Raw genomic sequence first — 576,716 nt, forward strand, 5'->3', positions numbered from 1 at the left:
CAGGCCAAATGGGATACATTCCAGGAGAATGCTCAAAGTTTAGTAGGAGAGGTTGATAGTGAGGGTTCTGTAGATAGTTGGAATACTAGTCTCATGATGCACGAGGCTGCTTGCTGTACCATTCCTGTGAAGCAGGAACCTAGGTCCTGTATGTGTGTTCCTTGTTGGAATAAATAATGTGATGAAGCTGTTAGGGTAAGATAGTATTCAATTTTGGTTAATGCAATGGAGTACAAGCGGGGCAGTAGCAAGAAGAGTTATAAAGGATGCAAAGAGGAATAGTTGGAGGACGTTTTGTGGTACTCCAGTAAGTAACTTGGTACTCCAATTTGTGGTCAGCTGTGCGTAAAATGTCAGGGGTATACACAGCAGGGAAAATAAGTATTGAATGCATCAACATTTTAACCAGTAAATATATTTTAAACATGTATGTCCATGACAAAAGTTATGTGTAATTAAGTGGAATGATAATGAGAATAAATATTGAACACATGAAGAAAAAGGGGTGTAAAAAGGCATTGGAAACCAGTAAAACAATAAACCAATAAACCAGCTAAAATCTGTCAGTATTTAGGAAGCAATCCTGCCCCCTATTAGTGCAAATTAATATCAGCTGGATTAGTCATTATTGATGGCCTATAAAAAGGTTTCTCATTACCAAGGTGTCACTGAAGAAGCATTTCATGATGGGTAAAAGCTAAAAAGGGCTGTCCCAAGACCTTCGCAAGCTTATTGTAGAAAAACATACGGATGGCATTGGTTACAGACAAATATCTAAACTTCAGAAAGTTCCAGTGAGCACTGTTGGGGCCATTATCCGGAAGTGGAAAAAACATAATTTCACCATTAACCGGCCACAACCACGTGCCTCTCGCAAGATTTCTGACAGAGTAGTCCATAGAATACTTAGAAGAGTTGTTGAAGAACCAAGGACCACTCGCGGAGATCTTCAGAAAGACCTGGAAGAAGCAGGTACAGTTGTTTCAAAGAAAACAATTAGTAATCCACTCAACCGCCATGGCCTCTATGCACGCACACACCGCAAGACACCACTGCTCAAGAAAAGGCATGTGGAAGCTCGCTTAAAGTTTGCTGCACAGTGGAAACTGGGGACAAGCCAATGACATACTGGGAGAATACAATCTGGTCAGATGAGACCAAAATTGAACTCTTTCGCTGTCATAGCATACACCATGTTTGGAGAAGAAATGGCACTGCACATCACCCTAAAAACACCATACCAACAGTGAAGTTTGGAGGTGGGAGCATCATGGTGTGGGGCTGTTTTTCATCATCTGGCACTGGCAGACTTCATATAATTGAAGGAAGGATGAATGGAGAAATGTACCATGACATTCTTGATAAGAATCTGCTGCCATCCACCAGGATGCTGAAGATGAAACGAGGGTGGACATTTCAGCAAGACAATGATCCCAAACACACAGCCAAGGAAATTCTCAATTGGTTTCAGAGAAAGAAAATTAGAATGGCCCAGTCAATCACCCGCTTGAATCCAATTGAAAACCTCTGGAAAGAACTGAAGATCAGAGTTCATAGAAGATACCCCAGGAACCTTCAAGATTTGAAGACAGTTTGTGTGGAAGAATGGGCAAAAATCACAGCTGAGCAATGTGTGCGACTAGTTTCTTCAAATAGGAGGCGTCTTGAAGCTGTCATTGCCAACAAAGGCTTTTCTACTAAGTATTAAATAAATTTCAGCAAGTGTGTTCAATACTTTTTCCCTGTGTCATTTAAATTGTTTTGATTTCTTTGTATGTGTGGATTACTTGGGTTGTTACTGACATCTCTTGAAAATTTCATGCCGATAGCCCCATCAGAAATATCTTGACACTACTGAGAAAAATGTTGACGCGTTCAATACTTATTTTCCCCGCTGTAAAAGATCACTACCAGAGGTGGTAGCAGTTCTCTATCGTATTGAGACTATCTCTCCACCGTACGGGGATGATCCCCCTGAGGTCAGGTACGTGGATACTTATTTAAGACACACCAGCTTGCCTGGCCATGCCCTATGCAAATTCCTATAAAGCACCTGTGCTGGCGTGGAATCACTGATTGTTTGATCTCCACCTGAGGAGTATGGTTACATGTGTGCAGACAAGAAAAACAGAAAGTGTGGGTTGCAACACTGAATCTGCCTACCTGTTAAGTTAGGAGCCTGTCTGTGGGCAGCCGTGTGGGGTCTTGTGCTGAGCAGGCGTGAAGTCGGCTAACAGACGAAACAGACACTTTCCTGCTTTCCTTCCTGGAGCGTATTGCTGACCTAGTCAGTTCACGCGCTCTGGGAAATAAGCAGACACGTTCAATGCCTAACCGGCGTCTCTTTGCCTCGGGGTAAAATCCGGGGTGGTTGGATGCTGAAGTCCCTCGGGCGTATTGCTGGCTTGGTTTGCGCGCCCAGGGAAAATACGTGTCTCCATACAAAAGTGTTTCCAAACGAAAGCGAAAGTGACGCTTTGACTGTCTACGGTAGTCCGGTTGCAGCAGCTGTTTGTCCTCCCGGCTGTGTCTCCCTTTACCGGCCTATTGCTTGCGTCCTCGTGAGCTGACGCGCCATGTGTGCTGAGCAGGCGTAAAGTCGGCTATCAGACGGAAAAAGACACTTTCCTGCTGAGCCGGTGTCTCTCTTCTCGGGATAAAGCCCGGGGTGGTCAGATGCTGGAGTCCTTCGGCTGGCTTGTCGGTTTGCACGCCCAGGAAAAAATATTTCTGGTGAAGCTTGCTGTTGGCAAAACCATACGTTACATTTCCCCGACATGAAAGCAAAGTGAAACAAAGTGAAGATGAGAGACCTGTTGCATAGCTCCCATCACTGTTCAAGATGACAGGCATGCGGTTATACTAATTGTGTGAGCGCGAAGCTATCTCTGCTTACATTCGAGCTGTGAGTGACCGGTAACAACAACGACAACAACAAAGTCCGTGTTGGCACTGGGTTAGTTGGTTGACGGCATACAGTGTTTCTTCCATTAAGAGCTTCGGGGATAATTACGTTGAAGGAAAGGCAGAAGTGGATGTTAGTTGGTTTAGCACACAGCTGTTAGCCTTCCCGGGATCGTATAAACAAGAAAGTGTTTGCTAGCCCCCGCCTCCTTCTGGTATCCACATATATAGAAAGCCAGCAGGGACATACTATAGCTGTGGTATTTCTCTGCCTTTAGAAGATGGGCATGTATTGTGTTTGGGAAATATTAAACACTCAATATTGCCCAGGGAAATCCTTTGAACGTGTATGTTAAATTATGATTTAAAAACGGCACGTACTAGAGAGGGCTGTTGCTGTTTCTTTGAAAGGAAGCAAACAGCGCCTTCTCTTTCTGAGGGGCCACTGTTGAAAATATGTTACAAACTTGAAACTGGGTCAGTGGGGGGTTCCCTTCCTCCCTCTGTCTTTAGGCTTCGAAAAGCAGCCTCCCAGTTGCACCTGGCGGGGCTCCTGCTGAGCGCAGACGTCATGTCGGCTAACAGTCAGATCTCTCCAGCTGTAGGCTGCTCAGAGATGGTTCTGATCAAACTATTAGTGATTCCACGCCAGCACAGGTGCTTTATAGGAATTAGCATAGGGTGTGGGTGGGCAAGCCAGTGTGTCTTAAAGAAGTATCCACATACCTGACCTCAGGGGGATCATCCCCGTACATATGGAATATGTAACGATGGAGAGATAGTCTCTTCACTCAGAGAACCAAGGTTAAAACGTATCTGTGTTTCCAATAAGGAGAAAGCAGACATGTGTGTTGATAGTTTTCAAGCAAAGCATTGATCAGAGTATGGGAGTTGAGAGATGTAGGAAAAGAACTGAGCTGATGACAATCTTATTAATCTGTTTTTTTACAATAAAATAGTTGATGCATGCAATTATGTCTGGGGTAAATACCCCGGGAGAGATAGGTTGTCTTATGAGTTATTTAAACATCTGGATGACACTGTACTGGATGAAATCTTAGCTTTGTTTAATACTGTGTGGGAAGAGGAATGGAAAAATGCAGTTGTGGTCCCTATCTTAAAGCCGGGCAAAGAGGCATCTGACCCTAGTTCATATCACTGTATAGTGTGCACAGCAGTGCTCTGTAAAATTATGGAGAGGATGGTAACCAACAGACTAGTTTACTTTTTAGAAACCAGGAGGACTCTTTGTTGATGTCCAGAATGGCTTTAGAAATGGAAGGTCTACAATGGAGTCATTGGCTCTGATAGTTTTGGATCAGGATATTAAAAGGGTATTTAGAATTAAGGAAATAGTGAGTGTATTCTTGGATATTGAGAAGGCATATGATTCGTTGTGGAATCAATGTAATGATAAATGATATTTTTAGAACATTAGAGAGAGGATTTGGTCTGTCTTTGTTTGCAGATGATGGGGCCATCTGGAAAAGAGGCCATAATGTAGAGTTTGTTTTAAAACAGATTCACAAAGTGTGTGTAGAGGAATGGAACACATGGGGCTTCAAAATATCTGCCTCTAACACTAAATATGATTCTTAGGAAGGCTCAAGCCTCATGTCTTGCCCCCATTTATTAAAGTCCTTTTATCACTTTTAACCAACCTTGAGTGCCTGGACATGATTTTTGATAACTTTCTTATTCATAATTCTTCCTTTTTGTGAATTGTATTCCCTTCCATGAGCACCGGTGGTTAAAAGGATACCAGAAGCGCTCCTGTCACTTCAACTAAATATATGGTATTTGGTTTTAAAAGAAAGTTACCTGAGTTAGGGATGTATATGTATGGGTCTCTATTGGAGAAGGTAAAGGTTTTTAAATTTGTGGGTGTTTGGTTTGAAGAGTATGACACTGGTTGTGACTTAGTGGGTGTAATCATACCTTCCTAGCAAGGTGTCTGTTAAAGGTACAATATGTAACATTTCTGCATTAAAATGTCTAAAAACGACTGTACCTATGTTATTTTGTTGAGTTGTGTCCTTACACTATCCTAAATGTTTCCAACAACGTTCAAACCCAGAGAAATCTATTTTATTTTAATGACGCAGGACGTTTCATTTAGGCGCCCGTCAGTGGTGTCATAACACCTTTGACCCCTCTAGGTACTCTAACTTCCGTCAAAACACAGGAACCCAGATGATACGTTTGCGAGTAATTGTAAATCATACAATGTCACAGAAAGAATAATACTCAGTAACCATAATGCAGCTTGCTTTTGCCACACAGCATCATTTGTCATCGATTACATTCCACTTACACAGTAATACAGCAGAGACCTTATTTATTGATACATTTCCATATTGATTGATCCAGCTTAACGTTATGTGCTACGTTGACAAGTAACGTGGGGAATGTTATAATACGGTATAAGGTTACAACATCGTTCAACATGTTCGTGAAGTTATTTTAATTTAAGTATAATTGTTTTGATCAAGGTAAAGTTAACGTTAAACAGCACTGGGCGCTAGCATTAACTGTATAGATAGAAGACAAACCTAATGCTAATTTAGCCAGCTATCCCACCCTGTCAGGGTTGCAAAGAAACTTGACAGTACCCCTCCCTCAAGGGATGGCTACCAGACGGCCCTTAAAAAAAGAAAACAAAAGTAGTCCACAGAATAGGGCAAAAAGGCGAAGGGAGGAACAAGAGTCAACGGGGCTTGTGAACTGAGGACTGTGGGAACTTGGGAACTGGGACAGTGGGACAGAAAAGGCTGCGGCCAGCAGGGTTGCGGACATTGAAGACTTAGGAGACCAGCCGCGAAAGCGGGAACCCACTGGTGGTCGAGCACAACGGCGAAAACCATCTGGAGTGCAGGAATGACGCCAACGGTGAAGCCCCTCTGGTGGCCAAGCAGAACGTTGAAGACTCTCAGAATGACAACGGCGAAGGCAGAGACCCTCTAGAGGACGAGCAGGCTGGCGAAGGCTGAGTCCTTCGGGAGGACGGACAGGATTGTGAAGACTCACTGGAGGTCTGCAGCGAAGACGAAATCCCTTTGGAGGCCGGTGGCGAAGGCAGAATCCCTCTGGAGGCCGGTGGCGAAGGTTCTCTGGAGGCCGGCGATGAGGACAGAACCCCTCTGGCAGCCGAACAGGACGTTGAGGATTCTCTGGAGGCCGGCAGCAAAGGCGATGTCCCTCTGGAGGCCGGCGGCGAAGGCAAAATCCTTCTGGAGGCTGAACAGGACAGTGAGAGCAGAGCCTCTGACGGCAGAGCAGGACGTCGAGGACTCGGAGGAGGCCGTCTGCGAAGGCGAAACCCCTCTGAAGGCCGAGCAGATTGGCAGCGAAGGCGATATCCGTCTGGAGGCCGTCTGCGAAGGTGAAACCCCTCTGAAGGCCGAGCAGATTGGCAGCGAAGGCGATATCCGTCTGGAGGCCGTCTGCGAAGGTGAAACCCCTTTGAAGGCCGTCTGCGAAGGCAGAATCCTTCTGGAGGGCGTCTGCGAAGGCAGAATCCTTCTGGAGGGCGTCTCCGAAGGCAGAATCCTTCTGGAGGGCGTCTGCGAAGGCAGAATCCCCTCTGAAGGCCGAGCAGGTTGGCGGCGAAGGCGAAACCCTTCTGAAGGCCGGCGGCGAAGGCGATATCCTTCTGGCGGCCGGCGGCGATACCACTCTGGAGAACAGGCAGACCGAGCAGGAGAAGGGGCAGCTGGGTTAGAGACAGCTGGGTCAGGATCCGTCAACAAGGCAACAGGATCAGGAGTTGGCAAATCCGCCGACAGGGTAACTGGAGCAGGAGTCGGCCGGACCACCGACAAAACACGGGGAGCAGGAGACTCTGGGGCACCAAACAAAGATACAGTCTCAGGGTTGCCTAACCACAAAAAAGTCTGAGACGTCGGGCAATGGCACAGTCTGAGACGTCGGGCAACTGAGGCACTGGCAGACTGGTCAGCGTAGACTCTGGGACAACGCTTCAGTCGACGTACGTAGACTCTTGAAGACTGGAAGACTCTTGAAGAGCGGTCAGCGGGGGTTCTGGAAGGCTGCACTTCAGCGGGGGTTCTGGAAGGCTGCACTTCAGCGGGGACTCAGGAACAGTAACACTGGTCAGCACGGACTCGGGGTCACTGGAGACCTCGGGCTCAGAACCGCTGGACAGCACAGGACCAGTGGACAGCACGGGCTCAGGTTCGCTGAACAGCACAGGCTCAACACCCCTACACACCACGTGCTCTGGGCCGCTGTACAGCGTGTGTTCTGGCTCGCTGAACAGTTCGGAATCAGGCTGGTTTTTCTGCCTCACTCCCCGCCGCTATGGGACTTCAGTCGGGATGAGAGCGGACAACAGCCCCGGGGACACGACACATCCACAGTTAGCCAGCAGCCAGCCACTATTATTAACTTACAGCAATCCGAACCCAGCCAGCACAAACTCCAGCGCAGGGTGATAACGATGCTAATGGCAGTAACAGAAGGTTTTATGTTCCATCAGGGAAACAGACCATATCGCCCCAGACGTCGGAGTATGGCTGGCTGCGGTGTTGTGCTCACCGTTGGTCTCGTTGTTTCCGGCCGCAGCCATTTTATCAGTCAAAAACAATTGATTTCCGAATGCAACATAACAGGGAGGAGAGTAAAGATGGAAAGCTCCTAAAGCTTAGTTCCATATAAATGCACGGATTATACAACAACATTGACCTCGTAGTTGAAAAAGGAGCCTCATATGGAGTCCGTTCATTCGCATTCGGATATCGACTCGTTTTGACTGCCAAGGTGGTAGCGGCCGGAAACAACAAGACCTATGGTGAATTCTTCAAAGCCTTTGTTTTTAGTAAACTCTGGGTACACAAACAATGTTGTCAATGCTTTCGTTAAGGTGTAGAGCCCCTGGTGATACTTCGAGCAAAGGTTCATGTTGTGTCGAGCCTTCTTAGTGTTTTAAAAATAGCTATTTTGAGGCTAGCATAAAAGTGCCCCTAGCACTCCCATTGAAAAGGCCATTTGACCGAAAAACGAAAATACGGTAAATCTTAAAAGTGGTGATTCCATCCTAAATATGCTTTTAAACGAAAGTTTGACTCGGGTACATTCACAAAAAGACCCTAGGTTGCATTTTGGGGTGAGGGGGAATGAGCAGGTGGACTTCATTGTAAAGGAGAGTTAAAGAAGAAAAGTCAATATCCATCTATCATTGGGGAGAGTGGAATTGAGAGAAAGAATGATAGAGGGTGTAACAAAAGAATGGCAGAGAGGGTGGGAAAAAGAAGTCAGGGGTACACACTACTTTTCTATACAATCTGAAGTGAGGAAAATATGCTTCTGTACATCTCTGTCCCGTAAGGCCGCAGACTGTGTAGATTGAGGTTGGGGCACTGTGGGTTAAATTACTTTTTGTGCATTATAGGAAAACATGTTTCTGGATTGTGTGAATGTGGAAGTTTTGAGACAGTGAAGCATGTTTTTCTAGAATGTAAAGAGTATAGTGCAAAAAGAAAGGTATTGTTTGTTAGACGGACAGGGTTTGGAGTTGAGGCTTTTTCTGTTTTATCTTTATTTGGTCACAGTGAAAAACACCAACTGATATCCAAGGCAGTTCTTCAATTCCTGCATGATGCAGGAATGTATGTAACAATCTAGTGTGCACACGGTGGAATTCTGCATTGTATATCATTATATCAACACACCGTGACACCAGGATCTCCTTAGGATTATGTCCGTTTATTTTGGTGACAAACATGAATAGACGGACCTTGTCATGCAACAGAATGAGCTCATTCGTTAACGTCTCTCCCAAACAGTATTACAAAAAGGGGCGCATATACAATGGACTAAAATAATATACGTAATACAATAATACAGCAATGGTATGTTAAAACGTACCTGGTGACAAACATGAATAGACAGACCTCGTCATGCAACAGAATGACCCGCTTCAACTTTTACAATACACAAAACGGAAGTTATACTTTGTCTGCCACGAAATTAAGCTAGCTACACTAATTCTTAAAAACTCGTAAAACAACAATAAAGTGACATGAGTCTCTTGAAATCAAGATGTGGAAAGGTTTGGACAGACATTATAACAGTGTGAGGGACCAAAAAATATAAACAGAATAATACAAGAAATAATGGAATGAATTAAAATAATGAATGAGGCAAAAATAAATTACACTCACCTCTCCCAAACAGTATTACAAAAAGAGGAGAGGAAAGGGGACACAAGGTATTTGAAGTCACAGGACCACCGAAAAAGAAATAAAGTAGGGGCTCTGAACTCTAACATATAGCCTATATACCTCACACCAAATACATTTATGACAAAAGAATCAACAGATTTTGTGTAATTATAAATGAGATAAACGCAAATGGAAATATGTCACTTTGACCTGTGGAGGGCAGTAATACGCTTAGCAGCGTCAACACTGCCGGAATCCTACAAGAAGAAGAAGAAGAAGAAGAAGAAGAAGAAGAAGAAGAAGAAGAAGAAGAAGAAGAAGAAAAAAAATCAGCAGCAGCAGCGGCGAAACATGGCAGCCTCCGCCAAGAAAGTTTTCGAGGTCTTCGTCTCTAAAATACCATGGACTATAGCCAACAGTGAGTCTATCAAATGGTTCAAATTACTATTCATATTTAGGGGCAGCTAGATATGCGTCTGTAGCCACTCACTGTATTTGTACATAGTTCGATAACATTACTGTGTGCAGCCTTGCCGTCACGGTCATGCTGTCACCTCAGTTAGCTAGCTAACGTTACAAACAGGTCTTTGCACGTGAAGAGATCGAATGATGTAGAACAACAGCAACAACTTTACACTTACAACTAACAACTTACAACAACAAAAACGTACTTTTTATAAGTATGAATCTTAAACACCAAGCAACATACACTCAGTTCAGTTGCCAACAGTCTAGCAGTCCTGCAATAAATCCCACCTTCATAAAGGTTATAATGTCATATAATAGTGTAACGTTATAATGCTGGTTTTGTTAAAACAGTTTGAGAGAGATGTTGATTTAAAGGGTAATTACCGTTTGTTTGTTTTTTAAACCTCGACCTAATGCTGCGTTCCAGACACAAAAATGTTATCCCGTAAGTTACGACTTCAAGTCACGACTCAGGACTTGGTAGCGTTCCAGGCAAAGTCACTACAAACCCTTCTAGCTAGCGTTAGCGATTTGTAGTCGGCGACATATTTTGGGCTTAATTTAATAAACATAACCTGTAATAGTACACACTCGTATGTGTATTGTTTTGATTACAGTGTGCGGAATTACTTTACGTTACATATTTATGTCTATTTCTATTTCTCACTGTTAATCTGTACAGCATCAACAGGGGTTGCCATTGTTGTTTATGTGTGTGTGACGTCAAAAACTGTAACGATCTGATACGAGTTCACGAGTAGTAAGTAATGGGTTTGACTGCTGTTCCAGGGCACTTTCACAGGTAGAAGGTTGTGAAAACACGAGTTACGTCTTGGACCGCAGCATTATTTTCCTATATTTTTGAATGTAGCTAAGTGTAGCCTGGATTTCATTGACGTTTAAAAAATTGCTTATATATTGACTGACTATGTTTTAAGTCTGGAACCAAGCCAACCAGCTATGAGATGAATAGTGAGCATAACACAGTGTAGTTTTTCTCCATTAAATCACAGATAAAACACGTTTTTCTTAAAACAAGGTTGATTTCATACAGACTTCTACAGGAGTAGAAACCTTCGTTTCACAACCACGTAACTCAGGGTTAGTCTACCTCGGATGGTTTAGACATTATGACTGATATTCTAAATCCTTATGGAGAAAATCAGTGGGATTTTTACTTCCGGAGTCGGCTGTGGGCGGGACTGTTGAGGTCTATGGAGCAGTATCAGACTCATATTCTGACTAGAATCTGACCGACGTCAGGCTAGTGTAAGTGACTAATAGGAACAACAATCTTTAAGATTGGTCCAGTATTAAGCTTGAAAACTGTAACAGACAACATTATGGAAAAGATCCCTACCAAGATACTTTTAGCGTGGATAGAGCCAACATATTTTCACACCTAAATCGGTAAACAATGTGTTTATTTCAACCAAAAGAGTTGTGATGGTTGGAAATGTGGAAAGACGACCCACAATGGCTTTTCATACTTTTAGTTTGTTTCTGTCGACTTTGAACGAAGTGTATTTTACGATGCTAAAATGACGGATAAGATGATGTTTATTTACATGGAGTCCGGTGGGTTTAGAAAATGCAGTTTCATGGATTTCGTTTTTATGTTTAAAAAAAAACACTCAGAATATTAATCTGAGCCTGTCAGTGGCAAAAAAAACACTTTTGTGAAAGAAAATGCAAGCTGCGATACGATTGCCCTATAAACTTAAATTTTAGCTCGTTTTGCCGCTGCCGACTGAAGAGAAACTCAAGATTTGTGCTTGAAATGTGAAATGTCCCTGTTTCTTTTTCAGGGGAGATGAGGGAGTATTTTGGACAGTTTGGCACAGTGAAGAAGTGTCTTCTTCCATTTGTAAGTTGTCACAGCATTAGAATGACTCACTCTACTATTATACAGGCAACTATTTAGTGGTTCTGTTCATATCATAGTTTTTCGTTCATATCACAGCCTACACCCTTTCTTACTATACTACTGCCATATTGGTTTATTGTTCATGCTTTACATTAATTAAATTGTATATTATATGTATTGGAAAATTGTTTTTTTGTTGTACTTATATTTAGTGTGTGCAGTGACATTTGGGATGCATGTACTCTAATGACTAATAAGAACACTTGTGGTTACTGATGACACTTTTTTCCTATTCCATTCCATTTCTATTCATACCATGTTGTTTTAGATTTTTTTTCTTCCAGGCAGCCATTGGTTTCCATTTTTCAGTATGGTATAACATAATCAACATATAGAGACTTAAAACTTCTAGAGTTATCCATCCCAATGATCAACATTTTTTCTTTTATTCTTGCCAAACCTGCAAAATGTTCCAGAGTTGCTTGTGTCTGACTGTGTGCTGTGTGTTGCACCAGGATAAAGAAACGGGCTTCCACAGAGGCTACTGCTGGGTCAGATTCTCAACAGAGGAAGGACTGAACAATGCACTTCAGAAAGACCCACACATGCTAGAGGGAGCAAAGGTAAAACATAAGGTGATCTCCATCACAGAGCAAGGTCTTGTGGGTATTGGCGTCATCGTTAACACAACACAGCAGAAGCTTAGATTGCTATAGTTTCACATAACGCCATAAAACCATAACCAGGGTCTGACCAGGTAAGTCATTTACTAAGGCTGTGGTCGAAAAGTCAAAAAATGTATCTCCTAAGTCCTTTTACTAACCACTTTTTCTTAAAGCGTAACTCTCGCCAAAATGCAACCTAGGGTGTTTTTGTGAATGTACCTGAGTCAAACTTTAGTTTAAAAGCATAATTAGGATGGAAACGCCACTTTTAAGACTTAACCGTATTCTCGTTTTCGGTCAAATGGCCTTTTGAATGAGAGAGCTAGGGACACTACAATGATAGCACTCTATCAAATCACTATTTTTAAAACACTAAGAAGGCTCGACACAACATGAGACTTTGCTCAAAGTATCACCAGGGGCTCTACACATGAACTCAAGCATTGAGAACATTGTTTGTGTACACATAGTTTGTTTGTACACATAGTGTAAATGATGGTCCTGTGTATCCTCTGCTAAAGGAGATAATAAAGGAAGCATTGAAGCACCTTTCCTTATCACTTGGACAATTTGAACGGCTCTTATTATGGCTGCCACTCGACTACTTCTGGGTCATTTCACTCCGCTAGGAACCTTTGACTATTTGACCACAGCCCAAATATGTCTTTGCCATGTCAGTTTCATGTCTGACCTCTGACTTGCAGTTCAGGAGTGAAACATTATGGAACAAAGCTTTTACAGTTAATTGTATAGTTTGGCCTTCCTTTTGTATTCATGTCTACAGTCCCCCTTTCAAGTGATAAGATAAGATATACTTTATTGTCCCTGAAGGGAAATTTGTTTTGGACTCTGTCCGTTCCGCAGCTTTACAAGGACCACACAAATCACAGAAAATAAGCATCTCTCAACACATACTCTCATGCAGCACAAAACATGCTTTCATATACATTAGACAGGTACCTATATAGTAAGCACATTAACTCCTCCTTTCATTGTCAGTTTCTAATTGAACGACCCTGTACGTATTGCACAAAATGACACAGTGCACTGACATAATGCACAACCCCAATAACCTACGTACAGTGGGGCAAAAAAGTATTTAGTCAGCCACCAATTGTGCAAGTTCTCCCACTTAAAAAGATGAGAGAGGCCTGCATTTTTCATCATAGGTACACTTCAACTATGAGAGACAAAATGAGAAAATAAAATCCAGAAAATCACATTGTAGGATTTTTAATGAATTTATTTGCAAATTCCTCGGAAAAATAAGTATTTGGTCACCAAACAAGCACGATTTCTGGCTCTCACAGACCTGTAACTTCTTCTTTAAGAGGCTCCTCTGTCCTCCACTCGTTACCTGTATTAATGGCACCTGTTTGAACTTGTAATCAGTATAAAAGACACCTGTCCACAACCTCAAACAGTCACACTCCAAACTCCACTATGGCCAAGACCAAAGAGCTGTCAAAGGATACCAGAAACAAAATTGTAGACCTGCACCAGGCTGGGAAGACTGAATATGCAATAGGTAAGCAGCTTGGTGTGAAGAACCACTAATAATCTCCCTCGATCCGGGGCTCCATGCAAGATCTCACCCCGTGGGGTCAAAATGATCACAAGAACGGTGAGCAAAAATCCCAGAACCACACAGGGGGACCTAGTGAATGACCTGCAGAGAGCTGGGACCAAAGTAACAAAGGCTACCATCAGTAACACACTACGCCGCCAGGGACTCAAATCCTGCAGTGCCAGACGTGTCCCCCTGCTTAAGCCAGTACATGTCCAGGCCCGTCTAGAGTTTGCTAGAGAGCACCATACCTAATGTGAAGCATGGGGATGGAAACATCATGCTTTTTTTTCTCATTTTGTCTCTCATAGTTGAAGTGTACCTATGATGAAAATTACAGGTCTCTCTCATCTTTTTAAGTGGGAGAACTTGCAGAATTGGTGGCTGACTAAATACTTTTTTGCCCCACTGTATTGCACAAATGACACAATGCACAACCCAAATAGCCTACGCATTGCACAACTAACATATTGCACAACCCAAATAGCCTACGCATTGCACAACTAACATATTGCACAACCCAAATAGCCTACGCATTGCACAAAATGGCATAAAGCACAACTCAAATAGCCAACATATTGCACAAATGACACATTTCCACATAACCCATGTAGTACTTAATGACATATTGAACAATCCAACAGCCCTGTATTGCACCACTAACATATTGCATAACCAACCAACCAATAACCTACTTATTGCACAATGACAGTGCACAACCCAGCCAGCCTACATGTTGGTGTTAATGAACGTAATGGACATAGGCACAAATTAGTGTTTATATCGGTTTAGCCTGCAGTTAGGAACCCTGAATCTTCTACCAGAGGGTAAAAGCTGAAACTCTGGGTGAAGTATGTGGGTCGGATCGGAAACTATTTTTTTGTGCCTGTCTGATAACCGACTGCTCATAAATTATCTACGGGGACAGATGGTTTTTTACCCCTATAATCTTCATAGCTGTCTGTGAAGACCTGATGGGCGATCTGTGATTTGGACTGTACTGTCAGGTTACCATACTAGGCTGTGATACCGTATTTTAGAATACTCTCTAGTATTGCATGATAGAACAACAACATAAATGTTGTAAGTGATGTATTTATTTTAAATCCATTTCAATTGAAAACAGTGAAAATAATCTTTTCATTGTAATACCAAAAAGTTTTAAAAAAGTACTTTATTAATTCCTCTTAGAGAAAATTGTTTTCTTGCTCTGGAGAGATGCCAGAGTGATGGGGCTGCCACATAATCTTTGCTCCAAGCAGTTAGGGTTGGGTGCCTTGCTCAGGGGCATCTCGGCAGTGCTCAGGCGGTGAACTGGCACTTCTCCAGCTACCAGCCCCCACGCCATCATAATAAAAGAAAAGGTGGTTATTGGCACTGGTTTTTACAGTGATCAGCAGTAAAAATGAAGATAATGTTAACAGATATTAGCCAATTGAAACATAAAATGGTAATACGTATGTTTTTGGAAATCATACTAAACATGATAAAGTTTCAGTATGACCTACAAATATTGATAATGTGTATGTATCATATCCTATTGATTCCCCCTGTCGTTTGTTTTCAGCTCCAGGTTCAGAGGAACAAACGTCCATTTGCAGGGCAGTGGTCAAACAAAGAACAGTGAATATGACTGAAACTCTGATACTGCTGCGTGGATAAGACACACAAACGTGTTTTATGGTTTTCTTCTGTCCCCAATTCACTAAGACTATTTGTGGTTGCTGTTTTATATTTAAACCTTTGCAATTCTGTTTGGGATATAATGAAAACTTAGACCAGTATACCAGTGTTGGTGTATACAGGTGTTCATCCTTTTATACACCTTCAGGTAATTTGGACCTCACTATTATTGCCATTGTTGTAATGCATTGTATAAAAGTAATTGTTTTTTGTCAGTGATAAGTGTTTTACTTTAACCATCCTGTCACACACTATCATCTAATGTATGGCAATAAAAAGTTTAAATCCATCGTGTCTTACGTTGTTAGTTAAACTCTTTCCTTGTAATATAGTATTTTATTTTGTGATTTTTACTACTTTTTCTTGAGTAAAGGAACCAAGTACTTCATCACTGCCTAATGACACTGCTAGCTGGCTTGAGCAGGTTAAATGCTTAGGCACCAGAAGATAATATACTCCTGCAGTGGTGGAGGAAGTATTCAGATCCTTAATTAAAAGTACTTATATCACACCGTAAAAAAATAATCCATTACAAGTAAAGCTTCTGCATTTACAATCTTACTAAAAAGTTTAAGTATAATCAGGGTAATACTAGTAGTACTTGTATTGAAAATCAAAGCAGTCATGCAGAAACATGTTGCTGTGACTGATATATTATTACATTATTATGCATTAATGTGTAAACAGCATTTTACTCCTGTAGGTGTTTGAGGTGGAGCAAATTATGAAAAATGTTCTAATGGACTGCAACTATTTATTTTTTTATTATGGATTAGTCTGCTGATTATTTTCTTGATTAATCAATTGAATCATGGAAATAGTTAGAAATTACATCACAAAGTGACACCTTCACAATGCTTTGTTTTGTCCAACCAAAAGTCTAAACCTTAAAGTAATTAAACATAAGGGTATAAACTGCTGGGTAGTTATATTTGTAACAAAATGTGATCTTTTATACGGACTACAAAGGTTTATGTGAAAAACTAGTTTGTAAAGTAAAAATATTTACCTCTGAATTTTAGGTGAAGTATATTATTATTAAGTATAAATTAGCATGAAAACTAAATACTGAAATGTGTACTCAAGTACCGTACTTGAGTAAATGTACCAAGTTAATTCCACCACTGCCAAACGGGCATTTAAATCAGAAGTCAACCTGTAATTTCAAGAATTGGCCCACTGTGGACTGTGTGAATTTTCAAGAAATCTATCTTATCTTGCATTGGCTATTATTAGCTTTAGTAAAATCTAATGGTCTCTTAAAAAATACATGTTCAATAAAAGTTTTTTCTTTTTAATCCTCAGTCAGCTTTGATCTCAAGGTTTTGATGAGAAAAGCAATATTTCATATAGAAAAACTTCTACCAGCAAGTGGCAGCCAGTGCCATCTTTTTGCTGTCCTGTGCTGTGACAGAAGGATGAGGACAGATGACTTCAATAAAATCAACAAGATTGTCAGGAAGGCGGGCTCTGTCCTGGAAGTAGAGTTTGATTCTTTGGTGGTGGGGTCAGAGAGGATGATGCTGCAGAGCATCATGGTCAGTGACTCGCCCTCTCCAAGACGTGCTGATCACACACACAGGAGCACCTTTAGCTGTGGCAATCAAACACATCTACCGTACGCAGAGGGATTGGTAGCAGAGACGGGGTGGCTCCAGCCTCCTCCAGCTCTGTATTGATTGCACCTTATCATCAACCTGCTTATTTTCTATGACCCTCACCAGTAATTTTTTTTTTTTTTTGCCACATTTAAATTTTGAATGGCACCTTACTGTTAATCAGTTATATTTATGACACCTAGCCTACTGTTGACCTGTTTACAACCTGTTTACATTTCTAGGATTGTGCACATTTGGTTTTTGCACCTTACTGATCATTTTTATATTGTTTACATTTTGTTTTATTTGCACCATTCCCACTTTGTATTGCAACTGCTGCATGACAATTATCCTTTTCCTGATTTGATCGTCTCAGTCATGCAGCTTTATTTTCTTCTTTTTGACATCTTTCCTTGACATTATGGAGGTTATAGAGAAATTACCGTATAGTCAGGATAAGCTCGCAGGCAATTGGGAGGACGTGGAGGCATACAGTCAAGGGAGAAGCCCATAGAGAGTCCATGAAAGCATCGGAACCAAATATTTTTTGATGGATTGGAAATACTTCGGTATTTGGCAAGTTAATTCAAGATTCGGAATGATTCAGATTTCTCTTGGTACAGCTACCAGAAGACTTAGAAATTTCAGACAGGTTGCTCACGTCACATCTACATCGTCAAGCTCAGTTTGAGGCTGCACCGTATGCTCAGCCATCACCGGAAAAGTGCTTCTAATATACTTCACTGGTCTCCGTCGAAGTCTATGGTGACGCTGTGTCCATTTATTTTAATGTCTATGTGGACATGAGCGTGGAAAAACTCAAACTTTTTTTTATAATTAAACAGAGTCAGAATCACCTATGTTGGCTAAGTGTGTATAGATTAAATAAGAGAGAAAAAGGGATTAAATCATCCCTAGTGCGCCTGCTCTATGGGCCACACATTAAAGAATCAGTGGCCAATGCCCATCATCCAGATCATTTTTGGCCCCATAATGGCTTCATGCACCACTGAGCAGCCCTGAAATTTTTACTTTTATTATACATCCTTGGTTAGAACGTGTGAGGCAGACAGCTGCGGTAGTGCTGCTTTTTTCACAATCATAACTTTTTTTTTTATAATTAAATATTTGTATTTTATTTGTATTACATTTTTTGAATATATATTTGAATTTTAAATATTCATTAACAGCCCTTATGACAAGGCTCAAAAGGCATCCTGTGTGAAAAGTATTTACATTCTCTGAAATTATTTTAATATTATTAATATATTTAATTTATTTAATGGTGCATGGCAGTTTACCATATTATTAATGTCTTATTTTTCCCAGGTTGTGCAAAGAACAGCTTTGCTGTAAATTCTGAGCACTGGGGCCGATGGATTAGTAAAAATACACAGACAGACAGACAGACAGACAGACAGACCGTGTTAAAGAGAGTAAAAAGTGTCCTCTTTACAGTCGTTCACTGTAGCTTAAGTCAGCATGATGACCGATGACCGTCTTATGGATGAGCTAATGAAGCAGAAGATTGTTGTATGTTTGTACGTCTGAGTTGTATTGCGCAGTGATGCATAATTTCTCATCACCTGTATTTAAAAGGTTGAGACTGTTTGTTTTGCAGCAAATGCTAAAATGTTGTCAAAATGTTTTGAGCTTACTGAGAAAAAAGTTATATGATAAAATGTGTGTGTGTGTGTGTGTGTGTGTGTACAACAATACATGGCTTTGAATACAAGTAGTAGTGTACTTTCTAATATTGTTGTGGGACAGGGACTACTGGCAGAAAATAATAATAATTGTGCTAAAACCTGGTACAATACATATCTTGTTTTTATACAAGGTTAATGTTTAATTGTGCACTGTCCCTGTCTAAATGAAATCACATTACAGTGCATTATTATATTACTGCACTCTGTGTGCCGACAATGCTTGAAATAGTTGAAATATTTAATGGCCTACTGGTATGGTATATCTATCCTAAAGATTTCCAGGTTTACAGCACAAGTAGACACATTAGCTTCTTGTGCCATATACCCACAGTTGTGTGACTTTTTCATATTAAATTCAGCTATTGAGGTAAAATGCCTTGGTATATTATTCTTTAAAGAGAAATTATGAATGAAGTGTTTGTGTGCATGTGTGTGTGTGTGTGTGGGTGTGGGTGTATGTATTATTGAATCGACATGATATGTTACACTGGCACATATACCCACCCTACATGCTACCAGAAGAGGCAAAATCAATAGGCCTACTGTAATTAATTATTTTCACGTTACAATGTTGATTAATTAATTAAATAGGAATATATATCATTCCCGTTCTATCTCCATTGGAGCTGACTTGAGAGCAAAGCCTGCGACAGAAGCCATCCATAAGATGTATTATATTAAAGCGACCCCACAGAGGAGCCGCAAATAATACACGTTTCCTAGGAATGCCATGGACGTATTAAAGAGAATTGAGGATGGCGAAGACATGACCCACACTGACCCACACTGTGCCTCTGAATAATAGACAGTTAAATAAATGGACCAACAGATCCCGTTGCTCTGGACGGAGACCAGTGAAGGCCATTAGAAGCACTTTTCCGGTGATGGCTGAGCGTTACTGCGCAGCCTCCAACTGAGAGAGACGACGTAAATGTGCCGTGAGCAACGTGTCTGAAAGTTGTAAGTCTTCTGGTGGCTGTGCCAAGAGAAATCTCAATCATTCCCAATCTTGCAGAGACAGAGAGCGTAGGTTTATGTAAGGCGATATGGACACAGGCTAATTATTGCTAAATAAAATGCTAGTTAACATTAGTAATTAAACTTAAACAGCTAATGTGAGCCGAAACTGCCTGCGCGCTTCTCCTTTACTATACGGTAATTCCTCTACTATGCGACAGTAAGTCGTGTGGTTATGACACAATCGTTAGCCTATTTTTACAAAAACGTCTGCTACGGAGCCATAACGTGAGGTACAAGGTAATGGAGCCTTTTATACATTGTTGTGTTTCTTTAGAAATAAACAACGGACAAATCTTCTGGACGAGTCTTTAAACGCTTCAGTTGTAAAGTTATTTGCTGTCAAAGTGGCGCCAAAATGAATGGCAGTCAATGGAATGCTAACGGGAGGTGATGGCTTATTAGCATCAAAATGGCGCCATTGGAGGTTCGCGGTCCGAGGACAAGCTTACCCCCTTGACGGAGACCAGTGAAGAAGCACTTTTCCGATGAGGGCTAAGCGTAGATGTGACGTGAGCAACCTGTCTGAAAGTTGTAAGTCTTCTGGTAGCTGTGCCAAGAGAAATCTCAATCATTCTGAATCTTGCAGAGACGGAGAGCGTAGGTATATGTAAGGAGATAACATAGGCACAGGCTAATTACTGCTAACTAAAATGCTAGTTAACATTAGTAGCCTAATTAAACTTAAACAGCTATGTGAGCCATCACTCTGATGAACAGCTGACTTTTGACTCACAGTGTCAGGTTCAATTCTTGTGCAATAACCCAGCAACACTGTCTCTAATCAGCACCAGTTTACTGGTTCCGCTTAATATTTATTCATCATTCTCTATTTCAGCGCTGTTCATACTGTTCATATTGTAATATAATACTTATATAACATAATACTTATTTATTCCAGCATCCTTTGCACTATGCTCCATAATTCAAATAATAATAATTTATCATAAAAATAATTTACTCCTGCACACTTTGCACTCTTCATTGCACTACTGTCTCAACCTGTTGTTTCTGTTTATAGTGTATATATATTGTTTGTTTTTGTTGTTTGTTTTGTATGAGTAAGCACATTGTGAGCAATGTATAATCCAAAGCTAAATTCCTCGTATGTGTCCTCATACCTGGCAAATAAAGCTGATTCTGAAACTGCCTGAGAGCTTCTCCTGTACCTCTACTATGCGACAGTAAGTCGCGTGGTTATGACACAATCGTTAGCCTATTTTTACAAAAACATCTCCTACGGAGCCATAACGTGAGATACAAGGTAAAGGAGCCTTGTATACATTGTCGTGTTTTTTTGTTGTTGAAATAAACAATGGACAAATAGAGTCGTTAAACGCTTTGGATGTAAAGTTATTCGCTGTCAAAGTGGCGCCAAAATGAATGGCAGTCAATGGGATGCTAACGGCGGGTGATGGCTTGTTAGCAACAAAATGGCTCCATAGGAGCTACGGTTTGTGGACGCTCGCTTACCATAGACGCGTACCCCCTTGCTCGACAGGATATAAGAAGTTACCCTTAGTTAGTACTCGTTTCCTTCTTTGTTTGGATTGGTTAGGTCATGAGGAGTGAGATTGGTCAGCGTTTGGCTAAGAATACCAGGGTAAGCTAATGAGAGGCAGAGTAAGGCAAAGTAGGGCGGGACATGCCTTCGCTATCCTAGGAAACGCAAATTCGCCTGCATGAGGATACTCTTGGATCGAAGTGTAGTTTTTAATCATCATAAAAAGCTAAAATCAAGGGCGACATAACGTTACATTATTAAATGAACGCATACACCCGGACTGCATTGATGGGGAACATAAAGGTAGGCTAATATCTGTAGGCCTATATAATTTTATCAGAGTTTCGTGCTAATTCGATAGCACATCTGATTTAACGTTAGTAATTTAGCCTTCCTCTTTCTAAACTACGTTAACCAGAATGCTTCGCTCTGACGTCGAACACCAGCGAAGAGAAACAGAACAGGACAACGCGCGTGGACCCTAAAAAGGTAGCTTGTAGTATCACACAAAGTGTTCTTTTTGACAGTTGACGATTCTGTGTGAACCTGTCTGTGGCAGTATAACGTTAGTTTTGTCGACATCACACAAAACGCTCGTCACAAAAACGCAGCTAGTCTGTGCACAACACAAGTAACGTTAGACAAGTGGTCTATAACGGTAGGTAACAGCCGGTACTGTGCTTTAACGTGCTCCTTTACCAATTAGCTTTAACGTGAGACGCCTTCAAACTCTAACGTTAACCTTAACCCTAGAGATAGCTAGGTGGATGATACCTAAGCTAGTTCCACTCCTGTGAAGCACACTGCTTTAACACTATGGGTGTTTCTCAATCCCAATAATGCAAAGAACGGACTTGTGTTCTAGGGTGGGGAACATTCTTGCCAGTCGTTCTTGGAAGAATTAACTCGCAAGGTCACGAGCACACAGAACGCTGTTGACAGTTTGAGACGATGCAAGTATTGCGCAATACCCCCAGCACAGAGGCCGCATGCAGTGCTCCAAAATTACGGCTAGAAAGCAAAAATTAAAACTGCAACAATACAACCACTTTATAAACAGTTTGAAGCTCCAGACAAAAAAAAACACAAACTAATGCCACTTAAATAATATTGTTGAAAAATAAAACTAATTGAGCATTGATTTTGTTTTGTTTATGACCAATGTTTGTTTACTTTATAAGATACTGCATGATTTAGCTCCAACAACCTTAAGCTATTTATTCTAACAGCTCATGGTCTCAAGTCTCTTGAAGAGAGCTGCTCCCTCCCTCGCCACTGGCTGCTGTTCTAACGTTAGCTGGTCTCTGAGCATGGATATTCTGTTTTGTGGAGTGAGCTTTTGGTCCTGATGGACCGGAACCTCAAAACAATAAAACCAAAAATGCACATGCAAAAAGTAAAGATCCACTAGAAAAAAAGTGTAAAAAGTGCTGTGTAACATTACTATGGAGTTATATCACTATCTTTATTCAAGAGCGCATTATTTCAATTTGAGAGCATTTCTCAGTGATATTACGTTCAGATTTCTTGCTCTCACACTCAAATAGTCACTGCTCGCGCTCAAAACCTTGCTCTCACACTCAAACAGCCACTGCTTGCGCTTGGATTTGCACTGCTTGTGCTCAGACTTTCTGCTTTGACTCAGATATGTTGTTGTTTGGACAGATTTCCTGCTCTCAGCTTTGAACCTTCTCCTCGCACTGAGGCTGATTCTGCTTGCTTGCAAATTTTCTGCTCTCGGATTTCTCCTGGGTGCTTGGATTTTTTTGTGTTATAACCCTCAAAATTCAACAACCAATAGAATGCCAGCTGTAGTGTTGACCAATGAAATGATCCCTGCCCCGTTGAGGGTGCGTTCACTTTACGTTAGAACGTCTGTTGAGGGCGGCTGCTCTGTAACCAAGTTTATTTACCCCCGCGCCGTCCAATGCTTTATTAGAAGTATATGTCAACAATGTGCACAGAATGGTCGACGCACTTTCACCTGCACCCATCAGGAAACGGGAGAAAGCTTTGAAGTGGGACGTATGAAGTTATGTCCACAACTACGAGGGTGAGTAACATAACTTAAGAACCTAGCTAGCTAGCATATAGCCTAGCTTGATGTCCATAAACAAATAGATTTTCTTTATTGTTTAGCTAGATTGAACGACATATGACGGACAGTATGTGTATATGTGATGACCCCACATGTTCCTGGGGATTTGGCTAATTTCATGTTAAAGCCAGTAGTAAAAACTAAACTATAATATAACTGAAAGAACATAAGAAACTGGATTGTTGGTGTCAGTTTCTGCATCACTGTTGTGTGTTGTTCATCAGAATTTAGTCTTCATTCCTTCATATAACATTTGTCTGAAAATGAGGAATTCATATCAGTCTGTTTAAAAAGTTGTAACATTAAGTACAACTTCACCACTATAATAAAAACAGATCTAGAAATGATATGCTTTCTTATTTGCTCCTTAAATAGCAGTTATTTGTTTAATAAATACAAAGCAAACTGTTGACAAAGATCTGTTTTATTATAGTGGTTAAATTGTACTTAACAGACTGATATGAATTCCTCATTTTCAGACAAATGTTATATGAAGGAATAAAGACTAAATTCTGATGAACAACACACAACAGTGATGCAGAAACTGACACAAACAATCCAGTTTCTTTTGTTCTTTCAGTTATATTACAGTTTAGTTTTTACTACTGGCTTTAACATGAAATTAGCCAAATCCCCAGGAACATGTGGGGTCATCACATATACACATACTGTCCGTCATATGTTGTTCAATCTAGCTAAACAATAAAGAAAATCTATTTGTTTATGGACATCAAGCTAGGCTATATGCTAGCGCCATATGCTAGCTAGCTAGGTTCTTAAGTTATGTTACTCACCCTCGTAGTTGTGGACATAACTTCATACGTCCCACTTCAAAGCTTTCTCCCGTTTCCTGATGGGTGCAGGTGAAAGTGCGTCGACCATTCTGTGCACATTGTTGACATATACTTCTAATAAAGCATTGGACGGCGCGGGGGTAAATAAACTTGGTTACAGAGCAGCCGCCCTCAACAGACGTTCTAACGTAAAGTGAACGCACCCTCAACGGGGCAGGGATCATTTCATTGGTCAACACTACAGCTGGCATTCTATTGGTTGTTGAATTTTGAGGGTTATAACACAAAAAAATCCGAGCGCCCAGGAGAAATCCGAGAGCAGAAAATTTGCAAGCGAGCAGAATCAGCCTGAGTGCGAGGAGAAGGTTCAAAGCTGAGAGCAGGAAATCTGTCCAAACAACAACATATCTGAGTCCAAGCAGAAAGTTTGAACACGAGCAGAGCAAATCCAAGCGCGAGCAGTGGCTGTTTGAGTGTGAGAGCAAGAAATCTGAACGTAATATCACTGAGAAATGCTCTCAAATTGAAATAATGCGCTCTTGAATAAAGATAGTAATATAACTCCATACATTAAAACATTGTAATCAAATATGTATATAAAAAAATTTGAAGTTTCTTTTAAAATGCGTACATATAGGCCTATATACAGTATCTAAAATGATTATCTATTATCTAAAATCACAATTATTGAAATTATGATTCCTCATTGACTTTTGGAAAGATGTTACATTTATTGAACTTAAACAGTTAAACAAATCAACAGTGAAAACACCTTGAACTGGGTAATTTCCCTTAAAGTGCTCATATTATGCTCATTTTCAGGTTCAAAATTGTATTTAGAGGTTGTACCAGAATAGGTTTATGTGGTTTAATTTTCAAAAAACACTATATTTTTGTTGTACTGCACATTGCTGCAGCTCCTCTTTTCTGTTTTAGCTACAGACTGAGGCAACTTACAAAGTGACGCACGTTTGTCTCTGAAGTAAAGGCTGGACTACAATAGAGCTGTTTGGAGCAGTTTGTGAACACAATTGTGTTTTCTCTGGAAGATGGTAATACCCTTTCGGGTGGACTTTGGGCTTTTTCACTTTCTAAACCTATTACGTGCACAAAAAGATATATAACACAATAAAGGAAAGGGAAAAAGCTTAATATGAGCACTTTAATACTTTTCCTGTTTAACTTTTTGAATGCTCCTTAAAATAAATAATATTAAAAAAAATACATTCAGATGTTGGCTGAGTAAGTTTAACCTTCAGGAGTGCGAAAGTGTGCTTGTCATTCAGAACACAAGACAAAATAAGAGCCAGTCAGCCATTCTCCCTTCACATAATGAGCTAAATAATTGTTTTTCTCAATTGCATTGCTTTTGTGATGGTTAAGAGCTGAAATCAAATTGCACAGTCCTGATATACAGACAAGCAAAGACACCTTAAGATATAAATAGAAGAGTGTGGGCATTGCAGATAAAAAAAAAAAAATACATTAAGTGAGAACTGTGTAAACATTGCAAGATTTTTTTTTTAGGATTTTGAGGTCCTGTTTCTATGTACAGAGATGGGCACAGTGCAACTGGTCATTGCAGGAATCAGACCTACTCTATCTGTAAAGTGTCTTGAGATAACTCTTGTCATGATTTGATACTATAAATAAAATTGAATTTAATCCACAGATGATTGGCAGTCTTCATGGTGGTTTTATTCCATTGGACGTCTTTTTCCTGTGACAGCAGCTGCTGTGCTTGTACATTGCTGTATTTCATCCAGCAGGTATGGAAGTTGTCTGTTATTAGTCAATGTTTTCTGAAATGGTTTGGGTGTTTGTAATGTGTGGGTTGTATATGTCTCTGTTGTCTTGGTACAGTTGGCAGGTAGTTAAAAAGTGCACCTCCGTTTCCACCAACAATAACACGCAGCCAATATACGTCATAAGCAAAAAACAACACAAACGCCAATATATACACATCACTCAAATAGACAAGTGCAATGCACTGTCAACAATTATAAGTACGCCGAAGCAACTTTACAGCAGAGTCATGACAGCACAGCTATTTTCATTTTCTTTTTTTTGGGGCTTTTCCCTTTATTGACAGTGGATAGACCAGAAAGGGGGAGAGAGATGGGGGATGACACGCAGCAAAGCGCAGCAGGTCGGATTCAAACCCTGCGCTGCTGCAGGACTCAGCCAACATGGGGCGAACGCTCTTACTGGGTGAGCTAGAGGCCGCCCCAGCTCAGCTATTTTCTAAATAATCAAATTACAACTCCTCTAAATAGTGACTGTAATAATATTGCAAATCTTTATATAAACAAAACCGTGTGCGTAATACACGCAGACACACACAATTACACAAGTGTGCAGCAAGGCGCATATCACCAGGTTCACAACTTAAAACCACTAGAGAAAAAAAGCTTCTACTAATTACTTTTTTTCTGTGCGCATCATCTCTGGGGTAATCAATTCCTCTGACCTGATATGGTCCTCTCTCTGTCAAAATGTCTATTAGTTCTTGGGTTATTGTTGTTGGCTGTTTTCTGGGATCTTTCATATCCTCATTACCTTGTCGTGTACAGGTAGCAACGCAAATGTTATATGTTCAGCGGCCTCAAAGTCACTGTTGCTCCCAGTAGCACTTGTGTGGCTACACCCATCTCCGGGACTCTCGAAAGGCCAACATCCTTCTTTAAACTCCCATCGCGATCAATAAAGTTCAATGAAGAATTCTTTAGTTTTTGGAGCGCTTGCTTCTTTGCAATTAGGGGTGTAAGAAAAAATCGATACACTTGAGTATCGCGATATTTTATTTTGCAATACTGTATCGTGTTTTTTTAAACGTTCAAAAATATTCATGTTCACGTAGTTCACGTTTATGTTGTGTTTAAACCCCCTACCGCTAGATGGCTATGCTGAGACGCACCACTAGTGTCCTTGCCTAACAGTGCCTAGCAGTGCCTGACTTTTTGCTAGAAGCAAAAAATTTAGCTACGGCTGAACTTTGGCCTACTTTAGCATGTAAACATTAGCTCACTAAAAACCTGTTTACCACAATCCCAAACTGGCAGTTTGATTTTCTGTGTACTGAATTGTTTACCTAAAGTAAACTTCTTTGACTTTTATGAACATCGTCTTTTTTTTAAAATATTAGTTTTTCTAAAATTATACTTTTAAAAAATACCAATATATCGCCTTACGCACAGTATCGAAATATATTGCAATATATTGAATCGTGACCCATGTATCGTGATACGTATCGTATCGCCAGATTCTTGCCAATACACAGCCCTATTTGCAATTACAGTCTATCTTTCATATCCTCATCACCTGTCAGTGTACAGGTGGCGACGCTATATGTTTGTGTAGCCTACTGCACAGTTAGTGTTCCGACCTCTGACCTTGTGAAAACCTTGGGAATGGGGGGTGGGGGATAGGGGCGCTGATTGGTGATTTTGATTGACAGACACACATTCCTCACCAATGGACTGCAAGAGGCAACAAAATGAGGCCAAACAAAACAGTTGAATTTTTTTTTTTTTTATAAGCCCACATTTTGCCGCCTTGCCAAAGTGTTGCCTAGACTGCCTATATGCACGTGCCACCGCTATGTGCGGTGGGAAAAGCCAGGTCTACCTCTGGATGGGAAGGCTGTGCTCCCTGGGTCTGTGCAGAGTTAAGGATTTCCTCAGTTCTAGATCATTCTCAGAGCTCAGATATTCTGCCACTGTGGATTCTCTGTTAAGGGCAAAATAGCATTGCATTTTGGTTGATTCTCTTCAATGTGTAAAGTCATTTTTTGTTTTCTTATAATTTGGTTAAGTCTAATTGGGGGGTCTGTCTAGGCTCTGCTTGTGTTTGTGGACAGTCCTGAACTAGCTGGCTTAAAGGCCATTATGCAGGTAAATATGATCCATAATGTGAGAACTTGTAGACTTGATGTTAGCACTTGTACAATACAAAGTGAGAACTACAGAATAAAAATCTGAACTTGTATGTTACAAATGTCACACACAGTAAGCTGAATTTGATGTCACAGAAAGGAAACAAAACTTGGGCTGTCAAAATTAACGCATTCATAATGAATTAACGCAAACTCCTTTCAATGGCACACATTTTTCAATGCGCGATTAATACATCACCTTTTGTGATTTTGCTTCGTAGTTAGGGAAATCAGGAAGCTGCAGCAGTAACTAGTGGTGTGCGATACTACAATATTTTGTATAGCTCCGATACCAAGTAATTACAGGGCCAGTATCGCCGATGCTAATAATGCTAAATAAAAGCGTAACTCTCGCCAAAATGCAACCTAGGGTCTTTTTGTGAATGTACCTGAGTCAAACTTTCGTTTAAAAGCATATTTAGGACGGAAGCGTCACTTTTAAGATTTACCGTATCTTCGCTTTTCGGTCAAATGGCCTTTTGAATGGGAGTCCTAGGGGCACTTTTATGCTAGCCTCAAAATAGCTATTTTTAAAACGCTAAGAAGGATCGACACAACATGAAACTTTGCTCCAAGTATCACCAGGGTCTCTACACATGAACTCGAGCATTGAGAACATTGTTTGTGTACACAGAGTTTACTAAAAAGAAAGGTTTTAGCAAAATGTTGTCTAGGTTAATGTCAATTTGTCATTACAAAGACATTGACAGGTTGTATTGTCTAGTTTAATGTTAAGTTGTCATAACACAGAGATTGTTGTCTTCATTAAGGTTGTTTTATGGTTGTGCATAGAAATGACGGCGTACCTCCGCAGACCCCTCTGCGTCTACGCCGGACCCTACTCTGTAGCCTGACGTGCACCTCTCGAAAAATGTAACTACACGTCGCAGCGACGCACGTCGCTCGGCCGTGGCTTGGTAGCGTTGCATTTCCCCTGACTCATTTCCTGGTTCTCCTTCTCCATAAACAACATGAAATCAAGGAGAGGGTTAACTTTCCGTGCTACAGATGTCCCACCATGGTCAGAAAACACAGGGGAGACACTTTGTTTCTCTCACTATGACTCTAGAGTCGGTACTCACTCCAAAGCTAATCGCCGTCACTCTCTCACTTCTCCCTCGCTCTATCACCCACTCCCCACACACACACACATGCCGGCTCGACGCACACGCATAAAATCAGGCCACTTACGTAGGCTACGGCGAAAGCTCTTTGTGGAGCCTCCGAAGAACTGTCAAACAGGCTTTAATGTCAAGTTGTCATGGCAAAGACATCTCGGACAATGCTAACTTTGCATTAAAAGTGTCATAATTTACCGACTGACACTTAATGACAACAGTCATGAATACTCAAAATGACTCCTTCATGTGTATGACAGGTGTCATGTAGCGGTGGCATGGTTCACAAAACCCACGGTTCAGTACGTATCACGGTTTTAGGGTCACAGTTTTCGGTTCTGTACGGTTCTTATTTTTTCTTTTAATCTTTAAGACTCTAGAAATATACTTCAGCATATGATATATAGCTAAAATTAGCATATTGAATGCATGTTGCTTGCACACAGTGGCAGTTCTATCTATTGTTTTATTTCCGCTGTCATCATAGGTAACATGTTCCCACACACCAGACTTATACGACGCTGGCGCATACTACAGCTCCGGGCAGCCTTCCTTTTCTCTCCCACTTGACATTTCTACACGTGACGTGACCTGCAGCACTCCACACTCCACTTGAGGAGCGGTCGGTTCGCCGCCTCTCAAAATCTGACGAAAATCTTTTAAACTGACCTTTGTTGATAAAAAAAAAAAGACAGATTCAGCAACTGTAAGGCCTATTTCTCGCTTAAAATGTTTTCAGAAACACGTTTCGGTGAACTATTTTCGTAAAATATAAGATCGTATTCAGAACGAGACGCCATTACTCCTAATTTCCACCGGTTGCGGACCGGTTGTGGAATGGCTGCGGAACGGCTCCGGAACGGCGGCAGAGTCATTAGGTTTCCATTAAAGTCAATGTGTGTATTTCCACTGACTGCGGAACGGCTGCGTTCCGACTGGTCCGCAGCCCTCCCGAGCAGATACACAGAGCTTCTATTTTTGCCGGACGCCGGAGAGCTCCGCAGCAATTCAGCACAATTCAGCACAATTTAGATTGAGCGGGACACTTCGTCGAGCACAGAAACAAAATAAAATACACTGTGCTCACGGCGGATCATATTTCCCTGCACTACACCTTGAAAACAAAGCACAGAATTGTTTCCCCTCTACTCCTCTGGATGGAAACAAACTGTTGTTGGTTTTGTGATTCTATTCTACGTGAATTCGCGAGATCTCGTGGGTCCTCGTGACTTCAGCTGGCAGCCGTTTCGCAACAAATCCAGACCTGGTGGGTATTGACGGACGGCAGAGCACGGAGCCGTTCCGCAGCCGTTCCGCAACCAGTGGAAATTAAGAGTTAGAGTCTGTTTTGAAATTCGGGAGCAGCAAGACCCGCGTGACGCGTTCGTCCAATCAGCTGCCATGTGTTGCGTTCGTCACGCTCATCCCGCTCGTCATTTCCGGTAAGTGTTGTAGGGCACTACGGCAGTAAGTGGTTAGTGCACATTCACAGTGTACTGACGAACCGTGCGACGCACACACGCTCCGAACCGAGACAAGCGAACCGAACGGTTCGGATGTTTTTTCATGAACTGTACCACCCCTAGTGTCATGTCATAATAATGACAGTGTCATGTCAGTCTTATGCACACCCCTTCAAATAAAGTGTTACCATTGCTTGTTTATTTTATATTGATGTTCAAATATGTTTTTATGTATGCACCAAACAAATTCCTAGTAAGTGCTACTTGGCCATAAATCGTTTTCTGATTCTGATGTTCATTCTTACTGAACCCATAGTGCTTCTGATGGCTGGTCAACTCCTCAAAGTATCATCTCTGGCCACAGCAGTGTTTGCCTCCTCTGGGTTTTACCTCTACAACAGACAGCTGAACCTCAATGACCTGACTGTCATCCGCTTCGGACGAGCTGCAGCCACCGTAAGTTACTACACACCCTGCCCCTAGAATTTGGGGATTGGGGAGTTTATGCAACCCCACAGTTTAGACGTTGTTTTTGTTTCAATGCTTTTATGTTTGACATTTTGTCAGTTCTTTAAACCAGGGGCCTGTATCACAAAGCAAAATTAGCGAGTTAAGACAGCTATATTTGCTATATTTGGCCTTAACACACACTTATCTTTATATTGAATTTTTTTGATATTTTTCCAAGTGTTTCCACCCAGCCCTTTCAAACCAAGTTATCCTCTTCATAACAGTTACTTAAACTTTATAGCTGATAATGTCAGTCTCTTTCCATGGTGGTGCTCCAAACTTAAATTTGCTTTTGCTCATTTTCTGATCATTTGCACAGTGGATTTCAAAGAAAAATGTCCCTGCTGACTCCTCAGTTCCTTACATGTCACGGCTCTGTTTGTCTGCAGACGGTGGTCATCAGTTTCGACTATCTGACTGCCTTTAATCATGTGGAATATGGCACAGAGGAGTACTGGGCACTCAGGTCCAAGGTAGGTAAACACTTTGCTATAGGGGTCGGGGCTACTTGCACTGACTCAAGCTGTGAGCAATGCAACCATGCTGTGGTCAACAAAATCACTAGGGATGTTTTATCTTTTTTCCCTATTTATTGTTTTTACCTTACGTTATATTCCACACATTAAAGGGTAAATACCGTTTTTTTCAACCTTATTTTCCTATGTTTTTGTGTCTAAGTGACTGATAAGAACAACAATATTTGAAATTGGTCCAGTATTAAGCAAGATCGTTGCAGTCGGCAGTGGCGAAACAAGCTACAATGTGAGTTAATAGGGCAATTGTCCAGCTTGTATTTACCTTCACAAAAGTGCTTGTTTTGCCGTTGACAGACTCATATTAATATTCTGAGTGTCTGACAACATTATGGAAAGGATCCCTTCAGGTGTAGACCTTTAAAACCTCTTTGAGACCTTTCTTTTAAACCAGAAAAGTTGCTAGCACTAAACCCACCAGACTCCATTTAAAAAAGCAATACTTTTACAAAGTGTCTGAGTGTTACGGAAAGGATTTTTAAGGAGGTCGACCTTTGTGTGAAAGAGTAAGATCCTTTTTTTAAACATAAAAACATCAAAGAAATTGCAATCGTTAAACCTACCAGACTCCTGTTAATAAACAGTAATTTTAGCATTGTAAAATACACTTCATTAAAAGTTTACAGAAACTAAATAAAACTATGAAAAGCCGTTTTGGGTCATCTTTCCACACATCACAGCTCTAGTTTTGGTTGAAATAAACACACAGTTTACTGATTTACATGTGAAATTATGTTTGCTCTATACACTCTAAAAGTATTGCCTTTTTAAACAGAGTCTGGTGGGTTTAGTGCTAGCAACTTCAGAGCTGTTTCTGTTTAAACAGAAAGGTCTCAAAGAGGTCTATCTCTGAAGGGATCCTTTCCACAATGTTGTCAGACACAGAATATAAATCTGAGCCTGTCAGTGGCAAAATGAGCACTTTTGTGAAGGTAAATACAAGCTGGACAATTGCCCTATTAACTCACATTGTAGCTTTTTTTCGCCGCTGCCGACTGCAGCGATCTTGCTTAATACTGGACCAATGTCAAAGATTGTTGTTCCCATCAGTCACTTAGACACAAAAAAACATAGGGAAATATGGTCCAGGTTGAAAAAAACAGTAATTACCCTAAGACATCAATATACTGTACATACAACATATAACTACACTGAGATGCATTAACAAGTACACAGTTCCAGCTTACAAATAGAAACAATGAAATAAAGTAACTAAAAAAGAAAAAAGAGAAGACTATAATTCTGGTATTGCTTGTATCACTGGTGCCCATCTTTCAGCAAACTTATGTTTTCAGATGTAATCTTGCTGTGATTTATTTTCTGTAACATAAACATTTTTACCCTCTCCATTGCAATTTGCTTGGGGACTCAGTAAGGAGACTGTCTTTTTAGCTATTATAAGCCGAATCCTCAATAAGGAGATCAGGCCTCTGTGTCATATTGCCAGAAAGTATACACAAAATGAAAGCTGCCGGATCCAGAGTGCCCAGAATCATCCCAACCTCACCCTGAACATCCCTTCAGAACTTTAGCAACTTTGGGCAATCCCAGAATATATGTGTGAAGTCTCCTATTAATCCACAACCTCTCCAGCATAGTTCAGATGTATTACTATATTTTAAGGTAATGGATGGAGTTTTAAAATAATGCATCTTCACCTTCCAATCAAACTCCCTCCACAGTGGGTTTTTTAGTTTATGTCCTGCTTTAAATGTTTCTGTTACTGAACGACACTGGAGGTTGGACCCAAAAAGCAGACGACACACACAAGAAATAAGAAAGTGATTTAATGTGTGAATATATATATATATATATATATATATATATATATATATATATATATATATATATATATATATATATATACACACAATAATTGTGCTGGTGGCAAAAGAGCGGTTGTGTCGAGGAGATCCAGTGGTGAGTGGTGGGTGCGCTCTCCCAGTGAAGTGGTGGCGAAGACCATGTGGTATGGCCTCTTCCAGAGTCCAACAAACAATTGAGGCTTGAATCCAATCTAGGGCTGCAGCTATCGATTATTTTAGTAATCGAGTATTCTACCGATTATTCCATCGATTAATCGAGTAATCGGATAAGAAATACTTTTGTTTTATTGAAGAGCAATAATAAACAATAGTTTGGTTAAATTTTCGGAAAAAGCAAAATTTGTATTACCTACATTACTTACAATATATCTCAAAAAACTAAACATATTAAGTGCATTTAAGTGCCATATTACATTGTTTTTTTTAAAGATTTTTTTTTTTCAAATGATAACCTCAAACTAAGGCATACATTAAACATTACATTAAGTTGTGCAACTTAACTTTCAGAACTACAAGTTTCAACCTGAGACTGATCTGTATATAGGCCAATATGTAAATATTAGTTATACTCAACCTATTTTCATTTATATATTGATTACAATGCTACACAGCTCTGTTACACGTATGCTATTAGATCAGAGAGAGAGAGAGAGAGAGAGAGAGAGAGAGAGAGAGAGAGAGAGAGAGAGAGAGAGAGAGAGAGAGAGAGAGAGAGAGAGAGAGAGAGAGAGAGAGAGAGAGAGATTTTCCAAAGGGATAGTCAACATGTCAGCTCTTTAGATCAGATTGTGGTCATCCCTACATATTTTCTTGTCTTTGATTTTGATAGTTGTTGTGTTTGGTGTAGTTTCATCGTCCATACGTCTCTGTGATTTACTTTTGTCGGGTCCGCTTCGTGGAATGGATGATTAAGTTAGACTCAATGTTTTCTGTTGAGATGCTGAAGCATTGACGTCGTGCTATTATTGTGGAAAGCTAGTTTGATTTTGCAGTAGACACACTGTACAGAGTTTTCGTTTTAATTACGTTTGATCTGATTCCAAACTTTGGACACTTTCTGTCGTTTTCTCCAGCCTGTCTCTTCTCTTAGCCCCTCACTATTTACGCTCTGGCATCGCCAGCAGCAGACTGAGCAGCGTCTGGTGTGCGACAAAAAATAATGATCCGTGCGGAAACACCGTCTGTCAGCGATACAATGTTGGTAACATTGATTTAACGAAGCTTCGAGGCAAGTCATTTTGCATCGAGGATTTTTTGTAATCAAATTATTCGATGAATCGTTTCAGCCCTAACCAATCCGTACAGTGAGAGAGGAGCAGGCGGGAGGAGCAAGCAGGCAGGCAGGCAGGCAGGACATACAGAAAACACAGAAAACGTTTTAGCTACACAAGCTTAATCACCAGGAACACAGATAAACACAGGGAGTCAGGAGTGCAACTATACCACGCTAGTAGACTGTATGATCTGGTGACGAGTGGATCACAGAGCCAGCCTTAAATACTTCAGGAGGGTGATTAGGGAATGAGCTTCACCTGGCGCCACCTGCCAGCTAAGCCGCGCCCACAGCTCACAGTCCTCAGCACAGGAGAGAGAAACATGAGGGGAAACAAACAAAAACACACAGAACAAGGAGAAGCACGGGCTGCCATGATGACGTCATGACAGTTTCCTCCCAGTTTTCACCTGATATTATATTTGTTTGCAATTCCCATTTTTCCTTCACATCCATGTTGATATCCCTACTTTCATGTTGTAGCGCTTTGTACATTTTTGAGATTAGTTTCTGTTTTTGTTTCTCCCTCCGTAAATAATAACAATAACTCTAGTTTGGATGGTGTTCTGCAAATATTTTCCTATTCCCTGTGGGTCTGAAGGTAGTCTTGCATTGCCAGACCTTCATCAACAGTGCTGCAGAGGAGGGTCTGGCTAGTCCACACAACATTCAGGGATGGGAGAAAAACGTGCTCTGGTTTATTGGCATTTCTTTAAACCAGTCACGATCGTCTTTGGCGGCACTATGCGCCGTACTCAATGACGGTGCCTCTGCAAAAATAGCCTCGGGAAGGAACTTGTTTTGGTGGAACGTGTACGTTCAAAAGTAGTTTTAGTCGTGCAACAGAAAACTCAGATTGGACAGATAGTCTAGCTAGCTGTCTGGATTTACCCTGCAGAGATCTGAGGAGTAGTTAACCATAGTCCTCAGAAATCGACTGGAGTTAAAAAAAACAACAAAAAAAAACAAAATTCTAAACCACCAAGATTTACTTGCGAGTTATAAAAGTACTGAAAGCTTTTATGGCGCTTTTTTCTTGTCACTAGCACAGCTACACATGTTGAACCAATCAGTTTAGTGCAAAACACAGCTTGGTGTTAGGAAGGTGACCGTCACTTGATGCATGGCTAAAGCTTCCTATCTTGTGTTTGCTGATTTTTTTTAGTTCTCTCAACTGCTTTTGTGTTGACATGTTGGGTTTTAAATCCAATCTCTGACCAATAGTCTCTTGACACCTCACAACGTGTTCTCATCTGAAGAAAAAACTTGCATTAACTGTTTGCCACTGCAGCAGAATTGATCTGTAAACTCAAAATAAACATGACTTTCAAATTGATGTGGTCAATTTGTTAGCATGCAGCTGCTTCATTAGACATCCAGTAGACACATAACAACATTAGGATTTTTGTTTGTGTTCACCTGCTGAATGTAAGTCCAAAATTCACTTTGTTCACCTGTGTCTGTCTGCTGTTTGGTGCTAAGATTTTTCCCTCAAACAATTCAATTAAATTTTATTTATAGTATCAAATCATAACAAGAGTTATCTCAAGACACTTTACAGATAGAGTAGGTCTAGACCACACTCTATAAACAGCTGCTAATTAACTAAAATAGTAAAGTTTCAGGCAAGGAAAACAAAACCGATTGAGATGAACCTCACAAGTAGACATGAGACTGTCGAGCAGCATACATTTTGTTTCAACATCAGATTGCACTATTATTCATAGTTAAATCCACCAAACAGGATCAAATGTGTAGGGAAAATCCTGTTAGAAGGCTAGAGGTAATAAAGTGTGCTGATGTGCATTAAGTGATTTGTGCTGCTGTTTGTTAAAGGCCACAGCTCAGTCAGGTTCAGTCAGGAGACCGCTGCTGGAAAGGTCAGAGACCAACTGCTCTGACAAAGTGCACAGAGAGCTATGCATGAACCTTGAAGAGCATGGTTGAGCATGGCTGGCCTTGTATATGTGACGTGCGCTCACACACATGCATCCATGCACGCACGCGCACACACACACACACACACACACACACACACACACACACACACACACACACACACACTCGGTACAGCCCATTGGGCTCTGCTGGTCAAGCTTGGCTACACATGCTGATTAGAATTAATGCGAGGTGCTGATTTAGTACAGAGAGGAGGCTTGCCTCCTAATTGCGTATTATGAAGTCATAGAGGTGAGGCGACAGCACAGCAGCTCCACACTTGTTTAGTGCCTTTTTTCTATTGATTTTTCCTGCAGTGTATTTTTCAATCTAATCAAAGAACGGAGACGACTGACCCCAGTTCACGTTTAATAGATACTGTGACGTAGAGCTGGTAATCTTCCTCTGTACCATTCAAATTGAATTCCTTATTTTTAAATATTCAAATTATATTCAAATATTTAATGCTCAAATTCAGACTATTCATATTTACCATACTACTCAGGCTTATGTAAACACTGTAAATAGTGATGACATGTTTTGTGGGCAGCGCTTAACTGGTGGCAGGAAGTGAGCGTAGCTGTGTCGTCTATGGTTTTTTTCATCCCGCTTTAGATGAAACCACAGCCAATGAAGCCTCACAGTTCATTCTAAGAATTTATGGTTGCTGCTTGCTGCTCCCTCACTGCGAGGGACACCTAATCACTCAACGACATCCCGACTGTTTGCTGTCCTGGCTCCTAAAAGGTGGAACGAGCTCCCCATTGACATCAGGGCAGCTGCAAGGCTACAAACACATCTCTTTCGACTGTACCTTGGCTAAGAAGGTTATAAAAAAATAAATTAAATTGCACTTTCATGTTGCACTTACATGTGGCACTTGTAGTTTGGCTTATTTGAAGCTAATGCACTTCTTCTATGTGATTCTTGCTGTTCAGAGTTGTACCTCCATGGTTGAATGCACTAATTTGAAGTCGCTTTGGATATAAGCATGGATATCCGCTAAATGAAATGAAATAGGGCTGCATGACATTGGTAAAAAATAACATTCCTGCAAGATATATATATATATATATATATATATATATATATATATATTAGGGCTGTCAAAATAACGTTAATTTCGATTAATTAATCTGAGAACAAGCGTTAAGAAAAAATAACGCTGATTAACCCATTCCATATTGACGTTTGACCCGGAGCCATTCTAGCCACCATTGGACTGTAAAATGAAGGAGGGAGATGAGAATGTTCTGCCTGGATTATTAGTTGGAACATTTACTTGTAAAAATCTTCTTCCTGCCAACCCTGGCTACCGAAATCTGGTGCCACTAATATGTCTGCGCTTCTCTCTGATGCTCTGAAACACAAACACCGCTGCACATGACGCTAGTTAACACTATACTCGACAGCAGCTAACGTTAGCCTACCGCTAGCTAGTAGCTGGATTAAACACTGTTAAAATGCTGACAGCTAAAGCTAAACGGTGTAAAGTTTGACTGTGTTTTACTGTAGAGGATTCAACACGGTATGTAACAATCTGCAGCTGCCGTCGGAGAAACAACACAGACAGTGCGTTCATTGAAACTGGTAAACTACAGCCTCGTGGTGCATTTGAAGTTATTGTAAATGTCCTTTTCCCATCTGATGGTTCATCAGCAATTTACTACTGAAATTAGTTAGTTATTGTTATACATTATTATTAAATCATTTCATTTTGACCATATGGCCTTAGCAATAAACAAGCTGTTCTTTAATGCCACCAACTGTTGTTTAGTACCCTTTTTTTTTCTTTTCTTTTTTTACTTTCTTAAAAAGTATCGGTTCAGGCACCGTTAATTATGTTTGCGATTAATTTCGATTAATCACAGAATATGTAATTAATTAGATTAAATTTTTGAATCGATTGACAGCCCTTATATATATATATATTGCAAAAATGCGAGCCATCCAGGCTAAAGTCAATAAATACCATTTCATGATATTAATAATTTTAATAATAAACAAGCTTCGTTACCACAATAGGGAATTAACACAAGTGACAAAAAGGTCACTTAATATTTTATAAAATTAAAACATTTTTTTGTTAACAGAAGCAGTACACATTTTAAATAAAACGGCAACTTTACACCAATCCCCTGATTGGTTTACAAAATTTAACAAAACTTATATATATATATATTTTTTATAAAATAAACAACTTGTAATGAATAAATATCAACTCTTGTATGTCTGCTGGATGCTTTGCTTACGCAAGGTTTTTAGCTAAGAACACAAGTCTATCAACCTTTGTAGTCTTGAGACAGGTGCGTTGGCAAGTGACGATGTCACCACTAGATCTCTGACAGCGAGCTCGTCGCAGGAATACACAGGTATTTGCGGGCAAGTCTAGCACCTCAAGGAAGGCTTATTTTGTGTGCTTTCCACCATGCAAATTGATCCTCCTCTTTGTCTATTGAAGGTGATAGCATGTAGGTGTTTAACTCTGCTTCCACAGTATCCTTTAAGGTCAGAGAGGAATCACCCTTTGCTACAGTTTCACTCTGTTTAAAGAAGCTTCCCAAGGACTTCTTGGCTTTCCTTGCCTGGTGTGCGCTTGGCACCACTTCAGTGCTGCAGCTTGATGTCTCCTGGCATTCCATCATCTGTGATGCCACTCTGGTCTTAACTTGGGGGCTTCTTGTCTCCACTGATGAAGTCCATCTTGAACGGGTGGCCAAAAAAAGATGCCATATCTAGCAGCTTCTGAGTATCCTCATGAGTATTTCTCGTTGAGATAGTCCAGCATCATCTTCTTTATATTCTTGTTCAGGTCTGTGTCCCCCTGAACATGCATCAGTGAAATCCAGCATTGGGCCCCAGCTGACAAATTCCAGGACATCCGTATCTTGCCAGGTTGGAATTAGATGCCGTAGCTTCTTGTTCGCAGACAGGACCTGAGTTAAAGCCTGCTGCTGCTCTAATATCCTGTTGATCATCATCTGTATGGAACCCCATCTTGTTTGGCATTCTGATATGAGGAAATGTGATAGATTTAGATAGAGGTAGATTGAGTTCCTTCTGGGCTTTTGCAATTGCATCTCTGACCTTCCAGCTGTGAGAGAAGTGGCTCACCAGCTTCTTGCAGACACCTACAGCACTATCAATGCAATCCTTTTTCACTGCATTTTTAAAAAACAAAACTAAGTACACTTTATTTATTACACTAGAACCATAATTAGATTTTTTCCTTTTGTAACCAAGGTCAGGTTGTTTGACAAAATAAATATCTAATGTATAGATTGGATGAGTATCCTATAAGTAATAAGAAAATTTGAAAATGTAATGTCCAAATTCAGAGTGCAAAGTTTGTCAAATTTGTCAAGTTGATCAACACCCTCCATCCATCCATCCATCTTCATCCGCTTATCCGGGGTCGGGTCGCGGGGGTAGCAGCTCAGGGGGCATCCTTACCAGATGCCCGAACCACCTCAACTGGCTCCTTTCGACGCAAAGGAGCAGCTCCGAGCTCCTCACGGATAACTGAGCTTCTCACCCTATCTCTAAGGGAGACGCCAGCTACCCTCCTGAGGAAACCCATTTCGGCCGCTTGTACCCTGGATCTTGTTCTTTCAGTCATGACCCAGCCTTCATGACCATAGGTGAGGGTAGGAACAAAAACTGACCGGTAGATTGAGAGCTTTGCCTTCTGGCTCAGCTCTCTTTTCGTCCAACGGTGCGATAAATTGAATGTAATACCGCACCTGCTGTGCCGATTCTCCGACCAATCTCCCGCTCCATTGTCCCCTCACTCGCGAACAAGACCCCAAGGTACTTGAACTCCTTCACTTGGGGTAAGGACTCATTCCCTTACCTGGAGAAGGCACTCCATCAGTTTCCTGCTGAGAACCATGGCCTCCGATTTAGAGGTGCTGATCCTCATCCCAGCCGCTTCACACTCGGCTGCGAACAGATCCAGTGAGTGCAGAAGGTCACAGGCCAATGATGCCATCAGGACCACATCATCTGCAAAAGCAGCGATGAGATCCCCAGCCCACCGAACTGCAACCCCTCTCCACCCCGACTACGCTCGATATCCTGTCCATAAATACTACAAACAGGATTGGTGACAAAGCGCAGCCCTGGCGGAGGCCAACTCTCACCTGAAACGAGTCTGACTTACTGCCGAGAACCCGGACACAGCTCTCGCTTTGGTCGTACAGAGATTGGATGGCCCTGAGAAGGGACCCTCACCCCGTACTCCCGCAGCACCTCCCACAGTATCTCCGGGGCACCCGGTCATACGCCTTCTCCAGATCCACAAAACACATGTAGACTGGTTGGGCATACTCCCAGGCTCCCTCCAGGATCCTTGCGAGAGTAAAGATCTGGTCCGTTGTTCCCACGACCAGGGACGGAATCTGCATTGTTCCTCTTCAACCTGAGATTCGACTATCGACCGAACCCTCCTTTCCAGCACCTTGGAGTAGACTTTAGAAGTGTGATACCCCTGTAATTGGCACACACCCTCTGGTCCCCCTTTTTAAAAAGGGGAACCACCACCCCGGTCTGCCACTCCTTAGGCACCGTCCCAGACTTCCACGCAATGTTGAAGAGGCGTGTCAACCAAGACAACCCCTCCACACCCAGAGCTTTAAGCATTTCTGGACGGATCTCATCAATTCCTGGGGCTTTGCCACTGTGGAGTTGTTTAACTACCTCAGCAACCTCCACCAGGGAAATTGATGCCAATCCCCCATCATCCTCCAGCTCTGCCTCTACCATAGAGGGCGTATTAGTCGGATTTAGGAGTTCCTCAAAGTGCTCCTTCCACCGCCCTATTACCTCCTCAGTTGAGGTCAACAGCGTCCCATCCTTACTGTACACAGCTTGGATGGTTCCCCGCTTCCCCCTCCTGAGGTGGCGGACGGTTTTCCAGAAGCACCTTGGTGCCGACCGAAAGTCCTTCTCCATGTCTTCTCCGAACTTCTCCCACACACGCTGCTTTGCCTTTTTCACAGCAGATTGCTGCAGCCCTGTCCTCCTGTAATAGAACCAGTTCAAAAAAAGAAACCACTTTCGCTTAATTTCATTGATGACTCAAATGTATTCTCTAGTCAGTTTTGTGTTTTGACCCCTCTGTGAATTAAACCCTGTCTCGTTTACCACGCTTTGTGGGTGTGACTTTTTTGCTGTGTCATCACCATTCATATCTATACAATATGTTTAAGATCAAATTGCTTACAAGAACACATTGTTTACAAGAGCACAGATTCTTCGATCTAGTCTCTTAAATTTGCTCTCAAAGGGCACCAGATTGATGCATTTAACTTTTAAATATATAGTCTCACAAAAACCTTTAGGAATTACTTTGGGATTTATTGCAGGTCTGTTTTTACACATTATATTGCATTAGTTTAGTATATATCAGCAACAGGTCTTAAAATTAAATTATATTCAAAGCCTTTGCCTAGTGCATGGTATGAAGTGCATGGTGCAGGTGCATTTAGGATTTGTCCTCTGCTAGTTAAATGATGCATAATATGGGCGCAGAGTTTATAGTAGTACGGTAGAGCCTACACCATAGCCTACGTAAGTGGACTACGCCGTGATAATTTATATTTGTGTGCTGGTTTATGCACCTAATGTGTGTTTTGCATCAATCTAGCTTATTTCTGATAGCAGAGCCGGTATGTGTGTGTACGTAGGAAGAATGTGGTAGAGCGAGAGGGAAAGTGACAGGGATTAGCTCCGGGGTGAGAACCGATATTGGTGGCGGAGGCAGAGAGACAAAGCTTCTCCCCTGTGCTTTGTGACCATGGTCGGAAAGCTGTAGCAAGAAAAGTTAACCCTCTCCTTGATTTGATGTTTACGGAGAATGATAACGCGTATATGAGTAGAAGGAAATGTGACACTCCAAAGCCACTGCCAAGTGGACCAATCACAGTTGTTGGGTCTGCGTGGCCATGATTTGAAGTTGCATTTCTGGGGAGGTGCAAAACGGGCTACAAAGTAGGATACGGAGTAGTGTCTGAATCTACACATACGTGTATGTACCTACGGCGTAGATTCAACTAGCAATGACCGTTGCGCTTGTGCCAGTTGTAAATGAAGACCTCATGTCAGCATTGTGACCTGCAACTATGTGTTTGTTTCTTGTCAACAGGGGCTCATTTGACTGCACAGTTAATGACCTCTTGTTTCTGCATCTCATTTTCCTCGTCACCCAGTTAGCGTGTCACCCTGTGTTCATCTCCCTGTGTTCGCCATGCTGCCGAGCTGCTATTCAGCCTCTTGTAGAGAGGTTCTCTCAAAAGCCACTTAAGCAGCCAGTCATCCAAGCTCATCAAAGGCTGCCATGAGTGAACCGAGGGGCCATTTACAGCCAATTAGTGTATCACAGAACAAGCATGGGAGCTCACTCAAGTCTGCCAAATGAGTGGAGGAACCTGCCCTGCAATGAGAGAACAGATGGACTGCTTTTAGTCCTCTGAACCTAGATAAGCTCTACTGTGATTTCTCTCAAGCAAAGGAACATGCTGTTGTAAACATTCAGTAAGAATGAGTTGCTGTGTACATAAGTTATAAGTTAGATTAAAGCTTTACCTATACATTGTCACTGAGCTTCACCTGGAAGTTAATCATAACAGCCTACGTAATGTGAAATGAACATGTCTGCCCACATTTTAAGTTTATACAAATGAGAATGATGGAGTGTATTGGGTTATGCTACACCTAGATGTCCACCTGTTTGGATGTAATTTATCCACTCTAGAGTTGGGTCGTTTTCTGGTTTGTCTGGTCCGGTGTACAAGGCTAAACTGGTTTAATTTTATCCTAACCAGTTAAACTGACATTTGTCACTATGACACATTTTTGGAAATTAAGAAGTAGCCTACATTAGCAACCTGTGCCGACGGTGTCACAAGACTGTATCCATCTTAACTTTCAAGCGGGGGAGGGGAGTTCATGTCCCGGAAAACACTTTCGCCCAGGAAACAGGTTATCATCTTTCTTGTCGTTTTGGTGTCTAAATGTAACTATCGTCACCGCACAACGGTCACAATTTGTCGCTAAACTTAACTGTAAAGAATGCTGAAATTACCAGAACTTTGCTGGGATCAGTAACCAGCTCACAGTCAGCTTTTGTCGGCTAAACTTACTACTTCTGTGTCGTCTTTACTGAAGCCAAAATGTGTCCAAACGTTAGAAACAAAAAAGTCATCACAGTGATTACTCTCCTTTCTTGTGATGAGTTTTTTGTTTCCAGATATCCTCTCTAGAAGGGCTGTCAGCGAATATTCTAAATTTGAATATATATTAGAATTCTAAGAAAAAACTGACATTTTAATCAAGGTTATTATAGTTTTGAATTTTTTATTAGTTTTTATTTTAGTTTTAATTTTGCATTTTATTTTAGCTTTAGTTAGTTTTCAGAGTGGGTTTTAGTTAAGTTTCAGTTTTTCAGAAATATTTAGTTTTTATACAGTATATTTAGTTTTACAGTTTTTTGTTTTTGTTTGGGCAGATGTTTTAATATACAAAATACATGGTTGGAGAACTGTATAGGAATGGTCATGATTTATTTAGTTCCAGTTTACTAAAATAATATTTTACTGCATATTTTCCTTTTAGTTCACTATAATAGCCCTGGTTTGAATATGAAAAATAATTGGATGGGGAAAAAGCAGCACTACTGCAGCTGTCTGACTTACACGTCCTGGGCCACTGTTCCCTGAATGTTTAGCTCCTTGTCTGTGTAATGTTCGATTAAACCAAGCCGGTCGTCCAGAGAATTTACAGCTAGCGAGCGGGCGTGTTCATGATGTTCCTATCATGCGGCTGGCAATATCAGAGGTAACCAGGGCGAAGCAAGACCCTACAAAGACGACAGCAAAAATGTCTGACTAGAGAGACGACAAGAATGTAATTCGGGAACTTCAGTTGGTACGCCGAAACTGTCAGACAAATTTAAGGAAAGGCAAGAGACCCGGTTGTTTATGACCATATTACAAACCAATTACAAAGATACCTGATTGCGGGGTGAATTCGCCTCATGTCCTGCCTCCTGCATGGTCCAGAGACAAAGAGAGAGAGGGAGAGAGGTCTACAGTGTTAGTTTTACATTACATAGAACATTATTTTATTGATTTATTTTGTAATGTGTAGGTATGTAGATCTTTTAAAATACATGTTTATGCTGAAATAAATAGACCTATAGTTATGTCTCCCTTTGTATTGATTTGCCCTCCTATGGACATAATAAAAAAACAAATAGATATTTGAATACATTTTAACCTATGTGTTTTTTTAGAAGAAATATTCAAACGTAATTTTTGGACAATTTTACTTGCCCAAGGCAAGTTTTCCGCTGTTGCCCCTTGTATTGCAGACAATCCCACCGTCAATCACAGTATTCGTATTCGTACAGCTTTATATTTAACAGCTTCTTTATTTTAAAATAAAAATACCTTTGAACAAAAAGTAATAAGAAGTAATCCTGATGCAGCATCACTTGGCTGTGTAGAGTTGGAGGGAGCAGGAGGGGTCACAGCTGTTCCAGGGATAGCAGGGGATGGATTTCAAAGTGCATCTGTAAATAAAGGATGAGCATTTGTGAAAAAGGGGTATTTTACAATACAGTGTAAGGGGAAAAAAAATCTACTTTGAAACCTAGTTAATAATTGCACTTAAGCCGCATTACAGCCTATTCTAAACAGCAAAAATAATGAAATAGATTTATTTTAAGTTTGTTTGGTTAGGACAGTGCACATTAATCAACATTTCTGTAAATGCGCCAGTGTTAGCCAGTCGGCAAATTTTCAACTGTAGTCCTAATTACCTAGCATGCATGTCTTTATGGTGGGAAGAAACCGGAGCACCCAGAGGAAACCCACGCAAACACAGGGAGAACATGCAAACTCCACACAGAAAGGCCCGGAACGACCTGGATTCGTACCCAGAACCTTCTTGCTGTGAGGCAGAAGCGCTAACAACTGAGCCACCGTGCTGCTTTGTGATTTTGGCATTCTGGATGCTGATGGGATGGCTCTCACGGACTCACAAAGAATGTGTATGAACAAATTAAATAACTTATTGGATAGACAACCAACTAACCCCCCCTTTTACAATGCTGCTCCTACACTGTACTGGGTTCATTCAAATTAATATTTGATATTGTCAACATGCTATTTCATAGCAACGTTAGTGAGGAAGTGGTGATAAAAAACACACACTTTTGAAATGCTTAATTCCAGAAATAATATGGTATATTTTCTTTTCAAAGCAGTACAGAAGCCTCAGCATAGTTTTTCAGCTTAGCCAAAACGTTCAGCCTTACAACCCTAAAATTACCTACACCACGCACAAATATCTATTTTGTGAGCAATTCTTGCACAAAATGCATAATGCTCTTCGACAGTTTAAATGCAAGTGCTTAAAACTATTAATTACAACAGTTGATGGAAATTATAGGCTAATAATATATAAATAATAATATAAACGAGTAGGTCGTATGTCACAAACACACTTCACAAAAGAAATTCCTAACACATGAATAGCTTAATCTTTCCCTAATGAAAATACAGTGGCAGTAACTTAACATTACGTTAATTCTAGGTATTAATAGCTAAATTAGGAAACATGACATGACTAACACCCATCCACAACAAGCTAACTGCAACGGATAAATAATTGATTTAGCACGTTTTCCCTCCTCTTCTTCTTTTTCTTCACTGGGTTGCCGAGGGCTTTGGTCTTTTTTGACATAATGTTAGCTAGTTATAAACCTGTTTTTAATTACGGTCCGTGTAACTCACTTCTGATAATTTGCCTGCCCTCATCCACCATTATAAGGCAGGTAACGAGAAGCGGGGGTGTGATGCGCTGGGGGCAACCAAGAAAATTGGGTCTTTTTAAATAGGTGATATAATTCGGTTTTCTTGGCTTCTTTAGTTAAATTACTAAATAATAGCATAAAATGGTTTACTTCTGTTAGTTTATAAAGCACTAAACTGTTCAGGGCCAAAATACATATTTGATCCATCGGCTACATTATGAACCAGCCAGACCTCTTAGGTCCTCTAGGACACACCTGCTTTCTGTCCCCAGAGTCAGAACTAAACCGGGAGAAGCAGCGTTTAGTTTTTGTGCTCCACATATCTGGAAGAAACTCACAGAAAACTGCAGGTCCGCCGCAACTATCACTTCCTTTAAATCAAGGCTGAAGACCTTTCTTTTTGATGTTGCCTTTCTTTAAATATTTGTTAATATCTTATACTGCACGGTAACTTTTATTCTCTTATTAACTGTTTTAAATTGCTCTTTAATGTGTAATGCAAAACACTTTGAATTGCCTTGTTGCTGAAATGTGCTATACAAATAAAGCGGAATTGCCTATAACATAACAGTATTAAGTAATAGTTGAACACATATTATTGTAATCTTTTCCTTACTCAATTTGGGCGCCACAGTGCCCCCTATGGACCCTTGCATTTGCCTATACTGCCTATGCCACGGGCCAGCCCTGCTGATGGGGCAGATTATGACAAAAGAATGAGTTTAAAAAATGCACATGCAAAATTAAAATGCACATAAACAGAAACCAAACAAAACCAAAACATGAGCGAGTGCTGGGTGATGGAGATTGGTCCTTATCTCTGGAATGCTTATGCAATCCTAAACGCCTCTCCTCTCTCTCTTTCTCTTTTTTCCCCCCTCATTCTCCCTTCCTTTCAGTTCAGGCTTTTCCACTATTAGCATATCATTACAAGCCATGCCAACAGATGATTGGGAAATTAAATGTAGCTTACTTAACTCACATGAATAATGCATGAGCCCTATGGGTGTTTGAAGGTTGATAGATATCCTGCAGCTGGGTTTGCTGCACCAGATCACCTATAATAATTGATAATGTCAATAATGGTTCCCAAGTATTTAAAGTGAGAAACAATCTCAGTATGTGTAGTAATCGTGTCTTTAGTTTCGGACACATTAATCGATATATAAAACTCTTTGCACCAAGAAGTGAAGTCATCAACTACAGGACCATGCCCTACCTCATAATTATTTAAAAGGTTCACAAATTTCACAAAATGCCTGTTATCATCATAAGTACTCGTACAGTCATTAGTATATAAAGTGAAAAGCAATGGTGAAAGAACACATCCCTGTGGGGGCACAGTGGAAGATGGCGTACAAAAAGATAGTTTTTAATTGAAAGCAGCCTCATGAAGGGATGATTGCACTACAAGGGGATTGGGTAGAAAGACGAGGATATGGGGGAGGAGGGGATGTTGAAATGGTGACAGCGAGTACAAACAGATACTAATGTGTAATGACCCCCTTGCTTCAACAGCTGCATGAGAAAAAGGCAGGAGCATTGAGCTGATTTGGGGAGGCAGCCATTTTGAGGGTGGCTTTTCACGGCTCAGATGAATCCGAGAACAAAACACGGATTCACTCGGTATATCCGCATATTACCATGAAAATTTCCTTTCAACACGACCCCAAGGAGAGATAAGGAGATAAAGAGTTGTCTCTTGCTCCTATTACAGTGAATGTGTGTAAAGGGTATCACAGAAATATGAAGGTGACGTGGGGAAGGAAATCAAAAGCTCTGCTGATGGTGATTAGTGACTTCATAGCAGAGGTAAACATCCGTTTCGCATCAGCTACTGTGACAATGAGATCTATATTTTGATTTTGTATATCCGTCATTTAGCTGACTCACCTACCCATAGAGTGTGTGAACAGGTTAGAGCAATGGTTCTCAACCTTTTTAGGGCTAGCGTCCCCAATACATTATCTAGGTATCTATATACTGTATATTAGGGCTGTCAAAATGAATGCGTTAATAACAAGTTAATGCACATTCTTTTTAAGATGTGGTTAACGGACGCACGCTCTGTGATTTGGGCATTGGGCCATACCATAGTTTGGGAAATCGGGAAGTGATGCAGCAGTAACATTGTACATCCATGCTTTGTGGATGTAAAATTTGGAAATTCCATGTTTTGCTATCCAGGATCACCTGATCCATTTTACTTGTATGCCAGTTTTTTAAAGGAACATTGGATTGGATCACTTTGATACAAATAAGATTACCAAATCCTGTTTACCAGAGCCTTAAATGGAACCAACAGTGTAGCCTACTGGCTTAGCAAAGAACAACAAGTAGGCAAAATACCTGTGGCCAGAAATAGCCATTGTTTGTTTCAATTTTAAGAAACCAAAACACTGTAATAAACAGAAACATTTTACATTCCTTATTTTGTTATGTTTGTTTTAATGTTTACCATATCTCATTAGATGTGACATGCTTCATATATGCTTCAAATATGAAGAAACGTATATATCATCAGTAAACATTGATTTTGTGATCATTCACTTAAAACAAAAACTCTGATTTTATTTGGTTCAAAAAATCACAACTGAATCCACCGTTCTGATGGGATCAGGATAATCCTGTTTTTTTTTGTTGATCAAATAGATCCCAAACCAAGTTCAAAGTTTTGAAAAACCCAAAGGGCAGGTTTGATCCAGATCAAATGGAAGATCGGATTACATGGTCTGATCTTAGTTCGGAATGCCTCTTTTGCTTTTGAGAAACCCATTTCCAAGATTTGATCCGATCCGTGATCCAAAATTACTTTTGAAAAACTGGGCCATGGATGTTATCACAGAGCACTTTACAGTTTCCGCTAGCCATCCACAAAGCATGGATGTACAATGTTACTGCTGCATCACTTCCTGATTTCCCAAACTATGGTATGGCCCAATGCCCAAATCACAGAGCGTGCGTCCGTTAATCACGCGTTTAAAAGATTTGTTGCGTTAAAAAGAATGTGCATTAACTTATTAACGCATTCATTTTGACAGCCCTAATATACAGTATATAGTGGAATATTATTCAACATTAATAATAATGAGGGGAAGGTAAGGGACCTGGATAATGTATTGGGGACGCTAGCCCTACAAAGGTTGAGAACCATTGCTCTAACCTGTTCACACACTCTGTGGGTAGGTGAGTCAGCTAAATGACGGATATACAAAATCAAAAAAAAACAATGTGTCCCCCCACACACAGAGTTTATCTGTGTTTTAAGCCTCCAACGTCTCCTTTAGGGCTGAATGATTAATTGCATTTGCAATAATATCGTGATATGTTAAAACGCAATTTTCTAATAGCAAAGGCTGCGATTTGGTCACATGACTCGCAAGAGCAAATCAGTCTGCACTCCGCAGAGAAAGCATCAACTTAGCACGCTAACGCTACGCTGTACCTTGAGCAGATTTCTGTCATTCAAACAACTCTGAGTTGTAGTTTAAAACTTTTACAGCCATTTTATAAAATGAAGGGTTTTATTCTTACATATATTTACAGTTAATGGATACAGGCACGCACAACTGAAGGCTTGGTTAGCAACGATTAGCTCTGATTAGCGGTTAGCTAGCTCCGTTATAAAGATATGGAGTGGAGAAGACTGCCGTAGGGAGGGGTAACATCCAGACTCTGATAAATAACGTTCGGGGAGCTTTCACAGCAGCGTAGCTGCGTTGTTTCAACGGTTTTATTAGCACAGTTAATCCCACGACAAGACCAGCAGCAGCATGCTACTACTAACGTAACGATAGCCTCTCTCTCTCTGAGTGCAACGTTGACGCTGTCATGCACGCGGCACACAAGTTCATGAGGGGGAGGGAGGGGCTGGAGGCAGCTCCTTTGTGTGCGCTCAAAAAAAAAATACATCATTGTATATACTATATTTTTACTTATTTAACTGTCTAGTGAAGTTCAAAGACAGTGTTTAAAAAGTGCAATCCACACGTTTACATATGTTTATTACAGTAAATAATAATTCTGTGTCACAGTCAAGTGTGGTAAAGCCACATATTTGTTTTTATATTTCTGCAATCTGCACTTTAGTTTGTGTGATTTGTTTCTGTTCTGATTTCATATGAATGTTTACACCAGGCTTGGTCAGTGCTCAATATACTACTGTGATTAAAGTAGTTAAATAAAAGAGGTCATTCATATAAATTCATGCATCACCTAATTTCATCATCACATACAGGCCTGGCCTCCAGGAAAGAACAGTTTGTTTAATCTATCTAATCTTGTGTTGTTCATACTATACAATGATTTATTGCTTGTCTTTGTTGAACAATACAGAAGACAAAGAGCTTAAAAGATAATCGCAAATCGCTGCCTGGAAGGAGATGTTGGGGGCTTAAAACACCATTGAGCACACACAGATGTGCATGAGCACCGCTGCCTCAGAGTGGAAAAAGGACCCCCTAATCAAAACTACTTCATTTTACATAGAATGATTCAGTTTACATTGAAACTACACAATTTACATAGTTTCCAATTTTGTATTTATTCCCAGTAGCAATTAACGGTACAAGGTAACCTTTGTTTTAATATTTTGTTTGAATATAAAAATTCTAAATAATAAATGACTTCCCATTTAACTATCAAGACATTACATTTCTCATCTCCGCACATGCTGCACAAAATAAATACAACCAATGTGGTGTGAACCTTGTTAATTTTTTATATAAACAATATGAACTATCATTTAGTAATCAAAACTTTGTCCAGGGCTCCAGTGCAGTCTGGCTTGGGAAGTGGCAGTATCATTAGCTGTGGCAAACTACTCTGGCAGTGATTGTCCTTGAGAGAGAATATAGAAAGACACCCACAACAGTAACTTTACCATTTCTATGGCGCAAATATTTAGTACCAATATCAATGATATAACTCATTGTGTATGTGTTGCCCATCAAAGAGAACCGTATTGTTATCCAGGTACACTTTTGCATCAAACTACAGGCCTTTCCACGGTGTCAACGTCAAATTATCTTTGTCATAACTACAAAATAATAATAAAAAGAAAAATGCAGACCCTGCATCAGCACATTTGTAAAAAGACAATATGCAAATAACATGTTTAGACCCCGACGACCATATAATGTTACACAAATTAGCATCTTGTTAGATAGGAATATGTAAACATATGTCAGCTAATGTAGCTTGCTAGTAGCCTAGATTGACAGAGAAGCTAACATTAGCATTGGGCTAATATGGCTAACACAACTTGAACTTTCAACTTCAAATGAAATTTGATCTGCAGTGGGCATCAAATTACATCAAGGATCATGACAAACAAAATATTGACAACACAACAACAGCAACAAACAGAAATATTCCACACCCCAAATGAAAACAAGGTAGGCTACACCTGCCACACTGAACTAGCAGCTAAAAAACATGCTAATAACATTAGAAACAGCACAGTAAATAATTACAGGTTAAGTGCTGTACAGAGACAAGACAAACATTGAATGGAATAAATAGGTAAATGATCAATCCAAGCTAATCCAACTATCTAACACAGATACACATAAAAGCAGCAGTTAAGTAAATTAAGCTTCTCAATGGCCACAGGGATAAAAGATCATCATTTGTGGTCACAAAGCACATGGGCGACACTATGTTTCTCTCACTATGACTCTAGAGTCTCTACTCGCTCCGAAGCTAACTGTCACTGTCTCTCTCACTCGCTCTACACACACACTACCCATGCACACACACATCCAGCCCTGCTATTCTCCTAAAGCGAGCCACAAACACACCAACGCACAGGTATAAACTTCAGGCCACTTAAGTAAGCTACAGCTAAAGCTCTGCGTGGAACCTCTGCAGGACCATAAATCCATCCATCTTCGTCCGCTTATCCGATATCGGGTCGCGGGGGGAGCAGCTCCAGCAGGGGACCCTAAACTTCCCTTTCCTGAGCCACATTAACCAGGTCCGATTGGGGGATCCCGAGGCGTTTCCAGGCCAGGTTGGAGATATAATCCCTCCACCTAGTCCTGGGTCTTCCCCGAAGCCTCCTCCCAGCTGGACGTGCCTGGAACACCTCCCTAGGGAGGCGCCCAGGGGGCATCCTTACCAGATGCCCGAACCACCTCAACTGGCTCCTTTCGACGCAAAGGAGCAGCGGCTCTACTCCGAGTTCCTCACGGATGACTGAGCTTCTCACCCTATCTCTAAGGGAGACGCCAGCCAACCTCCTGAAACCCATTTCGGCCGTTTGTACCCTGGATCTCGTTCTTTCGGTCATGACCCAACCTTCATGACCATAGGTGAGGGTAGGAACGAAAACTGAACGGTAGATCAGGACCTTTGCCTTCTGGCTCAGCTCGGTGCGATAAATTGAATGTAATACCGCACCCGCTGCGCCGATTTTCCGACCAATCTCCCGCTCCATTGTCCCCTCACTCGCGAACAAGACCCCAAGGTATTTAAACTCCTTCACTTGGGGTAAGGACTCATTCCCTACCTGAAGAAGGCACTCTATCGGTTTCCTGCTGAGAACCATGGCCTCAAAATTTAAAGGTGCTGATCCTCATCCCAGCCGCTTCACACTTGGCTGCGAACTGATCAAGTGAATGCTGAAGGTCACAGGCCGATGATGCTATCAGGACCACATCATCTGCAAAAAGTGATGAGATCCCCAGCCCAACGAACTGCAACCCCTCCCTACCCTGACTACGCCTCAATATCCTGTCCATAAATACTACAAACAGGATTGGTGACAAAGCGCAACCCTGGCCATAAATCACGCGTAAATAAAAACAGGACAGGATGAAACAATCACTGAAGCAATTAGCATTTACAGTGGCATATTACATTACATATTATATTATCTTATTTAGCCAAGGTGGAATTAATTGTAACACCTCAAAAATATTTTTTATTATCCTATATATTTTGTATTTTTAGTTTCAGAGAGCTTTTCATGCAACAAATATTTTATTATGTTTTGGTATTAGAGTACAAACATAAATATGATTGTGGAGTATTATAATTAGTGCTGTCAGCATTAACGCGTTAATTGCGATGCGATTAAGGGCCGAACATAATGCGTTAATTATAACGCAGTAACACGGTTACAATGCTGACAGCTAACGCTAAACGATGTAAAGTTTGTCTGTATTGCACTGTAGAGGATTTCGAAACCGGGATGTAACAATCTGCAGCTGCTGTTGTCGGAAAACCACAGACGGTGCGTTCAATGAAACTGGTAATTTACAGCCTCGTGGTGCATTCAAAGTTGTTGTTAAATACCCTTTTCCCATCTGGTGGTTGTTTTTGTCATTCAACAGCTATTTACTAGTGAAATACGTTATTGTTATAGTGATTACATTATTATTAAACATTTAATTTTGACGATATGGCCTTAGCAATAAACAAGCCATTCTTTAATGTGGCCAACTGTTTAGTACCCTTCTTTTTTTTTACTTTCTTAAAAAGTATCGGTTCAGGCACCGTTAAGGCACCGGTACCGTTTTAAAAGTACCGCTTTAGCACCGGTATCCAAACCAAACAATACCCAACCCTAATATTGACTCTAGATTCAAATGTGTGACTAGATTAAATATATAATAAACAAATACAAATCTTAAAATCAAGTTCATAAAGTCATTTTCTTTGCATTCATTTGATTCCCAATCAAGATACACTGGTAAGAATTGCTTTCCATTGTTAATATGTACTTAAAAATAGTTCTGAAATGCAAAATAATCGAATTTTAATCATGTGATAAAACATGCGATTAATTATAGAAATTCAACGATTAATCGCGATTAAGAAAATGTAATCGTTTGACAGCCCTAATTATAATAAAATGTTTTATTAAATTCAGGTAACGTTACATGGTAAATAACCCTATAAATGTCCAGTGTTTACCAGATGAGGAAACATTTACTACTGTCCAAATAAACATAGTGCACTAAAAATTTGAATATTTTCTAGTTTAACAAAATGGAAATTAAACAAAACTAAATGGTGGTAGTAGTAAAAGTACCTGTAGTAACCAATAGCAACTTAACCATTCTACAGATTGTAATATCATACAGGGACACACTTCACCTTTGCACCAGCAGATGTCAGCATTGACCATATCCCTCAGTACATCAGCACTATTTTCACACTGAAAAAAAGGGAGTCTGCTCCGCTCAGAGAAGTGCCCACCACCACTCCTTGAGCTGCAGCTCTTTTATATAAACACTGGGGTGGGGCTAGATAACTGCTGACCTTGACCATCTCATGGCAGCAGCTTATCAGCCAAACAAGTCTGAGGTGGGAAAATCCTAAAGGGACATGGGGAGGAGGGAGTGTTTAACATTTGCTTCCCAGTGGCTGCTGTAGTTAGATCATCCCTGACAAGCTGATCAGCAGCAGAAATACTCCATTGCTCTTTCACTTCCGTTCTCTCTGTGCCACCCAGGGCACTCAAACAAAAAAGAGAGCAGCTTTTATTTTTTAGTTCGTACACATTTCACTTTTATATAGCTTATTCAACAGGTTTTAGCATATTTGCGGTGGCAAATATTGCCAGAAAAAGCAGATGACTTCTGCTAAACTACTAAATTTACTGTAGTACTATATTGTTCAACATAAAAGTTTTTGCTACAGCTGTTCCTTAGACTGTTTACTTGATGCATAATGACTGAAAGGACTGACGTAAACAGAGAGGAACATTTTTTTTAGGGGTCCAAGCCCAAGGGGGCTGGGAACCGTGTTTTGCAATGCAACGCGTTCACAGATCCAGCGGAGCTATGGAATCCTATTGTTTTCCTAAGGATGATTCTTCTTCTTCTTCTTCTTCTTCTTCTTCTTCTTCTTCTTCTTCTTCTTCTTCTTTTTCTTATTATTATTTTTCTCCACCTAAAAGTCCCGCTACAGCCTAAACCGTACATGGTGGGGTGGTGACATTTTCAGGACTGGTCCAGATCCCTGCAAGGACCTCAGAAAAATAAATTCACCCACTTCAACCACTAGGTGGAGCTATAGCAGAAATAAATGCGTTCGGCCTTATAACTCCACATTGCACGTTAAAAATACACATCACATATACACGCGTTCCCTGAATTCAGCTAAATCTTGTAATATAGGCCACGCCCATTTCCACCTATACTTTTATGCGCGAAAAATTGTGATTTAACGTAAACCTACTTTTTCGAACTCCTAGACCGTGCGACCGATCTGCACGAAAGTTGGTATGTAGCATCACCAGACCGACCTGACAAAAATTTATAAAAATAATTTTTATCAGATAAAAGTTGCGCAAATTCCGCACAAACAAATTTGTGTAGCTAGCTACGAAAACACGAACTTTGCCATATCTCGGCCAAAATAAATGCCATCACCCTCTGGTGCTGAAAGTGCGAAGGAACCTGTTGTTTTTGGTCAGATTATTATTTTTCCCAATTCTTCGTTGCATTTTTGCACACATGTCACAACTGGTGAAAATTGCAAAGTTCTGTAGTGATTGGGCTTGGGCGTTGCCAGGGGGCTCCATAGCGCCCCCTAACGTGTGCCTTAAATTGGACAAAAGTAATAAGTTAATATACCAACTTTTGAGGGAACATAGGTCTCATCTTCAAGTCCATGGTGCTATTTTTAGAAAAAATTACAAAATTATATAATTTCCGAAATATTGGTTTTTGTGTAAAAATCTTCATTTTACGAACACTTGTTTGAGGACTTCAGGATGCACGAAAACTCAAGATTTTGCAGCCATGTGCACAATAGTAAACTCTTTCATCTGAATTCACATTTAGGCTTGGGAGTGGTATGGTTGCTCTATAGCGCCCCCTAATTGGTTTTAGCACTTGGGCACATTTTTGACGGCCTCAATATATACGAAAACTCACAAACATTGGCGCCTACATAAACACCTGGGAGCTTTACGAGACTGTACAGCGATTTTGCCCAAACATGTAAGTAGGCTCCATAGCGCCCCCTAATGCCTGGAAAGCCTTTACTTGGACATAGTTGCTCCGATCTTCACCAGATTTAATACCCATATTGCTCTAATCATTGCGGACATATTTCCCATTTACCTTCATTAGCTCTGCCCAACCGGAAGGCGGCCATTTTTAATTATGCATTTTGTTGTGTTTTACATTCTTTCGAACTCGTCCTAGGCCGTGATTTCAATCTTCTTGAATCTTTGCAGGTATTATCTGTTGACCATCATGACGAAAAGTTATCCAGAGAATTTTGATAGTTGAAAAAAATACGCAAGTTACTGAAAAACTCACAAACATTGGCGCCTACATAAACACCTGAGAGCTTTACGAGACTGTACAGCGATTTTCCTGTCTAAACAGGAAGTTGCGTTATCTTGGAAACAATTATTCCGATTGCCCCGAAACTTGACAAGGTTGTTCGTCATGGCCGGTTTAGCATCTCTGCCAAACTTGGCGTCAATCGGCCATTAGATGGCACTGTTTTCATTTTGTTTTATTAATCAGCAAAATATTGATATATGGGAAACCTACTCTGTCTAACTACTCCTGGGGCGTGAGTCTGATCGGCATGAAAACTGGCATATAGACTCGGAGGACCCTCGTGACAATAAGTTATCAAAAGAATTTTAATAGCTAAATTTGCACACGTTACAGAGGACCAACTTCCTGTAGGTGGGTGTCGAAACAGGAACGGTTGTATCTTGCCAACGGCTATTCCAATGGACACAAAACTTAGAACAGTTGTTCCTCATGTGCCACTGAGACTGTGTGCCAAATATGGCGTCAATCAGCCTTTAGATGGCGCTGTTTTAATTTTTTTAATTAATTAGCAAATTTGCTTTGAGCGAAACCTACTTTTTTTTTAACTCCTCCTAGAGCGTGAGTCCCATCTGCACAAGAATTTTGATAGCTAACACAATGCACAAGTTACAGAGGACCAACTTCCGTAGGGAGCTGTCGAAACAGGATGTTGCGTATCTTACCAAGATTTATTCCGATTGACACCCAACAAGACACAGTTGTTCCGCATAGGGGCATGAGCATCCATGCCAAATTTAGAGTGAATCGGCCATTAGATGGCGCTGTTAGAATTTGTTCTATTAATTAGCCACATTGCGATATATGGGAAACATACTTTGTCTAACTCCTCCTGGGATGTGAGTCCAATCTGCACGAAAACTTGGATATAGACTTGGTGGACCCTCGTGACTAAAAGTTATCAAAAGAATTTTGATAGCTAAAACAATGCGCAAGTTATGGAGGAACAACTTCCTATAGGTGGCTGTTAAAACATGAACAGTTGTATCTTGGCAAAAGTTATTCCGATTTACATGAAACTTAGAATGTGTGGTCTATATGTGATGTTTCGTCTGCCAGTACCCCCGACTGCAAGAAGGCGAGGGCCCGTTCATTGCTTGAGTTGTTCGGGCCAACCCTGGTCTTTCTATATTACCATTGTTGAGGCCTAAGTTAGCCTGTGTAGTAGTAATTTCTTTCATTTAGCAGAAGATACCCAAATACAGGGCTTGACATTAAGGCTTGTCTGGGACAAGTGGATTTTTTTGTAGGGCAAGTGGAAGAGAAATTTACTAGCCGCACTGGACAAGTTAAAACTCAAACAAAATAAAATGCCATGTTACTTTACGTTATGCGCCACTCATTACGTTTATTTTACTGATTGTATTTTACGGATTTGAAACAAATAAAAAAAATGTCCCCACAATCCGTCGAACCAGCGTTCAACTCAGAATGCTTTGATTGGCCAATCAGAGTCGGTCCAAGTAATAATCGCCCGCAGTTTAAACATACATTTTTACCTGCCTCAGAAGAACAGTGGTGGAGACTGGAGTGGAGAGTGATGTTTCTTCAGGCTCTGCAGCCCAGCCAAGTGTCAGGGAAAGCACCAAGAACAATTAACCTTACAACAACAGCACTATACGAGTTAAAAAGGGAAAGAAAATTTGTGAACAGCTGGAGAGATGAATTCGACTGGGTGTGTTATGAAGGAGTAATGTTCTGCCGGGGCAACCCAACTTGGCTGACAAGTGACGTTAGCTAGCGTCGGCAGCTGTGTACCTAGCAAACATTAGCAGCATTTGTATCGGTTAAATGTACGTAGTTAAATATCAGCTAATAATCAACTGTAAAGTAGCTACACCTTTTAAAGGATTCCTTGGTAAATCAGCCTCTGCCGGGTAGAAAGTGTTTCAACTGAATTTTCATTTAATTTCATTTATTTATTTATCTCGAACAATCAACAATGTTGCAAGACATGAAAAAACTAAATAAAACACAAACAATCAGAATCTAACAACAAAAAAAACAAACAAAAAAAAATAAATATAAAAGGGATTAGTTCGAGAAGGAGCAGGCGGAAGCAAACAGCTTATTTGGTCCTGCCCCTTATTTCACAAAATCATATTATACAAAGTAAATAGATATGCAAATACAGCATACAATCTTTCAGTCTTACAATAACTTACAACAATACAATAATATACAACAATACCTTTCAATTACAAATTCCAATCCTATGTTTCAGTTTATTATTTTCTGTATTGGTCAAGTAATGATGTCTTTAATCTATTTTTGAACTGAATGATGTTATGGCTCTGTTTGATGTCATTGTTCAGTCCATTCCATAAGGTCACCCCACAAACTGAAACACACATGCTTTTAACAGTAGTTTGCACAAGAGGTTGCTTGGACATACAATGACCTCTTAGATGATATCCCCTGTCTCTTTCATTAAACATTGCACCTATGTTACATGGAAAATTATTTTCTTTAACTTTAAACATCAATTATGCAGTTTTGAATGTAACAATGCATACATTTCAGCAAATGTGAATTAAAAGAAACAATTGGTGTGCTCATAATACCCGATGTGATTTATTATCCTAATTGCTCTTTCTTGCAATGCGCATTTTTTTTAAGTTAAGTGCCCACAACTTACTTTTTAAGTTTTAAGTTGCTTTTTGTAGGTATTTCCCCAAACTTCCACACAATATAACAATATAACACAATAAGTGTGCAGTACAGAGTATGTAATGTATTTTTGTTCAAGATGTATCTAGTTTTGCTCAATATACCAATACTCCTGGCCATCTTTATGGACATATTTTTAATGTGAGGCTTCCAGCAGAGTTTATGGTCAAGAACAACACCCAGAAATTTATTTTTCATAGACTCTTTCAATTGTTTCATTATCAATTACTATTTTAACATCTGTATTTATAGTGCGATTTCCGAATATCATGAATTTAGTTTTGTTCAAGTTTAAAGATAACTTATTTGAATCAAACCAGAGTTTTAATTTATTCATTTCATTAGTGACCATTTCCAACGCTCTGCTGCAAGTTATCCCCACAACCAAAAATATTTGTGTCGTCTGCAAAAATAGTAAATTTTAGTGCATATGATGATTTACAAATGTCATTTAAGTAAAGGATAAACAGTTTAGGGCCTAAAACTGACCCCTGTGGAACGCCACCGAAATATTAAGACTCACTGACCGGTGATTACCCATTTGAACAAACTGTTTTTCAATATAGTGTTTTTATCCCAGTTAAAGGCCACACCTCTTATGCCATACCTTTCCAATTTTTTTTAACAGGATTTTGTGATCAACAGTATCAAAAGCTTTTTTTCAGATCTATGAAAAATCCCTACTGCATAGTTTTTATTTTCAATACAATTTGTTAATCTTTCAACTAACTCAATAAGTGCCATAGACGTTGATCTACCGGATCTAAATCCATACTGACTGTCCATTAGTAAATTGTTTTTATCAATGAAGTTATCTAGCCTTTTGACAAATAGTTTTTCAAGTATTTTTTGAGAATTGTGAAAGCAGAGATATTGGTCCATAGTAATTGAAAATATGTGAGTCACCAGATTTATACAATGGGATGACTTTAGCTACTTTCGCCTTATCAGGAAATGCTCCTGTTTTAAATGATAGATTATATATATATGATAATGGGTCAACTATTCCGTCTATTACTTTTTTTTACTAGAGACATATCAATGTCATCACAATCTTTGGAAGTTTTATTATTGCATTTATTTACAATCTCTATAATTTCCCTGCCTTCTACAGTTCCCAAAAGCAATGCATATGGGTTATTATCCACATGGTCCATTACAGAGTAATTTGTCCCTGTGTAATTTATGTGTTTGGCCATATTAGGACCCACATTAACAAAGTAATTGTTGAATCTGTCAACCACTTCATTCATATTTGACCACATCTTGTCATTCTCATTGAAGTTTTCCAGATAATTAAATTCCTTTAAGTCCTTTTGTAATAATGGTGTTTATTGTATTCCATGTTCCTTTAACATTATCTTTGTTATTTTCTAGTAATTTGTTATAATAATCCTTCTTACATACCCTCACCCTATGATAGTTAATTTGTTTTTTATATTTCTTATATTTTTAACTCAGATTCTTTCGTTCTATATTTAATGAAATTCCTATAAAGGTTTTTACAGGCATTTTGAATTCCTTTGGACATCCAGGGTGTTTCTGAATATTTCCATTTATTACAGTATTGTTTTATTGGACAGTTTTTAAATTAATAATTTTTAAAGTAATTTTATTAATGTTGATAGTGTTTGGATGCTTTCAATGGTTTGTTCGAATTCTGCATTAGCAAAACACCCATTGAAGCTGCAAGCAGCGATGAACGGGCCCTCGCCTTCTTGCAGTCGGGGGTACTGGCAGACGCAACATCACATGTAGACCACACATTCTAAGTTTCATGTAAATCAGAATAACTTTTGCCAAGATACAACTGTTCATGTTTTAACAGCCACCTATAGGAAGTTGTTCCTCCATAACTTGCGCATTGTTTTAGCTATCAAAATTCTTTTGATAACTTTTAGTCACGAGGGTCCACAGAGTATATATCCAAGTTTTCGTATAGATTGGACTCACATCCCAGGAGGAGTTAGACAAAGTATGTTTCCCATATATCGCGATGTGGCTAATTAATAAAACAAATTCTAACAGCGCCATCTAATGGCCGATTCACTCTAAATTTGGCATGGATACTCAAACCCCTATGCGGAACAACTGTGTCATGTTTGGTGTCAATTGGAATAAATCTTGGTAAGATACGCAACTTCCTGTTTCGACAGCCCCCTACGGAAGTTGGTTCGAAGAGGAAGTTAGCTATCAAAATTCTTTAGATAACTTTTTGTCACGAGGGTCCACCAAGTCTACGTGTACATTTTTGTGCAGATGGGATTCACGCTCTAGGAGGAGTAAAAAAAAAAGTAGGTTTCGCTCAAAGCGAATTTGCTAATTAATTAAACAAATGAAAACAGTGCCATCTAAAGGCTGATTGACGCCATATCTGGCACACATTCTCATTGGCACATGAGGAACAACTGTTCTAAGTTTTGTGTCCATTGGAATAGCCGTTGGCAAGATACAACCGTTCCTGTTTCGACACCCACCTACAGGAAGTTGGTCCTCTGTAACTTGCGCATTGTTTTAGCTATTCAAATTCTTTTGATAATTTATTGTCACGAGGGTCCTCCAAGTCTATGCCAGTTTTCGTGCCGATCGGATTCACGCCCCAGGAGTAGTTAGACAGAGTAGGTTTCCCATATATCAATATGTTGCTGATTAATTAAAAATAATTAAAACAGTGCCATCTAATGGCCGATTGACGCCAAGTTTGGCACAGATGCTAAACCGGCCATGATGAATCAAAATTCTCTGGATAACTTTTCGTCATGAGGGTCAACAGATACTACCTGCAAAGATTCAAGAACATTGAAATCACGGCCTAGGACAAGTTCAAAAGAATGTAAAACACATGAAAAATGCATAATTAAAAATGTCCGCCTTCTGGTTGGGCGGAGCTAATGAAGGTAAATGGGAAATATGTCCGCAATGATTAGCGCAATATGCGAATTAAATTTGGTGAAGATCGGAGCAACTATGTGCAAGTTAAGGCCTTCCAGGCATTAGGGGGTGCTATGGAGCCCACTTACAGGTTTGGGCCAAATTGCTGTACAGTCTCACAAAGCTCCCAGGTGTTTATGTATGCGCCAATTTCTGTGAGTTTTCGTATATATTGAGGCCGTCAAAAATGTGCCCAAGTGCTAAAACCAATTAGGGGGCGCTATAGAGCAACCATACCACTCCCAAGCCTAAATGTGAATTCAGATGAAAGAGTTTACTATTGTGCACATGGCTGCAAAATCTTGAGAGTTTTCGTGCAGCCTAAAGTCCTCAAACAAGTGTTCGTAAAATGAAGATTTTTTTACACGAAAACCAATATTTTGGAAATTATAGAATTTTGTAATTTTTTTCTAAAAATAGCAACATGGACTTGAAAATGAGACCTATGTTCCCTCAAAAGTTGGTATATTAACTTATTACTTTTGTCCAATTTAAGGCCCACGTTAGGGGGCGCTATGGAGCCCCCTGGCAACGCCCGAGCCCAATCACGACAGAACTTTGCAATTTTCAAAGATTCAACATTTTTGTGAGTTTTCGTGCATGCTAACCCCCTCAAAAATGCGACGAAGAATTGGGAAAAATAATAATCTGACCAAAAACAATAGGTTCCTTCGCACTTTCAGTGCATGGCACCGTTGGGGCGTACTGTGGTAGATGAACTGAGATCTGAGTACTACTTCAGTTAAGTAAAATGGCAGCATAGTTTCTCTGGGAGCTGGGTGGTGCAATAAATTTAGGGAAATGTCATCAGTAACTGTAACTTGATAGATTTCACATATGATTTTCAGAACTGATGAAAAAGTATTCACAGAGCAGTAGCTATACCACTGAGGACAGAGGATCTGTTAATTGACAAACATCATCCGATTTACATGAAACTGATAATGTATGGTCTACTTGTGACACTGAGCTGGCCCCTCTATACTGTGAGGTATCATTGAACTTAGCAGAGAGTTCCTTTTTGATTGGTGATGGTTTGACCAACCCCTTATGCTTAAGCCACACCCCCTTTCACAGCTAAAGAACTGTATAACGTAGAGTCTTGTGTGAGATATCATTGAACTCAGCAGAGAGTTCCCTTTTCATTGGTGATGATTTGCAGTGTCTGAGTGCCGAGCAACTGCACAGTAACCCCGACGTGCAAGGAGGTGCGAGGACCCGATCCCAACGCTGCTTGCAGCTTTAATTAGGGCCCGGGCGCTGACAGCGGCGAAGGCCCCTATTGAAACTGAAGGAATTCTTCTTTTCTGCAAATTAATCGCCTTTTTTAGGGGCTAAACATACTCACCGAAATTGGCGGATCGCATCAAGCCTGGTGAACATTTACGTATTTTAAGGGTTTCGGGAATAGGCGCACAAAAATGGCTTGCTAATTAAACTTACCCTTACTTAACGCAACAGGAAGTCTGGCATTTTGAATTGAAAGTTCGAAATTAGTGTGATTTTTGGCCATTTCCACGTCGTACTTTAACAAACTCCTCCTAGAGATTTCATCCAATCAAATAAAAATTTGGTATTTGCTATCTCAAGACTTCAACGATGAAAATGTATTAAAATCAAGACTTCTTGTCGAACGGTGTGGGCGTGGCGGCCATTTTGAGCGTTTAGCGATGAACGTTTGAGGGGCTTATCATACTCAAAATCTCACAAAAATTGTTGGTCGCATCAAGCCTGGTGAAAATGTATGTATTTTAAGGGTTTCGGGAATAGGCACACAAAAATGGCTCGCTAGCGCCCTCTACAAAATTGAACCCCTGCAGTATGTTTAACGTAGACTAATGAAACGTGGTACACATATGTAGCATGTCAAGAAGTACAAAAAACATTATTGGAACGATACCCTTAACCCCATGGGAAGTCCGCTATTTAGAATTGAAAAATTTGTGCGTTTTTGCCCAATTCCACATGTACTTTAACGAAGTCCTACAGATTTCATCTGATCGACTTCAAATTTGGTCTGTACCATCTTAAGACCTTAAAGATGAAAAATTATTAAAAGATAAACTTTTCGTAATGGGGCCTGGCCGTGGCTGGGCGGCCATTTTGTGCGTTTCACCATCGAAACAGGAAGTGGGTGTAACTCAAGTGTAGATTGTTCAATCTGGCCTAAACTTTTTATGATTCATAAGAGTCCAACCCTGAGGACATCTACCGGCCAAAATTGACTCAAAGTCATAGCGCCCCTTAGTGGCAACAGGAAGTAGGAGAGATTTCATCCGATCAACTTCAAATTCAGTCTGTGTCATCTAAAGACCTTAACGATGAAAAGTTATTAAAAGCAAAACTTTTGTGGCGGCCATTGTGAGCATTTATCGATGAACGAAGAAGTTGTTGTAACTTCACTGTACATTGTCATATTTGCCTAGCCTGGGAAAACCCAGACGAACATCCGGCAAATTGAGATTTGCTCTGCAAGTCAGTCTGGCCAAGAGCCCATTTAAGCCCATTTCCAATTTTTCCAAATCGAGGCACCAATCACAATCGTTCTACAACCGGGCTTTACACAATAACGATAGTGCAGCGACGGCAAGCAGCTTTTTGTTTACATTCAACATAACGGCCACCGAGGCGCAGCAACCCGTTGATGCCGCTGTAGCTGCTACGTCACCTGGATCGTTGGTCTGATTGGTTGAAGGACTATCCAATTGCGCCCAAAGGCATTTGAGCGGCGTCCGTTGGTCCCTTTAGAAATGGCTGTGAATGAAGCTTGCCCAGACCCACTCTCCGTTACAACTGAGAATGGTCTGGTGTCAACCAGGCTAATATCTGCCTGACATTTCTCACGATTGACAAGGGTCCAGGCCTGAGGTCATATATAGGCCAAAACTGACTTTTGGTCAAAGTACCCCCTGCTGGCAACAGGAAATCAGCCTTATGTGACAAACATCATCCGATTTACATGAAACTTATGTGTGGTCTACATGTGATACTGAGCCGCTCCCTATACTTTAACCACGCCCACTTACTCAGGCCACGCTCCCTTTCATAACATTTAAACCGTTTAAGGTAGAGTCTTGTGTGAGGTGTCATTGAACTCAGCAGAGAGTTCCTTCTTCATTGGTGATGGTTTGGCCCACCCCCTATGCTTAAACCACGCCCCCTTTCATAAATGGTGATCCTTTTAAAGGACAATTCCGGTGCAAATGAACCTAGGGGTTAATAACATATGTTGTATGCGTTCTCTGGGATATGTTTTCATGCTAATCGGATGTCTCTCTAGCTTGAAACAAGCTACCGCAAAGCGGTAATTAGCTGCTAACGCTAGCTTTCGGGGCAGAGGGTAAATTGCTATTTTATACCACTAACAATGCTCAAAATAGCACCACACTTCAACGGTAGGTGAGGGTCACTACATGTAAACCGAAGCATTGAGAACCGTGTAAGTGTACAGACAGTTTATTAAAAAGATAGATTATAAAGACAGTAGCGTTCATATTTATATGCGTGCGCCATCTTGGAAAACAGTCATGACGAGTTGAACCACGAACACTGTATTTGAGCTATGTTACTGCTTACTGGTTGCACGGTGTTCGTCGTTCGACTGGTCATGACTGTTTTCCAAGATGGGGCCGCATGTAAACATGAACGCTACTCTCTTTATAATCTATCTTTTTAATAAACTGAATTGTCCTTTAGTAGAGTCTTGTGTGAGGTATCATTGAACTCAGCAGAAAGTTTTGTTTTCATTGGTCATGGTTTGCAGTGTCTGAGTGCCGCGCAAATGCACGGCCGCAAGGAGCGGCGTCTGCCAGTAACCCCGACATGCAAGGAGGTGAGAGGGCCCATCCAATGCTGCTTGCAGCTTTAATTTTTATTATTACCTTGTTGTATTTCTGTTGGGCTGTGTTAAAATAATTACCATGTTAAATATGTAAAGCAGCAGAGTGGCCTAAGCCGAGCCTCAGTGTATTTAGATACCATACATTGTGTATCATTGTATTGAATGCTGGAGTTTTTTTTTTTTTTAATGGCTTTGCTGCTTCAATACTTGTAGACATGGCCTATTGACTACACAGGCTTAAATCTGCACGCAAACCCACATCCACATACAGTGCCCCATCACTTCTGTGTCAGGCGGCTAGATGAGCCTCAGTGAGCTGAGTAACGAGCTAATCATGAGCATCCCAATAATAATAGGCCTTGTTCATAGTCCACTAATTCCAGTCATCTAGCCCTGGTGTGGCAGCAGAAATCAATTACAGCAGCTGCTCTCCCAGCTTCAATAGGATCCTGCTTTCTGCCGTCCAGCTGCACGCAACACACACACCTTTGACTCCTGCTCCACAATAATGCATTATTTATCTATTGTATATTTCTAAGTATTTGAAATATTAGTTAATTTAAGAAATCAGAGAATCAAAAACCAGCTGAAATTCTAAATGTGTAAAAAATGCTGTATTTCATTTAGACCTCGCACTGTAAATATATGAAGGTCAGTTTACTTGTCATGGTTAGTACTACTCAGTCTGGAACAACAGTTGTATAATGCCCTCTGTGGCTCTGGAGGATCTTTGTAAAGTCTGAGAAAGTAACCCTGATGGTCTTATTTGGCATGTCATCAGGGTTATCTCGGACAAGGCTTTAAAACTCCAAATTATAACAGAAAGCCTGAGTTATAAAGTGAGATGTGTATCAGTATGAAAGATGCGGGTGTTAACCAGGCAGAGAGGGTTCAAAGTGGCATTAAAGACACAACAGAGTCAATGTAATTATCAGTTTCCGACTTGCAAGTACTGTTCACGTCAACACAGTGCATTGCCTGTTCAAAACGGGCCGATTGCTTTGTAGGATGCTTGCAGCTTTATCGAAAAACGCTCATTCAAACAACTTCACACTCTACACTGTGCTTCCTTTGGTCCTGAGCAATACACCTGCCAAGACATAGTTGCATCACTAAACAATGCTAGAGCAACGCATTATTTGCTAACAGTTAGCTAGTTAGGCCAGGCTATTTTACAAGAAAAAAGCAATCATTCCTAAAGTTACATTGCTGATGCTTGAAATGTCTGAGTTTGCTACAGTGCAACATCTCTGATCTCCTTTACTTCATCAGTTTTCTTCATGTGAGTGACGGAGAGCAAGCTGTACAGAGCATGCCGTTCGGTGGTGTAGTAGTTAATAGGGGGTTATTGCCCACCCCTGATAATGTAACAATGCTGTTAATTGATCACAGGTGTATCATACAATGATTGAAAAATATATCAAAAATACATAAGCACAATTTAGTCGTGTCCCTTGAAAGTATTTTATTAGCAGTTTGGTTAAGTCCGTTTATAAGCAGTTTGGTTAAGCCAGTTGAACCCGTCTGTGTCTATCTGTAGTGAGGATCTGTGTGGAATTGATTTAACCATTGTGTGTAATCTTCAGGCTTTGTGGCCCTGCTTCTCCCTGCAACACTTGCACACAATCAAAGAGCACAAAAGGAGGGAAGGAGTGATTCCTAGAAAACAATTTGCCATCTGTGCTTAATGGCATCGGAAGGCTGTCCAGCGACGTGCACTACAGGGAACTGGTCCTGGGGCCAACGCTTTAATTACACACGTAAATAGACAGAGTTAAAAAGAAACAAAAAGAGCTAGAAGCTAAGCCCTATTTTGAAACAGTCCTCATCAAACAATAGCAATTTTTTTCCAAAACTGAGCAGGATATTTTCGGTTTAAAGTTTCTGATAATACACCAAACAGTTTTAAAAATGGCAAATTAATTGAACGGGTGCCTTCAATCCAAGACTGGGCATGGGAAATGGCTAGAGTGGCAAAGTTTGAAAAAACGGTTTTCAAGATTGAATGTTTATATTAGAAAATGGGGAAAGTACTTAAGCTTTCTGAAGGGCTCCTAAGAAGTTGTGCGCTGATGACACCACTGTCACGACTGCAAAAGGAGTTTATTTACTGACTTTTCTTCTGCCACACAGCATATTTTTTTTCATTGATTACATATACACTTTGCAACACATTAATACAGCAGCGACCTAATATATTGATATATTTCAATATCAATCCATACAGCTTAATGTTACTAGTAGTAACATTAAGCTGGATGGATTACTACAATGTGCTACGTTGACAACTAGCTAATGCTTGTTGGGTAACATTAACGGTATATTACATTACTACAATTACAACATCCTTCAACACGCAAAAACGATTAACGGTAGGAAGGTTAAGGTAAGTAAGTAACATTATAAAGTAAACAAATTGTTACTACATGTTACTAAACGTAACATGAACAAAACTTTAATGGATAAACTCGTCCGTGAACAACAGATACATTTTGATGGGTAATGGTGTTTAACAACAAACAACTCCCATAATACCACGCAACTTTACGACACCATCAAAAGCCTGTGTTTACTTCCATTGGTGTGAGTGAGAGACCCATAGCGTCGAAAAATTACAAATTGCATGTTTAATCATGCTGCATTTTCATGTTGCATTTTAAAAGCATCAGATTTGAAAGCATGACACTGCTCAACCTTGCACGGTGAGGCCTCATCAAAATGCCTCCATGGCTAAATACCCTTTCAATGGGTGCACTGGTGGCAGGAATACAGAATACCTGTGTGGCAAGCTGATAGAGCGCAGGGCACTTGGCTTTATGTTGCTGCCAAAACCCAAAGCATGGGACTGAGTCAGAGTTGTGCTCGGCGATCAAGTCAAGATATGACTGATAGTGGGAGAACATTTTCAGCTTCTTCTGAGGGGGCTCAGAAGGAGATGCTGGAGCATCACCTACCCCTGGCCTTGTTGCAGCGGCTGATGATGCCTGTTGTTTCTCGCCTTCTACTTTGATATACTCTGAAACGAAAGCTGGCAGGAGAGGTATCTTATAAATATGTTATTAAATAGGCTTACATATTAAATGTGGACGTAAAACTCATAGAGGTCTGCATAAATAAACATTTCTCACCTTTTATTTGACTCTTTAGTTCCCCTTTAATGCCACTGTCCAGCTGCACATCATGTTCTAGCCACTAGAAACCAAATGTTGGGTCCAACACAGATGCTACAAAGTAGGCACTGGTGAAAGGAAATTTGGTGGGACCTCTTCCTTCCCCTGGCTCACATCCCGGCATCATCACTGCACTGAAGATCTCTGTGAACCTTGCTTTTATGGAGTTCTCCAGAGCGCTCACCAGCGGCCCACAGTATCTGACTCTTCCTCTTATTTCCTGCAGATGACTGTGCAGAGTGAGGACACAGGGCACAACAACACTGACAGTGACAGTTTTCTCTCCCTGAGTAAGGTTGGTTGCCTCTAAGAATGGATCGAGAACTTCGATCAGTTCTTTAAGCTGAGCATATTCTCGCTGTGATAGGATTAGACTTTTGTGCCCCTCTGAGTCCAACACATAGGCTAGCTTTTGTATGTCAAAATTCACATAAGCCCTTACTTGCTTCAAAGTGGAATTCCATCGCATAGCATTTGCTGTTGGAATTGCTGCATCACCAAAGTATGCTTCAAAGTGGTCTTTAAACATGGTGCCACTGTGGAGGAGGTTGGCTGCACGGGACAGCTTGGCTAGGGTGCCTGACAGCCCACTGGCTTCTTTCCGACCATATTTTATGACCAACTGCAGTGAATGTGTGAAGCACAACAGTCTCTGCATCTTACAGTTCTCATCCAAAGTGGCATTGACTACCTCTTGATCTTCTGGTGTCAGGTTTTGCCAGATTTCATCCTCCGGCTCCATGAATGTCCTGGGATCATGAACTTTTGCAGCCTCATCTTCCTCTGGTGGAAAGCTGGCCTGGAATGCCTTCTCATGTTGGACGCATTGTCAGTGATGACAAAGTTGATCTTATTCTTAATCAGATACTCTTCAGCACAGCATTCAGACATCATTGCAATCTTCTCTCCGGTGTGTTTGCCATGGACTCTGACTTCAGTCATTGTGTGTGCTGTCACTCCAAGGAATGACCGCATCTTGCGATCACTCCAAATGTCTGTAGTAACTGCAACACTCAATGCTTCTGCCAGCTGGCTCTTTATCCATTCCTTCTGAACTTTTACCATTCCTGGAATGGTCACAGAGGAGATAGTGGATCTTCCTATAATGAGGGTCCAGGACATGAAGGAAGTGCCTGAAATCCTCATTGTCAACAATGGAGAGAGGCAAGCAACAGCTAATGATAACATCCTTTACAAGGGCATCACTTATAGCCTTTTGACGTGGATGTTGGGTGTCGTAGATCCATTGTTGCCCATCATGGAAAAATGATGTAATAGCACTCTGACCTGAAGCAGCTGGTGTCAAATGTGATGCAACGGAGGCACAGTATTGTTGGTACCTAGCGGGAAAAAGGATGTACACTTATAAATAAATTTTTTCAGTCAACTGTTTGAGTTCCAGGGCTGAGCATTTATTTTATACGTTAACACTGTGATGCAGAAATAAACTCAGCAAAAAAAGAAACGTCCCTTTTTTAGGACACTGTATTTTTAAGATACTTTTGTAAAAATCTAAATAACTGTAGAGATCTTCATTGTAAAGGGTTTAAACAATGTTGCGGCGTCCAACTGAGTATGTGTGGCTGTGAGGAAAAAGCGAGAGAAAAAAGAGATTGCAAAGACGTTAAAGCAAGTTAACAGTTAACAATAAAACGACAAGCTTCTTCTGTTTATTATCATATGCGTTAGTCAATTATACGTTTTCTTTGTGATGCAGGTTCTATCACAGCACAAAAAATATTGAGGTGTTTTAGAGGTTTTTTAAGTGTCTCACTAAATCCAGAATTCAATCCAGTCAGCTATTGAGTGATTTACTATTACTAGTAGTTCATTTTAACAATACAATCGTGTTATGATTACAACACATTAGGAAGTGTTATGTTTTCTAATTTGAAATAGTTTTCCTATTGATCAATAAATTATCAGTGATGATGAATATACAGCAGTGGTGTAACGAACATTTCTGCGGTTCGGCACGCATGTGAACCACGAATTAACTGGAAAGTATAACCACCATAGTGTGAAATAGAGTTTTACTGCCGTCATTAAGCTGTTAAATCTAAATAACTAGAACTTTAAAACCGCGCTCGGCAGAAAGCAAGGGTAACGTTAAGTGCTTGCCTCCGAGTTGTCTCCACCGCTCTCTTCATAAGAAAACACAGCCAGCGCAGAGCGGATTACGTGAACGGGGTGCAGTTTACAAGAATAGCAATGCCGATATAGTGTACGCAACTGTGGTTAAACATGTCAAAACCCCACACAGACAACGCTTGGTTGCGGGCTTATAAAACAGCGAAGTGGCATCTGCGATGGTTGAGTCACTTCAGGCTGCGTTATTTTCTAGCTAAAGCTAACGTTAGCCAATGGAAAGCATTTTACTTACTTTTCTGGTTGCAGCCGTGACAGATGTCAAAGTTTGAAGTTGTCACAGTCTTTTCCTCAATTGTGCGATTACACACACAACATTTAGCGCTGCTCTTTCCAGCTTTGGATGTAAAATCCGTGTAGGCGAACTTCACGATCCGGGGTGCATCTCTGTGCATTTTCCAAATGTTAACATGAGTCTTCGACCAAGTAACTTACAGGAACGTATTTATAGGGACAGTCCACTTCTAAACAGTTCTACTAACTACTCTCCCCCAAAACCGTTTTTTTCATTTGCATTCGCAGACATTTGTGCTCATGATGCCCGTTCAGTTAGCCAGTGTAGACCTTTTGTGATAACACACAAATTTCACAAGAATGTCAACAGGTGTGATTAGATGGCTGTGTGAACACAAAAGGTATACACTGGGAAATTGAAGGGGCATCATGAGCAAAGTTGTCTGAATGCCAGCGAGACCTTTTGTTATTATAACACAGCCATCTATCACCACAAAACGGAAAAGAACCTGCCCGCGAATCATGCACTAAAAGAGAGAGAATGCATTGTTAAATGAGTGACGTCAGTGAGTGTGTTGTCAAGCAAGCAGAGCGAGCGGTAGCGGTGTCCGACTGAGAAGTGTATGTGTGGCTGTGAGGGGAAAAAAAGAAACAGGAAAAAGTGTAACATATGTATTTTTATAACATATTAAGTCAGAAATATCCTCGAGTCCACGTCAGGTCTCGAGTCCTCAGTCCGTGAGTCCAAGTCAAGTCACGATTCCAGAGGATAGATTCTCGAGTCGGACTCGAGTCCAGAGAATAGAGACTCAAGTCCGAACCCAGGACTCCAGTACTCCATCACTGGTTGTGAGTCAATAAAAACTGTTAATCTTAAAAAAACCTTTTTCTTCACTTTCTGGTGCTGGTTGGATAGCTATGCAATTTCAGCTTAATCTTTAGTTCCCCCATAGTGTAAGAATGTCAGTTAATGCGCTGTGGAAATAGCCACTTACTGTCTGATTTTTACCATGGTCTGCATTAGGCCCATTTTTCCCTGTATGCATTATAAGCAACTGCAATAGGCCCCCTAACCACCAAGGGCCTCCATGCGATGGTGTTTTTTAAATATATTTTTAGAGGTATTGGCTTTTTAGTGGAAAAGCTCAACTCTAGTTCGGTCATGGCATGGTGATATTATACAAGTCAGTTTAGCTTGCCTTAGACCCTTGGCCCCCCCCTCCCCCTTGGTTTGAAACAAAAATGAAATTTAGCATTATCCAAAGGTAACGTTAGAAAACATGAGACAGCATAACCTCTGCCGTTTCCTTGGCAGAGGGTAACTCAGGCAGAGGAATAAAATGTACCATCTTGGAGAACCTGTCTACCACCGTAAGAACAGCAGTATTAACTTCAGAGGGAGGTAATCCAGTGACAAAGTCCAGGGAAATGTCCGACCATGGGCGCTTGGGGACAGGCAAGGGTTGCAGGAGACCAACAGACGCTTGACAGGAGGTTTTATTCTGGGCACAAACTGGACAAACAGCAACATACTCACCGATCTCCTTTTCCATCGACAGCCACCAGAATCGTTGTTGCACCACGAAGTAAGGTGCATGGATGAAGCCTCTCATCCTGTGAAGCACACTGAGACAGGATGGCCCCAACACCCACATCGGAGGCGTCCACCTCCACCACGAACTGCTGTTGTGGGTCCGGTAGGACCAGTACTGGAGCAGTGGAGAAACTTCTCTTCAGATGGACAAAGGCCTGCTCCGCTGATGGAGACCACTGGAATGGCACTTTGACAGAGGTTAGATCATGAAGTGAAGCAGCCACAGTACTGAAATGTCTCATAAACTTTCGATAGAAATTGGCAAACCTGAGGAACCACTGGACCTGTTTGCGGTTGATTGGTGTGGGCCACTCAGCAACCGCCCTCACTTTCTCAGGGTCCATCCGGAACTCCCCCTCGGTCACCACAAAGCCCAGGAAGGAGACCGTGGAGACATGAAACTCGCACTTCTCCCCCTTTACGTAGAGATGGTGGTCCATCAGGCGTTGAAACACCAGCTGCACATGCTGGATGTGTGTCTGAAGTTCTGGGGAGAAGATCAGAATATCGTCCAGATAGACAAACACAAAAATATTCAACATGTCCCTGAGAATGTCATTGACCAATGCCTGGAAAACTGCGGGGGCGTTGGTGAGTCCAAATGGCATGACCAGGTACTCGTAATGTCCGGTAGGGGTGTTAAAAGCCATATTCCATTAATCCCCACTTCTGATCCTCACCAAATGGTAAGCATTACAGAGATCCAACTTCGTGAAGATCTTAGCTCCCTGAAGGAGCTCAAATGCAGTGGAAATCGGAGGCAAAGGGTACCGGTTCTTAATAGTTATGTTGTTAAGCCCCCTATAATCAATACAAGGGCGCAGGGACTTGTCCTTTTTGCCAACAGAGAAGACTCCGGCCCAAGCCGGAAAGGAGGAAGGGCGAATAATTCCCGCCGCCAGCAATCCCCCCCACGTACTCCTTCATAGCCGCCATCTCAGGAGGAGACAGGCGCCCCTTAAGAGGAGCGGTACCTGGTAGAAGGTCTATGGCGCTTTTGCTGGGCAGGAAGCGATGAAGTGCCCCAGCTGGGCGCAGTAGATGCAGCGACCCTCTCTGATGCGACGCTGACACTCCTCTAGGGAAAGACGAGCTTGACCCAGCTGCATCCACTCCTCTGCTGCCAGTACCTCGGGGGAAGTAGTCACAGGTCTGCCAAGATCTGGCGTTGAAGTTTGAGTGTGCTGAAAAACCCTGGACGACACTGAATCCCTCGGCTGGCCGACAGGTGAACTGCTCCACTGTAGTCTCTCTTTCTAGCAGCCGTTTGTCGATCTTAATGGCAAGCGCGACCGGCGCATCCAGATCAGCCGGTAAGTCCAAAGGAACCAAATGGTCCTTCATGGGGGCCGAGAGTCCATGTAAAAAGGCATCGAAAAGTTCCATCGAGTTCCAGCCGCTCTCGGCTGCCAGTGTGCGAAGCTCAATCGCATAATCTGAAACCCGTCAATTTCCTTGCCGTAATCCAACCAAGGCACGGGCAGCCTCCCTTCCGGGAGTAATATTTTGAAATATCTGCATAAATGTTCGGGTGAAAGACAGATAAGAGTCACATATGACTTACGGCTCCCCTCAGCAGCCGCCCACGACTCAGCTCGTCCGGTGAGATGGGAGATGATATTTAGCTCGGTCAGTAGGATAAGCAGCAGCTTGCAGTTCAAAATGTAACTCACATTGCGTCAGGAATGACCTGCAGTCCCCAGACTCCCCCGAAAACCTCGCTGGTCGAGTGAGGTGAGGAAACAGTGAGAAGGAGGCCGTCTCCCCTGAAGAACCACCTCCAGAGGACGCAGGGGTTACGATTGCTGCGGGACTGCTATCAGTAACACAGACAGCAGACGGATCTCTCACAGTTTAATCGGGGCAACAAGCTGGCTGATCTGCTCACACCAGCTACCTGGTTCTCCTGGCGATTAGCCATAGCCATGAGTTTGTTCCGCAGCTTGGCAAGCTGTTCTTCCTGCTGATGCAGTCGCTGACCCTGGGCACGCAGTGCTGCTCTCACTGCCTCGGAGTCAACTGAGTCTATACTAGCCAGAGTGTACATCACGAAGCAACAATGGACCCAAATGCCCGGCTCAGAGCAGAGAGTAAAAGGTAATGGAGCTTTATTGTACAGAGTCAAACCAGGCGAGGTACAAAATCGGCAGAGTCAGCCAGAGGTTAGCAGAGTCGGCAAGAGACTGGCAGGGGTTTATTTCCCGATCCTGATGAGGGACTCATCTACATGCTATCACTGTCCCAAAGTTAACCACATTAAAGCTCAACTCATATTTGTATAATAGACAATTCAGCATACATTTTGCAGAGCTGAAGGAGAGGCAACTGGAGAGTTCCGTGCCGTCTAGAAAAGTCTTTTTGGGCATTCCAAGTTGTAGAAGCACTCTGTGACCAACCTGTGGTGTGTCCTAGGTTTCCAAATATGAAAATAAGTAGCATGCACATATAACCCAACTCTGAGAAGTTTTTTAGGAATAGTTAGTATTTAATGACCTTGTTTCTTTTTTTGTTTCTAATCTTAATCATTAAGGCTTCCTCTAGGCTGGAGTTAAAGGTGCAGGCTACCTCTAGAACACACACAACACATACACACAGGCCAACTGACACACACACACACACACACACACACACACACACACACACACACAATCATACACAACAGCAGCCAGCAAAAAGCAAAAAAGCAGGGGGAAATAAGACACACACACGCTCCTCCAGCGTTTTATTTACTGTCCTTGCCAACTATGTGAAGAGGATGAGTGTAGAGATACCCAGAGGCATTCTGCAGAGCTTCTGTGTCTCTGTGTTGTACCACACATTAACCTGTGTGTCTAATTCGCTTGCGGTCCATTTGATTGGATGACGCCTGTGTGAAGATGGTGGGCGGAGGCCAGCGTTAGCCAATCCCAGAGCAGCGTAGCCCTCAGGCTGTCAGTGAGCAGCATTGCCATGGTGATGTCATCCTCAAGCTGTGAGCCCTCTATCTGACAAAGCATACTGATTACTGGAAGAGAGGAGAGAGAGGACTGATGATGAATCTGATGATTAGGCTACGAGCCGTAGGCAAACTGATACCAGATTTTCACACTGATCACCCACACAAATCGGCTTCCTAACATTCTGCCAGAAATAGCATGTGATGTGACTTCTGATAATCTGGGTGTGGGAAAGGCAGACTCTGTTGTTTTGAATTGAAATCCCTGATTTGTTGATCAGACTGAGATGATTAGACATAATTATTCATGGCTATGTTTTTGTCATTGATTTATTTTGAAAACCTGTGCTTGACAAACCAGTACTCAATAGGGGTGTGATGAGACACTCGGCTCACGAGACGATACACAAGATTGAGATCATGAGACAACACAGGATTTTAACACTATTTTAAAGGAAATGACTGGAAAAATTGTCTTTTATTCTGTGAAGGGTTTTACCACAAACTCAAATGGCTGGTTTCTCTCCAGTATAACTAACCTCTTCAGACCTAATAACTGCGGTGTGAGCTTCTAACTTCTAATTGAAGATGTGTGTGACCTTCTCACTAAACTACTTTAGGCTCCTCAAATAACAAAAACAGTAAAAATAATTGACATGTTTTTTTAGTCTTATCTGTTTAAGTGCTAACCACAATCAAAGTAGTACTCTCTCAATTATCAAAGTGCAAACATAGACTGACAAATTTTTTTCTTCAAGTATGAGACACTACTGAGCCTAAGATATAGTCATGTTATTTTTCAGGAATATGAGCATGTCCATGTTCTCTATCGGATCGAGACTAATTATCCACCGTTCCATATACGGTGGAAAGAGTCTCTTCACTCAGAGAACCAAGTTTACAACGTAACCAAGCGTTTCATTGCAGCAGTATACATGGAAGTAGCTACTCCAGTATCCATTTATGACCATTTTAGGACAAGGGGAAAACATTTTCCTTTGTGTGATATTAAAAGTAAAGTTAGACTTTGATGTCTGCTTCCCGACTCATTTTTAAAAAAGACAAAAAGAGAGCAATCTGTGTGAACAAGAGACAACTTTTTACCTCTTTTTACTTTGGACCCCCTTGAAAATGAGATGGTTCATCTCTAGGGACTATTTATCAATAAACTTTCAATAAACCGCAACAAGATGTCACAAGATCTCGTCACACCTCTAGTATTCAAACACGCCTTTCATTTGCTTTACGGAGGAGTGAAAAAGCCTCAAGACTGACACATTTCCTCGCAGTTTATCGGCAGTTGAAAACAAAACGTGTAAACGTGCTGAAAATGGCTGCCATTTCAAATCGAAGGATAAACCGCATAGATTTGTCTGTTTCATACCATGTCATTCAACCATATGGCAGTGTAAACAATGTATTATTAATAATATTAATATTAATGCTCATACATTTTTCATTTAATCTTCATTTAAAAGGATAACAAATTGGAGTAATTATGAATGTACAAACTATTATAATACTATTGTTTCATCCGCTTGCAATGATTATGGGCAATAGTTTTATCCAGATGCTGTTTGTTCAACACAAAATGTAAACAAAATCATAAACACTTAATGCTCAGCTGTTGTACAGTACTTTAAAAAAGACAACAACAACAAATATGTTATTTGTTGTTGTTTTTGTTGGTTTTAATTACAATTTACTTTGAACTGTTATTATTAATATTAATGAGGATTATATTTTACTAAATACATTTTGCTTATTCAAACTCCTGAGAACAGATTTGATAAAATCTCAGAAAAAACGTTTTTATTCCTCGCATTCAATTCAGTTTTATTTGTAGTGTCAAATCATAACAGCAGTTATTTTAGGAAACTTAACAGATAGAGTTGTTCTAGACCAGAGCTCTTCAACAGGTTGTCCGGGGCTCGTAGGGGGCCCTCAGAGTTACTGCAGGGGGCTGCCAAATTATAATTTATAAAATGTTTTGTCAAAAATGTAATTGTCTTAACACAAATCCAACATATTATTAGCAAATATAAATCAACCTATTTGTAGAAAAAAAATAGTGATGATAGGCTTACTGGCCTATAGGTAAGGTAGTCTCTAAGATAGCCTAAGGATTCACTGTGCCACATGTATGCTGAACATTAAAACATGATTTACAAAATCATGCCAACAATTATTATTTCATGAGCTTAGTATTCTATGTACTGTGTATGCAAAAATACTTTAGGCCACCCTACACATTATTGTAGAGCCAGTTTAATATACAAGTTAATGTTATACAATATATGAAGAAGGGGTCCCTGCTCCATTTCTCACAGTTAAGGGGTCCTTGGCTTAAAAAACCTTGAAGACCCCTGTTCTTTAATTTACAAAGACCCCACATTTCCCCCAAAGAGCAAGTATTTGGTGTGACAGTGGCTAGGAAAAACTTCCTTTAAACAGGCAGAAACCTTGGACAGACCCTGACTCTTGGTGGGTGGACATCTGCCGCTGCCAGTTGGGACACAGAGACACTGATACAGATATACAGATATTTGCAGATAGATACAGCATTGTGACTTTAAATTGAAAATATGACTTTATCACAATTAATAATGTCAGAAGTTTCTTTTCCCCCAATTTGTGTGTTGTGCCTAGACCTGCTGCCTCAAAGTGAGAGAAGGTGCTCTTATAGGTGGCACCTTAACTACGCCCTTTTACAGGAGCCAGAAAATATAGAATAGCTTAGGTCTGAGCTAAAAGATTACTTGGCGTTCAATTGGTCCTCCTTGTCATCTTCAGGGGTGGCATGGGAGGCCTTGAAGGCTGTGATCAGGGTGCACATTATACAACATAATTCATTTTGTGAGTGCAATAGTGCTAAAGCACTGTTAGAATTAAAAAGTAAAATCAAACGCGCTGAAACAGAGATTCAGCAAAGAATGTCACAGGATGGCCTGAGAAACCTCACTCAATTAAAATACCAATATAATAATATTCTATCTCAGAAGGTTAAATTTAATTTATTCAGGGCAAGACAAAATTATTTTTAACCAGGACTAAGCAGGAAAATTACTCACTAGATACATAAAACAGAGGGAATCAGCTTCCATTATTTCAGCAGTTAGATCCAATTCTGGAGATGTTTTTACAGCAAATGTAGCTATCAACAAGATTTTTTAAGAATTTAACACTGATCTCTATAGGTCATTTTCTACTTCTACTGATGAAGGAAAGTGTTCCTTCATATAGCCACTAGGGCTTCCCAATCTGACAAAAGCGCAAAGAGAACTCCTTGATGCAGATTTGACTATAGAGGAAATTAAAGAGGTAAAGCCCCAGGGGGGGGTGGATGCGAATTGTATGTTTTGTATGTTGTTTAAAAAATTGTTAATCACTATGTATATATATCTATATATATATATATATATAGAGGAAATTAAAGAGGTAAAGCCCCAGGGGGGGGTGGATGCGAATTGTATGTTTTGTATGTTGTTTAAAAAATTGTTAATCACTATGTATGTATATATATATATATATATAGCTATATCCATAAAAAATATAATTTTTATATCAAATTATATAGCAGAGAAGGCTTTGCTGGCCCCGATAGGCTACCTCTGGGATTGACTTAAAATAGACATACATTTTTTGTTTTGGATTAAGAGCTATATAAAGTATGTTATACTAATAAAGTAGGATAGGAATTCAAGGTTGTACCCAAAAATCTAATTTGGATGCATTCTTGTTTGATAAACCACATTAACGGTTCTACCAATTATGTGTTAAGCTTTTACCAATACTGTTCCATATGGTCAGACATGAGTACGAAGCTCTGATGGTGTCATGATAGTTTTTATAAAAAGGCTTCCTACTGCATCTTCAAGCACCAAGGCTCATCTGGTAATCTCTGGCGACTTCTTTCTGCCATTGCTTTGTCATCATTGCCCAGATGACACTCATGTCAAATGGTCCAGTGGGAGTGTGTGTGTGTGTGTGTGTGCGTGTGCGTGTGTGCGCGCGGGCCTTTTTTTATGGTGTGTAGTTGGGGTTACAGAGGTTAAAGGGAGTTAATTTCACGGCTTTTCATTTGTACTGGTCTCAGGAGATGAGCTCTCTATAAGCATTATCACTTCCAGCTGGTTCTAATGGGACAGACGGGAAGGGGCCACATACTGCACACACACACACACACACACACACACACACACACACACACACCCACCATCCAGGGCCTTTAATCAAAACAGTCTGTCATTTGATTATGTACCTCTGTTCTTAATGCACATTTTTAGATATATTTTATATAAATGTTGTGTTGTCAGTATTGTAGTAAGTAATGGTAAAGTCATATTTTGGTAACAGTATGACAACCTTAAATGGTTTTATTGCAATATTTGCATTACAATAGTTTTATGGTGATATTAATGAGGTAATTATGAGATAATAATGAGGTAATATGAAGTAGCTGTTTTCACTATATAATAGGCTACTTGCATTGAGGATGTTAACGTTAAAGGTCCAATATGTAATACCGACAGCTAGTGTTTAAAAATAGTTACTGCAGTACAAATTCAAAATACTGAGAGAGTCGTCTCCCGCCCCCTCCTGCCCAGACTCGAAGTTCACGTTGGTTGCCAGGCTGAGACCGCAGCATCCAACAATGTTAGACAGCGGAGTAGCTAACGTTAGATGCTGGCTATATTGACAGTCATAAAAGCCCGTGCTCACACGGAGCTCTGTACCCAACTGACAGGCACTTTTTCAGCTTAGAATTACAGTAGGAACCGCTAAAAACCCAACAACCTTGCCGTCCCTATTCCACCCGACTGAACACACTTCATTGGCTTAGAATTGCGGCAACAATTGGTAAACACACTGCAAACTCACGGTCCTCTCTTCCCGATTCAAAGCGTCCCTCTCTTGGCTTAAAATAACTCCCCATTGTACACGTTGTAAACGGCTGTTTACTCCGGTAACGTTAGCAGTTAGCAGGGTTAGCATGGCGTCGTTAGCCAGGACCAGGGGATCACTTTACTGGCTGTGTCTCAATTGTTTTTGCGAGTAACCAACTCGGGTACTCGAGCTATATAATTCAATGTGAGTACACAAATGTTTAAATTACATAAAATGCCCGTCCCTTGTAGCTGTGATAAATTAGCCCGAAGCTAATGCTTACCTGTTTAGGAGTAAATTAGCCAACTCCGTGTCCTTTTGGGCTCTAAGATGTCTCCATCTTTCAAATACATCTCCAATATTTACCCGGGGTTTGTTACATCTCTGGTCACGCAACTGTTAGAAACATGCCGTTTTTTTATGTCATGTAGAATCTATCTCCGTTGATCTCGTTCACTTGTATGCTGCTTTCATGGCTGTACTAACGTTACAGCAACAGCGCGCTGGGTTTACGTTTTTACAGGTACTGGCAACCCGTCCTGGCTGTCAAACTGGGCAGTTGATAACAACACACAGGCCAAAACATAAACATAAATTCCGTCACGGAACATAAATTTCAAAAAGAAAAAATACTGACATTAGCATTGTTGTCAGAAAAGATAGTATTTCAGCTTAACATGTTTCCTTAATATCTGATGAGGCATTGGTGTCATTTTTGGATTTATTACAGTACATATATTACATATTGGACCTTTAAGCTTTTAGCACTTTCATGGGCTTTTCATCTTTTAGTTCTCACTATTCCTGGATGCTTACCTCCTCACTGGTGTCATTCCTGGAGAAACTGAGGTATACTTGGTTACATCTTCGTTTATCTCCAAGGTCAAGGGTGAGTTAGCCTCCATTGATCACCATTTTTATCCTTGTGATTAATAAATCCTTTATAAGCATGAAGTAACAAATACAAAAACCTGCCACATATATGAGCACAAGTGGTGTAAGATCAAATTGCAGGTTGGTTATAATATCTATAAGGACATGCACTACAAATATAATAAAGAAATTAAAATGTCCGACAGCATTACTTTTCTCAATTGATTATCACAAATTTAAATAATTCTAAGTTTCTGTTTAGCACAATTGATAAACTGGTTAATCCTCTTAGACCAATACCTTCTGAGCTCCATACTTTAGAGAAATGTAATGAATTTGCTTCATTCTTTAAATACAAAATTTCCAACATTAGGAATATTATTGTGGCTTCCTCTGCTGGTGGGTGTGACTACTCTTCTTCCACTTAGTGCCATGTTGCCTGCACTCTCTCCATCTTCCCGCCTATACAACATAGTGAACTACAAGAAGTGGTGCAGTAGTTAAATTTTGCAACATGTGCTCTTGACCTAATGCCTTAAGTTGTTCAAGAATGTTTTCAGCTGTTTGGTAGATGATGTCCAAATATTGTTAATACCTCCCTACTCTCTGGAATTTCCCCAAATGTTTCAAACATGCTTTAGTTGCACCATGATTGAAAAAGAGTAACCCAGATCCATTTGTTTATGAGAACTATAGACCAGTCTCAAACCTTTCATTCCTGGGAAATTTTTTTTAAAAGCTTGTTTATCAATTACCAATTACCATTACATATGTACAGTATCTGTCATATAACAATTTGTCCTGCCCTGGTCAGAGTTGTCAATGAATTAAATTAGCTCAGACAACCATAAACTTTCTATTCTCGTAATTCTCGACCTCAGTGACACAATGGACTATATAATTCTTCAGCGCCTTGAACGCTGTTTAGGCCTTAGAGGCACAGTTCTGAACTGGCTTACTTCTTACCTTACTGATAGATCTTTTTCTGTGTCTTTTGGAAACTTTGTAATCGATAAAGTCAGAATTCCATATGGTGTCCCACAAGGGTCTTGGTCCACTGTTGTTTAACTTGTATATGCTCCCACTTAGGTCCATCATTCAGCAATACAACATTTCATATCACTCATATGCTGATGACACACAGTTATCTATAATATATATATACAGTTTTACAGATGTGCTGTATTAGAATAAGGGAATAAATTCTTTCCAGTCTTTCCAAGCTCTTAAATTGTAGTACACACAGATCTTTTCCCTCCTGTTCTTATTAGAACAACACACTCTCAATCTCCTGCTTTGAATCATTGTGTGGTTGAAAGTCATATTAAGCTGGTTGTACAAATGACCATTGCTGTCATTTTGATTAACAGGGCTGTCTCAGTAGACATATTGAAATAAAACTTTCTGAACGATCCATCCTCAGGTCAAAATGTTAAAATTGCATATCAGATATTTCATGTCAGAATGCCATGAGATCTGATTAGTGCACTATTTTAATGAACCCCACAGTCTTTCCTGCTGTCCTTGAGACTTTGTATCCTGTTTCTGACTTTTTCTTTTTTTTCTTTGTCCATCACCTGTAGGTGCATCTGAGGTCGGCGGAGCGTCTTCGAGACTTGTGCTGTGCCAACCGGGGTACTTTTATCAAGGTGGGCCAGCATCTCGGTGCTCTAGACTACTTGCTGCCTCAGGAGTACACATCCACACTGAAGGTGCTCCACAGCCGCGCTCCTCAAAGCAGCATGGAGGAGGTCAAGCAGGTCATTAGAGAAGACCTCAGCAAGGAGGTAAGTTCATATACTCAGTCTCAAATATAATGGTAACCGGTTGTGACCTGCAAGTCCGCCGGAGCTTGCTGGAGATTACGGCAAAACTGGAAATGCATGCTTAAATCCGTCCGTCATTGGGGCTTAAATATCAGTGAATGTGAAACTGAGTTATTTGTAGAACTTACGTTTAGTGTGTCTATACCTTTAGCATCAGCAGGCCCCATCCCCAGTAGTGTTTTGGTCCTGGCTGTTGCTGCACTATTAACCTTGCCTTTAGCGCTGAGTAAGATACATTTATTGAATAGATACAACATATTGCAACATGCAACAAGCAGTCCTTTTAGTGTTCTATACGCATTTTTGTGCTTGTATTTGAGCATAAATTGAGCACATACATTTTTCTGCATTTTTCCCGACAAATATTTACCTCAACTACAACATTTTGCAGTAATGACTGTTGTCTTGTGTCCGCAGTGTGGATAGCATATTTCTTTCTAAATCGTATTATTACTATTATTTTTTATCAGATCTTTTTTGATTTAAATACTATTTTGGTTAAATTTGCTATATTACAAATAGGGCTGAAATGATTCCTCGAGTAACTCGAATAATTTGATTACTAAAAATCTTTGATGCAAAATGATTTGCCTCGAAGCTTCGTTTAATTAATGTTACCAGCATTGTATCGCTCACGGTGTGTCCGCACGGAGGAATATTACTGTAGCACACCGGGCTGACACTGCTGGCGACACATGCCATGAAGACTGATTACAAAATGAAGAAAGAGCGTAAGGGGCTAAGAGAAGAGACAGGCTGGAGAAAACGACAGAAAGTGTCCAAAGTTTGGAATCAGTTCAAACGTAATTAAAACGAAAACTCTGTACAGTGTGTCTACTGCAAAATCGAACTCGCTTACCACAATAATAGCACGTCGTCAATGCTTCAGCATCTCAACAGAAAACATTGAGTCTAACTTAATCATCCATTCCACGAAGCGGACCCGACAAAAGTAAATCACAGAGTCGTATGCATGATGAAACTACACCAAACACAACAACTATCAAAAACAAAGAGAAGAAAGTACGTAGTGGTGACCACAATTTGATCTACAGAGCCGGAAAAACAGCTGATTGTTGCGCACCATTTTCTCTCACTCTCTCTCTTCACAGAGAAACAGCTGATCAACGATCTACTAGCATAAGTGTAACAGAGCTGTGTGACAATGTAATCAAATATATAAATGAAAATAGGTTGAGTATAACTAATATTTACATATAGGCCTATATACAGATCAGTCTCAGCTTGAAACTTGGAGTTCAGAAAAGTTAAGTTGCACAACTCAAGGTAATGTTTAGTTTGAGGTTGTTTTCTTTAAAAATAATGTAATATGGCACTTAATGCACTTAATATGTTCAGTTTTTTGAGATAATATTGTAAGCAATGTAGGCAATAAAAATGTTGCTTTTTCCGAAAATTAAATCAAACTATAGTATATTATTGCTCTTCAATAAAACAGAAGTATTGCTTATCCGATTACTCGATTAATCGATGGAATAATCGGTAGAATACTCGATTACTAAAATAATCGATAGCTGAAGCCCTAATTACAAACAATGTTTTTGTAGAAAAACTGATAAATTATGTTTAACAATTTATCTCTCAGAAAGTTAGAAAAATATCAAATCTAACCATTGTCTGAGGCAACTTAAACCTGAACTTAATTTCTCCATACAGTGGCATTGAACTTCTACTTTCAAAACTTAGAATCTCATGTAACAAGAAAAGAACACCTGTCCTAGTTATTGGGCAACACATTTTGAAAATATTCATGTTCAATGTTTTATTATGTGTTGAAGTTAAGTTGTTAAGTAATTTCAGGTGCTCATAGAGATTTGCAACAAAGAATAATTCTTTTTTACTAATTCAATTCTGTTGGGGCTTCATTACTTGAATACTCAAAGTGAATGCCCAAGCACTCACGGCTGATTCATGTATAGTCTAGACAAAACATATGCTGTAATGTTAAATGTATGCTTTCTATTTAGTTTTTATTGGATTTGGTTCTCTTTGTATTTCTTTGGGTTTATAGTTTGATTGTTTGATTTGGATTGTGGTTTATGGCAGGCTCACAGTTTGCTCTAGTCTAGTTAGTCTCTGAAGGTAAGCGCATGTGCTTGTCCCTGCACCTATGCTTCGCAGCAAGCAGGAAAAAGGGCAAATAAAGCAGGAGTGGATATGTCTGACATTCTGTCCCCATTTCATTTCATAACCAAGCCATACTCCTAATGCAGCTGATAATGCAGCTGTTATAATAGTACAAAGCATGGAGTTTGCTTTCAAACTAGTTGTTATGACAGCCTTTTAGAGGCTGCTGGAGGCAAGGCATTGTGCTGTCTTTCTCATTGGTCTTTTCCCTTGACTGCATACTCCCCAGTGTTGTCTGCATGGGTGTGTGTGTTAATGAAATGGTTTGGTATACGTAGTTCAAACAGTAAAAAAATTGCTCCCCACACGACACAGACCCAGTCTGCGCAGCAGTATGCAGTTTATAACCAAAGTACCTAAACCTTTAATTCTGGGTGTATTGACCATTTTGGCTAGTTTTGCAAATCACTGATTGTGTTGTAGATATATTGTTCTGTGGCAATGTTTCCTTTTTATATGATGATGTCGTGGATTTCTCTATGTACGACTTACTTAACTTAATGAATTATTCAAGGAGATCAAGATGGTGATATAATAAGGACCTTTATTTCAAACAAAAGCTCCTGAGTTACTCTGCAGAGTATTACAAAAGACATTCTAAAATTCACTAGAATTAAGTTAATCCGTGTGTGATTTAGGGCAGAACGATTTGGGGAAAAAAATCTAATTGCGATTTTCCTGCCAGATATTCCGATTCGATTTCTTTTTTAGCTACATATTGCACCTTCTACGATCATGTTAAATAAAGTAATAAAAAATAAATGAAGGATCCACTAAAAACAGACATTTCTGTAAACAATCTGGGATATGTAACATTATTCCAGCATTTATCTTATGAAAAAAAAGTTAAATATAATAATAAAAAAGAGGAATAATAAATGTTAATGTTGTCTTCACGATTAGCTAATCACATTCTTTCAATTGGCGTTTTGCAATTTGAAAATTGAAGGGGCAAACACAGGAGATACTGAACAAAGCAGGAAGTGGCCAGATAACAACAAAAATATCGTAAAATGACCTCTAAATGTTTTCTTGTGATTTGCAATCACAACTAAGGCTGAAGACCCTTCCAAAATATGAAAGGCTTGTGACTTACTTTGGGTCAAAGCAGGCTGCAGCAGTTTTTTGTTCTTCCATTTTTCTTGTAAATTTCTTCTCATTGACATACACAGAACATACTCGAGACTTTTAAGTTTAACTTAATTTACAGTTTAAAGATCTAGAAATTAAAAAAAAACTCCTATCTTTTCAATTTGTTGTGTCAAATGTGTAATTCAGTAATTTTTACACATTTATATATTGCCAATTATCTATCTTACAATTGATCACATTGATACAGAAAAAGCACCAAACAGGATTCACTGCCTAAGACTCCCTACACACACACACATATATATATATATTTTATCATTATGGTTTTATTGCATAATTTGAATAAACATTATTAAATTTCACTGAAAATGTATTTTTATATTATTTCAGGTGACAAAAAATCAATTGATCGATTTATTGATTTTCTGGCAAACAGATTCTGCTCAGGCCTTTCCAATGAAAACTCCGTTCACAATGACTGTATGAGAAATGTATGTATAATGTGGAAAAGTCATTTTCAGCCAAAAATTGACTGCTACATCTGATATGCCTTTCAGTTCAGTGTACACTATGAATGTTCACTCACAGCCTTTGAGGTCCAATTGTTGAATTCTCAGCTTTTCTGTCTGCCATTAGGTTCGGATTCTCAATATCTGATTTCTAGTAGGGCACATTTTCATACTTGAGGGATAAAAGAAGCAGGTCTCAATGAGTCATCGACAAACAGGTGGTATATTTCTGTAAATGCAAATATATATATATATATATATATATATATAGAGAGAGAGAGAAAGAGAGAGAACTTCCACAGTCAACTCAAATTTATCCCCTGTAATTCAAAGACTTTTCTCTTCTTTCTTATTAATGTTTTTTTAATTAAGGTGTGCTTTCAGTTTAATTTCTTCCTGTATCTGTGGGGGATGTCATTATCCTTGAAAAGATGGTAATATAACCCCTCTGTCTACAAAGAGGGCAGCAGAATGAATCAGCCCTCCTCCGTCATGGAGTGGCAGGAGAAGAAGTGACACTGATGAGCACTGCCAGGCAGCTCTGGAGTCAGGGGAGCAGCTTTAGCATAATTTCCGTTTGGCTTCTTTTTTAACACGTGTATGCATTCTCATGTTGGATATTGTCGAGTAGTGAGTTGTGCCATGCTGTTTTCAGCACCATTTGTGACATATGCATTCACACTGTGCATGGATTTGGAGAGCAGAGAGAGTGAAACTGCTGAAAGGCCAGCTTGTGCAATATGTCGTTTTACCAAAGATAATCTGTTTCCTGGCCAAATATTACATCCAGTTGGTGCTATGGCAAAACAAAAGTTCATCATGCATCATGGGTACTTGGGATTTTGTCAAGGCAGGCTGGCATAAGTGCACATAGAGATTCAGGCAGTACGTGCATAACCAAACTGAGATTTTCCATGATGAGCCATAAAAAACTAACATCTGCTGATGGTGTTATGCTTTGTAACCACAAGGGTTACATTGGATTATCCTGCTTAAATTATATATAAGCAGGCGCCTGGGCAGCTCACCTGGTAGAGCACGCACCCATATACAGAGGCTCAGTTCTCGACGCAGCAGCCGCAGGTTCGGTTCCGACCTGCGGCCCTTTGCTGAAGGTCATTCCCCCACTCTCTCCCCTTTGATGTCTAAGTTGTCCTGTCAAGAATAAAGGCCTAAAAATGCCTAATCTTAAAAAATATATTTATATATAAATATATTTGTCTTGTTTTATTCATATTTTGCGGCAATGGGATTTTTCTATTCACTTCATGTTGACGTAATTGTGTTTGCAACATCTTTGTCAACCACTTACAGGTAGGAGCAGCATTAGTCCAGTAAGAGCTGAAAACAAGTAATAACTAGTATGGCAGCAACTTCAGCTAACTCTTACTTTTTTTTGTCATTAAGGGGTACTTCAATATTACAATATAACACAGGATGGATGGATGGATCTTAACATGCCATCAAGCCATTCTGAATCCAACAATTATGGAAGTAAATACCCATAATAACATGGCAAGATCATGATTGTTCAGTTTGAATTATATGTAAACCTGCAAACTTGCTTCGTGTCAAGGAGATTTTTACTAAAATCCATGTTCTGGGGCCTGTTGCACAAAACCAGGATAAGGGATTAAGCTGGGATATTCAAGTTATCCTGGATGAATTTAGCTTTGATTTGGTTGCACAAAAGCAGGTTGAATTAAACCCAGCCAAGTAACCATGGAGATTTATTCTTTGTAGCTAGCCTGCTCCAGAGCAGGCTAACAGCCAGGCTAAGATTAATCCTGGAGTCTGACGTGTTAAATCAGCTGCTGCTCTGATCCAAAATAAACGTGTTTAACAGTTATTCCGTTGTCTTCTGAATGTGTTCTGCTTTATTTTTATTAACATGCATTACTTGTCACTATTGCCGTCACAAGTTTGATTTAAATCCTACTATTGCAGTTGTTTGGATGGTAAGAAATGGTTTCACATGCACCGTAGATAAAGTGGGACAATGCGGAGGAAAGGGGCTTTTCCTCCGCTGCTCTCCCCGTGAATATGCCCCGTGCAACATGGAGAGGCAGGGGGATCCTCCCACACCGTGCAGCGGACTCTAAAGGAGACTTTTAGTGTCAATAACGACGACATTGGCACCTGACCAAACGTCCGTATTTTTTACGAGATGGGAGTGAGAATGTGTTGGAATGCCACAAAGCTTCTTAATCTTTTTATTTTGGTGCTGCCACGCATCTTGGAGCTTGGGAGTGAGAAAAAACATGAATAATAGGCTATATTGTTTTACAGATATGCTTACAGTGTGTATTGAAGTCACTTCTTTTTCTAGTTTTTGTCCAATCATGTTTGTTCTGTATGAACATTAATTGTAGAAAGATATTTAGAATTATAGCTTATAGAGATTTGTGGATATGGTTGTAAAACATATTCTCTCATTATGAATAAGGGTTTGAAATTAAGCCTAGTCCTTAGGGTAAATTGCCTGAGGAACATGAATGACCTCTGCTCACTTTTAAGGCAAAGTAGGCTAAATAATAAAACATTTTATTTATATAGTGCTTTACAGGCTACTCAAAGACACTTTACAGTAAAACCAGCACATTTAGCATATAAAAACAGACAACAGCAATAAAACTAACACAAAACAAGCATATTAAAACTTTGTAAAAATGTGCAGTGACTAGTAGGCCCTAAGTAGATCTTTTTAAATCCTTACGCATTGTTTTGTCTGTCTGATAACAGCCGTATTTCCCTTTTTGCATATTATATGTTTCACCTCCTTGTAATTTTCCATTAACAGCTGCTGCTCAGCAGATTAAACATATGCCGCACGCGTCTTCTCCATTGTAGCATCAGTAAATCTGTGATCGATACCGTGGTCTGTTTAAGAAAGCCGTGAACGTGCACTTATCCCAGCTATCTACACCTGGCTTGACGTAGCTTCACCTTCTCATCCTGGCTCGGCAAACGTGCACCTGATTAAGCCGCGATGAGCGGACCACACTAAGTCAAGCTGCGCTTTTTCAGTTATCCTGGAATTCTTCATTCTACTTTTGTGCAACAGGCCCCTGTTGTCTTTCACATAGTTGTCAGTGTAGGCTATATCTCAGCACACTATACATATAGAAGAAAGGCAAAAGGCGATGAGTTGTTGTGTGTGTTTCAGTCGCGGGGAGCTCTGGTTATTGGACAAAATTGCAAGTCGTAATACTGTCGATTGCGACATCGCAAATTCCTGGAGGGACTGGTTAAAGTATAAATTTAACCAGCAGAGGTTATTGTGTTATAAGTTAGCACACTTGCACAATGTAGTCTGAGTGTGATAGAGTGATGTTAGCACGACTTGCAACAACAGTGGCTAAATTACGTTACATGCTGGCTATGTTGACAGTCATAAAAGCCCGTGCTCACGCGGAACTCTGTACCCGACTGACAGCCACCCTATCTCGCCTTAAAATTACTGCAACAAGCGCTAAAACATCATGACCTCACAAGCCTATCTACCGATTGACAGACGGCACTTTCTCGGCTTAAAATTATGGCAACAACCACTAAAACACAGTAAACTCCCAGTCCTGTCTACCCGACTTACAGCCACCCTTATTTAGCTTAAAATTACTCACCGTTTGTTGGTCCTCCTGTAACGTTAGCCGTTATCGCGTGTTAGCATGGTGGTGTTAGCCAGGACCAGTCGGATTCACTTCACTGGCTGTGTCTCAATTGTTTTTGCGAGCAACTTACTTGAGTACTCTACAGTATATAATTCAGTGTGAGTACCCAAATGTTGAAATGACTGAAAATGCCCGTAGTAGCCATGATAAATTAGCCTGAAGCTCAACGCGATGTCCTTTTGGGGCTCTAAGCTGTCTCCATCTTTCAAATACATCTCCATATTTACCAGGGTTTTATTACGTCTCTGGTCATGCAACTGTTTAGATACATGCCACGGTTTTTTAGGTTGGGTAGAATCTATCTCTGTTGATCCCGTTTCTTTGTTTTCTGCTTCCATGGCTGGGTTTGCATTTTTACAGGTATATCTGCCAACCCGGCCGGGCTGTCAAAATGGGCCGTTGATACCAACACACAGGCCAAAACACAAACAGACATTCCGTCACAGAACAGAAATTTCTAAAGAGAAAATGCTGGCTTTAGCATTGTAGTCACAAAAGATAGTATTTCAACTTAGCATGTTTCCTTAATATCTGATGACTTATTGTGGTTATTTTTGGATTTCATACAGTAAATATATTACATATTTCACCTTTTAAGTTGTTTTATAAAGCTACAACCATAAGTGAGAAAGGTACGCAGTTAACAGGGTTCCCCTTCTCTATTCACTTTCCACTCACCTCGGCCCGAAGCGTTCTTCACGGCTATCGACCTGTGTAATGGTATATGGCAATTCATATACTGTAATATGGGAAATAAAAAAACGGTATACCAGTTAAGACGGTATACTGCCCAGCACTATTCACAGTAGTAAAACAGATTTTATTCTGATCCAAAGACTCTTTTCAGTGAGAGAAAGGACACTATGTCCTTGAATGTAATTGTAAGACATATGATGCTTTTAAGAAACAATTGCAAATAAAGCAAACTGTACAAGAAACTACACGTTGTATTCACTTAAGTAACGCTACTGTTCACAACTTTTTCTAGCTGTTTCAGCATAATCTGTCACCCCAAAATCTTCAGCGGAAACACTGATTTACAAGGTAGCACAGTACAAACATTAAACATTAAAAGCAATTCTAAACTTAACTTTTGAGTAAGTTATTGTTCCAACACAGACTAATTAAGGCCAGGCAAAAAATATAAATAAATATTATAGTGGGAATAATGGGATGGGTCAACCTATACTAAATTTTCTCATTTTACATTTTGCTTAATGTACATCTCCACAGCAGTTATTCCATCATCACTTTATATGATACATTTGTTGAGTTTCATTGACACTATCTTACCAGGATTCTAAGGCAAAAAAAGGCAAAAGGGAAGTGATTGGGAGTAATTAGTGGATGAAAACAGTTTTTATGTCAGAGGGGAGACACCAAGAACTGCAGGGAGTGTGACATGACTCTGCATCAATCAAAACGGAAGAAGATCGGAAAACAAGGAGGCTTCTTGATCAAATCTGATCAAATATTTAAAGAGGTCTGTCCCTAGTACAAGCCTGTTTCAACTAAAGGCTTGGCTCCCTCTGCAGTTGACAGTTGGACAGAGATGTTAGAGTGGGAACTTTGATTTCCTCTCTTTACTAAAGCAATCTCTCTCACTTATTCTCTTCTGTGCTGTAATGAGTAATGTGTCTTCATCCAGCTGGGGCTGTGGCCGGTTGCCAGCATCCAAAATGGCCACCTTGCTTGCTGACACAGACACCGATGTGTTGCTATCCAACAGAGAGGCCTCAGGGGCCATTTTATTTGTGCCATAACTCATTTCAGGAAACATATGTCACTGCGGGTCTACGTTCTGGGAGCGGGGCCCATGCGCATACATTACCATGTTTATTAACTCCACAGCTGACATTAACATAAGCAGTGGTACGATAGTGTTTGAATCAGAGGCTACAGGCCAGGCACTGGTGACACAGCTACGACTATGAACACAGCAAACATGACAAAGCGGTTTGACTATTAGTGCCAACCTTCCTCGTTTAACAGTATCTGAAAGTTATCCAAATAAAAAAAAAATTGTTCATGTTTAAATTTCACTGGGATTTCTCAGATTTCACACTGCTGCGTAAAGTGACAGGCCCAACGGAGAAATTACACGTATCCTTAACCCGTGAAAGCTGTCTTTGCATGTCAGATCCCACTGGATGCTCATCATTGTAGTAGGTAGACACTGGTGAGTGCAGACAATTTCATTCAATTTAGCATATTTGCATAATGAATAACTCAGCTGTTCCCACACAGGATCCTGTGCTGCTTTCGTAATTTATCATCTGGTGGCATCTTCTACAGGGCTCATGTTCAGCCTCTACCTGATGGGCCAACATTGTGTTCAAATTAGCCTCTTTTTATGTTTCACTAGGTACAAACAGCAGGGGAATTCACCCCCACGGTTTGAAGAATGAATATGAAAGAAGTCTTTCTCCCAGCCAAATCCAACACAAGCTAAGCATGTTGAATACTACAATGCAGTAGATGAGGGAGAATGAAGCCAAGACAGTATAATGCATTGAAAGGCCTTTGGTTGGGTGAAGAAATTCTAGGTGGCTACATCTGCTCCATGGTATAATAGCCCCCAACACGCAAATTAAAGCAAGCATCGAGAAAACTTAAAAGGAAATGGTGTTCCAAACTAATTCTTATTTAGTCCAGCAAGATTTTTTTTTTTTTTGGTGATTAACAATTTTTTTTCCTCATCACTACCCACCCAGATAAAAATCAAGAAAAGATGACATAGTAACTACAATACAAGACAATTCAACAAAATAGTAACAAAATAGACATTAAACCAAATAAACATATGTATAATGACAACACCATAAGCCCATCATACACGTCTCTTCCCAGCACAAAGCTTCTTAGGAGCCCTCCAGAAAGCTCCGGTAACTTTCCCCGTTTTATAGTATAGACATCCAATCTGGCAAACCGTTTATATGACATTTTTTCAAACGCCACAACCCTAGCCATCGCACAAGCGCACTCCTGGATTGACGGCACCCCTTCATTCTTCTATCCTCTTAAAATAATCTGTCTGGCTATCATTAAACTAGTCCAGCTTCTTATGTGCTTATCCATCCCGTTTAGGATTGACCCATCTCCCAGAAGAAATAATCTTGGGCTGAATGGAACCTGGGTCCCTTCAATCCGACATAAATTATCATGTATCCCGGTCCAAAATTCCTGGACCTTTTCACAGGACCATAGGACATGAAGGTTGTCTTACATTTCCAACAATTTGGTGTGTATTTTAATCCAAATCTAAACAATCTGGAGGGAGTCCAATAGAAGCGATGCCTGATCTTGAAGTGAATGAGGCGCACCCTCACATCGTGTGACATAGTTTTAATATTCCTACAGATTCCTTCCCACCCCTCATCATCCAGTGTAATACTCAGATCCCTTTCCTATGTCTTCTTGAGGGCTGTCCAGGCTCCATCCCCCAGGTTCTGCATACGCATAGAATAATACCCAAAAGCCTCATGACCTTTTCCATATTTCCACAACACCTTATCTAAACATTCTGTTGTCTTCGGGGCTGAAAAACTGGATCCAAAAATCCCCACTAGCAGATGACAAAAAAATTGAGACCTAGAGATTCCAAATTGCTATACCACACCATGAAAGGATTTCAATATGCCACCGTGATACAGATCCCCCAGTGCGACAATTCCCTTTTTCCAACCACTCCCTCCAAAAAAAGGGGAAATCTTGGCAAGATAGTCTTAAAACAAGAGCAGGTAGCAACCAGTGGATTACACTGCATCACAGAGCTATTTGGAATTTGGTCATAAACATTAGAGTCTCTTGCTGTTCCTTGAATTTGTCGATTTCTGCATACTACATAACACTTACTACTACATAAAGGCGATACAATGTGTGGGCCTAAGTAGAAGCTTCAGGCTGCCTTCTTGTTCAGTTAACAGGTTTGTATCCATGAGGCAGGGCAGCCTCAGTGCGGTGTGGAGGTTCCAAAGCGTAAGACTGTTCTAATGACTTCAGGTCCCTGGGGAAGCCTATTTAACCTTCAAACCTACACACTAATTGATGTGTGTGTGTTTTGTGTGTCCACAGAGATGAGTGGAGGCTAATGAGGGACTACCTCTGCTCAAAGGGCACACTGGGTGCTTAATGCTCAGTGCTGTGATAGAGGTTTGTGGGTGGGCAGAGTGTATCAAAAGGCAAGGGCATATTTACAGTAGCTGCATCAAACCCTGAGCCTGTCCCTGTATGTTAAGATTATGATATGATCCAAAGTCTTTTTCTGACTATCTAACATGGTGTTTTTCCTCTCTATAAGCACTGTCATGGGTTTGTTTTGTTTGGTTTCAAAGTAAAATACCATTTCCTTTGTTTTGTTCACATTTTGTCCAGAAAATTACTATTATAGCACAAAAGGAGCTCATCAGCAGATTTCATTGTGATCGCTACAGTTACTCCTATGGTTATTGTATAGAGTGAATGTAAATGGACTGCATTTATATAGCGTTTTTCTAGTCTTACTGACTACTCTAAGCTCTTTACATAGTACAGGCACCATTCAAACATACATGCACACACTGGTGGCTAAGGCTGCCATACGAGGTGCCACCTGCTCATCAGATAAACATTCACAGACATTCCCACCAAGGTTATTATAGTTTTAATTAGTTTTTAAAGCAGGTTTGCTAGTTTAGTTTAAATTTTTTGAAAATCCTTAGTTTTAGTTTAGTTTTTAGTCTTTTTTTGTAATATGGGTTATTTGTCGGGGGATTCAAAAAGGTCAGAAAAAGTATTGTGTAATAATAACTCAACAAAAACATCATACAATTTTAGAAATATGTATTCACAATGTATTCAACAATAACACCAGTACATAAAATGTAGCCTACATATGGTCATAAATATGTAAACAGTCTACACAAGACGCCGCAGTAAGTGCAAAATGTGTAAGTGACGTGTTCCAGGAAAAAAAACTAAATCGCCAACAGACTAAAGAAGACCTACATGAACAGGTGTTTTGAACTTTAGTTCGAGTAAAGTGGCGAACTTTTTGAAGTCAATCGACTCACACAGTTGTGTAGACATCCCAGTATCAATCCACATATTAACACTTCCTCCCGCTTTTGGCGTATTTACTAACCAGCAGCTATCGGGTCGCCGGTGAAAGCCCTCCTGTAGTGTTCTCTGTCCTGCTGTTGTCTCTGTCATGCTGCCTGGCCCTGTATCCATACATCCATGCCCGTAACGTTACCGGGGTTAGCTTCTGTTTCGGGGAAAGGGGGCTTTGCTTTCTCCTTTACCTTGTTAAGGTAAGCTAGGTTAGCCTCCTAGCTTGTGTGCGCTTCTCAAATGTACTTTCAAATTCGTGGGATTTTCCCCTCTAATAAATTGTCCACATATTTTACCAGCTTACACTGCAAGGCACTTGCTTTTATCTGACACAGTCATAATCAAATAGGACTGTAGCTTTCTTCCAACTTTCAGTACATCATGATGCCAGGCGAGGGGCAGTGGCACGGACATGTTGTGTTCAATTTGACGTGGGATGTCGGAATTTCTGGGTTCCCAGTCGGAAACTATACATGTCTGCGGGAAATGTCACGGTCAGAAAGATATAACGTTATTTGCGCTATGAAAGACATTGACAAAGACGAAAACTAAGGACATTTACTCGATTATTTTATTTTAGTTAGTTTTGCAAACAGACATTACAGTTTTAGTTTAGTTATCGTTTTTTTGTAATGCCTCATTTTTATTTTTATTTGTGCCTTTTTGTTTATTTGTTTTCGTTAACGATTATAACCTTGATTCCCACACGGCGCAGCATTGGAAGCAATTCAGGATTCCGTGTCTTGCCCAAGGACACTTCGACATGTAGAACCACAGACCTTCCGATTGGTGGATGACTGCTCTACCACCTGAGCCACAGCTGCCTTATTATCATATTATACAATATTTAAATGTGATATATAGTCTGAGCTTGTTGAGGACTGATGAAATAAAGTTATAATGATCCTGGCAGTCAATTTGATACATACATTCATCATATAGGTGTCAGTAATCTGTATGGGGTGAGGTTTCTGATGATGATGATGAAAGGATTTAACACAGTTGTTTCCACCCTCTGCATTATAAAAAAAGTTGAGGAGAATCGATTATATAGAATGGTCAGTATTACGGATGCATTGTGAATCAGTTAAAAATATATTTAAATGTGTAAACGGGTGAGATAAAAAATGAATCGCGAAATATTTGGAACATAAAGGGTGGATGAATTTCAGCATTCTAACATGGTAATTACCAATTTTAAATTCCAAGAAGTTGCAGGGTACCGAAGGGCCTGAGGGGGTGCAGTCTCTGCCGTGAAAGAGGCAAAGCAGCGGGTGTGGCAGAAGTTTGGAGAAGACATGGAGAAGGACTTTCGGTCGGCACCAAGGTGCTTCTGGAAAACTGTTCGCCACCTCAGGAGGGGGAAGCAGGGAACCATCCAAGCTGTGAACAGTAAGGATGGGACGCTGTTGACCTCAACTGAGGAAGTAATAGGGCGGTGGAAGGAGCACTTTGAGGAACTCCTAAATCCAGCTAATACTATGTTAGAGGCAGAGCTGGAGGATGATGGGGGATTGTTGTCAATTTCCCTAGTGGAAGTCGCTGAGGTAGTCAAACAACTCCACAGTGGCAAAGCCCCGGGGATTTATGAGATCCGTCCAGAAATGCTGAAAGCTCTGGGTGTGGAGGGGCTGTCTTTGATGGCACGCCTCTTCAACATTGCGTGGAAGTTTGGGACAGTGCCTAAGGAGTGGCAGACTGGGGGAGGTATTACATTCAATTCATCGCACCGTTGTGATGAAAAGAGAGCTGAGCCAGAAGGCAAATGGCACGGAACACACCGAACAGACTCGAGTCACTGACCTCGCCAGACTTCTCGCCGATTATCGGCTTGGTGTGTCTCGGGCTTTAGAGATAGGGTGAGAAGCTCAGTCATCCGTGAGGAACTCGGAGTAGAGCCACTGCTCTTTTGAGTCGAAAGGAGCCAGTTGAGGTGGTTTGGGCATCTGGTAAGGATGCCCCCTGGGTGCCTCCCTAAAGAGGTGTTCCAGGCCCATCCAGCTGGGAGAAGGCCTCAGGGAAGACCCAGGAATAGGTGGAAGGATTATATCTCCAACCTGGCCTGGGAACGCCTCGGGATCCCCCAGTCGAAGCTGGTTAATGTGGCTCGGGAAAGGGAAGTTTGGGGTCCACTGCTGGAGCTGCTGCCCCCGCGACCCGACCCTGGATAAGCGGACGAAGATGGATGGATCATTTCAATTTGAACATATGTCCTTTAAAGCATTAAACAAGCCATTCTTTAATCTACATTGTTTTTGTTATTTAAGATAAAATACAATGTCATTGTCCATTTTGAGGACAAGAGGATCTGTTGTTTTGCAATTTATATGAATGAAGAATATTTTTCAGTCATTTGTTTGCAGCTCATTCTGTTAAAACAAATTGTGAGAAAATCGTGTAGTTAACTCAAAATCGTGAATCGTATCGAATCATGAGTTTAGTGTATCATTACATCCCTAGTCAGTATGTTTAAGGATTGTCATGTTGGTAATTGCTATTCTTCTGATTAACGAAAGTGGTAAATTCATCCATCTGTGTCATCTTAAATTGTTTTGAGAATTGTGTTGACATTTAAAGGAGAATTCCTGCCAATTTTTACGTTAATCTTGATCGCTATAGCTACGCGAGTACTTCCGATAGAAAAAACCCCGACCCGAATTAGTGCAGGCAACACGGAGAAGCTACAGCTACATGTACAAGCATCCCCTGAGCTAAAACAGCAGTTGTCGGGGCAAGTTTTAGAGTGCCTTTGTGCCTCTTAACAGACACAAAATGCAATTAATATGTCTGTGCCACATGAACAGGGCCCTTGTCAACAAGATGCGTTTTCAACTCAGACATTGTTTAAATTCACCTACCCTGGTCCCTGTCTCGATCCTGCTGGTAGCTAGCTTGCCCTGATAGCCATTAGCTGCTAGCTGCCGTCCGGTGAATGTATTCAGACAGGCTTCTGTGATAATCATCCCAATAACAATCCACAGAGCGGCGGTGGTGTGGCTATGTCTTCCAGTTACTGAAGGCTAGATTTATCTTGCGCTTGGAGCAGCAAGTTCATCTGCCTGTTGCCCCTCTGTCTGTCTCGTTCTTTCCAACTCTTGTGAGGCTAGTTCTTCGTCTGGGTTCGGAAATAAATAAGGGACTGACCATCAAACTCAAAAGGCTCTTCCGTGTGTTGTATATCTGCTATATTCTCCATAGTTACGTTACTCCAAGCTTCTTCCCTTGTAAACAACTCCGCTCTTCACACACTACGCTCCGATCTGCACACTACTGTTTACCTTTTCCTGGAAGGCTGCTTGCCTGGCTAAAGGGAACTAGCTACCACACAGATCAACACTAACAAGCCTCCTACCTACCAACACCAGATCGATCACACACAAAATGGATGAGCTACAAATACACACGGAACTGCTGCGTGATGATTTTTTCCAAAAGCCTGGCTGAACACATTTATCATGGACGGCAGATAGCAGCTAACAGCTAACAGCTAGCAGCTAACAGGCCAAGCTACCCACCGGCAGGATCAAGACAGGATAGGTGAATTTAAACAATGTCTGAGTTGAAAACGCATCTTGTTGACACATAAGGGCCCTGTTCATGTGGCACAGACATATTAATTGCATTTTGTGTCTGTTAAGAGGCACAAAGGCACTATAAAACTTGCCCCGACCACTGCCGTTTTTGCTCAGGGGACGCTTGTACATGTAGCTGCAGCTTCTCCATGTTGCCTGCACTGATTCGGGGACAGCTTGTACATGTAGCTGCAGCTTCTCCATGTTGCCTGCACTGATTCGGGTCGGGGGTTTTTCTATCGAAAGTACTCGCGTAGCTATAGCGATCAAGATTAACGTAAAAATTGGCCGGAATTCTCCTTTAAGTGTACTAGATCTGACAGCTATGGGGAGATATTGTTACTCAGTTGTCTGTGGATGGTAGGATAAATTGGCCAATTAATGAGTAATTAGAATTTTTTTTAGAGAATAATTTGAATAGGTTCTTGGTTTCATGTAGTGAGACTTGTGGGTTCTGTAAGTGAAGTATGATATTGTCTGTGTATAAACCTATTTTATGATTTATCGTAGTGGATTGTACACCTGTAATGTGATTATTTGGGCGAGAAAAATCCAAAAATATTTTTGCCAGAATACTTTACTTTAACAAATGTAAACATGTAGACACGTAGAGCGATCTTTTAATCTGCTCTGTCCAGTCCGCTCATCCACTGCCGTTATGTTTTACACAAGCACAGCATGCTAGATCGGCTAATAGCACTGGTGACAAGCTAAAACAAAAGCTGTCTGTATGAAGTCTGTTTTGAAGAACTGTTTATCTTAGTTTGTCACGTATCTTAAAAATTTGGCGAATTTTTGTAAACTTACCTCTTTGAGCGTGAATCCACATGGTTAACTATTAAGCACGTCAATGACGTGACGTCATCGGACCTCAGCAAAGCGAGCGGGACAGAGGACAGGAGGAATAGCTGATACTGACTGATTTCAAATAAATCTCTTAAATCTTCATTCTTTCCCCCACTTCACTCAGAATTTTTTTAATAATTGTTTAATTGTTTGAAATGATCCTGATGCCAATATTTGTAATGTAGCAAAGGAGTTTAACAACTGCTGGAATGGAATGTGTACGCTGAGTCAGAGATTTGATGTCATCTTTGATTTCTTCCAGTAACTGTAATATTGCATGGCTGCTTAATCTGTAGCAGCTTAATGATTTCATGTTCACTCAACTGAAAAAGTGTGATCCTTGTGGCAAAAATCTTTTTCAGCTCATCTCCTTGGCCTATGTCTTCATCTTGCTCGGATTACTGCTGCCATTTCACCAGGAGGCATATGCAAGGAAATCCCGCTTCAGGTTTACACCTGCTTTTAAGAGGCAGAGAATTTTCACCGCAAAATAGAGGCGCTTTCACCGCCGTTTTTGTACATACCGCTGAATACATAATCAGGCACACTTTACTCTGCCCCTCCCATCTCTTTATGGGAAACTCCCACTTTCCCCTTGACCCTCCCGTGAATGCATATGCATGACACGGAAAAGCGCAATTTGCTATTTTCAGTTCCCGCGACAGACAGTCTGCACTTTTACCTCAGTGCGGCCTGTTTGTACATACCTCGGCATGCTTTTTACTGCGCACGTTGCAATAAAAATACACCTGAAGTGGATCCCACTGCAGTTCTAGACATGACCCACCCTACGAAGCTGCCTGATTGGTTGAGGTTAGGCATTTACCTCGAGTAGTTAAAGTCAGGATAGCCGATTGGTCAGGGGATAAGATCTGAACAAATCGTGTTCTGTTACCTCACACGAGCATTGGACACCTGGCCAATCGTAGCTCGTCGATGCTAGGTCTTGCCTAGAGCTGCAGTGGGTTCCATAATAACGCTGACAGGAGTGGTACCCGGTGTGGTCTTTTGCTGCTTTAGCCCATCTGCTTCAAAGTTTAACGTGAACAACTTTAACCATAATCTCCATATTTTCCATGAATGCCATTGCCTTTCTGGGGCCTCAAATGTCTTAACTCCATCCTTGGGGTCCATTTTAAGTTTGGCAGGATACAGGATTTTTTTTGATGTCACCTCTCTCTCATTAAGCCTTTTCTTACACTCTTACAACCTGTCACTCTTCATCAGTGTGTCTTTGTTGAGTAATCCAGGAAAAGCATTGTGTTGTTGCTCTGCCAGCTTGCCTTTGCCTCTCTCCGCCCGCAACACCAGATCCCTTTCCAATGATCTAAGGAATCTCGCCAGAATGGTCCTGGTTCGGCCCCCCGTCTAGGGCTGCTGGCCAGCGGTTCTGTGTGCACGCTCAATCTCAATTTCTCCCTCAATCTCTCTCCCGAATAAGTTCACCCAAAAACTTCACTCTATCTCCTCCTTCCTTACCCTCAGAGATGCCCACAAAACGCACATTATTGCTTTGGGATCGATTTTCAAAAAAAAATTGTACTGGATGTACAGTGGGGTTATAGAACCTTGTTGTGTTATTCATACAATAACGAGCATAAGTCAACTGTTAACTAACTACCACTTTATTGTAAGCGCATCAGCATCTCAACAGCACGTTTACAATCCTGTGTAACTGTGTCCCCCTATACAAATCCCCTTCATATATGTTCCTATCACATTAAGTCCCCTTTTGATACAACTGACTATATCGGAATACATGTGTCATTATGTGATGTGTTACAATATTACATGCAATAATACCACATCCCCCCTTTCTAGCGATAAAAGGGTAGACTTTAGGTCTTTGACTTGTCAGACCTTAGAGGGTTTTTCTGCCTCCTTTGTCCAAACAGTGTAAACTCAGGCACTAGAGTAATACAAACAACATACTACAAACAAAATACTGTGAAATTCTCCTAAGTGCTCAAAACTGAATCCCATTAACAAAAACTTAATTAACACTGCATGAAAAGTGGGATTTTCGTCCCCGTAAACGCCTGGAAATCTCCCTATTTTCTGCAGTTAACAACAATTTACAGCCTGTGAACGTCATTTTTGTCTGTGCCACATATTGACAGAAACGAACCATGAAGTATGTGGAGAGCTCCCGCTGAGGTGCTAATGGCTGTAATTAGCATATGAATAGCAGCGAAACCGTGCCTGGCCAGAGAATGTCTGGCCTGGCTTGAATTTCCTCACTCAGTATTGGATAAAACTACTACTTTTAATCAAGAAAAATCACTCGTGATTGGTTGGCAGATCTGTCACTATTGGTCACCCTGGGTCATTAGAAATTTAAACCCCAATAATAAAATTATATTTATATTAGGGCTGTCAATCGATTAAAAAATGTAATCTAATTAATTACATACTCTGTGATTAATTAATCAAAATTAATCGCATACATAATTAACGGGGCCTGAACTGATACTTTTTGAGAAAGTAAAAAAAGAAAAGAAAAAAAAAGGGTACTAAACAACAGTTGGTGACATTAAAGAACGGCTTGTTTATTGCTAAGGCCATATGGTCAAAATGAAATGATTTAATAATACTGTATAACAATAACAATAACTTATTTCACTAGTAAATTGCTGTTGAACGACAAAAACAACCACCAGATGGTAAAGGACGTTTACAATAACTTCAAATGCACCACGAGGTTTTACCAGTTTCATTGAACGCACCGTCTGTGTTGTTTCTCCAACGGCAGCTGCAGATTGTTACATCCCGGTGTTGAATCCTCTACAGTAAAACACAGTCACACTTTACACCGTTTAGCGTTAGCTGTCAGCATTTTAACCGTGTTTAATCCAGCTACTAGCTAGCGGTAGGCTAACATTAGCTGCTGTTGAGTATAGTGTTAACTAGCTAGCGGTAGGCTAACGTTAGCTGCTGTTGAGTATAGTGTTAACTAGCTAGCGCTAGCTAGTTAACGCTAACGTTAGCTGCTGTTGAGTATAGTGTTAACTAGCGCCACATGCAGTGGGGTTTGTGTTTCCTGTATCGTCTGTTTCAGAGCAGCAGAGAGAAGCGCAGACATATCAGTGGCACCAGATTTTCGTCTGTATGCAAACATCAATATGGAATGGATTAATCTGCGTTAATTTTTTTTAACGTTATTTTGACAGCCCTAATATATATATATATTCATATTATATATATTCATATTATATGCTATTATGTTGTATATTCATGTCATTGTTATCTTATGGATCAAACTATTATTACCATGAAGGACATGAATGAATTTATTGAGGAAAGGAAAATTTGCCAGGAACGTGCTGTTTATTCAAAGAAAGAGCTTTATTAGCACAAATGCAAACACACAACTATGTACAAAGCGTAGGAAATCTGCCCACACAAAAAAATGGGAAGCTCATGAGAAGCCCAAAATCCTTCAGCACCGAGAAGTGTCTGTTTGCCGCCTCGGAGCTGTAGGTAACTGGCATTCTGTCTGAATTCGGTCCATTTTGCAGACTTCAGTGGTGCGTTGCCCTGTACTTCGGAATTGCCTCTAATCTCGACTGCAGCGTGGCACAGAGCTCGGTGAGCTCCTGGCTGCGAAAGGACGGAGGTCGCACAATCCATCCAGACACCCCGCCAACGATGTCTTCCTCATCAGACATCAGGTCTATGGTGGCGCACTTCCAAAGGTCCACCTCATCCTCAGCTAGCACACACTGTCTCGCTTCCAGCAGCTGTAAAAACAATCAATAAAGACAATCAGTACTGCGTGATGCACTGCGTATGGACACAACACATCTACTAATGCACCTGAAAAATAGTCACATTGACCAAAAACGGATTTATTCTATTAAGTCTTACCCTCTTTCTTCTCGACTCCGAGCTGAACTCTTCACAGCTTCCGCCTGCGATGCAAGATCTGGTTTGTACCTGAAGCTCCTGCGTACTGTCTCGTAATGTCTTACAGGCAGCTGGAAAACAATTAATAGAGTGGTATGAATAAAAGAAACGTAAGTCACAGTAAAATTAAACAAGGAAGGAGAAAAGAGTAAAAGTTACTTACACACAATGGACTTGCAGACATAGCTCCGAGCAAATAGGAGGTCACGGCCTCGTCTGTGAAAACAAAATGTACGGTTAAGATCGGTATCTATTAACACATCTATTTCCTTATACAGCAGAATGAAATCATATTCTTTAAATCTTACCCTTGCTCCGATTCGTAGCGCCTACAATTTGTCTCCGAGTTGTGAAGACGATGTACTGCTTCCTGTAAATTACAAGACCAAAAAAATACACTTTTATAAAGCAACTTACACTGGTTCTGCTCACTTGTTCTTTTACAAGGCTACTAGGCTACTTTTAGCTGGGTTACTTAAAAAAAAAAAAGCTTACCGTCAGTCACCGAACATATTCTTATTATTAATATTATATCTTGGGATTGTGCACCCGTCTTCTCTTCGTGGAGTTAGTCTCTTCCACACAGTTTTTCGACTCCAAAGCAGCCAACCTGTCCTCTATGGACAGCAACCTGGAGTTTACTACGGTGAACTGCTCATTCACATCAGCAGCAAGCAGAGTACCCTGATTTGCATTTGTATAGCTCACAGCATTTTCATTTACATGTTAAAGCCTCCCCTAGAATTAGGGGGAGGGGGGTCATGGGGGGACAACTGCCAAGCAAGGCCCACGTCACTTTCCGACAATTCACGGCAGTTTTCGGTGTTGCCTGCAGATTGCCGTGTGCGGTCGTAAACCTGAACTTCTACGACAATCTACAGTGCTAACCGACGAAAATCCCACTTTTCATGCAGTGCAATACTCTTATTTTTCACTTTTTCCAGTTTACAGGTTACGTCTTCCAGGTGGAACAGTGGCTCTACCAGATCTAGTTCTGAGTGTAATGACCTAACGCGACACACACACAGAACGTGGAAGGTGTGTTGTTGTTGCCACAGCCAGAAGACACATTTAGTTTCAAATGAAGCTGGAGGCAGCTAAAAAAAAACACAGCTGGCTAAACTTTTTAAAAATAGCGGGTTTGTTCAGGACACCCCCGTCTGTCACTGTCACGTCACCTTTTCGGCTCACCTCAGCTCGCTTGGAACTGCGACTGAGGTGGTACTAAAAAAAGTACCTGTTAGCAGGTACCAGGTACTTTTTTTCGTAATGGAAAACCAAAAAAGGCGAGTAGAGTCGAGGCGAGTCGAGCAGGTACCATGTAATGGAAAAGCACCATAAGAGTCTCTGCAGGTGGAAGTTGAGGTGTCACAGCAAGTGTCAAGGGAACCTGCTCAGGAGTTGCCTCTGACATTTGCTGTGTTGGTTTCGTCGCCGCATCCAGGGCTTAGCACCAGCCAAGACGATTGTGATTGGTTTAAAGAAATACAAACATCCCAGAGCGGTTTTTACAGTATACTATAATGTTATAATGTTGACTCGTGCAGCCAGACCCTGCTCCAGCACTGAGACAGCACTGTAAAGACGTCTGTTAATGTGAGACTACATGACGAGTTTTTGTACTGATGGACTTAGTGCTGTGGAAATGTACAATATACTGAAATACATTATACAGTACAAGAGGACAGGTAAACACAGAGGAAGTGTTGAGCTTCTATTAACAGCTAATTAAAACAGATGAGAACACTAAACAGGGAGGCTTCTTACTAAATGATGATAAAGGATACTTATAACAGTTATTGGCCTATCTCTCTAATATAAGCCTGTCTCAGATAAAGAGCCAGCAGTTGAGGTAAATAAAGACCACTATTTGAGAATTCACAGTAGTCTTAGTGTCAGTAAAAAAAAATCCTATTGTGCCTTTTGTGCTACCTCCTCTTGGTGTCAGTCAGTTTGGTTTCAGGTCAGTACTCTCAAACACAGGCCTAATACAACCATCATCATTACATTATTGCACATCAATCAGCTCCCCTTGCTTCAGTTGATTTGGTGTGTTATTGCCATGGCATAACAAATCCATACTTTGCCATAGCAGAAATGGAGATAATTAATCCCACATGTGAACCTCTGTAATGTGTTTAACCTCTTTCAGTTGTACAATATATAATAATAGCTTGTAAATCAAGATGATCAGATTGATGATCAGACTCCTATCCCACTCCCAACTACACACACCCCTTTCCTTCCCATCTTCTTTATCATTCTGTTTACTCTGTGCTCTGCACTCTTCTTCATTCCTGTCTCTCCTGCAGCTGTCAGAGTTATTTGTCTCCTTTGAAGAGAAGCCTCAGGGTGCAGCCTCCTTAGCCCAGGTCCACAAGGCAGTGCTGCATGACGGGAGGACAGTGGCCATCAAGGTCCAACACCCCAAAGTCCAGAGACAGATGTCCAGGGACATAGCGGTGATGGAGGTGAGTCTGTGTCTGTTGTAAGTGAAGAAGTGTTGGAACACAGTCTTGTCAAACACTGGTCTCAAATATAATGTATGTTATTTTCTCTTAATGACCTAACCATGCAACGTTTGGAGAAACGCAACCATGTTTTACGCTGCGGGGGCCAGTCATGTAAGTGTGGATCAGACTTGTCAGAGTGTTTTGAGGCAGTGTGAGAGTCCCGTACAGGAAACAGAAAACATCACTATAGCCTCTATCGCTGCCACAAGAAAGTTTTAAAACACCAAAGCACTGAACTGCCCAGGAGTTTGTGGAACAGCCGATTGTTTCCTCAGTCCCTCCATCTCTTTTCTTACTCTCTTTCTCCGGGAAATGAAGCTGCCTTCAAGTGTGGTCGGAAATGCTGAGATCTATAAACGATCTGACGGAAAACAGTATTTGAGAAATAAACACAAAGAACAGAAGTTAAAGAACACAACAGGACGTTACACAAATGGGCCAAAGGTCTGGCAAAGCGAGACTACATGATGGGTAATCAGGGGGACTAGATGCCTGGAGATCTTCTTTCCACAAGACGTGGAATAGGCTTTCCAGCTCTTTGCCCTTGATAATGGCTCACACCTAACATGCCAAAGACCAACTGCTTTCTTTTCCACCCACCATCCATTCTTCCTCTCCCATACTGATGCAGAAACAAAACAAACACAGACATTAACAGATACTTTGTATAAACGATATAAACTTAGTTGACTATATTTCACAATTATTTAAAGTCAATATTACTATAACACACATTTCTTTTGTGCCGGAAATGGCTCTTATTGATCACAACAAACTCCCTATCTACACTGTTCAACCCAAGTCGCTTATACACAGTTCCATTAGGTATTACAGTAGACATTTGTTGTTGACTAAGAAGGTAAAACTTTTTGTTTATGCTGCATTTGGCTGAACTTTCAATTCCCTTTTTATCATGCACGGCTTTCTCATCCTCAAAACAGCCAAATTAGGAAGTAAAAGTTTATCTCGTACGTACGAGATACTATCCCGTGCATATGTGAAACTTATTTTTTTCACCTTGCTTTGCGAGCTTTTGTAGATTTTGCAGAATTATCCAAAGTCAACATTATTGTCTGGCGATATGGTTGCTCTAAGCCCAAACTGAGATGATGCTGAAAACATCAGATTTCACAAAACTGTCTCACATGCTTGCTGAATGATACCAATTGTGACTGATACACTGATCCAGATCTGTAAAATCTAGAGGGCCTCTTCCACAGGTGATGAAACACATCTGATTTGGTGTTGCTGCTAACTAAAATAAGTTTGGCCAGATGCACAAAACAATTGGTATATATGATTGGTTATACTGTATAAAGTGCTGTTTAACAGCAATTTTCTGTCCTCAAACTTTAGTTTTACCCAGTAAAAACCTCTGGACCAAATCCCTTCAATTGCACTTGTCAGCAAAATGTCAGCCATTGACAGGACATCACTGTATATGTACAGTACATGCCTGTTTTATTATACTTGAAAGTGAGACTGGTTCTGATTTGTGTTTTGAAGGTGCTGTTGAGGGCGGTCCATTGGCTCTTCCCAGACTTTGCATTTATGTGGTTGGTGGAAGAAGCCAAGAAGAACATGCCGCTAGAGCTGGACTTCCTTAATGAAGGACACAATGCTGAGAGGCTGGCCAACATGCTGGCCCACCTCCCCTTTCTCAAGGTACACGCTAAGTACACTACAAACATTGCTACATGGCTTCCTTTTATAATAACAGGCAGACAAGGAGTCCACAGTGGGATTTAGTTTTGACCCTGTTGGTCCCATGTGAGCTCACATACTAGTAAACAGCTGGTAATAAGAATGCAATAGAATAATAAGATACACTCTGTTTTAACTTAAAGTCCTAGTTTTTAATACAGTCAGATCTTTACATTGAGTATGACAGCTTTCTCTGTGCTGCCTGTCGACTTTTCCTAAATTTTAACAGAGCAGGATAAGCAGAGCACCGCAATTTATATTTCCTTTACTATACGAAGCTAGACTTCATGTCCATAATCATTTAATTTCCTTTTGTCCTTTTTTGTAATACCTTTTGTAATCTCTGGTGAATGGGAATTATACTTCTTTTTCCCAGCTGCCTTTCTTTGTTTGATGTTTCAGGGTTTGACGTCAATGACATCATACTCATTTGCATATTGGTGATGCAATCGCACAATTTTTTTTGCATACAGCTTAGTGGTTGTATGTTACTAATTTGATCTAATTTCCCCTTTTTGTCGATTTATTAAAAAGAGAAGGTTAAAAGCCGAGGATTAAAGGTAAACTATCACACTTCAATATCAGTAAGTGTTTTAGGCCACGTCCACACGTACCAAAACGATCTTATTTTTCCCCGTCTTCCCTGGAACCATGTAAAAAAAAATGTGCGTCCAAACGGATCCATTTGTAAAAGACTCAACACCCTACTTCATATTCCAGGCCTATAGGTGGCGTTGTTTCTGCTACAGAAATTTACCAAAAAACGGAGAAGAAGAGCATAGTCGTCAGTCACTCCCGATCATAAAGATGAAGATAATGATGTCTTTGTTTACATTGTATAACGTCTGTCTGCCATTGGACATGATTGCAGACGCTAACGCTGCTAGCTAACATCGGCAGCCAAACAAACATCAATGATCCAATGTCTTTTTGATAATCTACCCGTTGTTCTTCTTTCTACTTCCACTTTATAAACAGCTAACCATAGCAGCTAACGTTAACGTTACGTCCCTGCTGGAGCGTCAGCTACTTTAGCGATGTTTAATGTTAGCTACATAACGTTAGCGGTCGAGAGGTGTGGCGATGACATCATCAATACGCACGTATGCGTTTTTGACGACCAAACAAAGTCAAAAGGGAGCCGTTTTCTAATTTTTTCACCCTGGGACCAGGTTTCAAAAAAGGCAGTGCGTTTACAGGATTCGTTTGGACGATCGGCCCAAACGATGCAATATGTGCGTTTGCATCAAAAAGCGTCTCCGTGTGGATCTTAAAGGCAATTTCCACTGGATGCGTAACGGCTGCGGATCCGCTCTGGAACTTCGGCGGAGTCATTAGGTTTTTAAGTCAATGTGTGTATTTCCACTGACTGCGGAACGGCTGCGGAACGGTTGCGGAACGGCTGCGTTTCGACTGTGTCCGAGCTCCGGCGGTCCGCAGCCCTCCGGAGCAGATACGCAGAGCTTCTATTTTTGCCGGACGCTGGAGAGCTCCGCAGCAATTCAGCACACGGCAGATAGTGCGGGACAGGAAGTCGAGCAGAGAAACAAAATTAAAATCCGGTTAATTTTCAAAATAAAATACACTGTGCTCATGACGGATCATATTTCCCTGCACTACACCTTGAAAACACAAGGTTTTAGGTTTATAATGGCTTATTCTACTGTCAGGAGTACATCAAATATTTAAAAAAGCAAACATTTTAATGTCATCATGTTTACTGAAAGTTTTGATTACTTAAGGGATGGCTTCACTACCCCAACATTATATAATATTTGAAGGAAATTCTAATGCATAAAACAGTTAAAGATTGTAAACAATGTTTACTGTGCAAACTGCAAAGTAGAAAAAACTTACATAATGTGAGTTGGTGGATAAAAACTAATCAGAGTCCCAGAGGAGGACTGTTTGAAGCCCACTTTAATAGAGGTGAGATGAGGGGCAGGGCTTCTCCACAGTCTGCAGATACAATTTTCAAAGCTCTTTCATCACATTCCAGATCATCTGCCTGGTCTGGATGAGTCCGAATAAGTCAATAAGTTATCATAGAGCCAGTGCAGTTGTGTGCAAGTGTTACAGTGATCCAAATGAAACCTTACGGGATTTGATGTGTTTCTCTCAGTTCTTATTGTTTACAATCTAATGAGGTTGATGTTGAATAGCATTTTATCAAATCAATAACAAGTATAGTATATTTTCTATTTAGTTAAAAGGCTACAAAAAGTTTTGTTGACTCTTTGCTATTAAAAAAGAGAAGACTAAGCTTTTGATAGAGATTTATTTAGGCAGTGAGCTTAATCTATTCTTGTTTTGTTTTTTTGCCAGCGTGAAAGCAGATCCGCAATAGAGCCAAATATCCCAAGATCAAGAACCCATATTCAAGAGAATGAAATCTAGTGAAAAGTGTTAGATTTTGTTCTCTTCCTCCCCTCATCTAACCCTCTCCCTACAGGTTCCCATCATCCATTGGGATCTGTCAACAAAGAGGATCCTGACCATGGAGTTTGCTGAAGGGGGGCAGGTCAACGACAGGGACTACATGAAAAAACACAGCATTAATGTCAACGAGGTACTGCCTGCTGCCCTGCCTGCACACACACACACAAACACACACACACACACACACACACACACACACACACACACACACACACACATCCACACCCACACACACACACACACACACACACACACACACGTATATATACACAAGTATATTTTAATGCAACATGTCCCAGCCGGGAGGGTTACTGCAATGTATATCACTTATTTTGGTTCCTGGGAGGAGAATCACTAGTTCTGTAACATAACAACAAAAATTGCTAATAATTAGGGGTACAAGCCCGAGGGCTGTAGGAACCGCAGTAGCAAAGCTATGCGGTTCACACAGCACGGCTGTGGAACCCTATTGTTTTTGTAGAGATTATTATTCTTTCATTGATAAAACTCCCTCTACAGCCTAAACCGTACATGGTGAGGGGGGTGCCATTTTCAGGACTGGTCCAAAACTCTGCACCCTCAGCGGAGACAAAAATGGACACACTTTCACCACTAGCTGGCGCTATAGCAGAAAAAACACGTTTGAGATTCAAAAACCATATATCCTCGTGTTCCCTGGATCCAACTGAATCTCCTGATATAGGCCATGCCCATTTCTGCCTAGACTTTTATGCGTGAAAAATCACAATTTATCGAAAACCTACTTTGCCGAACTCCTCCTAGACCGTGGGACCGATCTGCACGAAACTTGGCACGTAGCATCTCCAGACCGACCTGATAAAAAAATTGCACATATTACGCACAAACAAATTTGTGTAGCTAACTATGAAAACATCAACTTTGCCATATGTCGACCAAAATAAATGCTATCAATGCAAAACTTTAGATCCTTGTTTGCCATGACCGTCTAGAGGTCCCCCAAACATTTTACGAAAATTGGCCACTAGAGTGCGCCACAAGTACAAAAAGTTTACATCTCATCGGATTTTTACGGAATTTGGAGGGCCCCTCCTGAGGCCACCCCTACAGTGGGGTACTGATTGGCCTATGGGACCCACGTTTGGATTCACCACTTATACTAATGTGAACAACTTTAAATTTACAGGGTAGATGTACAATGGGACATGGACCTCACCTACCAAAAATTACACATGTGGACCACTAGGTGGTGCTATAATGACGTCAAACCTATAACTCCCACATTACACATCGCACATTAGAAAGCCTTAAATCCACGTGTTCCTTGAATCAAGCTGAATCATATGATATAGGCCCCGCCCATTTCCGCTAAGAAGTTTTTTTCGCAATATCGCACAATGGGCAAAACCAACTTTTTCAAACTTGTCCTAGGCCGTGCAACCGATCTGCACGAAACCTGGTAGGTAGCATCTCCAGATGGACCTGACCAAAAGTTACGGAAACAATTTTGCTACATTAAAGTATGCGCATTTGACAACTGAACAAATTTTCCTAGCTAGCTACCAAACACAAACGTTATCATATCTCAGCCAAATGATATGCTATCAGCAAAAAAATAACTATCCATAATTCATCATTTATTAAGCATTAGTTAATGGTTTGTTCATTATTACTTGTTAATTGGCAGATAAATTGCATTTGCAAAATTCTCATTTAAATGCATTGAGTTATTTGCCAAAACACAAACGTTGATTACTGCTCCCCCTAATGGCCGATATTCGCTAAATTTGGTAGAGAGTTAGAGAATTTGGTAGCACTTTATAATAACTATCCATAATTCATCATTTGTTAAGCATTAGTTACCTATTAGTTAATGGTTTGTTCATTATTATTAATTTATTGTTCATACATAATTCATCATCAGTAAAGCATTTGTTCACATAGTTATAAATGGTTTGTTCATAGTAAACAAGCCTATTAGTTAATGGTTTGTTCATTATTATTAATTTATTGTTCATACATAATTCATCATCAGTAAAGCATTTGTTCACATAGTTATAAATGGTTTGTTCATAGTAAATAAGCCTATCTTGAAAAATGTTTGTAAGTACATGATTTATACTTAATAAATAATGAAACAACCATTTGTAAATGAAATCATTTTCCCATTATAAACCAGTTGCAAACTATTACTAAATGCTTTGTTCATCATTTGTAAAGCATTGCTCCTATATTAATTCTCATAAATAAAGCATTTGTATACACACTCATAAATGGTTTGTTCATAGTAAATAAAGCTCTCAATAATTGTTTATAAATAGAGGTTTGACACTTTCTAAGTATTGCAAAAAACATTGGTAAATTAAATAATTTTCCCTTTATAAACTATCTACAAACTATGTAGTTCCACTATCTACAAACTATCTACAAACTATGTAGTTTGTTTATCATTTGTAAATCATAGTTCCTACATTCATTCTAATAGGTAAAGCAGTTGTAAATACAGTTATTAAATGGTCTATAGTGAGTAAGCTCATGTAAAATGTTTATCAGTTGATGTTTTTAATAATTCCAAAATGATGCATTAACCATTTGTAAATGAAGTAATTTTACCATTATCAACTAGGTACTCAGGAACGTAAAAGGTCATTTAAAACTAGGAAGTTAATGATTAACAGACTACATCTATATATCAACTATCTACACCTACATTTGTTCATGTCTTAAATGTTATGATTTAGAAAAAGGCTTAAACTAATAGCTGGGGTGTTAACACATCTGTTAGAAATACTCACCAATAATGTAATCCATGATTAACTCATGAGTTACTACTGGTTAGTTAAGTATATTGTGTGAGCCCATCTAAAGTGAGTACTTTCTATGCTTTACAAAGCATTTATAAATGAGGTGCAAAGGCTAACGGAACCTGGACACACACATGTATTGTTCTATTTGGACATGCCTTCAGAAATATGCTTATGGATAGTTAGTGTGTTAATGCATCTTTAACAAGCACTTACCAAAACATCAATTCATGGTTAACTCATGAGTTACTACTGATTAGTTGACTACATGGCGTGAGCCCATCTAAAGTGAGGACTTGCTATGCTTTACAAAGCATTTATAAATGAGTTGCAAAGGCTAGCAGATACAACAGAAACACAAGTAAAAACAGTATTTGTAAACCTTATTACAATGTAGTAAGAATGTACATTCATGAAATAGCTCGTAGTAGTGTTATTTAGTTGATATCAGTGTGAATTTGGACCAGAACCAGAAGAAAACGAGATTGTTAAGAGCCAGAGAATTGATCAATAAAGAGACTAGGAAACCAGGATAAAGTTTGAGAAGTGTATTAATATACACAGAAACATGGCATACACATATAAAACACAGGTATGAAAAATAACAACTAAAATAATAAAGTGCGCACAATAGTTGTCAATTGTCAATCAATTGTTCTTTGATGACAAGAGTTCAGAGATGTTCAACGTTGGGGCCCATATGAGTTTGGTTTCTGTTTGTCCTACCACCATGAAGAAGGAATCCAGGGCAACACGTCTAAGTTCAGAGTCTCGATCCTGTAGCTCGCCACCCAGCCAACTGAAGTGGGAATCTCTAAACCCTGGAAGACTGGGATCTGAAGAGTCAATGTGATCCAATATCCCTCTCTGGACCGGATCTCCCGTGCGTAGCGCTTCTCAAATCTCCACCTCCTCCACCTGTAGATAAGGCCAAATCAGTTCTCTCAATTACTATTCAGTAATAAAATCAATTGCTTAGGCTAAAATGGAAATACAATGAGGTGATACTGTATTTCAGTTAACCCATATTGAATATCTAAATCTCTATTCAGTTGTATAACCGTTCTTAAATTTCTTCTCTAAAGTATCAAAAGTATATAAATCCCTTTCAGGTATCAAAAGTACATTTATATTAATAGGTAACCTTTATACAAAAAATACATTTCTAATTCAAGTTGTATGGAACCTACCTTAGTAACATTAACACTATTCTTAATATAATTGCATAAATTGCATGTAAACATCTCTCAAATTGTATTATTTTCCCATAACTTAAGCTACAGTGTTGTAATATAGAGGCATTAAGACATGCGTGCTTATTTATCCCTCCCTGTACTGGTAACAGTAGAAAGAATGCACTAAAAATTAGCCTCTTTAAAGTTACTTCACCATAAACTCCAGTTAAACAATTAAACTCACAATTTGTACTAACATTCATTCAACAAATTACCCACAGCTAGCAATAGTGTTGAAAAGCAACATTACTTTCTATAACCAATAGATAGAATCAGAGAGGGATATTGGATCACATTGACTCTTCAGATCCCAGAGTCTTCCAGGGTTTAGAGATTCCCACTTCAGTTGGCTGGGTGGCGAGCTACAGGATTGAGACTCTGAACTTAGACGTGTTGCCCTGGATTCCTTCTTCATTGTGGTAGGACAAACAGAAACCAAACTCATATGGGCCCCAACGTTGAACATCTCTGAACTCTTGTCATCAAAGAACAATTGAGCTCATAGAACTGAAAAGGGTTTCTTTTATGTGCGCACTTTATTTTTTTAGTTGTTATTTTTCATACCTGTGTTTTATCTGTATATGTGTATGCCATGTTTCTGTGTATATTAATACACTTGTCAAACTTTATCCTGGTTTCCTAGTCTCTTTATTGATGTTCAATTCTCTGGCTCTTAACAATCTCGTTTTCTTCTGGTTCTGGTCCAAATTCACTCTGATATCAACTAAATAACACTACTACGAGCTATTTCATGAATGTACATTCTTACTACATCGTAATAAGGTTTACAAATACTGTTTTTACTTGTGTTTCTGTTGTATCTGCTAGCCTTTGCAACTCATTTATAAATGCTTTGTAAAGCATAGCAAGTCCTCACTTTAGATGGGCTCACGCCATGTAGTCAGCTAATCAGTAGTAACTCATGAGTTAATCATGAATTGATGTTTTGGTAAGTGCTTGTTAAAGATGCATTAACACACTAACTATCCATAGGTATATTTCTGAAGGCATGTCCAAATAGAACAATACATGTGTGTGTCCAGGTTCTGTTAGCCTTTGCACCTCATTTATAAATGCTTTGTAAAGCATAGAAAGTACTCACTTTAGATGGGCTCACATAATATACTTAACTAACCAGTAGTAACTCATGAGTTAATCATGGATTACATTATTTTATTAATTAATTAATATTATTATTTTACAACATTTTATTTAAGGCATGAACAAATGTAGGTGTAGATACTGTTAATCATGAACTTCCTAGTTTTAACCGACCTTATACATTCCTGAGTACCTAGTTAATAATGGTAAAAATACTTCATTTACAAATGGTTAATGCATCATTTAGGAATTATTAAAAACATTAACTGATGAACGTTTTACATTAGCGTACTTACTATAGACCAACCATTTACTAACTGTATTTACTAATGCTTTACTGATTAGAATGAATGTAGGAACTATGATTTACAAATGATAAATAAATAAATTACTAATAGTTTGTAGATAGTTTATAAAGGGAATATTATTTAATTTACCAATGGTTTTTGCAATGCTTATTAAGTGTCAAACCTCTATTTATAAACATAATTATTGAGAGCTTTATTTACTATGAACAAACCATTTATGAGTGTGTATACAAATGCTTTATGAGAATTAACATAGGAGCAATGCTTTACAAATGATGAACAAAGCATTTAGTAATAGTTTGCAACTGGTTTATAATGGGAAAATGATTTTATTGATAAATGGTTGTTTCATTATTTGTTAAGTATAAATCATGTACTTACAAACATATTTTTTTAGATAGGCTTATTTATTATGAACAAACCATTTATCTATCAACACGAAACTTGTGATGCTCGTTCGGCATGCCGCTCTGAGGCTCTCTACCAAATTTGGCTATATATCGGCCATTAGGAGGCGCTAAAGTCAACGTAGACCACTTTTGGGCATTTTACTCAATCAATGTTAAAGGGGTGATAGAATGGTTATATAGGGTTTTTCACACTGTTCCTTAAGGTCTCCGAATAGGGTATGTAACATTGGTTGGGCTGAAAATGGCCCGGGTGCTGTTCTATGCGCCCTAATGCAACCCTGTTAAACAGCCCTATATGAAACGAGAGGTTTTATGCCTTATATGGTATGCTCATGAATATTTAGGTGAACTGCGTGCTGATTGGTTGAGCAAAGCACGCACACACACACACACACACACACACACCGTTCCCCTCTGTGTCCATGTATGCTGCCACCACCACCTTTCACACTGTCTGTTAACATTACCGATAGACTACAGACATGCTCAGACATGCCCGGTCGCCACCAGAGCAGGAATGGCTGGAACGGCCACCGAGAAAATTTCCCCGGCTGGCTTCAAACTTCATTTCTGCCCCGACACATAAACTCATCAACTAATGTTACTGTACAAAGCACCAGAGACACAGTTTTGTTACAGTTTAGTCATCCTCCAGTGTGTCGCGCACACACATACACAAATGCAAAGTTTCGACACTTTCGTTACAACTAGTGTTGTTGTAACGCTACCCTTGGGACATAAAAAAAACTTCACTTCCAGACAATTAATCACAACTCACCCTGTAGCTAGTTCAGTGCAGGGACATTTAGCGGAGAGTGAAGCCCACAGGCACATCCTCTGCGCCGCTGCGTTAGATCCACAAGTCCCGCTCCATTGTCCGATATCTACTCGTTCTAAACACTTTTCTCTGGGCCAGTATTCTGTTGTACAGCCTGGAACACTGCATTTACGACTGTGGTTCATTTTCAATATCCTTGAAAAACTTCCAAACTTTCTTCTTTCTAAAGTACACAGTGCAGCTTGCAGCTAAGCTCGTGTGTGAGATCCTGATAGAGCTCCAGCCAACTCACAGTGGTTCTGTGATGGTGGACAGTCCGACCGGCAAGGCAGCAACTCTGGCAGGCACTGGCCGGTGTCATGTCACACTGTGGAGCTTCTCAAGTCCGACACAGTCGTACCACATTTGCAATTAGCCATACATTTTCGTAAAATGGCCCATATTTGAGCATAGTTGATTTCTTGCATAAAAAAGTCTCAGAAGTGAATTTAGTAATGAAATAGCAGACAAACAATGTATAAAATTTCTGAGATCTGCGCGACCTAGATTCAGAAGACCAGCTGGTCTCAGATCAGTGGCCTTTGTAAATTTTGGGGCATGACAAAGGTACAGACTAGAGCCAAATAAGGTACAGCCACCGAGTTGACGTCAACTATGAGCTTTGTTGAGATTCGCCCGTTTTCAGCAGCAGTTTCAAATTGTGAGATTTACATAGGAAAGGGATGTCAATGGGACTTTGAGGTACTATGTATGCCTATTTTACCCACCGAACTGTCGTAATTCAACTATGACAAGGTAAACTAGGTTTTGCATTCTATCACCCCTTTAATTCGGATATTTGCAACGGCAATGTACCGCAGACCTTGCGGCTCACACCTCTCAATATTTCCTGACATTTGCCTCCCCACCGTTACGCTTTGGGTCCCGCTTTCGCATGCTCCCCGGGTCGTCGGGGGCGACTGCCGTCAGGGGCAACTGGCACCGGGAGGCTTGGACCCCGTCATAACTGCTTGCAATTCTAGTATTACATTTGAAATTGATTTGAAGATTATACTAATTACATATAAAGCACATTAATTTAATGTCAATCAGTCAATTAACAATTATTAAGGTTATTTCCCAAATACAGACAGTTCTTTAAATGTCCAACCAGAGAGGAGAATATTTTGGATATTCTCCAGCACTGGATACCACGCTGATTCCCTGATACACAGGCAGAAATTAAACTTTTAAACCTGTTCAGAAGAAGTGGACCAGTGAAGCTGTTAAGGATCTTCAGGCGTGTTTGGACTGTACAGACTGGGATGTTTTCAAAAAAATGTTTGCTTTAATTATCGTGTTCTCATCCTCCCAATGTTTCAAATTCTCCGATACGCCTGCTGAATTTCTTGTTTTCTTCTTCTTAATGCTTTCCTGCCAAGATTATATTTTTCTTTGATTTTTCTTTTTGTAATATCGTCTAATGGAAATCTTTTGTTATGGGACCTAATTTTACCAATAGGTACCAACTTCTCCTCTATTTACTTAGACTTTATTAATCCCCATTTTTTATTAACATCATAATTAGATATGGTATCCAATACAAATTCTCTAATTCCCTGCATGCTTCATCAGAATTTGCCTTAATATAGTTCCTTCTTATAGGTACATTACAACAGGACACAATAATCACTTTTCGCCTAAATGGCTTAGATATTGAATATCATCTATCATATGTTCCTCATTTGTTACAATAACATCCAATACATGTGGTGTAACCCCCCCCTCGCCACCTTATTGGCTCTATAACATATTCAAACATCCATGCATTTTGATTGCAGTCCAAAAACCTGTTATCTAAGGATGTCCCTTCCCTTCTAATAAATTCCAATCTATATTTGACAGATTAAAATCCCCCATATTTAATGAATGCTTTATAGTCAACACTTGTTCTAGTAGAACCAAAAGATTATCATTATGAGTCTCTTTACCACTATCTGACCTGTAAATTAAACCTATAATCAAAGCCTCTTGGTTGCTACATTTAATCTCAACTAAAATACTATCTTGAAATTCTGAAACAGATACCATTTCTTTAGCTTCTAATGTTTTATGAGCATATAGCAATGAGCCTCCACCTATGTCATCCTCTATATTCCTTGAAAACATATTATAACCCTCTACATTATACATATTAAATTCAGTTGGGATAATGTTTTTGCTTCCGACTTTTTGACTTAACTTCGGTGATTCATATTATGTGAATAAGTGGAAGTAATCTCAAACGAACGGCAAATTCAGTTTGTTCACATTTGTCATGAAGTTGATCTGCATTGGTATTAGGGGTGTGCAAAATTGTATATATATATATAGTATACCCACTATATATATATATATATATTTTTTTTTCGTTTTGTAATGGCGTGCATACTATTGTCCTGAAATGAGTTTAGCTCGCCATTCCCATAGATGGGGCTGTGTCGAATTCACACTGACGCCTGGGCACTCTTGTCATAATCAAAAGAAGAACGAGTGCAGCAGAGGTAGTTTAGTCAGCGCAAACAATGGCAAACCTCACAGAAAGAATTATTCAACCTGCTCCATCCTCATTGAAGGCGAGAGTTTGGGCACATTTCGGCTTTTATAACCTTGAGGGGAAGACGGAACTTCATAGGAATCATGCTATATGCAGGCTTTGCAAAGCGAAAGTTAAGTATTTTGGAAAGACCACAAACTTGAGAACTCACATGAGATTAACATTAACAAAGTCGTGGACGAACAACAACCTAAAGTACCTAACATGCCTGTCAACCAACGCACTCTCTTTCAATGCTCTAAACTCCCACCGAACTCTGAACGTTTTATTTTATACGTTTTATTTTATACTTGAATTAAATGTATTTGAAAGCTGGCCAAAGCTTGGCACTTTGCAGTTTTTAGTTGCAAAAGTTTTTATTTTTGTATGAAGACATGTAATATCAAACTACATTTAATTTGTTGTGTTTCTTTTCTTTTAAATTGTATGTCTACTGCAATCACATGGGAAAAGTAGCTACATTTAAATACTGTGAATTGTTTTTTTAATCGAGAATTGTTTTTGAATCGAAAATCGATTTAATCGAATCTTGAGCCTAAAAATTGATATCAAATAGTGACATTTTCTGAATCGTGCACCCCTAATTGGTATATAAACATGAGATGCTTGGCAGAGATTTACATTCCTGTCCTACTTTAACGGAGACAGGCTGCGTAAGTCACTCAGTCTTGGTGATTCTCAACACTCTCCTTGCCCAGGGAGGTCCACAGACTCTGTAGGTGTATTCTCCCGATGAATTCCGCTGTTTTTCCTTTGCTTTTTCATATTGTTCCTTCTCCTTTTCTCTCAGTCAGATAATTTGCTTTTGTTAGGTTTCTATACTTGTCCATTTGATGCAGCGCAGAGATCTTCCTGAACAGGCTAATCTTTAACTCCCTAATCTCAGTGTAACCGGAACAGGTCTCCCCGATCTTACCGTGTCATCCATACCCTCGCTCCTGCTGTATTTTCCAAGCCGGGCCACTCTCACGAATGAATCCCCGGCTGTGCGGACCTTGCACGTTTTAAATACATCCTTTACGGCGTCTAAATCTTTTTTGATGTGGCTCTTCTCTGTTTTCCATGTTACTCTCCGTTATTCTAAACAGCACGATGTTCGCTCTCTTCATTTCCTTTCATCCAGTCAACTTTGTGAAAGGCAAAAGGATTCTCCTTTGGTTCGGCCTTTTTCACATCGGTCCAACTCGGCGTACCTTTTTTCTGATACTCCTTTAGTTGCTCCTGTATTATTTCCACCGCCCTCGACTAGTCACCCTTTTTCTCCAAATTCACTTCCAAATTCTGCATTTGTTGCTCAAATTGTTGGATTATGAGCTGGCACTTTTCCCACTTGACCCACAGTATTATTGATTTTTTTTTCATTATTAGCTATTCAGAGAATTGATAAAGTAACTAGTATAGTTGTTGCTTTGACAATAATGCTGGTATTACACATACATTTATGGTCATGAAACCTGAACTTGTGTGGCAACTTAATTGAATAACCAAAGAAGGTAAAGTTAGCCAAGCTGCATGCTAAGATGACACAGGGAGCAAGCTGCTGAGACCCCCCAGGACACAACAGTAGGCCCAATCCAAGACATCAAAACAATTTCAGACATAGTTATGATGACACCCAAAACCAGGAAGGTAGAGGATGGGGTGGTGGAGGCAATCTTTGTCAGCAGCAGCGGTGTGAGACAGCATTGGAGTAGCAACAAGCAGAGAGGAATAGGGCGACATTTAAATGGACCGCCTGATGTGAAAATGGCTGTGATTGGTTGTGACTGGCTGGAATGATAATTCAATTAGTGGGCCTTTGACTTCCGTATCCTGCATGAACTAATGCAATGCTTAATTAAATAATTTATTGGGCTTCCAATGTGCACAGGAACACATAAATTCCCACTCACACAAATACAGACTGGGACACAGCATTAAGCAGTGATGAGTATTATAAGACAACTGATGAGATAGATAGAGGACATAATAAAACACACACAAAGGGACAGGATGGATAGAATTAGGTGGCACTGGTGCATGCTGGACCCTTTGTCTGTGATGACAAGAGGGGTCATCACAGACTTTCTAAAAATCTGAAAATAGACTTTCCTCTGAACTCCACCCCTTGACGTGACCAGAATGGTCTGTGAAGATTTTTTTTCATTCTCTCCCATATTGATGAGATTTAAGCTATGACTGCATTTACTGAAAACCCTACCAGAGCTTTTTAAAACGTGTGACACTAGGTTTCCCTGGCTAACTTCCTCCACTGATAATTAACACCAGTCAATGTATGAGCATCAGGATAAGTCTTGCTGAAATGAAAAACTTCAATCTAATCCATCATATCTTAAACAGCTATATAGTACCCTATTGCCCTACTGTGTTCTCAGAATGCAGAGTTACTAGTGGTTTAAAGAGGCCCAAAAGTAGAATGAGAGCCACAGCCTTCAGCTACCAAGGTCCTCCCCTGTGGCTCCCAGTTTTGCTTCGGGAGGCAGACGCCATACCAACATTTGGGAGTAAGCTTAAAACTCGTTGATAAAGGGAGACAACCGCAAGGCAGTAGGTTTAGTTCATTCTTTTGTCTTTTTTTTCCAATACCTCAGTTTTGTGCCAGGTCGCCATATTCAGCACTACATACATGATATGGAGAACTTGTAATTCTGGTCAATCTTCACTTTGATGAATAATCGAACAAACATGATAAGCCTCAGTTCTACTAACCTGAATATAGGTTTAAAATCCTGGTACAACATGTAGGCAGATACACAGACCAAAAACTTAAAGTACCATTACATTTACAGAATCACGTATAATCACGCTACTATACCAATGCTATGACAATGCACAAATCATACATTCTATCTACCTTCAACCACTTATCCGGGGTCGGGCGTGGGGATCCAGAGGTGTTCCCAGGCCACTCTCTAAAATTGGCCGGTAGATCGATAGCCTTGCCCTACGGCAACAGTACAGTAAAGTGTAAGCAATAGAGGTGTGTGTACGAGATCTTGCGAGATTAAAACGTGAAGAGATTTCTCGTTGAGGTAAAAAGTGTCTCGCAATATCAGTACACAAGTGCAGAGCACCCAGCATAACGGTTGAGTCTGACTTTGACCTTGAAATTAGCATAGAATTTGGAGCCCGTTCTCCAAAGTTGACTCGAGTTAACTTTGCAGAGCGATAGCGGAAGAGAAAGGCTGCCTGTAAAACCCAGCGTTACAACGTTAGAGAGTACTGCCGCTCTCTCTATCCCCCTCTCTTGGCCGAGACAGTTCACTGTGGCGCTGTCTCACGCAGATCGCTCTCTTTCTCTGCCCTTTTTAAAATGAGTCAGGAAGCGGACAGCAAAACCTTTACTTTTAATGATATTAAACAAAGAGAAATGTTCTCCCTCCGTCCCTATAATGGTTATAAATCAATACTAGAGTAGCCTACTTACTTGTTTTCTGCTGCAATGAATAAAATGCAGAGGAGGAGAAAAGAGCATCTGTCTTCACAAAAATCATCTGTTGAGTGTTTGATGGTAATTTATTTGTGCTTTAGAACGTAATCACTGTGAAACAATAGTAAAATAAGTTTACTGGACAATGACAAATTCAAGTACAAAACAACTGGTCTTAGCTACTGCCAGAAAATGCTTGGCTACGTCAGTAACCTTGGTTCTCTGAATGAAGAGACTGTCTTTCCACCGTATATATGGAATAAGTAATGGTGTTATTGTTAGTTATACAGGAGAGAAGCCAGTCATTTGAGTTTTTACTTTTGATTGAATAAAGTACTATTTTTTCCAGTCTTATTTCTTCATTGAAGTTTTCCTTAAAATAGTGTTAAAATCTTGTCTCGCCTTGATCTCCCAAACCCAATCTCGTGTCTCATCTCGTGAGCTGGGTCTCTCGTCACACCCCTAGTATGCAATACCGCCCCGCTGCTCTGATTTTCTGGCCAATCTCCCCCTCCATTGACCCCTCACTTGCAAACAAGACCCAGAGGTACTAAGTACTCATTCCCTACCCGGAGTAGTTTCTACTGAGAACCATGGCCTTAGATTTAGAGATATTTTTGCTGTTTCACACTTGGCTGCCAACCGATCCAGTGAGTGCTGAAGGTCATTGACTGATGATGCCAACAGGACTACATCATCAGCCCAACTAACTGCAACCCCTCCCCACCACGACTATGCTATTTTAAGCCAATAAGGAATCATACAGTCCTTCATGGCTAATACATACCACAGTGCATAAACAATAAACTCATATTTTTTACACTTACTAAACGTGAGACCATACCAATTAGATCGGGCATTCAACCAGTAGTTTGTCTTCTAAATGTTGTTTTTATCAATTTTTGCTTTTTTTCACCTTTTTTTTCTGTGTCTATGACCACAACAGATCTCAGAGAATCTGGGTAAGATGTACAGTGAAATGATCTTCGTCCATGGCTTTGTACACTGTGACCCACACCCTGGCAACGTGTTGGTCCGAAAGTGTCCCCAGAGCAAGAAGACAGAGATTATCCTGCTTGATCACGGCCTTTATCAGGTGAGAAATCTCCAGGCTACCTGCACATAAATAAAACACAATTTGTTCTAAAATTGCAGTCCATTTTTCATGCTGCTGGCTTAGGCGTTGAGCACATGGGTAGAGCACAAACACACAGTCAAGATACACATTAAAATATGGATGCCACAAACACACACACTTTTATTAGAGCTACAGCAGGATAAAAGCTTTTTGATAAACAACTCATTTAATGTTGTTCTTAGCAGTATGCTGTGTTTGGATTGGTGCACCACAGACTTAATCATGCAGGCACAATCATATGTGCACTCTCATGTTCTACACACACACACACACACACAAACACACAAACAAACACAGACGCACGCATGTGCACACACACACACACACACCCACACCCACACACACACACACACACACAATAATACAACGATAATAATACAAATTGCATGAAATTTGACATGAATATAGTCAGGGCCATCCTTAACAGGAATCCTTTGAAATTTGTATAACCTATTAACAGTTCAAATATGAAGAAATTAGGAATGTGTGGAGCTAAATTGTTAGACTGTTTTCCTTTCTGAAGATTGATCTGCATGGACCTATGTTGAATCAGTTCTCCTTTCCTATTGAGCCTCTAGAATAGAGCGATTTGTAGAAAATGTATATATTCTTGTGTGTCATTAAACCTTTTGAACATTGTAAACTAGGGCTGGGTTTTAAAAATCGATTTTCCGATTCAAATCAATTTCCATTTAAATGATCCAATATCAATTCATCTGCATGTATTATATGAAACTAGAAGACCTAAGGAATTTATTGATACCAACTATGTCATGCTAGCTCTTCGGGAAAAGGGGTTAAAAAATGCTCCAAAGATACATTTTGATGAGGGAAAAACTGTCATGGCCATTTTAAAATGAGTCAACTCAGAGAGGTGAAGCCGGTAGATAGGATACAGACTACAAAACACTTGTGATCGAATTTTTCAGGTTCTAAAAAAAACATTACAGTAGAATAACTTCAAATTTAGTTTTAAATGCAATATAAGGTTGTTTTTTGACTTGGCATCTCAAATGTAAGAAATTATTGGCGAAATATGGTTGTTTATAGTTGACCATAAATGATTAATAAAGTAGATAGAATCCTAACAAAAGACAACTAATCCCATCCAGGTCCTGCAGTCAGACTTCAGGTTGGACTACTGTCGGCTGTGGCAGGCTTTGATTAAAGGTGACATGTCCGGGGTGGAGCGTTACAGCCTCAGACTGGGAGCTGGAGATCTTTACCCGCTGTTTGCCTGCGTGCTCACCGCTCGCTCCTGGGCAGCCATCAATGTCGGCATCAGTTCTGTGTCTGTCACACACTCTGAGGTACTGTATGAGCTCGCACGCACGCACGCACACACACACACACACACACACACACATAGTATTCATTCAAAAGATAAACTTGATGTTACATAGTGTTTCACGTGTGTTCATGAAGTAATTCAGGCAGTACCTTAAACACCTAAAAACATTTAAAAAGCCAAACATTAAAAACATAAACAAGACTAAAAGCCCATTAATCTGAATGTTCACCCCACTATATCTTGAATGGATTGAAGAACATAACAACAATAGGTATTTTTGTCCTCACTGTATATGTTGTGACAGAAGCAATCAGCACAATCAGTGCAGTTACACATGCAAAACCGTTAGAGGACTGGTATTGACAGCTTCAGATACAAGTCCTACTACCTGCAGAAGTTCTCCGATGGCTCCACAATTGTTAGCTACATCAGCAAGGGGAAGGATGCTGAGTCAACACATCGCATAAAATACGAACGCTTGGTCATGTGCCTTTTGGCGTTTGCTAAAAGTGCTAAAAGTCTCCTTTAGCGTCGGGACACTTAACGTCACTTTTGACACTCTGGGTTGGGACGTACTGACTGACAGGCGGCACAAGAATGGGACTATTAGGTTTAGGAAAATATCGTGGCTGGGGTTATAAAATGTACGTTTCTGTGACACGTGGGACGAGAACGGGAAACAAACCCCGGTCTCCTGGGTGAAAGTCCTGTGTTGTTTGACCCATCCACCACCCCAACCAACCTCCTTACTCAGTCTTTCATACTACTCGCTACAGTTGTCGCTGTAATACTACGTCATCTTACTGTCTGACATCTTACTCTGCCCGGTTCCATGCATACGCTGAAGGGGGCTTTTTGCGTTGTATCTGACGCCAAGAGCCACTGACTAAGTGTCAGTGTTTTACGAGTTGGGAGTGAGAACGGGTTGGCTGAGTACAGGGACTACTTTGTGGTGTGAGCTGAACCAGTTGCAGCTTAACACTGGCAAGACAAAGTAGTTGGTGATGGACTTTAGCAGGCGGAAAACAGGCCCTACACCTGTTTCCATCCAGGGACAAGTACCTGGAAGTTCACATGGAAAACAGGCTGGTCTGGGCTAATAACAACAAGGCTGTGTACAAGAAGGACCAGAGCCGACACTACTTTCTGCAGAGGCTCTGCTCATTCAGTGGTTGCAGTACCATGCTGAGGATGTTCTAGCAGTCTATGGTAGCCAGTGACACTTAGGGCCCTATTCTATCTAAGCCCACGGCGTGAAGCGCCTGGCGCAGGTGCGTTCAGGGCGTGTACGAATCTACTTTTGCTAGTTTAACGGCGAAAAAAGTGTCCGTGCTAGGGCTGCAACTAACGATTATTTTCATAGTCGATAAATCTGTTGATTTTTTTTTCCACAACTCAAAGATATTCAGTTTACTGTCACAGAGGAGAGAAAAAACTAAAAAATATTCATATTTAAGAAGCTGGAATCAAATAATTTTTACTTTTGTCTTAAAAAATGACTCAAACCGACTAATCGATTATCAGAATAGTTAGCGATTAATTTAAGAGTTGACAACTAATCGATTAATCTTTGCAACTCTAGTCTGTGCGCCAGGCGCATGGTTCAAAAGGGTTGTACTTAGTGTCTTGATTAATCATAGGTGTGTTTTGGGCGTAACATGCAATAAACCAATCAGAGTGTCATCTCCCATTCCCTTTAAAGGCCAGGCACGTTTGTACCTTGGAGCATTGCTATTATGATGGCAGACTTGTTAAGCAGGAAGGAGAGATTTTCAGGAGAAGAGGCTGATCTGCTTGTGCGTGAACTGAACGCGCGCAAGCAGATCATATATGGCACGAGCACTATGCAACCAAAACTCCACGAGGTGAAGCCTGCGTTAAAATAACAATGAAATGCTGCGGTATTGACTTTAGACCAGGTTTTTGTTGGTCAATGGCACGATCACTTGCCGCTGCCTCAAGATAGCAATACGCCAAGAATGCACCTGAACACACCTCCCTGTAAGACCAGCACGCCCATGGGCGCACAGATGGGCGCAGGTGCATTTGCTTTTTAAACGACGTGGACGCTGGATGGGAAATTGTCAACTGCGTCAGTCTCAAACTAGCAAAGACACTTGCGTCGGGCTTTGCGCTGCACTGCGCCAGGTGCCTGATAGGGCCCGAAGTCACAATATCGTAATCAGGAACAGTCTGTATTAGAGTGCGGATCGGGCCGCATTTTTCTGTCCGAGCCCGGCCCGCGTCCAACAGAGAAGTAACCGAACCTGGCCCGAGCCCGACAGGCATTAAGATATTTATGTCCGAGCCCGACACAGTTAAAATCTCATTTTTTTATCATATTAATGACACATACGTTTGTTTGTGTGGAAAGCCCACTTTTATTAAGCAACTGCTTACTGCAACTGTAGGAAGGCATTCGGAAATGTCAACAAATGAGCACATCAGCGCACATGGGGCAACAAGCGCACGTTAACACAGGCGCGCACCTACATAATAAGCTTTTTTAAATTTAAAATGTTCAATGCCTTATCGCGCTGATGTGACCGAGCCCGACCCAAACCCGAACATCATTTCTAAATATCTGTCTGAACCCGGCCCGGCCCATCAGGTATCGTCGGCTCCCAACGGGCTCGGTTCGGGCATCCATCCTCTAGTCTGTATTAGCTATGTAGTCTTACACTACCTATACGTCAGATCTGATACTGTCCATAGATATCTATATGCAACCCCATAGACTGATCCCTACCATTAACCTTTTTATATTTTTATGATCCATTCTTTTAACCTGATTTTTTTTATATATTTTGGATTTATACCCTATTTGCACCTTTTTGTTATTGTAAACTTAGACTTTTGTATTTGCACTCTTTATATTTGCCCCAAGGCTTCAAGAACAGAGCTCGGCTGTGAATTGGTTTTGGCATAGTGGCTGCACGGAAATTTGCATTTGTCATGTGGCGCCTTCTGGCCCAAAAAAGCAGTTTTCCCACACATTTATTGTGTATATCGTTGTAAAATGGTGAACGAGCGTCACAAATCCCCACACACAAACAAACCCTCTTATTATCAGAATTTGATCTTTTCCATCTAAAAACACATGTGGAGTCTCGAAGAGCCCTATGATGAAAATTATTATACTATATATATATATATATATATTAGGGCTGTCAAACGATTACATTTTCTTAATCGTGATTAATCGTTGAATTTCTATAGTTAATCGCATGTTTTATCACATGATTAAAATTCGATTATTTTGCATTTCAGAACTGTTTTTAAGTACATATTAACAATGGAAAGCAATTCTTACCAGTGTATCTTGATTGGGAATCAAATGAATGCAAAGAAAATTACTTTATGAACTTGATTTTAAGATTTGTATTTGTTTATTATATATTTAATCTAGTCACACATTTGAATCTAGAGTCAATGTTAGGGTTGGGTATTGTTTGGTTTGGATACTGGTGCTAAATCGGTACTTTTAAAACAGTACCGGTGCCTTAACGGTACCTGAACCGATACTTTTTAAGAAAGTAAAAAAAAAAAGAAGGGTACTAAACGCCACATTAAAGAATGTCTTGTTTATTGCTAAGGCCATATCGTCAAAATTAAATGTTTAATAATAATGTAATCACTATAACAATAACTTATTTCTCTAGTAAATAGCTGTTGAATGACAAAAACAACCACCAGATGGGAAAAGGGCATTTAACAACAACTTTGAATGCACCACGACGCTGTAATTTACCAGTTTCATTGAATGCACCGTCTGACCACAGCAGCTGCAGATTGTTACATCGCGGTGTTAAATCCTCTACAGTGAAATACAGACAAACTTTACACCGTTTAGCGTTAGCTGTCAGCATTGTAACCGTGTTTAATCCAGCTACTAGCTAGTGGTAGGCTAACGTTAGCTGCTGTCGAGTATAGTGTTAACTAGCGTCATGTGCAGCAATGTTTCTGTTGCCTGTAACGTCTGTTTCAGAGCATCAGAGAGAAGTGCAGGCATATCAGTGGCACCAGAATGAGGCACCGAAATCCGCGTTGCTATTCCTGCAGCAGCAGGCTGTGTTACGAGGAAGTACGGCAAAATAGTAGCCTGTTAGGCACAACGCAAAGCCGAGTGAAGTGAAAATAAATGAATAAATGGCGGCATGCGATTAATACGATTAAAAAAAAAAAAACGCATTATGCTCGGCCCTTAATCGCATCGCAATTAACGCGTTAATGCTGACAGCTTTAATATATATATATATATTTAAATTATATTTATTATTAGTTTGTTTGTGAGAGTGTTAATATATGTTTTATAAACACTTATCAATACTGCCATTCATGATTCATTCAGGTAGTTACTAGTTGTTAGTTAATATTTAGTGTGAGCTGATCTAAATTGAGGATTATCTTTGCCTCACCAAGCATTTATAAATGAGATTCAAAGGCCAGCAATACCTCAACACACTCGTCTAAACAGAAAAAGGAAACATAGGTAACACAAAGTGATATAGAACATATACATATGTAGAGCCAAATGCAAACAATGTACTCTTGAAATACAAACATCCCTAAAACCAAAAAGACACTTATTCATTAGGAGAACATGGCTGGATACAAAACATTTGCAACTGTACAACTGTAATGTTCATATAAAATGAAAAAAAAAAACTCTACAGTCTCATAAAAAATATTTCAATATTTCTGTCCCCAAACCAACAATGGCTCACAGAGAAGTGCCAAAATACCACAAAAAAATCTAATAATAATAATAATATAACTAATAAAATCTTTCAGTGTCAAAATTGAACTAAATCCTATATATTTCAAATATTTGAGAGTACCAGTGCTGATCTAGGCCAAGTTTTAGTTTTCTATTTCTACAACTTCAGAGTAGCACTTTCTAAATGATCTCATGAATGACTGACAACTCCTAAATAACTGGTTTTTAATTGTTATAATATCTAATTTACAAATGGCGAATCCATCATTCATAAAGTTTGAAAATACTATCATTGTTATACATACACATTATAGATTAGATTATAGATTATAGATGAAGTTATTAATCAAAAATAAAACAGACATCTGTGTTTATGAGTTACATACTTACGTGTATTAATGTAGGAACACTGCTTTATAAATGATGAATAAAGTATTTACTGATGCTTAACTAATGCTTCATGGTGTGCAGTTATTATAAAATGTTACTAGGTTTGATTCAAGATAAGATTGCTTTTAGAATCCACTGGCATAATACTAGTATATGTGTGTTTGCAAGTGTCCCATTACCCACAGGGGTTCCACAATGCCATCTGTGCTCGAGAGAGAGTTTATTTATACCTCCCTTATGCAACATTTTGAAGGAGGCAAAAGTACTACACTACAGTCGGCTACAACCCCCTCACACATGACAGGCAGTACAAGGTAGGATTTAGCAGGGACTATGACAAGAAAAACTCCTTTTGCCTTTTTTGGTATTTAAAAAAAATTTGCAGAATCTTAAGGTAGAATCAATAACACACTGATAATGTAGAGATTCTCTGAGCATTGTTACTATGAGGGGTAATGTGAAGATTGAACTGAGGGTAGTGCTAGAGGACAGGTCATGGTGTCATTGACATTAAAATCAAAAGAGTTCATCTTCTGGAGAGCAGGGATGTGATCAGTACATTTTATGACCATCTGTCAGTGACATTGGCATTGACAAGACATTTTGGCCTCAATGTAGCATTTTATTGTTTCACTCAGTAAAATGAGTAAACAGCATTTGTATTAAATACTGGGCATTGTAAAAATGGATGAAACATTCAACCAGTTAACTGAATGCAGAACAAAAGTTATGGAAGTTCAGGGATACCAGTATTAAAATTAATCAGTTTTCCATTTAAAATTCCCTTTTTTCATTTTCATATTTACAACTGCATAATTGCCACCAAACTGAAAATGAAAACTCAACATGAGAATCAGTGTACTCTGAAGCAGAACTTTGCCAATATGTTAATAAAATTGAATGTGAAATGGATTTGTCACTCATTTTCAAATGAAGAAACAAAGTGCAAGCTTAACTTGAAAATTACATTGCAAACTTGACTTTTCAGAATGGCAGGATTCTCCCTGGCTGTCATAGTCGACTATAAAAAACTACTAGGTGGGATATAACCAAAAATGTCCCGAATGGAGGATCAAATGATTTAATTTAAATATTGACAGACGAGAGAAAAGTGTGTTCTGCAGGTCATGCTGCCAGACTTTAAGGAACTGTGTGTTTAGCCCGATCTCTCTTCACTTCCCTCCATGCACACGTCTGTGAAGTCATATGTATGTTTTTTTGGGTGAGGACAGAACAGTGAGGACAAATGATGTTATTAACATTTAATTTATGTATGTATGTATTTAAATAAGGAGACTATTAATAAGAAGACTAAAATGTATAGTTTTCTTCTTTTTATTGTGCGCAAAAATGAATGTTTTAGCTGAATGGTTTTGTCACAATAAATAAAACTATTATCTATAGTTTCTTTTGTATATGCGATACACTGTTTAATTTGGAGCAGTGCATGCTGCTCCAAATTTGTGTTCATTCATTCATTGCCATTATTAGGGAACAGACTGCACTTGCACATGCATTTTAATGCATTCATCCCCAAAATAGTTGTATTCCAGTGTGAGAATATGTGTTAGTAAGACATGGCCTTCTCCCTCCCTCTGTTTACCACTTTATCTGAGATGAAAGCTCTCCTATCAATCTTGGCCACACGTATGCACGCATGCACCATTAGGCAGACTCTACTTTAACCCACTTGTTGATTGTGTAGCACTCTGGAGTTAGGAAGACATTTCAATTCATTTCTGTGGCCACAACCATTCATCTGCTTTGTCTTTGTTATCCATTCTGACATCTCCTCTCTTCTGTTCTTTGTTGTCCTTTCTCTCCTCGTGTTTCCTCTCTATCCACTCTCTTATGCATGGATTATTTTTAAATCCTGCTTCTAACAACTGATGATGCATTCCATTAATGTTAATGCAATCACGTGCACTAAGCAAATGTTAAGTGCTTTTAGAGCTGTGGCTTTTTGCTGCCTTTCTTTTACATGCAAGCAGGGGTATTCATGTTTTTAATGAATGTTTCTCTACTAAACATTGAAAACAAATTAATCAGTCAAACATTTAACCAGATAGTGTTTTGACAAGTCAAGCATATTTTATCATATGTTTTCTGATCTGCTCCTTTTGTTCCTCAATGTTGTCTTGATACATTCAGTATACTGTAGGCTACATTTTCACTTTTTGCACAGGCATTTTGCATTAAAAGCTAAAATTCTGGCATTCAAAGTAATTTAATTTAGATTTGTAGTACTACTTTTACCATGCCTACTATTTTGTAACCCTCACATAACCAGCTGCCTTGAGATGTCCAATGATATGAATGCTCGATAGTCGTAAACTGGGAATTTTTCCCATTTCTATCATCCATTCCATATCATGTGAATGAGGTGAGTACTGTGGAAATGTACATTATGCAGAAGTTACCATGTGAGCCATGATAGTAGAGGTAATACGGTCTCCTTAACAATTACTGGTCTGTGCTTTATAATTGTTCAAGGTATTTTGGTCTGTGGGTGAAAAGTCCCACTAAAGTGATCCTCCTCTAAAAACATGGCATAAAGTCATTCTAACCACTTTGTTGCTTCAGGCATACTAATCCTTAAGTTAAAGGACAAATCCGGCGCAAAATGAACCTAGGGGTTAATAATACATGTGTACCGAGTCAACCGTTCTCTGGGATTTGTTTTCATGCTAATCGAATAAAATGAGACTAAAAAGACAGTACAGTTCATGTATACATACGGGCGCCATCTTGGAAAAACAGTCATGACCAGACGAATGACGGGCTTGAGCTAGGTTACTGGTTGCCCAGAGTTAGTTGTTCAACTGGTCGTGACTGTTTTCCCAAGATGGCGCCCGCATGTATACGTGAACGGTACTGTCTTTATAAACTATCTTTTTAATAAACTGTCTGTACACTTACAAAGTTCTCAGTGCTTCGGTTTACATGTAGGGACTAGAGATGGTCCGATACCATTTTTTGTTTCCCGATACCGATTCTGATACCTGAACTTGCGTATCGGCCGATACCGAGTACTGATCTGATACCAGTGTGTCATATATTTTATTATGTTTTAACAAGTGTATACTACTATCCCTGTATGGATGTGATATTATTTCTATCTTTGTTGTCAGTCTGGCTCAGGTTAAACTCTTCGTGAAACATGAACAAACACAAACAATGAACGCCACAGAACTTTCTTTTATTATCCAGTTTGACAGTCAGTTATAACGGAAAAAGAACATAAATAAACTCCTTTAACGTAGATTTTCTTTAGGGCTTTATTACGTGGTATCGGATCGGTGCATAAACTCCAGTACTTCCCAATACCAGCGTTTTAGGCTGTATTGGAGGCGATACTGGTATCGGAACATCTCTAGTAGGGACCCTCATTATGCTACCGTGAAAGTGTGGTGCTATTTTGAGCCTTGTTAGTGGTATAGAAATAGCGATTTCTTTTTACTTTACCCTTGCCCCGACGACTAGCGTTATTATTTTTTCACTTTCGGTCTTTTTCAACCTAGACCCCATTTCCCCATGCATTTGTGTCTAATAGACTGACGTGACCAAAAGAATTGGTCCAGTATTGAGGCCGGCGCAAACCGAGCTGCAATGTAACCTAATGGGGCAAATGTGCATCTTCGATAGTAGTCAACGTGTGCATTTGTTTAGTACAATTTATTTACTGCCCTGAGTACAGTTACATTTTCCTACTCTGCAGAATAAAAATGGCATTGGTGATAGCACCCCCTCCCCCCACATTCCCTTTGGCTTTTGCACGGCTTATTATCGCACAATACAATATGTCCTTATTGAAGCTTTCAGATGCAAATGAGAGCACTGCTACCTCCTCTGTCCTGCTGACAGCTGTGAGGCCTGCAAACCAACCTCCTATAATTGCTACTAATTGCTATTCCCCAAGCAGGACAAAAGCACTTCAGAACACCCAGTCCCCTGTTATTTGGACCGGGGGGGGATGGTGTTGTTGTGGGTTTATATATTTACCCTATTGGTTTTGATTTTGTTAAGTAAATAAAGAAGACATGGAAATGGAGAGCTGGGAAGTAACTAATAAGGAAAAGCTAAGAAGGGTTTTTGTAATTCAATAAAAAATATGGGAGGAAGAATTTATGCTACAACCTACACATTTCTCCATGTGCAACAGTTCTGTATTAGCTAATAATGTTTAAGGGCAACACTTAATGCCTATATAGGATCAATTAACAGTGATACCCAAGCAGCAACCACTATGGCTGGAGGATGAAGCCAGTAGGGGTGGGCGAGATGGACAAAATATTTTTGGCGATTTTGACGATAATTAGACGATATCCTTTAAAAAAAAATTTTAAAAGTCAGAGTTACTTAATCACTGATGATAATAATGGGCACAATGTTGAATGAAAACAGTTATTATTTATTTTCGTTAAAATGTCAGTATTCAAGTAAAAACGATTCAAAGACATACAAAATACTAATTGAACTAGTGTAGGAACATTGAACTCTGAGTAAACATTCAGTTGTACACCTCTGCTGTAATGTAAATTGTGCAGCATACAAGTAAGATTAAATCATAATAATAAACAAAGGGCTCTGTTCTGTAACATATTGCACACAACCGTGTCCTTATTAGAAGCAGTCCTGGAGCTGGGATAGGGCAGTGTCAGGCCAGGTTTTGATAGTCCTTTTACTTGGCTGTAGTCCTTCTGACCGGAATTTATGTTGGGATCAGGAGTAGTTGGATGTGATCTGACTGGCCCAGGTGAGGGAGAGGCGTAGTTCTGTATGCTTTCTTGATGTTAGAGTATGCTAGCTACATGGTCTAGTGTGTTCTTCCCTCTAGTAGCACAATCTACATGCTGGAAAAAGCTGGGGAGTACCGACTTTAAGGACGCCTTGTTAAAGTCCCCTGCTACAATATATATCCCCTCCGGGTGAACGCGCTGCAGTTTGTTCACTATGGTTAGCAGTGAGCCAAACTTGTGCTAACGTTAGCATCGGGGGCTATGTAAACGGCAGTGTATTGTTTTCATGGTAAATAAAATGGCCTGTATATTACAGACGGGGCTTCCAGGTCAGGTGAGCAGTGCTGGGCAACGATCCTGCTGTTGGTACTCCATTCATTATGCACAAAAATGCACAGTCCTCTTCCTCTGGTCTTGCCGGAGTTCTTGTCTCGATCCTGCCAGTAGCTAGCTCGGCCTGCTAGCTGCCGACAACAATCCACGGAACGCCCTGTCTGGCTATGTCCTCCGGGATGTTATGAGCCGCCTGGAAGACTCTCGTAATGGCTGTGTTGTATCGTAGTCCTATATTGATTAGTTCAGTGTGGCTGTACTTGTATAAATATACATCGACAGGAGAGCTAGTAGCTGCTGCACAATCGCACGCCGCCATCTTTGTTGACATTAGTGAATGTGTAGCGTTCCAATGCGTGTTTTGAAGTGTTTTTTTCTAAGTAATTTAAATACTCGATAATGTCAATTTGCACATCGTTAACACAACAATGACGATATTATCGTAGACGATATATATCGCCCATCCCTAGAAGCCAGTGTGAAAAGAAGCATAATGTCCAATACTACCGACGGCTGTTAGATGCTGGGTGCCAGGGTCCAACAAATCCCAGCTCCAATTGACTCCAATTCAGAAAGTATCAACTTGCTCAAAATGCTGAGCCAATAAATGTTTTTCTATGGTCTCAATCGCTGGTGGTCATTTTGGAAATAATTCCCCCATTAACGATATTGAAAGGCTTATAGCGTGCTTTGATGTCTGCAACGTGGGCTGATTGACAGCTGTGATTGACAGTTTGCTCATCTGCTGCTCTCTCCGACTTCAGGACTCGCACTGACTTTCTGAGCTTCTAGATGCTGTTTGTTTGCTGCATCAGTGTTGTTTGTTCACATCACTTCCTGTGGGCACGAGACACAGACAGAGAGCAGAGACAGAGTTTATCTGTGTCAGGATGTTGACTAGCTGTCTGTCTCTCTGTGTGCCTGTCAACTCTCTGTTTATCTGGACTGACAGCTCTGACAATGCTGCTGTCACACACATACTGTACACACACTCACAGTATGTAGAAATTCATATACAGCGCTATGAAAAGGTTTAGACGCGTTGTTGTTTTACAAAATAGACTTCAAATGAAATTATTGGATTTGTAGTTATAAATTGCAAATACTTTAGATAGTGTAGATACTTTTATTGCAATTCATTCACTTAGTTTACAGTACATTTTTGTATATTTTCAATCTTTTTTTTAAATATATATAATCCACCAAGTGATAGAATTAATAATAATAGAGATAATAATATTAATAATAAAGCAAGGTACTAACTAAATAACTTATTAGGTTATTAAGTGAGACATTTTTGATAAAACTATTTGTTATCTTATGCTGCTCAGGGTGCTGTCTCAGTGTGTACCAGCAGAGATCTTGAAGGGACAGGTCACCAAAAAATCCATAATACATATTTTTCCTCTTACCTGTCATGCTACTTATTAACCTAGATTGTTTTGGTGTAAGTTACCCAGTGTTGGAGATATTGGCTATAGAGATACAATACTCCATATAGTCAATTTAATGGAACTAGATGGCACTTGGCTTGTGGTGCTCAAAGCGCCAAAAAATTTTTATTGAAAAATTCAACAGCAACGTCTCTTTCCAGAAGTCATGACCTGGTTAATTAAGATAACCTGGTTATGAGCAGTTTCAGTTAGGAACTATTTTCTTTCTACTGGACTACACCCGGCAACCGTTTCAGTGAGCAGAAGGAATTGTACTCATAGATGAGAGGCACATGCTCGTGACACAGTACCCCCTAGTTCCATTATATTGGAGAGAAGGCAGACATCTCGGCCGAGATCTCGTACACTTGGCAACTCACACCAAAACAATCTAGATTGATAAATAGCACGATAGGTAAGAGGAAAAATATGTATTGTTGATTTTAGGGTGAACTGTCCCTTTAAGATGTTGAATGGTTTGTGGTTAGTGCTGACTCCTTTTGACTTAAATACTCTGGTTAGATGTTGTAAAAAGGTATTTCTCCACTCATATTTCCAATTAGCTTGTAATTTCACAGTTGTTCAGTTCACTTTGTGCACCTCCTGATTTTACTTTCTGTCTAAAGATTGCCAAATGACTAAGAGTTTGTAAGCTTGCATTCCACTTTGTTCCATGACTAATAGTGCAATTTATGCCTATTGATGTGCAGCAGGGAAAGGCCTTTGAAGTAGAGGAGCGCAGGACACTGACGCTCACATGGAGACTCAAGCAGCCATCTTCAACATCAAAGAGAACAAATGGTCATCATGGAGGCAAACATCATCCCTCTGTCTCTCTTTTTCTTCCTTCATCATTTCTTTTTTTCTATGCTCTGTCATTTACAGTATGTTGTTGCCCATGCACACGTTTGTAATTAGCACTAGATCTTACTTAGAAATAGATGAATAATCTTTTTGTCCCAGGAGGGAAATTTGTTTTCCCAATCTACATGTCTGACAAAAAAACATAGGCTACTATGTTGGACATCGATTATACATACTCATTCATACCCCTTCCTTTATCCCCACATACACTTGCATACACGAGTACACATGCTCACATAAATTATATATACACACACACACACACACATCTATACGTATTATCGCAGTATTTTATTATGACTGCCAAGAGAAAAGGGACAAAGCTCATGCTAATGCAGCCCTCTATTTTGGCTAATGTAATGGTTAATGTAAAGTTGGTTAATGTAATGGCTCTGTTGTTGAGGTCTGGGTGTTCAGATAGAGAGGTTAATGATTTTGGTGGAGATCGTAGTGAATAAACAGGGAACGGTACAACAGGATGGGTTGAATTATGCTTTTGTAGAGTAACAATAGGAGGTGTCGAGCAACAGACAGTGCTTCGAGTTTACTGGCATCGTTCAAAGTAAGGATAGACCTTCGTTTTTTTCAGAGCCGATACTGATTATACTTTCATGAGATATAAACTTTTAGTATTCTTACGTAAACCATCTCACATCAGTTACCTAAAATCAACATAATGAGCCTGTAGTGGTAATATGCCCAAGAGGGCCCAGGGGGTCCATGAGGCTGTAGAGAAAAAATGGGATAAAGTGTGTGATTGCACGGATGTGGAAGAGCAGTAGTGGTAACAGTGTTATGCTACATATGTTTTTTAATTAACAATCAAATTGAACATGAAAACACTATTTAAGCCACAAACAAATGTAGCCATAACACTGTTGACAAATTTCCAGCCAGCCTTCCACCTGCACTTTTGGGGCAGTAAAAAAAACAGTATCTTCATGCCAGGGTGTTGATGGTGAAGCTGGTCCTTCTCCATCACAGGGATCAGCTAGATGTTGTTGCTGCCACATGAGGACACCTGGAGCTGCAATTCTGCAGGGAGTAGTTAGAGAAGATGAGATAATGATCCACACTGACTTTTGGAGAAAACTTAAATGCGTAATAAATGCTTTAGGTAATAAAAATATAAAGTTAGCGATATGTTTATGTAGACAATATCATTATGTATCATCTGTAGGATAAAATGGAGCAAGGGGAATATAGATGACAGTAAATACGTTTTTGTTGTCCTTTTCAAGACAGCTGACTAAAGTCAAGTAATAACTTTTCATCTTTAACGTCTTAAGACCAAATTTGAAGTTGATCGGATGAAATCTCTAGGAGGAGTTTGTTAAAGTATGACGTGGAAATGGCCAATTTCGAACTTTCAATTCAAAATGGCGGACTTCTTGTTGGGTGTAGGGTATGGCTCCAATGACATTTTCTGTACGTCTTGACATGATACATATGTGTACCAAGTTTCGTGAGTCTACGTTAAACGTACTGCAGGGGCTACATTTCTTTAATTTTGTAGGGGGCGCTAGCGAGCCATTTTTGCGCGCCTATTCCCGAAACCCTTAAAATACGTAAACTTTCACCAGACTTGATGCAACCGCCGAATTTGGTGAGTTTTTGAATATGTTAAGCCCCTCAAAAAGGCAATTAATTTGCCAGAAAAATAATAATTCCTTCAGTTCCAATAGGGCCTTCGCCGCTGTCGGCGCTCGGGCCCTAATAATAATTCCTTCAGTTCCAATAGGGCCTTCGCCACTGTCGGCACTTGGGCTCTAATTACAAGCAGCGTTGGACAGGCCTTCGCGCCTCTGCGCGTGTCAGGGTTACTGGCGGACGCCACTCCTTGTGACTGTGCAATTGCACGGCACTCAGACACTGCAAATCATCAGCAATTAAAAGGGAACTCCCTGCTGAGTTCAATGATACCTCACATAAGACTCTACCACAAACGGGTCAAATGTTATGAAAGGGGGCATGGCCTGAGTAAGTGGGCGTGGTTAAAGTATAGGAGGCGGCTCATGTCACATGAATATTTTTTATAAATATTCATGTGACATTGTTACTGTTATATTGCTATATGAAGACATGTTGTTAGAAGTTTGATGAATATATTATGGCAGTTGTTGAGATGGCTGATAAAGTTGCCAAATGTGTTTTAAATGAAGTCGCTTCGCAGCACTTCATATATTGCCCCTTAGTAGTTACTAAGGGCAATATATGAAGTGCTGTACATGTGTGTTTCTATAGTGTGGACCAATGCACCTTGAATTGTTTTAGTTGATTATTTTTTTTGTATTCTTTAACAATAAAGGATTCAATAAATTGGCATTCTTAGCACACAATTTGTGTTGTTCAGTAAACAGGGACTATAATTTGGGAGGATTGTACCATTTTAAGAACATATCCTAATTGTACAATTCTCCCAATTATAGTCTTAGTTCACTGAACCAATAACTATATAGTGTACTGTACTATACTGTACATTCAGTAGAAATAATAGGGGAAATAATATCACTCTGTTACATTCATGTTTACAGTGTGCATGGAATTTGTCACTTAATTCTCTTTATAGTTTCTAGATTTTAGAGTCCAATTTCTTCAGTGTCTTTCTTTTCTATGTCCATATATACGAGGGAGCAAATCATACATGTAAAGAAGGAAACTCATGAAAAAGCGTGGCAGATAATAGTGGACCAACTGAATGTTAGTCTAAAAATTAGGGCTGTCAATTTTTTTTAATCGTATTAATCGCATGCCGCCATTTATTAATTTATTTTCACATCACTCGGCTTTGCGTCGTGCCGTACTTCCTCGTAACACATCCTGCTGCTGCAGGAATAGCAACGGGGATTTTGGTGCCTCATTCTGGTGCCACTGATATGCCTGCACTTCTCTCAGATACTCTAAAACAGACGTTACAGGCAACAGAAACATTGCTGCACGTGACGCTAGTTAACACTATACTCGACAGCAGCGCTAGCTTACCGTTAGCTAGTAGCTGGATTAAACATGGTTACAATGCTGACAGCTAACGCTAAACGGTGTAAAGTTTGTCTGTATTTCACTGTAGAGGATTCCGACACCGGGATATAACAATCTGCAGCTGCTGTTGTCGGAAAAACACAGACGGTGCGTTCAATGAAACTGGTAATTTACAGCGTCGTGGTGCATTCAAAGTTGTTGTTAAATGCCCTTTTCCCATCTGGTGGTTGTTTTTGTCATTCAACAGCTATTTACTAGAGAAATAAGTTATTGTTATAGTGATTAATGTAATCACTATAACAATAAAATTATTAATTAATTTAATTTTGACGATATGGCCTTAGCAATAAACAAGACATTCTTTAATGTGGCGTTTAGTACCCTTCTTTTTTTTTTTTACTTTCTTAAAAAGTATCGGTTCAGGCACCGTTAAGGCACCGGTACTGTTTTAAAAGTACCGCTTTATCACCGGTATCCAAACCAAACAATACCCAACCCTAACATTGACTCTAGATTAAAATGTGTGACTAGATTAAATATATAATAAACAAATACAAATCTTAAAATCAAGTTCATAAAGTCATTTTCTTTGCATTCATTTGATTCCCAATCAAGATATACTGGTAATAATTGCTTTCCATTGTTAATATGTACTTAAAAAGTTCTGAAATGCAAAATAATAGAATTTTAATCGTGATAAAACATGCGATTAATCGCGATTAACTATAGAAATTCAATGATTAATCGCGATTAAGAAAATTTAATCGACAGCCCTACTAAAAATATACATTTACGAACTATTGCTCTTAACTGAAACCATTCAATGAGTCACTTGTAATTTGCAAAAAACAAACAGTTGTACACTTTGCATTAAAAGCGTGCAGTGGAAGTTAATATGACTTAGGAAATTTATATTTTAGCCCATGAGAGAGAGGGAGAAACAGAATGAAAGCGATATTTATGCATCATATAAACGTAGAAAATCGATCTTCATGGTAAATTTCCTGAGTAACATTATCTTCTGCTCACTTTTAAGGCAAATGGAGTACAATGGTTAATTTGTACAAATGATTAGTAGCCTAATCCTTGAATGGTATGATTATGATGGTTTCAATTCAGAGCAGTGGTCAGTAAATGAATATATTTAGGCTACATGCGCATTCAGTCGGTCCGCGATCGTCTGCCATGCTTTCTCTCGCTGTTTCATTACAGCGCCTGTGTTTTTTTTGTTTTCTTTTTACAAATAATGTGTTTCATGTTATCATAGTTCCACAAGAAGCTGCTGCTCACTCTGTATAAATTATGAACAATGTCTGTTCTCCAGTTTAGCATCAATAAATATGTTATCCACATCGTGGTCTGTTAAGGAAAGCCGTGAACGCGCGCATCTATCCGAATTACTTCAGCCTGGCTCAACCTAGTCGCTCCTCCTCAGCCTGTCTTGGCCTTCGTGAAACCCACCAAGCCAGGCTGCACAGATTAGACTAGGTCAAGCCTCGCTTTATCAGTTATCCTGGATTTATAAATTCTGCTTTTGTGAAACAGCCCCCTGTTTGGAAAAGCAACCAAGCAATCAGAGTTTTGTAGCTAAACAAAAATAACCAAAGAGGCAATCACTCAAGAACAAAACAAAATTCAGTCCAATGGTCAGGTGTTATTAACAGTATTTGTAGAATTGTACATTTAAAACTTTCCTATGCTTTTTCCCCACCATGTTAGCTAGTCTTATAATTCAAATGCACAACATCTGTAAAGAATCCATTTCACGCATTCAACTTTTCACACTGATCATACATGAACACACAAACTCCTCAAATACTAATTCAAATCATAAAGGCGAACAGTGTGTTTTCCTGCTCCAACGAACCTTGAAGAGTCAAGATAGGTGGGCCTGTGCATTCACCCAGAAGAGATCTAGTCAGTCAAAATCAGTGAAAAACATCAGTATGGGCGTACAGGGCCTTTGACTTGTACATAATGTAACCAGTAAAGAGATGGCTTGTCTTTCTTTCTGTCTCCCTTGCCAGGATGTTGAGATACGGACCAATGCAGCTCTATACCTCCCACAGATCAGCGAGCTGTTGAATCGAGTACCCCGGCAGATGCTGTTGCTGCTGAAGACCAACGACCTGCTAAGGGGAATTGAGACCACCTTACAGACCAGAGCCTCCTCCTCGTCCTTCATCAACATGTCCCGCTGCTGCATTCGTGCCATGGCCAGGTCAGAAAGATTGAACTCGTACCAGCAAATCTTTTTTATTTTTATCTTTATGAGACATTTTGTCTTGCTTTGAATTGATAAATCATTATATATTGCTTTTAAACATAGAAACAGCACAAAACTAAATACAGAACCCCCACCACGAACACCCAGACAGCACATACAATATTAGATAGTAAAGTAGACAGAAAAGGTGAAAATAATAATAATAATAATGACAAAATAATAAGTACAATTACACTTTTTATTTTAACCATAAATACTTGGGCTGTCACTTCAGCTTTCAGGCAATGGCTGAGGGACAGGGCTTTGGACACACACACACACACACACACACACACACACACGCACACAAAAGGTCTCTGCCTTGTCTGGTGCTGTACTGCTGACAGTGGTAGAGCTTGTCTGAATAAGTATTTCTTATAAAATATTAACCAACTGATGTGCCATGGGTAGTAATGTATTACAGGCACTAGGTCCCGTAGTCCCAGCTCGTCCCCACACCTCAATTCCAGAATTTGGTACTTACAGCTGCTCTGTTTTACTGTATCAAACTCCATCCTAAGAGTCTATTTTGAGTTTGGCAGGATACAAGATTCTGAATCTCACCTCTTGCTCATGAAGTTTCTTCTTACCCTCCTTGAATTTGTCATGCTTCATCTGTGTAGCTCAGGAGAAGTCTGGAAAAGAATGATGTTGATATGCTTCCAGGTTAGCTTGCTCTTATTTCTCGCTTTACGCAATACCAGGTCCCTGTCCTAGGATCTCAGGAATCTCCCAAGCATGATTCTGGGTCGGTCCCCAGCCTCAGGCTGTTGGCCAGCGGGTCTATGTGCACATTCAATCTCACATTGTCTCTCAATTTTCAGCAATTCCCGAATCAGCTCCCCCAACAACTTTGCTGCATCTCCTCCTTCTTAACCCTCGGGAATGCCCAAAAAAGGGACCTACTTGTATTCATATTTTCGAATCTTTCAATTTTTTGTTCCAATTCATCATCTTTTTCTGCTTTAAAACAGTCAAAATCAGGATCTTTGAGAAGAGAAGTGTTAATGAGCCATTTGTGAAGGGTTTATTCAGACTAGATCTTTTCGATAAGATAAGAGATAAGATAAACCTTTGTCATTGCACAGAGACCCATACAATGAAATTGTGTTGAGTGCCACAACTGAAGGTACATTACAGATAAAAAAACAAGATAGACAATAAATAGCTAAAAACAAGAATAATTTAGGACATAAAAACACACAGGAAAAATATTGCACATGGTGTATGATTATTGTAATATTATTGCATGATAATAAAGGCAAATTAAAGGGGTGATAGAATGATTATATAGGGTATTTCACACTGTTCCTTAAGATCTCCTAATAGGGTATGTAACATTGGTTGGGCTGAAAATGGCCCGAGTGCTATTCTATGGGCCCTTAACTACCCTGTGAATATGGCCCTATTTGGAACAAGAGCTTTTCTTCCAAATATGGTATGCTCATGAATATTTAGATGAGCTGTGTGCTGATTGGTTGAGTGAACCACATACATTGGGGGGAGACAGCAGGTCTCATATTTCAGACACTGCAATGTTATACATTGTTTGTCTGCTATTTCGTTATGAAATTCACTTCTGAGACTTTTTTATGAGAGAAATCAACTATATAAAGCTCAAATATGGTCCGTTTTACGAAAATTGATGGCTAATTGCAAATTTGGTAAGACATGTCGGACTTCAGGAGCTCCACACTTTCTGACGAGAAAGCGGCAGCCTGCTGGGCTGCATACCCAGGGCAAAGTCACCGTTTCTGGGTTACTGGACTACCGGGGCTCGGGGTTGCCGGCATAACTATCGGATATTTACAGTTTGAATTTTGTCACGGCATGTATATCACAGCTACCCTTAGGTCTTACAAAGCTAACACTTTTGTCTGATTACAGTTTAAGGCATTTTTGTGAATTTGAGGGGTCTCGTTAGGAGGAGCTGCTAGCTAGGCTACGTGTCCCATTCAATCCTATGGGAAAAGATCGCCGCTACACTTTCAGCATAACTATAGTATATTTACACTTCGAATTTCGTCACGGCATGTATATCACAGCTACCCTAAGCTCGGGGTCTGTAAAGGAGGACAGGCCGGGCGCCAAAGCAGCAACCCAGGCAGCACCGGCCACTGAATTTCGACACACAGTTGGACAAAACTTGCAATTAGCCATCAATTTTCATAAAACGGCCCATATTTGACCTCTACATAGTTGATTTCTCGCCTAAAAGCCTGTTAAGTGTGATCCCATGTGGGATACCATATGTGTATATATTAGCTATATGTTTTTGTTGTTGTATTGTGTTGATGTCCTGTCATGAGCACACTGAAGCAAATTCCTAGCAACTTGCACCGAGTTGTATGGCAATAAAGTATTGAATCTTGAATCTTAAAAAAGTCTCAGAAGTGAATTTAGTGATAAAATAGCAGATGAACAATGCATACAATTTCTGAGATCTGCGCGACCTATTCAGAAGACTACCTGATCTCAGATCAGTGGTGTAGCCTATGTACAGTGGTGTGAAAAAGTGTTTGCCCCCTTCCTCATTTCCTGTTCCTTTGCATGTTTGTCACACTTAAGTGTTTCGGAACATCAAACCAATTTAAACAATAGTCAAGGACAACACAAGTAAACACAAAATGCAATTTGTAAATGAAGGTGTTAATTATTAAAGGTGAAAAAAAAATCCAAACCATCATGGCCCTGTGTGAAAAAAGTGATTGCCCCCCTAAACCTAATAACTGGTTGGGCCACCCTTAGCAGCAACAACTGCAACCAAGCGTTTGCGATAACGTGCAATGAGGCTTTTACAGCGTCCTGGAGGAATTTTGGCCCACTCATCTTTGCAGAATTGTCCTAATTCAGTTACATTAGAGGGTTTTTCGAGCATGAACGGCCTTTTTAAGGTCATACCACAACATCTCAATAGGATTCAGGTCAGGACTTTGGCTAGGCCACTCCAAAGTCTTCATTTAGTTTTTCTTCAGCCATTCGGTGGTGGACTTGCTGGTGTGTTTAGGATCATTGTCCTGCTGCAGAACCCAAGTTCGTTTCAGCTTGAGTACACGAACAGATGGTCGGACATTCTCCTTCAGGATCTCTTGGTAGACAGCAGAATTCATAGTTCCTTTTATCACGGCAAGTCTTCCAGGTCCTGAAGCAGCAAAACAGCCCCAGACCATCACACTACCACCACCATATTTTACAGTTGGTATAATGTTCTTTTTATGAAATGCAGTGTTCCTTCTACGCCAGATATACTTGGACACACACCTTCCAAAGAGTTCCACTTTTGTCTCATCGGTCCACAGAATGTTGTCCCAAAAGTCTTGGGGATCATCAAGATGTGTTCTGGAGAAATTGAGACAAGCTTTGATGTTCTTTTTGCTCAGCAGTGGTTTTCTCCTTGGAACTCTGCCATGCAGGCCATTTTTGCCCAGTCTTTTTCCTGATGGTGGAGGCATGAACGCTGACCTTAACTGAGGCAAGTGAGGCCTGCAGTTCTTTGGACGTTGTTGTGGGGTCTTTTGTGACCTCTTGGATGAGTCGTCGCTGCGCTCTTGGGGGTAATTTTGGGCGGCCGGCCACTCCTGGGAAGGTTCACCACTGTTCCATGTCTTCGCCATTTGTGGATAATGGCTCTCACTGTGGTTCGCTGGATTCCCAAAGCTTTGGAAATGGCTTTATAACCCTTTCCAGACTGATAGATCTCAATTACTTTCTTTCTCAATTGTTCCTGAATTTCTTTGGGTCTCGGCATGATGTGTAGCTTTTAAGGATCTTCTGGTGGACCTTACTGTGTCAAGCAGCTCCTATTTAAGTGATGCCTTGATTGTGAACAGGTGTGGCAATAATCAGGCCTGGGTGTGGCTAGAGAAATTGAACTCAGGTGTGGACAACCACAGTTATAGTATGTTTTAACAAGGGGGGCAATCACTTTTTTCACACAGGGCCATGATGGTTTGGATTTTTTTTCTCCTTTAATAATAAACACCTTCATTTACAAATTGCATTTTGTGTTTACTTGTGTTGTCCTTGACTTTGTTTAAATTGGTTTGATGTTCGAAACACTTAAGTGTGACAAACATGCAAAGGAACAGGAAATGAGGAAGGGGGCAAACACTTTTTCACACCACTGTAAATGTTGGGGCGTGACAAAGATAGAGACCAGGGCCAAATAAGGTACAGCCACATAGTTGACGTCAACTATGAGCTTCGTTGAGATTTGCCTGTTTTCAGAGGCAGTTTCAAATTGTGAGATTTGCAGTGGAAATGGGATTTTGAGCTTCTATGTATGTCTTATTTACCAACCAAACTGTCGTTATTCAACTATGACAAGGTAAAATCAGTTTTGCATTCTATCACCCCTTTAATGGTTTGGATGTGTGTTGAGTGTTCTGATGGCCCATGGAAAGAAACTGTTTTTTCTGGTTTTTATGCTCCTGTACCGCCTCCCAGAGGGAAGCAGGCTGAGCCGATGATGTCTAGGGTGGAGGTGGTCATGGATAGTCTTTTAACCTCTTATGAAACGGCTGGAGAGGCAACAAGAGCTGGCGATGGCATCAAGGGAGGGTAGGGGGCAGCTGTGGGTGCCGATTTTGACGGTCTGCGGGCGGTTTGTGAAAAAGTCTTTAATCCAGGCACAAGTGACAGGAGGTAAATCCAGGTCAGCCAGGTTTTTCACTTGAATGTCAGGGATGATGGTGTTAACGGCCGAACTGTAGTCATCGGTAATCAGCATTCTAACAGAGGTCCTAGGGTGTTCCAGGTGACTGATAGCAGTGTGGAGGGCTGTGGAGATAGCATCATCTGTAGATCTTTTTACTCTGTATGCAAATTGATGCGAGTCAAATGCAGGGGGGAGGCAGGCTTTAATATGTTGTGATATGAGTCTCTCAAAGCATTTTGCAACCACTGATGTTAGTGCGATTGGTCTATAGTTACTGAGGTTACTGATTGTTGAGTTTTTGGGGACTGGGATTATGGTAGCCGACTTGAGACAGGATGGGACCGTGGAGTGTGTCCGGGAGAAATTAAAAATGTATGTAAGGACTGCTGAGAGCTGGTTAGCACAAGCCTTAAGTACTACGCCATCAGGCCCAGCAGCTTTTGTTGTGTTAACAGACCTAAACACACGGGTTCTTGGATAGGATAGGATGGAGTATGTGAGCTAGCGGTCTGTGGTGGCCAGTGTTGGGCAAGTTACTTTTAAAAAGTAATTAGTTACAGTTACTAGTTACTTCTTCCAAAAAGTAACTAAATTAGTTATTCAATTACAAATTATGAAAGTAACTAGTTACTTCAGAATGTAACTATTGCGTTACTTTCAAGTACATTTTTAAATGCTCAAATGTGACCCCACCTCCCCCTCTTTAATGGAACTTAAAATACATGTGCATGTTCAATTATTTATGATAAGTCTGAATATTATAATGAAATGGACACTTAATACATTATTAACAGAAACAATGTACACAAATCTAAACTATTTTAATCTTGCTGTGAGCAATGGTGAGACTAGCCTCCAATCAAATGCCATGTATATATATATATTATGTTTATATAGTGGATCAATACAAATAACACAACACCTCAACAGGCCACAACTGGGCAAAATTAAATTATGCTTGTTAAGCACTGTACCAAAAATAAATAACAAATATATACACTCTTTGAAGTGCAAATAACGTAAGTGGCCTGATGTTTATACTTGTGCGCTGGTGTGTGCATCGAGCCGGCGTGTGTGAGTTTGTGTGTGTGTGTGTGTGTGTGTGTGGGGAGTAGGTGAGCGAGGGAGAAGTGAGAGTGTGATGGCGATTAGCTTTGGAGCGAGTACCGACTCTAGAGTCATATAGTAAGATAAACAAAGTGTCTCCCCTGTTCTTTCTGACCATGGTGGAAAATCTGTAGCAGGAAAAGTTAACCCTCTCCTTGATTTCATAACGCCATACCTGTCTCTCTCGTTGACTGACTCGCTTGTGTTGTTCTTGTCTGTCCGACTATGCGTGCTTTCGAACACAATAATGGCTAAACAAGTTTCTTTAATGTGTTATTTGAAAAATGCAAGCGTTGAGGAAGAAGACACGTCACTGCCTCCATCTACCGAGTCCACCCAGCCCAGTTCTTCAGACTCATTAACCCAGAAGAAGGCTAGTCAAACACTGGTGGCGGCCGGCGCTTGCTACCTGGCGGCAGTGCCAGTGCTCTCTCCCGGTCAGCCTGACACGGGTTTACCCACCGATCTAACTGCAATTGATGAGCTACCTTCACAACCCAATTTGAAGGTATTTTCCTGCACTTTCAAGAATGGAAAATCAAGGAACTTCTCATCAAAGTGGTATGGTTTTCAAACTGAAGAAGAATAAAAACCCTCACCCACCCGCCACCCTCTGCGGTCTCGAGGAAAATAAAACGAATAAACAAAAAGAAATCACACCTTGCCTAGTCACTCTCCTCTAGTTCTTGTGGTGCTGAGGTCATTAGGTCTGATAGTTGCGCTGCTGCGCTTTTCCATAGGTTGATAGTTGATGATTTAGCTTTGTTAATCCTTGCTATGCTGTAGAGAGCTCAAGCATAACTATGTCTAGAAAATACGCCAACCACACAAAGCGAGTGGGGGGGAGCCAGCGTTGAGCTATCATTTTCTTGGTTGCAGTTGAGCCGGCTAGCCAAATTTTCCTCTGCCTCCCAAGCAGGTGTAGTTTAGAGTCGTCATTAAGTAACAAAACAGTCAGGTCAGTAGGAATTCGACATCTTATTGGTGTAGCGTAGTTGCTCCTCCACCTGTTTAAAGTTGGTCAATGTGTTGGTGATAATAGGGCCATAGCCTAGCATACACTTTTTTGGACACACACCTGTAAAGGCAAGGTCTTGCAGTCTTCGACTTCCAGTGAGGTTTGGCTCTATTTCTCTCCATGGAACTGTAGATGAGGGGTCCATCCACACTCTGAGGGCCCGTAGCTGAAAGGCTCTGTGATACACTTTAAAGTTGGGGAGAGCCAAGCCCCTCGTGTTTGTGGTACGTTGCAGGGTAGAGTATTTTAGCCTAGGTTGTTTATTATTCCAAATATACTGCCGAATTAAGGTATCAAGTTTCTTCCAGAAATGTATTGGTGGGGGTAAGGGGATCATTGTACTTAAGAAATCCACACGAGGAACTATGTTCATTTTAACAACAGCAATCCCGGACCGTAGTGATGCTGGCAGTGCAGACCAATTGGCCAGATCCCTTTGAACACTACTTAATATAGTTTCATAGTTGTCCTGGACAACTCGCTGTAGCGATGCGTGTATGGTGATGCCCAAATATGTAATTTTGCTTTGGGTTGGTATTGTAACACAAAGAAGCAACAAGAAGATTAGATTTATTCCAGTTAATTTTATAGCTGGAGATTGAGCCAAAAGTTGTGTGGTTTTCTTGGTTGGAGTACAGTTTAATTAAGGATGCGATTTTCTGTAAAATGTGCAGACATTTTCCCAGCAGAGCTGACAGCCAATTTGCAAGAGAGGGGTTTGTGGACTGGAAGCACCTACGACAGGCATGTGAAAAACACCAGGCGAGCAAGCCCCACTCCATTTCACTGGATGAGTTTCAGGCAGTTAACTGCAGGCCGGGGAAATGTGTTAAATCAAATGAAACATGATGCCATGAACTATTCATTTATTGAAAGGAATCGGGACCATCTAAAAGTCGTTTTAGACATTGTACCAATTGTGCCAAGCAGGACATCCCCCTACGTGGACACAGGGAAAATGAAGATGCTCTCAATAAAGGAATCTTTATAGAACTGTTCAAGTTCATGTGCAAATATGATCCACAGCTGCCCAGAAACGGAACTTTGATGAGCCCAGATATACAAAATGAGCTGCTGGAGTCCGCAGCCTCCTTGCTGTTGCGTAAAATCAAAGCAGAAGTCTGTGAAACACCGGGCACCTGTTATGCTCTTATGGCAGACGAATATAAGGATGAGTCAAAGCGTTAACTGGTGGCTGTTTGTGTGAGATATGTTAATAGAATTATGAAATAAAAATAATGGGCAATCGGGTTCATGGACACAAGTGACATGAGCGCAAGTGGTATTTCAGAAAAGATACTACAGGTGATTGAACTTGACCCATCTCTGTGCGTTGGCTTCAGTTTCGCCGGAGCCTCTGTTATGTCAGGAAACAAGGGAGGTGTGCATGTGATTTTGAAACAAACTTTTCCTCAAGCCTTGTATGTCCACTGCAATTCTTACCGACTGAATCTGGTACTCTGTGTAGCATCAAAGGTGTCTGGGCACGTCAGCACATTTTTTGATACACTGAACATTATTCAGTTTCATGACAAGCAGCAGACTACAAAGGGAAAATGAGCTGAATGACTTTTTCCTGAGGAGATGATCCCAGATGGACTACCAGCTTTTCTGCTCAAAAACTGTGCAGAGGAACTAACACCAGCATGGTGTCGCATATTCCAACGGTCTCTGGACACACACACCGTCCCACCTTTATGGAAGAAATCCATTATAACTCCAGTTCCTAAAAAGCCCTCTGCCTCAGTGAATAATGACTTTCAGCCCATAGCTTTGACTACTATTGTAATGAAATGCCTTGAGAAATTTGTAGTGTCCCAGCTTAAGGCAGAGGTTGAGCCATTGTTGGACACGTGGCAATTTGCCTATAAACATGAATGCAGTACAGAAGATGCCATCCTCTGCATTTCGCATCTTACTTTCTAAACACCTTGAGGACACTAAAGCCTATTCTAGAATATTATTTATTGATTTTAGTTCAGCATTTAATACTGTGCAACCCTCTTTTAAAGAAACTGAATGATATGCATGTTAACCTTGCCCTGATCAAATGGTTTCACTCTTTTTTTTAACTAATAGGACACAGCAGGTGAAAGTCAGTGGCACGCTGTCAGAGGTCAAACATAGCAACACGGGGGTCCCACAAGGTGGTATTACCCATACTTTTCACATTGTATACCAATGACTGCAGGAAAGTACACCCAAATAACTATATTATAAAATTTGCAGACGATACAGCAATTTTGAGCCTTCTCCAGAAGGACATAAACCCTTCTGTGTACCACAATGAGATAGACACCTTTATCAAGTGGTGTGACACCAACCCTCTTATCTTAAATGTCACAAAAACACAGGAGATGATCCTTGACCCAAGGCAAGTGATTGACCATGAGCCAGTCATCATAAAAAAATCTGAAAATCATCCAGGTAACATCTTACAAATACTTAGGTTCAAATACTTAGGTGATATAGACAATCTTCTCTGCTGGAAAACACACATTGACCACCTGTGCAATAGACTGCAGCAGAGATTATACTTTTTAAGGCGACTGACACTGTATGGAGTAAGCAGCCAGATCATGCTCATGTTATTCTGAGCATAATGCTCTCGATTCTGGAGAGCATTATGAGATATGGAATCCCAGCATGGTTTGGCAACTTAACAGCGCAGCTAAAAAGCAGGCTGGTCAGCAGCACACACAAGACAGCTAGGGAGGAAACCGTACAAGCCCATACAAAGCCTGTACGAGCAAGCAGTCACTGCAGACTCTCTACACCCTCTCTTTCCTGAATATGAACTTCTGCCATCAGGGAGAAGATTCTGTGTGCCAAGATGTAAAACAAACAGACTAAAGTTATCATTTATACCAACTTCCGTCAAGCTGCTGAACTCCAATAGTCAATCTTAGCCCAGCAGAGCACGGGTGCAATAAATACACCAGCACGTTTTTCACTTAGCACTTTAATTATTACAGTTAATTCTTAGGATGTTGTGTTGTCTGTGCTGTCATGTGTGTCCTTCTTTTGTGTCTTAGGACGCTTTGCTGATCTAATTTTTTCATGTTGATTTTATTTTATTGTGTTGTATTTTTATTTTATGTTGATTTTAGAATGTTTTATGTTACATGTTGCTTATGTTGTGAAGCAACAGATTGTAGCACTATGTCCAAGACAAATTTCCCCTCTGGGACAATAAAGTGTATTCTATTCTATTCTATAGCAGCAGACACACGAAGTTTGTGGCAGCGCAAAAGGCGCTTCATCCAGGACGCCCGTGCTTGGAAATTGAGCGATCCACAGACCCGGTGGAGCTCCAGATCTGGAGCAGTGAGCAAAGTATTGACGTTACTCGATGTAATTAGAAGTGCTTGCTGAGTATACTGAAAGCAGCGGCCAATTGAGGCGCAGTCCCTGCTGCAACAAACAAAAAAGTTCTTATTTTTCAGACAAGCGATTTTGCCACACAGGGTTTACAAAGCCCAACATTGTCAGTCTGAGTGCATCCACCTAATTGAGGGACTAAAAGAGAGCTTTGCTCTGTTTAGAGACAATTCAGGGTGTGATTTTGAGCAAGTAATGAAGCTAACAGAAGAGTTGATGCAGAAAAATTAAAACACAAGCTGGGACATCACAGCTGGGACCAGAGTGAGAGAGCTGCCGGCAAGGCTTGCAGGATCAGTGGTCACAACTAGTTTGGGGAAAGCAACAAGTGTGAGAAATAATGTTATGTGACCTAAGACACATATGGAACGACATCCTTGACAGACAGCTGACAGAGCTGGACAATCGTTTCCAAGAGGATCAGTATGGAATAATGAGGGCAGCAGCAACTTTTCTCCCACAGTCTAAGACTTTTGCAGAAAAGGATTTTCTGCGGGCCCTGTGTGATCACTTTCATATATTGGTTAAAGGTCCAATGTGTAGGAATTTCTCCCATCTAGCGTTGAGATCATATACCGCAATCAACTCTCTCGCACCACGCAGTTCAAAGTACGTATTACAGCTACGGTAGCCTTCACGCTTCAAAAAGCCAATCTCTTGCTCTTTTCAATCTCCTTTTTCTTTTTCTGGGCGAAGAAGAAGACTCCTGTTCCTGAAATTTGGATTTTGAATATGCGTGGTCCTCCATGTTTCCTTCTTCAAACTTGCTGGGGCCGGGAAGCTACGATACCCATTAGCAGCACCTGTGAGTTTATCATGTGACAGCGAAAACGCGAAAGTCGGAGCAGTATGTCCTGTATGTCCCTTAACGGCTAACGTATTTCAAGATGGCGCATGAATATGGAGCGTCTACCCCAGTTCACGCAAATGCAAATGTAAAATTTCAAGGAATACTTGGAATTGATGATGGTGGAAAATATTCATGAAAAAGGACAAGTTTGTGAACAGGCAACACAGATTTTGATAATGAACAACTAAACGCGTTACACACTGGACCTTTAAGGATGCTGAACTAACTGCGTCGGAAAGTTCCAATGGCCTGGACAAACGAACATTGACATTTGTGCTCCTGACAAATCCTTTGCATCAAAAGCAAAGGATGTGTAGAGATAGATAGAACATACCTTAAGACTGCCATCATTATCTCTGTCCCAAAGATCCCTGTCCCAAAGAACTCGACAGCACTCACTCCAATAATCATGAAAAAAAATCTCCAGTTTGTTAGAATCCAGAGCATCTCATCTTCCCCCATCCCCCTCAACACCGGATTCCCCCAGGGATGCGTCCTGAGTCCCTTACTGTACACACTGCTGACCTGCTCAGCAAGGTAGCCGAGCAGTCATATTGTGAGGTTCTCAGATGGCACGGCAATGGTGGGACTCATTACTTAGAATAATGAGTCTGAATACAGGCAGGAAGTGTGAAGTCTAAAGGCTTGGTGTAAAGTAAACCCCTGCTGCTAATGAAACAATTATTGTATCTCAATGGCAGAAGCTTCTCAAACCTTTTATCAGACAATCTGTTCCATCTATGGGTGAGCACCAGACCTCCTAAACTAAAACACCTCTCCACAGGTGTGCTAGATGGGGTTGGAGTGTTGTACTTCATGTAAATGAGTAACGATCTTTACCTCATACCCCCTAACCTCAAATAATCCATTACTTCTTTTTGGGGCGGCTGTGGCTCAGGTGATAAAGCGGTTGCCTACCAATCGGAAGGTTGAGGTTGGATCCCTGGCCCTGCAGTACCATTTCGAAGTGTCCTTGGGCAAGACACTGAACCCTGAATTGCTCCCGATGCTGCGCCATCGGAGTGTAAATGTGTGTGAATGTTTATCTGATGAGCAGGTGGCACCTATGGCAGCCTCGGCCATCAGTGTATGTGAGTGGTTCCTGTACAACCCATTCTCACTCCGAACGACGTTTGGACAGTGGCTGTCAGCATCTGAAGCGACGAAAAAAGCGCCCTTCAGCGTGTTTGTATAACGTACCAGGGATAGCAGCAGCTACACAGTGTTTAGCGAGTAGTATGTAAGGCAGAAATTCCACACAGGGAGGTTGGTTGGGGTGGTGGATGGTTCAAACACAGGACTTTCACCCAGGAGACCATGGTTCGTCTCCCGTGTGGCACCTTTCCTAAAGTTGCTTTCTTCTTTAACCGTCCTGTTATTCCCGCGTGTCACGGAAGCGTAAGCCATGCACCCACAACCTTTTCCTGAACTCAACTGTCCTGTTATTCCCGCGTGTCACAGAAACGTAAGCCCACCCACAAACTTTTCCTTAACATAACAGTGTCAAAAGGGACGCCAATGCGTTTAGATAAAGCACGTTATATGACGCTAAAGGTCTCCTTTAGCGTCATATAACGCGCAATAATAATAATAAGGCACCTGACCAAGCGTCCGTATTTTACGAGATGGGAGTGAGAATCTTTGAGTCTCGTTAAGACTAGAAAAGTGACCTATAAATACAGTACATTTCTTTTTCTGCTTCGTAGTCCTCTGGTTCTGTCTCAAATGCAAGAAGTCCATTTCATGTTGGCTGGCTGACGTCATGGACACAGTGGACTCTGCAGAAGCAGTTGTGCGACACTGCTGTCAGAAGTTCCCTCACAAGGCAGCCATCTGAGTTTGAACTTCTGGCAACTGGCAGCTGCAAGAAGTGTGTCTTTGCTATCCAGTACACCAGCAAAACGAGTCTGGATGGCCTGAAAATACTATGTTACCTAAATCTTGTAGTTTTATAAATAATTACTATTTAATTTGTCATTTGAATAATATTTTATGTGGGCTACTCGCTGTATACCTAAAATCATCCTTCCTCCCATGTGGGATCAATATCATGGATTTAATTTTGTTTTAGGCTTTTTATTGACCCCTTTTTGTTTTAATCTTCTGTTGCTGTGATGATGAATACCATTATTTTAACTACTGTTGTTTCTATAGTTGTACTGACTGCTTTAAAAACAAATATTGCAGTAAGATCTTTTCCCGCTGTGGTGTATTGCAATAAATCTGCCCAAATAAATGTAAGATAAGAGGTTTAAGAATATAGGCATACCTTCACAATGATATCTGGAAGACCAGCTGTCATCTTTGAGAGGGGTCTTTCAAGGCAAATGTCCTTGACATCAGGACTTCGAGGGTTGGTAATAAAAGTCTAATAACACTTATCTCTTTGTAAAATGTCCAATGCTGCTGTAAGCGGCTTGATGATGTACTCCTGCAGGAACTGGTACTCCTTGAGGCACTTCATCCCCAGTACAATACCCAGGCACCAGTAGCTTTCTGCAGCTAACTTCCTCCAGTTGTTCTGCTGCAAATGTAGATCGCCTTGGTCCAAAGGGATGTGCATTTCGCTACACTACACCTATCCACAGCCTTGGTGTCTGTGCTTGAAGTTGAATATTGATCAACATCACCGGTGGTTAATTGTATGCACACCTGTAATGTGGGGGAAGAGTAAACTGAGCTTCAGACTCTGTGAAGAGGGCTTCTGTGAAATCTTTAAAAGTGATATCCTCCTCACTGTCTTCTTCCAGTTCAGAATCAGACTCCAAATTTACAGGCTGATATACTTAAACGCCTTGGAAAAAATGTAAACTTTGATTCACCGCATAATCTTTTTCGAGATGCCAGCAGACGTTTTTCTCTGTGGTAGCTAGACATTGGTCTTTGTGGATATTTTATTGTACATCGAAAATGAGCGTGACTCATCCATCCATCTTCGTCCGCTTATCCGGTATTGGGTCGCGGGGGTAGCAGCTCCAGCAGGGGACCACAAACTTCCGTTTCCCAAGCCACATTAACCAGCTCCGACTGGGGGATCCCGAGGCGTTCCCAGGCCAGGTTGGAGATGTAATCCCTCCACCTAGTCCTGGGTCTTCCCCGAGTCCTCCTCCCAGCTGGACGTGCCTGGAACACCTCCCTAGGGGGCATCCTTACCAGATGCCCGAACCACCTCAACTGGCTCCTTTCGACTCGAAGGAGCAGCAACTCTACTCCGAGCTCCTCACGGATGACTGAGCTTCTCACCCTATCTCTAAGGGAGACGCCAGCTACCCTCCTGAGGAAACCCATTTCGCCGATCTTGTTCTTTCGGTCATGACCCAGCCTTCATGACCATATGTGAGGGTAGGAACGAAAACTGACCGGTAGATTGAGAGCTTTGCCTTCTGGCTCAGCTCTCTTTTCGTCACAATGGTGCAATAAATTTATCGCACCATTGTATTACATTCAATTGAATTGAAGTGCGCACCCGCTGCGCCGATTCTCCGACCAATCTCCCGCTCCATTGTCCCCTCACTCGCGAACAAGACCCCAAGGTACTTGAACTCCTTCACTTGGGGTAAGGACTCATTCCCTACCTGGAGAAGGCACTCCATCGGTTTCCTGCTGAGAACCATGGCCTCCGATTTAGAGGTGCTGATCCTCATCCCAGCTGCTTCACACTCGGCTGTGAACCGATCCCGTGAGTGCTGAAGGTCACAGGCCGATGATGCCATCAGGACCACATCATCTGCAAAAAGCAGCGATGAGATCCCCAACGCACCGAACTGCAACCCCTCTCCACCCCGACTACGCCTTGATATCCTGTCCATAAATACTACAAACAGGATTGGTGACAAAGTGCAGCCCTGGCGGAGGCCAACTCTCACCTGAAACGAGTCCGACTTACTGCCGAGAACCCGGACACAGCTCTCGCTTTGGTCGTACAGAGATTGGATGGCCCTGAGAAGGGACCCCCTCACCCCGTACTCCCGCAGCACCTCCCACAATATCTCCCGGGGCACCCGGTCATACGCCTTCTCCAGATCCACAAAACACATGTAGACTGGTTGGGCATACTCCCAGGCTCCCTCCAGGATCCTTGCGAGAGTAAAGATCTGGTCCGTTGTTCCACGACCAGGACGGAATCCGCATTGTCCCTCTTCAACCTGAGGTTCGACTATCAACCGAACCCTCCTTTCCAGCACCTTGGAGTAGACTTTACCGGGGAGGCTGAGAAGTGTGATACCCCTGTATTTGGCACACCCTCTGGTCCCCCTTTTTGAAAAGGGGAACCACCACCCTGGTCTGCCACTCCTTAGACACCGTCCCAGACTTCCACGCAATGTTGAAGAGGCGTGTCAACCAAGACAACCCCTCCAAAGGCTTTACGCATTTCTGGACGGATCTCATCAATCCCTGGGGCTTTGCCACTGTGGAGTTGTTTAACTACCTCAGCAACTTCCACCAGGGAAATTGACGACAATCCCCCATCATTCTCCAGCTCTGCCTCTACCATAGTTGAGCCACCATCAACTATGGAAATAAGTAACATCTCCTTCACGATATACCCAGTGACATGCCTCTTCAGATCTTGTTTAATTAACTCTCTGTGTCCTGCTCTGAAATCCAGTTTTTGTTGTTTGGCCAGAGTGCATGCAGCATCACTGGCTGTTGAGGTCTCCCTGTAAGGGTCAGGGTTTCTTATGAGAAGTTTCTTATTGCTGTGCTGCCGTTTGAGATGCTTCAATAAGTTAGATGTTGTATCTTCCTGATGGCAGAATTCATATTAAGGAAAGAGACGGTGTTGAGGGTCTGCGTACCGTCCGGTGGTGATGCAGCTGCCATATGAGTCATCTCTCAGTGGTCACTTGGATGCAAAAAAATACCTTGGAACGTATAAGTCGACACATTTATTGGCCCAGCTCAGGAAATATGTAAAGCTTCTTTTTTTTTTTTTTGCTCCATTTTATTCAAGAAAATGAGGCAGTATGATGTACAAACACAAACAGGTAAAGCAAAAGGCATTTCAGTGTTTCCAAGTCAGTACGACTTCTTAATCCCTCCAACCCACACCCCCCTTTTCCCTACAAGCTTCCGTAACAAAAAAGACATAAGAGCAAACAGACAAGGACAGAATAAAACAAAATATAGGCAAATACATAAATAGGATAAGAAACAAAAGTAAAAGGGTAACAAAAAAACAAAACTGTGTCTCCTCACTGTATAATGCTTATATTAAAGTTGTTGTAGTAAAATTGGGTTGAACCGCCATTCTATAAAAGATGCAGAGCAATCAAAGACATGTTAATAACTGTGTTAACATGCACATTACTTTTACAGGAAAGCAGCTGACAGATCCATCATATAATACCATATATGTTTTGGATTCTACTATGCAATATTACCCGCAGACGGTCAAAATAGCTAATCAACAGTTGGCAGTGACAATAATAATAAATAAAATATGTCCAATTATAAAAAGGACAGGATGTCATAAAGCCAAAATTTAAATGAGGGGAGCTTGGATTTCCTCAACAGTAGAATCTTTCTTTCGCGCTATTAGGGAAGAGAAAGCAATCACATTGGGTTGAATATTTGTTGCGAAATTATCATGTGGAAGTTTTCCAAAAATGATTGACGAAAACATGGCTGTGAATCACTTTAAACTGAATAAGGCTAAACCAAATACATTCGGTTCAATACACTTGATATTTGTAGGGCTTTATTCCAAAACTAATCAAAAAGAGTCACGTGTAACTTGTTTTCCCAGTCCAATTCGATTTTTTCAATAATCAATTAATTTGCCAGCAACAGGTCATACAGACAGGAGACATGACCTTTAGTGGTAGTGTAAACTAGGAGAAGGTGGTCCATACCAGACCAGTGGGATAAGCGGAAATGTGAGTGAATTCTTTCAGAATCACGTAGTTGGAAGTATCTAAAAAAGTCTGAATTGGTCAATCCAAACATGGTTCGTAGCTGGTTGAAACTCGCAAATGACCCTTCTACATCTTAATCTTTCAATTAATGCAGACCCCTTCCAGCCAAGGACGTGAACCTTGGATCAATTCTTCTTGAGCCTAGACTTTCAGGCTGGCAACGACAATGGGGTTAGACGTGAACTGTGAGTAATGCAAGTAGGATGCCACATGCCAAAGCCTGCAGTGATGAGGACATATATAAGTTAGACTCCAATTAGCACAAGCTGTTCTCTGGGGACGTAAACCAGAGTAAGAGTTTGTTCACGTTTGCTGCCTAGTAATAACATACTTTAAGTTTGGTAAGCCAAGTCCACCTGAAAATCTACTCTGCTGTAGAGCCGCTTTACAGATTCTATGATTTTCCCCCACCCATATGAATAGCAAGACAAAGCAAAAAGCGGGCACCCCAGGTGTTTAGAATGGTAAGAATCTGTGCACATCAATGCTTGAGGGGAGGTGTAGAACAATCAAATTCAAGATACAAAATTGCCTCTGAAGCCATAGTGCTGCAGCACGGTGAACAGGTCAACTACTCCACCCTGTCAAAGGCTTTCTCGGAAAGGAATATGACTTTTTCTGGGTCGAATGGGAGAGTGGGGTGTGGATGATGCATCCTCACTATTAATGGAGCCTATTTTTCTGAAATATGTTTTATAAAATTCCACCGGATAACCATCCAGTCCGGGTGATTTATTATTATTCATCAGATTGATGACCACGGAAAGTTGCAAAGGGCTGTCCAACATCTGTCTGTCATACTCTGAAATCGCTGCTTTTTCTAGTCCTGCAAAAAATTCAGACAAATGAGCTTCGTTATTGGAGGTCTCTGACGTAGGAAGCTGAGAGTAGAATGTTTTAAAAACTTTGTTCATTTCTACGTCGTTGGATGATGGTGCACCGATGTCGTGCGGATCTGAATAAGTTTTCAGCTGGTGGGCTATAACCCATGTACAAGCAGCCAAAATAGGTTATTAGGTGAAGAGGCGGATGACGATGGACGGATGGATGGATGGACTAATAACCGACTAGCCTTATCTCCAAATTCACACAGAGTGCCTTGGAAAAGGAGCAAAAGTTGTTCAGCCTTTTTCGTTCTCAAAAGATCAAGTTCAGTCGTAAGTTTCAACCTTTCCTTCTAAAGGCGAAGTGATCGTTTGAGTAGCGATATTTTAAATGGCAATGGATTCTTCAAGTATTTTTTGGCGCACTCTGCGACTTTTATTAATTTAAGATGTATATGAAATTATTTTACCCCTAACAAAAGGCCTTTAGGGTTTCCTATAGCATAGGGCAGATGTATTCCATGTTTTTGGTTTCCAAAAAGAGTTAAATAGCTTCCGAGATATGTGTACAGAAATTTTCATAGCAACAAGGGGTCCAAGCGCCATATCCTATGGTCCTTAGGTAAAGGTAAAGGTTGAAAGTAACTGTGGAGTAGTCAGATATGACTATTGGTGATTATTGTGTGGATACTACCAAGGGAATATATATATATATATATATATGTATGTATACACACACAGTATATATATACACACATATATATATATATATATATATATATATATATATATATGTGTGTATATATATATACATATATACAGTATATATATATATATATATATATATATATATATATATATATATATATGTGTATATATATATATACTATATCAAGTAATATATAGTAAGCCATGTGTTGTTCCTCAGCGGACCTGTGGCACACTTGGCCAAGGGGTGGGATGAAAATGAATGCATTATACGTGGATGCATTTAAGGCTGTGACAATTATTATTACATGCTGATTAGTTTCGGTAGGCTATTGCGGGAGGGCCTAAGTCACACTGGACAATGCCCATGGTAACGCAAACAAAATGCCATGTAATTCATTTGGAGAAGTTTTGCATTTTAGAAGATGGACAGCATCTGAATGGCGATGTCCGCGCTCCAAACAATAAATACAATACGCACCTTGTATGCCCTGTTGCTTGACTTACAGTACCTTAGTGCTGCTGCTGTGCTTTTGCTCATATGTTTTAGCGAACTGTCCTGTGATTAAAGACATTCTGTAATTGTTTGTTGAACTGTAATATACTCTTTTCCATGTCTGTGTTCTGCTTATATCTGTCTGTGTTTCACTTCTACTGTAACTGATATATGTTTTACATCATGAAAATTGTTTTAAACCTGATTGATTTTAGGCTGATCATTTCAAACCTGGCCAACGACAACGGATGGAAGCTAGTGTGCTGGCTAATTCTGGCATATTTACAGTAATTAGTCCCTAAGAAAAAAACAAAATTTAGCATGGTAACATGCTCACATTTGTGAATTAGCATTAGACATAAATCACAGCTAAGGCTGATAGGTATGTCATTAGTTTTGCAGGTATTTAGACATAAACCAAAGTATTTGTTGAATTAAAATGTCAGCCTGTGGATGGATCCCCTGACTAGAGGATGGGTTGGGATCACCAAAGTATCATCAAAAAAAGAGGGCCTCGCCCTCTTGGCACATGAATGAAATAAGATTTCAAAAAACTCAATCCAATATTTGTTAAGGTATTTCAGTCTAGACGGACATGGTCATCCTAGAGACATGCTGCTAGTGTTGCTTAAAACTAATAGCCATAAAGCCATGGACTTCCTATTTACTGAGTCTGAGTCAATGTCACATAGAGGATGAACTCACTCTAGTTTACAGTCCCACTTTGATCAGTAAGCATTTCTGTTAACATGAGTTCATATTAGTTTTAGAATACACTACCCTTAAGTATATGACACCCAAGTTAAAGGATTTTAATATATACACGTTTGGGAATTGTTTGTAATAGATCCCTTATTTGTCTACATTTTTAAGATGTATTTTCTGTAACATCTTAAGCTGTTTTTTTTCATTCTACAAGTATTATCCAAGTCTTGTCAGCTTTTTCCAGAAAGTTGAAAACTCAAGTACATTTGTAAAAGAGCTTGATGATTCAACCCAATACCTTCAAATTGTGCCTGACCCTTTTCTTCTTTTGCTGCATTGGCTGACAGACACAAGAGGAGTAAGGCTCAGTCCAGGAGGAGGCATCTACAGATCACACTGGCAGAGTCCCTCAACCTGTGGAGACTCACTATGTATGAACTGCTTCTGTGGGTGAAGGGCTCCATGTTGGGTCATTGGCTCACTGCTCTGCTGGCATTTCTGCACTGAGGCACATCTGGACATCGCACTGGGACATCAACAACAGGCTGGCTGTTGTCTCTCAAGGGTTTTGTAATGCACTGCAGTTTAACACATTTTGCTCAAACACACACACACACACACTAAAGTTCCACTTATGTTAATATGTTAATAATACAGTTTGTAACTCTATGGATACATACAAAGACACAACATGCTGATGTCTTTGAACCCTAATAAGCTTTAAATCAACTTCAAACATTATCTAATATATGGTATACAGTACCTGTGCTGACTGACTGTATCTGGCAACCTGTGCTATAATAGCTGGAGACGCTGCAGAGAAGTACTGGGTGGATGGATAAGCTGTCAAGAAATAGTTACAGCATATACTCTGTTTGAGTACATATCAAATTATTGAGATACAACATGTTTATCGGTGATCTTTAGAGGGGATAGCAGAGATGGAGACCAGAACCAGGTTAGCTGTTTTCCTCTGCTTTCACTATTTATGCTACCATGTCCTGATTACAGCTCTGTACTTTTTTTATCTTCTCTTTTCCCTAAAACGCTAAAACTTCCTTTTAGTTTTTCCTTTCTTTTGTGTGGGAGCATGACATGTTTAAGATACAACATTTGTGTATTTAGTTATTAAGGCATATTATTACTTGAGATGCTAAGCTTTTCAGTTTTAACTGTCAGATTATGAGATTCAGTTAGTCATGATCTTGGGGTCCCAATTAAATTACCATATGCAATCTTTGAATCAGGGCTATAGATCTCAAACCCAGCTACAGATGATCTTAAACATAATGGCGTATAGGCAGCCTTAAATACCATCAAACAATGAATTCTGATACACAGAAAAGACAGTGATGCAGCATTGGAGGGTGATAGTTGGGTATTATTGCAGTTGCTTTGTATCTCTCTCTCTCTTTCTCTCTCTCTCTCTCTGTCTGTCTCTCTCTCTTCATCTACCTTTCTCTCCTCCCTCTCCCCCAACCAGTCGAGGCCGCGCACCTAAAGCCAGGTTCTCTTGAGGTTTCTCTCTGTTGAAAGGAAGTTTTACCTCGGGGCCGTCGCACTAAGTGCAATTGCTTGGAGGAATTGTTGGGTCTCTGTAAATTAGTTAAGGTTTAACTAAATACAAATGTGAGGTGTGGAAATCAGTAACATCAGTAGTGTTCATGTGGATGTGTGTAAAATGTGTGTAGGATGCTGTAATGCAAAAACAACAGAACTTTTATTTCCTGTTGAGCACCAGGCCCCGGTGCTCCAAATCATGCTGCATCAGCTGCTACCTTTTTTTTAACACAGTTATGCATTAGGTAAGTAAGTCATACACAAAGACAGGTATCCAGAGTACACTGACAAGCATGCAACAGGTGCAGGTGGTCACAGGATGCAATTCACTTTTTTTTTTTATCTCATGACGAAATAGGCAAATTCAGGCACACTATGTACCAACAACGTGATGAATGATGTCACACCAAACCATTGGTGTGACCTGCCCACTGTATTTTAGCAATCATAGTGGGCAGCTCTTGATAACTTTCTTTATCATTGGAGACTCACCTTTATTCCAGTAGGCAAAAGTCTGTTGCTTTGCAGTTATGTAGCTTTTACAAGGGGATGAGAACATGGGCGTAAGCAGAGTTTAGGAAATACCGAGGTCCAAAGACTGACCGTACTAGGGTGGTCTTTCTATGGGATTTCCCTGATCTAAATATGTGCATTTTAAGATTTTGGAGAGCAAAAATTGGATAACAATAGTTTTAAAACCACATTAGTGGTTAAATGTTACCATTAATGATCCAGACTACAATCTGGAAATACAGGCTAAATTAAAAGGCTGTATGAATTAAGAAGCTAAAAAGATCACAAAATGGCTGAACATGAATGTTGACAATGTTTAAAGTGTTCAAATAAAGGAAAATTCAGACACCATTGCAATCTAATCATGACCATCTCTCTCACCGTTTTATTCACTTGTCTCACCTGCCAAAGTTAATTAAAATTAAAAATTAAAACTTTTTTTATTTTCATTTTTTAGTTTACATCATGGACATCCATATAATGTATTTCCATTACAATTTCAATATGGAACCAACATAAACACAAACATTTTCCGGGGCATTTCAGGAATGCGATTCTATCTTAGTCCTTCTCAGATAGTCCAGTTATTTGTTGGCATTGCTTGGAGAAAATTGACCAAATACATTAGTATTTGGTCAATTTTCTCCAGTTATTGTCATGGATATGTCATTTGTGTTTTAGTTGGTACATCAACTTTCCGTTGAATAAATTCTTCCAACTGAACTCTCTCCATGTCTGTGAGCGATTACAGAGAGATAACTAATGTAATTTCTCTCTCTCTGCAGCAGGCTCAGAAAAGAAAATGCCAGCGCAGCTGCCACCTTTATTAAAATTTGACCTGCAAGAATTTACAGGCACATGTAAAGTTAGTTTTTTCATTAGTTTTTTTTATCTGGCTCAGAATGGGCCTTTGGGGGTGGGGGCATATCAAAGTGTGGGGTCTAGGTGTCCTCCCCCAGGGTTATTTTGAGCGTCAAAATATGCACCAATTAATGGTTGGAATACCTTTATTTATCCTATGAGAAGGAAAACACAGATGACATTCAAAATATATCAAAAATATAATGGAATATAAAGCAGTAAGAGGGCTTTCACATCAGGGACCTGAGCCTGGATCACAAAAGTTGACCCCAAAGCAATTAGGACAAAATAAAATAGGCTACTTACAGTCAGGTCCATAAATATTGGGACATCGACACAATTCTAATCTTTTTGGCTCTATACACCACCACAATGGAGTTGAAATGAAACGAACAAGATGTGCTTTAACTGCAGACTTTCAGCTTTAATTTGAGGGTATTTACATCCAAATCAGGTGAACGGTGTAGGAATTACAACAGTTTGTATATGTGCCTCCCACTTTTTAAGGGACCAAAAGTAATGGGACAATTGGCTGCTCAGCTGTTCCATGGCCAGGTGTGTGTTATTCCGTCATTATCCCATTTACAAGGAGCAGATAAAAGGTCCAGAGTTCATTTCAAGTGTGCTATTTACATTTGGAATCTGTTGCTGTCAACTCTCAATATGAGATCCAAAGAGCTGTCACTATCAGTGAAGCAAGCCATCATTAGGCTGAAAAATCTAAACAAACCCATCAGAGAGATAGCAAAAACATTAGGTGTGGCCAAATCAACTGTTTGGAACATTCTTAAAAAGAAAGAACGCACCGGTGAGCTCAGCAACACCAAAAGACCCGGAAGACCACGGAAAACAACTGTGGTGGATGACCGAAGAATACTTTCCTGGTGAAGAAAACACCCTTCACAACAGTTGGCCAGATCAAGAACACTCTCCAGGAGGTAGGTGTATGTGTGTCAAAGTCAACAATCAAGAGAAGACTTCACCAGAGTGAATACAGAGGGTTCACTACAAGATGTAAAACCATTGGTGAGCCTCAAAAACAGGAAGGCCAGATTAGAGTTTGCCAAACAACATCTAAAAAAGCCTTCACATTTCTGGAACAACATCCTATGGACAGATGAGACAAAGATCAACTTGTACCAGAGTGATGGGAAGAGAAGAGTATGGAGAAGGAAAGGAACTGCTCATGATCCAAAGCATACCACCTCATCAGTGAAGTATGGTGGTGGTAGTGTCATGGCGTGGGCATGTATGGCTGCCAATGGAACTGGTTCTCTTGTATTTATTGATGATGTGACTGCTGACAAAAGCAGCAGGATGAATTCTGAAGTGTTTCGGGCAATATTATCTGCTCATATTCAGCCAAATGCTTCAGAACTCATTGGACGGCGCTTCACAGTGCAGATGGACAATGACCCGAAGCATACTGCGAAAGCAACCAAAGAGTTTTTTAAGGGAAAGAAGTGGAATGTTATGCAATGGCCAAGTCAATCACCTGACCTGAATCCGATTGAGCATGCATTTCACTTGCTGAAGACAAAACTGAAGGGAAAATGCCCCAAGAACAAGCAGGAACTGAAGACAGTTGCAGTAGAGGCCTGGCAGAGCATCACCAGGGATGAAACCCAGCGTCTGGTGATGTCTATGCGTTCCAGACTTCAGGCTGTAATTGAATGCAAAGGATTTGCAACCAAGTATTAAAAAGTGAAAGTTTGATTTATGATTGTTAATCTGTCCCATTACTTTTGGTCCCTTAAAAAGTGGGAGGCACATATACAAACTGTTGTAATTCCTACACCGTTCACCTGATTTGGATGTGAATACCCTCAAATTAAAGCTGAAAGTCTGCAGTTAAAGCACATCTTGTTCGTTTAATTTCAACTCCATTGTGGTGGTGTATAGAGCCAAAAAGATTAGAATTGTGTCGATGTCCCAATATTTATGGACCTGACTGTATATTAGTCTTAAATGTGCGGTGAAGGGAGGATACTGGGTTCAGTGTAGGCAGAGCATTTGGGCCCGGTCGCTACGCACACACTACGCACTCAGCGGGTCGATGAAAGATGAGAAAAGTCTCTCTGCATGTTCTGCAGTGTTAGTTTAGTTTGCTGTCACATTACTCGACCCCATCCATCCATCCATCCATCCATCTTCGTCCGCTTATCCGGTATCGGGTCGCGGGGGTAGCAGCTCCAGCAGGGGACCCCAAACTTCCTGGGTTACTGGGGGATCCCGAGGCGTTCCCAGGCCAGGTTGGAGATATAATCCCTCCACCTAGTCCTGGGTCTTCCCCGAGGCCTCCTCCCAGTTGGACGTGCCCGGAACACCTCCCTAGGGAGGCGCCCAGGGGGCATCCTTACCAGATGCCCGAACCACCTCAACTGGCTCCTTTCGACGCGAAGGAGCAGCGGCTCTACTCCGAGCTCCTCACGGATGACTGAGCTTCTCACCCTATCTCTAAGGGAGATGCCAGCTACCCTACTGAGGAAACCCATTTAGGCCGATCTTGTTCTTTCGGTCATGACCCAGCCTTCATGACCATAGGTGAGGGTAGGAACAAAAACTGACCGGTAGATTGAGAGCTTTGCCTTCTGGCTCAGCTCTCTTTTCGTCATAACGGTGCGATAAATTGAATGTAATACCGCACCCGCTGCGCCGATTCTCCGACCAATCTCCCGCTCCATTGTCCCCTCACTCACGAACAAGACCCCAAGGTACTTGAACTCCTTCACTTGGGGTAAGGACTCATTCCCTACCTGGAGAAGGCACTCCATCGGTTTCCTGCTGAGAACCATGGCCTCCGATTTAGAGGTGCTGATCCTCATCCCAGCCGCTTCACACTCGGCTGCGAACCGATCCAGTGAGTGCTGAAGGTCACAGGCCGATGATGCCATCAGGACCACATCATCTGCAAAAAGCAGCGATGAGATCCCCAGCCCACCGAACTGCAACCCCTCTCCACCCCGACTACGCCTCGATATCCTGTCCATAAATACTACAAACAGGATTGGTGACAAAGCGCAGCCCTGAAACGAGTCCAACTTACTGCCGAGAACCCGGACACAGCTCTCGCTTTGGTCGTACAGAGATTGGATGGTCCTGAGAAGGGACCCCCTCACCCCGTACTCCCGCAGCACCTCCCACAGTATCTCCCGGGGCACCCGGTCATACGCCTTCTCCAGATCCACAAAACACATGTAGACTGGTTGGGCATACTCCCAGGCTCCTTCCAGGATCCTTGCGAGAGTAAAGATCTGGTCCGTTGTTCCACGACCAGGACGGAATCCGCATCGTTCCTCTTCATTACTCGACCCCGTATTTGTGAATATAAATATCTGAAGTGAAAGTTCTGTCACAAAACTATGTTGTTGCGTATTGCACATTTTTAAGTGGGTATATGGAAATCCTGGAGATTTCTTAGTGGGTATACCTGCATATTAAGTAGACTACACCACTGACACTAGCCACATACATTAAATGTCTTAACTTACAACAACAGTGAATATAAATATAGTATATATTCTAATACAGTTTAGAATATATGTACAAATATATCGGAGACACCTGTGCTATATCCATAACTAGCATGACAGCTAGTCTCAAGGTGGCTATGGCTGTATTCGAAATCTCCTACTGCATACTACAGACGAATGTTGTATGTAGTACCTACTGCATACTCCAGGCTGAACTTTTAACCAAGCTCTTAAAGCACTGAACCAAAAGATGAAAAATACAACTTGTTAAACTTTAAAACATTTTTTTTAATCTCCCCTATACCTTAAACTATGGTGAAATAGGACAAACAAGATCATCAATGAAGGGACCATTGAACGACAACATTTGCTCAAACTGCTTGTTCAGTTACATCAACAAAACAGTGGAATGATATTCCTACAACTATTAATGTGTTATTTGTAGTCAGTTTAAAACTAATATTAGCAAAGAGTCATGTTGTCATTAAGGTAGTTGTCAGTGTTATGTAATTATATTTTTTAAATATATCTGTTTTTGTACCTGGTTTATTGTACACTGTCCCCGTTTTAACCCTTGTGTTGACTTCGGGTCACATTGACCCATTTTAAATTTTTGTTTTATATCAGAAAATATGGGACGTAGAAATAAGCGCTGAAAATGTGTAGAAGAAAAATTTAAAACGTTGGAAAAAGCAAAAAAGAACTGTGAAAAAAAGGCGTCAAAAACATTCAAGGTTGAAGGGAAGACAACACAAGGGTTAAATAAACCAATAACTGAATGAAAATGTATAAACTTCTCACATAACATATGCGGCTGATGATGGATGGATAGAACAGGCTGGATTCACTAATTCCATGTGCTGCTGATCCCTGCCGCAGGTTTGACTGAATATATGTCCTCTCCTTGTCTTGCTCAGATCTCATATTGACCTTCTCCTACCTAATTCAATTGTACTTGTCATGGCTTGTTATGTATTGTGGTAATGGACATCAATGAGCTGTTGTTAATGACGTCTGTTTCCTGTTGCTCTAGGCTCAAAATATCTGACCGAAGGACTAAAAATAAAATAAAATAAATAAATAGTGCAGATGGTTTGTTTTTCTTACTAAACATGATGTTTTTGTGTTTGTTTGGGAATGATCAATAAACTGTGTTTGGTGTATTATTTTGAGAATTATGCAGTGCTGTCCAGGTAACCCTAACGTGATTTCATGTTTCATTACTGAAGCCCATATCCCTGACACGTACATTTTTGAGGCAGCCTGTTCTCATGAACCATTCGTTCAAAAAGCTACGAAAGATTAAGCACTGTAATTCATAAGCGTTCCACGTTTTTTTTTGCTGCCGTTAACATACAGGGGTCCGTTTCAGGAAGGTTTAACCAGGGCCGGATTGGGACTCATTTTCAGCCCTGGAGTTTCATGCCTTAGACCGGCACACTTTAGTTCACGACTGACTATATTAAAATAATGTAATTAAAACCTCAGAATATAAGTCTGCAATAGGCACACTGTTCTCTACAGCCTTGTAATTCATTGTATTTTTGAAAAATATATTACTTTTATCCTATTCCCTTTCAATCGTGGGCTTTGTATATTCACTATCGTTTGATTAAAAAACATAATGGGAAAGTTGTTATATTGTAACTAATGTGATCACTACAATGCTTTCTTACTTTTTCTTTACTTTATTTTTGTCTCGTTTCCAGTCCAAATATCAAAAAAAAATCTTACATCAAGATGCATTTACTAAATAAGTATGAAACACCTCAAAATTAAGTGATTTTTGCTTAAAACAAGCTACATATCTGCCAATGGGGTAAGAAAAATAATTGTTTTAGATTCAGCTTGTTTTTAAACAACAAAAAACAAAATCACTTAATCAGAAAACAAGACAATTTCTTATGCCATTTCACTTGTCTAGTAAATGTATCTTGAATTAAGAATATTTAGATATTTGAACTGGAAACAAGTAAGATAAGCATTTTTTCAGTGATAATGTTTGCTTATTCACACACTATGGTAGCAGCTTACCTGTATCTTTCACAGTGAGAGCAGTAGTCTCTTCACAACTGTGTCCTGGCTCTGTTTCTGACACTAAATTAAATTTTTTACATTTATTTCTCACCACAAATATCCCCTTTTTACAAAGCTTTCAAATCAAGTCAAGTCAGTTTCATTAATGTATTGCTGAATCATCAGGTATCATTAAAGGAGAATTCCAGCCAATTTTTACATTAATCTTGATTGCTATAGCTACGCGAGTACTTTCGATAGAAAAAACCCCGACCCGAATGAGTGCAGGTAACACGGAGAAGCTGCAGCTACCTACAAGCGTCCCCTGAGCTAAAACGGCAGTGGTCAGGGCAAGTTTTAGAGTGCCTTTGTGCCTCTTAACAGACACCAAATGCAATTAATATGTCTGTGCCACATGAACAGGGCCCTTACGTGTCAACAAGATACATTTTCAACTCAGACATTGTTTAAATTCACCTACCCTGGTCCTGGTCTCAATCCTGCCCGTAGCTAGCTTGAGTGAGTGTATTCAGACAGGCTTCTGTGATAATCATCCCAATAACAATCCATGGCGCGGTGGTGGTGTGGCTATGTCCTCCAGAGGACAGGTCATGTCACATCTTGAAGTGTATTCCCCCCTAAAATAAACCGTAGTGCGGTAGTAGCTGTTAGCTGCTAGCTGCCCTCCGGTGAGTGTGTACAGCCAGATAGCCGTTAGCTGCTAGCTGCCGTCCGGTGAGTGTATTCAGCCAGGCTTCTGTGATAATCATCCCAATAAAAATCCACGGAGCACCCGGTGGTCTGGTGGATGTCCTGCATAGGACAGATCATGCCTTCGCAGCTAAAGGTTTAGATTATTTCCCCCTCAAAATAGGTAATTGAGCACTGACCATATTAGTGACTATGTAACTACATGGAAACGGGATAAACGATGTCTGTGGCTTGCACAGTAATAACGTTACTGAAGCTTAGCTGTAGCATCGCGCTGTCTCCTGGGAATTCAGTTGTAGCAGGAAAAGGTAAACAGTAGTGTGAAGAGTGGAGTTGTTTATAAGGGAAGAAGCTTGGAGTAATGTAACTATGGAGAATATAGCAGATGTACAACACACAGAAGAGCCTTTTGAGTTTGATGGTCATCCTTATTTATTTGAACCCGAATATACAGACGAAGAACTAGCCTCACAAGAGTTGGAAAGAACGAGACAGAGAGTGGAAACAGGCAAGGCAAGACAAGGCAGCTTTATTTGTATAGCACATTTCATTAACAGGGCAATTCAAAGTGCTTTACATGAAAACAGATTAAAAAATTTAAAACAGATAAAATGAGAAAAAAAACACAGTGCAGTGCAAGAAATTAAACATTGAAGAGCAGTTAAAACAGATGAACTTGATGCTCCAAACGCAAGCTAAAGCTAGCCTTCAGTAACTGGAGGATATAGCCACAACACCGCCGCTATTGGGATGATTATCACAAAAGCCTGGCTGAATACACTCACCAGACGGCTGCTAACGGCTATCTGGCTGTACACACTCACTGGAGGGCAGCTAGCAGCTACTACCGCACTACTGTTTATTTTAGGGGGGAATACACTTCAAGACGTGACATGACCTGTCCTCTGGAGGACATATCCACACCACCACCGCTCCGTAAATAAATAAATAACAATTTATTGGGATGATTATTACAGAAGCCTGTCTGAATACGCTCACTGGATGGCAGCTAGCAGCTAACGGCTATCAGCTAGCAGGGCAAGCTAGCTACCGGCAGGATCGATACAAGGACCAGGGTAGGTGAATTTAACAATGTCTGAGTTGAAAACGTATCATGTTGACACGTAAGGTCCCTGTTCATGTGGCACAGACACATTAATTGCATTTTGTGTCTGTTAAGAGGCACAAAGGCACTCTAAAACTTGCCCCGACCACTGCTGTTTTAGCTCAGGGGACGCTGCAGCTTCTTCGTGTTACCTGCACTCATTCGGGTCGGGGTTTTTTCTATCAAAAGTACTTGCGTAGCTATAGCGATCAAGATTAATGTAAAAATTGGCTGGAATTCTCCTTTAATTATCTCAGGGCATTTTTCATTGAGCAGGGCTCTTCATTACTATTAGTTCTTCTGAATGACAATCCTACCTGCCCATTCTGGATCATGACTGGAGCTTGGTAATGTTACTGGGCCTTGCTCTTCATTGTTAGCAGCAAACCGGACTAGAGGCGGCTGCTGCTGAAGAGCTACAAGAAAACGTTTGATACATGAACGGTGGTTTGCAGACAACGTTGTTTTGCACGGTCGCTAGCATCTTGCACTGCTCCTAACTACCTTAACGTTAGCTTACTTTGTCATCTTCACTTGTTTTTTTGAGGAAAAATGTGCTCAGCTTAGAACATTTGGCCGCGTCAGTTTCCAAAGCTTTTTTCTTTTTTATTCTGGCCTTTTCAGCGCCGCCTTTGCGCTTCCCGTTATCCATTTTTATCAGACTTTTTTTATTTTGAGCAACTTGCAAGGTGCCGTGTCGGGGGCGGGGCCAGGGAGTCAAAAGATAATCACGTCACCATTAACCTGCAGGCTGCACTCTGCGAGAAAATAAAGAGTGGGACTGCGGTAAAATAATAAATAAAAAAGTGGGGGCTGCTGTGAGTGCAGGCAGTCTAGGGACAGCATCCATATTTCAACCCAGTGCCATGACAACAACGGCCCTCGCGGCCAAAAAAACAGAATTTTCCCGGTGCTCCCGATTACCCAATCCGGGCCTGGGTTTAACAAACTCTGAGTCTAACCCTGAACTCTGAGTTGATTTACCCTGAGATGGGAATGAGTTTTCGGTTCCAGAACAGCGGATTTGAGTTGGTTCACTCAGAGTTAAGCACGTGCACCACCACAATAAAAAGGCAGCACAAATGGAGCCATGATACTACGATTCACCGTGGTAACAACCACAAACAAACTGGTCGGCGGAAAAACTCGTGCGCACATACAGCGAGTTGGAACATGTATTTAGTTAAAAAAAAGCAAAACAGTGGCTGCTGCAAAAGAGAGAATTGGTGTGGGAGAAAACTGCTGCTCGAGTCAATGCGTATAAGCTCTAAAATAGTGTATTAATTTCATTTTTAATCGTAATCTATAATATAGAGGGTTTTCACGACGCGTCATCAGACCCGAAGTCGCCATGTTGGAGGTACTCCGCATCACAACAAAGCACAGGCACTGAAGTAGATCCCGAACGGCGTCAAGGAAAATTGTTAATTATTGCCGTGTTAAGGGTTGTACCAATAGGTCAGACCGAGAAAAACATTTGAAATATCTTCCGCTGTGTATGGGCTCGGCAAGGAAACCAGGTAGTTGACTATATCGGGATATGCAACTGAAGGAAGAATCACCGGGTCGCCATGGATCCAAGAAGAGGGAGCCAACTCGTAGGGATCTGCACCGCCAATAAAAGGCAAAGTATTGCGCCTTCCATGCCTTTGCATTTTGGACGCGTTTTGATAAGCTTTTCTGTTGTTTAGACATAAAGTATTAAAGTATCCAAAGTGCACAATACTCAATTACTCCATTAAGTTGTTCACACCAAGTGCCTCCAATATGGCCGTGCATCCAGGTTACCGCCCAGAACGTGACGTCGGTGAAAACCCTCTATTACTGGTGAAAACTGGAATGGTAGTAGGCTACACCTATAATTTCATTTAGGTGCAATCCTGCAGGCGAAAAAGTAAGCTACTACTAATCCCATTCTGATGTTGCAGCACCATCATTAACAGAATTATGATTTACAATCATTTATTTCTTTTTAATGGCTCTTACTGGTTTGTGTCCAGAGAACTCTACACAAACGTTTAAAACATGTTTCAGAGCGAGGCACACTTTTCTGACGGCGCTTTGCTACAGTGGCTTTACTAAAATGCTCTGCATCACCAGTGTTGTAAAGAAAACTGCCGTTTGCAAAAAAACATAATGCGACACAAATAATGTGCTGGGATGTAAGAGCATGAAATGCCATGTTCGGAACAATGCGTTGTGTGAGGAAGGTGTGCATTACCTATGACATAGTCAGTTTAAGAGTCTACAGCCAGACTGGTGGCTCTGTGAGACTTTACTTTTGTACTTTTGAGATTAAAGATAATGTCATGCTGACAATGTTAATATGCTGATGTTTAGCAGGTTTGATATTTACATGCTCTCCATTTTAGATTAGCTGTGAGGTTGATTGGAATATCATATGTTTTGTAGGAATTTGGTCAAAAAGTACTGGACATATTTTGTCCTGATGATGGCAGAAAGAGGACAACCTAAGGGATCACATCAGTTATTACAATTCATCCTAAGGGAAACATAAATGTCTGTACCAAATTTATGGAAGTCCATTACATTTGATGTTGAGATATTTCAGTTGAACCCAAGTGTGAGACCAACCTACCAATTTTGTATTCCCAAGATTTTCCAAACTAAATGGAAAATTATGATTAAGAAGCTCAGTGATAGGCCAAGGCAGCACATAACAGCACAAAAAAATTGGCTTTTAACTTGTATTGCTCCATTTTCTTCTAAAATTCAGTCCAGACCCTGAATATCAGCCTCTCATTTCCAGCCTCACAAGTTATAATCCCTGCAGCAGCAAATCTTGCAGACTCACTCACCAGTCAAGCTGCTGATAATTTGCCTCTCTGTGCAGTTCACCCAGCCAAAGTGCATAATTGCAAAAATATGCTAAAGTAGGTAAATATTCCTCAACCACAAGTTGGCCATCCAAACCGGTGTAATGGTATTTTAACAGGATAGTGGCTTTTTTTTCAAATTTATTTGCAATGCCCCATCAGGTGAATTGAAAGTAGTTTCAGTTTTGTTGGCATAGCCTCTACATGTCAGGGACACATTTCTTACAGCCATGTTGTGAATTTGTAAATGTGGATTTGACCGGGGTTGCACAAGCTACATGCACACCCAAAATTCACACCGTTGCTAATTTCTTCCACCCTTTGCCATCATCAACACACGACCTGCTTCCACTGTTTCCCAGAGTAGTAAGGGTTTTCTCAGCACAAAGTGTGTCTGATAAAGCACGTGATAGCAATAGATGTGTAGTATAGTATTGGTGTGTGTGTGTGTGTGTGTGTGTGTTAGCCCAGGAGGACCATCCATCTCTATGACACACATCCACCCAGGCCTGCCATGGCTATTAAGAGCTCTGTCTCTCTCTCTCTCCTTTTATCAAAGAAAGAGGAAGAATGAACACTTAGACAAGCCCTCTCTTCTTCCCGTTTCCTGTGGAAGTGGTCTGAAGGAGGATGAAAGGTCACACACATGCATGTTAAAGTCAAATCCGATTTGTTTCTTAAAATCAGATCTTTAAGACAGACCATCTGCACTGTTATTTGCTATTTGTTATTTTGTTAGCCCTGTATCTTAACTTACAGCGGAGCTCCTCTGGCGGCTGGGCAGGACGGCAAAGGCGAAGACCCACTGGAAGCCGTGCAGGACGGCGAAGGGTGACACCCTCTGGAGTCCGGGCAGACCGGCGAAGGCTGAGTGTCAAAGGAGGCTGGACAGGCGAAAGATCAGCTGGACTGGAGGCAGGCGACGGGACAGCTTGGCTGGAGCCAGGCGAAGGCTGGACAGGCGAAGGGTCAGCTGCTGGACTGGAGCCAGGTGAGGGGTCAGCTGGGCTGGAGACAGCTGGACCGGAATCAGGAGACAGGTCAGCTGGGCCAGGGGCCAGCAACAAGGCAACTGGAACATGAGTCGCCCGGGCCGCCGACTGGACACTGGAGGCAGGAGTCGGCCGGAACGCCGACTGGACACTGGAGGCAGGAGTTGTGGCACAAGCCTGCACAATGAGAGAGTGAGAAAAAAACAGGACATACTCAAGCACATACTCGTTACCTTGCGTATTTAGTCTTTGTGTTGTCTTTGTCAGATCATTGTGTATTTCTACCCTGTTTGTCTCAGTGTTAGAGACTAGAGACAACTCTAGTCTCTGCTGCTCATCCAGCAAATCCACGTTGGACATGAAGAATGGTTGGTCAAAGATTTGTAACACATCCGCTGAACTGTTTATTTCAAATCACAACTGACTAAAAGTCCAGGGTGACACTGTTAGTAATGCACTTAGTAGAGTGAATTAACATTGCTATGTAATCACTCTGCATTATGTGATGCAGGTCATTGACATGTCAAGCTGTTTCTGTCGATATGTGCTTCACACACGCAGCTGGTACCCGTTGTAACAAACACACATACAGTGAACACACAATACTCCCTGCAGGCAGGCTTGACTTAAAGGTCCCATGGCATGAAAATTTCACTTTGAGGTTTTTTAACATTAATATGCGTTCCCCCAGCCTGCCTATGGTCCCCCACTAGCTAGAAATGACGATAGGTGTAAACCGAGCCCTGGGTATCCTGCTCTGCCTTTGAGAAAATGAAAGCTCAGATGGGCCGATCTGGAATCTTGCTCCTTATGACATCATAAGGAGCAAGGTTACCGCCCCTTTCTCTGCTTTGCCCGCCCAGAGAATTTGGCCCACCCATGAGAGAGAGACATCATAGCTTTCAAACAAGCAAAGTGGCAGTTGGTCAAGGACACACCCTCCCCCTCTGCTCCTCTAGCTAAAGACACAGAAATGGCACATACTAAGGAAAGCTCATTGTGGGACTGGCCTAGTGGCTGTAATTCTGTACCAAGGCAGAATTTCGGGAAAGAGACTTCAGATACATTATTAGGGGACCACTAAGGTCTATATAAAAGCATCCAAAGAGCACCATGTCATGGGACCTTTAAAAACTCTCAAAGGGAGAAGACAACACAGTGATGTGATCAATAGCACTTTGGTGGCAACCACTCTCCACCTCTGTGCCCTTAGGATATATACTGTTTGAGGGCAGTAAAAATCCTAATGGATTCATCCTCTCGCTTCTTCTCTCTCTATTTCACCTTATCTTTATTACCATTGCTGTCCCTTAGTGAGTGTTCCATACCCTGCTGTAAAATATCTGTCTCTCCAAGGGCAACTATTATTTGCAAGGAAGAGGTTTCAAGATGATCCTTTTCAGATCACGTTATATTGGAACCCACACAACTTCTAGGCAAGAAGTCATCGTCTGACCAGTCGGCTATCCTAACCTTAGCTACTCAAGGACAATGCCTAACCCCAACCAATCCGTAGAGTGGGAATTACCTAGAAATTGCGTAGGAGCCATAATAACGCGTCCAAACCACCTCCTTTCAACACAAAAGGAAATATTTTTTACTCCAGGATACGTACATATAAGGTACAATTTACTCACTTTATTAATTGGTGAAATAACATGACAAAAAAAAATTACATTTACATAGAACATATAAAGGTCAGGGTATCATTGGATAGTCCGTAATTCATTTGTAATTACAAAATGAAAAACATGTTTGTTATAATTTGTTATATACATGTTGTAAATGTGTCACAATAAAAGCATGGAGCACACACACCTTTTATTTTGACACATTTACGTCCCGAATGAATTACGGATTATAGGAACTACGGATTATCCAATGATACTCACAGATGAAAAATATATAGCCTACATAAAAATAAATAGAGAAATAAATGCACAAAGAAGAAAGAAAGAAATTTTACTACTATTTTTTAATATTATTTAAGAAATATACCTGGATCGATGGAAGTAGGCTGTATTAGCAAGAGTAGTTAATTACATGCTGTTTCACTGTATCATATCATCATTCAACCTCAGCCCAGAGTCAAACTACTATGTCCCTCTGTTCAAACTGCTGTCAGCTCCTTAGCAGCTCTAACAGCTCACATCAGAAATTTCAAATGTGTTTTACAAAATGACTGAACACTGACTCTGCTATAATGTATACTAATTGAACACAAAAAAAACTGATCTTACTGTGTGTCAGTGGTGGAAGAAGTATTCAGATCCTTTACTTAAAGTGGCTATTTGTAACTTTCAGTTTGTGTTGATTCCATCGGTCCCTTTGGACAAAAGCAGTACTGTTTTTACCACACCTGCTGTCGTAAAGATATTTTCTTTACAGTGCTGTATTGCCCACTGTAGATTTCTGAGTTAGCGTTACGGGAAGGTCATATAGTTGCGATGAATATTTTGCTCAGACAGAAAATCATTAATTTACAATAAGAGAATACGTTACAGATGCATCGTTTGCATTTCAAGTTTTGCATACGGTCATTTAGCCTACTTTGGATGTATCGTGAGCTAAACCGGGTATCACCGTCTGTCTCTGTGTCATGATACAAAGCATTAAGAGATTGTTGTAGCAATCAACGTAATAAAAACTAGCGCATTTCATGAAACCCAAGGACGCTTTACACCAGTACAGGGGGACAAGGGAAAAGAAAAAAGTAGGCCAACACAAACACGGACTGAAAGGAATAAAATGTCCGCGCTAAATGGTAGGGGGACGTGATTTAATGTTGGCTACTGATGTTCACGCACTGTAAAGTTATTTTATGAATGAAATAGACATATTACATACCTGACTTAATGACCTTTGGTAAAGTCTGCCTCTGACTGCATTGTGCAATGGCAATAAAAGGAATTCTGTTCTACTGTTCTGCTGATAGAGGCATATCAGAAAACATATGGGTCATTTATGAAGGCAATGACTAGATCAAAGGGCTTGCACTGACAGCATTGCATGCCTGTATGAATCTGACCTGGGGACATTGAGAGTGTATTTTCTTAATGATTGCATCAACATAATTTATCCAAACGAAAATAGATGCCATCAGAATAATTTGAAAATGCTAAGAATTTACACAGAGACTTTACTAAAGGCCAATTGATGCTTCTGCGTTAAATCGTCTCTGTGGCTACGTACTTAGGCCCCGTTTACACGATGACACTCGCAGGTGAAAACGAAAAAATATTTTATCGGAGGTGCCTTTCGTTTATACGCGACGGCGTTTTTGGGGCTTAAAAAACGCAAAAAAGTGAAACCACCCTCCAGAGTGGAAATCTTAAAAACGCTTCGCCGTCGCGTTACCGTCTAAAGGGTAAAAACGCAAAAGTCTGAAGACAGCGATGTGGAAAGAGACGACAAAAAGGCGTCCAGGTAGTCTGTTGTTACGGAGTAGGCTACAGAAATTATAGGCTCCTGTTATCTAAAAGATTATCAATGTAATGGCTAGGGCTGCACAATTAATCAAATTTTAATCACGATCACAATTTTGGCTTCCCACGATCAAATTCACGTGATCGAGCGATATTTAAAAATGCGTCATCCCATTCATAGAACGCTCTGTATCAAAGTTTTTTTTCCAAAACTCCATAAACCACTGGCTGATCACGTGCCTCCATGAGCCAATCAGAGTTGTTCCCTGCACTGGGCAGCTTAGTTTAGATGTAGACAGTCACAGAGGACAGAGTAACGTGAGGAAAATTCCACAACAGATAGCAGTCGGCCATAAATCATCACAAGGTTTACCAGTTTACCAGTAAACGCAACATTTTGTCCCGTCTGTGTTGTTTTTCAGACAACAGCAGTGACCAGTGCTAAATTGTGCCTTTTAGCTCATAGCTTTAGCGGCAGACTGTTGTACGTCCCGCTGTTGGAATCCTCTACAGTGAAATACAGTCACACTCCACCGTACAGCGGGCAGAGGAGGGTCTGCTTCAGCTTCCTCTGCCCGCTGCCTCTCGCTCTCAAGCAGAGGCTGAAGGGCTGCGAGGCTCAGGATATTGGTAGTGCTCCCGTGGGTACTGTGCTGTGGCTTATCATGGTCGACTGTGCCAGTCATCATCAGACAAACATCTCCACCTCCTCGTCTTTTCCAGACAAGCTTTGATGTTTTGGTTGCGCGCTAGTAAGGAGAGAAGTAGAAAGAAGGTTCTACGGCGCGCGGCCTTGGTGGTGTTGTGTGGCAGTGCCACCTAGCCGCCTGGCATGTATACTACATCGAATTTCACACACTTTTGCGTCACCATATGCACGCAGATCTCCCCCCCCCCAAGACTTTTATTTGTCTAAACGCAGAATAAAAAGTGAGAACGCAACGCCACTTTTGAGTTCTCTCTTCAGACTGTTTCCGTCTAAACATAGCCTTAGGTACATGGAGACACGGACCCTACACCAGACCCTACGCCGTAGCCTGATGTAGCCTCTAGATTGTTTTGTCTTTCCGCTTCCTGGGAACTAGCATCTCCCAAGATCTCAAGTGGGAGCTGAACATCAGCTCCCTCGTCAAGAAAGCACAACAGAGGATATACTTCCTGCGGCAGCTGAATAAATTCAACCTGCCAAAGACAATGTTGGTGCACTTCTACACAGCCATCATCGAGTCCATCCTCACATCGTCCATCACCATCTGGTACGCTGCTGCCACTGCCAAGGACAAGGACAGACTGCGTGTCAGTTCAGTCTGCAGAAAAAATAATACAGCCATGATTTTAGTTAAAGGCACTTAGGTGAACATTTGAAAGAAACTGATCTGTGTGTTTTTCTCCATGGGTCCTGTTGTCTCCAACAGGTTACCAAAGTTGGGAAATTTCTGAAGTTCAGTGACACAACTGGAACACAAATCATGGTTTCTGGTGATTTTTTTTGTCAACGCAATCTGCTGCCGCTCCAGAACCTATACGCCACCAGGACTCTGAAGCGTGCTGAAGATTGTGGCCGACCCCTCCCACCCCAGACACAAACTCTTTGAGACACTCCCCTCTGGCAAGAGGTTGAGGTCCATTAGGACCTCAACCACACGCCACATAAACAGTTTTTTCCCCTCCGCCACTAGCCTTATCAACAAGGCCCAGATACCACCCTGACTCTCTCCACACCCCACCTCTGGTTCCTCATGCCACTGTACCTACTCTGCTGTAGCATTCCTTTTTACTACTGTTTAACTTATTTTATTATTTATTTACATTTATTTTATTAATAGAGATGCACCGATTATAATTTTCTAGGCCGATTCCGATTTTCTTTGAGTTAGGCCAGCCGATACCGATTTCAGCCGATTCCGATTTCATTTTTTCTAACCACTTTACAGCACACACAAATATTTAGAACATTTGCACAGAACATAGAAAATGTTTTGAACAGATAATGGATCACTATAAAATAGAACTATATAAATGACTCCTGGTGTGGGAAATTCACACACATCTAAAGTGCAATGTTAGAACCATTTCCTTCTTTTCACATCCAATATCCAACTAAAAAAATGTGATTTTGGTTTTTGGTGTCGTCCCTCCACGCCCTACTTTTTCCTTGCAGGTGTTGCATATTGCAAACTTGTTATCTTCTGCACACACGCTGAAGAATTTCCAAATGGCTGACATGTTGCAGGTTAATTCACGAGGTTCCCTACATGTGCGAGAATAGCGCGGACACGCTCTTCACACCGCGAGCAGGTACGTGCGACAAACGGCGGAAAAGTTGAGAGAAAGGAAAAAGAGACTTTGCTGTCGCGTCCGTGTGTGCGTGCGTCCTTGACCGGCATGAAATCGGCATATGTTAGACTGACCTGCCGGTCATTGCCGAGCACGTGAAAACCGGCCAATTCTGGTCACCGGCCGGTCTATCGGAGCATCTCTAGTTATTAATACATACTGTGTCTATATGTTTATATGTATATTGTTTATATTCTTTTTATCCTTCTTATATTTGAATGTGTGACATGCACCAACACCACCATGACAAATTCCTTGTATGTGCAAAAACGTACTTAGCAATAAAGCCCTTTCTGATTCTGAAAGACTGACTAGCCCCGTTTGACATGCTAGCTAAAGTTAGCTAAAATTAGCTTGTGGTAGTTTAGACTGCGGTTAGATTTTTGTAGTATGCAGTTTGGGACTACAAATACAAAAATCTATCTGCTTGTTCAGGTACACATTCAGCCAGTTGGAACAGAAGAACACAACATAACAGGCCTGTTTAGTAGGCTGTATGTGATGGCCACATTCCTACACTTATAAAATGCAATTCAATGTGGAAGTAATCCAAGTATTTAGAATACAGATTGAGTAACGTCTGAAAGTACATTACAAATTACATTTTTGGGCATGTGTTCTGTAACGGAACACATTTTGAAAGTGTAGAGCCTTCTAGTGTGGCTGGCTATAGTGAGAGGTGGCTATCCTGAGTTCTTTAAAACTTCTATCCAATTAAATAAATAAGTGGGGTTTCACTAATAACCTTATCAGTGTTTAACTTGTGTGTTTATTCACTAACTTATTGTATGAAACACTCTTTCCCTTTAAACATTACTATTCACACTTTAACATGAAATGAAATGTATATGAATTACTTTTAACCTTTAAGCACTTCCACTTTTAAACCAAAAATACTCTTTTCTTAATTAACTTAAAATATCAAAATAGTCACTAACCACAACTGTTTTATAAAAAAAATAAAAAAAAATAAAAAAGATTTAATTAGAAAAAAGTAGGTTAGTAATTAAATGCAGGCAATAACCTAGCCTAACTTGAAATACCCTTCAAATGTCCAAATGATGCAGACCTGTATGTAGCTCGGGGACGTTGTAGCATTTAGCAAAATGGCGACTCCACCACGCAGGCCAAAACAAAAGAGTACCTGTACTCAATGGGAATGTCGCCTCACACGCGCAGAAGATATAACGAGAAGATCCACGATGAAGAGAAAACGGTTGAAGAGAAGATTCACAGGGTTGACGAGAAAACTCACACAGCTGACGATCCCGGCAAAGTCCACACTCGGTAACGCTATCCGGCTCAGTCAGGGTCTTTGTCCGCCGTCCATCTCGCAATTCCACTCTGGCTTAACTAGTCCAGGCCGCTAGCCGCTAGCTTGTTAGCAAAGTCCATAGGAAAACACTAGCCACTTAGCTAGCAGCTAACTTAAACTTCTTTCTGTCTTCTTGTGCTGAGTAATCCACTCAAACGGACAGAACTATCACCATTAACGTTTCGTATAAGAGTCCTGGTTTAACACTCTCACTAAACTGGTGCATTAACCGCTAGTATTTCTCATTCAGCAGACAACAATACGCTTCGTTCCTCCGCTATCTCCCCTTCCTGTTTTCTTCGTTATCCCTACGTTTCTCTCGCTCTACTCACTTCCTTGTTACTTTGAACTCAAATGTGATTGGCTCATTCACAAAACTTCCATAAATAAAATAAATTCACAAAACATTTGTGTAACTCTTTCTTCCTATTCCTATAGGCATTTTCAAAGCATTTTCACATATATTATTACACAACAAATATTTAACCTTTTAAATTCCGTATTCAGTAAAACATGAACATAATATGCATTTCTCTCTGTGGGCCAATAATAACTTGACTGCTGATCAGTAAATCTTAACTTTTTAACCTTAAATTCTAATTATTAAACTATGATATTATTATTATTATTATTATTATTGTATATTATATATTAATGAATACATTTTAACCGGGTTACAAAAGTATCCTTCCCAACACTGGACATGATGCAGCAAAACTGAAAGTGATGAGGTCCCTGCACTTTAGTCTCGCTTTGCCAGACCTTCCTTGACAGCGCTGCAGAGATCTGAGGAGCAGTTAACCATAGTCCTCATAAATCCACTGGAGTTTTAAATTCCAACACAAAGAAAGCGGAAGGTAACGGACATGGGCATAAAGAGCGTGATCCGGTGGAATTTCGGGCAGCACCAGAGCAATGCCAGAATTGGAACGTCGTGGATATAGACTACTGTATCGTCATCATCTATTTGTTCACCACAACTTTTAATGATGATGATGAGGTTTATTATTATTATTATTATTATTATTATTATTGTTATAGCTGACTATAATTAACATCCTGACGACCCTCTTCGAGAGGGCTTCAAATATTGCTTCTACCAATACACCTTGTTTTCCAATGCTGGAGGTTAGTATAGCCTAAATGAAGTTAATACATTTTACTACTGTACTAACCGGAAAATGATATAAGGCATGTAGCAACATACAACAACAACAAACAATAGGCCTACATCGGTCAGCTGTAGCTTTGACCACAGCTGCTAGTGCCACATTTAGAAACTTCACAAATAGTGAATCATGTGTTGACTGGCAAATCTCTGATATTATCTGTACAAGAGAGCCACAGTGATACACTGTCTTTCGTCCCCAATCATTTGAACTCATTGTATTTATTAAGAGCCTAGATTCAAATAGCCTATTCAAAATCCTTTATTAATCCCACAGCGGGGAAATTCACAATGTTGCAGCAGCAAGGGATAGCCTAGTGCAAAAAGTACAAAAAAGTGCACTGAAGCGTCACCCTGTGTGTGTGTGTGTGTGTGTGTGTGTGTGTGTGTGTGTGTGTGGGTGTGCGTGCGTGCGTGCGTGTGTGTGTGCGTGTCGGCCCCGCTTACGAGCCGTACGCCTTTAAATAGAGTGTGCTGAGTAGAGGGCGGACCCGAGTGGCGCGTGCTTGCGCCTCTTCCCTGCAGCCGCTCCAAGTCGCACCGAGCTAACAGCGGCTTTTGTGAGTATGATGCACCGTGGTGGACGCACCTGTGAGGAACGCTAAAGCCAGCCCGGCCGGTACCGCCTGGTGCTCACCGCCCGCCGCTGCGTACAGCCCCGCCAGCAGCGTAAACACTTGACTGCTTTTTAGCACCATCCTGGATTTTAAAAGCTACGGCTGTGTGGAGTTTACAGCTGGATATTAGCAGATGGATACTCTTGGTTGTGTTTAACTAAGGTCAGTAGCGTCGTCTTTTTTTACTCCAACCTGTTCACGTTGCTTGTAGAAACAACCTTATGCATTTTACGTAGTGAAACAGGAGCAGGTGCCGGGGGGAAATATGAGGAAGAAAAGGCTGGAGTTTCCACTCCTGACGCACAGGTATCGCGGAACTTGCCACTTTTCCAGGACTTTTTCTAGTGTGTGCGCACCGGAACGGTGAATATGTCGAGCCGGAGCAGTTGTGAGTCTCCTTGAAGGAACAGCGGCGTTTGAGGGATTCAAAATGGGAATTTCTGCCATGTTGGCCTTTTAAATCCCCTTGTGGAACAGAGGCACCGTGGCAGACGGGTATAGAATTACATACGTCCTCTCCACTCCCCTGAGGCGATGTTTACTATATGAATGATCAATTTCTTTTTATTATCTTGCAAATACGACCATGCAAGCGTTTAAACCACGCGTGTGTATGAAATATGAAGAGCATCAACCCTAAAAAAAAGACTTAAAAGCATACTGAAGATTTCCTTCACCTTGTTTTTAGTTTTAAGGGTGATGAATAATAAATGGCACGAACGCCATGCAGGTGTCCAGTGTCCACGCATTGTTCTCGTCTGGAGCTTCATGTTAAAATGTCAAACGCATGCGCCCCCATCCCTCTCCACCCTGCAAACACACTCTTTAAATATAGATGCATATTTTTGATGTAATTCGAGCCGTATGACACGGCAGTTCGATAAATGACCTTCTGTGTTAACGGAGATGGACAGCACGCAGCAGCAGGCTGCACACTTCCTCGCTATGTAATAGCCATCATCACATTCCTCCATTCTCCTTCTTCCTCATCGTGTGTCTGGATTCCCAAATCCAGCTGCTGTTTTTCCACCCATTTATCAGATAAATCAAACGGATGTCACGGTTTTCTGCTTTTCTGAAACGCCGTTCAAATAAAATAAAATCATCTAAACATTATCGTTTCATATTAAAATTCGCTCGAAATATCGAAATAAATGCAACCAATCCGTAGTAGCCTATTTTTTTTATTTGTTTTTATTATTTTTTTTAAAGGTGACGTTAGAATGATCGGATGAATCAATTTTGAGCGAAGGGATGATTCTGATGATTTGGATAGTTTGAGTACCAAATGGCGACCGCTCTGCTCCCTATAAACTGCATTTATGGTGCACATAGAGCTGACAACCCCCCCTTCATCAGTCCACATTTTTGAAAAGCCAGTCTGGGCCTGCTTTGCAGATAAGGCTCAAATCCATTTACAGACAGGCATTTTAATTTAGATGATCGCTGCTTGTTGTGGCTGTCATTTACACTGCAACGAAAGCAGGATGTCCCATTTATACAGCAGATTTTTTCCCCATTTTCATTGCAGGAAAATACGAGGCCTTATGCAGTGCGCCATAGAAATCCGCCATGAAATAAGCAGTAAGCAGGCCTCACTCTAGTGTCTATATCTATATATATATATATCTAACGCCTTTCACTGTAATAACTCCCACACGTGTCTACAACATGATCAGCAGCTCCAGTTTTAACATGATAAATTGGCGCGAATTCACAAAGGGCAAGATAATGACAATTCAGTTTTTTATTCATCTCTGCAGCACACATTTCGATGTGTCGGATTTTAAGAGTTAATAGGATTAGATCATTCTTGTGCATTTATACAGGGGGAATTCCTAATCAGGCTTTTTCCAAAAACGGGCTTCATAATGGGCGTGACCCGCCCGAGAATGCGTCTCTTTTCCCTGCAAAGGGCCCAAAGGTGCTTCATCACCTGCTCCTAAACTGTTTAAGACAATCATTTCCAACCTCAAAGCACCGAAAACAGCTTGGCATATGCTTCCAGTGGTCCAAAACGATTGTGAGGTTGTTGTTTTTTTATCCTCCTTTTTAAAGAAAACAACAACAAAAAAAACCTTTTTTGCTGCATTGCTGAGAATTATTTTTTTAATTAAATGATTAGCTGCTATTTTAAATGCAAAAAACGTGTAATGTAAATATGCTATGACTGTATTATCGTCTACATGGAAGGTGCATATTTTCTGCAAAAATATAAAAAACCCTCTCGTTATAATTTTCCTTCTCGTTTTCTTTCCCCCTATTTTTAAGTCTGCGTGGGGGTTATTCGGGCAGGGGTAGGATGGGGGCTGTTTTGGGTAATTTGGCTGTCCTGCTTTTTTTGTGTGTTCTGGTTGGCAGCCGATTAACTGCGTTGACAAGTCAGGCGCAAAAAGCCAAGGGCTCTCAAGGTAACACTAATCCCTCTGGGCGGGGAGAGTCAAACATTACGCAGGGTTTTAGAGAATGCGCTTTTCTTTGATTTTTGCGTTGCGACAGCCTTTTTTTATTTTATTTTTTTTAAGGTGCAAAGTATGTGACATGGCTGGGCCAGAAATATTCTCTATACACCATATCGAAAATATCTCCTGTGCCATCTTTATAGACATTCTTTTAGATATAGGCTATGGAGTTCAAATGTAAATGAAATTGAAGGGGAAATAGTTACCCTTTTTATTGCAATTATTTCAGATTTATTTAGGCCTGAAAATGTACTGGCATCTTATACCGTTTTCATTTCTACTGATGGAGCAATTAGAGTATTGTGAAAAAGCCAAGATGATTAAAACATATGAAAAACAAATAAGGAATAAAGCAAACAAAAGTCAACACCACAATGAGAAAGGGAGTGTGATGTTATATAAACTACTAGTGGTGGTGAGGGAGGAGACAAGGTGTGTGTGTGTGTGTGTGTGTGTGTGTGTGTGTGTGTGTGTGTGTGTGTGTGTGTTTTAACATTATGCTTTGATTGTTGGCATGCATGTGTAATGTTTGTGTCTGCAGTATATGTGCATACAGTCAATGTGGTGTGTATCGTTATCATGTTGTGTGTATGCTGGCAATGTGTGTGTGTGACGTTTATTCTGGCACTGGCAAGGTGTGTATGCAGACATTGGTGTCGTGTGTATGCAGATGTCTGTATGGTGCAGGCGTCGCTGTGCATGTGTGTGTGTGCGCACACAGTGTGTATGCAGGCATTTGTGGGGTGCTCTCTAACTGGGTGATGTAATGCCGTGAAGGGTGCTGCAGCAGAACCACCGAGCCCAGAGAAGGCGTGTCCTGCCTGCAGAGTCGCTGGATAACAACACGGTGCCCACGCTACACCCGTTGCCAAAATAATGCGCCTTCATCCCTACACACACGCACACGCACGCACACGCACACACACACACACACACACACAAACACACACCCTACATCCCTCACTTTCACTCGTCTTCTCATTTAACATTCACCTGTTTTTTATTAGTCATTTTTATTTGTCTCTTTAAAATGAGCAGCACTGATTTACAAATAATAATCATTCTGCTAACAAACTTCCCTCTAAGACTTAAGGATTTCTTAATTTAAAAAAAGTATCTTTATTACTGTCCCTTTGCTGATGAAAGCCATCTCACCTTCCAAATGTAGTGCATAGGAATTGCTGAGGTGTGTTGTCCTGACTAACCACATGTTATAGAATTGTTTTAGGGTAGGATGATATGATAATACATACCATGACACGATTATAAATGTGTACTGTTAGAGATTTTACTCTAGTGTGTGTGTGTGTGTATATAAATAAATAAATAAAACGTGGTATTTGGCCCTTTAAAAAAACTCTGGGTGCATGAGGCCATTGTAGATGTTGCACTGCTGTCGTTTATTTATCCATTAACCCAAGTCTCAATAGCTTTTCCAGAGCCTTTACTGTATCACAATATATACAGTATATTAATAAAGTGATACAAAATTTCATACAGTATATACCATGATAGAAAATGTTATTAGCATCACCCACCCCTAGGTCCTTTTTAGATGAAATGAGCCAAAACAGATGGGAGATGGTGGGTAATTGATGTTCCTAGAAAGGTTTGGGATGACTTTGAGTGTGTGTGAAAGGGAGAAGAGTGTTGTCGGGGTGTTTCATGCGATCTTTGAGTGGGAGTGGATAAGGCGGAACATGGCTCCCTCTCTCTCGGTTTCCACTCATTGTTCCTTCTGCCGTTTCTCCTCCTCCCCTGCACTGTCATGTTGCATGTCCTGGTCAAATGATTTCGGCGTGTACCACTGCAGCAACCGAGATGGGCAAAAAAAAAAAAAGAAGGCACCTCTTTTGATCTATTGTGGATTGTAAACGGCAGCATCAGTGTTTGTGTGCATATTTGGAGGGCCTTGCTGTGATCATTACAAGCATATCAGGAAAATGTGCAGCCTTTCCTGTTGAGCTATCATCTGCAAGCTGTGGAGGACATTTTGTCACTGCATCTGGACAGCGTTAACTGTGTTTTTTGTGTGACGACGAGTGTGTGATCATGGCACCTGCTGTAAAATTAATGGCAAGTGGCATCCATTTAAATGCAATCGGCCTACCGGTGGGCTGCTTTTATTTGCATTTACGCACACACACGCGCACTCCGCCCCAGTCTGTGTGGTTGTTAATAGGACCGAGAGTGCTGCTGCCTTTTGTCAGTGTGTGTACGTGGACTCGTCCCTGTGGGGTTCGTCAAAGGAGCCTTTCACCGTGAACAATGATCCATGCCGTTTAGCCTTTTAACCCTTGACGATCCCTGCACTGCAACAAAAGACACACACAGACACACACAGATACACACAGACACACACACACTCAATCTGATAATGATGCCAGAACAATTCTGCATCTGTAAACATGAGTTTATTATTTACAATAGAATTGCCAAGTTAGTAATGAGTGTAAACATGGTCAGTATTAAATCAAATGACTATACATACAAGGTGTGGTTAAGGATGAACCTCTGTGATGTGGACAGCATTGATTGGCTGATATCTCTTATTAACAGACGGTTGATAAGCAGCTCAGTATGCATATATCTAACCCTGAGGCACTGGAGACAAGGTTCTGCTGTGGTTTGATAACAGTTCAGAAAATACAACTCTTTTAAAATGTGTTTTGGTTGAGGAAATATGTCTCTTAATATGTGAATCTGGACAGCGTAGAAATAATTATAGGTATTCAACTGCTTAACACTGTAAGATACACAGAAATAGAGGCCAATTCTTCCACTTGATTATGTTATTGACAATTTATAATAATGGATTAAACATATAGGATTGGTTTATAGCCTTTACTGACCAGCCAGTGACTCCCTAATGTTTCTATCTCATTCCAGTAGGCCTGAATGACGAAACAAAAAATATCCCAAACATTTTACATATTTTATAACCTTTCTTTATTGCAGTGAATACATTTATTACAAATTTTAGATTTATCAAACTTCAAATCTGCAGTCTGTTGTACTATCTGAAAGAAAATGTTTAAAATAATGCAAAATTATGAAATAGTTAGCTTTAGTGCTTCTGCATGATGCACACATCTAGCTTTGATGTAGAATGCAGGCAAAGGGTTGAGTCATTTGACTAAAAGATGAGTGACTGTCCAGAGGCCAAAGCTTTTTGTTTCTCACGGGTTGGTTACTCAGATTTTAAGCCAATGTCCGAAATGTTGCAACAAATAGAAAGTGAATCAGGTGCGTTTCCATCAACTGGGTAAATGAACTGTCTACATGAGCACAAGGTTCAATGTCAGGAAAAATCATGAAAAAGGAACTTGGCTGTCAAGACTGTACTGCTATTGGGCAAGTTATTTAGTTCCAGCTCATATGAGACCCATATGTGTTGCTTTCTGAAGCAAGATGAGGACAGAGAGGTGCCAATAGCAGGTCTCAGGATTTATAGCCGAGAGTCTCCCCTACAGGAGCAGCAGTGCGTTTAACAGCTCTGGGGAAAGTATTTTTGGTGCAGATCATTTACAGACAGTCCTCTACTGCTTTCAGTATGTTTAAACTAAATTTGGAATTGATGTGTAATGTAGCCAATGTAGCAATTGTGCTAAATTGCTGATATTGCATGTATTATACGCTACATCATTATTTATTTTATATACACGTTGCTATCACATTTCCCCCCCTATTTGTGCTATTAACTCTTTATTGAGAAAAGGAAAAACAAAACACCAAGCAAGTGTAAACCGTTTTTAGCGATATTGTGGAAGTTATATTTATATCTTGTTTCCATCCAGCTTTTCTGATTAGCTATTTAAATATACAGCAGAGGGATAGGTTGATTTGCAGCAGGCTTATGTAAGACATAGGCCTGCATTTCTGATTCACTCTGTATTTTAGTATGAAGCATCCTCCTTTTCTGATATGCTCCCATAAGCCATGTTAAACATTTGTTACTGCATTATACTGTTAATACAAGCTCAACACTTTCTCTAACATTTTCAAATTAAAAGCCCTTTGGCATTTCATTGGACAAAATCCCTTCATTTCCTAACAAGGCTTTTATTGTGCGACATTTGAACATATGTTGAAAAATTCTGTGACTTGCACTTCCTATACAGTACTTCAAATATTACCATTACCATTTCGTGGCACTTATAGGTTACTACAAAATACAGTTTTTCTGGGACAGAAATTAGTCTTTGACACATTCGGGGGATGGCGTCGTAAAATAAATTCTTAAAAGTGTTTCCACATACATACCCGACTTCAGATGAACAATGTCGGCATACAGTTTGAAACAAATCTTTGTCCATTGGGCTAAGTCGACTAGCATGCTACAGCTGATAAACAACAACTGGTGCACTGTCAAAACTTGCCGTGTAAACTCATGTTTCAGAATTTCTGTTTCGCATGTGCGAGTAGTTGACGTAGACTGTTATGACGATGTTCGAGTCACAAGGCGTACTGAACCAGTGTTGCATAATGAACGTCCTGTACTGAAACTGTTTGGGACAAATACACATAAAGTAACAGCCCTAGAATTTACAATGGCAATCATTGACCAGCAGGTGCTCTTTACTGGCCATACAGCTGAGCTGTGAGAGCAGGTGTGGTTCAAACCACAGTAAGGGCCTGTGCACCTCATGTAACTGCTCACAGTAGCCACACCTCCAATTTCAATATTTCATACTGATCCAATGACTCAGCTTTGGTCCCGGTCCAGCAAAGTCATCCTCTGTTAGGTCATTCTCTCCTGTTCAGTTTTTTTCCGAACGCGTCCACACACTGACTTAATTACACCCAGTGACATTGCTGATGGTAGTAAGTATGTTTGTCCTTTTATATAGTGCAAGCCAGCACTGTAAGTCTTTATTAAGCAGCCCTCCTCTCTAGAATCTGACAGCTCATTGTGTTTCCTCCATAACTAGAACCTTTCCTTGATTATTTAATCCCTCTGAACTGAGTGTACTACACTCCTAACCTCTAGTCTTATTAAGCAATATGAATTGGCTGCTGTAAGGCAGAATGGTGTCTGATCACCAGTGCAATCCCTTTTGCAATCAATGAAAAGGGTTGACTAAAAACTCAGTAATGCAATGTTCAAAAATTGTTCCGTGCCAATCCCCATGATTGAGATTAAGATCAATCCGGGCATGTTTGGCTAAACTTTAAACAATTTCTGAGTTTCTTTGTTCTCGCTTTATGGTTGTTCAGCTCTTAAATAGGGATGACCTAAAGGCTTCAAAGCTTCGACTGTTGCCATGAAAACAACGTCCAAATTAGAATTCTAAAGTTTCAATGTTGTTGTTTTTTTAAGAGCGTTCTGCTGCACACACTGACTCCATCTCTGCCCATTGGTTAACAGCCGAGTGGACAGCAGCTGGCTAGCCTGCCCTTACCAGGCTGCAGCAGGAATTTAATGAACCAAAATAGTTTTTTAAGTTGGCTTCTTGGAAGAAATCAACAGTGTTGCATGGTTTTCCCTGGGATTCTAGCGCACTTAGGTGCAGATAACGCCATACTCTAATTTGCATATTGGTGATGTCATTGCAAAATAATTTGTATAAAGCTTAGTGGTTGTTGGTTGCAGCGAGGGAGAGATTGCTAAAGCAAAACATGGAGGAGCAGCTTGCTCACTAAAATAAGAATAACTGGTCCACCTGAATTTGCCTTGGTGAATGGTGCATACATACATAAACAAACAGAAATAAAAAATAAACAAATACAGAAACGGAAACAAATGTATACAAAATGAAAAAAAAATTGCTAAACCCACCAGACATTTTTGTAAACAATACTTTCAGCGTGTATAGATCCAGCATGTATTCACATGTAAATTGTTAAATTATCTTTTTATTTCAACCAAAACAGTGGAACAGGTTTCAGTTGGAACAGTGGAAAGACGAACCAAGACGGCCTTTGATAGTTTTATTTTGTTTTGTTGATGTTAAATGAAGTGTGTTTTACGATAATAAAATTACTGTTATTTAAATGGAGTGTGGTGGCAGTGATAGCAATTTCTGGGATGTTTTTGTTAAAAAAAACAATCCCCATTAGCTGACGCTTAGACGACCAGAGGCAGCCTGGTCTCACAGAATTCCGTGAAATGATCACAAACTGTTAACAGCGCATTATGTGGTGGTGGCACAGAATGTGTGAAAATTCCGTGTGGCCACCAATGCCAATGTAAAGTCAATGAGAACATGACGTAGCATTAAGAGCGACTATGGTAGCGAGTAGTATGTAAGGCCGAAATTCAACGTAAGGAGATTGGTTGGGGTGGTGAATGGGTCAAACACAGGACTTTCACCCAGGAGACCGGGGTTTGTGTCCCGCATGTCACGTTTCCTAAAGTTGCTTTCTTCTCTTCCTAAACCCAACCATCCCGTTCTTCTCGTGTGTCATGGAACCATAAGCCCACCAATGACCTTTTCCTTAACTTATGGGGCCGTGTTTATTTAACGGAATTCTTCCGTGGGCCCATCACGGAATTTTCGGCTATCTCTGTTTATTTCACGGAATTCTTCTGTGGGCCCATCACGGAATGTTTTGCGATTCTGTGAAACTGCCACAGATTTTGAGTTAAGGGGCCGTGTTCATTTCATGGAATTCTGTGAGATCAGGTTGCCAGAGGCCTGTACTACGAAGCAAGCTCAACATGCCCTGGATTTATTTCCGTTACCCGGCTTTACTAAACCTAACAACCGCGGTCCCGCATAAGTTGTGACACGATGGTGGTTATCAACTTGTTCAATCAACCCAGGGTTTCCAAATCTAGCTTTTTTCCCAATCTAGCGACGCACGTTCACATAAAAGAGGCGGTGTTTGCACCATATGACCAATCGCAAACATGGACAAGTCTACCAGAGCAGCATATTTTACACAAGAGCAAACCATAATCCTACAGAAATATGAAGAACACAGACACGTAATACAGGCAAAAAGCAAAACAGTAACTGCTGCTAAATACAGGAAGGAAAGCTGACAAAATTGCTGTTGCTGTAAATGCGTAAATTACAAGACTTATCAATATCACTTTCCCATCAGTCAGGCACAAGATCTGACCTTATTTACCCTTGTGCATTCCATAAGCTTTTGTTTAGCCTCTTCTTTCAGTTGCAACCCTGGCAGTGGTAAGCGATCGTAGGAGCAAAGAAAAAATAACTATAAAAACATAATTCAAACCGATGCGCGCATTGGCAACATACGGCTCAAGAAGCTGACAAAGACACGTAATTCCCTCCGCTGAAAATCTATATATTTAAAAAAAAATACCCATCAGGGAACATCATCGGGTTTTGTCGGTCTCTAAATGTTTTAACTTTTTTGAGCGCACCTCTCACTACCCGCGCACCGAGTTCCAGTGGATCTTTTAAGAATGGTGACGTCATTATCATCGTCATGACCGAAAGAACAAGATCCAGGGTACAAGCGGCCGAAATGGGTTTCCTCAGGAGGGTAGCTGGCATCTCCCTTAGAGATAGGGTGAGAAGCTCAGTTATCCGTGAGGAGCTCGGAGTAGAGCCGCTGCTCAGCTGCGTCGAAAGGAGCCAGTTGAGGTGGTTCGGGCATCTGGTAAGGATGCCCCCTGAGCGCCTCCCTAGGGAGGTGTTCCAGGCACGTCCAGCTGGGAGGAGGCCTCGGGGAGACCCAGGACTAGGTGGAGGGATTATATCTCTAACCTGGCCTGGGAACGCCTCGGGATCCCCCAGTCGGAGCTGGTTAATGTGGCCCGGGAAAAGGGAAGTTTGGGGTCCCCTGCTGGAGCTGCTACCCCCGCGACCCGACCCGGATAAGCGGATGAAGATGGATGGATGGATGGATGGGCGTCATTATCAATCAAGTATTGATTAGTCAGTAGACGGAGCTTTTATACCGGTTGATCTCTAATCTCAAACATGCTGAACCACCACTGAACACCTAACCTGCTTGGTTAGGTGTTCAGCAATTAACAAGTGACCCACCGTCGTGATACACAAAACCCTGGGTTGAACCTGAAGTTACCTCGGTAACACCAAATCTTGCTTTGTAGCATAGGCCTCAGCTTGTCTTCATGGGGACCAACATTTTATCAGACAATATCAAAATATTTCATACGGGAAAATAAAATAAACTTAACAAACTCTAACAAGTAAACCCCCCCCCCCTAAAAAAAAAATGACATTGCAGTATGTTACATAGCTAACATCTAAATACCTCACAAGGAAGGAAAACAGATTTAATGTGATGATGTGAAAGGGGTTGCCAATAGTGATGAACTTCCAGAGATTTATCTGTATGGCCGCAACTTTACTGTTTTGGTCCAGTCTCACTGCTCTCATAGCATTTGTTTGTGGGCTGCAGCAGGCAGATATTTTCCGTGGAAAAGGTCTAAAAATCTGTACACTCCTTCCTTGCCCCTCGAAAAAAAGAGACCCGCTCATGAAAAATATTATGGTCGACTCACCTGGGGAGTACTTTTGGGGATTGCTTTGTACTGATATCATTTGTGTTTCGTAAACTTAATAATCTGACGTAGGAACCGATATGCAAACACATTTGTTTTTATTTTTGTCAGTACCCATTGATTACTGGGATTCACCAATGCTTTCTTATTTTTGCTCTTCTCTTAGGTAAGAGAACATTTAACGAGTGGTCAAGAGCACTCTTACAAAGATAAGAAAAAAACCCATCGTTGTCACAGTCAACGTAAAAGGGCTTAAAGTGATGGTTCGGAGTAATTTCATCCTAGGCTGCTTTGCACCTTGACCTCGAGGCAAACCACCCCCCATAAGCTTTTTTCCCTTGTTATAACGTTGGTCGAGTTAGCGTTATCAGCTGGTTAAATTAGTGCAGGCGCTAATGGATCCACGTTTGTATATCGTAAATTACCCCACTAATAATGCCCGGAATGATACCAAACTTCTACAGTAGTACAAATAGTTTCTTTACTTATAAAACGAGGCATTAGAAAGTTTGTAACTACACCAGAAGTATATTTAAATAACACTTGCCTGATGGAAACTCCTCTCGGCTGCTACCGCGCAAGATCCCGCACAGTGAAACATTTATACCCCGCAAAAAAAAAGGCCAAATATAATATTAAATGGTGACATAATACATCCATGAATAAATTAAGTCAACTGTCCACATCCAGTTGCCATACTGTAGCTAAAAGAATGACGGGGATGATGACAAATATACACTGTCAAACTACAGACCTGTTTCACTGCTCTCACAGTTCTCGAAAATACTAGAAAAAATATTCTCTACAAGGCTCCACAACTTTATTACAAAACATAATATACTACAGTAGCGAACCATGACTCTTAAACCTTGGCCCTCTGAAATATATATGTATGTTATGGTTTATTTGGGAAACATACATAATGCAGAATTACAGTAACATACGTAAACATTAAATTTACAGATTGACGATAATTTTCATGATGAAAGTTTTCCCTAGTAAACCTTGACATATACAAAACAGTGGCAGCGGCGGCCAGAATAAAATACGTTTTAGATTCTTAACTTACTAATGATGATTGCATTACTTGAAAACAAAGTGTGTAACGTTAATTGCTGAAGTCGAAATGCCTCTTTAAAGCTTCAGATTTTCAAATGAAGCTCAGATGTAGGTTTTTCTTTGCCAACTCCACCTTTTCATTAAAAGTTAACGTTAATCTTAAAAATGGCGTGAATAATACATTCACAACAATGTCCTCCTCATAGCTTTGGTATTCCTCAGCAGCGATAACGTTATTTCCGGCTTTCGTCATGAACGGGCAGGCTGGGTAACATTAGCTAGCCTAGTTTATCGGCGGTGCTAGCTCGTGTACATATGTCTGGCTTGTGCCCACAGTGGGCAAAACTTGTCATAAAGTTAACGATAACAAAGCCAGCCCATTTAGAGTGAAGGTATGATTGGTCAATTTGACTCATGATTCATTTGAAATTACTCTCTCATTGAAAACTATTGCTTGGCCCTCTGTAAATGTATAGCTGGACCACCAATCACATCTTTTTCCTAGCGACAGCAGAGGCAGCAACATTCTGGTAGGTCGACAATTCATTTAATCCTTCACATTCCAATACAAACTGAATAGGCAGTTTTGAAAGGTTATTTCTTTAAAAAAACGTTTTGTTCAGATGTTTATTGTCACATTATGAATTGACAAAACAAAATTCAACTGATGACTTTTTCATTATTATTTTATAGAATATCTGAGGACCTAGAGGGCCCTAATGGCCCCAACGGTTCCCCACTGATATACTGTGTGATCAGCAAAATGGTTACAGGGATAATACGACAACTTCACAAGCACTTCTTCATTTTGTAGAATAAATAACAACAGCAATAGAACATAAAAAATATGCAGTGGTGATATTCTTCGATCTTAAGAAGGCATTTAACACGATAGTCCACAATTTAATAGTAATGAATATTACAAAAATATGGAATTAGGGGGACTGCACTTCTTGGTTAATCAGTTACTTGCATAACCAAAATCAATATGTTGAATTGCAAAACCAAAATCCAAATTCGCACTAAAAGAATTATGACAAATGAATATGATAAAAAGTGAAAGAACTAACATTTTTGGGAGTAATAATCGAAGAATTATGTTGAAAGCCACATATAAATTATATTAAGGCCAAAATATCCAAATCAATTGCAGTACTCTATAAAACCAAATACCTATTAAATCAATGTTCATTATACACCTTGTACTATTCCTTCATACTGCCATACATACTGTTTGGAAGTGTTGGGGAAACACTTACAAAACAAACACTGAACCTATATTCATTCTTCAAAAGAGAACATGGTGGCACTGCCACCATGTTGGAGACAGGCACCTCACTGGACACTGCTGATGTCAGCTGCGGAACTGGCCTAGGTTGAAGGTGATGGCGATTTTGACGCAGCAGAGCTCTTTGTTGCGTCTTGATGACGAACGATCTTGCTGCTGTTACTCAAGACCACGTGATCCAACTTGGAGAATACAACATCTCCTGGCTGCAGGGCAGGCAAGAGCCTGGCTCCATGGCGGTGATTGAAGTAGTGGGCCTGTTTTCCATAATGTGCGTTCAGGACTGTTTCAGGAAGCACGGAAGGGAGGGGGAGGAGGAGGAAGGGGCGAGCTAGCCTCCGTTTTGTTTGACAATACTTTGAACGTCAACAAGAAGTAACGTAACGTAAATCGCTTAGAGCACCTTTAAAATGAATATATTGAATGGGTACGAGAAGGACTTGAGGTGATTGTATTGTGTATACAATACATGACTGTATTGTTCTTAGTTTTATATATTATGTCTAGTTTGAAACCTGGTTTGATTTAATTGATGGATGAAACATGGACACCATAGGTGATAGCTGTAAAAGAAAAAAAAAAATGTATGTGTAAGTAGGTATATACGTATGTATATGTGTGTATACATATATAAATAAGTGAAGAATTAAATTGTTTTTATACAAGTACAAAAGTAGAAAAAGGGGGTAGGTTAATTTCTTCCTACTCCTTTTTGAACATGAGAATCCTTATTTGAATCATTTACAATAATTTTGAGAGATATGTTTGAGTATTTTCTTCTTGCTTGTGCTGAATTTTATTTTTTAACATGTTTTAAAATAAACAAAACAAATAAACAATACAGTAATGTGAGCTATTTAAACTAGCTGAGGGCTATTGCACAAAACCAGGATAAGAGATTAAGCTGGGATATTCCAGTTATCCTAGATGAATTTAGCCTTGACTTGGTTGCACAAAAGCAGAGGCACCTAGTTACCATGGAGATTTATTCTGTGCAGCTAGCCTGCTCCTGACCAGGCTAAAAGACAGGATGTATTAATCCTGGAGCCTTTCTGTTCACTCAGCAGTGGTTTTACCTTATTTTTATTAGCCTGCATTACAATACAACAGGTGCATGTTGCTGTTCAGTAAGGCACTGTTATTATTTAAAGTTGACACAAAACATAATTTTTTATAATCATTCATGTGACAGTCATTGTTACTGTTATATTGCTGTATGAAAACTACTTGTTAGAAGTTTGGTGACTATATTACGGAGATAATTAGAAAAGGCTAATTTCAATGAAGTAAGTGATGAAGGACAATATATAAAGTGCTATTCACGTGTTAGTGGTTCTAACAATGGCAGACTGGTCAGGGACAAATACACCTTAATTATTTTAGTTGATTTATTTATTTTAGTATTCTTTAATAAAGGATTATGTATGTTCCTCTTCCATGTGCACTGTATTTGGCATTCTTAGCACACAATGTGTGTTCTCTCCAGTGAACTGGGTCTATAATTTAGGAGGATTGAACAATTATTATATGTTTTTATAATTCTACAATCCTCCATAATTATAGTCTTAGTTCACTGGACCAGTAACTATATAGTTGAGGCTAATGTACATACTGTACATTCATGAAACAACAGGGAGAGGACATCTCAATGGTTTTTGACCTTATATTTTGCTGGGGGGAAATAACTGATGAATACACTTTGTTACAGTCATGTTTAAAGTGTGCATTCAATCTATCACTTAATTATCTTTATAGTTTCTAGATTTCAGAGTCCAATTTCTTCAGTGTCTTTCTTTTCTATGTCCATTAATAGGCCTTTAAAGCAAAGGAAGCAAACCATATAATATGTAAAGAAGGAAACTCTGCCTCTGTTTAAAAAAAAAAAAGTGTGGCAGAAGTGAATGATATATCTAAAAATATACATTTACGAACTACTGCTCTTAAAGTGCTCCTATTATGCTCATTTTCAGGTTCATAATTGTATTTAGAGGTTGTACCAGAATAGGTTTGTGGTTTCATTTTCAAAAAACACCATATTGTTATTACTCCACATTGCTGCAGCTCCTCTTTTCACCCTGTGTGTTGAGCTCTCCGTTTTAGCTACAGAGTGAGGCATCACACTTCTGTTCCATCTTTGTTGGGAGTCGCACATGCGCAGTAGCAAGGTAAGCACTGCTAGCTAGTCAGTTGCAGAGTATGAGGGCGTGCTATGCTAGCAGCTAGGCAAGCATTATAATGTGTGTTACAAAGTGACGAGCGTTCGTCACGGAAGTAAAGGATGGAGTACAATAGAGCTGTTTGGAGCAGTTTGTGAACAGTGTTTTCTGTTGGAGATGGTAAGTCCCTTTGGGGTGGACTTTGGGCTTTTTAACTTTGTAAACCTCTCAAATGCAGAAAATAGATATATAACACAATAAAGGAAAGGGAAAAAGCCAAAAAGCATAATATGAGTACTTTAAATGAAACCATTCAAGGAGTTAGGCTAATTATTTCCACAAACGAACTGTTGAACACTTTGCCTGAAAAGCGAGCAGTGGAAGTAAATATGTTACTTATGTAATTTATATTTTAGCCCATATGAGAGAGAGGGAGAGGGATATGTACGCATCACATTCTGGCATTGTAGATTAGTGGTTGTAATTGATCTTCATGGTAAATTTCCTGCGTAACATTAGACTGTCTTCTGCTCACTTTTAAGGCAAAGAGTGACAACTGCTCAATTGTGCAAATAATTAGCCTAACTCCTTGAATGGTATGGCGGTTTTAATTAAGAGCAGTGGTTAGGAAATGTGTATTTTTAGGCTACTTACGCATTCAGTCGGTCTGTGATCGTCTGCCTCGCTTTCTCTCACTGTTTCATTACAGCAGCAGTGTTTCTTTTTTACAATTTCACCTTGTCATAATTCCATATGAAGCTGCTGCACACTCTGTGTAAAGAATACACAATGCATATTCTCCATTTTAGCATCAGTATATCCAAAATCTGTGATTGACATCGCAATCTGTGAAAGAAAGCCGTGAACGCGCATCTATCCGAATTACTTCAGCCTGGTTCGATCTAATCACACCTCATCAGCCTGGCTTGGCCTTCGTGAAACGAACCTAGCCAAGATGCACAGATTAGACTAGGTCAAGCCTTGCTTTATTGGTTATCCTGAATTTATAAATTCTACTTTTGTGCAATACCCCCCTGGATACATGGTTAAACATAATTTGCTCTTAACAGTGTTTCGCCATGTGTACTTCATCCACAGCAGTCAACCTATTCTTTGTAAACCTTTACAATAATTCCCTGAAAGGACCAAGCAGGCCTGCCTTGCTGCACGATCCAAATTTTCTTCAAAACTTGACCTTTTCAGTGTATAGCTTGCTAGCTCGAAGTTTGTTGTTTCCTGAAAAATGAACAGAGGTTGAGAACGGCAACACAGAGAGTGATGAGAGATTGAAAGATGAGTGAGAGATTTGTGTTAATTGCACCATCCGTCAGCACTGTGGCTACCTCTGAGAGTAATTGGTAATTAAGGAATTTTGGGTTTTAGGAACCTGTGGGGAGTTTACTTTCTATACTGCCATCATTGAGTCCATCCTCACCTGCTCCATCACCATCCATTTTCACCATCTGGTATACTGCTGCCACTGCTTAGTCCAAGGGCAGACTGCAGCGTATCGTCAGCTGTGCTGTGAAGGTGATTGGCTGCAAAAGAAAGATTGTAGCCGATCCCTCTTACCCCGGACACAAACTGTTTGAACCCCTCTCCTCTGGCAGGAGGCTGAGGTCCATCAGGACCAAAACCTTACACCATAAAAACTGTTTCTTCCCCTCTGCAGTCAGCCTCATTAACAAGGCTCCCACTGACAAAGACACTATTCTATATTTATGTTCTTGACCGTTGTAGTACTTTGTATTCTATTATTCTATTTTTATTGCATCAACCAAAAACCAAGGCAAATTCCTTGAATGTGAATTGAAAACTTACTTGGTAATAAACCCCACTCTGATTCTGACATTGATAGACATTTATTAGGCTGATTTCATTATTCTTTATTGTCTTCTTCTTTTAGTCCAATACATTAATAAATCATTATTTCCTCACCAATTTTATTCTTTGTATTTGTGTTTATTGATCATATAGCAGGGACAATGTATATATCGTACCAGATATACTGTAGCTAAAAGCCAATTAGCATCTGTAGTCCCTGGACAGAGGCCAAAAGTGATGCACACGTAAAGACCAGTTGTAGTAAACCATGACCTTTACACTTTGTAAAAAGTACACTTTAAAAAATTAAACGAACACCCTGAAGCAAACAGAAGAACAATACTAAATTCCTACGAGGGAGAACACCATCAGTAATCCCAACAGCATTACAAAACATTATTACAAGAAATTCCCAACCAGACACTCGTGAACCAGTGCTGGCCACATTAAATGTCTCTTATCTCAGTGGCTACAGACCTGAATTTCCTTCAACCATCTTTTCAGACTAAATTGGTAGTAAAAATGTTTTAAAAGAACTGCACTCTATGATACACCGTGGTAAATAATTCCACATCTTGGCTTCTTTCTTTAAAAAGCAGTTTTGCCCAAATATTGTAGACCCCAACTTAACATAACAGTCCCCTCTAATGGAAGCTCTTGTTAACCTTAAGCCAGCTTTACATGTTGTTTAAACTGTTGCAAGATTGTGAAAAACCTTCATATAATAAAGCAAAATTGGCCATAAAAGAAGATTTTCAAATGTTAAAAGATTATGCTTTTTATCTATATTGCAAAAGTGATGAGATGTTTTTTATTCATGATTTTCAGTGCTTGCTTATTCAGACTATGACATGGTTGCATGAATGTATTATTTGTCTGAGACCAGGTTGTAAAAAAAGTATGAATAATGTGAGCAAGTTATGCTTTAATGTTTTGGTAATTTGGATTTAGGTTAGGCTGCTATTAACAATCCCACCTAAACATTTAACATGTTATACCTTCTGTCCTTTTTTCAATAATTTCAGAAGAAGGGAATTGTTTCCTCTAATGGAAAAAACAAACATGGTAACTGTTTGGGAGTTTGATGTCAAGCATGAATAAATGACTGTGTCATCAGCATACATTTGAATATTATGTTCTGGACAAGTGGATGGGAGATCAATAATATATAAACTATAAATGAGGCAGTGTGCAGAGTTGCTGTCCAGGAAAAAAAGTTGATTTTGAGTTTTTCACATATCTTACAGATTCCCCTACTTCTTAAATAAACTATTTAAAACTATTTGATGAATGAAATTATTTGATATTTTGGAGATGCATGGTTTTCAGAGGAAATGGAAGTGACTGTTAAGAAATATAATGTAAAGACAAAATTAAAGCAGTCACAATTTCTTAATACAAAAACTGTTAGTTAAAGTCATATTTAACTAAAAGTACAGAAGTATTCTTAGCAAATGTACTCAAAGAATCAAATTACTAGTTCTGCAAAAAAAAAAAATACACTATGTAGTTATTTATTTATTACTCTGTACCTCCTATTGTGACCTGTGCAATATGCCAATTCATATTCATCTGTATATACATTTGTATATCTGTATATATTATAGTATAGAATAAGTGTTTATAGTGTACATATTACCATTATTACTTTATTCTTATTTTTCTATTTCCTTTTTCTATTTGTGTATTTTTCTATTCTATTTATATTTAATGTGCTTTTTTCTTATATGGCGTGTTGCATCTGAGCTGCTGTAACGAGTGAATTTCCCCAGTGTGGGATCAATAAAGTCTGTCTTATTTAATTTTATATACTATTAAGTAGTTTGATCTAATGAGCTGAGTGAGTTATTCGGGGTCCCTAGGTAAAGCTAGGTATTCTTACCCTTTCTCTAACTGAGATTGTGGTATTATTGGCAGTGGTAGAAAAAGTATAAAACTAATAATACCACACTTACTCCAAGTATTTTCAAGGTGGAGCTCATTTTAACTACTTTATATACTGCTGGATAGTTTAATCTATTCTATTTTATTGTGAGATACTTTACCTGAATGTATATTTACTTTATATTTCTACTACACATTTGCAGATTAATCTTTTAGTTAAGCAAATATATCAACTAATCAAATAGGATGCATCATTATAAGTTAAACTGCCCAGCAGTAAACAGTATATACTAGTGAAACAATTTATTGTTAAAATTAAATAGTTAAATGCCTACAGTCACTTAAAGCCAGGCAGTTGCCTTCCCGCCTTATGTTATGTTATGTTTCATCTATACCAATGCAATGCATTTTAAAAGCTTAAGTTACCACTGGTCACAATATGTGGGTAACCCTGGGTAACCACAGCAACAGTATTGATGCTTTTGGTTCTTTTCTCTCGGGGCACTTTCACTTATGTAACATCTTGAGATTGTACACATGCATGTTACGGTATGTGCCGCTATCATGGGATTTAGATGCAAGGAAGCACCCCAGGATGTGTGTTGTAGTATTAGTAGGAGTAAAAACCAATGCTGATGGACCCATTGTAACCCTCTGCCTCTCTTTTTCTGACAGTGATGGAACTAAGAGAGGCCAGTGGATCCCTTGTCAGCTCCATTTCCCAGCAAACAACATGAAGGAGGAAATTCCTCTTGCCCTGACAGTCGGAGAAGTCCATTCCATAAGACCTTGCACTATGAGTCTTGATAGCATCTGTTCTGAAGTGTAAAAAAAACATCTATAGGAATCACCTCCTCCCGTCGGTCCTCTCTTCAACCCTAAGGAGGAAAACGACAATTCCTCCATACGACCACTGCCCTGCAACTAATGGACAGTTTACTGATGTAAACATACTGACCCTAAGACTGTTAACCTCGACTGTTCTCCTGCTACTGCCCTTTTCCCTTTGAAACATATTTTTCTAAGAAATATTTATCAGAATATATTTCTGCACATACTGTGGATAAAACTGTGGATCACTGAAATTCTGTCCGACCCATCCTAAGATTTTAACACCCCTTTTTGGATTAAAAAAAAATATTTGCAGCTATGGGTCTTGTAGGTTTTTCTATCAGACTGCAAGTATTCCTCAGCACATGTCTGGGACTGGACTTTTTAGGCACACCAGGTCAGTGGGCACGCTACCTCCGCTGGGACGCCAGCACCCGTGGTGACCTCAGCTTCCAGTTCAAGACGGAGGCCTCGGAGGCGCTGCTGCTGTACTTTGATGATGGAGGCTACTGTGATTTTCTGCAGCTATCGGTGGTGGAGGGCCGAGTGCAGCTGGGTTTCAGCATCGACTGTGCTGAGACCACAGTCGTGTCTGACAGACGGGTGGACGATGGCAGCTGGCACTCTGCCACTCTGAGCAGGTATAACCTGCGCACAGTTCTAGTACTGGATGGCCAGGCCAAAGCAGATGAGGTGCGACCTCAGCGTCTGTTCATGAAAATAGTCAGCGATCTGTTCCTGGGTGGAGTGCCTCAGGATATCCGCAACGGTGCACTCACACTGCCTACGGTGCGAAACATGCAGCCCTTCAGGGGCACAATTACAGACCTCAAATATGGCATCTCGCAGCCCCTGTTCCTGGGAAGCTTTATGGTGCCCCTGGAGTCAGAAGGGTGGTGCACAGTGAACCCATGTGAGAATGGCGGTACATGCTCAGTGGTGGATGGACAGCCAGTCTGTGACTGCTCCAAAACCGAATACAAGGGCCGCTTCTGCAGTGAAGGTAACTCATGCCTTTAAAGTCTCTGACACTGCTGACTTTGGCAGGACTCTCAACTGTGAAACAGACTTAGAATTTAGCTACTTTGTTTTGTATTTCAACCTTTTTACATTTCTATTTATTGCAATTCTAACTGAAGGCATTATGCCAACATTGCCTTGATTTGAGATGCTGAACAGATTAGAGATGTGGCCAATAAATAAGAGGTCTGGGACCAAAGCCAGTTCAAGCTAGTGAAGAATTAAGCAAAATGACAAAATCATCCAAATAAACTATCACAAACAAGACCTAGCATCATTGAGTCTTCTTTCACATTTGGAGAGCTGCCCCAGTTAGGCTTGGGAAAAGCACATTTGGTTTTGTTGTTGTTTCCCCCTTTTTGTGCAATGATCCTGCTAATTTCACCTGTCTAGTGTAAATTCATTTGTCATGGTACCATGCGTGCGTGCATGCTTTAAATCAGAAAGCTAATCTAAGCACGGTTAAGCCAGTGAGGCACAGGTTAATGGCATGGGCCCTGCCGGCAGTGATAAGGACACCAATAGAGAGAATGGGGGCCTCCTGAGCCCCCTTTCTTCACCCAATCACAAGATGGCAGGTGTTTTATATCACATCCTTTTGTGCTGAGAATTTTGCCAGAGCTGTGTTTCAATTGCGCTACAGCTGGCTGTACCAAGACCAAAATTGATTTCTATTAAAAGAAAGCTCTTTACTCATTTCCCCCATGTATTTCCTCCCTGCAGGCCAAATAAAAGGCACTTTCACTTGCTTTATGTAAAAACTTGATTTACTGTGATTTGATGAATCCCGAGCACAGAACATTCTGTGATAATGCCTGTTTTGTGGTAGTAATTGGTGAACATGCAGTCAGCACATGAAATGGATCGAGGCAGGCACCTCTGCTCTTTCTCTGTGGTCTGAAATAACTCTTTTCATGTGCTTAATTATTCGCAATCAATACACATTTTTCAGGCTTTCCAAACTAGAAGCTTCCAGCTGAGAAGTACACTGTAATCTGACTCCTTATAAGACAATCAATACCACTTAGATGAGAGTCTTTTTCCATTTAATTAATTTAGATCAGAGGTATTTGTTTTAATGTATTTGTTTAGCTATTTTTCCCTCCATCTTTGACTTTCGAGTCCTCTGCTTAACCTCTCACAAATATGGAATTTACATCTCATTTGGACTGACGCCAAATCCGCGGCACACAGACAAAAGGCCAGGGAATCTGGAATTTAAAGATTAGTTTTTTTTTTATCTCTGCCAGTGTTTGAAATAAAGAAAATGATGGAGTGGAGGGGTGCTGCCTGTGCCTGTCCTCTTCTCTGTGTATTGGTGGCAGCTGAGCTGCTTTGCTTTTGCTCAGCTGATTGACTGATTCATTTAACTGACAAGTTGGGCTTCGAGGGTAGACATGTTTGTGCTTCACTTCCTCTCTTTTAGCTGTCTTTCACTGCAGACACATGAGAACAGCAGATGACTTGCTGGTGTGTAAAGTATTAAAGAAAATCTGGAGGAAGAGCCCTCTCTTCTCTGACTACCAGTCAAGAGAGCTCCGATTTGTTATTAAAGCATTACATGGTCTACGATGTGATTGTTTGGTCCATCTTCCAGGCCTCTCACATCCACTAGTTGCTCTGATCCAGGCTCTTATCTTAGCTGTTGAAGGCTATTCATGCATCACAATAGTTAAGCGTTCTCTCTCATCACTATTAATGCTTTGTTTCTTATCTTGTCTGTTTCACTTGTCCTGTCTATGAGTCTCTATTATTTCCACTGGATGATGAGTCTTAATTCTTTTATTTGTATTTTTATTTTTTACTTTACCTAATGTAAAACATCACAAGTCTTATTTAGCTTAGTGTGTTAGTGTGCATTTCTTTAACTCTTTCTGTGCTCTTTGGTGAAGGCCTCTAGTTCCACAGCAGCTGTTCTCCTGCATAAGGTGGTCCATACCACCGGTTTCGGAAGGGGGTGTGGTAGGAATATTCTCCTTAGTTATCTGGAGAGCTAATGCACAGGATTACCTACTCACACTTCCCATACCATTACACTTGCTGTGTCCACTTAATATATGAGGAAAATATCATAAGCTCAGCCGCTCACTGCTACAACAGAAATCTCTATTTCATGAATGATGAGAAAGATAATTGTGGAGAAAGTCACATGGTATGAATACAATACTGATGACAAATACTAGGAATTACAAAGTAGTGTAGTGATGTTAAGAATTAGGCCACATAAAATAATGCAACGCACTGAACCTACCAGATACAGATACATGTTCTTAGTCCCTGTAGTAATATTCTGCAGAATAACAGAAGTGAACTAGTTCTCTTAATATTTTTTGTTTCAGTATATGTTGATACTGCTTTAATTTTTCATCCAGTCCTTCCGAATATTAGATAACACATCTCCTATTACGTACATAAAATATATTTGGACTAATCCATACCAAACGTCATATGTAGGCTTGATATTTTTAGGCACAGAAGATACCAGGAGATTAACTAAGACCAGTGCTTAATTTGTAAAGTAGGAGGTCCCGGAGCACAGAGGGGGGGTGGATCCGGTGACTCAAAACAGGGGTTGGAGGTAACGGAACAAAAAAGAAATTACACTGCCTACGTAGCTTCTCTGACTAAAAAAACCTAAACAACGCTGTATGGACATTAGGGCGATGTTTATTTTTATTTCAGAACATGCACTGCATCGCTGCGAAATATAAAAAAATAAAAATAAATACACTGCAACAATCGTTTTCACAAGCAGCAATTATCCATCGGACTATTAAATTAAATTAACCAAAAAACCCACTGTGGTCTCCACATTCTTGATCGGCAGAAATGGTTTTTGCTTGTTTGGGATCTGACTGGCCAGCGTATTTGAAAAAGTTAAGCAAACTTTGTTGTCTTTTTGACATTTTTCCCCTGAGTGAAATGAGGCTATAACAGCAATCTCAACCAGCACAAGCGCTTGTGTCACTTGAAGTGCAGCGCCGTGCTGTTGAAGTGCCTCAGAATAAAGACTAACAAGACAGATAACAACATTGAACACTACACAAACAGTAATTTATTTTTTTCATTTAGACAAATTTTTCATGGTGACACAGGAGGTAATAAAAAAGGTTCTAGATCCAACGTTGGAGGTGCCATAACATGTTCCGGCGTGTTCCGGCTCAAATTAAGCCCTGACTAAGACAGTGTAGTGGACATGTTTTCTTACGCTCAGCTGATGTAGGTAAATATTAGTTTATCTGCAGGCTGATGTAGCTCTTGTTGAACTGAAATTTAACAGATTGACATTTGTTGAAACTGTGATGAGGTTCAGTAGCAAATATGATTGGAAGATTTATGTTTTTAGTTGCTCCAACTTTTCAGGCTGATCTTCCTGCCAACGCATGCCGCCGTTCCACACCGCTGTGAAACTAAAGGCCTGCAAAGTCTAGAATGAGGATAGCAGGTTCATTACACCTCACGCTACCAAAGGGTTTGACAGAGCTGATGACATACTGATGATTTTGCTTTGCTTGCTCTTACCAATAATGGGGCCAAAAATGTCCTGAGTTTGGCTCTAAAGGTAAGCTGGGGTCATGTATGTAATTTTCATGGCGATTTCCCTATTAGATCGTCTTTTGTAAATGGAAATAGTGACCCAAGGAAGAAAAGTCATGGAATGTCTAAAATGGAAAAGCTTGGTTCGCTTAGCAACAGGGTTTCTTCCAGGGGAAATTCTGAACATTTCTGGCACTATTTTGGACTCATTTAGTTGAGATGTATGTAAATATGGTGTTTTCAGTCATTCTTAGTACTGGTGTTCCAGCTCTCTCATCTATAGGTATCGCCCTGTTCAGTTATCGGGAGTAAGGAGGGGGAGGCCCCTCCTTACTCCCTCGCACTCTCACACACACCACCCCACCACCCTCCAGCCCCTCAGCGCTGTGATGTATAACTCGGCGAGGCATCCATGCAAAGGCACTGGTGACCCTGTAGGTTCATAGGCCGCCTTTCCCAACCGTGATGTACAGCCTCCACGATGGGAGCTGTTCCCAGTGTTGATTCATGTCTGGCTCTCCCTCTTCTCACCAGGCTGCTGGGCGAGTGCTGAGTGGAAGCAGGGAACTCGAGCAGCCCTGAGAGAACTCGGCTCGTTGATAAAGGGATAAATAACGTGCTTAATGAAGCTGGATTAGGTGGATTGGTGGATTGCCTGCTTTTTCGATACATCAGGGAGTGAATTTGTCATGACTGAAAGCAAAAACTGAACCTGATGGGTCCTGAGATACTGAGCATTGAATGTCTGACACATATGTTACCTTAGTACTGCTGCTGTACTTTATTTCACCTTTTTTTCTAACACAGGAATGAAAAGAATTAGTAGTTATGAAGTGGACGACAGAAAGTAAGAAGTTATAAAGAATCGTGTCATTCTATGCTCTCAATCTGTAAAGACTCGATGACACACACTGTGTCCTCAATTACTGTCGATTTGTTACCTAGTGCACTGTATTTACTCAGGCTGTCCTCATGAATTATTTGCACATATAGCTACAAAAAGCAATGCACTGTAATTTGTGTGGATTCCACATATTTATTACTGTAAACTCATATGGCCACCAGAGGACATTGCCTCTTGAATGTAAACATAACTTTTTTCTATTAAGTGTGCTGTAAAAGTTTTAAACTACAATCCAGAGGTGTTTGAATGACAGAAATCTGTTCAGATGAGATCTTAATGAGTACAGAAAAGCGTGTTCAATGTTATTAGGATTAAAACACTAAAATGTGAACAATGATCTACAACAACCTAAATGAACAAGAATTAACTTTGGATAGCCTTAGTGTAAAATTATTTAACAGCAGTTAGGAGGAGACATGCTGTGTGCACAGGGTGGAGATTTATAATAACATGGAACTTTCTGTTGTATAGTATGGTTTTAAGTTGTTAATACAACATTTCAGCTCTGGGTAACGTTAATCAGGTATTTTATCTGTGGAACCATAACATTTATTTGACAATGCACAGCTACACTTTATCTGTATCATCTTCTAGTCTGGTTTATTTAATATATAAATAGTTATTTCTTTCTAAATTACTTTGTTGTGTAGTCATTTTTTTAATATGCTAAATAGTTCATAAACCTTTGTTTCACTAGTTTATCACTGAACCCAGCCATCACAACCCGCGCCACCCACCACCACAAGTAAATTCTCAACCTGTGAGAAACATTGAATACTATTTTTTAAATACTGAAAACTGCTAGCATGTATATTAGTTGTATTGTAGAATGTATACCTGATGAAGACCTTGAAGTTGAAATGTTGCATTACATTTTTGGGAGCTTAGAATGTTTAGTGCGCGGACTACTTTGCCTTTGTAAGCTCTGGCTTCACCATAGTGTAGATCAGTGTTGGGAAAGTTCGCTTTCTACATGAACTAGTTCAAAGTTCAGTTCACACATTTTAAAATGAACTAGTTCAGTTCATAGTTCATACTTAAAAATTTTGAACTAAGTTCACAGTTCCAAAAATGAACTAGTTCATAGTTCTTTTTTTCCATATGTTGCTTTCAGGTTTGCTGTGGATGTGACTGAAGTGCGAATTTTCTTTCTTTTCGGGCAAAGTTTGCACAGAAATGTAAGATTTTTCCCATCCTCACCGACCTTATCATAAAACTCGTTTAAATAATCATACGATGCCTCCTTGCTGCTTTGTTGCCTACATGCTGCTGTCGCCTCCATGCTGCTTTTTGTTTTGATGACGCATGTGGCGGTGCGACACTGGTGGCTGGTGTTGCCAGATTGGGTGTTTTTTCCGCTACATATTAAGGCCTGTTTATGGTGTGTTTTAGCCGGGTTTTCGCCTGGATGGCTCTATAGAAATCTGGCACCCTATTGAACGAAGTTAAACTGAGAGAGCGTGCCGTTCACAGACACCAGAATGAACAAGTTCACAGTAACGTTCATCAGGCAGTAATACAGTACGTTCAGTTCACGTTCGCGTCACCTTCACGTTCACCTTCTCATTTGCCTGTTCCATGACATTGTATGTTGTTACATATAGGAGGCCACATCTGACCATGTTGGAACTTCCTGAAAATCCTCCCAAGGGATTTCTACAAATTCTCTCAGTTCTTTGTTAATGAGCCTATTTCCACAGGAATTGTAGTCCATTCAAAAACAGAATTACACCTCCAATTAAAAGAGTTTAGACCTTTGTTATAGGTTCCAGCTAGAGAACCCACTTTACACTGCTGTGCATTTGATATCAATATGTGATTTAGACCAGTGCAAACAAGGCAGTGGACTCCTGCTCCCTTTAATTAATGATTCATTGAAAAAGTCAGAGTGAACAAGAAACTAGCAGAATTGCTCAGTTTGATGATTACAATTGATGATGTAAGAGAGAGCCTATGATAAAACTCCAGATTTGGCTGTTTCCCTTAAAGCAATTAACCACACTAATAATATGAGCCTACTATAGAATAGAAATTAAGTCATTTATTTTAGTGAGTCAGTCTTATATGCATTTGTAGGGGTTAGGCTGAGCCACAAAACCAACCAGTTTTAGGGAAAGATCATGGCTTGGGTTAAAATAAGTACTTTCTAATGACTATGTATTGTTGTTCAGAAGATAGAAATATTTTGATTATATGATTGTTACATGTACCTCAGCTAAAGTATTGTTACATTGCTAGTTAATACATACATTGTGGAATAGGAATCTAAAATACATACGTAATAAAATACGTCTGTTACATTCAAGCCATTACCAAATGAGTTGATACAAAGCTAATTAAGACTATCAGCTCCACGAAACTCTCTCTGTATTTCTCAGTATGCCTATATTCAGAAGATTGTGTCATCCGGCGACTTTCACGCGCAGAAACTTGAGTGAAGATAATTACCTCTTCTGAAGAGTCCATCCATCCATCCATCCATCCATCTTCATCCGCTTATCCGGGGTCGGGTCAGCAGGGGACCCCAAACTTCCCTTTCCCGGGCCACATTAACCAGCTCCGACTGGGGGATCCCGAGGCGTTCCCAGGCCAGGTTAGAGATATAATCCCTCCACCTAGTCCTGGGTCTCCCCCGAGGCCTCCTCCCAGCTGGACGTGCCTGGAACACCTCCCTAGAGAGGCGCCCAGGGGGCATCCTTACCAGATGCCCGAACCACCTCAACTGGCTCCTTTCGACGCAAAGGAGCAGCGGCTCTACTCCGAGCTCCTCACGGATAACTGAGCTTCTCACCCTATCTCTAAGGGAGACGCCAGCTACCCTCCTGAGGAAACCCATTTCGGCCGCTTGTACCCTGGATCTTGTTCTTTCGGTCATGACCCAGCCTTCATGACCATAGGTGAGGGTAGGAACAAAAACTGACCGGTAGATTGAGAGCTTTACCTTCTGGCTCAGCTCTCTCTTCGTCTAGCGGTGCGATAAATTGAATGTAATACCGCACCTGCTGTGCCGATTCTCCGACCAATCTCCCGCTCCATTGTCCCCTCACTTTCGCGAACAAGACCCCAAGGTACTTGAACTCCTTCACTTGGGGGTAAGGACTCATTCCCTACCTGGAGAAGGCACTCCATCGGTTTCCTGCTGAGAACCATGGCCTCCGATTTAGAGGTGCTGATCCTCATCCCAGCCGCTTCACACTCGGCTGCGAACCGATCCAGTGAGTGCTGAAGGTCACAGGCCGATGATGCCATCAGGACCACATCATCTGCAAAAAAGCAGCGATGAGATCCCCAGCCCACCGAACTGCAACCCCTCTCCACCCCGACTACGCCTCGATATCCTGTCCATAAATACTACAAACAGGATTGGTGACAAAGCGCAGCCCTGGCGGAGGCCAACTCTCACCTGAAAGCGAGTCCGACTTACTGCCGAGAACCCGGACACAGCTCTCGCTTTGGTCGTACAGAGGGTGGATGGCCCTGAGAAGGGACCCCCTCACCCTGTACTCCCGCAGCACCTCCCACAGTATCTCCCGGGGCACCCGGTCATACGCCTTCTCCAGATCCACAAAACACATGTAGACTGGTTGGGCATACTCCCAGGCTCCCTCCAGGATCCTTGCGAGAGTAAAGATCTGGTCCGTTGTTCCACGACCAGGGACGGAATCCGCATTGTTCCTCTTCAACCTGAGATTCGACTATCGACCGAACCCTCCTTTCCAGCACCTTGGAGTAGACTTTACCGGGAGGCTGAGAAGTGTGATACCCCTGTAATTGGCACACACCCTCTGGTCCCCCCTTTTTTAAAAGGGGAACCACCACCCCGGTCTGCCACTCCTTAGGCACCGTCCCAGACTTCCACGCAATGTTGAAGGCGTGTCAACCAAGACAACCCCTCCACACCCAGAGCTTTAAGCATTTCTGGACGGATCTCATCAATTCCTGGGGCTTTGCCACTGTGGAGTTGTTTAACTACCTCAGCAACCTCCACCAGGGAAATTGATGCCAATCCCCCCCCTCATCCTCCAGCTCTGCCTCTACCATAGAGGCGTATTAGTCGGGTTAGGAGTTCCTCAAAGTGCTCCTTCCACCGCCCTATTACCTCCTCAGTTGAGGTCAACAGCGTCCCATCCTTACTGTACACAGCTTGGATGGTTCCCCGCTTCCCCCCTCCTGAGGTGGCGAACGGTTTTCAGAAGTACCTTGGTGCCGACCGAAAGTCCTTCTCCATGTCTTCTCCGAACTTCTCCCACACACGCTGCTTTGCCTCTTTCACGGCAGAGGCTGCAGCCCTTCGAGCCCCTTCGGTACCTTGCAGCTGCCTCCGGAGTCGTCTGGGATAACATATCCCGGAAAGACTCCTTCTTCAATCGGACGGCTTCCCTGACCACCGGTGTCCACCACGGTGTTCGTGGAGTTACCGCCCCTTGAGGCACCTAAGACCCTAAGACCACAGCTCCTCACCGCAGCTTCAGCAATGGAAACTTTGAACATTGTCCACTCGGGTTCAATGCCCCCAGCCTCCACAGGGATGCACGAAAAGCTCCGCCCGGAGGTGTGAGTTGAAAGTCTGTCGGACAGGGGCCTCCTCCAGACGTTCCCAATTTACCCGCACTACCCGTTTGGGCTTACCAGGTCTGTCCAGAGTCTTCCCCCCACCCCCTGACCCAACTCACCACCAGATGGTGATCGGTTGACAGCTCCGCCCCTCTCTTCACCCGAGTGTCCAAAACATATGGCCTCAGATCAGATGAAACGATTATAAAATCGATCATTGACCTTTGGCCTAGGGTGCTCTGGTACCAAGTACACTTATGAGCATCCCTATGTTCGAACATGGTGTTCGTTATAGACAATCCATGACTAGCACAGAAGTCCAACAACAAACAACCACTCTGGTTTAGATCAGGGAGGCCGTTCCTCCCAATCACGCCTCTCCATGTGTCTCCATCATTACCCACGTGCGCGTTGAAGTCCCCCAGCAGAACTATGGAGTCCCCGACTGGAGCCCCATGCAGGACTCCACTCAAGGTCTCCAAGAAGGCCGAATACTCTGAACTCTTGTTTGGTGCATATGCACAAACAACAGTCAAGTTTTTCCCCCCCCCCACAACCCGCAGGCGTAGGGGAGGCGACCCTCTCGTCCACCGGGTTAAACTCCAACGTAGCGGCGCTCAGCCGGGGGCTTTGTGAGTATCCCCACACCCGCCCGGCGCCTCACACCCTGGGCAACTCCGGAGAAGAAAAGAGTCCAACCCCTATCCAGGAGTATGGTTCCAGAACCAAGACTGTGCGTAGAGGTAAGCCCCACCAGATCTAACCGGTAGCGCTCCACCTCCCTGCACAAGTTCCGGCTCCTTCCCCCACAGAGAGGTGACATTCCACGTCCCCAGAGCCAGCCTCTGCTGCCCGGGTCTGGTCCGTCGAGGCCCCTGACCTTCACTGCCACCCATGTGGCAGCGCACCCGACCCCAGAGGTTCCTCCCACAGGTGGTGGGCCCATGGGATGGAGGGATGTCCGCCACGTAGCTTTTTCGGGCTGTGCCCGACCGGGCTCCGTGGCAAACCTGGCCACCAGACGCTCGCTGACGAGCCCTCCATCTGGGCCTGGCTCCAGACGGGGGCCCCGGGCTTCCTCCGGGCAGGGTCACTTCATCCCTTCCTCGATTTTTCATAGGATTTTTGAACCATTCTTTGTCTGGCCCCTCACCTGAGAACACTTTGCCTTGGGAGACCCTACCAGGAGCACAAAGCTCCAGACAACACAGCCCTCAGGTTCATGGGGACACACAAACCTCTCCACCATGATAAGGTGATGGTTCCCGGAGAAGTTCTGAAGAGTCCATGTTTTTTTAATCCTCCGTGTCCTCCTTGGCTACTAGCAACTGCGTGGAGGAGGGGTGGGTGCACTCAAGCTTTAACAAGCATTAGTCAATACTGAAGCCACTTTTTCAAAACTCTTCATACAGTCTGCATTCCCATCAACATGCATCTTGGCCACACAGTTAATCTCACCTCCAAAACTCACTCCACCAAAATAAGCTTGTTAGACCAAAACACTGGCAACAACTGTCCCTCAGCACCAAACATCGTCACTTATAACACACTGACCTAAAACACATAGAAAGCCTTACATAAATGATGGGCTGAAAAAACACTTTATTGAATATACTAGATAAGTTTATGGAACAGGAATTAATCAGAAATGTGCTTCAATATCCTGTATTTTTTTATATATCTGTGCGTGCAGTAATTAATTAAAAAGTTAATACAAAAAAATCCCAAATCCTTAAATTCCAGGGCTGCAGTAATAATTACAAAAAACCCATCAACAGCATGTATGGTATAATCACTCATCCTGTCCAGTACTGTGACGATTCCTGCCTGCTGCATTTGGCCACAAGTTCTCTTCAACATCACATCTTATGTCTTTGCATTCAGCTTAAAATTGTGATCAGCTGTGTTTATAATGATTATTTCATTTATTGTACATACGTTTTTCTATATATTTTAATATGGTTACTGCAGAAATGCACAGAATGTTCCATCCTTCAGTTTTTAATAGAGGTGTAACGATGTTAAAACGTGACGATATTAAAACGTGACAATATTTCTCGTCGGGGTAAAAGGTTCTCTCACGATATCAGTACACAAGTGCAGAGCAGCAGCTAGCATGACTGGTTAGTCTTGTGTGCGATAATGCAAAATTTGGTATCAATCCAATACCAAGTAAATACAGGGCCAGTATCACCGATACGATACCGATACTTTTCAATAATTAAGGTGGATTCATCATCAGATAGCTAAATCTGAATGGATTTTCATTAAATGTAAGTGTTTTTGTGAATTTTCTTTTGGATTATTAATAAGTTAAAACCCAGGACAGAATTTTCATATGCTTGTCTTTTCAACTGCAAGAGACATATAATGTGTCTCAAACCACACTACGTACTGACTTGCATAGTGCATAAATTTCGACAGGGGAGTATTGTCTCAAATCGCGCACAGCCATTAGGCACTTACCAGAAATGACGATCACAACATTTCACCTCTTCTTCTTCTGTAAAATTGTGAATTTCACCCAGGAAGATCATTCCAGCCTAGGTGGTTGTTTTCCGCGAAAAATACATTCCTGCTTCGTTTTTGATATTTTCTTACAAATAAATGTGATTTTATTAATTGTTGCTTGCATTTGCTCCGTACAACGCTGTTGTATCATCCGCCTCTTATTAGCTAGAAAACGTAACAGTATCTTAATATTCTTTTTTGTTATTGCTCTCTAATAAATGTTTTCAATTAATTAATTCTATTTATTCTTTGTTGACCCCTCTCTTTTATGTATATTTTATGTTTCTGCTTTAAAAATGAGTAACGTTAATCTATTACTGTTCATTTGAATAGTAATTGTAATGCTCAACTGTTTTATGAGAAAATCCTTGTGGCCCATAGATATGATTGTTGTGAAGCATTACCCTTACAACTTACCTAATAGACAAACCATCATTGAAACTTATCATTTTATGTTTCCAGCTAGACTGATTAATAAGTCAATTTGGGGCATTTTAGGCGTTAATTATATAGTAAAGCTGAAGATGTGAAAAGGGGAGAGAGGGGGAATGACAGCAAAGAGCCGCAGGTCGGAGTTAAACCTGCGGCCGCTGCAACAAGGATTGAGCCTTTGTACATGGGGCGCACACTCTACCAGGTGAACTATCCAGGTGCCCCGACTGAGCATTTTATAAAGGTTCACATAATATGTACATGTGTTAGAATACATTTATGCACCACTGTGTGATAGGAAATTCCTGTAATGTTACTCCGGCAAGGTGGATATCATGTTTATTATATAAGCTATTATTTTAAGTCATACTTTTCTGTGTTCTAAATGGTCTTCATACAATGACAATACAAGAGAGAAAGCAGAGGCAACATAATTGACTTTAAATAGATATATATCTATATCTCTATTCTTTTATGCACTAATGTTATGCTTGCTACAGTCATGCAAAGTGCAATGCAAAAGATAACACAACACAGAATTTTATTTAAAAGACGGTCCTGTGCTTATAGTTCTACAGGCTCCAAACCCTAGGCCGTAACGTTACTGCCAGCTGAACGATACAGTTCTGGCACTGTACTTTAGTTTGATGGGAAAGTGACATGAGGGTGGACTTCAGACTCTCCAGGGGATCATTCTACGGTCTGATGGCCATCGTTGTACCTAAATGAGGGACCTCTAGTCCTCGTTTGTCCCTAAAGAGATGGATTATATACATCAGATCAAGGCAGAAACGGCTGATACAACGTTATAACATTACGTTACTGTTAACGTTACTGGCTGACAATGATCAGCTGATCGCTACGTTGCCGAGCTAACACTTGCAGCTGAATATGTACAACTTGTTAAGATCAAACATCTAACACTTACATCTTCTACAGTGAGGACGATGATTTAACACAAACAACAGTATGGCCACAACACATGTAACATTAAGTTATAACTTATTTGCCAGTGGTTAAACTGTGCCGCTGTTGGCTAAGGTTAGCTTGCTAGCACGTTACAGTACGGTACCAATATACGTTATAATTCACGGCCAAAATCATTACTGACTGCAAAATTAACCAAATAAACATACAGGTGGCTTATATGTTATACAAGTATAGCAAAAAGACTCATGTTCAACATACATTTGTATTGTTCCGTTGCGGGACAAGCCACCATGTCCTCGGCCACCACGTCCTCGGCCACCACGTCCTCTGCCACCATTATTTACAGTTTTTCTTGATTGCTTTGACCTGCTTAAAGAAAATGGGATCTACTCGGTTTTCATCATCACTGTCTCAGCAGAGCAGAAGACACCGCTTGCAAATGTGTTAACCCTTTCTCATTGGATTGACACATTTTCCCCACCCTTTTGCAGAACAGTTAACAAGGATGTCATTCAAGCAGTCCAAACTCTATTGTTTTAGCTATGGTAACCAAACAGAAACCATCTGTTCCTAACTATTAGAAACTACCTACATCAGTATGAAATCACTTAAGTGCCTGTTTGACACTCCTTCACACAAATCTTCAATTAGCAATCAGTCTGCAGGCCTTAAGGTGCAGTGTCTGTGTTGTTCTTTGTCAACATGGATGGAAGAGGTCAAAGGCAGATGAGAGTGAGAGGAAGAGGTAGAGGGATCCGAGGAAGAGGAGTCCGAGTGCGAGGTGGAGGTATAGTTGGAAGGGCTCAGGTTTCTGATGAAATTCGGGCAACTGTTATTGATCACATTATCAATCATGGCCATTTGGCCCCATCATCAAGACACGAGAGACTGAGTATCAATAGTGGCTATTTCTTATACTCTACAGTAATAGATGTTTATACTTTACTGTAAGAGATTTTATTTTTATTTTCTTAATTTCTTATACTCTATTTTATTTTGGTTTACATGTATTTTGTGTAATATTTACAGTATTTCAGTTTTCAGCCACAGTTTGAAAATAAGAATCAATGGAATCAATAAAATGTGCATCAAAGCATTTCTGATTCTGGATCCAATTCTTTGCAAGAAGGCAAATTTGGCAACAAATGCACTGGCATGAAAGCTACGTAGAGTAATAGGCTATGGTGCATTCGCACTAAGTGCTGTATTTTGTATTTTGTTGTCCACTGTGTAATGGTTTAATTGGAAGAGCTCATACACTCGTTTGCAAGTTGTGTTGTTTGAAGGCAAAATTAGCTTTTGTTGCATATTTTAAATGTTTTGGCATGGTTAGAGCCTTTTGCAAACAAAATGTGTCATTTTGACCATAAGTGCCACATGTTTCGGCCTGTGTGTTAACCATTTTGAAAAATGTGGAGTTTGAGTTGACTGCTGCATCAAAGCAATCAAGAAAAACTGTAAACTTTTGGTAGCCCCGCCCCTTCCGCTACATAGCCAAGATGGCAACCGTTGAGGGTGGAGTGTCCATCGTTCCACCCTCAACATTTTGACCGTTATGAGAGCACCATCCGGGTACTCTTAGTGCGCTGCATTTGACCACACTTCGACAATGTGAATGCACTACATACTCAAAAAAAAGAGTACAGAAGTGTGCGATTTGAGACACACCAATAGGCTGAATCGTACTTCCCTTAAATTGCATCCACATTTCCTTCACTTGCTTCCCTTCCTCGCATCTTAGTCCGTCCCACCGAGGGAGCATGGGAGATACGCAAGGAAATCATGCGAGGAGAGAGGAAACAAGGAAATGTGTTTTAGAGGGATGAGACGTCCTTTCCTCTAAAGGGCCACATGAATTCTTCAGCTATTTGGGTGGAGTTAGCAACGGCTTTCAGCTGCACGGCTTCCAGGAAGGCTGCTCTTTGTATTCTCGCTCATAGCTCCTCAGACATCCATCCTCTATCCTCCCTCCTCAGATATCCATCCTTGGTCCTCGGGGCAGGAATAAGAGCTTTGAGACGGCCTTCACGAAGGAGGGCCAGAACAGACTCGGGTTCAGCCGAGGAGTGAGGAGATATCAAATAAAGAAAGTGAGATTCAGCCATTGTTAGTGGCCAAAGGTCTCAATTACTGCCAGAAAACGTGGACATGCTCATATTCCTAAAAAAAGAACATGACATATCTCAGCAGTGTATCATACTTGAAGAAAAAAATTGGTCAGTCTCAGGGTACTACTTTGATTATGGTTTGCACTTACAAAACGAAGACTAAGAAAGAGCCTAAAGTAGTTCAGTTAGAAGGTCACACACAACTTCAATTAGAAGTTAAATGCTTATTGAGGAGGTTAGTTATACAGAAGAGAAGCCAGCCATTTGAGTTTGTGGTAAAACCTTTCACAGAATAAAAGACCAGTGTTAAAATCTTGTTTCTGTTACAATGTCAGGGACTAAATACACCAGGTAACGAGCAAACACGGGACAGGTGACACTAGGACTGGGGAACAGGTGGAACACATTAGACAATCACACGGGTGGGAAAACTAAAAGACAGGAAGTAAAGTAAGATAAGACAAGACAGAAAACCAGACTACCAAAATAGAACAGGAAACAAAAACATATGCAATAATCAGTATAATACACAATCAAAACAGGAAAAACAGAAACATACACCATCAGCAGAATAATACACGGTCAAAACAGGAGAACAGAAACCTACACAATCACAACAGTGTCGTTCTTGTGAAACCAATCTCGTGTATCATCTCGTCAAGTGAGCTGAGTGTCTCGTCACACATTACATTACATTATATCACATTACATGTCATTTAGCTGACGCTTTTATCCAAAGTAACTTCCAATTAAGTGCTTTCATCCTTGAAGCTACAAACTCCGGACAACAAGAAGTAAGTGCAAGTACATTAGCTTCAAATAAGCCAAACTACATGGGCCATATGAAAGTGAAGCTATAAAAACACCCCTAGTTTTTAATGCTTTTTAACAGTCCAATGACCAATGCATGTTAGCAAACAAACCTGTAGCTCTAACTTTTCACAGCACCTCTGTTGTTCAGAAACTAGGAAACACAACATCTTTCTATCTCGGTTCCCTCTCTGACAAGTCACCGACGCTCTACCAGCAGTATGCTGTGGACACCCCAACATGAGCAGATGGCTTCAGCAGCCCTCCCTGGCTGTTTCTCCAGCCACCCGTATGCTCATATCAACATGAAGCATGGCTGCTGGTGAAATCTGTCAGTGAGGAGATTATGGCTGTAACAATATTAATAATGAAAATGGTAATAATCAAGCCCTCACACTTCCTGTGTGTGTGTGTGTGTGTGTGTGTGTGTGTGTGTGTAAACATTACTTCCATATGCCGATTTACCTTCCATGTGAATAACGTGTAGGAAACAATAAGTTAAGCCAGCACTGATGGAAGCAAGCAGAATTTGAAATACCTCATTAATCACTGCACTCTCCCACTTTATCCAACATGAATCATGAATCATCCCTTTAAGTAATCCACTTTGAGCTCTAATCCCCCGCTATCCTCGCGTTACCTTTTTGGTAGTGAATTAAAAGAGAGAGTCATACTCTTACCTAGATTATGTGTCCACTGAGGGACACATATGTTTTTCAAAGTACTGGTGAGTCCCCCTGAAGAATAGTTGATCTGTATGAATTCTTTTTGGGGGGGGATTTCTGAGGAGAGCTGGAGGATATAGATGTGTAACTATAACTATATATATATATATATATATATATATATATATATATATATATATATATATATATAACTAGAACTATATAAGAAAAATATTGCTCCTTCATACAGAAATCGTATTGAGTTAAATGCTGGCTAGCCCGCCACTGGGAGTTATACTTGACACACACACACACACACACACACACACACACACACACACACACACACACACACACACACACACACACACACAAATAGAAATACAGGGGAAATAAATCGTCAAAGGAAGTAGGTCATGGTAGAGAACAAAATTATGGCGAGTGAATACAGCTGATCATCAGGACAGAGAGAGATTGAGCTTTGAATGATGGATTAGTCAGAAAGTCAAACTGAAGTGGGGGAGAGAACTGAAAGATTATTTTGTTAATCTGCTCTCCCTGTTGTTACTACTTTTTATCTACTCTGTCCCCAGTGGTTGGAAGTCTCGCTTCTGTCGATCCACCATACAGGCCATTAATGTGATGCTACGACAACCAGCTAATAATCCCGCATACACTGAACTGGTACTATCTGCAGTGGAAAACCGAATAGAGAAAAACACCTTGTACCAAATATGTGCCTACATACAAACCTGTCCTCAGCAGAAAGATTACAGCATTGGACAAGCAACTTTGTGTTAAACCATGACCAACATTTGCATTGCATTGCATCTCAATTAAATTACCTTTTACTTAAATTTCCAATGTCATTAGTGTTAGTGGCCTAACTAAATAAGGCCACATATATTTCAATAATCAAAGAAGAGCAATGGTTTTGATGATGAACTTTGTCTGGTTGTTGCTGCGCTAAGGTGCTGGGGACTTTGCAGGGAAATAGTCACTGATCTGTCCAGTATTTGGCGAGATATCTTCTCTGGACCCTCCACCTGTAGGAGGAACCGCTGGGGTCGGGTGTGCTGCCTTCACACTCGGGTGAAGAGAGGGGCAGAGCTGTCAACCAATCACCATCTGGTGGTGAGTTCTGGACAGACCTGGTAAGTCTGGAGGAGGCCCGTGTTCGACAGACTTTCAACTCACACCTCCAGCGGAGCTTTTTTGTGCATCCCTGTGGACGCTGGGGGCATTGAACCCGAGTGGCCAATATTCAAAGTTTCCATTTCTGAAGCTGTGGTGGGGAGCTGTGGTCTTAGGGTCTTAGGTGCGTCTTAGGGTGAGAAGCTCAGTCATCCGTGAGGAACTCAGAGTAGAGCCGCTGCTCCTTTGTGTAGAAAGGAGCCATTTGAGGTGGTTTGGGCATCTGGTAAGAATGCCCCCTGGGCGCCTCCCTAGGGAGGTGTTCCAGGCACATCCAGCTGGGAGGAGGCCTCGGGAAAGGGAAGTTTGGGTCCCCTGCTGGAGCTGCTGTCCACGCGACCTGACCCCGAATAAGCGGACGGAGACGAATGAAGATGGATGGATCTTCTCAAATTCCATGGCACAGTTTACAGCAGAATTTGTCAGAAATATTCATCGTTTCTGGAAGAGAAGTCAACTTTGGCCACTCCCTGACTGTAATAAAGACATATTTTTGTTTTCATAAAATAAAACCCTGACTCCTGTCAGAACCTCTCCGGGGACCATCACCTTATCGTGGTGGAGAGGTTTGTGTGTCCCTATGAACCTGAGGGCTGTGTTGTCTGGAGCTTTGTGCTCCTGGTAGGGTCTCCCAAGGCAAAGTGGTCTCAGGTGAGGGGCCAGACAAAGAATGGTTCAAAAACCCTATGAGTGACCGAGGTAGAGATGGAGTGACCCTGCCCGGAGGAAGCCCGGGGCCCCCGTCTGGAGCCAGGCCCAGATGGAGGGCTCGTCAGCGAGCGTCTGGTGGCCGGGTTTGCCACGGAGCCCGGTCCGGCACAGCCCGAAAAAGCTACGTGGCACCTATCTCTCCATCCCATGGGCCCACGACCTGTGGGAGGAACCGCTGGGGTCGGGTGCGCTGCCATATGGGTGGCAGTGAAGGTCAGGGGCCTCGACGGACTAGACCTGGGCAGCAGACGCTCGCTCTGGGGACGTGGAATGTCACCTCTCTGTGGGGGAAGGACCAAAGGTCAATGATCGATTTTATAATTGTTTCATCTGATCTGAGGCCGTATGTTTTGGACACTCGGGTGAAGAGAGAGGGCAAGCTGTCAATCGATCATCATCTGGTGGTGAGTTGGGTCAGGGGTGGGGGAAGACTCTGGACAGACCTGGTAAGCCCAAAGCGGGTAGTGCGGGTAAATTGGGAACGTCTGGAGGAGGCCCCTGTCCGATAGACTTTCAACTCACACCTCCGGCGGAGCTTTTCGTGCATCCCTGTGGAGGCTGGGGGCATTGAACCCGAGTGGACAATGTTCAAAGTTTCCATTGCTGAAGCTGCGGGGAGGAGCTGTGGTCTTAGGGTCTTAGGTGCCTCAGGGGCGGTAACCCACGAACACCGTGGTGGACATCGGTGGTCAGGGAAGCCGATCCGACTGAAGAAGGAGTCTTTCTGGGATATGTTATCCCAGAGGACTCCGGAGGCAGTTGCAATGTACCGAAGGGCCCGAAGGGCTGCAGCCTCTACCGTGAAAGAGGCAAAGCAGCGGGTGTGGGAGAAGTTCGGAGAAGACATGGAGAAGGACTTTCGGTCGGCACCAAGGTGCTTCTGGAAAACCGTTCGCCACCTCAGGAGGGGGAAGCAGGGAACCATCCAAGCTGTGTACAGTAAGGATGGGACGCTGTTGACCTCAACTGAGGAGGTAATAGGGCGGTGGAAGGAGCACTTTGAGGAACTCCTAAATCCGACTAATACGCACTCTATGGTAGAGGCAGAGCTGGAGGATGATGGGGGATTGTCGTCAATTTCCCTGGTGGAGGTTGCTGAGGTAGTTAAACAACTCCACAGTGGCAAAGCCCCAGGAATTGATGAGATCCGTCCAGAAATGCTTAAGGCTCTGGGTGTGGACGGGTGTCTTGGTTGACACGCCTCTTCAACATTGCGTGGAAGTCTGGGATGGTGCCTAAGGAGTGGCAGACCGGGGTGGTGGTTCCCCTTTTTAAAAAGGGGGACCAGAGGGTGTGTGCCAATTACAGGGGTATCACACTTCTCAGCCTCCCTGGTAAAGTCTACGCCAAGGTGCTGGAAAGGAGGGTTCGGTCGATAGTCGAACCTCAGGTTGAAGAGGAACAATGCGGATTCCGTCCTGGTCGTGGAACAACGGACCAGATCTTTACTCTCGCAAGGATCCTGGAGGGAGCCTGGGAGTATGCCCAACCAGTCTACATGTGTTTTGTGGATCTGGAGAAGGCGTATGACCGGGTGCCCTGGGAGATACTGTGGGAGGTGCTGCGGGAGTACGGGGTGAGGGTCCCTTCTCAGGGCCATCCAATCTCTGTACGACCAAAGCGAGAGCTGTGTCGGGTTCTCGGCAGTAAGTCGGACTCGTTTCAGGTGAGAGTTGGCCTCCGCCAGAGCTAAAGCTTTGTCACCAATCCTGTTTGTAGTATTTATGGACAGGATATCGGCGTAGTCGGGGTGGAGAGGGGTTGCAGTTCGGTGGGCTGGGGATCTCATCGCTGCTTTTGCAGATGATGTGGTCCTGATAGCATCATCGGCCTGTGACCTTCAGCACTCACTGGATCGGTTCGCAGCCGAGTGTGAAGCGGCTGGGATGAGGATCAGCACCTCTAAATCGGAGGCCATGGTTCTCAGCAGGAAACCGATGGAGTGCCTTCTCCAGGTAGGGAATGAGTCCTTACCCCAAGTGAAGGAGTTCAAGTACCTTGGGGTCTTGTTCGCGAGTGAGGGGACAATGGAGCGGGGAGATTGGTCGGAGAATCGGCACAGCAGGTGCGGTATTACATTCAATTTATCGCACCGTTGTGGCGAAAAGAGAGCTGAGCCAGAAGGCAAAGCTCTCAATCTACCAGTCAGTTTTTGTTCCTACCCTCACCTATGGTCATGAAGGCTGGGTCATGACCGAAAGAATAAGATCCAGGGTACAAGCGGCCGAAATGGGTTTCCTCAGGAGGGTAGCTGGCGTCTCCCTTAGAGATAGGGTGAGAAGCTCAGTTATCCGTGAGGAGCTCGGAGTAGAGCCGCTGCTCCTTCATGTCGAAAGGAGCCAGTTGAGGTGGTTCGGGCATCTGGTAAGGATGCCCCCTGGGCGCCTCCCTAGGGAGGTGTTCCAGGCACGTCCAGCTGGGAGGAGGCCCCGAGGAAGACCCAGGACTAGGTGGAGGGATTATATCTCCAACCTGGCCTGGGAATGCCTCGGGATCCCCCAGTCGGAGCTGGTTAATGTGGCTCGGGAAAGGGAAGTTTGGGGTCCCCTGCTGGAGCTGCTACCCCCGCGACCCGACCCCGGATAAGCGGACGAAGATGGATGGATGGACTCCTGTCAGAAAAAAAATATGTCTTTTCTTCAACACAACCTCATACCGTAATGGCAGAATAGGGCAATTGCCAATGACTCCAAAATAACATATATGATCGTTTTATTTAACGTTGTGAAAAAGCTGTACGGTGACCGTTAATCATGTGACCACAACACCTGGCTGTTCTACACGTATTTAAAGTGAAACATGGGAACAAAACTGTGTGGCTTCATAGTAAAAGAGTGCAGGTACTAGACTCGCCTGCTTGCAGTCCAGATCTGTCTCCCATTGAAAATGTGTGGCGCATTATGAAGTGCAAAATTTGACAACGGAGACCCCAGACTGTTGAGCAACTGAAATCTTACATCAAGCAAGAATGGGAAAGAATTCCACCTACAAAGCTTCAACAATTAGTGTCCTCAGTTACCAAATGCTTATTGAGTGTTGTTAAAAGGGAAGGTGATGTAACACAGTGGTAAACATGCCCCTGTCCCAGCTTGTTTGGAACGTGTTTAAAGCATCAAATTCAAAATGAGTGAATATTTGCAAAAAAACAATAAGGTTTATCAATTTGAACATTAATATCTTGTCTGTGTAGTGTATTCAATTGAATATAGGTTGAAAATGATTTGCAAATCTTTTTTGCAAGTCATTGTTTTTATTGACGTTTTACACAATGTCCCAACTTCATTGGAATTGGGGTTTGTACAAGTTTGGTCTCATTTTGAACTGGATCATCTGCAGATTGATTCCATACCTGATATATTATGATTAATAAATCCCTGTTTGTGTTATCTTTGCTGCCTTCTGTTACGTCTGCTTTGGTATATCACGGAAGCAGGTAGTCAAAAGATAAACTGCGGGTCCCGGGATTTAGCTAGCACTAACCAGAAGGATGGAGTTAACAAACAATGTTGAAGACTCTTCTTTGTTTGGGAGGGAAGAGGGAGACGCACCTGGTGGAGATCTTCAATATCGACACAACACCTGGGTATAATCAGTTAGAATAGTAACATAATTCAATATTTTTTATATCTAAACATAATACATAATAATTCAGCTGTTTGGGGTCCTTTTTGTTGGAGGGAGCAGGCAGTTGGCTACTTTGCCTAATGGTAAAGTCTGCTTGTGGTGTTTTTTCCTGTGAACCATTAATGTATTTCACTGGTGTTTCTGACCGTGATTAGCCGTGACCTGGGTATGTGAAACAATTATGCCTTGGCAGGTGTGTTGCAGAGGACCCAAGGAAGCACAGTGTAATGTGTTAAGAGTGTGAAGTCCTACGTATATGCGGTTCTCAAGAAAGCTGCAAGCAGTCTTAACAATTTAAATTGAAAAGCTTGCATATGGGAGTCTGTAGTTCATATATTATTTTCTGTATCACAATCTATGGAACAGATATTATGGCCGGCTATGGCTCAGGTGGTACAGCGGTCGTCTACCAATCGGAAGGTCAGTGGTTCTACATGTCAAAGTGTCCTTGGGCACTGAACCTGAACCTGAATTGCTTATGATGCTGCGCCATTAATGTTTGAAGGTGTGTGATGAGCAGGTGGCACCTTGTATCGACCATGTGTGTACATGTGAATGGTGCCTGTACTGTGTAAAGCGCTTAGTGTGCTTGTTAAGACTAGAAAAGTGCTATATAAATGCAGTCCATTTACATTTATTTTTTAATTTCATTTTTCTTACACCAATTATATTTTTAATAAAATACTTGCCAACAATTAGTTTCTTTAAAGCACTGAACTTCTTACATTTTGTAATTTTGATCATTTTCATGTGTCCAGAGGGCGATATCGTGGCTTTGCATAGAAATGGACACCATTCAGAGAGCATTTTTTTGACCCCAGACTTTTTATCATGTCAGAATTTCCACTTTGCTACATTAATCTATGCTAAAAGCTCAAAGTGCAGTTCATATTTTCCAGGGTTTCGCTGTAAATATTCATTGTTTACAGGGGGATCCTGGATTTTTATATTAGTGGCCACATTGCTTTAACAAACTTGACACATTAACACTGCAGTGGCTCTACACTGCAGTGGCTCTAAGTATAGCAAAATCATCAGTATGGTGTTTAGTCTGTCCAACACTTTACACAACATCTCAGTCTCTTGGGACAGATGCTCTAAGTCTGTTGGCTTGTTCTTTCATTCCTTGGACTATGGTAACAAAACTCACAAGTCACTTAAAGGATGACCTTATTTGGGGTTTTGGGTCGCCTTGTTGTATGCCTTTATAATTTAACAGCACCTGAGTATCATGTGTCTGCACTGAAAGATACCGGAAATACATAAAGTCTGTGTCATCGGTGTGTTTATAGATGGAAGGAAGAGATGCCTTTGTCTTCCCGCTGGATATTTCTCTCTGAATGCAATCTAATGGGACTGAATGATTCCAATAATAATAATTCCAAACCAAATGTTGCTGCTTTCACACCTTGTTGCTAAAACCTTCTGCATTGTAACTGACATACACATGGCTGTGCCCACTGCCAGCCCTCTGTATGGACTATGAATATTTTGCATGACAGTCAACATGCAAGTAATGAGTGTTTCTAATGCTGGCTTTGTTTGCTTGTTTTCTCTGTCTCCTTGTATTCCAGAGGTCAACAACAATATGCCAGGTGAGTTTGAATGAATAAATGTAAATATATGAAAAACAGTTATTATTTGCATAGCTGCAGATTTCCAGACAGGCTAGGTCAATACAAACATAGTATTGGCTAGGTGATTCTGCTAGCCTTTCCCGTTGACCAGCTTACAGGTGCTAACTGCTACATCATGGTCTAACAGAATGACCACATAAAGCTGCCAAAAAGAAATTACAATGAAGTAGTGTGTAAAAAAGTACATAATAGAAGATGCAACAAAAAACTGTGCTTAGATTAATTTGCCCTTTAATTACAAAATTCTATACTATTTATGTACTCTGTAACTTATTCCTTTGGGATTGGAGGTTCTAGATGGATTTCCTTCAGCTAATTTACTTTAGCTTTCAGAAAACAGTAGCATTAGTAGCCATAACGGAACTTTGACACAAAAAGTGAAAACAGCTTCTTGTTCATGGTAATAGGTTACTTTGACAAATATTCTTATCTGACAGTTTCCAGACTGGGCAATTACATTAACTGTAAACAGTGGTTGCCTGGAACGGCACCTGGTGAGCGACTGTTATTTAATGCAACAGATTATATTAGAAATGATTTGTCATTGTCTTGATGCAATTTGACATATTTCAAATGAACAGAATTCACCTATTCACACTGGTTTTATTGGAACTCACCTACTGTGTGTCAAGCCCATTAGAATTTGTGCATGTTGGGTTGGGTTGGAAAATGTGAAGTAATCCATGTTTCCATGTACTGTTTTAAAAATATATGGATTGGTTTCATTGAGATAAGCAGTTAGGGCTAATTCTCCAGCCTTTAAATGATTGCGGAAGATGAGGGTGCAACAGAGCGCCAGTATGTTTGTATATGATAATATAATTAAATTTATTTAGAATAGGAGTTTGGTAGAGACCAAAAACTGAGCTAAAAGAGAGTAAATATTGGACTAACCTATATTAGGTGGGCAGAACCACGACTCCATACTCCATACGACTGCATAAATGATAATGTTGCTCCATCACTGCTGGATGTGTAAATAAGCTGCTGTTTACTAACAGGTTCACCACATCAACTTAAAAGGCTGTATGTCAATGTGTTCACAGCTTATTTTCGCAGAAAAATCAGTTATTGCAGGTTTAGGTCCAAACATCAGGTCAGTGACTGTGAGCTCTGTTATTGAATTAAAGATGAGGTGAAATGTTTCCTCCAGGCTCTCACTTCTTCTAACATGCTGGTATTTCTTCTCAAGAAAGCCACAGGAAGCTTTGTGTGACATGTTGGTGTGTTTTGATGTCATGCTTTCCCTCCTGGGTGTAAACATGTATCATCACAATACCAAACAGTATTGAAACTAAGTGTGTGCTCTTTTTCTCAAGAGGTCTGTCATTCTTTCCTTCCCTCTCTTTTATCCCTCTTTTATCTTCTCAAGGCCTTGCACATATGATGGCAGAACAAGGTATGCCTCTCCTTCCTTTTTCGCTGTCATGTCTTTGTTTGTTTTGTGATTGTAATGTGGAGCTGCATGTTTTGGCGTTGATGTGGAATAAATGTGAAAGTGCATGGTTCTATATACATTGTGATATACAGTGTCATTTTATAATTGTGCTGTACTGCCCTACGAAGCCAAAACGCACTAACTATATATTCGGTCAAAACAGTGTAGAGGCTACTATCTGACTGTTGTTGGACAAAATGGATCAAAATTGTCTGCTAATACATACAAACACTCAGTGTTTGACCGAGTAGTTACTAAGTGCAGTTCTGATGGAGAATAAGTATAGTAGCATTTGCCTAATTATTGTTTAAGGTAACTAGCCTTACGCCAGATTCACACTGGAGGCTGCAGCACTGCAAAGCACCAACCGTCAATTCTCGGTGAACAGTAGCCTGGCTTTTCTCCGCACCGGTCAACAAGCTTCTGCTCATCTCCAATCACATGTAGCTAATCTCTGTCTGTGTGTGTCTGCTCAGCTCTGTCAGTGACAAATATGTGGAGTAAGTACATCATTTAAAACACACAATCACAAACAGCAGTGGTACTGGACTACATTTTAATACAGCTTAACAGATGGGTAGTTTCTAGGGCTGTCAAAATAACGCGTTAATTTTGATTAATTAATCTGAGAAAAAATAACACGTTCAAAAAAATAACGCAGATTAATCCATTCCATATTGACGTTTGACCCGGAGCCGTTCTAGCCACCATTGGACTGTAAAATGAAGGAGGGAGACGAGAATGTGCTGCCTGGATCATTAATTGGAACATTTACTTGTAAAAATCTGCATGTGACGCCAGTTAACACCAAAGCCCGTCTTATTAGAAATTCTTTGTTAACACTATACTCGACAGCAGCTAACGTTAGCCTACCGCTAGCTAGTAGCTGGATTAAACACGGTTAAAATGCTGACAGCTAACGCTAAACGGTGTAAAGTTTGACTGTGTTTTACTAGAGGATTCAACACCGGTATGTAACAATCTGCAGCTGCCGTCGGAGAACACAGACGGTGCATTAAATGAAACTGGTAAACTACAGTGTCGTGGTGTAATGTCCAGTTATGACATTTGTCACATTTGTGAAGTCCCAACTGTGAAGTTATTGTAAATGTCCTTTTCCCATCTGGTGGTTGTTTTTGTCATTCAACAGCGATTTACTAGTGAAATAAGTTATTGCTTTAGATGCATATTTTATTATGTATCAGAATCAGATCTTTTATATCATACATAATGTGTCTTTATATTGTTCATAATAGATTATCAGTGTGTTTTCTTGCCAGATTTGCAAGCGGCACGCAGAAAGATAGGCCAAACTGCTAAACTATGTTTTGCTGCAGATTGTGAGCTGCAGCGCCTACTGTGTAACAGCCCAATTGGTTACCATGGGCGCCAAAAGGCAGCGGAAAAGTGCTTCATGGCCATTCGCAGCACTTCCATGTCAAGTGTGAACCCAGCGTTGCTTAGCAGAGTAGCAGCACTTACCATCTTAGCTTCAGACTCAAGTGGAATTTAACATGATTTAGCATGGTGAATGTCACACTCATGTCATGTTATTTCTGAGACATCAGGTACGAACAGAAGCAAAATTGGAGAGTTGTTTCATCAGATGAATTAAAACATTGGTTTATAGTTAGGTGACAGAGGCAATTATGGAAAGTACCTAAGAACGAGGTACTGCACTTAAGTAAACTTTTTGAGATTGTACTAATTAAGTATTTTTATTTTATGCTACTTTATACTTCTACTCCACTACAGTTCAGAAAGAAATATTGTACTTAATACACAAAAAACACACAACAATCTTCTAAAATACAACAAAAAAATCAGAATCCGGTTTACATACAAGGAATTTACCTTGGTATTTTGATGCATAACAATAAAGCAGGATAAGCTTAAGTAAAGATCATAAATGAAATAGATATTTATAAAAGAATATATTAAAGAAGATGTACAGTGTTTAAACAGAGGATGGAATGTGCAAAATATTGATCAAGGAATGTGCAAATGTTCACAGTGCAAAGTAGAAAATATGTGCCGTGGCATTGCCCCTCAAATTGCCTACCCCAGGCATATGGCCCGTGGGCCAGAACTGGCCCGCCAAAGGGTCCAATCAGGCCCACTGGATGACTTTGCAAAGTGTGAAAACTGCAGAGAATTAATTCCAATTCCAAATTTACCACTTTAATCTAAAATATCCGAGTTCTTTTCCCCATAAATGTACGACTTTATTCTTAGAAATTCAAATTTTTTCTCTGAATATTACCCCTCTGTCCTGGGTCCGTAACATTATTTTTTTCCTACAATGGCCTTAGAATGCTGTCGTAGCAGAAGCAACTTGCGTTTGCCAACATCCAGCTGACAAGAAACTCTTTGGCAGATAAGTTTCTGATCTTTCTGGAGTGGTTTACTGGTCTGGCCCACTTGAGATCAAATTAGGGGTATGTGGCCCATGAACTAAAATGAGTTTGACACCTCTGGCCTACCCATGTACTCATGACAACAAAGGTCTCCTAACTCCTCCTTAACAAAGTATTTATATGAACCAAAACCATGATCTTTCCCAAAAGCTAGCCAAACCCTAACCATAGCGTTTTAAGATCAGAAAGCAGATTTACTTTCAAGAGGACAGTGAGGCCTGTGGTCAGATTAAAATGTTCTGAAAAGAACAGGAAAATTATGAGACCGGCAACCGGTATTGTGTTTCCTTCTCTCGCTTCTGCCAGACTTTATTTTACACATAAACATGTACTTTAAATGTGTTCTCAATTTCACATTCCTTCTCATAAGAACATCATCAAGTAAGTTACCATAATCACCACATACAATTCAGTTTCCCAAATAAACAGATTTTTCAGAATCTTTTCCCAAACTTCTTTGGTCTGCTGCTAACAGCTTTGATAACTTTACTAATAACAAATAACTGCAACGTTACTCGTTACAAATAAGATTCCAGACGCACAGGCTGAATGCTAACATATTAGCAAAATGCTGTTAATTCTATTAATAAAATACTACAGCTGGCGTGAGACATTACACAAGCAAAATGTAACTATGTACCTGTTAACAGTATTTCAAACACACACTTGCTTAAACAGCATTTAACATGACAGGGCTATATGAAATAAAATCACATAGGAGCCTCAAAATAGGACAATATACCCGTCGTGACACCCACGTTCTGTAAGTGAAGCTAGCTCGCTCGGCTTTGGCTGTAGCGTGGCGAGGCCCTCTTGTGGTAGAAATTTGGAATACAGCTTACAGAATGAATTTACACCAAATTGAAAGAAATGAGACCCTTATAAAGCAATATACATATGCCAACAATTCAAAATATTAATAATTAAACCACATAATGTGACCACACATAATGTGACCACACATAATGTGACCACACATTGCTGGGCGTCACATATACATTGTTTATATCTGGTTTCACTTGATAATGAACCACTACAAATATGTGACACAGCAAAGGAGTTAAAGGTCCCATATTGTGAAAAGTAAAATGTCCATGTCTTTTGTTTTATATAGCAGGTTGAGGTTCTATATAAATACTGTGAAAGTATCAAAACACACAGAGAAATGCACACAGCCCGTATTCAGAAACAGTGCCTTTAAACGAACCGTTAGGACTTCTGTACGGTTGTGATGTCACAACTACACTACATAAAGGTAGAAAGTGGCGCTACAGAGCCGTTACAGTCATTTCCCGACTACCATGATGGTGCAGAGACTCCAACAGTGCAGATGCAAAAGACCCAGAAACACTGACCAATCAGAGCAGACTGGGCTTTTTCTAGGAGGGGATTTAAAGAGACAGGTGCTAAAATGGAGCGTTTCAGACAGACAGTATGAGAAAAAAAATAATCTACATTAAAGCATGTAAGTATGTTCTAGTAGAAACCCAAAATACATGTATGAACCTGAAAATGACCATGATATGAGACCTTTTAATGTAGGTGATTAGCATAGAATTACAACCGTTGTGGAATACTGAATGCTCCTAAATTGGAAAAACGGTTTTCCTGTTCTTCCTGTTATACTGACATTGCGTTTATACAGCATGTAGTACCTTTAAATCAAAAATATATTTATATATACATACATTTAAAAGTGTTCTAAATCTCAATATAAAGAGTAACAAATGTTAGACAAACAGAACCATTTATTTTTATAAAAATAAGTGTTCAATATGAAGTTTATCTTTTATAAACTACAAGAAAGCTGGAAAGTCTTTCTTCTTACATTGTCCTCGTGTATGATTATTCAAATGCAGTAACTGTTTTTCTTTAAGGTATTATGGACTATGCAGATATTTTTAGTAATATTATCATTCTAAAATAAGGTATTACAAACTACTTATGTGTTATACAGTTCACCAAGCCACTCCACCGTTTGTGTAGTTGGTGCGCTCTGCCTTTGTCTGGCAGAATGGTTGTGATGTTCAGAAAACCTGTAATGCCTAATGCAGTTGCATGTGTTTGTGTGTTGTGATGTACAGTCGCATTACAATTGCTATTGTACATTGATTTATTCCCATGACATGTATTCATACATACATTGATAGGTTGGGTGTCTGCTAGAATTTGAGCTTACGTCTCCTCTTCTTTTTCCTCCCTGTCTGGGCTCTCTCGGCTGTGGATCCTCTCTTCTCTCTTCGCCTCCTGCTCTTCTAGCTAAAAGCAAAGGTACAGCTTTTTCGAAATCTTTACTTTTCCGCCTCTATGAAAAGCGCCGCTTGCTCTGTGAGTGTTTGAGAGCAGTGCAGTGTAATGTGATTGATGCTTTAATGTGTTGACTTGTCTGTGTTCAGTGTATCCTGTGAAATGGTTTCTCACAGAGGGAGCTCGGATTAAGCGAGTAATTAAGACAACCTTAATTGAAGGAGAAGAAAAAAAAGTGTGTATCACTTTGTGTTTTTTTGCTGTGTGTGCTTTGTAATTTGTTAGAATGCCATGCAGTGCATGCAGAGACGGCATGAGAGAAATTTATGAACAACAGTCACTGTGGTTCAGCCTCTCCACCCTCTTCCTCAGTAAACATAAGACAAGTTTAAATGACAGCATTTAGAATTCATTATTTCTACTGGCTGATGGGAGCAGTGACATGACAGCAACAGAACTGACAAGCACTGTCTTAAACAAAGGAATGAGTTAGCTGGAAGTCGATTTTCAAAACACATTTCATGTTTACGCGTGTGAACCTGAAATGGAATTGAAAGTAGCATTTTCTGCTTTTTTCTGGAGCTACAGGTGTGACTTCACAGGCAAATATTGTTTTTTCTGTTTTACTACACTACATTTTTGACAGCTATAATTACAAGGCAATTTGCATATCTAGATTTAGACATGTGGTCAGTTTATAAAATAGGATGCATCGTTATGAATTAAATGACCAACCAGTATATTATTTACATTACTGCCTTTATTGAGGGGGGTGGGGAGTTAAAGGTGCTGTACTCGACATTCAGAACATTAATTTAGCAGTAAAGAAATATTTTCTAGCTACAGATATGGGGGAATAATAATAATACCTAGTCCTGGTAGGTTTGAGTGCAGAGTAGCAGCTCCAATACAGAAATCTGTCTTTGGGTGTTTGCCTTGAGAAGCAGCCTGCTGTGTAAACCTGTAATAGCCGGCCCCATTTACAGAACAAAGCTTGTGTAAGCTCCTGGAGATTCCTCTCCCTTTACCACCTGTCTCTCTCCCTTGTTGCTGTGTCTAATCCCTGAGCGCGATGGTAGACATTATTAGGCATCAGGCTCCCTGTCGCATCCTGTTAGGCAGACAAGAGGCTCCTATCTGGCTCTATTTGCATGGAGGCTCACTGGTGGCAGGCAGGCAGATAGAGGGAGATGGTGATATTAGTAAACTGTGTCTCTGCCATTGAGGAGTCATATTCTTCTGTCATGGGCTGAAACAGCATGCTTCTCTTCTCATTTTATAATCTTTTTTCTTTTTTCTTTTTGTTAGACTCTCTCTACTTTAATATTTTCTTGGTCTATCTCTAGTTTTTCCTCGCCACTGTCGCACTAAATGCTTGCTCTTGGGGGAATTGTTGGGTATTTGTAAATTATAGTGTGGTCTAGACCTACTCCATCTGTAAAGTGTCTTGAGATAAAATGTAATTGAATTGAATGTCCAAACACCCAGTAACACCACCATGCAAGGCATAAGTTATGATCCCCAGCCTATGTGGCTGTTAACGCACCTGTCACACTGACTCATTTATTCATCAAACAGACATCTCTAAAGCCCCATTGGTAGTTACCACTCCCCTGTGATCTGAAATAACTGCAGAGATTGTCTGTTCTTGATTGCTCAATTTTGACTTGCTGAATAGTAAACATTTTAATTTGAATTACGCATTTTATATATATATATATATATATATATATATATATATATATATATAAATCATATATATATATATATAAATCATATATATATATATATGATTTATATATATATATATATATATATATATGATTTATATATGTATGTATGAAACTTAATGGTCCAATATGTAATATATTTACTGTATTAAATCAAAAACAATACCACATTATGTCATCAGATATCAAGGAAACATGCTAAGTTGAAATACTATCTTCTCTGACACAATGCTTAAGCTAGTGTTTTATCCTTTGAAATTTTCATTCCAGGACAGAATGTTTTTTTTTTTTTTCTTTTTGCCTGTGTTGCTGTCAAATGTCCATTTTGACACATTTAGCCAGACATGAAATGCAAACATGCAAAAACAACGGGCTACAGCCATGGTAGAAGCAACTGGATTAACAGAGTTGGATTCATTCTACTCAACCTTAAAAAAACTCTGACATGCTAACATGCTAACTACTAATGTTACTGGAGGACCAGGCAGGCGAGCCACAGCTGTTTACAACCACCGTGAAAGACATATGACAGAAACCGTGAGTTTGACTTCCTCATAAAGGAAACATGCAATTTAACTTTAGCAAAACAACTGTGGAGCCTGAATTGTTGAACTGGAACTAGGGCTGCAACAGATCACAAAACTCACGGTTCGGATCGGATCACGGTTTTGAGTCACGGATCGGATACATTTTTGGATCAGCACAAAAATGTGGGGAATGACTTATTAAAAATTTAACAACAATAACCTTTAACAATAATAACTTATTTCACCAGTAAATTGCTGTCAAATGACAAAAACAGATGAGAAAAACTTTAAACAAGGTTTAACGTTACCAATTTCAAGTTAACGCAACATTCACACTTGTGTTGTTTTTCCGACAACAGCAGTGACCATAGTGCTAGTTTGTGTCTTTTAGCTCATAGCTTTAGCGACAGACTGTTGAACGTCTCGTGTTGATATATGTATATTTAATTTATGATGTATAACGGGGTCTGGAAAGTAGTAGAAATGAATCTCCCCCTGCCGAATAAAAAATGGTTTGGCTTGTATAATCGACACAAATTGATGTATAGAAATTTCTATGATTTAAACTCAAACTAATTTTTTTTTTTAGATGATTGTGAAAAAGTCACATGTCATATTCAGAGCAGAAGACCAATGAAAGAATTTATGCTTTAAGCCATGCTGTTTTCGAGATAATTGCTAAAACGTAAAATTGTTGTTACAGCGCCACCATGTGGCATATTAGGTATATATATATTTCTTGAGCAACACTGGCACACTATTTCCAACCATTGCAAGTTTTCATGCATCCATGATGTATGGTACCATCTCACGGGAAATGACGATAACATTTCTGTAGTAAAATAATAAAACGGCACAAGAACCCCAACTTATATCTTCGGTGTCCGGTTCTGTCAACGTGACGTATATATGTCGCCATAGCCCATGTCCGTGTGCAGTCCAAAAGAGTCACTGTGCAGACTGTACACATAGCAAGAGCGCCTACAGCACATGCTCCAGTTGTTTCATACTCAGGTCCAGTTGGTGGCATATAAACCGTATGCTCCTCAAGCTGGTAGCACATTTCAGCAACAAGCCAATTCAAAGTGCTTTACATAAAACATCAAAGAGCAGTTAACCAATTAAAAACATTCATTAAACAATGTATAACCCCTAAATTAAAATAAGACATTACTTATAGCCTTGATTTAAAAGAACTGAGATTTGCAGTTGACCGACAGTTTTTTGGGAGTTTGTTCCAGATATGTGGAGCAAAAAAACTGAACACTGCTTCTCAATGTCTAGCTCTGACTCTGTGGACAGAAAGCACAGCTGTCCTAGACCACCCGAGAGTTCTGGCAGGTTCATAATGTAAAACGAGAACAGTAAGGGCAGACCTTTATAAGGTTTAAAAGATTTGGAATAGTTTTGGAATACAAATACCAACAACCGCCAAGTGGAATGGAGTGTGCTCTGGGAAATGCACGTGTGATATGCCTAATCGACGCGGACCCGCTCCGATAAGGTATGCACGGAACTGCATGTGCGTCCGCCCGACCTGTAGCCCTACTACGCCCTGCTATGCCCTGAACTGCTACAACTATTATTTCTGGTGGCGCCAAAGCAGAAGGTATGTTTTAACCTTAACCAAGTCTTCTTTGAGTTTATAAACTATAAATAAAAAAATAAATGTTTGCCTCTTAGAATTTTGCCACGTCATCTGCAACATGCACAGAGTCTCTAAAATGATGGACCACTCCTGACCTCCCAGACTTTACAATCAAATCTATTCCGCACAGTGTGTACTGTAACATTTGACATCCAGTCTCTGCAGTCCCATCTGGTCACATAAACAGGTCCCCAGTCTGGAAACGGGTCCAATGTCATTGAATTTATACTCTCTATCCTCCCTAACTATCCTGTGTGTGGACGCTGCTGACGCATGAGTGTGCAAAGTTTACAATGGTTGACTATAATATAATTATTATTGCTGTCAGTTAAACGCGTTAACGGCGTTAACGCAAACCCATTTTAATGACATGTCAATCTTTTTATCGCGAGATTAACGTTCTTTTTGGCCAAGCAAACTTTGTAGTTTTTTTCACATGCTGTTGCAACAACTAGTAACGTTAGAAAAACTACAACACCACACCGGATCTAGCTAGACCGGAAACAAAACAACAGGCACGCCTGCACTTGTTTGGGCTAGACTAATGTTACGTTTTGAGTGGATGGCGAGCACGAGACGCAGAAATGGATGCCAATAAGATTCTGAACGGAAAGTTTACTTTTAAAAAGTTGTCGAGGGGGACAGTAGTTTCAGAGAGCAGCCCAACTGGAACTGCTGCAGAGTGCTGCAAACGCTGTCTCATTAACCGGTGATCACTGGATATCAGTTGAGTAATCAAAATTATTTAGGAGTTACTGCACACTATATTGACTCTTTATATCAGCATACGGTTTTAGGACTGTGTTGTTTGTATCGTTTTTTTGACTGTTTTTGTCATTTGGGACATTGTCCACCCCCTTTTCTGTCCAGGAGAATTGTTACATTCCTTATTAGAAAAATGTAAAGGTTACAATTGTCCTGTAGTGCAATAATGACTCACACGTTTCTTTTGTTTACAGTAAATAAAAATTGCATTAATTTGATTCCCAGTTAAGATACACTGGTAAGAATTGCTTTCCATTGTTAATATGTAATTAAAAACAGTTCTGAAATGCAAAATGATAGATGATTCATGTGATAAAACATGCAATTAATCGTGATTAACTATAGACATTTGGCGATTAATCGCGATTAAAAAAATTAATCGTTTGACAGCCCTAATAATTATGTATCCTTTATGGGTGGATATAATGCATGTTTTTAGGAGCTAGTGGATGTTTGAATGAATGAATCAATGTTCAAAGATACATGTGAATATATACTGTTTGTAGTGAACATATGTGCTTCACTGTACTAAGTATATAGTATCAAAGCCACACTTGGCGAGCTGCTCTCGCACAAGCTGTTCATGCTGTCCCATACTGTGCTGCTGCCTGTGCTGGCAGAGATCATTTGCCAACAAACAGCAGTGGCAACAAAAACAACAGACCCAGACAAAACAGAGAGAGCACAGCACTGACAAACCACACTATTAAGTATTCCCCATGTCCTTCCCATGTTCCCTACCTCTCTTCTTCCCTCCTTTTCTTTTTTCTTAGCTAAAGAATTTAAAGGACAGATTAAAAAAAGGCTTTTTAAACCTTTTAGATCACATCCCCAGTCATATTGTGTACCTATATAACAATATATGCCAACAAAATGAATGTCTTTGTATTTTCAAAAATTATCAAAGCAGATTTGCTTCCTGTAAAATGCTGTTAGTTACGTAGGCTGGAACCAACCAATTTCAACCAATAATAGGACATCCACCTGTCAATCAATCTGCAGCTGTTAGCGGCACAGAGCTATCGATTCATTAGCTGTCTAGCTAGCAACAGCAGTGACAGTGGTTGTGACAGCGTAGACAATACCACCTGACGCGGCTTGTAAGAAATAGGGGTGGGGGAAAAAAATCGATACAGCAGAGTATCGTGATACACACAATGAAACTATCCCCACCTTTTTCTGTTTAGTTTTCATCCTGCGACAGCCCCCGATGTCCAGCAAGCGCTCCCACTGTGGCGCGTCAATACGCTGCGTCATCTCTCTGAACAGCCATCTTAGAAAAAGCTGTCATTGGCTATCAACACGTCACTTTCCCTTTCCAACGGTATATAGCATTAGCCTGGTTCTACCAGACTCTCGTACATTTCATTTGTACAGAGAGTCTGGCCACTCTCCATTGACCAAGTGTCCTTCCTTGAAGTCGGGTACTCTGTTGAAGTTTAAAACTATTGGATCTGCTCAGAGCCACTCTGGATCTGCTATAACCAATCGCTAACGTTTGGTCGTGACGTATGTCATGTGCATGTGCAACAAGAGGGGAGACCGACAAGGCTTATGGTGTGTTCATGCCACCTGGGAATATCAGGGACCGCCCCCGTGATTACGTTGTTTTTCCGACTGCCAGCGTTCACATGATCAGGATGCGTGTTCTTCTTCTTCTGTTATATTGGCGTTTGGCATAACAACTTGTTGCATGACTGCCACCAACTGTTGGGCGTAGCCTAGAGCATCAGGTGTGTGAAAACATGGAGGCCACAATAACAAAAGATTTGCTGCTGTTTTCTTGCAAGCATACAAACAGCACATCGACAGGTGTTTGTGTTATCTGCAGGACAACGAATGGGAAAGGACACAGATAAGGTGTTGTTTTTATACATAGGCCTATTTATGAATAATTTGAAACATGTTATATCTGTATATGTTTCTTGGCAGAGGCGTTTGTCCACAATAAAGTTTATTGTCATTGAAAGATTTTCAGTGAACTAAAATCGCCTACATTAAACGTCAGTTGTCAACAACACCTCACCAACTGGGAAACTGTTAGAAAAATCTAGCCCCAGTTTCTCACCTCTGATTCCCACATGAAGTGATGTGAATGATGACGTTTTCACTGGGAAAAATGTTTTTCCGATGCCCATGAACGCACGGTTATATTTAGCATTAGCATCGCTAGTGTTAGCCTTAGCCAACTCCTTCACCACTAACGGAGCGAGCTGGAAAATCTAACTTTTCCCGAACCCCGTGGGGAGGAGGGCCACAACATCATGGCCACCAACAAAACTCAGCAAAGATTGTTCTTGCTCGGGCTTTAACGTCTGGATATTAGGCAGCATTGCCGCAACGGACCCGAATGGCCTCACTCGCATCTTTCTCCGCCGCCATTACGGAACTACAACTCTAGCGCACAGCCTCAACGTCACCGTTCTCAGCCACTCCCTCTGTTCGTTGATTGGACCACCAGAAATGTGGCTGGAGAAAACCCAAGACTATACCGCGAACCCAGACGTAGTACTGAAGGGAAATGAAAATTTAGCGTAAGTACGTAGAAGGGCGGAGCCAGGCTAATATAGCATGATAGGAACATCCAATGGGAGCCAATCCAAATGAATGCGCAACAGACCTAACTGCCAATTTCCACCGGCTGCGTAATGGCTGTGCAAAGCAAACTAGTATTTGGCTCAAAACACAACACAACAAGGACCCAACAATTCCAGTGATTCCCCCAAGAGGATGCATGAATGCGTAAGTGCGACAGTGGCAAGGAAAAACTCCCTTTTATGAAGAAACCTCGGACAGACCCAGGCTCTTGGTAGGCGGTGTCTGACGGTGCCGGTTGGGGGTATGATGAACAATGGCAATAATAGGCACAATAAAGATATTGTAATAGTTATAATAGTTCATGGTGTCGTAGAGCACAGCAGGGCGTAACAGGGCGTGGCAGGGCGTTGGCCGGACATAGCAAGTCGAAGCCGGGCATTCCAGTGCGTAGCAGGGTGTAATAGGGCACAGCAGGGCTTAGGGCATGACCACGGCGACAGCTGCCACCATGATGTAGGTGCCATCATGATCCAAGATGATGATGCTGGGAGGAAAAAGAACGTAAGGACTCGGGGAATAAGCTCCCCGGAGCTATGTTAGTAACAAGCATTTCTGTGACACAAATACACACATATGGAAAGAGAGAGGAGCGAGAAGCTCAGTGTGTCCAAGGAGGTACCCCGGTAGTCTAAAACTATAACCACATAACTAAGAGCTGCAGAGAAGGGGTGATAGGGAGGCTGTGTTCCGTGATTGTGGCTACAGACCTTCCCTCGCCGGTCTAGGCTAACGCTGCGACTCATTACTCCCTAAGTATATGTAAGCTTTCTATGGGGAGAAGCAGAGATAGGGTGGGGGTGCGCCATGACTGTGGCTACACAACCATCCCCGCCGGTTTAGGCGAACGCTGCAACTCCTCATACTCTAAATATAGTAAGCTTTCTATGAAGAGAAGCCGAGATAGGGAGGCGGTGCGTCATGACTGTGGCTACACACCTTCCTTCGCTGGTCTAGGCGACCGCTGCAACTCCTCATACCCTAAATATAGTAAGCTTTCTATGAAGAGAAGCAGAGATAGGGAGGCGGTGCATCATGACTGTGGCTACACACCGTCCCCCGCCGGTCTAGGCGAACGCTGCAACTCCTTACTCCCTAACTATAAGCTTTATCGAAGAGGAGAGTTTTAAGTTTACTCTTAAAGGTGGTGACGGTGTCTGCCTCCCAAACCCAGACTGGGAGCTGGTTCCACAGGAGAGGAGCCTGATAGCTAAATGCTCTGGCTCCCATTCTACTTTTAGAGACTCTAGGAACCACAAGTAACTCTGCATTCTGGGAGCGCAGTGCTCTAGTGGGACAATAAGGTACTATGAACTCTTCAAGATATGATGGTGCTTGACCATTTAGAGCTTTGTAGGTCAGGAGAGGTATTTTAAATTCAATCCTGGATTTTACAGGAAGCCAATGCAGAGAAACCAACACAGGAGAAATATGCTCTCCCCTCTTAGTTCTTGTCAGAACACGCGCTGCAGCATTCTGGATCAGCTGGAGAGTCCTAAGAGTTTTATTTGGGCATCCTGATAATAGGGAATTACAATAGTCCAGCCTGGAAGTAACAAATGCATGGACCAGTTTTTCAGCATCGTTTTGAGACAGGATGTTCCTAATTTTGGCAATGTTACGAAGGTGAAAAAAGGCTGTTCTAGAGGTTTGTTTTAAGTGGGCGTTAAAGGATATATCCTGATAAAAAATAACTCCTAGATTTCTGACAGTAGTGCTGGAGGCCATGGCAATGCCATCTAGAGTAATTATATCTTGGGATAAAGATGTTCGGAGGTGTTTAGGGCCCAGCACAATAACTTTAGTTTTGTTTGAGTTTAACATCAGGAAATTGTAGGTCATCCATGATTTGATATCTCTAATGCATACTTGAAGTTTGGCTAACTGACTGGTTTCGTCTGGCTTGATTGATAAGTATAATTGGGTGTCATCCGCATAACAGTGAAAGTTAATTGAGTGTTTCCTAATAATATTGCCTAGAGGAAGCATATACAAGGAGAAAAGAATTGGTCCAAGCACTGAGCCTTGAGGAACGCCATGGTTAACTTTAGCGTACTTGGAGGATTTATCGTTGATATTGACAAATTGAGATCGATCAGAGAAATGGGACTTAAACCAGCTTAGTGCGATTCCTTTAATGCCAACTAAATGTTCCAGTCTCTGTAAAAGGATGGTATGGTGTCGAATGCAGCACTAAGATCTAATAAGACAAGTATGGAGACAAGTCCTTTGTCAGCAGCAATTAGAAGGTCATTTTCACCAGTGCCGTCTGTGCTATGATGCTTTCTAAATCCTGACTGGAAGTCCTCAAATAGACTATTCCTACGTAAAAAGTCACATAACTGTTTAGCGACTACTTTCTCAAGGATCTTGGAGAGAAAGGGAAGGTTAGATATAGGTCTATATCTAAGACCTTAGGATCGAGGGTGGGTTTTTTCAGAAGAGGTTTTATCACAGCTACTTTAAATGACTGCGGTACATAACCTGTTAATAAAGACATATTGATCATATCTAGTAACGAAGTGTTAACCACAGATAACGCTTCTTTAAGTAGCCTCGTTGTGATGGGGTCTAATAGACAGGTAAATGGCTTTGCTGTAGAGACCTTTAGCATTAATTGTTGAAGGTCTATCGGAAAAAAACAGTCTAAGTATATGTCAGGTCCTGTCGTTCTTACTAGCACTCCTGCATTCAAAGGTGAACCGTTAGAAGTTAAGGGCAAAAGGTGATGAATTCCATCCCTAATTGTTATAATTTTATCATTAAAGAAACTCATGAAGTCGTCACTACTAAGAGCTAGGGGAATAGATGGCTCAGTAGAGCTGTGACTATCTGTCAGCCTGGCTACAGTGCTGAAAAGAAACCTCGGGTTGTTCTTATTTTCTTCTATCAATGATGAGTAATATTTGGATCTGGCATTTCAGAGGGCCTTCATATATGTTTTCATACTGTCTTGCCAAACTAAACGAGATTCTTCCAATTTGGAAGAACGCCATTTACTTTCAAGTTTTCGTGAGATTTGTTTTAATTTGCGAGTTTGGGAATTATACCAAGGTGGTAGTTTCCTTTGCTTCATCATCTTCTTTTTGAGGGGAGCAACAGAGTCTAAAGTCGTCCGTAGGCAGGCCATAGCACCGTCTACAAAATTATCAATTTGGGAGGGACTAAACTTAACATAAAGGTCCTCTGTTATATTAAAGCATGACATTGAGTTAAATGCTGTTGGAATATTTTCCTTAAATTTAGCTATAGCACTGTCAGATAGGCATCTAGTGTAGAAGGTTTTATTTAATTTCGTATAGTCGGGTAGTAAGAATTCAAAAGTTATTAAAAAATGGTCTGATAATAAGGAATTCTATGGAAATACTATCAAATCTTCAGTGTTGATGCCATATGACAGCACAAGGTCGAGTGTGTGGTTAAAACAGTGCGTGGCCTCATGCACACTCTGACTCAAACCAATTGAATCTAGTAGTGAGTTGAAGGCAGTACTAAGGCTATTGCTGTCAATGTTCACATGAATATTAAAATCACCTACAATAATTATTTTATCTGATTTTAGGACTACACATGACAAAAACTGAGAATTCAGATAAAAATTCAGAATAAGGGCCTGGCGCATGGTAAACAACAACAAATATAATTGGCTGTAATGTTTTCCATATCGGATGTTGAAGATTAAGAACAAGACTTTCAAACGAGTTATAATTAAGTTTAGGTTTAGGATTGATTAACAGGCTTGAGTCAAATATGGCTGCAACTCCCGCTCCTCGGCCTGAGCCTCAAGGAATTTGAGTATTAATATGACTGGGAGGAGTGGCTTCATTTAGACTAACATATTCTTCATGTCCCAGCCATGTTTCAGTAAGACAGAATAGATCAATTTGATTATCTGATATCAAACCATTTACCAATATTGCTTTAGAAGACAGAGATCTAATATTTAATAGTCCACATTTGATTTTCCTATTCTGTTCTATCGTTGCAGTGGTTGTTTTAATTCCAATTAGGTTGTTAAGTATAGCACCTCGTTGGTTTACGTTTGATTTTACCGATCTCAGTCGGGGGACAGACACCGTAGTTATGGGATTATGGCTGCTCCAAAGGAAGCACAGAGGAGCGTGTAGCGCTGCACCTGTGATTACTGATATTACTGATTCTTACTGGAATGATATAGCTGGTCTGTGGGTTAGCAGAGTTATTTGTAAAGGAGTGAGAGCTTATGGGAGAGTGAGACTGGGAAGTGCGCTTGTGCGTGTGTTTACGGGGTGCAGACAGTCAATCTAAGGTCTGGGTCTGCACCCAGGTCTTGGTCTGCACGCCGTGCCGCAGATTCTCACATAGCATCTGGCTGCCGCGTCTATTGGGATGAATCCCGTCCCTGCTGAACAGGGAGCCACGTTCCCAAAACAGATTAAAAATGTCAATAAAATCTTGTGGATGTTGCATGTATGCTGGAGCCAGGTGTTGAGAGTGAGTAGTCTGCTAAAAAGACATACTCCGCGACCTCGAGATGGAAGTGGGCCCGAAATAAAAATCTTCTTCCCAGTGCTTTTTAAAGCTTCAATGAGAGTACCAAAGTCTTTCTTTGTGCGCTCACTCTGCTGATAGGACATGTCGTTATGTCCACAATGGACCACGATGCGTTTAATAGAGGTCGGGAGTGAGGGTATCAGGTCCACAGCTTTAGCCAGGATGTCTGCAACTTTGGCTCCAGGAAAGCAGTGTGTGACAGCATTAAAAAAACGTATATCCCAGGTGATGGAGTCACCAATAATTATTGTTGTTGGGGGGAAGAGCGGACGAGGAGTGCAGGGGCATGAATGGCCGGTGGCAGGAACAAAACAGGCAGTATCGGTTTCAGATGGACAAGGAAAAGAAGAAGAATATTGCTTACCATTCGGTGGGGAAGATTGTTTTTGAGGAACGTTGTCATTTGGCCAGTTCAGGCAAGGGATGCCATTGGACCGTCTGACTACCGCATCCCTCAGAAGTTTTTGCCGCGAGGCAGCGGTCCTCTCCCGTGACGACAGCTGGCTTTGAAGTGGGGCGAGCCTGGGTAACCACATTGGCTGTTACCGGGGGAACATTCGGCTTCGACAGGGCATTGAAGCGACTGGAGAGGCTGAGGGCAGGAGGTGATGGAGCCCTACCTGAGGCTCTCTTTCGGCCGCAAACCACTTTAGTCCAGGATGGCCTGATGGTCGGTGTCTAGCAAGAGGATGGATGTGGGCAGGCGGATGGGTCCCAAAGCGCAGTATCCTGGAAAGCCGCCGAGAGAGTTGTGATTTGGAGCGATTGATTTTGAGCAACGTCCAGGTAGGCTGTTAACAAGGCATCTTTGGTTTTTAAGTCCTCTGAGAGCCGACGAACTTCTTCCCTAAGGTCAGAAATTTCTTTGTTTGCATTTTCAAGCAACGAGGAAATCCTGTGGGGAAATGCGGACTCGCCAGGTGTGGAGGTAGCCATGGAGCTGGCGTTAGCCTGAAGCTAATGTTTACCACTCGTAAAAAATGTGCGGTCCTCCACGCACAGGTACGTAGATTTGCGTAGATGCTGGCTCTTTCTAGAGACTAAAGGCTACCAGGGGGCTAATAAGAAACAAAAAAACTAAGCAACTAGTACAACATTTTTCTCGAAATAATACTGTTTTCCTCCATCTGTCTTCTCTCCCTCTACACTCTCACACTGCGTTACCTTCCGGTTCCGGTTGCTGATGTGTTCAGGTGTGTACAGTTCAATAATGGATCCTAAATACTTGTAGTCTTTCACAACCTCTATTACCTGACCATTTATACTAGTTTTTACAGTGTTAGTGACATTATGCCTAAAGTCAATACACATGTCGTTAGTCTTTGAGTCATTAAGTTCAAGAAAGGCATCCTGACACCATGTTACAAAGTGGTCAATGACCGGACCGTGTGAAGTTTCCTCGTTGTTCAGTAAGCTGATAATAACCGTATCATCAGCAAACTTCACAAAGTGTTAATTTTCAGTCACAGAGCGACAGTCATTGGTTTACAGAATATAGAGGGGGAAAAGAACACACCCCTGCGGTGAGCCAGTTGATGAGAGGGCCAAGTCAGAGAGGTGACCATTGACTCTCACTCGCTGGGATCTATTTGTGAGGAAGCCCAATATCTAGCCCACAAGGTTGACCTCCAGTTGGAACTGATGCAAGAGCTTCTCAACCCAGCAGGTGGGGCTGAGTGGTGTTAAAGGCTGACGAGAAGTCCACAAACAGTAGTAGCATGTTTTTTGTTGCCCTCAAGGTGTTTAAGGATGAGATTGAGTAATGTTACAGTTGCATCCTGGATCCCTCTGTTGAGTCTATATGCAAACTGTAATGAGTCGAGGAGGCTGTCCTAAATGTCAGTTCTCTTTTGATCAGCTTTTCAAAGGACTTCATCACAAGTGACGTAAGGGCTATGGGTCTGTAATCATTTAAAGTCTTTGGGTGGCTATTCTTTGCAACAGGGACTATAGTTGACTGTTTCCATAAGTCAGGGACCTTCTGTTGGCACATAGATTGATTAAAAATATAATAAAAAATGGGGCCTAGCTGTTCCGCACAACAAGAAAGAACACAGCTGCCAATGTTGTCTGGGCCCAGACTTGTTTTGGCTTTGCTGTATTTAAAGGTGTTCACAACACTTTGTGCAGAGAAACAGACAGCTGATTGGGACAGGGACAGTAAACAGACTGTTTTGGGCCAACAATTTCATTGCTAAAATCATGTTTGTCAAATCTTGAATAAAATTGGTTTAGTTCTTGGGCCAGGGATATGTCTGAGGTGAAGCCTTACAGTGCCACCTTTTTCTTTGTTTTGTCATTTAGACCCACCATTGTCATTCAGTCAGTTCATCTTTGTCCCGTGAAGATTGGACAAACTCCTCCCATAAGATACAGTCCAAGCAGCCTTGCAGGGCCAGCGTAGCCTCCTCAGACCAGACCTTCACTTGCCTGGTATCCACTTTCCCCCTCTGTAGGCAAGTGCGATACGCTGGTATAAGATGCACGCAGTTGTGATTGGCAGAACCCAGGGGAGAGAGAGGGACAGATTTGTAGGCACCTTTGATGGAGCTATAACACTGATCAAGAATCTTCCCGTTTCTGGTTGGGCAGGACACGTATTTATAAAAACATTTTAGAATTTTATCCAATTGACAGTGATTGAAGTCACCTAAAATTAGGTTTGGGGCATCGGGGGACAGTTTCTGAACAGTGCTATAGATAAATTCTAGGGCAGTGCTTTCTTTAGCCTTCGGGTGAATGTAAACAACAATTACGAAAATCTGCGGGAATTCTCTGGGTAGATAGAAGGGGCGCATGGAGACTGAGAGCAGTTCAATGTCTTTTGTACACAGCTTTTCGCTCACTAGCGTTGTTTTGCACCTGCGCTCATTTGTGTACAAGCACACATCAGACTTGTTTCGGAGGGACTGCATGTTAGCAAGGATGATAGAGGGCAAGGGAACGCGCGATAGAGGCAGCCTTGCTCGCTCGTGTAATCCACCTCTCCTACCCCGCTTCATTGTTCTCCGACGAGGCGCGTTGGTAGAGCTCCCATTCTTTCCATACTGCCATTTGATGTCGGCGATATTTGGGAAGATTAGATCTGGAGGTGGCCTAGAGTTCGCTGGTTGATCAAACTTCAACAGATGGTCCCGGCTGTATAAAATCCGAGACTGAAAGGTACCACACCAGGCCCCCGCTAGATGGAAAGTTTCTCACAACACCACCAGCAGTATACATCCAACAGTCAATTTCATTTTAACCGGTCTGGGAAAACGATCGCTGCAGAGCTAATCGTGCGTGTAAGTTGCGGATATGCGTTAATAACTGCGATCAGATATGAAAGGGCACTCCGATAACTTTAATGAGTTAAACAAACAAACAGACGACCATCACGCTACTATGCTCCGGATCGCTGCGTGCGTGCGTGCTCCCACTGTTCAGTGGTCAGTTCCCAGTTTCTGCTATGACTTCCGAATCAGGAATAAGATAGGCCATATGTGTGGAGCCATTGCTAACACTCCTCTGTGGCTCCATACTGAGCTAAACTATAAACCCACCCACTTTTAAGCGGTCCAATCAAATGCGAAGCGTATGACACATACGACATTTTAGCAACAATGCAGTTCAAAACGCTTTACATTAAAGAGCAGTTCAAAAAGAGATAGAAAATAAAAACAGGCAAAAATAGAATAAGATACAAATACAAGAATGAAAGATACAGTGCAGTGTAAGAAATTAATAATTATAATATAATAGTATTTTATAATAAATTAATAATTATTAAATGTTAATAAATAAATAACACAATGTTCTAAGTAAATAGGATAAATAGGTTTGGAATTATTTTTACAACTGAAATTTGTGTAATTACTCTCACTGCCAGGGAGGGCAGAAAGACTCCGGCTTCACTAGTATAGTGTCTGGACGCTTTTTGGCTCTGTTCATGCCTTATGATGATATGAAATAGTAGTTTTAGTCCAATTAAATTCTGTTTTTCTTCCGTTTCTGTCTGCTTCAATATCTTGTATAAATGTTTATCATACATCACCATGTGTGAAAAATCCTCCAGTTTAGAGTTTGATCATTGGCACGGTGTGTATCTTCTGTATGTATGCAATGTGTGCATGAGTGTATTGAGGGAAGGATCAACGTTTCCTGGGGAGCGACGATGAACTCACTCAGTGGGTGATGAATTGTGGCGACATTATGCAAGTAGTATGCTAATCAGCTAATCAGGTTTGATTGCACGACAGAGGTGTGTACGCTTGCTAACCTCAAGGAGACATTGATAATCAGGTGATAACTAGCCCTGGGAAAACTCTCTCTCTCTCTCTCTCTCTCTCTCTCTCTCTCACTCTCTGTCTCTCTCTCTACCTCTGTCTCTCAATTCAATTCAAAATGCTTTATTGGCATGAATTTCAGGAAAACAATATTGCCAAAGCATCAAGGATAATACAATTCAATTATAATAAGATGATAAAAATAAGTGTATACAATTCATTGAGCAAACTAAAATATGTAAATTCATAAAAAAACAAGAAAATCCTAGAAACATGATACTCTCTCTCTCTCTCTCTCTCTCTCTCTCTCTCTCTCTCTTGATAACACAGGTGTGTAATTTAAAACCCTTATTGATATACTTAAGACTCCTCCCTAATGTTGCCTATGATTGGTTTTGTCACTCATCTAGTTGCCTTATACTAAAATATGAATGCATGGTATCAGCTATAAGTAGAGCCAGTTTGATTTAGAGCCTGGCTGACGCTTGATTTTCTTTTTTAGGGCAGTTCCAATAATGATATTTCAGAATTAAAGAAACATTTGATAACATATTGGGCAATATCAGTTTTTTTTAACATTGACACTTTACATGAAAACACATTTTCTGTGGTGAGGAGCTCTTAAATTAGCTTATTAAAGAGTAAGAACAGGAATAGAAACAATATGCAGTGAGCAGGACATTTACTGTGTAAAATCAACTTATAATGATATATCTGTGATAATCTATTATCAGCCATACCAAGTATTATTATTTCATACTGGCTGTATGCCACTGTATTTGCCTGGTTCTAATTGGATTGTGTTTATCAGCAGTGTTCTAGATGTTATTTTATGAAGCCTTAAAATGCTGGAGCCCTTTTTTTTTTTTAGACCTCTGCATGTGTATATTACTGTACACTTCATTGTACTGTTCATTTTGACACATTAAGTGTGTCAAGGATATTAACACATTTTCTGTGCAAGCTACATTAACACATAGATGTGTAATAATGTATAAATACTAACAGTTATGTCTTTACGGGGGAACAAATGTACAATTAACACATTAATGTGTTGTGTACAAATAACAGGAATCAGAAATGTCACTCCACCCAAAGCAAGCATGCTATTCTACACAAAGGGTTTGATACAATGAATAAATGTGCCACCATAATTCATTTGAGCAATTTATTTTTTTCAAGCATCTTGACATGAATTCAACATTTAGAATTTATTATTGTAAACACAAAACATCAGGACTACAGAAGTATATATCTTGGGACTTATATAGATCTAATTTCCCCTAAAATATGTATAAAAGTCAATGGTCTAAAATCAGACAAATCCCAAGGAATTTGTACAAGTTTAAAATCATCAACTCTTTCAACAGCATAAGTATAGAAGTGATCATCAAAAAAGTTCACACAACCCGTACAAAACCTAGAGCAGTGCCTTTGTCTACCTGCAGAAGGAGATGAGCTATTTCACCTAAGGTTGGTTCATCAGTGTTTGTTGTTATTAATACAACAACTATTCATGTTCTGTATGTCTGTCTGTACAAAGTCACCATGTGAGAAAATCATATCATTTTGATATTGCAGTGTCTGGTGTCACATCTGTTTCAGCAATGATGATGGTTGTATAGTCTGAAGTCTGGTTAGAGAAACTGCTTGGGCACATAAATGCTCTCTTGAAAGATGCCTCGAGGAGGAATTCAGATTATGTCCGCTGGCAGCCATTTTGACTGTAGAAAATCATATAGTCCTGACTGTCAGATAAAGAGTGCACTGCAAGTAGATGACAGCAAAGTTTCCTGTTATCACTGGGAAATGACCGTTTACATATAGGGCAACGATACATGCAGAGATGATTTAGGCCAAAGCCTGAAGCTTGCCAATGAGATCCATGGAGGACTTCCTGTTGCGTTAAGGGTATGGCTCCAATGAGCTTTTTGTACATCTTGACATGCTACATATGTGAACCATATTTTGTTACACATACTGCAGCGGCTCAATATTTAAAATTTTGTAGGGGGCGCTAGCGAGCCATTTTCTTAAGTATAGCTCCTCTGTTGTTTACCTTTGATTTAACTGATCTGAGTCGGGGGACAGACACCGTGGTTATGGGACTATGAGTGGGTGACTGCTCCAACGGAAGCACAGAGATGCGAGTAGCACTGCACCACTGATTACTGATTTCAACCTTGGGTTGTCATGGTTTATGACCGATAATAGAATCGGTCAGATTTCTTGCTATGAGAGCGGCTCTGTCCAAAGTGGGATGAATTCCGTCTCTCCTAATCAGACCAGGCTTTCCCCAGAACGCCCTCCAGTTATCTACGTAGCCCACATCATTAGCTGGGCACCACCCCGACAACCGGTGGTGGAAGGATGACATGCGGCTGTACATGTTATCGCTGATCAGGTTTGGCAAGGGTCCAGAGAAAACTACTGAGTCCGACATTGTCTTTGCATATGCACAAAGTGACTTAACATTAATTTTAGTGAAGTATGATCTTACTGTATTTACATAGGCACATTTTTTTTTTTGGACTATAATGTTGAAACCAAATCTTTAGAAGCCAAAGCAGCACTTTGCTACAAAATGCAGCTAAAAAATGTCAGGCAGAGCACTGCTGCATTGTCCCACAATGAATTGTAACCCATTCAGCTAAAGATGTCAACCCCAATAGTCCAATTGCCCCGGAGCAAACACATTTCGGCTGCAGAATACTCCCTAGAGGAGGTTGTGGGGGTGGGGGAGTGAGAACATGCTTCAGGGGAAGAAAAACATGGCGTCGATCTGGGAAACGATTAAATCCAGATTCCTACCAACAACATTTCTCACCCCCCGCCCCCAGAGGGGAATGACACGGGTAGCTGGCACAGAAAATAAGACGGAGGGAGAGCGAGATGGAGAAGGAAAGACAGAGATTCTGAGCGAGAATGTGCTGGTTATCTTAATTAAATGGAATTGCATTTTATCCTCCTCCTATTGATTTCTGCCAGGGGCAGTGTGTGTATTTCACAGGAAAAGTGTGTTCAGTAATGCCGGTTTGGAGGCTGTATTTTTCACTCATGGAGGACGTGACTATGGCAGTCAACAAACTATTGAAATAGTCATCAAAAGCACCAACAAAGCTGAGCTCTAAGAAACAATGTACAGTAGAGCTGCCAGACTCAATTTGGCTTATGCTTTAATGCTGAAAAGCCACATGTACAAATGGATGAAATATGATATGCATGACAGAGATTAGCCCATATTTGCAAAGGTGTCTGTTTGCATGGATGCTTTCTTTTAACTGTGCGTGTGTGTGTGTGTGTGTGTGTGTGTGTGTGTGTGTGTGTGTGTGTGTCTCACCCATAAGCATTGTATTTGCCAGTGCCAATACCACCCCAGTGACAGCAGCCAGGCTGCACAGGTTGCAGACCAAAAGCAATGCATTTTGATTTCCCTTTTCTTCCCCTTCTATCCTTCCTCCATTCACTTTGATTTTGGAAAGTTATTGTAAACAGTTTTGTCAAGCACACTGTGCTCCAGGCAACACTGCTTATGTATATGTTTTGCAATTTAAGTGACCTGCTTTCTGGCAGGGACTTTTTTCCCATTACTGGGAGTGACATTTCATTTAGACTCCATCATTCATCTTCCCCACTTTGGGCCCCAGGTCTTTGGGACCCTCTCTTTCTGTATTTTCTTTCTTACTCTGAACACCTCTCTCCCTTTATCCCTTAATATCTCCCTCTACTTTTATATCCTGTTATTTTATTTTTTTTATTTTTTGCAATATTTTGCTCTCCATCTCACATCTGTTCACATGATGACCATGTTTGATTGACACTACACAGAGAGGAGTTTCTGTTATTTACAAGACTGTATCCCATCTCATGCCCGTCCGCCTGGTGCTGTCCCCGAGCTTCTACTTTTTAAAGTAAAAGCTTGCGTCTGGTCTGCTTTGTCGCCTTCCTACTTTGGTGTTTCCCAGTGAAGTGTGAAAACAATATAGAAAATAAAAATAAAAAGGAGTCTTGGAAAGAATGTAACATGTTTATTTTGTATTATTGTGTGTGCAGATCCTCAATATCCCTCCTCAGGAAATCCTGCCCTTAGTTGGCAGAAATGGCCAAGAGTGTATGGCTGCAGCCTGGAGACCTCCTGTCTCATGCCATCCCGTCTCATGCCATCGATCCCGTTTCATGGGCGTGTCCAATGGTAAATTTAGATGCTCAGAATACGAAATTGCAAATTATTTTCTAAATGAAGTCACGGTTAAGTTAGCGAGCATGATGCAATTAATTGAACGCCATTTAAACTCTTAAATTAACGATAGCCATACATTAGTATAGTTGGCAGATTTGTGGATGTCAATGTTGTCTCCCTGATGTTAACGTTTGTTGTAACATAAAAATGTATGCAATGTAAAAAACATATAGCTCAACAATGAAGCCACCCACATAATACGTAATACACTTTTACAATTATAACATATGAGACCACAGAACAGTAGGCTACAATAAAAAGGTTTTCATGCCTCCCATTAGAAGGGGATCTGATATCTAAAATTTAGATAAGAGGAGGTTAACCAATATTTTATTATAGGCTAAATCTTTTTTTTCTTCTATAATTTCGAAAGCTGCATTTATGGATATGAAATTTTACAACAAAAATTTGAATTAATATAAAATATTGGTTAACCTCCTCCTTTCTGAAATCTCAAAACATTTAAAACTGCATCAGCATTTAACGTTGACGTTTGTTTAAGCCATATGACATGAGAGGGTTTAATTTCGAGGTCCGAAAGTCACATCACTGAAGTGTAGGCCTAGGCCTCCTCAAGTGATAATCAATCTGTATTCATATTGTGGAGCAATTTGCTCTTGAAATACAAAAAAAAATAACAGACAGGATTTCTAGTCCCTCCCTGTTTAGTCAGCCAGCCAATTTGAGCTATAGATTTGTAGAGACCGTGGGATTTCCCAAACTGAATAAATCCCGCCTGCACATATAAACACAAAACTGCATTGCTAGCTCCATTGTGTTGTAAGTAAGACATCTGCTGAAAAAATAATTGTATTCATTAGCATGACTGCCGTACTGTTAAGTTAAAAAAAATCCAAAACACCAAAGTACGAAGACATAGCGGACCAGACACAAGCTTTTATTTTGAAGTCGAAGCTCGGGGACGGCACCAGCCGGGAGAGCATGAGACCGGAGGCATGAGATGGGAGGTCTCCAGGCTGCAACCACACCCGACTCTTTATTTAGCCTACACTCATTCATATAAATGGGGTGGACAAAATAATAGAAACACCTGTCAGTATAATGCAATATAGTTCAACAGCAGTGTTGGGTGTGGTCCATGGCCTGCAACTGGAATCCAAAGTGGAACCACACTGCCTACATATTCATTTGTAAACACTGTGTTCATACACTCTTTGCCTTTGTTTTTACTTGTGTGTGTGTGTGTGTGTGTGTGTGTGTGTGTGTGTGTGTGTGTGTGAGTGGTCTACTTGTTAACTGGGTGTCTATGTATATCAGATGCATTTGTCAGAGAGAAATGGTGTTTTAATGGGCTTTTAATGGCCTTCAGTCAGTAAGGACTACACAACACTGAATCCTGGTCAAGCTGGCCAAATTTGAAGGAAATTATATCTTATGAGTGTTTAGGGAGCAGCCATAAAGAAATAAAGAGCTTACTGGGCATCAGCTGAAGCACTGTCTGTCTATTCACTGAATGTATGCGTTTTTAAGTTTGAAATGTAGTGGTGGGCTAAAATACATCTGCATGGAGCATCTGTAAGATGCATGTATGCAGCTTGGGGTTAGGGTTAGAGACACTGGATGACAAGGATCTAAACTAAAATCTATTATCTTTTGTTTAAAATAGGGCTGTCAATTGATTCAAATATTTAATCGTGATTAATCCATAGTTAACGTACGATTAATTGCAAAGTAATAACACATTTGCTATCTGTTCTAAATGTACTTTAGGGATATTTCTCAAGGTTTTAATGCTCTTATCAACATGGGAGCAGACAAAGATGCTTTCTTTATGCAAATGTTAACAAAAATCCAATTTAATGACAAATACCGTCTAGAATATTCTCCAGAATAACCTCAAAGGTACTGTATGCTGCAAAAATATGCTGAGAGCATAACATGGAAAACTCAAGCCCATCAAGCAACAACAGATGACCATATTGACCTGAATGGAACATTACTTGGTCATACTAACACAATGTAGTGTCCCACTTTACACTTGGAAAGGTTAACCAAACAGCAGCTACACACAAAACAATGGAGCTTGTGCATTACAGCAACAGCCACACATTGTATAAAGTAGCCTACATAGATCAGCTAAAAGTAACAATGTAAATTAACAATGTATGTACAGCACTACGTTAGTTTCCTCAGATAAAAACAGTAAAAATAACAAAAATGAAAACGTTTTTTCAGTCTTGTTTTTGCAACTGCAAACCATAATCAAAGTATTTCTCTCTCAAAATCAAAGTGTAAACAGAGACTGACCAATTATTTTCTTTAAGGGACCGTTCAGTATTTATGGAATGGACCACCGGAGAAAAATAGGGGAGGGTCATTTGTTTTTATTCTTTGTTGAGGGGAGGGTCACCCAACGTTTTTTAGTCTAGGGGGGAGGGTCACCCAACTTTTGTATTCATGAAAACAGCAAAATTTCAAAGTGGCTTGTTTGGTGCATACTTTTTCATGTAGCTCTCAGTCTCGGCCCCCCATCGCTAGCAGATGGGTCTGACCTAACAAAAATTGCAACATGACAGCAACACGAGTTGCTTTCTTTGAGAATGCAACCTATAGCTAACTGCGCCACCTGTTGCCAAAGTATCGTCACTGACATGAAGATGGAATATAATGAAGCTGACTAGCTGAAAGGTTTCACGTTGCCTCGAGCTGGAGCACCCATGGAAAATACTGAGCATCCACGTGTGCCAGACTGCCACTAGGCTACATTTATTCAAAATTAAACATTGCAGTTGTTGCTAAGTGGATTGTGTGAGCACTGATCGCGGTTACGTGTCAGTTAAACTTCTCATCTCCAATCCTATCTGTATTTGTGAGAAGTGGCGCTGTCCTGAGTTGAAAGATAGCCTACTTTACGGCTTTATTATCGAGTTAATAGGCGTGTGTGTTCGTGTCGGCCGCTGTCCATTTCCTAAGGTTCTGAAATGCAAACATTTTTTGACTACTTTTTTGTTTTTTAAAGGGCCTGCGCCCGTGAACACCCACAGAGGAAAACATAAATCGGAAGTGAATTTAGTAATGAAATGGCAGATGAACAATGTATAAAGTTTCCAGTTGTAGTTCCAATGAGACAACCTATAGGGGGACTGTAGCACGAGCTGTAGTTCCAATGAGACAACCTGTAGGGGGACCGAAGCGGGAAAAGTTCTCTAGTGTTTTAACTTTGAATTTCTGATTGTTCGGGCCAGCAGTCAATATAGGTCCCAGTACCCAGTGTGCTTTGTTGAATGGTCTCAATGTTTTATTGTTTTATTTCATGTGACTACTAGTTTACTAGAGGAGTAACTTAGTATTTGAAGTAATGCAGTAATGCAGGAAGTGTGCATTTAGTTTCCATGCTTATTGTGTTTCCACAACAATGTTAGTGAGTAAATCTACTGAAATGGCCACCATAATAGTGGAGTGTGATGTATAAGATGAAAAAGCAGAGGTTAAGTCGTGTATGCCATGGTTGTATAAAAAAAGTGGTTATCTTGCCAAGCGCAAACCAGTACAGAAGGCATCAATAAGTTGTTGGGGATGGTCATGCCTTTTTTCACCAATCATTTTGGAGGGTCATAGAAAAATTTATTGCTGGCGAAGGGAGGGTCAAGTCTATTTTGACTAAAGATCCCAAAACTCCTCCTGTAGCCCCTTTAATAAAAAACGAACAGTCCCTAAGCATGATACACTGCTCAGCCTAAGATAAGGTCATGTTTTTTTTTCTGGCAGTAGTTGAGACCTTTGGGCACGTTCTATGTCTCCTGCAGTTGGAACGGAGGTAGCAGGGATGAAAAGGTATACTTTGGAGTGGAGACAGCAAAGGATATTGAAAGCAGTTTTCTCTCCACCACTTCAGAGGGCAGCTACTAAGGGGGATAGAAGTCTCTCTTCTGTAGTGTTGAATCTCCATCTCTACCCCTCTTTTGGGCTGGTCTAGCGCAGTAGAGAAAGAGTCCCCTATCAGATCCTCAAGTGCCGTCTTCTTGGAAACAGGTTCTCTCACTTCCGGCTCAGCTCCCAAAGCCCCATCTCCTTCATGTGTGGGATGGTGAGCTCCACCTGCTGCCTCTTCCCCCCTCTTCTCACTCTCCTCAGCTGGTCTAACTGGTCTAGCTGTGGTAAAGTCTAGAACCTTGGGTCCAGCGCCGTGCTCTCCAGTAGATAGTTGTGTGCATCCCCACTGTATCTGCCCAAAATATTATGGAGGATTGCGCTCTTCGTGTTGACCATTGTGATGGAATCGCCATTGCTTGGTGTCATGCTCTGTTCAATCATGCTTGTCAGTGGCACAATAAGAGATACTGTAGGGCTCTTCTGGTCACATAAGACTGTGGTGGCTGTCTTCAAAGGATTAAGCAGCTTTACCAGGTCTTCGGCATCCCTGAGGTCGCAGCTGTCCAGCGTATCAATGTTTTGTTTTAACTCTGGGCTGGTAAGAGCTGCTGCTACCGCAGCTTGGTGCTCCAGTTAACGATCCAGCATATCCAAGGTGCTATTCCATCGTGTGGTAACGTCCATGATTAACGTGTGACGGCAGTTGTAGCAGCTTCTGCTTGGACACCAACAATGCAGTAGCTGTTGAACTGCGATGAAAAAAAGCAGCCACACGTCTAACCCGCCCGAGCAAACGAGAGAGGCGTGCAACACGAAGGCCAGCTTGGGTAGCAAGGCTAATCGTGTGCGCAAAGCACTTTATGTGCGGCTTCAATCCTAGTTTGGGCACAGCCACTTCCATATTACGCGCATTGTCAGTCACTATAGCAATATCATGGTATGGCCTTTTAAGCTCTCAGTCAGCGACAGCTCCTGGTAAAACTTCAGCTATGTCTGTCCATGTGTGGAACTCAAACATTGGCCGAGTCTGCAGTACAAAATTTACCATTTCCCAGTTGCTGTTGATTGTGTGGGCCTTTATTGTTATAAAGCTCTGCGTACTGTCCAACTGTCGGTTGTTATGGCGATGCTTTCTGCCTCTTTCAGGGTCTGTCAAATGTTGGCCTTGGACTCATTGTAGAGGTTAGGAACCACTGTGCAAGTAAAATACCCGTGTGACGGGATGGTGTACTTCGGTGTGGAGAAGTCGCCAAAATCCATGATTTTTCACAACGGAAAATGGCCTCATATCAGCTGTGATGAAAACGCCGATGTCGTTCGATGTTGCCTGGGCCTTAGCATTTGACTGTGGAAGTTTAGGTGCGAAGGCATTTGTCAGCGTTGACTGGCCTTTCAGTATTTTCTTTACGTGCGGTTTGTTTTAGCAGAGCGCTGTGGTGGTGCTGCAGATGTATTTCCACCAGGAATCCAAAATGCTGCCAGCCAAGCGATTTAAAAGTGGCGGGGGGATCTCCGCTAATTTCTTGGCTAGACTCCGTCATGCTGACTGCTCATCACCACTTGCGTACTCAATGTTGGGAGTAACATGTTACAAAAGTAACGCAATTACAGTAATGTATTGCTTTTTGCTGTAACGCAGTAATATAACGCATTACTAATAACATTTCAGTCATATTATATCCATTATGATCTCAGTAACGCGAGTTACAATGCATTTTAACAGGAAATTAAGTGGTGTTTTGCTTATTTAAGACTTCACCAACACCACGAAACGGCACAGAAAAAAAGTCCATTTGTAAAAGAATGGGATTTGATGGTTGAGATGACTGCAGAGACTGATTCTACATTTGCGAGATGGACACAAATGGAACGCACCTTTAAGGTAGTTACACACCAACCAGAAGGCCGACTGTTGGCAGAAAAGGCAGTTGGACTGGTCAGTCGGGTCCCCGAGGTCCAAAAAGTGCCTCAGAACACACCGAAGAGACGCCGACTTGAGCATACGGTCTGCGCGTGCGCGAAACGTAATACGTCTCCATAGCAGCAGGCGGCGCTGCTCTGTATTGTTTCCCTTAACAGTCTGATTGTTTCCCAGAAAATGAAAACCGGCAGCTGATTGGACGAACGCGTCACGTGGTTCTTTTTCTCCGGAAATTCACAGCCAGACTGTCATGGCGGCTTGTTCAGAATACGATCTCATATTGTACTAAAATAGTTCACCGAAACGTGTTTCTGAAAACATTTTAAGCGAGAAATAGGCCGTGCAGTTGCTGAATCTGTCTTCATTTCAGATCGACAAAGGTTAGTTTAAAAGATTTTCAGCAGATTTTGAAAGGCTCATCCGCTCGCCATTTCCGGGTGAGTCCAGACTGCCCTGTCTCCGACTGAACATGTCGGGTCGGCCAAAATGAAGGCCGACGGCTCCTCGGACGGCCGACGGCACGGAACACACCGAACAGACTCGAGTCACCGACCTCGCAAGACGGTCCGACGGCCAATAATCGGCTCTGTGTGTCAGCGCCCTTAGACCTCAGTATTCTGCACAAATGCAAAATGTTTGTTTTTTTAACATGGTTGTGATACCTGCCTGGATAGAGATCTATAAATATGTTATCCAGGAGAAGATCAGTAGAGATGAAGGATTTAATCAATTCTTTAAGTGTCAGTTCTCAGTGAAAGTGGAAACAGAGTATTTGCTGATGTCAGCTGTTGTTTGTTTCCATTGAGGGAGTGGTCATCAAAAACTGAAAGCTGCTTCATTCACTGCCAATGCACCAAAAACAAGATTTGCTTTCTTTTTTTTCCTCTGCTCTACACAGAATGTGCCTTCCCCATCTTTTTCAGCTTTCGCATTCTTCCACATGGCTGAGTTCAAATGATGATCCGGTCGCTTTTACTCAACAATAAATGGCCATAAAGTTCTGTCATAAAGTTATGACAAAGACATACTGGCCTTTTTGATGCTTAAGGGTTTCCCTGGTCTTTGATGTTCTTAAAGTCTGACTGGCTGCTATTGAAAGTCAAATCCAGAGAGGAATCATCACTTTAGAAATGAAAAGAAAAAATGGAGAAGCAGTATTGAAGGTGACCGATGTTTCGGCATAATGGGTCGGCAAATTAAAGCGTTCTAGATGGATGCTATCAGATGGGGAAGGCTAAGAGGATATACACACCACGTCAGGCTGGCTGAACATACATAGGAGGTGAATGGCTATCACTAAATTAATCTCGCTCCTAGATTACCTCCATCTCATGTAATTCCCTGTCAGCATAATTTATCTCTAATAGATATTCCATTAAGCCTTGTAACGCATTATGTTATAACAGCGTATTGTGTAATAAAACGTCAAAATGTTATTCACTTTCACTTCATTAAGTAATAACACCCTCATTAATAATTTGCCGCATTTTATAATAAAAACCCTGAACGCTATATGGAATACGTTTCGCCGCATTTTGTAATAAATTATTATATAATGTAACGTAATTTTTAACAAAAATGTAATAATATGGTGCAAACCCAAGCAAAATGGATGTCTTTATTAATTTTTTATAACATCGTCATGTTTATTTTATGAATTCTAGCAGGAATCACAGTGACTTAAATTTTATTTTCAAAATATACTACCATATGATATATGATATATATATATATATAGAAGAGTCAGAATTCTGACTTTAATCTCTGAATTCTGAAATGCATTTTTTCACATGTGGCCCTCTTCCGTATGTGTATATATATATATATATATATATATATATATATATATATATATATATATATATATATATATAGATATATAGATATTGTTGGCATGGTAGACATTTTTTCTGCTACGCCAACAATTCTAGACTTCATAGCAACTGGTCTCCCGGCACATAAACTACTGTCTGTCCATCCTGGCTTAGAGAATACAGACCTCTATTCCGCTACAGTCTTACTAGAGCATTTTGTTGCGTTCCTGTACGCTAGGCTACGGAAACATCAAACCTTTTCTTTAGTTTCTTAACTATGACATTGTAGACCAACACATTATCACTTCCATCGAGTAAAATATGGATGCTTGATCAGGTGCCTTTGCTGTTGTTATTGACGCTAAAAGGCTCCTTTAGCGTCATATCTAAACGCGCTGGGTCGGGGCTATTGGCGTCACTTTTGACGCAGTTAGGTTACGGAAAAGGTTGTGGGTGGGCTTACGTTTCCATGACACGCGGGACAAGAACGGGACAGTTGGGTTCAGGAATAAAAGAACGGGACAGTTGGGTTTAGGAAAAGAAGAACAGGACAGTTGGGTTCAGGAAAAGAAGAACGGGGCAGTTGGGTTTAGTAAAAGAAGAAACAGTTGGGTTTAGGAAATGTGACACGCGGGACACAAACCACGGTCTCCTGGGTGAAAGTCCTGTGTTGTTTGACCCATCCACCACAACATATTCTCACTCCCATCTCGTAAAATACAGACGCTTGGTCAGGTGCCTTTGTCGTTGTTATTGACGCTAAAAGTCTCCTTTAGCGTCATATAACGCGTTTTATCTAAACGTCGTGGTCGTGGGTGGGCTTACGTTTCCATGACACGCGGGAAGAACGGGACGGTTGGGTTTAGGAAAAGAAGAAAGCGACATTAGGAAATGTGACACGCAGGACACGAACCCCTATCTTCTGGGTGAAAGTCCTGTGTTTGACCCATCCACCACCCCAACCAACCATCCCTACGCGGAATTTTGGCCTTACATATTACTCGCTACCGTAGTCGCTCTTAGTGTTACATCATCTTTAAACCCCGTGTAGCTGCTGCTCTCCCCGGTACGTTATACAAACACGCTGAAGGGGGCTTTTTTCGTCATATCTGACGCTGACATCTGACTGCCCAAGCTGAGAATGGGTTGTGCATAGATATCCTCTGACATTGATTGCTGTTTTCCAACCCCCATACGCAAGACCCAAAGTAGAGGTCACAATCACGGTTACTTGCAGAAAACTGTACTTGAAAATTTACTCTGAACTATTCAGATGAATACATTCATATGATTTTAAACAGAGTTAAAGTGCCCATATTATGAAAAAAACACTTTTTCTGGGATTTGGGGTGTTCTTCTGTGTCTCTGGTGCTTCCACACGCATACCAACTTTGAAAAACATCCATCCATGCTGTTTTGAGTGAGATACAGTTTCTGAATGTGTCCTGCCTTCAGTCTCTGGGTGAGCTTTTCAAAATCTGCACGGTTTGTGACGTCACAAACGAGCTGGCTAACGCTAATGCTAACGCTAATGCTAACGCTAGCATGCATGTATGTGAGTACGTCTAAATATCAAGTCCTGACAGGTTCTTTATTTGATAAATTAGGCCCACATAATTTACAAGTTCTGTCATTACTTTTCATAGCATCTTCAAACAGGCTTTTATGCTGCTGCTGGACACGGCCACTGCGTCCCTCCTGAGCTCGAACTAATACGCAGCTGAGCTTAGCCTATGTTTGTTAGCCTATGATTATTATTACCGGGCAGTATGAACGGTATAACCTGTTAACATGGGAACGTAAATGAAAAGACAAATAGTATATTTTTCTTTGATATACTAGCTGTGATTTACACTAAAATTCCTTAAATAAACATGACAATGTTATAAAAAATGAATAAAGACATCCATTTTGGTTGGTTATTACATAATGCACCATATTATTAAATTTTTGTAAAAAAAAAGTTCAACCCTCGCATTTTGTAAGAATTTTTTTTGAATAATTTATTACAAAATGCGGAGAAATGTATCACATATTGCGTTCAGGGTTTTTATTAAAAAATGTGGCAGAGTATCACATAATGCGGGTGTTATGACTTAATGAAGTGAAAATGTATTACATTTTGATGTTTTATTACATAATGCATTATTACAAAATGTGTTGTTACAAGCCTTTAAGATAATGCAAATTCCCTAAGAGAAAGATGTGTATAAAACATTTGAGTTGTGTACTGTTTTTGGAAATAAGATTGCTTTTTTTTATATATACCCTGGGGCTGTCCACCAGGCCCACTGAGCTTTTTAACATTTATAGACTCAGATTAAGATAAATCCATTATGTGTCATGCAGGATGCATATTACAGTAAGGCACTAGCTTTGATGCCTGAAAATATGTGAGGGATGAATTTCTCAGACGTCAATGTAGAATCAGAGTGTGGTCAGTATCTCTGTGTCCTCTGTCTTGGAGAAACTTCTCACATGTTTTTGCAATACTGTATATTAAAGCTAGAGTAGGCTCTTTGTTTTTGGCATCATTAGGCAAAAAATAATCTTTCAGCATATTGTAATCAGAATCAAAAAAGGATTTATTGCCAAGTAAGTAGCACTTACAAGGAATTTGCCGTGGTTATTGGTGCATACGTAAACAAATTATACATTAATATGTAATAAACAAACAATAAATACAGAAACAAAAAGCATATACATATAACTATTGAACATCAAGAAACATTAAGAAAAAAGAGGCTGTATGGATTGATTATTGCAGGATGTGCAAAAATGTGGAGGGATGTGCAAAGTTCAGGATATGCAGAATGTGCAGAGGACAGGTTTATAGTCCAGGATGTTGGATTAAGAGTCATTGTCAGTGGGGGTCCAAGGCCTTGTTAATGAGGCTGACTGCTAAGCGTGAGGTTTTGGTCCCGCCTACAGAACTATTGGCTCTATAGACGAACTGCAGGGGGTCCAGGAGTGGGTCAGTGAAGGTTTTAAAGGTGCTCTAAGCAATGTTGGGTGATGGCACTTCTTGTTGACGTTCAAAGTATTTTCAAACAAAACAAGGCTAGCTCGCCCCTCCCTCCTCCTCATCCCATCCCCTCCCTCCCTTCCGTGCTTCCGTGCACTAACCCCCCAACCCCCACCCCCAAATCCTTCTTGTCGGTTATTGGCTGGAACGCTGGAAGACGTTTATTATGTTTGGTGGTGCAGGTTGGCACAGTTTGTTTTTGTTGGCGTTTGTGGAGCCTGGGCTGTCTACAGAGACCATGTTTTTTTACAGTGTGTTCAGGGGACAGGCAGCTTGCGGATAGTGAGGAGATGTTTGCTGTATGTGACAAAAAATGTTGTAGCCTAAAGACGTCGCTTAGAGCACCTTTAAGGTGTGACAGAACAAGGCGCTCAAAAGACTTCATAACCACAGAGTTCAGGGCTACGGGTCTGTACTCATACAGTCCTGAAATCCTTGTTTTTTTGGGAACAGGGATGATGGTGGAGGACTTGAAGCAGGCTGGTACGTGGCATGTCTCCAGTGAGATGTTAACCCCTTAGCGTTTCTGTAAAATTCAACAAATATGCCTATCCAAGGCATATCTAAAGCAAACTGAAGGCTGTTCTTGGACCATTTGGACTACATGCATGTCTTTGGTCTCTTTTGAAAGGTAACGCTCTGAAGTCTTTAATAAAAAGATGCCTGCAAGTGAGTATAGCAACACAGGATCGCACAATGAAATGCAATTGTAGACCCTTTATGCTGCAAAAGAAAAAACAAAACAAAAGCAGTAGTAGTCCTTTAGTGAATGATGTAAATGTAAATGAGGTAGCCTATGTAAACAGCAGCAACAAAAACACTGGTGAATTCTTTGAACAGATAATATGGGTGGCATCTTAACATTAAACACTCTACTTCAGGGAAACATTGTCCATCAACTTTAACAGTTTGAGCATCATTGATGTAAACATTTTTCCATACAATTTAGGATACTACCTATATGTACACTATTTAAGTATTTGAGATGGGAAAGATAATTTGCTTTTTATTACATATATATAATATAGTTTTCTTTGTTATGCAGGCTCTATGAGCAGGAAAAAAAAAAGTTTTAGTAAAAAGTTTAAAAAGTTTTTTAAGTGTCCCACTGAATCCAGACAAACCCCTGGAGAATTCAATCCAGTCAGCTGTAGAGTGACTTACATAAGGTAACTGATATTACTGTTGATGTTAGGGTTAGCAAGATGGAGCAAGACCACGTCGCCTCTGCAGCTTGTTCAGGGAGTCAGGCATTGCTGATAAAGTGGTACCAACATGCTTCTAAATAGATTTTCCAGATCTAGCCCTGCTTTACACATACTCACTCTAGTCATTGTTTGTATCCAAATATTGATTAGAGCAGCCCAAGAAGTTCCTCCGTAATGAATAAAACCATTTTGATTTCACTGGATCAATGGTGGTTTTACTAGTACCAGGACATACCTTTTCAAAACAAATGTTTTTAACCTCACTACTGCTCGGGCTCTAACATTGCAGTGTCTTCCGAGGGATTTTCACATTTAACGCTTTTCTATTGTAAATGCAATGTATCAAACCTATAGGTGGTGCAAGTGGGTTTTCACATTTCCCATCTGCGCAAATTATTTGTAATAAAAAAAAACACAATTTTTCTCCATTCCTTTCGGGGATTGAACATAAATGAATCATCTAATGCCCTCATGTTTCCTCGCCTCCATCATTGGCAGTATCTTCTTCCTATTCCAGAGAATGGTTTTCTTAAGGGGCTGAGATTTCTGCAGTCTCTCCTGTACAACAACACTCATTTGCAGAGGGAGGAGAGTGATGGATAGGCTCTCCATATATGGGTGCACTGGCTCTCTTTGCTGGCTTCTAATAGTTATTTTTTTCTGATAGAGGCGTAATGCTTTATGTGAGACCTAACTTAATGTGAATTTGTCACTTGGACGTACAAGTGCACTTTCTGTCATCTGCAGTAAGATCGTGTTTTTATAGATTAGTTCATAGACAGATGTTGGAGTGAAAATATTACTTTTCCATCATACCGAAGGGTTTGTTATCTAATAATTAGTCTGAGTTGAATGCAACGTTAAACTACCAGCAGTGATTGGTTAATGAAGAAATTGTTATCCTTTTGGTTGAAATCTGTACTGACAGATGGAATCAGAGGAAGTGCTCTGATTTTAATCTTTAATTAGTTTTCAAATGAGAGGTCCGTTTTCTCACGTGGATGGTTTATTAATATTGCGTTGCTCTTCTAGTACTTCTGCTGTATGTCTTTAGTCTGGCAGATGTTTCTTCAAGATAAACATTCATGGCCCACAATGTCCTCCCCTGCTGTTACTCTGGGAGGTGATTTCTGGCTGTGAGAGGCCGCCGTTTCTCATCCATAATGACACAGATTATAGTTGGTCAGTATTAAAAAATGCCCTGCCAGCTGTCTTGGCAGTAAAACTTAGAGCCAAAGCTGGAGTGCATAATTATCTGCGTTAAGCGTGTTTTATGATTGTATTAGGGTGCCAGTGGATAAAGAAAGACCTTAATTGTGCATTCCAACAAACATGAGGGATCTCATCTCCTGTTGCTGCATGAGTAAGTCCTACTGGTTAGTCAGCTCAATAGCACAATGGAGTATAAACTTGGATTCATAGCATGAGCGCACACACACACACACACACACACACACACACACTCACACACACACTCACTCACTCACTCACTCACTCACTCACTCACTCACTCACTCACTCACTCACTCACTCACTCTCTCTCTCTCTCTCTCTCTCTCTCACTCTCACACTCACACTCTCTCTCACACACACACACACACACACACACACACACACACACACACACACACACACACACACAGACACACACACCGTGTTGTGTGTCATGTTAGCAGACTGTAGTGTTGGCAGTCTGTCTGCTTGTTTGAGCTTACACAGTGCTGTTTGGTGTGTATGGTAGAAGCTGCTGTCGGTCTGAGTCACAGTTGGTGAGGTAATATGGCGTGAACATGAGACCTGAAACTGACACACACACACACACACACACACACACACACACACACACACACACACACACACACACACACACACACACACACACACACATTCTGTTTGTTGTGGTTAAGCTGCATCATTGTGATGAATACCTTGTTAACAAGAAGAGTTAGATATTAGGAAATACACGTTCAGAGGAAATATGGTTATTTTTTAACATTGCCAACAAAATGTAAAAACATTAAACTATACACATACAGTTACGTACATGTTGGCCAGGGTATTACATGTGCCTGGGTCTATTCAACAGGCAAACATTATACAATTATTTAAATACTTTTTATTTACCTACATTTCTTTTAAAGAAAGAAAATAGTGAGAAAAACAAGATATTCCTGAAAAAAACACTGGATGAGTTACCAGAAAGGTATTATTATTATTCTCATCTTATGATTGTCAGGCCTCTCTTTAAAGCAATATTATGCAAGAATAGTTTTTTGTGTGATTTGCACTCCTACAGTGGTACACCACTATCAATAATACAAATTGCACCTTGTGACTTTAGGTCTTAAGGAATTGAATTCAGGTCCCAGGTGGGTGTGTTCTGAGATGGCTTAAGCATGGGTATGTGTGTCTATACAGAATTTCTTTTTATTTTCCAAAGCACTTTATATTGGCTTTGATAACTCACCAGTGCTTTTTGGAGCCTTTAAACCTGTAATTTAAAAGCCAAATTTGTTTCTGTTGTTGTCCCAGAGCTCTGCCTGGATAGTTGCTGTTTCAGGCTGTTTTCACATGACATGATGCAAAGTGAGGCTATAGGTGAGACATAGCCACATGCAGAGCCCAGGGCAGAGCACTGCACCTTGTTGACCCTCCAGCAGCAGTTCAGAGGTGTATATGTCATACGCTGGGCCTCTGCAATAACACTGGAACTGTGTGGAAGTAACTCACTACTGCACAGAATCTGCATTCACTGTCAATCATCTCCACTGAAATACTGAGCACACTGAGACAAGCTCTATGTGAGTTGACTAATGTCTTTTCAATACTTGTGTAAAAAAAGCATTTTTAGGTTCTGTCCATTCAGACAACTGCTCGGGGTGCCTCCAAAGAGGCAGCCCCCTTGCTCTGACATCTCTGCATACATGAATGCATGTGTACAGTATAGGTCCTTTGTGTTTGTGTGTGTGCGTGTGTGCGTGCTTGCGTGTTCTGACACATGTCATATTGGTTATGCAGACAACATGCCCCCTGGCTGAATGTGGCAGTACAGAGTCCAACACACTACAATCACAATGGCTGACCACATTACTTGCTTGGTCTCCTTTGTGGTGCTGGGAATTAAATCCCCTGAAGATTCATTTCAAAAAGAAAAGAAAAGAAAATTCCCACACACACACACACACACACACACGTTTCACCTCTTGAAAGACATGCAGTGTCAGCCATCTTTGTCACAGCACAACCCCATTTCATTGTCCTCACATTATTCTGTACTCAGTGGGACCTCTGTGGACTGTATCAGTGGCTTCATCTGGTGTCGAGGCCTGCAGTCAGGGCACAGTGGCAGGGACCGAGGCTGTCCAGACACTATCTGCATGTCAGGATGCTGTGGGGCTGGCTGTACTGTGTGTGTGTGTGTGTGGGTGCGTGTGCGTGCGTGCGTGTGCGTGTGTGTGTGGTTGGGTTTCTAAGGTTGATGGAAGCAGCCGGGCCAAGGAGCCAAATTAGCCCAATTGCAGACGGCAAACTGTAATCAGTGCTTCTCTGTCCTCCTCCCTCTCCTAAACTGACGCAATTATGAGCCTGATGAAGCTCTGCATGTGTATGAAAGGGGGGGGGGGAGCTCATATGTAGGACAGTGGCATTATTCTATCATTTTAAAGAATCCCGTTGATCCCAGTCTGACTTCAGTACTGTGACTCCCCAGTAGCCACACACCACTCTATTTAGATCTAAAAGCCTGTTGTCTGTTACTTCCTACTTCAGTGGTTCATTATTCAAGCAGCAGCCAAGCCTCTAGTCTGTTTGCTGTAATAACTGCATCCCAAAATGGTTGAAATGACAGTGGCAATGTCTCAATGTCTCAAATTGTTTTTTGTTAATTTATGATGATAACTGCTTAAACAGCAGGAACGTCTCTCTAACTCTTTTACATTCTTCATTATCTTTCTATAAAGATAGAAAAACATACACCCCAGAATGTGTGACAGTGTCACATATACAGTATATGGTAAACACTGAGATAAATATTTAAAGCCAGGACATGTTTTGAGGAATATTTTTTTCTTTTATTTTCAGCCACATCATTAAAAGCTCTGGAAAAAAGGACAGAATATATTTCTTGAGCCAAGATTATTTTGTCATACTATGTCCAAGGTCAAGAATAAACTTTCTGAACACTTTGTTTAAATGTAATTTACAATTTGTTAAATCTAAAATATGATATTATACATATTAAATTACATTACATTTTATTTAGCTGATGCTTCTATTAAAAGTGACTTCCAATAAGTGCATTCAAGTATGAAGGTACAAACTCAACAAGAATCACATAGAAGAAGTACATTAGCGTCAAATAAGCCAAACTACAAATGCCACATGAAAGGCAACAGAAAGGTCCAGAAGAATGACCACAGAGGAAAGAGAGGCTTCTCTAGCAGCGTGTAGTCATTCAGTGACAGCGAGGAGGGCAGTTTCAGTTGAATGGCCTGCCTTGAAACCAGACTGGTGGATGTCAAGAAGGTTGTTGTGGTAAAGATAAGAAGGAGTTGATTGGAGTGTTTTGACGAGAGACAGGTCTGTAGTTGTTTAGATGGGTTTAGGGTGGGTTTCTTGAGGAGAGGGGTCACTCTAGCTTCTTTGAGAGAGTTAGGGAAACAGTCAGTTGACAAAGAGGTGTTAATGAGATGTGTAAGAAAAGGAAAGTCGGAAGCAATAGACTGGAGAAGGGGAGAAGGAATTAAATTAAGAACTTGTGTATTTATATTACAATTATGAATTATCATTCCAAAGTCAGATGAAGTCAGCACACCCTGGCCAACCTGATAAATTGTGGATGTGGGCACTTGGCTCTCCAGACTTCACAAGTGCACGGAACTGCATGTGTGCTAGTGAGAAAATGTTGATACCTTGACACAATTGTTACTTCTTGAAACAAGAGAGAAGTAAAGATGGCCAGTTATCAACCCCTGATAAAAAAGAAATGTACTGACATCGCTATTCTCAGGCTGGAGTATTAGTTTCTTGAGAACTGGAGTTGCTGTTGGTGTGACAAAAGAGCACACCATCTTTTGTACCTGAATCTGTACCATCATTCTTTGGTCTGTCAAATGCCTAAAGAGAATATTTACAAGTTAACGTAGAAGCCATATAGCGCTGGGTGAGAACCAGCCAGTCCCCTGTGTTATCCCCATACTGCAGGTACCTGCAAGGCAGCTGTGGCTCTGGAGGTAGAGTGGGTTGTCCCTTTACAGTAGTCACAGGGTCAGTTTGTTCCCTAGTTTCTCCTCCCCATGTGTCCTTAAGCAAGACCCTGCACCCCAAATGCTGCCAATGGACAGGCCAGAGCCCTCAGTGTGATAGTGTGTGCATGAATGATAAATTGTGAGAGGCAAAATGTAAATGGCTTTGTCCGTAGAAAACCGCTCTATAAAGGTTGTACATTTACCATTTACCTGCAGTAACTTCAACAAACAGGTTCAGAGCTCATTCTTTGAAATGGTGCTTTGTTGGATTAATAGTAGGGGCGTACTGAGCATACAGGTTTTGATGAACACCTCGCCTGAGTAAATCTGATCGTTGATAAGGTGTGTTTTTGTGGATTTGAGTGTGTGTGTGTGTGTGTGCGTGTGTGTGTGTGTGTGTTTGTAGAGCAGATTATTGTGGTGGGCCCTGGCCCTATCTCTGTCGGCCAGTCGCTCACTGTGACACGCCACTCACATGACAACTCAGAAAGAGAGAGAGCTGTTATCTCTTTCTCTCCAGATCCTGCAATCTCACCTCCCTCACCCCTCTCCCATTTTCATCTTTATTGCAGGATTGCTTCATCACAACAATCATGTAAAGATTTAAAGATGATACAACCTTTTCAGGCTAGTCATTTTAAAAGTCACTTTAAGCTGCAGTGATATATACTATGTAGACAGATAGATACAAACATTTGACTACTTTATAGTTTTACATTTTCAAGCTGTTATGTCATTACGTTATGTCCTAGTTTCCATTTTGTTATCTACAATTTGAATGAGTTTGACTTCTTTCTCTTTTTGAGGTTAAGTTAAAAAGAAAACTCACCACTTTATGCCTTTTCACCAAATTTGATCTCTTTTGATCTGTTTTCCCTCCTTATTATAGTTCCTCCCCTTTCCTTTCCTGTCCATCACTCCCTCTGAGACAGGAGGGACAGCAGAGGAGTGAAATTAACCCATTGTTTCAAGAGGAGAATAGGGAATAGTGTGGAAAAAGGCGTTGTGTGTGTGGGGGGGGGGACAGCCAATCAAGGTGGAGCGTGTGCCGTTACACACCAGTGACTCCCACTTCAATACCTCCCCCACCCTCAGCTGTTCAGTACCCTTCTACACACACACACACACACACACACACACACACACACACACACACACACACACACACACACACACACACACACACACACACTCTCATTTATCAGCTGGTGTTTCTTTACACTGACTACCACCTACACAGTACGGGTATTGCCCACACTCACACATACAGTACAAGTGAGAAATATTTGATAGTATGAGCCTACATCTATGAATCTTGTACTTGTCATGTGATTTTTCTTGTGACGGCCACCTCTCTGGTTGGAGAAGAGGGTGGTGATCTGTGTATAACTCTCGTCTTGTTCTTTGATATCTGCCTTTGTCTTTCACATGTGAGTTTTAAATTAAGATGATCTATTTTAACCTTTACCAGCATCAAATTATAACTAAACCAAACAGTTAAAATTGCTTCAAACATAATGTTTTAATTATTTAATGTAATTTTAGATTAATATAAATACATTTCCTGAGGAATAACTTTAGTCCAGTCAGTATTTGGTGGAGAAAAGCTTTCACACCAAGATCATTTTCCAGTTTCACTTTTTTTCACAAAACTATGGGCTCATTTTGTGTTTTGATAAAATGTTGTGGGAAATCTTCCCCCATACGGCACTGTACTGTGCAGATTCCAGACATGAGGGCCGGAGCTGGTGTGTTGTGGGGGAGGGTGCAGCTAGAGAGGTGATTATTAGCGCTCCTCTGGGGCTTTTGTCTGGGCCCCCACGAGAGAAGGAGGTTAATGCCACTTAGCCTCAGGAAGCCTGCCGAGGCCCATTGTGTGTATGTGTGTGTGTGTGTGTGTGTGTGTGTGTGTGTGTGTGTGTGTGTGTGTGTGTGTGTGTGCTTGCGCGCACGCAGCTGGCGGGTTTGTGTGAGTGATGGGCTTCCCAGCCAAAATCACTTTCTATTTTCTTCAACCCATCATACCCCCCTGCTGCTGTCAGCTTCATGCTGACACAAAGGCTTACATGCTTGTGCAAATAAACACGGTTCTAAAAAGGCAATTGTTTTCCGTGGAATGCAGTTGTGTTTTGCCAAAGGTTCATTATCACCTTCAGTAAAAAGTTGAGTAATATGTAATATTATGTAAATTTTTGTTTGTGTTTAATGCCATATTTCCACTACATGGTACAACTCGACTCAACTCACTTTAGGTACCAGGTACATTTCTAGCAGGCTTGTGCACAATTCAGAATTGAGTTGAGAATGACTCCTAAATTCCAATTCAATTCTTTAATTTTTAACATAAAAAACAGGATCTAGAATTCAAATTTGAATTAAAGGAAGCAGAATTGCAATTCAATAAACATTCAAAGAAATTCATATACATAATTTCAGTGGAGTGTTTAACAATGAAGCTTTACAATATATGTCAGATATGATTGTATTACATATTCTATAAATTATATTAGTTTGAACTACTTGTACAGATTACATTAACAGGAAATGTTTTCCCCCATCAATGAATATTAAAAGCTCTAGTCACAGAACAAATAATTAAGTTTGATTTATAGTAATTGTAATTTTGTCGAACATAATGGAACATGACTCCATTTCCCAGAATGCTTTACTTTAACCAAGTATTTAAAATGGTTGCCAAACAATTTGAGGTGGACATTTGTTTGAAAGCTTCTTTTCTACAAAATTTGATGGTCAACACTGGACTTTTTAAGTTTCAGAAGTCCCTTACAACTTTAAATTACAAATGTTTATAGATTTGACACCTGTAATAACAGTGACATGAAAAATAATAGCAGGCCTAAAAGGTCATCTGTACTTTACGTTAATTTTGAAGAACCAATTCCAACAAGAACACCTGGAAACCACAGAGCCATATGCAAGCACTGCAGTGCTCCAGTCTGTGGCTCCATCAAGGCTACTTCTTTCTATTTCAAAAGGCATCTACAAGTAAGTTAACAGACAGACAGACAGTCTTTTATTTTGAAAACCATCTCTTGATGGTATTATGCTACTGATATTTGATATCATCACTATTGGGGTCAGTACTCAAAAACGTGTAATCAAACATCACATTATTCACTTAAAAAAAAAAAAACACAATGCATTACCTTACTTGTTATTCTCTATGGATAGTAACTCATTACTCATTACATTACTGTAGGGCAACACAGCAAGAGCCTGGCATATAGTTCATAAAGGGCTTAAACACACCTTCAACTCACAACACAACAGTAACAGTAACACTAATGTGTTACATTACTCAGTTACAGCCAAATGTGATTATATTATGGCATTACTTCGTAAGGAGTTACCCCCAACACTGGATATCGAGCGAAAAAGATGACCCAGTTGGGTTCCTGCAAAATCAGTTACCGGTGTGGATCCCCTCCTTACAGAACAGGGCTATCATCGAAATTGACAGAGCACACAGAATCTATGGCAAGGGTGCAGCGACACATACTCTGATTTTCAGGTGTTTGAGATATCAGGACCACCAAGCAATCCTTCAGGGGGCAAGACAAGTACAGCAGAAAGGCCCGATTCGTGATTCCAAAGCAACACTACGCTTTAAGCGGCGGCGGCGCCAAGAATTTATAGGAGCACAGCGTAAGCGACATGCTAATGGCGTCTCAAACTTCCTAATTTATCCGGCCACCCTGAGAGTGACCCACAGAGGGAGAGTGCTCACCTTCACTACAACCAAGGATGGGGACATTTTCTGTCGGGAGCTGGATATGGAGGATGACGCGACATCCACACGAGCCACTCTGCGGCTGTACCGGGCAGGATATCTTATATATGCACCACAATAAGGAGTAGGAAAATAGCCTTTGTTTCAGTATATTCACCATCTACATATGATGTAAGCTTTTTCCCGCGTCTAACCAATGAATTGCTCTCTCTCAATGAATATTCACTAATTATAAGGGGGGGGGAGGGGGGACATGATTGCGGTGCTAGATTTAAATCAGGATAGATCAGGGGGCAACCACACAAAGGCCCAAAAACACACATTAGACATGTTTAGAGCAGTTGTGGAATCCCATTCTTCTTACAGATATATGGAGAATGCACAATCATACTGGCAAGGATTACACCTTTTTTTCCGCACGTCACCTCACCCACTCCCGCATTGATTATAGTTTGTGTTCTAGTGAGCTTAAGGCAATGTTCCACACGATAGCATTAGAACCAGCAATTCTGTCTGATCACAATGCGCTGATAACTAGATTCCATTGTGATATGTTAGGAGAAAGATCTAGAAGGTGGCAATTTAATAACTCCCTTCTCCAGAATACAGCTTTTGATGCAGAGTTTAGAGCCAAACTGGCTGAGTTTATATCAATCAATACTGACTCAGTTTCAGACCTGGCGTTCATTTGGCAAGCAACTAAAGGATTTATTAGAGATTTCACATCTTCCTTTGCGGTCAATTTGAAGAGAAAAAGAGGATTGCGGAGTTGGAAGAACGTTGTAAATCTTTAGAGCAGTGTCTAAAGACGTGTTTTTCTAAATCTACACATACTCATTTAGTCACAAGTCGAACAGAGCTAAATTATTTGCTAAGGAGAGCTGAATTCATAATGCACAGAGTGAGGCAAAATTATTATTTTAATGGTTGTAAACCAAGCAAATTGCTGGCTCTGAAATTAAAACAAAGCGAGTCCAGAGCTACTATCAACAGCATCCGCACAGACCGAGGTATCTCAACGAATCCTAAAGATATCGCCGCCACTTTCCAATCATTTTATTCAAAGTTCTATGAGTCCTCCTGCAATCCAGATCCAACACAGTGCCAGGAGTTCCTACAAGAGCTAAATCTGCCTCTTATTGACCCAGAGGAGGCAGAAGAACTAGGTCAACCTATAACGTTAGAGGAACTTAAATCAGCATTAAAAACAAAAAAAGGGAAAACACTTCTTCTACAGTACTTTGACATATTAGGACATACCATTTTCCAAGCTTTAACCTCAGCCATAACGATGGGTACTTTACACCAACAAACAATTTCCGTTATACCCAAGAAGGGCAAAGATCTTATGGAGTGCTCAAATTACAGGCCCATCAGCCTCATTGGGACTGATATTAAGCTCTATTCCAAAGTCTTGGAACACTTTATTGAGAAGCTAGTCCACCCCGACCAAACTGGTTTTATACCAAATTGTCACGCTGCAGACAATGTGGGCAGATTATTTCATGCAATAGAAGAAGCCAAAAACCTTCCAACAACGGCAGGAGTTTTATCAATGGACGTGGAAAAGGCTTTTAACCGCCTAGAGTGGAAATACTTGTAAGTAATGGAGAAGCGTGGTTTGGGGGCCAAATTCATTGACATGGTGCGTACTTTATATATGAATCCCACGGCTATAGTCTCAACCAATGGCCTGCATTCCCAGCCATTTCCCATCGAGCGGGGCTCTCAACAGACGCCACTTTCCCCCATGCTGCTTGCAACTCTGTTTAAGGCTATAAGGCAGCTCAATATCATTATTTGTAAAGATGATATCTGTTGTACATCTCTTGATCTTGAGGACTCTATTCCAAAATTTCTAAGATCTTCAAATGAATTTGGCCTAATATCTGGCTGCAAAATTAACTGAATAAATCTAATCTTCTTTTTAATATTGAACAACAGACATGTGACATCAGCCATTAGTGTTACAATACCAACCCAAAGCAAAATTACATATTTGGGCATCACCATGCACGTGACTAAGCAGAGCAACTTGGTGGTCAACTATGAAAACTATATTAAGTAATGTCTAAAGGGATTTGGCCACTGGTCTGCACTGCCGGCATCACTACGGTCCAGGACTGCTGCTGTTAAAAATGAACATAGGGTCCTTGTGTTAATTTTTAAGTACAATGATCCCCTTACCCCCACCAATACATTTCTGGAAAAAACTTGATACTTCAATTCCGCCCTCCCAACCTTAAAATGTATCACAGAGCCTTTCAGCTACGGGCTCTCAGAGTGTGGATGAACCCCTCATCTACAGTTCCATGGAGAGAAATAGAGCAAAACCTCACTGGAAGTCGAAGACTGCAAGACTTTGCCTTTGCAGGTATGTGTCCAAAAAAGTGTATGTTAACCTATGGCCCTATTATCACCAATACATTACCAACTTTAAACAGGTGGAGGAGCATTTACGCTATACCAATAAGTGGCAACAATATGGCACAATGCACACTTAATGTCTAGTAAGAAACCCTTTGCTTGTAAGCAGTGGAGTGACAGAGGTATTTATACTTCATATCAGCTATTAAATGAGAAGGGTATGTTGAGTTTTGAAGACCTGAGAGCTAGTTTTGAGATCCCAAGGACATCCTTTTACTTTAATCTTCGCTTAAGATCTGCCCTAAAATGTTATGGAGTGCCATGGGGAAACAGTCTTGAGGCTCACCAGCCATTAAATGGTTGGTTGATTTTCCTGTGAGAGGATTAGTACCCAAGATTTATGCTAAACTGATGCAACTATCCATAGGAGAACTCCCAATAGTAAAGAAATGGGAGCAAGAGCTGAGCCCTGAGGTGAACGTAATTAATTGGGAGACAGTTTGGGACATTTTCCAAGAACACACTGTTCCAAGAACCCAAATCACCAGTATATCCACTTTAACATATGTCATAGGACATATTGGATTCCTCAGAAGAGCTATGTCTCTAAAGTCATTCCCACTCCCTATTGTACGTTCTGTCAACCTGAACAAACTGGAACTTTCCTGCATATGATCTGGGAGTGTGAACAGGTGCACGAGTTTTGGAATAAAACAACATCAATAATATCTGATGTGATAGGATGTCGAGTTCCTACTGACCCAATTGTTTTGTTACTTAATGACAACTCTAAACTACACTTGCTTGGGTGACAGAGGAAAATTTGGCTAGCCGGCTCAACTGCAAACAAGAAAATGATAGCTCAATGCTGGCTCCCCCCTCGTTTTGTATAAAACAGTGGTTGGCGTATTTTCTGGACATAGTTATGCTTGAGTTCTCTACAGCAACGAATAACAAAGCCAAATCATCAACGACAGGCTATGGGAAAGCGCAGCAGCACAAATATCAGACTTAATGACCTACAAGAACAAGAGGAGAGTGATTAGGCAAGGTGTGGTTTCTGTTTGTTTGTTTGTTTGTTAGTTTTGTTTTCCTCGAGACTGCAGAGGGTAGGGGGTGGGAGAGGGGTTTTATTCTTGTTAGGGCCCGAGCGCCGACAGCGGTGAAGGCCCTATTGAAACGGTAGGAATTATTATTATTACAGCAAATTAATTGCCTTTTTGAGGGGCTTAACATATTCAGAAACTCACCAAAATTTGGGGCCACAACAAGCCTAGTGAAAATTTACGAATTTTAAGGGTTACGGGAATAGGCGCACAAAAATGGCTCGCTAGCGCCCCTTACAAAATTAAAAAAATTGAGCCCCTGCAGTACGTTTAACGTAGACTCACAAAACTTGGTAAACATATGTAGCATGTCAACACGTATAAAAACCTTCATTGGAGCCGTACCCTAAACCCAACAGGAAGTCCACCATTTTGAATTGAACGTTCAAAATTTGTGTGATTTTGGCCCTTTCCACATGACATACTTTAACAAACTCCTCCTAGAGATTTCATCCGCTCGACTTCAAATTTGGTCTGTGCCATCTTAAGACCTAGAGATGAAAAGTTATTAAAAGAAAAACTTTTCGTCATGGGGCATGGCCGTTTTAACTGAACGTGGCCATTTTGTGCGTTTTGCCATCGAAACAGGAAGTTGGTGTAACTGGAGTGTACATTGTCCAATTGGCTCGAAACTTTTTAGGATTCATAAGAGTCCAACCCTGAGGACATATAAATGCCGATATTTACTCAAAGTCATAGCGCCCCCTAGTGGTAACAGGAAGTAGGCATAAAAGTCAAGTTGCTATACTTTAACAAACTCCTCCTAGAGATATCATCAGATCAACTTCAAATTCGGTCTGTGTCATCTAACGACCGCAACAATGAAGTTATTAAAAGCAAAACTTTTCGTCCAACGGTGTGGGCGTGACGGACATTTTGAACATTTATCGATGAACGAAGAAGTTGTTGTAACTTTAGTGTACGTTGTCCAATTTGGCCGAAATTTCTCACGATTGCCAAGGGTCCAGGCCTGAGGACATTTATAGGCAAAAATTGACTTTTGGTCATAGCGCACTCCCGCTGGCAACAGGAAATCAGCCTTATATGACAAACATCATCTGATTTACATGAAACGTATAATGTGTGGTCTACATGTGATACTGAGCCGCCCCCTATACTTTAACCACGCCCACTTACTCAGGTGATGAAATATGATCTAGAAAAGCATGTTTGAGTTTGTGTGTAGTTTCAGTATGTTAGTTGGCCTGTATTATGTTTATAGTCTTAATCATTTTAATTAACAACATCACACACAATAGGGTTATACATATTATGCTATGTAAAACAAAAAAATTAAACAAGGTTGTGTTAATTCTATAACCTGAATGATAATGTATGGAAAAAAACTTTTGAATGATTTTAATGATTAAAACAGACAGGATAAAAGCAACCTTTTCAAAATAACATATTGCAAATAGTTTTATTTGAAATCCTGCCACATTAATCAAGAAGCCCAGTGTGTGTGTGTGTGTGTGTGTGTGTGTGCGCGCGCACACACACACACACACACACACACACACACACACACACACACACACACACACACACACAGATCCTGTTGCTGTTCAGAGAAGGCTGACAGGCGTCTCATCACCCTGACCTGAGCCTCTTCTCATTAGGCCACAGCGTGCACGCAGTATTAGCCCTGCCACATCTCATTGCTGGAGATGTACACTACTGCTTGGAGACAGCGTGTGGAACAACTGTCCTTCAGAAATGAGTTTATGGTTGTGATTAATCTGGCCCTTCATGTTCTCTGTCTCTCTCAAAATGCAATTATGTCTTTGAGGTAAAGGACAAAGCGTCCATCAGATGAAGCCTGATAACAGATCAGACAGAAATTGTGAGTGGCATTGGAAGAGGAGCTGGGGGGATCACATAGAAATGTGTATTTACTGTACAAGAGAGGCAGAGAGAAATATGGCAGAGAACAGAAACAATTACAAATTAAAGCTGCAAGCAGCAATGAATGGGCCCTCGCCCCTTTCCCTCGGGGTACTGGAGGACGCCGCTCCTTGCGGCCGTGCATTTGCGTGGCACTCAGACACTGCAAATCGTCATCAATAAAAAGGGAAGTCTCTGCTGAGTTCAATGATATTTCACACAAGTGTGTACAATAGTATATAACAATAGTGTACACTAAATGGGTCATTAGTTATTAAAGGGGGCGTGGCTTAAGCATTTGGGGCAGGGCAAAACATCACTAATTAAAAAGGAACTCTTTGCTGAGTTCAATGATACCTCTCATAAGAACGGTTCACAAGTTATGAAAGGGGCGTGGTCTGTGTACATGGGTGTGGCTAGAGTATAGGGGGCAGCTCAATATCACATGTAGACCACACAGTCTAAGTTTCATGTAAATCGGAATAACGTTTGCCAAGATACAACCGTTCCTGTTTCGACACCCACCTACAGGAAGTTGGTCTTCCATAACTTGCGCATTGTTTTAGCTATCAAAATTCATTTGATAACTTTTTGTCATGAGGGTCCTCCGAGTCTATATGCAAGTTTTCGTGCCGATCGGACTCACGCCCCAGGAGCAGTTAGACAAAGTAGGTTTCCCATATATCGATATTTTGCTGATTATTCCATCATTCCACCATCGGACTGCCACCAAGTTTGGCACAGATGCTAAACAGGCCATGAGGAAAAACTTTGTCAAGTTTCGGGGCAATCTGAATAATTGTTGCCAAGATAACGCAACTTCCTGTTTAGACAGGAAGTTGTTATAACGCATTGTTTATAACGCATTTCTTCAACTATCAAAATTCTTTGGATAACTTTTCGTCATGGTGGTCAACAGATACTACCTGCAAAGATTAAAGGTCCCACGACATGGTGCTCTTTGGATGCTTTTATATAGACCTTAGTGGTCCCATAATACTGTATCTGAAGTCTCTTTCCCGAAATTCAGCCTTGGTGCAGAATTACAGCCACTAGAGCCAGTCCCACAATGAGCTTTCCTTAGTATGTGCCATTTCTGTAGCTATTGAGGAGGAGAGAGAGGGGGGTGCAAGGTGGAGGGTGGAGGTGTGGCCTTGACCAACTGCCACTTTACTCATTTGAAAGCCATGATGTCTCTCTCTCATGGGTGGGCCAAATTCTCTGGGCGCGCAAAGCAGAGAAAGGGGGGACCTTTAAAGAAGATTGAAATCACGGCCTAGGACAAGTTCGAAAGAATGTAAAACATATGAAAAATGCATAAATAAAAAATGGCTGGGCGGAGCTAATGGAGGTTAATGGGAAATATGTCCGCAATGATTAGAGCAATATGTGTATTAAATCTGGTGAAGATCGGAGCAACTATGTCCAAATTAAGGCCTTCCATGCATTAGGGGGCGCTATGGAGCACGCTTACAGGTATGGGCCAAATCGCTATACAGTCTCGCAAAGCTCCCAGGTGTTCATGTGGGCGCCAATTTTTGTGCGTTTTCGTATATATTGAGGCCGTCAAAAATGTGCCCAAGGGCTAAAACCAATTAGGGGGCGCTATAGAGCAACCATACCACTCCCAGGCCTAAATGTGAAATCAGATGAAAGAGTATTCTGCACATGGCTGCAACATTTTGAGAGTTTTTGTGCATCCTAAAGTCCTCAAACAAGTGTTCGTAAAATGAAGATTTTGGCACGAAAACCAAGATTTCGGAAATTTTAGATTTTTTTCTAAAAATAGCTCCATGGACTTGAAGATGAGACCTATGTTCCCTCAAAATTTGGTATATTAACGTATTACTTTTTTTCCGAATTAAGGTGCACGTTAGGGGGCGCTATGGAGCCCCCTGGCAACGCCTGAGTCCAATCACTACAGAACTTTGCAATTTTCACTAGTTCTGACGTGTGCAAATTTTTGTGAGTTTTCGTACATTCTAACCCCCTAAAAAATGCAACGAAGGACTCGGAAAAATAATAATAATCCTTACAAAAACAATAGGTGCCTCGCACTTTCAGTGCAAGTCCCTTTTAGACTTTCTAATAGTCAAAGTTTTAAAGGCCAAATACAGAGTGGTCAGGATCTTCAAAGCAAAAAAAGCACAACCCAACCCTACTGAAAATGATCTTCCTTTATATTAAACATATCTTCAAACCTTTTGTAGTTCTAGATCTCAGCTAGATGGCCAAAACTACGGAAAAAGACCCATGTGTTAGGAGCAAGCAAACTGGTTGAATTAAATGTAAAACGTTTTTTTCTTTTCACGACTACTTGTCAAACACTTTTTTCTTTTCAGTAGTTTTCTGTCATCACATCTTTATCACCATGCTGTCACTTGAGAAACATGATTTGTCTGTTCTGTTGGTCCAGCAGCAGCGAATCACATTTAGTATTGAAATACTTCTCTCCCTCATCTCCAATTCTCTCCATCCCACTGCACTCTTCTGTCTTTTACATAAATTAATTCTCTCATCCTCTTCCCCCCTCTCCTCTTCCTCTGTTCTCCTGTATCCATGGTGACCGTCAGCTGAGAAATGGCAATTGTGGCCCTTCATTAGGTATCAAGATAGGCTCCAACAGCCCAGATAATAGCCAACAAGGAGTGTGTGTGTGCGTGTGTGTGTGTGTGTGTGTGTGGGGGGGTGTTTGGGATGGAGGTTCGGGGGGTTTGATGTGGCATTATGTTGGGCAGTAAATGAAAGCCCCCAGGGAAGAAGCCAACCTTGCTGTCATGCCTCAGAGAGTTGTGTGTGTGTGTGTGTGTGTGTGTGTGTGTGTGTATGTGTGTTGAGTTGATGGGGTCATCCTTTGCTTCTGCATATGTGGGAAGATGTGCACATGCCTCATGTACATACATGCCTCACTCGCATATCCGGTCTCACACACACACACACACACACACACACACACTCTGAATCCAAATTGAAAAGTGCAGAAACTTGCCAAATATTACAAAAAAGGTTTCCACTCCACGTACGTCTATGACGATGTATATGTCTATGAAAATATATCCCCTGATACACCATTTAAGTTTGATCATATACGTGGATAATGTTCACATCAAAAGGCCATAATACAAATGGAAAATGTTATTAACTGTTAATTTGCAGGCTACTTAATAACTTCTGTTAAACATGAGGGTGTCAATTGATCCATCCATCTTCAACCGCTATCCAGGGTTGGGTCGCCTGGGGCAACAGCTCCAGCAGGGGACCACAAACTTCCTTTTCCTGAGCCACATTAACCAGCTCTGACTGGGGGATCCCAAGGCCATGGGGTATCCTGATGCCTGAACCACTACAGCTGACTGGGTTCGAATCAAAGTCGCTCCGGGCCTTTCTGTGTGGAGTTTGCATGTTCTCCCCGTGTTTGCGTGGGTTTGCTCCGGTTTCTTCCCACCATAAAGACATGCATGCTAGGTAATTAGGACTACAGTTGAAAATTAGCCGACTGGCTAACACTGGCGCATTTACAGAAATGTTGATTAATGTGCATTGTCCTAATCAAATAAACTTACAAACTTAAACCATGGCCTTAAATATAAACATATTTTGCTGATCCTCATCGCAGCCGAGTATGAAGCGGCTGGGATGAGGTTTAGCAAAATATATCCTCAGCCCACCGAACCGCAACCCCTCCCCACCATGACGACGGCTCGATATCCGATGTCCATGAATATCACAAACAAGATTGGTGACCAAGCGCAGCCCTGGCGCCCACCTCGAACAAGTCCGACTTATGTCCGAACCCAGACACAGCTCTCACTTTGGACATTCAGGGACCTAAGACCTTTGAGACCACAGCTCTCCGCCTCAATTCAGCAATGGAAGCTTTGAAAATTGCCCACTCGGTTCAATGCCCCCCACCTCCCCCGACTCCAACGGTTTCTCCCATAGGTGGTGGGCCCATGGGATGGAGAAAGGGGTGCCATGTAGCTTCCTCTGGGCTGAGTGAGGGTTTCAAATGAATGAAGACTCCATTTAGGAAATACATAGAGTCACCCTCTGTATATGGCTATATTGTGCGCACCCCAGTTCATTTCCCACAGACCAAATATCTTACTCACTGTGCAACAACAAGATCGGCACGGAAAAATGCAATGTCTCTGTGAGTCTGTACAGTTGCTAAGCCTCACAGAAATCCATGATGCACAGGATGCAAGTATCCATCACCCCATGAAGAAACACAGTGTCTGGTGGGCAAACTCACGTGTGATGCATAATTGAACACGTGAATGATGTGTAAGTAAGTAAACTGTAGGAAATGAACCCGACACAGGCCCAACATTGGGCCGAATGCTGGGCTCTTTTGATTTCCACCTTTTTTTTATTTCTGCCATTCAGCACCCTGTCACCATTTGCCACTCTGCAGAGTTTCTTTTATTGCTTATCTCAAATGACAAAACCTCCAAATAGAACAGGTTCGGATCCGGAGGATGCAAACAACTACCGGCTGATCTACAACCTTCCATTCCTAAGTAAAATCCTGGAAAAAGCAGTTGCCACCCAAGTCCATCAGCATATGTCCAACCATGAGCTCTATGAACCCCTTCAGTCAGGATTTAGACCGTATCATCAGCATACTCATTCTCCTCGACCTCTCCGCAGCCTTTGACACAATCTACCATAACATTCTCCTCAACTGCCTATCCCATCACCTTTGTATCAGTGGCACAGCTCTCTCCTGGTTTCAGTCTTACCTCTCACACATGAAGAAATTTGTCACAATTAGCAACTCCCACTCCGACCCAGCTCCGGTCAACCAAGGTGTGCCTCAAGGCTCTGTGCTTGGACCATCTTCTTCACCATCTACATGCTCCCCCTTGGTCAGATTATCTGGCAATCTCAGTTTCCACTCATATGCAATGGCGATGACACACAGCTCTACATCAGCACCAAACCATCCACTCAGCTTCCCACTCTCTCCCTGGTCAACTGGACAACTAATCAAACTGAACAGCAATAAAACAGCTTTTGGTTGTGGCCCCCAAGGTGCTGCTGCAGAAGGTTGGAGATCTCATCCTGGATGTTGATGGGTGCGCCATCTGCCCATCCTCTGAGGTCCGCAACCTTGGGGAAATCCTGGACTCCACCCTCTCTTTCCATACTCAAATCAAATCCATCACCAAAGCCACATTTTTTCATCTTAAAAACATCTCCAGACTCCGGCCATCACTCTCTGACTCCGTGGCAGAAACCCCCATTCATGCTTTAATTACCTCCCATTTGGACTACTGCAATGGAGTCCTGTCTGGGGGTCCCCAGCAAACCCCTAGACTCCAGTATGTCCAAAGCTCTGCCGCCACGGTCCTTACCCACACCAAGACCTGGCAGCACATCACCCCAACCCTCATCTACCTTCACTGGCTCCCAATTAATTAAGTTCAGCATCAAATATGAAATCCTCCTGCTCACCTATAAATCCCTCCATGTCCTAGCCCCACAGTACCTCTCTGACCTCCTCCCTCCATACACCCCACCCTGAAACATGCTGTCCTCAGACACTGGCCTGCTCTCCATTCCCCACACCAGACTCTGTACCTTCGGAGACAGAGCCTTTAGTGTTGCAGCCCCATCCCTCTGTAACACCATGCCTGCAGATATCCAAAATGTTACATCCCTGGACATTTTTAAAAAATAATCCTGAAACACCACCTGTTTACCACAGCCTACAACCTCCCTTAGTTTAGCCATAGTAATTCTGTAAGCGTCCTTGGGTTTCATGAAAGGCGCTATATGAATAAAAGTAATTATTATTATTATCTGGGGCTCATTTATAATAATTTGCATAGAAATTTATGGGAGGAGACAAGACGGGGTAAGTGGCTCGTTCACGTGTGGTCTATTTCACATTGATTGTGGAATTTTGTGGATTCTGTGTGTACATACTTTTTCCGTTTTGTTTTCGTACCCCATCTTTTAGTTAAAAAGCTGCACAGTCTTTTATAAATGAAGCCTCTGGCAATGCAGATGTTAGGAAGTTAGGATAGTAGGAGAAATATACAGAGCTGCCCAGAATCAGTATCAAAGTGTAATGACAGCCCATCAAGTACTGTGCTTGTTCATTGAGGTGTAGGGAGGTACATACTGTTAATTCATGTTGTTAGCCTTTGCTGGTCATTTTTGTAAATTTTCCATGTGGGATTATCTGTACTCAATGGGATGAATGTGACCCTGAACCAATGATATCCAGTATCAGTGGACCCTGATACCTAACTCAGTTCATCAATCTTTATCCGTGTGTGTGTGTGTGTGTGTGTGTGTGTGTGTGTGTGTGAGAGAGAGAGAGAGAGTGAGAGTGTGTGTGTGTGTGTGTGTGTAATGTGTTGACGCCAACAAAATGGCAGCACCTCTTTCTATTTTTCCCCAGAGCTAATACCTCAGTGGCTCCATCTCCCACCCACCCCACCCACTTTGTTTTTCAGTCCACACCGCCGTTTGGTGCAGACATCTCAACGCATCATTGGTCAAGCCACCAAACAAATGGAAAGCCGCCAACACACTGAAATTACAGATAGTTATCTTCTGTAGCTCCCAACCCCTTACTAACACCATTTTCACTGACTCCCTCCCTTGTGCTTCTGTCTCCTTCAGCCATCCTCTAGTAACCAGCCTCCCTTCAGATTACAGTATTCACAGTGCAGAGGGGGCTGAGGATTTACTCAATTCAATTCATTTCACCCGTTTTTTCTTTATTCTCTCTACATTTATATTCCTTCCAGATGCTGATGGCTGGATGACTATGTTGATTCACAATTCACACAATATCTCTATTCACAATAGAGATGCATAGTCTTTATGAGGATCACACTAAATATAATACAGTAATGTTTTTGGTGTAACCTGCCTGATTGGCTGAAATGTAAAAAAAATGAGTTTAACCTCAAGCATCAACTAAAATTTAGATACTACCTTTTTTGCGTAAGTAGAAACCAAGAACAGACTTGCCTTGCCCCAAGCCCTATCTCTCCAAAAAAATGCTAAAATAACATACCCAAAATGAATCAGGAATAGCTACTTCACAATAAGGCCTCTATGTATATAACTGCTCTAATTTGATAGGTAAGAAGCTAAGGAATATAAATCAATTGTGACTTAAACTATTTATATTACCATTCCAGAGCAAATGGAGATGCAGTGAAGGAAAAATTAAGATTTTAGTCCTCTCCTTAATTTCAAAGACAATATCACCATTTTAACCAATATCTAGTGGACAATTATGAAACTGAATGTCTCCCCCTACTCCTTTACTACAACTGTGACTGTGTATTTGATTTAAATTCAGTAAAATACAACGTTTATGATATAATTTGAAAAAGATATAGTCAGGCAGTCTCCATATTTTGGTCATGTTTACTATTTACATGTTGAGTGTTTACTGGGAGTTTAACTTCAAAATGTATTGACATATAGCCGTGTTACAAATAACATATCTCTTCCAAAAACATTGAAATAGTAATGAACACAATTCATATTGAGTAATATGCATATATGACCGAAGAGTTATTGTCAGAGTGACTGTAAAATGTGATGTTTGACTGCGATGTTTCCCAAGGAAACTAAAAAGAAGGAATTTTGTAATAGTGCCAATTCTATTAAAGTTATGATAAAATAATAAAACACACATCTCATGTTGACTGATTATTGTTATTGAATCATTACATCTGAAATATTCGTAGATATTATATTATTAGTACAGTTGTTCCATATCATATCCTGAACATAGTTAAAACAATAAGACATAAAAGGTAGCAATGTTCATGTACAGATACTAATTCACAGATGATGTTAAGGGACATGACACGGAAAAGTTGAGTGAAGCTAAATAAAGTCACATTTAAAATATTAAAGTATCATAATGAAAAGTTTGATCCCCTCATGAGTGGACATGAGTCAAAAAACTAAAAACACCAAAAATCCCAAGCTAATTAGAGTGAGGCCATCATTAGGTTTTAGGGAGTATGTTTTATCTTAGATTTTCAAGTTTCACCTCATATCCTCAGACTTTCATTTTATAATCTCTGTGTGCATGTGTGCGCATGAGTGCATGCATATGCACATGAGGAATTAATGTCGACATCACAGGCTTAATTTGGCAGTAGCAGTTATCTTCTACATCTCGTGCTTCGTAGCCTCTTTTCTTTTTTGTCATCTGAGCACCAGAGGTCATGAGGCAGGTGTGAGATCATAATGCACTCATTGGGGCGCGTAATGACTTATTTGGTGTGTCCATGCCTTGTGTGTGTGTGTGTGTGTCTACATAATGCTGGATACATGACTCTATTGATCTACATCAACATCATCCAATGCAAAGCTGCCTTTGCAGACAATGGGCCCTATCTTACACCCAGCGCAATTGACTTTGTACACCGACGCATGTATCATTCCTATTTTGCACCCAACGCACAGCTGACTTTTCCCTCCACAGACTGATGTCGGTAAATTGGGAATGAACTTGCGCTCCCAGCAAAAAGAGGAGGCGTGTTCCGGCGCAAATGTTCCCTATAGTGCTCTTTTGCAGTTTCAGAAAACAATTCTGCCACAGACCAGGAAAAACCTAGTCTAAAGTCAGTGGCGCGTTATTCAGATGCTATTTTAAGGGCGCATGCTTAAAATGTAGAGTGTGCACATACACTTTGCCTCTCTCATCTCACGGACCCAGCAGTTCCCATTTTTGCAAACCATACATAAATACAAGGAAAAATATGACCTTGTTTTACACAACATTTCCATGAATCATGGATGTGTTGATGACATAAATGAGGAAATATTAGAGGACTTAAGGAGATGTGATGTCACTTAACCCAAATGCCCCAGCAGCAGCACAGGAGAGGAGAGACAAAAGAGCTGCATCGTCTATAGTGAGATAATCTTGGTCTAATGTTAGACTACATTGCAAAAATATCACCATGCATTCATAACCTCGTGATTCAGTGAGAGTGAGCCCAAAACATCAGAAAGTATGTTTTTGTAACATTTCTTTATTTACATTTTGTCAAAAGAAAAATCAATAGCAAACGTCGGTCTCCTTGGCTGTGAACCGCTCCTGGCGTGCGCCCATGGATGTATTAAGAGCGTGCGCCTAGCAAATTATAATAGCAATCCACCATGGAAATAGTGTGCCTGCTTTTAAAGGGGATGTGAGATAACGCTCTGATTGGTTTATTGCACGTTACGCCCAAACCATACCTATGAGTAATGTTTCTTCAGACCAACCCATTTTAGATTTGCGTCAGGCGCAAGAGTAATTTATCCCGCCAGTATAATAGCAACAGTGCCCGAGATCCTCCCACAAAGCTACTTGCGTTTGGCGTTTTATACTTGCGTTTCAGATTGTTAAAATAGGGCCCAATAAGGTTGTAGTTTTCTCTTTATGTGGCATGCCTCCATGTTTGGAACTGGTCCAGCTCTGCTGTCTGTCTATGTTGGATTTCTCTCCATATTATTAGATAGCTTTTTGTCCATGGTCCTTATTTCTGCCTTTTCAATGAAAATGAAACAACAGTTCTCAAGACAAACTCAATTATATTCCAATATGTTATCGACACAAAGTGGGTATGATATGACTACCAAGTGGTTGCTTGTAGGTTTATTGTTGGTGCTGTGTCCTGGCAAAAAAAAACTACATGTGACTGCCAGGGCATGTGCCTTCATTGCCCACTGCAGCTCCACTGAATTTGGTACAGTGAGCCAGATTTACTAAGAAAATGGCGGTGAACTGCAGTTTTTATTGAGTTTGTGGCTGCAATCTGTGTGTATTCCACACCTGATTTTCTAAGACAGCGGCTCATTACACAGTCAGCTGTTTGATGAACACGAACCAAAACAGTTACAGTAATCAGATGTTTATTAACAGCCTATTAGCTTTATTTTTGTTTCTAATTATCAGTTTTTAGTTTTATACAAGGCTATATTTGACCTAATGCACGTTTACTTTCACTACGTGGCTGTTCCCAAAAGCAGAGGATTTCCCCCGCAACTACAGGTGACCTTACTAAATCCAGCAGAATCATCCTTTTCTTACATGTCTCCACCTATCATTCTATTATTACTGGTATGACATTAAACATGCATAATATTAGGGATGGGAAGATTCACAGATTTGCATCGTTGCATAGACAAAAAGTGTATGATGCGAGTGAACCGACTAAAAAAATGTGCACAGATACAATTTCAGCTGTTTATGAAAAGTCATAAAGTCGTAATTACACGACTCTGCAGAGCCGTCTACTCTACTGAACTCAAGCGAACAGTGAACCGCTCTCTCACAGCTACTATGGAGAGGAGGGATAAGAAACTAATACATCTTTAAATATACATTTGGCATTTGAGTGTTGTATTAAGATATACTTGAAAATCCAAGCCAGGCATAAATGAGTGGCTTTTTTAATGTCTTTCTTTAAACAGGCATTTGGCTTCCAGCTGTTTACTGACTAGAGGTCATAGTTAAACCTCCTGTATATGTACTACATCACTGCTAATACTTACCAGATTTTTGGGGTGTTTGTGTAATAGTCTTACCCAACTCCTACCCACACATCACCATCAACACCACCTCCCCTTCACCTTTGCTATCATCATGAACCTGTAATTGAAAAGATGAGGGAATTAATGAAATACTGCTAATGCCAGAAGATGAAAAATTCAAATTAGCTGGTTATGAAAGTGCTTTGAGAGCACAGCTGCTTGGCAGTGACTCTGCAGGCTTCTGTGACCTGTAGCTCTGACAAAAAGGAACAATTTTCATCTGAGGGGAGAGGGATAGGGAGAGACAGAGAATCAGCAGACTATTACATGGATAATCTTTACTTCATTTACGTTTTTCCTCTCTCTCTTTATTAGTTTATGATTGCGCTACTGAACCTGTGTGTTTATAACTGCAATGTTCCAAGACCCATATCTTTGACCTCACAAGGCCATTGTAGATATGTTTACAGAACTCTAAGAGTCACAGAGAACAGCAGGGGAACATCGCTGGGCAACACTTTCCAAATTCTAATCCTGAATGATCAAATCACCGAAAGATGTGATCAAATCCCTTTTGCGATTTGTTTGTGCCCTATTTTTCACTTGGAAATAAATCACATTACAGAAGCTAAGGACCTCTGCATGATAAAGCTTACTGGTGGTTGTGTGTTGGTTAGAAAAAATAATTAAAGCGTTTAGTTTGACTCAGTCACACATTCATTGCCCTGCTGCTGGAAGTACCTAGAAGAGCACCAAATCCGTTACTGAAAATAATCCCCAACAAATGCACTATTTCCTCCTGTTTGTTTAAAACTACAGCTGTTTTGGGAAATTATTAAGCCTTTTATATTTGTGAGCCATTTTAACCAATGGGCTGGGAGCTGAATGCCACAGACAGAGTAGGGGAAGACACATTGTTGTGAAGCCTCTGTATGTGAAGGCTTACTGGTCTGCTTCCTGTAGATTTGTACACAGCACAAACTACAGTGCCAGGGTGCAATGACAACTCTATCGCATGGAGGAGAGTGCAAGTATATACACATCAATGATTGCAGACAGTGGGCATATGGCTGCAGAAGAGATGACCATTCTGAGCCCTTAAAGATGCTATAACTGCCATTAAACTATACCTGCTATGACTTTAACGGGATATTTCATGTATTTAGCGTTTAACTTCCATAAAGTTGGGGGACTCTCAAGAGACAGATGAAAGAAAAGAAAAAAACGTTGAACTGAAGCAGAAGAAGTTGAGAGATATCCTGACTTTTAGGCCCTAGAAAAAGTCAAGCTCCAAAAACACTGGATACTATTACCATAATGCAATCTCCTCCTAAATGCTTTAAATATTATGTATAAGTGGAGCTGTAATCCAGAGAGCTACAAATGAATGAACTAGGGAGCCATTTTGTGCCTTTTCAGTATGTGCACTTCCTATCCACTGGCTTTGCATGAGCCCTCCTCCTTGATGGTGTGGGCGAACGACTCCATTCGATAAGCTGGAGTGCAGAAGCGTACATGCTGTTTTACTTGTGTCTCACTCACTTCTAAGTTACAGTCCCTATTCTTGAGAGAAAGAGATTATTCAACCCAACCAAAGAGAATGCTCCTCTCACTCTGCTGCTCCTCTCTCTTCCCCACTCCCACCATGTTCACCACTGCTCTCTCTCAATATTTTAATAACAATGGAGCCCCTCTGCAAACTAACCTTTTTTCCTGCTGATGTCATGGAATTCATCTGAAAGCACTCAAACAAGCACAACATAGCCTAATGCACAACAACACTGATGCATTGATGGTTACGGTTATTATTATTGTACAATAATAAGAGAAAGACAATCCTCATCACAAAACCCAAAAGTCAGAAAGAGAAAAGAATGTCTCTCTGACCATGGAGACGGAAAAGGCATCAATCATAGTTTCCTCAGAACAAAATTATGATTGCCTTAGGGAAAGTAGGATATGATATAATATGACCATGTGTACATTATCTGACAACTCAATATAGAATATACATTATGTAGGAAGAGCACATGACATCCGTCCGACCTATTTTCAAGTCTTTAGCATCCAAGACAAGTGAGTCATTATCAGTAATTGAAAGTTGAATGAATGAAAAACGGAGAAGAGAGAGAGAGAGAGAGAGAGAGAGAGAGAGAGAGAGAGAGAGAGAGAGAGAGACAGAGAGAGAGCGAGAGAGAGCGAGAGAGAGAGAGAGAGAGAGAGAGAGAGACGTAGTGTTGTAACTCCGCCCAGGAGTTTAAATGCTCTCACTTATGCCAGATCACACCTCCATCAATTGTGTGTCTACGTGTGTGTGTGTGTGTGTGTGTGTGTGTTTGTTTGTTCATCTTCAGTTATGTATCGTTTATTTTATACATTGTGTGCATTTTCTTGCTTTTGCAAAGAGTTTGTTAAACATGTCATAGTGAGGACTTTAAGTATAATTCCAATATGAGATTTTGAGATCTTGGAACATGGTGACATCACAACAACAAAGTTTGACTGGTCACGAAACGGGAGTAGTCAGACGATCACACAGGTTGAAAAGAAATCCCCAGCTTTGTTCAAAAGAGTTATTTGCATTTGAAAACACATGTTAACATGTAAAATGATTACCCAAACAGTCGTCATTCTTGAGGTGAAACATATTTTTACCCTTTGACTTGCTACACCTAAGAAAACTTGTAATGATTACCCTACCCTGTCAGGATGCTGTGAAATGTCTGATAATGATGTGATATTGATGTGTTGGTTGGTCTCCTAAAGAAAGAGAGAGAGTTTATTTAAGATTTTGGGTAGTTAGATGCGTGTGTAATATTCTTTTCATATGTTAAGTTAGGGTAGGAACATTGACTTAGGACCTGAATCTGCAATGGCTTTTTCCTTAATTAGGTCCTAACCCTAATTACCGCGGTTACCAGCAGTTACCATAGGATCTGCAAGGTGAGAAGCTTCTGTAATATGGCCCCGGCAAACAAATAGTTTGGTACTAAAAAGTTGATTCTGCTTTAAAATTTGTTGGCAAAATAAATAAACTCTGTTGTTAGTAATAGCTTTGTCCACATTACATCTATTGCAAAAAGAAACCCCTTTTTCTCTTTTGGCAGTCTGCAGACTGTTTTACATGCTTTTATCTCTTAATGTGGGAGTCAGTCAGTCACGTAGAAATAAAATGGATAGAAAGGCCATTGAACTGTTTCCCGTGATCACTTGATTGGTACACAACAAAATAGCGATTGTTGTTAATTGTCATAGTGACAATTTGCGTCAGTGGGGCCGTAAACTGTGTCGCAGCTCGCTGGGAGGAGAGCCGCCCGATGCAGCTCGGAAGATGTTCTTTGAGTTGCAGGGAGTGAGGAAGGACAGTTAGACCCAGAGTCAGTGGGTCAGCGGGTCGCTAACATTAGACCCAGCCCGCTGTTCAGCTAATTCTCTGTAACCGATGCAGCATAAAAGTATGGTGGAACCAGCAAGCCAGCCAGCCGGTCTTAGTTGGCTAACGCTAGCTTTTTAACTCCGCCTTAACGTTACCCCCTCGCCACATCGTTCACAGAAAACAAGCAGAATAAACTCGTGGCGATAGCAACGTGTTTGTGTGGATGAAGCATGAAGTTAATTTGACTCATTCAGCGGCTGGCTCTCTGCCTCCTAACCTTACTACTCCACTGCTCGTTTGTCCGTTACGGCAAAACCTGACTTGCCTGAAGTCGGCATATTATCGGAAGTTTATACGTTACCATAGCAATAGTACACATAAAAATGGCTGCTGCTCTGACCATTCTGCTATGTTGATTTGAATGGAAATGGCCTTTCTATCCATTTTATATCTATGGTCATCTCTGTCTTGCTTACAACTAGTTAGAAGGCAGCCGCAAGGCTTCTCACTGGTACCAAGAAGAGAGACAATAACTCTCCTGTACTGACCTCCTTTCGCTAGTTAACAGTGAAATATATATTATAATATATGTTATACCATTTCTTTTAGTTTTCAATCTGTTTTTTTTTTGCACTGCCCTGATCTCAACAATCCCTATACCATGTCCAGACATGGCATATCTTTTGATTAGTACTCCTCACCTTGAGAGAGAGAAAGAAAAACGAACAAAAGACAGAAATACAGAAAGAAGGCTTTATCACAGTAAGAAATCTAATATCAGCAGTGGGAGTTGACCCAGCCAGCAGTAATATAATGACTAATATCATTTATTTATTTATTTGGCCCAGATAGGCCACTTTAGTTCGTCGTATCTTCACCCCATGAATATTTTGAATATAATATGAACGCAGCTTATTTCAAATATTTGCAGATATTCTGTTTTACATTTTCTAATCTCAATGCTACTGATTCTACCATCAGCAGTGAGGTTTTTGCCCAGAATGTTGCTGTTCTCGCTACTGCATAAACACATACTGAACAGGCCAAATGGACATGAAAAGATTGGATCTAAGATTCTTTGTTGTTCTTTCTTATAGGAGAGCAGGACTTTAGTGAATCTGTTACATGAGTGACACAAAATGGTCACCTCCATTTAGACAGTCAGCCATGTCTGCAAGAAAATCCACACATCATAAATCATGATGTCCCTCAGTTATGTATGAGCCAATGACTTATTTATTGCAGATTTATATTCACCATTAGCCTGGTGCCACTGAGGCCTGTCGTAATATTAAAAATGTATACAAAACAATCCATATTATTCATTTGTCAGAGGTTATGTAGATTTCTAAAGTGATTATTTGAAATAGTACAAGCTCACAAGATCAGAAAATATTAGCCAACTTTGAAAAAGCCTGACAAGAAAATGACAAGAAATCTGACTAAACATTTCTTAAATTCTCACACTCATTACAAACTATTTAGCTGGATTACAGTTATATTTTAAAAGTACCTGTTCTAGTTATGTAGCACTGACCAGGCTGTCCTCTTGCAGAAAACAGCCGTATAGGGCACCTGGATACCTCAGTTGGTAGATATATAGAGGTTTACTCCTTGACACAGTGGGCCCGGGTTTGACTCAAACCTGCGGCCCTTTGCTGTGTGTCATTCCCCCTCTCTCTCCCCTTTTATTTCTTCAGCTGTCCTGTCAATAAAAGCCTAAAAATGCCCCAAAAAAAAAATGAAAAGAAGAAAAAGAAAATGGCAGATAGGTCGATTGTGCAAGCAGCTTATAACGTCCCATATTTACGTTTGTTGTTAGGTGGCGACCTCCCGTGACTGTAGTAGTTATCGGGGGGGAGAAAACGAGGAAGAGAGGTGACATAGTATAAGGGCGCCAAATTCCACGTAAAGAGGTGGGTTGGGCTGTTGAATTGGTCAAATAAACAGAACTTTTACTCAGGAGCCCGGAGTTTGTGTTGCCTGTCACCTTGGTTTGTGACGCAGTTACTTCCTTGACGCAGTTACGTCCTCATTTTATAGTTTTACTAGTGGTTTTACTCATATTAAGCCAATCCCTGATGATTTTTTAACCCCAAGTATTTTTGTTGCCAGTATTTCCAATGTTTCCCAACAGGTTGAGAATTTTCCCGTGGTGGTGGATGGCGCAGGATGTGACACTGCGGCGTGTGATGGCTGGGTTCAGTAATAAACTAGTCAAACAAAGAACTATTTATTGAAATGAATGACTACATAACAAGATCATTTAGAAAGAAATACCTATTTACACATTAAACAAACCAGACTAGAAGATTATACAGATGAAGTGTAGCCCATAAAGTGCTTTGTCAATTAAATCTGATTGTTTTTTCAAATACATTTCATGGTTCAACTAAACCTTAAAACCATACCATGATCCATACAGAAAGTTATATGTTATTATGAATCTCAACACTGTGCGCACGTCACGTCTCCTCCCAACTCCTGTTAAATCATATTACACTTAAGGCTATCCAAAGTTAATTGGAGCCAGTCTCTAGGTATGATGAAGGGTATGTGATGATGTGGGGCTATTTTAATTCCAAAGGCCAAGGGAACTTTATCAGGATCATAGTATCCTGGATCCATGAAATAACTGGCCTTTCAAAATAAAAACTCTGCCTGCCTCAATGGGAATTTAACACAGGGGTGTCCCCCCCTGTATTTTAAGGAAGAACATTTATTTATGTACGATACATTATTCATTCACAAAGAAAATTGGTGTTCTCAAAGGTTGGATTTTTCCTAATTTTTTCAATTAAGGCATTAAGATCAATTTCCAAAAGATGATTTTTTTTATTCCTCTTTTTAGTCAACTTTAGCAGGGGTTCCTATACTCATGAGCAGCACTGTATAGGGGCTTGAGTGCATAAATACCGTTACAGTTGATGGGTATGGGCACAGAGAGAACGAGAACTCAAGGCTCTGTTAGCAAGGATTAGCTCCGGTTAGCGGTTAGCTCTGGTAAGTTCCAGTTAACTCCAAATGTAGATCAGTTCAAGTGGAACACACTGCCGCGGTTAGGGTGAATAACCAGACTCTAATAAATGAAGTTTATGGCGCTTTCACAGCGGTGTGGCCGCAGTGTTTCTACGGTTTATCAGTAAAGTAAATCCCATGGGAAACCACAAGCAACATGCTTCTACGGCGCGCAACTTCACGAGGGGGAGGTGCTGGAGGCCGCTGGTTTGTGTGCACTATAAAAACACATTGTTGATTGGAAAAGAAATGTAATTCGGATTTCATCTATCTGGAAGTAGAACCTATGTATGGGAAACACTAAGTTCCATTTCACGATGTAAGTACGTTTTTAAAACTGCAAACATTAGGTAAAATTGAACAGTGTTACGGTCACGTGTTTAAAATGATCACCGTTGTTGTGTGGGAGTCATTAACAATCAACCTATTCTGTTGTTCAGGTATGAGGACGTGTTGCACTGACAGAACACTGTGTAAAGACCCTCTGGGAATGTTCTGGAAACTGATTAACCAAACCAGAAGCTCAGTTTTACAGAGAATATACTGTCATATTTAATAGCAGATTTTGCTGAAAAGCTGGAGAAAAAGGCACAAATTCCGATCTTTGCCACCTGGAACATACAGCGTCCACTTACCTTACAAATATAAGAGAGATTTACTGTGGCCATAACTTTTCCTGATGCCACTTCTCCTTGTGACATTTTTATGTATGACCTCTTGCAGGACTTATCCAAGCTCATTCATCAAATACAGGCTCCAAATGGAATGACGTGTGGATGCCATTAAAACCATTATGGGCTGATAACAGTCTCCTCACATCATCCTCATTTCAGTCATAAAGAATTTCTATTCATTCTCAATTCATTACCATTCCATATTTCAGCAAAACGGCTATGACTGTCTCTTTGGGTGGCTGTAATCTGGCGTTTCTGTATATCACCACTATCATATAAAACATAAGTATTATAGTCATATATTGTATGTTTGGATCCGGGTGTTTATACAGCATAAAAAAATCATTTGAAACCTGCCAATATTGATTTATTTTTCTAGTAAACTTCTGCCATTCCTCAGCTTTTCTTTTGCATGTGTGTTGCCATCTGAAGCAGTACAGTGTTCTTCTTATACCAGCCCTGGAGGTAAACTCCCTAATGGATGAACTAGCATGGTTCCACTGGCACACAGATTAAGCAATGTTTTTCCTTGCAGTGGGTTGTAGATGAAGAGAGAGGTAGGAATGTTCTCTCATCTTAGGGGGGCCATGCTGGAGACAAGATGCAGTTTGACTTTGCTAGCCCAAAATGTAGATGAGAGGAAACTGGAAAATGTTACTTTGGGAAGACAATTTTTTTCTGCAGCCACACCATATCTTGTTCAGTGGGTTTGGATTATTTCGCCTGTCTGACAATGGTGGTGCTGTTATATTTATTACTTCAATTTTAACAGCCAAACTGATATTAACAGACTGCTTACTGGTTTGAACCTTCCAGGGGCCAGACAACAGTAGCTTACCCTGTGATTTATGCACTCTGCATGTTACTCTGAGTGCTTAGGACACATGACTACTTATGTAGAGTAGGTGGTCATTTAGCCACATCTGAAAGTAATAGCGTAAACATTCTGTCTTGTTGCCAAAAGGGGATTAAAGGTCTAGATTGAATCTTTGAGTTGGTCAATTTAGATTAGATTGTCCAGATTAGATTTGATTAAAAATTTGAAAAGATTCTGATTCGCAAATTTAATTCTGGATTTAGATTCGATGCTATCAAACCCCAACTCTTCTAGCTAAAATTGATCTTTTCTGTAATGTAGGACAAACACATAACTACTTTATGAATGTAGCACTTAACAGCAAGATGTTTGTAAATGTTAAATGATGTAAAGAGATAGACAGTTTATTATGAATGGTTGATAACCAGGGCTTTAATTTTACTTTTTTGATCTTCAGCCAACATGACTAGTAGGTTTTTAAAGTTACCAACCAATCAGATTTTCTACTAGCCACATGTTCGTTTTTTCCTTACTAACTTTTAATTTCAGCTCCTCTGATTTGTTTCGCGCTGTTCAGTTCGTCTTCTCTATTTAAGCGTAGCTCGTAGTCGATACCTCACAATCTAGACATGTAGCCAACCGTTGTATGACACGTCACGATATTGTGTTCATGGGAAATGTAGGGTTAGTAGGCCTACTACAAGCACTATTGCCAAATAAAGATTATGTTTCCGAGCCAGACATACAAAAAATAATCTTAAAACCAAAATATCTTTTAGATAAACAGACCAATAATATACCATACCATAATTTATGTAGCCAGGGGTGGACTGGGACCAAAAATCAGCCCTGGCATTTTGGTCCAGACCGGCCCACCACATAAGATCACAAATACCACCCGTCCTTGCGCTCCCCTGAATATGTATACCAACTCCTACTCCTTAAAACTACTAACGCCATGTAATGAGTAAGTAAGAATCAGTGAGAGTTGACAAATTAAATACTTCAAAAAAGTGCCATTTATTGATACAATAAAACGGTTTACTCCTCATGAATTAGAAAACAAGCTATATATATACAGTCAGGTCCATAAATATTGGGACATCGACACAATTCTAATATTTTTGGCTCTATACACCACCACAATGGAGTTGAAATGAAACGAACAAGATGTGCTTTAACTGCAGACTTTCAGCTTTAATTTGAGGGTATTTACATCCAAATCAGGTGAACAGTGTAGGAATTACAACAGTTTGTATATGTGCCTCCCACTTTTTAAGGGACCAAAAATAATGGGACAGATTAACAATCATAAATCAAACTTTCACTTTTTAATACTTGGTTGCAAATCCTTTGCAATCAATTACAGCCTGAAGTCTGGAACGCATAGACATCACCAGACGCTGGGTTTCATCCCTGGTGATGCTCTGCCAGGCCTCTACTGCAACTGTCTTCAGTTCCTTCTTGTTCTTGGGGCATTTTCCCTTCAGTTTTGTCTTCAGCAAGTGAAATGCATGCTCAATCGGATTCAGGTCAGGTGATTGACTTGGCCATTGCATAACATTCCACTTCTTTCCCTTAAAAAACTCTTGGGTTGCTTTTCGCAGTATGCTTCGGGTCATTGTCCATCTGCACTGTGAAGCGCCGTCCAATGAGTTCTGAAGCATTTGGCTGAATATGAGCAGATAATATTGCCCGAAACACTTCAGAATTCATCCTGCTGCTTTTGTCAGCAGTCACATCATCAATAAATACAAGAGAACCAGTTCCATTGGCAGCCATACATGCCCACGCCATGACACTACCACCACCATACTTCACTGATGAGGTGGTATGCTTTGGATCATGAGCAGTTCCTTTCCTTCTCCATACTCTTCTCTTCCCATCACTCTGGTACAAGTTGATCTTTGTCTCATCTGTCCATAGGATGTTGTTCCAGAAATGTGAAGGCTTTTTTAGATGTTGTTTGGCAAACTCTAATCTGGCCTTCCTGTTTTTGAGGCTCACCCAATGGTTTACATCTTGTAGTGAACCCTCTGTATTCACTCTGGTGAAGTCTTCTTGATTGTTGACTTTGACACACATACACCTACCTCCTGGAGAGTGTTCTTGATCTGGCCAACTGTTGTGAAGGGTGTTTTCTTCACCAGGGAAAGTATTCTTTGGTCATCCACCACAGTTGTTTTCCGTGGTCTTCCGGGTCTTTTGGTGTTGCTGAGCTCACCGGTGCGTTCTTTCTTTTTAAGAATGTTCCAAACAGTTGATTTGGCCACACCTAATGTTTTTGCTATCTCTCTGATGGGTTTGTTTAGATTTTTCAGCCTAATGATGGCTTGCTTCACTGATAGTGACAGCTCTTTGGATCTCATATTGAGAGTTGACAGCAACAGATTCCAAATGCAAATAGCACACTTGAAATGAACTCTGACCTTTTATCTGCTCCTTGTAAATGGGATAATGAGGAATAACACACACCTGGCCATGGAACAGCTGAGCAGCCAACTGTCCCATTACTTTTGGTCCCTTAAAAAGTGGGAGGCACATATACAAACTGTTGTAATTCCTACACCGTTCACCTGATTTGGATGTAAATACCCTCAAATTAAAGCTGAGAGTCTGCAGTTAAAGCACATCTTGTTCGTTTCATTTCAACTCCATTGTGGTGGTGTATAGAGCCAAAAAGATTAGAATTGTGTCGATGTCCCAATATTTATGGACCTGACTGTATAGCATATATATATATATATATATATATATATATATATATATATATATTTATATATATATCTAGGCTACTTTAAGGACACAAATGCACACGCTTAAGGTTTGATGAACCTTAAGGTGGTGTTTTGCTTATTATTAAGATGTAGGCTACTTTGATGAATGAAAGGTAGGCTAATATAGCCAAACTAATGCAATCATACAGTATAGCATGCCTACTTCTTTTATTGTTGTAGTGTTATCATCAACAGTTTGTCCACCACTTGTTTTTGGCTCAGTTTTATCAAGGGGCGAAGTGTTTTAAGGGGAGTTCTGCTTACCGCAGGTTCTAGCCTCACTCCCTCATCTCTGTCCCTTTCCTCTTGAGCCTCTTCCTCACTCTACATGCCACTGCCGCCGACACCGACACCACCACCACTATCATCAGCCACGGGAGCTGTTGAAGGTCCTGCTACTGCCGAAGACATGTCTGTCAATTTGACACATTTGGCAGCGTCTGCCTGAAGGGCCGGTTTCTTGCACCTTTGTTTCATTTTTGTGTTTAGACTCGTCTTGCTTCCTATCTGTTTGTGTACTTCCCAGTTCTCCTGTCACTGACTGTGTGTTTATCTTTCGCGCCGCACACCATTACGGACTAGTCCATTTCATTGTGAAAGTAGGGGGTGTATGGAAAAACCTAGCCTATGTGATATTTTTGACTTAAGTGTTTTGGGCCAGCCCAGTGTCAACTGAAAAACCAGTGGGCCGCTGATCTAGTCCTACACTTTTATGGGCCGGTTCATGGGCCGGACAAAATAAAATATAATTTAAAAAAAAGTGTCGGTGGTCGGCCCAAAAAGCACGTCGGCCCACCGGCCAGATGGTCAGTCCGCCCTTGTCTGTAGCCGGGCGATTCAACCAGACACAGCTTTATTTGCTTCTTCATACCCAGCCAAATTGGCTAGTAACTTTACAATGTTGCCCGCCAAAGTTCATTTTTACTCGCATTTGGCGAGTTGGTGTCAATTTAAAGCCCTGTTGATAACGAGTTGGGAAGGATACTTTCAAAACGTATTCCATTACAGAATACATGCCCACAAATGTAATTTGTAACGTATTCCGTTATGTTACTCAATCTGAGTAACGTATTCTGAATACTTGGATTACTTCCACATTGAATTGCATTTTATAAATGTGGGAATGCGGCCATCACATACAGCTTACTAAACAGGCCTATTCTGGTGTGTTCTTCTGTTCCAACTGGCTGAATGTGTACCTGAACAAGCAGATAGATTTTTGTATTTGTAGTCCCGAACTACATACTACAAAAATCTAAGCTACCACAAGCTAATTTTAGCTAACGTTAGCTAGCATGTCAAACGGGGCTAGTCAGTCTTTCAACGGCTCTGGGGCTAGTAAATCAGCAAGTAGGAGAATGTAAAGTCGCACGTCAACTATAAAATAGCAAGGTGACCAGTAAAACTACAGCAGACACCTACCCCTGGCTAATTAAAGATACTGGCTTACTTTAAGATACTTCTTCAGGTTGGAGGTGGAGTAATTTGGACGCTGAAAGGAGGTTGGTTACTGGCAAGCAGAGGTTGCACTGCACAGTTATATTTCGTTCTCCCTGTTCTTTCTTTAGTTCCGGCTCCATCTCTACCTCTATCAGTGATCAGGCAAATAGCTCATGGGAAATGCATGGAGTTGCCTTAATTTATTCAGAGAGTGAATAAACTTGTGAAACAGATTAGTATCGTCATGTAATCCATTGATTTCAGCAATGTAACTGTATTCTAAATACCAACTATTTAAATTGTAACTATAACGGAATAAAGTTATTCATAATTTGTATTCTGAATACGTAATGCCAGTACATGTATTCTGTTACTCCCCAACACTGGCTATGCAGTTACTGATTGTCCTTCTCTAGCCAGTACTGCACCACTGAAGTTGACAGTGTGTCACTTCGCAACACCCACTCTCAGTTGTTACTCAACTAATGCCAAAGGAAACACCTACCCAGAGGCTCAAGACTTTAGACGTATTTTTCTTAATTAGGTTCAATAAGGACATAATTATCCTCTCTTGAAAAAAAAGCACAATAGCTGCAGTACGTATAGTACATCTGACCATACAGCTGGTACTCCCCCAACACCCCCCAACTGTGCAGCCAATGTGGACACAGTTTATTCACTAAGTGTATTTCCCAGTTTATAATGTATTAAACAGCTAATTTGAAAAGGTCTGGAAGAGCACTTTGTAAAAAAAACATTCCTATTAATTAATAATTGATCATTGTCCTATCATTGGAGGTGTTTTGGGAGGAAGACCAACTGAAATGTCAAATTGTCGTACCATCAGTGAGATAAGATTTTAGGGGTGTTGTTAAAAGGAATGATGAAGGTCTCCCAAGAGAGTTTGGGTGAGCTCTGGTTTCTGAGATACATTTATATACAGCTGATGAGCTAAGGGCAAATGACCTCAGTTTTAGAATTAGACCACTAGTCTCTAACTTTGGCCTATGTCATACTTTTAAAGAGGTATGTTTCCTCATTTGTAATGTGAGTAACAACAAGAAAAAACAGGGCAAGCTGAATGCATGAGGTTGACTTACTGGGTCTTGCAGAAATAATATATGAATATGTGAATGAAATACGACAATAACACTTCATATTAGAAATCCAGATACAACACATTTTTCAAAATAGCATTATTATATTGTTGAATTTATTAGATGAAAGCAGTCCTCAATTATTTGACTTGAACGTAGCTTAACCATGTAATGTAATATGCTACAATGGCCACAATTCAGCTGATTTACCATACACGATCCAGCCATATACTAGGTTTCAATGTAGTCTTGTTCAGCGTGGGGTGGTGGGTGGGCATGGGGCTTGTTGCAGAGCACATGGAAGCACATTGTAGTATCTTGGTGGCTGATAGATTGCTGTGTTGTGACTGAGCCCACAATCTAGTATTTTTGCTTAAACCACAGTGAGTTAATTAAAGATGATCTCACAGATAACCACTCCTGACCGGTCCATTTTTCTGTGTTATCCCTTAGCTCTGCTGGGCCCATTTCAGCACATCACTGTTTCTTTCCTGTATTTCTTTTAATAGGATCACAAATACAGTCAGTGCACCCTATCCTGGCTTTTCTCTGTGGCGTCCCTCCCATCTCTGCTTCTCTCTGTCTCATCACAAGCATTACCACTGTGTCACAAGCCGGCTTTTTGACAGAATAATGGCAATTTCTCTCACAAGATTAGGCCTTTGATGTTGTAAGATGATAGCTACTGTATCTGCGGCTCCTTTTACTTCTCCCATTGACTGCATTCCTCTCTGTCACGTGTTGAATATTTCTGAAGGCTCTTTTGTGGACAGTGTGGCTGTTTATTTGTATTTGTCAGAAATGCCTTAAATAGTATGGTGATTATTACTTGATTAATGTTTATTTTTAATAATAAGTGGTCTTATTTAAACTCACAAACCTGTTTTTTCTCTTTTAATGTCCACCAAGTAATTTTTGAACCGGAAAAATCAGGAACGATAAAAATTGCCACACACCTTGATCTTATAATTATTAGGACTGTTGAATTAAATGATTATGTAAAAAAATAGAAACATGTTTAAATGCCATGTTGTTTTAATAATGAAACTTTCACAGACCTAAAAGACTTAGGCTACTGACTTGCAATTGTTTTATAAAGACTTGACTTGGACTTGCCCTCAAAGACTCAACAGCATTTAAGTCTTAACCTGGACCTTCACCAAAACCATTCAAGAAGAAGAAGATCTTTTTCTGCATTTATTTGAAGCCATAATGCTGAGGAAAATATTGAAATCCAAACAGCTATTTATTTATTACTGTACTGTTCAATAAATAAACATAATACATATAGTAGGTCTTGGGCCTAATTTGAATCTGTCATGATGTCTGATGACTGAAAATACTATGTTCCCAACACCTTTCCTCTTTTTTTCTTTTCACCACAGCGAGGGAAGAGAATGTGGCCACTTTCCGCGGCTCGGAGTACTTCTGCTACGATCTTTCCCAGAACCCCATCCAGAGCAGCAGCGACGAGATTACGCTCTCCTTCAAGACGTGGCAGCGCAACGGCCTTATCCTTCATACCGGCAAGTCAGCTGACTATGTCAACCTGGCACTGAAGGACGGCGCTGTCTCCCTCGTTATCAACCTGGGCTCCGGAGCCTTTGAGGCCATTGTGGAGCCAGTCAATGGGAAGTTCAATGACAACTCGTGGCATGATGTCAAAGTGACCCGCAACCTCCGGCAGGTAAGGCACAGAGCTGGATGTGTAAAGCTTTCTTAAAGCTTGGTATTGATGATCAACCCGTTCTCACTCCCATCTAAAAAAATATGGATGCTTGGGCAGTGGCTTTCAGTGTCGGATACGACGCGAAAAGCCCCCTTCAGCATATGTATGGAACGCACCAGGCAGAACAACAGCGCAACCGTGGCACTGTAAGATGGCGTAGTATTAAGAGCAACAACGGTAGCGAGTAGTATGAAAGACCGAAATGCTGCATAAGGAGATTGGTTGGGGGGGTGGACGGGTCAAACAACACAGGACTTTCACCAAGGAGACTGGGGTTTGTGTCCCATTCTTGTCCCGCGTGTCACAGAAACATACATTTTATAACCCCACCCACCATCTTTTCCTAAACTTAACTGGTCCGTTCTTGTACCATGTGTCACAGATATGCACATTTTATAACCCCAGCCACGATCTTTTCTTAAACCTGTCCCGTTCTTGTGCCACTTGTCAGTCAGTACATCCCAACCCAGAGCGTAAAAAGTGACGCCAAGAGTCCTGACGCTAAAGGGGACTTTTAGTGTGAATAACAGACGCCAAACGCACATGACCAAGCGTCCGAATTTTACGCAATGTGAGAGTGAGAATGTGTTGTGATGGTAAAGTATAGCAGTTAAGTTGTAACATGGTAGCTAGCCAGTAACATGCTGTTAGCCAGCAACAACAGCCTGCTAAGCTTGCTGGCTTGCTAACTGTCAGTTAGCTTGCTAACTGCCACTAAGGTTCCTTCATTTTGGACTCTTCAGCCCATTCCTTCAAAGATCAACAGTGTAAAGATTGTATAATGGATTGGTAAAATCTGTATTTTGCCATTCCAGGTGTGCCCAAATACTTGTTGACATTTACATACTCTGATTTTCACTCATATGTGAGTTAAATGCTGCACTGTAGCGGCCAGTTTTTTTTCAAAAAGAGCAGCTTTCCAACATTTTCAGATTGTAGTGGACAAAACACAGTTACATTTATTTCACCCGGTACGAATCCATGAAATATATTGATGCCTTGGTCAGCCTGGGAGTTCTCTACAACAGACACGCTTTTGAGAAAGTCACCACAAATGTTTGAACTTCGGTAAGATGGACATCACATCTTTACCTTTGGATGCTCTTTTGAAACAAAGGCCAAATTTGCCCTGATTTCTTTTCCCATCCGTTAAACCTGTTTCCACCTGTTTCCACCTGTTAACCTCTACCATGGTCTGTAAGTAAGTAGTGACTGAAGGAATAAAATGAACCATTGTTCACTAGTGTGTGTACTAACTCCCTAACTTTTCATTCAACTTTTTTGTTTTTCATTTGATATACAGTACTTCAATGTATTAATAAACCCACTACATTCATTTCTTACCTACCCCACCTTTCTGCAAGCAAAAAAGCATGGGACGCGCTATGGTAAACATACTCCATCTTATGGTAGATATAATTTTTATTGTCATTTTTTGGTTTGCTGTGTACTTCTCTCCTTTCTCTTTTTGGACTTCCGTACATCAAGATACCATTCCCAAAAAAAGAATGGATTTTGTAGCTTTCATTGTTGGCTTCACTTTTCCTGTCCTTCTATTATTCACCTGGTTCATCCAGTGTTGCTTTTCTGCTTTTTTCTTCCTCTTTTTTTGTCACACAACTTTTGTTTCTCTGGGGTTTTACTAAATCTGCTTCCAGATTTCAGATTTTCCTGTTAAATGTTTTTGGTGATGATATTGTGGACACTGCCAAACTCATATTAAAGACAAAGACAAAGACAAAATTCACACTGGAACTCAGACAATTGTGTCCTGTGCACTATTGTATGTTCTGAAATGGACTGAATCGTCCTTACACCAGACTCTCATTTTCATTCACACTCCTGAACAAGTGAAAATATGAGGCAACCCACATTGCAGTAGAACACTGGATAACTACCTATTCTACCATGGCTCAAAATACTTTTTTCTGTGTACATGCACTTACCACAAATTACCAGCACCAAATATGTATATTTGGGAATAAAAATGAGAATTATTACTTAAATGCGAGCTTTAATTATTACTGTTGCAATATGTGAAAAACATTTTTTAAGTTGAGGTTAGATTGGGCAAATTTGTACTCTTTACTGCAATTACATAGAGTACTAGGGTAGTTTGAGCTATAACAATGTTTCATATTTTATAAATTAATCATATTATGTTTTTGTAGCGTAACTGGTTAAATACATGTAGTAGTGAAGAAATATATAGAAGCATAACATGAAATACTCATGTACAGTACAAGTACCTGAATATTGTAGTAAAGTACAGTACTTGAATGAATATACTTAGTTAATTTCCACCTCTGCTGGTACGACTTTCACTTCCAATAAAAAGCTGCCATTCTGTGTCCTTCATGTTTGCATTGAATTTTGTGTGGTGTCATACTAAATCCTCCCTCCCCTCCTTTGATTTGTTTTTTTTCAGCTCCTGCATGTTACTTTTATGTTATATGTATTAGTTTCTTTCCTCCCTCACATATTTAAAACACAAAAGGAGATTAAAAAATGCAAACCACACTTGTGCATTATGAGTACTACATGAAGATGAAAATCAGTTTGTTAGGCCTAGTCCACATGTACGCGGGTCACTTTGAAAAGTTTTTTTTTTTCCTCCATTCTCAGAAAAATCCCACCCACACAAGCAGTGTTAAAGGTCCTATGACATGCTGCTCTTTGGATGCTTTTATATAGGCCTTAGTGGTCCCCTAATGCTGGATCTGAAGTCTCTTTCCTGAAATTCAGCCTTGGTGCAGAATTACAGCCACTAGAGCCAGTCCCACAATGAGCTTTCCTTAGGATGTGCCATTTCTGTGTCTATAGCTTTAAATGCTATTGAAGGGCAAGGTGGAGGGTGGGGGTATGGCCTTGACCAACTGCCACTTTGCTTGTTTGCAACAAGGGGGTAAGCCAGCTTCTGCAAAGCGTAGCTCCTATGGAGCCATTTTGTTGCTATCAAGCCATCACCCGCCGTTAGCATCCCATTGACTGCCATTCATTTTGGTGCCACTTTGACAGGAAATAACTTTACATCTGAAGCATTTCATAGGCAGGCTGGGGGAACTCATATTAATGTCTAAAAACCTCATAAAGTGAAATTTTCATGCCATCGGACCTTTAAGAAAAGTCTCCACCCATATGAGAATGCAAAAACACAATTGAAGCACTGTCAAGAGCATACATAATCAGGAGCAATATAACCCTTGTCACGCAAAGAAGAAGAAGATGCTAATCAGAAGCCTGAAAAAATGCTGTTCCCGGAGAAGACAAAGACGTTGGCTTTGTAGTGTCAGTGTTGGATTATGTAGCAGTGACGTCCGTAGCGCATTCTGATGCCTCTGTTCCACAACACAATGGAAGAGTAACTGTACATTTATGTGTAAACATGTAAGAAGTCCTACTAGCAAGCCTGTCATCAGCACTATTTTGGCCATGTCCTCCATTGCAAAAAATGTCACCTCACACTCTGACGTTACAAGTCCCAATCTCCGTTTTGCTTGTCTACACTACAAAACCAAAACAACATTTCTAAAAATCTTCACCCTGGCTGGAATCCAAAAGCTCTGTTTTCAGTGACATAAAAGGCTTTTTGCGTGTGAAAGAAAAAAATCCCTTTGTACATGTGGACTAGGCCTTAGTGTCAGTGTCTGGAACTAAATTCACCCAGTTTTCATCTTTCCGTTGACATTTTACTAACCCTTCATACCTATCAACAGTTTCAACTCCCACAATTAGCATCTACTGACGTACATAAAAAATAAAGAAAATGATGGGCTGTCAGAATTACTATCTGTTCTCTCTGATCCAAAACACATGTAAACACATCATCAGGTCTGAGATTAATAATCACACAGACCTGAGTGAGTGAGTGAGTGAGAAAACTAGGCCACCTTCTATCCTGGTAAAGTAAAACGTTTTATTTCTACATTCACTATTCATCCCTTAATGTCAGGTGACAATATCCGTGGATGGGATTCTGACCACTACGGGTTACACCCAGGAAGACTACACCATGTTGGGCTCTGATGACTTCTTCTATGTGGGTGGCAGTCCCAGCACCGCTGACCTGCCTGGATCTCCAGTCAGCAACAACTTCATGGGCTGTCTCAAGGAGGTAGGGTACCTGATTCATTGTTTACTGTTTGTTGGAGTGAAATGTGGCACTGGCGTGATCATTACTTGCTAAACAGCTCATTTGTCCATGCTGTCTCTGAGAAATATATCTGGCTGTTTAGCTGCTAGATGTTCCACATTCTTTACCAGCTAGTGACTTAACATTGCCTGTGTACTGTTTGGTGCCGGGCAGGTAGTATACAGGGGGCTTATCAGAGCTTGTTTGCTGCAGTGTCTGAAAGTGGGATTAATGGAAGCAGTGGCATTCAACCATATGATAAATCTACATGTCATTAAGAGCCTGTCAGTCCAATGGTCGATGTTGTGCAGAAGATATCCCAGCTGCCTGGAATAATCTCCCCCTTTACGTTTTTGTAACCTTAATCAGTCGTTTTGATGTCTAAACTTTTTGTTGGCTAAATTTAACTGTGAAGACAGCTAACACAAAGGGGGGGGGAGATTTTCGGTATGGAGGAGATTTTTGGTAACGTTATGAGACGTACGGATAGCCGCTGTTCTGACTCAGGTGCCTGGGATCTAATATGGTCTCTTTTCCTGACTTAACCCAGTGGTTCTCAAACTTTTTCTACCATTCCCCCCTTTGGAGGAAGACAATGTATGTTTATTTTATACAGGTGCTGGTCATATAATTAGAATATCATGAAAAAGATGATTTATGTCAGTAATTCCATTCAAAAAGTTAAATGTGTATATTATATTCATTCATCACACACAGAGTGATATATTTCAAATGTTCATTTCTTTTAATTGTGATGATTATAACTGACAATTAATGAAAATCCCAAATTCAGTATCTCCGAAAATTAGAATATTACTTAAGACCAATACAAAAAAGGATTTTTATAAATGTTGGCCAACTGAAAAGTATGAGCATGTACAGCACTCAATACTTAGTACTCCTTTTGCCTGAATTACTGCAGCAATGTGGCGTGGCATGGAGTCGATCAGTCTGTGGCACTGCTCAGGTGTTATGAGAGCCCAGGTTGCACTGATAGAGGCCTTCAGCTCTTCTGCATTGTTGGGTCTGGCGCATCGCATCATCCTCTTCACAATACCCCATAGATTTTCTATGGGGTTAAGGTCAGGTGAGTTTGCTGGCCAATTAAGAGCAGGGATACCATGGTCCTTGAACCAGGTACTGGTAGCTTTGGCACTGTGTGCAGGTGCCAAGTCCTGTTGGAAAATGAAATCTGCATCTCCATAAAGTTGGTCAGCAGCAGGAAGCATGAAGTGCTCTAAAACTTCCTGGTAGATGGCTGCGTTGACCCTGGACCTCAGAAAACACAGTGGACCAACACCAGCAGATGACATGGCACCCCAAACCATCACTGACTGTGGAAACTTTACACTTGACTTAAAGCAACGTGGATTCTGTGCCTCTCCTCTCTTCCTCCAGACTCTGGGACCTTGATTTCCAAAGGAAATGCAAAATTTATTTTCATCAGAGAACATAACTTTGGACCACTCAGCAGCAGTCCAGTCCTTTTTGTCTTTAGCCCAGGCGAGACGCTTCTGACGCTGTGTCTTGTTCAAGAGTGGCTTGACACTCGTCAGCTGAAACCCATGTCTTGCATACGTCTGTGCGTGGTGGTTCTTGAAGCACTGACTCCAGCTGCAGTCCACTCTTTGTGAATCCCCCCCACATTTTTGAATGGGTTTTGTTTCACAATCCTCTCCAGGGTGCGGTTATCCCTATTGCTTGTACACTTTTTTCTACCACATCTTTTCCTTCCCTTCACCTCTCTATTAATGTGCTTGGACACAGAGCTCTGTGAACAGCCAGCCTCTTTAGCAATGACCTTTTGTGTCTTGCCCTCCTTGTGCAAGGTGTCAATGGTCGTCTTTTGGACAGTTGTCAAGTCAGCAGTCTTCCCCATGATTGTGTAGCCTAGAGAACTAGACTGAGAGACCATTTAAAGGCCTTTGCAGGTGTTTTGAGTTAATTAGCTGATTAGAGTGTGGCACCAGGTGTTGTCAATATTGAACCTTGTCACAATATTCTAATTTTCTGAGATACTGAATTTGGGGTTTTCATTAGTTGTCAGTTCTAATCATCAAAATTAAAAGAAATAAACATTTGAAATATATCAGTCTGTGTGGAATGAATGTATACATTATACAAGTTTCACTTTTTGAATGGAATTACTGAAATAAATCATTTTTTCACTTTTTCATGATATTCTAATTATATGACCAGCACCTGTATATATTATATGAATGTTTCCTGCCCAGCACTAACACTACTGTTCTGCTGTGAAAAACATTCCAACCTCAAAACATTAGTTCCACATCACATTTCCCGGGGGGTCACTTGCGCCCCACAGGGGTACGCCACACACTTTGACACACACACACACACACACACACACACACACACTTTGACACACACTTTGACACACACTTTGACACACACACACACACACACACACACACACACACACACACACACACACACACACACACACACACACACACACACAGACACAGAGTACACAGAACACACAGCATCAAGGAGAAGGAGGAAATGGTGCAGTAGCCATTTAATCCCCCTCTGGCCTACTTCCTGCTCTGTGCCATGCTGGGCAGGTTTGCGATTCCCTGTACCATTTTCTTAAAACAAGATTTGTTCTCCACCATGTATTTTTCAAAAAACTGTAGTCTTGAAAAAGACTACAGGCCAATATGAATTTTCAATTACCAATATGGTAATTGAAAATTCAAAACTATAATAACCTTGACTCATACAGTTCCTTAATATAACTTCAGTTACAATGTTTCAGTGTTGATTTATGAATTCAGTAATCTGCAAATCAAGCAGCACAGGGATATGAAAACAGGCTGCAGCATATGTCACATATTCATTCATCATTTTCAAATAAATGCATGTTTGCTACTAAAATAATGTAGCACACTAGTAAATTATTTTAAACCATATTGATAAAAGAGCCCTCATATATGAATATCACATACATGCAACAGTGGACGTGTGTAAATTGTTTGTATGTAAATAGAGAGGATTTAGTAGTTCATACTTTGCTTGGACTTGATTGAGAATACATTTTTACCTTTCACCTTTAAAGACCTTTAAATTGTTAGTCAATTATTGTAGCTGCATAACGTTTTTTTGTCATCAGCAGTTCTTAAAAGAGTACTTTGCCGATTTAGCAGTGCACTCCTTTAACTGTCAGACTGACAATAGACCGTTTTTAAAAACAAAAAAAGGGATCGAGACAGATGCAGCCAAATCAGGGATATTGTCTTTTTTATTCTTTTTTATTTATTATTTAACATTCATCTTTCATGTCAAAACCTCATGTCTACATTACCCACAATGTAGTCTCGCATTGCCAGACCTTACTCCACAGCGCTGCTGAGGAACATCTGGCTCCTCAACACATACATTTCGGGACAGGAGAAATAAATGCTCTGGGTTGTTTGCATTTCTTTAAACCAATCACAATCATCTTGGGCGCCGCTAAGCTGCAGACGCCGTGACAGTGGATCTGTAAAAATCCACTGTCTCGGGAAGGAACTTTTTTTTTGGTGGAACCTTTGCACTCCGCAAAAGAAAACACCACATACAATATTAAAGGAAATTAACTGTTCACACAATACAGTAACATGACCTATTTAAATTAGCTGGATACATGGTTAAACCTCATTTGCTCTTACCAGTGTTTTGCACTTTGTAACGTTACTTTTTCCACAGCGATCCACATTTTCTACACAACTTGACATTTTCAGCGTGTAGCTTGCTAGCTCAAAGTTTGTTGTTTACTGAAATGAACGGAGATTTGCAAGGCGAGGAAATGGCGATTCCAGCGATTATTTGGTAAATGAACTGTCGTTGATCTGGACTACCCGCAATGCAGCTCAGGTGTGACATCTCTTGAATCAATTTATCAGACTTCATGCAGCTCGTTCACCCGTGACTAGCGAACCATGCCATGAACGGCTCTTTTTTAATTCTGATTGATTGTGGCACGATATAAAGAGTGCTTTATATATTTAATTTCTAAGCAGGACTAGGGAATTCTTCCTGGATGGATATAGATACAATAGACTCTGGGAATAAGAGTTTTCCAATTGTATTAATCAGTTGACAAATAAGTGGGAACAATTCTGTTCAGAAAGCATTATCTGTTCACATTCATATAATTCTGTCACACACTGGTTAGTTATTGCAAAGCCATTGTTATCAAAGCTTAAAAACAGACTGCCTTTCATTCCCCACAGAACAAAATAATACACAGATACCCAGGCATTCATTTATGCACACTGGTCACAAACACAGTCTGAAAGATTGTCATCATACCTTTTCCCTCATTAAGTCACACACATTCTGCCCACCTCCTAATCTAAACCCACCTACCCACACATACATAGCACCCACCAGCTCTCCATCTGTCTGCTGTCCAGCACCCTCGCGTCCTCCACTCCCTGCCATTAGGGCTAATTTGCCTGCTGCCAATGCTCTTGTCCTCGCCATCCACAGAGCAGCGTTATGGATAAATGTTTTGTTACCATGGCACCAGGTACTGGTCGCCATTGGTAGCCCCCATGGCTGGCTGCCCCACGCTTATTATGCTTTTTATAAGCCAGCAATTACAGAGAAAGCCTACATCTCAAAACCCTACAAAATACATAATGGCCTACAATAACACATAATTGCTATCATTGTCATTGTCATTACACCTCCATCAACCACTCATATGGAGACTTCTGGCTGTGCCTATATTACTGTAGCCAACAAAGAAACATAAAGGATGAGTTCACAGACTGAACATTGAGGAAGAGCTAAACATCACCAAGTAATTCTCTCAGTTTCCTCTGGTAGTAGCAGTACTTTGTTACTGTAATTAAATATTTGTATAGCATTTGTACCACTAATGAGTATTATTCTGTTGGATTTCTCTTCCACTACATTTAAAAAACATTCTCCTATTTCAAAATAGTGTGCTTTTTAATCCACTATATCTATTTTACAGCATCTGTAACTTATGATTTACAATGTATGATTAAAAAAATCAGTTTACAATTTTATATACAAAATAAATTAGATCATAAAATATGATGCATTGTTACAGATTAAACTCCTTAACAGTATATGTAGTTAGTATTTATAAACAGTTAAATGTAGCTTCAATGAAGTTAAAAGCTTCATACACAATCGCGAATCAGTAAAAATAATCCAGCAATATAATGCTAGCATTCTGCTGCGGTCATTCTGGGGATGTCACAAAACCAGAAATGTAGTAGTCAATACCAATGCCAGTTAAATTCCACGATTTTCGTTACTCTATATATAAGGGCTGTCAAAATTAACGCGATAATAACGAGAAAACGCAAAGTCCTTTTAAACACCACACATTTTTTTGATTCACGATCAACGCACACACATTCTAGGATTTGGGCCTCAGGCTAGTTTGGGAAGTCAGATGCAGCAGTAACGTTGTATGTGGCTAGCAGAAACAAAGCTCCTTGAGCAGAAATGGATAAATAAAAGGGTCTTTTTAAAAGGCGAGTTCAGTTTCAAAGCCCTTCCATATGGTTCTCTCAACAAAATAAAGTTATTTGCATGTTCTGTCGATGTGAATTGAGTTATAATAATAAACATTTGCATAAAGCAAGCATATTTGTCCACTCCCATGTTGATATGAGCATTAAAAACTATCCCTTTTATAACAGATAAAAATTATGATTTATCGCAAGTTAACTCGGGACAATCATATAAATCTCTCTCTCTCTCTCTCTCTCTCTCTCTCTCTCTCTCTCTATATATATATATATATATATATTAAAGTGATAGTAACGAATTAACGCGAATTCCTTTTAAAGGCAATAATTTTTTGACTGCGATCAACTGCAGTGATTTTGCTCCGTAGTTTGGGAAATCAGGAAGCTGATGCAGCAGTACGCTGTGGACAGTGTTGCCAACTTAGCAACTTTCTAGCTAGATTTAGCAACTTTTCAGACCCAGTTAGCGACTTGTAAATATTTTCATATATATTTCTATTGTAATTCATTCCCATGCGTGCAGTCCATAGCTCCTCGGTTAAACAATGCTGCTCTCTCCCATTCTCCTCTTGCGCAGCAGCACTGCGCAGGCAGTCAGTAAGGTGGGGGGACAGGGCTGCCTGGGGCAGAGACGAGACAGTGAAAAAGGGGTAAATGGCTAGCAAAAACAAACCTCCTTGAGCAGAAATGTATAAAGAAAAGGATCTTTTAAATGGCAAGTTTAGTTTCAAAGCCCATCCAGATGGTCTCTGAACAAATCTAGTTATTTGCATGTACTGTCAATATAAATTGAGTTACCAATGACATTGTAGAGTCTCAAATACCACTTGAGCATTAAAAACGTATCCCTTTTTAGTACATTTAGAACAGAGAAAAAATGTGTGATTATTATTAACTAGGACACTCGTGCAATTAATTGTGATGAAATGTTTTAATATATAGCAACAGTGATCCTAGAGATGCTTGGCTACATGATGAACTGCATAGGCCATAAAGAGCACTACCCTCTATGTAGAAGGCGGCTAAAAGCTAAGATAAAGGCAGCACAGAGGGAAGTCAGCCAGCTATCAGAGCTACAGAAAGGTTTGATGAATAAAAAGGTACCTAGGAAGTACACTAACCTGTCAATACCCAAGGCACTAAAGACAAACAAAGGCTCACAACTTTGGCTTCCTGCCTGAAGAGGTACACAGAAGTAGAAACCAGTAGAATAAAACAGATGTTCTCCACCAAACCATTTAAAGTGTACTCTCAGTGGCAAGGCAGTGGCAGGACAAGAACAGCAATACTGAGACTGAGCAGTACTGGAAAAACATATGGAAGGAGACAACACATAACACCCAGTGGGCTAGTGGATCTAAGAGCAGACCACAGCAACCTCCCAGAACAAGACCCACTAAACATAATGTTGGCAGACATCCAAGAGCGAGTGTATCACATGAAGAGCTGGACTTCACCAGGGCCTGATATGTTCCACACCTACTGGCTAAAGAAGCTGACTGCACTCCATGGACGCTGCTGCTTAGAAAGTTGTTAACCATGGGCTGGACAGTCCTGATCATAAAACACCTTCAGAAGGGAGCAAGTCCTACCCGCCAATAACCTGCCTTTGCACAACATGGAAGCGCCTGTCAGGTACCATTGCAACTAAGATGAGAAGGCCCATGGCTCAATACATGACTGGGGCCCAGAAATGAATTGGCGTAATCACCAGGGGAGCCAAACACAAGCTACTGGTTGGCAGAGCAGTCATTCAGACTGTGAGAACAAACAGACTAACCTGCACTGCCTGGATCATCAAGAAAGCAAGACAAAAAAGCCTATGACTCAATGCCGCACTCATGGACACTGGAATGCTTGGAACTGTACATCATCAACAGGACACTACAAGCAAGAACTCAATGGGACTGTGGAAGACGACTCTAGAGGCCAACTCAAATCCAACCGCACAGGTTAACATCAAGTAGGGCATATACCATATTTAATGTCCTAAATGTTGTTCTGCATAGGGCTGAACTCCTCAGTCAGATCATCAGTAAGAGTGGCTATGGATACCTTCTCTGAAATGGAGTGACCATCTGCCACATCCTATATATGGATGACATCAAATTGTATGCCAGGAGTGAGCCTGACATTGACTCACTGATCCACATCGCAAGGCTCTACAGCAACAACATCAGAATGCCATTCCAACTAGATAAGTGTGGTCAGATGGTATCAAAGAAAGGTAATATTATCACAACTGAAGGGGTGGAACAGCTATAAATACCTTGGAATGACACAGGCAACTGGAAATCACAAGGAGGCCGCAAGGAAGGCGGCCACAGCCAAGTACCAACAGAGTAAGGCATGTCCTGAAGAGTCAACTGAATGGGAGAAACAAGGAGTATGGACTGGAAGTCCCAAGGTCAAAGTGGGAGGCACCTCAAAAGGTGGCTGGGAATGACAGAACTAAGATCCTGTGGAATGTCAAGATCCAGACTGATAAAATGGTGATGGCTAACCAACTGGACATCGTGGTGGTCGACAAACAGTAGAAGAAGGCAGTTATGATAGATGTAGCAATCCCACTATGGTAAGAAAAAAACACTCCGAAAGCTGGGCCTAAAGTAGTGTATAAGAGGTCATACAGAATATTTAGTTTTTTTAAACTCTGATTTCCAGCATGCATATTAGGCCGATCATTCTACATGCACAGCACTGACAAATATGACCGATAAATGGTTGTTTTATATTGACAAGAAAATTATGGTTGGAACTGTTTACTTGATTTTAGTAGTAGATTTGAGTAGGTTCACTCAGAGTGGTCAGCTGGTCAGTTGATATGCGCACATACAGCAAGTTTGAACATACAGTATATTTCGTTAAAAAAAGCAACACAGCGGCTGCTGCAAAAGAGAGAGAATTTGCGTGGGAGAAAATTGCTGAGAGAGTAAATGCGTAAGTTCCAATATAGTGTATTCATTTCATATTTAATCATAAGTATAATATTACTGGTGAAATGGTATTGAACCTATAATCTATTTCATTTAGGTGCAATCCTGTGGGTAAAAAAGTCCTAGGCCTACTAATCCCATTCTGAGGCTGCAGTCATTAATGTCATTAAAATAATTATAATTCATAATCTTTTATTTCAAAGGGTTTACATCATTCACCTGCAATATTGTGGAACATCTTTTTGGCTCTTACTGGTTTGTGAACACTACAAAAACGTTTAAAAAATGTTTTAGAGCTAGTCACATTATTCTGACGGCGCTTTGCTATACAGCAGCTTTCACCAGTGTTGTAAAGAAAACTGCCGTTTGCAAAAAATTGTGTGACACAAAGAATCTGTTGGGATGTAGAGCATGTCCATGATGGGTGATAGTGATATGAGGACAGACAAGGTTATGTAGCCTACATAAAAGATAGACTGGAAAGAAAAACCATACCGCTCAAAAAGGTAGGCCAGTATCTGGAAATGAAAATGCATCTGTAGTCGGGGCCTCAATATCATCTCCAGACGTATGTTTAACTCCCTGAGAAGTAATACAGCTTTCTTCTCATCATCGACAAAAGGAAATGCCATGTTTTGAGAAAAAAAAAATGTTTTATAGTCTGCCTAACACAGTTACAGTTATAAACCAACCCTGTTTTTTTATTCATGCAGCTAGCAAACTGCACTAAAATGCGCCTGATATAGACTGAATGAATGAATGAGGAAATGAAAGAGTGCTGTGTCAGAGGGAGGAGACTGAGAGAAACTCAAGGTTCATTGAAGAAAACCTGTTCCGACCAAGTTAGGTTCACAGGCTTAACCTCCCTTTCTGAAAAAGAAAACCCAGAGTTTCCCTCATCTCAGGGTTAACAAACTCAGAGTTTTCACTAAACCTGCTTTCTGAAACAGGCCCCTGGTCTCCTTTGGACCAACATATACTATGTACTATATACTTCCCTCACATCAGGAACGGTCTGTACTGTATTAAAACATGCAAATTCCATGCCCAACTTTTTATTTGTAACACAGTAAAGCACGCCTTGTCATGCCTTTATACCTAAGCTATAAAGCTATAAAGCTTGTCTTTATCTAATCAATCAGTGTATGAAAGAACCAACAGCCTTCATCTACATTGACTTAGGAGAATCCCAGTACATTTTGGGTTTCTGCAAAGGAAATGATGCCACAATGTGGGCAAAACCACACACTGCAAAAGCTGTGATCCAATGAGTGTCTCATGGCAAGACCATGTGACATACACACACACACACACACACACACACACACACACACACACACACACACACACACACACACACACACACACACACACCCTCTATACATTGTCAGTTGGCAGAGATTTATGGCCAAGGCAGATATCTAGGCATAATAAATGTTTGTGTCCCTCAGTGCCTACACACACACACACACACACACACACACACACACACACACACACACACACACACACACACACACACACACACACACATATGTTTTTGTAAATCACTGCAGATTTGTCTGTGGTTAAACAGCTGATTTGTAAAATAATTATGCCTTTGGGACCATATATAAAATTATAATAATATAATAATTATAATGGGCAATCCACAATGAAATATGTGTATTCCCTTTTTAGGCTCTAAGAATACAAATGTTTTGTCCTTAGGTCCAATGCTTTAGTATTATGTGGGGCTAAATCAGTTTGATTCTGTTGTAGGGAGTAGTGACATTAAAAATCTGCTCGCTATATTGGCTGGCAATCTAAAAAGGTAATTTCAAGCCTGAGTCGTATTGTGCTCATTCTCACACACTGATAAGAGAGAGAGAGAGTGTGTGTGTGTGTGTGTGTGTGTGTGTGTGTGTGTGTGTGTGTGTGTAATGGTGTGTGTGTAATGGTGTGTGTCCTAGAGGCCTGGTTGAGGAGATAATGCAGTGATGGATTTCTATCATCTGGCCATTGTCAAACATTTTCAATTGCTTTCTGTTACTTAAACTCTCACTCACACACCAACACACGGATACTCACACACTTCTATACAGTTTGTGTGTATGTATGTATACTGTGTGTGTGTGTGTGTGTGTGTGTGTGTGTGTGTGTGTGTGTGTGTGTGTGTGTGTGCGTACGTGACTGCGTGCGTGTGTGTGTTGGGTATCCTTCAGCCTGCTATCAGTCTCTGCTAATGCTTCATTCTCATGTTAACCTGCAGCCTGCATCTGCAGCCTGCTGATAAAGCTCCCTTTGCATGTTGAAAGGCCCTTTTGCTTTTATTGTTCAGAGGTAGCAGGGACCTGAAAGTGACTTGTCAAATTGTCAGCTACACCTGCCGTTCCCACCACCACCTCCCTGCCATACCCCCTTCCCCTTCACGTCTAAAGCCACATTTCATATGATTTATGCCCTCTTTTTTAACAGAGGCAAATGTGTACAGTAACCACATCAAATGCTTCTGTGTGTGTGTGTGTGTGTGTGTGTGTGTGTGTGTGTGTGTGTGTGTGTGTGTGTGTGTGTGTGTGTGTGTGTGTGTGTGTGTGTGTGTGTGTGTGTGTGTGTGTGTGTCTGTGTTTGTGTCCATGCAGCATATTCTCATTGTCATATCTCACAAAAGGCACCATCTTGTTTTTGGTAACAATACTAAATGTTTAAAAAAAATCGATGTCAAGAAAAAAAAACAGCATGAAATCCTCATCATTGCTGTTCAGTTTTGCCTCACTTTTTTGGGAATTATATATTTCGGGCAGGGTTGGGCTAAGGATTTGGTAACACCTTTATCTTAATATAAAAACCTCTTTGGACTCCACGTATCCGCATTTTTCCCCCAGCAGAATCTATCACTGAAGACGAGGACTGTGGAGTCTTAGTATGACAACAACAACAAATGCATGTTTCATGATCTACACATAAAAACAGGATTTTACAATGGGTATGGCATCCAATCAACAACAAATACCAACCAGTTAGAACAATTGTGAAATTGTTTTACAAAAAAATACATTTTGCATTTATTAACACTTCTCCGGGAACCATCACCTTATCGTGGTGGAGAGGTTTGTGTGTCAGTATGAACCTGAGGGCTGTGTTGTCTGGAGCTTTGTGCTCCTGGTAGGGTCTCCCAAGGCAAAGTGGTCTCAGGTGAGGGGCCAGACAAAGAATGGTTCAAAAATCCTATGAAAAATCGAGGAAGGGATGAAGTGACCCTGCCTGGAAGAAGCCCGGGGCCCCCGTCTGGAGCCAGGCCCAGATGGAGGGCTCGTCAGCGAGCGTCTGGTGGCCGGGTTTGCCACGGAGCCCGGCCGGGCACAGCCCGAAAAAGCTATGTGGCGGACATCCCTCCATCCCATGGGCCCACCACCTGTGGGAGGAACCGCTGGGGTCGGGTGCGCTGCCACATGGGTGGCAGTGAAGGTCAGGCGCCTCGACGGACCAGACCCGGGCAGCAGAGGCTGGCTCTGGGGACGTGGAATGTCACCTCTCTGTGGGGGAAGGAGCCGGAACTTGTGCGGGAGGTGGAGCGCTACCGGTTAGATCTGGTGGGGCTTACCTCTACGCACAGTCTTGGTTCTGGAACCATACTCCTGGATAGGGGTTGGACTCTTTTCTTCTCCGGAGTTGCCCAGGGTGTGAGGCGCCGGGCCGGTGTGGGGATACTCACAAGCGCACGTGGGTAATGATGGAGACACATGGAGAGGCGTGATGCTAGTCATGGATTGTCTATAACGAACACCATGTTCGAACATAGGGATGCTCATAAGTGTACTTGGTACCAGAGCACCCTAGGCCAAAGGTCAATGATCGATTTTATAATCGTTTCATCTGATCTGAGGCCATATGTTTTGGACACTCGGGTGAAGAGAGGGGCGGAGCTGTCAACCGATCACCATCTGGTGGTGAGTTGGGTCAGGGGGTGGGGGAAGACTCTGGACAGACCTGGTAAGCCCAAACGGGTAGTGCGGGTAAATTGGGAACGTCTGGAGGAGGCCCCTGTCCGACAGACTTTCAACTCACACCTCCGGCGGAGCTTTTCGTGCATCCCTGTGGAGGCTGGGGGCATTGAACCCGAGTGGACAATGTTCAAAGTTTCCATTGCTGAAGCTGCGGTGAGGAGCTGTGGTCTTAGGGTCTTAGGTGCCTCAAGGGGCGGTAACCCACGAACACCGTGGTGGACACTGGTGGTCAGGGAAGCCGTCCGACTGAAGAAGGAGTCTTTCCGGGATATGTTATCCCAGGCGACTCCGGAGGCAGTTGCAAGGTACCGAAGGGCCCGAAGGGCTGCAGCCTCTGCCGTGAAAGAGGCAAAGCAGCGTGTGTGGGAGAAGTTCGGAGAAGACATGGAGAAGGACTTTCGGTCGGCACCAAGGTACTTCTGGAAAACCGTTCGCCACCTCAGGAGGGGAAGCGGGGAACCATCAAGCTGTGTACAGTAAGGATGGGGACGCTGTTGACCTCAACTGAGGAGGTAATAGAGGCGGTGGAAGGAGCACTTTGAGGAACTCCTAAATCCGACTAATCGCCCTCTATGGTAGAGGCAGAGCTGGAGGATGAGGGGGATTGGCATCAATTTCCCTGGTGGAGGTTGCTGAGGTAGTTAAACAACTCCACAGTGGCAAAGCCCCAGGAATTGATGAGATCCGTCCAGAAATGCTTAAAGCTCTGGGTGTGGAGGGGTTGTCTTGGTTGACACGCCTCTTCAACATTGCGTGGAAGTCTGGGGACGGTGCCTAAGGAGTGGCAGACCGGGGTGGTGGTTCCCCCTTTTTTAAAAGGGGGACCAGAGGGTGTGTGCCAATTACAGGGGTATCACACTTCTCAGCCTCCCGGTAAAGTCTACTCCAAGGTGCTGGAAAGGAGGGTTCGGTCGATAGTCGAATCTCAGGTTGAAGAGGAACAATGCGGATTCCGTCCTGGTCGTGGAACAACGGACCAGATCTTTACTCGCAAGGATCCTGGAGGGAGCCTGGGAGTATGCCCAACCAGTCTACATGTGTTTTGTGGATCTGGAGAAGGCGTATGACCGGGTGCCCCAGGGAGATACTGTGGGAGGTGCTGCGGGAGTACGGGGTGAGGGGTCCCTTCTCAGGGCCATCCAATCTCTGTACGACCAAAGCGAGAGCTGTGTCCGGGTTCTCGGCAGTAAGTCGGACTCGTTTCAGGTGAGAGTTGGCCTCCGCCAGGGCTGCGCTTTCTCACCAATCCTGTTTGTAGTATTTATGGACAGGATATTGAGGCGTAGTCGGGGTGGAGAGGGGTTGCAGTTCGGTGGGCTGGGGATCTCATCGCTGCTTTTTGCAGATGATGTGGTCCTGATGGCATCATCGGCCTGTGACCTTCAGCACTCACTGGATCGGTTCGCAGCCGAGTGTGAAGCGGCTGGGATGAGGATCAGCACCTCCAAATCGGAGGCCATGGTTCTCAGCAGGAAACCGATGGAGTGCCTTCTCCAGGTAGGGAATGAGTCCTTACCCCAAGTGAAGGAGTTCAAGTACCTTGGGGTCTTGTTCGCGAGTGAGGGGACAATGGAGCGGGAGATTAGTCGGAGAATCGGCACAGCAGGTGCGGTATTACATTCAATTTATCGCACCGTTGTGACGAAAAGAGAGCTGAGCCAGAAGGCAAAGCTCTCAATCTACCGGTCAGTTTTTGTTCCTACCCTCACCTATGGTCATGAAGGCTGGGTCATGACCGAAAGAACAAGATCCAGGGTACAAGCGGCAGAAATGGGTTTCCTCAGGAGGGTAGCTGGCGTCTCCCTTAGAGATAGGGTGAGAAGCTCAGTTATCCGTGAGGAGCTCGGAGTAGAGCGGCTGCTCCTCTGCGTCGAAAGGAGCCAGTTGAGGTGGTTCGGGCATCTGGTAAGGATGCCCCCTGGGCGCCTCCCTAGGGAGGTGTTCCAGGCACGTCCAGCTGGGAGGAGGCCTCGGGGAGACCCAGGACTAGGTGGAGGGATTATATCTCTAACCTGGCCTGGGAACGCCTCGGGATCCCCCCAGTCGGAGCTGGTTAATGTGGCCCGGGAAAGGGAAGTTTGGGGTCCCCTGCTGGAGCTGCTACCCCCGCGACCCGACCCGGATAAGCGGATGAAGATGGATGGATGGATGGATGGATTTATTAACAGATTGTCAAATGTGTGTGCAGGATCGCCTGACACATGTGGATTGAGTTACATTTGTGTGTAGGTTCTGATCCATAAATACATTGTGTTTAAATGCCGGGGGGGACAAGAGAGGGGATGAACTAAGTACTGTAAATGCAAAGTCTGAGTGGATATTGGATTAGGGTGGCACCTAAATCATGGCTGCAGGTGTCGCCGTGGTCCTGCTATGCCCTGCTATGCCCTGCTATGCCCTGCTACGCCCTGCTATGCCCTGCAGTGCCCTGCCACGTTCTACTATGCCCTTCAGTGCCCTGCTATGCCCTAGTATACATACAGTAGTTATTATTTCTTGTGCACATAAATATCTTTACATACTGCCATCCATATTGCTGAAATAAAACAGATCAGACAGTATGGCTGTAACTATGTATTGGTAGTTTCAACAACATGCTATTTCAATCAGCAAGAGAAAAGTAACAGAAAACCTGGATGGATTTCACAACTTTCTTGTCAAGGATGGATTTGTAATTCTTTTTCCCATTTCTTTTTTTACTTTTGCAATATTTTGTAGATATTTGAAAGCTTTTCTTTTCGGCAAAAGGGCAACAAAGAAAGTGAAGGAGAAGAGAGGAGAAGAGGAAAAGTCAATTTCCCATCCAGTGTCTGAGCACCTGAAGGGATGAGTTGATTTGCTGTCAAATCTGCTGCTGGATTATCGATAATCTCAGCCAGGCCACTCAATCTACGCACTCAGCCATCGCTGCATTGTCAGACAGAACCCTGGGCGAGGAGCAGGAGCAGAGACATTAATATAAAACAGAGAGAAACGGAGGAGAGGGTGTTTGTTTTGTATATATATATATATATAGCCATATAGGCAGACAGAGGGTTTTTCTCTGCCCAGAGAATTAGAGAAAAAAAGGCCTTCAATTTTCCACTTGAGCAGATTTCAATTTACACACACATCCCCTCCGTGACTCCATCCTCCCGTTATTATTGATAGCATTTAGGGCGGCTGTGATAAAAGATTGGCCACTTAGTGTTTTCATTCATTTGTTTTCCATCTCTGGCAGGACACTTGCTCATACAGGACAGTGTCTGATACAAAGCAGCTTTATGGCAAGGATGTAAACTGTGTATCTGGGTTTGGATGCACTAATTCAGTAGCTAAGAGAATAAAGACGGTGGCTGATACTACATTTTTTATTACATATCTTACATATCTTTATTGGATAGAGCAGGAGCACCATCACGTTTTTGAAAATAGAACTGCCAAATACTTTTGAAAAGCCATCCAACCCTTTACACTTTACTTTTGTTTTAAAGATGATCATACAGTGTTTTATTTACATCATCTCCAGAGCAACCCAGCCAGGCTTATGTTAGAGACGGCCATTTAAAAAAATAATAATTTTGTGTATTTTAAGTATATACAACAGGTGTGAATATATATTTTAATGAGAAGCCTTCCTGTTTTTTTTTTATATGCTCCTGTTTTAATTTGCTATTAATGCAACTTCAACATTTATTCCATGTTTTTGCCTAATGCCAATAAACTGTAGTGTTGAATTGATAAGTGGAGATCAACTTTGTAATAATGTATTTATTGATGAGGACAATGCACATTAATCATAATTTCTGTAAATGTGCTGGTGTTAGCCAGCTGGCTAATTTTCAACTGTAGTCATAGCTACCTAGCATGCAAGTCTTCATGGTGGGAGGAAACCCACGCAAACATGGGGAGAACATGCAGACTCCACACAGAAAGGCCCTGCCCGGACCGGGGATCCAACTCTATAATAATAGTGTCATTTCTTTATTCATTTTTTTATTTTTATTTATTAATTTGGGTTTGGTAGGAGCCAGTATATGAGAAGTTACAGTTACCTATGTGTATGATACAGCATAAACATGATACATACAGTAGTGAAAAATATGCCTATTAATTCTCTATTGATGATTGTAAAAATGAAAATAAATGGCAATAATATATTGTTTGTGTTTGTTATTGTTAATAATACGACAGGTTTACAGTCAACATGATTTTAATATGTGGCTTTAAATAAGTATATAAGTTTAAACCGTAACTGTAAAGGGCTGCTGTTGGTTCCAAACTGCAGTTGAACTTATTTTGTTCACGTCGATATAGGACATGGAAAGAGGCTGTATAATTCCTTTCCAAACCTTTCTGCCATATCAGATCCACACTCTACATTCAGTATATATTTTACAAAATACTACCTCTGACATTCTTATATCAATAATAATAAGTTAAGAAAGTTAACAGGAGACTTAAGCCAAAAACACACAGGACGCTGAAGCGCCGTGAAGCGAAGCTATTTGTATTTCGGCGCCCTTGTTACCTAATCTGTCGGTTCATACTGGCTGCAATCAGGCGCGGATCGGCCACGGTGGCCTACGTGCTGCAGGTTTATCGGTGTTTTTTGCCCCCAATGGCTCCTTCCAGGCATAGAGGTTAGGGTTAAGGTTAGGGTTAGGTACCGTGGAGGCAGCGGTCGCAGCGCTGCCTGGAAGGAGCCGTTGGGGGCAAAAAACACCATTGAGCGCGCTGCAACAATCGTTTCGGCGTCTCCTCTATTTCTTCTGTGAGCAAATATGTCAAGCCAGGAAGGTCTAACATACAGGAAGGCCACAGTGCAGCCGAATACTTAACAAAATAAAACAAATTCCAAAATAAAAAATTGGCTGTCTTGAACTTCTCAGCTGTGTCTGCAGCTAGACACACAATCAAGCACACAAAGAGAGACCGACAGACAGACACACACACATGCACATGCACACACAACCAAACACTCATGGGTAGAGAGAGAGAGAGAGAGAGAGAGAGAGAGCGAGAGGGACGAGAGATGCTTTGTGAATGTACGGATTTTCACTTCGCGGCACTTCACCGGCACATCCTGGCATCAGGAAGATGTCATTCAATCCCAGTCTCTACTGTCTAATCACCCGGATGAACTGAAAACACCTGTGTTGCTCTTCAGAGCCTAACTGTACCTTTCTGATATTTCTTCCAACTGGTTGTGATTCATGTTTACAATCAAGCAAGTTAAAATGATACAACGCTAGCTTACCATGCTAATGCTAAAGCTAGCACTCATAAGGATAAACTGAACACTGGGGAAAGTAGTAGCCCTTAGTAGGAGTAACAGTAGCCCTTTCCAAATTCCCATTTTGGAGAGATTGGAGCCAAGGAGTCAAGGAAATGACTCGAGGAGAGAGGAGTCGAGGCAACAGATATTTAACAAACATGAGTTATCTTTGCCTCAAAGGCGTCATTTGAAAGCAACATCAATTAAATATGGCATGCAGCACTACTGCATCAGCTGCTCGTTGTTTTTGTCAGAATCAGAAAAGGTTTTATTGCCACAATAAGTACACTTATGGGGAATTTGCCTTGGTGATTGGTGCATACATAAACAAACAAACATATTAAACATTAATAAGAAATAAACAATAAATACAAAAAAACAAATACATACAAAATAACAAAAAGAGGCTGAATGGGTTGAGTGCAGAATTGCAAAGAATATATAGCATGTGCAATGGGCAGATGTATAGTCCAGGATGAAGGTAAATGCAAAGTGTAGTGACTAGGGATGGGGGAGGGGGCTTAATAAAAAGACCAAATGGCTTTTTATTGAGTTTATTTAGCTCATATATTTAGCTTATTGCTCTGAGTGAATTTAAGCTGGGCTTTTATTGTGAAGGGTAGACACGGAAAAGCAAGCGTTATAGTAGCGCCTTTTTTCCAACAGTTGCAATGTTCCTGTCAGCTATCTGCTCGTGCTCCAGGAAAGTGAAGAAAAGTTTGCTTGGTAGCCTATATCAAGCATCAAAAAGTGAACCGCTGTACATAAACGTCAATTTTTTTCTCAACCTTTTTAATATCCAGTATCCAATGCTGTCCAAATTGCTTCACATGCTCCAAAATCCAAACCCCAAGTTCATTGGGTACCCAGGAAACCAAGTGTGAAGTAGATTGGATAAATGGGTTATGAGATATTTCAAAGACAGACCACACACACACACACACACACACACAAACACACACACACACACACACACACACACACACACACACCCAGATACACAGGCTTCCCGATTTATTAGATAGATAAAGCCACACACAAAAGCGTGTGTGTGTGTGTGTGTGTGTGTGTGTGTGTGTGTGTGTGTGTGTGTATGTGTTGTTTAGCCAGGTCAGACCATGTCAGATCACAGAATAGCTTCACACTCTGCTTTTGTGTAGGTTTTCAGTTGAGCCATATTTAACACAGTCTGCCTTACCGAGCTTTATCTGCCCAGATTGTGCTTCTGTATAGCATTTGGATTCATCATATGTGCACTTAAAGGAGCAGTGTGTAGGATTTAGTGGCATCTAGCGGTGAGGTTGCAGAATGCAACTAACTGAACCAACCCCTCGCATCACCCCTCCCTTTCTAAGTGTGTAGTAGAACCTATGGTGGACTTCAGGTAATGTACAAACTCAAAAGGGCCTCTTTAAAGCCAGTGTTTGGGTTGTCAGTTTTGGGCTACTGTAGAAACATGGCGGTGCAACATGGTGGGCCATGTGGAAGAGGACGCTCTCCCTATGTAGTTATGAAGGGCTCATTCTAAGCTGACAAAACCAGTTAATAGTTTCAGGTGATTATACACTAGTGAAAACATAATTATGAATATTATATTTCATTTCTGCCCCCCCTACACACTAATCCTTTAAAGCGACTATAATCAACATTCTTTATAACAACAATGTATTAAATGGCGATGTGGAAACAATGTGTAATGTGAAAGGTGTATCTGGTAGTGATGAACAGATGGAGAATTATCATCTGAATCCGCAGCTCTGCTCGGCGTTAAGGAGCTTTATAATGTGTTCCAGCTTATTTTTTGGCTGTCTGGCACACAATTTTACTGTTTTGGTTCACTCTCACCGCTTTCATACTGTTGTTGTAGGTTAAATGTTCCATTCCTGGCTGTGCAGGGAAATACAAATTTGGATGTGAAGGTGGATACTCAATTGCAGTTGAATCGGCAAGGAAACCAGCGTCAGGCAGACAGTGCTGTTTCCTCTTCCTCAACACTGCATTAAACAACTTTGTTTAGCCATTGACGTCCCATAAATGTTACATTGCCTGAGAAACCGGCTAGCTAGCTGGAGATAAGTAGCTCAGAAAGGATTGTGTTAGAATCAATCCGACACATTCATCATATGTTAATATCTAGTTAGTTGAGCACTCTTTTTAAAGCTTGATTCCTTTTTTTATCATCATACAGGACATTTCAGTCTCAATGGACAGATGAGTTTGAGTCAAAATTCAAATCCACTTTAATTTATTTTAAGGTCTTTTTCTGGTTTGAAAAGAAAAAGGACATAGCCGCTTGGTGTATTAACCAATGTTTATCCTCATTTGATTGTAAAGTGTTACCAGAGGTACTTGGTTAAGTGACAAGAGGAAAGATATCTATCTTTGACAATAGCAAAATAGAAGAATAATCGTAATGCTATCCTTGCCCTATCACAGGTGGTGTATAAGAACAATGACATCCGTCTTGAGTTGTCCCGGTTGGCTCGCATTGTGGACCCTAAGATGAAAATTCAGGGTGAAGTGGCCTACAAGTGTGAAAATGTAGCCACTCTGGACCCCATTTCTTTTGAGACTCCCGAGGCCTACATCAGCCTCCCAAAGTGGAACACCAAGCGGATGGGCTCCATCTCTTTCGATTTCCGCACGACTGAGCCCAACGGCCTAATCCTCTTCACCCATGGCAAACCTCAGGAGCGCAAAGACACTGCCCGCAGCCAGAAGAACACCAAGGTCAGTCCATAATCCCCATAATCTTTTTCTTTCTCTCTCTTCACTTGCCTGGCTCGGTCTCTGCAGCCAGCAGTTTGAACTGCATGCTGCAGAAAGCCTACTGTACAATGAGGGATTCAAGTAAAAACACTAGTTCTCTAATTGTATATTTGTCACATGTCCTGCTTTTCTTAATAGACATGCCACTTCAAGAACCACATCTTGTATTCATTTTTTCAGAAAAGGCAGTTTTATTGATCTTTTGATGTGTTCTTTTGACCTTTTGCAGGTGGACTTCTTTGCAGTGGAGCTGCTGGATGGAAGCTTGTACCTTCTGTTGGACATGGGCTCAGGGACTATCAAGGTGAAGGCCACGCAGACAAAGGTCAATGATGGTGCCTGGTTTCATGTGGACATCCAGAGAGATGGACGCTCAGGTCAGTTGTGTTGGTGAATCAGTGAGGTGTACTAGCTTTAATAGAATTTAATTCAATTCAATTTTATTTATAGTATCAAGTCATAACAAGTTATCTCAAGACACTTTACAGATAGATTAGGTCTAGACCACACTCTATAATTTACAAAAACCCAACAATTCCAATAATTCCCCCAAGAGCAAGCATTTAGTGCAACAGTGGCGAGGAAACACTTTCTTTTAGGCTGAAACCTCGGACAGACCTTCAGGGTCTTTGTGGGCTGTTGTCTGCCAGTGCCGGTTGGGGTTATGATGAACAGTGGCAATTATAGTAACAATAAAGATAATGCAACTATGACTATAAATAGTAGTTCAGGGCGTAGCAGGCACTGCAGGATGTAGCAGGGCATAGCAGGGTGTAGCAGGGCGCAAAGCAGGACCACGGCGGCAGCTGCAACCATGATTTAGGTGCCACCCTAATCCAAGGAAAACTGCAAGGCGAGAAAACATACGGACTCCAGGGAATAACCTCCCTGGAATTTAAATAACATTTTTCTATAAAACCCCTATTTGAAGTACATATATTTTTTAAAAATCACATTTTCATGAACTCAGTACAATTACAATTGTACAATTGTCCTAACAAAATACAAAAAAGTTAACCAAAAGCTTTACTTTTCAAAAATTATTCAATACTATTATTTTATGGAAAACTGACTTAAGCCTTTCCTTAAAAAACATAAACTTGAATAAATTTAATTTAATTTCATTGTAAAACACATGATACAGTGCAACAAACTCTTAGAAAGTTCAGGATGAATAATAGTATTCAATTCAATTCAGTTTTATTTCTAGTGTCAAATTACAACAGGAGTTATCTCAGGACATTTTGCAAATAGAGTAGGTCTAGACCACACTATAATTTACAAAGACCAATTCAGCCCTGTACCTGATCCCTACTTCCTCCATCCCCACCACAGGCACCATCTCTGTAAACAGCAGAAGGACCCCGTTCACAGCCAGTGGTGAGAGTGAGATTCTGGACTTAGAGGGCGACATGTACTTAGGGGGGCTTCCCAATGACCGCACCAACCTCATCCTGCCCACCGAGCTCTGGACGGCAATGCTCAACTATGGCTACGTGGGCTGTATCCGTGACCTTTTCATTGACGGTCGAAGCAAAGACATCCGTCAGATTGCTGAGGCACAAAACGGCGCTGGCATCAAACCCTCTTGCAACAAGCAACCAGGCAAGCAGTGTGAGAGCTACCCGTGCAAGAACCGAGGTGTCTGCAAAGAAGGCTGGAATCGATTCATCTGTGACTGCACTGGCACTGGCTTCTGGTCACGCACCTGTGAAAGAGGTAAATGCTTTTTTCATTTGCATAAATATTAGAACATACTGATACTATCTCCAAGGCAGAAGCAATGGGATCTAAAACAACAGAGAGATTTGAGGACTGGAGCAGCAAGGGAGAAACAGTAATCACAACACTGGTAAAGGAAGTCCTACTTGCAGACAAACTGTAGTAGTGGGATACAGATACTAAATCCAATTGCCCCACCATAGAGAACAAATCCAAAAAATCTCCTGGTGTGCAGTATATTTTGGGATATTCAGAACCCCAAAGAATGTGAGTATATACCAAATGTGGACAGAAGAAGGCCATATTACAACCATGGATGCATAAAAAAAAACCTTCCATTTATTACCATGAGAGTAGCTCAGTGGCACATGAAGACAAAAAAGTTAAACTTCCGTGTATAAAATGACCTGGATGATCGGCGCTGCTTGTGCCCATAGACCATGTGCACTAGAGACCTCCGCCGGCCGAACTGGCTACTTCTGGTTTAGCACTTCTGCTAAAATGAATGGGGATTATATTCTGATAGTGAAACATGTCACTTCACGAGGGTTGTGGCACTCAAAAAAAATGTATCAACTGATTTACTGACATGTCTTTCACCATATAAGTCTTTTTGGGCCCCATGGCATCACCTGACAGACACAGAAGTTGTTATTCCACTGTTTGCCCCCTATGTCAAATTAGTTTTAAAGCCCGGCGCACTTCCTATTCCTGTCTTGATGACATGTTATGTCATATCCAGTCTTGAAATGCAGTATATGAACAAGGTGGCCCCTGAAACGAGACCGACAGTATAAAAAGTTGGGCAGGATGCCACTCCTACATATTATTCAAGGTTACAGATATGCAAATGACTGATACAATATAGTCCTATGTGACATGAACAGAAAAGTGCCTCAGCAATGCTTTGCCCTTGTACCTCTTCATCATATTGCTACAGTCTGTGCTTACTGCTGAGCTGACAGTGGCTGACATTGTGTTGACTAGATCTTGAGAAAGATCTTAATTAATTAGCTATCAGCTGTCAGGGTGTCCCACATAAACCTTTCCCTGGGTAATACATGTGCCCAACTCGTGATTATTAAACTACTTACTTATTATTAAACTACTGCCTGTGTACTGAGTCTTTCCTCACACATCCCCAGCTGGCTGTGACTGAGTGGGCTGTTTGTCTTTACCTTGGCAACTTGTAACATCTTAGAGGGCCTTGACAGTTGATGCACCTTACCAGATTTCAGTTTCTCCTGAGCTAGCCTGGTTCCAGACTAAATATGAATATAAAAAAAGGTCTGGTGCTGAGCTCACTGACTACACCTGGTTGGAGAAACAATAGAGCCAATCAGAGCTGAGTAAACAGGATTAAGAATGTTCATCATATTCCTGTACCAAAGCCAAAACAATTATACATCCATAATTTTGCAATAAGGATGTACTCAACAGTGTCAAAGGCTTTTGACAAGTCTAAGAACATGCCAAGAGATATTTCTATTATTATTTAAATCTGTAGAGATCTTCTGGACAAGCTGCAAAAGAGTCATTTCTATTGAGATTTTTTACAAAAAACATATTGATGCCTGTACAGTATGTTGCACCCATTTAAATGTTTTTTTTTCTTCTTTTTTCTTCATTCTTAAATAAACTAATTTTTCAATTTTCGTTAGATAAACAGGGCAAAACAGAGTCACCTGATTTGGTCAACCGATTTGTGACTTTGGCTACTTTGAGGACATTTGGTGCAACACCTGTGTTGAGGGATAGAGTTAAAACATGGGTGAGGGGCTCAACAATGGAGGACCTTCTTTACAAGACTGCATTTGATCTAATCATGGCCTGCAGCAGAACCTTTTATTTCTAATATAGTGTCATGCACTTTTTTGGCGGTAGGAGGGTCAAACATACTTACAAGAATACTGCTCCTTGATATTGGCAAGGACAGAATCATTTGCATTTTTTTATATTTTTGGTCAAGAAAGGACAGATATTTACAAAAAGTCTTTGAACGTATGTGTTACTATGACACCATCGGATAACTGAGATGGAATAGTTGTGTAGGAGCTTTTCTTATGAAACAATAGATCAATGACATTCCATTTATATTATTGCGGAATTTTCAAATTTTTCAGAAAAGTTTTGCAGTTTGGAGCAACTTTTTGAAATTACATTTTTTATATTAATATATTATTATTATTAATAATATACAATTATTAAAAACATATTTTTTTTTATAAATCTCAACATTGAATGTTGAGATTTGTGGAAAGCATTTGTTAAACATGATTCAAATATGTTAGTAAATGTAAGATAAGCTAGTTCAGCATCCTGATTATTAAACACCTCCTCCCATGGGACTTCTTTCATCATGGCTACAAATGAGCCTTCCTTTCGCTCAGAGAACTTATGGCATTTTATCCTCTCATCAGATTTATTTTGTGGAACAGTTTTGGTTAAGAAGTTCTGAAATATTGACAAAGCATCAGAGGAATTAGTAAGCAATGAACTAATATGAGATGCTCAAAATAAATTGTAAATAAATTGTCATTTAAAGTTGCAGACATATTCTTTTTCCTAGTTGGTTTGTAGATGAGAAGATAAAGGGTATGTAGAATATTGAGGAAATCATATGGTAAATTGGAGTCACATTTGAGAAGACCAAGGAGAATGAATACTTTTCCCTTATTACTTATCAGCTCCACAGTAGAAAACAGAAACATGAAACATACTAACATCAGTATCAGGAGGACAATAAATGCAACTAATTATAACATTTTGAGATAGAGAGCACCGGAAATTTGTGATTTAAATATGACAAACATAGGGTTAGATGATCATAATTTTTGGTAAACTGCATATACAAATGTTTCTGATGAAAAGTTTTTAGTACATTTGTACCTTTAGCCACTAGTGTTAACTAGGGGAGATTCAGCTGAAACGGGGATCATATTTCAAGAATGCAATATTCCCCTTCCTTCTGTCCTCTCTGAGTTTTGGTAGCAGTTCCTCAAGTTCCATGCAAATATTATCTGTATCTCATTAATGAAGATGTTGGTGCCTTTAAGGGATTTGGTTCTCTTCAAGATTTATTCCTTGTCTTTGTATCGAAGAAGCAGGTTTACCACAGTGGTTCTGGGACGTCCAGCTTGGCCATATTTTTCAGTCTGATAAGATCTATATGCTTGGAGTCTATTTTAAGGTAGTCAGATAGTGTTTTCTTTGCCTTGATCTAGTCTCACTCCAGTTTTCAGATTTTGAATCAGGCACTCCATCTCTCAGCAGGCTGGTTCTTCTTGACTGATTGTCCAAATAATGCATTTTTGTAAACTGATTATTTATGGATGTTTGATAATCAACAAGGTTGATAACTTGGATCTTTCCAGTGCTGCATGCTTGGCTTCGCTTGCAAGTTGGATAAGTCTGCCTGTGAAAACTAGAGGCTTGCTTTAAGGTGAATATCTTGAATATCTTTGGACATGTTTTGGATCATGCAGTTAAAGTGATTCATTTCATTCCGTCCAGGCCAATGAATCACAGGCTGTTTCAAAATCTTTGTCATGACAGTGGGTCATAAGCAGCTACTGCTTCTACTGCTTATTTATGACATTTGCTGGCTGTCTCATGACTTTAAACTTTGCACTGAGGCATTTGTTTTCCTGAAAGAGCAATTGCACCCCCTTGTTGCAGTGTTTGAGGATGCAGAGTGGGTTGCACCTCTGGCATATCTTGCTCATGTGTTCACTCTGAAGGACCTCAAGCTATTACCTCAAGGAAAGGACTCACATATCCTTAACATGTATGACAAAGTGAATGGATTCAAAGGTAAAATTATGGGAGAGGGAATGTGAGGATGGAGATGGGAGCTGTGCCCCACTGCTTGATGTCCATCTTGCCACTACTGATGTTGACAGAAGTCCTGGGATGAAAGCACATCTGTCCCAACTCTGTGCTGATTTCAGCCAGTACTCAACCATGGCAAATTCCTTGTGTTACTTTCTTGGCAATAAATCCCTTTCTGATTCTGATTTTACTTCCAAGATATTGAAGCCAAGTCTCGTAAACTTGACTGTAGAATGCACAGTAAGGGGAGAGTTCAGGTTCAGGTTATCCTACCACATCGCCCATGGGCGATGTGGTAGGATAACCTGAACCTGATGTGCTGTCGCAGCTGAGAAAATTTCACTTCTGGCTGGTTTTCCGTCATGATGTGCAGTTTGTGACAGTTTAATAAAGACTGATTAGAGTTGGACACCAATTAACACATCACCACCCCCTACAAATTGCTCCTACTCATTTTAACATATCAAATAACAGCTTACTGATAATATCTCTGTATCTTTATCAGTTTTTCTCTTTATTCATCCAGTGGGCCATGATCATTTCCCCTAAATCTAATTTTTTTACTTTGGAAACGAAAAGTTGTCAATACAGTATTTATTATTTCCCTGCTCCTCTCAGCAGCATTATTGAACTGCGACACATTGAGTTTTTGTTATATTGCAAGTTTTATGTCAAACAATTTGACCTGATCCTCATTGTGCAGGTGAAAACAAAGAATTCATTCTTCCTGCTATGTCACAGAGCTGAACAGTGTCCAATGTAAAATAAAAACAAGATAAGGAAAGTTAACTGGTCAGAGATGCAGTATCTTCATACAACGCATTAAGGTCTTCTTTAACGTGGCAAGGTCAGTCAGTTAAAAGTGTATCAATCCTTTGGACACACTTTATTAAAACCATCTCACATGCAGGTCATTACACACACACACACACACACACACACACACACACACACACACACACACACACACACACACACACACACACTTACATCCAAGAAATATAACATGTCAGAGTTAATCTGACAGCCCAGCCCAGAGCTGTAATGAGAACTGAAATTGTGTATATCAAACCACGCTGTAATCTGACACCTTGTCAATTACACATCAGGCCTAAGCATCCCTGTGACCAATCACAGCCATTTATTCCATGTGCAGTTGAGCATGGACCCAGACACATGTACAGGTGAACAAAGAACACACACTAATATTGATGTTGACACCTTATCATTAAGATAAACGTGTGTGTGTGTGTGTGTGAACAAAATATAATGTGCTATTGTTTACTATTATTTTATATAATTGTATATGCTTCTCTCCTATATGCAGTTTACCCATATTAAATGCTCGGTTAATTTGAGTTTTATTTTGTGGAATCCTACAGTATTTGAATGCAGAAATGTGTAGACGCATAATTTCTATATGTATGTTTTCATATCCATATGCATGGCTGCATCACACATCTGGGTATGTGTTGCACAGCTGTCTCTGTGCTGCTTTTCACCACATCTCAACATCTCAATCAAAACTCCTGGTAACAGAAATGGTTAAAATCAGTCAACCGTCTAACTGTTAAGTTCCGGGAAGTTGAGGACCCAAAGGTAGAGAGCAGGCAGGCAGGAGAAAGTTGAAGTTGAGGATTTATTAAACCAAAACACAAAAAAAATAACCAAGGGAGTCCAGAGAATAGCTGACATGGAGAAACACGAACGACCGAACGAACGAACGAACACACGAACGAACGAACGAACACACACACGAACACACACACGAACACACACACACACACACACACACACACACACACACACACACACACACACACACACACACACACACACACACACACACACACACACACACACACACACACACACACACACACACACAACGATCTGACAAGGGGAACATAAAGACTAAATACAGAGGGTAACGAGGTAACAAGAGGCAGGTGACAAAAGGGCTGGGAAACCGGTGGAAAACATCAGGCAATCACAAGAGCGGGAAAACACAGGGAGTAAAACTAGACAAGACAAGACAGAGAACAGACTATCAAAATAAAACAGGAAACATAAAACAAGACCAATAATCACACAACAGAAGGAAACAAGACATGACAGAAAACCAGGCTACAAAAATGACAAGAAAACAGACTACTATAAGACAAGACAAAACACCAAAACCATAACACTAACCCCATCAATACGACAGTTTTGAGACAGTAAAAGTCTCTTTAAATTTATTTTCTGTATAATGTGTTTGGAAAGAAATCACTGATTTTGCTTTACCCAGACTTTAAACATTTTTATGCTAGTAGTTATACTATAACTATACTAATTTTATATTCTAATACTAATACTATTTTATATATATATGTATATACAATTTTTAAAAATTTAAATGCAGGAAAGAGTTTTTCTACAATGTGGTAAGGGTACTTTTACTTATGTACATGATCTAAATACTTCTTTGTTGTCTGCATGCAGTCCCAGTATCATCCACAGCACAAAAACATGTTACACTCTGTATGTTCTTTGAGTGTGTATGAGTTTGAGCGCTCTATGATTTCTTTGCAATCACCACGATCAACATATCAACATCTATGATAACTATTTCACACTGAGTGTAAAATATGCACCCAACAACAGCATGCTCTAACAGGGAAGTGTGTCGACGGTTTGCAGTCAGATGAGGACACAGACTAAAAAGAGTCATGTGGGATGGTTAATCTGCAACTCCTGCAGCCAAATAAATGAGGTGTGCAAACTTCATGTTTTGGCAGGGATCAGCTGCTGTTGGCGGTGGGAGCAGCCTCTGTGTAATAGGACCTCACTCTTTCTGTCAATGCTACTTCCACACTGTTGTGTTTGCAACCCTGCATGACTTTAAAGGCACTGGTCACATACACACCATAAATGCTGTAGCTGTTCTAACAGTGCTCTGTTTGTATTGTCATTATCCTGGAAATGTACTGTCGTTGACTTGGACTAGGTCTTACCTGATGAAGGCAGATGCCAGACGAAGGAGAGTAGAGATATGGACGGATAACAGTGGTGGACTGCAGATGAAAGCAAATAAAGACTTTTTGATTAGACAGTGATGAACAATGGTACAGCCTTAGCGGTATTTAAATCCCCTAGACCTAACACCAAATCATTTGACCAGCACCACATGTGCAACACCGTTTTAGCAAAACATCTGGAGATTTCCTTCCACTCACGAATGATTGTCACATCTCCAAACAATGACATTATTACAACGTGTTTCTCAGGACCTGCTAGATGTTGAAACATGTGACGTTCATTGGAAACTGAAAATCCTGAGCTTTAATCTGGTGTATCACATGCTGGGATTGGTTTTAAGGTGGCTCCAGGACAGCCATGCAAATGAAGGCCATTTCAGGCCTGAATTCATAGCCATGCTACGCCTGTAAACCACCCAGTGTTGACCACACTAGATGTTAGATTATGAGCAGCCTGGTTGTTCTAAAATCAACATAGTTGGTATCAATGTAAAGGTCTGAATGTGACCTTTAATGTGAAGTATGATTGCAGCAAACCAGATCTCTCTTGCCTGGGAAACTAGGCTAAGAATTGTGGCACTTTCTGCGGGGGCGACAGAAACTACGCATTATAGCTTTAACGCGACAAGTTTAGCGGAAATTCCTTTTAAAGCCACTGATTTATTTTGTTTGCACGATTAACGCATACGCGTATTGTGATTTGGGCCTCGGGCCGCTCCGTAGTTTGTGAAATCAGAAAAGGATGCAGCAGTAAAATTGTGGATGGCTAGCATAAAAATGGATAAAGATTTATATCTTTTAAATGCCAAGTTGAGTTTCAAAGACCTTCTAGATGGTTCTCTCCAGAAGACTAAAGTTATCTGCATGTACTCTCGATGGAAACTGAGTAACCACTGTAGTACGTTGAGTCACAAACACCACTTGCTGGCCAAGCATAGGGCTGATGCAGAGAACCCTCACCAAAGGCAGGCCAAGCTGTATAGTTTGCAACGGAGACGCCTGGACAACTCTAAAAGTAACAAACTTTCAACAGCAATAGCTAAATGGGTGGCCACAGCTTGCAGGGCGAATAACATTGTATAGGATGAGGGTCTGCTTGAAATAATTTGCAGCAGCATAAGGGATAATATACAGCGAGCCAGTCACTTTTGCAATTAGAAACAGAAAGAAGCCATGTCGCTCCGGTGAGTGAGCTTACCATGGAGCTAACTAATGCTCTGTTTGCATTCACTGTTGCCATCACAGTGTTAGCGATCCCCGTTGCCTCCTTCCTGAGTTTGTCAAAATATGCTTTCAGCCAATTTCTGGAGCATACAGTACCGTTAAGGTAATTCTGGAGATTATTCTAGGCATTATTTGTCATTGTTTTGGATTGTTGCAATAATAAACGTTTGCATAAAGCAAGTATATTTGTCCACTCCCATGTTTATAAGAGCATTAAAAACCTGAAAAATACCCCTTTTGAAGAACATTTAGAACAGATAGAAAATGTGTGATTAATTTGAATTTAATTGCAACTTCACTATGGACAATCATGCGATTAATCCTATTAAATATTTTAATCGTTTAACATCCCTAATTACATTATATTCAACACTGTAGGCAGACATGGTCACTAGATCCCACAGAGTGATTGCACAAAGCAGTGTTGGACATTAAAGCTGTGGTAGGCAGTATATTTTTGGCGCGGTTGGGTAAAAATGCCATTCTAGCCTTTTAGCATGTTGTAATTAAGTGTTCTGAGAGAAAACTAGACTTCTGCTCCTTCTTTTGGCTCTGTTTTCAGTCTTTAAAATCCAGCTGTTACGGATGTCAAAGTCTCTAAATTACCACACAGCAAACCTAGGACCACGTAGTACTGTATTAAATTCAATTTTATTTATAGTATCAAATCATAACAGACGTTAACTTAGGACTCTTTGTAGACAGAACCTCTTGGTTCGCAGGCATCTGCCTCGATGGGTTGGGGGGGAGGGAAAGAGAGAGAGGGTTAAAATAATTATACAGTATGACTTATAATAATCACAGTGACAGTGGGTATGATGGAATGATTTATAATTAATTTATACTTTATTAATCCTGCAAAGGGGAAATTACAATGTTTTCACTTTGTTGTTATTACACACAGGCCTGAATTACACACACATGCTCAGTACCTATACATGCACTAATGGAGAGATGTCAAAGTGAGGGAGCTGCCCATGGAAAGGCACCCCAAGCAGTTGGGGGTTCAGTGCCCAGAAGGTGAACTGGCACCTCTCTAGCTACCAGTCCACCACCATACTTTGGTCCGTATGGGGACTTGAACCAGCAACTCACTTCTGACTGAACAACTGCCACCCCAATGACATGAATGGTGGCAACAGTGGCATTCCAGCATGGAAACACATTGCACCAAGATTGGGGGTTTAAACACAAAGATTTAATGCACAAAGATTAGGGATTTAAAAGGGCTCAATAGCTTATTTTTTGCCCTGGAGCGCCCCAGCAGGGACATTGTCAGCCGTAGAACCATTTGCATGAAAAATTGAATATTTGGGGCGCCCTGGTAGCTCACCTGGTAGAGGGTGCGCTGTGTACCATGGCTCAGTTCTTACCACAGCAGCCCAGGGTTTGATTGCGATCCTATCGATTAAAGGTCAAAATGCCCAAAAATAATCTTAAAAGAATAAATTAGTTAAAAGTTAAAAGTTAAAAAAGTTAATATTTGCACAAAGTATCATGTCCCAGCTGATAATATTGACATGAAATTTGGCTAACATCTCTCCATGCTCCTGACTTTCTCACACAGAGGCGTCCATCCTCTCCTATGATGGCAGCATGTATATGAAGGTGGTGATGCCAACCATCATGCACACTGAAGCTGAGGATGTCTCCCTGCGTTTTCGCTCGCAGCGGGCCTATGGCCTCCTCATGGCCACCACCTCCCAAGACTCAGCCGACACGCTCAGGCTGGAGTTGGATGGGGGTCGCGTCAAACTCACGGTCAACCTAGGTATCGTATGCCCCCCCCCCCCCCCCCCCCCACCCCACCCCATCTGCCTCCACACCACCACCTTCACTGTGAGACGGTTCACCATTGAGCGGTGACCTCTCCTTTCACTTCTATCTTTTCATCAGTTACACATCACTATGATCCCTTAAAGGTTTCTTCCAGATTTAAAAAATAGATAAGTGAGTGGTTATCTCTTTTTGCATGGGTGTTAATGCAGTTTTGTGCACACAGATAACCATGGACTGCTTACTGAATTCAACTTTTTACTGGATAACATCTTAGGCTACACATCATAACTTATATTATTATAATGGTAAACATGTTTGGCCCATTTATGAAACAAACCATATCCATGTTATTGTTTACGGAACTTTTGAGATAGTCACAGCACAATAAGCAGAATATACATTATGACGTAGAGATACTGGGTTTTAAAGTCTGGTCTCTAACAAAGTATTTTTTAAGAACTAAGTGTGCTGTGACTTTCTAGGAGGTTACTTCCACCAAGTATGCCCACTGATCTTCAGTCTGTCATTCAACAGGACATTAGAAGAAATTTTTCTTGTCTTTCTCACTAACCTCATTTTTGTGTCTGACATCAAGTCGTTTCTCTGTCACCTTCCTGTTCTTCTAGGTGGTTGTTTTCTTTGCTATTGATGATGTCTTTTCTGGAAGTCAATGCTTTTTTGTGTTTTGTTTTTATGTTTACCTGTCAACTCCATTTTCCATCATGCTTTGTCAAAAGATGGTATTCACCCCTTCAAAGGCCTTTAGCCTGCGGCCCGTCAGGCAAACAGCCCGAGAACAGAGCCCAGCAAAACCTACAGCTGGCTGCGACCCCAAATACCTCCAAACACTCCCAATAATAATTTGTAGGAAGTAGGAAAAATGAGTCACACCTCAATTGATATCTTGTATATACAGTATGAATAGTAAAAATCATAAAATGTAAGAGTAACGGCAATATAAGCAAACGATAGCTGGTTATTCTAGGCACATTTAGATAACTCATTCACTGATTTGATCCCAGATTTCAGTCAACATGTTCATGTTGTGCAGCTCTAATTGGTCAGAGCTCTTATGAATTCTTAGTCTATGATAATTTGTGTGATTTTCTACAGAACATTTGTAAAATGTTGTAGATCTACAGTAGCCTCTGATCTAGCTTAGTGACACATGTATTCATAAGATAGTGCTCCAGATCAGATGGTTGGGGTTCCTGTGCCTCTGTATGGTGCTGGTGCTGATTGGATCGTGGCTGTTTGCTCCCACTTTTCTGTTGCGGTTGACGACACATGAAACCACCAGCCACATGTTGACCAACCCTCACTGTCTTCACAGCTGCATACAGCAGTTATTCTGGCCTCAGTGGGACTGTTCGCATACTTTAGATTTTCTACTACAGATTCCAACACACCACTGTCTTACAAATGTAAAGCTTTTATGCTGTTTTAATAGCAAATCAAATTAAATCAGTCTGCGTCTCTTGACTTTTCAAAGATCCGTGGCTCTAAAATGGATGGCTGCTACCACCTTGTTGGTGCAGAGGCTTTGGAGCCAGAGACTTTGACTTCTCTAATCTGAATATTCAAACCTAAAGTGGAACAGCATTGTTGGGTTGGAAAACTCATGTAGCTGGTACTACAAGTGGCCATTTTACTGTTAATACTGTGCCTAAACAATTAGTAAATTTGAATTATGGTACTATGGGTAAAAAAAAAAGAGCACAAGCACTAGAAAAGCAGATTTTTACAAAAAGCACATTTCTATGAGAAGTCCATCATTATCTTATTTACTATTAAATCATGTTTTGGGAAATCTTTAAGATATCTCATTTATTTTAAGGTAATTTAGCTAAGTTAACTATAAATACAAAATGAATAAAATGGCTGCCTTCCTGCATGTGTACGTCCCCGGAAGGGTGGACTTTTTGTTTTTGGATGTCTGCAGCAGTAACCTTGAAGGATGCAATTTCATCTGTCATTTATTCTTCCCCATCTAGACTGTATCAGGATAATCTGTAACTCCAGTAAGTTAACACTCAAGTTTCATTTTGCTTTCTATGTTGATGGATGTTGTTTTTAAAAAAAGGAAATGTTTTCTAAAATGTGAGTCCTGCACCGCCCTCCACTTTCTCTTAAGCCTACCAATGAGAGGATGGGTTTGCTCAGTTGGTTTGACTACCCAGAGTTCAACGGAAACCAAGAGAAATATCCTCAGTCAAATGGAATGAGTGGTGATTCCTTTTTTTCTACAAGTACAAAAAGAGAGAGAGTGACTCTAATCAAATGTCTTTTATACTCATAACACCTTTGGTCCTAGTAACTGACACAATTAGTTTGAAAAGTCTATTAATAATTTTACTACTGTAGATGTAGATGTTTTAGTTTGTCTATTTGGTGGACCTCCACAGGCCAAATTACCTAAACCCTGACCCCATTTTTAATCCTCCAGAACCCCCTTTTTTAACACGAATGTGTAACATAATTCCTTTCATTTAGTAGTTATTTATAAAGAATTTATTGTTGGTATGAACGGGTACAATTTAATAAAGCGCACCAATAAAAATTGGCAAGTATATCATGCAACAGTACTTGCTTCATGCTTCAAGAACCCTTCAAGTAATCAACCACTAGAACCCACATTCCATTCAACCAAAATATCTACCACAATGCAGTTGTTTAGACAGCTACATTTAGAAGAAAAGGCATCATACAGTATTAACATGGCTTAAAGCCACCTACACATAAGCCGCGGCAAAACCGCGAGATAAGGCGCAGACCAGAGAGGCAAAGCGATCCTCATGGCGGCAATTCCCAGTGGTGCGCGATGCCAAGGGTAGCGCTGCGCCTAGTCGGGCGGCACGACTCTCCCAAAACAATGGAACGGCCAGCACAGAGCAGTTTTACAGCGGATCACGTGTAGGCGGCTTAAAGGGTAAATACCATTTTTTTCAACCTGGAGACTATTTTCCTTTGTTTTAATGTCTAAGTGACTGATGGGAACAACAATCTTTGAAATTGGTCCATTAAGCAAGATCGCTGCAGTCGGCAGCAGCGAAACAAGCTACAATGTAAGTTATGGGGCATTTGTCCAGCTTGTATTTACCTTCACAAAAGTGCTCTTTTTGCCATTGAAAGACTCAGATTAATATTCTAATTTGTCAAGAGGTCGATCTTTCTGTTAAAGAGTAAACCTAAAAACATCCGTGAAATCGTGTTCGCTAATCCCCCCAGAATCCATGTAAATAAACAGTAATTTTAGGATCATAAAATACACTTCATTCAAAATAAAATATTTGAAAAAACGTTTTGGATCGTCTTTTCACTTTTCTAAACATCACAACTCTAGTTTTGGTTGAAATGAACACATTGTTTACCAATTTACATGTGAAAATACGTTGGCTCTATACACACTAAAAGTATTGCTTTTTTAAATGGAGTGTGGTGGGTTTAGCGCTAGCGACTTCAGAGCTGTTTCTGGTTAAACAAAAAAGGTCTCAAAGAGGTTATCTCTGAAGGGATCCTTTCCATAATGTTGTCATGTTGACACTTAGACTATTAATCTGAGCCTGTCAGTGGCAAAACGAGCACTTTTGTGAAGGTAAATACAAGCTGGACAATTGCCCTATTAACTTACATTATAGCTTGTTTTGCTGCTGCTGACTGCAGCGATCTTGCTTAATACTGGACCAATGTCAAAGATTGTTGTTCCCATCAGTCATCACTTAGACACAAAAACATAGGAAAATAGGTAGTTAATTAAGTTAATTAGTTAGGTCAGAAGAAACTGATTATCAAAATTGGACTCCAGAAATACGCAGAATATACAAGATAGTTGCAAGGAAAATTTGTCAGGTTACTTTCTACACATTCTAAGTTTAGGAATGGTGATTCTGTATGCAAATTCAAGTGTGTCTGCTGCTTAATAAAGTTGCTTATAGTGTCTCAGTTGCGTAGCAGTTGTCAGGCTTTCATGAATAAATACAGATTGCTTTTACTCATAATGAGGCCATGGAGATCTTGACCTTAAAAAAAGGAAGGAAGGAATTTGTGTCCATCTGGCAGCTGTCAGTCAGTCCTTCCTTCAGCCTGACCCTCACACTAAGGAACAAAACGCTCACACAGCATACTGACAAAGGAAGTAAATATGAATTAAGCAAACGCACAATATAGGTTGAAAAAACTAAGCGACTTCCTAGCAGTGACAACACCGTTTGCCATAACTTATAACACTAATAACATTACCCCGAGCTAAACACCTCCGCTAATTAAATCCATTCTTTAACGTTAGTTTATAACCGTCAAGCCAATAAGCTTGTTTGGAACTGAACACCTCTGCTGCAGTGTCAATTTACTTAACCATAATAATGAAGAGACACATTGCCATCTACGGCAATGAGTCCATGAACAAGGCAAATGTTTGTGATTACTTCACATGTCTGTAATAACAGACATGCTATTACGCTTACGTGGCGCTACTGCAATGGGAGACAATACAGTAGACTGTAAAAATAATGAACGTAGCATCAGTACAACAGTACAGTTTCAGCAGGTTTCAGTCATGTGATGCTGGCTCTGAACGAAAACGCGTTGTGGATTAGCTAGACAGGTAGGCTAGTGTTTTATGTCCCTCTCAGCGATTATAGTTTTTCAAAATGTCGGAATGACATGGAAGCCTCCATGGACTTGCCTGTCCAATGTAAATACAGATAAGAAATTCTTCGCTTACGAGGATGAGTCATATCATTGGCAGAGGTAATTTTATACCAATGAGGACATATTTATGAATGAAGATTTCAGCTAATAAAAACAAAAAAACATTTTGGTCGCCTAAAAATGTCTTGTTTAGAGTTTTGTAGCACCTTGCTAACCAAAGCAAGCTAGTTAGCACTAGCGTTAGGTGGTAACTCAAGGGGAAGTCTGCAGATTTTCAACCAATTTTTTCAACCTGCGTACTGCAGTAGCCTACATGCAGATGAACGGCACAAGTACCCGGAGGTCCCTGTTTACCCGCTGACAAAACTCTGTTGGATGACTCGCGTCAGTTGGTTAAAACTCTACAACTTAACCTGTTTAGCATTTAGCTTAGGGCAAGGCGCTATTGTAACCATACAAGACACTGGCTTAGACATGCCATCCTCCCAGCACCTCTTTTTTTCGAATGTAGTCAAAATAGCAGTCCGCAAACAAATGGGTGACATGCTGACCAGCACAGTCTCAATCCCAGTCTCATCAAAAAAGGACAAGTTAGCTGCTGACGCCAAACGTCTCCTTTAGCGTCTCAGTCAGACGCTTTCAGGGGGCTTTCAACTAATTTCCTAAGCTACATCAGTACATTTTGATTTGGATTTTGATTGACAGCATTTTAAAAGCCCAAACCCGTTTACAGCCCAACTGTACAAAAGGCTGTCCATCAGCAGTGATTGTTAGAGTGCATGTCGGAGAATAGCGCAGACACACGCTTCACACCGCGAGCGGGCACGCACGCCACTCGGCGGAAAAGGGAGAGAAAGAAAAAAGAGACTGCGCTGTCCGGAGGACTAACACCGACAGTATTCAAATGGGCGCACGCACACAGCTCTTTTGCGTTTTGTCATGAATGAGTCATTTAAACATTTTTTAACATAATTTATTCATGACTAACGTAGGCTATAGGCCACTTGGAAGTTGGAACAAAGAAATAAAATAAGTCCTACAGAGGCCAGCCTCCATTTCGCCTCCTCAGCATCCATTTTCACGCTAATTGAAACGCATCACCTGACCGCTCATTTACCGCGCAATCCGGAGCGCAAGCCCAGCCCGAGCCCGTGTAAAATGAGAGAAATTAAGACTGAACTCAACCAAACCCGTTGGGTTCAGGCAAAGATCTTCAGCTCTAACAACAGCCAAAAACAAGTTTAGGTTAATTAGTTAGGACAATTCCAGCGCAAAATGAACCTAGGGGTTAATAACATACTGTATGTGTACCGAGTTGAATGTTCTCTGGGACATGTTTGCATGCTAATCAAATGTGTGTCTAGCTTTTAACAAGCTACCGCAAAACCAGTGGTTACCTGCTAACGCTAGCTTTCGGGGCACTTGGTAAATCACTATTTTCTACCACTAACAAGGTTCAAAATAGCACCACACTTAAACTGTAGCATAATGAGGGTCCCTACATGTAAACCGAAGCATTGAGAACTTTGTAAGTGTACAGACAGTTAAATTAAAAAGATAGATTATAAAGACAGTAGTGTTCGTGTTTACATTTGGCCGCCATCTTAGAAAACAGTCATGAGCAGTCGAATCACGAACGCTGTGTTTGAGCTATGTTACTGGTTACTGGTTGCACGGCGTTGGTGGTTCGACTGCTCATGACTGTTTTCCAAGATGGCGGCCGAATGTAAACATGAACGCATTCGATTACCATGAAAACATGTCCCAGAGAACGTTCGACTTGGTACACATATGTTATTAACCCCTAGGTTCATTTTGCGCCGGAATTGTCCTTTAAGGCAATACATTTAGGCAGAAAAACTGAAAATTGTAATGATAAACTTTAAAGGAGAGCATTTCCTTCCCCAGAGGAAACATTGTTTGGACTTTTAGCTACTGGAAGTAAAAATTATGTGATGGAGCTCAGGGATCATCCTAAGAACGGCTGCTTTATTCCAAACAATTTAACTGGATGTACCTGAAAACTGTGTGTAATATCCTACCTGTATAGAACAACTACTTAACATTAATTACCATTTGATCCTGACTGAACCTGACACAGTAGTGTCCAGCTGTAGAGCTCCAAGCTCAGGCTCAGCTCCAGTGCTGGGACCTATTTCCAACGTCAGGACCCACGGTGAAATAAAATAAAAAAAGACTGTCAATTAAGTGGAATCATGGGAGTTATTGCCAATTAAAATCTATCTGACATAAACATTTATTCACTTTATGTAATTTCATTGTAATGAATGAGCAGCAGTATTTTCTTTTTGTGGTGGTAACCAATGTAGCATAGGGGCATTAGCAAGTTGCTAAATTAGTGGAATATAACAACTGAATGCTTTATTCACAGTGTTGGGAAGTTTACTTTTGGAAATGGCATAGGATTCCGATTACATATAAAATGTTTTATATAAAATATAATAGTAATGTAACTATTTCAATTACTTTATCAAAGTAATGTAACTTACTACATTTAATTACTTTTTGATTACTTTTCTAAATTTCTTATCAATGTTTTCAACTGTTACCATTTTCAAATGTTTAAACCTGGCAGTACTCAAAACTGTCAAACTTCTTTTTAAAATATTTCATCACGTGCATTAAGATTATAATAATTTAATTTTGACAGCCAGTACAAAGTCCGACATCGGCACCTCCTTTTTAATATGAGATCATTCTGAGGTCACAGATTTAGAATCACAACAACAAAAATAAAAAATATCACAGCACACACAATGGTGATTAAATACAAGCTACTGGACAAAACTATGTCAATATCATTTGGACTGCTGGCAAACATTCTTATGTTCGAACCCTTCTTAGATTTTTGTATGAAATGTTTTCTAAATTTCCAGCACTGGAACACTTTTTATCTGTAGCCATAGTGGCAACTCTCAGAAAGCTTGAAAGGCAATTCAACAGGTGGTGCTGAAAATTAAAACAGGAGAACCGTTGAAAAGCATGAGAATAGCATCAAATTTAACTAAACTTGACTGTGGCTTTAAATGGCATAAGAAGACATTGTGCACATGAAAAACATGCTAAGCTAAATTGATATTATTCAAAATATAGTCTAGCTTTTTACAGAAAATATTCAGAAGGAAATGTCTTTATATAAGGCTAATCATATTTAAATGTTATTTTAGAAGTTATCTGTTGTAGTTATGGCTGATACTGGGGCAGGGCTATAACAGGCATCTGTAACGTATTTGTCTTATTGTAAATTAATGATTTTTCTAAACTTACTTCGACACCATAGTCCTGTTGCACCTTGTACCAACAGTCAAAGTTGTTTCTTTTGAACATGATTGTTTCTTTAACTTTTAACAAGTAGTTATTGAAACCCTAAAACGGTTTTAGAAGGTACTGACAAACAATGCCCCCCTGCCAAAAAAGTAAAAGTGTGAAAGTAGGAAATCATTATGGGTTTTATAGGGCACTGAAGAACTGCTAAGCTGTTTCATGCTTCTTGCCTTCAGTGCGGTCGGCGCGGTGCAGACAGCGATATGACGCAAACGCGGCCTGGGCGACTGTGGGTCTAAGCGCCGAGCCGCGCAACTCCAAGATTTTGTAACAATGTAGACGTGGTTGCATAAGCCACTTTAATATCTTTCCTCAGAGTTCTTTAAGCTTCCCTTTGACTATTTTTACATTGCGTCGTATATACGAGCGCCATGTATTTCCTGTCAGAAAACCTCTCCTCAAATGGGAAAACAAAGATGTTGTGTTCCATCATGTCATGGATCAAAAAAGATTAGGGATAGGTTACGAATGGCCAAAAATTACATTTTATATTGGACTGGTATCTAGTGTGGCTTAGCTTAATTTGGGGGTTTTGGTTTGCATTTCAGGGCAGAAAAAATAATTAAATGAAAGGAGGGAAGCAAGGGAAGAAGTGAAAGGAAAATATTTCTTTAAGCCTTAATGAGTAAAAGCAATTTTCCTACTGTAGTTGCCCTTTCTCAGTTCAAACTATTTGAGAGCCATGACTCTGTTCTGCAGCATTGTGGTCAGGTGTATTCTATGAGAATTAAAAGTATTTTTTATCTGTGTATTTCACTGACTAAACCAAACCTTTGTTTCCCAAAGGTATATGTTCTAGTTTGAAAACTAAACTTTAAGGCAATTTAATTAAAAATTTCAAGCTACTAAGCTGCTTGTAGGATTTATGCCAATGATTCAATGGTTGACAGGTGGGAAAACAAAGGTTTGGTTTTAGGCTCAGGATGTCTTTAACTTTGTGATTGACTATTGTTCTCAGGCAAGGGACCGGAGACCCTGTATGCTGGGCAAAAGCTTAATGATAATGAATGGCATACAGTGCGAGTGGTGCGTCGCGGCAAATCCTACAAGCTAACTGTTGACGATGATGTAGCAGAAGGTACTTACCTGCATTAACTCGGTTCATGCTTGAAGAAATGTTCTTAGTGGTGTCTTGTCAGTGGTATTACACCATGCTGTGGTGTGTTGTCATAGAGATTGATCAGTATGTACTTCTGCTACAAAGAAAGCATGAAGATATATTACCTTTAGTGACAGTTTGCATTCATCTAATACTGTTAATGTAATTTTCTCCTTAAATCAGCCCTTTTGTGTTAGTGTCAGACAGTGTTCTCTTTTCTTTTCGTTTTTGTCTTTCTTTTCAACCCATCCCCTCCACCCTCCCCGTCTGCAGGCCAAATGGTGGGCGACCACACTCGCCTGGAGTTCCACAACATCGAAACAGGCACCATGACAGAGCGTCGATTTGTTTCCAGCATCCCGTCCAGCTTCATTGGTCATCTGCAGAGCCTTAGGTACTCAGAACGCTTACTTTTACTTCAATTTTGAAATATATACAGTATGTATGTTTAACGTCTTACAGTAATTGCTTTCATTTTAGCAATAAATCACATTACAAGGTAACAAATCCAAAGAGAGTTGTCACCAAAATGATGTAGCTCTACAGAATTATTTTGCTTCTTTTAGCTAATTATTTTGGTTTTACACACATTTACTGTTTGGTCCAGTCTCAGCACTCTCCCCATATATAGAAGGCAAATTTAGTGAGTAGCTGGTAAAGAATATTGAGTCAATAAAGAGTCAAATATTTTCCTCAGGAGGTGGTGGAGACCAAACCAGATTATATAGTTATTGTTGGATTTACGTTCATCTGGCGGAATTAAACACAAGACGAAATTAATGCTACTGTTTCTTGTGTCAGTTGAATAAGTTAATTCAGATAATGAAATATTTGTAAGACATGATTCATCAGGCAGTGTGTTTGCTAGCTAGAGTTGGAGTTGCCCACAAATGGCAAAAAAAATGCATTAACTGGAGATGTACTGTATTAAGCTAAGGGTCTCCCATATTCAAACATTAAGTCTTTACTTACAATTATTCTTGACCAATATATGTTTTTTAGACTTTAAAGAACAAGTAAGACTTTATGTTTTAACACAATCATATCAAGTGCCTGTTCCTGTCCTTTCCTCAGATTTAACGGCATGCTCTACATCGACCTGTGCAAGAATGGTGACATTGATTATTGCGAGCTCAATGCCCGCTTTGGGATTCGTTCTATTATTGCCGACCCTGTCACCTTTAAATCCAAGAGCAGCTATCTGAGCCTGGCCACCCTACAGGCCTACACATCCATGCACCTCTTCTTCCAGTTCAAGACCACCTCCCCAGACGGCTTCATAATCTTCAACTCTGGAGATGGCAATGATTTTATCGCTGTAGAACTTGTTAAAGGGTAAGTTTTGTTTTGAAAGGCTATTTGATACCCTTTTGGAAACTGACATCTTGAAGATTTAGTAGTGGCACTATTTGTCTACCAAATAATGACAATGTGAAAGTTACTCATAGTGATGAACCTACAGTAAATGATCAGCTGAATCTGCAGCGCCTCTCAACTTTGAGGAGCTATATAGTGAGTTTCAGCTCATCGTTTAACTCTCTGAAACCTTACTGTTTCAGTTCACTCTCACCACTCCATTGGCATCATGGTGGACACAAACACCAATACAAATGAATGATCATGTTGCTCTTCAACTGCTGGATGTATAAATAAGCAACCTTTTGCTAACATGTTGGCCATATTAACTATTACGGATGATTGTTTCTACTGCCCCCCAAGTGGGGGGTTATGGCCTTTAATTGACAGGATAGCTTGTAGACATGAAAGGGGAGAGAGAGAGGGGGGACACCATGCAACAAAGGGTTGGATTCGAACCATCGGTCACGAGTCATGAATAGTGATCTTAAATCTGTCATGGGGCGGTTGGATTTATTCACGCACTTTAAAAAGATTTATTAAAAACTTCTTTCTCTTTACATTTTTTATTTACAGCAATATGTTGATATATATATATATATATATATATATATATATATATATATATATATATATATATATATATATAGGCTGTGTATTGTCTTATTGGGAGAAAACAGGCAGTTCCATGTAAAATCAGACATTGAACATCCCCAGATTCATTACACATTATTTCTATGTTACTGTCAACTGGTCAAAATGGCGAGCATGGTATGTGGTGGCGCAAGCTACAGAGTGACTGAAGAGAGGGAACAGCTTCAAAGGCAGAAAGCTGAAGATTCGTTAAGCAATCTGTAACTGAGATTTTAGATTTAGAACCCTAACCCTTTATTTAACATAGGGACAGTGCATGTTGATGAAAATGTTTGTAAATATGCAAGATTATAGCCGGTGTTGATGTTAATTTTCAACACAATGAAATCAATAAGAAAAATAACAATAAAACAGTACAATAAACAAAAGATTTGGGGTGCTAGAGTGCTAGTGTTACTGCACATCGCCCTATTGCACAAGTTTCTAACATGCTGATATAGATTGCACCGTGCTCCACTGCACATGCTTTATTGCACCTTAATTAGCATACATAGCTGTATTTATATACATACTTTCAATAACATTTCTCCTACAGATACATCCACTATGTTTTTGACCTGGGAAATGGGCCCAACCTCATCAAGGGCAAAAGTGACAGGGCATTGAATGACAACCAGTGGCACAATGTGGCCATCACCCGGGACAACAGCAACACCCACACACTGAAGGTAGACGCTACAGCCACTAGTCAGAGTATCAACGGGGCCAAGAACCTGGACCTGAAAGGTATGCAAAGGACCTGACATCTGTTACATGTTTACAGCTCCTTGTGTCTAGTACGTTGTTGAACTACTAAAACCAGCATTTGTCGCAAGTCAGCCAACGTGGTTGTGTTGGTCACTCTGGCACGAACAGCATGCCCAAGCTGATCCCACAAGTGTTCAATGGGGTTGAGGTCAGGACTGTTGGTTGAAGAATGGGATGCCAGGACAGGTTAAGAGTCAGTGGGGTCCGGGGCCTTGTTGGTGAGATTTATTGCTGAGGGGAAGAAATGGCATGAGGTTTTGGTCGTGATGGGCCGCAGCCTCCTACCAGAGGGGAAGGGTTCAAACTGTTTGTGTCCACAATGAGAGGGATCGGCTACAATCTTTCCTGCCCGCCTCAGCGACCTGGAGGCTTACAGGTCCTGGAAAGATGGCAGATTGCAGCCACCTTTTCAGCAGAGCGGATGTACGCTGCAGTCTGCAAGCTGGGTCAGCTTGTCTTGTAGCAGAGCAGGGAGGAGGGTGTTGAAGGCAGAGCTTAAGTCCACAAACAGGATCCTGGGGTAGGATCCTGAGGAGTCCAGGTCTCCAAGGATGAAATAACGTTAGACATACATACAACATAGATTGCAAAGCGAACTGTAGAGAACATAAGATGTGTCCCAATTCAACAATTCAGGCTACATGGTTGTTTTGCCAAAGTTAAATAGCATGTTTCCATTATGAGGAAGTCAAAGTTGTGGTTTCTGTTCGTCACGGTGGTGGTAAACAGCTGTGGCCAGCTTCCCTGGTCCTCCAGGAACGTTAGCAGTTACATGTTAGCAGTGGCGGCTCCTGACATTTTCTGATAATGATTAAGGTGACCCATTCGATGGATACATTAAGAAACAGAAAGATTTCCCCTCTAGCTACATAAGTTACAGGTGGAAAGCTATATAAGAAATTAGCATCCAGGAGCCTTTATAAGCAAAATGACATGGCTCCACGATGAATTATTCCACTTATTCATTACATACATTAATCCAATAAACAGGACACATTTTTAAAAAGATATGTTGAGCAACAACATAAAGACAGGGGTCAATACCAGAAGCATTTATTGACTGATCTCAAAAGTATTGGCTTACAAAAGCAAAATAAGTTATCACAGTACAAATAATCAAGGGTGTTCTTTCACATTCCTCAACACTGCATAAACAATCTGCATTTCCATAAACAAATTAAATATCAGCTGAAAATACAGCATATTGGTATTTGTTCAGATTGCAGGATCAGCAAGAGCTTTTACCACGTTTACAACATTTCAAAGGTAGTGCAGCCTAATAATGTTTTAGAGTAAAGGGAAGGGAAAAACACTTTAAACAATAAATAGTAACAGCATGGCAATAACAAGTAGACAAATTGTTGAGAGAAGTGGATCTTTAGAACTACAATTTCTGGAATGTAGGCTATCACCAAAGTGCTACTTCCCAAATAAGTGAATGAACAAGTGAGGCTTGACCTAGTGTACACATTTACTTATTATACTTATAATATATAATATATACTTATTATATACTTATACATTTACTATTACTTACTTCAAAAAGACTTCATGGTTGAATTGGAAATGTGTGCACCAGAGCATAATTCACAACAAGTGTGCAGGAGCTTTTGATAGAGTCTACTGAAAACATTGATGCAAGTTATTGGTAATTAGCAATTTGTATAGACTTCCATATTCTGCCCTCTTGTATTGATTTGTGAAAATGAACATGAACCGTGATAGACATTTTGCTTGAAAACAGCATTTGAAAATAATTTCTAGAAAGGTAAACATAGCTATTTGAATGGCTTTGTAAAAATGAACAACCATATTCTGGCCAATTGTATAGATTTGTAAAAATGAACATGAACAGATTTTTTTTTTTACTTTTTTTTGAATGAATGAAAAATAACTATTTAAAACAACATCAACTGTGAACTGATTTGGGGTGTGTGTGTGTGTGTGTGTGTGTGTGTGTGTGTGTGTGTGTGTGTGTGTGCGATTTATTAGATAGATAAAGCCACACACAAGAGCTATTTGTATATGTGTGTGTGTGTGTGTGTGTGTGCGTGTTAAAGAGACAGACAGAGAGAGAGAGAGAGAGAGAGAGGGACAGAGAGAGCGAGGCTACATTACTTGTACTGAAACTGTGCTCTTCTCTCTTTCAATGCAGCAAAGCGGTCAAGACTTTCTCATTGAAATCAGGCATGTTGAGGACTAGTTCCCTCTCCATGGAAAGCATGGCCAGTGCATTCAGATGTTCCTGCCATTGAATTTCGCAGGAATGTCTTAACTCGTGTCAGCTTCAGCTGTTGTCATGAGAGTAGTTATAAGGATATTCAACAGAGTCACAGTCTCAGAGAATGTCTCCTGGAGGTTGTAGCTCATGAGAACCAGGTACAGTCCCAGTGCACCACAGCAGCCCTTGAATTCAGGATTCTCATAGATCAGAGAGAGTTCTGTCTTGAGTCAGTGAAAGAGAACCTTGCTTTGGTGTGATCCAGGATGGTGTCACAGACCTCTTCAGACAGCCTCAACTTCTCCTCTTCTCTCGAAGCCGTTCTGGATCTTTTGGCTTCAGTTGCTACTTGCAGCTGCTGTTGAGAGGAGTCCCTCAAGGCAAACAGATCAATGTGTTTGTTAGGCTATGTGCAGTACTGTGGTCTATGTGATGCACAGGTATATGCAATTTATCCATGTATAGTACACAGATTTCAGTTCCACTTAAAATGGGCAGGGATGCAGTCTTTAGTGTTTAAGTTAGCCTTTGTGTCTCAACTAGCCTGGATGGTCAGCACAGTATACAGTATACACAGTACATAAAGTAAGATAGATTACACCGCTGGCCATATATAATGAGAATAATGTAATCTCTAACACAAATGCAGTCTTCTTTCATGCATACATTTTCAAATGACAAAGTTCTGCTTTGAGAACGATCAAATGATATTGTTTAATCTTACCTTATGGCCCGCACACTGCTTGTGAAGCTGTCGAGGGCACGTTTGATGAAGACAGCATTGATGTCCTTCTTCTGGAGCTTCTGGTACAGAATATCAACGTGGGGCATGATTTTGTGAAAAAGCCACAGGAAAAAAAATTAAATCTTCATCATGTAGCATCCTCATGTAGCCAGATGCCTCTCTCACAGTGGGCTGGTCAAATGAACCCAATGAACCTGTCCTGATGGCCTCAAAACATTGTATGAGGTTGTCTCGATTCTCCTAGACAGTGTTCACGACTCTGCTGTTGAAGTTCCACCGTGTGGATGAAGCTGTGGGCAGTCTTCGTGCAACAGTCTGGTCAAGAATGCTGGTCCGTTTGGATGACCGGGAAAAAAAAGTTGCAATTCCGCTCAGATCGGAAAAGAAAATATTCACTTTTTTAATGCGAGAAGTAGCTTGCTGCATGATCAAATTCAGCTGATGCGCATAGCATTGCACATAATGGGCATTCTTGAAATGCTCACGCACCTTTTGCTGCACACCAGCCTTCACCTCGTCACATTGGCTCCATCAAGTTTGACTTTCTCGTCGTCGGCAAAAAGACCGTTCAGTCTCTCCAAAAGCACACTGGCGATTGAGATTGAGGTTGATTCCGAGATGGGAAGAAGCTTAAAAAACACGGCTCTTGCTAACCTCATCGTTGTGGCGACGGACAGCTAGCCTGTATCCCTCATCCAGTTGAGTGGCAAATAATCTCAAACAGCTATCCATGTGTGTCTTTGAAAGCTCATGTTTCTTTATCTTTTCTGAAAGATGGTGCATGTCTGTTACACCAGTCGCTGTCCAAGCGGTGTTGTCTGCCGTGCCGCCTTCAGGGTGAAAGAGTAGGCATGGGTAGCAGAACATCGCATTGGCTACGTCGCAGCCAGGTTTTTCGTTCATACCAATTTTTGGAAAATCCTCGGTTTCCTGAAACCTGTTGACTGATTAAATTTGGTCTGGGAGGTCCTAATTGTTTCGTTGCCAAATTATCTTGATTCGTTTGCCGACTAAAAGGAACTTCTTTCAAAGAGACAATCGAGTTGCACTGAACGCTAGCCGTCTTGACAGTAGTACGTGAATTGATAGACGCTGCTACCTGGTATGGTTACGTTACATATGACAGAAGCGTGTAAGTGCAAGCCCTCCCAGAACCCATACAGATTGTATTGAAATTTTCTCTGATATTTGAAATTTTTTTTACATGAGTCTATGAGAGACTTCTGGGGCAATTTTCAACCTGACTGAAATCGCCCCAAAAGCTGACTTTAATCTAATTGGACATTTAGTGGCAGATCAGACGTCTGAAAATGAAAATGACCATACCTACTACATTAACCGTGATATAAATTATAATAATTTAATGCTTACCTGTTTGGGAGGAAATTAGCCAACTTAACATCCTTTTGGGCTGTAAGCTGTCTCCATTTTTTAAATACATTACCAATATTTACCTGCGTTTTACCACGTCTCTCTTTATGCAACTGTTCAGAAAGATGCCAAGTTTTTTCTAGGTCGTGTAGAATGGATCTATCTTATACAGCCCATTTTTTTTGTGTGTTTGCGTTTTATGTCTGGCAACCTGGGTGTCAAAATGGGCAGTTGACAGCAACACACAGGCCAAAACAAATACAGACATTCCGTCATGGAATGGTAATTTTAAAGGAGAAAATACTGGCTTTAGCATTGTTGTCAGTGAAGATATTCAACTTCGCATGTTTCTTTAATATCTGGTGAAATATTGCGGTCATTTTTACAACTTTCTTGACACTTTCATATTCAATCTGCCATATTGTTCTGCAATAGAGGACCACAATGGAAATAAGCCCTAAGGCTACAACAATTATTAAATATCTTGTATGGAGTCTGTCATTGTGATCCACCATGTATGTTGTAAATCTTAAATCTTGTCAAATCTATCTATCTATCTATCTATCTATCTATCTATCTATCTATCTATCTATCTATCTATCTACCTACCTACCTACCTACCTACCTTTGTTTTCTACATCCCAGGTGATCTGTTCATCGCAGGACTGGGTCCAGGCATGTATGGCAGCCTGCCTAAACTGGTGGCTTCCAGAGAGGGCTACCAGGGCTGTTTGGCGTCGGTAGACCTCAACGGTCGCCTGCCAGATCTCCTCAATGACGCTTTGTTTCGCAGCGGGCAGATTGAGCGTGGATGTGAAGGTACACCGTCCCTCAAATCCGAGCCTGATTTAGACTACTACAACACACAATTCAACTCCAATTCCAACTCAAGCAGCCCTTTCTTCCTGCTCAATGCAAACAGTAGCTCCACAGCCCTGCATCCATATGGAAGCCCATTCATTATATTAACTGTACTTGTTGCCTCACTTACCCACTGCTAGAGTCAGGCCAAAAATCTCCTACACCTACATACAACACCACATGTTATCGGCCACATTGGTCGCCCACTTCCAGTGCTGTTGCGATCACCATCAGAGCAGTTGTTGCCAGTGCAGTGACAGAAAATGCTGCCAGGTGCTCCATTTTTTATCTCTTATTTTTGTAAAGTTTCAAGGTTTTATTTCTGAATTTTCTGAGTCTTAGGCAATAATATCATATAAGACAGTGGTTCCCAAACATTTTCTGCAGGGTCCCCCTATTGAAGATAAAAATATTTTCAAGTTCAAATCTCCAGTTTCTCAAACATTTAAAATACTATTACATATTTAATTGACCCTTCAGTAAGCCTCGCACACCTTAACTATTGTTACTATGCTTGTCAAGCTTTCCATTCCAGCACTGCATTAAGTATTGTCAGTATCACAAATATGCATTTGATGGCTATGTTTATGTCATGTTAACTCAGTGCCATGTAATGATGCAAAAAACACTTAATGCTAATGCTAATTGGTCCCAGGCAAATAACATCTGCATAATTACCAGTTAATGATGCATGATGAGATGGGATTATAGGACTGATCTTGTATTACAGGGTAACTTGTTCGTCCTGTAATAAAGTGCAGTATTTTAAGAAACACTGCTTCTTTGTAACACAACACCATTCATGAACATGTGACAAATAATCTTAAATGTTTACAGTAGAAATACATGATAAGTTACTTTTATGTGTTGAGTATTGTCAGGCAATATGTTTCACTTTACATGATAAAAGGCTTTGAGGATGAGGACCTACCTATGAGTTTGGCAAAGTTGTCTCAGGTAAACTTCCCCAAATTCCATGTTTAACGAATTCCATGTTAAAGATCAGGCGTGGCCGGATTAGCTCAGTTGGTAGAGCGGGCGCACATATGTAGAGGGTTATTCCTCGACGCAGAAGGTCCAGGGTTTGACTTTGACCTGTGACGGTTTCCTGCATGTCTTCCCCCTCTCTCTACCCTTTCATATCGCTGTCCTATCCAAAAAAAGATCTTTATAAATAAAATAAAAGATCAGGCAAACAGCATTATACATGGTGCTCATACTTGCTGGTCACTTATCCTGATTCATTGATGGCACAGACATGTGAATGTGCATAGTGATGCCTAGTGTTAGGACTGGTAACAGTACAAGAGGACACAGATTAGGATATGATTGTTAATTGATATTGAATGGGCTAACAGCGCATCATCATTATGAAGGTAACTACAGGCACTCAAAAGTTTTGTGTTAACGTCTAAACATGAAGCGTGTGAACACAAACAAACTGTATTATGGCACATTTTAATTTATTTTAATGTTCTAAACACGAAATCTATAAGTTATTTATAAGTTAACTATATGTTATTTGTTTTAATGGCCTTCCATTAAAAATAGACTTAAAAGGTTCATATACACTTATACATACTGGAACGCCTTACCTAAAGCCTTAACTTTTGGCCTTGGAAGTGACTCTCGTTGACTACTCTAGGTCATAGATATATCCATAGATTCCTCATTGGCCGCTGCTATCTATTGGAGCAATACAATGATGTGGCCACCATTTTGGGATGGACAAGTGCATGCCTCCTTATGCATGTCTACCGAGGCAGGAGATCTATCCACAATAAAATTAACATTTCAGGCTGAATTATTTACCTACTTTCAAGTGGTTTACTTTGCTACAAATGCCAGACATGTATTTATGATACAGGGTACTTTACAAATGCAGGGTTTCATACCAAAATATCTTATAGATAGTAACTGTAGGCTTAAGCCTTAATATAGTTTAAACACTTAGAGATCCAAACCGGGCTTTAAACATGTTTATTTCTGCTGAGAATTTTGGATTTTTTTAAAATGGGGGTCTATGGGGATTGACTTGAGGAACTGCAGTTCAATAACACACACATGACAAAATAAACTTTAGCTGACACAAGCTAGAATTAGCTTGATTCAATATCAGGACAGTACCTTAACTTTATGTTAAAAAGAAGGATTAACGTTACCTCTTGTGATATTAAATTCAACACGTTGGTAACAGTAGGCCTAAAATATTGTAAAACACATTTTTCATTCCATTTTGTTAAGTTTGGCATTTCTTTCACATGAAAACATCCCCCAAAAGCAACACAAAATATTTTTTTCTCTGAGTCTTTATGGTCAGAACAGTCAGATGGCTGCGGCAGAGACACATCTCACATCTCTGTTTATATATCTCTGACGCTAGGTACTAAGCAGTGCTTAGTTATGGTTGCTAAGCAATGATTGGACAATCATTGTTTGGGATAGGGGTTTAGCAACCGACCACTTAAAGGGGAGGAAAAAGAAAACCCAATGTAAATCCTATAACAAACTTGTAACATCACAAAAGGTCTATGAATGTGGAAGTGCAGTTACATTGGAAATCGATATGAAGCCATGCCCCAATTCCAGTCCATACAGTTTGTGTGTATCAGTGTTTAATTTGTTTTTCGTGTTGATGTCCAACCGTCATGCATATTTTGTAGCTACATCAAAATGGGCTGTTGAAACATTTTGCAGGAGCTAGCATATGTCATAATGGACAAAATGTTTCCATCTTCCTGTGCAAGTCGTGCATTCTTTGTTTTTGTCATCTTCTTAAGATTCTGGACTTCCACAACCTGTTGCATGGAAATCATTTTCTGTAGAGCTGTTTTCTCTGATTCCTGCCATATCATTCAGCTGGACATTGAGTGTACTATATGTTGTTGCTTTTAACATCAACTAACAGAGCCCCATTAGACAAATACATGTGTTAGTTAACAACATTGTAACTGTTGGTTCCTCTTGCTGTGACAATCTGAATGGGGTTTGATAACACTGTTTTTTAACTGTACTGTATGTACTGAGAGAAAGTTATGCTTGACTTATTTATTTTTCCAAATAAAATCTCATCAATCACAGTTTGTTGGTCTTGTCTATGGCATTCTGTCTCATTTGTATGTGCTTGTGTGATTTCTTTTTTTTGTTGCTGATGTATCATGATCAGTTGGTTAGTCATTTAAGCTATGATGCCATGTAACGCCTGCTTTTCATTACAAGCCTTCATCACATAAAATCGATTTGTGTTTATTAGCCAGTGAGCCCTTATGAAAGCCAATCAATGAGTATTGAGTCGGCAATACCTTGTACTGTCACTAGATGGTGATACTGCCTTGTCTGTGGCAGACATTTACTGTAACAGAACAGTAAAAAGCAGAAGTAACATGAATAGGTTTTTCACTGTAGGTACATCGTACATTAAATCCTGAACCAGATAAGCGGATCAACTGCAGGATATTCCTGCATTATAGGTCACTGTTAGTTCCAAAAGTCCATTTCCTCCTCCAACTCATCAATTCACCTGAACAGCTCCTTTAACAGAGTAGCTTGCATCAGATTACCAGGTAAGTCTCCACTCAACACACTGAGCTGGTTAGAGTTAGATGAGTGCTCACAGACTGACAGTCCACATGCTGTTTACGACACAACTTCACCTACTTCCAAGGTGCATGGAGAAGGGAAAAAGTCTTGCCAAAAAAAAAACATTTGTTGTTCTGCATTTGTTGCAGCAATATACAGAACTACTTTGTTTTAACAACATATTTCGGCTCATGGCCTTCATTATTATCATTTAATACATTACAAATAACATTTACAGTGTTTTTTTCTGATTGCTTAAGAACTATTACTATTATTAAAAGTAGCAGCAGTGCAGGGCATAGCAGGGCGCCGAACAGGACCACTACAGCAGCTGCATCCATGGTAATAAGAAGTCCCCTGGCAGTCTAAAACTATAGCAGAACGTCTCACGCACGCACAGAACGTACAATTCAAGTCGGCGTCGCTTCGGTGTGTTCCGAGGCACTTTTTTTTTACCTCGGGGAGCTGACTGATCAGTCCGACTGCCTTTTCTGCCGACGGTCGGCCGTCGGGTTGGTGTGTCAGAGCCTTAAGGCTTACTCTTAAATGTGGAGACAATGTCTGCCTCCCAAACCCAGACTGTGTGCTGGTTCCATAGGAGAGGAGTCTGATAGCTAAAGGCCCTGGCTCCCATTCTATGTTTGGAAACTCTCGGAACCACAAGTAACCCTACATTCTGGGAGCGCAGTGCTCTGGTGGGGCAATAGCGTACTATGAGCTCTTTAAGATGTGATGGTGCCTGACCATTAAGAGCTTTGTACGTCAGAGGAAGGATTTTAAATTCAATCCTGGATTTTACAGCATTGAAGCCAATGCAGAGAAGTTGGGAGGCGCGGGGGGGGCATATGGCTCACAAAGTCAAAGTGTCCTTCAGCAAGACACTGAACTCCAAGTTGCTCCCCGGATGCTTTATGTGTAGTTGTCCACTGCTACTAATATTAAGAATGGGTTAAATGGTGGCTGGGTTGGATCAGTGGTAGAGAAGGCGCACATATACTGAGAGATTTATGCCTCGACGCAGAGGTCCAGGGTTGGAATCTGACCTTTGACAATTTCCTTCATGTCTTCCCCCTCTCTCTCCCCTTTCTCACCTAGCTGTCCTGTCAAAAAAGGCGGAAAAGCCCAAAAAAGAATCTAAAAGAAAAAGAATGGGTTAAATGCAGGATGGGATTACACTACATTGTACTGTCAATTGTATGTGAAGAAATGTTTGAAAGTTAATACTGAGGAAATATTATCTCTTTTCCTAGTTCTTGTCAGTACACGCGCTGAAGCATTCTGGATCAACTAGAGAGGCGTAAGGGACTTGTTTGATCAACCTGACAATAGTCCAGCCTCGAAGTAACGAATGCATAGACTTGTTTTTATGCATACCAGTAGCAATGAGGGAGAAAATGTGTTTTGGGAGGATTGAAAAAAACAAGCTGTAATCGTTCTGTGGACACATACACTAGAGTTTAGATTCTCTGCCCGAGCCGCGGGCTGGGTCGGGCCGATATGTCCCGCCACTATCCTCGAGCCGAGCCGGGCCGGGCCTTTTTTAATCATTACTTTATTAGCTTAATTGGGTGGGGAGAAAGCTATGCCTCTCCAGCTTCTCCCGTAGCTCTGGGTATATGTCCTGCACTGACTTGAGTGGGAGGTAAACTGTGCTAAATTGTGTCTCCCCCATCTGTAGCACTGTCTTCGATAATTGCTCAACCAGGCCAGATTGTTTCAGATATCGCACGAGTCCTTTAGCAGCAGATATGATCCTATATCCGGCACGTTGTCGGCCAGTGCGTTGGCATGCAGACCGTGGCGAAGGACAGTATTAATTAGGTGATCGAGACAAGAAAGTCTCCTATATGGTTACAGGGCTTTTATTATGTTGCTGCCTTGATCTGTTACCCACAGGTAAAAGGAATTGTAGTTGTACGTCAGTTATAATGGCCCACGTTAACAATTAAAAAATTGTCGGGTTTAAATCGGGCTCGAGCTCGGGCTCATAATTACAGTTAATGTGTCAGGCCGGGCTCGGACACAACGTGCACGGGTAGGGTCGGCTTGATTTTTTGGGCCCGATCTAAGCTTTAACACACACACACACACACACACACACACACACACACACACACACACACACACACAGGACCTGTAGACATGCATGGAAATATGACAGAGCAAGGGGGCTACCTCGGGCTGCCTCATATAGCAGTTGGGGGTTCTGTGCCATGCTCAAAGGAACCTGAGCAGTACCCAGGAGGTTAACTGGCACCTCTCCAGGTGGTGTGTGCAGGGACCTGAACCAGCAACCTGCGGGTTCCCAAGCTAAGTCCCGATGGACCGAGCTACTGCCACCCTATGTAAATGAAAACCAACATTTTATGGAATATCTCCCCCCCCCCGTCCCACGGCTCCTTAATTTGATTTAATTTGGTACTTACAATGGCCCTACCATGTCGTCGTACAGTCAAGAGGTGGTGGGTGTGGGTGAAACTACTGCAATCAGAGTTCTAAACCAAAATACTGTCTCTTTAAAGAAGGCTCTGGGTTCAGTCAAAGATTCTCTCTAACTAATGGTATGAAACAGTACACACTTCCTGTCTCCTAAATAGGCATAGCCTTGTTTGAAAATGTAGTGACATTGTATGGATGGATGAAAAGGTATATTTGTATAATTCATTAATATTTTCTTTTGCTAACATTAGATATTTACTTTGGTGAGTATGGGATCGCTCATAATCTGTTCACTTCTCCCATTGGAATTGATCCACTCAGCACCTGTCGCCAGTCTCCTAAAGAGGCGTGGCAGTGGCGGACCCCACATGGCACAGAAACAGGAAGTTTCTCGTCTCGGTTCTAAACCGTCTCTGGTTCAGTTTAGTCATGTACTGACTATGATTAAGCCTCCAGTGTGTGTGTGTGTGTGTGTGTGTGTGTGTGTGTGTGTGTGTGTGTGTGTGTGTGTGTGTGTGTGTGTCTGGATTTCCACAGGTCCCAGCACCACCTGTCAGGAGGACTCCTGTGCCAACATGGGGATTTGTATCCAGCAGTGGGAGAATTACACCTGTGACTGCTCCATGACCTCCTACACTGGTACACAGTGCAATGACCGTGAGTACTGATCTCCCTATTAATTAAATATCTAATGTCACACATGTATAACAGAGAGTGGACAAAATCACACCCACTAAAAGCTAAAAGATTTGTTTGGCTGACCAGTTAGCGAGCGGCAAGCTAGCATTAGCTAGCAGCTAAAACCCCAATATCACAATATATTTCAGATGTCAGTGTCACCTTTGGGATGTTTTCAGCACCAGGGGAAAAGGGATTTGTTGGAACGTTAAATATCAGCGCAGGCCTGTGTGTGTGAAAACACTCTCAGACCCATGAGGGATTATTAAGTACTCATATAGGTTCTTGGTATTGGTAAGAACCCAAATGTAAGTATTTTTACTTAGTGGTAAAAAAAAAAGTGGTATCAGTGCATCCCTAGTTTCTGATTACATAATCATTTAGGTGTATGGTGTCTACTGTAATTACGGTATAACCATTCTCAGACGTTTTCTGTCTAATAAGGACCACATTATTAGACAGAAAATTATTTTTTGTCTAATTTGATACAAAGTAAGGCTTATTACATTTTATTAATGTACTAATTACAGCATAATTTAGGTGTATGGTGTCTAAATAGGGTATAACTATTTGTTTACTATCCAGTAAAGAACACATTATTTCTAGTTTAGAAGTTAGGTCTAATTTGATACAATATGACTTATTACATCTTATTTATTGATAAAATAAAGTGTGACAGAAACCACAGCAGAACAGTTAATTAGGAACGGCACCAGGTTTGTTCTAGCTAGAATCTAGCATCTTCTACCAATCTATTAAAATATACTCAAAAACCATACTCTAGACATCTCTACAAGTGTACCTTTGCTGGAATTCAATCCAGGTATGAACATTTGTGTGACAGAGACAGGCGCCAAGACTATTCATCAATCAATGTGGAAGTGCCAAAAACCAGTTCTGCCTCAGCTCCATCTATGCCCCACCTCCTGCCCATTTTTAAATTAGCTGGGAGTTATGCAACGTCAGGCACTGCCAGGATGGCAGCCGCCCACTCTCAGCTATATTCAGGGAGACTATGTTCATATTTTATAAAGTCTATAGTCTTTATGCACAGCAGCCCCAACTTTAATTCTGGCCTGATGATGGGCTGGGTCTCAGAGTGGCAGGATAGCAGCAGTTTGAAAAGGGGCAGGAGATAAAGCTTAATATAATTTTATATTTTTTATATTTTTAGCTTTTTATTCCTTCCCTGGGTTGGTGCAGATAAGAGAGGATGATGGGACCTGGTTTGCCTCTGTGTTAATACACTATTGATAATTGGAGGATAATGTGTTTGTTGACCTTCACCTTGCCCGTCTGCCTTGGTCTTTGTTTGTGTAATCTTTGCACCTCACTGTTCCGCCTTGCATAAATCAAGTTCAAGAGGTAAAAAAAAACAAGACAGCAAGAACTAAAGAGTAAATGGCGGGGGATGGGTTCCATGCATCACACTGGATAGGTCATTTAACCAGTTCCTGAGATTAGAGAGGCTAATCATTTCTGAAGAGCATACTTTATGTTAATGTGACAGGCCTTGCTGTGTATTTCTGCTGAGGCGCCGTCTTGGTGGTGCTTAATTTTGCTTTGATAAAACTGTTGTGTTGGTATCAACAGCCACCCCAGAGATTTAAACCGGGCCCTGAAGGAACTCATTTTTATAGCAGAGGACGTCCTCTGATTATTTCTCATGTGTGCTGACATAACCAAGAATCATTCTGTTTGTCTGGTCAATTCCAGACCAACCAACTTTCTTTACCAAAAAAAAAAGAATAAAATTTCTAGATGTGATGATGATTTTTGACAGTGAAAGTTGGGCTTTTGTTTTATCGTGGAAGACAAAGAAATGATTATTTCTTAGATTGGGATGCTTTGCCTAAAAAAAACAACAACTAATAATGCAGTTGTTGTTTTTCTTGCAAGCTGTAGAGTTTGGCGTTAACATGGTCTTTAATATGCTTTCTTCTCAGCCTGGTCTCTCTCCATAAACTCAAAATATTTTGAAGCGATCTTTCTCCTCTCCACTCTACAGAACGTCTCTCTCTCTCTCTCTCTCTCTCTCTCTCTCTCTCTCTCGTGAGTATGTGTGTGTGTCTGTCCGTCAGTCTCTCTCTCCTTGTGCCTGATCGCGTGTCTCGCTGTAGACACTGCTGAGAAGTCAAGACAGTCAAAATCACCATAAACCTGGTTGTTTTATTTTGAAATTTGTTTTATTTTGTAAAGTATCCAGCTGCACTGTGGCCTTCCTGTATGTGATTACCTACCTGGCAGCACACCACCTATGTCCAGCAGCTGGTAACAACCCAAAAGGTGTCCGTTCATCCTAAAAAAAAAAATCAAAGTTGCAAGAATTGCCAGTCTTGCTGTTCTTGGACTGAAGACAAGACCTGCGATGCTAAATAGTCTTTCACAGGCCGCTGAGGCAGGTCTCTACCTGTAACTCCTCTGAGTGTTCAGCTTCACGGAAAGCTTGCACACTGCTGGGAAGAAATTGAATGAGTCCATGTGAACACACTGAACAAGCCAAATACCCATCCAGTTGTTTGGTGCCATCTTGTGTTTTGACTGCTGGCAGAGAAGAATTCTATTGTTTACACAATCTTCCCCCGTTTTTCAAACTCAGAGTCACTCAGGGCACTTGCCAAAACATCAAATGTGTGTGAACCTCTCAGCTGTTTACAGTCTCGAGCTGCTGAGCATTGTTTGAGACAGGGTCAATCCAAAGGGCAATGACTCCAATGAAGCTCCGCCTTCTGGCAGACCAGCAATCAGTAGTGGTGGCAATATGGTCAACTCCCCTCAGGGCCTCAGTCACTGCCCTCTTCATTCCCCTGGAGGCATCATCAATCATGGAGCGCAGGGTCAGCTGTGACATAATTCTTGCATTAGACTGCACAGTCTTTGCTTTCACTGTTTTTCAAAAGGGAGAAATAGATTTTAGGAGAAACAACAACTTCAGCTACAGCATTTCAAAGTTACCCCTATTTTTCACTAGGTGCTCCTGCACTGCGTTCCACTTGCACCGCGGCTTTGTTCCTCCACTACGCCCCATGCCACTCAGAAGCGGAGCGTCTTGCCTGCCCAACTCGCAGCAGTAGGCCTGTAACAATTACTACATAATTGTATGACCGCAATTTTTTTTACGTAATCGCGGTTTCTTTGTTTAATCGCAATTAAACGCAGTTACATTTTTGCATCCATCCAACACGTTTACAATACCCGCATGCCTGCTGTAGTATCAAATAGCAGTAGCTATCCTATGATCCTATGGATTCCTACCAGAGGCCCCACGGCTGTCAAACGTAAAAAATCCACCAAAGCACCTTGATTTGTGTTTTAATAAGGTAGTTAGTCAGTCTATTGTGTTTAATCTACTATTTTGCTTTGTTAAATTAGTAACGTTACCGTAAATGACGACGCTGTACTGGAAATGGCTGTCATTCATTAACATCATGCTAGCGTAGTTCCCCGGGGATTAGGGCTCTTACTTTTCAAATTTGTATATTACAACTATTTTGCTAATATTTGTTAAGGTCCTAAGGGGTATGACTGTTGATGGTAAATCTTGACTTTGTTTAGATATGCCAAATTGTAATTTATATAAATGATTATTGGTCGGACTGTTAAACTAAAGCTATGCTAGTGGCAGCTGTTATTTGTTGCCGTAGCAACTCCAATAATGCTGTGCTGTAGCTGTCTCGAGCCAGAGAAATAGAATTTTTTTTGTAAATGATCATGCTTTGTAGTATTGATGACGATAAATGTTGTATTGTCAAGCTTACTTCATAGGCTGTGTTATTACATTATCTGGGTCACATAAAAGCAGTATAACCAAAAGATGTCTCCTGGGAATCATTCAAAACTTTAATTTGTTTGAAAAAGTAATCTTGGTCAAAGCTTCAGAGTAGTTCTGAAACAGTCCCCGCCCATGCTTCTTCCAGGCCAGATCGGTCTCTCAAACTTTGATGTTCCCCTGATCCCAGTCCCTGTGATAATGGTTCCACTCACACGTATAGACTCCCCTTTGGGCTAGGATCGTCTTTTGTTAATAAACTTTGTGGTTGTAATTCCTCTAACTTAATTAAAATATCTCTTCAACCAACTCCTGCTAATGGGCCTAGTGTATCTGATACCTCTATCCCTTTCCTTACTCCATTGAGTTTTAAAAAGCACAAGGGTCTTGGTATAATCCATCTAAACACTTTGACCATCTAACTATTCTAGTTGAATAGACTAAACATAGCTTGGGAAGAATATAGATAACGCAGATGTGGCTCTCTATAAGTATAATTTTTATAGAATAGATCAGCTAGGTAGGGGCAGTGGAGTTGGAATATATGTTAAATATTGTCTCTCAGTGTCAATTTTAAATGCTGTTTCTCTTCCTAATTGCTTTGAATCTCTAGCTCTAAAGGTCCATCATGGTCCGGACCCACTGACAGTCCACCGACCTCCCTCAGCTGAATCACATGTTACTGACTCCCTAGCAAAGTCAAGATTTACCATCAACAGTCATACCCCTTAGGACCTTAACAAATGTTAGCAAAATAGTTGTAATATACAAATTTGAAAAGAGCCCTAATCCCCGGGGAACTACGCTAGCATAATGTTAATGAATGACAGCCATTTCCGGTACAGCGTCGTCATTTACGGTAACGTTACAGTAATGTAACTACGGCGTTACAGTAACGTAACTACTTTTTTCGGGTAAAAAGTAGTGTTACTACTGAGAAATTTGGTAGCGAAGCGTGGTTCCTTTTTCAATTCGGCGCAGCGTTACTTTTCCCAGGGAGAGATTTGACAGCGATACTGCCTTCTCAGCTGCACGCTCACAAGCTCCACACGGGACGTGACAGAGGCTGGTAGCAGAGTGATCATGGCAAGCGAGAAGCAGCCAAAGCTAACTTTTGAGAGCGTTTTAAGCTTCGTGGCTTTTTGCTGGACGGCGCTCTGAGCCAGGCAGACACAAAGCTGACAACCTCACAGATGGATGCGGTGGAGATGGCCTCACACATACACGCAGCGGACCGCTGTGGACTTGTGTCGGTTGCACGGACACGCAAGGCTTTCCAGAAAAGAGGCTGCATGTGTCTACAACAATGCATGGACCATCGTGGCTGCGCGACCGGTACAAGTCGATACAGACATTACATTATATATGTATACGCTAACACCGTGTAACGCCAATGACCTGCTGATGTGCATTCAACCCGCGCTGGACTCGTTCATAATGAATCAGCCGTCACTCTGTGAGGAGAGAATCCAGTCTGCAGTGTAGTTCAGACACTTCACTGATAAACCAGAGATTGGATTTATGGTCAAAGATAGTTTTTGTATAATTAACTTCAGTCTCTGCCAGAGACACCTGCTTTTAAAAGAGCAAACACTACTTTTTAAAAGTAACTTCCCCAACACTGCTCCCTAGTGAATATGCTCTCTAAATATTCTGCTGATGTATTACTTATATTTGGTGACCTAAATCTGAATTGGCTGAGTGATGCTTCTGTGCAGTTTAAAAATCTCATATGCAGTCTAAAATTATCACAACTGAGCCAACTACACCAAATTCTAAAGATTACTCCAAATCCACACTCTAAGACTTAATTTTCACCAACACGGCTGGCAAATATTCTACTAGCGGTGTCTTTGAGCTAGGAGCCAGCGATCACTGCCCCATTGTCTGTGTGAGGGATGTGAGGGTAAAAAAGACAGTGTCTCAGGTGGTCTCCAAGAGGAACCTTAGAAAGTTTGACGCAGAGCTGTTTTTGGGGGATTTAAGAGATTGGGACTGGAGTTATATGGGCCAGTTTGATGATGTTGAGGTCACTCTCGACTCTTTTGAACTACATTTAATTAATTTGTAAACAAGCACGCCCTAGTGCCATGGGCTACTCATGAGCTATCTATCCTCTTCAATAATAGGAATAGTGCTTGGACCCGTGCCAGATGCACTGGTGACCCCCAACACTGGCTGTCCTTTAGACAACTCAGAAATAAATGTACTTCAGCTGTAAGAAAGGCTAAATCTGAATACTTTTTAAATCTAGTCACCACCTCTTATTATAATCCCGCCAAGTTCTAGGGTGCAATTTACATAACTAAAAGTCATTCCCTTCCAAACATTAAAAGATAGGGTGAAAACCCGGTGGCTTCATTGGGTGTACAGTTGTATGCATGCACAAGATGAGCGATGTGCTGACTCCATCTGGACTTTTGACTGGGCTCAAGAGTTCCTAACATGTTCAAAAGAGTTCTATTGAACTTTCAGGTTTAGGGTCACCTTGTGGGTGGTATGGTGAAGTTCTTGGTATGGTGAACATGGTCAAATGCAAATTACAAATGCTGTTGTATCAGATCAATTATATGATTCTATTTATGATTCTCTTCATCCTGTTGGTTTCTGTGTCTGTCAGTTAGACCTGTGCATCTGTACGAGACGCTGATGGACAAAGGGTGGTTGGGGATGAGAACACGGTTTTTGGCTGGGGTTGTCACAGCCACATGGGGCCCAACCCTTTTTAAATCTCAAATTCTTAAGTGACAAACTTCTCCCAGAAACGGTTCACATGATTTCTAGGGCACTACTGGAGTTAAGTGACAAACCCTCAATTTACGACTGGCCTGTAAAAACTAACCGAGGAGGAACAACACAGTGTGAGTGCCAAAACTTACCACTTAAAGGGTAACTACCTTTTTTTTAAAAAAAATTTTCAACCTGGGGGTCAAGTATTAAGCAAGTTCACTGCTGTCAGGAGCAGCGAAACAAGCTACAACGTAAGTTAATAGAGCAATTGTCCAGCTTGTATTTACCTTCACAAAAGTGCTTGTTTTGCCAATGAAAGGTTCAGATTAATATTTTGTGTCAAATGTCTGACAACATTATGCAAATGATGCCTTCAGAGAGACCTTTTAAAACCTTTTTGAGATCTTCCTGTTTAACCAGAAACAGCTCTAAGGTTGCTAGTGCTAAACCACCAGACTCCATTTAAAACAATACTTTTAGCGTGTATAGAGCCAACACATTTTCACATGTAAACCATGTGTTTATTTCAAACAAAACTGATGGTTGGAAAAGTGGAAAGACGACCCAAAACGGCTTTTCATAGTTTTTATTTTGTTTGTCGACTTTGAATTAAGTGTATTTTACGATGCTAAAATGTTTATTTACATGGAGTCTGGTGGGTTTAGCGAACACAATTTCGTGGATGTTTTTAAAAAGGATCTTACTCTTTAACAGGTCGACCTCCTTAGAAATCCTTTCCATAATGTTGTCAGACACTTAGAATAATAATCGGCGCCTGTCAGTGGCAAAACGAGCACTTTTGTGAAGGTAAATACAAGCTGGACAATTGCCCTGTTAACTTACATTGTATCTTGTTTTGCGGCTGCCGACTGCAGCCAATTTGCTTAATCTTGGACCAATGTCAAAGATTGTTGTTCCCATCAATTCAATTTTATTTATAGTATCAAATCAGTTATCAAGTTATCTCAAGACACTTTACAGATACTAGGTTAGACCACACTCTATAATTTACAAAGACCCAATAATTCTAGTAATTCCCATCAGTCACTTAGACACAAAACATAGGAAAATAGGGTCCAGGTTGAAAAAAATGGTATTTACCCTTTAAGCCAGTCCATGAAATGACTATTTTAGGGGCTAATGGCCCTTGATCGCTGGTCCCCTTTCAAATGCTTTAAAGAAGACACTGGAGCCAACCTGCTTCAAACTGAAGTAATGAGAACAGAACCAAACTAATTTTGCAATTAAAAAGTATATTTTATATGCTATGTTTAACGGACCATCTGAAAAGTACTGAAGTTATTGTGAAACCATAGAACTACCGTAATTCCTCAAATAAAAACCGGGGCCTTTATTTAGCTGAACTGCAGAAGGTAACAGGCTTTTATTTCTAATTCCATCTGTTTGATAAGTATAATTGTTTTAAATAAACTGTTTTAAATTAAAAGCCATAGTGTTCCAAGTGGACAGATCATCAAATATTTATTTATCCAGGTAATTCAATTGAGAACAAATTCTCATTTGCAACCAGTACACCCACAGTCTGATCAGCTGGCCACTGAGCAGCTCCACTGGAGCAGTTGGGGTTAAGGGCCTTGCTCAAGGGCACATCATTGTTTGGTAATGAGGTAGGGACACTTTCCCCACCCACATTTTATCCTGTCGGTGTGGGGAACCGACAACCTCCCAGTCCCAAGCTCGCTTCTTTAACCTTTAGGCCACCACTGTCCCATATAATATGACCATATACAACAGCCAGAAGGGCTCCAGCTAGCCGTGCTCTGCTCTTGTCGGCTAATCTTGTCCGCTCATCCTTCTGTTTCTTCCAGTATCGGATTCTCCTGGGGTCAATGTTGAAATGTCTCGCAGAGTTTTCTTCTGTATACTTTAAAACTCTTTTGTTTAAATTTTAAATCAAATTTTCGTCTCGGTGCCATGCTCCTCAAGTTCGTTTTCAACAAGTTGTTGAAAAGTCTGTCACTAGCACTCATTTGTGTCTCATTTGACCCATGTTACATCCAATGTAGCTACTGCTATCTATTGGCACCTGTACATTACTACAAACTACACTTGGCTGAGTAACATATACAGCCACATTGACTAAAATACCGGTAGGACAATAATATTTTACATGAGTACCATAATCCAGAAAAACAAAGTGTGGAGAAAAGCATGAATATATTGTTGGATCTGTTAAGTTAAATTGGTAGAATTGTAAATTACGATGAACTTGAATTTTGTTTTTACTTAATATTATATGAAAGGCACTTAGCCACACTAATTTTTCCCCGGCCTTAATTTAAGGCCAGCCTTTATTTGTCTGTGTTGACCATACACCGGCCACTATCAGAGGCCCGGCATTTAATTGACTACAGTTTTTTATTTGAGGAATTACAGTATGTCACTAGGTACTGTCATACGTACCTTTTTAAAGCTGTTAGTTTTCATTTTGTATCAAGCAGCAAAAAAGTTGTAACTTCGCATGTCCTAAGAAATGACCGTTGCACATCCACACATCGCAATGTCGATTCTGAAACAATATTGTGCAGCCCTATACAGCACCTTACCACTACATGACATCAGTTCAGAGTTAAACTTATTATTCATATGTCCTCCTCCTGCTCTGTTCAGCTGGGACGACGTACATCTTTGGCAAAGGAGGAGGCCTGATTAGATTCAAGTGGCCAGCCAATGAGAGACCGAGCACCAGGACGGACAGGCTGACTGTTGGCTTCAGCACCTCCCTGAAAGATGGCATCCTGGTCAGGATTGACAGTGCACCAGGTCTGGGGGACTATCTTATGCTGCACATAGTAAGTTCTCTCTCTCTCTCTCTCTCTCTCTCTCTCTCTCTCGCTCTCTCTCTCTCTCTCTCTCTCTGAGTTTTTCTCATTTATGTTGGTAATATCTCAGCTTTTCTTTAGTTCCCACTCCTCATCATCTAGTGTAATATTCAAATCCCTTTCACATGTCTTGAGGGCTGACCAGGCTCCATCCTCCAGGTTCTGCATAAGCATAGAATAATAAACAGAAGCCTCGTGACCTTTCCCATAGTGCTGGGAATTTGTATCATGGTATTTTTTAAGATTTTGGTGGTTTCACAGTTTATCATGGTACAGGAGTACATAGACTATATATATATATATGGGCTGTCAAACGATTACAAAATTGTAATCACTGAACTTCTATAGTTAATCGCGATTAATCACATGTTTTATCACAATTAAAATTCTATTGTTTTGCATTTCAGAACTGTTGTTAAGTACATAATAACAATGGAAAGCAATTATTATCAGTGTATCTTTATTGGGAATCAAATGAATGCAAAGCAAGTGACTTTATGAACTTGACTATTATTTATTTACTGTAAACAAATGTGTGAATCTGTCATTATTGCACAATATAAAACATTTCAATGTCATGTTTACTAAAGGCTTTGATTACTAAATAATAACGCTATATGAAGGAGAATATGAAATGACTAATTTTGTTTTATTATTTCAGGAACAAGGCAAAATTGGAGTGACATTTAATATTGGGACAGTGGATATCAGTGTGCAGGAGAGCAGTACCCCAGTGAATGATGGGAAGTATCATGTTGTTCGCTTCACAAGGAATGGTGGCAATGCTACACTGCAGGTGGATAACTGGGCGATCAATGAACACTTTCCAACAGGTACAACATCTATTAATCAATCTAATCTGAAACTAATAATCTTTATTTTACATCTTTACTGTACAGATATGTTGGCAATCATAATTGTTGCAAATCTGACCTACTACTAAAAAGTATAACAATATGTGTAAAAAGGTAATAGGATCACGTCATTATGAAACAGTTGAGAAGGTCACTGGGCAGCATCTGCTTCCAACAGAACAAACATTCATTTATCTGTTCAAGTCTTGCTTTTGTTTTCACCTTGTGTGTAACTAGTGCTTTTAAGCATTTAAACAGTGCTTTAAAATACTTTGAGTGAACACATGATGGAGTATATCTGTCAGTGCAGTAAAAGATTGAAGGAGTAAAACACCCACAAAAAACCCTGTCCATACAGCCAATGTCCAGCACTTCTCAGGCATTTACTCAGCTTTTTCCTACAGTACACCAATCCCACTCAATTTGCATTAAATTAACTGTCTAACGCAGAGCTCTTCAATAGGGGGTCCAGGACCCCTAGGGGGTCCTCAGAGTTACTGCAGGGGGGACACCAATTTATTGTTAATTAATTTATTGTAAAGTTATTGAAATATTTAAATGTCTTAACATGAATCCAACATCATTAGCAAATATAAATCAGCCTATTTGTGAAAAACAATGATAGGCTTACTGGCCCAGTCACTAAGGTAGCCATCAACATTATTATTGTGTTATATTTGAACTCTGTTGACCACTGTTGGTCTCCAACAGAAACTGCAACTGTCTGTGGCACAGCTCTCCTTGAAATTTGGTGGTCTGGGAACATTTACCACCTTTAATGTGGATGTCCAATCAGTACTGATGGTATATGTAGTATATTAAAGGTGTGTGCTATATTGACTGAGAAAGTGAGTTCTCTAGCTCATGGAGTCGTGGCAGCTGTGCTTACATGTACCAGGATGTATTGTGCTCAAAGGCAACTTTGATTAGTTCTGTTTGCTTTTTAGAGAAACCTCAACAAAGGACATATTCTTACACCTAAACAGAAAAATCCAACCGTACACTTTCTGAATTCAAGTTGGTCTCTTTCACCGAACAAAGACTAGATTAACTACCTGTTAACTCATCATAAAACACACTTTATTCAAACTGTACAGAAACAAAATAAGGCTCATCAAATCCACCTAAGTTAGTTCTTCCACTGTTCCCCCAACCATCAACTTTGTTCTTACTTCTAAATTAATCTTAATTTCACAGAGTAAGATGGGAAAATATGCCAGTTCCAAACTGTTTTTCCCCCGTGGTCTCTCTCTGTTGTCCTGGCTCGTCGTTGAACAGCTGACTGGTAAACATCGGTTCACTGGCGGCTCTCACTCCTTCGAAAGCAGACCAAAATACAATGACAAAAACAGCCCCAAAATTGCCCTGCCAGTCTTGGTTGTCTTTTCCAGTTAATCTTCAAGGTCCTGAAGATGGTCTCCAGCACACCTCTGTTTACATGAAGAAACGCACATACAGCCCTGTGAGAGCTGTCGTCAGCGAGAGTATCCAGCTAAAACATGGCAAAAACTGCCCACATTGACATTCATTGCAGCATAATGATTTAGTTTTTGGCATCAAAGGACAATTTGAGCAAAGGCACCACCAGTTGTGTTTGCTCTCGGAAACTCAAGTTCTAAATGGCTCACTGCGGCCGTCCATATCCTCCCCACTGCATCTGCAACCTCACTCGGTCTCTCTCTGGCAGCTGAATACGAGTCAGTCACAACACTTTGAAATGTACACTGTAAAACATCTTGTCCATAACATCCTCTCACTGATGGAAATATAGCTAGTTTGCAACGCAAAAGAAGAGAAGAGGAAAATTTGGCATTGCGCCCCCTGCTACCACCGCTGAAGTACGTTGTAGTTCTTCCGTCCTCCAGTCATGTTACTGGAGGACAGAAGTAGAGATTTTTGAGCTGCGGCCGGCTAAGCTTCAGAGATACAGAGAACATTGATATGAACATACATTATATAATTATAAATAAATATAGCTCTGCTAAAGTGTAGACCAATTTACTGACGCCCAAACCTTTTGCTTTGTCATTTAGCTTTGCTATCTTGCTAGTTGTTAACTCAGTAGTACGCTAAAGTTAATTGTAAACTCTATTGTCCGCCATAGTCCACTAGTTGTTAACTCTGTAGTCCTCTGTTAATACTCCACTAGTTGTTAACTCTGTTGTTGTTGTCCTCTGGTAATAATCCGCTAGTTGTTAACTCTGTTGTTGTTGTCCTCCATTAGTAGTCCACTAGTTGTTAAAGGACAATTCCGGCGCACAACGAACCTATTAACAGATGTGTACCCACTCTGTCGCATAAACTGTCTGTACACTTACAAAATTCTCAATGCTTCGGTTGACATTTAGGCACCCTCATTATGCTACCGTTGAAGTGTGGTGATATTTTGAGCCTTTTAGTGGTATAAATAGCGATTTGTTTTTACTTTCCCTGTGCCCCGAATACTAACGTTGTAAGCTAATCAGCGGTCCGCGCTAGCTTGTTGTTGTTGTCCTCCATTAGTAGTCCACTAGTTGGTAACTCTGTAAGTGTCCTTGTGTGTGTGTGTGTGTGTGTGTGTGTTCCTATGTCCGTGTACAGGCTCAACTGGAGCACGTCCGTTTGATGGGATTTGGGAATAAATAATTGATTCCATTTAATATTACAATATGGATTTTTATTTATAGATATGATTCATATAAGTTGCAAGGAATATAAGGTCTGGTCTACCCAACAAGTAGACTCACAACCATGGAAACACTTCAAAAGTAGCCCAATACCAACGGTTAATAAGCTACCTGTGTATGGTTTGTGGGGGCTGCCTGTGATTTGATGTCCTTAGAGATGGAAACGCTGCACTATAGAGATGGAGACGCATGACGCGTTCATGGCTCATCAGCGTGAATGAAAGGATACAGACCATGGGTGGAAAAAAAGAACAAGATACAGCATTGGCATGAAGCCAAAAAAGTTCTGATGAATGTGAAACGGTATCGGACCGAATGTATCAAATTCTGATAGTGAGTCATTTTGTGGGGTTAGGAATGATTGAATGAAACTATTGTGATGTGTGGAATGGTGACATATTTACATTTTATTTGCTTCATGTATTAAATAATAAGTGTTATATCTTTGTATCTATCTTTGTTCACAAATAAGGACATTAAGAAAGTAACATTACTTATGCTGTAATTCCATTTTTTTATTTTTTTTTATTTTGTTTTTACTAAAAATGTATTCTAAATCAGCTAAAATCATTTAAACCTATTGTAAATGTTTATTTTCTCCCGGTGACATGATGCTGATGATCATTAAATGTCTTTATAAATGTCTTTTTAAACTTTAAAGGGAACAGTGACATTGAACGCTATCAAATGGCCAATAAGAAAATTCCTTTCAAATACGCCAGACCAGTAGAAGAGTGGCTACAAGAGAAAGGTAATTATTTAAGAAATGTTTCTATGCTTACAGTATGTTTTTACTATCCTGATATGTGAAAAACTCATCTGCACTTAAAAGATTAAATGAATGCACATTGTCTCTATTTAAAGATATAATATGTAATATTTCTGCATTAAAATGTCTAAAACGACTTTACCTTAGAAACTTTTGAGACAGTACACAACTATAGCTAACAATGTTAAAACCCAGAGAAATCTGTAATATTTATCGATGACATAGCATGTTACTTGGTCGTCTTTCGTTGGCGCCATATAACCTGTGACCCCTCTAGCTGCTCTATCTTCTGTTCAAACACAGAAAACAGAAAACAGACGATTCATCGATCAGAGCATATTTGTAAATCAAACAATGTCAAAGAATTATGCTAAGCAACAGTAATACAGATTTTTTTTCTTCTGCCACACAGCATCTTTTTTTCTCATGTATTACATGCCACTTTGTAACACAGTAATATAGCAGAGACTTAATTTATTGATATATTTCACTATTGATCCAGCTGAGCTTATTACAATTGCTACATTGACATGCTAATGCTTTGTGTCTAAACCGTACGTGATATTGTGGTTTTAGATGCTGGCTAATGTTAGCTTGCTTGCTCTATTAACTGGTCAGCTACAACCACAAATCTAAGTAATTATGTGGTAAAAATTGTGGTGATTTCATTAGAATGACATGAATAAACGTTCGTAACCCTAACCTGAATAAAACTAATAGATTAACTTGTCTGTGAAAAGATGCATTTCATTCGGCAATGGTGGTTAAATGAAGGAAACCACTCCCACGCAACTTCAGGACTTGTTTAAAGTCTGTGCTTGAACTAGGGCTGCACGATTAATGTTATCGCAAACCCGATGTGTGCGATTACATAACCGCGATTTAAGTAAACAAAAAGGTGTGCTGTGTGCGTGTCACTCTAGTGCGCACTGCAGTCTCCACATTGTAACACCTTTCACTTTACCAACAGTATTGACAACAGATGAAGTCACTGTGTCTTAAGAAGCTTTTTTATTGTTCACTGTTGGTCCCATGGCATGAAAATTTCACTTTGAGGTTTTTTAACATTAATATGCATTCCCCCAGCCTGCCTATGGTCCCCCACTAGCTAGAAATGGCGATAGTTGTAAACCGAGCCCTGGGTATCCTTCTCTGCCTTTGAGAAAATGAAAGCTCAGATGGGCCAATCTGGAATCTCCTCCTTATGAGATCATAAGGTGCAAGGTTACCTCTCCTTTCTCTGCTTTGCCCACCCAGAGAATTTGGCCCACCCATGAGAGAGAGACATCATGGCTTTCAAACGAGTAAAGTGGTAGTTGGTCAAGGCCACACCCCCACCCTCTACCTTTCCCCCTCCTCTCTCCTCCTCAATAGCTACAGACACAGAAATGTCACATCCTAAGTAAAGCTCACTGTGGGACTGGCTCTAGTGGCTGTAATTCTGCACTAAGGCTGAATTTTGGGAAAGTGTGTTTCAGGAAGTGAAAATCCTGTTCATTTTGATTATTAACCATCCGACCGTCTAAACCATCCAGCGTAGACTGACCAACAAAGGTTTCTGCTCCTGTAGAAGCCACAAATCTGTATGATATCAACCTTGTATTAAGAAAAACATGTTTTATTCGCAATATCTTGGAGAAGTACTACACTACCCACAATCTTAAGTGTAACAGCAAAGATTGTTGGAACCCGCTGTCTTGTCTTGTACAGTATTGTACAGTCTTGCCAATGTTCTTTTGCATCATATCAAATGTATAATGGTCATGATTTATCTTGTAGCTGGTTGGCTAGGGACCTAATTTCCTGCAAAAAACCAACGACGTGTTTGCCACCTCATGTACCAACCATGTGTTTGCGCCTCTCCTCCCACCCTTGCACAGTTTGCTGGGCACCAAAATACCGCACACAGATGGGCAAGACAAATTTCATTAGGAAAATCAAACCAAACTGTTGAAATACTGCTTGCGCTGGTCTTTCCGCCGCCACAAAAATAAAGCCCTTAGTCTTGATGTAAATGAATAGTGCAGCTAAAAAGGTATATTTATTTGTACTTTTCTCTGTTGACAATGTCTTACATCTTGATGTCTCCTCTAGGACGGCAGCTAACAATTTTCAACACTCAAGCAACAGTCGGAATTGGTGGTAGTGATTACGGCAGGCCCTTTCAGGGTCAACTGTCTGGCCTTTATTACAATGGCCTCAAAGTGTTGAACATGGCTGCTGAGGGCAACCCCAACATCAAGATTAATGGAAGTGTGAGGTTGGTAGGTGATGTTCCCAGTGTGGCAGGCTCAGCCAGGACCACGGCCATGTCTCCAGAAATGTCCACTACCTTCATTGAGACTACAACCATGATGTCTACCACTACCACACGGAAACACAGATCCTCCTCAACTGTACAGGTATGGATATACTTCTATAATAACTATACATATAGGACAAGAGACATACTCCAAACATTGAAGAAAAAATTGCATCAATAATTATTGCAACCCAAAAGGTTGATAAAGACACATTGCCAGACCATCTCCACAGACCTATCTCTATATTTCTTTAAACAAATCACAACCATCATGGGCGGAACTAAGCCCGATAGTGAAGATAGCAATAGGAGTGTGATGTCAGACTTTATCCCAGCAATGTACAGTACATACTTTGAGCCATGTAGTACATGTCTATGGGGTGCTGAATGTAAAAGTTTGGTTACAATTTTTTAGCTGATCAATTTTCAACATTTAGCTCACTTTCCTCACATTTAGTGCATTTTCCTCACATTTGAGACAGAAATTATATATATATAAATCTAAATCTAAATGTTAAATTTATATCCAAATGTTAAATCTAAATGTAAATGTTATATCTAAATGTTAAATTTATATCTAAATGTTATATCTAAATGTAAATGTTATATCTAAATGTAAATGTTATATCTAAATGTTAAATTTATATCTAAATGTTATATCTAAATGTAAATGTTATATCTAAATGTTAAATTTATATCTAAATGTTATATCTAAATCTAAATGTTATATCTAAATGTTAAATTTATATCTAAATGTCATATCTAAATCTAAATGTTAAATCTAAATATGATATCTAAATCTTAAATATATATCTAAATCTAAATCTTAAATATATATCTAAATGTTAAATCTAAATGTGTCACCAAGTGTAAAGCTAAATATTTAGAAAATATTCAAATCCCCAAGGAAACCACGCCCACTGCAGTGGCTCCAAATCGCGCTGCACCCAGTGATGCCCCAGCAAGGGGTATCTCTGCTGTAGCCAGTGGGTACTTGGAAAGATTGTGGAGCAGCTTAACTAATCAAAATAATTGAATTATGATTGATTTAAAACAATATATCAGCTAAAACAGCTCAACACATATGTTAAAACATATAGCGAAGTAATCAATGGTAGAAAAAAATAGCTAAAAGTGGCCTACTGACTTAGCTAACAGTTGAAATGATTAGCTAACAGTTATGGATGACTTTTGAAACATTAACCACACTTCAAGTAAAAGGTCTAGTTAGTAGAATTTCTGACCAAACCAACCTAAATGTTTACAGTTCAATTGCATGAAAATGTAAGAATATTCACTTTAATATGATAAATAGTGTGAACACATTGGGAATTGATAGGGCGGGGTATGTGACTTTATATGACAGGGCTGTGGGGGAACCTCAGACCAGAAGGGTTGGAAAGCACTGATACTATGCATCCTGATAAAGTTTCCTTGGCCTTTTAGAATTAAAAAAGCCTCACATCATCACATACCCTTCACCATACCTAGAGATTGGCATGGGGTACTTTCCATAAAATCATCTCTCAATGCAAATCAAACCAGCTATTAGGCTAACCGACATAAAAACATTCTATGGCTATTCTAATTAGGCCAAGGGATCTTTATCAGGATGCATAGTATCCTGGATCCATGAAATAACTGGCCTTTAAAAATAAAAATCTGCCTGCCTCTATGGGAATTTAACATAGGGGTGTACTGACTTATGCCCCCTGTATTTTAAGGAAGAACATGTATTTATTTACGATACATTATTCATTCACAAAGAAAATTGGTTTCCTTAAAAATTGGATTTTTCCTCATTTTTGTAATTAAGGCATTACGATCAATTTCCTAAAGATTTTTTTATTCCTCTTTTTAGTCAACTTTAGCATGGGTGTCCTAATTTGTTCACATTACTTTATATTTTAGATTTAGATATAATATTTAGATATATATTTAAGATTTAGATATAACATTGAGTTAACATTTAACATTTAGATATAACATTTAGATTTAACATTTAGATATAGATTTAACATTTAGATTTAACATTTAGATTTAGATATTAAATTACATTTATATTTTATATTTATATATATTAGGGCTGTCAATCAATTACAAAATTTAATCTAATTAATTACATACTCTGTGATTAATTAATCGAAATTAATCGCATACATAATTAACGGTGCCTGAACCGATACTTTTTAAGAAAGTAAAAAAAGAAAAGAAAAAAAAGGGTGCTAAACAACAGTTGGTGACATTAAAGAACGGCTTGTTTATTGCTAAGGCCATTTGGTCAAAATTAAATGTTTAATAATAATGTATAACAATAACTTATTTCACTAGTAAATTGCTGTTGAACGACAAAAACAACCACCAGATGGTAAAGGACATTTACAGTAACTTAAAATGCACCATGACGCTGTAGTTTACCAGTTTCATTGAATGCACCGTCTGTGTTTCTCCGAAGGCAGCTGCAGATTGTTACATACCGGTGTTGTTCCGGTCAGCTGTCAGCATTGTAACCGTGTTTATCCAGCTACTAGCTAGCGGTAGGCTAACGTTAGCTGCTGTCGAGTATAGTGTTAACTAGCGTCACGTGCAGCGGTGTTTGTGTTGCCTGTATCGTCTTCAGAGCATCAGAGAGAAGCGCAGACATATTAGTGGCACCAGATTTCGGTAGCCAGGGTTGGCAGGAAGAAGATTTTTACAAGTAAATGTTCCAATTAATGATCCAGGCAGCACATTCTCATCTCCCTCCTTCATTTTACAGTCCAATGGTGGCTAGAACGGCTCCGGGTCAAACGTCAATATGGAATGGATTCATCTGCGTAATTTTTTTTTTTTAACGAGTTATTTTTTCTCAGATTGATTAATCAAAATTAACGCGTTATTTTGACAGCCCTAAAATAGGGTGACCAGACGTCCCCGGTTTCCAGGGACAGTCCCTGGTTTCGGTGACCTGTCCCCGGCTGGAGCTGTCCCCGGAAATGTCCCCGGTTTTCACTGTGACTGACAGACCCGAAATTAGAATGAAAGAAAACATTGACCAAACATATAGTCGCGCTGACTCGCGCACCCTACACGCACAAACTCAAGCCAGAGCAAGCGCTGCTCAGAACTCAGATATGTTCTATAATGTCCATATTTTACGATGCTAAAATGACTGTTTATTTACATGGAGTCTGGTGGGTTTAGCGAACGCAATTTTGCGGACTTTTTATCTTTAAAAAAAAGGCTCTTACTCTAACAGAAATATCGACCTCCTTAGAAATCCTTTCCATAATGTTGTCAGACACTTAGAATATTAATCTGAGCCTGTCAGTGGCAAAACAAGCACTTTTATGAATGTAAATACAAGCTGGACAATTGACGTCCATTAACTTACATTGTAGCTTGTTTCGCCGTTGCCGACTGCAGTGATCTCGTTTAATACTAGACCAATGTCAAAGGAAAATATTTCCTCAATAGTTTTAACTGTATCCGATACTCAATGAGCTGTTGCAGAAACAAGCCCAGCGTGAAGCAATAAAGCAAAAGCTGTCAGATAAATGTAGTGCAGTAAACATTACAACATTTCCCTCTGAGGTGTAGTGGAGTACAAGTATGAAGTAGCCCTTAGTAGCCCTTAGTAGACCTTTAGGGGGGCTCAGCCCCTAATGAGAACGTGACACGGATATAGTGCATGCAAAAGTGTTAATCTGCGCCATGAAATTACCAACTTCTTCACAATCGCACACCTGCTCTCCCTCTGACAGATAGAGACTCAGCCAAAGGTGTGAGTCTGGCACAACCACCTCAACCAGAATCTAAGCTTTCCAATGATATTAGTGCCAGGTTTGCAAGGAAATTAACATTGAACTCACATGAAATGTTATCACATTTGCACTCTGCAAACACTCAACACATGCATCGGTACAACAAGCGCTTCCCGGGTAATCCGGTTTTGAAATTGCAACAAAATTTCTACATGGTCTCCAGCTTTGGGCCAAAATTATAATGTATTCTCATGTAAACTATGTATGTCAGCACAGACATTTTTGCAAATTGCTTAGCCAGTGTATCCCACCATAATGGTTATTATATTGCCAGATTCCAGACAATCCCACTTACTTGTATATATCCCACTTACAAATATGAATATATATTTATACTGGTATACTTCCTAGTGACATTAATGCAAATATATGAAGAAAAAACTATTCAAGCTGTGTGTGCATGGTTAAAATTCTGAAGTGCAGAATAGTTCAGGCTACAGCACAAATACAGTATTTACATCCATAGATAAGAATAATCAAGTCTAACCTCTGAATTTCTTTTCAAAGTGCACCAGATTGATGCATGATTACAGGGGAGCATGCCCATGGACCCCCCTAGGGGGGCTTGTGCCCCAGTGCAGCTCTAGGTCTTGTGATGCCCCTGGGGCAGTGTCCCCGTTTTAAGTTTTACAACGATAACAACATTACCTTTTTTTGGAGGTATTTACGCTTCTGAGCCGAAAATGTCCCCGGATTTTGTCTCAGAAATCTGGTCACCTTACCCTTAAAATAAATATATATATATATATATATATATATATATATATATATATATATATATATAAATATAAAAAATTCTGTCTCAAATGTGAGGAAAGTTCAACATTTAGCTCAAATGTTGAAAATTGATCAGCTAAAAAATTGTAACCGAACTTTTACATTCGGCACCTCATACATGTCATACAAGTTTACTCAATTCAGTAAATTTTCAGTAACCTGTAAGACGCATGTAAAATGGATGGTTTGAGTTAATTCTTATTAGTGCTAGAGATAATCTAATATGGCAGTGGGAATTTTAAACTGGCCTGCTTGAAGTTGATTTGTTGCTTAGTTCAATGCTCAATGCAAACAGCGTCTAGATCAACCTTGCATGGAGCCTTCTCAAGGAGTGTCTGAGTATAGGCCTTGGGATAGTGCTGCATACAGTTGCATCCACATGCATCCTAACTTATCGAGTTTTGTAAATGGTCAGCCACCCTTGTCAGTATACTGGACAAAACACCGCTTTATACAGTTCTATCTCACAGACTCCGCCCTCTACTGGACTCTATGGGTAATACTCGCCTTGTCCTCACCATTGTCAATGACACCAATCACCCTCTATATCCACACTTCACACTGCTACCATCTGGCCGCAGATATAGAACTGTGATGTGTAGAAGGACTTGCCTTGGCAGAAGTTTTGTCCCTTCTGCCATAGCGCTGCTGAACAAACCATCTCACTGACCTTGTAAAGATCTGGTGTTGTGCCTATATGCCTTTTTTATCTGGGCCGGATTCCGAGACCGACGTCCAGACCGCTGCTCCAGCCCGGGACACCCTGACGCTGCCTGTGGTAATCGGCATTGAGTCAGCGGCTTTGTTTGCAGATGAAGAAGACAACAACATTTCAAGGGCCGAGATAGGATATCACAGCTAATTTGCTGCCGCTCCGCAGCTGCCTGCTCATACCCTAACAGTTTTACGGCAAGTGGCAGAGCAACTGTTTAACGGAATGGATGGACAGACTGGGCTATTCTGCAAATATAAATTGTATCTGCTTTGCCCAGCTCCTGCGTTGGCACGTTATGTGGAAAGGCTGTTCTTTTGCTTTTGGGATGGTGTGGTAGGTAGCGCCTTCTCCTCTCTGAAGGCGTTGTCATCCGGCTAAGATGGTGTGTGTACTGACAGCCATGTCGGTGCACCCTGGTTGCTTGTTGCTCCGTGGTGACCGCAGCGCGGCTAATCTGTCCTTTGTTTCCAAGAACTTGAGGAGTTCATTCTGGTTGAGAGTTAATCAGATGCTTTTTATTGTCCACCCCGTTTAGGGCTCATGTCGGCAACATTGCATCTGCTTTGCCCTGCTTGTACGTTGGAACGTTATGCTTAACGCACAGCCCCAATCAGACACACTGAATGGCTGTTCGTGTGCTTTGGGAATGGTGTGGTCGGTACAGCCTTTGGTCCGTGTATACTCCACACATGGCGTGGCAGTCGGCAGCTGTGCTTGGTGGGGTGAGCGTTGAGGACTTGTACGGCAGTGTTATGGTCTATGCCCTGTCCATTTATACGATTCCATTTCTTGGACATGGCAAGCTTCTTTTTCAGGGTCTGTGCTCGCTGGAACGACACAGTACTAGTGAAAAGGGATGTGGTATGTAGCGTGTCTTTTGCTTGTACTTTAACCCCTGCAAGGTTAGGCCGTAGCTCTACCAGTTCATTTTTTTACCAACTCGGTGAGCAGAGCCCACTTACTTCTCCGTTGTGGCAGAGTGGATTTTCAGAAATAGGTGGGCTGCAGCAACTAGCCTTTATTCAGCCAGGATCAGTGTGGTTGGGTTGGTGTAATGTCGCAACAGGGCATTCCTTCATCTGGCTCCACCCACTGTAGAGGCCAGAGCCTGTGTGAGATACAAGGGTGTAACACCTAGGGGTGTAGTCTAATTTTTATATATATATATATGGACCTAATTGGAAGGCTGTTACAGGGCACTGAGCTGTTTAAAGGTGACACTTCTGTCTTAGACCAATTTACCATATAATTTTAAAATTTTGAGTCAATTGTCCCGAGTAGACAAGGTATTGATCTGCTAGGTTAAGACACAAAAAGTAATATATCATCTGCATAAAGCATACGTTTGTGCATCACCCCACCTATCATAACACCTGTAAAGTTAGTCTCCCCCCTTATTGCTGCTGCCAAAGAGTCTATGGCTAAACAAAACAACAAAGGAGAAAAAGGTGAGTCCTGTCTTGTTCCTCTTCCAAGAGCAAAATATTCTGAAATTACCAGTTTGCACTGCAGCCTCTAGGTGCTTATACAGCAACCTAATCCATTTTATAAAAATCGTGCCAAACCCATACATTTCCAAAATTGTGAACATATACCCTCTTTCAACCATATCTAATGCCTTTTCGGCATTGAGGGAAATAGCAGCTATTGGGGATTGTCTATCAGCTACAGACCACAGCAATATTAATGAGAAACCTAATATTATCTGACAAGCTATGCCCGTAAATAACAAGAGGTAATAACCTTATTTAAGGTTATCCTGGGACCTTTTTTAGGAACCAAAGTTATCCAAACCCACCTAAATGTTGATCGCTGTGTGCCCTTCTCCGGGGACATTTTCGGCTCAGAAGCGTAAATACCTCCAAAAAAAGGTAATGTTGTTATTTTTGTAAAACTTAAAACGGGGACACTGCCCTAGGGGCATCACAAGACCTAGAGCTGCACTGGGCCAACGTTTTGAGACCTTTAGGCTAAAAAGACTTGATCCTCCCCTCACCAGTAATAATCTTTCTATGACCCTCCAAAATGATTTGAAAAAGAGGCATGACCCTCCCCGTATGTGCTGGTTTGCGATTAGCAAAGATGTACAGATGCCATATGATATATATATTTTTTTTACAGCCATGACATACACAAGTTAACCTCTGCTATCTCATCTTACACATCACTCTCCTCTGTTATGATGTGGTGGCCATTTCAGTAGATTTACTCACTAACATTGTTGTGGAAACACAATAAGCATGGGAACTAAATGCACACTTTCTGCATTACTGCATTACTTCAAATACTAAGTTACTCCTCTAGTAAACTAGTATTCACATGAAATAAAACAATAAAACGTTGAGACCATTCAGCAAAGGACACTGGGAAATAACAAATTTAACACTGGTTGCTATGGACTCGTCCTCAGTCATTATATATTTTAGCACATAGGTGCCGAAGCTGAACATTATATTCCAAAACATGTTTATTTTTAAAGCAGATTTTAAATTACATTGTAACAATTTAACAATTTGCCCTTATCAATCGCGGCATGGCTGTCTCGGAACACAATAGACAGACGGTGGCAGAATGCCCCGACACTTAAATTCAACTAAAATATAACAGTGAACAATCAGTGTTCGACCTACAGTCTGTTGAGATGCCTCTCCAAACGCAGAAATGAAGCGCAGTCACACCATAAAACGTTAAGACACGTAGAGAAAAAAGATCAGTATTTTGCCGTAATCCAATGACACGGAAAAAAAAAGTAATCCACAGCTATCAGTAGATCCACAAAAAGGGTCACAGTGTATCCAGCAAGGCCTATACGAGCGTCACAGTCACCATCAGCTCCAAACAGGTGAACGAGGCCTCTCCACTTCGCCGTGGAATAAACGTATGAAAGTCCAAATCTACACAAAACCCGCAATCAATTAAGCTGACATCACATTTAAATACATGGCATTTAGGAAACCTTTATTGCAAGGTTGGCACGGCAAGATGTCCAGACTAGTGCAACAGTAATCTTCGTTTTTTGCGTCCTGCTGCTCCCATCGTCAGCCAGGTAATCTTTATTTTTACTAAGCAGTATATGAAATCAGATGTATTACCTACCACCATTTCGTTGTTTTGTGTTATTTAAGGTATTTATAAAATATCTGGTTATGCCAGATGTAATTATTCCACTCATCTTTTAAACAATGCATTACCCGTTTCAGCCACCAGGGGGTCAGACCCATCTGGTAGCGAAGGAGGACCAAGAGTAAGAGCTACAAGAAAAAATATGCACCAAACAAGCCACTTTGAAATGTTGCTGTTTTCATGAATACAAAAGTTGGGTGACCCCCTTCCTAGACTAAAAAATGTTGGGTGACCCTCCACTCAACAAAGACTAAAAAGACAAATGTATAGAGCTTAAGTTAGATGACATAACTATATATTAAAATATCACAGCCATCGTCTGAGCCCATAACAAATACATAGTCAGTCCCTCCAGGATTTCATGATGTCACAATTGCAACAATTCACACAAATTCAACCAATCCCCATGAATTGAGTGCAACTCACAATCACCGCAACTTTACCACAAATTTGACCAATAACTCGTTTTTTAATAACCCAAGTTTCCCGCAACTTCAACCAATCATAGAAGTCCAACGTGCCAGACTTTGCGTCAGTATGTGAACCTGAGAGCCACTGACCAAGCAGGAGTAAGAACGGGTTGAAATAATAATAATAATAATAATAATAATAATAATAATAAATTTGTATAGCGCTTTTCAAGGACTTAAAGTCGCTTTACAGGGCAAGGTAGAAAACAAAAACAAACAAAGCAAGATTCAGGCAGAGATGAAAAGGGAAAGGGGCATGGGGCTAACACATGTACGTTGCCAAATTAATTTCCTTGTTTCTGATATGAAGACGAGACGTGTGTGACTTGAACATCTCACATTTACCAACAAAACGTACAGTGAAAGACATTTTAACATCAATGTACACTGTAACGTTTTTTCACTCTAAAGTCGCTGAAAGCTGCTGCTGTTTCAATCCAGTCAGCTCTCTGCAGCGGGCGGGGCTGCTGCTCAGTTCCCCCCGCGACTGACACGCGCACTCACACAAACACACTCGGTGGATGCAGGAAAAACCGGAGATGAGACGTACAGGATGACCTAAATTGAGGACAGCTACGCTCGTTATTATAAGTGCAATGATAAGTTAAAGTCAGTAAGTACTTTATCAAACTGTCTGAATGTGTGTCCCAGCACAGGCCAGGATGGGAAATGAATAACAATGTAAAGATCAACAAGCCACTGACAGATATAGGCCAGGATGGGAAATGAATAACAATGTAAAGATCAACAAGCCACTGACAGATATGTTGAAATTTGATTCATTCAATAAATTATTTTTTGTCTTAAATCCACCAGCCATTTTCATATTATACCAACATTTGCAGCATACTGAGCCTTTTTGGTATTGTTACTAGGAAAACTCAGCCCAGGCTAGTGTTATTCTCCTTTTTATTTTAAAGAAGTATACGAAATTTTGTTTAACTTTTCTTTGCAATTTTCATTGTCTCTCACAACTTCATTGCAACAAAAATACAAAAGACATTGCAGCTTTTTTTTTTCGCAATCTTTTACAAAAGCTCCATAACAATCACATTTTGTTACCTTTTATTTAACCAGGAAGAGACTCATTGAGATTAAAAATCTCTTTTTCAAGAGTGTCCTGGCCAAGACAGGCAGCAGTAAAATCACACATACAGTACATAGAAACACAAAATACACAAAAACACTAAAAACATAAAACTGAAACAGCAAATCCCTCAAAGTCAACCAGAATCCTAAACACATCAGGCAAAACATCTACAGCCAGATGTGGCTGCCTCCGAGTCAATCAACATCCTCTTAAAAGCGACCAGTGAGACCAGCTCATTAAGTTTCATGGATTTCTGTAACTTGTTCCATGTAGAGGGAACAGCAAACTTAAATGCCTTTTTCCCAGTTCAGTTCAACCTTTGGAACAGACAGAAGGAAAAGATCCTGGGAACGAAGATTGTAAGCCCCGGTACTATTTACAGGGATATAGTTCAGAAGGTAGGATGGAAGTAGACCTAAAATAGCCTTGTATATGAAGATATGCCAGTGTTGAAGTGTTGATAAAGAAGGCCACCCAACATGTTCATACAGTTCACAACGGTGAGTGAGGGCTTTCATACCAGTGATGAACCTCAGAGATCCATGGTATACAGTGTCCAGAGCATGTAAACTTTGAGATGAAGCATGCATGTATAAAACATCACCATAGTCAAGTACAGACAAAAAGGCAGCCTCTTTCTAGATTTGAACAAAAGGCAGGGTTTGATTCTGAAATAAAATCCTAGTTTAACTTTTAATCTTTTCGCTAGCTGCTGAATATGAAGGGTAAAAGAGATTCATCAATTAAAATACCAAGATATCTGTACTTAGAAACACATTCCATCTTCGTACCCTGGGAAGTGAGGATTGAAGGCAGATTTGACTTAGATTTCGAATTTGAAAAAAGCAGGGCTTTAGTTTTTTCTGCATTTAAAACAAGTTTTAAATCATAAAAGCATTGAAGCGTGTTAAAAGCATGTTGTAACTGGGAGAGGGCCTGGTCTGCGGTGAGTGCTGAGCAATACAGTACAGTGTCAGCATAAAAATTAAATTTTACATTAGACACGTTATGATCGAGGTTATTGATATAGAGGATGAATAGCAGTGGCCCCAAGACTGACACCTGAGGCACGCCTTTTGTAATTTTGAGATAGCGAGAAGTACTGCCCTCCGCCTGCACACACTTGAGTTCTGTCTGTAAGGTAATTAACAAACCAGCCGACAGTTTGTTCACAAAGTCCAGCCCTATACAGTCTCTGCTTAAGCACTATGTGGTCCACTGTATCAAATGCCTTTGAAAGGTCAATAAAAAGGGCTGCACAATGCCCTCAAAAAAAGGCTGCGAAATCCTGGAGGGACTGCATGGTGGTGATAACTAAACACACCTAAATCCCAAATACTCACAGAACAGTCCATGTGCACCTGAACTTGAACACTGTAAGGTCCAACTCTCTTTAAATTTCATGTTTTTAGTCCATGATCCATTCTTCTCCACATGCTCCTTCTACCTTGTACTGCTACTAAAAAAATAAAAAACGTGCTCAACCAGAGTCGTAGCCAGTGTCCTATATTATTATATCCTATATCATACAGTCAGGTCCATAAATATTGGGACATTGACACAATTCTAATCTTTTTGGCTCTATACACCACCACAATGGAGTTGAAATGAAACAAACAAGATGTGCTTTAACTGCAGACTTTTAGCTTTAATTTGAGGGTATTTACATCCAAATCAGGTGAACGGTGTAGGAATTACAACAGTTTGTATATGTGCCTCCCACTTTTTAAGGGACCAAAAGTAATGGGACAGATTAACAATCATAAATCAAACTTTCACTTTTTAATACTTGGTTGCAAATCCTTTGCAATCAATTACAGCCTGAAGTCTGGAACGCATAGACATCACCAGACGCTGGGTTTCATCCCTGGTGATGCTCTGCCAGGCCTCTACTGCAACTGTCTTCAGTTCCTGCTTGTTCTTGGGGCATTTTCCCTTCAGTTTTGTCTTCAGCAAGTGAAATGCATGCTCAATCGGATTCAGGTCAGGTGATTGACTTGGCCATTGCATAATTCCACTTCTTTCCCTTAAAAAACTCTTTGGTTGCTTTCGCAGTATGCTTCGGGTCATTGTCCATCTGCACTGTGAAGCGCCGTCCAATGAGTTCTGAAGCATTTGGCTGAATATGAGCAGATAATATTGCCCGAAACACTTCATAATTCATCCTGCTGCTTTTGTCAGCAGTCACATCATCAATAAATACAAGAGAACCAGTTCCATTGGCAGCCATACATGCCCACGCCATGACACTACCACCACCATACTTCACTGATGAGGTGGTATGCTTTGGATCATGAGCAGTTCCTTTCCTTCTCCATAATCTTCTCTTCCCATCACTCTGGTACAAGTTGATCTTTGTCTCATCTGTCCATAGGATGTTGTTCCAGAAATGTGAAGGCTTTTTTTAGATGTTGTTTGGCAAACTCTAATCTGGCCTTCCTGTTTTTGAGGCTCACCAATGGTTTACATCTTGTAGTGAACCCTCTGTATTCACTCTGGTGAAGTCTTCTCTGATTGTTGACTTTGACACACATACACCTACCTCCTGGAGAGTGTTCTTGATCTGGCCAACTGTTGTGAAGGGTGTTTTCTTCACCAGGAAAGTATTCTTCGGTCATCCACCACAGTTGTTTTCCGTGGTCTTCCGGGTCTTTTGGTGTTGCTGAGCTCACCGGTGCGTTCTTTCTTTTTAAGAATGTTCCAAACAGTTGATTTGGCCACACCTAATGTTTTTTGCTATCTCTCTGATGGGTTTGTTTAGATTTTTCAGCCTAATGATGGCTTGCTTCAGTGATAGTGACAGCTCTTTGGATCTCATATTGAGAGTTGACAGCAACAGATTCCAAATGCAAATAGCACACTTGAAATGAACTCTGGACCTTTTATCTGCTCCTTGTAAATGGGATAATGAGGGAATAACACACACCTGGCCATGGAACAGCTGAGCAGCCAATTGTCCCATTACTTTTGGTCCCTTAAAAAGTGGGAGGCACATATACAAACTGTTGTAATTCCTACACTGTTCACCTGATTTGGATGTAAATACCCTCAAATTAAAGCTGAAAGTCTGCAGTTAAAGCGCATCTTGTTCGTTTCATTTCAACTCCATTGTGGTGGTGTATAGAGCCAAAAAGATTAGAATTGTGTCGATGTCCCAATATTTATGGACCTGACTGTATGTGCCTCCCCAGAATAAAGCCAAAAATGCAAACAGAGGCAGCAAGCAGCACATAATAGCAAATCCCATGTTGAGCCATCATCATAACTCCCTTGGCAATGAATCACTGCATTTAAATGTCTTTACTCCATCGTTGGTGTCTATTTTAAGTTTGGCAGGACGCAGGATTTTGAATCTCACCTCTTGCTCGTGAAGCTTCTTCTTACACTCCATGAATTTGTCACGCTTCATCTGTATGGCTTTGGAGTAATCCAGGAAAAGCATTATGTTTTTATTCTGCCAATTCAGCTTGCCCTTGCTCCTCGCAACTCGCAACACCAGGTCCCTGTTTTGGGTTCGTCTCCTGCTTGGGGCTGCTGGTGTTTCTATGTGCACATTCAATCTAACATTTTTCCTCAATCTCCAGCAATTCCCGAATCAGCTCCCCCAAAACTTTACTGCATCTCTTCCTTCTTTGCCCTCGGGAAGGCCCACAAAACAACAGAAGGTCATTTTGTCGGGATTGATTTACAAATTTTTTAATTTTCCCCGATAGCATATGCACCTCTCTTGCTAGCTGCTGAAAAGGATCCATGAAAAGGATGGAGCGACAGATTTCCTTCCGACCCTCCAGATCAGCCAAACTCTTCTCCAGTGCTGCAAATATTTTACCAATGTCTGCCGGCGTCACAATATCAGCATCTTGCATATCTTTGCCCGTCATAGCCGCAACTCTGAAGGGATTGCACTGCATTTAGTTGTTAGTATCTCCACAGGACACACATTTTCGGCTTCCGCATTTCTCCTCCAAGTTAACCACAGATGTCTTTCAGTTGAGGGATGTTACACTCCAGGGTTGAGACCTTTCCAACAATGTTTGTTTTAGTCCTACGACAAAGTTTTAGTTTTTACATTTCATGGAGACGACTTGGAGATACAGTATAGCCTACTTTATTGTACCCAGAGATTTGCCTTAGACTCAAATGCTGCACACAAAACACTTAATTCATTCAACTTTTATTTAAATTCGAGAGATCATTGAGGGGCGACCCTCATTTACAATGACATTGAGTAATTACAAAGGCAATAACAAAACAGTAACATAGAAAAGAATACACCATCATAAAGATAAAAAGACAATAAAAGTATCTGAATTGAAAATTTTAAAAATTAAATTTGACAAGTAAATTAGGACACTACGGATACAAAAAGTATAGTATGTAAAGCAATTACAAGTAGAAGATTGTAATTTTAAAACCAGATTTCTAAAGTGTCCAAAAGGCGCAAGTAAGTTGCTTTTAATAAAGTGCTGTAATTTGTTCCAGGAGTCAGGGGAACTTAAGTGAAAAGCAAGTTCAGACCGAGCTTGTGGAACATGAAGCAAAAGCCAGTCAGCAGAGCGAGCCTCATAATGTCCCTCTGAGTGACAGCGAAGTTCTGTAAGGAAGTGTGGTAGTTTTCCAATAAGAGCCTTATAGATAAAGAGATACCAGTGAGTATCACGTCTCTGTCGGAGAGAAGACCACCCAACACTTTCATATAAAATACAATGATGTGTACCATAGACATGACCGGTTATGAATTTCAAGGCAGAGTCAAAGAGCTTATAATCATAATAATAAGAGGCGAAACTCCATTGGGTAGCCAATACAAGATCTGAGCGAGGTTGCCGAACCGAGTCGCCGCCATTTTGGACTGAACTCAAGTTTATTTGAATTTATTTAACCTTTATTTAACGAGGAAAAGACTCATTGAGATTAAGAATCTCTTTTACAAGAGTGTCAGGACACTCTTGTAAAAGAGATTCTTAATCAGGCCAAGACAGGCAGCAGCACGTTTAACAGAGTTACAGACATAAAATATATATTAATTCACAATACAATTACTGGATCATAAAATATCGAAATATTCATCAATGTTCGTCAGAAGTTATCTACATCAGATCAAACAGATCAATCAGTAAAAAAAATTCACAGCTAGAACTGCCTTCATGTCAGTTATAAAATGACATGGACATCTAATGATACCAACTCACTAAGATTCAGGCAATTTTGGAAATTTTTGCACGCAGAAGGAGCAGCATATTTAAAGGCACCTTTACCCAATTCAGTGAGGACTTTAGGGACAGATAACAGGAATAAGACCTGGGAATGAAGATAATAACTTCCTGTTTTTTCTTAAGGATATAGAGCTGTAGGTAAGATGGAAGCACACAAGGAAGAGCAATGGTGATTAAGGGTTTTAAAAAGTTTTAAAACAAACCAATGCACCATGGTAAACAGTATCCAACGCATGTAGACTTTGTATGGATGCATGCATGTATATAACGTCACCATAGTCCAAGACAGACATGATGGTGGCAGCAACAAGTCTCCTTTTGGCCTCAAAGGAAAACAAGACTTTTTCCTAAAATAAAAACCCAATTTGAGCTTTAGTTTTTAACCAATTGCTGAATGTGAGGCTTAAAAGAGACAAAATCATCAATTATAATACCTAGATATTTGTTTTGAGAAACTCAATCTCATATCTCGGAGCCAGTGATAGAAGGTTGAGTGGCTTTGATTTTACATTATACAATTAAAATTTACAGCCTTCCAAAAATGTGCAGGGTTAAACCAGCCGCACACTGTCAATTGACTTGGGAAAACTGCAAGAACAGCAAAGTGAGGATGAATGTCTCAGTACAGTGATTGCATGGCTAGAGGACAGTGGTCATAGACCACCGATAGGTCGCCTCAAACAGTCCTCCCCTGCACTGAGGAAACTCTGGCATGAGTGCCCCAAATTGGTCATTCAACATTGACTCCTTTGCAGAAAAGTCAAAAAAGTCCTACACACACCTGCGACCTTTCAAGTTGTTCTACCTGCAGTTCTCATTCCCACAGCCTTGAAAGGTTTGCATGGAAATCTCTTCAGTGAGTTACATTACTGCCACCTACTGTATTGTAACCTCTTACAGTCTATGATTGGGGTGGCTGTGGCTCGGACGTAGAGTGGTTGCCCCTCAACCACAAGGTTGGAGGATAAATCCCAGGCTCCTCCGGCCACATGTCAAAGTGTCCCTGAGCAAGACACTGAACCCCACGTTGCTCCCCGGATGCTGTATGTTGAGCTGTCCACTGCTCCTAATACTTAGGATGGGTAAAATGCAGTAATAGAATTTCACTACATTGTACTGTATGTGACGATTAAGAATAAAGTTTGATCCTTTGATTGTAACAGTTTCAGAGTTCAAACTACACACAGTGCCCACCTAAAGTGATTCCATCATTGGCGTTGCCCACTCTGTAACCCAGACCACGTTGTCCGAGTTGGTGCAAATCCCTTTCTCAGCGTAGTGTCCAGCTCTTCTCCAGTTACGTCTTCCTCATTCAACAATCATCCGGAAGGGTCCAGCACAATATTAATCTTCTCAGACTGTTCCAGTTACTTCTCAGACTGAAACCATGGCAATATGTTTTTCTCCATTCTTTAAACAGCTTCAGCATATGACATTCCTTTGTGCTCTGTTCTTCCTAGCTTAAAATTTGATGAGTTAGGCTCATTGGTGTCAGTACTTTGATACACCCAGCAGATGGCAACAAAGAACTAGAGATAGTGGCTCACACACCACATAAAAAGTTTAAAGATGGAAAAAAAAAAAAAACTTAAACCTTTACGTCAACAACCATGTGCTCATCAATAACAACACAAACTAAGTTCCTGACGGAATTTTTGTTTCCCTTCACTTTGTTAAAACCATATGAATGTATTCATCTGAATAGTTCAGAATAGATTTCCAAGTTCATAGTTCCTTTTTTGTGAGGTTTAGAGGTTACCTGTGAAACTGTGGAAGCTAGTGATTTTTCTCTACCCAGGGCTTTGTAGATGGCATTGATTTGGTGATAAGGGTTAGGGTAAGTTCTTGCCTGTACTGAAAGCAACCCAGAAAGCAACCCAGATGTTTACATCTTGGCACAGGGGGACCATGTGATGGAACATGCAAATTAGGATCACCACAACATCAGTGTCAACAGTGCACATGAGACAGTTGGTATAGCCATTCAAAAGGGCATTCTGCATGTGAATGAGCTGCCTTTTATCCGCTTCCTCGTGATACCATGGTGACGTGTATCGATTTGTTCCTGGAATAAAAGCAGTGACATCAGATGTGATGATGATTTTGTGATGATTCCTTGGCAATTCACAGTGCTCATTTTGTTAGACAAGAATGCAAACCTATTTGTTGGTTGGGTCACATAAAAAGTCAGCCCAGTTTCCAGGGAGTTTGTTCTTTCCCTCAACCTTTCTTTGAACACACCTTGCTTTTCTCTAGTGGTTTCTTTGATACTACTGGCAACATACAGACTATATCTTGTTTAGGGTTGTCCCGATCCCAATCACAAGTATCGGATCAGAGCCAATATTGGCATTTTTTAACTTCTCAGGGATCAGCATTCACTCTAATTACCTTACTCCGATCACCGCCTTTGATCACACCCACCCTGCGCCACAGACACACCGCCAGACTGCCTGGATGCCGGCTCTTTCAAACCAAGAAAGGCGCAGCCACTCACCAGTGTCTGACAAGAGAGTGTCTCGTGGCTTGCCAGCCCTTGGCAACGAGTACAAAAGTTTGTCTTTCTTAGTCATCGGTTACAGAAGCGAATTACTCCAATTCTCCATACTTCTTCCATGATTATACCAGGGAACCACGCTTACAGGCTGTTATTCCCTAGAGCCGTCATCAGAGTTTTTTTTTATTTTTGCTTAAGACTTAACACATATTCACATAATCAGGTTCTTTATAAATGAAGAATTTATTTACCTAAGAATATACACTACTGAATGAATAAGTATGAATGAATGAATGAATGAAAGAAAAATAATAGATGGAAACAAACAAAATTAACACATTAATGGCAAACAATGAATGACGCAATCGATTATGCAGAATCAGACAAATCAACAGCAGCTTAAGTCTAAGGGGCTGTTCACATTGTATGCGCAAGCGGCAGCGCTGGGCTATGAAACCCATTATTGTCAATGGCTTGCGTGCGCAAGAACTGCTCTGCCGCTGCGTTGAGCAAAGCGCAGCGCAAGCAGCATTTTGCGGCTTGCCACTCTTGCGCGTGCCACGGTCAAAGTTCAACATGGTTCAACTTTGACCGTGGCACGCGCAAGAGCGGCCGCAGTGCATTCAAGTGTCTGAAAAAAAAAAAAAAAAACACAGAATACACATGGATCCACAAACGGAACATGGACGAGAGGTTGATTGGCCGTCAGCGAGCTCCCAGAGCTGTATAGGCTACGACACAAGTTCGAGGTCGTACAGAGACCTCGGACGCAAAACTATGCTGTGAAAGCATATTTTCACCATAATAGGCATGCCAGCTGTGTAGGTTATTGTAGCCTCTTAATTTAAATCATTCAGGTTTGTTTTAGCTATGTGAAATCAACATATATGTCTCCACTGAAATACAATCCAATGTTACACTTTTTCTCAGTTACTTTGGTGCATTTGTCAAATCATAATTTGCATTTGCACAACAGTGAGTGCATTTCTTAAAATAATTGGTGTAAAGTGCACCGCATAGTGACTGACCTGAAAAATCGTGTATCTTGCTGGAAATCTTTTGTTTGTGTATTTATACCAATGACACAATCAAACTGACAAGTCCTTACGCCATTGTTTATACCAAGATAGTGAAACTGCTTTGTGTTGTTGTCCATATTTAACAGTTCACTCTGTGAATATAGTCTATAGAACAATGCACATGAAAGGGAGCACTATTCCCTATGTGACAAAGTTGCACATTATTGTCATCTCTGATCTGAGAAATGCGCTAAAGCAACTGAGAAGAACTAGCCTACTGTTGTGAGCTGCGAAAACCAAATACCAAATTGATTATACAGCTCCATACAGGTTTTTGTAGGATATATTTGTATTTGTATGTTTATATGATGCAAAATGTGTTTGGACTGATTGACACAAGTCATGTTCATTTTCATTGAAGTTCAAATATAGGTTTATAGGTAGGTATATGGCCTTTACACAGAATAACTACCCAGTTCCAAGAGTGTAAGCTCCAGTTTTGGAGGAATTAATTGCACATATGCATTAAACAAAGTGTTTTCCAGAGAATGAATGATGAATATATGAATGTAGGCTCATAGCTTAGCTTTATTATACCCAACTGCAGACCTCTTATGTATGTAAACATGCAATGACACATAGTGTTGAAATGCAACATTTATTTAGAAATGAAAATAATCCACACGTCTTCATTTATTTAGAGGAGGAGTGTAAGAAAAGGTGGAAGAACCTAAGCGACAGGTACATAAAGGAGAGGAGACAAAAAAAACTGGTGCAGGGGCAGACTTGGAAGTACTTTTCCATACTGTCTTGTCTGGGGCCACACGTCAGGGAGAGACAAATAGCCAGACACTCCGTTGTAGAAATGGGCTTTCGGAATGTTGTTCGCATCCGGGAAATCGTAGGCCCGACTCTCGTGAACAGACTGTCAAATTGCTCCCTGTTGAGTACCCCTGGAACCGGTCAAATTGAAAGCGGAGCTCCTTCACCAGCCGGAATTCCCCCAACTGCTCTCTGGACCTGAGGGTCTCCTGCACCTACACCCTTCTTACTGCTGCCTTCCTCCAACACAATGTTGCATGTACTGCACGTCTGATGTAAACACCGGATACAGACGTGACGTGCATTAAAATATTGGCGCATGTATGACGTAAATTTGCGCTGAGCCTGGCGAAAAGCACAACTAATATATTTGGGAATAGGACAACCTAGCGGCGAGCGCAGCGCATGCCGCGTACAATGTGAATGGCCCATAAGGGAGAATAACACCAGGAAGGCCCTAAAGTCACCCTATCTTCCCTGCACAACCCACAGCATCAACCCAGTTACAGGCAAACAAAGTTTGATCTACCTGGATGGATGGATAGATGAAGACGCTCGGAACTCTGTTTCCTTAGTGGGTTATTTCCCTTGGGCTTGGTTGGGCCGAAGAAGTGTTGGCACTGGATGTCACTGTTCAACATGAACGAGTTTCTTTAGTGGATCCGTTTAAGTCTGGCGCACATGGGCCAATGGCCAGCTTGCATTACGGAAGAAGGGTTACAGAAGAAAAAGATAAGAGGAGAAGATAGAAGCAAACTATGAGAAGACTGGGGGTTCAGCTGTCTTACAGGTCTTCAGTTCAGGAGGGACTGTGTCCAGAGTTTACTGATGCCATCACACTTACTGTCCTCTAAACTTAATCTAAACTAAACTTCCTTGTTTTGATAACAACATTTTGTAGTCTCCCTAATCTAAATCTCCCATAATTAGAAATCTATAGACATTAAGCTGCAAGTAGAATATAGATATCATCACCATTAATATTCAGCATAACAACAATAAAAAATACTGTAAATTCAAACCATTGAACAGCATCATATCAAGACATTCATATGTCTGTTCATATAGCTTATATATTTTGCGGCTGTAGCACTGAAATTTCCTAATTTGGGATCAATAAAGTCTATTATCTAATCTAATATAATATATGAGAATAAGTATCTGTGTATACAGAATTTAAACAGAAAATAAATGATTACACTTTGATTAAATGACATGCTTTACTTGGGTGATTGATAACTCCCCACCTTCCTCCTCTCCTGAGAAGAGAGGGGGTTTATGATGTTGAAGCACCCTGTCCTCACAGTAGGGGTGCTGTGAGACAAAGCTTTCCTGTTGTTTGTGTCCCTTTTGATCAGGCATTTGGAGAGCTAACATACCCATGTTACTTGAAATGTAAACATTAGAGTATTTTGTTCTAGATTAGGATTTCCAGTTGTGTCCTCTGATGCAGTCGTTTACTCTGGAATATCAAAGCATCTCAGGGAGTTGGGTGATTAAGAGGTTGCAAAATGAAATTCCTGTCCCAATGTTTATTTTGTCTCAAGATCAGTGTTCAGGGTTAAGGTGGACATAGGAATTCCACCATAGAGATCCTGTCATCCATGTTACAAGAGTGAAACATTAAAGTATTAAAGCAATATTTTTTCAAGTCTTTAAGGTGCCCATATGTATACGTAAACAATTTTTGCTTTGTTGTAATTATTCCTCCTGTTCCTGACTATTACGAAATACATTCCTGAAGGGGTTTCAGTGAAAGAGATGGGGGGATAAAATCCACAGTCTTTGTTCTATGTACAGAACATTCCAATTTCTTTTAAGCTAACATAAGGCTCCAGCAGTCAAGTTAATCAAATCAAATGATTATCTTCCAAAGTTATGGTCTTTTTAGGAATAAATTCCCACTTTGTCATACTGTCCTTTTGCCGCAGCTGAGCATGGAAACATTGTCCAGGGAAACACTAAGAAGAAATTTGGGACTAACAGTCTGTAACTTTGGAAGATTTTCACTTTATTTGATTAATTTACACTGCTGAAGCTTCATACAGTAATAACTTCAGATAACCAAAAATGTATGGATGGGATGGGGACTGTAGATTTAAACAGTTAACAGAACTAACAGAATTAACAACTCCAGTACAGCTGTGATAGCAATAAGTTAAAGTACTGTAATTAGACTGATATCTGGTAGTATGTGAGCCCTAAACCAATCTTACGGTCACTCAAGAGACTGTAAAATCTAAATAATATGAACAGACATAAACTTAGTACAAAAAGTAAGTAAATTTGTGTTTGGTAGATTATTTCTCTGTGGTAACAATGCATTTTGGCAATAAATCTTATACCGTTGGAAAGCCTGTTTAGTTCGCTTTCAAATGGTGCCCCATTTGTAAGGAACATGCATTTGTGGGATGAGCAGCAGCGCTGAGTATGTGGGTTGCGCCCATGAAAAATTTGCCAAATCTTCTCTGCCAATGCCAAACAGCTTATTCTGCCATTGACTCGTTTGGTGTTTGGTGGATTGGATGATTGAAGTTTGAAGATACAAGACATATTGGCAATTTAACAATTTATTCATTTCACAAACAGGTGCCTCAGTAGCATGTGGAAGAACCATACACAGCCACAACAGCCTGGCACCTACTCCTCATGCTGGTCACCAGCCTGGTCACACACTGCTGTGGGATGGCATCCCATTCTTAACCAGCATTTGTCGCAAGTCAGCCAACGTGGTTGTGTTGGTCACTCTGGCACGAACAGCATGCCCAAGCTGATCCCGCAAGTTTTCAATGGGGTTGCGGTCAGGACTGCTGGCCATTCCATCCTCTCCACTCCCACATTCTGGAGGTAGTCTCTGATAAACCCTGCCCTGTGGGGGGCGAGCGTTGTCATCTTGGAGGATAGAGTTCGGTCCCAGACTGTGGAGATATGGGATTGCCACTAGTTGCAGAATCAGGCACCTGATTGTCAGCACCTGGGGTACCAGAAGCTCAAAACAAGAGTTAATAGCAACAGCAAAGAAAAGCTGTTTGGCATTGTCAGAGACGATTTGGCAAATTTTTCATGGGTGCAACCCACATACTCAGCGCTGCTGCTCATCCCACAAATGCATGTTCCTTGAAAATGGGGCACCATTTGAAAGGGAACTAAACAGCGTTTCCAACGGTATAAGATTTATTGCCAAAAAGCATTGTTCCCACAGAGAAATAATCTACCAAACACAAATTTACTTACTTTTTGTACTAAGTTTATGTCTGTTCATATTATTTAGATTTTACAGTCTCTTGAGTGACTGTAAGATTGGTTTAGGGCTCACATACTACCAGATATCAGTCTAATTACAGTACTTTAACTGATTGCTATCACAGCTGTACTGGAGTTGTTAATTCCTAATACAAACTGAACAGCTGCTGTTTCACTTTAAAAGCTTTCCAGTGGCAAACAAATTGGAGGCTTTAGAAAATGCATGCTTTGGTAGAATTGCTATTGTTCAAAGTTTGTTTGTCATGCATTACGTTTTACTTATCAGGTTTGTTGACAAAAAAATCGTAACTCAAGGTCCAATTACTAGCTTTTCCTCGAGCTTTCAACCATGGTCTTTCTCAGACACCTGTGTTTGTGTGGGTTGCTGATAGGAGCATAGGCTAAAGACCACAGTGTGAAGGAAACCCACTCAAACAAACCAGTAGCTCAGTATGAACTCTAACCACCACTAACAACATAAAATATCAGTGATAAAGACTGTCCTACACATAGCACAACATCTTGTCAGAAAGGGAGGTGCAGCAGGGCCAAAGGGCACGCCAGGCCAATGGGTGCAAAGGGTGGATGGTAAGAATCCCAATTTTAGACCAGGATTGGACACTGCTAAATAAAGCTGGAACCCCCTTACTGGAGAGAACATCCAGCGAGAGTCTTCAAGTCACAAGGAGTCAACACTTACTATAAAGCCAATATTTTATCGTTATCACAATTGGTAAATTAAAAAAAAATGGTATTACAATACCTGCACAGGAATATAGCATTTTATAGGCTTTTTAAAGCATGTATTTAATTGGCAACTACATGGGCAAAGCAATCAGAAAGCCATCAGGCAGTGATGTCTTGATACCAACCAAATAAAGTTAGTAGGTTTAAAACTACTCACAGCATCCACTGGGAAGAGGTCAAAGATCATCGACCAGATGTCAGCGGACAACAGGAGAAAGATCAAGTAGGACATTCACATCAGACACCAGAGACCATCTCTAAACAGAGACAGGGATTACCATCTCCACCCATATGTGACTACCTGTTGTCATTTGATCGATACTTAGGTCACATGACAGCAACTGAGCCATCTATATGACAACTGAGCCAACTCACATAAATTGAGGGAGACTGAGATGCATTTGAAAGCTCTGAAAAAAGTGAACCTTGAGTTGGGATCTTTTTGTCAAACTACTGTTTCCAAGGTTAAAAAAAAAACTTTCATGTTCACCTTCTAACTCATTTAGTATATTTTTACTTGTCTTTGTGTGTCTTCTTTGTTTTTTGCTGGTGGCTCTTTGTATTTGGGTATCTTTGCTGTGGCTGTGACCTCTGATGACCAACGTTCTGCCCATGAAGCATACGGCAGATGACATTGTGTCATCTGCAGAGTGTTCGAGTGATGACGAAGACCTGGAGGAGTGTGAAACTATCCATGCAGGTGGGCTAGGTTAGTTTGCATTTGCTTGCTTTTTTGTGCTTTCACTCATCTGCACCAGAGGATCAAGGTATCCTCAAAGCATCACACCCCCATGGTTAAACAAAGTGTAACTTCATAAAACAGCCAATGTAGTAACAGTAAGCATAGCTTACTTGCACATTGCACAGTTACAAGAAAAGTTGGATTATTTAATGCAAATTGAGAATTCAAATTGAAAAAAAGAAACCAGAACAGACCAGTTCCATTCATTTACCCAGAAACCATTACTACAATGAGCTACACTTGCACATGGGGTCTACCAAAGTAGTTAACATGGTCACCAATATTCATACAAATTCTGTTTTTCTAAGAGGAATAATAAGGGTTAGTACATGTCATCACAAATGTGCAAAATTTGTATGATGGTGAACCATGTTCTCTGCACTGATGCTGCAAAATTTATCGCATCGTGTTTGAGTCCACTGCTCCTGCCATTCACTGCTCTACCAATTTCCATTGTGTAACAATACATTTTGACAGTCTTTGTTTTTAAATTTCTTTTCAGCTAAAACTCAGTGTTGTCTAGATAACAGTGATGTTTTGTTTTAGTTTGTTTTTTCCATATTTGCTTACTTTGATACATGTAATAGAGAACAGATATCATTGAATTTCTGTGTACAAGTTTTTCTTTTCTTTTTTGGGTCATACTTTTACTTTTAGATGTACATGTTATTCTGTCTTTTTTGTATCTAAAAATTAAAAAATGTTCAAGCCTTGTGATAACTTAGAGAATCAGTTTGAAAGAATTTGGGAATTTCCATATTTCAGCAACATTCATTTTGTAGGATACAGCAAACAGCCACGTTGTCACTTTACTAAATAATCAAACTGTCACACACCTTTCTGAGGAGCATGACAGATCTATTTTTCTAAAGGATTTTTTAGTCTGAACATGTTCATGTTTTTTTTTTGTTTTTAGCTGTAGCCCATTCAAAACAATACATCACCTTTTACATACAATGCTTATTCGAATACTCTGACATAATTTAATTCATGATATCTACCCAGACAGCAAACAGAACACCTTTAAAGTGCTGCTGTTAGTGTAAATGTCAGCTTCAGTATTTTGTTCATGTTGGCTAGAAAGTCAAGCTGTCCTGTACAAACCTTCCTGCTACAGTCAATTTCACACACTCCACTCATATGTCACTTACATATGATATAAAACACTAGGACATATTATTATATTATTATTATATATTATACAAATTAAAAATAAAACAGTGAATAACTCTAATTGACCAATTTGCTTATAATGCATAGTCAGGAAACCATTATATTTTTCTATTAAGGCCCTATTCACCATACTACCGGACTTTTAGCTCAAGAACTATTGCGTCTAAAACTATTCTGAACTATACTGATAGGTTGTACTGCAGAAGGAATATTTTGCTTAATGTCAAGCATAAACATCAGATTGTGAAATATGTGTAGTCTAATACCTACTGGTAACATCCAGAAATTCAGAAGGATTTTAGTGCTGTTCTGCTGACGACCAGTAGGTTCTCCCTTTTAAAGGTCATTCCCAAATTTTTTCAGAGTATGTGAAAGGTTGTGGTCTAAATGGGTTAAAAGATGTGTAGCCTGAGATTTATGGGGATTTATGAAGAAAGACAAAGACAGGGCCCCAGTCATCCAATCATGTGTTTACACAGAAATTCACACCATTCTAACCCTAACATCACTTTGACAGCGGCATGCTTTTTATTTGAAATTTCCTTTGTTGTATTATTTCCGGAGTCAATGCTATTTCCTGTTTTGTTTTGTCTTTTCTAAGTTTTGTTATCGAGACATCATTCTCGTCTATTCGCCAACCAACAAAAAAACACGCTGTTGTATTTTGGCCTCATCATTTGTGGCATGACGCTTTGGTGGGTGATATTTGTTTCCACATATATTCGGGGTTCCATGCGGCTTTGTACCATGCAGCTTTTAATGAAAAGATCCCTCTCTTGGTTTTCAAAGCAAATCAAAAGGCAAGAAAAAATATTTTCTTCCCATCAACCTTTTTTCACCTTGAATACGAAAAGTTACATAACTCTTGGCACTTATATTTGAAAAGTGTTGTACCCTTCTAATTCTTTAGTCAGTCTTCCAGTTCCTTTCCTTCCCCTGCCAACTCACACCTAATGATGTATTTGCTAAATGACTAAATGCATTTTAAATGCATTTTAACCTATTTTAGTGTAAATGGCATAAAACTGTTTTGCCACAAATTCTAGTATTTTCCACTTTATTGTTTCTCATAAAGGGATACTTTTCTGTTTTTCAATCAGCTTTGTTTCATTGCAATTTAGGTAGTATATGCAGATGAACAGTGTTCATCACAGTGTGTGGGGTGATACAGAGCTGATTGAAAATTGAAGAAAATAAAGTTTCACTTTAAGCAGGGTGAACTTTGATCATTTATTTGCATGCTTTTTGATTGAGCCTTGACTCCATGCCCCCATATTCAGACTAACTTGGTTGCTTTTTCTGCAATTGTGTTTAAGTTGGAAACCATTTTTGCGGTCGCACCATTGAATGCCATCTATCTTACCCCACACCGTCTTTATTTTGCCGTGTGGCTGTTGTCTGTCTGGTCAGTTTGGAGAAGTTATCAAGTGATTCTGTTCTCTGTTGTGTTCTCCTTTCAATTAATTTCATAAGATGGCAATGGTTCTTGAATAGCTCATACTGTAAACTGTTTGATATTTGATGACCAAGTAGACAGGTTCTATTTTTTTTCTCGTGGAGACAATAGATATTCTGATACATACAATTTGATATTGGTACAAAAACACCCCATGGCCAATGATTAGTAATAAAAAATATTCCCATAATCTGTAAAGTAGTACAGCTTTACAGATTAAACTGACTAGTGTCACTGTCAATATCATGTTGAATGCAATACCCTCCCCCATTAGTCAATGGCCTAAACTAATAACATGATGCCAAGACACATGGCCAAGCATTGTTTACTCCAAACGGCTGTTCCAAGATGTGCACCATTATATATCAAACACATGTTAATATCATCTGTTCCGTGCTTGCTGACATGCAAAAGAGAGACAGCTGTGTGTAGCATGCAAAGGCGTACCACTGTAGCTGAATGAGCGAGGTTATATTGTTGCCTGATTGAGCTCAGATTCCTGAATGTCCATCATAAACCATTTAGTGCCTTTTCACACCTAAAAGTCAGATCCCAGGTTCATGTTTTTGTTGCATTGTGTAAGAGATGGGGACTCGAGTTTGAGACTCATCCTCAAAAGACTTCAGACTCGACTCGGACTCGAGATGCGGGACTCATAAACAATCTTTATTTTTAAGAAATGTCTGATGAGCTGACCGTAATCTATAACCTACTTATGTAACACTTAATACATAACGTATCTGCTGCTCGCTAGCTCAGAGACATTGTATACATTTGATCTGGTTAGTTTTGGTTTCACACTGCACATGACATAACTACGTTCTGTCGTCATCACATATGTGAGCCACGTCGTCTTCCCCGCCTCTCGTATTCTCTCTCTGGTGTCGGAATTGTTTCTGACTCATGCTCTCCCTGTGCTACCGTGGTTCTTTTTGTTTTGTTGCTCTGCTGAGGAGCAAGACACAGGAACTTTACTTGAGTTTTGCCGTGCTACAGCGTTTATTAAAAACAAACTGACACACCTGTAATTTTGGTTCGGATCAAACGGACCAGAACGAGTTAGGTGTGAAAGGCACCTTAGATCACATAACCAAGCAGGTTGGATACAATGGTGGAGGAAACATTAGGAGACAATATCAATGTGAGCTTTCCCACTTTGTCATGGAACTCGCTTTTTTAGTGTCTCATAGTCCAATTGATAGTCGGGCACAAATTTAAATCGGCACAACTGAACATTTGCCTCATAGCACTGAGATGAACATGAAGAAATCAAAAAATCAAAATGGCACACTACCAAATGGGTGCATCATGAAGCCGGATGCCGCTAGGCTATAAACTGCAGGCTGACCACAACTGAACATTATTTGATATCTTTGAAGTTTTCAGCTCATTGCTCACAGCTTCGTGACCCAGACGCCTCCAGCCTGATAAACGCGGGCCCATATAATTTTTGAAAAGTTTTAAAAATTTAAATTCAGTTCTGTTTTTCATTCAATCTGATAAACTAGTTATATTTTATTGAGTGTTAGAAATGGTAGAAATCATTGAAACATTTGGTGGAGCAGACCACCCACTTTGAATGTTCTCATCCAATTTAATGGGTGTTATCAGTTGTTATCACTACCATAGATATGACTATATTACCTCCTAGTTGGAAAAAGTAGGCAATGATCATCTATTGGTAAATTGGATCAACAAGCCTCACTGTAAGATGACATAGTATGAAGAATGACAATGGTAGGGAGTAGTAGTTTTACTTGCACGTTGTGACCTTGTTCTGTAAAAGGTGCTATATTAAATATATTAATATTAAAGTGGCAACAGTGTTGCCAAATCTTTTCCAATGAGCACTACTTACAACACACAAAAGAATAAACAAAAAAATGTAAATACAAAACACACAAGTATTTCACTATAAAAAGGAAAAAGCAAGAATAAGCTAAATAAATAAATGCTACCTTTACATCTTTAATTATAAAATATTCCTTATCCAAGTGTTTTCAATCAATTGTTTTTTTCAATAAACAACCTTACAACCCTATAATAGAAAACATCTTCAAATTAATCAATCGATTAAGTTACTCTTCCATAATTTCCTTAATTAATTAAATAATTCATGCAACATCCTTAAACTACTATTTATCCAGTATATTTATCAAGTACACTAAAATTCTAAATAGATCAGAACAAAACTGAAACAAGTTGATTCAAAACTATACACTACCCGTCAACAATTTGAACATCTCTACTCATGAGTACCAACCTCCCTCCTCTTTACTGTACCTTTCCAGAATAGCTCTTTTGTTTTTCATGTTGAACTGTGTGACATTTTTACTCAATTCCATTTCATCCTCCATACTATTCAAGAGATACACCCCACAAACAGAAACCCACATGCTTTTTTGATTTTCCTTTTCCCAAACACCATACATTGAGTTTCAATCAGATTTAGTGATCATTTGTTTGAGTCAAACCACAATTCAGCTGTCCCAATTCTTTTGAGACAACCTCCAGCAGCTGCTGTAGGTTCTCAAAAGATATTGGTGTCATCAGCAAAAACAACAAATTTCACAATACTTGATACGTTTTTATGATTAACATTTTTATTTTTATTATTTTACAGGGGCCAAAAACATACAATTTAAAACATGAGCATCACCTAGAACAAATAATCTGAATGGAACCTGGGTCACTCAATCCAACATAGGTTATCATATATCCCAGTCCAAAATTCCTGGACTTTATCACAAGACCATAAGACATGAAGTAATTGGCCATCCTCTGTCATTTACAACAATTTGGTGTGTCTTTTAAACCAAGTCTAAACAATCTGGTGAGAGTCCAAAAGAAGCGATGCATAATCTTGAACTGGATGAGGCAAACCCTCACATCGCGTAATTCAGCCTGGGAACACAAACCATTTTTTTAACATTGACCTTCCCTGCTATTGAGAGATTGAGTGTCACCCATCTATTAACATCACAGGAGATTTATTCAATAATGGATCCAAATTAACTTTAACTAGGTCTCTTAACTGGGGAGGGACTAAGATATCCAGATATATGATACCTTACTTGGGCCACTGAAATGCTAGCCTGGTCCTACCAGACTCTGGTACATTTAATTTGTACAGAGAGTCTGGCCTGTCTCCATTGACAAGTGTTAACTTCCTTGAAGGCGGGTACTCTGTTGAAGTTTAAAACTATTGGATCTGCCCAGAGCCACTCTGGATCTGCCATAATCAATTGCTAACGTTTGGTCGTGACGTATGTCATGCGCATGTGCAACAAGAGGGGAGACCGACAACAACTATCGGCTTATATTTAGCATTAGCATTGCTAGCTTTAGCCTTAGCAAACTCCTTCACCACTAACGGAGCGAGCTGGAAAATCTAACTTTTCCCGAACCCCGTGGGGAGGAGGGCCACAACATCATGGCCACCAACACAACTCAGCAAAGATTGTTCTTGCTCGGGCTTTAACTTCTGGATATTCGGCAGCGTTGCTGCCACAATGGACCGAATGGCTTCGCTCACATCTTTCTAGTGCACGTCCTCAACGTCATCGTTCTCAGCCACTCTCCCTGTTCGCTGATTGAACCTCCAAATATTTGACCGGAGAAAACCTAAGAATATACCGCAAACCCAGATGGGGTACTGAAGGGAAATGAAAATTGAGCGGAAGTAAGTAGGAGGAGCGGAGCCAGGCTACTGAAAGGGTTGTAAAAGGTAATGCTTCTGACTTGGACCAAGTTACCATATAACATGAAACTTTTGAGAAAGTCAATGATCCCGAATAAACAGGGTATTGAACTGTTAGGTTCGTGCTAAAACGTTTTTAAACCGAAATCACTGGCTCCCTCTGCAATAGGATGTGTGATAGAAAATATCGTAAGCTCTAATCATGCGTGGGTGTGCCTAGACCTGCTGCCTCAAAGTGAGAGAAGATGCTCTAATAGGTGGTGACTTAACTCCTGTCTTCCACAGGAGCTAGAACATGGCTTAGGTCTGAGCTAAATATGAGCTAATATTACCTGGTGATCAATTGGTCCTCAGTGTCATCTTCAGGGGTGGCATGGGTGGCCTTAAAGGCTGTGATCAGGGGGCACATTATATTACATGCTTCATTTTGTAAGAGGAATAGTGCTAAAGCACTGTTAAAAACTAGAAAGTAAAATTAAACACGCTGAAACAGAGATTAAGCCAAGAATGTCGCAGGATGGCCTGAGAAACCTCACTCAATTAAAATACCAATAAAATAATATTCTATTTTACGGTTAAATTCAATTTATTCAGGGCAAGACAAAACTATTTTGAACCAGGACTAAGCAGGAAAATGACTCGCTAGATACATAAAACAGAGGGAATCAGCTTCCACTATTTCAGCAGTTAGATCCAATTCTGGAGATGTTTTTACAGCAAATGTAGCTATCCACAAGATTTTTAAAGAATTCTACACTAATCTCTATAGGTCATTTTCTGCCTCTACTGATGAAGGAGCCACAAGGGCTTCCCAATCTGACAGAAGAGCAAAGAGAACTCCTTGATGCAGATAGAGGAACTATAGAGGAAATTCAAGAGGTGAAGGGGCCCTGCCTGTGGGTAAAGCCCCAGGGCCCGATGGCTTCACAGCAGAATTCTTTGAGTTTTGCAACTGACCTGGCTCCACTTCTGTTAGAGGTGTATAGAGAGGCACTGGAGAAGGGCTTACTGCCACCAACATTTAGGCAGGCTTTGATAACTTTGGTTCATAAGAAAGGTAAAGACCCAGGAGACGCCCAATTTCCTTAAAGGAGAATTCCGGTCGATTTCAACACGTAGCTCTGTTGTTTGTAAATTTGGAGTGCTACTTTTGTATGTGCTACTTTTGTAAATTTGTATGTACTACTGAGTGCTGTCAGTAGCGAGAACAACGAAAACAATCGGTGCTGCCTACACCGTGTTATCCTCCTGCTAGCATTAGCATCCAGGAGACTAAAAACGGGCAAGTTTTAAAAGTTCTTTTAGCCTCTTAACATGTTCGAAATGTCATTACAAGTGCCTACCCATGTGAAGTGATTCCTTCCGAGTGAACACAGTGAATCTGACGTGAAAGACACCGAAAAGAGATATAGGCATATGCTTTTTTTTTTTTAAAGTAAGTGCTGTAGTTGCTAGTTAGCAGGTGACAAGTTATATTTGAGGTAAGTTTGGAGACACTACCTCATTTAATCATTAAATTAATAAATATTTTTGTACCTCTTTTCGGTGTTGTAGACAGCTGTATTCTTCAGATGTTTTACAAAGCTCTCTTGCAGAGTGTCTTATCATTTGGCCTTATTTGTGCCTTTGGTAACATGTATATTAAGGACCAGAAGAAACTGCAACGAAGAGTCAAAACAGCCAGTAAGATCATTGGAGTTGATCAGGTATCTGTAGCTCAACTGTACAATGACCTTAGTTTAAAAAAGACAGAACAAATTCTAACTGATTCAACCCACCCGCTTCATCAGAATTTCTTAACAAGCAACAGCTCAAGTGGCAGACTCAACAATAAACTTAAAACAATAGACATAAAAACTCTTAGGCATTTTAAACTATGAGCATACTGTATATATCAGCACTCAACTATTTTATTTATTCATACATGCTTGTCATGTTTCTTCAACGTTCTTACTGCTTTGTCTTGTCCTTGTTTTTCTTTCTTTTAATGTTTTGTATTTATGTTTTTAATGTTATGCAGTAGGCTGTATAACAATGGAGCGTGTAATGGTGACCACATGAATTTCCTTCTTGTGGATAATAAAGTTTACCTTGACCATGACTTTGTAGACGGTCCCGAAGCACTCGTCTTGCCGTCTCAAAACCGGAACTAAACAGAGCTGAACTAGCACAATTTTTATGCATTTCTTTCACATCTACTGCAGTCAGATTCACTGTGTTCACTCAGAAGGAATCACTTCACATAGGTAGGCACTTGTAATGACATTTCAAACATGTTAAGAGGCTAAAAAAACATTTAAAACTTGCCCTGTTTCAGCCTCCTGGCAGGAGGATAACACTTGTTTTAGTTTTTCTCACTACTGACATTTACTCCACATTTACAAACAACAGAGCTACGTGTTGAAACTGACCGGAATTCTCCTTTAATGCACACCATTTTTTTAGATTCCACAATCCATATATGCGTTTATTGCAAAAATATCACATTATGTTTGATTTTTTAAGACTGGACATTCAACCTTCCTTCCCTTACTGGGATTCCCCAGCCCATTAACATTCCAGGTGGAGAAACGTATAAAGCTTAAAGGTCCAGTGTGTAACATGTTTAGTTGTTTATTATCAAAATCTGAGTTGCCCATTCACAATCTGTCCTTTTTCATGAATATTTACCCCCACCATCAATTCCATGTATTACTTTTGGCTTGAAATTTAACATTTGCATTTGCATGAACTGGGGTAGACGCTCCATATTCCATATACGTTACGGACATAATACGGACATACTGCTCCGCCTTTCGCGTTTTCGCTGTCACATGATAAATTCACAGGTGCTCCTGATGCTGCTAATGGGTATCGTAGCTTCCTAGCCCCGGCAAGTTTGAAGAAGGAAACATGGAGGACAATACGTTTTCAATATTCAAATTTCAGGAACAGGAGTCTTCTTCCTCAGCCAGAAAAAAAAAAGGATATTGAAAAGAGCAAGAGACTGGCTTTTTAAAGTGTGAAGGATTCCGTAGCTGTTATACGTACTTTGAACTGCGTGGTGCAAGATAGTTGATTGCGATATATGATCTCAACGCTAGATGGGAGAAATTCCTACACATTGGACCTTGAAGTTAGACGACATAACTATATATTAAAATATCACAGCCATTTCCTGAGCACATAACAAATGCATAATGGGGATGACTAAACACAACTAAATCCCAAAAAATCACAGAACAGTCTGTGTGCACCTAAACCTGAACATAATGCACAGTCTAACTCAGTATAAAGTTTGTCTTTTCAGTCCGTAATCCGTTCTGCTCCACACTCTCCGTCTCCATGTACTGATGCAAAAAAGAAAGTGTCCATCCAGAATCACGCAAAATACCTAAGGAGTAAATCTCATCAGCGTCAATGAGCCAATAAGCACGCAGCATTCTTCTACCAAGCTCTAATAATGCTTGTGATTGGCTGTCTAACGTTACACGTCTTAGAGGCAGGCAGGATAAACTCAACGTTACGCACAGAGATGAGGATCCCATAGTAGGAGTTGAAAAATAAAAGATTTGTGCCGTAATGTTAGAATTTCTTTTTTTCAAAATTGGTAACGAAAAAAGTATCGTTTATGAACTGGTATCGCAGTAACGCTATTGGTACCGAGCCCTAGTTATGACGGTGTCATGTCAGTGTTGTCCATACTCTTTCAAATATAGTGTTACCAAAAGTTCTATTGGTTGCATAAGCAATTTCCCCTTACAGGATCATTAAAAGTATAAAAAAGAGGTAATGTTACAGGCACCAAGACAAACATGTAACAGCATCACACACACACATGCAACATCATCATTAATCAACCAACAAGAATAATTTATATTTATTGGTCGTGTAGTCAAATCATTTAAACAGTATTCAATGATTGCTATTCACTGGATGATCAGCAAGAATTAAGCCTTCTTATTGGGTGGGCCTGAGTGCTCACTATGCTGATGTTCCATAGCAGGCTCCTTCTAACCCATATTTAAGAGGCTGATAACCACTGATAAAACCCATTCAATGGACATTATAAATGGGTGAGCAGACATATTATTTCTTGGCTGCACATTTTTTGGATGAATGAATCACTCAATTTAAGATGGATTAATGTTACAGTACTGACTTGGGGCATTTCCCTCCATAGCATCATCAGATATGTATGGGATGTTTCCAATTTGCTCAAATCCATTCACCAAATTTGAATATTTTATATTTTATTTTGGCAATACATGCCACCCTGTGTTGGCTAATATCTTTGCCCCACCTTGGATTCCAAACAGTGAAACTAGGGTCCCTGTACTTTGACATACATCACACCCTGCATGTGTTGCTCTTGAGACAGAGAGATGAAAAAAGATAGAGGCGAGTGTGTGTGTCTGTGAGAGAGAATGTTAAGTGATGCACATCTTTATTGGAAGGATAATAATAATACATCTTAATAATAGCATACAGTTGTTCTCTCTTCTGTTTACAACTTGAGAGCAGATGTAAGGGAAATTTCTTTGTGGGTGTATTAAAACCTTATGTCGGATTTGACCAACATTTAAAAAACCTGGAATGTGACCTCAGCCGTGCATCTGCAACCCTTTCCTGCTGCTTGGTTGTAGATAGGCTACATGTTGCGATGCAACACAAACAGCAGCAAGTGTTGGCCTTAGACTAAAGGATCTGCAAGTTATCACAAAGCACACTTGAAATGATCTTGACTTGATGTTTTTAAATACATTTTCTGGCCTCGAGGCAACTACTGGTCTCCATATAATTTCCTTTGAGCACAGACTAGTCAGACGCGTTATTATAGATCCCACGCAACATCTATGCAAGACCTGCCCTTCAATAGCATTCACATGCTACCACATGGCCAGGTGTCCATGCTTATGCCAATTTGTTCAGGTCCTATCCCCGGACCAGTCAGCTATCCTAACCTTAACTATTTGAGGTCAATGCCTGACCCCAACCAATCAGGCTGCTTCGTAGGGCGGTACTTGCCTAGACGTTGTGTGGGATCCATAATAACACTAGTCAGACATTTGCCATCTTATGGAATTCCTCTCCGATTACATTTTTACCTACATTGAAAAACCATGTGGGTTACATTAGGCAAAATATTAAATTATATGTCAAAAGACACTATGGGGTTAAAGCTGGTATCTGTGTTTATACATGGTGGAGTTATTGTAAAATATACAAACCACAGCTGAGGTTTGACAGCTACTTGAGGCTTTGCATGCCCCCTCCCTTGGGCTTTGGGCCGGGGCCATCTGTACCCTATGACCCCCTCCCCTGACAGTGGGGCTGTGCCTAGGTAAAAAACATTGTGTAGTATCAAGTTGGGGCTGTGGAGTTATTCTTAGCTTTTATGTCATTTAGTAATCCTCCTATAGTGGGAACATTGATGGCGTTCCGAAGATACACAAACCATTCCACAGTTCAAGGGAGACAGATCACAGTCCCCATTTATTTTCAAAATTTGTTTCTGGTACAAAATGTTTCTGGTACAAAATGTGTTGCCGCACTCCTTATAATTTTAACTTAAATGCCAGTGTGAAAGCATCCTTGGACACTCTTTAAACTACTTTTGAGAAATATAGATTAGCTGGTCGGTTCACAACTGTCATGGTGGATAGTGCCAACAATCTAATGTCCTTAGTTTTGCTTTGGCAGGTTTAGATAAACTGCAGCTGCCACTTTGATCTTCCACCACTGCACAGGCAGACAACATGCACAATGTTAATGATATCAGCTTTAAGCTTGTCTTTTGACTCTTTATCATATCATATTTGAATACTGAACAAATTGCATTTCACATATAGTCCATGACAAAATATTATTTATGTACGTTTTGTGTTTTTATTTTCTTTCTCTTCCCCACTGTTATTAGTTAAACTCAAGCTGTGTCCCAATTGCATACTACACACAAATTTGACCAGTTTTGTTTTTGGTTGGGTGGGGGGGTTACACTGGAAAAGTGGCAAAATGATGTATGCTCAGACATGTCAATTTGCAAACAGAATTTACTTGATGCATTTCACAACAGCAATGGAGGAGACTTGTTGGAGCTTTTAACAAAGTTGCCATTTGCCTGACATCTGCCTGCACACATGTTGTATCATAAATATCACATGTTTTTTTCCAGTACAAACTGTTTCATTACATTAATTTCACTATTCGCATATAGTAAGGGATTGGGACACAGTGTCTGTCTCCTATTTGTCCAACATTGGTCAGTCTTACCTGCTCCCAGTTTGCTGTGTGGTTTCTTTTCTACTTTCCCTAAATGCAACTTACTTTAAGCATGCATCAACATCCTGCAGTACAACAAAAACATAGCCAGAAAATAATAAAAATAACCCATTGTCAGACAGTAGCGTCTCTCTTTCTGATGTACACCCAGAATGCACGGCTGCTTCATGTTTAAATACTTATAGATTTGGAACACAAGAGAGAGGAGCCCGGCCTCCAGTCGAGTGCCTCTCTCAACACTGTCTGTTTTGTATTGTGTGCATCTGGTTGTAGTGTGTGCAAAATTTTGGCTTTGTTCTTTCATCCTAACATTTTTTCATTTGATTTGGTTTTAACTGCTCATATTTCTTTGTATTGATCCAGTTGATCACTGGCATTTTGGTTCTAATTATGGTTTTTGGCTTATGAAGTATGTTTAGTTTGTTTTTTTGTCAATCAGATAACATTTAAATCACAGTGTGAAATAATATTTTGATATATTTAGACTTTTTTGGGGGGATTTGGAACTACTTTAGTGATTAACTTGTGTGTTATATTTCTTGCAGTATGCTTTTCTGGCAAATATTGAATAAAAAAAGAAGTAAATGTTCAAAACAACAACAGTTGCACAATCAACTCAACTTCAGGCATTTTTGTAAACGTATGCAGAAGCCCACAGATTAGTAGGTGAAGCAGTTCCAGATCAATTGACATACAAATTGATCTTTGCTGAATAATATTTTTGTAAGACAAAAAACAAATGAATTGCATGGTTAAGAAGTTGCAGTTTAGGGTTTGTCAGACTTGTCAGTGTTAGAGTTCTTCTGTTCTTTTCTGTAGATGGGCATGTATATTGCTCATTGTTTGTATATCCCCATCCCTTCCTTACAGCCAAAAGCTCTAATGCCGCCCGACCGCTTCGTACTGCCTTTACATGGACATGGCAACTGACTTACACTGTCACCCTCATCACCCTCATTTCCTCTGTAGTATGTTCATAGGTCCCAGCCCTTCTTCACCGTCTCCCTTGTCTTTAGAGATATTAAAGTATAGAGTCATCCATCCATTCTACACTAAAGATCAAATTACAATTCAAGCAAAAACTGTAACATGGATAGATTTAGATTCTATTGAAGTCTATTGCAATGAAAACTATGTAGATACACATTCTTTTGTAAAAACAAATTATTTACCAGGAAAAAACAAAACATAAAAAACAGAATTATGGTGTTTATTTTTTATGTTATGTGTTGTGGATGTATGTGTTGTTGCCTCCCTGTACCGTCGTGTTTTAAGATAGAACACAATGTACAGTGGATAAAATGATCTTTAACGGTACCAAGTGGCTATCCAACATTCTTACACGACTTTTCCTTTGTAAATTCTTTTCTTCATGCCTAAATCATGCGGGCAATTTGTTGATGTAAGTTGACAATACACAGTATACGTTTACACTCTTGTTGTTTTTTGTTTTTTTGAAGATGCAGTTTGTAGAATGTGAAGAGATGGACTTAAAATGTCATTCTTGTGTATGTCACAATGAAAGCAAAGTGACGTAATGAATATGGTAGGTGCTACATGTAGAACCATAAGCAACTCCTAGATCTTATGTTAAGGTACACAATTCAATCCCATTTTGACTCACTATTCATCATTGAGTCCTACTCGATATGAACACAAAATGCTACATGCACTACAAACTGCATCTCCGATCAAGCTGTGGACAACTGAATGAGTCTTTAACAGTGTTTTATTGTTTGAAATGATAGAATACATTTGTATTGATCTACAGACTTGTGTGCTTGTGAATGCTGGTATTTGTTATCATTTGTGAGTTACACAACAGTTTGCTTTATTGATATACAGTACAATGTGCTTTAAAGATTCAGTATGCCCACACTTGATGGCAGTGGATACTTTCCATGTCAATGGCACTTTGAATGTTCACTCCTGCTTGAGATCACATTTACATTATGAATAAATCTAACTCTTTGCACTTCTCCTTAAAAATTAGTACTACTGTTTTTTTTTTTGCTTAAATGTGTGGTTCACCATTGAAGGTAATAATGCAGATGTCACATATTAGAACTGAAGTTGATCAACAAGTCCTAAATAATCTGCCATGAGGATTTAGGAGGGAGAGATACAGCTTGGAAAAATAGAGAGCAACATTATTAAAGGGTAAGCAACATTGTAGTTTGAAGCCTATTGTTATAGAAATGCAATGTGGGGTAAGTCCCTAAGCCCAGCTCTGTCAAAGAGCCACACCTCCATGTACAGCCTCAGTTTTTAACAAATACAGCAAAAGACAACCAGATTTTGGTTAACAAGCAGTTATACAGTTTTTAGTCATACAGAGTTTGAATGCTTTGCCAATTGTCAGTTGTTAGGGAGTACCAACTGATATTGTTGTGTTGTATACAGCAGGTTTACTAAATACATCTTCAATAATAACTCAATTTACCAAAACTGTTTCTTGCTCTTATTTATCATGGAAGAACATTTCAAATATTATGGTGCGGACATCTCTAGCAAGCCTTATTATTAGCGTGCCCAACAGAAAGTGATACACTAAGCTAACAGTTCAACAGACAGTTTTAGCTTTCCATTGTGGCAGACTCATCAAGCTTAGATTTGAGTTCAGACAAATTTGCAAAGAATTGGTCTGATTTTATATTTTACATTTTTTATTGTAGTATAAAGAGCATGGAGCCTTGAAATACATTTGTTAAACAACCTGGTCTCTTGTTCTTCTGGTAAGCAAGAGGCTAACTGTAAAATGAAGCTGTTAAACACTCAATAAAGGAGAGTTCACGGCATGACATCTTTTACTCAGGCTAGTATTCCACAAAGGGTGAGCATTCAGGTGACTTTACTCTGCCATTGACATGGTAGGAACTAAGATATATTATAGTTATAGTATATATAGTATATTAACAGTGTTTTCTTGGTGTCACAGAGCTGCTCTTAAAAACAGGTAATTCTCACTTTTTGAATAAAAAATAAATGAGCCATAACAAACTTTTTGTTTTTAAATCTTGTCAACACACAGTACAGATAGGCTCGGTGAAAAAGCAATCAACATTTGGATGACAGTATAATGAAACTGACATGATGTGTGACAAAACCTTTCTGTAAACCATGCTATACATTTGAATTAAACACCCAAAATTCAGTGGAAGTAATCATTAATTTTACATGCAAAGAACGTACATCCATGTTATTTTTGGGCAATTTCGTTGAAATAAATGTATTTCTGATATAAAAACAACTTTAAAAACGGGTCCAATTTGACCTGAGGATAACACAAGGATTAACCTTCCACTATCTGGAATACCTTTCATGGAAATAGCACAAATTAGCTTCAGGCTTGTTGATACAGGCTGTACACATTTAGAAAGGTTTGTGAAAATTGATACAACTAATATGCACACATTTGTTGGCAGTGAACTCTAAGTCACGATGTTCCAATGGTTTGCACATGACAATAAGGACTGTTGACTTTATATAGAAATATTTGTCATTTCTCATGACAAATGCTTGAAATGTGCATCCAATTTAATATCAGTCCTGATTAACCAAAGTGAGTATAAATAAATCATTGATTTGCATGAATTGATTGATTGAGGATTTATCTCATTTTGAACAAACGACTCCACCTTCACTATTCAAGTGGCTACACAAACTGGTTGTTTGTTTCCTCTCACTGTAATTTAACTTTAAGATTGAGATCACCTTTACATCCAGAGCAGCTCTGTATCTGAGAAATGTTTGTAGAACTGTAACTATAGTTTTCTGTATTAGCAAAATAACGCAAAAGGTTTAAGGTGATTGGAGAGCCATTGAGCTGTAAACACTGCTGTCATTATATTATAACAGCAATCTGTAGTTTGTATAATACATTTTATTTTAACCAAATTCATGTTACTGTATATGCTGTGATGATGTGAAATTAAAGTAATTTTTATTATTAGATGTTTTCCTTCTTATTTAATACGGAGGGGGGGGTAACAATAACTATAGTATCTTATATTTTTAACTATGAATAGGTTTTCATTTATTTGTATTCAGCAATTAAATTTTATTAGTTTACATTTTTTACAGATTTACACTTTGCCCTGAAAGTTGCTTGAATTATATTGAGGAGGAATCAAGTATACTTAACTATAGCAAGCACATTGAATTTGAAGCAAACTTTGCTTGATTTTTCTGGCTCATCCTTGCACACCTTTTAAGCCTTTTGAAATATATAAAATATGCCAACTTTCCTTTCTTTGGTCTTAATCTTGAATTGATATGCCAAGTTTTGGTTGGTTTTGGTTGTCTGCTTTGGTATTCTGTCCAGATGTATGTACAGTAATTTATTATATTTCATAAAACCCCAAAGCTGTCCTCTAACATGACTGCCTGTCTGTCTCCAACCCCAGGAGCTGAGTTAGTCATCCCAGTACTTCAGGATCCATTAGCGCACCCCTTGTAGCTACTTGTGCACCCTTCATTCACACTCCCTCAACCCACCACCCACTCCTGACCATTATTGAGACCACCAAAGAGTCCCTGTCCAAGGCCACTGAGGCGGGGGTACCTTGCTTGTCGGACCGAGGCAGCGATGATTGTGATGATGATGGCTTGGTGATATCGGGGTCTGGCTCTGGGGAAGCGTTCAAGTCTAACCTGCCCCCTACTGGTGATGAAGATTTTTACACGACCTTCTCCTTGGTAACAGCTAAGACCTTATCCACATCAGGCTTTGAAGGTGGCTACGAGACTTTTAGACCTAACAAACCTTCAATCTCCAGACGCAGTAGGACTACCACTACCGCCATACTAACCGCCGACCAGAGCCCCACCACCGCCACCTCTGCCTCCACCGCAACCCTCCACAATGCTCCGGCCAAACAGCCGGCTGGCATAATGAATAACCGCGAGCTAAAACCCCAGCCCAACCTAGTGTTGCTTCCATTGCCCACAACTTTTGAGGTAGACAGCAGCAAGCTGAGGGGCCCATTAATAACCTCCCCAATGTTCCGTAATATACCCACAGCACTCCCCACAGAGCCGGGCGTCAGGCGAGTTCCAGGGCCCTCGGAAGTGGTCCGTGAATCTAGCAGCACCACCGGGATGGTCATCGGAATAGTGGCGGCAGCTGCCCTGTGCATCCTCATCCTTCTGTATGCCATGTATAAGTACAGGAACAGGGATGAAGGCTCCTACCAGGTGGACGAAAGCAGGAACTACATAACCAACTCAGCTGTGCAAAGCAACGGTGCTGTCATGAAGGACAAACAGCAGAGTTCGAAAGGCAGCAACAAGAAGCAGAAAAATAAGGATAAGGAGTATTATGTGTGACTGTGAAACTTTCGTGAACACGAGAGAGTGAAGAAAGAACGCACTAAGAGAACATTGACTTATCAGTTTCCTTGAAAGGAGCTATGACAAATGATGGTATAACATGGAACTTGAATAATCTTATACTGTGCTGAGTAGTTGAACTGATGATATGTACTGTAATATAAAGCACACTTACTATTGTAAGCATAACAACAAGGCTAAATAGCAACTTTAGAGACCTTACTCTTCTATCTGGTCAGAGACGTTATCAGTATAGAAATGTTTCACAGCTACATCATTCTCCCAAGTGACTTTTAGAGCTATGTGATCCTTGGCATTAAACAAAAAACTTTTTTTGTAAAATTGTTAATTACAAAAGGCTCATAATCTTATACATTTTCAGCATGTAAGCAACATGTAGTGCTTAACAAGAGAGGGTCAGGCACACCATCATTGTAGAAGTAAAAAAGGACTCTTGCTGTATCAGAGTATGACACATTTTTATGTTTTATACATAATACAAGTGTGGTGTCTAACTTATATTTGCTTTAAGCAAAAGGGAAAAAAAATGACAAAAAGAACAGTAAGAAAAGAAAACTATTTCTGTGTATAAAATGATTCCAAGTAAGGAACTTGCCAGGGCCAAGATCTCCTAAAATCTGTTTGCTCTGGCATCCGATTCACCACAACTATTTTCATTGTTTGACAGAAAGAGTGATCCACTTTGTGGGAAGAAGTGGCCGCTCTATAGGTAAAAAGCAATTGATTGTAAAATGCATGCCATCCTAATTCTACAGTAAAGTTCAGTACAGTAAAAGTCCAGTATACAGTGTTCAACTTGGACCATGTTCTCTTAATTAATGCCAAACAGTTGTTCATTATCAGATCAGAACTCCTCTCAAAAATGTTAACCATGGAAAAAACGGTCTTTTAAAATAAAAAAAAAAGGTCTGTTATTGATGCACAGCTAGTGGTGGTTTTATCTTTTTGCAAAACTGTTTGTTGGTTCATTGCCTGTTGTTCTCTTTTTCTATGGAGGTGTCAAGAGGAAGACAAATGCAGTACTACAACACTGTTAACAATTGTGTATACAGAAATAAATAAAATGTTGAAAGTGTGAATTATATCTGCTGTCACAGTCAACTGTGTCAAGAAACAAATTTGTTTACATATTTTATTACATGCTAGCTGTTGTACTTTGTAGGTAGGAAATTGTACATATACCATGACAGTTGTAATTTTTAGTACCTCTATTGTACAGACTGAACATATGGTTTATCAGCGTATTTCATGACAGAATCTGTTAACTGTTAATTTACATGGAGAAAAACTTTAATGGGAATGTGGAGAATCATATTGATATTTCATAAACAATAAAATGTATTGTTAGCCTAGAGATCTAACCAGAGATGTTTCTAAAGTTGCATGAATATTTAACTACTTGCAGTTGTCCAACAAATACAAGGTGCCCTTCCTTCTGTATCATGGCTTTCTTTTTCTGGGTTACACTAGTGATATTTCTTTTTGAAAGAATAAAGTCAAAGTTATGACAAATACAGAAAGACAAAGATTATAATGGATAAGTTCACAGTTCAAGAGCTAAAATGGTGTGTTTTGTTTTTAAAGTGGGACTGGTCACCTCAAATCATTGTCTAGTCACCTTTTTATCATTAATTACCAATTTTTTACTGTCCATTTATGTTTCCATTATCTGCCATTGTCATTTAATGATGTGGAGGTGCAGTCTTCTTGCCTGAAATTCATATTTTTGTGTTAAAATTGTTACTTTTCATAACCTTTTTTTTCATCAGTTTGATAACAAATAAAACATTATTTCTTTTCTCTGAAATTATATTGTAGTCCTTGGATACATCCAATTATGCAGTTACTCAATGCAATACTGTACCACTTTAACAGTAGCCCTAATTTCCACCATAGAATAATTTAGTCCGCATTCCACTACATAGTTTTGCTCGACTCGCTGTATTTCTCTATTTGGTTTTCCACTGCAGATAGTACCTCCTGAGTGTAGGCGGGCTTCTCAGCTGATAACCATAGCGACACCACGTAAGACTGCCGTGATACATCATCTTCAACACGACTGGATCTTTTTTCATCGGCAACGATGTCTGTACTTCGTCAACTGTACAGCATGGTGCATGATGTCCTGTGCAGCACTAGTGACGGTTCTCTCTGACCAATCAGTGGTCTGCAGTGCTTGAACTCCACCTTTTAGTATCAGCTCAGCTCGCCTGGAACCTCCACGGAGGTGATACCAAAATATGTACCAGGTATCAGGTGCTATCCACAACCTTTGTCATTGAAAAAACAAAACAAGGACTAGTCGAGTTGAGTAGAGCCGTGCCGTGACGTACCATGCAATGGAAATGCAGCATTTGAGAAGCGAGAAAATGATGAGGCTAGCTTTAAAGTGTCCGAAACTTGGTTTTATTTTTTTTGTTTTCTCTATAACATTCAGTATGAATGACTAATGCCCTGGTCAGATAGAGCGTGTGTTTTAGCAGCCTTTTTGTAATTGTTTGAAACGAAAGGAAAGCACTTTGCTCCTTGCTTTTGCTTGCTGGGCGCTTTTTCCGCTGTATGCGCCTCCTTATTTTTTAGAAGCGCCTTGAACACTTCAAATTGAAAAAACTTCACTTATTCTGTGGTTGCCTAGCAGTGCAACTTGCAAACATGCGCTATCTGATTCATCCATGTTCTGCTAATCTGCTTCATCAGGACTGTGTGGATGTGGTTTGATCACATTTGATTGACCTAGCAACATGATCTGATTTTGATTTGAATGTTGCTTAATTCTGATTGATGAATGATCTGAACAGACTGTCATTATGCAGAAAACGACCGTATAGGTCCATTTCACAAGCAGCTTATAATGACCCTTATTTACATTTGTTGTGAGGCAGTGTACTAATTATCGCATTAGCAAAGGATGAATATAGGGTTAAAAAGTGAAAGAGTGTTGTGAGAAAATCTGGTAAAAAAAACATTGTGGTGCTATATTACAATATAAACTGTGATTTTGCAAGATAATATTTGTGACTTTACACAACAAGCTATATAAGTCTTTATAAGAAAGTGGGTGTTAGCATTGTGAGTGTGTGTGTGTGTGTGTGTGTGTGTGTGTATATGTGTGTGTGAGTGACTGTCAAAGTATGGCCATGCAAGTACAATGGTAGGCCCAAATCGGAGGCATCAGATGCTCGCATGTATGTATTTGATTTTCCTGTAGGGATCATGTGAGAGAGTATAGGATTGTGAGAAACGCAACAAATGGTGCAGTGTCAACAGAATTGGTTTCTCTAAAAAATAGTAAAATGGGCAGTCTTAAGAAATAACTGGTATCCAATGAGATAAATTGGACACCTTTGCAACAGGTTCTAAAAAGTCATTCATAGGAAGAATATTAAAAACTGGGGGATGGTTTCCCATGAGAGAAATATAAGCGGAAAGAGACAAAGAACTCGTTTAGGTGAGACCGGTATCTTCTCAGGTTTAAACTGTGTCAAATCTTTTTTGAGCACATTAAACTCTTTTACATCAGACTCCGCCTGACTGGTAGTTTCTTTTCATGATTTTTGGGACTTTATGAGACTTCACTAAGATACAGCAAAAAGTCCAAGGACTCTGATGAAGACATAACCTTACGAAACATTAGTCACTGTGCACCTTAACAAATAAAATAAAAACTATTAAGTAAGAAGACATCTGTGTTGCACCGGCGATTATTTTTTACTTTTAACTAAGCTACAGCAAAAAGTGTTTGATAGAGGAAAAGTTGTTGGAAGATCCAAACCATCAACCTGGCCCTTGGCATCAGACCTTTTTCAACCAACATGAGAATACCCATCTTTAACTCATGGGAGAATGTAATGTACATTGGCCATTCACAATATAAAAAATAAATTAAAGAACCAGCCATCCATTTACTTTTCTGATACTTATGCAGATCCAGGTCAGAGTAGCAACAGGAAAACCCCTTATGTCTACTGGAAGTGTTGCGGCTCCACCACGCCTCAACTGTATCAAACAGCAGCCAGGTTTCCAATATGGTTCGGAACCTAAGAATCACAATCAGATTTATTGCCAAAGTTTTCACTTGCAAGGAATTATCCTTGGTGTGTTTGGTGCATACAATAAACATTAAAAGGAAACAAACAATAAAGCAAAGTACTGCAACAGTCAAGAACATAAATATAGAATAGAAATATTACAATAAAAAGATGTAAGACACTAATTATGTATAAGAAAGGAGAAGAAGGCTGTATGGTTTTCTGCATGGTGTGCAAAAATGGTAAACAGTGACGCCTGGGTAGCTCACCTGGTAGAGCAGGTGCCCATATATAGAGGTTTACTCCTCAACGCCCTTTGCTGCATGTCATTCCCCCTTATCATTTATAATGTTTACTAATTATAAGTAATGCTATTATTTTAACAGTTTATTATTGCACACATCATGTCATTTAAATATTAGTTACTATATTACATATTTGTTAATGATTACCAAATGATTTGTAAATCTTTAAGAAATCGTTTGAAAACTGTCAACTGTCAACATTATTTAGATGGCTATCATAAAGTTGCAACTGATTATCATAATATGTTGTTAATGGTTAATCATTACTTTGTTCATCTATGAAGATTATTTAGATAGCTATTGTTAGTGCAAAAATAATCAATAATAATTTCTTTCATACTGTAGATCACCTTAAAAAGATTATATTTGGCCAAATTAATGTTACTTAATAGTTTATAACACATATAAATCATTAACTAATTATTATAAGCATTAGTTAAAACCTTTGTTTTTTATAGCCATCCAAATAATATATAGATGTTTACAAAATTAACCATTGGCCATCCAAATTATCTGATGTTTCATTTAAGAGGTATTTTATAATCTAAAACAAAGTACTTTGTAAAAGAAGCAGTAGTAGGGCACAATATTTTCTGTCCACCTGAGCATCCTGGAGACATACAGGTTCTGGAGGGACAGCAGATTGCAGCCAGTCACCTTCTTAGCAGAGAGGATGATACGCTGATCTGCCCTTGTCCTTGGCTGCAGCGTACCAGATCACTAACTAACTGGTTTGACGGCACCCCTTCATTCCTTCATCCTCTTAAAATAATCAGTCTGGCTGTCATTAAACTAGTTTGGACCATTTAGGATTGGCCCATTTCCTAGAACAAAAAATCTTTGGCTGAATGGAACCTGGGTCACTGCAATCCGACATAGGTTATCATGTATCCCGGTCCAAAATTCCTGGACCTTATCATAGGACCGTTGGACATGAAGTAATTGGCCGTCCTCGGTCTTACATTACCAAAAATGTGCGTGTGTTCTGTCCCACTCCTCATTATCCAGTGTAATACTCATTCCTTTCCCATTTTTTCTTGAGAGTTGACCAGGCTCCATTTCCCAGGTTCTGCACAAGCATAGAGTAATACCTAGAAGCCTCATGACCTTTTCCATATTTCAACAACACCTCATCAAACAATAGCGAAGTCGCAAATATCTGAAAAATTGAGACCTAGTATTATGTATTTGTTACTAATTACAAATTGATTTGTAAATCCATAAATGCCACTCCAACTCCTCTAGACCCAAGCAAAGTTCCACCTGCTGATTAAATGTAATGGGTTAGCCCGAAGTTAGTGACAAGTTAAACCAGCTCAGGCTCGTTAACTTAAAGTCTCTTTCTGTCAGACTTAGGGCAAACTCATTTTCTTCAAATTCTTGAAAATTAATCCTCCCTCATTTTTATAATTGTAGCTTTGACATAGTATTAGAACATGTACGTAATTCTGTCTCAACAGCTCCTTCATCACAATGACAGCACAGTCTGTCCCCTCTGGGCAGCCAGGTCTGTCTGTGTCTGGCCTTCTTTATCTTTCAGACTATAGTCTGTGTACATTGTCAATGTCTTTCTCAGGTTCCTACCTGTCAACCCAGTCTCACAGCAGTTCGTGATATGGTCACGTAATTGAATCTATTGATTCGTGTACACGGACACGTTCATCTCGTTTTTTTCGTGTGTCTCAGCATGAATTTTAAACTAATGTATTTCAATGGGAAGCATCTTTCGTGATCACACCACGATTCTTTCTGCCAGTCGGCTGCAGCAGAGAAGCTGGATACAGCTTTGCTATTATTGGTATTTTTAGCACAATAAGCGCTGTTTTAATCAACATTTATTTACCAGATCTTATCATGGTTTACATGTATTTATTTTATTGTTATTATTTCTCACAGAGCTTTTTCGTGCATCCCTGTGGAGGCTGGGGGCATTGAACCTGAGTGGACAATGTTCAAAGGTTCCATTGCTGAAGCAGCTGTGGTCTCAGGGTCTTGGATGCCTCAAGGGGCAGTAACCCTCGCACCCACTGGTGGTCAGGGAAGCCGTCCGACTGAAGAGGAAATCTTTCCGGGATATGTTATCCCAACTCTGGAGGCAGTTGCAAGGTACCGGAGGGCGTGAAGGGCTGCAGCCTCTGCCGTGAAAGAGGCAAAGCAGCGGGTGTGGGAGAAGTTCGGAGAAGACATGGAGAAGGACTTTCGGTCGGCACCAATGTGCTTCTGGAAAACCGTTTGCCACCTCAGGAGGGGGAAGCGGGGAATCATCCAAGCTGTGTACAGTAAGGATGGGACGCTGTTGACCTCAACGGAAGGAGCAATTTGAGGAACTCCTAAATCCGACTAATACGCCCTGGTAGAGGCAGAGCTGGAGGATGATGGGGGATTGTCGTCAATTTCCCTGGTGGAAGTTGCTGAGGTAGTTAAACAACTCCACAGTGGCAAAGCCCCAGGGATTGATGAGATCCGTCCAGAAATGCTTAAAGCTCTGGGAGTGGAGGGGTTGTCTTGGTTGACACGCCTCTTCAACATTGCGTGAAAGTCTGGGACAGTGCCTAAGGAGTGGAAGACCGCGGTGGTGGTTCCCCTGTTTAAAAAGGTGGACCAGAGGGTGTGTGCCAATTACATGGGTATCACCCTTCTCAGCCTCCCTGGTAAAGTCTACTCCAAGGTGCTGGAAAGGAGGGTTCAGCCGATAGTTGAACATCGGGTTGAAGAGGAACCATGCGGATTCCGTCCTGGTCGTGGAACAACAGACCAGATCTTTGCTCTCGCAAGGATCCTGGAGGGAGCCTGGGAGTATGCCCAACCGATCTACATGTGCTTTGTGGATCTGGAGAAGGCGTATGACCGGGTCCCCCGAGAGATACTGTGGGAGGTGCTGCGGGAGTATGTGAGGGGGTCCCTTCTCAGGGCCATCCAATCTCTGTACGACCGAAGTGAGAGCTGTGTCCGGGTTCTCGGCAGTAATTCGGACTCGTTTCAGGTGAGGGTTGGCTTTACAAGCAGGGCTAAAACGTAATGTCTAAATGACCTACAAGGCATTACACTCTGCCACATCTTAAAGCAATACTGAATACTTACGTCTGTTAAAACTCTAGTGTAGCTGCAAGTTCCAATGGATAGTCAATGTTGTGCAGGTAATACAAGCAGAACATCATCTGGAACGATGGTTTGGTCCACATGAACATCTTCAATTCAATTACATTTTATTTATAGTATCAAATCATAACAAGGGTTATCTGAAGACACTTTACAGATAGAGTAGGTCTAGACCACACTATAATTTACAAAGACCCAACAATTCCAGTAATTCCCCCAAGAGCAAGCATTTAGTGCGACAATGGCGAGGAAAAACTCCCTTTTAGGCAGAAACCCAGAAACAAATATGTATATATATATATATATATATGGAAAACTTCCTTTTAGGGAGAAACCTTGGACAGACCCAGGCTCTTGGTAGGCGGTGTTGGTTGGGGGTATGATGAACAGTGGCAATTATATTCACAATAAAGATAATGGAACTATGACTAGAAATAGTAGTTGTAGTAATTAATGGCATAGCAGGGCACTGCAGGGCATAGCAGGACATAGCAGGGCACTGCAGGGCGTAGCAGGGTGTAGCAGGGCATAGCAGGACGCGGAGCAGGACCACAGCGACAGCTGCAACCATGATTTAGGTGCCAACTTAATCCAAGGAAAACTACTGGGCAAAAAAACATAAGGACTCTGGGGAATAAGCTCCCCAGAGCTAAGTTAGTAATAAGCATTTCTGGGACACAGATGGAAAGAGAGAGGAGAGAGGAGCTCAGTGTGTCAAAGGAAGTCCCCCGGCAGTCTAAAACTATAACAGCATAATTAAGAGCTGGTGCAAGGCAAACCTGAGCCACTTCTATACGGGTTTGTAGATGAATCTGATGACTATGAAGAGAAGCAGAGAAGAGAAGGGGTGCCGTGTCTGAAGCTATACACCCTCCCTCGCCGGTCTAGGTGAACGGCGATGACCGCTGGTTGTCAGGGTGGTGCCCAGCTAATAATGTGGGCTATGTAGATAACTGGAGGGCGTTCTGGGGAAAGCCTGGTCTTATTAGGAAAGATGGCATTCATCCCACTTTGGACGGAGCCGCTCTCATATCAAGAAATCTGACCGAGTCTATTATCAGTGATAAACCATGACAACCCAGAGTTGAAATCAGTAATCAGAGGTGCAGTGCTACGTCGCCCACTCATAGTTCCATAACCACAGTGTCTGTCCCCCGACTCAAATCAGTTAAATCAAAGGTAAACAAAAGGAGCTATACTTAAGAACCTAATTGGAATTAAAACCACTACTGCAATGATAGAACAGAATAGGAAAATTAGATGTGGACTATTAAATATTAGATCTCTGTCTTCTACAGCAGTACTAGTAACGATTTGATATCAGATAATCAAATTGACCTATTCTGTATTACCGAAACATGGCTGTGCCATGAAGAATATGTTAGTCTAAATGAATCCACTCCTCCCAGTCATAATATGACTCATATTCCTCGAGGCTCTGGCCGAGGAGGGTTAGTTGCAGCCATCTTTGACTCAAGCCTGTTAATTAATCCTAAACGTAAACTAGATTATATTATATTATTATATAACTTGTTTGAAAGCCTTGTTCTTAATCTTCTACATCCAACATGGAAATCATTACAGCCAATTATATTTGTTGTTGTTTACCGAGCTCCAGGTCCGTATTCTGATTTTTCATCAGTGCGGCCTGTTTGTACATACCTCGCTATGCTTTTACGGGCTCGTTGCACGCCTGTGGGCGCAAAAGCGTTAGTAAATCTGGCCCACAGGGTGATTGCCCAGACTGTGGCACAAAAGCTTCTTTTTCACACCACTATCCAAGGTTTTATTTGCTGCCACAAATAAGATATAGGCAAAGGTGAGAGTGTGAAAAGGAAAAACATGGAAGAAAGATGTAACGTGTATAGAGCAATGTTTGGTTACAACTGCAGGGAGAAAACGCTTGGAGAAAAGGGCTGGTTTGAAAGGCAGACGTGTACTAAATGCACCCACCCCTCCTTTCCTTTTCCTTAATGTATTCTTCACTAGTCTCTGTCCTACTTCAGCCATGCTCTTTATCCTTGGATTAATCAGTAAATCTGAATGAACAAAAGTTCAGCCTGGATGCACACAGGGTCAGCCAGAACAGACTTTCAGAAACTGTCACATGAACCCTAAGGCCTGTCCTTACAAAACCTGAGCTGCGAGAGAGAGTATGCTTTGATGTTCCAGTTTCAAGAAGAACACATAACGATTCTGCAAACACAGAATTTCTTCCAAAGTATTTCACCACAGGCCAAGTGATGACTCACAAAAAAACCACAACTGGGCAGTGATACTCAAGCAATGTGATAAATAATGATAAAAAAATTTAAAATTTAGAAAATAAATAACGGGATATTGCTGGTGCATTGTATTTTTACTGTGATTTGTTATATTTCACAGGGTGGGTACATTAATAATAGTAGGAATAATAGGTGATGCAATAAGTAATGCATATGTTTTATGCAGGCCTTGACATTAACTTTTTTGCTCACCAGCCTTGTTGTTTTCCAAAGTTACTAGCCAATCAGCCACAATTCTGTGGGAAATTGTTTTAATTTATTACCGTTGACTATGTTGTGCTACAATTTACTTCAAGAGCCAGATTTACAATTCTATAAATGTAAATAACTCCAAATCAAGACTACATGAAATATATAGGCCTAACACTAGCAAATATTAATCTCTGATAAGGTTGTGTATAATGCTCCTTTAGTATGAAAACATGCAACCGATTAAAGGAACACGCCACTGTTTTTTTAAATAGGGTTATTCACCATCTCCCCTAGATGCAGTTAGGTGAGCAAACGTATTTTTGTCTCAGTGCATGCATTGTCTTAGTCTCTTGTCTTAGCAACTCTGTGCGAGAACAGGTCTTATATGTGTCAATCTATCCCGTAAAATAACCATGCGTCATGTTTACAATAATCACTTACTCTGTGGACAGCTGTTTACAGGGTCCATTCGGCATTTTTTCCAGTTGACTTTATCGCACCGAAAAAAAAGGCGAGGACTGCAGGATGCTGAGAAGTCCTTGGTAGCTGTGACCCAACTGCGGGCACGCACATCTTGATCTGACACATTGAGCCTGGTCATTGATGGCAGTACGTTGTGCCTCCCGCCACAGCACAGATACTCTATTTCAGTCGGCATAGGTTGGTATATTCCCCCACACTCACACCACCAGTTTGTTTCGGCTCTCATCCTCACGTCCTCAGCAACAACCTTCTCCTCCTGTCGTTCTATTTCCAAAGCACGCAGCTACTCTTCTGAAAACTCTGGTTCATGGTATGCTTCTGGATCTTGACTGTCTGAGAAATCATCCTCTTCGTCTCTCACAAAATCCGCCATGTTCATTGCCATTCACTGTCTACAGTTATTTGTTATCTAGCTGTAAAACCAGGTAGGCCTACTGAAATTCAGACACTCTCTCCATCCAGCTGACCATATAGGCCTAATGTTAGGGCTGTCCACACTTAAAATGATAACTATAACAACAATGATGTGAGCATCCACACTGATGAACGAATAGTGGCGCCAAGCACATACATGTTACACTAATACAGCAGACATTGTAACATAAGATTACAGGAATGCCACTTGTATTATCCTACATATTCATGAACTTGGGTATTTTATGAACCTAAAAATAAGGTTATTGTCTACTGGAAGACAAAGACACATCACCAACAGTATGATAATACCATCCAAAACATTCACTCTCAGTGGTTTCTGTCACATGAGAACTACTTTAAAAATTCTAATTTAAAAACTCATCAATATGTAAGCAACTGGTCATTGTGTTTCATTTCCCAGTTTCACCCTTTCTAAGTCAAATAAACTGAGTTACGACGATCGACGACGTGTTTCGCTGCTGGTCAGATTGCACAGGGTTACGTGCATGCAGGAAAAGACATATTTCATGTTAATATTAGAATAACAGAGTTGCAGAGATTACCTGGAAACTACCAGAAGCATTTCCAGGTACTCTCTGCACCTCTGTTATTCTAATATTACATGTAATAAAATAGAAATAGGCAGTTTTGCAATTTGCAGCAATGATTCATGGTTGTTACACAGAAACTACCAAAAGCATTTCCAGGTAATCTCTGCACCTTTGGATGATTTGTTTAATCTAATATTACCATGTAATAAAATAGAAACAGGCAGGTGTGCATGATGCACCACTGATTCATGGAAATTACACAGAAACTACCAGAAGCATTTCCAGGAAATCTCTACATCTCTGTTATTCTAATATTACCATGTAATACAATAGAAAAAGCCAGTTTTGCATTTTGCGGCACTGATTCATGGTTGTTACACAGAAACTACCAGAAGCATTTCCAGGTAATCTCTACACCTCTGTTATTCTAATATTACCATGTAATACAACAGAAACAGGCAGTTTTGCATTTTGCGGCACTGATTTATGGAAATTACACAGAAACTACCAGAAGCATTTCCAGGTAATCTCTACACCTCTGCTATTCTAATATTACCATGTAATGCAATAGAAACAGGCAGTTTTGCATTTTGCAGCACTGATTCATGGTTACTACACAGAAACTACTAGATGTGTTTCCAGGTAAGAAGTCACAAGATTAAACATATAATTTGTAAAGTATTACCTTGAAACAAAAGCGAAATGTTTGGAACATAAAGGTTGGATGAATTTCAGCATTATAATATGGTAATTACCAATTTTAAATTCCAAGAAGTTTTATCTTATTTGGAAGGTATTACGCTGATATTACTGTGAAAACATCAACATATATTACCCCATTATTACCATGTTATTACAATATTAATATAACTATATTACTATTACCCAGATATACATATGGTTGTTATTATTTTATCTCCTTATTACCCCAGTATTACATCTTATTACTGTGATGTATTACCCAGTTATTACTTTGATAATTACATGTTATTACCTATATTACCTCTTTATTATCACATTGTTACCCCACTATTACCATCTTATTACCGAGCCGTAATATGCAGTGCTACCCTATCGTTCATCAAATCTCTCAGAAAGTGATACAAACTAAGGCATGGATACCCGACGGGCCGGACGGGGTTCGGACAAATATTTAGAAATTATGGTCGGGTTCGGGTCGGGCTCGGTCACATCAGCGCGATAAGGCATTTATTGTAAAATGGTGCTGCGGCTCCTTTAAGAGAGTTCATTTTGTGTGTAAAGTGGGCAGAAGAGAGATAGAGAAAGAGGAAGCAGACGTGTAGATGCGACCGGAGCAGAGCTGGTGGAATAACTTCAAGTTAAGTGTGTGCGGTGTCCGAGATAAACCCCAGACTGAAAGCCAAGTTCATTCATCTGCTCACCAGAAACGGGATTTTAACCCCGACGTTATAGCCTATAACGTCGGCCCTGGAGGTAACGAGTCTCCCCTGGTTTTCTGATCACGGTCGGAATCGAAGCAAGCAGGAAAGGTTAACACGTTGAACATTTTAAATTAAACAGCTTACTAACGTGCACTTGTTCCCCCGTGTGCGCTGATGCGCTCATCTGTTGACATTTCCAAATGCCTTCCTACAGTTGCTTAATAAAAGCTTTCCACACAAACAAACGTACATGTGTCATTAGTATGAGAAAAAAAACGAGATTTTAACTGTGTCGGGCTCGGGTTGGGCTCGGACATAAATATCTTAGTTCCTGTCGGGCTCGGGCCGGGTTCGGTCACGGCTCTGTCGGACTCGTGCCAGGTTCGGACGGAAAAATTTGGCCCGATCAGACCTCTAATACAAACTATATTGTTAGCCATTGTTGCGGTCATTATAGTTGTACATTTTTCTATATAGTTATCTTTCTTGGTGTAGGCGGCCCCTTACTCCACTTTTCTTCCCGCACACTCGTCTAGTCTCTCTCTCTTGCTTGCTATTCCACTTAGTGTGCCCCTAGGATAGTATTTCTGTTGCATGTAATTTTGGGGTCTCCTCTATTATACTTTGCGTCTCCTAATGGAAGTGTTTTGGACCTTTGTAGCGTGAATTAAAGACCTCAATTTATGTAGTCTAAAGATCTCCTGTGTCTGTTGTCTTTTTTTGCTTACTTAGTTTGGATGAGACTTGCTGGAGAGTACTGGGAGTCGTATCCATTTAGCATGGACTGTAGTATTGATCGATTTATGTGTTTGCTAATTCCTACAGTATGCGAAAATTGTCTACGGAAATGAGATGCGTTTTTTAATGCTAGATGCGTTACATTACATAAAAAAGCCCAAGACATAAAGACAACATATAAAGCAGTTTCAGCAAAAAAAAACATTTTCCTTTATTTTATACATTTATTGTCTTCTTTGACAAGTGAGAAAAAAAAAACCCATTGCACTAAGCATGAAAAAGCACAGTAGATGACATGGAAAACTGAGTTGTCTAAGTAGTTTTAGCAGATTGACAAAACAGATGAAAAGGTTCTGTGTAATGTTGACCAGGTGCAGTTCACTATCCAACCAGAGACCGAGTCAGGGACTCTTTCGTCAAAGGTCTTCATTAGCACACCTTTGTCACTGCAACCAGAACAAACCATCTGTGTGTCCTATGGAGCTTAAATGCTATTACTTCAGCATGACAAGTGACACATCCTTTTCAGACATTATATGCCCATCTCAACCACACATACCTACTGACTTTCAACATTTTCTGACCTTAACATGTTGAGAATATTTAAATATTTAAGCATATTTAATGGTTTCATGTCATAAAAATCCTAAGATTTGAACCCAAGCTGACATCTACATTCAAATGTTTAGTTTTAAGACATATAACACATTTGAAAGTGAAAATCATCATTGACCCTTCTTTATGAAAGATGACAAGCAGAGGTCTTCACAGGTCCATTCAGTTCATATTACCTTGACCCCACGCGAGCACAGTACTTGGCTGTGAGTAGGGTCCTGTGTCATTTAAAGACAAGTGCTGACAGTGAACTGCAAGAAAAACTGCTACTAGTATTGGAGTTCTCACTCTATTTGTGCCTGTCAATGCTCTTTTGGATTACGTCAAGTCATGTTTGGACCAGTTCTGTTTTTCGAAAATATGCAAATGCCTCCCTGAGAATGTATACCATCCCCATAGAACCTCTTCTGTTGTGAGACTAGTAGATCCACATATATTCTTTATATAGACATGTTCTTTACACTAAATCAATCTTTATTGTCACTGTGCTTAGAACAATGAAAATCAAGATGCATCTGACATTAATTGCTATCTGGCAGTGGTATTGACCACATTGCCAATACCGTCTTAGGGGTTTAAAGCTACCAACAAATTCTTCTACAGTGTGTACAAGTATGCTGTCATGCTGGTGTATACTGTGTAGGCATTATTGATGTGTTGTGAATGCAATAGAAAAAGATTTGAGCAAAGATCATGATCTGTTAAGGCAATGCAAAACACTTGGTTAAGGTCTGGAATTGTGGACAACACCGACTGGAAGCACGAGACAGAGCTTGTTTACTTTTTCAACATTTAACAAAAACCAGCATCTTTTCCTAGCATTTAAGTTACAAGCGTAGCAGAAACCTAACCACGAGACATGTGTGTCTCTCTTCCCTGACCCATGGGAAAGGTTTGGTTTCAGAAGGGAAGTGCAGCATTTAGAGCTGAAGGACTTTTACAGGCCTGAGTACAGTCTTCAGGTATTCATTTCGGGCTGTGTACAGCCCAAAACCCCCACCAACATGTCAGGGCAAGACCCAGGGCAAAACATACAAAGTAGCTTTAATGTGATTCTTTTTTTTACATTAGCTCTTTACTGTCAAAGTGAAAACAGATCTCTACAAAATGATGGAGGGGGGGGGGGGGTTGCTACGTCCCTTCTATTCTGAAATCCCGACTGACATAAAGCAGAAAAGTGCTTCACAAAGGTGATATTCACTGCATGCAGGGGATACTAAGCTTTACTTGGCAGAAATGATGAGAGAGAGGCTGCTGGGCCGAATGTGTCAGGATGTGAAATCCAGTAGCCAGCAACTGAGAGAATCACTGATCTGACACCAAATGCATGCACAATGCACACAACAACACATGAAAGCATCCCATGAACCATAGTACATAAAACACACCTTCTAGATCGATGATGTTAAATGCATTACTGACAGAAGGTAAAGAGCAGAGCGACACACACATTTGAAATGACCAATGACAGAACATTACATTTTAATTGGGTTGGATGTAGTTCTTATATTATTCATCAATGAATGCAAAGAATACGTGTTGAGAAAACCACATGCTGGCCACTTGGGAGATTTGTTTTCCAGCAAAACAATGTAGCCAACGCTACACAGGAATAGCTTCAAAACAACAATATTAAAGTCAGAGACCAGATCTCAATCCATTGAGGAATTTGTGGCTATACGTAGCTCTTCACTTGTGATCTCCCTACATGCTGACAGCATTGACAATATTTTCCAGGGGTCCGTTTCAGGAAGGAGGTTTAACAAACTGTGTCTATCCCTGAACTCTGAGTTGATTTACCCTGAGATGGAAACTCTGAGTTTTTGGTTCCAGAACAGCTGATTTGAGTGATTTCAATCATCTCAGAGTAGGTTCACTAAGAGTTAAGCGCGTGCACCACCACTATGAAAAGGCAGCATGAATAGAGCCATGATACTACGATTCACCATGGTAACAACCACAAACAAACTGGTCGGCGGAAATACTCATACAGCGAGTTTAAACATGTATTTAGTTTAAAAAAGCAACACAGCGGCTGCTACAAAAGAGAGAATTTGCGTGGGAGAAAATTGCTGCAAGAGTAAATGCGTAAGTTCTAATATAGTGTATTAATTTCATATATGGCGCTTTCCAGTATATAAAATATACAGTGGCTTTACTAATATGCTCCGCATCACCAATGTTATAAAGAAAACTGCCGTTTGCAGAAAAACGTAATGCGACACAAAGAATCTGCTGGGATGTAGAGCATGTTCACGATGGGTGACGTTAGTGATATGAGGACGGATAAGGTTATGTAGCCTACATAACTGATAGACTAGGAAGAAAAACCATACCGCTCAAAAAGGTAGGCCAGTATCTGGAAATGAAAATGCATCTGTAGTCGGGGCCTCAATATCATCTCCAGACGTATGTTTAACTCCCTGAGAATTAATACAGCTTCTTCTCATCATCGACAAAAGGAAATGCCATGTTTTGAGAAAAAAAAACTTTTATAGTCTGCCTAACACAGTTACAGTTATAAACCAACCCTGTTTTTTTATTCATGCAGATAGCAAATTGTGCTAAAATGTGCCTGATATAGACTGAATGAATGAATGAGGAAATGAAAGAGTGCTGTGTCAGAGGGAGGAGACTGAGAGAAACTCAAGGTTCATTGAAGAAAACCTGCTCCGACCAAGTTAGGTTCACACTAGTGATGGTCAAATGAAGCTTCGCAAACCACTGTCTTTATTTTATCAGCTCACTAGATGGCGCTCTCTGTTCAACAAAGAGTTGAAAACACACTGAATTGCCATTCCTTTAACCTTTTTCTTTGAACAGAGAGCGCCATCTAGTGAGCTCAGAAAATAAAGACTGTGGTTTGCGAAGCTTCATTTGACCATCACTAGTTCACAGACTCAGTTACCATAGTAACTGACTGAGGTTAAGTTCCCTCTCTTTCTGAAACGGGCTGGAGTTACCCCTCTCTCTCAGGTTTGATTAACCTCTCTTTCTGAAACGGGATGGAGTTACCCCCTCTCTCAGGTTTGATTAACCTCTCTTTCTGAAACGGGCTGGAGTTACCCCTCTCTCTCAGGTTTGATTAACCTCTCTTTCTGAAACAGGAAACCCAGAGTTTCCCTCATCTCAGGGTTAACAAACTCAGAGTTTTCACTAAACCTGCTATCTGAAACGGGCCCCAGATGTGCAAAGCTTAACCTACCAAGACCTATCCACATTGACCCAAGGTTGGAACTCTATCCAAAGGTGCATTTTCTGAACACAAACTGGGATAGGGTGATCACATTAGAAAGATTTGTTTTCACTTTTACATTGTCTTTCTGTTGATCTGTGATAAAAAATGCCAATTAAATCTTACTGTGATTCAATAGTGTAAACACAAACACTTCCAAGGGGATGAAGACACTATATGGAAAGGAAATAAAATATAAAGAACTGTCAGATGGAGAACAATGGTCACAATGTACTCTATGAAATAACATTTAAGTATGAAGGATGGTAGATAAACATCATACATAAAATTAATATATAAAACCGTATTACTTTATAAAACATTTAAAAACTAGGAACTTGTGATTTCTTGCTTATATATTTTTTTTCTCCAATGGAAATCACACAAAATATGATTTTAGCAGCAAAAGCAGGCATAAATACAGATGAAGCACACCGTCAGTTGTGGCCTCCAATCAACTTTGTGCATAGTTAATGGGGGCGTTCAGAGATCAGCATAGGTCTTAAAGCTTTAGTGCGTAACTGTTTTATATTAATGAACATCTGTTATAATAACAAATGAGTTGATACAAAGATTAAAAGGAACACGCCGACATATTGGGACTTCAGCTTATTCATCGTATCCCGTAGAGTTAGATAAGTCCATATATACGCGTCTCATCTCCGTGCAAAGCACTGCAACTTCTGCCACTTGGGCGGAGTGATTTGCTCACAGCACCTGAGAAGCCCGGTGGTGAGGAGCAGAGAGTAGCAACGGTGCTTTTCAGGTGTTGCGCTAATCACTCCGCCCAAGTAGCACTGCTTCGCCTTCTGAGAATATAGTTCCCAGTTTGTATACAGTTAGAAGATGGCTGTGTGTCATGTGACCTTGTTATTTGTACACGCTGTGACTATACAAATCACAACATGTAAATAGGAAAATGTTGGCGTTATTTAGTCACTTATTGGGAGCAGTAGGCTAGATGGAGCCGGTTACCTCCAGAATCTGCGCTAAGCTAGGCTAGCAGTGGGTGCGCCAGACAGAGTTACGACACGCACGGAGATGAGAAGGGTATGGACTAGAGATGCACCGATTACAACTTTCTAGGCCGATTCCGATTTTCTTTGAGTTAGGCCAGCCGATACCGATTTTAGCTGATTCCGATTTCATTTTTTCTAACCACTTTACAGCACACACAAATATTTATTTTCTATCTTTTCTTTAATAGAACATTTTGCACAGAACATAGAACAATTTTTGGACAGATAATGGATCACTATAAAATAGAACTATATAAATGACTCCTGGTGTGGGAAAGTCACACACATCTAAAGTGCAACGTTAGAACCATTTCCTTCTTTTCACAAGAAGTGTCGCCCTACTTTTTCCTTGCAGGTGTTGCATATTGCAAACTTGTTATCTTCTGCACACACACGGAAGAATTTCCAAACGGCTGACATGTTGCAGGTTAATTCACGAGGTTCCCTACATGTGCGAGAATAGCGCGGACACGCTCTTCACACCGCGAGCAGGTACGCGCGACACACGACGGAAAAGTTGAGAGAAAGGAAAAAGAGACTTTGCTGTCGCGTCTGTGTGCGTGCATCCTTGAGAACTGTAACTCGTATAACTTATGTTGTCAGTTAATTGTAGCACTGACCGGCATGAAATCGGCATATGTTAGACTGACCTGCCGGTCGCCAGTCATGGCCGAGCCACGTGGCCGGCCAATTCTGGTCACCGGCCGGTCTATCGGTGCAGAAAATGTTGTCGTCTGGTGACATTTTCGCACGCAGAAAATCAAGCGAAGATAATTACCTCTTCGTCCATCGTGTTTTTTAATCCTCCGTGTCCTCCTTGGCTACTAGCAACTGTGTGGAGGAGGGGTGGGGGTGGTGCGTGGTCACGGAAGGCTTTTATCATGTGGATGCACCAACAGTTTTGTTGTCATTACTACAGAAACTACACACTATAGCTTTAACATGTGTTCATCTCAGTTTAAATGGACTGGTGTGCCAAAAGTTGGTCTGATTTTAAAGTAAAAGAAGTCGCTCCAGAATTTTGGAACTTAATTCTTTACAGCTTTTGGCAGATGATAAAAGGAAGGATCTCTTATTTCCTTATTGAAATATGGGACATGTCCTCCTCTGTACTTGTCCTTCATTTCTCCTACCGTTTACCGAAGCTCTGTTCCAGCCACTGCTGCACATCCTTCAGATTGTAAAAAAAAGGACCCTTACTGCCCAGGTAGGCAATCTTTCTCTGTTGTACTATACATACCCGTTCATTTGACACCCCATAAGCCACATTAGCATTGTTGTCCATGCAGTCAGCCACCAACTGACACTGCGGTGGCAGGGAAAAGTGCTCAATGAGTTTCCGTGCCGCTCCCAACCTCTCCTCCAGGTTCTGGTGTTTCCGGATATCGAAGGAGCAAGGGCCCATAGGAGGCGCCACCCAGCCATCAGACGGGTGAGCCTCATCAATGTACACTAACAGGAAATCAGCTACATCACTGAAGTCCTCCACCAACTGCCTGAAAGCTGGCAGGTGGTTGATGAAGGGGGGTCAGGTGGCTGAGCCAAAGTTGACCACTAGAGGGCGGTCTGAGGACTCAAAATCCAGAAGCTGACACTCATCTCCATTTGTGTTCCTGGCACCAGGTGGCATATTAGTTCCATTACAGATGCTGCTACTCCATTGGTGGCCATCAGGGACCTTCACCACTTTGGAGTTGGGTGCCTCGCAGCCAAGTTTCACCTAAGGAGATGAGAAATAGGGATTCATGTTTACTCACATAGTGCACACATCACTAAAGTGGGCTATTCCTATATCTTTGAACAGAGTCTTTTCATAATGTATACAAATATAGCACTGCTAGCTATTACATCAAAATAAAAATATTAACAATAGATTCAGCTAATTTGAAAGGAGCCGTTTGTTAGACTGTGTTCGTTTAAACGTTATATCGTATTGGTTTTTGCAAATTTCTTTTTGACATTCTGTTTTGAACTGAAGAATCAAGAAAGACCCAGAGGTATATACTTATTAAGATAGATAGAGGGGCACCCTGGTAGCTCACCTGTTAGAGTGCACCCCCATGTAATAAGGCTCAGCCCTTACTGCAGCAGCCCAGGGTTCAAATCCAACCTGTGGCCCCTTGCTGCATGTCCTACCCCTCCCCACTTTTCTGTATGCAGCTGTCCTACCCATTAAAGGCCAAAATGCCCCCGCCCAAAAATAATATAAGATAGATAGATAGATATAATAATAAAGATGTAAACTGTAAAAAGCATCAAAGAATAAAGGCAAAATATAATAATGGTAATAATTGATGAGAAGAATTGAATGAGAAAAAAACCAAAATGTGAGCTCAGACAGAATGCTTTAAAAGGGGAAATGTTCAGGTTTGTCAGGTCAATGTTTCAAAACAACAATCAACAATTGATCATGCTCTGTAGAAAAGCAGGACATGCGTATGCATAGATATAATATTGACAGTTACGGGCTGTCTAAGGAATATAATAATTATGGAAGTGCAATTGACGTTTTCTTAAAGCTAAAGACACCTGGCTGTTTTAATTATTCTGTATGTTTTTGGAGTGCACTGTAAAAAGGGTATTTCAGTAGTAGATTGATTTGCATTCAGTTTTTGTGCTTTAGTGGTGGCATACTTTTGTGGATTGTATCAACTTGCATTTACAGCCTGTTCCTTTAACGCACTATTCTTACTGTAGAAAAAGTGGGAGGGTTAAGTTCACAGGTTAAGTTTCATTTCGTATTTGACAAAGTTGGCCTACATGGACAACCCTCTTCCAACTGCTGAGGTTGTTGATAATGCTGGAGCTCTCCTCCGAAATTACCTGGTCGACGACTCAATGGAAGATATTGGTATTCTCCATTATCAAGTACCCATAAACAAACATAAAAGTCACTTTACTGTCCAAGTAAGTCCCCGTTGGTCCGGAAAATCAAATTCCAACATCGTACGACCAACATACGATCTAAGACAGACAAGAATAAATTCCTACAAAGACTCTATCAAAGGAACAAAGCCAAAGCAGCCAGATACGTACTGGACAGCCAAATCGCATCAGCATGCTTGGTGGATGCCAAGGAAGTACAGAGCATATACTCAGATATATGGGAAGGAAGAGCTAACTTTGAAGGCCTGGGGCAGTTTGGTTCCCTGCCCCTCTCTGAAAACTCAGCTTAGAGAAAAAGATAGATTACAAAGACAGTCGCGTTCTCGTATACAGGCGGCCGCCGTCTTGGGAGCTACTGTCTTTCTAAACTATCTTTTTAATAAACTGTCTGTACACTTACAATGTTCTCAATGCTTCAGTTTACATTTAGGGACCCTCATTATGCTACTGTTGAAGTGTGGTGATATTTTGAGCCTTTTTAGTGGTATAAATAGCAATTTGTTTTTACTTTCCCGTGCCCGGAACATTAGCGTTGTAAGCTAATCAGCGGTCCGCGCTAGCTTGTTTCAAGCTACAAACACATTTGATTAGCGTGAAAACATGTCCCAGAGAACGACAGATTGGGTACACATCTGTTATTAACCCCTAGGTTCGTTTTGCACTGGAATTGTCCTTTAAGTGGGACCCTGATGATCAGAAGCTTTCATGCCTATATAATACCTTCCTCTGCAATGGTGAAGCAAATGAAAAAAAGCATAAAAGGAAGTCGGACCACCCTAATTCCTAAAGGGTTGGATCCGAAGAAACTCTTGTCCGTTGACCAATGGCGCCCTGTAACTATTGGTCCAGTTATCTTGAGAATCTTCTCAGGCATACTTGCTAAGAGAATCTCTGAGGCATGCCCCATTCATGAGAGACAGAGGGGCTTTGTTGATTCCTCAGGATGCTCGAAAAATCTCTCCATCCTTAACAGTATAGTTCCCTTGAGCAAGAGAAAAGGCCACAGGCAGTTTCTTCCATCGACTTTGCGAAGGCATTTGATAGGGTAGCCCATGAACACATTCATGAAGTTCATGAGAGAAGAGGAGTTGACCTTGATCTATTGAGAAGGATTGTACGAACCCTTGACAAGTTCAGGGCTTACCAAGAAAATCACTATCAACAAGGGAGTGAAGCAGGGCGACCCGATGTCACCCATAAATGGCAACTGATCCACTTCTACTCCTTTTGGAAGATAAAGGAGACATCCTGAGAGACACTACCAGCAAGATCTCTAAAGCCCCCTTAAAACCTACCCAGAAGGTCGAACTTTTTGAAGGTATATGGGATCCCTAGAATCCTCTATGGGGCCGAGCTGGGCAAAGCCAAACAAGGCCTGCTAAATGAATGTGACAGAGATATACAGACACAAATCCAACGATGGCTCTACTTAACACCCTCAACAGCAGATGGAGTCCTATACCGTTTACTCCTTTTGAACTTCGACTCTGCCTGACCCTGTTTGTACTTTTTGCTTCCACCTTTTTTGGCCTTGTGAGTTGTGCTTTTGGGTTCCATTATCTCAGATCCCTGACAGGCTGTACCAAATACCATTTTTTGAGCTTCGAAGCTTCGATGCTTTACATCAGTGAATATTCAAAGCTTCGTTTGCGGCGGTGGCAGGGGAAAACAACATTTTCAACCGCACTTTAAGGCAGTTTTTGGAAAATGAGAGAAAATAAAAGGCAACAAATCGAGAGATGAAGTGACTGCTTTGTTATTGCAGGACAAAGTCACCTGTTGTTGCACAAAGTCCTGGGCAGTTCAGTGCTCATGTTTCGTTTTTTTACCTTCGTAGTGTTTTTACAGTAGGCCTAACATTGACGTGGACTTGAACGCTGTGTCTGATGAGTCTGATAGTTGGCTAACGTTACATGATTGTCCACAGCAGGTTGATGTCCGATTGCTTTTCTCTTAGAGTTGATTCGGACTTAACTTTATGCCGCAGGCATTCAAAACAATCGGAAATACCTTTGTTTTTACCAGACTGTCTGACGAGTGCACTGCTGTATTTATCCCATTTGTTGCTCAGCTGGGACGAGAAACAGGGGTCGGTGAAGATATTAAGCAGCATATGTTGGAGTCGCGGCTGAAAAGAGTCAAAGTCTGTGACCGTGGCAGAAAAGCAACAGGCTAACGACCAGTCACCGGCGGATATTGGTAAAATATTCGCAGCACTAGAGAAAAGCTCCACTGAGTTAAAAGGTCTGATGAAAATTTGCCACTCCATTGTTTCTAGACGAAGCTCTCCGGCCTGGTCACCAGAATGAATGAGGTTGGGCGCTGCGTCGAGAGTTTAGAGGCAGCCGAGATAGAGAGAGATAGCAAGAGAGAGGTTGACATGCTTTGGAAAAAAAATTTAAGATTTTGAAAATTGATCCCGACGCATTTATGTCCGTTTTGCAATAATGTCTGTTTTGTGGGCATCCTCAAGGGTAAGGAAGGAAGAGATACGGGGGAGCTGACTCGGGAGTTGCTGGAGACTGAGGGAAAGATTGAGATAGAGCGTGCAAACAGAACCACCGGCATCGCCAGGCAGGAGATGACCATGGGCCATTGTGGCGAGATTCTTAAGATGATCGGACCGGGACCTGGTAATAGATTGGTGGTTTTTCCCTCGTTCTCCGTGTAGTGTGAAAGTGATGTAATGTAACGTTGTACGTGGAGTGAGCACTATAGCCTTTTAGCAGTTAACCTAGGGAAAACACTCCTCTCCTTTTTCACTCCATGCTTCCACAGCAACCGAGTGGGGGGATATTGCTTAACTTAACACGACTCAACTTTAGCCATGAATAGAAAATCCCCCTTCACTTAATCGTTATGGACTTTTCATTTTCTTTTCATGTTTTTTTGGACAAGGCCAAGATAAAACAGGAATCACTGGACAGTTTAAAGGAAAGTTTTATTCCTACATTAACCTGCACCAATGTTATTCACACTGCTATATTATGCCTGTATGTACAGGACAGTGCATTTTAAAATAAACAAAATAGTTGGTAATACAAACTGAACTGACATTTTTTAACTACTGTCACATACCACATTGTTTAACACCCCATCATCAACCAACATATCATCCACACCATGACACTTGTCATGACCACAACAAGTAAATTCACAACCTGTGGGAAAACGCTGCTATGCTTTTAATTTAACATAGGCCTTACGGACGGGAGTCATGCATATCCATGAACTTATGTAAATTGGACGAGTATATTCAAGACCTAGAACACTTTACTGAACCATTTGTCGAGAATTCACCCTGCCCAACCAACTAGCACCAAAGCTGTATCCACGTTCAAATGGCAGCTTTATGGACATAATCGACTCACCACAGAAAGGGAATATTTTAATTATAAAATTGGAAACTACAGGACCCAACTGAGATTGAATGAGTGTCCAGAGCTATCTGTAATTTCCCTGAAATCCAAATCTACAATACTTTTCCTGCTAAGAAAGTCAGGAATTAAAAAAAGCTGAAAGAAATTTGTATCTACCCTTTCCCTCCTAGCTTAAACGCATTGTTTTATATCTATGCTTAAACGTCTGTCAGAGTTTAGGAGACTGAGGAACAAAAGGGTTATTGCAGACAAAATGGCACAAGTTTGACTTCAGATGGCAGGAGGTGGTAAACCAAAAACCCAGCATTAAGAACTTTCAAGACAGATGGTCTGCACTGTTCCAACAGAATGAAGTAATATTCTACAGCTATGCTTCAGAGCTACTTGGTTAAAACTGAGACTGTATACTGACCAAGACCAGTTGCATTTTCTTAAAGTCACAAATAAATACCCCTGTCATTTTTGTTCCAGATTGATGTAGAATTCCAGAGACTCATGTCTCATAGGTAGAGGGGGGTGGCACAGTTTATCCATATCATTAGACATACATTAACCTGGGCAGAGTCATACTGATGTTTCATGTGATAGGTGTGTTTTCAGCTACTCAAAAGCTACACTTTTGAACTAACATAGGTTTGTAACAGTTAAATTAATCAAGATGATGTTGAGGATATTCATTTTCGGAGAGAGTGTGTGCTGAAAGCGCTCATCTACCTGAGAGAAGGTCCAGATGACCATGGTGATGATCATGGGTAAGTTTCCACAGTAATATGTATGTCACCACAATGCCACACTTCTGCTGGTTATGGTGTGTGGTGACATTAAGTGAAGAAATAGTCCAGCACATTATACACACATATTGTCTCATCGACCAAACAACCTTTTCCTAAATCTATATTCTTATCCCTTTTAGCATTATTCAGTGAATCATAGTCGTGGCTATGTTGCCATATTCTACAGTCCTTGCAAAAACCTTTAATAAATCAGTGATAGATTTTATTCTTCTGATGAGATGAAGATGAGGCATCGGAATAGTGAGTGAGGTTTCACAGAGTAGGAGTAGGGCAAGGACATTTTTGTCCTATGGTTAATTCATAGTTACTGCACAACAGTGAAAGGTTATGCATTGATGTTTGTGTCTGATATCCTTCTACAGGGCTCTAGACCAGGACTTCTGGAGTAGGAACTTGAGCAGCTCACTATGGCGGTGTGGGTGCACAAAACTGCAGGAGCTACCTAAAACATCAGCATCGGACATGGAAGTGTTGAATAAACTGACCTCAGATGCCTCAGCTTGTGCCCTACTACTAGGTTTGTATATGTACTAAACCTAGCTTACACAAACCCCTTCGGTTCACCTATGAAGTTCTCCAAAAAATCATCATGCAGCTTAAGCAACGCAAGATGCCTCCTGAAGTCCAAAACCTGTATGGCAAACATAAAAGCTCACTGTAAGGACTCACTATGATGTATTGAATTCATTTCAAAGATTACTATGTCCAGTAATACTGGACAAAAAATGTAATTTACCTCCACTAAAAGTGTTGTTTTTGCCACTGACAGTGTCTGACCACATTATGGAAAGCATCCCTACAGAGATGGACCTTTTTGTTTAGCACGACACTGTGAAAAATCACTATTGCCAAAACCCACCAGACTCCCTTAAAATATTTTTTTTATCATCATAAAATCCACATGTTCGTCTTTCCACTGTTCTAACAATCACGACTCTGGTTTGGTTTAAATAAACCCTTAATTCACCCATTTATGTGTGAACATATGCTGGCTCTATACACGCTAAAAGTATTGTTTAAAATGTTTATTAAAATGGAGTCTGGTGGGTTTGGTGATGGTGATTTCGGGGCTGTTTCATGTATAAAAAAAATAAATAATAATAATCATACTCTTTCACAAAAAAGGTCTATATCTGTAGGAATCCTTTCCATAATGTTGTCAGACACTTAGAATACTAATCTGAGCCTGTCAGTGGCAAAGAGATTGCCAAACACCATGAACTAATTATAATCTGTTTGTAGCAGTCCTGCCTGAACAGGTGGCACACAGGTGAGACACATGAGCAGGCTCTACATGGAGGTGTGATAAGGAACAGCTGAAAGGCTGTGCCATGTCATTAATTATGTGCGATTACATAACCGCAAATATTGTGCGATTTGAGTAAACAAAAGGTGTGCATGACAATCTAGTGTGCACTGCAGTCTCCACGTTGTAACACCTTTCACTTTACGGACAGTATTAACCATCATGTCTCAAAAAGCCTGTTTTATAGTTCTCTTTTATTAACCCACTTCACATCGTCTTTGCTATCTCTTTTTCCTCTCGCTTTTTTCCTGACAATGTATCGTAGATGAACCCGAGCAAGAAGACATTATCGTTTTTAAACAGTGGGTTATAAATCAAAGGCCTACAATGTCTGGTAGTCTTCTCTTTTCGCTGTGCACGCCCCCGCGAGTGTCATGCACTTCTGACAGAAGTCCACATAGTAGTAGCGACATGTGCAGCACAGCTGCTGGCAATAATTATTGTAGTTTGTCGTTTATTTTGTCTCATGATGTCATCAGAAAATCATGCTTATTTAATGTAACTAGCCTATTTAATTAATATCTGCAGCTCAGCAGCTTGGTAAAGGTCAACATAAAGATATTTAAAGTTACAAGTTGTTTACAGTTTAGTGGATTGATGACAATGCAGCAATGGGTGGTTCGATTCAAAGCACTGGGATCCTTGAACAACGACAGAGACTTTACCTGCTTGTAGGCGTCCAGCAGGAAGCTGTTCCACACGGAGCGCAGCCCCGCGGAGGTGAGCATGCGGCGCCACTCTCTGGAGCCGGAGCCGGCAGCGGCGGACCTGGAGCAGCTGAGCAGCGACACCGCGCGCTTCAGCAGCACCACGGAGTCGTACAGGGCAAGGAACAGACAGTTTGAAAAGAACCCAGGTAGTATCTGAAGGGTCACGAGCAGATCCTCACTCGCCATTCCCATTTTGTCTTGATGCGTTAATACGACCGCAGGCAAACTATTTCAGACTGGCCTCCATGTCTCGCAGCGCTGTATCCCGGCTCTCACAGCGCTGTATCCCGGCTCTCACAGCGCTGGATCCCGGCTCTCACAGCGCTGGATCCCGGCTCTCACAGCGCTAGATCCCGGCTCTCAGACTGTGTGGCTGCCAGCTGGATCCTGTCTGTTGTGTTACATTCAGGTGTTCAGCGGTGTGCGCACCTTCACGAGGTGGCTGGAGCTCGATCACTCTTCTTAAAAGGAAGTACATAGTTAATATTAAGCCTCACGGCTTATCTTGGTAGGAAGATTGTGACGTCAGCTGTGTTGAATCCCCTCTGTCCCCTCCTCCCTCAGGACTGCACTGTGTGTGTGTGTGTGTGTGTGTGTGTGTGTTTAACTATATTTGTGGGGTCCAAAAACCGGGAATACAGTATACTTGTGGGGTCCGGACAGCTTTGTGGGGCCAAAATGCTGGACCCCACACCTTTAAAGGGCTGTTTGAGGATTAAGACTTGGTTGTAGGATTAGGGATATAATTAGGTTAGGTTAAGGTTATAAAAAAATAATATAAAAACTTATATCATATGTATAGGCTAGGCCTACTGCTAATTTTGAAGAAAGAATACTGCTTTCTGGATTATGTTTTGCCATGGTAATATGGAAACTGTTTTAATAAACAAATCCATTAAGTAACCCAACGGTCCAGGTAGAGTCTAAAGATACTATGTTACACAGGCTCTGTATTCTGCAGACCACTCTACCTCAGTATCCTTTTAGTCTCCTCACTCGCCCCTCCCCTCCATGAAGTACAGCTGAGCTGACAGTGTGTACAAACTATATCCCAACATAGGGCCTACTGCACAGCAAACTCCAAAAACTAGCGATGAAAAAAGTAGGCTTATCTAAATATCTGTGTGAATGCATGCATATAAACTAAAATGTTATTTATATAGTGCAACCAATGTAAATGATATATTATTAGCAATACATGCATAATCCAAATGTCTGTTAAAACAAGGAGCTCGACGCACCAGGATCGGTTTTCTAGATGACAGTGTGTGTTTATTTTAAAACAACCACAAGTAGATTAAGTGTTCATAAACCGCATAATGGCCAAAAAAAGGCCTAAGTGCCACAAAGTAACAGACTATGCAAAATCTTTCTTTTCTGACAGTATGTGACAAATTCTGAAAAAGTTACAGACTATTTGTTTCTTTATAATCACATAAATCACAATCATACTAGGCTAAATATAGGCTACCATCTAGGCCTGCACGGCGGCACGAACAAGACGCAGAGGTGTAAGACACCGTGTCTCTATCTTATGATGATTTCGGTACACCAAACGTAGATTTGCGCTCTTGGAGTTCGGCTGATAAACTCTGCCATGAGACCCTGAATATCCAGGGGTCTCATTTACACTCACCTAAAGGATTATTAGGAACACCTACTAATACCGTATTTGACCCCCTTTCACCTTCAGAACTGCCTTAATTCTTCGTGGCATTGGTTCAACAAGGTGCTGGAAGCATTCTTTAGAAATGTTGGCCCATATTGATAGGATAGCATCTTGCAGTTGATGGAGATTTGTGGGATGCACATCCAGGGCAGGAAGCTCCCGTTCCACCACATCCCAAAGATGTTCTATTGGGTTGAGATCTGGTGACTGTGGGGGTCATTTTAGTACAGTGAACTCATTGTCATGTTCAAGAAACCAATTTGAAATGTTTCAAGCTTTGTGACATGGTGCATCATCTTGCTGGAAGTAGCCATCAGAGGATGGGTACATGGTGGTCATAAAGGGATGGACATGGTCAGGAACAGTGCTCAGGTAGGCTGTGGCATTTAAACAATGCCCAGTTGGTACTAAGGGGCCTAAAAGGTGCCAAAAAACATCCCCCACACCATTACACCACCACCACCACCAGCCTGCACAGTGACAGGCATGGCATGTCAAGGCATGACGGATCCATGTTCTCATTCTGTTTATGCCAAATTCTGACTCTACCATCTGAATGTCTCAACACAAATCGAGACTCATCAGACCAGGCAACATTTTTCCAGTCTTCAACTGTCCAATTTTGGTGAGCTTATGCAAATTGTAGCCTCATTTTCATATTTTTAGTGGAGATGAGTGGTACCCAGTGGGGTCTTCTGCTGGTGTAGCCCATCCGCCTCAAGGTTGTGCGTGTTGTGACTTCACAAATGCTTTGCTGCATACCTCGGTTGTAACAAGTGGTTATTTGAGTCAAAGTTGATCTTCTATCAGCTGGATCGGCCCATTCTCCTCTGACCTCTAGCATCAACAAGGCATTTTTGCCCACAGGACTGCCACATACTGGATGTTTTTCCTTTTTCAGACCATTCTTTGTAATCCCTAGAAATGGTTGTGCGTGATAATCCCAGTAACTGAGCAGATTGTGAAATACTCAGACCAGCCTGTCTGGCACCAACAACCATGCCACGCTCAAAGTTGCTTAAATCACCTTTCTTTCCCATTCTGACATTCAGTTTGGGGTTCAGGAAATTGTCTAGACCTGGACCACACCCCTAAATTCATTGAAGCAGCTGCCATGTGATTGGTTGATTAGATAATTTCATTAACATGAAATTTAACAGGTGTTCCTAATAATCATTTAGGTGAGTGTATAAAACTGTGCGTAGGAGCCTTACTAAAAGTGTACGTACACCAAAAAGAGATCTGATTTATAAAACCGTGCGTAAGCAATGTTCCCTTTATAAATCACAGATTACGGATAAGTGTGTGTAAGTGAATCAGCCCTGTACACGCCCATTTTTAACCATAAATAGTCAATGCAAAGCACCTCATGAATGCTGATCAGTATGTTAATTACCCTGGCAGTTGTTCTTTACACCGAATCATGACGACTGGCGAAGAAAAAGCAAAAAACTACTCAGATGCTCAGGAATTCAGTCCCTCCAGAAAAACACGATTATGCGATCGCATAATTCAATGCATAATCAGCCAAAGTCCACATATTTATGCGGGGGCCGCAATTTTTCAAATACGCCGCACTTTCGCCGCTTAAATTGACAATTTGCACGCAAAAAATGCATGGCTTGCATGATTTCATAATCCCCGCATTTTCATTGCAAAAAAAGTCACAGAAAGTTAGCAGAAAGTTGAAAAATGTTGCATTTACTTCACACAAGAGCAGCCATTTTCCCCTGTTGCCATGGGAATGTTATGAAGTGACGTAATTACGCGACGTGAACATCATCGAAAAGCTGCAAACCCCGCGATGAAGCCATGATGAAGCCCGCAAATCGGTCTCATTTGCCAACAAAAATAAGTGCAAAAAACTGCGCAAAGCAGTTTCCCGGTGTGTTACACAACAGTGGGGGCAAATTATTTTGCACTCCGTGCAACTGCATGTTGGACCACAGGTGGAAGTCAATGCTGGACAACCACTTTGCCACTGCCAAACATGAGGATGGTTAAAGCAGCAGCAGCAGAAGCAGCCAAGAAGCAGCTCACCTACACCGAGGCGTCAACTTCCAAAACAGTTGCTAGGGCTGAAAGAATCAAGGTCAGTAGCCTACAAGATTAAAGCTTGTAAAATTCTGAAAAGGTTTATAGTTAAATTGAAAACAGAATGAAACCGAGAGAGGTGAGTGTGAATGAGATTTCCAGATATGTTGTGCGTGTATGTAAGTTAACGTTGGGGTTAGATAGCCAAACAGTAGTGTAATTTCCCATGCAAGATGATTGATTTTGCCATGAAAGAATTATGTTTTATTTGCAGAAACACTACTGTTCTGTGAAAGGCTTACTGTAAATGATTCAGTTTTATACTGCAGTTTTCTGTAGGTTACACTGGACTTTGTGTGTGTGTCTATAATACAGCCCAATACAAAAGTATTTTTCTGTTTGTATATTTGTGAAACCTGGGTTGCCACCTGCACTGCCATCAACATCCCACTGTCTAAGAGTGACCACCCTGCACTGAGGAAATTTCTGAATGAGAAAGTCATCAATGGCGGCGCCATTCCAGGGTTTCACCAGCTTCAAGATATGTACTTGGGAGCAGTATATGAGAGGGAAAAAGAGGAGCTGAAGACACTTCTTGCAGGAAAACCTCTTGCTGTGATATTCGATGAGACTCCAGATGTCGAGGGGAGATGTGTCCTGAATATCCTCCTTGCACCACTTGAGAAGGATCATTCTGGGAGGATCTTGGCCTACCTTGCAGACACTGTTTTCCTTGAGCAGTGCAATCATTCCACTGTATCCGTGGCTGTTGTAAGGTGCCTACACGAATACAGCATTAACAACGAGGATGTGATTGTGTTCGACACTGATAATGCAGCCTACATGAAGAAGGCATTCACAGCAGCTCTGCAGTCGTTGTTCCCCAACTTACTACACATCACGTGCATGGCACACATAATGAATCTCATTGGCAATGCCTTCCGCAAACCTTTTGTTCAGTTGAACAGCTTCATGCTGAGTTTCTCCCAGATGTTCTTCAATGCTGGATCACGCAAGAGAAGATACCTCTGCTTCATGACAAACAAGCTGCCAAGAAAAAAGGCGGTCATGCCTCCAAACCCATGTGCAACACGCTGGAACTCCTGGTTCTCTGCAGTGCAGTACCACGCACAGCACTTTGGACTGTACAAGGAGTTCATAGAGATGGAAATCGAGTTTAAAAACTTCCTTCACATAATTCCTCAATACTTCCTTTTCTTCATCAGTTAACCCCCTTTGCACATACAAACATGAATAGTTTAGTAAGATCAAAGTAAAAAATGTAATTGCATTGAACATAAATATTGTATATTTGACCTAATTCCTTTCTTTCTATTTGTGTTTTTTTATTTATAGGTGTGTACCAGAAGCTCCACAGTCTGTGGAGAGACTCCACGAGATGCTTCAAGACCCAGACCTAGCTCAGTCCCTGAATGTCCAGATCAACATCATGGCTGACGAGTGCATACGCTTCCTAAGTCTTCTCAATATCTTCCAGAGCAGACGTCCTCTGACCACAAAGATCTTCACTTATCTGGAGGATCTGCAGGTGCTTTGCTGCCAACAAAGAGACACACACCACGAAGACACAGATCCTCTGCACAGTTGGTCAGGCATATGAAAACGCTGAAGAAAAGCTCACCAAGTACATGACACATGGGCAGCCAGCCATTGAGTTTCTCCAGGAGGTCAGGGTGTTTGACCCTCGCCACATCGCATTCCTAGATGACTCCGTAGCAAGCTACAAGGCCATTCCAGGTTTCACTGAAGTGCAGAGTGATGAATTTGATTCTTACTTCAAGACTCTTGGTCCAGCAGCACTCAGAGCTGCACCATCCAGCGTGGTGGATTTAGATGTGTTTTAGGATGGCCTACAGGAGAGACATCCTGTGCTGAGTTCCTTGGCCAAAACGGTACAAAGATGCTGTCTCAAACTCAGCTGATGCTGAACGCAGCAACAGCATCTGAAGAAGAAGAAGATCAACTACCAACCAAAACCTCAAAGCATTGGTCTTCCGTTACCACAACCAACGAGTCCGCAGTGGAGCATTTGAGAGGGAGGAGATGGTGGAGGGGGAGGAGATGGACGTTGAGGGGATGGAGGATGAGGATGGCGAATGATTGGCCATGTTAGAGGCTACGCAGTTATAGTTTTCATTTTCACAGTGGACTGTTGTAGTTTCATTCAGGAGTTGATGCAACTTTACAGTTGTAAGATTGCACTTTTTTGTTACCAGTGGGTTAAATCATACTAGTTTCAAAAACCTTACAGTTGTAAGTATATTAGTAGTATGTAAATTTACATTACAGTAAGAGATTGCACTTTGTGCATTGGAAGCACTTATTTTAACAGAAGATGTCTGTTTTGTATAGCTACCTCTGTAAAACAGGAAGCACACATTTTATTTTTTTATATTTTATTTATTCATTTTTACAGAAGTTGTAGTATATTCCTTTTGTAAAGCTACAGAACTTGTTTGACTCATCAATGTTTTGTATGTTTGAGCCATGTGTTTATTAAGAAAACAAGATGAGAACTTAAATATTCCCAGCACTTTCTGTGATGTAGTATGCTTGCTTATCATAGGAAGTAATAAGAAATGACTCTTTACATTAAGGTAGTAGCCTAGTGAGAACAGGGTGTTGGAGTAGGTCCCGCAGTTTTTGCAAGTTCCCGTAATTTGATCGCATAAAATTGCATTTTTTAGGAAAATGTGCCGCATATGTGGACCCGCAAAATGTGGACCCAATTTAGTACATAGATCCAAGAGCACAGCTTTAGGGAATTTAAATCAGCATATTAGCCAGTCATTGTCATGGTCCCTGAAGCCTCTTTCTCGCCTGTTTCTTCCATTGGTGTAGTCCTCCTACAGTGCCAGCAGTGCCATCATGAGTGTTATGTTTGGAATATGGAATGAACATTTTTCAGCATCATTTCTCAGTTTTTGTCTCAAATGTTGCATCATGAAATCCGGAACTATACTCCTTTTTTTCATAAGTCTGCTTATTTAGTATTTTAAAAGGAGGTTTCACAGCAGACACTGCACTCGTTCCATTAGAGAATATATTTTCAGTTGCCCCCCCCCCCCGTCCACTCAGTTCCACTTTAAATAATACGCTGTGCAGTATTGTCCTAAAGCAATGTCCCCATATTGTTTGTACAGTAGAATAGAATGCCTTTATTATCATTGTATCATTAAAAACGTACAATGAAATTCAGAGTGCTACTCCTGTAAGGTGTCGTTAAACAGAAAAAAAAAATTCTGATAAATAAATGAAGTAGTAAAAACTGCATTTAGAAAATTACACATTGATTAGAATATTGCATATTGGTTTCAAAACATTCAACTTGTGGGTTTTTGTCCGTTTAAAGTTCTGATAGCTTTGGGAAAGAAGCTGTGTTTGAGTCTGTTAGTCCCGGTTTGAGTGATCTGTAGCGCTTCCCAGAGGGAAGCAACTCAAATAGATGGTATCCTGGGTGAGTACAGTCTTTTGGTAACCCGGTAACCTAGGGTTAGGGTTACACACACACACACACACACACACACACACACCTAACCACATTACAAAATGAAAGACCACAAATTTCAATATAGTGTATTTAAAGGCAGGTACACCACTAAAGCAATACATAACCTTTAGCATTTCAGCATGGAGTCAACAAAATTACAGTATGGGATAACATACATTTGGTCGTCAGTGTCATTTGAAAATTGCGTATCATACGGTCTATAGTTTATCATGTCATCTACACAGATAAGTGTGAAGACATTGTTCTTCTCAATACTGAATGCATTTAAGTGATCATCAAAATACAGTCAGGTCCATAAATATTGGGACATTGACACAATTCTAATCTTTTTGGCTCTATACACCACCACAATGGAGTTGAAATGAAATGAACAAGATGTGCTTTAACTGACGTTCAGCTTTAATTTGAGGGTATTTACATCCAAATCAGGTGAACGGTGTAGGAATTACAACAGTTTGTATATGTGCCTCCCACTTTTTAAGGGACCAAAAGTAATGGGACAACAATTGGGATTAACAATCATAAATCAAACTTTCACTTTTTAATACTTGGTTGCAAATCCTTTGCATTCAATTACAGCCTGAAGTCTGGAACGCATAGACATCACCAGACGCTGGGTTTCATCCCTGGTGATGCTCTGCCAGGCCTCTACTGCAACTGTCTTCAGTTCCTGCTTGTTCTTGGGGCATTTTCCCTTCAGTTTTGTTTTCAGCAAGTGAAATGCATGCTCAATCGGATTCAGGTCAGGTGATTGACTTGGCCATTGCATAACATTCCACTTCTTTCCCTTAAAAAGACTCTTTGGTTGCTTTCGCAGTATGCTTCGGGTCATTGTCCATCTGCACTGTGAAGCGCCGTCCAATGAGTTCTGAAGCATTTGGCTGAATATGAGCAGATAATATTGCCCGAAACACTTCAGAATTCATCCTGCTGCTTTTGTCAGCAGTCACATCATCAATAAATACAAGAGAACCAGTTCCATTGGCAGCCATACATGCCCACGCCATGACACTACCACCACCATACTTCACTGATGAGGTGGTATGCTTTGGATCATGAGCAGTTCCTTTCCTTCTCCATACTCTTCTCATCACTCTGGTACAAGTTGATCTTTGTCTCATCTGTCCATAGGATGTTGTTCCAGAAATGTGAAGGCTTTTTTAGATGTTGTTTGGCAAACTCTAATCTGGCCATCCTGTTTTTGAGGCTCACATCTTGTAGTGAACCCTCTGTATTCACTCTGGTGAAGTCTTCTCTTGATTGTTGACTTTGACACACATACACCTACCTCCTGGAGAATGTTCTTGATCTGGCCAACTGTTGTGAAGGGTGTTTTTCTTCACCAGGGAAAGTATTCTTCGGTCATCCACCACAGTTGTTTTCCGTGGTCTTCCGGGTCTTTTTGGTGTTGCTGAGCTCACCGGTGCGTTCTTTCTTTTTTAAGAATGTTCCAAACAGTTGATTTGGCCACACCTAATGTTTTTGCTATCTCTCTGATGGGTTTGTTTAGATTTTTCAGCCTAATGATGGCTTGCTTCACTGATAGTGACAGCTCTTTGGATCTCATATTGAGAGTTGACAGCAACAGATTCCAAATGCAAATAGCACACTTGAAATGAACTCTGGACCTTTTATCTGCTCCTTGTAAATGGGATAATGAGGGAATAACACCTGGTCATGGAACAGCTGAGCAGCCAATTGTCCCATTACTTTTGGTCCCTTAAAAAGTGGGAGGCACATATACAAACTGTTGTAATTCCTACACTGTTCACCTGATTTGGATGTAAATACCCTCAAATTAAAGCTGAAAGTCTGCAGTTAAAGCACATCTTGTTCGTTTCATTTCAACTCCATTGTGGTGGTGTATAGAGCCAAAAAGATTAGAATTGTGTCGATGTCCCAATATTTATGGACCTGACTGTACATCGTTGAGACTTTACAAGTTAGAAGATAAGCATCATCATCTTTAACAATTACACTGACAATCCTGTTGAACAAAGGCAACTCATTTTCAACAACAGAATATACATACATCCCAGGCTGATACTCTGTGCCATAGCTTTTGACCCAGGAAGTTGTGGGAACAGAAGACAAATCAAAAGTTTCATTGAGCGCCTCACTGCCCTCCAAACTGTTGACCAAGACTTCAGTAATGGGGCCAAAATTGAAATCTTTTAAAATAAAAGTTCTCAAAATGAAAAGCCAACTGATTCTGATGTCTCTTTGCTAGTGTTTTAGTGGCCCAATCTTCCTAATACACCGTGGGAAAGAGAAATTAAAAAGCTTGTGATGATCAAAAATCAGATGTTTCAAATAGCAAGTCATACCGTGGGTGAAAACATAATGTTCACAATTTGTATTAAGAGGAGCAGCAAGTTCCAACACCTGTCATTTCTGCTTTCTAAATCTCCAAACATCAATGGTGTGTTGCACAAAAGGCACCATGACTGAACAGCATTAAGACCAAGATTGTTGCTATCATCATCCAGTTTTAGCCCACTTGGCCTGTTTTTTCTCTGTGTAAATCCATAATTAAAGCTCATAATTCTCTCTGACAATGAACCTACAGATATCAAGTTATTTATCAAGTACTGAAACACAAGCTTTAACTCATACTGCACCACTCCTTCCAGTAGATCATGCATCATATCTACTGCGTAGCTGTCTAAAGTATGGAACAGCTGGAGGGAATTGAGTGGACATGTTCGTTTCACACCAAATGTTGAGGCCAAAGCAGGATTTTGTTGAATGGAAGCACAGTGTTCTGAATGAAGGGCTTTAGAACGCAGAGTTAAACCTGGATGGTCTTCAATGAAAACTGATTGCATCTCTCCCTTTTCAGTTAAACTAAATCGACCGCAGTACGTTGCACTGAATGATTCGACAAATCCAAAAAGGCCATGAATAGCCAAGTTGTCACCTGTAACCTGAAAAACGGAACCTTTCACAGGTGTGGTTGAAAACGGCACCTGCATTCCTTCAGCCTCTAAAATCTTTAAATCATTGATAAGTGGCTTTAGAATTGGATCAAACCCATATTTCTTTAAGTCCTCTGAGTAAAAGAGTGCTACAAGATTTATGTTCATTAACACAGAATTAAGCTTCAGGGGAAATTTTCTCAAAATGAAATAAATACAGCCAAGTTTGTGCACTAGTTTTTTTGAGCCTAATGGATTTAGCAGTCTCAAAATCATCGTAGTAGAGCCGTATCCGCAGAGCATTTTCTTGTTGTGAGAATAAACTGTGGATCCTAAAGAAGGAGCCATCATTTACATCTCTGTAAAAACCTTCCTGGTGTGGTTTAGCTTTTTGGAAACCGTTACAAAGTTCCAGGTTCCTAAACATAGATGAAAGAGACCCCATGATGAGAACATACATTAACTTATCATTGATAGGAACTTGTCTGTATGTTCCTGTTGTTTTATCTCTGCGTGTATCAAAACGCACACCAAGAATATGCTCTACAGGTTCCACTCTTCCCCAAAATGCCTAATCCGTTTAGATTCCGTGTTAACAAATGAAAATGGATTTCCAAGCTGATCAAAACAATCCTCAACTTTTTTCAAGGTTTCTCTAGATGCATCAGATGACAAACATTCAAGAACAGCTTCTTTTGCTTGAGAATGAACGTCATTAACCAGTTCCTCCATTGAACGAGCTAAACATTGCACAGTACTTTCAGAAACTCCTGAGGCCTGCACTTGAGCAAACAGAGCAACAGAGCTGCACGTCTAGTATTTTCTTTTTTTTATTGCCAAGTACGTTTTTTACACATACAAGGAATTTGTTTTGGTGTTGTAGGTGCACGTCACACATTCTCTAAAATAAGTTAAACAAACAGGTTAAACAGAACAAACAATATAAGTATAAATATATATATATATACACACACACACAGAATGTATTAAAAACCAGAATTAAGATGAAAAGAGCAGATTAAGTACAGTGGCATGTAGAGCCAGAGGTGGGGTGTGGAGAGAGTCAGGGTGGTTTCCGGGCCTTGTTGATAAGGCTAGTGGGGGAGGGGAAAAAACTGTCCTTGTGACATGAGGTTTTGGTCCTGATGAACCTCAGCCTCCTGCCAGAGGGGAGTGTCTCAAAGAGTTTGTTGCCGGGGTAGGAGGGGTCAGCCACAACTTTTCAGCACGCTTCAGAATCCTGGTGGCGTAAAGGTCCTGGATGTGAGGATGGACTCAATAATGGCTGTGTAGAAGTGCACCATCATTGTCTTTGGCAGGTTGAATTTCTTCAGCTGCCACAGGAAGTACATCCTCTGTTGTGTTTTCTTGACAAGGGAGCTGATGTTCAGCTCCCACTTGAGGTCCTGGGAGATGATAGTTCCCAGGAAGCGGAAAGACTCCACAATGTTAATTGTGGAGCCACAGAGGGTGATGGGGGCAGGTGGGGCTGAGTTCCTCCTGAAATCCACAACCATCTCCACTGTCTTTAGAGCATTGAGCTCTAGGTTGTTTTGCTTGCACCACTTCACCAGGTGGTCAGCCTCCAACCTGTAGGCGGACTCGTCTCCATCAGAGATGAGTCCGATGAGGGAGGTGTCGTCCGCAAACTTCAGAAGCTTGACAGACTGGTGACTGGAGGTGCCGCTGTTGGTGTACAGGGAGAAGAGCAGAGGAGAAAGAACGCAGCCCTGAGGGGATCCGGTGCTGATGGTCTGTGAGTCGGAGAAGTCTTTCCCCAGCTTTTCATGCTGCTTCCTGTCAGACAGGAAGTCAGTGATCCACCTGCAGGTGGAGTCAGGCACACCAAGCTGGGAGAGTTTCTCCTGAAGCAGAGCGGGGATGATGGTGTTTAAGGCAGAGCTGAAGTCCACAAACAGGATCTGGCGTAGGTTCCTGCGGAGTCCAGGTGCCGGAGGATGTAGTGTAGGACCAGGTTGACTGCATCGTCTACAGACCTATTGGCTCTGTAGGCAAACTGCAGGGGGTCCAGGAGGGGTCGGTGATGTCTTTGAGGTGAGAAAGCACAAGGCGCTCAAAGGACTTCATACCCACAGAGGTCAGGGCGACGGGTCTGAAGTCATTAAGTCCTGTGGTCCTTGGCTTCTTGGGAACAGGGATGGCACGTGACACGTCTCCGGTGAGGTGTTAAAAATGTCTGTGAACACTGGAGACAGCTGGTCAGCGCAGTGCTTCAAGCTGGATGGGGAGACAGCATCCGGTCCAGCAGCTTTCCTGGGGTTCTGTCTCCTGAACGGTCTGTTGACGTCTTCCTCATTGATGAAGAGAGTCGTCACTGAGGTGGGTGGGGAGGTGGAGGGCGGGACCTTTAAGGTGGGGGAGGTGGAGGTGATGCACTGTAGCTGGAGCTGTTGGGAGGTGTCGCGGGGGATGGTGTCAGGGAAGACCCTTTGTTGGGAAGTGTTGAGGGGGATGGTTACAGGACTGACCCATTGTCCATCAAAGCGACAGTAGAACTCGTTAAGGTCGTTGGCTAGGCGTCGGTCGTTGGTGGAGTGGGAGACTTTGGGCTTGAAACTGGTGATCTGTTTGAGCCCTCTCCAGACAGAAGCAGAGTTCTCAGGGATCAGGTGGACCATAACGTGGTCAGATAGTCCCAGTGCAGCACGGGAGACGGCGTGATAAGCATCCCTGACTATGGTGTAACAGTGATCCAGAATGTTCTCCTCTCTGGTCGGGCATTTAATATGCTGTCTATATTTAGGTAGGACATGAGTGAGGTTTCCTTTGTTAAAGTCTCCAAGGACAATAACTAGGGAGTCCAGGGTTGGTCCGCTCCACACACAGTATCTGGTCGGCGAGCATGCGCTGTGCGTCCTGCACGTTGGCCTGCGGCGGCATGTAAACACCGACCAGAATGAATGAGTGGAACTCACGGGGTGAATAAAAAGGCTTACAGTTTATGATGAAAGATTCCAGGTCAGGAGAACAATGCTGCTGGATCACTGTCACATCGTTGCACCAACCGCTGTTGATGTAGAAACAGATTCCTCCACCTTTACTTTTGCCAGAGAGGTCCGTGTCTCTGTCCGCTCTGTAGAGTTGGAAGCCTGCCAGCTGCAGCGCAGAGTCCAGTATTAATCCACAGAGCCACGTCTCCGTGAAGCACAAAACAGTAGATGAAGAAAAGTCCCTGTTTCCCCCAACAGCAGTTCCAGTTTGTTGGGCAGTGAACGCACGTTAGAGAGAAATATGCCCGGTAACGGTGTGCGTAATCCTCGCTGGCGGAGACGCACCAGCGCACCAGCCCGTTTCCCTCTCCTCCAACGTTTGGCTGCGTGAGCAATGGTGAGCCCACCTTTAACTAGAATGTCCAAAATTTCCAGTGTAGGGAGAAGAAAAGTAGGAAATAAATCCTCTGGCGTTGTTCCCCTGATGTTCAAGAGCTCTTCTCTGGAGAAAGAAAAAAAAGGTAAAACACATAATACAGAACAAAACAACGCGCACAGACACACCGAGTCAACCGTCTGCGGCGCCATCTTAGATGAAGCAACACAGTCATTGTGTGCTCGAGATAAGTGCCGCTTGTAAGGGACCGTTTAGTATTCATGGAATGGACCACCGGAGTTAAATAGGGGAGGGTCATGTCATTTTTTTAGTCGGGGGGGTCACCCAACTTTTGTATTCATGAAAACAACTACATTTCAAAGTGGCTTGTTTGGTGCATATTTTTTTCATGTAGCTCTTAGTCTCGGCCCTCCTTCGCTACCAGATGGGTCTGACCCATGAGTTTGCTGGGGGGCAGGGGAGCACTGCACCCCTGGTGGCTGAAATGCTTAATTGCATTGTTTAAAAAAATGAGTGGAATAATTACATCTGGCATGACCAGATATAATATAAAGATAAAAATAAATATCTTAAATAACACAAAACAACTAACTGGTGGTAGGTAATACATCTGATTTCATATACTGCTTTAGTAAAAAAAAGATTACCTGGCTGACGAAAAACTAAAATTACTGTTGCACTAGTCTGGACATCTTGCCGTGCCAACCTTGCAATAAAGGTTTCCTAAATGCCCTGTATATAAATGTGATGTCAGCTTACTAATTGATTGCGGGTTTTGTGTAGATTTGGACTTTCATACGTTTATTCCACTTTGTTTAAACGGCGAAGTGGAGAGGCATCGTTCACCTGTTTGGAGCTGATGGTGACTTTAGAGACCTTGCTGGATACACCGTGACCCTTTTTGTGGATTTACTGATTGCTGTGTTTTATTTATTTTTTCCCTTGTCATTGGATTACAGCAAAATACTGATCTTTTTTTCTAAACGTGTCTTAACGTTTTATGGTGTGACTGCGCTTCATTTCTGCGTTTGGAGAGGCATCTCAGCAGACTGGAGGTCCAACACTGATTGTTCACTGTTATATTTTAGATGAATGTAAGTGTCGGGGCATTCTGCCACCGTCTGTTTATTGTGTTCCGAGACAGCCATGCCGCGATTGGATTTCATCAGGGTGAATTGTTAAATTCAATTACAATATAATTTAAAATCTGCTTTAAAAATAAACATATATGTTTTGGAATATAATGTTCAGCTTTGGCAGCTTTACCTATGTGCCAAATATACGACTGAGGAAGCCTAGTGACGAGTCCATAGCAACCAGTGTTGAATTTGTTATTTCCCAGTGTCCTTTGCTGAATGGTCTCAATGTTTCATTGTTTTATTTCATTTGAATACTAGTTTACTAGAGGAGTAACTTAGTATTTGAAGTAATGCAGTAATGCAGAAAGTGTACATTTAGTTCCCATGCTTATTGTGTTTCCACAACAATGTTAGTGAGAATCTACTGAAATGGCCACCACATCATAACAGGAGGAGTGTGATGTGTAAGATGAGAATGCAGAGGTTAACTCATGTATGTCATGGCTGTAAAAAAACAAATGACATATGTACATCTTTGCTAAGTACAAACTAAAACATAAGGGAGGGTCATGCCTCTTTTTCAAATCATTTTGGAGGGTCATAGAAAAATTATTACTGGCGAGGGGAGGGTCAAGTCTTTTTAGATTGATTGGGAAAAAAGGCATGACCCTCCCCAACAATGTATTGATGCCTTCTGCACTGGTTTGTGCTTGGCAACAATGACATACATGACTTAACCTCTGCTTTCTCATCTTACACATCACACTCAACTATTATGGTGGCCATTTCAGTAGATTTACTCACTAACATTGTTGTGGAAACACAATAAGCATGGAAACTAAATGCACTGCATTACTTCAAATACTAAGTTACTCCTTTAACCCTTGTGTTGTCTTCCCGTTGACCATGCAACTTGTTGTACTCCCATGTAAAAAAATTTAAATTAACCCTTTTCAGACACTTTTTTTTATGTTGCTGGCAATTTTTTTCCCCCAAGATTCCCTTTTTTTGCGCATTTTTTTCACTACCACCGGATTCACCACTAACATCAACTTATTACCGATAGTTTTGCACTTTTTTTGGAATTCATAATCAATAAACCTCATTTATATGAAATTATACCTAATTTCTGAGTTCAAAAAATCTGAAATGATGAACTATTTTGACAAATAATTATGATTTAGTGGATAATCACAGACTGTCACAGTTTAGTCATGATACTGTTTAGAAAGCGAGAGATTTCATGTTTTTTTCAAATGCTATAAAAATTCAATGAAAGTAGTGAACTGATCCTAAATTTGATCTGCGATGAGCGTTGTATGTAACCATCCGTGTTATTTTTGGGGCAAGTTGGTTGAAAGGGACCCAAATTTCTGATGCGGAAACTTTGAAAACAGTTGACCCGAGGACAACAGGAGGGCTCGTAAACTATTATTCACATGAAATAAAACAATAAAACATTGAGCCCATTCAATAAAGCACACTGGGTAATAACAAATTCAACACATGAACTGGTTGCTATGGACTCGTCACTAGGCTTCCTCAGTCATTGTATATTTTAGCATATAGGTAAAGCTGCCGAAGCTGAACATTATCCAAAACTCCATTTCACAGACAAGCGTAAATTCACTTCTGAGACTTTTTTATGCAAGAAATCAACTATGTAGAGCTAAAATATGGACCGTTTTACGAAAATTGATGGCTAATTGCAAATTTGGTCCGACTGTGTCGGAGTTCAGATGCTCCACAGTCTGACGTGACAGCCGGCGGGTGCCTGCTGGGGTTTATTGCTTGCCGCCCGGCCTGTCCACCTTCACAGACCCCGCTGTGAGCTGGCTGGAGCTCTATCAGGAGACTCGCGGACAAGAGGCGTTTATTTCCCCGATTGTTTGTTTAAATAACTCAACAGACATATCCATTATAAGATTAACTGATTAACCTATGGTTTTTCGAAGTTATAATGCTCCACAAGAGATTGCGGGCGTAACATAACACCGGCCACGGAGCAGGCAAAGGAGAGGAAGAGCAGCGTCTGACAGGGCAGAAAGATACCCGTCTCCCTTTGACAGTCTTGTAAATAAATTATAACATGTATATTAGATCTGTCAGTCTTCCTCTATCATAAGCGCCGATTTATATTTTCCTCCGTGGGTGCTCACGGGCTCACGCCCTTTAGAGATGAGAAGTTTAACTGACATGTAACCGCAATCAGCGCTCACACGCTCCACTTAGCAACAACTGCAATGTTTAATTTTAAATGAATGTAGCCTACTGGCAGTCTAGCACACGTGGATGCTCAGTATTTTCCATGGGTGCTCCAGCTCGAGGCAACGTGAAACCTTTGAGCTAGTCAGCTTCATTATATTCCATCTTCATGTCAGTGACGATACTTTGGCAACAGGTGGCGCAGTTAGCTATAGGTTGCATTCTCAAGGAAAGCAACTCCAAACTCGTGTTGCTGTCATGTTGCGATTTTTGTTGGATCAGACCTATCTGCTAGCGATGGGGGGCCGAGACTGAGAGCTACATGGAAAAGTATGCACCAAACAAGGCTCAATGGTGTTTTAAGCCCCCAATGTTTCCTTCCAGGCAACTGTTGAATTCAAGGCACCTAACCCTAACCCTAACCATAACCATTGCCTAATCCTAGTGCCTTCCAGGCAGCGCATGGATCATAGAACACAGCAAAAGCAAAATGTGCCTTGAAGAGCTCGTCAAAGGCAGCAACTCCGGTCTGCGTCTTAAATAGAATGGCCTTTTGGTCCAGGATGATGTAAAAGTTCTGGATGCTGTTTTCTCTTTCTCCAACACACAGGAGAAAGGGCTGAGCAGGGCCAGTTTCCTTGAAGAAGGTGTCCATGCTTCTCCCTACCTAAAAGAGTGAGAGTGAGAGAGAATAAATGACATGGAATTGGTGTTGAGTGCCAGCACTGTTTCCTAGAATTAGGATAAAATCTTAAAATGACTGGAGGAGCACAATTATTTTTCCTTTCATGTGCAGTTAATTTCAAAGTAGACAAAGCTACTCCTGTGTTGTAACACCAACCCTGTAAGAAAAAGTAATACATATCTGCAACACGTAGTGCCCCTATGCCACTTCAGAATTACTATCAGTGAAATATGCTTAAAATACAATTCTAAGAACATACCTTGAGGAACTTCATCAAGCAGTCAGCAGCATCCTTTGCTTAATCTTTGCAGACTTCTTGTCATGATTGTGATGTTCTGTTTCCTGTTTTATTTTGAAGTCTGTCTTGTCTCCCTTGTCCTATCTAGTTTACTTCCTGTCTTTTGTTTTCCCGCCTGTTTGATTGTTCTGCCCTGATTTGTTTCACCTGTTGTGTCACCTGTTTCTTGTTAGTCCTTGTTAACCTGTGTATTTAGTCTCTGTGTTGTCTTTGTCTTGTGTGGGAGCATTATGTTTCTGTGCAGTATGTTAGTGTCTTGGAGTCTACTGTTTGTCTCTGAGTTCCAGTTTTTGAGGTTCTGTTTGTTCTGGAATTAGCTTTTTGCTTGTTGCTTTCTGGACACGTTTGGTATGTACTTCATTTTTGTTTATTAAATCATCTAAACTGCATTTGGGTCCAAGCCATTCCTGACAAACCGTGACACTTCTTGCCATTGGATGTTGGAGGCAACAGGTAAAGCAACAAAAAGATGGTGGCCACCTCACAATCCCATACTACAGAAAAATTTACATAATTGCAATTACTTGAATAACCTTACCAATGTTCTCTCAATGTTCACTGCCAGAGACTCTGAAATAGGCTTGTTTTATGCAAGTTTCAAGTCTCTTTAAGTTGATTTCTATACAATATTAAAATTAATAGAAAGCAAAGGCTGCCTAAAAATTGACAATACATTTTAAATCAGCAATCTTAAAGCAATCCTACAGCTTAAATTTGAAAATTACCAGCAGTGATGTTAAGGTAAGACACCCCAGGTGAACAGAAAAAAAGTAACTAATAGATATTACCATGAAACTGCCAGTTGATTACTGACATTAAGACAAATATTTTTGTATTACAAGTTGTCTGAAATGTTTATGCTTAAATATGCAAACAAGGCATTATCTAATGCTAACTTTGGATTTGGGAGAAATTTGCTGGCCCAAATGGACAATTTGGGGTAAAATAATGTATTTTGCATGTTGTATACCTCCAACAGTCTGAAAAAAGACATGATATGGATGTAAAATAGCCCAAAAAAATTGAGAAATTATGGTTTTGTCTCCCCTTAAAAACCACATACATGAGACATGGAGTAAAGCAGCCAAGACATTAAAATCACAGGTGTGGTCCAATAATACATTAAATTGGGTTAGCAGGGAATACAGTGAATTCCCTTAAGGCATGTGTAATCTACAATTAACACTTGCCGCCATCATCAGATACCTGTAGGGGCAGACAAAAGAAGCTCATCCAGATGCACATTTGGAGGAAGGTTTTTACACCCTGCAATGATCCGTGGTTTGAAGAACTTTGGCCATTTTGTGAGGAATTTACCTGACACTTCCTCACCAAAGAGCATAGTCAGATCTTGGTTGATCAGCAACCACAACGCTGTGAACAAGTAACTATTTCTTACCAAGCCTGATGTGTCCAATAGTCTTGGAGAACGGTCTAGGACAGTGGAAGCTGTGGCTGGGTCTTGAACAAATCTTTTCTGAAATGTTGCCTTCATTTTGTCCTTGACAAAATTGACGACAGAGCTTCATTGCATTCATCGCCTGACAACTGCCTCACAGGTGAAAGCATGCTGTGATGAGTCTTATGGCCATCTTGAAAAGTGAGCTTGGATTTCTTGAGCAGAGTTGCGCTGCAGTTTTTAGCCTCCATGCCAGGTAACCAGAACCACTCTGGTGATTGTAGAAATGCTCCTGTTAAAGTGCAAAAAAAGTGATTGTGAAAGGGATAAAATGAAGATTTTGGTGAAAACATTGAGTACTTCATCAGGACAAGCAGCCTTCTGCGTGTTCACCGATCTAAGAACACGTCTCACTTCATGTTCCTGTACAGTGAGTACACAGGCGCAGTTGGCGGTGTGTCTAAGTTAGGTGTTTTTACCTCAAACGAGCAAAGAAGTTCAGCTCCTTGGCCATTGAGGCATCTGTGTTGGTGGAAGGGTTACTGCTGCCCTATAGTTTGTGATGTGCCTAATGCCATGCCACAACTGTCTTGGATCGTCGTCTGATAAGGGATCATCAATTTTCCTCTTGTAGGCCCACTTGGCATCTTTAATACCTCTCTTCAGGTCAGCCTTGGCAGCACCCACTTTCTGAAGGCAGTGGCTCGCAAGCTGTGCCACTAACGAATGAGAAACTCCACTTGTTGAGCTTTTTTTTTTTTTTCTTCTATTGCACAGAGGATTCCCTAAATTAAGACACTAGCAATGACAATACTTAAAATGTAAATGCATGTGCTGAAAATCCCTTACATGTTGTCAGATCTTGTTAAAAACATTCTAAGTGAAACAAATGTCCAAATGTAAACTAGTTATTTTGTAAATATTGATATTGTAAGTTATTTGCATGTAATTGTCAAACTGTTCATTTTATAAAGTAATCCTACCACTTACAACCTGTAGTTTGTGGTATTTTGCAGTTCTGTTTTGGGTCACCGATTGTTTTATCAACGTGCGTCCGTCCTACACCTCCCAGGTTAGGAAATCGAGTCCTTCTGTCCCGGCACTGCATCACGGTGCCAACAGCAACTAGACTAGTCATATATTCATAAACTAATTTGATTGAATATTCATTATTTGATGCATGTATTATGAGACATTACTTCTGTTTGAGATGTCAGAGACCCCAGCTGTAAAACACAATATCCCTGATGGATGTCCACACTACTTGTTACACAGCATTACACCTCCTACATATGTTTCCATACTTTCCTACATATAAGGGTTTATACAGTCAGAAGAAAAGGGGTTTTAATTTGCATAAAATTGAACATAAAATCAGCACAATGACCACTGATGGTGCACGCAACATGACTGCAGCTCCCGTTCCAGCATGTGCCTTATGTCTCACATGGCTTCCACAGTTTCTCTCACAATGAATTTAATTGTATTTCACCCTGTTTTGATCCCACTTTCTACTAAGTGGGATTGAAACAGGGTGAGATCAAATAATTAAATTACACTTAGTAGAAAGGGATGTTTTTACGAGCCTTTATTTTCCAACATGTGAGGTTAGACACAACTGGACTTGAGTTTGCCATATTATGCTTACAGCATATTTTTGCAGCATATAGTACCTATTTGAGAATATTGTAGACAGTATTCTGCGCTTGAAAGTCACCAGACAACACCATGTTCTAACCATAGCCATACTGAGTAATATACAGAGTGGTGTGGAGATGATCGTCTTCATTAGCTTTGTAGCAACTCAGTTGGCCAGACCCTTGTCCACAGCACTGTGGAGAGAGGTCTGGCAATGCAAGTGCTCAGAAGCTCAAAGTTTAAGAAAACTGAGTGAGCAGAATCAAATCTGCTTCTTCTAAGAGTCGGTGCCTGTGCACTCTCATAGGTTGACTTGCAGACTGAGTAGTGCTCTGCATTAGTCTTGTGCGCTCTCTGAAATCTCGTCAAGATACTTTTCATAGATCCGGTCTTTTCTACTCAATATTTTTGTCATACCTCACCTTACCTAATCGTCGCCCTAGCCCTGACCAAAAACAGCACCTTGTTGAATCTTTGCTTTGAGTTTGTGTAATATGATGTAAATTAGCCTTAATACTAAAGAGAGAAAAAAAAATCAAAGAAATTAGATTTTTTTTCCTACAACAAATGTCAGAATGCTGTTGTAATCCAAAAACCACTTCATTTAAAGCATAGTGACCCCTGCTTGGGCCTTAGCAGCAATGACAAGTTCAAAGCCAGTGGGCATCAACATTTTATTCACAGAACCTAATAATATTGCTTTTTCCATCTTCATATAGGCATACTAGCTTTACCTGTATCCTAAATTAAGCTGAGGCCATGTTAACAGGGCCGTTTTAAGTTCTGCATTTAATGCCATTGGTTTGAGTACAATCCACGTGCACATGGATCCACAGAAACTGACCTAAAATGCTGCTGTATGCATGCCAGGCCAGTAGTTGGCGTGGAAACTTTGTAGCAGATAGCCCTTCAGGGGCATCCGATAAGCTCCAATTAAAACGTGCGCCTGCGTACAAACTCTTCTTTTTCTCAGCATGGTAAACAATCAACACAATCAAGTTTTGTTTGGACAGACAATGAAGTGGAGTTGCTACTCCGAGTGACCCTGGACTATAAAACGTTAAAATTACAAGAAAACCTCTATTTGGAATCGTGCCAGTCAAAATATTTGGACATCTTGGAAGCATTTTTCTGTGTATTATCTGTCCAGCGAAACGGCGGGAAGGTATGAGTTCCCACATAAGGATCAATTTCCAAAGGCCAGTTGAACTCGCAGCTAAAAGCCATCCGAGGAAAATACTGATTTCGACTGTGTAAGGAAATATTGGGTGGGTCACCTGCACACGTACCATAGAGGCTGGCATCCAAATAGTTGATATGCAGGTCAAAACGGAAGACTCTTTTACCTCCAGCACTCTGTGTTGAACTCCTGTTTGGGATTCCTCTATGGCTTCTGATCCAACAAGCACAAAACAAGAGGCTGTCTGCAATTTACCACCTGATGCTGTGGCGTCGTGAAGACGCATGTTCCAAATAAGTTTAATTACTGTTAAGCATAACGTATGTGAGGTATTTATTTAAATATTTATTTTGGGCATGAAGTCATGAGAGGGGGGGAATGACATGTAGCAAAGGGCCGCAGGTCGGAGTCCTTACAACACCATTCATAAAGGCTTTTCGGTACTGTGGCATCGAATGTCCCAGCCTCAGCACTCTATTGCATATTCCCATTGTAACAGTGATGGATACACACGTGCAAGGACCCCCCCATCCGGGCTGATGCGTAAACCTCAATAGCCATCACATGCACCTGGCCCATAAGGCCTAATCCCCACACACCTTTTCAACACTGCTACAGGATAACATGTGCAACTTATAAGACTGTTAGCTCAGGGATGTTATTACCAGTGAATGTTGACTCAGCCATTTTAGGGTGGACTGTGATAGTTAAGTTTATTTTATCACTTATTTTTGTTTAAACTTTGGGTGCTGATGGTGCAGTGTATATGACACATGCCTTTGGTGTGGGAGATCTGGGTTCAATTCCCACTGTGATACATCAACCAATGTGTCCCTGAGCAAAACACTTAACCCCTAGTTGCTCCAGAGGCGTGCAACCTCTGACATATATAGCAATTGTAAGTCACTTTGGATAAAAGCGTCAGCTGAATGACATGTAATGTCAACTCCTTAACCTTGTGGAGTGTTGTATTGCAATTTTACTGCCCTAGAAGTGTTAATATTGCAGTTTGTAGAGTATACTTCTATACTTTTTAGAACTGCCACACAACCCCGGCCGAAGAGATGGACTCCAGTTAACTCTTCATTTACAGTTCAAGAGGATACAGTTGTTGCACTGGAAGGTAGCATAACAAGACAAGAACGTGTCTTTCCATCTCTGCCCATATAAACAGCTGTAATTCTTCCCATTTTCCAAAGATTTTTGGGCAGTTTATCCTCATTGATTAATACCACATCTCCAGGCTTCAGTTATGTAGACTGTTTAACAGAAGAGGAGAAATGGGCAGATCAAAATTCCATGAGATATTGCTTTTTCCATCGAGTCAAAATGTTTTCATAATCCGCTGTCCGTTTGCTCAACTGATCTTGATTCGGGTTAGTTACTGTTGTTGCGTTGCCAGTTGAGGGAAGCGTTGTAAGTGTATGTGATGGCTTAGTTTGAGCCACATTGGACCTGTCCACCACAGTGAATTTTCTCTCAACTTGTTGAAACTTATTCGGTGTGTTGCAACATCTACAGATTTTTCACTTCCACTGCAGTGGTTCCACTGTGCAGGTTCGGTTAAGCTCTGTATCTCTCTGACTCTGTTTTCCACTGTTTTGCAAAGCTCTTGCTCCAGTGCAAAGTAATCAGAGTCAGTCTAGTTTTACTTGGCTCTTTTCTATGACAATATGTGTGATGATGTATTTACTAGCTAAGTAAGTCTAGCTCCAATTAGAGTGCCTAGTAATTCAAGTTTGGGTAAGCCCAAAGTCCACCCCAAAGAGTTACCATCTCCCACAGAAAACACTGTTCACTAACCGCTCGAAACAGCTCTATTGTAGTCCAGCCTTTTCTTCCATGACAAACGCACTTCATTTTTCGTCACTTTGTATTGACGCTGCCTAGCAGAGTTTCAGGAGCAGCGACACAGTGTCACAATGCTCCAGCGGCAGGGGCGCAACCACCCAGTGTCAGCATAATTTTATTTATATATATATATATATATATATATATATATATATATATATATATATATATATATATATATATATATATAAATATTAAAAATGTACTTTATTTTTATTACAATAAATCATCATTGATGGCATTCGAGCATATGCGTGATTTGTTTACTACGTCCCCACTGTCAGACATAGGTTAATTGTTATATTTCCCACATGTGCCGGGTTTTGATACAGAAATGCATTTTTCACTCACAATGGTAAGATTAGCATATAACAAAACATGTTAAATTATTTTGATTTGGCATTAAGAGTAATCCTTGGAACTTGAACTGGACATTTAGTTTTGTGTGGTCTAATACTACCTGATGTCATCACTGGTCTCATCTCTACGTGATGCCATCGCCAACCTCATGTCTCTCATTCACTCCTTGCCTGTCTTCTTTTCCACTAGGACATATTGTCAAACAAACATTATGTAATAATTTTTCATTAACTTCTTAATATCATTAATATGAAAAAACTAATCTGTTGGTATCAAGTGGTTCCCCCTACACTTCCACCTAATGTTAGACCTACCTGTTGCCTTCCCCTATCTTTCCTGATCCACCATCCTCACACCTGAATGAAATGAACTCACTGTTAAATATAGCAGCCTAAATTCAATTCTTAAATCAGCCTAGTGATGGCATCTGATAAAACAACTATTATGTGTTGTGCTGCTATTGAAATTACATTCACATTTTGGATTTTAAAAAAGTACAAATATTGAGAGCCACTTAGCATAGACCTTTAAAGAGAGAGATGTGACCCTGTAATTACAGCTTCCATGTCACCCAACAGCTGTAACTATAGTATGTATGTCTGACAGCACAGCTAACATGAACAGTTAATGGTAAGACTAAATCTATTATCAGAGATACTGCATAAGTTATGTTTCCAAGCTTCTTGTCATTTATTGTGCATGCTACCTTATATTTACCAGTTGTTATTTTCCATTAATAAAATTGAGATGTCATGCATGGGATTGGTACCATAGGGTTTAACCAAAATCTAAATGTAGCTATCAGCAACATTGGTTTGCATTAAGCTAGCCGTAAACCCCACTTTAGCTGCTAGTATTAGCAAACACTAGCTAGTCTGACAACTGTCTGTTAACATGAATATTTGCAAGCCTCCAAGTTTGATAGTGTAGCAGGTGCAGATTGACGACAGAAGGATGAATGAAAATGAAATGAAAATGAAAAACTCTGTAATTAACAGACAATATAAGTTGCACTGTAGTTTCCACAAGCCTAATGGCTGCCGACATTAACAGACGCTTCTGTAAAACTAAACTCACGTTCTCATTTGAACACAAAATACACTGCATCATTACAGCTGCCCCAGTTACATACTACACAGTGGTTCTAAACACATCAGTTTAACAGATTATATTCAGATATCCATTTCAAACATCTGGCATTGAATAACAAAAAGAAACCTAATCACAACTGCTCACACACCACACTCGCCTAACAGACATACACGGACTTAACCAGCTAGCTAACATTAGTGCTAGCGTGTATGATGCTACCGTTTTTAAACTATGACAACACACGTCAAGAAGGCTATTCGCTAAGTTAACAACACTAACATATTATCATGTTTCGATTCATACTGTTATTTACCTGTAATTAACAGAAGAGAGACAATATAAGTTGCACTGTATTTTCCACAAGCCTAATGGCTGCCAACATTAACAGACGCTTCTGCAAAACTAAACTCACGTTGGTTCTGCGCCCTAGAGTTCACACTGCCATTTACTGGTCAATGTCGCCGCCTAGTAGCGAGGAGTGCAACTGACTTAAACACTGCTAGACAGTCTTTCTTGCTGTAACTACATGCATCTTAAAATAATGTAAATAATGATTAGGCGGGTAACTAAACTGTTCTAAATTGTATGGGGGGTCCTATGGACAGCATATATTCAATATTAACCTCAAAACCTGGTGCCACAATAGCAAATGAATGCATGATTCCATGGTAAACCCCCATTTGGCTGCTACATTGCCAGTGTTGGCAAACGCTAGCTAGTCTGTTAACATGACTATTTGCAAGCCTCCAAGCACAGACGTCACACTTTAAATCCTACCTGTTGCCTTTCACCATCCTTACTTAACTGCTGTCGCATCCCTTATCATGCCATCGCCTTTTCCCTCTCTTTTTTCTATTTTTAGCCCCCCAACCACTCACTACTCAGTACGCTAGTACCTGCTCGCTCTGCGTTCACGGCACTCCCCCCGCCCCCCTCTATGTCAACATTCTATGATGGACTCTTATGAGACAGGGCTAAAATTTTATAACATTGAGGAAATGCAGAAATGATTTAGAAACGCACAACAGCAGCTACATAAAGAAAATACCCACCATGGTGCTGCGCCGCATATAGCGCATACCCACATTTTGCGCCACTGTCCAGCTGGGTCCCCCGTCAACCTGAAGCCTTCAAAAACATCCAACCTGACAGTAGCCACACTACACAAAACACTACGAGAGAACACATTCCATTTCCAGAAAGGACAATAATGCAAAACGTTTCAATAAGTTTATGTCAAACTTGCAAACCAAACACAAACTTTCTTCCGGATGACGCCATCACGCTCACTCCTGCGACACGTCATGATGTCAGAGCCCTTCAAAGAGACAGTTCATTCACATTCTCCTGCTCAAACACAGCAGAAAGAAATGCATCAGAAACAACAAAGGATCATCAAGAAGAAAAATCACCAGAACTTCAGCAATACACCAGTACCAACAACTTACACCACTAAGAGCATACGACAACAGCATCCAACACCAGCCCTCACACCAGGGTTACCCGGCACCGGAATGCCCCTGCAAGGGCACACAGCACAGGATGCTGTCAAACCCCCTGCATCATCCCCCCCAGCTCCAGCTGGGGCTAGACGTTGACCATTTCACAACCCAGACCTAGTCAGAGTTGCGCAAGTAGTGCAATTGCAGCGTAGTGTCCAGATGTTCTCAGTTACGTGCTCAACATTCATCAATCTTCTGGCAGGGTCCAGCAATCTTAATCCTGATTTACGCCATACCAGGTACGTTCAAAGTCCGGCCTGGGTGCCAATCATGGCCGGCGGCCAGATTTCATATGGCCCACAGCCTCAGTTTGTGAAAAACAAGAGCAAGATTCATATTTTGTAAACTTAAATATTAAATGTTGCATTACTCATAAGTCATGTTCAACATGAAGTTTAAGGTATACCGTTTGTTCCTTTTAGGTTGGGCAACCCTGTGCTATACGTTATGCTCATTAGTATCAGCACTTCGATAATGCCAGCAGATGGCGACAACCAGAGCTCCCACTGTGATCATAACTGAACCGTATTTGTTCCAAATGTCAGATACTGCTCCCTGCTGTTTTATCCTGAGGGTAACACTCGCCGCATATATAATTAAATGTACCGTTTTGAGTAAATAAATAAGAGCCATGGTTACTATTTTGACGGTGTTACTGCACGTTTACCTGGAAAAAGCATTTACTGTTCTTTTACATCAAGCTGCGTTCAATGTCTATGGAAAAGTCAGACATTCTAGTTTCTAGTAATAGCAAGCACTTTATAGCAGACAGACAAATTATCCCAGATCTTTATATGCATGTACATTTGCTTGCACGTACATTTGTGAACATACTTTATTAGCGGTCCATTAATGCGAAATCTCACTGTGTATAATTTATCAATAAAATAAAAAAAATTATCTATCTTTACAAGTTTGTGTGTACAACTTTATCGCTAACATACATACGTAAACGTAATAAGACATTAGATAGCAAAGACCAGTTTTAGCAGAGGTATCTTGCACCGCTGTGCCATCCCCGCCTCCTTCATTCAGCAACTGCAGCAGACGTCCCCTTGGCTCCCGGCACCTTCATGCCAGTGCCCCCGTCGTACGCATCCAGCAACTGCGGCAGCTTTCTCTCACAACAGCAGCTCAGTCTAGCAGGTGCTCCTGGAACCGGGATGCCAGCTACTCCCAGCAACTGCAGCCTCTCTCTCCTTCTGGGGCTTGTGGCACCGGGATGTCGGCCAGCCATCCAGCCTGCGCTTAGCTTCAGCAACCACAGCAACTCGCTCTAGTCGGGGTTCCTGGTACTAGGATGCCAGTGCCTCCTGCACTTACTTTCAGTTACCATTAGGGCCAGGTATCGTGTGTAAATAAATAAATAAATAAACAATACCGTGACTTCAATACATTTTCTGAACAATACTTTTTCTGATACCAATTGCTAAAATCCAATTTTACAAGAAATTACACATTGTGGCGAAAGCTCCTACCACGTGAGCCCCGTCTTTTGTGTGTAACAGCAAGTTTTTCCTGTGTCTCTACGACATGTGTTAGACCTTCAGCAGTATTATTAAATCTTATTGAAGCATGCTTATTGGCTCACTGATGGTGATGACATTTACTCCTTGGGTTTTCAAATGTGGTATTAAACGACAAGACTTTTCAATACTGAGGAGCAAATTCCGTTGCTGCCTAAAAAGTATTGAATTCGGTACCCAGGACTATTTACCGCAGCAGCTCACCGGGCTTGGCACTAGGATGCCAGTTCCCCCAGGCCAAACACTTCAAGAAACTGAAGCAGTTTGCTCTAGCAGGGGCCCCTGGCACTGGGAGGCCAGCACCCCATGGCACTTATTTTCAGTAACCGCAGCAGTTCTCCCTGCGCTTACGTCCAGCAACCAAAGCAGCTCGTTTAAACCCATGCTCCTGCAACCACAGCAGTTCGCTTTGGCCAGGGCTCCTGGCACACACTTTTGGCTACCCTGTTGCCTACTGACTTCAACCATGCAGGTCGAAACCCAGTGCCGCTTTGCACACTCTTACGACCCCCACTTGCAAATCTCATCAAGCGTTAGACCATTTTCACTTTAGACTTTAGACAACCATCCATCTCTTATCCATACACGACCCAAAGTCCGTTAATCGTCTGATCACTAAGGAAATCCAAAGAAGATTTCATGATTGCCCCACCCATGAATTCTGTCTCCCAAGACATTTCAAGGCACGCCTAACTCAGTCTTGGCTCAGCCTTTTCACCATCTGGAACCTACTCTGCTTCTGACTGGCTAGTAGACCTTACCTTGGTACTGCACATTTGTGACTCCCAACAAAGATGGAACAGAAGTGAGATGCTTCACTCGGTAGCTAAAACAGAGAGCTCAACACACAGGGTGAAAAGTGGAAAATTAAACCATGTAAACCTATTCTGGTACAACCTCTAAATACAATTATGAACCTGAAAATGAGCATATGATGAGGTCTTTAAGGGGGACTACTCCTATTTCAGATGTTACAAGACTTAACACTCACCGTCTTCTGAGACGATTCGTAGACACGCAGCAGCGCAGTATACATTTTTACATGTGCTTCTCTTTTACAGGAATGTCCTGGTCCATGAGCGGTGCTTGACAACATCTGCAGATATATTTCTGATACCAGGCAACTCTGCACAACTGATTCCACAGATTCAGAAGGACTCTGATGGTAAAAGGAGAAAGAAATCCAATAGAATCGAATATAAGGCTGTTTGTACACTGGGTGCACTACACATCAGGCCGTCTACATACAAATTCTTGTAGTCCAGTGTAGATGTGACATTAGGATACAGGTCCATTGCGCTCCTGGTCATGTTAGCAGTGCGCCCTCAGCAGTCCACCTCCTTCTGTATGAAGTTCATCAGTTCATCAACCGTCCAGACATCATCTTCATCCACTTGTCTGCTCCAGAGTCATCTCCTCAGGTATTAGTTTAATCGGAGTTGGACACAGCAGACTGCCATACGTGTCAGAAACAACAACTCCAGCTACGAATCTGTATTTCACGGTTATCATATTAAGATCTGAGGACTTTAATATCGCTGGCATTTTTTTAACAGGATTACGATTTAGAAGTTAAAACATATGTGCATTAATTACCAAATCCTTTCTGTCAAATCGGTTATGCAGCATTTGGGTTGCATTATCAGAGTTGCCTTCAGTCAATGGTAATCCTGCAAAACATTAGCAGCTGCACCCGTAAGATTTGATCTTAAGTAGCTGAACTTGTCTGGTTTTGTCAGGTTGGGATTTTTGTGCACTGCTGTCTCATACTGTCCCCACAAAAGTGCTTCCACTGGCTGATATCCCCTTCATATTTATCGATTACAAGTTTTGGCAGTTTCACATTTATATTGCGCAGAGGTCTGCTTCATTAGACATTAGAGAAACAACTTCTTGAGCTGAGTCTTGCGCTTTTCATAGCGCTCTTTTTTTTTTTTCCTCAATGTTAACTTCATCTTCCAAATCCTCAGTCTTTGTTTCTTCTTTAACTCTGTCTTTTTTGTCCAACCAATCCTCTATTGTTTTTTTTCTTTAAGAAGTTCTTCATCAATCTTATCTTATCGTACCTTCGATACAGATGAGCGGATTGTAGATCTTTTTTTTTTTCTCCGATGGTCACTTTCAGCCATTGTGTGTCTTTTTGTCTTTGTGTTTATCTTGCAAACTAATTCTTTCAACCTTTCCTCTTTTTATTTTATTTCTTCATTTCACAGCTTTCGCCACCAACTTTTGCAAGACATCTTTGGTTCAATGAAGACAGAATCAGGATCTTTGTCGTTCATTTATTTTCTTAAAAGACACATTAACTGAATGTGCGTTAAACATTTCATAGTGGGATACATGATCCCACCCCCAGGTAATCATTCATTCGTTCATTGAGAAAGGATGTATCAGTGGTATGACGACACTGTGGAGGTGTGTTCGTTTCAAGCACCTAATAGTTGCAATATTACATGACAAGCCGAATGCATTAGCATTTTTCTTCTTGCGTCGCTTAAATAATACAAAGTGCACGCCACCTTTTTTAAGGACTCTAACTGGTGATCTCAGGTTCGTCCATTACCCCTCGATGTAATGACAAATGTGTTCGCTTAGGGCAATGATGGAGGCTTTGGACATACCAAAGTTTTCCATCCACTCCATCAACAATGCCATTCACAAAGTCTTTCCATCACAAACTTGCTTCTGGTTGCCCTTCGTCGACGTTTAAGTGGATTGAACACAGGTAAATAATCTTTCTCTGTTGATTGCAGTAATGGTGCAGCAAATGTAAACTTTGTTGGAGGAGCACTGACAAGCCTATCAAAGACGACAAGACCTACACAGCTCAGTAATTTGCCATTGTTAGTGTTTTCTTCATACTCACGCGTAGCTACTTGACTACAAACGTGCAAAGCCGTAACGTCACTGTTTCCACAGAGACGGGTTTTGCTAGTTTACACGGCAACATTGGAGTTGCATATTCAAAACGCTGTAGTTGTGTAATGAACGGCCAGAACATAAAAAATACTTTTGCGTATTATGTTGGAAACTTTGCCGTGTTAATGGCCTCTGAGATTGTGCTTGATGATGCAGGGGTTAACCGCAGACCCACCATAGATGCTCACGACGTGTGTTATATTTACCCTGTGATAAAATCTGTGCACAGAGTAACACATTGTACAAAACAGTGTGTACTGTGTTACTATTTTTTTTAAACTAGTCTAGAACATATACAGTGCTCATGTAACCCACTCAAAAAGTCAACAACCATTATTACTATATTTCTAGTCTTTTTCAAATATATAAATATATATAATAAAATGATATCAAATATACCTAACATTTTAATGCATTTTATTGTTTGCTATTTGTTTATTTTACAAACCCAAGTTTCACAACACATTTCACAAAAAAAGGTTCAGATTCCTCTCAATAAGTTTTTCTAGAAATATTTCAGAAATAAACTCCTAATGACTTTCCGTCATCAAATTGGGAAGTAGTAGATTTCAGTCATGAAATCCTGCCCATTGCATGTGTTTAAATGTACCCTATATCAAAGAGGAAAATCCTTTTACTTTGTGCCTGCTTTCCGTTCCAGATATGGCTCAACTTCTCAGTATGCCATATATTCTTTGAATGGGTTAACTGGAATGTTCCACAGCACGAGCTTTTATACCAATGCCAGATGTGTACTCAGTAAACCGGCCGTATCAGTATAAAAACAGACATTGGCTAAATGTGCTGAAGTATCAGGTACCATCACTAAGAACACAACATCCTAATGGAATTTTATATAGTGTGAAAAATGTCCCCTTTGTGAATGAAGCAATGAGTTTTTTCAAAATATGCTCTTAATATTGATAACACAAACCCAATGCTACATGTTTAGAGCCTAAATCTCTATAACTCAACCAAACTTATTAAAGTTTAATTAGCTAACAAAAACAGCTGGGCATGCTTATGAGAGCAACTTGGTCTTCTATTCTTGGCCACTAAGTAGTACCAAAACACCTCCTGCAGCTTGTTTAGGCAATAATAGGATTGTGGTGTGGTATCTATACCTTTTTTAGCTATTATGACCTCTTAGCTGAATTTTAGCACAAATTACAATCTTGATTGTCATATTTATTTTACTCATCTCTAAATGTCAGCAATTACAATACCTCTCTGTTATTACACAATCTGGAAGGAAAAAAACCTTTTCATATTCCCAAAGTCTGATTAGCACTACAACATTTTGAGTGCAGTACTATTCATTGATTCCTGCAAATTTTCAAATGGGCTACAACAGACTGGTCTTCACAAGGGCCAGAGGCAACATGCAGAATTTGTTGACAGAGTGAGATTATGCAATGTTAGATGAGGTTACCCTTGAACAAGGATTAAAAATAAATAAATCAAAAATACATATTGAGAATTTATGCAATCAATTAAAAATGATGAGTATGATTATTGCAGGGCATTTCTTTGAATATATCATTATGTTGTGGTGTTTTGTCCACAGCCAACAGAATACTATGTGGGAAGAGATCAGAGTGTGTATATGGGAGATTTGGGTTGCAAGAAGAGGGATCAATAAATGTGACACAGTGGTCTGGACTCTATTACCACCCCCATCGCTCCAACCCTCGGCTGGGCAAATATGTAACAATGAGTAAGTCTGTGCAGTTGGCATAACCTTATATAATGTTACGAAAGAACAGGGTTGGATTGAAAGAGTTCATCCAGGCAAGGTCTTCTGTGTGTTTGGCTACAGTTTGACCTGGTTGTCGGTTTGTCTGTTAAGAGTTTGTACAGCATAGTTATATAAAAATGTATAGGTTATGTCACTTGAATGCATTACCGCCAACACACAGATCATTTAAAGCATTTACACTATATTAAAGTGAAACTATTGAACTTTTAAATATGCGTGTGTGTGTGTGTGTGTGTGTGTGTGTGTGTGTGTGTGTGTGTGTGTGTGTGTGTGTGTGTGTGTGTGTGTATGTGTGTGTGTGTGTGTGTGTGTGTGTGTGTGTGTGTGTGTGTGTGTGTGTGTGTGTGTGTGTGTGTGTGTGTGTGTGTGTGTGTGTGTGTGTATATATATATATATAATAAATAAATATTTTTTTTTTTGGTATTAGAAATAATGTCCCACACCCACCTTAACTTCTGTTTTGGAAAACTACAGAACAGTTTTCTGAAGTGGTTAATGTGCTGGCTGAAAGTACCATCTGTCTCTTCGTAAAACAACAACAAGCTATGACCTAGCAAACTGAAACTGACAAGTTTTGAAGAAAATGTGGATGGTGCAACAAGTCAGGCCTGCTTGGTTTGTTTTGGGGAATGATTGTAAAGATTTACAAAGAATATGTTTAGGGCATTTCCTCTCTAACTGGGAGGTTTTGGGACTGATTGGTGGGACTGCTGTGGACGAAGTACACACGGAGATACACTGGTAAGAGCCAATGAGGTTTAACCATGTATCAGCTAATTTAAATAACTAAAGTTACTGTAGTGTGTCAAAAGTTAACTTCATTTAATATTGTATGTGGTGTTTTGTTTTGCTTTTGCTGCATCCGGAGCTTAGCGCCATCCAAGACGATTGTGATTGGTTTAAAGAAATGCAAACAACCCAGAAAATGTTTTTCTCCTATCCCAGAATGTGTAGTGGCCAGATCTTATTTCGCAGCACTGCGGAGATAGGTCTGGCAATGCGAAACTAATACAAAGAGGGCTAAATCCATCAGAGTGACTGCTGACTGAACAGACAAGGCACCAAGATTAACCAAGCCTGGCTGTTAGCCTGGTCTGGAGCAGGCTAGCTGCACAGAATAAATGTGCCACTGCTTTCATGAAACCAAGTCACTGCTCAATTCAGCCAGGATAACTGGATCTAGGTTTTGTAAAATAGCCCTCTGGTTACCTGGGCTTATCTTAGAATATACCTGAGCTTATTTATCATGTTTCTTTCCTCACAGCTACGGCCATATTGCCCACTACCCTACAGCTCCCTATGATACTACACATATGAGTAATAAATAATTTTAAACTGATGATCCATCTCAGATAACACTGAGCCACAAGTGGTTATATTGTATACACAATTTCTGAAGTCATACTTTAGTCATTCTTCTTCCTTTTGTCTACTGTATATTGTCTCTGTTTGCAAAAAGTGCAATACAGTGTTATCTGAGCTTTGCTCCATTAACCAAGCACGGTGTGTGATTTATCAAATTATTCTATCCAAAGTGATGTCTAGTTCTGAAATCAAACTCCAACACAGCAAAGTTAAATTCTTTTAAGGAACTAATTGAACTTCAGGCCATGTGTTTCTCTCTGGGTTCAACAAAGTGCCTCATGGACAAAAAAACCCACTAAAGCCTAGGGTAACAGTGTGTTGTAGGGGGTTGTAAAGCAGTGGTCAATTTGGCCGTAGCCGCGAGGAAATCAACGTAATAAATACGCTCATACGTACATATATACAAACTAATCTGTGTAGCTAGCTACAAAAACCTGAACTTTTGCAAACTGTTTCGCGTCCAAAATAAATGCTACCAACACCTAACTTTAGATCCTTGTTTGGCATGACACTGTGAGACTCTGGAACAAATCTGTTAAAAATTGGCAAAAAGGGGAGCTACAAATACGAAGTTTATATCTCATGAAGGGCTCATTCGATTAAGGCCACTCCTGAGGCCACGCCTAGTATAGTTTACTGTACTGATCAAGTGGGCATGGCCTATTACACCCAAAACAAAATACAGTGGTGCCATTAGAGCGCATGTATAACAACGAAAGTGGGAGGTTTACATTTTCAATTTACTACAGACCTCACAGCTCACATCTTGCAATATTTCCTGATGTTTGCCTCGCCGCTGTCGCGCTTTGGGTTCTGCTTTCGCGGGCTCCGCAGGTCATCAAGGGTGTCATTACCCTGTCATTACTGCTTGCAGTTCCAGATATGAAGTATTATTTTTGTTTTGTTTAACAGTTTCTCTTTAATTGTTTAAATTACTCGTTTCTCCAGGGAAGTGTCGGATTAGAGGACATCTTTTTCAGTTTTACTGTAGCCACTGTGTCAAGGGTTGATCTAAATTTACTGTCAAAACTATCTACATACAATCACAAGAGGAAACTGTCTGTAGGAATGTCGCGTGTCAGTCAAATGTGCACTTTAGTGGTGTGATAGCGCTTCCTGACAGTTTGTTCTGGAATATCCTGATGAGTAAAAGCATTGACAGTAAAAACGACACAGAAATGATCACCAATATATCCACAACTGAAGAGATATTGACACAAAGGCCATGTGTCATTACAAAGTCTAATGTGTGGCCTGTTATCAGCAGGCATGTTATGAGTAACATGTTGGATACAATTCATTATCTTTTCAATTGATACAGCGGCTGTTACAGGGCCCCTGGCACTTTAGTGTCCAGGCCCTAATTAACATGCTATTTAAAAATGGGAGCATTCAATGGTAATGTACCTAAACACTTACTTTCCTCACATCCTCCCGCTGCAAGCGGAGAAGGGTCTGGCGAGTCCACACAGCCTTCCCGGGATGGGAGTAAAACGTGCTCTGGTTTATTGGCATTTCTTTAAACCAATTACAATCGTCTTGGGCGGCGCTAAGCTCCGCATGGAGTTGCTGTAAAAAAGTGTCGAGAGAAAACTCCGATTGGACAGATAGTCTAGCTAGCTGTCTGGATTTACCCTGCAGAGATCTGAGGAGCAGTTAACCATAGTCCTCACAAATCCACCGGAGTTTAAAACTCAAGGATATAGACTAGCCTTGGACCAGCTCTTAGTTATGCTGCTATAGGTTTAGAGTGCCGGGGGTTCTTTCAAACTTGAAATGAAATAAAGAATAAAATAAAATGCATTGCACTTTCTAATGAAACCATGATACATTTTGTCCTTTGTATAAAATTGATAAAAAAATTCTATTCCCTTTCAGGCGTGAGCTCTGTATATACTATCCAAGTTTCGATGATGAAAGGGATAATGGGTCACTAGTAAAAGAAAAGAAGTTATTTAGTAATCAAATTTGGTCCATTGTAGTGCTTGACATCATTTCAAGTGTTACATAATGTGCACAAGGAGACACAAAGACAAACGCAAGCACACTTGGATGGTCAGCATTATGCTGGCGGAGAGGGCACGAGGGGCAAAGTCTTGTTTTCAACCTGCTCCTCCCCTTTAGACGAGGGATTAGAGGTCATTCTAACCAGCCAAGACACACAGCCAGACTCTGAATGGCTGCCAGCAGAGTGGCTCAAAATGAGGACCCGGTCTACAGTGAAAAGAGAGAGGCAGTCTTGTGTATTCTGGGTCATATTCGTGAGGGAACTCTCTTATTTAACAGCAAACTGCCTCAGACTGCACAGACTTTTGATTGGCATTTTTTATACAAAGATGGAAATGTCAAAACATATTTGTCCACATGATTTATATAAACAACACCCATTACTATAAATGGCAGACTCAGTAGGTGCTGAAAAATCCCCTTGGATGAATGCTCCAGACATGAGCCAAGAGAGCCAAGCTGTACACTGCTACCCAAAAACTACGAAGATACAGCCTTTTTATTTAACCAGGCTTCTTAAAACAGTGTTCCACTTTTAAATGTATTTAGATACAGTAAGATAGGGATGATGAAGTAGTAGTTTTTTTCTTTTTTCTTTCTTGGAAATAACAGTTTGGGCACAAGATTCTTATTACATGGTCCACTTTTTTTTGTTAAACTTTCAGTATGGTTGCACACTGAAATTAACAGCAACAATCACTACATTTAGATCCTAACATTTAAAAAGTGGTGTGAATTTTTTTAAGGCACCTTTTACCACATTTACAGCAATATTTGTGAACTTTGTCTTATTTACTTTGCTTTTAAACCATATATATGTGAACTGAAATGTTAGGACAAAAATATAAATGATACATTTGAATATAAATGTTAAATATGAACATTATATATATATATATTAAATACTAATATTAGATCTAAATATTAAATAATGTTTAATGTTAAATATAATTGTGCTTGGTGAAACACTTTAGCTAATAAATAATGAAGAGAGAGTGCTGGCAAACTGTCTCTAAAAGCCACCGAATTAGACTGTGTGACTGAGAGCTTTCCACTTCCATGTAAGAAGCTAGGATAAACTGTATGCTACTCTGTGTTGCTGTCCCTGTGATCTTGTTCCTCGCTCCTGCAGACAGGTTGCTCCAGGTTGGTAACTTTACCCAGTTGTCCCAGCTTGTTACTTGAAGTTAACCCAAAAATTATACAAAAAAACTAATAATTATCTGTTATTGAGATTATAATAAGCTAACTAAACTTAAAAATGTTTTTAAAACTAAAACAAGAATTAGCTAAATACAAAGTACTAGCTAGCGTACCAGCTGCCCGTCTCCCCGCTATCGGGAGGATAGTGGTCAGCAGCCTGAGACAGGCCGGACGTACCTTATAGTGGTTACAAACCCCAGCCCCGGTGGTCAGTCACAGCGGGTGGCCATGATGAGAAGTCGGGGCTCTCCAGGGGCGCTGGGGTTTGTGACTGCTATATTGGTGACGGAATTCCTCCCCCACCCCCCCTTCTTTTTTCTAATCCTGACTAGTCGTTGTGGAGCCTAAATGTAACACTTTTACTGTTGTCGCCACAGGAAAGTCACCTTTTGTCGGCTAAACTAAAGTGCAACAGCGGCTGAAATGACCCAGATATTGCGGCCCCTGTGACTCAAAACGGTAAACAAGACAGGGCTCACCCCTTTCTCCTTCGTTGTTTTGTCTAGCCATAGAGCCTTATGGGGCATTCACACCAAAAAATAGCAATCTGTAACTTTCTGTCATGTTCTAAAAAAAAAACCCCAACAGAACCATGGTTGGCCACTGAAGCGTGACGTGGGGTTGCGTTTCTCCAAAAGTTGAGTCGGTGTGTTCTTTTGAGTGTCCCCCCTGCGGCAACCCCCGCCGCAGCCATAACGCACTACCCCCATTCAAAATGAATGGAAAGACCGGCGTTTTTGCCAGACCGTTGGAGGGCCGACGCAGGCAGTCTGAACGCAGCCTTACAGCAGAAACACTGCACCCAAAAGCGCAGAGTATAGCCGTGAAGCGTACATTCGTGCCTGATCGCCCTGATATCTCTGCGCCGGTCACAAAGCGATCCTCTCCCCTTGGCTCTCTCTCTCTCTCTCTCTCTCTCTCTCTCTCTCTGTGTGTGTGTGTGTCACTCTGTCCATCTGACGGTCTCTCTTTCTGTGTGCCTAATCCCGTGTATCGCTGTAACTACAGCTGAGAAGTCAAGACAGCCAGAATCCCCATAAACATGAGTGTTTTACTTTGAAATTTGTCTAATTTCATTAACTGTGGCCTTCCTGTATGTGATTACCTGCCTGGCTAGACACATCTGCTCACGGCTAGCGGAAAAAATAGAGGAGACGCGAAACGCTCCATCTTGCAGTCAGTGTGGCCGAACAGATTGAATAACCACCAAAATGAAAATAGCTCCCCTTCACTGCACTTCACGGCTATTCGCAGCGCTTCAGCGTGCGGTGTGTTTCTGGCCTTAGGCAGCAGCCATAAGGGGGGAGACTAACTTACAAGGTGTTATGGTGGGAGGGGTAGTACACTTACTTATGCTTTATGACGACAATATATTTCTTTTTGTGTCCAAACCTAGCAGATCAATACCGGTCTGCTTGGGACCTTTGACTCATTCTCGAAATGTTCAGGTTATCGGGTAAATTGGTCCAAGTCTGAAGCATTACCTTTAACAGCTCAGTGCCCTATAACAGCCTTCCAATCAGGTGCGTATATCTGGACATTGTATTCCCTCCCCAGTTAAAAGCCGTAGTTAAAGTTAATTTGGATCTGTTATTGAACAAAATCTCTTGTGATGTTAATAAATGGGTGACTCTCAATCTCTAAATAGAAGGGAAGGTCAAGGTTATAAAAATGGTTTGTGTTCCAAAGCTGAATTACCTTACACTGTCAAATGTTGACAGGATAACAAAGACATTTATATGGAATTGTGAAAAAAAACAGCTACATTATAATGAATTACAAAGACTGATGGAGAAGGTTTGGGTCTACCAAATATGTTTTTATGTTTTTTTATTATTACTATGCTTTTAGGCATCTGGCCCACTGGTCACTTCCTCCTTAGAGAGCCCAAGCCTGGTATTGTATTGAGAAAATCTCTGACTTAAATATTGTTTGGACCAAAGGGGCCCGACTGTTTGAATTGGATCCATATCAAAATAGTTCATCAATTATTTGGCGAAATCCAAAGTTATGTATTGGTTGATCTCCCCTTTTCTGGAGGGATTGGTTGGAAAAGGGAATTGTCACACTGGGGTATCTGTATCCCGGTGGCATTTTGAAAACTTTTTGATACAGCGGTTGTGGTACAGCATTTGGAATCCCTAGGTCTCAATTTTTCAGATATTTGCAACTTTGCCATCTGTTAATGGGGATTTTTGTATCCAGATCTTCAGCCCTGATGGCACCAGACTGTTTAAATAAGGTGTTGTTGAAATATGGAAAAGGTCATGAGGCTTCTGGGTATTATTCTATGCTTATGCAGAACCTGGGTGATGGGAGCCTGAAGGGATCTGAGTATTATACTGGATGATAACTGGGAGAGAATTTGTAGGAATATTAAAACTATGTCACGCGGTATGAGGGTGCGCCTCATCCAGTTCAAGATTATGCATTGCTTCTAAAAGGACTCCCTCCAGATTGTTTAGACGTGGTTTGAAAGACACACCAAATTGTTGTCAATGTAAGCCGTAGGATGGCCAATATCTTCATGTCCTATGGTCCTGTAATAAAGTCCAGGAATGTTGAACCGGGATACATGATAATCCATGTCAGATTACAGGGACCCAGGTTTCATTCATGTGATGCGGAGCCAGGCAGGGTAGAGTAGAGACGGCTTCAGTCCTTGCTTTGTACTCTGTCATTACTTCTATGTACATGGCACGCTGGCTCAGGACTTTGGGGCTGTAGTCCTCCATCAAACGGATCTGCTGACCACGGTACTCTAGCTTCCCTGGGCTTCATAAATCAAGAGATCTTTTATTCTGTAGCAGTGCAAACGCAAAATGACAAGTCGCGGTCTCTGTCCCGGGGTCAGTTTAGCAGCTAAAGAGCGGTGGACTCTGTCGATCTCCGGTAGGGTCTCCTTTCCAAACACCTCACACAACAGGTCAGAGAAGAATTCGGTAGGGCACGCACCTTCAATAGACTCAGCCAGGCCTAGGATACGTTGATTTTGCCGCCTGCTTCTTCCCTCAGTCCCTGACTTTAGTCATTAGCTAAGCGTTGACCTTGCACAGGCTGGAGAACTTATCTTTTAACCTTCTAACACTGTTCCTACACATTCCTTGTACCATAAATATGGTATTTTTCATCAGATTGCCTCAATACCTTATGATATCCTTCACAAAAGGCATTTGAACACTTAACATTCATTGTGACTACTTTCTTTGAATTTTGAGTGATGTATTCAACTTAGTCACACTTCTTTTGTTTACGGTCAAAAATGACCATTTGCAAGGGACACTGCACCATGACTGCAATTTGCCATTTGTGCGTGTGAACCACCAATGTTCACACACAACTGCATGCACGCACACACAGAAACACACACACCCACACACACGTAGATGTTAATGTTCTAATAAGTTTCATTTTTATTGGCAATTATGTTAAAATAAGAGCAGTTAAAACTGTCCGGTCAAATATGACCAAAATCAGTAAATTAAGGGGGTTGCAACAAACAGTGTTTAAACGTTAAGTCCCTGACAAGCTGGCTCAGATCGTCTGAAGTAAGTTCGAGGGATGCATGGCGTTCGCCGTGATATTCAACTGTAAACCGGACCTTGTCCATCTTAGCTTCAAGCAGGCTAAAGGAGGTTTTGAAGTCGGCAGCCTACTTGTCTCAGTGTTGCTCCAGTAGCACAAGGATAGCATCTATTGTTAAGCTAAATGCTGCCGACGACTCTTCTTTTACAACATAATACAACAGCGCCACCAAAACACGGAAAGAGCAATGCACAGCCACAGTCAAATTTCACCAAAATATGAAATGAAAAAAGCACCGCATAGCTAGCCACAGTATAATACAAAATGTATAATGAATGTTTCTCTGCACTATAGCTCACCCATTGACGCTGTGAGCCATCTTTGCGGCAAAATGCTTTCCTGGCTGGTTCATCAGCCACCTGTTGTGGGTGAAACTTGGAAAAAAATATTCAGTATATTGGAGTTTGGGTGCCTAAATAAATCGAATTGTTGCACAACCTCTGAACCTTCTGCTGCAGCTAAGCTCCCTCCGGCTAACTCAGACCCTGTCGCTGCTTGCAATCCACTTTCCCAGACTTTTTGTTTGGGTCCGCTCCGAGATCCTTTATATTCTTTTTCTTCCAGCGAACACCCTGTGAACGTTTTTTTTTGTAAATCAATGACAGCATTTGGTTTAACTGCTGCCATCATCTCTACGAAAGTGATCTGTGTCACTATGTGATTGTCAGCTAGCAAGGTTTTAGCGGAGTGACGGTATCGCCTCTGCAGTAGTGGCCAACAGCGTAACATTGAATGACAGGTGTCGAGAACCAATCAGATTGGATAAAATAACATGTATCCAATTCTGATTCACCAGGGCAAGCGCAGCAACCTGCGCCCGGAGGAGAATCTTTAAGAAACCAATTAGAGACCAGCTTCAGGTCACATGCTGGCCGAAAGTTTAAGGACTTAACATAGACATACATTTGTCCGGCGTCTCTGCCCATGAAACAACATGAAACATATTGAAACATAGAAAATAGTTAACCGATTAAAGCCAGTTTTTAAATGCTGAGGCTCTTACTACCAGCCGGCACATCGTATGAGTAAACTATTTTTTTTTTATTTTTAATTTTTATTTAATTTTTATATCATTTTTGTATACATTTATATTTCTGGAATTTTGATGGGGGCGGCGCCCCAGCAACCTCTATTGACAAGCCGCCACTGCTTGTGAAGCTTTTTTTAGGATGCAGGCTTGGATGACTGGAGGACAAAGTTGGTCGCCGTGTGCACAGACGGGGCTGCTGTTAACGTCGGTGTGTACAACGGAATTGTGCCAAAACTATGCCAGCTAGCTGCGGTGAGAGAATGTGCACAAGTGAGTCTGCGAGAACTGCGCAAAATCAGCTGATAGTTCCTTGCTGTGAGACATTTAATCACTCCGTGGTGAAGCTGCTGCAGTTTTATTATTATTTTATAGCAAAAAACACTGCTGTGCTGAACAATTTGTGTATTAAAAATGGGATCTCCTGTGTGAAACAGGGTAAGTTTCATAACATTAGATGGTCTGCATGGAGGCATGAAACACTGTTAAAAATATCATTGCCAGACAAATATCATTGCCAGCCATTGACTATTGGCAGCCATTAAAATGCAGCTGGCTTCAAGTGATAACAGTAACTTTAAAGTGCTCATATTATGCTCATTTTCAGGTTCATAATTGTATTTAGAGGTTGTACCAGAAGAGATTTACATGGTTTAATTTTCAAAAAACACCATATTTTTGTTATACTGGACATTGCTGCAGCTCCTCTTTTCACCCTGTGTGTTGAGCTCTCTGTTTTAGCTACAGAGTGAGACATCTCACTTCTGTTCCATCTTTGTTGGGAGTCACACATGTAGGAGGGAGTCGCAGTACCTAGGTAAGCACTGCTAGCTTGTCAGTTGCAGAGTATGAGGGAGTGCCATGCTAGCAGCTAAGGGAGCATTATAATGTGTGTTACAAAGTGACGCACGTTCGTCATGGAAGTAAAGGTTGGACTACAATAGATCTGTTTGGAGCAGTTTGTGAACAGTGTTTTCTCTGGAAGATGGTAAGACCCTTTGAGTGGACTTTGGGCTTTTTTCACTTTGTAAACCTATAACATGCACAAAAAGATATATAACACAATAAAGTAAAGGGAAAAAGCCAAAAAGCATAATATAAGCACTTTAAGCATATCAGCACTGAGTGTTTTCAGTATTTTCTGGCCAACATGCTTGACATTGGCAATATTTTGAAGACCACATCCATTAGATTTCAGAAGGAAAAGCTGACCATTGGAGAATGTAAGGATGTACTCATGGTGGCAAGGCCACCTTGCAATTTGACAGAGACACTACTGTGAGTGAATGGATGCATCCAAAGCAAGCAAGAAAACGCTTGGCAGCCTCCTCTGTGTATGACTTGGTCCAAATGGTAAATATAAGTGATCAAGATGTTTACTCCACTGTCTCTTACACTGCATTTGAGCAGTGCAGCCTGTGAGAGGGGATTCTCACATCGCAACATAATAAAAACCAAGTACAGATCTCGTCTGTCACATGCTCCTCTCTCAGCCCTGATGCACATTGACCTGTCAAAGAAAAACACAGAGACATTTGACCCAAAGCCTGCTGTTGACCTGTGGATGGAGACAGCAAATTGGAGGCTCAACCAGGGACAGAGAGGTGCATCTGCAGCATGTTCATCATCTACAATGCAAGAAGCTGAAGCAGAGGACAGTGAAGGAGACACTGAGGATTACATTGAGGAATACTGCACTTATTAAAACCATGCTACGTGTGGTGTGAGTACCATCTCCTGGTACTCAGTAACTCACCCCTGTCTATATTATTACGTTTATTAATCAAGCATGTGAACTAACAGCAGACAAACAAGTGTTCTTTGCTGGACCCACAATGTAGACAAAAAAACTGAAGCCATAACTTAAAAGTGAACAATCAAAAAGGTTAAAAGGTCTTAAGTGACGTCTTAAATGGATTGGAGCTGGGCCGAGTGAGTCCGTAGGGGGAAATCCTGGAAGCTGGTGAGTGCAGGTTGGAAATGACTGGAGACTGGGCTCTGAGGAACAGGACATGGAGACAGGATCAGATAAAGCAAAGAACAAGGGTAACAAAGTTAGAAATCTTAAGAGCTCTGGTGAAGAGTGGAGAGCTGTACCAGACAAGACAGGGGAAGAACAAGCAAGATACACGCCCACACACAGGGAAGGGAAACAGTGGAAAAAAACTAGAGGTACATCCCATGTCCCTTATTTGATAGCTCCTCGACTCCTCGGTCCTCGACTGAACCGCAGTCGGAAACATGAGAGCAGCCTTCCCGGAAGCCGTGCAGCTGAAGGAGTTGCTAACTCTGCCCCTATAGCTGAAAAATTCATGTGACACTCTTAGACAAAAGGATGTCTCATCCCTCTAAAACACATTTCCTCATTGCCTCTCTCCTCCCATGATTTCCTTGCGTCTCTCCTGTGAGGAAGGGAGGCAAGTGGAGGACTTGAGGAGGCAATTTAAGCAACATGAGATGCAGCTTAGGATCCTAACACAGTTGCCTTCTTCATGGACTCAAGGCGGTGCGCTGCTGAGAGCTAGGGGAAACACTGGCATTGATGACGAATTGGTTCTGGGGGATTCATACAGATGGGGAAAACTGGTGATAATTGCCAGGTTGCCATAGTGCATGGGGTAAGTGAGTAACCAAATGGGAGACTTCCTGTGATGCAGCAGAATGTGGACGTAAAAGTATGCATATGTCAGGTCAGGTCTATAGATGTCATCCAGTTGCCAGGCTGGATGCACTTAAAGGACAATTCCGGCGCAAAATGAACATAGGGGTTAATAACCAACACGGTCTCACGGCAGTTCGTGTAATTGTCATGTTATTTTTAATCTATTGATACGTGTACAACAACACGTTTATCTCGTTTTTTTCGTGGTGGCCCGCACAAAATGGGAACCATCTATTCAGAGGTTGGGTTTCGGAAAAACACAACGGGGAAAGGACGCCTCACACGCCGGGAGACGGCCGCTGGGGACGCGCGACAATAACGGGACAGTTGTGATTAGGAAGACTACTGGGAAAGGACGCCTCACACGCCGGGGGACGGCCGCGGGGGACGCTCCACAATAACGGGACGGTTGTGATTAGGAAGACAACGGGGAAAAAAAACGCCACACGCGGGATGCAATCCCCGGTCTCCCGGGTTAAAGTCCTGTGTTTGACCCATCCACCACCCCAACCAACCTCCCTACGTGGACTTTTGGCTTTTCATACTACTCCCTACCGTTTTCGTGCTGTGATCACGAAATATGCTTCCAATTGAAATACATTACTTTACATTTTCGTGCTGGCCACCACGAAAAAAATGAGAAAAACGTCCTTGTGAACACGAATCAATAGATTAAATAACGTGACCATTTGACGAACTGCCGTGAGACTGGGTTGTAATAACATATGTGTACCGAGTCAAATGCTCTCTTGGATCTGTTTTCATGCTAATCTAATGTGTCTGTAGCTTGAAACTAGCTACCGCAAACCGGGGGTTAGTTGCTAACGCTAGCTTTCAGGGCACAGGGTAAATCACTATTTCTACACCACTAACAAGGCTCAAAATAGCACCATACTTAAACGGTAGCATAATGAGGGTCCCTACATGCAAACAGAAGCATTGAGAACTTGTAAGTGTACAGACAGTTTATTACAAAGATAGATTATAAAGAGAGTAGCGTTAATGTTTACATGCGGCCACCATCTTGAATAACAGTCATGACCAGTCGAACGACGAACACCGTGCAACCAGTAACCAGTAACATAGCTCAAACACAGCGTTTGTGATTTGACTGGTCATGACTGTTATCCAAGATGGCGGCTGCATGTAAACATTAACGCTAAGTGTGGTGCTATTTTCCATCCTACTTCCAAGCCATGGTCAAACCCTACATTCCAGCCCAAAGGGTGCTTGATTAATATTGTAATCTTGTCAAATCCTCTTAAATATATATGGAAACATGCACTGATTTCCAAATTTAGTTTGCCATATTCTAATTATTTTGTGTTCTCCTTGTTGTTATGCATAAACTACTAACATATATATTTTTCCTGTGACACACAAACCAACTCAGATGCATTGTTATTTTGTCTGTGTTTGCCAGTCAGCGGCCAGTCACAGCAAGCCATTGCAAAAGATGACCTTTGAAAGACATGTTGACCAGCGGTAAAATCAAATAAATCTCATACAAAATAACTTGATCTCTCCTGCTGATTTCTTGTCTGCCTTGTAGCTCACTGTTGTCTCTATTTATTTGGATGTTTGCTGTCTGTCTGTCCTTTCAGACAGGTCAATACTCCTTTCATACTCTCTGCCAGTGACCTAGTCTAAGAGAGGAGCTCATTTGTTTGAGTGTCTTTGTTGCTTTTGCTGGCACAGAACAATCTTCACTTTCTTTTAAAGGGTCACTATCAATTTTTTCAACCTGGACCCTATTTTCCTATGTTTTTGTGTCTAAGTGACTGATGGGAACAACAATCTTTGAAATTAGTCCAGTATTAAGTGAGATTGCTGCAGACGGCATTAGCGAAACAAGCTACAATATAAGTTAATAGGGCAATTGTCCAGCTTGTATTTACCTTCAAAATAAACAGGCTTAAAACTAAATGTAACATTACTTACCGGGAAAAACTATACAGCAGACTCCTTGAGGTTCTTGTAGTACCACCGAACACTGAACATGCCAACTTTAGGCGACCAAAATGTTTGAATGAACTAGTGAAAACACACCATAAGAGGGTCAAAGTTTAGAACAAGAACACGGACAACAACAGCTGACTAACAGGTCGCGAACTGTCAATCACAAAGTAAGATAAGATAAAACTTTATTGTCATTGCACAGAGACCAATACAACAAAATTGTGAGTGCCACAACTCCAGGTGCATTAAAGATAATAAACAAGATAGACAATCCATAGCTAAAAACAAGAATAATTTAAGACATAAAAACACTAACGACTGGACAGGAAAAATATTTCACATGGTGTATAATTATTGTAATATTAGTCCATCCATCCATCCATCCATCTTCATCCGCTTATCCGGGGTCGGGTCGCGGGGGTAGCAGCTCAGCAGGGGACCCCAAACTTCCCTTTCCCGGGCCACATTAACCAGCTCCGACTGGGGGATCCCGAGGCGTTCCCAGGCCAGGTTAGAGATATAATCCCTCCACCTAGTCCTGGGTCTCCCCCGAGGCCTCCTCCCAGCTGGACGTGCCTGGAACACCTCCCTAGGGAGGCGCCCAGGGGGCATCCTTACCAGATGCCCGAACCACCTCAACTGGCTCCTTTCGGCGCAAAGGAGCAGCGGCTCTACTCCGAGCTCCTCACGGATAACTGAGCTTCTCACCCTATCTCTAAGGGAGACGCCAGCTACCCTCCTGAGGAAACCCATTTCGGCCGCTTGTACCCTGGATCTTGTTCTTTCGGTCATGACCCAGCCTTCATGACCATAGGTGAGGGTAGGAACAAAAACTGACCGGTAGATTGAGAGCTTTGCCTTCTGGCTCAGCTCTCTTTTCGTCATAACGGTGCGATAAATTGAATGTAATACCGCACCTGCTGTGCCGATTCTCCGACCAATCTCCCGCTCCATTGTCCCTCACTCGCGAACAAGACCCCAAGGTACTTGAACTCCTTCACTTGGGGGTAAGGACTCATTCCCTACCTGGAGAAGGCACTCCATCGGTTTCCTGCTGAGAACCATGGCCTCCGATTTAGAGGTGCTGATCCTCATCCCAGCCGCTTCACACTCGGCTGCGAACCGATCCAGTGAGTGCTGAAGGTCACAGGCCGATGATGCCATCAGGACCACATCATCTGCAAAAAAGCAGCGATGAGATCCCCAGCCCACCGAACTGCAACCCCTCTCCACCCCGACTACGCCTCGATATCCTGTCCATAAATACTACAAACAGGATTGGTGACAAAGCGCAGCCCTGGCGGAGGCCAACTCTCACCTGAAACGAGTCCGACTTACTGCCGAGAACCCGGACACAGCTCTCGCTTTGGTCGTACAGAGATTGGATGGCCCTGAGAAGGGACCCCCCTCACCCTGTACTCCCGCAGCACCTCCCACAGTATCTCCCGGGGCACCCGGTCATACGCCTTCTCCAGATCCACAAAACACATGTAGACTGGTTGGGCATACTCCCAGGCTCCCTCCAGGATCCTTGCGAGAGTAAAGATCTGGTCCGTTGTTCCACGACCAGGACGGAATCCGCATTGTTCCTCTTCAACCTGAGATTCGACTATCGACCCGAACCCTCCTTTCCAGCACCTTGAGTAGACTTTACCGGGAGGCTGAGAAGTGTGATACCCCTGTAATTGGCACACACCCTCTGGTCCCCCTTTTTTAAAAAAGGGGAACCACCACCCCGGTCTGCCACTCCTTAGGCACCGTCCCAGACTTCCACGCAATGTTGAAGAGGCGTGTCAACCAAGACAACCCCTCCACACCCAGAGCTTTAAGCATTTCTGGACGGATCTCATCAATTCCTGGGGCTTTGCCACTGTGGAGTTGTTTAACTACCTCAGCAACCTCCACCAGGGAAATTGATATTGTTGTTGTAATATTAGTGCGGTATGATAAAGGCAAGTTAATGGTTAAGTAGCCACGCCCTAAAACATCCCATGCTTTATCATCTATTTTAAAATCAATTAGACCACAACTCAAAAAATTCACATCATTCTGCATTGAAGAAGACTCAAAACTAGCGATTGAGACCATAAACTCATTTTGAAAATGTTTACTGGGGTAGTAAATCAAGTGAGAAGTGGAGTAGTGGGTCATTTTCCCATAGAATTCTATAGAAACTGACCTCTTTTTTCCAACCTGTGTCGCCCCCTGCTGATATTCAGATAGAATGCAGGTTTAAGGCACTTCATGATTCAAGATTAACTTTATTGTCCCACATCGTGGGGAATTTGCCTTGGTCACTTAACCCATGCTGCAGCCATAGTAAAAACAAACAAACACAGACAACATGTACAAACAACAGATACTGTACAATTCCATACAACAGACCGTACTATGGTCCTGATTTACATCACTTTGCTGAACCAGTGATGTAACATTCTTAATTTGCTGTGTACCAAAAGATCCTGCAAATTGTGATTTCTGTGATATGCTGAAATCATTTTATGCTTTTGGAGTGTTCTGGTGTCACCCAAAGATTTGGCCTAGTTTTTCTTCAAAATTATTTTCCTCGATACTGGATTTGAGATTCAAAAAGGTTTTTAAAATATTTCATAGAAAGGATTGAAAGTATTCTCTATGCCTTAAAGCTCAGAATAAAGTCAACATAGCCTCCTCGAAATCATGTTTTTCACTGCAAATTTTGTGAAAACAAAGTAGTTGTGATCAAATTAACCCCTTGTAGGTGTACTCTACCAAATGTACTGTACCAAATGTAATGGGTAAAATTGACTGCATGAAAGGGCTCCATATAAAAAAAAAATTTGTTTATGTTAATAGAAAGCATGTTCATTCCGTTATTGTGCAAGTCATATGTGAATCTAACATGACCCTCACAAACATTGTGGCCTGCAGGCCTGGCTCAACACGATTCCTTTATCCTGATAAAAAGCAATGTAGGGAACAGACTACAGGCAGGCACAGGACGTGATGGCTGGCTTCTTGGTGAGTTAACATGTAGAAATGGAACCATTTGTCCTGGTGTTATAACATTATGACCCTGAACCACAGCCCTGTGCCCGACAAGAGGAATACCAACATAGTGCAAGAGTTCGTGAGCATGTCATACGGCATTTGTAAGTAAGACAAAAATCAAGGTTCATTTTTTTAACTACAGCTTTTAATAATTGTGCAATTTCTTGCATTACTTCTCTCATCTGCCATAGCTCATCTGACATTTTGTTGATGGTGTTTATTGTGTCTCGCTGTAGCTGTAGGACGGTGTTAGTGAGCACCTGACCACTTCCATGTGTGCCATGTAGCCAGATGCTGTGCAGCTGCTGAGGACCCCTCACAGTTGAAGGACTGGAGGTCAAACAATTTGCAACATTACTTGTTTCCCCCACACACACACTGAATGTTCAATAAAAGTTTAAAATCAGTTTGACCGTGTTCCTCTGTGGTCTCAGTTGCATCGGTGTCTCCCTCCTTTTCCCGACACGATCCCACACACGCTGGCCTGAGATGCCAGAGATTTTGCTGTCTATTGATGTGAGCTCAGGTCTACTTGGGCCCCCACCAGTTGCAGCCACACTCTGGCAGTGGGAGGACAGTTTCCTCTTTGCCTCCACCTTGAATCAATGAGATTCTTTATTTCGCCCATTTCAAGAAAATGAGCACATTAAAGTAAAACCTCCTTCAAATACTCAAGCAACACAAATTAAATACATGTTTAAGGAACACGTTGACTTATTGGGACTGTGTGTGTGTGTGTGTGTGTGTGTGTGTGTGTGTGGTAGTAGTAAAGAGAGAGAATGGGAGAAGGAAGTTTGTGTGAGGTGGACCTGGTCACCACAGACCCAAATCTTGGTATTCTCAGCTGTTGCTACTGTCTCTTCATGTGGTACAAGGTAATACAATGTGTAATCAAGTGATGACTGATTAACAGTAATGTAAATGCTAAATGCCCTAATACCTGTTGGTGGTCCGATCTGAAGGTACAGTATACTACATCTTTCTTCTCCTTAAAGGAACACGCCGACTTATTGGGACTTTAGCTTATTCCCCGTATCCCCCAGAGTTAGATAAGTCCATACCCTTCTCATCTCCGTGCGTGTTGTAACTCTGTCTGATGCCCCCACTGTTAGCCTAGCTTAGCACAGATCCTGGAGGTAACCGGCTCCAACTAACTGGGAACTATATTCTCAGAAAGGCGAAGCACTGCTACTTGGGCGGAGTGATTTGCTTGCAGCACCTGAGAAGCCCAGTGGTGAGGAGCAGAGAGTAGCAGTGCTTCGTCTTCTGAGAATATAGTTCCCAGTTTGTATACAGTTAGAAGATGGCTGTGTGTCATGTGACCTTGTTATTTGTACACGCTGTGACTATACAAATCACAACATGTAAATAGGAACATGTTGGTGTTATTTAGTCACTTATTGGGAGCAGTAGGCTAGTTGGAGCCGGTTACCTCCAGGATCTGTGCTAAGCTAGCCTAGCGGTGGGGGCGTCAGACAGAGTTACGACACGCACGGAGATGAGAAGGGTATGGAGTTATCTAACTCTGGGGGATACGGGGAATAAGCTAAAGTCCCAATAAGTCGGCGTGTTCCTTTAAGGAGAAGAAAGATGTAGTATACTGTACCTTCAGATCGGACCACCAACAGGTATTAGGGCATTTAGCATTTACATTACTGTTAATCAGTCATCACTTGATTACACATTGTATTACCTTGTGCCACATGAAGAGACAGTAGCAACAGCTGAGAATACCAAGATTTGGGTCTGTGGTGACCAGGTCCACCTCACACAAACTTCCTTCTCCCATTCTCTCTCTTTACTACTACCACACACACACACACACACACCCACCACCCAATTTCACGAACCAAAACAAATGTCAGCCATCTTGAATCCTCACGTAGCTTAGTGGCTTCTAAGCATCAAAACTTTAGATAGATGGATTTATTCATCCCGAAGGAAATTTTCAACAATTATGTGCATTCAAACTACCGCACACGTGTACCAACGGGATACATTGGTACAGATCGGAGAATATGCAGGAGACTTTATTATAGATGGAATACTTGACACAGCTTCGCCCGCCTGCTATGGAGACCAGCGGTGTTGCTCGAAGCCTCTGGCTGGTGAAGGGACATCACCAGCGGGGAACGCTGAACGAGTTCGCCGGTGGAAAGCTAACGCTAGCCAGCCACCTGTTCCATCAATCCTGCTTGCAAGTGTCTGCTCATCAGACAACAAACTGGACTACATCCAACTTCAACGAAACTCCCAACGCGAGTTCAGAGACTGCTGTGTTTTTGTTGTTGTGGAAACAATTGCTGTATCGGACTATCCAGCTACCAGGCCGGCTGCTCTGTCGCCGGGTAAGACTAGCTAGTGGAGGAGGGCTGTGTTAACACGGACTGCCTGGTGCAGAAATAGGAGTGCTTGTATCCAACTAACTGCTAACTGCTGGTGGAGTTTGTGACTGTTAAATGCCGACCATTCTACATTCCACGCAAATTTTTATACTCTGTGATACAGTCCACCAAGCGCTAATGCTGGTAGCTATGTGTTAGCTGAACTTTACGAAGCATATCATGTGTGTGCACTAAATGTAGCCTGTAGTTTCGTATGTCGTTTTTTTATATTTTAATTGTGTAGCATTTAGTAGACGTTTAGTAGTAGACGCTAAAGCAGCGAAGCAAGTGCATTGTGGGATTTGGTGTCTTTTATGCACATGAGCCAAAAACATGGCTCATGAAATATGGCTTTTCTCGGCGTAGAAGCCACCAATTTCTAAATTTTTTTTCACATTTCTACTACATAAGTGACCCAATTTAAAGATATATTCATCTTTCCAACGGTGAAATATCCCTTTAATATACTGATCAGCATTCATGAGGTGCTTTGCATTTACTATTTATGGTGTACAGGGCAGGATAAGAGGCTTATTCACGTACGCACACTTGTAGGTAATCTGTGATTCATAGGGAACATTGCTTACAGGTGTGTGTATGCACAGTTTTATAAGGCTGAATTTTTTTTGCCGTACGCAATTTTTGGCTTTTGGGCATATGTACACTTTAAGAAAGGATCCTACACAGTTTTTTTAAATGAGACCCATGGTGCTTGAGAAATTCCCCCTGTCCTTTTGGTTTTGGGGTTGATTTAGGCTTTTTGTTTCTCCTGTAAGCTGCAATTATCATATGGTCTTGTAAAAGCTGAGTTTCTCTTGTAAAATGATTAAAATAATTTTCAACACTCTGAAAAGCGTCACTGTTGATGGAGAATATGTGGTAATAAAAGCTTTTTTAACAACATATAAAACATACAACTCGCAACATGAACACCACTACCCCCCCATTCGTCATCACTTCCCCTAGGGCTGGGCCATATGGCAAAAAATATGATCATGATAATGTTTTCCATATTGATCAATATCGATATTTATCACGATATATAATTTGATAATGCTGCCAGGTTGAAGAGTATCCCGATAATGACTGAAGCCTGAAGAAACCAGAGGGTTCATTAGTTAAACTTTAGAATATAGATTATTAACATAAAAAATAGAATAACAAAATGTAACATTTAACTGTGCAAACATGGCTTGGTTTAGAAATATATTGTGTGATAAAAGAATATATTGAATAACATCTAAATGTAAACATTTAACTTTGCAAACATGCTTTATCTGCCTTAACAAAACAGTACAAGTTAGTAATGTAAATGCAAATAATGTAAATAAAACTAAAAGGAAAAGACGACGGGACTGATTGTTGTTTTTCAGCCCCGCTAGTGCTGCTAACAGCAGAAGAACCACTAGGACGTTGGACAAAACTTGTGGGCAGACTAATGTTGACATGGGCCCGCATTTTCAAACTCTCGCTGTGTTCACTGGGATGGTACCTTTTCAACTGACAGAAAAGATTGGTTGTGTTTCCCGTCTTGGTCGACACCGATCGACGGCACATTTTGCGCTTCGTCGCTTTTGAGATATCCAAACCACTTCCATATAATTGACGTCCCGTTACCTTTTTTGTCAACAATTTCCTCAGCTTTGGATGATGACGCAAGTTCACTTTCACTGTCGCTTTCGTGCCCATGCCCCTCGGTTCCACTCACATCTTCACCACCGGTAGCTCAAACAAAGCTCTGCGTAGGAAATGGACGTGTACTTTGACGGGCAAGCCAAAAACTTCTTCTTCTATTGACGTTTTTTGGCAGTTGGCAAACAACTTTTGGTGTGCTTACTGCCACCTTCTGAAATGGAATGGCGTTTATTTCTGCTGTGTGATAGGCTGTTAGATCTATCCAAATCGAGTAAAATATGTCCAAAGTTAATCATCGTTATCGACCTGAATTTTATCGCGATCCCATATCGAAATCGTTTTATCGCCCAGCCCTAACCACCCCCCAGACAAAAATCAAGAATAGATGACACTGTAACTACAATATTCAAGACCATTCAACAATAAACCATAAACCAAATAAACATATGTATAATGACAACACCATAAGCCCATCATACATGTCTCTCACCAGCACAAAGCTTCTTAGGAGCCCTCCAGAAAGCTCCGGTACTTTCACCGTTTTATAGTATAGACATTCAATCTGGCAAACCGTTTATATGACATTTGGACAGGACTGACCATCTCCCAGAAGAAATAATCTTGGGCTGAATGGAACCTGGGTCCCTGCAATCCGACATAAGTTATGGTGTATCCCCGTCCAAAATATCTTGACCTTTTCACAGGACCATAGGACATGAAGTAATTGGCCATCCTCTGTCTTACATTTCCAACAATTTGGTGTGTCTTTCAGACCAAATCTAAACAATCTGGAGGGAGTCCAATAGAAGCGATGCATAATCTTGAACTGAATGAGGCGCACCCTCACATCGCCTGACATAGTTTTAATATGCCTACAGATCCCTTTCCCATGTCTTTTTGAGGGCTGTCCAGGCTCCATCCTCTAGGTTCTGCATAAGCATAGAGTAATACCTAGAAGGCTTATGACCTTTTCCATATTTCAACAACACCTTATCTAAACATTCTGGTGCTTTCGGGGCACTTCGGGGCATCCAAAAATTCCCACTAACAGATGGCAAAGCTGCAAGTAACAAAAAAATTGAGACCTAGGGATTGCAAATTGCTGTACCACATCCTCAAAGGAGGAAACAGAGCCAGTAGGCTCGTTCGAGATGAACTGCGCCTCGCCTGTAAAGTGGACGAGAGCAGGTGGCAGCAGCCGGGGACCGGTGACAAAATTCCGCTTGTACACAGTCTCCAGTTGTTTTAATTATGACAGAGTAGCTGTTAAAATGCTCTACATGCTATCTGTTGCTGATTTTAATTAACAACACACTGCAGATGATCTGTAATCTGAACGGATTTAGTCTCTCCGACTTCTAAATGTCACTACCAGCCACACGTGTTCTGTACAGAATAAGCCTTTAAATCAGACAAATAGCAGTTAAAATCCCTCCAATTCAAAATAAAAGAGAGTTTATATGAAACGTCATCATGCTGAGTCGATTCTGAACCAATCAGCTGTTAGATCAGCTGAGAGGCCGGCGTTTCCCAGCATGCCCTGGGTCCACCTGGGTCTTGCAGTCGGTGAAAAGCAACTGCGCTGCCTGCGTCTCAGAACTGCGGCCGCCTTGATTTTGTGAGGTTATTGTTGCCCACGTGTGCATGACGTCAGAGCAAGTCGGGATCAAGTCGGACACAAATCTGACCAGCATGCACTGGGCGGCGATCGCTGGTGATCGATTCTGCGCAGACCTGGCTCATCTCGAACGAGCCTATTAAACTGGATGGCAACTAATGATGACATCATCATTAAAAGAGTTGACAAAGGGGGAGCATTGGTTGTATGGGGCAGAGACCAGTACACCACAGAGGAAAAGCAACAGCTGTATAACCATGAGTACTACGAGCCTTTATCGTTCAACTCAAATTAAGACTGAACTTACAGAAATGCTCTTACAGGCTAAAAATGGAGAGCTGATTTCACAAAAAGAACATGATTTTCTATTGTGTAAGAGCCCAAAGATACCTTCTTTTTACATGCTTCCCAAAATACATAAAAACTTAGAGAACCCACCAGGAAGACCAATAATCAGTGGAAATTAGTCAGTTACAGAACCACTTTCTCAGTTTGTTGACTTTTACATCAAGCCATGTTTGTCTGAGTTGCCATCTTTCATTCAAGATAGCACATATGTATTAAATATAAAGAATAATAAATATAAAGAATATTGGATCATCATATCTAGTGACCATGGATGTGGCGTCACTCTATACTACATTGATCACAAGGAGGGGCTAAATGCTCTATCCTATTACTTGAAAAAGAGACAACCAGAATGTATGCCTCCTGCTGCCTTCATATTGCAACTTGCAGAATGGACATAGACATACACATGAATAGCTCAAAATGCGTACAAATAACACGCCATTTGGCTTTAGGAAAGTGGCGTGTATGTTTACGCAAAGTCACGATGCCATGTTGCATAGATAGACAAAGTTACAGTCTGCAGGTTGTTCTGAAGGTAGAAGAAGAGGCTGTCTGTAGTTTGACAGCATGAAATGCGCATTTTTACTAAATGCAGACAGAGGGCCCCATTTCCCCAAAGCACTGCAAAGGTAAGATGATCATAAACCCATCTTACATATCTTCTTACCTTTGAGGGGGGAGTTTTCACAAAGACACTTTTAGAAATGTTTGTAGATTGATGAACCTTAGGTAGGTAAATGTTAACCACATTTTTCTTTTTTTTTTATATATCATGACTAGTAATTCTTTCTGTAAATGTCCTAGTAAAAAAAGGACTGGAGACATTGATTGATTTTCAGCCTTTAACTGTGCAGACTGCTTATATGTGTACAAATTTAAGGTTTGTAGAATTTCACTTACAAAACAATGTGAACCTCTAACGTAATAGTTATGAAGAAAAGACAAAACTAAAGGCTGGTGATTAAATTAATTTCTGCTCTATTCTCAGACTTTTTTTTTTAGTCCGTGTCTCAATTTGCCATCAGCACGTTAGCACTTTCAACAAGACAACACAAAGTATGTCCTGATTAAAGGATTTCTTGCAACGGACCTTGGGATCATATACAAACTGGATGTCGTTGAGCAGGCTGCTTGCTGTCTTGATAATATCTTTGCACTTCTTTGGAGTTTCCTCCACTTTGCCTATGAGGCAGTGGCAGCATCCTCCTGTTACCAACAAGTACATGCACCAGGTATAAACAAAATGTATTTATTTGGCCTGTAGAGTAATCACTGTTTGCGAAATGTATAGATGCTGATATGGAAGATATGAAACTGATTAGAAGAGTCAGTTGAAGTAGTCTTGTCTATCCCTGGTTAGGGTTACTTGTCTAGTAACCCTAAACAGGATTGTGTCCAGGGCTTCCAAAACAGCGCAGCAGTTAATTATTGCAGTTCTGCATTTCCTCTATGAATTATTCTTAGAAATATCAAAAGCTTAAGCTTGTATGTTTAACGGTGCCGAACTGCTCTTGACTAATAGCTTTGTGAAACACCATGGTGCTTCCATACATCACAGTGGAGAGATTACGTTTTATCATACACCCACCAAATGGTACAACAGAGATCTCCAAGCCTGACATGGAAAAATAACTCAAAACAGTACTTGCATATCTAGGAAACTTTTCGAAGGAGTGGAACATGTAAAAGCGCTGGAAGTAAACTATTCCTGTAGCCAGTGTGTTATAGTGCCTGGCCTGCAGCCATAGAGGTTAAAATGACTGACTGAGGGATTTCAACCCTTAAACAGCTGTTACTTATCAATCAGTCTCAGGGAGAGCCACTTGCTTAACAGAGCCACACTCCCCTACACCACACTAGTCAACTTTATTATACCCCATTAAATCCAAAACCCCTTCTTGCCAGACTTTACAGTACATGTACATGTCTTTCTGCTTATTACTGCCGATGATGGGTAGCTAAATACATGTGCCTAGTCACATTCTGCCAAATTATACACAAGTGTGTTACTTGTGAAGTTTATTTTTTTTTCTGTATGTATTGAAGGCTACATGTGCACAGTGTAGCTTATAGCCCGCAGCATAACACAAGCTAGTCACATGAACCATCCAATGTATCCTTTACAAATCAGTTCATCTATTATACAGTGCAATAGTAAGCTTTGTTAACCAGGTGATGGTTATGACTTAATGTAACCAACCAGTATCTGCCATGAAGGTGTTAGAACTAGTTTCCTAGTAGATAAACTAGGCATTATGTTTTCTACACAAGGATACAGCCCAAGCCGTGTGGCCACAGCAAAGATGAATCGGGCCCCCTCTCTGCAGTACCGAGCCTCAGTAGCAGGGTCCAGTCCTTCTGACTGGGGCTGAATTTTCTTGTTGTACTTTTGTGGAAGGAATCTGCATTTAACCTTCTAGCAACTATTCCAGTCAGGCAGAGAACAACAGATGCTACAAGCTACTATTACATCTAACGCTGTAGCAATGGAAGGGACAAAACCAGTTACTCAAAACCAGGACTCAATTTGTTCAACCTAACCACTGTTGCTTTTACATAAGACATTCACACATGTGAAATGGCTACAAGACGATTCCCATTGATGTATAAAAAGTTATATATCCTTCTGTTGTATTTGTAAATATAGCCGTGGATGTTCTGCTGCAAGCGAGACACCCCATCCAAACGAAGACCACAGCACTACACCGGAGCAATATTAATGACTGACACGTCTTTCAACCAATCATCCTAGCTTAAACATTACCATGTATGGTCGTTTTAATCTTTCTAAAAGTATGCGTCCAATTGTAAGGCATGGTGAGGTCATATTTACATAAATCAGCAGTTTTAACCAGTCGCTGTCATGTTCCGCGAGGTGCTGCCCTTCAACCAATTAGAATGCCAGAATCCTGTGTTGTTTTTGTGGGCGTATTTCACGACTACTCCAATCACACGCTCGATTCAGTCAAGGTTGGGTTCAGTGCAGGAACAGAGGAACTGCTGCTGTCACTTAAAAAAGGTATGACTGAAAATGCTTACAGTTTGATTTAGTAAAGTTCGGACTTTTGACGTGTTGAGTGTGATTATGTATGAATGCATGCATTTGGTATTGAGGCAGTTGTATTTTAATCCAGCAGGTTCATTTATCCCCTTTGAAAACTCAGGCTGATCCATTATCACTTGACAGTTTAGCAGCTAACAGCTAGCCTGGTAAGTTAACGTTTAGTCAGTGCAGCCAGTGTAAGTTAACGTTAGATGAATGAGCTCTGCACCCTGCCCCACTCTCCGCTCCAATTACGTCTCTGCTACGATGGGCGTGATTCCTAAATGCTAGTAAGCTAACTGCTGGCATAGTGGGAAAAGCTACAAATGACTCGAGGGGCTAACTAGCTAGTAAGTTAACGTTAGCAACCCTAACTCTTGGTTGGAGGATACAGCCTTGGTAATACCTCACCTAACGTTATGCTATGTTCGAAATTAAGCCCCGACGCTAACGTTACCTTGCTTAAGTTGTATAATGTGTTCACTGTTTGAACCAATTCAGTTCAGTGGTCAGTTTGCTCACATTAAACGTTAGCTACATGCAAGACTTGCCAGACAGGAACTGAAATTGGCATAAGATTGCCACAATCGTGACAGGGACATTCTAAAACGCTTAACGTGAAAAAGCTTAACGTGGTTTAATGTACCTAAACAACGATCAATCATCACCAAATTTCTCATGGCCATATCTTGTCATGAACACTTAAGCTTGTCAAAAAAACTAAACCGAAATCCAACGATTATAGAAGTTATCTCACATTAACGTTTTCTGCTTCATTAGAGCCTATTGTAAGGAAAAAGCTTAACGTGGTTTAATGTACCTAAACAACGACCAATCGTCACCAACATTCTCTCTCATATTGCTCCTCATAACCACTGAAAACTGTCAAAACATCTAACCCAAAGTCCTATTTTTATGGACGTTATCTAACATTAAGCGTTTCTGCTTGATTAGAGCCAATATTGTAAGGAAAAAGCTTAACGTGGTTTAATGTACCTAAACAACGATCAATCATCACCAACTTTCTCTCTCATATTGCTCCTCATAACCACTGAAAACTGTCAAAATATCTAACCCAAAGTCCTATTTTTAAGGACGTTATCTGACATTAAGGGTTCCTGCTGCAGTGCAGCGGAGCGGCTGGGGGTTGACTCTCCACGGTTCTCATATGCTTTATAAGTCCGAATGTGAAAAAAGTTTTACGTAGTTTAATGTACCTAAACAGCGATCAATTATCACCAAAATTTCTCATATTGCTCCTCATAAGCACTGAAAACTGTCAAAAAACTCTAACCCAAAGTCCTAATATTATGGACGTTAGCTGACATTAAGGGTTTCTGCTTCATTAAGGGATATTGTAAGGAAAAAGCTTAACGTAGTTTAATGTACTTAAACAGCGATCAATTATCACCAAAATTCTCTCTCATATTGCTCCTCATAACCACTGAAAACTGTCTCAAAAATCTAACCCAAAGTCACCGTGGTGAAGTTGGTTTTATATTGGATATTGGATATTTGACACATTAGAATAATCTATTATGCGGTTTGCCATTTTGACCTATTCATGTCAAAATACTTCTGATGAACTCAGCTAACCCCCCTACACATAACACAAAGCGTCTTTTCTCAAAAAAACATCCTTTAATTTTATAGAATCTTTATTAGACAAAAATTGCGCAAATTACGCACAAACAAATGTGTGTAGGTAACAACACCAACTTTGACATATCTCAACCAAAATAAATGCTACCAACATAAAACTTTAGATCCCAGTATGCCGTGACCCTCTGGGGGTCCCCCACACATTTTCTGAAGATCGGCCATTAAGGGGCGCTGTAGCCAACGTAGACCATTTTCGGCCCTTCTACTCAATCAATATTAATGGGATATTTGCAACGTACTGCAGACCTTGCAGCTCAAACATGTCTATTTACTGACGTTTGCCTCCTCACCGTTACGCTTTGGGTCCCACTTTCGCGCGCTCCCCGGGTCGTCGGGGGCGACTCACGACCCTGTCATAACTGCTTGCAGTTCTCGTTATTTATTGTTTTTCACACAGTGTACATTGAAACAATTCTTCTGGAACATGTACCATTCCGGTTGCTGGAGTGCAGAGATCTTGGAACCATCTTCTGCATGAGTCAAATTGGGTCTACAAAGATAAAATAAAATAATAAAAAAAAAATCAAAGGATGTTTTTTTGAAAAAAGAAGCTTTGTGTTATGTGTAGGGGGGTTAGCTGAGTTCATCAGAAGTATTTTGACATGAATAGGTCAATATAGCAAGCCGCATAATAGATTTTTCTAATGTGTCAAATATCCAATGTCCAATATAAAACCAACTTCACCATGGTGACTTTGGGTTAGATTTTTGAGACAGTTTTCAGTGGTTATGAGGAGCAATATGAGAGAGAATTTTGGTGATGATTGGTCGTTGTTTAGGTACATTAAACCACGTTAAGCTTTTTCACGTTAAGCGTTTTAGAATGTCCCTCGTGACAAACCACATTGCTAACTGTGTCTTTAACCTTAGCCTAGGGGTGTGTGAAATATCCTCACTTTTAATGTAAAGCTATCTCAATTTAAGCAAATTGTGTTCAGTGTCTACGTGACTACAGTCAGTTACATGCATTTTTAAGAAATGTTTATACTTTGTACATCTGACTGATTTTAACGTTTCAGGAAAGTAGAGGAAACTGGTTGTCCTGAAAACCACATGTTCAACACTGTGTTATTATTGATTTCCTTCCAGTCATGTAATTTTTTATTACTGATGATAACTGAGCCAATATACAAACCTTCCTAAATTAAACTAAACCAAAGGTGTGGAATTGTTCACAAAATTCAGGTTCAGTTCTGTACGTTTTTGGTACAGAGGGGGGCAAATTGCTTTTCATGAATTTATTTGACAAAAAGTTAACTGTTTGCCTTAAAAGAACACGCCGACTTATTGGGACTTTGTCTTATTCACCGTATCCCCCAGAGTTAGATAAGTCCACACATACCCTTCTCATCTCCGTGCGTGTTGTAACTCTGTCTGACGCCCCCACCGTTAGCCTAGCTTAGCACAGATCCTGGAGGTAACCGGCTCCAACTAGCCTACTGCTCCCAATAAGTGACAAAATAACGCCAACATTTTCCTATTTACATGTTATTTGTATAGTCACAGCGTGTACAAATAACAAGGTCACATGAGATACAGCCATCTTCTAACTGTATACAAACTGGGAACTATATTCTCAGAAAGGCAAAGCAGTGCTACTTGGGCGGAGTGATTAGCGCAACACCTGAGAAGTACCGTTGTCACTCTCTGCTCCTCACCACCGGGCTTCTCATGTGTAAATCACTCCGCCCAAGTAGCAGAAGTAGCAGTGCTTCGCCTTCTGAGAATATAGTTCCCAGTTTGTATACAGTTAGAAGATTGCTGTGTGTCATGTGACCTTGTTATTTGTACATGCTGTGACTATACAAATCACAACATGTAAATAGGAACATGTTGGTGTTATTAGGGAATTATTCCTTATTGGGAGCAGTAGGCTAGATGGAGCCAGTTACCTCCAGGATCTGGGCTAAGCTAGGCTAGCGGTGGGTGCGTCAGACAGAGTTACAACACGCACTTTTTTTAGATTTAAAAACACAAAACGCATTAAGTGCAACATAACGCAAACTCGCACTGTTTTTAAAACAAAACTGCTCTGCTTATTCTATTTTTATTTTCGTCTGTAAGAAAAATGTCGGAAACACATTTCTGTCAGAAGCCCATGAGTTTCACTTTTTAATAAAAGAAAGTAAAAAGCTGTGTTTACTTTTCTATTCTGCTATTCTTAGCTTTGATCTAGATTTTCCACTACACCGCTAACTCTAATAACGGTGTGTCTTCTCAGCCCAGTTGTCCATTCAGCACCATGGGAAAGAAGAGTCGAGTGAAGACTCAGAAGTCGGGGTCAGGAGCCAGCGCTGTGGTTTCCCCCAAGGAGACGATGAACCTAATCTCTGAACTTCTGCAGAGTACGTTTACCTTCAATTTTTACACCCACTCCACCTTCACAATCCTTACCTTGGGAGAACTCTGTTGAACTCACTCATTCCACATCCCAGTGGTTACAAAGTTGTTTGGGTGGTAACTTAAATGAATGAATGAAGGAATATTCAGTATTTGTTTTAAAGACAGGTTGGGACCTAGAAAATTTGGAGCATATACGGAATGGTGAGCTAAGTCCAGTTCCTCATTTACTCTGGGCGAATGCCTTTTTTTGTTTAACAATAAAAAAATAAAAAAAAGAGTGAGATTTTTTGTTTTACTGCACAAAAAGGTTGTCTGGCTTCAATGCCATGTGTGGTTTACATGCTGCAGTAAAGGAGTGCTATGCAAATCTACTTGTGTTGTGGTGCTATTTTCCTCTCTGTCGCCTCTAAACTGTCGACGCAACTCTCAACCTCCTCCATGACCAGGCCGGAGAGCTTTGACTCCATTGAAACGATGGAGCGGCGAATTTCCTTCAGACCTTCTAGCTCAGCTGAGATTTTATCTAGTGCTGGAAATATTTTACCGGCGACATGTCATTAGCCTGTTGCTTTTCTGCTATGGTTACAGCAGCAGCCATCTTGGCCCTTTTCAGCTGCGTCTCCACTACGGAGCATATGTTGCTTAATATCTCCACCGGCCGCTAACTTATTAGTTTTCGACATTTTCGGCATCCAGAATGTTTCTCGTCCTTGCTGAGCACAAATGTCTCTGGTCAGTATCGTCAAAAGGGTAAATACAGAAGAACACTATACGGAGTTCACCATTCGCCCGACTATTCCACCTTTAGGTTACGTGACAATCTTTTAATTATTTAAAGAGCTGTTGAATCAGCTCTGGAGAGGTAGACTAAAATTCCAAACTCAAAAATCACACTTTTCGTTAATTAAAATTAATGTTGTTCCTCGGATAACCTTTTTCAGCTCTATGATACCTCTCCCACCACCAGTGGGATATTAGGATAGGTTGAATTCACTGCTATCTAGATTTATTTGGAAAGCCAAACTTCCTTGATTAAATGTTCCACAAAATGCGCACTCTTAGTTGAATTCTGATAGTTTACAGAAGTTTGTTTTCCCACACAGACTGCAAGATGTAGTACACTGTAACATTTCTCTCAAGCACTGTAATCTTAAATTTGGGTCAATTACCATCCTTTTAATTTCTTTCTGCCACCGGTGAGTACGCACTCCAAGACCCACATTTAAATTCATCGGCATTTTCCTTTATTTCATAACTTGGACTTACTACTAGGAGAGTGGCCTGTCTCATTTCCTAACTGACAGAGGGATCCATATTATTTCCGATATTACAAACAATTTCAGTCTATGTACATTCCAGGACATTCAGCAGCAGTTTCATTTTCCAACTTCGTCTTTCTTCTACTTGCAGTTGCGTCAAAGCCCGTCTACGGAAAGCCTTTTCACTCCCTATACATGGATTTCTCTGCAACGTCATCACTGCTTGCGCACGCAACCGGGGGGCAGAAAGAAGACGTTTTTCGTGTAGCTAGTAGTAGTAGTAGCAGCATAGCGTAAGTCAAAATGCCAAGGAGTTGTTGCGTGGTTAATTGTAAAAACAGAGCCAGTGATGGGTGCCTGATGTTTAACATACCTAGGGGGAAGCATGCTTTTGCCAAAAAACGGCAGAGGTTATGGCTTCAAGCAATAAGAAGGGCAGATTGGGGTCATATGTAACAGTCAGGCTCCCATTGTATCAATCAGAAAAGTTGCAGCTTGTTCAGTTGCTCAGCTAAGTGATATCTACCTGTCAGGGCTGTAGTACTCGAGTCCGGACCGTAGACAGTTAAAGGTCCGGACTCGAGATAAGTTTAGACTGCTAGATAAAGCTACGTTGATGTTTTGCTAACGTTGGCACAACAGTGTTAGCCTAGCCTGCTAGGTAAATATTACGACTGCCTTCGGAGTTTCTTATATCTGCATCCACGTTGTCAACATAAGACCTGTGGCGTTATGCTCCTTTTGTACCATACTTTTATTGAATGAAATCTTAAGCTTCACTCCTACGAGATGGGTGGGTTTTTATTACGTTACACACAAAGCTAACTGACTATAGTTAGCCTGTACGTATGCTAGCGGACATTAGCTAACGTTGCCGAGACAGCTGCAGTAGAGTTTCGGCGAGCTAACCACGACAGTGTTGTTGCCCTCTCGCCCACAATCAACCTCTGCTGCTAAAAACTGTCAACCTGCAGTGATGTTTGAAATGGAGACACACATATCACACCTTTTTCTGGAAATCCTGGCCATTATTTTAAGGCATAAACCAACCATAGGGGTACACTCAGGGGTAGCTAACCCTGCTGCTAACATTGGCTGTTACATTAGCCTAAAACGATAATTATAGCCATACATATATCACAGTAACACTGCAAAATTAAAGACCGACAAACAGATCCAACTAAAATCACGTTTTATTGAGTCAGCAGTTATATACAAACAATAAGGAAAGCTTCAATACTTAAGGTTGTTGCAGTAGCGGACCAGCTCACCAATCTGGCTTTCTGCCCCTGGTATGCGCACGCACCCTTTAATGTTTGTAAACAGGAAACCTGTGTATTCAGCCCTATTGTGCCGAATTTGGTTGCAGTTCCACCAGAGTTCCACTGGGGGTGATTGCGGTCCAGTGCTAAATGAATGGGACTCTATGGAGCTAGACGGCTAAATTTGTCTCTTTCGCCTGATTGAGAAATCTCCGATTTTATTGTAGTTTTTGCAAGTTCAACATGGATTATAGGTCAAAAGTTGAATGAACGAGTATTTGTGTCCTTTCGATTTCTTACAGGTTGAGTCGTTGTTGCCCATAACACGCTAGCATTCTGCTAATGAATGCTGATTGGTCAGTGAAGGACTGATTACGATCAGAGATCCCGCTTGACGGCATCCGAAGCAGAACCAGAATGTCAGAGTGAATATTTTGGCGTCATCTTTAAAACATTAGCAAACCTCTTTCTAGCACATGTATTAACAGGGAGAGTCTAACCTGTCAGCTGTGTTGTCGTGTCTTGACAGGGAGAGTCTAACCTGTCAGCTGTGTTCTATTAACAGGGAGAGTCTAACCTGTCAGCTGTGTTGTATTAACAGAGAGAGTCTAACCTGTCAGCTGTGTTGTATTAACAGGGAGAGTCTAACCTGTCAGCTGTGTTGTCGTGTCTTGACAGGGAGAGTCTAACCTGTCAGCTGTGTTCTATTAACAGGGAGAGTCTAACCTGTCAGCTGTGTTGTCGTGTCTTGACAGGGAGAGTCTAACCTGTCAGCTGTGTTGTCGTGTAATGACAGGGAGAGCCTAACCTGTCAGCTGTGTTGTATTAACAGGGAGAGCCTAACCTGTCAGCTGTGTTGTCGTGTAATGACAGGGAGAGCCTAACCTGTCAGCCGTGTTGTAATGACAGCGAGAGCCTAACCTGTCAGCTGTGTTGTCGTGTAATGACAGGGAGAGTCTAACCTGTCAGCTGTGTTGTATTAACAGGGAGAGTCTAACCTGTCAGCCGTGTTGTATTAACAGGGAGAGTCTAACCTGTCAGCTGTGTTGTATTAACAGAGAGAGTCTAACCTGTCAGCTGTGTTGTATTAACAGGGAGAGCCTAACCTGTCAGCCGTGTTGTCGTGTAATGACAGCGAGAGCCTAACCTGTCAGCTGTGTTGTATTAACAGGGAGAGCCTAACCTGTCAGCTGTGTTGTCGTGTAATGACAGGGAGAGCCTAACCTGTCAGCTGTGTTGTCGTGTAATGACAGGGAGAGCCTAACCTGTCAGCTGTGTTGTCGTGTAATGACAGGGAGAGCCTAACCTGTCAGCTGTGTTGTATTAACAGAGAGAGTCTAACCTGTCAGCTGTGTTGTATTAACAGAGAGAGTCTAACCTGTCAGCTGTGTTGTATTAACAGGGAGTCTAACCTGTCAGCTGTGTTGTATGACAGGGAGAGTCTAACCTGTCAGCTGTGTTGTATTAACAGGGAGAGTCTAACCTGTCAGCTGTGTTGTAATGACAGGGAGAGCCTAACCTGTCAGCTGTGTTGTCGTGTAATGACAGGGAGAGCCTAACCTGTCAGCTGTGTTGTCGTGTAATGACAGGGAGAGTCTAACCTGTCAGCTGTGTTGTCGTGTAATGACAGGGAGAGCCTAACCTGTCAGCTGTGTTGTATTAACAGGGAGAGTCTAACCTGTCAGCTGTGTTGTATTAACAGGGAGAGTCTAACCTGTCAGCTGTGTTGTAATGACAGGGAGAGTCTAACCTGTCAGCTGTGTTGTATTAACAGGGAGAGTCTAACCTGTCAGCTGTGTTGTATTAACAGAGAGAGTCTAACCTGTCAGCTGTGTTGTAATGACAGGGAGAGTCTAACCTGTCAGCCGTGTTGTATTAACAGGGAGAGTCTAACCTGTCAGCTGTGTTGTATTAACAGGGAGAGTCTAACCTGTCAGCTGTGTTGTCAATACCTCGAGAGAACAAAGGAAGTGACTCAGAGCTTGCCGTAAAGCAGTATCTCTGGCCGTATATGTGTATGACGTCATTGACATTTTAAAAAGATTTTTAGAACAAAAAAAAAACACTTTAAAAAAATGTAACACCCAGCAGTGTGTATTTTCTTTGCCTCCCATTTCGAATGCAACATTCAAATTACTAGACAAAAAAATGATATCCTGAGAAAAGTGGATTTTGAGGGATATAGCTCCATAGAGTCCCATTCATTCTGCACTGGCCTGTGAGCGCCCCCTATATGGAACACTGGTGGAACTGCAACCAGAACAGAAGTATCGAGAGAGTGGAACTTCTTCCCTTATTAGAAATTCTTTGGTTGCGTTCTGCTTCAGGTGCCTTGAGTATTCCCTGGGAGAAAAAACTACATCTGCATTCATTACATTGTATGTATTCTTGTATTGGTATGCAATGTCTGGTTTCTAAAGTATATTCCCTGTTGATAAAGGCAACATATAAACCTATGCCAATTGACAATATATGGATAAAAGATGTATCTTTACTCCATTCTGATATAAATTGGCCTAGAGTCGGTTTCAACATTTTTAATTTCCTCAATAAGCCCTAATCATCAAATGATGCATTATAATTTTGCCTGGAGAACTTATTGTACACCCTGTAAATTATTTCTGATAAAAGCCAGACAGTCCCTAACTGCACCTTTTGCTCCCAGGGAATCCAGGATACTTCCTTCATATGATCTGGGAATGTCTACATGTGTCTGAATTTTGGAAATGTTTCCTCATGTCTGTCAGTAATCCTGGAATGCACATCAACAATTTTACCATTGGTTTTGCTTTTGAATGATGACTCTTTATCAAAGTAACAGCGAGTGTGGCTGTCCAGCCTAATGGCAGTGAGAAAAGGTTCGCATTACGTTGGCAACAAGGTTATTATAGTTTTGCATTTTCCATTAGTTTTTATTTATATTTTGTTTTGACTTTTTTTTTTCAAATTCATTTTAGATTTTAAAGCGGCTTTGTTAGTTTAGTTTATTTTTTTATTTTTTGGAAATGCTTAGTTTAAGTTTAGTTTTTGTGTTATTGTAATATGGGTTATTTGTCAGGGGCAAAATTAAAAAAGGTCAGAACAAGTATTGTGTAATAATAACACAACAAAAACAATAACAACAACAACAACAACAACAATAACACTAGTACATATGATGAGCACAGATTGTAAACAGTCTACACAAGACGCCGCAGTTAAGCACAGAATGTGTAAGTGACGTGTTCCAGGAAAAAAATAGCCAACAGACTAAAGAAGACCTACATGAACAGGTGTTTTGAACTTTAGTTCGAGTAAAGTGGCAAACTTTTTGAAGTCAATCGAGTCACACAGTTGTGTAGACATCCCAGTATCAATCCACATATTAACCCACGCTTCCTCCCGCTTTTGGTGTTCCTGGATATTTACTAACCAGCAGCTGTCAGGTCGCCGGTGAAAGCCCTCCTGTAGTGTTCTCTGTCCTGCTGTTGTCTCTGTCATGCTGCCTGGCCCTGTATCCATACATCCATGCCCGTAATGTTACCGGGGTTAGCTTCTGTTTCGGGGAAAGGGAGCTTTATGTTCTTTTTTTACCTTGTTAAGGTAAGCTAGGTTAGCCTCCTAGCTTGTGTGCGCTTCTCAAATGTACTTTCAAATTCGTGGGATTTTTGCCTTTAAGAAATTGTCCACATATTTTCCCACCTTCCACTCCAAGGCACTTGCTTTTATAAGACACAGTCATAATCAAATAGGACTGCAGCTTTCTTCCGACTTTAGGTACCGCCATGGTGCCAGGCGAGGGGCATGGACTATGTTGTGTTCAATTTGACATAGAATGTCGGAATTTCTGGGTTCCCAGTCGGAAACTATTATGTCTCTGGCATAGACTGTAAAAAACAGGTCTGTGGTCGGAAATGTCAACTCTGAAAGATATAACGTTATCTTTTTTGGACATTCTCTGCATCGGTTGCAAGATCACACTGTGTAAAACAAAATACCTTGATTGTTTTAGTCAATGCAGCAGAAAGTGCACAGTATGCAATATCTGTATGCAAGTCCTGTGGGTTGGGTGTGGGGGGTTGTGTGTCTCGTCTTGTATGTGCAGTATGAATGCATGTTTGTGTTATAAATTAATAAAAATGTTATCAAAGAAAAAAATCTTTGCATATAATTACTCCAATGTACAAAATCCTTTACAGGAATTTCTATATATTGTATGAAAATAAGATAGATTTACTAATATTTATTTTCAAAATAATGTGAGTGTCATCAGCGAGTTTACCTTATTTTAATAATTTCCCCAAGACTGACATTTCCAATAACGTGTCCTTCTTAATGTGTGTTGCCATTACTTGTGTTACAAACAACAACAAAGAAGGGTGAGATTGGGCATGCTTGTTCCATGAGGTTCTATGAGGTCACTTCACTGAGCTGTTACATCCCATATATAGGGTCTGCATTGCTTTAAGAAAAAAATTGCCAAAAAAACAAATAAGTTCAAACATAAAGGCACGTTTGACTTTTTTTGAAAGCCTTGTAGAAATAAATAAAACATAAAACTATCATCAGGGATAAGGTAACTATTATCAATTAAATCTAATACTAATCTTATATTATTACTGACATGTCTCCCCTGCATGAATCCAGATTGTACTTCAGTTATTTTGTGTACACTTTTGTATCATTATTTAATAAACTAATTGGTCTCCAGTTATCTAAATATAATGTATCTTTATTGGTTTTTGGGGATAAGTATAATTACACCTTGTTTTTAAAGATGCTCGGTGTTCACCAGCGTTAATTGATTCTTGACACATTTCAGGCAGGAAAAAAGATATCTCTGTGTTGAATGAATAAAGAACTCGCCTGTTAAACCATCATTACGTGATGATTTATCTTTAAGATTTCTTATACAATCAGTTATTTCATGAAATCTCAATTCATCATCACATATCTCCATGAATTCCTCGTCAACTTTCCGATTTATATATATTAGTTAGTTAGTTAGTTAATTAGTTATAACAGTTAACAGCCAAACGTTTCTGTATTCTGCTGTATCAATATTAGACCTCCAAACTTTCCTTTTAAAATTGTGACGCCTGCTGATTGATAAGTACCAAAAGAGGACAAAACATCACTTCCCCATTTTTTTTTTTCCAGAATAAAGTAACTTCTTAACAAGCATGGCTTTCCTGAATAAAACAAAAATCAGCACCTTTTCCTTGGCAGTAGAAAAATAAAGCCTTTATTTTTAGCAAATACCTAATACCCCTTGCATTGATTGAAAATACTGAAACAGACATAAAAAGACAAAACAGTAATATGAACAGTAAGTTAGTCCATATCTATGGGTTTCTTACATAAAACAAATATATAACAGGTCCATATTGACACTTAACTAAGTCAGTGAAGTTTACTAGTATTGAAAAAAAACAAACGAAGATATTTCATCATCAACACAAAATGACAGGAGATATGTTTCATGAAGTAGGGTCACACCAATAAGTTGCTAACCACAACTACAACCAATACGGAAAATAATTCATGAGTAATAATAAATCGCCTCACTTAGGACTTTTCCAACAAGAAGAAGTGTAAATCAAGCATAGTCGAGTTCAGCCACTGATGCCCAACGAGATAATAACTTTCCAAAGAACTACAACCTTTGGAAGGAAAATCATCTACCCTTTTTGAACATGCTAAGTAAAAAAAAAAAAAAACTAGAATAAAGGTCCATCAGATCATCTAAAACTAAAATATAGTCGGTGTTGTTCGCAATTGTATTAACACAAACATGTAGTGGCTCTGCCAGTCAATTTGTTGTATGTATAAAGTTCTTTTTATTAGTGAAGTCCTCACGGTTTAATTTAACGGTAACACGTACTTACTACTAAAGTAAGGTATCTACATAAGAGTGTCATGACAGTGTCATGAACACATGACACTGTCATGACACAGTCGTGACACATGAACTCTAACTCTAACCGTAACTTCATGACAAAAACCGAATGACACTTACTAAAAGAAGCGTTATGTCATAAATGTTTATGACTTGTTTATAATGTTTGTGACATGTTCATGGCACTCTTATGTAGATACTTTCAAGTAAAGTGTAACCAATTTAACACGTTTAGTTCTTTACCATCAACAAAAGCTCTTGCTGAAGTATGCCTTCTTTCCCTCTTGCGTTGCCGTCTCCACTGCTGGCCAGAGCTGACTCCGAGCCTCCATGTCAGGTCCCTCGTCGTCCATTCGGGCAAGCAGCAATCAACTTCAGTAGCAGAGTTTGTGGTTGCTCTGTGCGTGCGCTGCTTAGTTTTATACACACAGGTGCCATTCTTTCCCTCCTGCCTATGTTTTGTCTCACGCTCTCAGCCACCAGTACAACTCTCGATTGTAAACGTTTCCCACCCATCTTCATTTCAGTTTTAAGAGATTCAGCCTCATTCAAGTGTGTCTCTTGAATCATTGCGACATCACAAACGGGAGACCTTAGCTGCATCAGGATTTTATACTCTTTCAGCTTATTCTGTTAACAGTCCAAGAAGTGAAGTTATTATTGCCCAGAGCCATTTTTTTTATTTAATCTTTATTCCATTTGATTACTAGGGATATAGACATGATTAAATCATGGATGAAAGAGAAGCATAATGTTCTAGCCTTAACATATTCTTATTCAATTTCAATTGAATTACATTTTATTTATAGTATCAAATCATAACAAGAGTTATCTTGAGACACTTTACAGATAGAGTAGGTCTAGACCACACTATAATATACAAAGACCCAACAATTCCAGTAATTCCCCCAAGAGCAAGCAATGTGGTGAGGAAAAACTCCCTTTTAGGAAGAAACCTGGGACAGACCCAGGCTCTTGGTAGGCGGTGTCTGACGGTGCCAGTTGGGGGTGTGATAAACAGTGGCAATTATAGTCGCAATAAAGATAATGGAACAGTGACTACACATGGTAGTCGTAGTAGTTCATGTCATAGCAGGGCACTGCAGGGCGTTACAGGATGTAGCGTGGCACGGCAGAGCATAGCAGGACGTAGCAGGACGTAGCAGGACACTGCAAGGCACTGCAGGGCACTGCAGAGCGTAGCAGGGTGTAGCAGGGAGTGCAGCAGGACCACGGCGACAGCTGCAACCAAGATCTTGGTGCCGTCCTAATCCAAGGAAATATGCTGGGCTTATCAATGCAGCTGGAGAAGGGAGGAGAAAAGAAAAGGGAATGAATACATAACATTGTGACAAAAAAGACATTAAGCAAGACGACAAAAAGTACATTGTGATAGAAGTGGGTCCATCTCCATCCGTCCGGCGTTCAGTCGCAGAAAAGTAATTCAACCATATGAAACGTCACAACCAGTTATCTTACCTTTAACCACATTTTGAAGTAATTCTTTATGGATTTTAAGTAGGCCAAAACCACCATGACAACAATAACAACAATCTGGCTCTTAAGGCCGTTACACATTCCTGATAAGTACTTGTTGCTCTTTATGGTGTCATGGTTTAGATATGTTTTGTATGTTATTTTCAGGTTAACATGTCATGGTTAAGGTGTGTGTTTCTGTACGGTTAATTTAAAGTGATAAAGTTGAGGTGTTTATGGTCAGCATGTATTTCCCCAGAATGCAGCAGTGCAGCACCCTCTGCTGGTAAAGAGTGGGAGGAGTACGTCCAGATCAGAGGCTTAGTGGAGAAGATCTGCAAAAAACAGAAGGGTGAGTACGTGTGCATACACACAATATTTTTACCTTTTCAGATGAATAATTTAAAAAAAATTAATTCCACAGTACTAAATGCATGTGTGTGTGTGTGTGTGTGTGTGTCTGTGTGTGTTCAGGTATGTCAATAGTGTTTGAGGGCAGCAGAGAGGACTACTTCCCAGACTTGATGTCCTGGGCTCAAGAAAACGGAGCTTCCTGTGATAGCTTCACAGTGGCCAACTTTGGAACAGAGGGCTACGGCCTGCGAGCCACCAGAGACATCAAGGTAAGCTCAAACCAGTGGTAGTCATTTTTATTATTGAAGTTTCTCTAGTATGGTACTTAAACCACTCTATTGACTCCCAGTGCAAATACAGAATCAACATAAAATGTTTACTTAAAGCAAGAATAGTTTGTCTCCCCAGTACACAAGAATGGAGCTCCTGCCACCTGTTGTAACATATTGACAGAGGCTAAGCATGTTAGTGAGATTATGTTGAGTATAGCCCAGGTCAGACCAAAGATTCACAGCGAGACAAGTTGAAACTTCTTCTACGTGGAACGTGCAACGCCCTTGTCTGCAACGTTTTAAAACCTGCCAGTTCACACCAACGCGACTAGACGAGATGGTGTGTCATCTTCATAACGACGACTCTATGATTTCTGTTCTTACCTCCGACTTTATGTTGGCTGTTGAAACAGGTGACGTCCCTTGCATTCTAAAGTCAGCCTCTAGTGACAAACTGAGTCGGCCATCAGCTAGCTTGAGTCGAGCTGAGACTGGCCAGTTCAGACCGCTGCAACTTTTTCATGCAACATTCTAAAACGATTTCCGCTCAACGCAAATCTTGTGTGTGTGTGTGTGTGTGTGTGTGTGTGTGTGTGTAGGCAGAGGAACTATTCCTGTGGATTCCCAGGAAGATGCTAATGACTGTGGAATCGGCCCAGAACTCTGTACTAGGTAAGGACCGTATTGGCGCGAACTTAAGACGATCCTGATTATAAGACGACCCCTTCTTTTTCCAAACTCATTTTTGGAAAAAGACTTTGTGAAGACCAAATATTGTTTGTTGTTTGGTCAACTCTGAGGGCAAGTGCTGAGCGAGACTTGTCCTTCGCCGCAAACACAGCCCCTCACGGCACATCATTCACCTGCACCAGCCGAGGCTGGCTTTAAACTCGGTGGCGGGTATGTTTAATTCTGTGGTGTAGCTCTTACTTGGATGAGTACTGGGAGTACTGGGACATGAATGCACACAGATAGAAAGAGAGAGGAGCTCAGTATGTCTCAGTAAGGAAGTCCCCCGGCAGTCTAAAACTATAGCAGCATAACTAAGAGCTGGTCCAAGGCAAACCTGAGCCAGCCTACAAAGGTTGGTGAATGATGAATCCGACAACGAAGAGAAGCAGAGTTAAGGAGGGGGTGCTGTGTCTGCAGCTACACACCTTCCTCTGCCGCTCTAGGTGTACTCTGCCACTCCTCACTCCCTAGCTATAAGCTTTATCAAAGAGGAGAGTTTTAAGTTTACTCTTAAATGTGGAGACGGTGTCTGCCTCCTGAACCCAGACTGGGAGCTGGTTCCACAGGAGAGGAGCCTGATAGCTGAAGGCTCTGGCTCCCAATCTACTTTTGGAGACTCTGAGAACCACAAGTAACCCTGCATTCTGAGAGCGCAGTGCTCTAGTGTGGCAATAGGGTACTACAGTATGAGCTTTTTAAGATATGATGGTGCCTGACCATTTGCTGAGCTTTGTAGGTCAGGAGAAGTATTTGAAATTCAATCCTTCAAAGCCAATGTAGAGAAGTTAATACAGGAGAAATATGATCTCTTTTCTTAGTTCTTGTCAGTACACGCGCTGCAGCATTCTGGATCAGCTGGAGAGTCGTAAGGGACTTGTTCGAGCAACCTGATAGTAAGGAATTACAATAGTCCAGGCTTGAAGTTACAAATACATGGACTAGTTTTTCTGCATCGTTTTGAGAGAGGATGTTCCTAATTTTGGCAATGTTACACCTGTGAAAAAAGGTGGAAACGAAATCACCAAATCAATACCTAGGAGGTTGTTGCATGTCTAATCTCTTCTACCACTGATGTTCTGTGAGATTAGTAGAACATATCTTATTTTCAGTGTGTGCACATTTCAACCTATATGACTGCAGTAAGACAACATTTTCATTTTCAGGAAATTTGCGGTTTTGAATCCAAAATAGGTCCTCTAAGTGATCCGTACATATCTCAAGAGTTTCGCTCGGTCTGTAACAAAGTAACGCGCCTATATGTCGCACGAAATAGCACACAAGCGATACAGCTTTGCTCTACTTTGCTAGTACTACATTCATTTAAAGGTCATGAAAATTACTTTTTAAACTCCCCCTAACAGTTTGAATAGTCTCAAATTTCAGTGGACTTAGGCTACTTGATCATTTTATTAAATTGTGTGAGTAAATGCAAGATGGGTGGCAACGTTTGTGATAATTTGGAACCAAGCTTTGCACTCGCTTGACTGTTTTTTTTTGTTTTTTTTAACTGATTACTTACTTTTGTAGAAGTAATAACATTTGTTCTAGGGTGAGTTTTTCCCTATACCCTTATGCTAAAATCGACAGTTAATCCACATTTTACTGCTGATATTGAAAAAATCTTCCTGGGAGGGGGAGCATCTTGTCACCTTTTTTACCCGTGATGAGTTTACATCCTTGTATCCTGTAAGTGATTGTAACCTCTATGTCTCAGGTCCTCTGTACAGCCAGGACAGGATTCTACAGGCCATGGGCAATGTGACACTAGCCTTCCACCTGCTGTGTGAGCGGGCCAACCCTGCTTCATTCTGGCTGCCATACATCCGCAGTCTTCCTCAGGAGTACGACACACCACTTTTCTACCAGCAGGATGAGGTGCAGGTGCTGCTGGGCACACAGGCAGTGCAGGATGTCCTGAGCCAGTACAAAAACACTGCACGCCAGTATGCTTACTTCTACAAACTGCTACAGGTGGGCAGATTCACTGAACACAGACACATACATACTGTGCATATACAGTACCAGTAAAAGGTTTGGACACACCATCTCATCATCTCAACTCACCATCAGTGGTTTTTATTCGGGCCCGAGCACCGTCGATGTCGGTCAGCGGAGGCCCAATCAGAAGTGATAGGATTATTAGGGCTCGAACACCAACATCGTCAGTTGATTTTACATCTGATGGGGGTCTCGGGCTTGAGCGTGGCAAATTGGCTTAAAGGAACACGCCGACTTATTGGGACTTTAGCTTATTTACCGTAACCCCCAGAGTAAGACAAGTCGCTACATACCCTCCTCGTGTCCGTGCGTGTTGTAACGCTGTCTGACGGTTCCACCGGTAGCTTAGCCTAGCACAACAAACTGGGATCTATATTCTCAGAAAGGCGAAGCTCTGCTACTTCCGCTACTTGGGCGGAGTGATTTGCTTTGCAGCAAGCCTTTCTGAGAATATAGTTCCCGGTTTGTTTACGGTTAGAAGATGGCTGTGTCTCATGTTACGTTGTTTTTTGTACACGCTGTGACTCTACAAATCAAGGAAAGGAAACAACACATGCAGAAAACGAAGGAAACCTCACACGCGGGACGCGAGCCCCGTTCTCCTGTGTAAAAGTGCCACCACCCCGACCAACGTCCCTACGCAGATTTTTGCCCTTTCATACTACTCCCTACATTTGTCCCACTTCTGTCTCTCTCCCTTCTTCCCCATCTGTACGTTTGCTGGCTGCGGAGCTTTGGAGAAAAAATTAATATACAGTATTTTGTTGTCACGTTAGCTAACATCAACAATTTTCTGTGAGCGTATGATATGTATGTACAGTCTATAACTATATCCTACGCTCATCACGTCACTTTTCCAGGGCGATTGGATGAATATTACCTATGTCTTTTGCTAATTTAATGCTTCCGAAAAATGATTGCCACTGAAGTGTGAGCCGTTGCTTAGCGGGCAGTGGCAGCTGAGAGATGGCTTGAAATGTATAATTTCCGGATGAATGCATGTTTAACATTATTTATGGTATTATTATTATTATTATTATTATTATTATTATTATTTGTTTTGGTCTGGCGGGGGTCCCGTTGGCCTGGTGGCCCACCAGGCCTGTACAATTATAGTGGAAACACTGCAGTGTGTGTTTCTATGTGTGCGGCTGGCTGTGTGGTGTAATTGGCCTTCTGCATGACTTTTCTGCAAATATGAGCTACTGTATGAGAGCTGCGGCAGTTCTTCTGCGCTCTATGAAATTGAATCCTGCCAGCGCCACTAGCCAAAATAAGTGGAAACAGCTGTGTGGGTGCACAGGGTTAATGAAATCAACAATGAATAAGCTTATGCCATACCAGAAAATGTATATGTTTTACTGTTGATATTTTATAACTTTTATTATGCAGGATTTGGTGTAATGTTGGTTAATTCCAACCAACATTCAGGAACCACTTCCTAGAAGCAAGGCTATACTTTCAACACTTTTTGCTCTTTGTCCAATTTGTCCCTTATTTAATTTAATGATTTCAAACCACCAGGATCCCAGAACATGCTGCAGTTACTCTGCTGGGTTAGGAGGCGTGAGCATGTCTTGGCAACATTATTACAAATCCAACACAGCTAAATATGGCAACCTGCTACCACTCACTGAACCCACACCAAACACTTGGACACACATTTACTGAAAACAATAATGACAACTTCAGTTAGTTCACTTTTACTACCAACATACATTAAAAAGGTAAGTTATGGTGATGTTACGGCCTCAATGAAAGACTAAAAACACTTGATGTATAAGCTTAGTGAACTGGGATGATGTAAAATATAAGATAACTGAAAAGGAAACAAGAAATAGAGATGGATTTTAGAATTGGCTTGTTAACTGAACCAAAGCATTTTGGATTGTAAAATTATGAGGAAATTAAGGTTTCAGTGCACCTGAAGTCTTTCTATAAAGTTTATTACTGCAGTTACCCACACAATACTACAGTCTATTTGCTAAACTCTGTTGAGTCACGATGAGCCACATTAGCATCGACGAGGTTACTTTAAGGGGGCATCTGACTTTCCTCTTTTCTATTACAGGCCTTTTTTTAACAGGCATTTTGACTTGTCATAATAGGAAAATTACAGGTGTTACTATTAACATTAACAATGGCTCTGTTCTGTTCAAACCAAACTTACAGTGTGACAGTAAGCCACATGCACAATACCAGGACCATGAAACTAAACGGCTAAATTGAAACCAGGCATTATTAGTATTAGTATTTACACCTGCTTTTCCTTTTGTTACTTGTCAGAGTATCTTCCATGAAAAATATCTATTAAATGACCTGGAGGGGGAGGCATTGGGCCAGAAAAGTGACACCTTAAAGCGTAACTCTCGCCAAAATGCAACCTAGGGTCTTTTTGTGAATGTACCCGAGTCAAACTTTAGTTTAAAAGCATATTTAGGACAGAAGCGCCACTTTTAAGATTTACCGTATTCTCGTTTTTCAGTCAAATGGCCTTTTGAATGGGAATAATAGGGACACTTTTATGCTAGCCTCAAAATAGCTATTTTTAAAACACTAAGAAGGCTCGACACAACATGAGACTTTGCTCCAAGTATCACCAGGGTCTCTACACATGAACTCGAGCATTGACAACATTGTTTGTGTACACAGAGTTTACTAAAAAAAGGTTTTAACAACTCACTGTAGCAGTTGTTGTTTACACTATCCGCCATTTTCTCAGTCAAAAATAGGCGATCGAATACGAATAGGAGGAAATGTCATTTTTATATGAGGCTCCTTTTTGAACTACAAGGTCAATATTTTGTTTCACTAACGACAAAACAACAAATTATCCGTGCATTTATATGGAACTAAGCTTTAGAAGCTTTCCATCTTTACTCTCCTCCCTCGACTATTTTTGACTGGCTCGATAGACGGAGACCGGAAAACCAACAGCTAGAGTGAGTTGTTCAAAACCTTCTTTTTAGTAAACTCTGTGTACACAAACAGTGTTCTCAATGCTCGAGTTCATGTGTAGAGTCCCTGGTGATACTTGGACACTTAGTTACTTACTTACTGTAGGTCTTGTTGCTTGTCTGCTACCACCTCGGCAGTCAAAACGAGTCGATATCAAAACAAGTAGCCACAGATTTAGTATATCCCTTGTGCACCGGTGTAGTTCGTAGTATGTGTAGAGCCCCTGGTGATACTTGGAGCAAAGTTTCATGTTGTGTCGAGCCTTCTTAGTGGTTTAAAAATAGATATTTTGAGGCTAGCATAAAAGTGTCCCTAGCACTCCCATTTTAAAAGGAGAATACGGATCTTAAAAGTGGCGCTTCTGTCCTAAATATGCTTTTAAACTAAAGTTTGACTCGGGTACATTCACAAAAAGACCCTAGGTTGCATTTTGGCGAGAGTTACGCTTTAAGGTGTTGCTCAGTTTCCAAAAACTAAACCACTTTTATGGTTTGTCAACTTTTCTAAAGATCTGAGTTTTTAGTCCAGTGTAATGTGCCAACTAATGGAATCAGATATAAAGACAGTAGTATATAGTGAGTATAGTAGTGTATGACATATTGGTTACCAGGCCCAGACAACAGATAGTGGTATAGTAATCTCAAAATATGCTAATGTCCCATTAATAATCTGATGCATGGTGAAATGACAGCTCAGCTTTGATCAGAACTCACCACAGTCCTCTAAAGTCCTCTCATATCAAAGAAGCCTGGAATAATTCATCATATTTGTCAGGTGTTTGTTTTAATTAGATGATGAACAGACAGTGGAATGACTGTTTTGCAAGGTAAGATAGATATGATATCTCTATTTGGCTGAATCTTTTCTTTTAAACACAAATTTAAAGGGATATCTCTGATAGTGTGTTTGATTATTTTATTGCCCTTTTCAATTAGTATATATATATATATATATCTCATTATTTCTTACATACAAGGGCTAACTAAAGACCAATGCTTTGGTTGCTCCCTTTTTGAAAATCATGCCATTTCAGTAGACTCCACTAGGTGGCAGTGTTGTGTTCTAAATGATTTAATGTCATGACATAAAGAGGTGGAGGAGCTTTAGTTACTGACCCATTACTCTTGGTTTAAAAGGTTAGTGATGTTGATTGTAGTGTTAATCCACATTGTCTGGATACTGTGGAGACTCTGTGACACATTGTCTGAATGCTGCTCATTTTCTTGTTGTAGTCCTAGTCACAACCTAATGCTAGATTTGTGCTAGCTCTCCCCCTCGAACCATGCAGCCGCAGTACTCCACCTCAGATCTTAATAATCTGAATAACTGTTGCAGGAATGCATTGATATTCTCAAAAAAAAAAAATACTTTACAGAGTTCATCCTTTACACAGATGCCATGGCAGTGTGTTTACTTCACTTATGCAGCCTCTATGCGCAGCACAAAAATATTGAGGTGTTTTAGAGGAAGTTTTTCAAGTGTCTCACTGAATCTAGACAGAGCCCTGGAGAATTCAATCCAGTCAGCTTTAGAGTGACTTAGCCCACATGGGTAACTGCTATTACTGTTTGCGTACAGTGATACTTGTAGCTAATTTGTACAGTGATACAATCGCATTATGAATACAAACCGTTGTCAGGTTTAATGTTTTCTATTTTGTAATACATTTTCTATTGATCAGAAAATTGTCAGTGATGTTGAATTGAGTTGTGTAACAGACCTCCACCACAGTTCGGCATGCATGTGATTGGAGCGCTCAACGCCAAATCTGAGCAAATCTGGCTGTGCCATAGGAAAACAATGGCACAGCCAGGGCAGAGGGTTTTTTACCGCGGATCATTTGTATGCGGTTTTTATGTACAGGGTGCAGCAGAGAGACATCGCCTCTGCCGCTTGTTTAGTTAACGGGGATAGCGTTAGTCGCACTCCTAAATCCATTTTACAGTTACCATACATCTAGTCGCAAATACGAGTAAAACGCTCACACTGTCATGGCCTCTAATGGCTAAGTTCATATCAACAATTCAACAACTGCACCTCCTCCCCCACTCCTCTGTCCCGAGACATCCCCCAGGTTTCGTTGCTTCGTGTCCTTTTTCATCCTCTACATGCTCCCCTTTGGTAATATCATATGCCGTCATGGTTTCCGCTTCCACTGCTATGCTGATGATGTCCAGCTCTACATTTTCACCATATCCATCACCACTGCAATTCACTCCACTCTGACCAACTGCCTCAGTGAAATTAAATCATCGATGCACACCAACTTCCTTAAACTTAACTGTGAAATCAGACATGATTATCATCGTTCCCAAATCCTTCACCAAAACTACTCGCAAAATGTATAGTCCTTCTACTCACTCAACAAGCTTTCCATAACCAGACACCGTCCTATGTCACGACCTGCTCCAACCCCACACTTGTTCCCACAGCCTCCTCTCATTTGATGCCAACCTCCTGTCTCCTCCACTCAGGAACAAGCGCCAGACCTGGGGTGACAGAGCCCCTCCCTCTCTTCCCAAAAACCCATCCGCTACTGCAAAAATCTGTCCATGTTTAAATCAAAAGGCAAAACTCACATTTTTAGAACTGCTTTTTAATGTTTGATTGTGTGTGTGGATTTTTTTGTGTGTGGATTTATTTCCTTTTATAACACTGTAAAGTGGTTCTGAGTGTTCTAAAAATTATTAAGTGGCCATGGTTTCATCTAAAGTAGGTTCATCTTTGATACATCTTCTTACACACACACACACACACACACACACACACACACACACACACACTTACTCTCTCACCTCCTCATAGAGCCCCTCGCTCTGCCCCCACCTCCCTCCTCCTCAGATGACCGGGCTGGAAATTTAGCCTGTCACATTGGCTTTGAATTGAATTGACCTGAATGTACCTTCCTCAAAAGCCCTTCTCGCTCTCTATTTCTACCCCCCATCTCCACCTCCCTGTCCTCTGTCTGTCCAGTGTGTTGGATGTATGATCAGCCACACAGACTGATACATGCTGATGTATACAGACAGGCAAAACCACTACTGACATGTCCCCAAACACAGAGATGTGTTCTTGCATGTAAACACTTCCCAACCTACAGTACATTACCATATGGGTAGCACGTTATCACCTGTATTTCAGGTCTTTAGTGTTATCATTTAAGTTTTCTACCAGAAAATACACTACCTGGCTTCTTTGTTATTCCCAGTATGCAGTGGGGTGAGTGTGTTTACCGATCAGGTGTTGTCTTTCTAAATGTGTCAGAGATCAATCTACAACGACAGTGCAGTGACGTCTATGTGGATGTGACCCAGCGCCATTGCTGAAGTACATCCTCAGTTTTCTATCAGATCTATAGCCTACTATTATATACGGTAGCACCCGAAATGTTTTACTTCGCTACTACATATACTAAACATGGAACGACGATCGAACCAAGATAATGATATAACAGAGTAAATGTTATAAATAGAGCATACATTCTCATTTAGGCATTTGGTTAGTATTGTAAAGCAGGGGCGCATTGAGGTGGTTCGCCTGTTACTCCCGTTATTTTCCTTTTCCAAATAGGTGAGAAACGTCAGGAGAAATGCCAGGAGTTGAGTTTAAATTAAAACAAAATGATGACTGTTAACTGCATTCTAAATTAATCAAAGAACACTAGGCCACGTTGCCTCCTAATATGACCGGTTGCAATGCGGACAAACAATGTAGCATTTAAAATAATAATAATATATTTAATATATAAAAAGAATTAATATAATAATAATATTTAATTAATTAAATCATTATAATACTGATCCCTTCTTCTGGCGTGGCAACAATATGCTTCTGTAAGTTTGACATCTGTATTCATTCCAAACTTAATGCCATCTCTCTCATTTTCCAGAAGTGGGTTAGGGATTAGGTTGAATAGTTGAAAAATGTTGCCCCTTCCATGATGTTTAGGCCAGATCTTTTGATGGTTTCACATTTTGTTAGTGACTCCCCTCTCACACTCCGCTCTCCCAAAAAACTCAAGATGAGATAAACAACAATCAAAATGGAAAATAAATGAAAGATGTTTATTGGACTCAGAGGGTGTATTATCCTTAAATGAAAGGAAAGGACGTTAGCCACGGAGCTATCGACAACTTTAGCACAGGCCCACTAACTTAAGGTAGGTTGACCTTTTTAAGGTGGACCAGCTATTATCATTTGCAGCTAAGCACTCTAAAAACCCTGCTGTGGACACCCATAGGTAAAGGCTACTGTTGAAGCAGTTAATGATACTGTATGTATAGTAGTAAAACACAGCTGTAAAATTATAGAATGTGTCTTCATAGGAAACGTTTTAATTGTTGACTGATACTGTACATTAAGTACTGCCAAGGTTTTTTGCGACCAAGAACGTACTAGACAGGGCATTTTACAATGTAAAAATAAGCTTGTCACTACACTACTTAAATGTTATCCTATCAGCTCCTTGAACTTGTGCATGATTCATCATAAAGCAAAATGTGAGTAGGGTATTGAGAACTCCCAAAATTCCACTTCCAAAGGAATCATTAAAACAAAACAAAAAAACGGTTCTGCTTATCGGTTCCTAAACGACTAGCCTAAACAGTGCAGCCGCCGTCTTTCTCTCAAAACCCCAACTACACACTCAACCCAGTCGTAAGTTTTTCTCCAAGATGCAATGAATGTTCTTTTGCATTTTAACTCATGTTGTTTATACTAACTGCTAGGGCTGAATGATTAATTGCATTTGCAATAATATCACGATATGTTAAAACGCGATTTCCTAATCGCAAAGGCTGCGATTTGGTCACGTGATTCGCGCTAACGCTACGCCGTACCTTAAGCCGATCATTCAAACAACTCTGAGTTGTAGTTTAAAATCTTTACAGCCATTTTAATAAAATGAAGGGTTTTATTCGGGCTCGAGTCAATACATGCAGTTCGGCATGCTGACAGACAGAGTTAAATCCTTCCATCCTTAAAGTCACCAGTGTTAACACTTTTTTGGCACAGGTACCTTCTTTCCGATCTCAACAGGGAGAAAATGATTCTCTTAGTCGTTTTCTTGCAATGCCTAGTCTAAGTATCCTTTAGGCAGGGCAGGGCACTGTCTATTGTGTGTTCAGCCAAATTACCCACTCTTTGCAGAGCCTTGCTGTCCTGTTCAGTGCTGTTTCCCTACCAGGCAGTGATGTTCCCTGTCAGGACGCTGTCAATAATGCAGGAGTAGAAATTTCTCACTATTTGAAAGGGGTTCCCGGAATTTCCTCAGGCATCTAAGTGAAGTCTAAGCCTCTGCCTTGTCTTTCTCACCAGTCAGTATGTAGCTTTCTTGGTGTTCACATGCTTGACAGCCCTCCTGACATCATGCTCAGAAAGTGAGTTGGGTGTGAGAGCTGCACCTACCCATCCATTAACCTCTGCTGCAGCTGTTTTTGCTTGTTGGCTCAAAGGAGCATCAAATGTGTTCAGCTTACTTGCTATAGACGCATCAGCACTTGACAAGGAGGAGGGGGTGGGCTTGTAAACTGTCAAAGTTCTTTGACCTTGCCACATGCTTTTGGGATTGCCCTCCTTGCCGGCCTACAGTGCATGTGTTTATGCCATCCCGGATGATTCTGGTAATCCATGGTTTCTGGTTTTGGAATGATTTAACTATAGTTTTGGGAATGGTTGCTTTTGTTGTTTTACAAATTAAATCTACCACAGACTCCTTGAACTATTGAAGTCATCAGTAGTGTCCTGGAACGTGCTCCAGATGTGTAGTGCAGACTGTAGGGCTTCCTCTGATTGGCTTGACCATTTCCTGACCTGATGTGTAATTGGGGTCATGCACCATAGTTTGTTAACTTAGTTTGACCTCAGCAAGAGGGCCGCATGGTCGCTACTACTGAATGCAGGTAGCGATTCCGCTCTAGAACTGTCTAAATGGCATTTATCATTGATCCAGAGTGTTTATTCCAGTCAATATATTGATTGAGACAGGCATAACCTGCTGAAGGTTAGCCTAATTTAGGTCTCTAGCAACAATGAACGCAGCGACGTGACTATCAGTTGGGAGCAGTTCAGGATCCAAGCAAGGGCAAGTGGGGGTGTAGGAAATAGGGAAGGGGCCATTACATTTCTGGGTGTGATATAGGACCACACAATCAACTGGAAACCTCATATAAGATATGTGAAAGAAGTGATTTACTCCCAAGTAGTCCTGCATTGCCAGATCTATCTCAACAGTTGTGCGGAGGAAGGTCTTGTTAGTCCACACAACATTCCTGGATAGAAAAAAACGTGCTCTGGTTTACTTGCATTTCTTTAAACCAATCCCAATAGTCTTGGACGGCACTAAGCGCCAGACGCAGCAACGGTGCCTGGGGAAGGAACTTGTTTTGGTTAAACATATTTGGAATTAAAATGGCTGTTAAGTGTGTGACAAGAATTTTTCTCAATAAAAACGAGAAATACAGTTCTATTGTCGGTTCTAGCTCGGAGGATGTTTTCCAAATCAACCGCAGTTTAGAATGCCAACACAAAGAGGAAGGTGAGGGACATCCAGCCGAAAAATGAGGGACATCCGGCAGAACCTCTGGCGGCAACGGAATCCCCATCCCGTAAATCAAACGTAACAAACTCCCGAATAACGTACAAAAATGTTTTCAGACAGAGCGGGCTGAGGGGACATGAGCCTGGACCCGAGTACACTTGATCCAAAAGTCCAGTATGTTTGATCAGTGTGAACATTGTGTACAGTACCCGAATCCATTTGAAAAGGTGGTCTCAAGTAAGGTTGTACTCTGACAGTAAACAGCTGTAGGCGATCATAGCGGAATAGAAAACCTGCAGAGAACATTGTGCACGGCTGACTTGTGTGCTTACAGATCCTTTTCATCTTGCCCATAGTGCCTGAATAAAATAAAATGTATTGACTTGCACAACATCGAGGAACTGCTAAGCATAACCAAAATTCGTTATTTTCCACGGTATCTGGTTCTTGTCATTTTAGAATAAATTGTAATTTGGAACCGGGTTTCAGTTCTCAACCTTATACAAAACTCAACAAAAAATCTATAGTATAAGTATTCATAGGGACCACCTGACATCACAGTGCTTTGTCGCCGCCATTTTTGTGTCCGGTCACAGCTACAAGACTCATATCTATGTACGAGATGGATACACGAAACACACAAGTACAATATGCCTGGCATATGCTGTGCTGTTGGCCATAGTAACATTCGTAAAAGAAACCCCAGACTTCAATTTTATTCCCTCCCAAAGGATAAAGTTTGTCTGCAAACTCACAGCAACAGAGACAATTTCTGGTCCCTGTTTAGTCAGCCAGCCAACTAGCCAACTAAAGCTAACGTTAGCTTTTAGGGATCGTAGGATTTCCCAAACTGAATAAATACTGCACATATAAACACAAAACTGCCTGCTAGCTCAATCATGTTGTAAGATATCTTAAAAATAAATAAATACATATTTTTTTTAATGGATATATATATTTAGCTACTATACGTCCACGAACTTCAGGCATCAGAGACGATTTCTGGTCCCTGTTTAACGTTAGTCAGCCAGTCAATTGAGCTACCGTTAGCTTTAGGGCTGAACGATAATTCGTTCTCAAATCGAAATTGCAATTTGAAAGAATGCGATTAGCTAAACGTGAAGACCGCAATTAATCGACTGTGCAATATTAAGTTGAATGTTTGGTGTAACGTTTTCTATTCCTCTTTTTATTATATTGACTGTTTTTTTTATAAGATAAATGCTGGAACAATGTTCCATATCACAGATTACTTTATTTAACTTTATCGTAGAAGGTGCAATATGTAGATGCTGCTATTGAACTGAGGCGTATCAGAAATGGCAGTTTACAGGAAAGTACTGATATTTTTAATTGGAATTGTTTTTTTATTATTATAATTTTAGCTTTTGTGTTAAATGTTCTGTTTGACTGTTCAGTGTTCCATGCTGAATAAAAGAAAAGCACTTATTGCTGGCAATTTATTTATTTTTATATATATATATATATATATATATATGGTTTGGTTTTGTATCATGTCATCTTTTTCACTACTCTAGAATTTTCAGGTGTCCGTGTATATTTTGTTCATTTGATTTTTCTTTCATAAATCGGTATTAAAAACAAACAAAAAACAAGTGGTTTGATTTTAAATGGAAATGGTTTTGAAAAAGGTATTTTTCCTTAGAAAATAAAAATGCTTTGATTTTCTATTACTATTTCATATAACAAAAAATAAAATCCCTAGAAAACATGAACGAGAAAAGGCCAGTTTTTTCATATTCTGAGACCGGATGTTGTCATATAATAAAGCCTTCACAAATCTTAAAGTGTGTTTCAGACATCCTTAATGCTTTATCTAAAATGTTTAACATGCTTTTACAACAGTAAGGAGTTAAAAAAACCAGAGGATCACTCGCTCACCAATGTATGTATTTTTACCTCAACTGCCGAGTAGGACGCTGCAAATCGGAAGCTAACTTCAACGTTATGTTTCCTTTAAGATTCCCCTTCACTGCCGAATGCAAGTTCAGCATCGTCTCGGGGAGTGCCATCGATCTTGAGTTATTTTCAGCGCAAAATCTCACATTTCTTGCAGAAACTCCTCTTGCGCCCCCACTTTCCTGTGATATGCGCACAGATGACAGGCCTTGTTTCGCCATGTCTAAAATCGCATCAGAGTGGGGTTCCAAAACCATTTAAGCCTGGGCTAAAGCCACACTGGTACACTGGCAATTATACATTTTGGCAAACTCCAAAATATTTTGAATATTTTTTATTTATTTTGCTCATCCCTTTTGACCATAAAAAGGAAAAAACGCCTTGTTTTTAAGAGGTTTTGCCACCTCTCTTGTACTCTTTCTTAACCTGCTTTCCTTTTTACTTCTACTTTTCTATCTCTTTACTTAGTTCTCACTCTTTTCCCCCTCCTTTCATTTTGTTTCCCTCTGTCTCCTCCCTTTCTTCATTATGCATTCCAATGAACTCCTCTCTCTTCCTCTCATCTCTCTTCCTCACTCGCTCTCGCTCTCTCTCACTCTTGCTCTCCTGTTTAAGCTCAGGATCGTTTGCAAATGGCTCTGGTAGGTGGTGGCTGTGGCTTTAAATGGAGAAACCGGCGGCATTGACAGACTCGTACTCCCCAACACACACACACACAGAAACACACACCCCGTTTCAGGCCTAAATTGATGAGGCAGATTTATGACGGCTGCTGGCCACAACAAATTAAGTTGACAGTGATGTATGTGAGGGGGCGAGTGTCACACTGCAGTAACGGACCACCCACACACACATACATGCCTGCCCCAGTGGCGTCTACTCCTAGTCCTTCTTGTTAGGCTTCCCTGTCAGGCAGCCCCTCTCCAGCATACCTGCATAATGAAATTCCTCATTCTGATTTGTGTTTTTTTCTTCTCTCTCCCTTTTTCTATTCGACCACCTTCTTCCCTTCATCCCAGACCCATCCTGCTGCAAGCAAACTGCCCCTGAAGGACAGCTTCACATTTGAGGACTACAGGTGTGTGTGTGTGTGTGTGTGTGTGTGTGTGTGTGTGTGTGTGTGTGTACACAAACATTCTCAGGTAAAACCATCCATGTTTCAGCACTGCAATAGTAACCCTAGTCCTTTCTTACACCTGGTTGCCAATACACCAGATGTTGTTATTATCAATGAGGAGTCCAGTGAGGTGGACATTTTGGAGGTAGGCTGCACCTTTGATTCCAGCATGGAGGAGGCTTTCTACACCAAGGTAGTTAATTACCAACCACTCCTAAACACCATCTCAGAGCGAGGCTATAGGTGCAGACTACTCGTTTTCATATTTGGTAGCCTAGGACACACACAGGTTGGTATTAAGAGGGCTGCAACAACTTGGGATGTGCGTGCGTGCGTGCGTGCATAATGGGCCATCCTACATTTTTATGTATGTCGTTCCTATAAGAATATCTCCCTTAGAATATTTCTGGTTTATTTTAACTTAGGTCTTTTTTTCATAGGTTTGGCCATCATTCCTATTGGTAATAATAACATTGCACTCAATCGTCAGCTCACTTAGTGAGTGAAATGTTTACCACAACTTATGTAGCTAATGGCCAAAACTATAAACCATAACACCCAAGTAGTAATAAACCAGAACTGACTCTTCACCAAGTCCTGCACCTCAAACTCAGAATGGCCAATCATAGCATAGCATTGGACAACTATATCACTGCTCCATAGACTGTCATGCAATCGTTTTAGATTTTCTTCATTTTCAGGCTGGTTTTGTGGATTTTAAGTGGTTAAATGTTGTGCCTCGGCCATAGTGATACTTGTTACCTGGAAAGGTTTGGAAGAAGATCTGGTGATCTTTTTTTTAACTGGTTGTGACACTGAAAATGTGCAAAGTTTCACCTTAATTTCATTGTCTTTTTCTATCTTGATCGTCAGATGATGTGGTGGTTCACTTTTACAGCGTGCTCTGTAGGCTTTAGCTTCTATCTTTATCTTTTTAAGATAATGTTAGATAATTAGTAATATAATATTTCTTAAGGGAATGGCAAAGGACAATTCTTTTTGTTCGTCCTCCACTCTCCTTTTCATCCTCCTTCCTTCTCTCTCCATCCTCACTGAAACAAGGCTTCTCTCTGTTTGGCAATACCAATGTTAGATTCCATGACCTTCCTTTTCCTTTATGAAGCAAGAGCTTCTGTTGCCCAGGATGTCAGTGATGCCTGTAAATAACCTTCACTGTAACAGGCAGTGATTGGTTGATCATATGTGACAGGTGGGCAGTGTCCTCGGTGATGACCCGCCAGAACCAGATCCCCACTGAGGACGGCAGCCGGATTATTCTGGCCCTCATCCCCGTTTGGGACATGTGCAACCACACAAATGGACTGGTAAAGTATTTTTGTCACACTCACACACACCTAAAAACATTGTTATTTGATTAACATTGAAATGTTTTTATTGAGTGCTGGTAAAGGTTGAATTAGTAGGTTGTTGTTGATCTGCAGATCACCACTGGCTACAACCTGGAGGATGATCGCTGTGAATGTGTGGCACTGCAGGACTACAAGGAGAATGAACAGGTGAAGACGCTATTACTACTCATACATATATTATTACTACTACATACTCTACATATTTATTGTCTGGCGTTCTTCTCTCTGTCTGCACACACACACACACACACACCTCTTATCAATGCTATTAATGTTGGCAGCAAAGTAAAAGATGGAGAGACAGGTAAAAGTAGGCAGGTGAGAGAAACGACAGGAACGAATATGATTGGCATCAGCTCGACAGTGAGGGGATCCGACTTTCAGTGTTGGACCAGTGGAGGAATTTCCTTCCCTCTTGTCATGTTTTTATTTTTTGGGCTTTATTTTAATAAAATGGCTGAAGAGGAAAGGAGGGAGAGAGAGAGGGGACGACATGCAGCAAAGGGGCGCAGGTTGGACTTGAACCCAGGCCACTGCGTTAAAGTGCTCATATTATGAAAAAATTATTGTTATAGTTATTTTGTGTCTCTGGTGCTTCCACACGCATACAAACTTTGAAAAAAACCATCCATGCTGTTTAGAGTGAGATACGGTTTCTGAATGTGTCCTGGCCTTCAGTCTCCTGGTGAGCTGGTCAACATCTGCACGGCTTTCTACGTCACTAGCCGAGACGAGGGGCCTAGGAGGCTAACCGTTAGCATGCTAGCGCTAGCATGCTAGCTCGTTCTCAATGGCAAAACACTGCTACAACACACACGAAATCACCCTAATCTACAAAATAAATTGTATAGAACTACTTCCATGTCCCTGTTCTGCAGGTATTCCACGCCCTCGTTTAGAAGAAGTCTCCCGGCTAATCCTGCCTTGTACAGGCCGAAGTTGCTGAAACAGCTAGCTAGCTCATGTAATCCTTACCTAGCTACTGCGCATGTGCGACTGAAAACAAAGATCTTACGGAAGTTGAGAGGTCTCACTCTGTAGCTAAAACAGAGACCTGAACACAGGATTAAAAGAGGAGCTGCAGCAATGTGCAGTACAACAAAAATATGGTGTTTTTTGAAAATTAAACCATGTAAACCTATTCTGATACAATCTCAAATTACAATTATGAACCTGAAAATGAGCATAATATGGCCACTTTAAGGACTGCGCCTTAGTGTATGGGGCGCACGCTCAACCAGGGGATCCAGGGTGCCCCTCTTGTCTTATCCATCCTCTAAAAGGACACACTTTAAAAATTAGACAGTGTCATGTCAGTCTTATGCACACCCATTCAAATACATTTTCTTTTCTGCTTCACTACATATATTACAGTATATTTGACAGTTACAGTTTCCCATTAATATGATCCTTATATTCGTGGAACCATGGCCGTAGCCAAAATTCAGCTCATTAATTAAAGTCCCTACCACCCAAATTTAAGTCTCTGAAATTATTTGTACTAGTGCATTAAAAAAAAGAAACACTGGTGAAATTAACTCAGCGGAAGTATTAATTCCCAAATAGGCGAATTAGTCTCTTGCTTTGACAGAACCATCGTGGTTACAAAGAGTATAAAACGGAGACCTGTGACAGGTTCATAGTACTTTGGTAGTATACTATTGTGGCTCACATAATGACAGAAATGAATGGACCTCCTGGCTGAATTTCTTTTTTAATTATTGCTGCAGGCCGCACTTCGCTGCTGCTTTGAGTGTTTTCAGCAGAACCCACTGTAGACAACATGCTCAGCTCTGCAGAGCTTCAGAACTTTGTATCAGATTTCATAGATCTTTCAAGTAGTCTTTTCTAGGAAATTGAGGGTCAGGGTCAACGTCAACCCTTCCACCTCAGCGTGTGTTTTCAGGTGTTGGGGAGTACTACTGCATATGTGAAAAATCTCCAGAGGGAGCTGTGTGAAGTCTGATAAATGTTTCTAAGTGATGTCATTTGAGTCAGTCGTTGGTTGGGGCTGAAGACTACAAGTTTGGAAAAAAAAAAAAGAAGTGAGCTTACCAGACCTCCTGTAGCATGCTCCTCATCTTTGCTGCAGGCTAGAGGCTACATTAGCTGCTTCTAGCATAACCCATCCGAATCTCTGACCAAACTTTCGGCAGTCAAGTTGCATTGAGGGTCATGTAAGTGCCAGGTTTGGACAAAGAAGAACAATGTGTGGAATAAAAAAAAAGGGTTTATCTCTGATTCTGCTGCATCAATTTGAATCATTTTTTAAAAAACTATCCATTTGTTATAGGTGTGACATAAATCAGTGGAGTACTCCTTTAATAAAAACTAAAGCATGTGTTTTTAAAACAAAAAATTGATGACAATATAAATCATGCATAGCCAACACACGTAGTGACAGTGCCATAAGCCTGTAAATAACAGAAATGAAAGCTAAGCAAAGACCGTGTATGATTCAAAGGATCTTCAATAAAATAAACTGCCATCAATACAGGTGATGATAATGGTGTTGACGATTTATTCTCCATGTAGATCTACATCTTCTATGGCACAAGATCCAATGCCGAGTTTGTGATCCACAGCGGCTTCTTCTTCCAAGACAACGCCCACGACCGAGTGAAGATCAAGCTGGGCGTCAGTAAGAGTGAACGCCTCTACGCCATGAAGGCTGAGGTGCTGGCTCGAGCCGGCATTCCAGCGTATGTCCAATTCCTCTTTTTCTCACAACAGGGTGTCTAGGACAAACACTCCTCTTTCTTTCTACTTATCTACAAGTACAGTGTCTGCTCTCATTAGTAACTCATTCTGCAAACTCTGCTTGAAGCGTTACTCTAAAGCTTTTAATATGGGTCAAGGAGAGCTTCAGGCTCATGGCTAACTCAATGCAGCTTTCATATAGCCACAGTGCACTTTTGTCTTCCTATAATAGATATTTTAACCAATTAGGCCCCCCTTTGGCATAATTGAAACACATAAAATAAATGTTGCAGCAGGTTTCTTTTTCTTTTTTTTCTCCCCCACCCCACCAAGTATCAATTTACCATCCGCCCTAACACTTTCATCACCAAGAAGCTTAATCATTTTATCATTAGCCCCTTAATTGTATGCAGCATTCTCTTCTCTGCATTTTTAATCAGACGCCTTATAATCTCTTATTGATGACAGTCTAAATCTCAACAGTGGAAATTAAATGAAACGATCCCCGTTGTTGCAGTGGTGCTCTATTAAACTGACAGATATGCTTGGAGATCATTTTCAAAGGAAACGGCAACAGATTCAGGGTCGGGCCTCGTTGAGATTTTGAGCAGCTGCTATTATCCTACTCGTAAAAAGAGTACGATGATGATTTCTTAGTTTCTAAGTTTTTTTCAACTTAGAAATCACTCCTTCTGTCTCTACTTCATTTCTGTTTGAAAAGTGGTCACATTTGTGTATTAATTTGAAAATCTGTAATTAGCTCGTCTTCCTAAGTCTACAACAAAAAGTGTTCACTCTCCTGAGCTGGATGCTCAATTGCTGAAGCAGTGGACAGAGGGATAACTTAATAGGAGTGAGGAGGCAGCTCTAATGCGTTTGTGCGATGTAATAATGTCGACCCTGTGCTACTGATCGCCACATCGATCACTTTGGTGAAATAGGGGGGAAATATTGTCCTCTTCCAAATTACATCAGTGTGTAATGTTATGATGGGGAATGGATTTTTCTGAGTCCTGGATCACACTTGTTTCATATATTTTCTGTCACACCGGTGACTTTCACAATCACAAGAAATACTTCAAAGAGCAACATTAATATTGTTGTTTAGAGACACAAGAAAGAGAAGAGTTTCATTTGATAGAATCAGTTAATGTGCAGCAGAGGTGGTGTCCTCGGTTGTACATTTTTGTTAGTCGCTATTTTAAAAACTTGAAAAGCTTATTTGTGTGTAAAAGCTCCACATTTCAGATTTGTAGTTGTTTGCTTCTTTTTTTTTTATAGATGTACCCCAATGCAAAACACACATGAATATCTTCAGTATACAGTTGTTATTGTGTAGTATTTATATATATATATATATATATATATATATATATATATATATATAGTCGTCCATCTCATTTCAAACAGATAATTAAAAGAAACAGTTCACCATTTTGAGAAATATGCTTATTTTACTTTTTTCTAAGAGCTGGATGAGTATGGAGGATATATTTATTCATAATTCAAATTGAAAGTCCAAAAAGAAAATTAAGCGAGATCAAATTAAAAATATTATTATTTTACTACGCTACTAGGAAAAATCATGCCATAATTAATTAATTAATTAATTTAAAAAAGAAAAAGGAAACTTTTCCATTTCGATTTAACATTTGGTTTTTCGAAATGGAAAAGCCAAAGTTTAAATCCAAATGGAAAAGCCAAATGTTAAATCCACTTACTTTGGACCAAGCCAGGCTAGCTGTTTCCCACTGTGCCCACTCTTAGCTAACATAGGCTAACCATGTCCTGACTCCAGCTCTGTACTGAACACAGACATGAGATTGATTTCACTATTCTCATTTTACTCTCAAAAAGAAAAAGCAGGTAAGCCCATTTCTCGATATGTCGAACTATTCCTTTAAGGTTTGTCTGCAATTTTTTGCTGCTGTCATTACAGGCTGATTGTGCTATATGTGTAGCCTCTTATAACACAATCAGACATGTTTTATATGTAAACAGTGCACATATTTTATTTTTTTATTTCTTGGATGTGTTTAGTGATTCATTACTAATATTACCAATGTTTTGTTTTCAGGTCCTGTATCTTTGCTCTGCACTGTAATGAACCCCCCATTTCAGCCCAGCTCCTGGCCTTCCTCAGAGTCTTCTGCATGACAGAGGGTAAGACAATGAACAATACACACAGGCATGTCTGAACTGGAGGACATCTAACACACACACACACACACACACACACACACACACACACACACACACACACACACACACACTGTGAAAGCGTACTTTGAAACAAAATACGCCACAGTTTCCGACGCTCCTCCGAGACCGTTGTCAAGCGACTGCTTCCTCCGCACATCACTGGAGGGAAGTAGATGGAGGTATAGGAGAAGGAGAGGGAAAGAGCAAGGCCTGTCCAATCCTGAACTGGTTAATTGATCAAGGCAGGCCACCAGATGTGTAGAGGGAGCAATCCACCAGGGGATTTACAATATTCATCGACGTATGCGGAATGACACCGGTGTCATAAATCCCCAACCACACAAGGCCACATCCTCCTCTGTCACGGGACACATCTTCAGGAACACGCTTGATATATTATTCACATATTTTGCTCCATGTTCATTTTTAAAACGGCCCCTATGCCTTCGGATGCGTGTGTGCGAGGGCTGGGGGGTATCGTTGCGTGCGCGCGTGTGTATGTGTGTCGACATTACCTTAACAGTTGTGACATGATAGAATAGTGTGTACACATGACAGAAATGTAAATGTTAATCTTTACAATGTTCAGGATATAACCACACAGTGTTGGAATGTCAAGACTGGCTGGCTTAACAAATGTTTGGAACGGGCTGATTACTCGGCCTGTGGTATTACTGCTTGTAGAATTCTTCAAAACCAAATTGTACCCCAAAATGACTTACAGAAGGAGAGAGACTTAATTAACCCGACCCAGGGTGAGTCTGATGAAAACTGCTGTGTCTGCCTGGTTCAACTCTGAGATTTGAAGGAATAATCTCCGAGATTACGTTATGTTCTGCCAGCTCACAGCAATTTAATACAAGAGCAGGAAAAGAGTACCCCCCGCTGTTTTAAAGCGTTCTGCATGTGGCGTCTCCGTGTGATGTGCAGGTTACCTTCCCCCCAAACATGCCCACACATTTATACAGATATGCCTCGCTTTATAAGATAGATAGCCTGCCTATAAGTGGCATCACGCTCTGTCTGCACTTGTTGTCTGTATGTGTGGAATTCTGAAACGTCCTTAAATTCGGGAATTGTCGTTTGTTTATTCAAAGTCAAAGACAGTGATGGTGATGTTTGACATTTTAATCAGCAAAAACAACAGTCACCACCACTGACTAAAAAAGCCTGCAACATGAATATTTCTAGATTGCATTTTTGCAGCTTTGATAAGCAGGGGCTGCTGTTAGTCAGGTGGTAGAGCGGTCGTCTACACGGAAGGTCGGTGGTTCAATCCCTGGCCCTGCAGTCCCATGTCGAAATGGGAACTGTGCAAGACACTATACCCGGAATTGCTCCCGATGCTGCGCCATCGGTTGGTTAATGTGTGTGTGTGAATGTTTATCTGATGAGCAGGTGCATGGCAGCCTCGGCCACAGTGTATGAACGTGTGTGAATGGTTCCTGTGCTATGTGATATATATATATATATATATATATAAATAAATACAGTCCATTTACATAAGAGATTTGATAGCGAAAGAGTTTAGCATTTCTGGATATTTTTCCCGGCTTGGAACCAGATCCAAAATGGAACCAGGCATCTGTTCCCAGCTCTAGAGACAATACTGAGATGTGTGTAACATTACGTCACAAATATACTGAAAGCAGGGGAAAACTAGTAGCTAGTATCTCTTTGAGAAGTGTAAAACTTGCCCTGCCATCAACTCCAAAACATGTTATGCATGCTGTACTACATGGAGCATCTAAAATTCCTTGTCCTTACATTTAAACTGTTTAACAAGTTCCGATGGTAACGCAATTCACATCAAAAGTACATGCAAAAAACTTTAGTCTAGTCAAGAGAATCATCTGGAAGAGCTTTTAAACTGAACAAAAAGACTCTTTTTCTTAATCCATTTCTTGAGCTGCTTTTTAATGATCATTGATTTAGTTTAAAATGTAAGTAATAAAACCTGTTACTCAGAACGGGAAGTCCCTCTTTAGATGAAGTGTGTAGCTCTTAAAAGAGCCTTTTATTTGTGATTTAGGATCAGGTTTAACCCCCGAAGCCGTACAGGGTGCGGCACTGCCTCTTCAGAGTGCACACCACATCCATGGCGGTCACCGTCTGTGCCAATGACTTCGGGCCCTATCTTGTCTGGGTGCCCCCATGACCTGACCCCGGATAAGCGGATGAAGATGGATGGATGGTGTGAGTTAATTTTTTTGCCCAGTGCTTTAAGAGCTTGTTCAAAGGCTCAGCCTGGCCTATAGCATACTGCAGAATAAAACAATGTAACCGTTTCATACTGCATACTACTGATGAACACAGTATACAGTAGGTACTGCATACTGCTTACTGCAGTCGTCTGCAGTATGTAGTAGGCGATTTCGAAAACGGCAATGTCTTGTGCAGTGACGAAAAAAAATGCAGTCTCTCCCAGTTGTATTTCAGCCTGCACGATAACAACTCTTCCCAAATTATTCTTAATTTGTTTAATTCATTTGAGTGCAAATGCTTTGCTAATTAATGTAGCAACCCCCCCTACTCCAGCTAGACCCCACACTGAAACACATATCTCACTCAGCCGTCCTATGCGTTTCTTGCCAAAAATACCACATCATCTTTTAGTTTCTTTTAGGACTGGACATAACCTTCCTCCTCTTGATGGGATTCACCAGCCCATTAACATTCCAGGTGGAGAAACATATAGAGCTTAAGTTAGACAACTTCTGAGCCCATAACAAATACATCAATCAATCAATCAATCAATCAATCAAACTTTATTTATAGAGCACTTTAAAACAACCAAAGTGCTGTACAGAAGAATAAATAAAGACATTAAGTGCATAATTTACACAGGCATAAATACAAACAGAATACAAATAAAACAAGTTAAGAGACAATTGTCTCATAGTGGTGATTACTAAACACAACAAAATCTCAAATACTCACAGAACAGTCCATGTGCATTTGAACCTAAACAATGCACAGTCCAACTTCCCCAAAAGTCAATCTTGTGAAAACACGACGGTCCATGAGGTCAAGGTCAACTTTATTATCCCAAAAAATAGGGAAATTCTGCTGGTCAGGGTGCATATACACAAAGACGCATCAAAGAGTCATAAAAACAGATACAAATATAAATATTTATATACATATAAATATAATTTAATTTTCAATATGCCATTCCCCCCCTTCCATCCACCTAACAAACAAACACCCACATATGCACACACTGTATCCGATGATCTCAGAAATCTCGCCAGGATAGTTCTGGCTCTATTTCCAGCCCCAGGCTACTGGCTGGCGGTTCTATGTGCATGGTCAATGGTCATTCTCCCTCAATTTCCAGCAATTCCCGAATCAGCTCCCCCAAAAACTTTACTGCATCTTCTACTTCTTTGCCCTCGGGAATGCCCACAAAATGAACGTTATTGTGTTAGGATCGATTTTCAATTTTTCCATAGCATATCCACATCTCTTTTGCTAGCTGCTGGATTTTCCCATCTTTCTGTCTCGGTCGCCTTGAAATTTTCCACGCACTTCTCAACTGCATCCATTCTGGTGATTAGGGTGGAGAGTTTTGTCTAAACCCTCCAAATCGGATGCAATCTTCTCCAGTGCTGCAAAATGTTTCCCAATGTCTGCCGGCGTCACATTATCGGCCTGTTGCTCACCTACCCCGGACGCTACAACACCAAAATACAACAAACCACGTTCCAGCCAATCACCGACCAGATGGCATGGGGGATGGAACGTCAACAGAAGTGACGTCATGCAGGAACTCATAGTGCACCTTTTAATATTTCCACAAGCCGCTAGTTTTCTGACTTTTGACATTTTTGGGTTCCACATTTCTCCTCCAAGCTGAGCACAAATGTCTCTGGCTACATATCTAAATATAGCAATACACTACAGAGCCCTCTTTCCAAGCGTCTCCCTCGCCATTAGGTCACGTGACAGCCCTATTAATAATTCATTTGGATTTATTGAAAGGTGTACTGTTTCTTGGTATATCGTCGTCATCACAGGAGAAACGTGATTTTTTATCTTTATCTATCTTTAAGTAAGACAAAGTAGGTTCATTGATTCCTAAGACTTGCCAGTCTTTTAATCCATGGCTTCTTGTTGATTTGTGGAGTATCATGCTGTTACCAATGTTGGTGTTGTCTCTTTTAGGGGTGCACCGATCCGATATTAAGATTGTATATCGCCCGATATTGATAAAATAGCTGGATCGGAAAAATGAACAGATCTACGGCCGATCCACTTTTTAATTTTTTCCTCCATCGCAGCACTGGGACCCTGGTTAACTGCTTACCCTTCTCACTCATGGTAGTAACTTTATAACACAACAATTAATAACCCACAACTAACTTTCTTTAAAAGGATAAAACACCATAGCGCATAACAATTTGTGACTTAAACAGTTTCTAACACTAATAATTTTACATTTACAAATGTAGCTACACCGCCAAATGGCATGTTGGGTAACATTATAGCTGCTAGCTAGCCAGGTAGCATAACAGTCTGTTAAGCTGGGAGAGGCTCTGGTAGCTACTGCACATTCAAGAACAGAGAAGAAAGTTAGAGGATGAAGAAAGACCGGAGATACACCAGAACAACGTATGCTCAAGAGAGGAGCCGTCTGTTGTTGCAAGGCTTTTTGTTTTAAAAAAATCTGACATAATTTAGCCACTGTTGTTGCCCGTCGCTCTAACGTTACTCGGCCGTGCTAACGTTACCGTGCTAACGTTATAGTGCTAACGTTAAAGACATGTCACTTCCAAGCATGCAGCAGAGCAACATTATGAACGCAATCCAGCTACGGTCCCGCTACAGACCGCTGAGAAAGACGGGTTCAGAGCAATGATTAAAACACTGGATGCTTTGGCTAGCTGAAATACGTCCGCCAACCTACTAACATTATTCAAACCGCGAAGGAGGCTGACAGCGGAGCTACGCTCAGTCGCCAACTACAACCACACTACAACCACACTACAACCACACTACAACCACACTACAACCACACTACAACCTAACTTACCTGTGGCCAAGGTAGTGTTTATACAACTAGCTTACAACTATTTTGTTTTGAAAGGGTTGTTTGTATGTGTATTCATTCGATTTGAGTTTATTTTACTACTTTGCAGTTTGCAGGAAAAAAATAGTTTAGATAGTTAGATTCTGTAACTGTTTCATGGATTTTCCTTCATATAACGTTATTGTATAATGTTGATGAGCCAAGCAAACCCTTCAGTAATCAAAGCATTAGTAAACATGATGACATTAAAATGTTTTTGGGATATTCTATGTACTCCTGACAGTAGAATAAGCCATTATAAACCTATACAAAGGCCCATTATTGTTATTTAAATTAATTTTAAGAAGTTTGATTACATTATATTTTCGATTTGAATGCACAATTGTTTTTTAAATAACAAATAAGAATTCAATACATTACATCTATGTTATTTTGTCTTAGTTAGGAAAGTAATGTTTATTTAGGAAAGTCTGGTGCCTTTAGTCTCTTCCACATGGTGGAAGGAAGGTATAAGGTGCAAAAGGTATACAGTTTATTATTAATTCAACAACAGTATCGGAATCGGTATCGACAGATACACAAAGCCCTGGCATCGGTATTGGTATCAGGACTGAAAAAGTCAGATCGGTGCATCCCTAGTCTCTTTGTGTGTGAAGTGATGTAACTCACAACAAACACCATACAATGGCATACTAAACATGTAGCAACATATTCATGTAGCCCATCCACTTAATGGGAAGAAGCTCGGCTAAAAGCCCTACACAAAACACAACTCCAACACCAAGCAACTAAATGAGCACATAGCAAAAACAGATGCACGGTGCACATGAGTATTATGTGGAGTTAGTGTTTTTTTTACTTCATACTAGCCGCACAAACGATATTTCATATGAGAAGGGGAAACTTCGCTGTTTCCAATGGTATAGGTCATCACTCTACAACAATAAAACACAGAGATAGCAGGCAAAGAATTAACTTCACTTTATACAGCCATAACATAACATTGTCTTACCTTTGCTGTTGTCTCTGTGTCACTTTGAAATAATTCCTGCCAGTCTACAGGTATTTTCCTTTCCGGGGCGAGGTGTCTAACTTGAAGCAGTGGAGTCTCATGACGGTGCTGAGTAAAAGGCTTCTTTCAGCCTACATTGTATATGCCCCCTTGTGGTTGGCTAATGGAGTTGTTGACATGTCCCCCTCGATTCTATTGGCTCTGACGTTTTGATAGAGGTGTCAATCATCCAAATTGGATTCCCGAGATATCAGCCTGAGCAAGTTAGAACCAAACTTCATTTCCTTTGTATGGCTTTTATTTGAATGGGAACGTGTATAGGTCTGGTTTATTTATTTTTTTCAAAACAAAGCAGGAAACACTGTATTTAAATGGAATAAATACAAACAGTGACAACAAAGTTTAAAAGTTTGGTACCTGAGAAATGTCAAATGTGCTCAAAATGGCACATTTGGAAAGTCCGCCTAAACATGCCTCTACTAAAACCTCTCTAACTTTGTTCTGCTTCACTTAATAAGCATCAATCCTTTCACAGGTAATTATTAGATGTTGTGCTATGGGTTTCTTTCTTTTGGGCTGCAACTGCATCATTCCAGAGAGATATTCACTCTAAAAATTTATATATTTTTATATTTTGTTAGGCATAAATTAAATCTTTCATTTATGCTGTGTTCCATCTTTATTGACTCTGACCCAGTAATACATATACCGATGATTACACCGCTACATAAATCTCATAAGTGTTGCCTTTATTATAGTCTCGCATTGCAAGACCTTCCTCCACAGTGCTGTGGAGGAGGATCAAGACAGCTAGCTAGACTATCTGTCCAATCTGAGTTTTCTGTTGCACGACTAAAACAACCATTGAAACTACACGTTCCACCTTCAATGGTTGTTTTAGTCGTGCAACAGAAAACTCCGATTGGACAGATAGTCTAGCTAGCTGTCTGGATTTACCCTGCAGAGATCTGAGGACCAGTTAACCATAGTCCTCACAAATCAACCAGAGGTTAGAATTACAACACAAAGAAAGTGGAAGGCTTATTTTAACGTTATTATCATACTAAGAACGTTAAAATAAGCCTTGTAACTGCAGAGATATACTCCATTCCTTTTCGAAATGTCACTTTCGAGCAGGGGCCTAAGCCAGAGGCTTAGGGCTTAAGAGGTTAATTGGATCTGTTTGAGTTGACTGCATGTTAGATAAGGGCTAATTATTTTGAGCTTATTTCAGACCGGTTCTGTTTGTCATTAGGACCATTTCAGATTGGGTCTATTTTGTTAAAAAGTAAAATATCTGCATGACAGTTTGGGTTTTTTTCTCATGGGTCTTTTTGGGATCAGTTCCAAAACTTTGGACCCATGAAGACATCTACTCTGACAGCAAACAAGTATGCGTCTAAAACCTTTTGTCTGTTTTTTTTAATGGGAAGAAAAAAACTAGCTGCCTTTCTGCAGGATATGTATTGACTAAAAGGTAATGGGTTCGTAAGACATGTCACAAGAGTCTTACAAACCCATTACCTTTTATAGTCAGTGGCCCTCACCTTCACTACTTTTCTCTAATGGCTTGCATTTGTGCTTTGGTTTCTTTTGAAGAGATGCTAATATTTAGTTTGATTTCAGAGGAACTGAAGGACTATCTGTTTGGAGATCGGGCCATCAATAAGATTTTCACCCTGGGCAAAAGTGAGTTCCCTGTCAGCTGGGAGAACGAGATCAAGTTGTGGACTTTCCTTGAGACTCGAGCTGCTCTGCTGCTCAAGACCTACAAGACCACCTCACAGGTCAGCCAGCTGCAATATAACTTCTGTTGAAAGTTGTCATAAACAGGGTGCTCAGGGGGTCAGTTTGGTTCAAACAAACTGGATTGTACGAATGGTTGTCCTTAACAAGTCTTAAGCAAAAAGTGTTTGCTGTTTACATCTTCTGAATGGCAGTGTTTCCCATACATATGTTCTACTTGGGCGCCCCCGCCCAGTTTGATAAAATCCAAATTACAGTTTTTTTCTCCAACCAACAATGTATTTTTATAGTGCACACAGACCAGAGGCCTCCAGCCTTTCCCCCCTGAAGTCCCCTGTGCATGAAAGCTCCAACGATTGACTTCAGGCTCAGAGGCTGGTAGTAGCACACTGCTTGTAGTGTTCTGGCTTCCTGTGGCATTAACTGTACTAATAAACCGTAAAAACACCACACCGCTGTGAAAGCGCCCCCAACGTCATCTGTTCACAAACTAAATGAACAAGAACTAACTTCAGATAGCCTTAGTGTAATATCATTTAACAGGAGTTAGGAGGAGATGTGCCGTGCGCACAGTATTGAGATTTATAATAACATGTTAACTTTCTGTATGGATCATAGTAGGCTATGTTTTTAATGTTAAATTGTTAATACATATAACATTTGGGCTCAGGGTAATCAGGTATTTTATCTGCTGAAGCATAACATTTATGACAAACCAACCAGATTTAATTGACACTTGCACATCATAAGCTACACTTCATCTGTATCATCTTCTAGTTGTTATTTTCTAAATGATCTGTTAGTGTTGTAGTCATTGTTTTCAATAAATAGCTAATAGGCCTTTGTTTGATTAGTTTATTACTGAACCCAGCCGTCACATCCTGCGCCACCCACCATCACAAGTAAATTCTCAAACTGTGGGAAACACTGAATGGCCACAATCAAAACGCATGATTGGTGGATTGACGATTCCGGAAATTGTAGAATGCAAGCTACCCCAAATCTGAAGTCAGAAAGGTGTCGAGTGAGCTTTTCGAAGATCTGAAAAAAGCACTTAGGAATTGAATGTGAACTAGAATTTGTCATTTTTAACCTACTTATGACCTTTTGTCGTGTTTCCCTCCCTCTTTCTTCGCTTTTCTCTACCTTTTAACTCCTGGCCTGGTCTCTTTTAGGAGGACCGCTCTATTCTGGAGAAACCTGATTTGTCTCTCCATTCTCGCATGGCAATCCAGCTCCACCTCGCCGAGAAACAGATCCTAGAGAAGGCGTCTGCCAGTGGACGGGCCAAACGTTTGCACTTTGAGAAGAAGCTGGAGGAGGGTGCTCCGTTGCCTGTATACGAGGAAAGCGATAGCGCTTTGCTGGAGAATACTGACGCAGATGCAAAGCTTCCTCTCATCTTACGCAAGCTGGAGGAGGTGGAAGAGGGCCAGGAGATCCAGGCGGAGGAGCACAGTCACCTCCTGAATGGGGAGAAGGCTGTGTATGTTATGGATATGGAGGCTAATGGAGAGCCAGTGCAGGAGGAGACTCAGGAGAAGGTCAGCAAAGATGCTAATTCAGCTTTGGACTCGATTAGGAGTTCAACCCAGAAGGGCCAAAGGGAAGTGGTCGATCTAAGTGCCAGTCGAACTGAAGATAATCCCAAAGAGAACAGTGAATAAATTGATTTCACTTACTGCCACAGCCGATTCTATTTATTTATTTTTGCGTCTCTTAAATGGCTCAGAAATATACAGTAGAAGCTGAAAAAATTTGAATTCAAAGTCGCAGAACTTTTGTCTGTTTTATCCAGCTGCTGAACTTGTTTTAAAATGCTGCCACAGTGTGTCCCTCACCATTCTGTGCAAAAGAGCTTTTGACTAAAATTAGCTTCTTTTTTATGTTTGAAACTTAGATTAACATTTAAACAGTCGGAGGCCTACAGCATAGAAAGAAAGCAAAGGGGGAACACCACGAACCGGTTCAAGCTAATTGTTAGGTTAAGAGAAAACAAAACCTAAATGGAGTTAGGTGAATGTTATTCCCACAAAGCCAAAAGTTGTCAAAATCTTGTGAATTGGTTGCTTTATTACTGCAGTTTGTCTCCATATATGTCCATTATGCTTTGAGTTGACAATCATGTTCTCTAGTGCATTTTGGGGTGTGCTACTGAGTTAAGAACAATAACTGCCCTCTATTCCCTTTTCTGGAAAAAAATAATTTCAAGCAAAACATAAAAGTATTGGCCTATAAAAACACTTTAAAATTAATGGTAACTGTTGGCCAAAATGGAATATGATTTTTGCTTTCTTTATGAAAATGTTTCTTTTTACCATCAAATTGTACTTTACTATCACATTTTATTAGTCATAATGTAGTTGCAGCCCTTATTAGGAAACAAATTTGTTTTATGGTGTGTTTTAAATCTTTATGACTGTACTAAGTTTACATTTCAGTGATTATCTGCGGATGTCACCAAAAGGGAGTGATGAGTGACCCCGTGATCACTAAGAAAGCCATACGCAGCACTCAATGAAACAGAAGATGATGACGGTTTAGTCGAGTTTTTGTCCGACTGCCTTAAAATGAGGTAATTTCAACATGACACTTTTTGTATGAACAACACGGAAGCACTGGCCGTAGGTTCTTACTCTCTTTAGTTTGTGTTAGCTGTAGGGGGAGGGCCTCAATAACTGTTAACTTTTACTGATTCAAAAATTCAAACATCATAACCTGAAATGTCCATTAACTCTCCCATTAGATTGTGTAGCTACTTTGTGCTTCAACTCTACTACAGTTATGCAGGGACATCGTTTTTAGTGGTACTGCATGTGGCACAAAAGCAATACATGTTTGATGCAGTTACAAAATAATCTCAAATCAAGGTCCATCCACTATTGTTTGGAGCTTTTGACCACATTTCACGGTATCATCACATAACCTAATTATGGAACTTGGTTCAGGTGATAACAAGTGGTTGTATATAGGGCTGTCCCCTAAATCTAGAGTCCACTAGCATTTAGTCAAATCACTGCACTTTATTTTAGCAGCCTCATTGTTAACAGAGCAACGCAGTATAACCTCGTGGCAAGCTGTAAACTTTTACAGAGTTTTGTCTCGAAGTGACCTTAAAGTAGCCTGGAAATCCAGACCCAAATCCGAAAGATTAAGGGTCTGGCATGAGTAATGAAAATGGCCCAACTCGAGGGGCAACACCAAGCATGCATTTGAAAATCTCACTGCACGCAATTGGATAACACTACAACCAATCACAACCACCAATGGGTTTTCACTACGCTTAGCTACCAGCGGAGCTAACTGGTAGATTAAACTCTTGCCGTATCCGGTCGGCAAAACAGCAAAAACGTCCTTCTTGCAAAGGAACGATTGGAGCGCCGTCTTCTGTTCCACTTTTAGATAAAAAGCCAAGTCTAACTCGTTCATTGTAGCGGCCAAAGCCGTTTCAAACAACTGGTGTTGCCAGTGAGATAGCCATCTTGCTATGTTTACTTGGACGTCACAGCGCTGTCGTCATCTGTTAAGCTCTCCTCTATATCAGATACATCGATGTGATTGGTGCAGCTCGGCTACAAGGGCATAGTTAATGAGCATCATTACTGGATGGCAGAGTGACTCGCTGAGCAAATTCAAATTGTGAATGATTGATTCCAATTGATTTCCAAGGTAACCTTAAAGGGTAATTTCGTTTTTTTTTTTTTTTACAACCTGGAACCTATTTTCCTATGTTTTTGTGTGGGTAAGTGACTGATGGCAGCAACAATCTTTGAAATTGGTCCAGTATTAACCGTGAACGCTGTAACCGGCAGCCACAGACCAGGCTGCAATGTAACCCTATGGGGCAAATGCATATTGTCAATTTGGTCCACTGAAAGTGCTTTTGTGCCACTGAAAGGCTTACATTATTATTCTAAGTATCTGACAACATTATGGAAAGGATCCCTTCAGAGATAGACCTTTAAAACCTCTTTAAGACCTTTCTGTTTAACCAGAAACCGCTCTGAGGTCGCTAGCGCTAAACCCACCAGACTCCATTTAAAAAAACAATACTTTTAGCGTGTTTAGAGACAATATATTTTCACATTTAAATCGGTAAATTATGTGTTTATTTCAATCAAAACTAAAGTTGGGATGTTGGAAAAGTGGAAAGACGACCCAAAACGGCTTTTCATTTATTTTTATTTTCTGTTGACATTGAATGTAGTGTATTTTGCGATGCTTAAATTACTGTTTGTTTACATGCAGTCTGGTGGATTTAGCGAACTCAATTTTGCAGATATTTTTGTTAAAAAAAGGATCTTTACCAGAAATGTCGACCTCCTTAGAAATCCTTTCATAATGTCATCAGACACTTAGAATATTAATCTGAGCCTGTCAGTGGCAAAACGAGCACTTTTGTGAAGGTAAATACAAGCTGGACAATTGCCCTATTAACTTACATTATAGCTTGTTTCTCCGCTGCCAACTGCAGCGACCTAGCTTAATACTGGACCAATGTCAAAAAATGTTGTTCCCATCAGTCACTTAGACATAAAAACATGGAGGAGCTGCAGATTCAGCTGATAATTCTCTGATAATTCTCCTCACTACCAGATACAGCTTTCACATTAATCATTGTTTTTTGTTTTCATATTGTCATTTTATACGCAACCCGTTCTCATCCCAACTCGTCACATTCTGAGCCTCGCCCCTTTTCATAACTATTGAACCGTAGACTCTTGTGTGAGGTATTATTGAACTCAGCAGAGAGTTCCTTTTTCAATTCTGCTGGTTTTCCCTGCCCCCTTTGCTCTCTAGGAGGAGTTTGTTAAAGTACAACAAGTGGAAATGGCCAAAAATGCACTCATTTGACATGGTTAATTCAACAATGACAAATTGCCTTGTTGACATTACTGATGATCAACAAAGGCATTACTGGTAAAAGGCGGTACTGGTAAAACATGAGACCAGTCCCTCCAGGATTTCGCGATGTCGCGATCACAACAATTTACGCGATTCAACCAATCACCGTGAATTTGGTATGGCTCGCAATTTTGACCAATCACCGCAACTTTTCCGCAAATTTGACCAATAACCGGAGTTTCCCGTGACTTCAACCAATCCCAGCAGTCCCACGTGCCAGACTTTGTATCAGTATGTGACACTGAGAGCCACTGACGAAGGTTGACAGGTTGAGGTAATACACGGACGTCGCCAAATTAATTTCCTTGTTTCTGATATGAAGACGAGACGTGTGTGACTCGAACATCTCACATTTGCCAACAAGACGTAAAGCGAAAGACCGTGAAGAACATTTCAGACCGTCCTGCCGACCTGTAAACATTTTAACATCAATGTACGCTGTAACGATTTCTCACTCTAAAGTCACTGAAAGCTGCTGCTGTTTACATCCTGTCGGCTCTCTGCAGCGGGCGGGGCTGCTGCTCAGTTCCCTCCACAACTGACGCGAGCACTCACACAAACACACACACAAACAACACACACGGTGGATGGAGGAAAAACCGGAGATGAGACGAACAGGATGACCTAAATTGAGGACGGCTACGTCCAATAAGTCCTTTATTAAACCATATGAATGTGTGTCCCAGCCCAGGATAGGAAATGAACTAACAATGTAAAGATCAACAAGCCACTGACACATATGTTCAAATTTGATTCATTCAATAAATTATTATTTTTTGTCTTAAATCCACCAGCCATCTTCATATTATACCAACATTTGCAGCATCCTGAGCCTTTTTGGTAAGGTTACTAGGAAATCTCAGCCCAGAGTAGTTTTATTCTCCCCAAAACAAGTTTCCTTTTTATTTTTAAAGAACTATAGAACTATACTACCACTTTTTTTTGCAATTTTCACTGGCTCTCGCAACTTCATTGCAACAAAAATACAAAAGACAAAGCTCCCGCAAAATCAGGCATTTTGGGCCACAACAATCTAAAAAAAAAAGGCTGCAAAATCCTGGAGGGACTGATGAGACTCAGGTTGACTAGAATTTTAGTGTAGGACTGTACTGTAACTGGGCAGAGGTAATAGGTATGTGTATTTGAAAAAAAACATCATTAGTAATGTTGAGTGTATATATAATAAAGATATGACTCTGGCAGGCCTTAGTCGTATAGGGGAAAAGTAGTAACGTCTTTTTACATTGGATGTCCTCAATCTTTTTCCAGATGTCCACTGGCTTTATAACTTTGACCCCTTTACCAGTCCTCTTCCCAATCAGGGTCAGAGTTAGGGGACTGCTGGAGAAAGATCAAGAAAGTCATTCACATCTAACACCATCTCTGAACAGAGACGGAGGTTACCATCTCCCCCATATACAACCACCTGGTATCAAGTGATCAAATTGCCATATTTATTGTAGGTCACATGATGAAATCTGAACCAACTCTAGGAAAACTGAGCTATTTACCGATGTAGACCATGAGATGTGGTTGAAAGCCCCAGAAAACGTTAGTAAGTGTACCTTTATGCTGCATTTCCACTGCACGGTACAGCATACCTCTACTCAACTCCACTCCCTCTTTTTTGGTTTTCCATTAGCAAAAGTTGTGGATAGTACCTCCTATGTCCTTCACTAACTAATTGTCCTTAACCTCGATGGTAAACGTCATGAGGTCAAGGAAAGATTTGACGGACAATTCATGAGGAATTAGTAAAAGACAACTGCGGTGCTCAGAGAATCTCAGAGACTGCACTTGCACACAGCTACATAATTATGCAATGGCGGATGTTATATACGTGGTGAAGCTACACCCCCGAAGGTGGACTACAAAAAGCGCATTTGGATACTTCGCCCTGTACGTTTTCACCGTGTTGTTTAATGCAGGCTCTATAAATGTGGACAACCCGGTGGAAAATATTACTTCATCACAATTTTATTTCCCATCTTAATCTGCATTCATAATGTCTGTTCATGTGAAGCACTCGCATGTAATTTTGTTATTGTAAAGCACTGGGCTGTAGGCTATTTCTTGTATGAAAGGTGTTATGCAATTAAAGTTTATTGTCATTATTGGTTGCTTACACTCGCCCTCCTGCCCACACATTTATCTACATGAATACCGATTAGTGCATTTGTATGAAAATAATTATTAAATGTATGAACGATAAGCATAAGGTGTTAGGCCTACAAAAACTGTAAACATCACAGAGCAGAGCTGTCTGCTGATTTTTTTAATAAGCTAAAAGGTACTGAAATAACTGAAAGCAGCCTCTCTTATTCAAGTAAATAGTTAAAGAAAACACTTCAAATCTGCACATCACTACAATTCATCATTTTAAAAAGTAACGGCCTACAGTGACTGCAGAGGGGGCGTGAAAATAACTTATTTGGGCTGGTGGGTGCGGGTGGATGATTTAATTGAATTCATTCGGATGCCTTCTCACACAATAATTATACTTTCACAAATGGTCAAAAATGATTCAGTCGTGTCTGTAGTGTTCAACCAAACATAAATATTGAAATAAGCCACTGAGGGGCGAACAGGTGAACTTGTTTCGGATGCTGCTCTGATGATAAAATTAAACCAATGTCCGGTGCGCCGTGTAACTTTGCATTCAGAGATCGGTTTATTGACAGTTCTGTATACACAAGCTCACTGTAATGTTCCACTACGAGTCCGAGATGAGAGTAAAGTTCTTGCATTAAGAAATTGGTTTATTAAACCACTCAAAATATTGCCATAAAGTACATTATCATTATTATCATTAGATGTGTAGCAATGTCTCATAATAAAATGTTCGGCCGGTGCTACTGCGCACCTTAACATTTTGATTATGAATGGGCAAATGGTTATACATTGCTTTAAATGACGCTGCCATGGGAGGGCATTATCTCCTTTCCTTTCATAAAGGATGGTCCAGTGTGTCTTATGCTAGTGGAGATAACAGAGAGGATAATTAAAGCACTTTTTCTTACCACTTAGAGAATTCAAACAGCTCTTATCATGGCTGCCACATTACTTTTACGTCATTTCAGTCTGTTAGGAATCTTCCCAGGCAAAAAGTACTAATCCACCGCAGCCAAGGTACTTTTTTTGTTACCCCCTCGGTGGAGATTCCAAGCAAGCTGAGCCGATACTAGAAGGTGGAGGGTAAATCACAGCAGACCACTGACAGGGAATTGTCACTAGCACGATACGGAATGGAACATCCTGCACCAACCCGCCATTTTAAAATAGTGAAGATACCGTCAATAGCGGCCGCATTTTTTTGTATACACTGCGCCGTACAGTTGGCGAAGTGCAGACGTTCCTTTGTTTGGTTGCTAATGAAAGGATTCAGCAAACATTGCATTGAAGATTATGTCAGAGTTTCACATTGTGTCGCTATGGCGATCAACTGAGAATCCCACCTACACTGGAGGGGGTACTTACCGAAAAACGAAATGGAGAAAAGGATCTGAGTTGAGTCGAGCAGAAACAATGCAGTGGAAATGAGGCATAAGTTAAAATTATCTTGACAAACTACTGTTCGCAAAGTCAAGAATGATCTTTCTCAATCTCGATTGATACTCTGCTAAAAACTGCAGAGTAGAATAACAATGTTACACTTGAGCTTCCGTAAAGGTGGGCTGTACTTCAAAGGGGAACTATGCAGTTTCTTTAGCTGAATTTACCTTAACTGAACAGCTTCGGAGTCATTGGAATGGTTATAAGACTTTTTTCGGGTTGAATGGTGGTCATCTCGCTCCCCCCTAGCACCTGTGAGAGGAAAAACCAACCTTGCAACTTTTGGCCGGCTAGCGTTAGGAAGTATGGCGTGATATCAGGTCTCGCGATGTAACAAATTGCTTCATGACACTGCACACATCCAGGAACTTATAGAGAAACCTGTAGGGGGGGGCTCTATAGAGAAACATGTAGGGGGAGCTCTATAGAGAAACAAGTAGGGGGAGCTCTATAGAGAAACAAGTAGGGGGAGCTCTATAGAGAAACAAGTAGGGGGAGCTCTATAGAGAAACCTGTAGGGGGAGCTCTATAGAGAAACCTGTAGGGGAGCTCTATAGAGAAACCTGTAGGGGAGCTCTATAGAGAAACCTGTAGGGGGCTCTATAGAGAAACAAGTAGGGGGAGCTCTATAGAGAAACCTGTAGGGGGAGCTCTATAGAGAAACATGTAGGGGGCTCTATAGAGAAACATAGTAGGGGGAGCTCTATAGAGAAACCTGTAGGGGAGCTCTATAGAGAAACCTGTAGGGGAGCTCTATAGAGAAACCTGTAGGGGAGCTCTATAGAGAAAACTGAGGGAGCTCTAAAGTGAGGGGGCTCTATAGAGAAACCTGTAGGGGAGCTCTATAGAGAAACCAGTAGGGAGCTCTATAGAGAAACCTGTAGGGGGAGCTCTATAGAGAAACCTGTAGGGGGAGCTCTATAGAGAAACAAGTAGGGGGAGCTCTATAGAGAAACAAGTAGGGGGAGCTCTATAGAGAAACAAGTAGGGGGAGCTCTATAGAGAAACAAGTAGGGGGAGCTCTATAGAGAAACTAGTAGGGGGAGCTCTATAGAGAAACCTGTAGGGGGAGCTCTATAGAGAAACCTGTAGGGGGAGCTCTATAGAGAAACCTGTAGGGGGAGCTCTATAGAGAAACCTGTAGGGGGGGCTCTATAGAGAAACCTGTAGGGGGAGCTCTATGGAGAAACCTGTAGGGGAGCTCTATAGAGAAACCTGTAGGGGGAGCTCTATAGAGAAACCTGTAGGGGAGCTCTATAGAGAAACCTGTAGGGGGGCTCTATAGAGAAACCTGTAGGGGGAGCTCTATAGAGAAACCTGTAGGGGGGGCTCTATAGAGAAACCTGTAGGGGGGGCTCTGTAGAGAAACCTGTAGGGGGAGCTCTATAGAGAAACCTGTAGGGGGAGCTCTATAGAGAAACCTGTAGGGGGGCTCTGTAGAGAAACCTGTAGGGGGGGTCTATAGAGAAACCTGTAGGGGAGCTCTGTAGAGAAACCTGTAGGGGAGCTCTATAGAGAAACCTGTAGGGGAGCTCTATAGAGAAACCTGTAGGGGGAGCTCTATAGAGAAACCTGTAGGGGGGGAGCTCTATAGAGAAACCTGTAGGGGGAGCTCTATAGAGAAACCTGTAGGGGGGGCTCTGTAGAGAAACCTGTAGGGGGGCTCTATAGAGAAACCTGTAGGGGGAGCTCTATAGAGAAACCTGTAGGGGGCTCTATAGAGAAACCTGTAGGAGGGGGGGGCTCTATAGAGAAACCTGTAGAGGGGGCTCTGTAGAGAAACCTGTAGGGGGGCTCTATAGAGAAACATGTAGGAGGGGGAGCTCTATAGAGAAACATGTAGGGGGAGCTCTATAGAGAAACAAGTAGGGGGAGCTCTATAGAGAAACCTGTAGGGGGAGCTCTATAGAGAAACCTGTAGGGGGAGCTCTATAGAGAAACCTGTAGGGGGAGCTCTATAGAGAAACCTGTAGGGGGAGCTCTATAGAGAAACCTGTAGGGGGGGCTCTATAGAGAAACATGTAGGGGGGGCTCTATAGAGAAACATGTAGGGGGAGCTCTATAGAGAAACCTGTAGGGGGAGCTCTATAGAGAAACACTGTAGGGGGAGCTCTATAGAGAAACATGTAGGGGGGGCTCTATAGAGAAACCTGACATGTAGGGGGAGCTCTATAGAGAAACCTGTAGGGGGAGCTCTATAGAGAAACATGTCAGCAAAAAGCGAGAAAACCGCAAAGAAATGGCCAAAACTGCATAGCGCCCCTTTAATAGTTAAGTAGTAATTATGTACGTAGGCCAAACTTCTACCAGGAACTAGCTCTGGAACACCATAGACTAGAGCTGTAATCGGGCCTTAAAAGTTCGGCCCGAAAAGGACCGAGCCCGACAGAATTTGGCCCCAGCCCGACAAGTACATTTTGATTGACAGCTTTTTAAAAGCCCGAACCTGTTTACAGCCCGACTGTACAAAAGGCCGTCTATCAGCAGTGATTAGAGTACATGTCGGAGAATAGCGTGGACACACGCACCACTCAGCAGAGTGAGAGAAAGGAAAAAAGAGACTGCGCCACACGCACACAGCTCTTTTGTCTTTCGTCAAGAATGAGTCATTTATTAAAAAGAATTAACATAATTTATTCATGATTAACGTAGGCCATTTGGAAGTTGGAACAAAGAAATAAAAGAAGTCCTCCAGAGGCCAGTCTCCGTTTCACCTCCTTAGCAGCCATTTACACGCTAATCGAAACGCATCTTTTACCACGCAACCTGGAGCACAAGTCCGAGCCCAGCCCGAGCCTGTGTAAAATGATAGAAATTAAGACCAAACCCGACCAAACCCGTCAGGACCCGTCGGGTTCAGGCAGAGATCTTCAGCTCTACAATGGACTATCTTCTCTGGTTATCCTTATCCTAAGTAAGTTCCTCAGATAAGTAAGTTAAATGTGCCTTGTTGTCCACTATCTCTACATTTGAGCAGGTGGGTATAAAGTGATAGCCAAAACTATAAAAAATATATTTTTGGGCGGATTGTCAGCAAAGCTGCTGCTCATGTTTGTTCTGTTTGATGGTTCTAAGATTAACGTTTCTGTAGTCTTGTATACTGTTTACATTTGGTTGAACAGAGTGAACCATGCACTACTGCTGTTCATAAATATGATCACATTTAGTGAAGTTGTTTAAGAAGGTGGAGCAATGAATAAACACGGATTTGAAATGTATTTAAAGTGAGACTATTCTCAGTTAAACTGTATATTTCAAGTTTTAAAAAAAATAGAAAATAACACACACACAGCTTTGACTGAATGGATGAATTCAGTCAACACATGAAAAAGCCAGACAGATTTTGTTTCAGAATCCATTTCGATGTTTCTTTATTACAGCAAAATTAGCATTTAAAAGATATTTAAAAAATAAGGAACAGATGACAAAATTACAGTTATAGACATTCCTGAATTGTTTTAACATTTTAAGAAAAATGCAGTACGCTTAATCACTGTATTCCCAGAGTGACGAGTTGATTGAGATGAATCTCCTGTCTGTCAGGAGAAAAAAACACTTACCAGCACCTCGAAAGCTCACTAATTAACACGCTTTAACTTGTTTGTTAAATCTATATGTGTGAAGGCTGCAACAAACAATTATTATTTTCATTATCAATTACCAGTTTCCCAGAGTTCATCAACAAATTGCTTTTGTTTTGGGGTTTTTTCCGAGCAAAATCCAAAACCTAAAGATAGTCATTTTACTATCGTAATAGGGTAACTACTAATTTCCACTGGTTGCGGAACGGCTCCGTGCTCCGCCGTCCGTCAATACCCACCAGGTCCGGATTTGTTGCGGAACGGCTGCGGCCATGACTGCCAGCTGAAGTCACGAGGACCCACGAGATCTCGCGAATTCACGTAGAATAGAACCACAAAACCAACAACAGTTTGTTTCCATCCAGAGGAGTAGAGGGGAAACAGCTCTGTGCTGTGTTTTCAAGGTGTAGTGCAGGGAAATATGATCCGCCGTGAGCACGGTGTATTTTATTTTGAAAATTATAACCGGATGTTTTATTTTGTTTCTGTGCTCAACTTCCTGTCCCACACAATCTGAATTGTGCTGAATTGCTGCGGAGCTCTCTGGCAAAAATAGAAGCTCTGCGTATCTGCTCCGGAGGGGGCGGACCGCCGGAGTTGGGACGCAGTCGGAACGCAGCCGTTCCGCAGTCAGTGGAAATTAGGAGTGAGAGAACCAGTGAATGTTTGGCAGTAAATCAATAATCAATTTAGTTGCTAATTCATTTTATGTTGATCGACTAATCAATGAATCAACCAATGTCTCAGTTGAACCAGTCCTCACTATTTCCCCGTATGCAGTAGTTCTGGGTTTCTGTCAGTGTAAAAAGACCTGGAGTAAAGCTAGAGCTGATAAGAAAACTTGTCCTGAAGTTGTCAAAGATTAAACTTCATCTCACTTCTCACCTCTTGTGTGTAGTGTTTTTAAACATTCTTTGCAACCGTCTATTATTCCTCTTCTTTCTCCTTTTGTTGGGGACAAAAAAAAGTTTTTTTTAATGTATTTTCCCCTTCTTTGCCCCCTGGCCCTATTACCAATTTATAAAAGAAACATTATCTTGAATCATTTAATTTGGGGCAATTAAATTTTGAAATACCCCATTCATAATTCATGGATCTCTAAGATAAAACCCCTTTAATCTGTGAATATATTATTATAATGGGCATTGGGTTGGGCAGCAGAGAGCGAAACATGTCCAGTATTGTTAGTACCCGATGTGTCAGTGCTGGGAGCAGGCCTGGGACCAGCACTCCCAAGTAATCCTGCCCTATGAATTATAAACTGCCATCCATATTAATATGCAATTGCAGCAGCCATGGCCAGGTCCTGCTTATTGTCGGACGGCACCATTATCATGCAAGTGTTTACCGGTGTCACGCTGGTCATCCTGGGCGTTGGAAGAGTCAGGTTAAAGCCATTAGACTTTTAGGACAGTGAGCTTGAAATTGAAGGTAATGGGCAGACACATGCATTATTGTCTCTCTCTCTGCCATCTGCTAGTTCACTGCATTAAGGTTGGATGCTTATTTCCTAAAAAGTAAGTAAGTATGTATTGTTTAGGTTACTTATTCGAGTACTTTGTAAAAGCTAATTTATCTAGTCATACTGTACATGTATTTCTAACTTTCAATCAAGTATGTAATTGTAGACTCAAACCTAATCTGGGGAGGTAGGTGGATGTTCTTTTATCTGTTGAAACATACAGTACATAATCTACTACGAACAGGTGTTAGAGACAGTTTTCATTTTCAGGGAACAGTTATAAAAATATTAGAAAATCAAATCTGAATATTGAGGAAAATGTCTTAATGCTGTATTTTATGAAAAATTCACAATCTTGTGATAAAAGTAATATTTAAAGAATGAAGTCATAGGTTGAGGTAGAGTTGGAATATTAAAAGAAAAACATGCAATATTAAGAGAAGAAGTTGTACTAAGTCACATTTTTTGAAAGTCACACTTTAGGAATAAGACACTTAAAACACTATGAAGTTATAAAGTTTGCTTGCTCATTTTAGGAGGAGAATCAGGTTCCTTTAAGTCCTCTGAATGCAGGACTGGCTGCATGGGGCCAGCTCTTAAATCTATGAGTGAAATCTGAGATTTACAAAGTAGGCTATGTCATGAATTCTCCAAATTAGATAAGTTCTAACAAGGTAAATAATAGACTGTTTAGCTTGTTGTTGGGGACATAATTGACACCCTTCAAAGACACTTTTTTGTTTCAACAACCAAATTTTACAACCCCCATTTAAACCATTTTGTGTATGGCTTGGCCAGTTGAACATGAACAAGAAAAACAGAACCATGTACTAGACTGTGAGCCTCTTTTGAAGTTCTTTAAAAAGTATTTTAAACGTCATAATAAAACCACTCAGGAAGGCAGTTTTAGCAATAGCTGAATCCAGCACGTGTACATATTTGAACACTGTCAGACCCATTTGTAGCCTGCTCCTAATAAAGCCACCTTCACTAAGATAACTGTAACCACACATACTGTAGTAACAGTGCGTTTAATAACTGTGGTTTAGCACTTAACGTTTGTATGACAGGCCCAGACCTGATGGCCAGCTCTTTTGAAAAACTGTACTTAAACAGAGAAGACAGTCACTACAGCTGCATATAGCACTTGTATATTTTAACTTCTGTCCATGTCTGTAACACAAGTGCTTCAGGTAGTGATACTGTTTTGGTCATGTTTAGCCTTTTAGTTAACAGCTGCCTGGCCTTTTCTTAGACCACCAGAATTGACCGATCTTGCTAATGTTCTCACGGTTTACATAACTTTCCAAATATTTCAAAAAAAGGTATCTTTTAAATTGAATTGTGCAAATGTCCCATACGTGGGTATTCATGCTAGTGGCACTAGTATGTCAGCTTGACTTCTCTGCAGAAATGCCCAGTGCCATCTCCTAGCTGTCCCCCATCCCTCCAGAGCATGACTGACTATGATTCAATGCTCTTAGCAGCTCATAATGGAAGCATCCATTTATTATTGAAGAGGTGGACGGATGGGAGAGAGATGGAGGAGAGGAGATGAGTCTCCGGGATGGAGTGAGAGGTCTTCATCACAGATGAAATGAAGAATGAAGGGACAAAAGATGACTGGCAGAGACGACAGAGTGAAAAAAGATGGAGAAAAGGAATGGAAGAGGAGGAGCACACCCCCCTTCTCCCTGAACAAACTCCTCAAGTGGGTGGGATGGTTATGATGTGAGCAGCTGGCATCGGTTACTCTTTAACATTTAAACGGGAGAAATGATACGTACAACAGCAGCAGCACTTAGTGGGCAAAGACAAAGAGACGTTTGATGACTAACTTTATTATCTCTGATGATGATATGCAATGTGGTCAGATTGTTTAAAATAGTGCTACAAGACTGAGAACAAGCACAACTTTGCTTGCTCAAACAGCATTGAGCACTGCAGTTGTCAAAGCCTGCTGTGAACCATTTTAATACAGACATAGCATGCCTGTGTGACCATGTTTATAAGCAGCTTCCATTGCCTTCAATGATTTTAAATCCTTAAAAGAATTTTGTCACTTTGTCTTATTCTCTTATTTTTGTCCGATGTGACTATTGATCTTGACAACACCTTTACACACTTTGTTTGCGCTAGAGATTTGGGAAACACATTTTTGGAAAGAATGTTGCTTGGGGCATGGCACAGAAGCCTCTTCCAGCTTTCCAGGCAATTTACCTTAACAGAAATTAGTTTCCTCCCCGGAGTCCTTATGTTTTTTTATTTTTCTAGCATATTTCCTTCGATTAGGATGGCACCAAGATCTTGGTTGCAGCTGTCACCGTGGTCCTGCTTCACTACACCCTGCTACGCTCTGCGGTGCCCTGCTGTGTCCTGCTGCGTCTTGCTGAACCCTGCTGCGTCCTGCTACGTCCTGCTATGCTCTGCCGTGCCACGCTACATACTGTAACGCCCTGCAGTGCCCTGCTATGACATGAACTACTACGACTAACATTTTTAGTCACTGTTCCATTATCTTTATTGTGACTATTATTGCCACTGTTCATCATATCCCCAACCGGCACGTCAGACACCGCCTACCAAGAGCCTGGGTCTGTCCCAGGTTTCTCCCTAAAAGGAAGTTTGTCCTCGCCACTGTTGCACTAAATGTTTGCTCTTTGGGGAATTACTTGAATTGTTGGGTCTTTGTATATTATAGTGTGGTCTAGACCTACTCTATCTGTAAAGTGTCTCAAGATAACTCTTGTTATGATTTGATACTATAAATAAAATTGAATTGAATTGAAATTCCTTTGGTGGATCCACCTCCTAGTCAACTAGCTGGCTGTCCTACCTGACTTTTTAATGCGTGGAGCATAATATTAGCAGCACCAGTTCTGCACGGGCCTAACATTGAGACCCAAACCTGGCCTTCGCCCACATCTTTAAGACCCAACCAGACTGCACTTAATGTGGTCCTGGTAGATTTAAGACCAGAACACCTGATCCCAAAACCTGAAGCTACATGTTGAATTTATTTCATCCATGTGTTATGATTTCAGTTTTGAAATCAGTTTAGTGTCTTTAGAGAAGTGGGCATGGTTAGCTGATTGACAGGGATTGACTGACACATTACATGAGGGGGGGGGGGTGTGTTGGTTGATCTGATTTAGCCAAAGCAGCATGTGGGGGAGAGAAGATTCAGATTGAGATTTTGTCCTGAGGGAGACAATCACAGGAGGCAGGACGCTGCAGGCTGAAGGCTTCACACCAGATGCTGCCCCTTGGAGAACACTATTGAAGACAAAGACACTATTATATAAAGACTTATATGAACTACAGCAACGAGGAAGAGTGGGGCTGGTGGATCTCGAAGCTACGGCGTGGTCACACAAGCAGCAGCCATCTTCAGGCTCGAAACCATGCAGTATCTGGGTGAGTCAGTTTAACACAGCACAAACCCCTCTAGAAGTAGCAAAGACATACATACATTCATCCAGGCAAGTTTAGTCTCATTCTCACGTTAAACGCAACACGCAGGCAGAAGAGACAATACCATTAATGTTACTGGCTAGGTTAACCTTTAGCAGCTGTTTTTTCTGGTTTAGCGAGCCCAGGTTAGCTTTAACTGCTTGCATACACATGACTGACCGTGGCCGCCAGGCTAATGTAACACACTGGCTACAATCCGTCTCTTTCACTCTTTCCACTGGGCTGACAGACAATTAACACAAGAAATAGACCAAAATCCTAAAAATAATAATTTCCATTTGGAAATTACCAAAATTGAACCCAACCTGAGTCCAAAACTTTAAACAAACCAGGACAATTCTAACCGAAACCATGGTCAGGACGGATCAGTTTGGGTCAGGCAGTAGTACTCTATTAAGTTTTCAGTTACATTTTATTTATAGTATCAAATCATAACAAGAGTTATCTCAAGATACTTTACAGATAGAGTAGGTCTAGACCACACTCTATAATTTACAATGACCCAACAATTCCAGTAATTTAGCAAGCATTTAGTGTGACAGTGGCGAGGAAAAACTCCCTTTTAGGCAGAAACCTCGAGTGGTGAGGAAAACTTCCTTTTAGGGAGAAACCTCAGGCAGATCCAGGCTCTTGGTAGGCGGTGTCTGGCGGTGCCGGTTGGGGGTATGGACCAAGGCGACAACTGCAACCATGATTTAGGTGCCACCCTAATCCAAGGAAAACTGCTGGGCGAAAAAACATAAGGACTCCGGGGAATAAGCTCCTCAGAGCTAAGTTAGTAACAAGCATTTCTGGGACATGGATGCACACTATCACAATAAATAGAGAACTCTTTTCTTAGTTCTTGTCAGAACACGCACTGCAGCATTCTGGATCAGCTGGAGAGTCTTAAGGGACTTATTTGAGCAACCTGATAGTAAGGAATTACAATAGTTCAGCCTAGAAGTAACAAATGCATGGACTAGTTTTTCAGCATTGTTTTGAGACAGGATGTGCCTAATTTGGGCAATGTTTTACGAAGGTGAAAAAAGGCTGTTCTTGAGGTTTGTTTTACGTGGGCGTTAAAGGATATATTCAGATCAACAATAACTCCTAGATTTCTGACAGTAGTGCTGGAGGTCAGGGCAATACCATCCAGAGTAGCTATATCTTTAGATAATGAGGTGTTTAGGGCCCAGCACAATAACCTTGGTTTTGTCTGAGTTTAACATCAGAAAATTGTATGTCATCCATGATTTTATATCTTTAATGCATGCTTTAAGTTTAGCTGACTGGTTTCATCTGGCTTGATTGATAGGTATAATTGGGTGTCATCCGCATAACAGTGAAAGTTAATTGAGTGTTTCCTAATAATATTGCCTAGAGGAAGCATATTATATATAGAATAGAATTGGTCCAAACACTGAGCCTTGTGGAACGCCATGGCTAACTTTAACAGGATGGTATGGTCAATAGTGTCGAATGCAGCACTAAGATCTAGTAAGACAAGTCCTTTGTCTGAAGCAGTTAGAAGGTTGTTAGTAATTTTCACCAGTGCCGTCTCTGTGCTGTACTTTGTCTGATTTAAGGACTGCACATGATAAAAACTCTGAGAATTCAGATACAAATTCAGAATACGGACCTGGAGCTCGGTAAACAACAACAAATATAATTGGCTGTAATGTTTTCCATGTTGGATGTTGAAGATTAAGAACAAGGCTTTCAAATGAGTTATAATTTAGTTTAGGTTTAGGATTAATTAACAGGCTTGAATCAAAGATGGCTGCAACTCCCCCTCCTCAGCCAGAGCCTCTAGGAATTTGAGTATTAATATGACTGGGAGGAGTGGATTCATAAGGCACAGCCATGTTTTGGTAAGACAGAATAGATTAATTTGATCATCTGATATCAAATCGTTTACTCTAGTGGGTGCTAGAGAAGTAGTGAAAAATCAGGAAGTACTTAAGACTCAAACTGTAACAGCAACATCCCAGGTTCAGTTTCAGCCAGGGACATTTGCTACACGTTTAATCCCTCTCTCTTTCTCTTTATTTCCTAGCTGTACAGCATGTCAACTCGTCCAATAAAAAGGCAAATTGACAGTTTTTATCTGCAAGAAATGTTTTTGTATTCTGCAAATCCTGTGGAGTGTCTAACCATTAGTAGCACTACAAAGCATTGTTTTTATAAGTGGGTCCTCGTGGTCTGCATGAGGTACGTGAATGAGCAGC

The 576,716-nt window shown here is 40.8% G+C and overlaps 5 protein-coding genes across 12 annotated transcripts; 4 read left to right on the top strand and 1 right to left on the bottom strand.

The window, feature by feature from the left end:
* The first annotated feature begins 9,377 nt into the window (after positions 1-9,377).
* On the top strand, positions 9,378-15,625 carry slirp (SRA stem-loop interacting RNA binding protein). The gene is made up of 4 exons (XM_078277883.1): positions 9,378-9,504; positions 11,363-11,421; positions 11,937-12,044; positions 15,221-15,625. The coding sequence occupies exons 1-4, from the start codon at positions 9,438-9,440 to the stop codon at positions 15,278-15,280; spliced, it is 294 nt and encodes a 97-aa protein (XP_078134009.1). The 5' UTR covers positions 9,378-9,437; the 3' UTR covers positions 15,281-15,625.
* Positions 15,626-19,786: 4,161 nt separating this feature from the next.
* On the top strand, positions 19,787-166,247 carry adck1 (aarF domain containing kinase 1). 8 transcript variants are annotated; one of them, XM_078277592.1, is made up of 13 exons: positions 21,314-21,467; positions 21,583-21,653; positions 25,729-25,825; positions 30,888-31,027; positions 31,471-31,554; positions 83,642-83,845; positions 107,032-107,190; positions 108,739-108,897; positions 111,389-111,505; positions 124,942-125,091; positions 126,246-126,443; positions 143,952-144,103; positions 164,160-166,247. In XM_078277592.1, the coding sequence occupies exons 4-13, from the start codon at positions 30,896-30,898 to the stop codon at positions 164,317-164,319; spliced, it is 1,515 nt and encodes a 504-aa protein (XP_078133718.1). In that variant the 5' UTR covers positions 21,314-21,467; positions 21,583-21,653; positions 25,729-25,825; positions 30,888-30,895; the 3' UTR covers positions 164,320-166,247. The 8 variants fall into 8 exon arrangements, with proteins under 8 accessions (XP_078133716.1, XP_078133717.1, XP_078133714.1 ...); XM_078277586.1 differs by having other exon boundaries at positions 21,315-21,467; positions 143,910-144,103; XM_078277590.1 differs by lacking the exons at positions 21,314-21,467; positions 21,583-21,653 and adding an exon at positions 19,787-19,900 and having other exon boundaries at positions 143,910-144,103.
* Positions 166,248-186,701: 20,454 nt separating this feature from the next.
* On the top strand, positions 186,702-427,368 carry nrxn3a (neurexin 3a). The gene is made up of 25 exons (XM_078277724.1): positions 186,702-186,904; positions 206,540-207,698; positions 231,270-231,290; positions 232,705-232,731; positions 237,447-237,458; positions 308,990-309,291; positions 310,698-310,742; positions 313,286-313,447; positions 333,600-333,893; positions 334,162-334,309; positions 335,268-335,651; positions 345,297-345,500; positions 347,503-347,529; positions 354,462-354,581; positions 354,876-354,996; positions 355,677-355,937; positions 357,148-357,338; positions 362,342-362,515; positions 369,113-369,232; positions 378,384-378,565; positions 379,257-379,428; positions 382,777-382,866; positions 384,979-385,286; positions 409,327-409,408; positions 427,064-427,368. The coding sequence occupies exons 2-25, from the start codon at positions 207,014-207,016 to the stop codon at positions 427,366-427,368; spliced, it is 4,437 nt and encodes a 1,478-aa protein (XP_078133850.1). The 5' UTR covers positions 186,702-186,904; positions 206,540-207,013.
* Positions 427,369-446,427: 19,059 nt separating this feature from the next.
* On the bottom strand, positions 446,428-455,284 carry dio2 (iodothyronine deiodinase 2). Its single transcript, XM_078278102.1, has 2 exons — positions 454,794-455,284; positions 446,428-447,482 (listed from the first exon to the last, which is right to left on the bottom strand). The coding sequence occupies exons 1-2, from the start codon at positions 455,028-455,030 to the stop codon at positions 446,892-446,894; spliced, it is 828 nt and encodes a 275-aa protein (XP_078134228.1). The 5' UTR covers positions 455,031-455,284; the 3' UTR covers positions 446,428-446,891.
* Positions 455,285-513,628: 58,344 nt separating this feature from the next.
* setd3 (SET domain containing 3, actin histidine methyltransferase) lies at positions 513,629-564,551 on the top strand. The gene is made up of 13 exons (XM_078276804.1): positions 513,629-513,677; positions 517,585-517,708; positions 527,841-527,933; positions 528,056-528,204; positions 528,807-528,879; positions 530,654-530,910; positions 543,373-543,431; positions 544,681-544,795; positions 544,913-544,987; positions 547,376-547,542; positions 549,618-549,703; positions 557,413-557,573; positions 558,708-564,551. The coding sequence occupies exons 2-13, from the start codon at positions 517,606-517,608 to the stop codon at positions 559,197-559,199; spliced, it is 1,830 nt and encodes a 609-aa protein (XP_078132930.1). The 5' UTR covers positions 513,629-513,677; positions 517,585-517,605; the 3' UTR covers positions 559,200-564,551.
* The last annotated feature ends 12,165 nt before the right edge of the window (positions 564,552-576,716 follow it).

Source organism: Sander vitreus, chromosome 20, assembly GCF_031162955.1.
Source record: "Sander vitreus isolate 19-12246 chromosome 20, sanVit1, whole genome shotgun sequence".
Classification (NCBI taxonomy): domain Eukaryota; kingdom Metazoa; phylum Chordata; class Actinopteri; order Perciformes; family Percidae; genus Sander; species Sander vitreus.

Bases quoted from the DNA above. Each gene is read 5' to 3' on its own strand.
- slirp (XM_078277883.1), top strand. From the start codon at position 9,438: ATGGCAGCCTCCGCCAAGAAAGTTTTCGAGGTCTTCGTCTCTAAAATA. The intron at 11,422-11,936 runs GTAAGTTGTCAC...GTGTTGCACCAG, and splicing joins AGAAGTGTCTTCTTCCATTT to GATAAAGAAACGGGCTTCCA. The intron at 12,045-15,220 runs GTAAAACATAAG...GTTTGTTTTCAG, and splicing joins ACATGCTAGAGGGAGCAAAG to CTCCAGGTTCAGAGGAACAA.
- adck1 (XM_078277590.1), top strand. From the start codon at position 30,896: ATGGCTGGTCAACTCCTCAAAGTATCATCTCTGGCCACAGCAGTGTTT. The intron at 108,898-111,388 runs GTACACGCTAAG...CTCTCCCTACAG, and splicing joins CCCACCTCCCCTTTCTCAAG to GTTCCCATCATCCATTGGGA. The intron at 111,506-124,941 runs GTACTGCCTGCT...TGACCACAACAG, and splicing joins ACAGCATTAATGTCAACGAG to ATCTCAGAGAATCTGGGTAA.
- nrxn3a (XM_078277724.1), top strand. From the start codon at position 207,014: ATGGGTCTTGTAGGTTTTTCTATCAGACTGCAAGTATTCCTCAGCACA. The intron at 313,448-333,599 runs GTAGGGTACCTG...GCCCTATCACAG, and splicing joins TCATGGGCTGTCTCAAGGAG to GTGGTGTATAAGAACAATGA. The intron at 355,938-357,147 runs GTAAGTTTTGTT...TTTCTCCTACAG, and splicing joins GCTGTAGAACTTGTTAAAGG to ATACATCCACTATGTTTTTG.
- setd3 (XM_078276804.1), top strand. From the start codon at position 517,606: ATGGGAAAGAAGAGTCGAGTGAAGACTCAGAAGTCGGGGTCAGGAGCC. The intron at 517,709-527,840 runs GTACGTTTACCT...GTATTTCCCCAG, and splicing joins AATCTCTGAACTTCTGCAGA to AATGCAGCAGTGCAGCACCC. The intron at 544,796-544,912 runs GTAAAGTATTTT...GTTGATCTGCAG, and splicing joins GCAACCACACAAATGGACTG to ATCACCACTGGCTACAACCT.